Source organism: Phocoena phocoena, chromosome 3 (genome assembly GCF_963924675.1).
Source record: "Phocoena phocoena chromosome 3, mPhoPho1.1, whole genome shotgun sequence".
Lineage (NCBI taxonomy): Eukaryota > Metazoa > Chordata > Mammalia > Artiodactyla > Phocoenidae > Phocoena > Phocoena phocoena.
In genome coordinates this window covers 134,791,720-135,343,236 of record NC_089221.1, presented here as the reverse complement: position 1 = coordinate 135,343,236, position 551,517 = coordinate 134,791,720, and the positions used below count along the sequence as shown (strand labels likewise).

The 551,517-nt window shown below is 41.4% G+C and overlaps 1 protein-coding gene across 13 annotated transcripts; it reads left to right on the top strand.

Annotated features, from left to right (window-relative positions):
* The first annotated feature begins 76,611 nt into the window (after nt 1-76,611).
* On the top strand, nt 76,612-471,688 carry EBF1 (EBF transcription factor 1). Of its 13 annotated transcripts, none has more exons than XM_065874800.1 (16): nt 76,612-76,745; nt 78,907-79,063; nt 79,628-79,691; nt 80,323-80,378; nt 91,363-91,436; nt 100,932-101,000; nt 327,856-327,937; nt 345,649-345,790; nt 373,729-373,859; nt 392,478-392,604; nt 438,204-438,292; nt 454,793-454,858; nt 455,886-456,063; nt 456,736-456,915; nt 460,735-460,929; nt 469,261-471,688. In XM_065874800.1, the coding sequence occupies exons 1-16, from the start codon at nt 76,612-76,614 to the stop codon at nt 469,290-469,292; spliced, it is 1,776 nt and encodes a 591-aa protein (XP_065730872.1). In that variant the 3' UTR covers nt 469,293-471,688. The 13 variants fall into 13 exon arrangements, with proteins under 13 accessions (XP_065730872.1, XP_065730877.1, XP_065730874.1 ...); XM_065874805.1 differs by having other exon boundaries at nt 345,649-345,766; nt 460,837-460,929; nt 469,261-469,292; XM_065874802.1 differs by having other exon boundaries at nt 345,649-345,766; nt 469,261-469,292.
* The last annotated feature ends 79,829 nt before the right edge of the window (nt 471,689-551,517 follow it).

Sequence of the window (551,517 nt, the reverse complement as noted above, 5' to 3'; positions counted from 1 at the left end):
AAGTAATCTGCACTGTTGTACAACCCTGGCCGCCATCGTCCTCCAGAACATTTTCACCTTGCAAAACTGAAACAGTCCCCATTAAATACTCACTCCCCATTCTCCCTCCCGGAGCCCCTGCACCCACCATCCTGCTTTCTGTCTCTATGGTTCTGACTGCTCTAGGGGCCTTGTATGAGTGGATCAAGCACTGTTTGTTTTTTTTTGTGTCTAGCTTACATCACTGAGCATAATGCCCTCAGGGTTCATCCCTGCTGCAGCCTGTGTCAGAATAGGCTGAATAGCATTCCCTTGTATGGATGGACCATGTTTTGCTTCTCCATTAATTTGTTAATGGACACATGTGATATCTACATTCATTTCTCATGTCATATAATATTTGTGGAATAACATGGGAAAGTCCTATGAATCAAAAGTCATTTGCCATTAACTTTTTTCTTAAACTTTTTATTGTGAAAACCAGCAAAGCTAAGATAAAGGGAATAATACATGTCAGCTTCACTTGCGTTCAGGAATTAATGCTTTATGGTATTCACTTTATTCCCTGTGTGTGTGCTATGCATGTGTATGTGCCTGTTTGCATACATGTGCTGTGCACGTGTATGTGCACTTGCACACGTTAGTGTGTGCACGGCATATGCGTGCATGTGTGTTCATATGCTAGTGTGTGAATATATTTGTGCTGTTCACGTGCATGTGTGTGTGCTGTGCCTGCCTGTGCGCACACCTGTGTGTTTGCTGGAACCACTTGCAAGTTGGTTGCAGACTGAATTGTGCCCCACATATGTCCGCACACACCTGCTCAAACAATCCTGCACAGCCAGGTAAAGGTCACAGATCTCAGGGATTTAAATGGATGGAGCAGGATGTCCTGACACAGAGTCTGTCTTCCAGTGACTGTCACTGTCTCAGTAACATGCTTCACACCTTCTTTAAGCCCCATTCAGTGTCCAGCTTAGGCCCCTATTACATTCAGTGACCTGCCCTGGATCCCCTATAAGCTACAATGTCACAGTTGGAGAGTCTGGCCAGGGCTGGGTGTGCCCCTCCTGTTGGCATGGCCTCCAGGCCCTTAACGTGGCTCCTGTGTTCCCATCTCTCAGCCAGGCCCCAACTGGAATGCGGCTGTCACCTCTTTCCTCACAGGGTCCCATCGCCCAGTCAAGGGGGTTCATTCTCCCCAAACACAGCATCAGGAGTGTGGGGGGGTGACAGTCCCCGCTGGGTCTTCTTCATGTGAGACCCTGTGTTTTTGAAAGAGCAGGCACTTTGCACTCAGGGGTGGTGGGGTGGTGGCATGCAGCCCACGATGGGCAGGCGAGTCACCAGGTGGGGATGAGCCACTGTGCAAGGAGTTCCGCGGTGGGTTCTCCTCTCCAACGGCTTCTGTGCCCCAACCTCTCCCCGTGTCTCCCATCGAAGACAGCTCGGTGCCCGTGCTGGGTGTCAGCCCCAGGGCGTGAGGTCATCTGACCGGGAGCCATAGGTGCCATCAGCCACACACCCCCTCCACCCCCCCCACCTCCCAGACACGCTTCAGGGAAGCAGGACCTGAGTGCAGGGCTCTCAGCGGCCCTGAGCGCCCCGCCCGGAATTGGCCAGCGGAATGGACAGATGGGATCTCCCAGCCTGGACCATGCAGGACTGTCCTGCCTGGGCTTCCAGTGCGGCCGCCTCCTTCTGGAAGCCTGGGAGGCTGGAATCAGGCCCCTTCTTGTCTGTCCTGGCAGCAGACGGGGCTGCACTCCAAGAAGTTCGCGGCTCACCCGTGGATCCGGACCATCAGGTGGCCAGAGAAATTGGTAACAATTTTGTTTTGCCTGTTGAAATGTTTAATGACAACGATTTTGTTCAGTTTCCTGATGTGGGTGTCCAAAGATGAGGGACCCATGTGTGTGACCTGTACCTCCTATGAGATCAGCCGTAAGGTAGTTTAAACATGATCAAGTTCTGTCTACACGGTACATTTAGACCTCTGCATGTCCTGTCTACTGATTATGTTTAGAGCTGACCATGTGTTGTCTATAATAAGAAGATTTAGACCTGACTGTGTTCTGTGTACGCTAGGACTATGGGAACCTGGGTAGAGAGACCTGGCCTGGCCTCAGTACTGGGAAGCTCCGTGCCTGCATCTGAAGGTCAGTGCTTAGATGTCTGGGTCTGGAGCTGAGGTGGGCTTGTCTAGGTAACAGCCTCTCTTCTGAGTGTGGTTACCTGGTCCTCCCAAGGGTCAGTGCTATGGTCGGGGCCTCAGTCTTAATCCCTGCAAGGTTCACCTTCCCTGGGACTCGTGGAGAATCCGCAGGGGGGCTACCTGGCAATAATTCCAATTCACCAGCATGTGCGTGGTGTGTAGGGAGGCAGGTTTAGCTGGTGAATTGCTTGCAGTGCACGCAGATTGGGCAAAAGGCTGATGGGAAACAGGTGAGGCTGCTGCTGAGCTCTCCTTCCAGTCTACCGTCCCTACTCAGCAGAGTCCAGAGCTGCCTCTCGTCTTTCAGCCCTGCTGTCCTGTGAGTTTTCTCAACATGTAAGTGAGACGAGAAAGGACTGAGCCTGCCAGAACCAAGGTAGTGTGTTCAACTCTAGCATGAAAGCTTTAAAAACAGTTAAAATCACACAGAACCAAAGTGAGAAGAGGAGGACTTCTCTGGGACAAGTGTGGGGAGAGGAGACCCACCTTACACTTTTTCCCATCCCGGGAGGTCCCAGAGACCCAGCTTGTTTCCACAGTAGGGGAGCCACCAGCAGAGCCATGGTGTCCTGACCAAGGGGACGTGTGACCCCAGGTGCAGTGTCTGGGGAGGTGGGGTCACCTGGTGAGTGTGGACCTGTGACCCCAGGTGTGGGGGTTCTGGGGAGGTGGGGTCACCCTGGAGGCTGTACATGTGTGAACCAAGGTGAAGGGTCTGGGGAGGTGGGGTCACTCTGGAGACTGTGCACTTTTGACCCCAGGTGGGGGTGTCTTGGGAGGTGGGGTCACCCTGGAGACTGTGCACGTGTGACCCCAGTTGAGGGTGTCTGGGGAGGTGGGGTCATGCTGGAGACTGTGCACCTGTGACCCAGGTGGAGGGGTCTGGGTAGGTGGGGTCACCCAGTGAGTGAGAACGTGTGACTTTAGGTGCAGGGTCTGGGGAGGTGGGTCCCCATGGTGAGTGTGGATGTGCGACCCTAGGTATAGGGTGTGGGGACTGTGTGGGTCTCACCACATCTGCATGTGTCGGGATCACATGTACGGGGAGACCCCATATCTGCTCTTTGCCTGAAGAGTTTCTTATCCCCTTTGAGATTTCCAACATCTGAATTAAGAGTGTTGCCCTGATTATCCTGTGGTTCCTTTTCTTCTCTTAATCTTGTCACATTCACATGAGGTCAGGCATGTTTGAGTGGGTTGCTGCTCTGTGTTCTGGTGGGTGACAACACTTGGTGGTATCATATTAATATCATAGCATTTCATATGTCTAATGTATGGGGGTCACCACTGCCTGGGTCCCAATGGACAGAGGTCAGGTGAGCACAGACTAGCCCCCCTTAAGAATGGTCTCCCATGTGCCATGTGAAGATACTCTGATGTCCCCTTAGGTGGGGGACTGTTTGGTCCTCCGACATTTGTGATGAAGGGGAGTCAAAATGGCATCTCAATTAACAAGACATTATTTTATGAATTTATTTTAAGTGAAATAAAACACACATCACATACCCTTTACCATCATCACCATTTTAAGTGCACGTTTCTGAGGCATCAGATATATTCACCTTCTCGTGGAGCCATCACCACCATCCCTAGAACTTTTCATCTTGCAAAACCAAACTTCCACAACCATGAAAGTCTCACTCCCCTTCCCTTCCCACTGCCCCCGGCACCAATGTCCACTTTGGTCCCTGAGTTGTCGACTCCAGGGCACCCACTGGAGTGGAATCCTGCAGTGTTTGCTGACGGTCACTTTGGAAGAGCTGACTTTCAGTCTGAAGCTCTGCCTGTTTGCATCTGAAGAATCTGCATTTAAGGAGAGGGTGTATGAGGAAGGGGGTGTATGAGGGACAAAGGTGTCCGGGGTGCAGATGAGCCAGGACCTGACCAGCTGCCTGTTGGGCCCTCTGGTCCCATCTCTTGGTCTGTGCCTCATCTGTATCATCACTGGCCCCGCTGGCAGCCCTGGGGTGTTGTTGCCTGAGTGAGATTCCCCTGGTGCCCCTGCTCTCCTCCCCTCCTCCTGCTGGTTGGGGAGGGAACTGCTTGCCGTGTGGTCTCTACTCCTGAGGCACAAAGGACCCTGCAGCATGGACCTGCAGAGTGTGGGTGTGGTCCCAAGAGCATGGGACCCACATAGGACACAGCATTGGGGTATGACAAGTGCTAGGGCTGCCTCATCACTGACAGGGAATGTTGCCAAGTTCCTGCTCGGGAGGGCGCGGTGGGTGGCCTGGGACCCTAGAGGCCCCATTCCTATCCTGGAGTTTGGACAGTGCATCCCCATGGGCTCCAGATTCAGCCCATATCTCAGCCATATCCCTCTGTCCTGTCTTTGAACTCAGGAAAACGACCTCTACTGATCATTGTTCACAACATAGGCCTGGTCCTGTCAGTATTAAGATTCTTTAATTTAGCCGTCCTGGGATAGCAGCTCTTTTTAGGCCTAAGAAGGAACAACCCAGGAGTGTACAACAATTTCAGATGAAACAAATATTCAGTGACTATCTCTATACTGCTAGGTTGTTGACTTCTATTAGTCATTATTCTCCTGGTTTTAGCTCTGATGTGGGGATTACAGAGGAGTCAACATTTAAATCTTCATAATCTGTGTATTTGTAGCTTCAGTATCATTACTGACCCATAGTTTTTATGGTTTGAGAAGAGTTATTGATTTCATGTATCATGTAAAGGATTCACAATGATGATAGGGCAATTAAGATTACAATAATGGCTGGTAAATTGTTCAAATTTTCTCTACCTGTTCATCTATTGTACGTATATGAGTTAGTTAAGTTGTCAATATTAGTGAAATAATGTAGAGGACTAGAGAACTTCTTTTAAAATCACTATTAATGTGTGTGATGAAAATGTAAAAGTTCTCCCATAACAGTGATGTTGTATCTTGAGAGCCTAGATGAAATTGATATGCCTTAGAGATATACAGGATTTTAGCCTATGATTTAACTTTGACAAAGCTACATCACTTTTTACTTTTATCTCATTTATTGAGAAAGACATAATTGTTATGGTGTTGGCTTGAAACTGGTTGAAAAGGACTTGAGTCCTTCCTTATTTTACATGTACATAGGTAGGATCTTGAAACATAGGATATGGTGGAGGGCATCTGTGTAACCATTCTAGGTTAGGAGTAGCAGTTTCCACTGCTGAGACTTCTCGTTTGGACACAAAAGCTTTTCACAGCATGAAGGTTATTAGCATTACTGCTGCTACTGAGATGAATGAGCCAAAAGACAAAATATTTCATGTTGTGTGTGCATCAGGGTACTCAGAGTAATGTAGTGACATCCCTGAGAGGCCAAGAAAGTGCTTCAGGAAGTCATATTTACTACTACAAATATACTTGTGAAGTAAATTTTTGCTCATGCTGAGTTAAGTGTATAACCTGAGAATAGTGGGAATCAGTGTAGGAAGCCTCCTATAATAGTGAAGACTGCTCCCATGGACATTACATCATGGAAGTGTGTTACTACATAGTATGTATCCTGGAGGACAATGTCTGGGGATGAGTTGGCTAAGATGATTCCTGTCAAACCACCTATTGTAAAAAGAAAAATCAAGCCTAAAACTCATAATATAGTGAGAGGTCGTATAATATTACCTCCGTGAAGAGTTGCTAATCAGGGACTTCCCTGGTGACGCAGTGGTTAAGAATTCGCCTGCCAATGCAGAGGACATAGGTTCGAGCCCTCGTCTGGGAAGATCCCACATGCCACGGAGCAACAAAGCCCGTGTGACGCAACTACTGAGCCTGCCCTCTAGAGCCTGTGAGCCACAACTACTGAAGCCCACACGCCTAGAGGCCGTGCTCTGCAACAAGAGAAGCCACTGCAATGAAAAGGCCGCACAACCGCAACGAAGAGTAGCCCCCGCTCACCGGAGCAAGAGAAAGCCCGCATGCAGCAACGAAGACCCAATGCAGCCAAAAAAAAAAAGAAAAAGAAATTTAAAAAGAGTTGCTAATCAACTAGAATTTTACTCCTGTAGGGATAGAAGTAATTACAGTAGCTGATGCAAAGTGTGCTCCTGAGTCGACAGCTATCCCTATGGCAAACATATGATGGGCCCATAAGAGAAATCCTAAAAAGCCAGTGGACATGACTCATACTATTCCCAAATAGCTGAAAGGCACTTCTTGTCCTAAATAGTATGTAATGATATGTGAGATTATAACAAACCCTGGTAGGCCATGAATACAGACTTCAGCGTGACCAAAGAATCAAAATAGGTGTTGGTATAGGATTCGGTCTCCTCCTGCAGGGTCAAAGAAGGTAGTGTTGAGATTTCTATCTCTTAACAGTATGGCAATTCTGGCTGCTCGGACTGACACTGGTAATTATAGTAATATGGCTATAGTTGGGAAAGATTAAACAAATACTGGTGTTTGGTATTGGGATGTGACTGCTGGTTTTGTATCAAAGACTATAGTAACAAAAGTAATAGCACCAAGAATTGAAGAGACACCTGTTAAATGTAAGGAGAAAATGCTTAGGTCAACAGAGGCTCCTGTGTGGGCCAGATTGCAGGCTAGAGCTGAATATACGGTTCCACTGGTACCAGAACCAGCTTCTACTATTGGTGATATGAGTAGGAGTAAGAACGATGGGGGAAGTAGTCAAAAGGTTATATGATTTATTGGGGGAAATGCTACCTCAGGTGCCCCAGTTATTAGTGGCCCAAATCAGTTCTCAAAGCCTGCAATCATAATGGGTACAACTATAAAGAAAATTATTACAAGTGCAGGGACTGTTATGACTACCTTACAGATTTGGGCATCTCCAAGTAGCGCTCCAGGTTAGCATAGCTCAGCCTGGATTAATATACTTAAGGTGCTGCCTGCTACTCTAGCTCAAGCACCAAATCGTAAATATAAAATGCTGATATCTTTGTGATTTGTTGAAAATAATCAGCAGTGTATGAACAGAGGTAAAATGGCTGAGTTAACATTCGACAGTAAATCTAAAGACAGAGATTGAGCCCTCTTTCTGGCAACCCCAGTGGTGAATCAACAAATTGAATTGTAACTGAGAGAAGCAGCTTCAATTCTGCTGGTGATTATCCTGGCTTTTTTTTTTTCTTTCTCAAAGGCAGGAGAAGTAGATTGAAGCCAGTTGACTAGAGGATTTACCTGTTAACTAAAATTTCCTGGGGTTAAAACTCATCAATCTCGTAAGGATTTGGCTTAATTACATTGTTTGCTTTGCATTCAACTGATGTAGGATAAAGTCCTGCTGTCCTTATTTTTAGGAATTAAGTAAATTGTACTTGTTTAGGGTTTTGAAAGCTCTTGGTCTGAACTATCCTAAATTCCTAGTCCAGCACCGATAGAATGGGTGTTATGTGTAGTAATCGTGTGGCTATTATGATTGGTAATGATAGGATGGTTATTTGTTTTGTATGTTCAAATTGTTGTATTTTTGTGTTGTTTATAGAAGGGAATATAGTTAGTGATGTAGAGTATGTTAGCTGCAAGTAGAAATATAAGCTGAGTACTGCTATGATGGCTATTAGTGTTGGTAGAATGATGTTGTCATTTTTGTTATCTCTTGGATAATTATTCATTTGGGTCAAAACCCTGAGTGATGGGTGATGTCCTAATGATACTATAATGGTGAGGAAAAGGATTGTGATGGGAGGTGTTTTATCTCATGTGTGTGATAATGATACTCTTGTAGTACATGATCTGGGCATAGATAAGAAGATAGTGTTGTTATGATATAAATTAGTATGTTTAGGATTGTTATGATTGGAATATACATTATAATAGCTGTTATTCATCCTTTATGTGCAACTGATGAGGAGGGTGTAATGTTTTCCAGGTGAGTATGGCTAAGTCTGCCTCAGCCTCCAGCTATGATTTATAATATCACAATGATTAATAGTATGTTTAGGTTGATGGATGGTGACATGTGGTATAAAACTGATTGGGGTGCAATTTTGTCATGTTAATAGCATCAGGCCTGCTGTTCATGGGATGCCTTGAGTTACTTCAGGCACTCAGAAGTGAAATGGGGAAAGTCCTACTTTTGTGACAAGGACGATTGTCATGAGGGTGGATGCTGCTAGATTAAAGATTTTTGTAATTCATTGGGGTTTTTTGGGGGTTTTTTTTGTTGTTTTTTTTTTGCGGTATGCAGGCCTCTCACTGTGTGGTCTCTCCCGTTGGGGAGCACAGGCTCCGGACGTGCAGGCTCAGCGGCCATGGCTCACGGGCCTAACAGCTCCGTGGCATGTGGGGCCTTCCCGGACTGGGGCACGAACCCGTGTCCCCGGCATTGGCAGGCGGACTCTCAACCACTGCGCCACCAGGGAAGCCCTCATTGTGTTCTTTGACCAGAGCATATTAGATTAATGCTAATAGCCATTATAGGTAGTATTGATGTGGTGGATTGTTTTAGAAAATATTTGTTGGATGCTTCTGTAGCTTATGGGTTCATGTTTTTTATTAGAATGGGGATACCATTAACCAGTGTGAGCTTGTTATACAAATATATTTCCTGAGATAATGGTCAGTAGAATGATAGTAAACACAATGAGAGTTTATTAGTACAGGAAGGATATACAACAATATTTTGGGGGTATGGGCCTTGAAGCTTTCTTAGAGAACCTTACTATATAGCATGTGGTGTAATGTGGTAGCATGGAGAATGTAAAATTCTTAGGAATAAGTTCAATTCCAGGAATTATTTACTCTATCAAAGTAACTCTGTCAGACATATTTCTTAAGTTTGTGGTGGGTTGCCTGGTATGATGACAGGTAGTGAAAACTCATATACATAGGGCTAATGTTAGTAGTAAAAAAGTTTTTGTAAGAGTTGTATATGTCATATTAAAATTGTGGGTAGGATGCTCGAATTCATAGAAAGGAGATTGTTAGACGTGTTTTAATGATGACTTGGGCTGTATATAATTCTGGCATGTAGGGATTGTCAAATGCTCCTAAAGATAGAATGTTGTGGAAATGTTTATTACAAGGAAATTGACATGTTCTCTAGGAAGGACAGGGTGAATGGGCCTGCTACATTTTCTACATTGAAGCCAAATACAGGTTTTGATTCAACTTCTGTTAAATCAAGTGGGGCTTCATTGGATTTCTGCTACTGCAGAGACAATCAAATTCTGGGTAGGAGTCAGGAGAAAATTAGTCATAGGTGTTCTTGTGTAATAATTACTGTGGAAAGTGTAAATGATCCATTTATCAGTAGGACTGAGAATAGAATAACTGCCAACATGACTTCATATGAGATTGTCTGTGCTACTGTCCATAGAGCTCCAGTGAGTGAGTATTTTGAATCTGAAGCTCATCCAGATCGGAGGATGGAATAAATGGCTAGGCTTGATATGGCTAATATAAATAATATGCCTACATTTATATTAATTAGTGGATAAGATACGGGAAGAGGAATTCATGTTGTGAGAGCCACGGTTAAGGTTAGCATTAAGGCAATAATATATAAATTGATGATGTTGATGGTCATGGTGGTTCTTTAATAAATAATTTGAATACCTCAGCAATGTGTTGTAATAATCCACAGGGGCTGATGATTTTTGGCCTTTTCTGGATTTGTATATAGCCTAGAATTCTCCATTTAGTTAATATGAGGAATGCTATGGTGAATTAAATTGAGTAATTTGTGAAAGAATGTTGATTATATACATATTCTTAAGAAGAGGACTTGAACCACTGCAGATAAAAGTTTCAGTTTTACATAATTACCGGCCTCTGCCACCATAACAAACCCTGTTCTACACTAGGGTATGTATAAATTAATTGAATGTAGATTATATCATCATTTAGTTTGAAGGCATTTTGTAAAGTAAGCCATATTTCTCTTGTCCTTTCCTACTGGAGGAAATCTATAATAGAGAGAAACCAACCAGGAAGACCCAGTCTGAACTCAGATCACTTGGGACTTTAATCGTTGAACAGACCATTAGTAGCAGTCATACCATTGAAATGTCCTGATCCAGCATGGAGGTCATAAACCATATTGTCGATATGAACTCTAGAATACGATTACACTGTTACCCCTAGTCTAACTTGTTCCATTTATCAGTGTTTTAGAACAACAAGTGATAAAGCATTTTGACTAGCTGGTCTAAATTTTAATCACTCACAGGTGGTTTTATTCTCCAAAAAATAAATGGCGCATGGGCTCAAGGCACACCGGCTTCAGTAGTTGTGGCACATAGGCTCAGTAGTTGCAGCCCACTGGTTTAGTTGCTCCATGGCACGTGGGGTCTTCCCAGACCAGGGATCGAACCCGTGTCCCCTGCATTGGCAGGTGAATTCTTAACTACTGCATCATCTGGGAAGTCCCAGAATCGCAGTCTCCCTTTCAATATACCTTAAACCCAAAGAATCCATGGAAAATTGTTACAGAAAATAAGACAATAAAATATTATAAGGACTATAACAGAAGCATATAGTACACTGTTCCTATAGACACATCCCAAGCAGTTACAAAGTATATTAAAAGGGAGGTTGCAATTTTAAAAGAATAAAATAAAATATACCCACAAACTCCCAATCTTTCCTGAAAAGTTGCAATCTGAAACCCTATTGTAGGAAGCAGAAGGTTCCAGGAGACATTCTACAAATGAAAGACTCTAAACGCTGCGGGTGGATAAGGAATTCTGGAAGGAAGGTATCCTCACCCAAGGACAGCAGGTTCCTATACTTGTCTAACATCACACCCCTGTACAATTCCCACTGATCTTCGTCCAGGCATTCTCACTCCTTTTGAGAGAAATCTATGGGCACATCCTGAAATGTCAGCAGTCCCTGAAATTAAAAGTACACAGGCCATGTGGCCACAGGAAGCGTTCATAATGTGACCCAAGAAGGAAACAGCAAGTTAAGAGAGCTTGTTTTAATTTAGAAGAGTGTCTTGAATTACCCACTAATATATATATATATATATATATATTTATATATATATTTACAAAGTAACATTCTCTACCTTATTTCTAACTACAAGAAAAGAGTATGGCATGTGATCCACAAAACCAGTATAGAGACTATACTTATCTGGAAAAGAAATTACAAAATGATGGTTTCAACACAGGCATATGCATTTTTGAGTGTTTTATTTATGTCAAACTGGAAAAAAAAATGTGTGTATTTCTCAGACAGAAAAGACATGTCGAGGTAGAAATGTACCTTTCAACTATTCATGGGTACACAAGTACACTGGGGAGATTGTAAAAGTGCAGATTCTGATTCAGTAGTTCTGGTGGGCCTGAATTCCATTTTTTTAACAAGCTCACTTTTAACTAGTGATGCCACAGTCTCTGATTCATTAATCACAATTGTTAATAGCAGAGAGATAATAAGGAAAGGTAAAAATTCATATTTAACTTTGAACTTAAAGTGTTTTATGGATTTTACACATTTAATAGAATAGTAAGCACAACAGCAACAATCAGTTTTGAATATTTACCGTAGACTGTGTATCTTTCTAACTTTTTTGTGTAGGATTCCAGGAAAAAGGCCTGGGCTGCGGTCACAGTGGGCGGGGCCCCCAGTCCTGGCCGCCCCTCCAGGACCCCCAACGGGGCCCTGCGCGCTCCTGGCGGCTCCCTCACCCGGGGCCCCCTCCCTCCCGGAAGGCCTCGGGGCAGAGCGGTCCCACCCCGTGCGCCCAGAACAGAGCCCGCGTTTCCGCAGAGCTGGAACTCCTGGCTCAGGGTCTCTTCCCTCTGCCGTCACAGGAGTGCCCCGGCGCCCGAGGGGAGGGCGGCCTCACTGAGGCTGCCGGCTCTGGAAGGGCCCCAGCGGCAGAAGCCGCGACAGTCGTGGGGACGGCGGGCCAGGTAAGTGGGCGCGGACCCTCCGCCTGGTCCGGTGCCCGGGCGGCAGAGCAAAACCACCTTCTGAGGAGCAGGGGTTCGCTGCCACCCGCCGGTAATGTTTAGAAAGAGCGGCCCCCAGCGTCTCGTCCCGGGGAACTTTGGTCCCTCCTCTCGCCCCTGCCCTCGGCCTGGCTCGCTGGGCCTGTTGGAGGTGGGGAGGGGGTCGGCCTGAGCGTCCTGAGGGGAAACGGGGCAAGGACGGCGCAGGGTCCGGCTGCAGCGTCAGCGCTCCTCCTCCTGACTGCAGGGAAAGCGGCTTACAACTCATCCCTAGGCTCGCAGGCCCCTTATTCAGCCGAGTCCCTCTGCGCTCCTTCCTCCCTGAGCTAAAGTACCGAGGGGGGGAGGGGACAGGGGAGGGGACTGGCGCAGGTAATGGGGAACATCAAAAGATGATTGTTAATTAAGGAAAACCAGATATCCCAAGTTAAGGAATTTAGTGCTTTTCTAAGTATGGGAAGATGCAAGAGTCAGGGCTCACTGAAATCATTCGTTTGATGTGCACCTCAGCTCTCTGGGACCAGTATTCTGTATTTGCACGTCCTGAGTTTCCCCAGGGCCCACCGGCTCACATTGGAGGGCTGCAAGTACTGATGACTGTGACGTCCTTTGTTTACTGATATGGCAAGAAATATTCTATTTCTCACAGGCTTGAGGGGCAGACAGTGAAAAAGAGTAGGGAATCTCACTCAGCATGTACTTTGGTTTATATATATATAATATTTATATTTAACTGTGCTAATAGAGGCTCTCAAGTCCAATCAACTTGTACTACTGCCCTCTGTGTATTAATTTCATCAATATCATAAGATAAATGCCTATAGAATTGACTTAATCCATTTAAACAGGATGATTTTTAAGGGAAACATAATAGAAATATAACAACAAAACCCTTACTACTAAAGGCTGGGTCTGGAACATCCTAAATAAATGTTCCATTGTTAAAATATTGAAAGATGTATTCAATAGAAATATCAACAAAAATGAAAAATAATAAGGGCATGGGAATGCTGAAATGTTCTGTCTTTATCATTAAAGTGGCAGAAAATCATTTATTAGTAGGCACTGGGGGCAGAAGATGCCTGATTTTATATCTTTGTCATATTTGCGCAGTTGTTTCAAAAAGTAACTTTAAGAGAAAATGGAAAAATAAGGTTTGTGCCTGAGGTCATGTTGATGTGAAACCAGGGATGGCCACCTTGTGCCAGGTGAGTGAAGTTTACCTGACTAGGTAGACCGCAGAGCTCCTGAGAAGCCAGGGTTGGAATTCTTCTGCTGGGTGCCCCTTAGGTTCTGTGACTTGATTGATTGTGTGTCATGTAGGGGGAAAGACCCGATCACAGGAAAAGGGTGGAAATAGAGTTGATTTGGGGAGCAGCTAACAACATTCATCACAGCTCACGGCCTGAATGAATTTTAAAGAAACAGTAAAACAAATGCTTCTTAAGGAATAAGAGAATGTGAGGGCTAGACAATCCAAGAAAATGAGAAACACCCCATCCCATTTTCCAGATGAGAAAACAGAGGCCCAGCAAGGTGATCCTTCACCCAAGTTGCACCCATTTCTCCTCCCCACTACATGCTCCATGAAAGCAGGACTCTTCCTGTCTCGATCACTGCTGAACCTCAAACAGGGCCAGGCATCTAGCGGCTGCTCCAAAATATTTGGTTGACTATATGAGCAATGCTATTTCTTTCTCTCTCACTCTTATTCAGGATTGTGCCAAGAAATCACCAGGTTGCAATGTTAATTCGATAAATGTAAATATTAATTGAGTTTTGTTGTAATAAGGGCTTAGGCTTTGAAGGTAACAGACTTGGTTCGGATCCTGGTTCTGCCACTCAATAGCTGTTTGGCTTTGGGAAAATTACTAAACCTCTCTGAGCTTATTTCCTCCTTTGTAAAAGTGGGGATAAAACTACCTGAGCCAGCAGAGCACATGCATCAGAGATGTGCACTAAGTATTGGTCTTCCTCACTCTCCCACTCCTTCTCTGTTCTTCCCAGAGAAGATGTACAGAAGGATATATGTGTACAGAAGGACTTTTTAAAAATTATTTATTTATTTATTTATGGCTGCATTGAGTCTTCGTAGCTGCACACGGGCTTCCTCTAGTTGCAGCGAGTGGGGGCTACTCTTTGTTGCGGTGCACGGGCTTCTCGTTGTGGTGGCTTCTCCTGCTGTGCTTGTTGTGGAGGACCGGCTCTAGGAGCGCGGGCTTCAGTAGTTGTGGCCTGCAGCCTCAGTAGTTGTGGTGCACGGGCTTAGCTGTTTCGCGGCATGTGGGATCTTCCCAGACCAGGACTCGAGCCCATGTCCCCTGCATTGGCAGGCAGATTCTTAACCACTGCGCCACCAGGGAAGTCCGATATAGTACTTTCTAAAAAGGGGTTTTAATTTATTTCAGATAATACACATTTTTCTTGTAGAAAAGATTATTCCACTATAGAAGCATAAACACTCAAAACCACTACAAATGCAATATTCTGTGGGTTAGATATTATCACTCACATTTTATAAACAATTGGGCAAATGCCAAAGCACTAGCAACTGGGGAGTAAGAGGACTCAGATCTGGGGTGCCCCCACCCCAATTTCAAGAGCAGGGCGTGTTTTTCAAATCCATATTTCATCTGGTCTTTGTTTCTCATCCATCCTCTGTGTCTGCCTTTCTCAAGAAGGCTCAGATCCTCTGCTTTCACACCCTCCCGGCTGGCTGTGCCCCAGCTCCCGTCCTGGACCCTCTGCATGCATGGGTGTGCCTGCTCTCCCTGTGCATCACCAGCTTTGCCAGGGAGCTGCTGTATCGTGTACTGCTTGCTGTACCCCAGAGTACCTAGACCCTTCTGGTACATGAAGTACACCCTCATCACCATGTGTGCACGCCCATCCCCTTATCGTATATCCTGCCTCGAAGCCAGGCTTGTGGGTAATTACAGTGTGCATTCAGCTATGTTAGGTGCTGGGATCAAAGTGAAATTCCCAACTTTTCAAGTTGCAGGCCTGAGGGGCACACAGTGACTTAAAGTCGGGTCACCTGACTTAAATGGGGGGGGGTGGGCTGACTGATTTAAAGCCAGGGTACCTGACTTAAAGCCTGCGTCCCTCAGCTGCAGGACGAGACCAAACTTGGAGGTGGTATGGGTTCGCTCCAAGCCAGCACTGCTGTTCAGGAAGAGCTTCCAGTAGTGCCTTAGTGCAGGGGGACTTGGTCTGTTGTCTTGCCCCTGCCCTCAGAGCGGGGCCACCTGCTCTTCTTGAGGAGAGTCAGGAAGGGGGAAGTGCAGAGTCCCAGCTGCAGTTGCGGCACCCCTTGTCTGATGGCAGGGAAGCGGGGACGGGGGTTGTGTGGTGTCCTGGGGCTGGACTCACCAGGTTGACTCAGCCTCTCAGCCTCCTAACCTCCCCACACACACCTCACATGAGTTTCCAGTAATATGTAATTGTGCCTTAGGTTCTCTGTCTTCAAGCTCATACCCAGGCTCACAGGTCCCTTGATTCAGCCAATTCCTCTGTGCTCTTTCTGCTATTAGATACAGTCCCAGAGCGAGGGGCTGGGGGATAGGACTGGAGGGACCCTGGCAGCACTGGCCTCAGCTGACCAAAGAGATCCGGGGCCTGCGCTATCACACATGTCTGAGGACCCTTAAGGCGGAATCGAGGGGGCAAGATAGAAGCAGTTCTTTCTGCCTCAAGTGAGAATGGATCACCGTCAGGTGGGGAGCACGCTGACCCCTTATAAGTACTGTTAGGAAGATGTGCTCCTCCCTCGGAGGACATAGGTGGGCTTCAGAGCTCCAGCTCCCCTCCAACCCTCCAGGTCTGAATGCACCCCAGCGGCCTTGAAGACCTGGCTTCCTGTCCCAGAACTTGCCAGGCTCCAGGAAGAACGCAGACTGCAGAGATGGTGCCTGAGCGCTCCAGTTTAAGAAGTGCTGTCCCTGGGGACCCAACAGTGTAGGGAGGAAGGGTGACGGGAGTAGGGGGGTGAGGTAGGGAGGGGCGGCTGCCCTGGGAGACTTTGAGAGAGAAATATACCCCCCACCCCCTGCCCCCTGCAACTGACCCATTGTTGCCACAGGATCTCAGGGCCTTTTAGTCAGAGGTGCCTCTGCTTCTTTACTCCTGTGTTCAAAACTATGCAAAACCAACTCTTCATCCTCTTGCTGCCTTGCCAGGACTTTTAAAGCACTGTTCTTTTGAAACACTCATTCCCTAAACTGCAGTTTGGAGCTGTCCCAGCTATTTAAAAGTGTTCTCCTTAAACAGAGACTAAATCCTACTCTTCTGGAAAAACGACCTTCACTTCAGAGGAGATCGTTTTTTCTGCCCATTCCTTCCTTCTACTGCCCTCTTAAGAACCCCTGTGCTCAAAGAGCTTGGTGATTTATATTTTGCTTGATGTCAAAAAAATCCTTGCCCGTGTACCCCAAAAAGCTTTCCTGGAACATAGGTGTTTCAAAACCATGACAGTGTTTTGCAGTTAGTATACACTGGGTACACTGCCTAGCAATCCCTCCAAGAGCCAGAGGTGAGCGACACATTTACTTATTTGATTGGATGCCCTTCAAGTTTAGGAATGTCCCATTCTTATGACCCAGCAGATAAGACAGAGCCCTGGATGGCTGTGGCTGTGATTAGATAACTTCTGATGATTTTATTGCCCTCACTGAGCTGCTGCTTATAGGTTAAATTCATGTTTTTACCTGCCCATTTTTAAAGAAAGACTGATAAAGTCACTCTAATATGTCAGGGGTCTGTGCTCAGGGTTGGTCAAAGGTACTCACAGGGAGGAAGGTGGATAAAAATAGGTGGGTAAAATAGGAGGGTTGGCAAGTACAGTCAGGACATCCGTGTTCATCATGCATACTAATAAAGGCCAGAATCTCCTCATTTATCTCTGGTTGGAAGTTCTGATGGTTTCACAGGATCAAACTCACATCATATTCAAACTAGGGGATTTCCCTTGAGCAAAAAAGGAAGTATCCATCCCTAGCAGGAGTCGCTGCCGAGGAATAAATACGCAGATGTACAGAATGGACTTGAGGACACAGAGAGGGGGAAGGGTAAGCTGGGATGAAGTGAGAGAGTGGCATGGACATATATACACTACCAATGTAAAATAGGTAGCTACTGGGAAACAGCTGCATAGCACAGGGAGATCAGCTCCATGCTTTGTGACCACCTAGAGGGGTGGGATAAGGAGGGTGGGAGGGAGATGAAAGAGGGAGGGGATACGGGGATATATATATATATATATATATGAATACCTGATTCACTTTGTTATACAGCAGAAGCTAACCCAAGAGGGGAAAGCAGTTATACTCCAATAAAGATGTTAACAACAACAACAAAAACAAAAAAACTAAGTCACTCAAGCCGATGGAGATATTGTATGTGTTTACAGTTTAAGAAATCCACAAGAGAATCCTTTATTCTTTATGCAATGAATGGTCTATTCGAAGAGGAGAAAACGTTCTAAAATGTTTTTCCAGTTATTGTTCAGAACATCATTTTATACCTCTGCATTTCTTACTATTCAAAGCCAAGTCACATGAGTTACAGGGAAGCAGCTGATTGATTTAAATTTGGGTCATGTGATTTAAAAACCAGTGGCAGCTGATTGATTTAAATCCCAGTCATATGACATGAGGAGGGGGTGCTCAAAACTGCTTCTTCATCTCTGGCTCAGAATATCATATTTATAACTTGTTTTTTCTTATGATTTAGAAAACTTGAGCTGTCTCTCCTTGGAAACATCAGGGGAAAAATACAGTATTTCACGTTCATTCTTTTTTTTAAACATCTTTATTGGAGCATAATTGCTTTACAATGGTGTGTTAGTTTCTGCTTTTTAACAAAGTGAATCAGTTATACATATACATATGTCCCCATATTTCTTCCCTCCTGCGTCTCCCTCCCTCCCACCCTCCCTATCCCACCCCTCTAGGTGGTCACAAAGCACCGAGCTGATCTGCCTGTGCAATGCGGCTGCTTCCCACTAGCTATATATTTTACGTTTGGTAGTGTATATATGTCCATGCCACTCTCTCACTTTGTCCTAGCTTACCCTTCCCCCTCCCCATATCCTCAAGTCCATTCTCTAGTAGGTCTGTAGGTCTGTGTCTTTATTCCCATCTTGCCCCTAGGTTCTTCATGACCTTTTTTTTTTAGAGTCCATATATATGTGTTAGCATACAGTATTTGTTTTTCTCTTTCTGACTTACTTCACTCTGTAGGACAGGCTCTAGATCCATCCACCTCACTACAAATAACTCAATTTCATTTCTTTCTATGGCTGAGTAATATTCCATTGTATATATGTGCCACATCTTCTTTATCCATTCATCTGTCGATGGACATTTAGGTTGCTTCCATGTCCTAGCTATTGTAAATGGAGCTGCAATGAACATTGTGGTACATGTATCTCTTTGAATTATGGTTTCCTCAGGGTATATGCCCAGTAGTGGGATTGCTGGGTCATATGATAGTTCTAGTTTTAGTTTTTAAGGAACATCCATACTGTTCTCCATAGTGGTTGTGTCAGTTTACTTTCCCACCAACAGTGCAGGAGGGTTCCCTTTCCTCCACACCCTCTCCAGCATTTATACAATGTTGTGTTAATTAGTGCTGTGCAGCAAGGTGATTCTGTTACACACATATATATATATATATTCTCTTCCATTATGGTTTATCACAGGATACTGAATATAGTTCCCTCTGCTATACAGTAGGTCTTTGTGGTTTATCCATCCTATGTAGAATACTTTGCTTCTGCTATTGCAAAACTCCCAATCTTTCCTTCACCCTCTCCTTGGCAACCACAACTCTGTTTTCTGTTTTCTATATCTGTGTGTTTGTTTCTGTTTCGCTGACATGTTCATTTGTGTCGTATTTTCGATTCCACATATAAGTGATATCATATGATATTTATCTTTACATGTCAATTGCAAACTCCCTAACTATCCCTCTCTCCCACCCTCCTCGCCAGTAACCATGAGTTTGTTCTCTAAGTCTGAGTCTGTTTTTGTTTTGTAAATAAGTTCATTTTTATCATTTTTTTAAGATTCTGCATATAAGTGATATCATACGATGTTTCTCTTTCTCTGTCTGACTTACTTCACTTAGTATCATTATCTCTAGGTCCATCCATGTTGCTGCACATAGCATTATTCCATTCTTTTTTTATGTCCGAGTAATATCTATTGTATACATATACCACACCTTCTTTTTACATTCATTTTTCAATGAACATTTAGGTTGTTTCCATGTCTTGGCTATTATAAATAGTGCTGCTATGAACATAGGGTTGTATGTATTTTTTCGAATTATAGTTTTGTCTGGATGTATGTCCACAAGTGGGATTGCTAGATCATATGGCAACTCTCTTTATAGTTTTTTTGAGGAACATCCATACTGTTTTCCATAGTGGCTGCGCCAACTTTCATGGCCACCAACAGTGTAGAAGGGTTCCCTTTTCTCTATAGCACCTCCAGCATTTGTTAATTGTAGATTTTTAAAATGATGGCCATTCTGATCAGTGTGAAGTGGTACCTCATTGTAATTTGGATTTGCATTTCTCTAATAATTAGTGATGATGAGCATCTTTTCATGTGTCTATTGGCTATCTGTATGTCTTCTTTGGAGAAATGTTTATTTAGGTCTTCTACCCATTTTTCCATTGAGTTATTTGTTATTGAGTTGTATGAGCTGTTTGTATATTTTGGAAATTAAGCCCTTGTCAGTCTCATTATTTGCTAATATTTTCTCGCAGTTCATAGGTTGTATTTTCATTTTGATTATGGTTTCCTTTGCTGTGCAAAAGCTTATGTTTGATTAGTTCCTGTTTCTTTTTTGCTTTTACAGTAAGTTCCCGACATATGAACAAGTTCTGTTCCAAGAGTGCGTTTTTAAGTCCAATTTGTTTGTAAGTCCAACAAAGTTAGCCTAGGTACCCAACTTACACAGTCGGCTATATGGTACTGTACCATAATAGGTTTAGAATACTTTTCACACAAACAATACATAAAAAACAAACACAAAAATAAAGAAAATATTTTTAATCTTACAGTACAATAACTTGAAAAGTACAGTAGTACAGTACAACAGCTGGTATACTCGGGCTGACATTGAGGGAACAGGTGAGGAGAGTTACTGATTGGAGGAGGGAGAGGAGGTGGGAGATGATAGAGGTGAAGGATTATCAGCAATAGGAGACAGAGGGCAAGCTGCAATTTCACTCATGCCTGACGTTGATGGCACAGGTTCTGATTCCTTGCTGGATTTAATTCTATCTACCCTCTTGAAAAAATGATCCATTGGTGTCTGGGTAGTAGCTCTTTTTTTCTCATCATAGATGATAAAGTAGCACTGGATTGCATTCTGAATGGCTGCTGCCACATTTGGGTACCATTCTAGGTATGGGTCCTGTGCCTCAAAAACTAACAGTGCTTCCTCAAATAAAGAAGATTCCCTTGCCGTTTTCTGTGTCGTGAATCTCTTCAGTTCTTCAGTTACTTCTTCCTCCTGTCCCTCTTCATCCTTTCTCTGGGCCTCCAATTCCATTAGTAAGCTCCTCATGTTGCACAGCAAGGAGTTCAATGAAATCATCCTCTTGCAGATCTAGCTCCAGCGTCTCGCTGAGGGTCACTACGTTGCTGAACACCTCTTTGGACTTCTGACCTCCCTTCTCAAATCCACAGAAATAATGAACTGTGGGCAAAGGTTCTTCCATACCCCATTGATGGTGACCGCCATACTCTCACACCAAGCAAAGTCAATGTTTTTTATAGCTTTGTAATTGTTACAGTCCTTCCAAAATTGTCCCAAGGTGGTTCCTGATTTGTCACTTACCTTTACTGCCTGACAAAAAGTGTGACATAAATAATATTTCTTGAAAGTCTCTATAACTCCCTTGTCCATAGGTTGGATAAGCAATGTAGTGTTTGGTGGCAGATGCTCTACTGTGACTTTGGGATGAAAGTCATCCATGAATGGGGGATGGCCCAGAGCATTGTCAAGCAGCAAAAGAATGTTTTGCTGGGACATCCTTCTCCAAGAAATATTTCTCTACCTCTGGGATAAAGTGGTGGAAAAACCAGTCCTGGAAAATGGCCTGTGTAATCCAGGCTTTGGTGGTATGCTTCCACACAACAGGAAGAGAGCCCTTGCCTAAGTTTTTAAGGGTTCTTGGGTTCTCTGAGTGATACGAAGAGAGGCTTCAGCTTCATATCACCAGAACATTGCCACTAAACAACAGTTAGCCTATCCTTTGCTGCTTTATAGCCCAGCATCAATTTTTCCTAGTTACTGATGTTAACTTCAGTCCGGCATCCTCTTCCAGTACTTTATATATATTATCATGTCATCTGCATATAATGACAACTTTAACGCTTCCCTTCCATTTGGTTAGATTTTTTTTCTTTTTCTTGTCTGATTGTTGTGGCTAGAGCTTCCAATACTATATTGAAGAGAAGAGGTGAGAGTGGGCATCCTTGTCTTGTTCCAGATTTTAGTGGGAAGGCTTTCAGCTTATGAACATTGAGTATTATATTGGCTGTGGGTTTGCCATAAATAGCTTTTATTATGTTGAGATATGTTCCCTCTATACCCACTTTGGTAAGCGTTTTTATCATGAATGGATGTTGAAGTTTTTCAAATGCTTTTTTGCCATCTATTGAGATGATCATTTGTTTTTTGTTTTTCCTTTGTTGATGGGGTGTATCACGTTGATTGATTTGCATATGTTGAAACAACTTTGTGACCCTGGGTGAATCAAATTTGGTCATGGTGTATGATCTTGTTAAGTGTTGTCGGATTCAGTTTTCTAACATTCTGTTGAGAATTTTTGCATCTATATTTATCAAAGATATTGGCCTGAAATTTTCTTTTTTGGTAGTGTCTTTATGTTTTTTTTAAGTCTTTATTGAATGTGTTACAATATTGCTTCTGTTTTATGTTTTGGTTTCTGGTTTGTGAGGAATGTGGGATCTTAACTCCCCAACCAAGGATTGAACCCACACCCCCTGCACTGGAAGGAGAAATCTTAACTGCTGGACTGCCAGAAAAGTCCCCATCTGTTTTTGTTTTTTTTTTTTTTTTTTATGCGTTACGCGGGCCTCTCACTGTTGTGGCCTCTCCCGTTGCGGAGGACAGGCTCCGGACGCGCAGGCTCAGCGGCCATGGCTCACGGGCCCAGCCGCTCCGCGGCATGTGGGATCCTCCCAGACTGGGGCACGAACCCGCGTCCCCTGCATCGGCAGGCAGACTCTCAACCACTGCGCCACCAGGGAAGCCCTCTGTTTTTGTTTTTAATAAATTTCTTTATTTATTTACTTTTGGCTGCATTGGGTCTTCATTGCTGTGCGTGGGCTTTCTCTAGTTGCGGCGAGCAGGAACTACTCTTCATTGTGGTGCACAGGCTTCTCATTGCAGTGGCTTCTCTTGTTGTGGAGCATAGGCTCTAGGCACGTGGGCTTCAGTAGTTGTGGCTCGCAGGCTGTAGAGTGCAGGCTCTGTAGTTGTGGCGCACAGGCTTAGTTGCTCCATGGCATGTGGGATCTTCCCAGACCAGGGTTCGAACCCATGTCCCCTGCATTGGCAGACGGATTCTTAACCACTGTGCCACCAGGAAAGTCCCCCACATCTGGTTTTGATATTAGGGTGATGGTGGCTTCATAGAATGTCTTTGAAAGTATTCCTTCCTCTTCAGTCTTTTCGAAGAGTTTGAGAAGAATCAATGTAAGTTCTTCTTTGTGTATTTGGTAGAATTTGCCTGTGAAACCACCTGAACCTGGACTTTTGTTGTAGGGAGTTTTTTAAAATTACAGATTCTATTTTGCTTTTAGTGATTAGTCTGTTCAAGTTATCTGTTTCTTCTTGATTTAGTTTTTGTTGGCTGTAAAAAAACAACATACATTTTTAGATTATGTTAACACCTAAATATTTACCATGTATTACACCACAAAAAAGCAAAGAAAAAAGTATTAAAATATTTTTTCAAATAGAAAAAGTGTTGAAATATTGTTTAAGAAATTGGGATGATAATACTAATTACAATAATGACAAACTATTCTGAACTTAAAAACTACTTTATCTAAGATGCATATTATATGCTAATTGTTTTTAAATACATGGAATGTATTCTCCTTTCTAATTTAATTCTTTTATTTTACCTGTATATATAAATTTAGTTGCACATAATATAAAAAATTACACTTTATTAGGAGATATTAATCCATTTACATTTACTATTTTACTGAAAATACTTAGGTTTAGAGTTACCATGTTATTGTGTGCTCTTTTTTATTTTTTTAAAGATTTAATTTTGGGGTGTTAATTATTTTTTAACATCTTTATTGGAGGATAATTGCTTTACAATGGTGTGTTAGTTTCTGCTTTATAACAAAGTGAATCAGCTATACATATACATACACATATATCCCCATAACTCTTCGCTCTTGCTTCTCCCTCCCACCCTCTGTATACCAACCCTCTAGGTGGTCACAAACCACTGAGCTGATCTCCCTGTGCTATGCAGCTGTTTACTTCTAGCTATCTATTTTACATTTGGTAGTATATATAAATCCATGCCACTCTCTCACTTCGTCCCAGCTTGCCCTTCCCCCTCCCCTTGTCCTCAAGTCCATTCTCTACGTCTGTGTCCTTATTTCTGTCCTGCTCCTAGGTTCTTCACAACCATTTTTTTTCTTTTTCTTTTAGATTCCATATATATGTGTTAGCATACAGTATTTGTTTTTCTCTTTCCGACTTAGTTCACTCTGTATGACAGAATCTAGGTCCATCCACCTCACTACAAATAACTCAATTTCATTTCTTTTTATGGCTAATATTCCATTGTATATTGAAGATGTGCAACATCTTTTTATCCATTCGTCTGTTGATGGACACTTACGTTGCTTCCATTTCCTGGCTATTGCAAATCGAGCTGCAATGAACATTGTGGAACATGACTCTTTTTGAATTATGGTTTTCTCAGGGTATATGCCCAGTAGTGGGATTGCTGGGTCATATGGTAGTTGTATTTTTAGTTTTTTTTTTTTTTTTTTTTTTTTTTTTTTTTTTTGCAGTATGTGGGCCTCTCACTGTTGTGGCCTCTCCCATTGCGGAGCGCAGGCTCAGCGGCCATGGCTCACGGGCCCATCCGCTCCGCGGCACGTGGGATCCTCCCGGACCGGGGCACGAACCCGCGTCCCCTGCATCGGCAGGCGGACTCTCAACAACTGCGCCACCAGGGAAGCCCGTATTTTTAGTTTTTTAAGGAACCTCCATACTGCTCTCCATAGTGACTGTATCAATTTACATTTCCACCAGCACTGCAAGAGGATTCTCTTTTCTCCCCACCTCTGCAGCATTTATTGTTTGAAATTTTTTTGATGATGGCCATTGTTACCTGTGTGAGGTAACACCTCATTTTAGCTTTGATTTGCATTTCATTAATGATTAGTGATGTTTACCATCCTTTCATGTATTTGTTGGAAATCTGCATATCTTCTTTGGAGAAGTGTCTGTTTAGATCTTCTGCCCATTTATGGCTTGGGTTGTTTGTTTTTGATATTGAGCTGCATGAGCTGTTTGTAAAATTTGGAGATTAAGCCTTTGTCAGTTGCTTCATTGGCAAATATTTTCTCCTATTCTGACAGTTGTCTTTTCGTATTGTTTATGTTTTCCTTTGCTGTGCAAAAGCGTTTAGTTTCACTAGGTCCCATTTGTTTATTTTTGGTTTTATTTCCATTTCTCTAGGAGGTTGGTCAAAAAGGATCTTGCTGTGATTGATGTCACAGAGTGTTCTGCCTATGTTTTCCTCTAAGAGGTTGATAGTCTCTGGCCTTACATTGAGGTCTTTAATCCATTTTGAGTTTATTTTTGTGTATGGTGTTAGGGAGTCTTCTAATTTCACTCTTTTACCTGTAGCTGTCCAGTTTTCCAAGCAGCACTTATTGAAGAAGCTGTGATTTCTCCATTGTATATTCTTGTCTCCTTTATCAAAAATAAGTTGACTTTTTGTGCATGGACTTATCTCTGGGCTTTCTCTCTGTTCCAGTGATCTATATTTCTGTTTTGTGCCAGTACCATACTGTCTTGATTACTGTAGCTTAGTAGTATAGTCTGAAGTCAGGGTGCCTGACTCCTCCAGCTCTGTTTTTCTTCTCAATATTGCTTTGGCTCTTCGGGTTCTTTTGTGTTTCCATACAAACTGTGAAATTTTTTGTTCTAGTTCTCTGAAAAATTCCATTGGTAGTTTGATAGGGATTGCATTGAATCTGTAGATTGCTTTGGGTATTATAGTCATTTTCACAACATTGATTCTTCCAATCCAAGAACATGGTATAACTCTCCAACTATTTGTGTCATCTTTGAGTTCTTTTATCAGTGTCTTATAGTTTTCTGAGTACAGGTCTTTTGTCTCTTTAGGTAGGTTTATTCCTAGGTATTTTATTCTTTTTGTTGCAGTGGTAAATGGGAGTGTTTCCTTAATTTCTCTTTCAGATTTTTCATCTTTAGTGTATAGAAATGAAAGAGATAGCTGTGCATTAATTTTGTATCCTGCAACTTTACCAGATTCATTGATTAACTCTTGTAGTTTTCTGGTAGCATCTTTAGGATTCTCTATGTATATTATCATATCATCTGCAAAGAGTGACAGCTTAACTTCTTCTTTTCTGATTTGAATTCCTTTTATTTCTTTTTCTTCTCTGATTGCCATGGCTAAAACTTCCAAAACTATATTGAATAATAGTGGTGAGAGTGGGCAACCTTGTCTTATTCCTGATCTTGGTGGAAATGGTTTCAGTTTTTCACCACTGAAAACAATGTTGGCTGTGGGTTAATCATATATGGCCTTTATTATGTTAAGGAATGTTTCCTCTATGCCTACTTTCTGGAGGCTTTTCTTCATAAATGGGTATTTAATTTTTTCAAAAGCTTTTCCTGCATCTGTTGAGGTGATCATACGGTTTTTATCCTTCAGTTTGTTAATATGGTGTATCACATTGATTTGCGTGTATTGAAGAATCCTTGCATCCCTGGGATAAACCCCACTTGATCATGGTGTATGATCCTTTTAATGTGCTGTTGGATTCTGTCTGCTAGTATTTTGTTGAGGGTTTTTGCATCTATGTTCATCAGTGTATTGGCCTGTAGTTTTCTTTTTTTGTGACGTCTTTGTCTGGTTTTGATATCAGTGAGATGGAGGTCTCATAGAATGAGTTTGGGAGACTTCCTCCCTCTGCTATATTTTGGAAGAGTTTTAGGAGGATAGGTGTTAGCTCTTCTCTAAATGTTTGGTAGAATTCGCCTGTGAAGCCATCTGGTTCTGGGCTTTTGTTTGTTGGAAGATTTGTTTTTCTTTTTTTTGCAGTACACGGGCCTCTCACTGCTGTGGCCTCTCCCATTGCGGAGCACAGGCTCCGGACGCGCGGGCTCAGTGGCAATGGCTAACGGGCCCAGCCACTCCGCGGCATGTGGAATCCTCCCAGACCGGGGCATGAACCTGTGTCCCCTGCATAGGTAGGCAGACTCTCAACCACTGCGCCACCAGGGAAGCACTGTTGGAAGATTTTTAAATCACAGTTTCAATTTCAGTGCTTGTGTTTGTTCTGTTTATATTGTCTATTTCTTCCAGGTTGTCCATCTTATTGGCATATAGTTGCTTGTAGTAATCTTTCATGATCCTATTTTTTTTCTGCAGTGTCAGTTGTTACTTCTCCTTTTTCATTTCTAATTCTATTGATTTGAGTCTTCTCCCTATTTTTCTTGATGAGTCTGGCTGATGGTTTACCAATTTTGTTTATCTTCTCAAACAACCAGCCTTTAGTTTTATTGATCTGTGCTGCTGTTTCCTTCATTTATTTTTCATTTTTTTCTGATCTGATCTTTATGATTTCTTTCTTCTGCTGACTTTCGGGTTTTTTTGTTGTTGTTGTTCTTCTTCTTTCTCTCATTGCTTTAGGTGTAAGGTTAGCTTGTTTATTTCACATGTTTGTTGTTTCTTGAGGTAGGATCGTGTTGCTATAAACTTCCCTCTCAGAACTGTGTTTGTTGCATCCCCTAGGTTTTGGGTCATCATATTTTCCTGTCATTTGTTTCTAGGTATTTTTTTATTTCTTCTTTTATTTCTTCAGTGATCTCTTGGTTATTAAGTACTGTATTGTTTGGTGTCCACAATTTTGTAATTTTTTACAGATTTTTTCCTGTAATTGATATCTAGTCTCATAGCTTCCTGGTTGAAAATGATACTTGATACGATTTCAACTTTCTTAAATTTACCAAGGCTCGATTTGTGACCCAAGATATGATCTATCCTGGAGAATGTTCCACGAGCACTGGAGAAGAAAGTCTATTATGTTGTTTTTGGATGGAATGTCCTATAAATATCAATTAAGTGCATCTTGTTTAATGTATCATTTAAAGCTTGTGTTTCCATATTTATCTTCATTTTGGATGATCTGTCCATTGGTGAAAGTGTGGCGTTAAAGTTCCCTACTATGATTGTGTTACTGTCGATTTCCCCTTTTATGGCTGTTAGTGTTTGACTTATGTATTGAGGTGCTCCTATTATGGGTGCATAAATATTTACAATTGTTATATCTTCTTCTTGGATCGATCCCTTGATCATTATGTACTGTCCTTCTTTGTCTCCTGTAATAGTCTTTATTTTAAAGTCTATTTTGTCTGATATGACATTTGCTACTCGAGCTTTCTTTTGGTTTCCATTTGCAGGAATATCTTTTTCCATCCCCTCACTTTCAGTCTATATGTGTCCCTAGGTCTGAAGTGGGTCTCTTGTAGACAGCATGTATACAGGTCTTGTTTTTGTATCCATTCAGCCAGTCTTATGTCTTTTGGTTGGAGCACTTAATCCATTTATATTTAAGGTAATTATCAATATGTATGTTCCTACTCCCATTTTCTTAATTGTTTTGGATTTGTTATTGTAGGTCTTTTCCTTCCCTTGTGTTTCCTGCCTAGAGAAGATCCTTTAGCATTTTTTGTAAAGCTGGTTTGGTAGTGCTGAATTCTCTTAACTTTTGCTTGTCTGTAAAGATTTTAATTTCTCTATGGAATCTGAAGGAGATCCTTGTTGCATAGAGTAATCTTGGTTGTAGGTTTTCCCCTTTCATCACTTTAAATATGTCCTGCCATCCCTTCTGACTTACAGAGTTTCTGCTGAAAGATCAGCTGTTAACCTTATGGGGATTCCCTTGTATGTTATTTGTTGTTTTTCCCTTGCTGGTTTTAATATTTTTTCTTTGTATTTAATTTTTGATAGTTTGATTAATATGTGTCTTGGCATGTTTTTCCTTGGATTTATCCTGTATGGGACTCTCTGCACTTCCTGGACTTGCTTAACTATTTCCTTTCCCATATTAGGGAAGTTTTCAACTATAATCTCTTCAAATATTTTCTCAATTCCTTTCTTTTTGTCTTCTTCTTGTGAGACCCCTATAATTCGAATGCTGGTGCATTTAATGTTGTCCCACAGCTGTATCAGATTGTCGTCAGTTCTTTTCATTCTTTTTTCTTTATTCTGCTCTGTGATAGTTATTTCCACTATTTTATCTTCCAGGTCATTTATCCATTCTTCTGCCTCAGTTATTCTGCTATTTTTTCTTCTAGAGAATTTTTAATTCCATTTATTGTGTTGTTCATCATTGTTTGTTTACTCTTTAGTTCTTCTAGGTCCTTGTTAAACATTTCTTATATATTCTCCATTCTAGTTCCAAGATTTGGGATCATCTTTACTATCATTACTCTGAATTCTTTTTCAGGTAGACTGCCTATATCCTCTTCATTTGTTTGGTCTGGTGGGTTTTTACCTTGCTCCTTCATCTGCTTTGTTTTTCTCTGTCTTCTCATTTGTCTTTGGGGACTCTGTTTGGGGGTCTCCTTTTTACAGGCTGCAGGTTCGTAGTTCCAGTTGTTTTTGGTGTCTGCCCCTAGTGGCTAAGGTTGGTTCAGTGGGTTGTGTAGGCTTTCTGGTGAAGGTGACTGGTGCCTTTGTTCTGGTGGGTGGGCCTCGATCTTGTCTTTCTGGTGGGCAGGCCTGCGTCCAGTCATGTGTTTTGGGCTGTCTGTGACCTTATTATAATTTTAGGCGGCTTCTCTGCTAATGGGTGGGGCTGTGTTCCTGTCTTGATAGTTGTTTGGCATGCGGTGCCCAGCACTGGAGCCTGCTGGTCTTTGAGTGCAGCTGGGTCTTAGCATTGAGATGGAGATCTCTGGGAGAGCTTTCACCGTTTGATATTACATGGCACCAGAGGTCTCTGGTAGACCAATGTCCTGAACTCGGCTGTCCCACCTCAGAGGCACAGGCTTGACACCCGGCTGGAGCACCAAGACCCTGTCAGCCTCACAACTGGGGATGAGAGCAAGAGGTAGCTTTGGTACATCTCAAATACCACCAATGGGGTTCACTGACCATTTTCTCTCCAGAAGTTAAGAAAACAAATTTCAGTCTTCAGCGAGTCAGCCACTTTGGTAGCCAGCCTCCAAGATGGCCCTAATTATCCCCTAAATATCTCCCAGTCTTCATGCACCTGTGTGGCCCCTCGCACCTGAAAAGGGCTGACTGTTTAACTATTAAGACATTGCATAAATGACGAAGTGGTGCTTCCAAAGGTAGGTCATAAAAGACATTGCAGCTTCTGCTTTGTTTTCTGCTAGATCACTCATCCTGGGGTAAGCCAGCTGCCATGTCATGAGGACACTCAAGAAGCCCTAAGGGGAGATCCATGTGGCAAGCAACTGAGGTCTCCTACCTACAGCCACGTGAGTGAGTCATCTTCGAAGTCAGAAGATTTCATTTTATTTATTTTTGGTTGCGTTGGGTCTTCGTTGCTGCACAGGGTTTCTCTAGTTGTGTCGAGTGGGGGCTACTCATCGTTGTGTTGCATGGGCTTCTCCTTGTAGTGCTTTCTCTTGTTGTGGAGTATGGACTCTAGGTGCATGGGCTTCAGTAGTTGTGTCATGCAAGCTCAATAGTTGTGGCTTGCGGGCTGTAGAGTGCAGGCTCGGTAGTTGTAGCACACGGGCTTAGTTGCTCTGCGGCTTGTGGCATTTTCCCAGACCAGGGATTGAACCCCTGTCCCTTTCATTGGTATGCAAATTCTTATCCACTGTGCCACCAGGGAAGTCCAGTGTGCTCTTTTTTAAATCTAGTCTGTTTTCATTATTTTCTATCTTAACTATTCTGTATTAAATTAAAAAAAATAATACTCTTTTATACCCCTCCTCTTTGAGGATTATATATGAAGAAGTATGTCTTATCTATTAATCTCAAATTTTCAGCTTACTTTTAAGAAATAATCACAGTGTCAAGTATTTAATACCTTTCACTTCCACCTTGAAAAGCATGGATATTAAAATGATAATATAATTACCTTCACTAGTCTATCGTTTTTACTTTTTGTTATGTATAAAAAACAACTAAAAAGATGCACGATTTGTAAGGAAATGACAAATTTCTGAAAATTCAGAATCTGAATACACTCTATACATAGCTTCTAGATAAAGACACAGAAAATTGCCAAATACTCAGAGGCCCCCTGGTCCCATTCTAGTGACTCCCCTTAAGGTTTAATATTGTTCTGGTATCTAAGAAAAAGACTACTTTACCTGTATTTTGTATTTTATATAAATGTTTTGACACAGTATAAACACTTTTGGGCTGGGATTTTTTATTCCTTGCTTGTGAATATACCTATATAGTTGCCTGTTGTCGTGAGCATGCATCGCCACTGTTCCACAGTATTCCATAGTGTAAACATTTAACTATTAATTTATTCCAATGTGTATTAAAATATGAGTGATTTTCAGTTTGTGTCTATTGAGAATAGCACTGGTATATAAATTCTAGAACTTGAGCTTTGGTGGTATGTGTATAAATTATTGTTCAGTGTATATGTAGTAGTAAAATTTTTGAGTCATAGCTTTCATGTGTTTATGTTTTAGATACTTCTAAATATTCTCAAAACATTTGTGTGATTTTTCATCCTCAGCAGCAGTGAATGAGATTCAAGGATTATACACATTCTTGTCAAACTTGATAATACCTGTCATTTTCATTTGAACTTTCTGGTTGGTGAGTGATAATTCCAGGTATCACTTTTGTTGCATTTAATTGACTACTAAGAAGCCAAGCATCTTTTGATATGTTTACTTATCATTCTGTACTGTCTTTTTTGAAATATCTTTTGCTATATTTTCCCCATTTTTGCTATTACATTTCTTACTGAAGACTTTTTTTTCCCAACATCTGAAGACTTCTTATTTTGGAGTTTTTTTATATATGCTTGATATGAGTTCTTCTCTCTGTCTCTCCTTCTCTTTCTTTAGATGAATGTCAGTTTATAATGTTAATAGCATCTAATTTATAATTTTCCTCTTTATTTATTTATTTAGACTTATTTCTATTTATTTAAGTAGTCTTCTTCTCTGTAGCAGAGCACATTATTCTAAACCACAAAGATGTTTTCGTTTCTTCAATAAATCTAATTATTATGCTTTAAGTTAACTTTCTAAATATGTTGTATCATAGTGAAAATTAATTTTTTCTATGACAGCTAAAATGTTACATTTATTCAGAAAAAGTTGTATTCAGCTTTCTTTTCATTTGCTCCTACCTCTCATTGATTCACAGAGGTAAACATCACTTCATCCATGGATCTGACTTTTCTCTGATTTCTCATGGTCATTCTCACTAATTCATCTTGCCTCCTGAAATCTTTAGCAATCCCATTTTTCCACAGATGCAAAAACCTTCCTTGGGCCTTTTTCCTCAGAAGATTGATTATTCCCACATTTTAAATGGGAGATTTCAATAAGTTAGGAGAAAATGCCACAAGGGTCTCTCTTTTTTTTTTTTTCACATCTTGTATCAGCCTCTGCTTGTACTCTGTGTTCAAAGATTTTTGTACAACACATTGATGGAAGATGCCAGTTGTTTCTCTCCTTGGGGCAAAAGACAGATTAATTACCTAACAAATAAAGACAGTGTCTTGCTCTGTTCAAATGTTGGGCAGGATTGCTTGCATCCTAATTTAAAAGTTTCAGGGCTTCCCTGGTGCCGCAGTGGTTGAGAGTCCGCCTGCCGATGCAGGGGATGCGGGTTCGTGCCCTGGTCTGGGAGGATCCCACATGCCGTGGAGCGGCTGGGCCCATGAGCCATGGCCGCTGGGCCTGCACGTCCGGAGCCTGTGCTCCACGGCAGGAGAGGCCACAGCGGTGAGAGGCCTGTGTACCGCAAAAAAAGAAAAAAAAATGTTTCAGGTGACTGAAGCTTAAGATTCCTAAGCTTTAATCCATACTTGCACCATGCACAGCACCCAACAGGACTGCTTTACATAACCCCATGAGACTTTTGTGTGCAAGTGGAAGAGATAAAAACATAAAACTATTGCTGTCTTTTTGTGTCATAAAAATGATTTTTTGTCTCATTTAAAATATTTTTTTCTAAAATCCAAAAACTTGTCAGGCTAAAATATTGGAATTTCAAATATGGTAAAATCTAAGACCCTTCAAATTTCTTTCCAGTTTTGGTGATGATGGGATGCCGTCTCAGAGATATGACTTCATTAAACACAATAGGTAAGATTCCTTCATAGGCCTGATGGGCGAATATGAAAATAATCCCTGGAAAAATTTGGGCATTCTTTAGTTCTCAAGTATTGGGTAAGATGGTATTTAAGGGCCCTTCATTGCCCTATATGTGAATGCAGATCAATTGTGAGAGGTGGGGATAAAGCAAGCAGCTTAAATAGCCTCTATATTTATTTGTTTGTTGTACTACTAGTAGAAAGAGGAAGGGTCAACATGTCACCATCGTTGGTATAGCAAATAAGCTGCTTGAAACTACACAAAAATGTACCTGCTTGTATTTTCTGTGCAGTTACCCTCTCTTTTGTTGTGCCGTGATACCTCCCTCAACTTCTGTACCAACTCCAGCAGCATTAAGCAGAAATCCAAAGAAATGTATTCTTTGGAATTATGAGGAAGGGAAGAACCGAACATTTTATAGCATGCTTTATACAAGTATACATGTCACCATCCTTTTCTATGTGATGCCATGCATGGAGGGTCAGTAGGTTCAGGGGATTCTGGAAGCACCAAGGTCTTTGGGGTTAATCACAGCTGCATTCATGGGCAGTAAAAGAGAAGGGCCTTATCTTGGTCACTTTCTCAATGCTAGTAGCTACAAAAAGAAGAGGACAGCAGACATATTAGGGAGAAGAGCCAACATTAAATGAAATGTCCTAATTACTCTAGGCAACCTCTCATGATAGCCTCCCATAGCTCCTTGAATCCCTACATACTTGCACAAGGGATAGTGTAATATTACTGGAGCATGTGACTCCAGATTAACATTATTGTTGTTGAAAAAAATAAAAACAGGTTCAAGTGATAGGGTTTGAAAAGGGTTCACAGTGGGAGGGAAGCTACTGTAACAATGTAGACAGAACCCTTTGGATGGATTCATCATGTTTTTCTTTTAATTCTTTTTCTGTTTCTGCTTCAGAATCTGTAGTAGAGATTGGTGTGTTCCATGATGCATTCCCGCTTCTTGTAAGTTTTAGATGGAATACCCCATTAGGAAGAAGTGCATGTTAGGATGGTTAGTGAGTCAAACTCCTCTGCCCTCTGTCAGAAGTGGGTGCAAAAGGATTTAGACCAAGTGCTTTCATCATTTGATGTTCAAAGTTTTCACTATACGAATGATGTTTTGTTTGTTTGCAGGTCAGTAGCCTTGGTCTCAATATCCCTGTTTAAAAGTGTTATCATGTTTCTGCCAGAAAGAATTGCTGATGATACTGGAAAAAATTGAGTTATCCTTAACAATTAAGGGTTTTGCAGCAACATGGATGGACCTAGAGATTGTTATACTGAGTGAAGCAAGTCAGACACAGAAAGACAGATATCATATGATGTTGCTTATATGTGGAATCTAATAAAGAATGGTACAAATGAACTTATTTACAAAACAGAAATAGAGTCATGGATATAGAAAACAAATTTATGGTTACCAGGGAATAAGTGGGGGAGGGATAAATTGGGGGATTGGGACTGACATATACACACTACTATATATAAAATAGATAAGTATTGATAAGGACCTGCTGTATAGTGCAGGGAACTGTACTCAGTGCTCTGTACTGGCCTATATGGGAAAAGAATCTTAAAAGAAAAAAACAAGGGGGGCTTCCCTGGTGCCTCAGTGGTTGAGAGTCCGCCTGCCGATGCAGGGGACACGGGTTCGTGCCCTGGTCCGGGAAGATCTCACATGCCGCAGAGCGGCTAGGCCTGTGAGCATGGCCGCTGAGCCTGTGTGTCTGGAGCCTTTGCTCCTCAACGGGAGAGGCCACAACAGTGAGAGGCCCGCATACCGCAAAAAAAAAAAAAAAAAAAAAGACACAAAACAAGGGTTTGGGGATTATATAATAAACATAAATGTGAAAAACCTTTAACACGAAAGGAAAAATCCATTAACTCTGTGGTCCCTGTTAAACATTTTGTCCCTTTAATTTTCAGATTTTGAAATCCAGCTCCCATGTTGATGGTATTAGGAGGTGGGGCTTTTGGGAGGTGATTAGGTCATGAGGCCAGAGACCTCAAACATGGGATTAGTGACCTAATAAATATAGCACACAGAAGATCTTATGCCCATTACATGATTTTATTGCAGAGCCAGAAGACCCACATTATGAACCAGAAATTGGTGCCTTATGAGTCACTAAGTCAGCTGGCAACTTGTTCTTTTTTAAAAAAAATAATTAATTTTTTGGCTGCGTTGGGTCTTTGTTGCAGTGTGTGGGCTTCTCATTGGGTGGCTTCTCTTGTTGCGGAGCACAGGCTGTAGGCATTCGGGTTTCAGTATTTGTGGCACAGGGGCTCAGTATTTGTGGCTTTTGGGCTCTAGAGCACAGGCTCAGTATTTGCGGTGCACGGGCTTTGTTGTTCCATGGCATGTGGGATCTTCCTGGACCAGGTATCGAACCCATGTCCCCTGCATTGGTAGGCAGATTCTTAACCACTGTGCACGAGGGAAGCCCCTGGTAACTTGTTCTTACATTTTTCAGCCTCAGCAATTATGAGAAAAAAAATTCTGTTGTTTATAAATTACCAAGTCTCTCCTATTTTGTTTTAGCAGTCAAAGAGCTGGCTGAGGAGAAATATCTGTGAGCTTGAAGACATATCAAGAGAAACCTTTAAATCTCAAAAGAAAAGAGAAAAAGGGCAGGAAAGAAATCAACAGAACAGAGTAATCAATAGTTTTGGAGCAATGAAAAATGCTATGACCTATACGTAATGGGTATAGCAGGAGGAGAATAAAGATAACAAAGAACAGAAAATATTTTTTAAAAATGATTGAGAATCTCCCCAAATGAATGTCTGACACTAAAACCACAGCACCCAAACTTAGAGGAGAATATGAATAGTAAAGAAAACTGACCAATATCTCTCAGGAACATCAATACAAAAATCCTCAACAAAATATTAACAAATCGAATCCAACAATGTTTTGAGAGAGTTTTATATCGTGAATGAGAGGGAATAATCCCAGGTATGCAAGGCTGGTTCAGCATTCTAAAATCAAATGATTATATCCATCATATCAACACCCTAAAGACAATCATTAGCATATCAATAGATTCAGAAGACCTTTGAAAAAAAACTAACACCCATTCTTCATAAAAACTCTCAGTTAAAGAAATAGACTGGAGCTTTCTCAAGTTGATAACAAAAATCTACAGGAAACTTTTATCTTACAGCATGATTAATGGTAAAAAACATGAAGCTTTTCCACTAAGTTCAGGTAGAAGCAAAGATGTCCCCTTTCGTCACTCCTTTTCCATATTTTACTCCAATTCCTTGCTAATGCAATAAGGCATGAAAATAAATACAGATTGGGTAGAAAAAAATGAAAGCAGCCTAAGTAAAATGTGGACCAATATACTTTATGGACACCTCACCAAAGAAAATAGACACTTTGCACGTAAGCATACAGAAGAGTAATCCAGATTACACGCTGCCGTGAAAAAGCAAATTAAAAATACAATTACATACCACTCTATAACACTTAGAATGGCTAAAATGTGAACAATGACAAGAACAAATTCTGTAGGGGATGTGCAACAATAGGAAATCTCATTTGTTATTGGTGAAAATGAAATATAATACAGCTATTTTGGTAGTCTGATTGACACTTGCTATAATATTGAACATTCCCTTACTGTACAATCCAGCAAGTGTTCTCATGTATATTTACTGAAAGTAGTTTAAAACATACTGTCCAGACAAAAACCTGCATATGGTTATTTATAGCACCTAATTCAATATTGCCAAAATGTGAATGAAACTAAGGTGTCCTCCAATAGGTGAATGAAATGATATAGTATTAATATATTCTGGGAATGGGATAATATTGAGCACTAAAAAAGTAAGCTATCAAGCCATAAAAATATGTGGGAATTTTTTTTCTTTTGAAATTTAGGTGATTTTCTTTATTTTTTAATTTAAATTTTATTGGAGTATAGTTGATTTACAATGTTGTGTTTGTTTCAGATGTACAGCAAGTGATTCAGTTACACATATGCATATATTCATTCTTTTTCAGATTCTTTTCTGATAAAGGTATTCCGAGAATATTGAGTAGAGTTCCCTGTGCTATATAGTAGATCCTTGTTGCTTATCTATGTTATATAGTAGTATTCGTATGTTTACCCTAAGTTCCTGATTTATCCTTACCCCCCACCTTTCCCCTTTGGTAACCGTAAGTTTCTTTTCCAAGTCTGTGAGTCTGCCTGTGTTTTGTAAGTTAGTTCATTTGTACCAATTTTTAGGTTCCACCTAGAAGTGATATCATACAATATTTGTCTTACTCTGAAACCTAGAAGTGATATCATACAATATTTGTCTTACTCTGTCTGACTTCACTTAATACAGTCATCTCTAGATCCATTCATGTTACTGCAATTGGTATTATTTTCCTCTATTTTATGGCTGGGTCATATTCCACTATATATATGTACCACATATTCTTTACCTATTCACATGTTGATGGACATTTTGGTTGCTTCCATGTCTTCGCTATTGTAAATAGTGCTGCAGTGAACATTGGGGAAGATGTGTCTTTTCGATTTATGCTTTCCTCCAGATATGCAGACAGGAGTGAACTTGCTGGATCATCTGGTAGCTCTATTTTATTTTATTTCATTTCAGTTTTTTTGGAGTATAGTTGATTTACGATGTTGTGTTACCTTCTGCTGCACGGCAGAGTGAAGCAGTTGTACATATATCCAATCCCTTTTAGATTCCTTTCCCATACAGGTCATTACAGAGTATTGAGTAGAGTTCCCTGTGCTATACAGTAGGCCCTTATTTGTTATCTCTTTCATATATAGTAGTGGGTATATGTCAATCCCAATTTATCCCACCCGCCTCCCTTTACTGGTAACCTCCGTTCTGTGCTCCATAGTAGCTGTTACCAATTGGCATTGCCACCAATAGTGTAGTATTGGTGGCACAGTGGTTAAGAATCCGCCTGCCAATGCAGAGGACACACATTCGAGACCTGGCCCGGGAACATCCCACATGCCGCAGAGCAACTAAGCCCGTGGGCCGCAACTACTGAGTTTGCGCTCTAGAGCCCATGAGCCACAACTACTGAGCTCATGTGCCACAACTACTGAAGCCTGTGTGCCTAGAGCCTGTGTTCCACAACAAGAGAATCCACCACAATGAGAAGGCCGCGCACCACAGTGATGAGTAGCCCCCACTTGCTGCAACTAGAGAAAAGCCGTGCACAGCAACGAAGACCCAACACAGACAAAAAAAAAAAAAAAAAGTAGTAGGTTTCCCTTATTTCCACACCCTCTGAAGCATTTCTTGTTTGTAGACATTGATGATGGCCATTCTGAATGGTTCCAGGTGATACTTCTTTGTACATCTGATTTGCATTTGTCTAACATAAAGCAATGGTGAGCGTCTTCATATGTGCTTTTTTTTTATAAAGTGTGAGTAAAATTTACCTCTTGAAACAGGGTTATTGAAAGTTTGCCTTGTTTTGAAGTCTATTTCGATTACCTACCCCAAGACATTTTTTGAGGGCTGTTGTCATTTACAGCTCCCCAGGCATTATGAATATGAAGTGCCTATAAGGTCCAGTTTTAGAGTTGTTATGGGAAACAGAAGGTGGCAGGATTTCTGTTGTCCCTCTCTGGTTACTGACACAACCTTAGATGTAGGGAAAGTCCTGTTCCTGGGTTTTAAATTAGAGTGGAATGTGCCTGACCAAACATGTAGGGGCTTCTGTCCCATTCCTTCTTCCCCCATACCCTTCATCCCCCGAACAAGTATAAACCCCTGCAAAATCACCTGTTGAGGGTGCTGTCTTGCAGAGTGGGATGACCCTAACGAAGGAGTTTGGAGGTCAGAACCCAAACACCAGGATGTGTTGAGACCAGGTGATTTTCCAAATGTCATCTAGCCCAGAGAGTCCACCATCCTTTGGGTATCAGAGGGTTGGTTTAGTAGTATGAGGGCACACTTAGATCTGGAGATTGTGATCCCATGCAGAGGGGACCAGGTACTACATGTTCAAGGGGTCGAATTAGCTGGCATATCCTCCCGAGGTCCTCAGGCCCACAACAGTCCAGCCTTGGGACCAAATTGGGTCTGTGTCCAGGGATGTGACACTAGCAAGTTCACCACAAGTAAACAAATTTAGTGATCATTTTTCTTTTCTGTAATTCAATTTTAAATTTATAATGGAGTATAGTTGATTTACCATATTGTGTTCATTTTTGATATACACCAACATGATTCATTTATACATAGATGACTATATATTCTTTTTAGAATTATTTTCCCATTGAGGTTACTACAGTGTGTTGAGAAGAGTTCCAAGTGCTCTACAGCAGGTCCATGTTGATTACAAGTTTTCTGTCTGTAAATAGGTATATGTTAATTCCAGCCTCATGATTTATGCCTCCAAAACACCTTTCCAGTTTGGCAACCATAAGTTTGTGTTCTAAGTCTGGGACTCTCTTTCTGTGTTTTAAGATAGTACCTTTGTATCAATTTTTAGATTCCACTGGTAAGTAATATCATATGATATTTATCATTGTCTGATTTATGACACTTAGTATGAATGTGTCTACGTCCTTCCGAGTGGCTGCAAATGGCCTTATTTCATTCATTTCATGGCTGAGTAATATTCCATTGGGTATATGTACCATAATTTCTTTATCCATTCTTCCTTCCAAGGACTTTTAGGTAGCTTCCAAGTAGAGACTCTTGTAAACAGGGCTGCATAAAGGTTGGAGTGCCTGGGTCCTGTCAATTTATGTTTTTTCCAAGATACAGGCCCAGGAGTGGAAGCATCATATGCTCTGAAGCTCTGTTTTTTAGATTTTTAAGGAATCACCATTCACTTCTCCAGACTGGCTGTTAGCAATTTACATTCCCACCATCAGCTTGTCAGGGTTCCCTTTTCTCCACGCCCTGTCCTGCATTTCAGGTTTTACACTTTGTGAGGTTGGCCATTCTGACTGGTGCGAAGTGATACCTCTTTGTAGTATTGATTTGCATTGCCCGCCTGTTTTGTTGGCCAAAAAGGGAGTAAGGGTTTTTCCTGAATATATTTAGGAATAACGCATACAGCTTTTTGGGCCAACTGCATCATTGGCGATGTTCAGCAGCCTTGCATGTGCTTTAACGGCGAGTGCAAACTACCTATTGAAATCCCTTTCCTGCAATTCTGCCTTGCTTACAAGGCCTTTACGAATACTTGGCTCAAGAAATGACTCCATTAGAGGTGTCAATTACAACCCTGCATGTCTGTGAATTGCAGTGCCCCTGAGCACTAGTTTTCAACTTGTTTAGGGAATCAGCCACAAAGGGGCAGGATTTCTACAGAACCATTCTGGTTATTGGGGCACCTGAAGGATAGGGAAATTCTTCTTCCTGATTAGGAAACTAGAGTGGCATATACCTGTCCAAACATCTAGGGCTTGTGTCTCATTCCATCCCTTCATTCCCCTTCCTCACCCGGAAAATTCCAAGCTGTGCAAAACCAGCTGTTGAGTGTGCTGCCTTCCCAAAGTGGGGAGACTCTAAGGAAAGGAGCTGGACGGGGGAATCTGAATACCAGGAGATGTGGAGATGAGGTGAGTTTTCCAAATTCTTCCCAATCAGACGGTGTACCATCCTCTGGATGTCCCATGCCTGTTTTAGCTGTAGGAAGGGTCCCCTGCACCTGGAGATATGGGACCAATGGAATAGGAACAAGGCAGTATTACTCTAAAAGGGATGTATTTGCTGTCCCATCCTCACCAAGCCTCTCAGACCAACGAGTGTAGAGCCTTAGGTCCCATACAGCTGTGTGTCTTGATGTGGTCAGTCCAGGTTGCATCACAGCCCCTGAAGAAATTTTGTAAGAATTTCTCTCTCTCACTGTCTTTTTTTTTTGTTCTTGTTATTTAATTTTATAATGGGGTATAGCTGATTTTCAATGCTGTGTTTCTTGCTGCTCTACATCTATCCACTTGATTCACTTAAAGAGAGACATCTATAAATTCTTGTTCCGATTCTTACCATTCTTATATATTCTTTTCCGGTGACAACAGTATGCTGAGTCCAGTTCTTTGAGCTATACAGTAGGTCCTCTTGATTACGTATTTTGTCTATGGAACGGTATCTTTGTTAATTTCAACCTCCTGGTTTATGCCTCACCCATCCCACCTTTCCCCTTTAGCAGCCGTAAGTGTGTTTTCTAAATGTGTGACAGTTTCTGTTTCGTAATTTAGTTCATGTGTAGCCATTTTTAGATTCCAGCTATAAGTGATATCTTATATAAGTCTCTTTTTCTGTCTGACTTCTGTCATTTAGAATGATGGTACCTTAGTCCCCCCGAGTTGCTGCAATGGGCCTTATTTCATTGATTTCACGGCTGAGTACTATTCCATTGTACATAAGTACCACATCTTCTTTATCCATTTTTTCCTTCCAAGGACATGTAAATTGTACCTAAGTTGAGGCTCTTGTAAACAGAGCAGCACTAAATGTTGGGTTGGCTGTGTCCTGTCGATTTTTGGTTTTCCCAAGATATATGCCCATGAGTGGAAGTGCTGTAGGCTCTTAACTCTGTTCTTTAGATGTTTTAGGAAACACCATACACTTCTGCAGAGTGGCCGTTGGCAATTTACATTCCCCCCATCAGCATAAGAAGGCTGCCTTTTCTCCACGCTCTGTCTTGCATTTGTGGTTTTTACACATTGTGAGGATGGCCCTTCTGAGGGATGTGAAGTGATACCTCTTCGTAGTGTTGATTTGCATTGCCCGCTTGTTTCGTTGGCCAAAAGGGGCGTATGCGTTTTTTCCTGAATATATTCAGGAAAAATGCGTACACCCTTTTTGGCCAAATTCATCGTTGGCGAAGTTCAGCTGCTTTACATATGCTTTAATGGCGAGTCCCATCTGGCTCTTGAAATCCTTTTCCTGCAATTCTGCCTTGTTTCAAGTCCTTTTCGATGACTTACCTCAAGACATTATTCAACGATAGGTATCTTTTACAACCCTGCAGGTTTTTGAATTACAGTGCCCCTGAGCTCCATTTTTCAACTTGCTTTTTTTGGAAAGTGGCCACAAAACAGCAGGATTGCTTCAAGCCCTATTCTGGTTCCGGGGGCAAGCTGAGCCTTTGGTCAATTTGTCTTCCTGATTGGAAATTAGTGACGTGTGCCTGTCCAAGCACCTAGGGCTTGTCTCTCATTGGATCCGCCCCTTCCCCTTCATCCTCCGGACAAATTCCAAACTGTCGAAACAGGATGTTTAAGGTGCTGATTCCCCAAGTAGGGAGATTGTTAGGAAAGAGGCTGGTGAGGAGAACCCGAGCACCAGGAGATGAGGAGATGAGGTGCCTTTTCCAAACTCTTCCCGATCAGACTGTACCACACTCTGTGTATCCCATGCATGTTTTAGCTGTTGGAAGATTCCCTTGCACCTGGAGATTTGGGACCCATGGAATGGGTACCAGGCAGTATTACTCTAAAGGGGCTGCCTTTGCTGACCTATCCTCACCAATCCTCTCATCCCAGTGAGTGTCCAGCCTTAGGTCCCATCCAGCTGTGGTGCCAGATGTAGTCAATCCCGGTTCCATCACAGCCCCTGAACGAATTTTGTAAGAATTTCTCTCTTGCTCACTGCCTTTGTTTGGTTTTTGTAATTTATAATGGGGTATAGCTGATTTTCAATGCTGTGTTTCTTGCTACTATACATCCAATTGATTCACTTACAGAGAGACATCAATAAATTATTTTTAAGATTCTTACTAGTCAGATATATTCTTTTCTGATGAATAGAGTGTGCTAAGTCCAGTCCTTTGAGCTATAGAGTAGGTCCTGTCTATTACATGTTTGGTCTAGCAAACGATTTCTGTGCTACTTTCAACCTCTTGGTTTATGGCTCACCCCACTCCACCTTTCCCCCTTTGCAGCCATAAGTGTGTTTTCTAAATGTGTGACTCTCTTTCTCTTTTGTAATTTAATTCATGTGTAATCATTTTTAGATTCCACCGGTAAGTGATATCTTATGATAAATCTCTTTTCTGTCTGACTTACGTCACTTAGAATGATGAGACCTAAGTCCCTCCAACTTGCTGCAACTGGCCTTATTACATTGATTTCATAGCTGAGTACTATTCCATTGTACAAAAGTACCACATCTTCTTTATCCCTTTTTTCCTTCCAAGGACATTTGAGTTGTACCCAAGTCGAGGTTCTTGTGAACAGAGCAGTAGTAAATGTTGGGGTGCCTGTGTCCTGTTGATATTTGCTTTTCCCAAGTTATAGTCCCATGAGTGGAAGTGCCGTATGCGATGTAGCTCTGTTCTTTAGATGTTTTAGGAAACAGTACACTTCTCCAGAGTGGCCATTGGAAATTTACATTCCCCCCATTAGCATAATAAGGCTCCCTTTTCTCCACATCCTATCCTGCATTTCTGGTTTTTACATTTTTTGAGGATGGCTCTTCTGAGGCATGTGAAGTGACACCTCTTTGTAGTATTGATTTGCATTGCCCACTTGTTTGGTTGGCCAAAAGGGGCGTAAGCATTTTTCCTGAATATATACAGGAAAAATGTATATGCCCTTTTTGGCCAAATTCATCATTGGCGAAGTTCAGCCGCTTTACATGTACTTTAATGGCGAGTCCCGTCTGGCTCTTGAAAGCCTTTTCCTGCAATTCTGACTTCCTTTCAAGTCCTTTTCGATGACTTACCTCAAGACATTTTTCGATAGTGGGTATCATTTACAACCCTCTAGGTTAGTGAATTGCAGTGCCCCTGAGCTCCATTTTCCAACTTGTGTTTTTGGCAAATGGCCAAAAAAGAGCAGGCTTGCTTCAAGTCCTATTCTGCTTCTGGGGGCAAGCTCAGCATTTGGTCAGTTCCTTTTTCTGATTGGAAATTAGTGTGGCATGTGCCTGTCCAAACACCTAGGGCTTGTCTCTCGTTGGTTCCCCCCCGCCCATTCAGAATTCTCCGGACAAATTCCAAACTATGATAAACAGGATGTTGAAGGTGCTGACTTCCCCAAGTGGGGAGATTGTTAGGAAAGAGGCTGGAGTGGCGAAGCTGACCACCAGGAGATGAGGAGATGAGGTGACTTTTCCAATCTCTTCCTGATCAGACAGTGTACAATCCTCTGGATGTCCCATACATGTTTTAGATGTAGAAAGGGTCTCCTGCATCTGAAGATTTGGGACCCATGGAGTGGGGACCAGGCAGTATTCCTCTACAGGGGCTCCATTTGCTGGGGCATCCTCACCAAGTCTCTCAGGCCCACGAGTGTCCAGCCTTAGGTCCCATCCAGCTGTGGGCCTGGATGTGGTCAATCCGGTTGCATCACAGCCCCTGAACCAATTTTGTAATAATTTCTTTCTCTCTCTCTCACTGTCTTTTTTTTTCTTTTCATAATTTATTTTTGTAATGCGGTTTTGCTGAATTTTATTGCTGCGTTTCCTGCTGCTGTGCAAACACTTGATTCACTTAAAGAGAGACATCAGTAAGTTCTTTTCAGATTCTTAAAAGTCTTATATATTCTTTTCTGGTGACTACAGTGTGCAGAGTGAAGTTATTTGAACTATACAGTTGGTCTTGCTGATTACATATTTGTTCTATGGAACGTTATCTATGCAAATTTCAACCTCCAGGTTTATGCCTCTCCCCACCCCACCTTTCCCCTTTAGCAGCCATAAGTATGTTTTCTAAATGTGTGACAGTTTCTGTTTTGTAATTTAGTTCAAGTGTAGCCATTTTTAGATTCCAGCTATAAGTGATATGTTATGTGTCTTTTTCTGTCTGACTTATGTCACTTAGGACGATCGTATATAAGTCCATCTGATTTGCTGCAAGTGGCCTAATTTCACTGATTTCAAGGCTGAGTAATATGCCATTGTACATAAGTACCACATCTGCTTTATCCATTTTTTCTTTCCAAGGACATTTAGGTTGTATCCAAGTGGAGGCTTTTATAAACAGAGCAGCACTACATGTTGGGTGCCTGTGTCCTGTCGATTTTTGGTTTTCCCAAGATATATGCCCATGAGTGGAAGTGCCGTAGGCTCTGTAGCTCGGTTTTTTAGATTTCTTAGGAAACACAGTACCCTTCTCCACAGTGGCCATTGGCAACTTAAATTCACACCTTCAGCGTAACAGAACTCCCTTTCTCCAAGCCCTGTCCTGCATTTCTGTTTTTTACACTTTGTGAGGATGGCCCTTCTAACTATTGCGAAGTGACACCTCTTGTATTGTTGATTTGCACTGCCTGCCTGTTTTGTTGGGCAAAAAGGGCATATGCATTTTTCCTGAATATATTCAGGAAAAACGCATACGCCCTTCTTGGCCAACTGCATCATTGGCGAAGTTCAGCCGCATTTCATGTGCTTTAATGGCGAGTCCAGTCTACCTCTTGAAATCCCTTTCCTGCAAGTCTGCTTTGCTTCCAAGTCCTTTTCGATGACCTACCTCAAGGCATTTTTCGCCGATATGTATCATGTACAAGTCTGCAGGTCTGTGAATCGCAGTGCCCCTGAGCTCCATTTTTCAACTTGTTTTTGTGGCAACTGGCTACAAAAGTGCAGGATTGCTACAAGTCCTATTCTGGTTCCGGGGGTAAGCTAAGCCTTTGATCACTTCCTCTTCCTGATTGGAAATTAGAGTGGCATGTGGCTGTCCAAGTACCTATGGCTTGCCTCTCATTGGTTCGCCCCCTTCTGCTTCATCCTCTGGACAAATTCCAAATTGTGTGAAACAGGATGTTGAAGGTGCTGACTTCCCCAAGTCGGGAGATGGTTAGCAACGTGTCTGGAGTGGGGAAGCTGACCACCAGGAGATGAGTATATGAGGTGCCTTTTCCAAACTCTTCCTGATCAGATGGTGTACAATTCTCTGCATGTCCCAGGTATGTTTTAGCTTAGGAAGACTCCCCTGCACCAGGAGATTTGGGATGCGTGGAATGGGGACCAGGCAGTATTCCTCTAAAGGGGCTCCATTTGCTGGCCCATCCTTACCAAGGCTCTCAGTGCCACGAGTGTCCAGCGTAGGTCCAATCCAGCTGTGGGGCTGGATGTGGTCAATCCAGGTTGCAGTACAGCCCCTGAACGAATTTTGTAAGAATTTCGCTCTCTGTCCCTGTCTTTTCTTTCTTTTTGGTAATTTATTTTTGTAATGCGGTTTCGTTGATTCGTAATGCTGTGTTTCCTGCTGCTGTACAAGCACTTGATTCACTTAATGAGAAACATCAATAAATTCTTCTGCAGATTCTTAAAAGTCTTCTATATTCTTTTCTGGTGACTACAGTGTGCTGAGTGCAGTTCTTTAAGCTATACAGTAGGTCTTGTCGATTAACAGTTTGGTCTATGGAACGGTATCTATGCTAATTCCAACCTCCCGGTTTATGCCTCTCCCCACCCCACCTTTCCCCTTTAGCAGCCGTAAGTCTGTTTTCTAAATGTGTGACAGTTTTTGTTTTCTAATTTAGTTCATATGTAGCTATTTTTAGATTCCAGCTATAAGTGATATCTTATGATATGTCTCTTTTTCTGTCTGATGTATGTCACTTAGGACGATCGTAGATAAGTCCACCTGAGTTGCTGCAACTGGCCTTATTTCATTGATTGCATGGCTGAGTAATATGCCATTTTACATAATACCACATTCTTTATCCATTTTTTCTTTCCAAGCACATTTAGGTTGTATCCAATTCAAGGCTCTTGTAAATATGGCAGCCCTAAACATTGGGGTGCCTGTATATTGTCGATTTTTGGTGTTCCCAAGATATACGACCATGAGTGGAAATGCTGTATACTCTGTAGCTCTGTTTCTTAGATGTTTTAGGAAACACAATACACTTCTCCAGAGTGGCCGTTGGCAATTTGCATTCCCACCTTCCGCGTAACAGGGCTTCCTTTTCTCCACACCCTCTCATGAATTTCTTGTTTTTACACTTTGTGGAAATAGCCCTTCCCACTGCTGCAAAGTCATACTTTTTAGTAGTGTTGATTTGCATTGCCTGCCTGTTTGATTGGCCAACAATGGTGTATGCGTTTTTCCAGGATATATTGAGGAAAAACGCATATGCCCTTTTTCGCCAACTGCGTCATTGGCGAAGTTCTGCCACTTTTCATGTGCTTTAATGGTGAGTCCAATCTACCTCTTGAAATCCCTTTCCTACAAGTCTGCCTTGCTTACAAGTCCTTTTCGATGACTAACCTCATGACATTTTTCAATGATACGTACCATGTACAAGTCTGCAGGGTTGTGAATTGCAGTGCCCCTGAGCTCCATTTTTCAACTTGTTTTTTTGGCAACTGGACACAAAATAGCAGGATTCCTTCAACTCCTAATCTGGTTCTGGGGGCAATCTGAGCCTTTGGTCAGTTCCTTTTTCTGATTGGAAATTAGAGTGGGATGTGCCTGTCCAAACACCTAGGGCTTGTCTCTCATTGGTTCGCCCCCTTACACTTCATCTTCCGGACAGGTTCCAAATTGTGCGAAACAGGATGTTGAAGGTGCTGACTTCCCCAAGCGGGGAGATTGTTAGGAAAGAGGCTGGAAGGGGGAACCCAACCACGAGGAGATGAGATGCCTTTTCCAAACTCTTCCCGATCAGACAGTGTACAATCGTCTGGGTGTCCCATGCATATTTTAGCTGGAGGAAGGTTCCCCTACACCTGAAGATTTGAGACGCATGGAATAGGGACCAGGTAGTATTACTGTAAAGCAGCTGGGTTTGCTGACCCATTCTCACCAATCCTCTCAGCTCCATGAATGTCCAGTCTTAGGTCCCATCAAGCTGTGTGTCTGGATGTGGTAAATGCAGATTGCATTCCAGCCCCTGAACGAATTTTGGCAAAATTTCTCTCTCTCTCACTGTCCTTTTTTTGTTGTTGTTAATTTATTTTTATAATGCGTTTCCTGCTGCTATACAACCACTTGATTCACTTAATGAGAGACATCGATAAATTATTTTTCAGATTCTTAAAGTCTTGTATATTCTCTTCGGGTGAGTACAGTGTGCTGAGTGCACTTCTCTGAGCTATACAATTAGTCTTTGTCGATTACCTATTTTGTCTATGGAATGGTATCTATGCTAATTTCAACCTCCTGGTTTACGCCTCTCCCCACCCCACCTTTCCCCTTAAGCAGCTATAAATTTGTTTTCTAAATGTGTGACAGTTTTTGTTTTGTAATTTAGTTCATGTGTAACCATTTTTAGATTTCAGCTATAAGTGATATCATAAGTGTCTTTTTCTGTCTGACTTATGTCACTTAGGATGATCGTAGATAAGTCCACCTGAGTTGCTTCAACTGGTCTTATTTCATTGATTTCATGGTGGGTAACATGGCATTGTGCATAAGTACCACATTTTCTTTATCCGTTTTTTCTTTCCATGGAAATTTAGGTTCTATCCAAGTCGAGGCTCTGGTAAACAGAGCAGCACTAAACGTTGGGTGCCTGTGTCCTGTCGATTTTTTGTTTTCCCAAGATATATGCCCTTGAGTGAAAATGCCGTAGGCTCTGTAGCTCGGTTTTATAGATTTCTTAGGAAACACAGTACACTTCTCGAGAGTGGCCGTTGGAAATTTACATTTGCACCATCAGCGTAACAGGGCTTCCATTTCTCCATGCCATGTCCTGCATTTCTCCTTTTGACACTTTGTGAGGATGGCCCTTCAGAAGGCTGCAAAGTGATACCTCTTTGTAGAAATGATTTGCATTGCCTGCCTGTTTGGTTGGCCAAAAAGGGCGAATGCGTTTTTCCTGAATATATCCAGGAAAAACGCATTCGCCCTTTTTGGCCAACTGAATCATTGGCGAAGTTCCGCTGCTTTTCAAGTGCTTTAATGCCGAGTCCAATCTACCTCTTGAAATCCATTTCCTGCAACTCTGTCTTGCTTACAAGTCCTTTTAGAAGACTTACTCAAGACATTTTTCCACGATAGGTATCATTTACAAGTCTGCAGATTTGTGAATTGCAGTGCCCCTAGCTCCATTTTTCAACTTGTTTTATTGGTGACTGGCCACAAAAGAGCAGGTTTGCTTCAAGTCCTATTCTGTTTCCAGGGTCAAGATGAGCCTTTGGTGAATTCCTCTTCCTGATTGGAAATTAGAGTGGCAAGTGCCTGTCCAAACACATAGGGCTTTTTTCTTATTGGTTCACACTCTTCCGCTTCATCCTCCGTACACATTCCAAACTGTGTGTAACAGGATGTTGAAGGTGCTGACATCCCCAAGTTGGGTGATTGTTAGGAAAGCAGCTGGAGGCGGGAAGCTGACCACCAGGAGATGAGAAGATGAGGTGCCTTTTGCATACTTTTCCTGATCAGAAGGTGTACCATCCTCTGGGTGTCCCATGCATGTTTTAGCTGTAGGATGGGTCCCCTGCACCTGGACATTTGGGACGCATGGAATGGGGACCAGGCAGTATTTCTCTAAAGGGGCTCCATTTGCTGGCCCGTCCTCACCAACTCTCTCAGGCCCATGTGTGTCTAGCCTTAGGTCCCATCCAGCTGTGTTTCTCGATGTGGTCAATCCAGGTTTCATCACAGTCCCTGAACCAATTTTGTAAGAATTTCTCTCTCTCTCACTGTCTTTTGTTTTGTTTTGTTTTTGGTAATTTATTTTTCTAATGTGGTTTCGCTGATTTTTAATGCTGTGTTTCCTTCTGCTGTACAACCACTTGATTCATTTAAAGAGAAACATGAATAAATTCTTTTCCAGATTCTAAAAGTATTATATATTCTTTTCCGGTGACTACAGTGTGCTGTGTCCAGTTCTTTGAGGTATACAGTAGGTCTTGTCGATTACCTATTTGGCCTATGGAACGTTACATATACTAATTTCAACCTCCTGGTTTATGCCTCTCTCCACCCAATCTTTCCCCTTTAGCATCCATAATTGTGTTTTGAAAATGTGTGACAGTTTCTCTTTTTTAATTTGTTAATGTGTAGCTATGTTTGGATTCCATCTATAAGTGATATCTTATGTCTCTTTTTCTGTCTGATTCATGTCACTTGGAATGATCGTACCTAAGTCCAGCCGAGTTGCTGCCACTGACCTTATTTCATTGATTTCATGGCTGACTAATATGCCATCATATATAAGTACCACATCTTGTTTATCCATTTTTTCTTTCTAAGGACATTTAGGTTTTATCCAAGTCTAGGCTCTTGTAAACAGAGCAGCACTAAACGTTGGAGTGCCTGTGTTCTGTCGATTTTGGGTGTTCCCAAGGTATACGCCCATGAATGGAAGTGCTGTAGGCTCTGTAGCTCTGTTTTTTAGATCTTTTAGGAAACACAATACACTTCTCCAGAGTGGCTGTTGGCAGTTTACATTCCCACCTTCCGCGTAACAGGCATCCCTTTTCTCCATGCCCTGTCCTGCATTTCTGGTTTGTACACTTTGTGAGGATGGCCTTTCTGACTGCTGAGAAGTGATGCCTCTTTGTAGTGTTGATTTGCATTGCTTGCCTGTTTGGTTGACTTTTCCAAACTCTTCCCAATCAGATGGTGTACCATCCTCTGGGTTTCCCATGCATGTTTTAGCTGTAGGAGGGGTCCCCTGCACCTGGAGATTTGGGATGCATGGAGTGGGGACCAAGCAGTATTCCTCTAAAGGGGCTGTATTTTCTCCCATCCTCAACAAGTCTCTCAGCCCCCGAGTGTCCAGCCTTAGGTCCCATCCAGCTGTCGGTCTGGATGTGGTCAATCCAGTTTGCATCACAGCCGCTGAACGAATTTTGTAAGAATTTCTCTCTGTCTCATTCTCACTCTTTTTTTGTTGTTGTATTTTATTTTTATAATGGGGTATAGCTGATTTTCAATGCTGTGTTTCTTTCTGCTGTACATCCCCTTGATTCACTTAGAGGGAGATATCAATAAATTCTTTTTCAGAGTTTTACCTCTCTTTATATTGTGTAAACACACAGTGGTTACAGTGTGTTCAGTCGAGTGTATGTGCTATACAGTGTGTCCTTATGGATTATGTATTTTGCCTATGGAATGGTATGTATGCTAACTTCAGTGTTCCTGTTCATACCTCCCTAACACCATCTTTCTGGTTTTACAGCCACAATTGTGCTTTCTAAATCTGTGACTCTGTTTCTGTTTTGTAAGTTAGTTCATTTGTATCAAATTTTAGATACAACCTATAAGTGATATCTTATGATAAGTCTCTTCCTCTATCTGAATTATGTTTCTCACTATGATCACATCTAGGTTTATCCAAGTTGCTGCAACTGGCCTTATTTCATTCATTTCATGATTGAGTAATATTCCATTGTACATAAGTACCATATCTTCTTTATCCATTTTTTCCTTCCAAGGACATTTATGTTGCTTCCCAGTCTAGGGTCTTGTAAACAGGGCTGCATATATATTGGGGTGCCTGTGTCCTGTCAATTTATGTTTTTCCCAAGATATATACCCCGGATTGGAAGTGCTGCATGCTCTGTAACTCTGTTTTTTAGATGTTTTGGGATATATCATATACTTCTTCAGAGTGGCTGTTGGCAATTTACATTCCCACCATCATCATAACAGTGTTCCCTTTTCTCCACGCTATTTGCTCTATTTCTGGTTTTACACTTTGTGAGGATCCCATTCGGACTGGTGTCAAGTGATATTTCTTTCTAGTGTTGATTTATATTGTCCATCTGTTTGGTTAGCCAAAATTGGTGTATGTGTTTTTCCTTAATATATTAAGGAAAAGCACATACGCCGTTTGGGCCAACCGCATCATTGGGGATGTTCAGCAGCTTTTCCTGTGCTTTAATGGCGAGTCCAATCTACCTCTTGATATCCCGTTCCTGCAGTTATGCCTTTCTTTCAAGTCCTTTTTGGTAACTTACCCCAAGAAATCTTTCGATGATATGTGTCATTTACAACCCTGCAGGCTTTTGAATTTCAGTGCAGTGTGCCCAGGTTTTCAACTTGTTGTTTTGGGAACCAGCCACAAAGAGGCAGTATTCCTTCAAGCCAATTCTGGTTGCTGGGGCAACCCAAGCATATGGGAAATTCCTCTTCCTGATTGGAAATTAGAGTGGAATGTGCCTGTCCCAAAACCTAGGGCTTGTGTCTCATTCCTTCCCCCCAGCTCCCTTTCATCTCTCAGACTATTGCAAGCCATGCAAAACAGGCTCTTGTGGGTGCTGCCTTCCCCAAGTGGGTACACTAAGGAAAGCGGTTGGAGGGGGGAACCTGAACACCTAAAGATGTGGAGATGAGGTGACTTCTCCAAACCCTTCCCAACAGTAGGATTCACCATCCCCTGAGTGTCCCAGGCATGTTTTAGCTGTAGAATGGGTTCCCTGCACCTCTAGGTTTGGGACCCCTGGAATGGGGACCAGGCAGTATAACTCCAAATGGGCTGCATTTGCTGGCCCATCCTCACCAAGCCGCTCAGCCCCACGAGTGTCCAGCTTTAGGTTCCATCCAGCTGTGGGTCTAGATGGTGTGACTCCAGGTTTTTGTTACCGCCCCTGAATGAATTTTTAAGAATTTCTCTCTCTCACTCTCTTTTTTTTTGTAGTTGATCTTTATTTTTATAATGGGATATAGCTGATTTTCAATGCTATGTTTCTTTCTGCTGAACTTCCACTTGATTTACTTACAGAGAGACATCAATAAATTCTTTTTCAGATTCTTACCTGTCTTATATATTCATTTCCAGTGATTACAGTATGTTGAGTCGAGTGTATGTGCTATACAGTAGGTCCTTGTCGATTACCTATTTTTTCTATTGAACGGTATTTATGTTAATTTCTATGTTCTGGTTTACGCCTCCCCCATATCTCCTTTCCCCTTTAGTAGCCACAAGTATGTTTTCTAAATCTATGATTCTGTTTCTGTTTCGTCAGTTAGTTCATTTGTATACATTTTTATATTCCACCTCTAAGTGAGATCTTATGGTAAGTCTCTTTCTCTGTCTGAAGTATGTCACTCTGTATGATCGTGTCTAGGTCCATCCACGTTGTAGAACTGGCCTTATTTCATTCATTTGTTGGCCGTTGTACATAACACCACATCTTCTTTATCTATTATTTCCTTGCAAGGATATGTAGGTTGCTTCCACATCAAGGCGCTTGTAAACAGGGTTGCACTAAACGTTGGGGTGCCTGTGTCCTGTCGATTTTTGGTTTTCCCAAGATATACGCCCATGAGTGGAAGTGCCGTATGCTCTGTATCTCTGTTTTTAAGATTTTTAAAGAAACACCATGCAGTTCTCCAGAGTGACTTTTGCGATTTACATTCCCACCATCGTAGAAGCAGGGGTCCCTTTTCCCTACCCCTCTTCCTACCTTTCTGGTACAGTTTTTGAGGATGGCTATTCTGACTGGTGCAAAGTGATACCTCTTTGTAGTGTCATTTGCATTTTCTACCTGTTTGGTTAGCCAAAATGGGAGTCCGGTTTTTCCTTAATATGTTAAAGAAAAACACATACGCCCTTTTTGGCCAACCGAATCATTTGTGATGTTGAGTACCTTTTCACGTGCCTTAATGTCGAGTCCAATCCACCTCTTGATATCCGGTTCCTGAAATTCTGCCTTGCTTTCAAATGCTTTTTGATTACTTACCCCAAGACATTTTTTGTTGATAGGTGTCATTTACAACCCTGCAGACTTTGTGAATTGCAGTGCCCTTGAGCACAGGTTTTCAACTTGTTTTGTGACAGGCCACAAATGGGCAGGATTACTTCAAGCCCAGTTGTTGTTCCTGGGGCAAACTGAACCTTAAGGAAATTCCTCTTCCTAAATGGAGATTAGAGTGGCAGCTGCCTGTCCAAACACCTGGGGATTGTGTCTCATTCCTTCCCTCCCTCCCCCTATAACCTCCGAACAAATTCCAAGCTGTGCAAAGCAGCCTCTTCAAGGTGCTGCCTTCCTCAAGTGGGGAGAGTGTAATGAAAGAGACTGGTGGGTGGAACTCCACCACCATGAGATGTGGAGATGAGGTGACTTTTCCAAATTCTTTCCGACCAGATGATCCCCCATCCTCTGAGTGTCCCAGGCATGTGTTTCTGTAGGTTGCCTCCTCTGCACCTGGAGCTTTGGGACTCATGGAATAGGGACCAGGCAATACAACTCCAGTGGGGCTGCATTTGCTGGCACATCCTCAGCCATCCACTCAGCTCAGGAGTATCCAGCCTTAGGACCCTAGCCAGCTGTGGTCTAGATGATGTGCTGTGTTTCTTTCTGCTGTAAATCCACTTGATTCACTTGCAGAGAGACATCTATATAAATTCTTTTTCAGATTCTTACCGGTGTCATATATTCTTTTCCGGTGATTACAGTGTGTTAAGTAGAATTTTTTGTGCTATACAGTATAGCACAACCGCACAGGGGAACCCCGTTCAGGGGTCTTAGTGCCCTATGCTTTGTAACTCTGTTTTTTAGATTTTTTAGGAAAAACCATACACTTCTCCAGGGTGGCTGTTAGCAATTTACATTCCCACCTTCATAGAAGCAGGGTTCCCTTTTCTCCACACCCTCCCCAGCATTTCTTGTTTTTAGACTTTTTGAGGATGGCCATTATGACTGGTGCAAAGTGATACCTATTTGTATTGCTGATTTGTATTTCCCAAATGTTTAGTTGGTCACAAAGGGCATATGGGTTTTTCCTTTAATATGTTAAATGCCCTTTTTGGCAAACCCAATCTTTGGCGATGTTGAGCAGCTTTTCAAATGCTTTAATGGTGAGTCGAATGTAGCTCTTGAAATCCAATTCCAATTCGGAATTCTGCCTTTTTTTTCAAGTCCTTTTCGGTTATTTGCCCCAAGACATTTTTCGGGGGCTGGTGTCCTTTACAGCTCTGCATGCCTTGTGAATTGCTGCCCCTGAGCACTGGTTTTCAAGTTGTTGTTTTGGGAAACGGCCACAAGGTGGCAGGATTTCTTCAAGCCCCACTTGTGTTACTGGGGCAACCTGAGCCTTTGGGAAAGTCTTCTTCCTGGTTGGAAATTAGAGTGGCTTGTGCCTGTTCAAACACCCTAGGGCTTGTGTCTCATTCCTTACCCCCTCTTACCGTTCATCCCCTGGACAATTTACAAGCCCTGCAAAACCAACTCTTGAGGGTGCTGTCTCCCCTAGCTGGTGAGCCTCTAAGGAAAGAGCCTGGATTTGGGAACCCCACCACCAGGAGATGTGGAGATAAGGTGACTTTTCAAATCTCTTCTTCTCCAGGTGGGTTCACCATTCTTTGGGTGTCCCAGGCATGTTTAGCTTAGCTTGGCTCCCCTGTACCAGGAGATATTGGACCCATGTCTTGGGGATTAGGCAGTATAACTCCAGTGGGGCTGCAGTTACTGGCACCTCATCATCAGCTCCCTCAGCCCCATGACAGCCCAGCCTTGGGACCCAAGCCAGTTCTGGCTCCAGATGATGTGACACCATGTATGGTCACCACCCCTCATCGAATTCAGTAAAAATTTCTCTCTCTCTGTCTCTTTTTTCTTTTTTTGTACTTTAACTTTATTTTTATAATGGACTATAGCAGACTTACAATATTGTATTTCTTTCTGTTGTATAGCAATCTGATTCACTTATGCAGAGGTATCTATATATCGTTCTTCAGATTCTTACCAGTCATATTTTTTTCGGCTATTACAGTGTGTTAAGTCAAGTTCTACATGCTATACAGTAGGTCTTGATTGATTACCTATTTTCTCTATGTAAGGGTATGTATACTGATTTAAACCTCCTTTTTTATAGCTCCACCCCCGCTTTTCCCCTTTAGTAGTCAAAAGTTTGTTTTCTAAATCTGTGACTTTGTTTCTGGGTTGGAAGTTCATTTGTATCAATTTTTAGAATCCGCCTATAAGTGATATCGTATAATATTTCTCTTTCCTTGACTTATGTCACTTGGTATGATTGTATCTAGGTCCATTCGAGTTGCTGCAACTGGCCTTATTTCCTTCATTTCATGGCTGAGTAATAATTCCACTGTACATATGTAGCACATCTTTATCCATTCTTCCTTCCAAGGGCATTTAGGTTGCTTCCATGTCTAGGCTCTTGTAAACAGGGCTGCACTAAACTTTGGGGTGCTTCTGTCCTGTGGTTGTTTGGTCTTCCCAAAATATACACCCACCAGTGGAATTGCAGTATCCTCTGTAGCTCCATTTTTTAGATTTTTAAGGAAACTCCATTCTGTTACCCAGAGTGGCTGTTAGCAACTTACATTCCCACCATCAGCGCAGCAGGGTTCTCTTTTCTCCACGCCCTCTCCAGCATTTCTTGTTTGTAGACTTTGTGATGATGGCCATTCTGACTGTTGTGAGCTGATACTTCTTTTTTTAATATATAATTTATTTGTCTATTTTATTTTTCATTGCATTGGGTCTTCATTGCTGCATGCGGTCTTTCTCTAGTTGTGGTGAGCGGGGGCTACTCTTCGTTGGGGTGCACGGGCTTCTCATTGTGGTGGCTTCTCGTTGCAGAGCACAGGGTCTAGGACTGCAGGCTTCAGTAGTTGTGGCACGTGGGCTCAGTAGTTGTGGCTCGCAGACTCTGGAGTGCAGGCTCATTAGTTGTGGCACATGGGCTTAGTTGCTCTGTGGCATGTGGGATCTTCCTGGATCAGGGCAGGAACCTGGGTCCCCTGCTTTGGCAGACGGATTCTTAACCACTGCACCACCAGAGAAGTCCCCCGATACTTCTTTGTAGTGTTGATTTGCATTTCCCGAATATTTGGTTGCCCAAAAAAAAGGGGCTTTCAGTTTTTTCCATAAGTTTTTATGGTCCTTAAGCCAGAAGGGTTCCACCTGCTTGTTTATTAAAGTGAAACACCTGCACTCGGATTTTTAATCTGAGGGGCTATGAGGGATGTAACGCAACTGCTGGTTACTTTGGTAACTGATGAACCAACCTGTCGTCACTTCCCCGTATAAACAGTGGCCTCCTCCTCCTCTGAGTAGCGAAGATGACTCTCATGTCCTACCTGCCATTTGCCATTAAGTGGTGCGCTGTTGCTCCAGCACCTTTTTGCTTTGCAAGGGTAGGATCCTCTATCCAATAAATCATTGACGTCTCTGTTGCTATCTCCGGCTGTTTTCAGTCTCAGAGCTGGACAAGTATAGGCCTTCCAGGCCTGCTGGGTGCAGCCCACCATATAGTGATTCAATATTTTTACAGATTATACTCCATTTAAAGTTATTACAATATAATGGCTATATTCCCCTGTGCTCTAAAATATACCCTTGTTGTATATTTATTTTATATATGGTAGTTTGTCTTAATCCTATACCCATATCTCTCCCCTCCCTACTTCCCTCTTCCCACTGGTAACCACTAGTTTGTTCTCTACATGTGTGATTCTGCTTCTGTTTTGTTATATACATTGATTTGTTTTATTTTTTACATTCCACATGTTGGAGAGGGTGTGGAGCAAAGGGAACCCTAGTGCACTGTTGGTGGGGTTCTAAATTGGTGCAGCCACTATGGAAAACAGTATGGAGGTTCCTCAAAGAACTCAAAATAGAACTACCATGTGACCTAGCAATTCCACTGCTGGGTGTATATCCAAAGCAAACGAAAACACGAATTCGAAAAGATACATGCACCTCAATGTTCATACCAGCATTATTTACAATAGTCAAGATATGGAAGCAACCTAAGTGTCCATCAAGAGATGAATGGATAAAGAAGATGTGGTATGTATATACATCAATACAATGGAATATTACTCAGCCATAAAAACAATGAAATTCTCCCATTTGCAACAAAATGTGGATGGACCTAGGGAGTATTATTCTTAGTGAAGTAAGTCAGGCAGAGAAAAACAGAAAAATGCCTTCCATCATTACTATTGAGAAAATAGTTGACTGTCGTTTAGAGGTCAGTCTAACTGCCATGCCTTTAAAGGTAATTGTCTTTTTTTAATCTCAGGATTTTTCTCTTTACCTTTGATTTTTGCCATTTTACTATCATGCATCTAACTGCAGATTTTTGTTTTATTTATTCCTTCCAGTTTTATTGAGATCTAATTGACATACAGAATAATGACTTGACATTCGTATATGATGCAAAATGCTTACCATAATGTTTAGTCCATCACCTCATACAGTTACAATTTTTATTTCACCTTGTGATAGCTTTCAGGGTCTGCTATCTTAGCAGATTTATTTAAATTTATTTGCATGGGGTTCCTTGGATCTCCTTGATCCATAGATGAATGTGTTTCTTCAGTTCTGGAAAATTCTCAGCCATTTTCTCTTCAAACATTTCTTCTGCCTTATTCTCTCCTTGTTGGACTTGATCAGATGCACGTTAGATCTCTCACTGTACCCTCCTTGTGTCTTACTCTCCTTTAAATTTGTTTCCATGTTTCTTGCTGGAGAGTTTATTCTAATTTATGTTTAACATATATTTATATAATACATATTTAACATATAAAATTAGATAGTTTCATATCTAAAAATATGTCTAATTAATGAGTTCATTAATTCTTCCTGTATTTTATACAATCTGCTGTTTATCTCATTCATTGTATTTAAAAAATTTTATTTAGTTAGTTATAGTTAACTATTTAGGCTGCGTTGGGTCTTTGTTGCTGGGCGCGGGCTTTCTCTAGTTGCGGTGAGCGGTGGCTACTCTTCATTGTGGTGTGTGGGCTTCTCATTGCGATGGCTTCTCTTGTTGCAGAGCATGGGCTCCAGGCACGCGGGCTTCAGTAGTTGTGGCATGCGGGCTCAGTAGTTGTGGCGTGCAGGCTCTAGAGCACAGGCTCAGTAGTTGTGGTGCACAGGTTAAATTGCTCAGCAGCATGTGGGATCTTCCCGGACCAGGGCTCGAACCCATGTCCCCTACATTGGCAGGCAGATTCTTAACCACTGCACCACCAGGGAAGCCCCTCATTCACTGTATTTTTTTTATCTTCTCTGCAACCTGCCACCTCTTTCTGCCCTTAGCTCTAGTAATCTGAGTGCTGGCTCCAGTACAAACTCATGGATTTATAGAGTCTAATTTAGACTCACAATTGGTTAGAAAATAGGACCCGTAAGCCTAGACTCATCTTTTCTGAAGAGAGAAATATATATTGTGTGCTGTAATGTGAGGGAGAGTTGGTGTGGGAGTGGGGAGCTGAGTGGAGGGAGGGAAAGGCAGCACATCAAGTACAGGTGGCATCAATGTCAACGTGAGTGGCTGTTGTGCTGTAGCTGCCACACAACAGCATTTGGCCTAAGGTTACATTAATAAAGATATTGTCTCTAGAATAGGGAGGTGCTCTACACTGATCATTCATTCAACTGATATTTGTTGTGTGTCAGATATATTACACAGTATTTTTGCATCTAGGAAGCCTCAGTGAACTAAAAACAAGCAAACGTTGCTGGCTTCATGGAGCATATGTTCTATTGGTAAGGGGAAGACTGTATACTTTAAGCACAGTAAATGAGAGAAGTGTTTATATTAGAAGTTGGTAAATGCTTTAAAGAAAGTGATTCAGAGTACAAGTGTGTGGGGAGAGGGAAGATATCTGTTGTGGTCAGTGTGGGCCTCATTGAGAAGCTGACCTTTGAGAAAAGATTGAAGGACTTGAATTTTCCAAGAGGATGTCTGGAGGATGTTCTTTCCAGGCAGGGAGGACTTCCAGTGCAAATGCACTAGAGCAGCGATGTGCCTGTGTCCATTCACTGCATTTTTAACATTGGTTATTTTAATATTTGTTTATAACAGCTCTGTTTGTTTCTTTTTCAAGTTTGCTATGACAAATTTGATAGTTTCCTATAATGTAATCTGTTTCCTATGATATACCTATTTTCTGCAGGTATTTTCAAGTTTGTCACTTAATTCTTTAAGCTTGGTAATGAATGTGATGTCTTAGTCTGTTTGATAGTCTCCATGTCTGAGGGGAGTGCAGATGTGTTTCTGCTTTTCTGCTTCCTTTTGGTTCTTCTGGATCTCAGAATGGAGGGGTGCTTCTTTCTGTTCCTGCTAACCTTTGACTGCTGGCCTTCTTTGCCTTTGTAAAGTTACTGGTAGGGTAAGCAAGGCCTGGCACAGGTGTTCCTGCCCCCAAGAAGCTTTGGGTTCGCTCTGTCAGGGACCTGGGTCACTCCCACTTGGGTATCAACTTAAACCATTTTCACAATTTGAGATTCCTGAGTCAACTCAGGTTATGAGTCCCTGGGTGTCAGTTCTTTTGGGGTCCAGTCTGGAGTCAAAATTCCCCCAGTTTTGGGGAAAGAGGGATAGGTTTCCACTAACTTTGCCCTGACGTTGAAAATTCAGCTTTTTGAAACCCCAGCTTAAAGTGAGCAGGTTTCCTAAAAATTTTCACCTTTCATAGGCTTTGTGCTCTGACTTTTGCTGCCCCTCCTACATGCAGTCCCTGAGCAGAAGCCCAAAACAACAATAACTGGAAATGCTTGCAGGCATAAGTGCTTCCTATATTCCACTTTTCTCTCTGGTTATGTGTCTTTCTCCAAAAATTGGCCTGGGAACAACCTACTGCTGTTTGGGGTCCTCAGTCCATTTCAGGAGATGTTGAAAGTATTGAAACCAGTGTGTGCAGGGTGTGTTTGTGTGCAGGGGGGAGTGATCTGAATGATGCTTGTTTTTAGTCTCTCGTATCCTTAAATGTGTTCAAGTTGGCATGGGATTCCCAGAACATAATGGAATTTGGGTGCTTAAATCCTTGTGAAGTGCTATACACATGGCCATGGACCAGCACAAGAGAAAATGCACTTTGTTTAGACTTCTTACCTACCTCCAGCTGTTTAAGAATGTGTTTCACGTCTTTACTAGACAACTGCTTGCATGTCTTAAGGCTATGATTTCCACAAGTCTTAATACAAGAAGCTGAGAAGTCTTTCTAATTGTTAACATATTTACTGGAGAGAAAATAGATTCATCTGTACAAATGATCAGGCTTGAGAAGTGAAGCCTTCAAAGATACACAGTTAAGGAATCGACAGTTGCTCTTATTTATTAGGAATACAGGCTGTATTTTATATTTTAAAAATGTCAGTTTTCTCATTCATGCTCTTATGCAAAGTTAATGAAATAGAATATTTTCATTAAAATATTTTCAAATAGCTATGTTACTGAAATTAGGACTACTGTGAAGACTAAAAAAATTTAACCCAAATTATAAAGCATTTTGTTCTGAAGATATAAGTGTACTCTTAATTGTCCTATGCTTACCATATTGTAAAGTTTAAAATCCTTGTGAAAATTGCAAGTGTCGACTTTCCTACTGATGCGGTACACAGATTTCAAAATCCAGTCTTTATTCTGTTTTATAGTACATGCGTTTTGAAGGGCACAGTCCATCACAGAAGAAAATATTTCTTTTTCTTAGTTATGCAACACATGTGTTCATGCCATTCAGTTTTAAAGTAGAGTGAGTTGATTGTTCTTCATTCTTTAAAAAGTAAAGTGAGATAATAATCGCCTTAAAGTACCTATCATAGAAAAGTTATTTCCTTTCCCTGTGGGTTCCAGCAGCGATGTTGAAGTCAAAGTAGTACCCTGAGTGAAGGTCATGAGGGCCTTTCCAGGGCCCAGGGCAGTGGTGTGGAGGAGCATGGGTTTCTTTCCTTGTGCAAGAAGCCAGGCCAACTCAGCCCTTCCTGACTCCATAGCCTCTAGATGACCCACCTCAAGTTCCAGAGGGCTGAGGTTCTCAATGACCCCTGAGTAGCTGACTCGAGTCATCGTGGGTGATTCCTTCCACATTGGTTTTTGCACATTTACTCAGAAATTGGAATCTCAAAGGGGAAAGCACACCTCTCTCTTTAGAGTCAGCAGGGCAGAGTGGCGGAGGGGGCAGTGTGGTCTGGGTGGGGGACTGGGACTGAATATTGATTCACCACTTATGGCCTTTGGAACTCACACAAACGCTCTTCTTTCTCTGCCTCAGTTTCCTCACTTTTCAGAGAAGAATAAGGACTATTTCCACCTCATGGACTTGCTCTGAAGAAAAAATGAGGTCATAAGTAGAAGGAATTTAGTCACTGGCATATAAAAAGTGCTCAATAAATGTTTGATTTTAATATTCAGACACGAGAAATGTTTTGCACAGATTTGGTTAACTCACCTGGGGAGAGTAATATTCTTGAGAGAGAGTTTTGAATGTAGTTCAGAAATAATTAAATGCCTTCCTTGATTGAAATAGAAAGGCAATTAAGACAATGAAGCATTTTTCTCTGTGTTATCTAGGACATATTTTTCTCATTTTCCTCTTGTAATGGGAAAATTTGAAACTCACACATAGTGGTGACAAATTACTCATCCCGAGGTTAATTGTTCCCCAACAAATACATTACCAGTAGGGAAGGTGGATGATTCCACAGGTTTCAGAATCCAACTGTGGGTAGCATGATGCTTGGGATTCACACAGGCCTGGGTTTCTGGTGTGGCCAGGATAGGATTTTGGAAAAGTTTTTTTAATCTCCTGCAGTCTCAGGCTCCCTCACCATAATTAGGGGTAAAAGTACCAAACTGCGATGGTGGTATCATCAGGTTTGTAGGTGACAGGCTATCACATGCCGAGCCACAACTGAAAGCTGTTCCAGGGGCTTACTTATTGTAAGAGGGAGCAACCTGTTCACATAAAATAAACCAATTAACCAAGCTCTGTTCACTTTACACAAGCAAACTGTCTCCCAAATGTGTGTCTCTGGTTATCTGGGATGGGGCACGAACAACACTAATATGTGCCCAGGAATAGGGTGATGGGATGGAGAGAGGGGACAGAGATGACTTTGAATGTCATAGCTGTCGCATCTATTAATTTCCCCATGCACAGGATTATCTATTTGATGGTGTTTTTTAAATTTCACTAATATGTATTGGGAAGGCTTTGTGACAGATGAATAACCCACAGTCCCTGTCTTCAAAGGAACATAGGGCAGAAGAGGGACTTATGTGGTTGGGTATGATATCTGTTGGTTTAAAAGTTCAGGAGCTTCCTGGGTGAAATCTGGCCTCTGTACACGGAGGGCAAGGAGAGACCGAAGAAAGAGACAGACCACTCCAGATTTGTAGGTGGCAGGTTTGATAAGCAAGAGAACTTACTTACATACAAGGCTTGTCTTGGGTAGCTGCAAGATGAGTAGATCTCTGCACGTGCCCAACCAAATCTTAAAAGTTTAGGTAGATTTGGGATGATGGGATTCAGTCTCGTATCCTGTCCAGGTGGTCTCAACAACACATTGCTCTCTCAAGACTGTGTCCTTGAAAACAGTTCCCACTGTGGGAACAGAGGGCAAATGTACATTTCAAGGACAGGGGAGGGGGCTAGCAGCCTCAGATTGCCCTTACTCAGCTCGAGGGTCAACAGGAGGTCACGTCTCCTCCATGACCTCCTCCAAAAATGTCTGAGTAGGCTAACACTGACAAAACTCTAAAATCTCTTATGAGTTAACATGTTTATTTCTTGCTTGTATTAAAGTGCATTTCCTCATGCAGTTTTAGGGACCCAGATGCCTTTGACCCTGTGATTCTAACATCCCAGAGCCGGAGTCAGCATGGCTCGTGGGTCAAATTTGAATACTTTTTTTGTGAATAAAATTTTATTGGAACACAGCCACATCCATTTGTATGTATTACCTGTGTTTTGTAGCTGCTCTCACACTACGACGGCAGAATGAGTACTTGTGACAGAGGGAGTATATAGCCCATGAACCCTAAAATATTGACTCTTAGCACTTTACAGAAAAAGTTTGTTAAGCCCTGCCTTATAGCATTGGAATCTTCTCTTGGATTATCTGATTCAGCTCACAGAAGGGGGAAGAAGGGTGGAAGATTCTGTGGGAGGTTTTTATAAACTATATTTGGAAATGGCTTCCATCAATTCCACCTACATTTTATTGGCCAGAGCTCCGTTGGAGCCATACCTAGCTGCTAGGGAAGCTGAGAAATGCAGTCTTGGCAATGGCCCAGGAGGAAACACATAGCAGTTCTCCACAGACTGGAACTGTACTAGACTCTTCCATTTACTCTGTCTTCGTTTTTGCTCAAAACAACTGTTTAATGAGTACAGTACTACTTTGCTGATGAGGTACCTGAGGTTCAGAGAGGTTAAGCAACTTGCCTCAAGGTCGCTCAGCATCAAAATAGTGGGAGTGGGGATTTGATAGTCAGGATATCTTGCTCTGAAACTTGCACTATTCTCTCTGAAAAAAACTTTTTAAAATTGTGGTAAAATACACATAAAATGTACCACTTCAGCCATTTTTAAGTGTACATACAGTTCAGTGGCATATACAATATATTTTGGAGAGTGGGGAGTTTCTTAGATTTTGACAGGAATTTAAAAGCACAGGGCTTTCATTTCAATGATACTATTAAAAAGTTAAGCATAGTCAGACTTATCTGGGTAATTTCCATAAAACCGAGTACTGACATAAGATTTTTAATCTCACATTTTAGTTTGTGTTTATTGGTGCCAACAGTGATTCTTTATTGCCATAAGCCGGCAAGAAAGGGACAGAGGTGGATTTGCTACTGAAATAACTCCTTTAAGCTTTATCCTATACCACATGTATTAAGGAATGTTTTATGGTGGTGCAAAAAAAGAGAAAAATGGTAGAAGAATTGAGACATTATGCCAGATATAATTATACAGGCATACCAGCCTCAAAGAACCTACTTTTTTGAACTCAGAACCATCTTGACATTTGAGTGGCAATTTAGTTTCCACAAAACAATGTTTTCCAGTGTTTTATTATTGTTCATTTATGAATCTTTGCTTTTGTTGTGTTTTTCATTATTTTTATAATTTGTTTTCACAGTTGTTTGTGCTATATGCATAAAGAATTTATCCCTAGTTTTATGCTTGTGCGTGTTTAAGTACGATAGTAAAATTGATTTAAATAAAAACATGAGGGATCCAGGAGAATATTTTCTTTTTAAAAGGTATGTGTAGAGTCGTCCTTGGTATCCGAGGGGGATGGGTTCCAGGACTCCACAAATAGAAGAATTCAAGGACCTTCAAGTCCCTTATGTAAAATGGTGTAGTCCAGTCCCAGTCGGCCGTCCGTATCCACAGGGTTCCACATCCAGTGGATTCAAGCAACCTTGGATCCAGAACGCAGGGATACGGAGGGCTGACTGTATATGACTCAAGTTTACAAAAGACCACCCCACAGAGATAGTTTTCTTTTACAAAAGAGTTATATTTGAATTAGGAAACCATACCAGTCAGGGCAGACTAACCTAAGCTGTGATAAGCGAACCCCAAATCCCCGGTGGCTTAAATCACTTGCTTACATTAAATCTATTGGGTAGGGCTTCCCTGGTGGCGCAGTGGTTGAGAGTCCGCCTGCCAATGCTGGGGACGCAGGTTCGTGCCCCAGTCCGGGAAGATCCCACATGCCGCGGAGCGGCTGGGCCCGTGAGCCATGGCTGCTGAGCCTGCGCTTCCGGAGCCTGCGCTTCCGGAGCCTGCGCTCCACAACGGGAGAGGCCACAGCAGTGAGAGGCCCGCGTACCACAAAAAAAAAGAATTAAATCTATTGGGTATTGGCAAAGACCTCTGCTCATTGTGATCATGGGCAGCAGGACCCCAACTGATGGATCTACCCTTGGTAATACCTCTGGTTGAGGGGAGTGACTACTCTGGGTCCTCTCACTTCTAAATAAATGCTCTGGCTCAAGTAGGTCAGATGACCACACCTAACTACAAGCAAAGTACTGTAATTTTGGGGGAGTACCCAGAGGAGAGAGAAACCAGGAATCAGTTCACAGCAATAATGTGTGTAACAGAAAGCATCCTTCATCTTTCTGTCAAGTAGTACCCTGTGTCCTGATTTCAACACTTTCTATTCCCTGGTAGAGTTGCAGACAGCTTTCTTAATTTCATGGGCAGCTGTGGCTCTTGGGTTACAGCCAGACCTGGCTGCTTACTAGCCACGGGACAAGGGCAAATCTCAACCTCAGCTCCTCCCTCGTGAAATGGGGGAGAAATGTCACTTGCATGGTTTGTTCAGAGGAGTCAAGACAATAACTCATGTGAAACCTCCTTCTCAGTTGTAAACTATTATCCAAAGGAAGGTAATAGTATTGTTTTTGGTAGTCAGTCATACCACACTGAGGATAAAGAACAGAGTAATGATTTCACCCTGCAGCACTTGTTACATGATCAATATTTTCTCACAAAAATTTACTGAAAATTCACGAGAAATTTCCTTAGGTGTTCTGCTCTTAAAACCTGAAGAGAACAGCTCTCCAATAAAAAAGCAGAATGTTCCTCTTGGCTAGAAAATGAAAAAGCATTTTACATGGCCCCAAATCTATATGGTCCAATTTTCTAGCAGATTCCTATTTTAAAAAATGTGAGGTTGAAGAAAAGAAGCACTATCTATCTTCTTAAGAAGCAGTAGCTTTAAGTTGGGGATCAGTGTGAAAAAAATTACAGGTGTCCCACAAAATAGTGCTGAGGATAGAAACAAGATTCTTGTACTACTGTAGTGTTGATTCCTAAAATTGAAGTCACCCAAGTATCTTGGAGTTCTAGTTTAGTAGAACTGGATGGTATCCTAAGATGGTCTTACTTCAACACTCTTATTTTCCAGATGAAGAAAGTAAGGTCTGGAAATGTTAATTGATTTGCCCTAGATTATGTTCCTTAAACACAAGTTGATAAGTCAAGTATTTTCCCCCTTTCCCCAACCTGAAATTATAGAGATGAACCCAGTGGAGAAAGAAATGTTTCTCTGTTCCCTCATACAATTGCTAATAAGAATCTTTTCTAATCAGAACCTATAAAATTCCCTACATTGTGTATCTGCAAGTGGACAAAGGGCCCACTGGAAATTCTTATGAAGGTCTAGCGATGATTTTGAGATTCCTTTTCTGCCTATCTAAAATTCAATTGTTTCCCCATTTCAGAATTTTCAAAATGATGTTTTAATCCACAGGAAATGTATGAATTGAGGAAGAAAATAAGATACCAATTTCTCATTGAATAATTTTGTTATCTGATTATTCTATTTAATTAGAAGTGGAAGTGTACTTTTCATCTTAGGAGAATTTTCACATTGTCTGCAAAAAGAAAAAGAAACATAAGCTACCTTCCTAGGCATATGAGACAGGAGAGGCTGGATTATACTGCAGTAAAAAATCTCTGGGACATACAGTAAGAAAAGATTATTTCCCATTCACGTTAAAAGTCCACTGTGGGTTGGAGGGCTCTTCACTTTTTGCAAAGAGTGGCAGGTGGAGCGAAACTCCATCTGGGGATGGCCAGCAGCTGTGACACGGGGAAGGGGATTTGGTGAATTGCACCCTGGCTCTTAAAGCTTCTGCCTATAAATAACGCATACTGCTACTGCTAATTCCTCATTTGTGAAAGCAAATTACAAGGTCACATCTAAATGCAGAAGGATCAGAATACTTTAATCTTACTATGCACCTGGAAGAAGAAAAATCATAATTTTGGTGAGCATCTCTAATGGCTACCATACTAGGAATAAAAAAAAGAAGAAGAAAAATAAAAAAAAAAGAAGAAAATAGAAACAGAACAGGACCCACAGCCCCACAGTACGTGACCCAGCTGTCAAAAAGCCAGCGTCTCACACCATCAGTATGAATCAAATCCCCAATCAGAGGTAATAAAATATCTGTCAGCTATACAACAAAATCTCTTAACACATTAATTTGAGGCAGGTAAGATTTCCTGAGTCCATTTATTCATCTTCATACATTAGTATTGCATAGAATAGGAAGCAGGTACAAATGAACTAAACTAAATGTGGGGCTGGGATGAAGTTTCTAGAAATTCATTTTGGGCCAGCTAAATGGGGAGACACATTTATGCCTTTTGTAGATTTTATTAGACTCATTTCTCTGAGGAGAAATCAGTTCTTTGACATGGTTATACCAATCAATAGAGTCTTTCTAAAATAATTTGACAATAGAAAAGTTAGAGCCCGATCAGATAGAAAAGTTCATATTCACTTAAATTGCTAATAAGAGTAATTGCTTGATGGCTCACTCTACAAAGGCACCCTGAACCTTTAAAACTTAGCCTTTTGGGGAAATGTCTGAAGGTCTGGAATATGTTTAAACAAGCTTCATTTGTTTCTTTTATTTGGGTACAATTATTTGCTTAGATACATATTTTAAAACTTTTAGTGTATTACTAGCAACAAAGTGTTTCAAGTGGGGGGAAAAACTAGCCCAGAACATCCCCAAAATTAAAAAATAGAGTTTTGTACTTTCCAGAATAATAAGCACTTTTATAGTCTTTCTTTAGATCCTTCTTGGTAAAAACCTACAAAGCAAAAGGAAAGGGTGAGAGTCAAAGTCTGCTGATTTACTGTTTAATTATATCTTTCCCTCCCCACCCCTTAAAATCTTATAACAGAGCAGGGTTAACATTAACACCCTAACCACAGTAAACCAAACATATTTTATTAACATATTTTATGTTCAAGATGAAAATGAAGATATAATAGTGAGATAATTTTATACAGAGGTACCATGAATTCTCTGTGAATAGGGGTAAGCCGATTTTGTGTTTTCTGCCTTACTTTCTTAAGCTATCATTACCAATTATATAAATAGCAAACTTTTATTGAATATTGACTACAGTACCAGGGGCTGTACCAAATACTTTATATTTTCCCCTCACTTATTCCTTACAGCAAACCTGCTTTTACAAACAAGGCAATTGAGGATGAAATGACTTGACCAAGGTCACCTATCTAGTTAACAGTGGAATCCTCTTTTGGGATAAATCATTGTGGTAATATTTCAACTAAGGTATCTGATAATTGCAGTGTTTTTCTAATCCAACTGTCCTGGAAAGAATTTAAATTGGCAGTGGTTCCTTTATTCATAAATATATGAATGCCCACTCTGTGCCTGGTCCTGTCGTAAAGCCTGTGGATATAGAGCTGCATAAATTTGCAAGGCACAGAGGTTAAGAAAAGTGGGTTCTGGCATCACACCAACAGACTTGGTTTGGGATCTTCAATGCGACCTTGGACAGGAACTCTAGCTTCACCTGAAAACTGGGAAATTATACTGATGCTTACTTCATGGTTTTCCTGGTAAATTAAATGAGATAATGAAAGTCAAGTGTTTAGAACAGTACATTGCATAAGATGCTCCATGATATGCTCTCAGTAAATACCAGCTTTTATTTTTATTTTTGTCGTTGTCGTTGGTATAAGCAACAACAGATATTGTCGAGGAGCTCCCTGTTTAGGGAGGACGAGGAGACATTTAAAGGATATTTTCCTGTCCGATATATGAACATTAGGCGAATCAGGAAAAGGCGTGAGTGACTACCTATAGAATGGGTTTGGAAAGTTTTCGCGGAAGAGGTGAACTTGAGCCGGTGATTGCAAGGGGAGAGGAGCTTTTCTAGGTGGAGAAGGGTGTAGGCATTCCGCTCCGGTACAAAGGTGCGGCGGCAAAGGTGTGTTTGGAGGAATCTCTAGGTTCTGGCGAAGTGGAACATTCTAGTGAGGGCAAGAGGAATGAAAAGCAAATGGAAAACCAGTAGTGGGAACTTGGGTGGTCTGAACCAGGAAAGGCTCTGCCTTGGCCGGCAGTGACGGGAGGGAGGCCGGGTGATCGCGAGGTGGCGCTGTGGCTCCACGTAAAGGGAAGATTCGGGCACCCGCGGGTCACTGCATGCCCAGGGCAGCCTCGGAGAGGCGGGGCACAGCGGTCTTGGTGGGCTTGGCACCATCTTCATACAGCGACCAAATAATGGCGGTGATAAAGATAATAAATACGCAGATAATCCGAAGCAGTCTCTTTTAGGACACACGGCATCAATAATCAGAAACTGTCCGCGAGGAACAATTAAGAACGCGGAACTGTCCAGCAGGGATCGGTGCGCGCGCATTCCGGGTAATTTGTGGACCCCGGGGGAACCTGCCTTGCCCGCCTGGAGCGGAGCTGGGCGCTAACCTGTAGCCTCTGGGAGGTTCCTGCGCCCTGTGGACGACCTCCTCCTACCTGCATGCCAAAGGAGCTACAGTTTCTACGCCTGCCGTGGGGCGCTCAATCCGCATCCTGCCCGCACCTTTCCTCCGATTGGACCTGAGATCTTTGCATCCTGCCCGCACCTTTCCTCCGATTGGACCTGAGATCTTTGGGGGACTACTTCGCTGGGTTTCACATGCAGATATGGACACACGAATCACATATGAGCTCAGGCTCAGACACGTGTACGATGCTTTTGCACACATTACATGCACACCCACTCACATAAACGAGGACTGTCTACACGTGACACATGCACACACTATACACATGCACTCGTGTACTCACGGTTGTGTGCAAAAATTCTCAAGCACGCGCACACATGCACCCAAGTGCGCGATGTCACTCACTGCCACACACTCGTATTGCACAGACCCACGATATGCAACCACTCTTCGTTTGTACAAATATTTGCACACTCACATCACACACATCCAACAAAGACCTCCAAGCGCGGAGCGGTGCGTAAATATCCAGTGAATTGCACGTTAAAGAAAACACACTCGAGAACTTTTTGTGACTAGGGCATCTCGAGGTTGTCTGCTAAACTCGTCCTCTCTTCTACTTTCCTCTAAGCAAACTGGCCTTCTCCTTACCTTCTGCTCCAAATCCTCGAAGGCCTCAGTTTCCTTCTTTCAGATTTGCACTACTGAAGGAATGCTAATTTCCAAACAGCCCGGCAACCCCTGCTCTCGCAACCTGGAGTCTCCTTCCGTGCGGGGAGCGAGGGCCATTCAGACTCCAGAATCAATCAGCCGGATCAGACTCCAATCCTGCGGTCTGGAGGACTGTGGGGAAGGGTCAGGGGAGGAGTAAGGTCGTGCCCTGGGGCAGCCTTTGACTGGGACCTTTCTGGCAGTGCCCCTAACTGTGTTCTCTCTGCACAGAGTAACTTCAGCTTTTAGCTATGGTCATTCCAAGGCCATACGGCCTTCCTCCATTAAAGCGCATCCGCAGGTGTCCAGATTTCTGTCCTCTGATGGGCGTCCCATGCATCCCCGCAGTCTTTTATTTAGTCTATTTCAATTAGGCAACTTTGCGTGCGCCTGGAGCTCTAAAACTTCGGCTAGGGCTGGGGAGAAGCAGCTGACTGGAGGTCACATAACAAATGTGGCAGAGCCAGGGCTGGAGCTGGCACGACCCTAGCGCGCCCTGCCGCTGGCGGCCCCGAGAGACGCGGGCATTTGTATCTGACCGCTGGAATGCGCATACAGTTCGCGTATTAGGGCTTTTCAGAACCGTTTACCCTCCTCTCTACTGTCTGCTGCCTGCTTTCGGGGGGACAACTTGCACCCACGCTCCTTTCTCATCCAGGATACCTACAGGCTCGAGAGCTAAAGGGGTCTTCGAGCCATGGGGGGCAAGCACCAAGGCGAATGGGGGAGATAAGCGCCGAAGCTGGGTGAGTGGTTTGGATCCAAGGTTCAGAGGAGAGGCTCTGGAGAAATTTGGACTCGGCGAGTTTATTAGCAATGCGGCTGTGGACAAGTTGTTTCATTTTAATCACAGAGCGTCAGTTTTCTCACCTGTAAAATAGGGGTGATCTTACCTGCCTTGTTTGTCTGTTGTGGGAATTCGGTGAGTTTATGCCCATAAAACCTTCAACAAATGGGATCTATTCTTATCTGGGGGCCGCCCCAGAGGAAACCCGAGAGTCTGCAGGCTCGATCCGGGAAAGGTTTGCTCGAAACCCTGGCCTCAAGCCCTCGTCCCATGCAGACTAAGCGCTCCCAAGCCAGAGCCCCAGCGGTGTTATTTGCCTGATTTCGACCTCCTAGCTCTCTGTGGGTGACTTTGTCCCTCTCTAGGCCTCAGTTTCCCTGTCCGTGCTGTGGGAAGAGGCACGCTCCCAGGGTCTGGAAGTATCAGTCAGACTGGGTGAGCAAACCGGGGCTTCTCTGCAGTGCTGGGGGGTCGGAATCAGGGTTCATGGTCCAGGGAAATGCCCCCTTCCCTTTGCCGCTTGCCAGAGAGGACTGAGAGCAAGGAGGGAGGACAGACGGATTTCCGGTGGAACCGTGGCCTCCTGCTCCTACGCATTCCTCGAGGGCAGCGGGTAGACGTATTAGGAGGGCAGGGGCAGGGTTTTGCCGCGGGCGACCGGGATCCGTTGTTTGACCACCCCCGCCGGCGTCTGGGTGCTGCTCAGGGGGCACTGCGGAGTTGCGCCCCGCTCAGATCCTCTCTTTCCCAGGGCCCCGGGCCACCACCCTCCACCCACCTATCCTTCTCCTCTTTGGGGCAGTGCCTTGGCCTCTGTCCAACCCTGCCCGTGACTCCAGGCCGCGGAGGGACGCCTTCGGAGCCGGCCGCGTGCGGCAGGACTTTGCGCCTTTGGCCTTCATCGCCCCATCTTTCCTTTTTCCCTTCTTCCCAGCTTTGAAAGAGGCATCTTTCTTCCGGTTTCACTCTGAGTGGGCTCTGGCTAGCGGCAAAAGGTAGGGGGCACTTCCCAGACAGGCGGCCCTTCTGGGGGCGCGTCTTCATAAGGGGGACCGAAACGAAGGAATTTTCTAAATGACAGGTCCCAAGTCTGGCCTCCTGGGGGCGGACTAGCGGAGAAGATTCCCTCTTTCCCTGGGACGTGCCCCTAGTCTTAGCTGGGCATCTTGTCTGGGCATCTTGTCTCCGCTCTTTTGGGGAACGGGTGTGTTTCTATTTGCTCTCCCCGGAAGTTACCGCGGCGACTGATGCTCTTCAGGAAACGGAATTGATCTCTTTGTGCCTTAAGAGGGTTGGGATATCCAAGAGTGAGAAGGTGTCAAAGGTCGGGGTGGGGAGAAGGGCTTGCTCACAGGGCCTGAGTTACCCCCAACGCGGGGAGACCCCGAGAGCTGGGCAGCCTTGTCTACTGTCTGGAGCAACTGAGAGGAAGTGGGTGGAAGCTAAACCGCGCCCACCGCCAGGCGGAAGAAACTCTGAGAAGCCCTGAGGGAGTCTTCACTCCAGGGGAAATATCAAGTCTTTCCAATTGCTCCTTCCCCATATAAACTCATTCTGCTGTATATTTTCCTCGTGTACATGTTCTTTACCCCTCACTTAATTCCTCCCTAATTCTGCAGGTCTGGACAAGGCCTGGAAATCTGCATTTCTAACAAAATTCCTCCTTCCCCCATTTGATTAAGCTGATAAGCAGGGTTTACCTTATAACTGATTACCCTCATGAGTTACCCTAAAGTCATATCACAGATATGCTACAAAGCCTGGGCAATGCTATACATACAAGTTTGTCTCTCCACAGAGGATGTGACTATAATGTAAAAAAGCATGAAGACAGTCTCAGTACATACTTTACAGTCACCCCTGTACACACAGGTTTTGCTTTTTGGAGGTGGTGCAAACCTACATGAGGGAAGACTGAAAAGCGTTTAAGGGATTTTTCAAAGTTTAAAACTGCCAGTGCTCGTTCATTATTCACCAGAGGAAATCCACAAAAAGGTACCATTCTGCTGGCCTGGGTGTTGTTCCTAGTTTTCTATCACCCTCTTTGTCTCTTTTCCACCTTCTCTTTAGCTTCCTTCCTGCTTAAACATTTATTACTGGCTAAGAAAGCAAGATTGAAAGCACAAGGATACCCAGAAGAAAGACTACGAATACACTCTGCTTGATTAAAAGAAAGTACACTCACCATCCCAGGTGAAGTATCTGCTGCCTCTGCATAGCCAAATGGACTTGGTCATATCAAAAGATACTTGCCCCCTTTTATTTTTCCTCCCATGGCCTGGTGGATGTGGAGGTTGCCTTCCTCTTATTTAGTTCCTGGAGATTACTGGCTCTGGGGCAGGAATTGGGCTGCTGAAGGCTTCTTTCTCTGGGCCAATTTCTCTTTTGGATCACGCAGCTTCAGGCCCCTCCACAAACATATCATTTGCAGAGTGCTTCTAGATTTGCTTGACCCCCCCCCCCCTAGAAATCCATCTGTTGTGTTGCTGTCACTGAACCTGGTCCTCAGAGTGGCTGTGTCTCTCCGTTCTCTGTCACCTTTGGCAGTGATCTGATGCCCCATTGTGCGTTCCCCATCACTGGGGTATGTACCTCACCAGACTCAGCTTGGAGTCCTAGCACTGTTTACTGGAGAGTGAAATGGAGGCTCAGGCAATTAAAGAGATGGAGATCTCAGTCTTATGCCAGTGCTACCTGGGACTCTTTGATAGGAAGGTGGCCTCTGCTTCCTGGTCCCCCTTCTCTGGAAGGATCCCCTCAGAGAAGGCAGGGGATGGTCCAGGAAGGGGAAGGGATTGGCTCTGGGGACCCTTTGGGCCTTGGAGGTTAAACCTGGAGCTTTGGGAAATTTTCAGCAGGCCAAGTTTCAATTGTGCACTTAAATTCTATAGAGATGGAGAATGTCCAGCTTCCCCTTTTCCCTCTTCACAAAACTATAATCCTTCCAGTGTTTCCACCAACATACCCCTTACGAACATCTACTGTGTGCCAGGAACTCTGGTGGGTAGTGTGGGGACCCTGATGGATCAAACAGATCTCTTCGAGAGCTTCTTGGAGGAAATGGCATTAATTATGATATCAGGGAGGAAAAGCTCAGCACATTAAGTGGTCCAAATTAAATGGTATGAGACTGGGCAGGCTTTGTGCACAAGAGATAAAGCAGTGTTGAAGACAGTGGCCGTGTATCCTCAGGCCTGAAACACAGTCTTTCAACTAGTTTATGAATCTGGAAGTGGCTCCCACTTTCCTGCTCTGCCAAGAGCACTAAGTTTAACTTCTGCCTGTCTCCATTCCATTCAACATGAGCATGTGTACTTTTCCATCACTGACCCCATGAGCTCCCTAAATCAAAAGGCCAAGAAGGGCCGGCAGAAAGGGGACCTGGATTTCTGGCAGAGAATTTCCCCGAAGGAGCCCTTAGCAGATTTGGCTGCAGTCAGGGAGTTCCTTTGAGGGCAATGAAACAGAAGTTCACCATGTGCTTATTAGAGGTTACAACCTGCTAAAAAATGATGGGGCACGTTACGCAGAAACATCTAGCTATTTCCTTAGCCAGCCACAAGCTTACATGTTGAAGGGTCTGAGGAAGGAGATCATTTCGTCTTCCCTTCCTTCCTCCCTTCTTCCCTCTCTCCCTCCCTTCATTCCCTCCTTCCCTGATCTCTCTCTTTCTTGACAGGTGGCAGAGGCCGAAGTTGGGGGAAGGTTTGTTCAAGCCCCCCATTTTAACAGAAAGAATGAGGAGGAGAGAAACCCTACACCAGATAACTAATCAGAGACGTTGTTTTTGCTTTGGTAGTTACTCTAACGAAAAAACTATTTGGTGGGGCGGTGATGAGGGGGTGGGGATTTATTCCGAGCAAATTTTAAAACGCAGCCTGGCACAGCTCCAGTGCGAGCATTCGTTAGGTAAACGGTGGTTTACCTATCCCGCGGGATGCTCCAGAGAAGTGAGCATGTGAGGACAGTGCCTAACGCCGGCGGTCTCCAGGCTAGCCGCGGAGCGAGAGGGGTTTCAGTGGCTTGACTAGGGGCAGAGCCCGGTTCCCCCACTCCCTGGGGGTCCACAGCGCCTTGCTTGCCGGAGCCCAGGGTCCACCCCTCCCTCCCAGCGTGGGGGCAGTGCCGTCCGCGAGCTCCCAGCGCCGATCTACACACCCATTTTTCCAACCCACCACCCCCTCCTCAAAGCGAAGAGGTGGGCACCTGGCATGCGCGTCCTGCTTTTTCTGCCCGGGCTCTCCCGTCTCCTCCACTTTTGCCCCCGACGTCCCAGAACAGCGGAGCAGGACACGGCCCTGGCAGGGCGCAGCCTGTGCGCCTTGAGCGCGCTCAGGGCGCGGCGAGGATGCTTAACAGACTGCAATGGCCGGGACGCAGACCCCAGCTCAAATCCCTGAGAAGAATATCCTCCTCCCCTTCCTTCTGTCTCCCTTCTCCTGCCCGGCTCTGCCCAGCTCAGCCCCGCTCCTCTCCAGCTCGGACACGGGTACTAAGCGATCCTTCGCGCGCCACTTTGCGAGGAACTTTGGCCGGCTCCCCTGCGCCACCCGGAGAGGGATGTTAATGAGGGAGCGTGGCCCTGTGCTGAGAGCCAGTAGGCTCCTGCGCCGCGATTGGCTGAGACGAGGCGGAAGGATGACGTTATGCAAATGAAGGGGCGGGTCATTGACGCGCGGGCCCCGCCTCCTCCCTTTGGGGTTAGTGTGCTTGTGTTTAGCTCTGGGGAGAGTCAAACTGGATTCCATAGGGAAAGCCTGCAAATCACTTCTATTTTAGCAAGGAGAAAACAGAATCTCCATTCAGCAGGGTCCACCTCTCTCTCTTTCTCCCTCTCCTCTCCTCTCCTTTCCTCTCTGTCTTTCCCTACCCCCCTCCCCCTTCCCCCCACCCCACTCTCCCTCTCTGGTGTATCTGTCTATGGCAACCAGCGTCCTCCTCATCTATACGCACTGAAAGGAAAGAAACATCTTTGGTTGGGAGAGAAGGAGGAAAAAAAAAGAGAGAGAGAGAGAGAGAGAGGGGAAAAACTTGCCTGGTTGTGGAAAATGACACTTGAAGTAGCAAAGCCGGCAGCGCGAGTTGAGTCTATTGTTTCTTAAATTGCCATCAGGGTTTTTTTTTTTTCTTCCTGCTTCTTCAAGTGAACGGTACCTCTACAAAAGGAAACTCCAGCCCCTCCTGTCCTCCACCGGCCTGTGATCATTACAAAAAAAAAAAAAAAAAAAGAAAAAAAAAAGAAAAAAAAGCACCCAAACCAAAAATTAACCAACCAAACAACCCCCAACAGCCAAGCATACATCTCTATTTTTTTAATTTTGGTCTTTTTGTTGGATTTTCCCTTCCTTTTTTCTCTCCTTTTTTTTTTTTTTCCTTCGGGTTATCGCTCAGTTTTGAGCGAAGGTTTACATTTTTAAAAAATTTGCTTTCCAGCCCGTCTTGATCTTCTAGCGCGAGTTCAACAACTCAAAAAAAAAAAAAAATCTCTGGCTGGCGTTTTTCTTTCCTTTTTTTTTTTTTTTTTTTTTCAAATTTTCAAGGGGGAGGAGATTTTCCACAAGAAAAGGTTGTTTTCATGTTTGGGATTCAGGAAAGCATCCAACGGAGTGGAAGCAGCATGAAGGAAGAGCCGCTGGGCAGCGGCATGAACGCGGTGCGGACGTGGATGCAGGGCGCCGGGGTGCTGGACGCCAACACGGCGGCGCAGAGGTGAGTACCGCTCGGGGACCGCGGCCGGGGAGGCAAGCCGCGAGCAGCAGAGCCGGGAGGTGGTAGCGGAAGCCGCCGCCGCGGGGCCGGGCCGCGCTCTTGCGTCTGCCGCTCGGCTCTGCTCGTCTCCGGGGCTCCGCTCTCCCCGGCCGCTCTGTCTTGGTTGCCTGCGGCCGCAGAGCCAGGAGCTGCCTGCGAGGAGCCCGCGCTTTACCGGCACTTTTCCCTGCCTGGTCTGTGACTGTTTTCATTTTGTTTTAAGCCTGAAGAGGCGTCTCACCAGTATGATGTTGGATATCTGTGTTTTTCTGTGATTGCTGTTTCTTTTCAGGCCGCCTGTCTTTTTTTTCTTTCCTTCCTTTTCCTTTCCTATTTTTTTCTTTCCTTTCTTTTTCTTTCTTTCTTTCTTCTTTCTTTTCTTTGCCTTTTCTTCTCTCTTTCCTTCCTCCTTTTCTCTCCTTCGTTCTTCCTTTCCTTCCTCCTTTTTCTTTCTTTTCTTCCCCCCCTTTAAAAAACTTTCCTTCTCCTTCCTTTCCTCCCTTTCTTCCTCCCTTTTTCTTCCTTACTCCTTTTCCTTCCTTTCTTCCTCCTTTCTTTCCCCCTTTCTTTTCCTTCCCTCTTCCTTCTTTCCTCTTCTTCACTTTCTTCCTCTTTCCTCCCTCTTCTTTCTTCACTCTTTCTTCCCCTTTCCTCTTTTTCCTTCTCTTAACTCCATTTCTCTCCCCTTTTATCTTTCAATTTCCCCCTAGAATCATCTCTTATTTCTCCTCTCTGGTTCTCCCTCCCTCTCCCTTTAGCTTTCAGTTTTTCTTGGTCCACCCGAAGAACAGCAACTCCTAACTTTAATTCTGATGTCCCTTCAAAGTCTTCCCCACCATCTATGACCATGGCCTCTTCTAGCCCCTCTGCCACTCTCAGCTTCTGCATGCTAGGCTGTATGGCCTAGAGGCACTGCTTTTGGAGATTGACCTGGGGGAACTTTCCTGGGCACCCTCAGTACCCATTCTGGGGACTCCTGGTCCCAAGTGAGAAATGGTTCCCCCCCCCCGTTTTTTAGGCCACCAGCTGGGCTTGGGGGAATGGGCGATCTGTGGCTCCATGCTCTCTCCGGCCCAGAGAGGGCGGAAGGGGAAGAATGAAGATGACTAATTACATCATCCTCATCTTCTCCGGGCTGGGGACAAGTGTCCACAACACTGTTCCCATCCCCGATGATAATAAGGATGGGGGTGGTTGGCGGTAAAAGTGAGTTGGGTAACTGGGCTAGAAGCGAAAGTGTGTGTGTGTGTGTGTGTGTGTGTGGCGCGTGCGTGTGTGTGCGCGCGCCCTTGTGTCGGGCAGGTCGGGCTGTCAGTGGCCGCCCTGCGCCCCTGGCGCCCCAGGCTTCAGCCCCCGGGAGGGCGCGCTCAACCGTCAGCCCTTATCCATAGGATTTCTGGAAAGGGTGTGAGGATTTCTGCGGAGCAGCGAAACTTTGTCAGGACAGGTCTTTTAAAAAAAAACACCCAATTCCCTTTCCCACAGCGACCACTCCTGACTGCTCTGAGTTCCACCCGCAGATCCTTTTTCTCCACATGCTTTATTTGTGGGGGTGGGGACAGACAGCTTCCCGAGGCCGGGCACCCGCGGCTGGCCGGGGGCGGGGAGGGGGCGGCACATGAGGTTTCCCGGAGGATGGCTGCTGCAGCGAGGAGCTGAGCATGTTCCCCATCCATTCTCACCTGCCCACGGGAGATTCGAGGGAGTGGCGAGAACCAACTCCCATGCCCACCCTCCCTTTAAGTTGTAAACGACCGGCTTTATTCCACGATCGCGCTTCACCTCATCCACCGCTACTTTTCTTCCTCCCCACGCAGCGCGCGTCTGGTCGGAGTAAACGCGTACAGCGTTTTATCTCTTGCGCAAAACCCAAACAAAACTTTCACACCTCTTCGTCAAGTTCGGGGGGCGCGCAGGTCCTCGGCGGGGAGGACTGGGCAGGCGAGAGCACGCATGTCCCGTCGCCGGGTGGGCCCGGGGCGCCTGAGGGGGCGTGTAGGGAGCCCACAGGGCGTCTTGGGGGGCAGAGAAGGTGTTTGAGAGTTCGCGCGTGTGTAAGAGGTGACAAGGGGTCGCGGTTGTTGTCCCGCTTAGCCGTCTAACTCTGCGTCTTTGGCCGCAGCGGGGTGGGTCTGGCCCGGGCTCACTTTGAGAAGCAGCCACCTTCCAATCTGCGGAAATCCAACTTCTTCCACTTCGTCCTGGCCCTCTACGACAGACAGGGCCAGCCCGTGGAGATCGAGAGGACAGCCTTTGTGGGGTTCGTGGAGAAGGAAAAAGTAAGTTGGGCGCAGCGCCGCTGCCCCTCGCCCCCAGCCGGGGAGAAGGCTCAGGCGCTTCGGGAGGCGAGCTCCTCGCGAGTGCAAAGCATCCATAACACACTCCCGCGCGGGGTCCCCCAAGCCACTTCCCGTTCTGGGCGAACCCGGACTCCTAGTTCCTGAGGTTCTGCTCCAAAAAAGCTCGTGCTGAGTCCCCAGAGATGGAGAGAGGCGAGCCCGGCTTCGCACTCCAGAGTCAAGGGCGCTGGGGATGAGCCCGCCCTCGACCGCGCGACCACGCGTGGCTCCTGCCTCTGCTGGCCCAATCTCGAGCCCCCAGGCCCTAGGAACGGGATCTCCCGTGCGAGCCCCACGGAATTTTTTAGAAACTTAGAGGGAGCAGTAAGGGTCGGGAGGGCGGCAGAGGGATCACAGTTGGCCACAATTTCTGCTGCTCCCGGGCCTGTCCGGCTCCCAGGCCAGGGGTCCCTGCTTGGGGAAAGTTGCCTCGAAGTCTGTCCACTAGCTCACGCCGACCTCTCTCCTGCGTCTCTTGTGTCTTTGCGTCCTGCTGCAACCCAGGAAGCCAACAGCGAAAAGACCAATAACGGGATTCACTACCGGCTCCAGCTCCTCTACAGCAATGGTGAGGCTCCCGTCGGGTCTGCGCCGGCACCCCGGGGCTCCGGGTGAGGGTAGGGGGCGCGGGGAGCTTCAGGTGGACGAGAACCCTGAGCAAAGCTCAGTTATCCGCCATCCTCGGGGTAAAACGGCCTCTCCTAAGTTTCGCCTGAAGAGGTTTCACCTGAGGAGGCCCTGAGTGGCTCGAGGGCGGCGGCATTAGCGGACGCGTACCTGGGTCCAGGTGTGGCGCCTTGGCCCCCGCTGGGCTGCTTTCTTTCTTCTTCCCCTTCCTAAGGCCGGGTTCCTCCGCTTAGCGTAGACTTCATGCCCAAGTCCCTTGAGTTCAGGGGGCTACAGCGGTCAGGGCCTTGGTGGCTCCCGGAGAGCACGCAGAGGCACTCCAGCCGTGGGACTGGAGAGAACCCAGGTGGGGGTCCGCCTTATTCCCAGCTGCTGTGCTTGAGGGTGGGGCTGCCTTCCAAATGCGCTCGGGCTGGGCCAGAGGCCCTTTTCCGGGAACTGGGGAAGGGGGTCCTGGCTGCTTCTCCGGGACAGTCGGAGTTCCATCAGCCTTGGAGCCCCATTCTTTGTTTCCTGCAGATCCTCTCTCACTTAATTCTCCTTCGTTCCCCTATCCCCCGCCCCTCCTCCAGGAATAAGGACGGAGCAGGATTTCTACGTTCGCCTCATTGACTCCATGACAAAACAAGTAAGTTTGTTAAATTCGCGCCGCGGGGGTGACTCTACGGCCGCGAAATTTGGGGGAGTCAAGAAGCTGGCTACTCCTTAGCGGGAGGGCTGGGACTCGAACTCTCAATGCCAGGGCGGACCGCGCTCTCAGCGCAGCCTTCCAAATGCCCCAAAGCACGTTGACTCGCCGCGTGGAGGAGATGGCTCGACGGCTCCTTCTTTATAAGGGAAATTCAGACCTTGTGATTTAAGACTACGCGGGGTGCTGCGTGGGGAGAATATGGGCTGAACTTCCTTTGACCCAGCCGGGGAGCCCCAGGGGGCTCAAAGGTGCCCAGAGACCCTCGTGCAGATCGGGCTGAACTTGTGAAACCCAAACCATCAGGGCCTCCCCCGGGAGGCAGAGGTAGAGGAAGCGGGTGAGGGGCAAAGGCAGCTTCCCCAGAAACGGTGAGATGGTCTGAGAGCGCACTTGACCCACTCTACACATTTTTTAAAAAAGAGATGGTGGTGGTGGTAGTGTTGGAAGACGGAGCGACAATTGTTCGAAGATATTTTGCAAAAATCCTCCTGGCTTTTGCCTCCACGTTTGGCAAGAAGCCAGGCAGCATGAGTGAGCTTGTGGTCTTAAAGGTACATAGACGGCGTTTTCTTTAGCTCCCAACACGCGGGTGCCAAGCAGTATACATTAAGGTTGAGTTATGGTTCAAAAGATACAATTATGAGCCGAGTCAGAAAAGAGGTCTGACGTTTTTACGAGGGGCAGGGACATTTTTTCTTTTTAATTTTAAGAAAAAGTTTAAGAATTAAATATCTGGTTAGGTAGTTGGAGGATTTTGTGACAAAAAAGAAGACAGTTTTATTGGGTGGGAGAAAGAAATCAGAACAAAGAAAAGTTACCCATTGTGTACTGACCACCAGTTTAGTGAGAGGGTTAAAACTGGTTTGCGTGATTGCGATTTTAAAATATTCCCTTTAAAATAAGGGGTTGTAGTTTTCATAGATACTGGCTTGGAAGGTTTCAAATTAGAGAATACATGCATACTTAAAAAATGTTTTTAGATACCCATGACTTAAATATGTTGTACAAAATGCACGTTAATAAGCTGTTGGGAGTTTTAAAATCTGCTTAGCAAGAACCAATTTAATAACAGCTAATTGTAATTTTTACCTTTATTTCATTGTGAACCAAGTAAAAAGCATGAGGGTATGACATGTATTTTTTAAAATGATAAATACATATCTCTTGAAATCTATTTCAAGTTATTAGCCTAGAATATTTGACTTTCTTAAATATCTGTTTTATTTCTTAGTTGATAGTTCAGAGTAAACGCACATTTATGCTTTTACTCTTGGTATTATTATTGTTTTTTATTATTATTACTATACTGGTTTTGATCATTACATAGGATAATTCCCTTTGATTTGGACGCTCTGCATTTTGTTAAATTTTTTTTCCTGCCAAGCAAAAAATGCACAAGCCTTATTTCAGTAACTTTTTAAAAAAATGATATCAAAACAAAAATGTCTTAAGTGGAATTTTGTTGTTAAAAAATTGTCTTTGATACCCTGGGTATCTTTTCCTGCCATTCCCATCAGAGGAAAGAAAAGATGGGAGGGGGAGAGGGAAAGTATGATTTCTAATACATATTCTTTATGTACTTATTAGAGTTTATTTTTTAAAGAATAAAAACTCCCCACAAACCAGTATGTAAGACCTGTCTGCCTGTGAAGCATTGGCCACTTAAATATTAAATTATCGGCAACTCTATGAAGTGAACAGTTGTAAGGAGCACAAAATTAGGACATGTTTGATTTTAGGCCCCTTAAACCAAAAGTGCCACAAGAATTGATCTTCCCATTATGAGATGAACTGACTTTACACACTCTTCTAAGTTGGAAGAATAATCTTGATTTTTATAAAGCAATACATCTAATATCATTTTACTAACAAGGTCATAGAGCTTAAGAAAAACTTTGGCTAGGGCATTCTTTGACTGCTTGGTGTCATAAATTCTATCGGTGGTGGGGGTGGGAGTGGGACCAGAGTAAGATATAGTGTAGTAATAGCAGGTATAAGAGAGTTACTTGCCATACTGTGACATCTCACTGAAAGTTAAAATTATAAATGTAGGCAATTATATATTTTGGTGGGGAGTGACCTGAAAAAAAGGCTTAGTAATTATCTGAATTTAGTCCAAAAATATCAAGAAAAAAGATTTTTCCAGGCATACCTGTTTGCTTTCATAATAGTTGTCTAATGCCTTCTCTGTAGCTTTTACTTTGAAAGGCAATCCCTGCCCGTTATCCGGTTGCTTTTTCCTTGATTATGTGCTGTAAGAGTTTGGGAAGTAGGTTAGCTTCTTGTGTACACAGCTAATACAATAGTCTTCAAAAAGCAGATCAGCGTGAAGAGCATGACTTTCCTTAGCTGTGACATAATTATTACGTTTTAGCTTTGATGAGTAAAACAGTGCATTCTCATCTAGCTTGAAATTATTCTGTGATAATTAAATGCCAAGTCTGATTTTTAAGTTTCTTAAATTTTTTATTTTAGTTAAGTGTGCAGTGACCCCTTCAATCAGAAGTAAGTCCTGATGTAAGGTGACCAATTAAACGCTTACTTCTTTTTCCCCTGTGAAATTATTCCAGGTAGATGGACTCAGGATTTTGATATTTAGAGTGCTGAATGGAATAATTACAGTGATGTGATGAGTTCTAATAACATCATAAGTTTCAGTGGGAGTATCTAAGCAGAGTTCAAGTGTCTTCTCTTAGCTGCTTATTTATCGTAACATTTTTCACATCAGAGATACAGCTTTATGTATGTGATGTCATATCTTTGACTCCGAAGTTGGGGTTAAAACTTGAAGGGAATCTTTGGCAAGCAAAATTCAAAACTAGCTGTGCACTTTATATTTTCATAGAATGTTCATGATCTTGGGTGGAGTTAGCAGCTTTGAGATCAAACAGAAATGTGCTCAATCAACCAAGATGTATTGGTATGACACAGTATTTCACACCTTTTCAAAGTGTCTCATTACATTATTTGGGGTAATGACTCTTAATTTTGGACTCTACCAGGAAAGGGAAAGCTTTATTAGAAATGAATGTGTAAGGATCTGAGCCCTCTTATCCCTATGCTTTTCTTATAAAACACTAAGGATATAATTATATTTAAAATATTTGGCCACCAGCTAGAAAATAAGAAGCTTGCTTTTGGGAAGGGTTTTGCAAAACCAAGTTTAGCTGGACTAAAAATAGGGTGTTTTTTTTTTTTTTTTTGTCATTGCTGTTTTTGGTATTCCATTAGTGAGCATGCAGAAAGGCCTGTAGGATCCAGAAGTTTATGGCTGTTGCATCCAGAAATGGTATCTACTGCAGAAACTCAAATGAACTCAGTGGGAGAGGTCTGAGTTTTAATGTGCCTCAGTGCAGATTTTCCTGTAGTATTTGAGATATAATTACATTCTGTGATTGCTTCAGTGAGTTATCTTTAAATAGTTTTTAAAAAAAAAAAAAACCATTAACTTATCTGCCCTCTTACCAGCTTGCTTTGAAAAAAGGGACATTTTTATAATTCAAAGAAAGAGTACCAAATTCCATAAAGTTATCAAAAACAAAACATTCCCTGCCCCCAAACCAAAGCTCTTTTTTGGAAAGGGAAAAATAATAGTCACATAATCTTTGTGTGTATGGATTTGAAGGTAGGTGATATGGTGAGGGGACCCCTAAAAAGTCCCAGCACTGTGGGAAGTCTAAGGTACAATAATCAGAACTGCTGTCATAGTTCTCTTTCCAGCTAATCTTTATATATTTGTTTTGATATTCCCGGTATTTCAAGTTATTGATGCAAGTGCACTTTTTCCGATTGATTGTTTCATCATATCCTGCCACAGCTACGTAGACTTGATTAACAACCCTTCCTGTTCATGGTTCTTCATTGGTAGATAAACACATTTTCAGTGTATCAATAAGTTCCTAAGGAATTCAACTAGGCCAGCAGAGAGGTTCTTTCATATATTTGGGGAAACAAACAAGCAATGACAGGGCAAGTTTATAGTTAGGAGCCATATTTTAGCAGCTTTCTCTCTTCTTTGGTAACATGTCAAAAATGCAGGTGATTTGAATTTCCTTGCACATAGAGGAATGAAGAAGTTTGGGATTTTTATGCATGATCAGGACCTGTGTTTGGGAAAATGTAAACTCATCACAGTGGAAAATGTGTTGTTTGGAGTCTGGGGGTGAAAACAAAGCTGATGGTTTTGGAGAGATTGCCGGAGCCAGATGGCCTAGTACTTTCCCAGTCTGGCGGTCCAACTGCTCCCTCCTGGATAATATACAGCCATTTGTTCGGGGATATTTACGCTAGAGCTGTTTCCATGTGAATGTTTGAACAGCATTAAAAATGAACGTATTAGTAGTGATACATTTATCGAACTTGTATGACTACACGGATAGTCTGTTCTTGTGTCTTTACTTATATTGCTGAGAGGAATGAAGGAGGGTCTGGATGTTGGTGAATTGTTTATATAGTTGTTGAGCAAGAATGATTTGGTCTTAGTTATTAAAACATGTAAGCATTTGGAAACTAATTGAGGTAATGGTAGCACCTACCTGGAAGCTCAGTTGTGAAAATTAAATGAATTCATACATGGAAAATGCTTAGAACAGTGACTAGCATACATTAAGTGCTTAATAAATTAGCTGCTTTTATTATTTTACTATTATTACCCCATTGAGTTGACAAAGCCAGTTGTATCTACTAATATAGATGTAAATGTAGTTATCGTATGAGTGAAATATCTTTTATTACTGCTAGAAAAAGAAATATTGCATGATATTGTTAGAATGATTCAGTTTTTATCTTGGTGTTTGAATAATATGAGAGATTTTATTTCTTTGAGACGCAAAAGATGCATTCTGAAGCTAACTGCTTTTGGTACACTTTCTCTTTTTATTCAGGGCTGTGATGTAACTGAACAGCATACTGAATATGATATCATTCCTTTGCAACTTTCCTAATTCAGTTCTGCAAACAGGCCTGCTTAGCTGCTGAGGTTAAATTACATCTTTGTAATTTGTTCACCAGTAGCTAAGCTGCTAATTGAAGCAAAATAATTTTTTATTTCACTATTAATTTTGGATTGCTGTTTGACACAATTGTTTATGAAACGTCAATTTTGTAGTGTTTTCTTTGGCACAGCTTAATTTTTAACTAAGGCTCCCTCACCTACTGGAAATTTCTCGAACCGCATTAGCTAACACTTTTTTTTTTTTAATGACAAGAAGTGGAACTTGGTGGTCGAAAGTAATGATTAATATTACAAAATGTTGATAATGTAGGTGTTCATATTTTTTTTATTAGTTTTGATTCTTGATAATTTGCTGCCAAAGTCGTGTTGACAGTCTGTATTTATAGGACACTTTACTTCTGGTTGAAGGAGATACTTTGTACATTCATGAATGTATTCTTTAAGGTGACAAATTAGGTTTAGCCTTTTATTTTGTATTTGGAAAAAAGAGTGATGTATTTTCAAGGTTACTGTTTTGATTTAAATGGAAAATTAGGAGTTTTTGTTAGTTATAGGTAACCTATCTACCTGTCTTCCTTCCTTCCTTCCTTCCTCCCTTCTTCCCTCCCTTTCTTCCTTCCTTCCTTTCTTTCCTTCTTTTTCTTTCTTTCTTTCTTTTTTCTTTCTTTCTTTTTTTTTTCTTTCTTTTTTTCTTTCTTTCTTTCCTTTCATTATCTTTTTCTGTCTTTCTAAATTAATGATGACAAGTCTCCGATTGTTGGTTTGTAAACCAAGAAAGACTCCTAATGAAAACATTTTGTTCCTAAAAACCTTTCACATTTTAATGAACCAAAGTCAAAAGTATTCTCCTTGCTCACTTTATTTTTGCATGGAACACAAAGAGTTAAAATTATTAGAAAAGTAAACAAAGAAAACTGTGCTCAATTCTCTGTATTTCTTTTGGCATCCCATTGAAGTGTGATCCCTGTGTAAGTTCACCATCTATTTTTTGTTTTACTGTGTGGTCTTTATCCATAGTAAGTTTCAATTAACTTTTAAGACCCAGTGATATTTTAGAAAAGTGGAGATGAACCACAATTCACAAGATGCTTTCTAAAACAGTGGCAACAGAGGCAGATTTTTTCTATTGATTGATTTCTTTTCAAAGTTGGTATAGGTTAATGTGTAATTGGGCATTTGAAACTGATGGCATTTCATCCTCTCACAGCAAACCTTCTGGCACTGTTGTGTAAGGATGTGAAAGTTTAACGATTCCTATTTTTTCCTTCATTTTTGTTATTATAAAAAATTATTCTTGAAAAAAACCTCAATCAGAAAGTCAACAGAGTATTAACAATAATTGTGATATTTTCATTATGCTCATTAGAGGAGAACGTTAAGAAAAGGGAGGCTAGTATATCAGAAGAATCAACCTGCTCCAAATATGTCAAATTTTGACAACTTGTTTATCAATTTCACTAGGTTTTTAAAGTTGAGATGAAGTTTGTGCTGTTTATTCTTTTACTTTTTTTCCTGTACAAGCATTCCTGCCACCTTAAGGGATTTATTTGCATTGGCAGGATTAATGTAAACATCGTTTTCTATTTTATTGTATTTTGTTGTTGTTTTTGTTGTTTCTTAGGTTAAAACCTCAACTTGCTTCACCATCAAATCATTTATTTAAATAATGTATTTGATATGCTTTCTCTCCCGCTCCCGCCCATCTCTGTAACAGGCCTCCCATCCTTACTGCTGATGAACACACTGGTTTCTTTAAACCACTGTTGTTTTTGTCACTCTCACAGCAGACTACCTTCCTCCCAGTGAGCAGATGCATGACTTACTATGGAGGATGAAGATAAGCCTTCTTCTTGGTGTTCCATTGTCTAGGTCCTAGACCAGCTGTCTATTAAAATGGTTTCACTTAAAGTAGTCAGTGCTGTTTATATGCTTCTGTGATCTCCCAACTGATCCGGCCTCAATGAGCTTCACTCACACCGCACAGAGGCACATATTTAAATTGGGAAAAGAAGCAGAAACTTCTCCCTAAGCTGGTGTTAGAGAACCCCTTTCCTTTTAGGCTCGAAGTCTGGGTTTGCTGAACTGTGAACCAGTCTTGACGTGTGTACTAAATGTACATGGTAGAGATTTGATATGTGTGAAAGCTGGAGGGAGAACTTGTAGGCATTTTTTAAAAGTCTGTTTTATTGTTGACACTCTACATTGAAGACGTTCATCAAAATAGATTTATCCTGTTTTCCTATGTTGGATCTCATCAGAATGTCGATTTCTTGGACCATACTTTTATATAATAGTGTGGTGTGTGTGTGTGTGGTGCGTGTGGTGTGTGTGTGTGTGTGCGTGTGTGTGCATGTGTGTGTTTTAACAAGCTTTTTCAGTAACAAAAACTGCTTAGGCAAGGTTGGAGGTGGAGCTGCCTTTGACAGAGTTTCACTGTGTAGCTAACGTTATTACACTGAGGTTCTAGATTACTCTATTTCCTGAATTTTAGTTCTACTCCTTAGGAGAGGGAGAAGACTCTGTTTCACTTGTTTTTATTTCAGAAGTCACAGAAGCAGCAAGCACTTCTTTATCTGTGTTTATGTGCTGAAAAGTATTGTTCTGCTGAGGCCCCAAGGAAAGGGACAGAAGAAACTTCATGCTTCCTTCCGTCCCCAGAGTTTAACTATTTCTGAGCAAATCCAGACTCATGCTTTCATTTTTCTATGCTTGATGTAGAGAAGATTCTCCATTTTGACTCTGCTGCCAGAAGCGAAGTGGCAGGTTGACATTTGGTAGAGATGTATTACGGAGGCCATGGGCCTTCAACAAATGATGTCCAGTCACCAAAGACAAAAACATGGGATGCCTGGGAGACCATAGGTCATCTACTGTTTGGGGGGGCGTCAACATATTTTCACTGCAATATATCTTTAATTGAGTATCATCATGGGCCCACTGATTTCAGTGGAACCAGCAGCCTCAGTAAAAAATAATATTGGTATTATCTAGAAAGAGTCAAAATGAGAAGGTCTGATGTAATTGATACTCCTTTCTCCTCCCAAAACCAATTTTTTTTTAAACAGGAAGGAAAACCCCATTAATACCTATGAATTTTATTCACCAAGTTATTTGTATTAGTTTAGCATGACAGAAAACTAAAGTTGAAACAGGTTTTCAGGGATATTAAGAGAACACACAAAACATGTAGTGATAATAGGATTTCTCAGAAATGCATAATAGAATTTTTAGCACCATGTATGAGATCTAATCAGTTATTTATAGTGTCTCTGATTTTTTAAAGCAGTGATTGTAGTAAATAAAGCAGACAGATATAAGTTTTGGTTTTTAAAACATTTTCAATTTACTTAATGCATTTTCTCGAGTAAAGCAACTTCCTGGGTATTTACAAGGTCTTTTAAGATTGCAGGAATGCATCATCAGTGCATGCTAAAACTAATGGGTGAAAATTTAAGTCATAATATGATGTTAACATAATCTAGATGATTTCCCCAGAAGATAGTTATGAATTACTTAAAGTGAAGTAGTAACTTTATAGTACACAAATCTGGCTGTGCTCTCTGATGGGTGGCAGGCACCCCCTTAACCAAATGGTCAGAGTTTACTGGCATTAGTGGAACGAGTTGACAGTGTGATGTGATACAGGGAGAAGAACTCAGCGTCATGGCTGTGGTATTCTGGCCCTGAATTACATAACTTTAGTCTAAGTCTGAGGAAACATTAGACAAACCCAAATTGAGGATGTTCTACAAAATATCTGGCCTATATTCTTCAAAAATGTCAATGTCATGAAATACAAAGACCCAGGAATATTCCTTATTGAAGGAGATATGACAACTGAATGCAGTGATTGGTATTGGTTTTGTTGTTGTTGTTTGCTATAAAGGACATTATTGGGTATTTGGTGAACCTCAGATGTTTAGATTAGATTATTGTATTGTATCAATGTTAATTTTGTGATTCAGATAATTGTGCTATGGTTATGTAAGATAATTCCTTGTTTTAAGGAAATACATACTGAAGTATTTAGGGCATGTCTGCAGTTAACTAATAAATGGTTCAGGAAAAGAAAATAGAGAAAGAAGAAGAATAAAGCAAATTTACTAAAATGTAAACACTTGAGGCATCTGGGAAAGAGTATCTTGGAATTCTTTATATATCCTTACAACTTTTCTGTACATCTAAAATTATGGCAAAATAAAACATTAAAAAATATAGGGTTGGGCTTCCCTGGTGGCGCAGTGGTTGAGAGTCCGCCTGCCGATGCAGGGGACACGGGTTCGTGCCCCGTTCCGGGAAGATCCCACATGCCGCGGAGCGGCTGCGCCCGTGCGCCATGGCCGCTGAGCCTGCGCGTCCGGAGCCTGTGCTCCGCAACGGGAGAGGCCACGGCAGTGAGAGGCCCGCGTAAGGGGAAAAAGAAAAAAAAAAATGTAGGGTTATAACAGGCTAACCATATAAATGCGTTTGATGGGCCAATGGTAGAAAATGTTTTCTCCTTATGCAGGTACTTTTTTTTTTTTTTTTTTTTTTTGCGTACGCGGGCCTCTCACTGCCGTGGCCTCTCCCGTTGCGGAGCACAGGCTCCGGACGCGCAGGCTCAGCGGCCATGGCGCATGGGCGCAGCCGCTCCGCGGCATGTGGGATCTTCCCGGAACGGGGCACGAGCCCGTGTCCCCTGCATCGGCAGGCGGACTCTCAACCACTGCGCCACCAGGGAAGCCCATGCAGGTACTTTTTGTCATTTTTAAATTTGTTGCAATTTTTGTTTTGTAATGGAGTTAGGTAACAAAGTCAGAGCCTGCTTTGAAGGTCTGCACGCATAGTGTCATAAGCTATCCTCCATCATTTACAGTTCTAAAAGTCTCAGGTTCATAAACAAGCACATTCTAGCCAACTATAAGTTAGTTACTGCAGTTTCTGTGTATCATAAAAAAGGATAGTCTCTGGTTAACTTAAGTAGTTCCATCACCAAGAAATTGAGAGTTATCTGAATGTGTGAAAGTAATTTTGTTAACAATTTGAAGCTGTGTTATATTAGTACTATGCAGTGCTACATTGTTAAGTTAGTTAAAATGTATCCCCATGCAGAGCACTGCTCTATCCATAGCTGTGAGCTTTTCTTTGGCCCAGGTGTTAACATGTAGATCTTCCAGTAAGCAGAGGTCTCAAGGAAACTGCCTGGTGACCTTAAGGAAAATGTTTGTACACATATTACTAAAAACAGACAAAAACATCTTGGCTGGTGAGGTGGCTTGGGACTCCAAATTTTGAGAGTCAGATGTAATTCTTCTTAGTTGAGGGAGATAACTGTGGCTTAACTCCTCCTGCCCCAACCCTGCCTGTCCCCCTGCATATGCGGGCGAGTATTACTGTTTGGGTCGTTATACACCCCAGAGAGCACATGTTTTCAACCTGTAGGCAGGAAGGATTTCCCCTGATGGATGAATCATCTCAAGACAGTGAATGGACTCATTAACCATACCCTCACTTGTTTTCTACTACTTACCTCTAGAATATTACATGTTGGAGTTGGAAGTAGTAAAATGAGGCGACAAATATGAATCATTTAAAAATAAAATCCATGTGCTTTTCTATATTTTAAGTCACTAGTATCTCAATCTGCTAAGCCTTCTGGGTTTTTCCTTCCCCATTGATTAGATTTATTTTTATTCTGAATTGAAGAGAGAATTGTGGTTGTCTTGACGACAGAAGCCCATCTCATACAAGGATCCAAAGATGTGCGTTATAATAAGGAGGTTGATGGGACAGAGAGGAACATATCCCCTTCCACTCAATTTGGGTTGATCCTTAACAACTGTCTTAAAACAATCAGCCCAGTGAGGCCTTTGGCTCTGAAAGCTAATTGGCCTTGCGGCAGTGGTGAATGGTCAAGAACTTGACTGTGGTAGTTTGTCCTCTGCTACTTGGTTCCATTCTTAGCTCAAATCGTGCCTTTGTTTACAGGCCATAGTGTATGAAGGCCAAGACAAGAACCCAGAAATGTGCCGAGTCTTGCTCACACACGAAATCATGTGCAGGTAAGAAATACCTTTTTCTTTCCCTTTAATTAGCAAAGAGAAGATGAATTTGTATCTCAAATCTAGGTGAATTCAGGTCTGTTTTTGGGTATATGTTTATCTTCTGTTAGACAATCTAAAAACTGTTAGATGTGAGTATTTGGTAGTTAAGTGTCAGGCATCACAGTGGTTCTCAATTATTTATTAGATTTCATCCTAAAAGACATACGTTCCAATTTGATATTGCATTGTTAATGGGCACAAAGCAGTGCCCTCTCCTTTTTCCTTTCAATTGAGTAAAATACAGTATAACCCTTCTAGTGTTAATATATGTGCTCAGCTGCATTGCTAGTAAAATAAGAGTTCTATTGAGGTCAGCAGAAACCTCTGTTTGGATAAGACTTGAAAGTTATAGTTCCCCTTTTTAATTCTTCCACTTAACAATGTGACCATCCATACAAAGGCATCATTCCTCCCCACACCAACCCAACATCTGATCTCTTAATCTTAGTTACCTTTTATATAACTATGACAATGTAGCTAACATTTCTTAAATGTAGCGAGCTTTTGGAAGGATGGCAAAGATGAGTCACTGAAAGGTATAAACATTCATGTTGTCCACAAATGAGTATCTTTATTTTTGTCTGAAGCTACGTTTGAAACCAGGCAAGCAGACCACATTCACTTCCATGGCCTCAGCCAACCCTCCACATGGGAGAGAGTAAACCAGAGAACAGCCTTGTAACTTGCAGTTTAGGATTCTAATTCTTCGTAAAATAACACTGGCACTTTGCTTCTGATATATTCTGAGTAATTGGATAAAGCATGACAATGACACTCTGCATCAGGGAAGGGCTACTAATTGCTTTGTTAGCCACGCAGCCTCTCCTGGCACAAAGCATGCTTGGCTCCTGACTGTTACTGACCAAACCATTTAGGAGTTTCAGCTGCTGCTTCGGCATGGGTGGGTTTATTTGCTGTCCACAGACTTGCGGGGAAAGCAATCTGAAAACTCTACAGGTGGAAATAAAATAGAAAAGAGATTAATGTGTTTCCTTAGTGAAGTCCCAAGTAGTAACTTCTTCTATATCTGTAATATGTATGTAAAAATTTCTTTTTCTCCCTTTTTAAAAAACATTCTGCTAATATATTATTCTAAAATATACAGGAGGTTCACAAGTTTTCACTTTAGTGATTTGTAAAACTTGTTAATTGTTCCGAAAACAGGTTGCTTCTCTCTAACTTTAAAGCAGCAACAAAATCCAAAAATATGGTCATGGATTTCTTAGAAGATATTATTAGGCAAACTTAGTGTTATACTGTATACAACAGTTGCACAGCTAAAGCTGAGCTGCGCTCTTCAGAATAAAATGAGTAAAATCATGAAACAAATGACCTCCTTCGTATTACTATTTTTCCAGCCATATTTCTATTTCGTCTTCCCACAATTAGCATGTTGTTAGAATGAATTTTCCGTATTCTGTTCCATGTGACTCCAGCAAACAGGAGACAGGAAGATGGATCTCAACCAACAGACCAACTAATATCTATAAATCATAGATTTGCATCTCATATCTGTACTTGTTTGGACTATGCTAGAAATTATTCTTAAAATACTTAAGATATATTATGCCTTTCACACACAAGCCTACACTCTGTTAATGCAATTTATATTTTTCTTGTTCTGGAAATTCATTGGTCCAAAGTACTTTATGATGCTGGTTGATGTGCTTTACTGCTGACGTTCTTTCTATATTTTAGAAACATAAAAATAGCAAAAAATAAAATTCTCAAGCCACTGAAGGCAAATGATGTTTGTACTGCATGGGTAAGAGGGAAGAGCCATATTCAAAATGTCATCCTGCTAATGTTACAGATGATGGTTTTCCTGGCTGCCTATAGATGTGTAAGGGGTACTGTTTGTTTACCAGGCCGCCATGACCCTATTACACAAGCCTGTCATCTATTGTGTGGCTAACAGTCTTTTAAATTGCAAATCTGATGCTCTTTAGGGGGCTTTAGGAAAAAAATTCTCACTTTCCACACCATCCTATTTCTCTTGATTTCTTGCCGGTTGTAAGTGGACGTTGGGATGTGCTGAATTTGCACCAGGGGTGCAAATGCAGGCTCAATTATAAGCATAAAATTAGAGTCTGTTCACCATTAATCAGCCTGGCTAATTGCTATGCACCACCATTAACCATATGGTGTGAAAGACAGCTTGCTCTCCCCAAGATGAAATTTCTTCACTGCAGACATGAAATAGTGAGGGCCCTGGATTTTAAAATAGGTTGTTTTAGATATTTAATTTCTAAACAACTTTCTGCAGTGCTTTCTATCAAGGCTAACGGCACAATAAAACTTTGCATTTATGTCACAAAAGAGGTATATTTATAGTATGTTGGAGCTACGGGTGAAGGAGACACAGAGAATTTAGATCGACAGGAAAGGGCTTGGGATGATTCTGTTTTGTTGTCATCAAAGAAAAAAGAAAAAAAAAATAAACACCAGGGAATTGTGTATTAGGTGGTTACAAATTTTTAAAAATCAGTTTTGTTCTGTTGAGAGGGTAGCCCTATTGCATGAGCTGTCTAAAGGACTTACTGCCATGGGATTGTTATCATTGTCTCTCTTTGAGACAAAACCCCTTTGACTTGATGGCATAAAACTCTTTCCACGGAATTCTGGGAGAGGTTCTGCATTTTTGGTAAACTGGAATTTATTATACCAATCATCATTATTACATTTTGCTAATACTTGGTGATTAAGCTCTTAAAAAGTATGGCCCCATGAAGGATTTTTAGAAGCAGGATTCATTCCACAAAGCATTTGATTATAAATGCATCTCCACATCCTGTGTTTAAAATGTGAATGGAAAATAGGAACTCTACTTGGTAGGTGCGTCCAGTTCCCAGCCCCCCAGGCAGGGCAAAGCAGATTTTCTCCCTTTCCAGTGAACAGGACAATTGCAGGGGATGGGTGCTGTATTTAGGAAGGCATTTTTTCCCCACTGTCAGTGCCTAACATCTTGTGGACCATGAGCTCCCAGGGCTAGCCTGGTCCCTTGATATGGCTTGTTCTTCCTTCCTCTTTGGCTGGTGTATTCTCATTTTTTTCCTTTAGATTCCCACTTACGCATCCTTGGTTGTTGGCCTGAGCGAGGTCCCCTTATTATTCATTCCTGTGATATCCTGCGCTTTTCCTTCATAGCATGCAGCACACTGTAATTGTGTGTCCAAGGCCTGTCTTTCTTTGCTGGACTAAGAGCTCCTTGAAGACAAAGAAGTTACCCAGTTTTCCTCTCTGCTTTAGTTGCCCATGTGTGAAATGGGGAGAAACTATTACTTCTCTCATAGGGGGGTGGTTAAGATTAAATGCTGTAATCCCGATAAATGCTTACCATGGTACCTGCCACATAGTAAGTGCCGAATGTCTATTGTCATTATTAATAGTAGCAGCAGTAGTATTAGTATTGATATTAATAGAAGCAGTGGAAGTAGTGGGAGCAGTAGTAGCAACATCTGCAGTGCCTAGTTAAGTACCTGGCACAGAGTTGCTCAAAGGGAAAGATGGTAAGAGAGTATTGAAAGGAAGGGAAGTGTCTACTAAAATGTTAACATGCTTTGTTCATTCCAGGTGTGCTGTTAAGGATATTTTCATTCATTCTTTTAGCACATACTATGTGCAAAGCACAGTGGAATGAAGAGCCAAAGAGGACTGGCCCCTATAGTAGGAGAGCTGACAGGTTAGCTTGGGAGAATGAGACTCATAAAACAGATAACTAGACAGCAGTGTAGAAAGGGTGGACAGGGATAAGAGGTGAGGCCAAAGACCACAGCTGCTCAGAGAAAGGTGGGTTTTAGCTGCAGGGATTGAGAGGAAGGTGAAACAGGACCCGGATTTTAGAGGGTGCATTAAGGAGCGTTTTGGTCCATTTGTTGGCAGTCCAGGCAGGATTTCTCTGGGGAGAGGTCTACAGATGGTGGGCCTTTGGCCTGGAGCTGGGCAGAGAGTCAGGGCGAAGGATAACCAACTTCTGAGGTCTTTTCTCAAAGGTGCAAAGTAAAGCTATGGGCTTACGTGGGATTGACAAGGATAGGTGAATAGAAAGAGAAGAGGCCATGGATACATCCTTGGGCAACAGTCTCATTTAGTGTGTTCGAGAATTAGGAAAAAGAACCTTGAGCATACAGAGCATAGAAATAAAAGGAGGGTGTTTCAAAGTCTGGGAGCCATCCATGTAATAAGTGTAGGGAGATCCAGATAGACTTGAATACTGAGAAAAGCACCAGAGAGCCGCTGGTGAACTTCAAGAGAGTACAATCAAGTTGGCGCTGAGGCCCAGAAGCCAGCTTTTATGGGGTTCAGGTGGCAAGGAGTGACGGCAACTCTGGCAAGGGGACAGCTGGACAGTGAAGAAACCAACTCAAGAGGAAAGAAGGAGTGTGTCTTTTTTTAAAGAATGGAAAAACTTAAGTTGGTTAACTGAGGGAAAGAATGAGCTTATTACTATTAATCAGACTATTCAGATAACTCATATATCTCATTCTCTAGCCACTTTGGCTAAATGGGTAAGATAATCTTGCTTTTTGTTGTAAGGTTTAGAGATGGAGCTGATGCTTTCCTCCACTTGAGAGAGCCTCTACTTATGGGAAGAAATTCCATGTCCCTAAGATGAGGATCTGCAGGCCTCGTGACCAGGAAACAAGTATATGTTTCTTGCCGTGATTTGTGAAGTCATATGTCAGTGCACTAGAGAGCTGCCACCTGTGTCATGCTGCTAAGGAAGAAACTCACAAGCTTGCTTTTCCCTGGACTAGCTTGTCCGAGGGATGCACAATCTTGCTGGGGAAAGGGCTGCTGTTTTGAGTCCACAGTGTACGTAGGACACGGGGTGCGGGGTCCCCACTCCAGTGATGGGCCACATTGCTCTCCTGCCACTTGGGTTGCAGGTTGCAAAGAGATGTGAAGTAGTGGGAATCCTGCCCTGTGACAAAGCAAATGAGGAAACTCCAAGGCCCCTGACAGATTCCTGCTTTAGGAAGCAAATGCCAGGTCTGTGCCTGGTGCAGTGCCTGACAAACACAGTAGGAGTCTAAAGAACAGCATTTGAAGGGATGAAGATCCATCAGTCCCACAGTAATGAGGACATGACTGGCACTGTGATTTCTTCTGTTAACCTGGTAACTTTTCCCTTGAAGTGCTTTTGCGTCTGTTGTTCCAGGTACTGTATTGTTTCAGGCCGAGACCTCTCCTGCCTTAAACACGAGTGAATCTGTTCTCCCTTCATTCTGTCCTTCTTGCTTAATGCCTGCCTTGTGTATGGTGCTGGTTGGTACCCACCTTTCTCAGTCCTTCTGAGTTCAGTAGAGGGGCATAGGGAGCAGTTCGGCTTGGAGAAGGGAGGAAAGAGAAGACAAGAAGGCAAGAAAGACCATCACAGGGAAGGAAGACAGGTCCTTGCTCTGCTTGGCTCTGGGTTAGAAGTAGGGAGCTTTAGGGGGTTAGATGCCAGCTCAGCCTAAAGGAAGACCTTCCTTCCCCAATTTGCAGTTGAGTTTTAGTCTTTTAATAGGAAAATAATATTGCAATACAAAGCAGAAGACTGCAGGAGTACAGAAATAAAATATATATCCTCTATACTTCCCCACTTATTCCACTCCTTATAGGCTATTTCTTTGAAGTTTCTATTCATTCATTCAAAAAATACTTCCAGAGGGCCTACTGTGTGCCGCACTCTGTTCTAGTTGCTGGGGACTCAGGGATGAACAGAACAGTCTAAGACCCTTGTACTCAAAGACAGACAATAAATAAGAAGACAAATATAAATGACAATGTGATGAGTGCTAGGAAGAAAAGTGAAGCAGGATGAGGGGCTAGAGAGCTCTGGGGGTAGTCAGGGAAGGGCTTCTGCAGGCTGTCACTTTGTGCAGAAATTTGAGTGAAGTGAGGGTGTGAACTGGCTTGTGAGACTATTTGTCTCTTCCCCTCACTCCCTTCCTCTCTCTCAGTCTTTCCTTTTTTTCTCCTAGAAGTAGGACCATACCGTACATACTATTCTGCAGCTTGGCTTTCTCAGGTCATAATATGATGTAGATGGTGTGTACATAATATGATGTAGATGGTGTGTACAAACTTCTTTCCGTGATGGTGTGTACAAACCCACCTTCGTTCTTTTTAATACTGCACACAGTTCCATATTTACATGTATATATGTACACACACATATATGTATATGTGTATATGAATATATTTTAAAAGTAGGCTTACACTGTAGACACTGTTTTGTTGCCACTCCAGACGCAGAGCAGATCCCAAGAATCCCGTTTTGGGTATGATGACTACGTGATGCAGTGACATGACTTGAGAGGCAGGAAAGCAGGAAACCTGTTGGGCTATTTTTCATACTTTGTATAGGGTTTTATAAATGATAAATGACCTCCAGCCCTTTAGTCTGTTTTCCTTCTTCGTTATTCCTATTTTATTCCTATTCTATTAGTCCTATACACTTCTGTTCTTCGCATCTGCTTTTTTCCCTGGGTCCCTTGGGGCACAGCAGAGAGGGGGTGGTTCTCACTTAGGCTGTGCTTCGATTTAGCTGGCTGCACTCCAGGGCATTTTTATCTTAAGGGGTTGAAGACAGTGCTTAAGGCACAGGGCATATCTGAGGCCCAGTGTGGCCCTTGCTTGGGGAGGTGGTCTGGTGTATGGGGTGGGATGGAGGTGAACGTTCCTTTCCTCAGCAGTGTCTGCTCAGAGGGTCAGCTTGGCTTCCTCTATCTGCTACCTTCCTATTTTCTTGGATTGTATTTTCCCCAGTACATTACATTCATTCATGAAGTCGTCCAATCCACCAACCAATATTTGAGCTTCTCTATTCTGTCTCAGGCCTTATGCTACTCATTAGGTAAATAAAATTGACAGTGTGTTCCTTTATGAAGCGTATGAGTTAGTAGGGGAGGGGGTGAGAGGAGACAGTGGCAAAAAAAAATGCAAATATATATGTAAGTATATAATTTGCTTTGTGTTTCATGCCCTGAAAGGAAAAACCAGAGGAACCTATCAAGTGTCAGGGCTAGCTTCTCTGAGGAAGGAAGAAGCCTAGAGACTGAGGCCCAAAGAGGGGGTAGAGGCTGGCTAACCAGGCAGGGCTTGGATGAAGAGCAGTGCAGGCCTGGAGGCCTGACCGGACCTGGGCCTGAGGTCAGACTGAGCGTGGCCCATTAGAGAGATTGAAATTAGCCAGTGAGGCTGCAGCTTGGCAAGTTGGAGGAGAGTGACAGGAGACTGGGAGGTGGTCTGGCCATAGATGTATTCTCAGTGTGGTGGGAAGCCTTTAAAAGGTCTTGGGTGGTGAAGTGACACAGTCCAATTGACATTTTGAAAAGATCACTGTGGCTGTCATGGGGGGGTGAAGAGTAGACACAGAGAGACCAGGTGGGAGGCCACTGCAGGAGTTAAAGCGAGAAAGTGAAAGTGACTCAGATGAGGGTGATGGCAGTGAGGAGGGAGAGAATCACATTGTCTTGAGATGTAGATTCTAGTCTGAAATTATCATCAGGTGGGTTGGAAGAGTCCCTGGAAGGCATTCAGTCCAGGCAGGACAATGGTGAGGGGTTTGACCAATAGGGATTTGCCCAGTCGCTGTTTTGAAAAAGAAAGGAACAAATGGAAAATAGAAAGGAGAAATAGGCCTTCCCATGCATTGCTTTTATCGCTGGGAAAAGACCTGGGCTCTGTCCCTGGGCTGCTTTTGGACATCTGAGCCCTCACACTTAGAGGTGGGTACCACAGTCGCCCCATTTTACACATGAGGAAACTAAGACTCCAGGAGGTGGAATAACTTGCTCCAGCTGCCACAAGCCACTCGGATTCCAGAGTCGGTGTGCTTAACCACTGTGCTCTTCTGGCAAAGCCCTTGAGATGTAGGTGCAGGGGAGTAGAGTTCAGGGAGGATAGAGTTTAGTTTGTAAATTATTATTATTTTTTGTATGCATTTCAAAGACTGTACTCCTCATTCCCTTGTTTCTTCATCTTAGGTATTGGGATCCTTTGCGCTTTCTATCCCCAAAGTACTAGTATAGCAGAACTCAGGCCTGGAGGAAATAGTTTCCTCTGAATCAGAAAAGGAAAGGCTCTTAAGGGAGTGGCATGGTTTTTAGCTGGGGCTTTGACAAAGGAGATACAATTCTTGCTGTTGTTTTCTGAAGATACGAGAAGCAAATCGAATGAGCACCAAATATGGAAGCTGATTCTCTTTTCAGAGATATAGTTACAGCCAGAAGAGAGACTTCCTAACTTTGCTGAAAGACTCCCTGTGCAGGCGTATATTTCTGGGTCCTGAAAATGAAGTTCAGTGTTTGTTTCTCTCTAGCAGCTCTCTAAATTTAGGCTCTATGATTCACTAAGTCGAATGAGTCTGTGTGTATGTTTGTGTGTGTGTGTGCGTGCTTGTGTAAGCAAGAGGGAGAAAAGTGCATATTTTATTTGTGGTGCAAGGCAATGTATAATGCTTGGATAACTCCCTCACCTCCTTGACTGATCAAATACGTGCTTTTATAGTGTGCCCTTGGGTATAGACTGGCCAGTGGACACATTTCTTATTTGCAAACAAGTCTCAGATGGATCGTTTTCCATCGACCATGGGTAGTTTTCAAAAACCCTAATTTTTCACTTTTTAGAAGCATCTCAGGTTAAGAAAAAACTGTCAACTTTAAAGTCACACATGGGGTGGGATTTTGATAGTAGGTGCTTTTCTTGCCCACGTCTGCCTTTTCTCTGACCTAATAAAGAGCGTCCATTGCCAGGCTTCTGCCAGGCTTTGGAGCAACTGTCCTAAATGCTTCCAGGAAACTTGCACAGTGACCAGAGCAGGGCACAAAAGCCAGAGGATGTGTGGATCTCTATTTTCTTTTATCTTGCCTCTTTGTCTCGATTGTTGTGTTGTACTTTTATTCTTACATTCTGAACATGGTTCAAAAGCAAACAGTTACAGTTTTAGGATTTGGGGAAGGTTGTGGTTGAAGGAAACGTCTCCCATAAAAGAGGAAGGAGAAGAAAAAGGAATCCATTTAATACAAAATGACTGGAGGGGGAGAAATCACTCATACCTCATTATTGACGCGTTCCACACAATTAGTGTGATCTTGAGGGAAGAGTGTTTAAGCCACCCACAACCCTGAATATTCTCATTGGGTAGATGTAATAATAATGCATTTCACAGTGAACTCTTCCAATCCTGCGGGCAGTGATGGGAAGACCCCATCTTAGGGCTGTCAGTCCTCGCTCTGTGGGAGTCCCTCTCCCTCCCTCCTTTGTGCAGGGAGAGGTTAAGCCTGGCCATTAACCCATAGGTGACCCAAATAGAACGTTCTGTCTCAGGGATCCGTTGATTGCCAGGTATGGCTTTGTGGTAATTCTAGCATTTGCAACCCAGCAATTTGAACCTTCTGTCTGCCTAAATGATGATTTTACATGGTAATGGTTGTACTAAATCCTCTTGCTTTTGCTCCATAGCCGCTGTTGTGACAAGAAAAGCTGTGGCAACCGAAATGAGACTCCCTCAGATCCAGTGATAATTGACAGGTAGGGACCGCTCTACTTTCTCTCGGTTCTTTTTCCTCATTATAATGAAACACCTGTCTTGCGTGGCTCATGGGTGAGGGTTAGGAAGGCATGTGGCCGAAATTTGCCTGTTGGTCATGACTTCAGCTGCGCCGAGCTATTGCGATTCCTGGGAAAGCCATATGGGATGTTCTTTGGAGGCCTGTTTTCTTGGATTGCTCCAGTTTTGTGTCTGATTCACGCTCCTAAAGGCATATTTTCTTCTTTCTTGCCTTTCTGTGGCTCAATCCTCGCGCTGTGCCAGGAAGCTTCAGAAATAAAATAATAATAGTTTGTGATTTATGAAATGTGGTTGGGTGCTTATAAATATTTAACTTTTATTTGAAAAATGTTTGAATCATTATCACTTTTAGCTACAGTAGTTCTGTTGGACGCAATCCATCTACACTTTAAGGTTTTATTTATGCATAAAAGCAGTTTTAAAGAGATCTGTGAACCAAGATTTTCTACAGTAATTTCCCGTGTTTGATTGTAGCTCACGCTGCCTTGTAGTTGATTAATTTATCCTGCTTGTCTTAATTATTGTGTTTTTAAACAGATCCATATTACTAATCTGACATGACCAAGTAAATCACTGTAGAACAATAAATCTGTTTTAGTTGCTCGGCACAATTTTGAGTCAGTGTGTGCACAGATTATGCAAAGTTGCATTCCAAATATTCGTTTTATATTTTAATTATTGAAATTCATTGTATGGAAACATGTATGATAAACCATTTGTTACATAGCGTTACTCATTGGGAGTTAAATGGCCTGGAAGGTTTATAGATACTGTCAGTTGTCAGCTAGGACAAGAGCTAGCACCCTCCGTTAGCTGGAAGAGTCTTGCAGGTAAGACTGACTGATCCCTCATTGAGGAAATCAACAGCTGAACAAAAGTCCCTTTTGGGGTTTGGTAATAATGATTTTTGACACCTCCCCCCTGCCCCGCCCACCCATCTGTCTTTCCAATTCTTTACTTTTTGGAGGCTTGCTCTGTCATTTTTCAGTTGACTGAAAAAGTGTTTGCTTTACTGTAATTTGTGACAAAACATCGGTTGTTGATTTTGACTTATGTGATTCTTCAGGCTTAAACCCAATTTTGATTGCCAAGTAGCTTTATAAAACTTACATTTCAATCAGATATTTTACCTAAATATCTTTCACTAATACTCACCAAAGACATATATCTTTGCTTGATAAGTGAGGATTAATATCTTTGATTCAAACTTAAAAACATCAACGGTTTAGTGTGTAATGAAGTTGTGTGCTGCCTATAGAATTAGCATAGCATGTTTATCTACAAAAGCAGACATGCCATTATGTAATTTCTTTTTTCTGCAATGGCAGATAAATCTTCAAATGAATAAGATAAAAAATAAATATAACCTTTGTTGTTTGTTTCACTTAAATACCTCTCTTCAAAATGCCATTTTTTATTTTAAGCAGATTTTACTCTTCTGTCAAAAAGAAAGTGTTCTGATCAAAGGACCAGCCCAAATATTCCCCCAAACTTTGAAACTATCAACATTCGGTTCTGCCACACAGTTTCTTTTGGTTCAGATGATAAGAACCTTACTTTGCCACCCGCAATGAAAACACTTTTTTTTTTTTTGCTTTTGAATGGGTTAAGCTTTTAAGTTCTTCGTTTGGTTTTAAGCCGTGACTCTGATATAGAAGGTTGATATGACTGTGGTTTGAATAACATTTGATTTTGACCTGTTTCTGTGGGTTGCGATGGCATAAGAAACTTGACTCAGCAGCGCTGTAATTAGCTCGGCCCGTGTTTTTGAAACAGGATTGTGTTACCTGGATTGCATTAGTGTGGCTTCTATTGTTGCCGCCTTGCATCTGTCCCAGTAGGGTACTTAAAACCTTTTCTTGGCTGGGGTAGTTCAAACAATTTAGGCAAAATAAGTATGCACTTTATACTGTCGGTGGCTTTAGAGATATTACTCATGACATTTATCCTTTTCATTTTTTCTTTTTTGGTTTGACAAAGTAGAAAACGGTGTTAGCCAATCTTGGTCTCTTAAGAGAGGGATACTTGAAAAACGGCTGAAACCCAGGGTATCTGCATGAGTCCCAACATATGTTTATTTGCTGGCTGTTGCCACTGTCTCCCGTGAACCGTCTTTTCAAGCAGTGATGCCAGCTGATATGCACAAACCCATTTAGCTATTTTTATTTGCATCTGAGTTTTCAGAATTTATTTGTCCTTCAGTCTGCCAAAGGTTTTAAAAGCTCCAGTCCTGTCTGTGCTGATATGTGAAACTTCCATTTTTAACAACAAGCGAAGAGAATAACAACAGGAAAAGAACTTACACAGGGAAGGGCAAAATAGAAAAGATTTTTCAATTCCATAAAATTACTGCAAAGGGAAAAAAAAATGATGACAACCGTGTTTGAATTTCATACTTTCCAATTTGATTCTATATTACCGATTGCATAATATCTGTGTTACGTGCTTAGGGTTTGATTTGCTTTCAGATTTATGGATGCGAATCCCTGCATATTTTGTAAAAATAGGTTATGGGGCCTGCATTCAGTAGCAATAGTAACTGTTTTTACAAGATGCATACAATGTGCAATTATAGAGCTGAGGGTACAGGCAATCCTTGTGTGAGGATTTAGCATAGGTTTAACACGCAGTCACCTTTTGGGCACCAATAATTTTTAGTTCCCTTTGCTTGTCCTTCGGGTTTTGGAAGAACAGTGCTATTTTTATCAGTCAAAAGACTTTTAGCAGTGGTTATTCAGGAAAACTATTTATAGGATTGATAGAAGAGGCTTTCTGGTCATACGGCAATGGTACAGGGTAAGCTATTTCTGTGTTAAATTTTGGCTGTATTTTTTGCTGCCGGTGATTTGGGGACATCAGGTCGGCATACTCTATCAAAAAAGTGAAATTAACAAAATCAGCATTTATATACTGTGATTTAGAAAATGTGTTTCTACTTTCTTCTTTTATATTAGCGTGCGACAAAGTAAGAAAAATATGACCCCAACTCTTTTTACGATTGTGACAATTTGTCAAGTCACTTCAAACGAGTTTGGAGGAAAATTTCTGTAAACGTACAAAGTGGGCATCTGGAGTTGACTGCCAGGTTGTATTTCTGCCTAATGCCAAATGGCTTGATTGAGAATTATAAAAATCCTGGCTGTGCCCAATGATCTAGATATCTGGGCTGTGTAGACATGGGAAAAGTCAAATGTGTTATGTTTAATACCTGATGACCAGGAACTAATAACAGCAAATTTCATTATCGTTGAGGTAAAGGGCTATGTGTGGTAATTATTGTTAAAGTAAAAAGCAAAAAATGACTTACAGTTATTGGATTAAGGTGGAGATTGATTTAACATATTCGCGTAGCAACTCATATTTGAATTTAAAAGGTTTGCAATAAAATTCATGTTTAGAAATTGAATAAATTGTAGTTTTATTAAAACATTGGATATCCTTGTGTCCTAACCTTTTTCATAGGCGTTATCTTAGTTCAATAAATAAAACCTCATTAGGCTATTCCCATTTCAACGAGTTTATTAAATTTTGCAGGAGTAATTAGCATAAGCTGGGCTAATTTTTCTGGAAGACTAATGAGGGAGGTTCTTAATTAGGTTTACTTTGTAAGAATCAGAAACGATGATAATGACAAAAGTCACATAGGGTAGTCTGAATTGGGAACCCAGTTTTTCTGAATTCATAAAAAAACTTCCATTTTCTATGTGGAAACTTATTTATAAATGCTTGAACTGAATATATTAAGTGTGCATACTGTTATTCCTTATCTAGTTAGTTAGGATTACTGTGCATTCTAGATTTGCTTCACAAAACTCTTTATTTTCCTTTGAGCAATGACATGGATGAATACAGATGGTCTTAACAAAAACATTTCTTTCTCCGAAGTATGCTATAGGATTCCTTTCACATAGAGCCCTAAAGTTTCCGGCCAGATTTGTGTCACTTACTTCCAGTAGGGCAGGATAGGGGATGGCTCAGTACCTGTTTGTTTGTTTGTTTTTTTCAATTTAAGATCAGTGTGATTGATGAAATAATTGGATCACTAAATAAAGGGAGAAAATAAGAGCCCAATTCTTCATTTCTTTGTGCTGTGGATCATGAGAATTGACAAGTGGACTGTTTCCTTTTAATAGATAGAAATAATAAAGGATGAAATTCCTCCTCAAATTATCTTCTCCTGTCTTGTGTGAATTTAGACATAGTCCTTTCGGGATATAATGTGGCCTGAGTAACTGGAGAGTTTTGGATCCCTCACGGCCAATATTAAAAACATGGATTTTTAAAGCCTGCCAACTAATATCCTTGTAAAGATTTTGGGTTTGCTTAGTGCAGCTTTAACAGATTTGTCTTTCTATAGGAATCTCTGTATCTACATTTGAGATGTAAGCCCTGACATGCAACATTTAAAAAAAATACATGAGTTTTGTAACATGAAGAATTTAGCCTGTTCGGAATTAGCTCTTTAGGCCACACTTACCCAAGGGTCTCCTAAAAAGAAAAAAAGAAGTGTATATTTGTTTTTTTCTAGGATTTTCTAAAGATCTTTCACAACTCGATCACTTTCACCTAGGTGACACTAAATGTGTTTTCTTTACGATTGTTGTCTGAAATAGAATGTTCAGGACTGAAAATATTGGAATGGCCATTTTACCTGTTGAATTACGTCAGGGTTGTTCAGAGAAACAATTTTATTTAAGATCCATTCTTCATCTAAGAGGTTTAAATGCTGTACTAGGACTTTTCAGAAAAGCGCAGTGTTGTCTTATCACCAAGCTAAGTTCTTGATTAAATCGATCCTGTTGTGTTTATGTAACATATATATTCATTTGTATAATAGGAAAACAATAGTAAAACTTTAGAATTAGAATATAATTGAGGTTTTTTTTAAACATTGAGCAGGGTGAGCTATATTCTAATTCCTATATCAAGAATCCTAAAATGGTGAAGGCATCAGGTTCCCTCGACAGTAAATGATTTCCCTGTCCTTTATAATCAAACTTAAATCTCAAAATTCACTAAAAGTTTTTCCTTTATTTTCTGTAAAAAAAGTCCTCAACTAACATGAACATAAACATACTTTTATTAAAGTTGCAGATGAGGCTTTTAGTCAGAGTTTCATGGCTTTATTTCATTGACCTTTCAACTCATTATTTTGGTCTTCATCAGTTTTTAGAAGGACCAACCACTAAACATAATCGCTCTGTAAGGTGCACAGACAGCTATCTGGGGCTCAAGGAACCAGAGGTATCGATGCATTTCTCAGATTTCTGATATGACTTTTATATTGCCTGATTTCCTAACTTTGAATGCTCCATTAAAATAAAAGGAGGAGGAATTCACCCTTTAAAATTGCCGCAGGCAGGATAATTGCTGTCTTCTTGGTTGGTTTGAGAGGTTTGTGTTTTTCCAAAAGTGGAAAGGCAGCACTGACCCTGAGCGTGAATTTATGGTTGTTTATTAATCCTACCGTATTTAAACATTTGTTTCCTCAGTGGGAATTCATATGTGATTATTAGCGATGAGACTTATGTGAGAGACTATCATTCTAAATTTTATCACATATCAGATAATACCGTTCTGAATATGAGATGAGCCTGTATACTTGTGTGCAGTTTGCTACCGTGATAAGACAATAATGAATACAAAAAAAAAAAGAACATAACGAATACAATCAGCTAATAGCAGTCTATATTCCATTTGCTATCAGCTCTTCCCAAATACACAACCAGAATACATTCAAATGGATTGCAAACATGCTGACAATATATCATAATGCAAAATACTTTTACATGGTATAATACTACTGCAGACACCGTATAATGAACAACAGTGGTTTTCCTGTAAAGGAAATAATGGCAGCAACTTCCAAGAAATGTATTTAACGGAGCTTCAGAGAATCAGCAGTGCATATGTCTAACTGGCCTGGGTGTCAGCCCATGGTGTGGGTTTTAAATCCCATGTCATCATAACTTTGCTTTTGTAACAGTTCTGGAAAAATACAGAAAAGCAGTACAAACTCTTCTGTGTGTCATCTAACAACTTTGCACAGTTTGTGATGAGAACATATCATTATATTAAATATGCTTTTACTTTTCTAAAATAAATTGCTTAGAATGGGGGAAAAAGCCCAAATCCCTCCCCAAATGCAAATCTCCATTGATAAATTTTACTTGTTTTTCCTTACTGCAGGCACCTGACCAAACTCTTTAATAAAAATTGACCAGATTTAAAAAACTCTGTTTAGAGGCCCATGCATATAAAGAGATGGCATTTTGGTCTTTTTAATTTGCATCAGGTATTATCTGAAATAGACCATTAATTTTTCCTTCTCTCTCTTCCCACCATCTCATCCCTCCCTTTACAAACCGTGTAATTGTATACCATCCTGGACAATATAAAAGTGACCTGAATACTCCAATTGCAATCAGTGAAATATGGTGAACAGTACAGGTTTGTCTTTGGTTGCTTGCTGCCTTTAAAGGTGTGTGTAGATGGAGATAAATCTCCCTCGCAAACTCTTTCTCCAGTTACAAGCTTTTGTCCAGAGGTAAATGAAGGTTTTAACGTTACAGTACTTATTGTAATAGAATTTTAATTGCCTTAACCCTGCTAATGTGTGAAGCTGAGTGTGTGTGTGTGTGTGTGTGTGTGTGTGTGTGTGTGTGTGTATTTTTCATGAGGAGGGGAATCAAGCCAAAAAAAAACCCTGCATATTTTTCATGGGGGGAGAGGGGGTCACATATGGTAAATGATGCAAACTTAATGAAACTGGTTCTGGGGAAGAGAATGCCATTGGTGTTTCATCCATGTAATGTATATTCCACTTTCAGTGGGAACAGAGTGATCCTCAGTGTGCTTTGGGGATTTTTATTTTTGAAGGTGAAGTGCTTGGTTCCAGGTCCAAACTTGCCTCCAAACCCTACTTGGAAAGATGTAACTAGACAAGCTGGCCAATTATATAGCTTGATCCCACACAATAACCTCTAAAATGGCACTCGGTAACTATACCATCCTGCTAACTGTTTGAGGCACAATAGTTTTGTAATATAATATAAAGTAATAGTGTTAGCCAACACATCTTTAATAAGATATTGTTCGTGCCTTTGCCATATGCTACAGAGCAGCCTCTCACTCGGTGGGCCTTTTGATTCCTCTCAATAAGATTATTTCAAATACTCTAATCCTGAATCATTGACATGAATACAAAAGCCTAGTGACATCTAATAGATGCCTCTTAGCTTTGCTTTTCCTCTTGTTCCTTTCCTTTTTCTTCTCTTTTTACCTGACAAAAAGCTTATAGACACTTGGGCTCTGTCTCTCAGTAGCAGCATGGGGGGGGGGCTCCTCATGAGATATAAAGGAGGAAAAAGGACTGACAGAGGCCTGATAAGCTACAGAGTGAAGGGCCATAGATTAAAAGTAAATGCCAGTAAATCCTACCCTGTACACTTAACTCGTCCTTTTATTGTTTTCTTTAACACTTTCCATGCCAGGAGAGGGAAAAAAGAAAATAATAATCACATTGCACGTGTCCATTTTTAATCTGGACACGGTCACTATACGTATTGTATAGTTTTGGCAAGATTCTCAAATTTTGGTTCATGTCAACGTTATGGTGGTTTAAAAAAATGCCCCTTTAATCAATATCAGGACTCCCTCAAGAACTTTTTTTTTTTGCTCATTTGCTGCTTGATTGACCAAATATTGATACTATCTATGTCTGGTGGGGCAGTAGGTGAGTAGGTCAGAAGAGCCCTTCTGTAGGGTATGAACACTCATGACATGGCATTTCCAGGTTGAAGTAACTTTTTCTTTTCTTTTTATTTCTTTTTATTTTATTCATTTATTTAATTTTTGGCTGCATTGGGCCTTCGCTGCTGCACACGGGTTTTCTCTAATTGCTGAGAGCAGGGGCTACTCTTTGTTGTGGTGTGAGGGCTTCTCATTGCGGTGGCTTCTCTTGTTGCGGAGCACGGACTCCAGGCGTGCAGGCTCAGTAGTTGTGGCTCGCGGGCTGTAGAACGCAGGCTCAGTAGTTGTGGCACACGGGCTTAGTTGCTCCATGGCATGTGGGATCTTCCCGGACCAGGGCTTGACCCTGTGTCCCCTGCATTGGCAGGCGGATGCTTAACCACTGCGCCACAAGGGAAGCCCTTTCTTTTCTTTTTTAATCAATGAATTGGAAATGATCAAAGTGAAAGATCAGGATATCTTGTTCCATGATGGTAGCTGATGCTTTTTTGTGTGACCTTGCTCCCTGCTGTGCCCCAAGCGTTGCCTGCGCTGGACGGTGCCTTCTACACAGGCTGGAGGTGAGACTGAGGCAGCAGAGTGCAGGCAGAAAACTTGGCTAATGGTCAGAGGTTGTTTGCCCTCCACCTTCCTAAAGCAACCATGATTTGACTAAAGCTTTTTCTTTTTTTTTTTTTCTGTCGAAAGGTCAGACTATCATGCTACTTGCAATTTATTTATCATTGTTCAATAGAACAATAACTTCTCCCTATTTTGAATATGCTTTCCATTCATTAGTATTCTGATCTGTTAGTAGTATCTTAAGGCATCATTTCTGATAGTCTTGGATGCACTGTTGGTTGAAGTCCCCTCACAAAAGGAAAAGTTAGTTTGAAGAACCCTGGACCTGTGTCAGGTTTGGTTCCTCTCACATGTACACACACACACACACACACGTTACAAAGACAAAAACAAAGATGAAAAATGAGATGTCTCTTTTTTATTTATTAGGAAGTTCTTTAGAAAAGAAAGTTGGTTAAGAGTTATCTTTGAAGCTATTATAATGTTGAAAACTTGTGTTTCGCTACACGGTCTTTTTTTCTTAAAGCCAGATTCTAATCTCAGGTGTATGGCGTACATCTCAGAATATCTTTCAAAAAATTGAGTACTTCTTTCTGTGGCTATAGGAGTGGGAATGTCCTCTTCTGGCCGTCCGGCATGTTTTCTTGAAGACCAGCATCTGAATCCTGGCCTATGAGCACCTTAAAACAAAAGAAACAAAATGCCTGACCATTGTGAATTTAATAGTAACTTACATCTGAATGGAACTTGCAAAGTTATTGGTGGCCTTTAAGGTGTAGTATTTCAGAGAGTTCTCTTCACACAAATGTTAGGGCACAAATTAACTCCATTTTACACATATATAAACTGAGGCACACAGCTGAAGGAACTTTATTAGTGACAAAGCAAGTGATTAGAATATCGGTGTCCTAGCTCTCAGCCTGATCTTTTTCCTTTTCAGTTGCGCAGCTGAAATAAAATACGGTTTTCAGTATTTCACGTAGCCTCATTTATTTTTCTTGGAATCCACATTTCATCCTTTCCATGAATTAATCTAAACCTTTTTACCTAAACAGTTTTCTAGTATATCTGGCACTTAACTTCTGGGATTAAAAATAATAGTAATAATATAACATAAATTGTTGTACTCATTGCTAGAGCAATATTTGAGTTCTTGTGTCCTCATTTAATTTGATGAGTAAACCATTGTGTGTTTCACTAGGGGAGAAAACAGGCACTAATCCAAAGAGAAAACTGGGAAAAGGCAGAGTATAGTGGAAAAGGCCTAGAATTTGGAGTCCATTGGCAGGAAATCAAATTCCTCCATCATTAATTCCCAGTACCTGAGCCTCATGGGGTTCAATTTTTTTCATCTTTGAAATGGGAAGATCATCTCAATTTTGAAGAATGGTGTGGGTTAAAATACCTAGCACAGAGTTCGGCATATATTAAGTGCTTGAAATCAGGCAGCTCTTGCAATCTGAATATAATATATTCCATGTGGATTGTTATTCTTAATGTGATGATTGCCATGGTACTTTCTAATAAGCAAAATTACCTTACTGAAGTTTATCATGGTGACTCAGTCCTCTTGGTGAGGAGTTACTCATTTTTTTTTCTTTCCACAAATATTAATTTAGCGTCTACTATATGCCATGCACTGTCTTCAGGGTTGGGGATAAAACAGTGAATAAGACACACATGGTTCCTGCCCTCATGGAGCTTTTAGTGCCTCAGAGTTGAAAAAAAGAAAATTGGAATAGTAAGTGTAGAAAAGATATATTGATTTTTTTAAAATAAAATAGGAGAATGTTATTTCAGATAGATAGAGATCATGGTGCAGAGGAAAAATATCCCTGGGTTCAAAGTTGCCTGTTAGCTCTTACTCAGTGGTATTGAACTTGGGCAAACTCCGTGGTTTTATTGCACTCCTCTGAGGCAGTCTACACATTGGTTAAGACCACAGGCTGTGGAGTCAGACTGCCTAGGATCAAATCAGACTGCTCTGCCAGTGATAACTTCGGGCTGCGGTCAGATCACCTCACTTCTTTAAGCACCAGTTTCTTCATCTGTAAGACCAGGATAGGAGTAGTAGTTCCTACTTTATAGGGTTGTGGTGAGGAATAAGTAGATAATGCATGGAGAGCACTTAGCACAATGCCTGGCACATAAATCACATTCAATAGAAGGTGGCTGTTATTTTTTTTAAAAAGGGCTGGAATGAAAAGATCTCTGAGATGCTTTCCAGCTATGAAATTCTGATTTGAGTTCCCTCTGGTATTGCTGAGGCTGATAAACTCTTTAGGAGGTAGACTGTAAACCCCAGCGGGCAGTGGTTTGCGTGTATTGGTTGCTGCTGTATCCCAAGCACTGAGCACATTTGCCTCACTGCTGTGTAGCAGGTGCTTAGAGTATGTTTTTGTGAAATGAAAGAATGGAACTAGAAATGGAGTTGTTGAATCTGGTGGTCTCATCTCTCTGCCTAAAGACAGGCTTGTTATAACTACACAATAAAGTGAAAAGGCACTGCCATTAAAGAATGATGAGAAACAGAAAATGTAAGATAAAATATTAAATTTGTTACATTTAAAAATGTTAATCTTCACACGATTACCATGCAAATCCTCTCATTGCCTGTTTAACTGATCAAGTAAATCACAGAGCAGACAAGTGAAAAACCCTGCTGTTGACATTCGCACAAAGCACATTTTCAAGAATATATTCTGTTAACTAGTATGTCTGTTACACACGATAATGTGAATTTAACACACGCGCGCACACACACACACACACACACACACACACACACAGTATCCTTTGCAAGCAAGCAGATTTCAGAGAGTTTGGGGGGAAAGCTTTATTTATGTATAGCAACTTGGTAATCTCCCATTATTATATCAAATGTGAAATCAGTGTTAGGTAACATATGTTTCAGCAGTGCCTTTGTTTTATATGACGTTAGAAGACTTAAGAGTTCACTGTTTTTTCTTTCAGGCAGGTATAATATTGATGTGCTACTCTGGTGATTGAAGGGTTAATGAATCTCCCCCCTCCTTCCAACGGCCCCTCCCCCTGTCCCCCACCCCAATCCCATCATGTGCCTGGTTGACTCTGAAAGAAGGGGCTTGAGGTTGCCCACAGGGCATCCCTTTTCCCAGCCTTCTCCAAGGCCACCTGGGCAGATGCGAGCTTGCCTCCTGTCCTTAGGACACAAAATCCAATCAGGCGCTGTGTCTGCTGGTCTCCCTGACCTGTGTGCGAGCTGGGAAGAGGGGGAAGAAGCAGAGGCCATTCACTGTTTGATAGGCTGCATCTTTGTGGCTTTGGGGGCTCCTGCGCATTCTTGAGGAAGGAAGTTCTCCCTTATTTTCAAGATAAGGTGTCATTCATGAGAGCAATGTGCTGAACTAATCAGGTTAATTGGGAGGCCCCGGATTGTCCTTATTGAGCCCCTCTCTTCTTCCTGTTAAAGGCAGATAGTGCAGACAGATAGATTACACATATTTTAGTTTTCCCCAAGCCCATGAAATCTGTAGGCGTTCGGGGAACGTAGCTTCAGTCGAGTGTCATTCAGGCTATCAGACTGTCGGAGCATGGGTTCTTATAGAGCAGCACAGTATTAAAACAAAACACAAAAAATAAGCTCTTCAAAGGTCTGATATCTTTTTTGTTTTCTCTTAATGTTGAAATAATGTCAGTGTTTCAGATCAGCCGGAATGACTATTTGTTCTAGAATCCAGATGGATTCCTCGCTGACTATTATATTTAAAATTGAAACTTAAAAAAAAAAAATCTCATCGTGATATGCCATCATTGACAAGGAGTTTCTCCGGCTGTGTTTCGATTCTTCGGTGTCCAAGCCGGACACTGGGGGCTGTGGCCCTGACTAATGGCATCTCAGCCTCCCCTTGGAGCTGCAGCATGGAGAGAAAAGAGAGCTGCTTCCACCGGATTCCGTGAAGGGCGGGGATCCCTCCTCCTCCTTCTCCACTCCAGATGATTTGTCATAGTTTAATTTTAAACACTGTCATTGACTATTCTTTCTTTCAATCCCACCTCTTTCCTCCTTTTTTTTTTTATCTTGGAAGTTCCAGGAATGACTTTAATTATCTCCACAATCAAATTCTCATTGCTGCCTCTGTGAAAGTGTGTAGTCATAGATGGCAGGGATTATTTTCTTTAGCACTTGGGGATAGAGAAACCGGTTGTTTCAAAATGAGAACCAGCTGCTTCCACAGAGCCCTATTTAATGGGGAGCCACTCTGTACACAAACCTTCACTCAGGTCGGTCATTACGCCAAGCCCCAAATCAGCAGTGTTTGGTGTATCACCCTTTATTAAATGTCAACCGAGGAGTGATTTAGCCAATAAGATAATAATAATAATAATTTTTAAAAAAACACACCCCATGTCTTTAATTTGCTTCTGCCGAACGAACACTTGGATTTAGAAGGAGCACATCTCAAACTTCCTCCTATGGTAATTATACTGTATACTAGTTTACCACTTCTCATAGATGCCGTGTGTGTGCGTGTGTGTGTGTGTGTGTGTGTGTGTGTGTGTGTGTGTGTAACTTTAACCCTCTCTAAATCTAGAAAATAAAATTAAGCTCCTCTTTCAACATAATCTTTCATTTGACAAGCACAGTAGATAGATGAAAGGTAGATAGCCAAGTTGTGGGTCCCATTAATAGAACCAATTGGAGGGCAGAGATAACTGCTATTATCAAACATCTTTTATGCCATCCTATAAAATAACGATGAGGGTGATATACCATTATATATTTTGCTGTCTTTCTAACTTGTAGAAATTGGTTTGTTGTCATACCATGTTAATCTCTAGCAGCACCAGATTCGATTTGAAATAAGGAAAGTACTTTCACAGTTAACTGTACAAAATACTTTTGAAGCATACAAAGAAGGGGGAAAAAAGCATAAAAGACACGTAAAACCACAGTAGATATTCACTTATGGGAATGATTTGTTTTTGAACCTGGGTTGCATTTTTATAAGATAACCTAAAATTGGGGCTGCAACATTTATTAAATCAGGGTTTGAATGATTTAAAAAAAAAGAGCAGCTTCATAAAGATTTTTAAAAATCTAGTTTAACCAAATTTTGTCTTACAAAAGTGAGGGATTACTTTGCATTATTAATAAAAATATATGGCTACTTAAAAAAATTATAACATGCTTTTAAAAATTTTTACATTGACATTAACACCATAAAATAATGTGAAAAAAGGACAAAAATTTAGAAATTTATTCTCACAGGGAGTTTGATCTGCAAGCTGAACACTGATATATATGCTTTTACTTGTTTTGTTTTTAGGATTTCCATATTGAAACATAGTTTGTGGAAAATCTTACCTAATGATTTTTTTATTTCTTTGTTTACCAACTACTTTGATTATGTAATATCCCCTTAGTTCAAACTGTAATTCTATTGTATATTTCCTCTATCTGTATTTTTTTTAAAATTCTGTGGGTTTTTTAATATAAAAAACAAATAACTGTTATATTTCCAGTCACTCAAATTTGAACTGAATTTTACTTCCTGTTTCAAAGGTCAGGGCAGGCTGACCTCAACAGCAGTGTGGAGGCTGCTGAATTATTCATATCATTGACTTTGTGTCAGCTTCCACATTTGTGGAGAGGGATGTTTTATTCATTTATCTCATTTAGGGTTCTTCTCTGCACCTGTTTCTACCATTAAGTACCCTGTAATTTGCATTTGATGCTAATTTAGTTTCATATCAGCCTGGTCCCCCCTTGTTAATTTAATTTTCTAAGACCCTTTTCATTACAGTAGAACTGTTTTCCTCTTTAAAGCAAACATCTATACAAGTAATTGTATAAACTGCCTTTTAAATAATATCTTTTAGAAGATTCCATCGTTTAATTCCTTAATTCCTATAATTAGCCATGGTTTGATTAATGTTTCAAAGGGTTAAATTAAAATGCAGAATTACTCAAATGCATGCTTGAATAATTTCTTATATACAGTAGTGTTAGTGTTTCGGTACTCTTCCTGATCATTCTCAGAACAGTACGTCTTAACAGCAGTAATTTTCTTTATTTAGAGTTCTGTTTAGTTTACTAATAGTAGTTTCTTTCAGATCACGGTGTTCTCAACGTTTCTTGTGAGGTGTTAGTTTTTTCTTTCATCAAATTGCTGATAGACAGTGGCTTAAAAATGTTCCTGCAACATTAATAATGACATAACCCAGATAATCAGGGTGGAATTAGCTCTGATTCCTTGACATGTCATGGAAGTCTGGTATACTGAATTTCAGGAAACTGTGTTACATTTCATGTCTGCTTCTCCTTTTCCCAAGTCTTTTTATTTCTGTCTGCTGCTCAGAGTAGATTGCCTGGGAATGTCTCAGTTTCCCAGACATGGTAGTTTTAGCAAGCTTTTGTTTGTATCTACAAGTACCCACTGGGCTTCATTTGCCACCTAGATATTGTAGAAATTAGACGTAAGTTGTTTGAGGGGGGCTGACTGAAATGGCGACTACTGTGGTCAGAGTGGCCATGTTCTTTGAGTGTCCATTGGGGATTTGGAGGTCATATAAGCCAGGTATGCAGCCCCGCCAGTCTGGGAAGAAGAAACTTTACCTCAGTCCTTTCCCTGTAACTGTTTGTAAGATCCTTGACACAAACATGGCAGTATTCCTTATAGGCTCCCTTAGAGGTGGGAATTTAAAACGGGGTATGAACTATGAAATCAAATTCTAAGGTACACGGAAATGGCAGAGAAGGAAAATTTGTGACAGAGGCCGAGTGTTACTAAGAAATTAGCCCAAGCTCTACAGTGGCCCTTCACGAATCCACTGGGTTGGATTAGTTTTATCTCTTGCTGGTATTCTCCGGGGATGCCAAATGGTGTAGATGCTTTGGGTTCCAGGAGGATTTCAGGTCTATTGAAACTGGAGTTTGAAGGTGGTTTCTCTTGTTCTCTCAGTTATAAATGATTCCGGGGACTCCCACAAACAACTTTGTAATTTGTGGAAAAGTGAAAAGAAATCTCGGTTTTCTAGTAGACAGCTTCACCTGTCTGGTTTCAAGAAGGGCCATGGGTAGACTGTTTCCTAAGGGTCCCCTTCAGTTGGGGACATGTCGTGCACCATCACTATGAATTTTTTGCATCCTATGGTGTATTAAGCTTGCTTTGTGTTCTGCTGATGGGCCTAAAATAACATGAGAATTTCCAGCAATGAAATGCAGGATCTTTATTCATTAGCAAACATGTAGTTACTGACTCCCTCCTCCTTCCCCTGCCCCATTTAGATATCCTTTGTAGTTTGGGCAAGTCTGTGAGCTCCACCAGAAATGTCTCCTTGAGGTTTGATTAAACAGCCGGGTTTAAAAACAATAAGGAATATTTGCAGAGCTCTTAAGATGGCAGGCAAGGTTTTCCAACCCAACTCTGGCTGATGCTGGGAATTCTACTGTTAGAGCCTCATCACTGTTAGAGCCTCATCCTTTAGTAAAGAGCTTTTGGTCTTTACTAAGACATATATAACTTTGGGAAGGCTAACACTTTAATTCTATCACTCATTTACCTCTCTGAGGGAATGAAAGAAAAATTTTACATGGGTTTGGCTGTTTTCAGTTTACGTTCCTACTCTTTGGCCTACATCATTTTAGTTCCCATAGCAACCCTGTGAGATAAGCAGGGGGTTTTGTACCCATTTCCTGGAGATGGAGAATGAATAGTTTAGCTTCATCAAGCTAATCAATAAGCTACCCAGGTCTCAAGGGCAGGTCTTCTGAGGAATCCAGGTTGTTGTAGGAAGAGACGAGGTTTCTATCTGAGCTGAATGAACTCTCAGAGATTACAGTCCAGTCCCTTCATTTTACAGATGAGAAAGCTGGGGGCAAGAGAAGCTCAGTAACATTGCCCAGAGATCTAATTAGCCTCAGAGCCAGGACCTTAAGCCAAGTCCCTGGCTCTGATTCCAGTGGCTTTTCTGCTACTACCCTGGGCCATCTGGGTCCTGCTCTGCTCTCCATTTTACCTTGTGGGAGATCAGCCTCAGGGAAGTCTGTAAGTTGTATTTTCTGGATTTGGGTCCAAGGAAACCTGTGAGCTCGGTATCTCCAACAAGGCCCAGTGTGATGCACCACACATACAAGGAGCACGTGTTAAATTGTTTCTAAGAAATTATAACAGTCATGGGGAGGAGGAAGCACAGAATATCCCATCATATTATATTATTTATTTTTTAAAAACTCACATATTTCATTCATTTGCAACTATGCTTGTTCACGCTATGTCATAACACTATGCAAAAATAGCATTTTCTGTTTATATTTCATAAATAGTCATCTTTCAGCAGGAATTTTAGAAAAGTTCTTTCTATTCTAGCTGTCTCATCATGAGCAGTTGTCTCTATTATCTTTGTGTAGAAGGTACTGACATACATAAATATAGAACTTGGCAATTTTCAAAGTAAGTCCTAATTTAAAAATTATCTTATATTTAAACCTAAACAAATTTAATAAACTGTCCTTTCCAGAAATAATAATAAAGGAAATGCATTGTTATAGAATATAATTCGGGAGAAATCATAGTGAAAGGGGAAAAAAAAGGACATTGAACTTCTCCCTGCTCAAAACTCCCTTTGTGTAGAGTGTTGCCTGAGCAGGTTTGTCACACCTTTTGAACTGCCAAGGAGGGGTAGAAGTCTGGGATGTGATGCTGAGAGAGACAAGTAGCCCCTGACATAGTCTGAAGCCGAGCTGCCAGAGAGTAATTCCAAAAGGCAAAGGGGGATTCACCTGGTAAGCTGGGGGTGAGGGGTGGGTAATCAGCAGCTTTTGTACTTCTTCAAGATATGGGGGAAAGGAGGAAGCAAAAAATAGCTCAGCCTCTGAATTCTACGCCTATCTGGCCTGCATAAATGATTGGGCTGATTTGGAAGCATTTTAGTTTTTCTGTCTTGGTTCAGCTCTGTGACTGCATGTAGCCAAGAGCTATGTCTTTCTTTCCTGCATCCACTATCTGGTTATTTAGGGTCCATGCCCTAGTTTAAAAGAGATGAAAAACGATATATCTTCTTTTCTTGTTCCCAAATTATCATAAACAAAAAAGCTGGATTTGCTTGTGCTCCCAAATATTTGGATGTTGGAACCCAGAAATAGTATTCCTGCTAAACCTATTAAAAATTGTTTCACTGTGGAATGTATTCTTGTTTTCATTCACAGAGGTGACGAGGACAAACACCCATTGATTTCATTGACCTCAAATAGGAAAAACGAACCAGCATGTTAATTTATTCACTAAATGTTCATGAAGCATCTACTGTCTGACATAAATTGTAGCCCCTTTCCCTGAGTGGGGACTGCCCTGGAGGTACCATGTGACACTTATGGGGCACTCACTTATTAGAGACATTGCATTCAGTGTAGAATCCCTTTCTCTTTTCCAGATCACCACCAGTTCCATTGAATCATTCATCTTTCCCCTGCCACCACCTGGCCCCCTGCCCCACTCCCAATGTAAGATTTGAAGTAATTCATTATACATCAGATTCAGTGTAGGTTAATGCCCTACTGTGCTAATTTTTGATCTTCAAGATACCCAATTTCAAGAATGTCCTTCTGTTATGAGCCAGCATGCTTTGGTTCTATTATAGGCCTGGTAAGTTAACTCGCTCATGCTGAAGTTGGATTTTTCATTTATGATGAAAATGAGAAGCAACCTGGTATAGAATGCTGAACCAGGACAGAAGAGACCTGGTTTTTAATACTGCCTCTGCTGTTTTTTAGATATGTGAGCCTCAGCAAGTCTCTTAACTTCTCTGGGTTTCAGTTTTCCCATTTATAGAATGAGAGAATCGGACACTTAGGATCTTTAAGATTCCTTCTCTCTCAATGGTGCTAATCCTCTATACTCCTATAACTCTGGTCACTTCTTATATGTAACATTGAACACTAGCCTATTATTAAACTTTTGCTTGGGCATCACTTACTATACTACAAATGGCAACCTCAGAATTAAACAACCAGCAATGTTCTCAACCAACTTTTATTCCTCCTTTATTACCTTGGTCCAGGTATCAGCTAGGTGATAAGAAGGTAAGGCAGTAAGCACAGCCCACATCTATTGCTAAGATTTATATTAAGGCAGGCGGCTTTGTGGTGAGGTCTTTAGATGGTGTACCTTACAAGCCTAATTGAGTTGGTATATTTAAATTTATTGGTAGCGTAACTTGGGCAAGATGGGGAAGGGATCTAGTAAAATGAAAGCTGTGGGCTTGTAAAATGTGAGGCACGTGGACAGACACTTTCATCTACGTGAGATAGTAACCAGCAGAAGCTGCCTATAGGACATCCCAGAGCGGTCTAACCGGATTCTTCTGGTTTAGACTTGGCTCCCAGGTGAAGCCGACTAAACGTTGGTATATGTATGAAGATATATGATGAGTTGCACATAGCACATGCTCATGCAATAATTGTTCATTGTCAGCATATATGTACTTTTGGGGAGGATAATGTCCTTTAAGGCCAAATAACTCTGAGTATCTTTAGAATGAAGCTATGAAATTATATGCTCTGCCAGTATCCTGTGCTTGTATATGAGAATACAGTGGATATCCCTTAAGCTTAAAGAAATCAGAATCGCACAAAATGTCAAAAACAACTTTTTTGGGGTCATTATGTGCAGAGATAAGAGACTGAGAAACAAACTTTGTTCAGGATAGGAACAAGATTCCATATATCTATAGCTATTTTTAAATGTGAAATTCTTGAATCCTTTCGTAGAAACATTGTAATATTTTGACAGAACCTCAAGGAAACAAACTTGTGAGTCCCATGGATAATAACTTCCTGAGAATTCCAGGTACAGAATAGGCCCTCTCAGGCTTTCCTGTTTTTTGTTTGCTTTTCCTTCATTTCTTATTTTATGTCTAATAAACCTTTACTTTAAGCAAGATCAATTGTTAAACCAACTACAGAGCTAAAGTATAGAATATTAATTCTATAGTAATGCCTTATAAAAACCAAAAGAAATAAGACTGACTATTAAAAGAAATCCATATGCCTCTGGAATTTTTATTTAAGTTTATATTAGCAATAATGACCTTGGTTCCAGGGAATTCAGTAACGATTAATGACCAGCAAGGGGTCACTGGCCCCATGGTGCTTTGGGCCAACAATCCCTTCCAGCATGGACAAGAACCGGTCATTTATCCCAAGGAAGTGCCCCGAGGTGAGGTCCTTATCCTTTGCCATCTGATTATAATTTAACCTCAGCTTTCAAAGGGCCCCGAGGAGCAAAGATACAATGGGTCCTTGCTTTCAGATTTTTAAAGAGTTTATTTTTGCCATGCAATTCATAATTGAGTATCATTGAATGGAGTTGTCAAGAAAGGTTGATAATTATGTTCCTTTCTTTCTGGGGTGTGTGTACTCATTTTCTGTGTCCATATCTGCTGGCTTTTAATGGTGTAGAAAGCATCTGTGTATATTCTTATACTCGTGTGTGTGTGAGAGAGAGAGAGACGACGAGAGAGAGGGAGAGAGAAAGAGAGAGCTGTTGAAACACTCAATGAAGTATAAACAGTATAAAATAAAATTTAGGCTACAGGAACCTTCAGTCAAATAAGTTTTATTTGCCGCTTGGCAAGGATGTAGTTCTGTAATATGTAAAATATGAGACTAGAGGCAGAGTAAAGTTAGTCTTTTCCTGGGGTACAGATGACCGGAGGCATGGTGACTGGCATTGGCTTTTACATGTTCTATGTGTTATTGTTGCAATTCCTATAATTACTGTTGATGATGGTGATGATAATAGCTAACCCTTATTAAGCTACATATTTGCTAAGTATTCTCTCACTCAATCCTTACAGTAACTCTATGTTGGGAGTATTTTTATTTCCCCCCATTTTATAGATGAGGAAACTAGGCTTCTGAGAGGTTAAATAACTCGCCCAAGGTCACCATAGCTATTAAGTGGTAGAGCCGGGATGCCAGCCCTGCTGTGTCAGACCCCAAAGATCAGGGTCTTAATCATGACACCATTCTGCCTCTATTTAAAAACTAACATTTCCATTTTCTGAGTGCAGCCTTTAATATATTCATTTAGGCAAATTTCCATCTTTTGCTGGCATAATCACTATTCCTTTTGTTGGTCATTGCTCCCCTGGGCTTCCCTCAAACATGGTCAGAGGTGCCCTGGACTTTTTAAAGATGGAAGAAAGGCCACATGGCCCTGCATAATTTGACCGAGACAGCTGTGCAGTTGGTTGTCTCATTTAAATTACAACCACAGAAAAGATGTGCCAAGCTTCATTGACACAAGGCTAAGGGCAGGAACACAAAACGGTTTCCTGAACCTGCGCTGGGTTACTGCCAAAGGTAAGCAGGCACGCTCAGCAGGGTCTCATGGACCACTGAAGAGGCAGCAAGCTTCACTAAAACAATTATCCCTCCCTGGGCCTTTTCTAAAGGTTTGCAGCTCCAAATTCTCAGGGTAAAGGATCTGCTGGCTCTTAATTCTAGCTTGGAATGGCTGACCCAGGCAGGAACTTGAAGACAATTTGTCTGAGAGTTAGGGAGGAAAACAAAGATATGAGATTTAAAAGGTTGGTGTTGCAAAGTATCGTCCTGACAGGCTGTGGCTCAGATTTAGAGAAACCCCAAACTGATTTGCTGAAGGCTGAATGCAGAACCTTGTAACCACAGACCACGGAGGCATTCATGAGACCTGACAAGCCTACTTTTAATACAGAATCTAGTACAAAGTTTCATGTGTGTATTTTTGGTTTTTTTCTGCATCTTTTGGAGTTGAGTCTGATAGTCCAAATGGTATCTTTCACGTGCAGTATTTCCCTCTTTGCTTTGAGATAGTTTAGGAGCTTTCCAGGGCTGTGAAGCAATAAATCTATATCTACGGGATATATGATTTCTTCTTTTTTCGGTGGAATTTTTACATAGTATATTTTTCCCTGTTAAATATATATATTTATTTATTCATTTATTTATTTATTTGTGCGATACGCAGGCCTCTCACCGCTGTGGCCCCTCCCGCTGCGGAGCACAGGCTCCGGACACGCAGGCCCAGTGGCCATGGCTCACCGGCCCAGCCGCTCCGCGGCATGTGGGATCTTCCCGGACCGGGGCACGAACCCGTGTCCCCTGCATCGGCAGGCGGACTCTCAACCACTGCGCCACCAGGGAAGCCCCACTGTTAAATATTTTTTAACATCAGTTACTTTGTTTTCTTTTTCATCTTTCCAAAACTTCATTCATGGAAGATGCTTCCCAAATCAGATTGGGTTTTATTAAAATGATTATGTCTTTCTGAAACACACATATTAAATCTTCCAGGAAAGTTCATTATAGCGATATAATTTTTTTTCTTTTTGCATGTGAGTGTATTATGGGCCTGAGTGTGTGTGTGCCATGTAGGTTTCTGTACGACAAACATATGTACGTAGTATGGCTTTTCTATTGCAGCTATTGATGACAAAAAACATATTTTGAGACTAGTGAATTTTTAACTAATTATGATAAAAGGGAGGTGGCAGAGATTACCTTTTTTTCCCCTTATAGAGCAAAGAATTACAACAAAGTGAATGAGGACAAACCGCGTGTGTTGCGCTGCTGGGGGCTGGGCACCTCTGCAAATAGGGGATGGGCTCAAGGGAGGCCTGGGGGAGGGAGCGCGCGGAGCCTTTTCCCCCCTACCCGTGCTCTCAGTGGTGGCATTGTGGGGACTCATGAATTACTTCTTACAGTCAGGGCTCCTTGCTATAAATCCAGCCTGGTGCCGAGAGCGCTGTGGGCAGCGGAGCACAGAGCAGAGGCCTCGGTGTTTGTGTTGTTGTTAGCGACACGTAGCGAGTTCCTCCGAAACGGAAAGGCCCCGGCTCCAGTTTGTCGCCAGTGAAAGCCGAAACATGAGTCGCACATGTGCGGCGGGAGCCGCCGGCCGCCGGGCGCGCAGGGGGAGTGCCACCGCCCACCGGGGTATTTGTTGGAGGGAGAAGTGGAGGGAAGGGTGGGAGCAAAGAAAATAGCTCTGGGGGAACCGGGCAAAGGATGCCCTGACCCTTAACTGTTATTTGCCTCACCGTTACTTGTCTGAATACTTGAGAGAATTAAAAAAAAAAAAAAAGAGGTACCCTTTGTGATGTGGCTTTAAATGGCTTTCTTTCTCAGGATATTCCGTGTCTGCCTTGGGGTGGGTTTTTCGTGGGTTCCTTGGTTAGGAGAGGTCTTCTATCCCTTTAAGAGGTAAAAACATGAAAAAATGTAAATGTAGGGACTTTAACACTTCCCCCCTTCCTAACATTCATATAATTGCTGTTAAGCCACATTGAAAACCCTGGGGCCTGGTGTGCACCAGGGTAAAGTTACATTTCACAAGCAGAAAATTGACTCACCACTTAGGAAAATTGGCTACCAATTATGTGTCAAAGACTCTAAAGTCCGACCTGAGGTTTTCTTTTTTGCCAGAGACTGGAATTAAAAAGAGCACAGGCGTCCAGCTTTGTGCCCTCTCCCCGCTCCCTGAGCGACTTCTTTCTTGCAGCTGAGTTTCTGAATTTCCTCTTGAGGCTTCTGGCCAGGGAAGAGGGCTCCTGGCCCACTGAGGGACAGGCTAGCAGGAAGAAGGGAGGCATGAGGAAAGGAGTCCATCAATAGTTAGAAGTTCAATCATGCACAAGGATTAAAAAAATTCTGCTTTATGGCACCTGGGGAGAACACGGCTTTTGCCCAAGCAAAAGGTCTCAGACCCAAGGTCTGAGAGCTGTGACTGAGGCTCCTGGGGCCGAGGGGTGCTGGGGAAAGAGATGCTGGGGAAAGGAGGTGTCCTGGGACATCTGCTGTCTCTGGTGACATGGCACCATGTACAGAGCCCATTCAGGAAGCTCACTGATGCCTCCTGTTGTAAGAGGGGTCACCTGGGCTGGAGGGAGGGATGGATCCTCGGTCCTATGCGGAAGTGAGTCGTGGAAAGTTGGAGAGAGAACAAGAGCAAGAAAGGAAGAGTCAGGGATACAGAGACCACCAATGGAGGGAGAGAGGGAAGGGGGGAGAGAGAGACTGAGAACATGGGAGAGAGAGAGAGAGAGGGAGAGAGAGACTGAGAACATAGGAGAGAGAGAGACTGAGAACATGGGAAAGAGAGAGGATATATGGAGGAGAGAAAGCAGAAGTAGATGGAGACAGGAGGGTGAGCGGGGAGAGAGCCAGTGCTCTGTACATCACCTTTTATCCCCTACCCCTCCTCAGCCACTGTTCTTTGTTTCTCCTCTGTACAACTTGTCACACTCCTTGCCTTCTTTCAAGGTCAGCTTTCTCTTCCTGTTGGAGTGGCTTATCCCAAGTTTTATTTCTAATGCCTTGAAATCAAGTCTTATTTAGTGCTTCATTTTCCGCCTCTAGAGGGAGAGAAAGAGAAAGCGTTAGGACTTGCCAAATTGAGTGAATCTGCTGTGGTGTTGGAGAGAGTTAGTTTTCGAGGACAACTGGGATGCAAATTCATACTGGAGATGATCCCAAGATAAGCACCCCTCCTGACAACAGGATGTGATATGTAATAATTTTAGTGAGAAAAACCATCCTTGTTTTGCCTTCTGGGAAATTTTATGCTAGCTGTTTCTGTTTGATTCTAACTTTGGAAAATTTCCAGACTTCTCAAGGGCCAACCATCTTAAATCCTCAATGATTTAGACAGAAAAGACTGTTTTGTCTAAGGGACAGCAATTCTAAGGCTGAGTCTCACTCAAAATATCTAATTTCAATTTAGTACTGGCTTCTTAGCTGGAACAAAGAGAGAAAGAATTTATACTTTGCAGAATAGTTAGTTCACCTCAAAGTCTTTATTGGGTTAAAAAATATGTGGGTATGTGAATTTTTCTTATGTAGCAGTTCAGAATGCATAAAAGCTTGTTTTTCTAATTAAGACTAAAACATTTTGAGTGTTTTTCTCCCTCTGCCATCTTACATATTTAAGAGAGCTTTTCTAGCTTTAAGAATCTCACAGACTCCCTCAAGTGATGCTTAATTAGAGAAGCCTTCTATCCACTAAGTATTTTCTTAAATGTATAATTGATTGTGCAAGGAAGGAAGAGCTGCAGGAGTGGAAATCATACATCATTTCATTATTAATGGCAATTTCTAAATAAAATGCAGACTTTGTCATGCTAATGGATAGCTGAGTATGTTTCAATCAGAAGCTTTTTTTCTTTCTTTCTTTCTTTACTGTTCTGGGATGATTTGGGGAAGTTTAAGTAGCATTTAATATACTGACAAATATGTTCCAACGCGCTGGGCCAAGGTTGGAAAAAAGAGCCTAATCAAACTGAAAAATGCAAGGGAATGTTGTGACAAAACCAGTAATTTGGGGAAGCCACGTACATTACTTCCTTTCCTTTTTACTATAGTGAAGAAGCTGTATTTTTACCTGGACTTAATTTGCAAGACATGCATTTAGCACTTACCACGTGCTCTTTTCAGTGCAACGTTTCACAGATGTCCTCTTCATAGAACAACAGAACTGGAAGAGTTCCTGAATGGCCCTCGCCCTGTTTTCAGTGTGGAATTCATTAGCCAGAGTGAAAGTTGGACTATCTCATGGACACTGAAATGGCTGCTTTTGATTAGAGGCTATCTTATCAAATAGTTTGAACTTCTCTTGAAAGTAAACCTTCCACAAGGATTTGGTTGCAGGTAGTTTATGTGGGCATGATCCTAGGAAGCAGGATGTGAGGAGAGGGAGAACAGGTAAAGAAGAAAAACTAAGATAATGGTGCATTATCAAAGTCACTGGGTAGGCAATAAGTGTTTGATCCTGTTGGGATCTCCAAAGAGGCAGATTAAATATGCCTCCTAGAATTATGCTTCCGAAAGACAAGAGGCTGGGGCATTTATTTCCTGGCTCCTATCCCCAAGGTTGAGGGTTGTCCCTGGGTGCACTGACAGCTTGACAGTTGTAGGCTGTGCTTGTGTTCAGGCCAGGCGGCTCCCTCAGAGTTCTCATGCCACAGAAGGAAGCCTTCTTGTGATGGCATGAAGTCAGGGTGAGATACTTGGCTGAAATCAGAATGGACCACAAAGATGGGAGGCAGGTATCAGAGACATCTGTTACAGAGGCTGAGTAGGAAAGCCTATGGGGAGGGAAGCTTCTGGTGCCTAATAGTCCATCCTTTGTTCTTTATTGAGTACCTGCAGTGTGCATGGGCATTGTAGGCATTCAGTGATTCTTTGTTGAATCCATCGATGAGCACACAAATTCAATAAATATTCAATAAATGTTTGATGAGTACTTATTGTATGTCTGAAGGCTAGTCTGTCTTCTTCCTCCAAGTGTGTTCATGTTGTCAGACCAGGTGCTGTGATTTTGCTTTGAAAAATATGGTACCAGAATGTGGAAATATGGTTCCTATCTCTTGACAGGTCCAGGAGATAAAAAGGTGAATGAGACACGATTGGAGCTATGTGTCTTCAGCCTGCAATATAGACTGTTCTGGGGTGGGTGACTCTGTTAGGTGTTGAACATTTGCCTCTCACCAAGAAGCAAGGATTAGAAAGCAGGTTTTGATGGGGGATTTGGGGGAAGGAAATACAGATAGGGTTCCATGAGTTGCCTAAAGGTTTTGGGAAGGGGAAACTCCTGGGGGGAGGGAAATAGCATGGCAACTGGTGGGAAAGAAGGTTGGAAAGAAGATCGGGGTTACTGTGTGAAGGCCTGTAAAAGCCATGATAAGAGGTATGGGTTTTCTACTGTAGGGAGCCATTTTTACATAAAGACGGGGAGTGGGGGGACCTAAAATCCATGTCGAAGAACTCAGTGGTCCAGACATGAACTCTCAATTCTGGTTCCCAAACCACGTCATCTTCCTTCTATTATAGACAGATTTCTCTGTCCCTTCAGTTGTCGAAACCTGGGAATTATCCTTGATGCTGCCTTCTCCCTCATTCTGCACGGCCACACTAGGCATCTCTCAACTCTGTCCTCTCTGCATCATCCCCACTCCTACCATCACTCACCTTGACTCCTGCCCTATCTCCATGTTGGTGTCTCTGCGTCCATTTGGCCTCTCTAGAATCCACTCCTTCACACAGGAGCCAGAGTAAGCTTTTCAGAATTGACATCTGTTAGTGCCCTTCCCAAGCTTAGAACCCATCAGTGATTTCTTATTCCTCTTAAGATAAAGACCAAATTCCTTATATGCTGTGCCCGTTGCTTGTGTCAGGGACACTCCCTCCCTTTTTGATAACTTAAGTTCAATTCATCCATTAGGTTCTAGCTGCCTTTCTTTGGATTCTTAGACACTTTTACTGATGTCTCCAGCTGGGTCAGTTCCCAGCATAGCGTGCTGCAAGCTCCATGAGGCCAGAGGCTGTGGCTGTTTTGTTCCTTCCCAGTACAGTGCCTGACACTTGGTAGGTGTCATATTCTACTTCTGTTGTAGAAGCATGTTTGAATTAGCAGTATTCTTGTCATCATGGGCGACTCGGCACAGTTAAATGAATAGCTAAATTCCACAGTACAGCTAATGGGTTCAATACGACGAGATTATTGAGGGTCTCTTTTGTGCGAGATCCTCTTGGTCGTAAGCTAGTGAAACAGAGGCTTTTCCTGCTCTCACATGCCTATACCCTTGAGAGGTGTAGATATATGCAAACAGAGAGTTCACCAAGAAGATGTGTTAGATGGTGTAATAGAGTATTGGGGAGCACGCATATCGGGAACTGATTAATTCTGTATGGGGCGAGGGAAAGCTAGGAAGAAGTGATATTTGAGTTGAACTTGGAGGGATGAGCAGTGCTGTAGAGAGTGGAGTCCAGAGGCAAGGAGACCAAACTAAGAAGTTACTGGGATAGTAAGCCCCAGAGGTGATGAAATCTTGGTGGCAGGAATGGAAGGGAGTGGGCAGTGAACAAAGTGTCAGATTGGCTGTGAGGGGTGAAGGAGAAGAGAACCAAGGTGACCTGCCTGGATCATTTTCTCATCCATCCCTTTTTATGGTGGGAGGTGGGAGAATTGAAATTATCTAAATATGGTTTTTTAATGTCCGTTTTATCTTGACAGGACTTTATGACAACTTTATCTCAAGCTACAGCATTTTCAATAGCAATTGGATTGTAGGATACACAATTTGATTTTGCCAAACAGCTTTGGACTTGCACCCTATTTCATTGTCTCTGAGTTTCATTATTATCATTTTCTGCAACCTAATTCCATTTTTATTTGGATCACTCATTTAAGTACCTTAAAGTTATGCATGCAGTAAATTCACAGGATAACCTATGCAAATAAGAAGCACCTCTCACCCTAGTCCTAAATAAACACTGTGGGTTTGTTAAATAAATTTGGGAGTTTCAGATCATTCCTTTGTGTAATAAAATTGTAGCCTCGCACTTTCAGTTCATCTAGGACTCTTTTTTTTCTTCATTTAAATTCAAGGAGAAAAAAGAATATAAATATTTGCAATTTGAGTCAGAAAGGGAGGGGGGTGTAGAGGAGAGGGATGAAGGGGAGGGAGGGAGGGAATGTATACAGCTTCTTTTTTTGGTTTTGGCACAAAAGAGTAATTCCCATCAACTCAGCTTGGCTAAGAGAAGCCTTTGGATAAGAATTTTTGAGATCTTTGACTCTTTTCCACATAAAAAAATTCTTAAAAATAATAAAAAAGAAGAAATTACAAATGATCTGGTCTTGAAGTCTAAAAGTCTAACCTTTGATGTTGGCTTTTCGGAAGTTAAATAATAAACCACAGGTTTTTTTTTTGTTTCATTCCTTTTTTTTTTTTAAAGAGGGCTACTTTATAAAGCCTATTTTATAATAAAAAGAATGAAAACACAAATAAAAGACAGTCAAATATTTATACAGTTATTCAAAGGATTAAATGTATTTAGTAAGGTCCTAAGGTTATTTAGTATTTTCCCCTTCTTTGGAGTCTTTGTTTTTAGCTCTAGTATATTGAGGATATTTTTTTTTTTCCTGTGGTTTTATTTATAAAAATTAACTAATTCCCTTACAATCCTGGCAGAAGTTACTTTAGAAATTTGCAAATGCAAATGAATGAGAGAAAAAAGAGAAGGTACAGATGAGATAAAGAAATACATATTTTTAAAAATTTATTGAAGTATAGTTGCTTTACAATGTTGTATTTCTGCTATCCAGCAAGGTGATTCAGTTATACATATATATATTCTTTTTCACATTCTTTTCCATTATGATTTATTACAGGATATTGAATATAGTTCCCTGTGCTGTTTATCCATTCTGTGTATAACAGTTTGCATCAGCTAATCCCAAACTCCCAAACCATCCCTCTCCCACTCACCGTCCCCCTTGGCAACCACAAGTCTGTTCTCTATATCTGTTTCATAGATAAGTTCATTTGTGTCATATTTTAGATTCCACATATAAGTGATATCATATGGATATTTGTCTTTCTCTTTCTGACTTCACTTAGTATGGTAATCTCTAGATCCATCCTTATATCTGCAAATGACATTATTTCATTCTTTTTTATGGCTAAGTAGTATTCCATCATATATATGTACCACATCTTCTTTATCCATTCACCTGTCAATGGGTATTTAGGTTGTTTCCATGTCTTGGCTATTGTAAATAGTGCTGCTGTGAGCGTTAGGGTGTGTGTATCTTTCCAAATTATAGTTTTTCTGGATATATACCCCAGAGTGGGATTGCTGGATCATATGGCAGCTCTATTTTTAGTTTTTTGAGGAACCTCCATACTGTTTTCCATAGTGGCTGCACCAATTTATATTCCCACCAGTGGTGTAGGAGGGTTCCCGAGATAAAGAAATATTTGACTAATTACTGTGCTCTTTATATTATACTGCTTAGTTAACACCAAGTGTTATTGAATAAATGACAAAATAAAAAATGAGTAATAAGCTACCTGTCTGACTCGTAGATAAAACATCAGGGACCCATAGTCTGGAATAATATAATTTTGCTTTAAATTTTATATTACATGGATATTCTCTGTGGCAGTGTATACGTTCACATGTATTTTCTCCCACTTAAATTGGGAAAGATCAAAGTTTTTTGTAGCGTTTTAGTTTGTTTCATTACGTCAGAATTTAAATATCCAGACAGCAGTGTCTGGTGGATTAAAACAACAGTAACACCAGCCACAATACCTTGATTCACTTACAACTCTTTGAAAGTCCCAATATAGTAATTTCTTAGCTGTTCAGTAAATTGGAGGTTGGAACCAAATATTCTCCACTAACATCATCATCACTTTCCACTTAGGATGAATTAAATTTCTCTAAAAAAAAACATGAATGGGTAGTCTATATAATTAAACATTCTGGTTAGTAGGTGATGTCTTCATATGGTATATACAGAAGATCTTTTTCAGGTATGATAGCATGGATATAATGAATATAGTTTTATTCAACAATTATGTATTATATAAAGCCCCTGGAAGAATGGTGTAACATGGTTTCTACTCTTAAAGAACTTCTCACCTAGTGTCATTTTTCTGTGATCCAGAGAATACCTTGGTGACTTGCTGTGAATTAGGGTCATAATTATGACCATAATTTATCATTGTACTGTGACTGCACAAGTGCCGGTTAATAGAGGATTCCGAATGACAGAATGCAGGATAAATCACTTCACCTTTTCCTACAGCAGTGTCTTGGTGAGCTGAAGCAGAAGCAGAGAATGGAACTGATATCATTTCCATCCGTGAGCCCTCATGATGTATGAAGTGCCATGAGACATTTATGGTTTTCTTGCTACCATCAAGACCTTTGGCAAAGTTCTAACCTTATTCTGGTCTCTCCTTTCTTTCTTTCTTTCTTTCTCTCTCTTTTTTTTTTTTTTTTTGTTAGCTATTTCCAGCTGTTTATTTTGTTTCGAGATGTTTAAATGAAGGGCATAATTTGAATCTAAATTGTGGTTGTCAGATCTGGCTAGAACAATAAGACAGCGATAGCAATTTGGGTTCTTCTGGCTATGTATTTTGTACTGAATTCCTCAAGGCAAGGGTAAGTTTGAAGCAGTGGTTCATTCGTTCATTCCTTCAGTGAGCATCTACTATGTGCCAAGCAAAGACTATTAGAGACACTGCATAGACTTTACAGTCTAGTGGGAAAGACAGACATTCAAAGAATCACATAAACAAAGGTGAGGTTACAGTTATGTTAGGTGCTATGAAGGCAGGTGCAGGAGGATGATATAAGTGCACACATATGTCAGGGAGGAGGAGATCTGACTTACGGAAGGAGTCCGGGAACATGGCTCCAAGGACGTGATGATCAAATGGAGAGCAAATCTCTATGTCTGCCTTCTCCTTTTAGTCAGAATTCCATGTGGCACAGTAGAAGTAGTATGGATGTTGGGGTCAGATGGACAAAGGTTTCAAACTTGTCTACTAACTAGCCATATGACCTTGGATGAGTAACCTCATCTCTTTGAAACTTAGGCTTTTTAATCTGCAAAACAGGGAAAACAGCATCCATCCTGCTGGTTGTTTGGTATTGTAGAAATATTGTAGCAATAGTACTTTCCTTAAATGCCTGATTCCGTTAGAGAGTAGGTGCTTACTGCTATTATTTCATCTATGACAATATGTGAGTTATATAAATCAGGCCTTTTCCTTTCCAGAGAGATCTTTTTTTTTTTTTTTTTTTTTTTTTTTTTTTTTTTTTCCAGAGAGATCTTTTTAAAGGGGCCTTTCCTGACCACCTAACCTAAAGCAATTTCCTATCATGACATCTTGTTTAACTTTTTTTTTTTGTACTGTTACTATCTGATAAATAAAAAATACTATATGTAACACTTATGCTATGCAGCATAATAATAAATCAAAACCTGAGAACGCTCTACTGAACTTAATAACAGTCTTTTTTTTTTTTTTTTTTTTTTTTTTTATGCGTTACGCGGGCCTCTCACTGCCGTGGCCTCTCCCGTTGCGGAGGACAGGCTCCGGACGCGCAGGCTCAGCGGCCATGGCTCACGGGCCCAGCCGCTCCGCGGCATGTGGGATCCTCCCAGACCGGGGCACGAACCCGTGTCCCCTGCACCGGCAGGCGGACTCTCAACCACTGCGCCACCAGGGAAGCCCATAACAGTCTTTTTGAAATTTAAGATATTAATACATGTGAGATCTATGGTATAATTCTGTGTAGAAGATGAATTTTTTTTTTAAGGAAGGCCAAAAATGTAGTAATTATTTTAAACTTCAATACAGCTTCTGTTACTTGGGGACCAAGAAACAAACACAAAGACATACACACACACACACACAAAGAAAAAAAATTTTTTTTTCCTTTGGGAAAACAGTGATATGCCTAAGCTGGTTTGGAAGAAGTTGATTGTTTCCCAACCAGAATGATATTTGGTATAACAATTTGAATTGATTGATCATGGTTTTAGGTAAATAAACTCTGCAATAGGGTCAGTTTTAGATGTATAGAGGAGGAGGCTCTGGGTTAGGATGCAGGAGGAGCAGTGACTTCTGGTCCTGGCTTTGCCTTTGCCTTTGGCTGGGCACCTGGGACTTGTTTGCTTTGCTTTTCCAGGCTTCAGTTTCCTCACCTCTAAATCCAATGGATAAAGAGTTTAACAGTCCTTCAGTCCATTCCTCTGGGATCTGTGCTTTTTCTCAGATCTTTCTCTGCTTGGTAAGCGGAGGGTACAGACAAGGGCCAGGCCCCAGTGAGTGAGAGAGGCTGCAGGTGTGTGTCCCTTAATGCCAACGTGCTGTCTCTGATGGGTTGGCGCCGACGGCAAGCTTCTTTGCATGGGAAAAAGTTCCCTTCCAATTACACAGCAGTTTTGTGGTGGCTGAGGGCTATAATGGGAATGCTTTGCAGCCAAAGCACTCTCATTCATAAATTCCACTGTGCCACTCTCTAATTTTTTTCTCGTTTGGATAGATCAGTATTTTGTGGTTCTCTCTACCACAGCCATGCAAGCAAATGTGAGTAGTTAAATATTGTCATGGCATTTAAGTCTCTGTAACAGATGGAGTTGACAGGGTCAATCATAGCAATATTCGACGCAGTAAATAAAAGTAGATTGACCCTTCCAATGTCTTTTAGAAAGCTGACTTTATAATGAAGTACAGGAAGAAGCTGAAGATGGGAGCCGGTGTGTTTCTGGTTTATTTCTTTCGAAATAGATATTTTGTCTTGGTAAAAGCCCTCTGTTCACCACACACAGCTAGATACATATGCTGAATGTCAACCCTTTCTGCAGGTGTGAATATCTATTGTAAATCATGGAAATTTAGGCTGCCTATTTTTTTCTTAATATTTGCTACATCTGTTTTTGCAACTCGCATTATTCCTGGGTTCCCTTGGAAGTGACTAAAATGCAGAAAGCAAATAAAAGGAAATATTGTTCAAGAATAGAAATATATAAAATCACCACACAGAATCCATATGCGACATGGACTATTTTAGTATTTATTTATTTTTTAAACACGAGAAGTATATTTCCTCAAAGTCAGCGTATCAGTCCCTTTGGTGGTGATCTAAAAGATTTATGCTTCATGAAAAACCCATTCCTTTGAGAATCTATACCCTGTGTTTTTGTGGGTATGTATATTGCACAGAACATTAAAAAAGTTAACATTTGCTTTCTGCCATGCAGTGTTTGCTGTGTTTTCATGCAATGAGGGTTAAGCTTAAGTGTAATTTCAGAATTACTATTAGCTTATTAAAGCATCGAGGATTGGTCAATCTCAGTTCAGATAACCATGGATGTGTGTGAGGATGGGTACCACACTGTGGTATAGTGAACCTGTAGATCATAACTCTGCCAAGGGTTTGCCTCTGTATTTCCCTTTGAAAAAGATGACTGTTCCTCTGTAGATATGTAGCACAGAATCTGTTTCTAAACAGCTCCAATAAAATCTGTTTATTGGTGTCTCTTGTCTACATACAGACACCTGTCTAAAAGCATAAATTCACATGTATAGAGTGGTCTGGTCTCCCCTGCATAAATATATGTCACCCCCATTGGCATCAATGAAAGCTGTGTGCTTAGCAGCAGGAGAATAGATTCATATGCTGTGAAAAGGTGTGGAATTCTGATTTATGGTCTGTGTTGCTTTTAATGGATATACCTGCAATGGCCACAGAGCTAAAAACTGTAAGGTGTTAAAATAAAACATTTTACAGTGCAATATATTGCCTACTTGTTAGTTAAAAGCACTACCAGGGAGTGCATTTTAGCTAAATTTGGTGGTATTAAAAATACATGCAGAGTATCTTTGCTTTCTCTTCTCCACTCTTTCTCTCTGTATTTCTCTGAGCATGATTTCCCTGTTCAGGGATTCACTGCCTGTGACCTCTGGGGCACCGAGGGTGGACATCCTGTGTAGCTTGAGACAAAACTAAAATGAAAGATTAAAGCAATTCTGAAAGATTTCAAGATAGGCTGCTGCCAAGTGGACTTTATAGTTTTGTTTTTGTTTCTTTTTTTTATGGCTGCGTTGGGTCTTCGTTGCTGTGCGCTGGCTTTCTCTAGTTGTGGCGAGCAGGGGCTACTCTTTGTTGCAGTGTGTGGGCTTCTTGTTGAGATGCTTCTCTTGTTGTGGAGCACGGCTCTAGGCGTGCAGGCTTCAGTAGCTGTGGCACGCAGGCTCGGTAGTTGTGGCGCACGGGCTTAGTTGCTCCGCGACATGTGGGATCTTCCCAGACCAGGGCTCGAACCTGTGTCCCCTGCATTGGCAGGCGGATTCTTAACCACTGCACCACCAGGGAAGCCCCCAACTGGACTTAAAAAGAAGAAAAAGGATAAGAAACTAGTTTCTTGAGTCACCTGTACTCTAGATCATAGATAGCCATTTTGGTGTCATCCTCGATGGATGCAAAGTAGCTAGTGCTTTCAGACTCTTCATGCCAGGGCTCAAAAACCTTTGCAGAATCATGTATTAAAACGGGAAGGGGGAAGGGTAAGCTGGGACAAAGTGAGGGAGTGGCATGGACATATATACACTACCAAACGCAAAATAGAAAGCTAGTGGGAAGCAGCCGCATAGCACAGGGAGATCAACTCAGTGCTGTGTGACCACCTAGAGGGGTGGGATAGGGAGGGTGGGAGGGAGGGAGATGCAAGAGGGAAGAGATATGGCGACATATGTATATGTATAACGGATTCACTTTGTTATAAAGCAGAAACTGACACACCATTGTAAAGCAATTATACTCTAATAAAGATGTTAAAAAAGAAAAAAGAGTTCTCATCACAAGGAAAAAAAAAAATTAAGCATTTCCTTTTTCTGCCTCTTACTCAGCCACTCGGAGAGCCGGAGAGGAGCAGCATTTCCTAAGCCAGTGAGGTGTCAGTGTGGAGCCGTAGTTCCTTCAGTTTATAGTCAAGGGTCAGCTTTGTTTTGGCAGATTATCCTGCAGCCAGTGCCCCTTACCCGTAGCTGAGGGCTTCCGTGGTCAAAGGTACAAATGCCAATGAAAGCACCTGGATCCATGTCCTTCTGTGTAGTTATTAATTGAGGTGGCTTTTTAAAGAAATCCACGGCACTTTAGAGAATGGTTAATATTATGTATGAGCAGAAAACAATTTCAGGCAAAAATTTAGGATTACCTTAAGCAAAGCTTTTTGTTTTGTTTTGTCATCATTTAGAGGTACTCCAGGAAATACTTTAAACTTAACCATGTAGATCAAGAACTGGTGGGCTGGGACTTTCCTAGTGGCTCAGTGGTTAAGAGTCAGCCTGCCAATGCAGGGGACACGGGTTCAAGCCCTGGTCCGGGAAGGGTTCAAGCCCTGCTCCCACATGCCGTGGAGCAACTAAGCCTGTGTGCCACAACTACTGGGCCTGTGCTCTAGAGCCCGCGAGCCACAACTACTGAGCCTGTGTGCCACAACTACTGAAGCCCGTGCACCTAGAGCCCGTGCTCTGCAACAAGAGGAGCCACCGCAATGAGAAGCCCGTGCACAGCAACGAAGAGTAGCCCCTGCTCGCCGCAACTAGAGAAAGCCCGCGCACAGCAACGAAGACCCAATGCAGCCAAAAATAAATAAGTAAAATTTATTAAAAAAAAAGAACCAGTGGGCCTCATTATTAGAAATGCTGGGTTGTATACATTCAATATTTTATGCTTTACATGTTTCACTCCCTGCCCAATTGTTGCTTTTAGGTGAGCGTGAATCAAATCCAAAGGGATATTTTTAGCTATTTCAAGAGCTCTTGCGAAGGAATAATAGTGTGAGTTGGTTTTAAGTTTCATGGTAAAACCACTTTTAATATTTAAATAATTTTTCTTCTGAAGTGGAGCAACTTCAGTAAGAAAGTTTTTTAATAACTAAGCTACTTTAGCAACTGACTTTCTTAAAATCTGGAACAGTGCTAAAATAAAGTATAATATAATATTTAAAATAACTGTACTTCAGACCTGTGAAAATGCTACTTCACAGCATTTGTAGGGAAATGTAATGCATGCAAAAGTATACAGTAGTTTATATAGTAGTTTTATTTTAACTAGTACAATATAAAAACCTGACATGCTGTGAAAAATAAATAACTTTTTGAAAATGCATTTTCCAGGTATGAAAGTAATATTGAAGAACGACTGAGGTAATCACTTTTGTATAGATTCTGAAAGTGGAAGAGAGGGGAAGAATAATTTATGATTTAATGCATAGAGTTGTACAAAGGTGTGAAAGATTTTCTTTTCTGTGGGACCAGGAAGAATGTGCCATGCCATTTTGCCAAAAGAGTCAGGGAACACAGCTGACATGTGAGCAAGTGCTTGTAGGAGTCTGGGCCAACTCATTTATACCCCGGACTCTCTTTGTTTGGGTTTTGGGGTTTGCAGATTGAGTGAATGCATTTCTTTTTATTTCTTCACAGGAAAAAAAAAAAAAAATAAAGACTCTTTCGGCTGTTAAATTAGAATTTTCCAGAGGAAGTAAACATTCCATCTCAGGCTTCTCACACGTTCTGATAAACAAACCACTTTGAATCACATAATGTTTATACAAAAGAAATAGCCTCTCCATTTTATGGATGAGGGACTAGAGAAGAGGAGACTTGCCCAAGGTCATACAGCTAGCCAGCATCTGGCCCAGAATGTTTCTACTCAGTCCCATTCAACCTCCTGGTAAGAGTCGCTGCAGAGTGTCTGAGACTTTTACAGGCAGCTAGGTGCCCAGGCACTAGATTGAGGGGAATATTGACAGTGTTGCTGATAGTATTGCTAATATAATAGGTCAGGCAACTCAAAACAAACCAAATGTCAATGGGTCATTGGCAACCCTAGGAGTGGCTCTGAGGTAGGGTCTTAGTCTGCCTGCCTTAGTCTCTATCAGTTCCTCCCAGACCTCCTCAAATAAACATACACTCTAAGTAAAAAACATTTGCTTGCTGTGGAACTTAGCTTCTAGATGAGTTTTTGAACTCTCCTCACTGCACACTCCCCAACATAATGACTTAAAGCCCTCTTCTGTTGTATTCTAGAGTCACCGCTGCATTAGGTTTTGTTTAAGTTGTTTTGACCCTGAGTCTTGATATCTCTCTTAGATATGATTAGCTAGGTCCATCTTGATTGGAGAATATATACATAAAAAGTTATTTTCGTTGACCCTAAAAGTCTGAAATATCTGGGCTGTTACAAAAGTGCTCAGTAGAGAAGATGGGAGTGGGAGTGAGTGGGTTTCCCTCTGCTGCTTTCTGTGGCTTTTTGACTTTTTGTCATGAGGTTTGTAGGTCAAAGGAAAAGGAAGGTGAGTCTACCTTTTTATCTACCAAGAGGGATGGTGGTGGTGGGCATGGGTCAAGGGAAAATAGACTACTCAGAGAAGAAGAGATCATGAATCCCTTGGCTAGCAAGGAACAAAGAAAGATGAGGACAAAATAAAAATCAAGGTACTCTTCCTTCACAGTTTCCCCAAGAACTGTGATAAGTCCTTCAAAAATAGCCTTGGCAGCCAACATCTCCTGTCACTCTGTCATTGTCCATGAGCCTAGGTGAGGGCATTTGCATAGAAATTGTTCTTGCAAATGAACATGCACCCCAGTCCTATTTTGCTAGAAGGTCTAAGGGCGTCTGGTGTGGCAGGTGGGAAGGTGACAGTGGTTCTTGTTGCTAAGGAAGCTTGGGGAATCCAAGAGGTGAGTTTGTCTTCCTTCCTTTCAGAAGCAAGGTACCCAGCAGTGCTGTCCCGTCCCTGATGAGATGAGGGAGCAGTTGAAGCACAATTCTGGAATCCTTCTCTTCTGATCTTTTATCCGCTTTCTTCAGTCTCTTTTCCTGCAGCATAAACTCCATCCCTCATTCTGCACACATGAGGCCAGTGCTCCCCAGGAGCCAAGTCTCTTCCGACCAGGCTCTGAATAGAGTGAAGTAGTTTCATGTTCTTCACCACTGAGTGGAGGGAGAAGGTGGAGAACTTCCATTTTAGATCTTCGGGGAGATAACCCAACTGAATCTTTAATGGGAAAATTCAAGGTCCTCTAAACCCAAGAGAGAGATTTTAAGGAGTGCGTGGTTATCACAGTACTTTTGTGTATACGTGAAACTGGAAAGATCAATAGCCTGGAAGGTAAATTCTGATCCCTGCCATCCTTCAGTCCCCCCACTCATAAAATGAGACTGAAAAAATACATCTTACGCATATGAAATAGGGGATCTGGTTAAATAATGTAGCCAACATTACTTATTATGTGCAAGACTGTTGTGGTCATCCTTATGGATAGATGAGGAAAACTGAAGCTTAGAGAAGGTAGGTGGCTTGTACAAAGTCCACAACTAGTTAGTAGAAAAATTGTGATTAGAATCCACGTAGTTTAATTTCACCGTCTCTGTTCTAAAGCACTGTTCTATACAGCATCCTGCAAATAGGGTCTAAGATCTTTCCCTCCTGTGATTTAGAGCATCAAATTTCTGCTGATAATTTAACCTTTGGTATTATTGAATACCCAGCACCGCCAACTGGATTTTCTGACTTGGAACTGTCAGCTTCCTCCTGGCATTTATTTTTTGTTTGTTTTGGTGGTTTTTACTGATGCTCCATACAGCAGAAGTAAAGCTGAGAAATTTTTGATGATTTGGGAATTTTCCCTTTTGCATAAGCTTTCAGTTGTTGGTGGTTGATAAGCCTTTGCATTTATTGCCCTCTTGATGAAACAGTGCCCTAAACTCAGCTGGCTTGGCTCCTCTGTCTCTGTCCGTCTCTCTTTGATGACTTCAGTGAGCCAGTAATATAATTAAGTGCCCAAAATAGAGAATACCTAAGGCTTCTGTTTTTGTTTTTTGTTTTCTAATTTTTATTGGAGTATAGTTGCTTTACTCCGGTTTGTTTTTGATTTTCTAGTAGGAAATATCCTCAATCCTTGATGTTCTCTTATATAGGTTTTCCAAAGCTCCATGTTGAGCCAGGTCTTTGTTTATTAGGGAAAAAAATGAGAAAAGGGTACCATCCTGAGTGGATCAGGTAGGTAGGAACCTTAGGGCCGGAGGATTCTGTGCTTTGCTCTTGGCTTTCGTTACCTGGAGCTCCATCATGAGTCTCAGGGTAGACTGAAATCCTACAATGAGGCCAAAAGTGAAAGGAAAACCAGGACAAAGAAATCGGCAGGGCACGGGGCGGGGCTTGCTTAGCAAGGGCGGTGGAAAACAACGACAGTGAAGTACCTTGTAGCTTGCTGCCTAATATGTGTAAAGCGTTGGTACAGGCAAGATGGAGTTAATTCAATAAAATAAATATAAAATACTCTCTCCTCTGTCAGGCCGTGCTGGAGGCGGGTCAGAGGTCACTGAGCCGCTTCACTGGAGCACTAATCGATTTGCTGTCAAGGTGGCCTGCTGGGGTTTCAAGCTGGAGAGGAATTGAGAGGAGCTCTGGCCCAATTTCCATAATTGCTCACTGCCTTTAGTGTACAACCTTTTATGAAACACAAAAAATATATCATGGAATTGTATTGATTACCCATTGGGCTGAATAATTCACTTAGTATTTATTACCTGACCCCAAGAGGTTAAATAAATCCACTATCTAACTTGGGTTTGTGAGAAATATTACTTATTCATTGAAATGTGGGCTGATTATTGCACGATAGGCCCGTATCTTTGTTTCTTGATTTTGCCATCAAGGTTAAGCCTTCTTGCATTCAGGGTGGGGGGCAATAAGTCAGAATGAAAAAAGCATTGTTTGAGTTCTCCCCAAAATAAGCCTAAAATCACTGCTGAATATCATTTTGAAGCAGTTTTTTGATCTCGAATTTGAGTCATTTGAGTCGTTTCAAAATGGCCCCAAACTTGATGCATAATGATTATATATAGACATCAACCTGGTTTTCATTGCGAACACTACATTTTTGTAATAACAGGCTTACTAATGATGATGACATCCAAGCCCATTTTTATTACGTCATTTTTGGAAGATCATCCTGTTATATACTAAATACTCATAAATGAATTGTTCCAGGAAACGAAGGAGTGTTGGGAGTGGGTGGGTAGGAAGACTCTTTCGGTCTTAAAGATGAATCAACCATGGACAGATGAGTGATATTCATTCCAAAAAAGATGATTTCAAGTAACTTGAAAATGTGATGGAATTTAATCTGTTACCTGCCCTGGAGCTCCAGGGCATTTTATGAATTTGTAAACTTTGAGGTCATCATTAATTATTTATAGGCATTTACATATTTCTTTTACTCTGACTAAAGAGTCAATCCATTTTGATGTGCTATATATCCCAGTCACGTCCAAATCTCATTATGTTCTCAGTTGCCACGAGCTCTCACTGTCAAGATTCAACTGTTCCTCGCCGTGCAGCCCTCCCTCCAAAAAACATTTTTAACTTTTGTGTAAAGTCTTTCTTCAGTTTCCTGTCCGCATCCTCCAGCATCTCAAAGCATTGTTTTTGAAGTTTAATGGAATTTGTTTTAGGTCAAGGAAAGGAAGCCACGTGAAGCTTTTTTTTTCTTTTTTCTCTCTCCCTTCAATGAAAGGGAAAGGAAAAAATCATTTGAGTTCAGTGCTAACTTTATGTTTGTTGATCACTTAACATTTCTGTATCCAGGATCTAACCTTCCGATTAATGGTAGGAAAAGCCTGGGTTCTGGTGTTATACTCAGAATCTGCCTTTCCTGTGCTGTGGAGTGGAAGGAAGAGACGGCTGCAAAGCAGGGACAATACGCGCAGAGCTTCCTAAAGCATGTTCAGGTGTGCCCCACTTCGCATCTTCTGTGTGGCTGCCCATGTGAACTTGGGCATTGCATTTAATTTCTGTGTTCCATGTTAAAATCATTTGTTGATTACCACTTTGGGAACTTCACCTTCCAGTTTGGGCATTTGGTCTCTATATTTAGCTTGGGGGTGGGGCGGATGTGGGAGGGTGGAGAAGGTAGGGAAGGGAAAGAGAGAGGGAACCAAATATCGGAATTCTTTTTTAAGTGACATTTTAAGTCTTGCTTTCCTTCCCCTCCCTTCTCTCTGTGTGGGGCTCAGTTAAATGGAGAACATAGTTAACGAAATGACTTGAGAGCTCTTGATAGCCTCTTGAGTTAATTTGGTTGTAAGCACTGAACAAAATGCGTTCTCTGGATATGCTCATTTCAAGTGCTAATCGTGAATGCTAAATTTTTAAGGAAGCCAATGTCATAATACTGTTTATAGCAATTCCAAAATAAATATTAGTGAGACGCTTTAAAAGGACAGGGCGGTGTGAGAGAGAGAAAGAGAGATTGTTCTCTTCATAGAATTCTTCTGTTATTTAACATGGGCTCTGCCACAAGGCTCAGGCATTGCCTATATTCAAGAATAATAATATATAGCTGAGAGATCTATGATCTATGTAAGAGATTAGAAATATCATTCTGTTTTATGCCCGCTTTACATACTAGTCCAAGGAAATTAGTTAAGAGCTGGTGGTATGTTTTGATTTCTAAATATAGCTGTTTTTGGTGGATAAGGAGAATTTATTCCTATGAAATAAATATAATGGGAAGAGACTGGACTTTAGAGTCAGATGGTCTTGGGTTTGAATCCTGACTACCACATGTACCTGGATGAGCTAATTAACTTATTTTGTTTCTTTAATTAGTACAGTGGGAGGAATAATACCTACCCTCACTGGGGTTGTGAATTGAGGACTGAGGATTAGAGGAGATGATTGTGGCACATAATGTATGAACAAGTGGTAGTTGTACTACTACTGTTCTTTAGAAAATTAAGCAGGGATATTTGTTACTGGTCTTGGTGGAGATTCTAAACCTCAAACGATTACATATTCTAGAGCATTCCAGAATGTATTCACTAGGTAACCTAAAAGGAAAACACAGTTTGACATTTGGAAAAAAAAAAAAAATCTTTGTTTAACCATTAAAATTCCTTCAAAGAGGGGAGGAGTATGGCAGATTTTTAACTGCACCCACAAATATGGTGGTTTTGTTTTTTATTTTAACTAAAAGTGGCCAAGATTTCCCAACTGTTCTATTTTTACAAATTTTAAAAGTTTCATCGCTGGGTCAGATTTAGGGCCTGTGTGGGAAACGGCGCTCTCTGCCAGCAGCACTGCAAGATTCCTGCTGTGTTGTGGTTTCCATGTATTTTTACATTCCATGCATTGCTGAACTGTGTATAGAAGGGAGCTCTAAATCACTGGTGCCTTATGCGAGTTTGCAACCTTTTGATTTGAGCTTCAGAGTTAATGCATTATTTTAAAACTGAAGATTGTACACAAAGTGACTGTGCCCCAGATCATGCCTCCTCCCCTTCTCCCAGCTCCACCCTTCACTTCCCCAGTTGAGGTCGAAGGTAAACTTTATATAGCACAGGAAACATTTGGGGCTGCTAATAAACACATGTTACAAACGACGAGGCTTTAATTGTTGGTGCGTGCATGCACACTTGGGCTTTGAAGGAAGCCTGGTTTCGACGGGGAAGGCGAGAAGGGAGTTACTATTTCCCTCTAAGGTACAGACTTCTTAAGGACAGATAAGGTGTCTTAGTGGATTCCAGGCATGTTGTTGGAGAGTTCAGCCCCCATCTCCTGGGCCCTACTCTCTACACACTCCACATGTCCCATCCACCGTGCACTAGCACTACAGCCACTTTAGTCCCCATCGAGTCCAGGTCTGAACATGTCACTTCCGCTCACAGACATTCACTGGAGCCCTCTTCCTCCTAAGTCAAGTCTAAATTATTTGACCTGTGGGCTCAAACCACCTTTCAGCTGTATATTCCTCGACTGTCCTCCAGGCACCTCACGCTTCTGCAACCCAGACTTCATTTTCCCAGACCAGTCAGCTCTTGCCCATCTCCAAGTCCTGACTTTCCTTCTTCCTTCTTCTTCCTGCCTTTCCTACCTGGCCCTTCAGCCCTCCAGAAGGAATCTCTCCTGCCTCTCTTTACTACTTTATTTGGAGTCGGATCAATTTAAAAAATGTATTTATTCAACCAGCATTTGTGGAGTATCTCTTCTCTGCTAGCTCCTTTGCTTTATGCTGGGATGCAGATGATGATGATAATAATAACAATAATTTTAAAAAACCCAGTCCCCGGCCCATCAAGGTTATTTTAAAATATTTTTTCTTTAACAAGTTATAAAAGTAATTTAACTACATTTCAGAAAAATTAGGATAGAAATAAAAAGGATAGATTCCACAATTTTACAATACTCATCATATTGCATTTTTTTCTAACACCTTTATTGGAGTATAATTGCTTTATAATGGTGTGTTAGTTTCTGCTTTATAACGAAGTGAATCAGTTATACATATACATATGTTCCCATATCTCTTCCCTCTTGTGTCTCCCCCCCTCCCACCTTCCCTATCCCACCCCTCTAGGTGGTCACAAACCACCGAGAGCTGATCTCCCTGTGCTATGCGGCTGCTTCCCACTAGCTGTCTGTTTTACGTTTGGTAGTGTATATATGTCCATACCACTCTCTCACTTTGTCACAGCTTATCCTTCCCCCTCCCCATATCCTCAAGTCCATTCTGTAGTAGGTCTGTGTCTTTATTCCCGTCTTACCCCTAGGTTCTTCATGACCTTTTTTTTTTCTTAGATTCCATATATATGTGTTAGCATACGGTATTTGTTTTTCTCTTTCTGACTTCACTCTGTATCATATTGCATTTTTAATTCATGTGTATTTTTAGAAAGTTATGATGGCATAACTACAATTTTGTATTCTTTGTTTTAAATTCCTATATATATATAAATTCCAATTTATATATGTATATAAAATGATTATGATTTATAAAAATATAAAATTGCCCATGTCTCTATATATCCCATATTTAGTGAATAATAACTTGTTTTCCTATTTTTGAAAATTGAGGGTTTTTTCATTTTTTATTAATGTAAATAATACTGATGAACATATTTATATTTATTTTTATTTTTATAACTTGGTGTTTCCTTAAGATAGTAGTTTCTTAAAAAAAATTAAGTATCAGAAACTCCCTTTTTAAGTAAACTCTGCTACATATTCAAGAACCTGAAAATATAAAACAGAACTGTGCTGCTGTCATGGGGTAGGGTATCTAAAACCCTACCCGTTCTTTCCCTTTCAAAATCACCAGAGACCTTGAGGCACCTCTGCCGAAACCTAGGGCTTTGCAGGAAATGCTTTGAAAGGCTTGTGATAAATCTCATAAGAAGAATTACTTCTTCAGACCTTATAAACATTTTCATGGCTCTCAATGCATAATGGCAGATTGTCTCGCAACAACTTGAGTTTCCAATGCTCACCTCTATTGATTATTTGTATCACTTCTCTAGATCTTTGTGAACATTGTACATTATCATTAAATTTACGTTTTTAATAACTTAATAGATGAAAATTGGATTTAATATAGGTATACACTTCTTTCATTACTAGTGTGGTTGGACATTTTTTCCATATGTGCATTTATTATTTTCAAGTTGTTTTTTGTGACTTCTTTATTTCCTCTTCATTGAGGGTTTCTTTATTGGAATCTTAGTATTTTGATTATCAATTGGTTTAAATCTTTATATGGTAAAGATAATAGCTATCTAGAAATAATGTCTTGTACATATTTTAGGGTTATGAAACACATGTGATTGATTCTTCCATTTTGTTTGCAAAATAAATACCTAAGATTTCATTCTTATAAAACTTTGGCTGAGGGGCTTCCCTGGTGGCACAGTGGTTGAGAGTCCGCCTGCCAATGCAGGGGACACGGGTTTGGGCCCCGGTCCGGGAAGATCCCACATGCTGTGGAGCGGCTAGGCCTGTGAGCCATGGCCGCTGAGCCTGCGCGTCCGGAGCCTGTGCTCCGCAACGGGAGAGGCCACAGCAGTGAGAGGCCCAAGTACCACAAAAAAAAAAATAACAATTCTGGCTGAGCCCACTGAGGTAAAGGAGACTTTGTATTTTCCATAGCAACTGGCATTGAGTCTCTTATGTATCAGAGATTCTGAAAGTGCTAGTTGGATGGATAAAGTTACTATCACAGCTGCTTACTATTTTCCATCCTTAATCCTCATTATGATCCTACTCGTGTTCTCATCTCCAACCCTGCCCCTGTCCCCATTGCCCTGAGCCACTTCCACCACACTCTGGCCTCACTGGCCGCCTTCTGAAATGCCAAACCTGTTCAGGCCTGAAGAACTTGCTGTTCTTTCTTTCTGGAACTTTTCCTGCAGAACATTCATAACTGCCTCTTTCTTGCTTTTCAGCTCAAATGTCACCTTCTCAGAGAAGTCTTTCTTGTTCACTTTTTCTCCCACCTTCCCTTCCCTCTTTCCGTTCAACTATCAAACCATCTATCCATCCAACCCTCCATTCATTCTTTAACAAATGTTTATTGCATCCACATTATGGTGCTTGGTACAGGGAATATGGTAAACAAAACAGATGAAGTCCCTGCTCTCATTGGAATATCTTGTTTCCTTGTTAATTATATAATCCCTTCACTTCTTGCTATGGAATCCATGTGAAGAAGTACTTTATTCTTCTTCCTCACTATTACATCCTAGCCCTATATATGCTAAATAAATATCTGCTGAATAAATAAATATTTCAACCCCCTCCCCCCCATGCCCCCAATATGGTACCATTTCAATTGCTTGGAATGTTGATGGCATCTTTTCAGAAGCTTAGACTTTCATAGCCCAGAAGTCCATTTTAATTGGTTTCTCTCTTTCTACCTTGTCACCACATTCCTGGATAGAATGAAATTAAGGGGTGTTCTCCCTTTCCCCCACCCCAAGTCTTCCTGCTCCCATCCCGCCACCCACTGGGTTTGGCCCAGAGGATGTTTTCTTCCTTTAGCGCATGAGCCCAGCTCTCATTAGTGTTAATGAGGGGGATGCTCTCTCATCTAGAGCCTGCTGGGATTTTTTCAAGCACTAGCCACACACTTAAAATAGAGACACTTCAGAAATTAGGAAGCAGTTGCACAGAGCCCCAACTTCAACCTGCTTTTAATAATAGAAACCCTTATTTGCCAAGTCCATGTCAGTTTTTCCCTTGCAACCTTTATTTGGAAAAGGAATGGGCTGAAGTTCATTCGTCCAAAAGAGAGTAAAGGAAAGGTTCCTATGAGCGGGGGAACCCTGGGCATAACAAGCCAGGGTTGAAAGTACTTTGTACAACTCAGGAGCTACAAAGATCTGTGCAAGATTCAGCGCTGGTCCACCCTGCTGAACAACTGCCCTGTGAGGGTGGAAAATTGGGACTAGAAGAGCAGGAACCAGAATCAGAACGTCCTTGTTTTATAACGTTATTTATCTATTTATTTATTTATTTATGGCTGCGTTGGGTCTTTGTTGCCGTGCACGGGCTTCTCATTGCTGTGGCTTCTCTTGTTGCAGAGCACGGGCTCTAGGCACGTGGGCTCAGTAGTTGTGGCACACGAGCTCTGGAGCGCAGGCTCAGTAGTTGTGGCGCACGGGCTTAGTTGCTCCGCCGCACGTGGGATCTTCCCAGACCAGGGCTCGAACCCATGTCCCCTGCATTGGCAGGCAGATTCTTAACCACTGCGCCGCCAGGGAAGCCCCATCCTTGTTTTAAATCAGTGTTTATCGAATGCCAGCTACATGCTGGGCAAGGTGCTGAGTGGTGGGAAAATGACTGTGATTAAGACATGGACTAGAGGCCTCACAGTGTTAACATTTTGGGACAGTGCTATTTGAAGATCACCTGTGTGTGATTCACTTTGGTCAAATGAAGAGTCCCGAGCCTCTGCCAGAATCAGAATTTCTGGGAACAGACAACTGAGAATTTGCATTTTCAACAAGCTCCCCTTAGACTCTTTCACATGCTGAGGCCTGGAAAACAGGTCTGGTAGCGTAGGGGAGAATGACAGTGAATAAATATTAAGTGTTGGGTGTTAAGCCAGAGGAGGGTCTGTCAGGGCAGCCTAACCTGATGTGGGAGTGAGCAGTGGTCTGGGAAGGCTTCCTGAAGAAGTGATATTTCTAGTGGTGACTTGGAGGAATAGGGTTAACTGGGAGGGGTTGGGGGCTAGGACTGGTTTAGGATAGACCATAGCGTAGAGGAGGAATTTAGTACCTCTGAGAAGTATTCAGGTTATCAGAGTGAATGGGCATAATGTCCATGTGTTTACCAAGAATAAGGAATGGGAGTTGTATGCAAGTAGGAATTTCTTACTCATGAAAAAATCTGGCTACATAGACAGTGGCACTGCCCCTCCTGAAAGGCTGGGCATACCCTCTCCTGTTATCTAATGGAGGGACAGATGCATCCGGGATGGTCATGAAAATATGCCCTAATGGTACAGATAGATGCCTGAGGCCAGAAAAGCCAACTGGGTGGAGTTAACAGAAATTAGGCAAGACCCAAACCAAATGCAGTAGACCCTGTTTCTTTTTTCTCTTCACTTTTCATTTTGTTGGATACCTCTCCCCAGCCCCCAGCCTCCACTGCAGTGGGAATTTGTGTGTGCTATAGACAGATACCTATTTTCCTTTTTAGCTTAGAGACACAGGGAAGGTGTGGAAGATGAAGGCAGATAAAGGAAGGCTTGATGGATAGAAAAAGAAGAAAGTGGCACTGACCCCATGCTTGTCTATCATGTCATTTTCTTCCTGGATAGAAGTTCTAAAAGATATTTGCTGCTCTAATGTCATCAATGTCAATATCTAGAGTTGCATTAAGCTTTGGGAAAGAAAAGTTTGAGAATATGGATGGCTCCTAAGGCTTGTCGTTCTGACTTGTACAGTGCATGGAGAACTGTGAGTCGGCTTCCAGGTTTTTTTCTGCGCTGGGAAACAAGGCCTGGAGAATCCGTGGGAAGGCAGGAGCAATGATGGCCAGACTGGGAGTGCACATTGATGGAGCACATGGGCCATGGATTCTGTTGGCTGCTGGCATAGGTTTTGCCATCTTTGCTGGTTGGAAATGTTATTTTTGCCCCCATGGTTGTTAACTCTTATGTTTGCTCGGTTTGTAAGCACTGACTGGCTTCTCTCCATATCCTCTTCTTTCTCCTGTGGTCTCAAATGTTCTTGCACTGATCTGGCCACTTAAAAGTATGAATTTCCTGATTTGGGGTTATTTGTATTCATCCTGGAATTTTTCTTCCTTAAGTCTCAATTCTAAGAAAGCTAGTCTTCATTAACACAAGAGCCTGCTCACCAAAATACTTACTAAATCTGGCTGTAGAATTTGACTTCATGACCTTTTAGGGTGGTGAATGTCAAAGACTGAGCCCAGGGCAGTGTGAAATAATAAACAACTGGGCTGTAAGATCCAGCTTGACGGGCATCATCTGAAATCACCTCCCTGAATTTATTAGCGTTAATCAATCCAGGCTGAAAAACGGAGCTAGGAAATCTCACCCACCATGGTCTATTTCATTCACACTTACATCGGGTAATAGATGTTTCTGAGTTTGTTTCACTGGTGGATTTTCTCGAGGCAATCAAAGGTGTCCCCAGATGGACGTTCCTTGGATGTAACTTGAAAAGTGATAAAATGCCCAAGAAGAAAATCACCACGTTGTTTCACTTGAATTGCTCAAGGCTTTTTTCCAAAGGTAAAACTTATTCCTCTTCTTCCAAGGTGTATGTTGGCAGTGACTAAAGTTAGCAGGAATCACATCTCATTTCAAACATCCAGACAGACCTGTAGAGACACATTAAGGAGACGACCCATTGAAAGAGAACTACCTATAGAAAAATCTTTCAGGGCTCAGGCTAGGGCAGCTGCTCGTGACCTCAAAGATTGGAAATAAAAAGGCCACCGTTAGTTCCACGTCGGTTCTCAGAGTGAATGCTGCAGAGTGATGGAGGGTGTTAAGCTGTCAAATACAAGCAAGGGTTAATAAGGTTAAGGAAGAAATAAAAGCTGGTCAACAATAAAGCAGTACGGATAAATCAGGTCCAATAAATAAAGCATGTCACATCATGTATACACTGTGTGGGAAAAAAAACAAAAATCATAACTCACATACTCGAGCAATAGATGTGGAATTCTTCACTGAGACATCCCAGATTATTTCCTTGGGCATCTGGCATACTCACTTGGAGACCTCAACAGCCCTCTTTCCTCTCTGGAAATCACTTAATCGCTTCCCTTGTGGGAGAATTCTCTAACATCAATCAGAGAGTGTAAATGTAAGAAGAGCAGATTCAGTGTAGCTTAGCACCTGATGTCAAGGAGAGGCCGTTACAAACCACTACACCAAGGAGGTGGTTCACTTTAGTCTCCTTTGACCTCAGCCCTGGAAAGGGAGGTCAGATAGATGCCTTCTAAGTGGGCTGAGTTTGCCCAGCTGACTGGGGAAATACCGTGTGGCTCAAGGATTTTGCCATGTCTTCTGTATGTTTCCTATAAGTAGTGCAAAGTCTTGAGGACTGTGTAGCCGAGTTGCCTTCACACCCATAGACACTTTCCACTGACCACATCAAGGCTTCCAGAACAGAAATTTCAGAAGCAAGATGGCTCATTTTACCTAGGTTGGTAAGTGCCATGTTCTGGCTCGGTTTTAAGTGGTTGATAACTGGGCATTCTAGCTGACCCCTCAGCCTCCATTTTATTACTTCCAGACCCATGGGCTATGGAGAATACTTCTGATTAGCAGTCAGTCTCACTTAGAGATGATTCTATAAACCATAAGTACAAAGAGTCATGTGATGTATTTATTTTTTAAAGAAGCATAACCCCACTTACACATCTAAGTGAATAATTGCCCTTTTGGGAAGCCATGGGCTTATTTCATCTCTTTAAACCTTGTTTGCCCCTCAGCTTGTAGCATTTTACTTTGAATATCCTTGAGAGAGTGATAAATCTTCATTTTGGGCAGCTGTGTTTGGAAAGAGCCAAATGTTAGAAGTCAAACAGGTGGTCAACTTGGATGAGTGTTCTTTGTTGCGTTAGATTATAAAGTATGAGTACTGATTTTTTTGGTCTGGTTTTGTGTGCAGTAGGACTGTGAAGGAATTTCTAAAAGAGAAATGCCAAAAAAGTATCAAAGGCCATAAAACTGGAAAAACTGCCAAGTTACTCCAAGGTTTAAGTTCTGGTAGGCATGTTGGTTAAGCATCAGCCTTATTACCCTTTTACAGCCCCGGGTTATCAACTGCCGGTAAAGTTTGTGAAAGGTGAGGTTTCTGTTCTCACGAAGCATCTTCCAGCAGGCATTTGGAAGTCTATGAAAAGTGACTTTAGTGGCTTCTCTGCTTGGATCTGCTGAGCCTTTGGAACAACAGACATTGGCTGAGGAGTGTGCTGGTTTCTAGGATCTCAGCATCAGGAGTGGCCCAAGTCACAGAGATTTTGTCTGAATATTGTTGGCTTTTCCGTTCTAGGAAATAAAACTTTTATTTTCAGTCACTATTTTCACCAACAATTCATCTTACCTTGCTTGAGTAATCCCAGTAGCAACCTACAGAAAGAATTTTGATTCCCCCCGGAAAACTCATAAAGCTGTGGATTATCAGGAAAACATGCATGTTTTTCATGTGCCCGTCTCTTCTCTCTCCATTTTCCACTCTTTTCCCAACTCCACATTTAACCTTGGAAGGTTTTATTTAGGAAGCAAGACCTGATCATTTCTACATGGATTAATTTCCTATCATCTGTCGTGCCTCATGCTATTTCATGGTAAGCAATACGTTTGTGACTGTTCTTTTAGGATGCTTCTGGCTTTCCCTGTAAATTTGAACAGAGTGCTAGAATTTTGTTTTTGTGAGTACAAGGCAAAGTAATGTAAAAATTAAACAAATATAATCCTTTCCTGTATCACTATCTGCATGTTCCACACCATACACATATGGAACTTTATAAATATAGTATGGTAGAGGAAGGGTTCCCCTGTTCCAAAGACTTAACTCCTTGAGGATATGTTTTCAGGACCCACAACATAGTGAGCTTTATGGATATCACTCTGAGGTAGAGGCACAATGGGAAGACTGATGGAAAAAAGCATAACCTGGGCATCAGACAGACTGGATTTGAATTTCAGCATTTTCCTCACCAGTCAGAAGGCTTCACTTGGTTCAGTCTGAGTTTCATTTCCTTATCTATACAACAGGCATAATTCTTGTTTCCTAGGGTTTTTTGTACTGTATCTATCATGTAAGTATCTTATGATAAAGTGAGCACTCAATGATCTCTTAATTCTCTTTTTTTGCCGAAAGTTATTCGCATAAAATGAATTGCACAAACTTAGTATAATTTTTTTGGGGACTGAGAAAATTCTGGCATTGATGTAGAACATAAATTAATATTTGCTTAAGAGTTCTCTTTTCTACAAGTGAAACATAGCTTTTTATTACTGCAAATAGCCCCAAGCTTTCATAATTCCCAAAGTGAGAAATAAGCCCGGGAACTTTGCTCTATTGAAGGAAGAGATGAGAAGGCAAGGGCCGAATTCCTGGCCACTTGGAAGTACAATGATTTCATTTCACAATTCCTTTTCATATTTTATTTAGTGAATTACAAAATATTTTTTAAAGTCGCATGCTAAAAAAGAGAAACCTTTGAATATAAAAGTTCTTGCATGTTCTCATCTTTTAATCTGTCCCTCTGTTCAGCTGCATCTCATTGAATACCACTGAGGTGAGGAATCACTTTGAGAAAATGATGTTGCATTGACCAAGCAGCCTGTACCTTTATCCCCCATGGCCCGTCTTCAGAAAACAGAAAAGACTCTGCTTTCAGTCCCTTTCCTCCTTCATTATATACAAACTGCAAGGCAGAAAGCCTTTTTGCCTGTCCTCTAATTCCTCAGCCCATCCTTAATTAGCGTTTTTATGGTTAATCCCTACCATATATCTTTAAGAGTTTCACATGAGCCGGCTCCCTACAAGTTTTATTGCATTCAAAATAGAGGCAAGCTGGCAGTGTGTGATGGTGGGAATATATACAGTCACCAAGAGGGGGGTTGGCTGTTACTTGTAATTGATTGCTCACTGAAGCCTGCCCGCGCACTTTACCCCGAGGCCTCACTTTCCTCCATATGCCTAGTGTCAGAACTTGGGAGCCAGCTGGTCAGTCAGCGCACATCCTGTGGGAAGCGGCAGACACAGGCGGCCGGGTAGCCATCAGCCTCCCTGAGCACATTTCCTCTGTGTTTTGATAATAGTTCTGTAAGCTTTAATTATGCTGTGTGACAACACATTCATGAACTATCAAAATAAATCCTTTGAGGAGATGGCTGCTAACAAGTTTTGAAGCAACAGTGCTCATTGCAAAGAAGTAGGGAGCGAGGCAGTCAGATTTTTCAGGATCCCCCCTTGACGTTGAAACCAGATGAAACATTCTCTTGCCTCTTTTATCGGGCTGACAAATGCTCCTTTGAAAGCTGTGCCCTTAAGAAGTTAACTGAAGACACTTATTGCAACACTCGAGTGTATCTGACACAAGGGCTTTACAATTAGCAGCAGTAATGTGAGCATAAAAGCTGTGCCTCAGTATTGGTATATAATCTGAAGAAACACTGCAGGGTCCATTAAGGCCATTTACAGTTGAGACAGAGACTAATGGTATTAAATTATTACAGCTATTGCTAAAGGGGCATTCTAAGCGAATCCCTTCCAGCTGGGTTGGTTGTATATGCTCTTTGTCAACAGCACAGTCCTTTAAGGATATCCTTATTGTTCACGATCATTTAGCCGTGATGCCGTGTGCTTTACTGAAGGTATAAATAACACCCAACAAAAAGACTGGGAATTAGTGTCTGATTAAGCTTGGCTTAGAGTAAAGTGGAGCCGGGTCGTTCTTGGGCAAAGCCCTCTTGTCTTTATACACACATACATGGCCTGTGGGCCCTCACATGGGATTGTCTGTGTTCATGAACTGAGTGTGACAGCATCCTTTTGCCTGGCTGCACGTGCACAGGTAGACCTACCTGTAAGTCAGTTAGAGTTACTTGCATTGTTCTAATGCGATGGTTCTGTTTGGAACTCAGCAGATTTTAGGGAATTTGAGTGTCAGGAAAGAATTCTGTCTGAAACCCAAGTCCTTAAGAAATAATGGCAATTTATAATCTTCAGCACACATTTATATCTTTTTTTCCCCTATGAATGTGATTGCCCTCTATTGGGGTGAGAGAATATATGAATTTCCTTCCTTCAAGATTGTTTCCTTCAACTGTTGAGATATTTTAGCTCCCCCAACACCCAATCAAACAAGGGGAATTATTTTATAGAATAGTTGAGCCCTAGTCTTTGGTTTCAATTTACTAAAAGCAAGGAAGTTGCAAAGAGAAATTTGGAAATAAATTCAAAGTCGCACCTGAGCTTGAGGAATGAACATAGCATGAATTAATAACACCAGAGGCACAAAAGAGAGAAGACTGAAGCACACAGAGTCACCCACCTTCTCAGACAGGAGGCAAAGGTCATTGCAAATAAGATCAAATTGGTTGCCACATTCAGTATATTCATATATATTACAGTTGTCCCTTGGTATCTGTGGGGGATTGGTTCCAGGACCGCCCTCCCAATACCAGAATCTGAGGATACTCAAGTCTCTTCTATATTTGCATATATTCCATGCACATACTCCTAGGAATGGCTAGGTATACTTTAAATCATCTCTAGATTACTTGTAATACCTAGTGTAGTCTAAATTCTACGTAAATAATTGTAAATACAATGTAAATGTTATGAAAATAGTTGCCTGTGTGTGCAGTGAATTCAAGTTTTGTTTTTTGGAATTTTCTGGAAATTTTTTTTTTCCTGAATATTTTCAATCAACAGTTGGTTGAAACTGTGGTTGGGCTCTGAGAACACACATGGATAAGATACCGTCCTACTCTTGGGGAACTTAGAGCCTAGTGCAGTAATTCTCAATCCATGCATCTTTCCACTGAAATAAAAATTTGTTTGCAAGGAATTCAAGGAACTCATGATCTCTTTGAAGCCCATCATTTGATTTCTTGATCTGAGGTTAAGAATTGCTGCCTCATGGGAATTGTGGGCCATAAGTTTGATTTTGGGGGTGCTTGGGACTTAAAATCCTGGCACAGGAGTTTGACTGACGTGTAAGGCAACAAGGAGCCACTAAAGAGACCTCCAGAGAAGGTTAGAAATGGGCCATTGTCCATCCACCTCATTTTCAGGTGGGGAAGCTGAGAACCAGAGGTGGAGGTCGCTGCCCAAGCTCCACCAGCCATTCCTCAGGGCTCTTTGTCATCCTCAGCTGATTGGGTAGTGTCTGCCTGGCTCAGGGGCTTTGGGAACTATCAGGGTGGCAGCAAAGGATGCAAGATGAAAAACTGACCCTAGGTTAACATCTCCTTAGCAGAGATACACTGAGAAACAATCAGAGATGGTAAGAGAAAAGGAGACTTTAGGAGGAAGCTAAGAACAAAGGCTGGAGCCACTGGCATGAAAGAAGCTCAACCAAATACAGTTTTCATGCACATGGCTGTTGACCCCTGAGACACTTCCAGTGAGAAACTTCTTCTTGAACTTTGCAATAAAGTAGAGAATCTTTGCAATCTTTGAAACCTTTCACTTTGGAAATATCCACAAAACAAATGTGAAAAACAACCATTAATGAAGCAGATATAAAACACTTTGGAGAAAAAATAATTTAGCATTTTTATAGTTGCTATAGAAACACCTCAGCCCTCACTCTTGCTAATTAGTTGGATTTACACATTTTATATTTGGAAATGCAAATCAGTTTTCATAAATTATTATTTTTTTTGTTTGTAGTACTGTTACGCAGATACACATAGAAAGTCTAGGATATTATTTAGTTATCTAGTGTGACATATATAGTTACATGAGCCTGATGTTTATATCCACAAGACATTTCTTAGTTTAAATAGTCTCCTGTTAAGTGTTGTGGGAAATTATACAGAGATGTATTATTTTTACAGAAGAAAATGAGAAAATGTGAATGGTGGGGTGTTTGACTAAAGTGTTTTCTCATGGCGTCTTGAGAGAGGGGGGAGTGTCTCTTCCCCAGTGGACTGTAAATAATAAACATTGAAAAACTTTTCTCTAGTCGTGGGAATTATGGTTGGTTTGGGTGTCTTCTGAACTTTTGGTACTAAACACTCGCCATCTGTAAACACTTACTGGACTCTCACTGATTGGAGAAGACATAGAAATGTTTGGAGAAACGGGATTGAAGGACAGGTCCAAGATCTGGAGTGGCTTGTAGTCTTGTGGAGAGGAGGTGAGTGAACACTCAGATTCAGTCTGTGGGGATTATAGCTATATTACTGTGTTTTCAGGCTACAGTCGGAAGACAGGAGGAGTGAAGCTGTAGATTTGGCTTTATTATTGAAAAGGGGGATTCTTGGACAGAGCTGGGTTCAACTCCTAACCCTGCTACTTACTATCTGCAAGATTCGGGGCAGGTTATTTGACCACTCCAAGCCTGTTCCTATAAAGTGAGGAGAAAGAGAATGATTTCTACCTCATAGAGTTTTTGTGAAGATGATAATAGAATATTTATAAAGTGTTTCGTTTGAGCCCAGACCATTACAAGTGCTAAGCCGGTAGTATCTATTAGAAAATTATTATCACAATCGGTTTTCATCATACATGCATGTATCCATTTTGTTCAACTATGTGTGGTTGAACAAAAAATAAAAAAGAATGCTGAAAGGAAAAGAACAGGGTCAATAATATTCCCCTTTCCACTCACAGTGTACCTGCCTCTGATAGAGCTCTAGATGTAAATTTGCTGATAATCAGGCCTTTATATATATGGATATTCATGCATCAATATAAGACTGTAAATGCATGTCTAACACCCTCTATGTGTAATTTGTGACTTTCAAGCCTTATTTTGACTTTATGTAATTGTTATCTTCTACACTGACTTCAGAAGCTAACTCCCCCATCACAGCTGAAGCCGCTGTATTATAATTGTGTTGTTAGTGTTATTATTGGCCTGAGGTGAAGGAATCAGGAGGGTAGCTGATAGGATGACTTGAACCTTCAGTTGAGACCTTGAAATAAATCTAGATGTCCCTGGATGATTTTTGATAAGGAGAGAAAACACGTAGCAGGGAAAAGAGGTAGGAGACTTAAATGTCGATCGAGTGTGAGGGAGAGAGAAAAAAAAGGGGAGAGGCTGAGGTGAGACGTGTAGGGAGGGGGCTGTGGCCTTTTGCCAGGTGGTCTTGACAGGGCTGGTGGAGAGAGGAAATGAGTCTCAGAGAGGAGACCCAATGGGTGATTAGCCACATGTGGGAAATAAGGAACACAGAGAATAATGTTTATCTATGCTAGTATTTTTAGAGAACAGGGTCCTTCTAGTGATGGATTTGAATAACATTAGGTGTTCTAATGCTTCTTAGCCTTTTCAGTCTTATGTCCTCAGTTATTTGAAAAACAGAGTAAACAGGATCACTTCCTTCCCTAGGCTGATTTCCGTCTTCTCCTGAATCAATAAGCAAGGATTTGTTTCTTCTTTGTGTATATGACCCTATTTAAATTCAAGGTTCATGGTAACATAAATGGCAAGTGGGAGGAAAACAAATAAAGTACAAATACATAAATATATTTCTTTTTCAAAATTCGCCACATTAAACAAGCCAGTAGTTTTGATGTTATCTCCATAGGTTGTGGCGGTGCTCTTTAGTATGCCTACTGGGGTATGGCCAGGCAGGAAATGTAAGGAGCTGAAGCAGTAAGGAGTGATCGGGACTCTGGTAACTGGAAAGCCAATGCTCCTGTTAAAGGAAAGTGCTGTAGCTGCTTGTCAGCTCGACCTGCTTGCTGCTGTTGGAGCATCAGAACCCAGGGTTACCAGACAGGACCTTTCAAGAGAAGCCAGGAACTGGTATTTTAATGTGAAATCTGATTTTAAATGATGACAACCAATTAAAAAATTAAATCGCTGTCAAAGCCAAAACAAAATTATTCTGTGGGTGGCCTGTTTGTCACTTTTTTTTTTTTTTTAGAGCTGCACTGTCCAATACGGTAGCCACTAACTAGATAATGGCTATTGAGCTCTTGCAAAATGCTAGTTCCAATTGAGACATGCAGTAAGTATAAAATAAGCACAGGATTTTGAAGATTGTAAAATATATTAGTATTTTTAAAATATTGATTTTGTGTTGAAATGATAACGTTGTGGATATGTTGGATTAAATAAAACATTTATTTATATTAATTTATCTTGCGCTTCCCTGGTGGCGCAGTGGTTGGGAGTCCGCCTGCCGATGCGGGGGACACGGGTTCGTGCCCCCGTCCAGGAGGATCCCACATGCAGCGGAGCGGCTGGGCCCGTGAGTCATGGCCGCTGAGCCTGTGCGTCCGGAGCCTGTGCTCCGCAACGGGAGAGGCCACACAGTGAGAGGCCCGCATACCGCAAAATAAATGAATAAATTAATTAATTAATTAAAAAAAATAAAAATAAATTAATTTATCTTGTCATTTTAACTTTTAAAAATTTAAATGACATATATGGTGTGCGTATGTGGCTTGCATTCCGTTTCTAGTGGACAGGTTGTTATGTCTTAGCTTAGGTGTTGGCTGGCTGGCAGGTGTGCACCCAGCTGTCCCTGCCTGAGCCCCAGAAGTGGTGACGCTGACATCTGGTGTCCCAGTCATGGGCACAGAGCCCTTGGTACCTGTGTTCTTCAGAAGCATTGGTGAACGACTGGGAATCACACTTCTTTTGTTTGCCTTAGCGTTTCTTAAAAGCTTATTTTTATTGAAAAAAGAGCAAACACTTGAAATTTGCCCAAGGTGCCGGTAAGCTGTCAGCATCACCATGGGAGTCACGTGATGCTCACATTTTAACTGATTCAAATGATTCAGTAACTAATCAAGGATGGTGGCTGGTCAGTGGGGCCACAGCTAGAAACGCCAGCTTGGAAAGAGGGAAAGCTGCTGGTCAGTTCTTCTCTTCAGTTTTTCAGAGAACAGTGTGTTTGTGGATCTAATCAAGCAAAAGCACTAGATTCAAATCCAGGAAATATTGATCCACCTGTTAGGTGCTAGGTTCTGTACGGAATGTCTTCACAGACGTTATCTTATTTAATTCTCACCTCACGAAACACATCTAGCAGCCTCTATTGAGCTTTTATGTGCTTGATATCAGAGAGGAAAGTAGGAACATGTCAGAGTCTCCGCCCATCCCCAGACTTATGAGGGCTTTAATAATTTTCTGAAAGGTAGGATAGTTTGAATACCCAGATATGAACATATAGACTTCTTAATCTGGTTCAGTGGTTCTCAAATTTTAGTTGGTTGTAAATACAAATCCATATATATGGTACTTTATGAATGATGAAAGTGATTTTCAAGGGTGATTTTGACTATGTGTGATTTTTGTCTTCCATGCTAACTTTAGGGCTTGACTTCCTGCCTGAGATGTAATTCTTCTAAATGTGTAAGAGTTCTTAGTGTGTGATTCCAGGTGGCTAGACACAGAGATGTGGGGTAAATAGCCTCTGTTTCCAGAGCTTAGAGAATAATGTGTTCTTAATGTGAGGGTTGGTGGGGTGCAGAGAAAACCCACAGAAGCTTAGGCAGTCTCAGTGTTCCTGAGGCTGGGGAGTGGAGGGCTGACCAGTCTAGGGGAGACATTGTTTGGGAGTAGAGAGGGCAGCAGAAGGCAGTCTGGAAGAGGAACCAGCTGGCCCCTACAGCTGCCTAGGTTCAGTGGCCCACAGACATTACAGCTCCCTCCAGGTGCTTTGGCTTCACTTAAGCCAAATTCATGTTATCTCTAGAAGGATGTTCAAGACCAGCTCTAAGATGAGCCCCTGCAGCTTCCTATGGTGTCAGTTAGAGGGCCTACAACTTAAAGAACAGCCACCTGGATGTTGGAGCTTGGGTGATGGTTATGGATACTTCAGTGAAATTCATCAACTGAGAATTTACCATGAGTTGTGTTGTGCAAGGAATTTGGTGGTGGTAAGATAACGTTCTCTGAGGGCTTATCATTTGCCAGAGACTGTGCTAAACGTTGCAGTTACAGCATAGCTCATCTAATTCACACAATCCTCTGAGGTAGGTATTACCCATCCTGTTTTATAGATTGGGAAATTGAGAGAGGTTAACTAATTTGCTCCAAGTATCACACTTTTCTCTACGTGACTACATCAGCCATGGTTAGGTAGAGCTGCAAGTAAGGGAAACTGCCTTGATCCTCTAAAAAACAAAAAGAAGACAGTGACCTAAATAAGGCAGAAGTTTATTACTCTTACACAAATGAAGTCTGGAGGTAAGCAGTCCAAGGCCTCAGGGGAGGCTCTGCTTTATAAGCCCTCAAGCCAGGCTCCTTCTACCATATTCTTCCACCACCTGGAGGGTGGTCTCATCCCTGCTGTCCAAGATGGAGCCATGGCTGTCACAATGGCATTCCTAGTAGCAGAATGGAAGAAGGAAGAGGGCGGGGTTGATAGTACATACAGCATTCTGTTTGCATCTCATTGGCCGGAACTTGGTCACATGGTTGCCTAGCTAAAGGGACGTTGGGAAATACAGTTTTTATTCTGGGCAGTCATGTGCTCAGATAAAAATTGAAGATGTTATTACTTCAGATGAAGAAGAAAACAGATATTTGGTGTCAGCAATAGACTTTGGCCACCACAGTGACCTTGGTCACATCACTAAGACTCCTCTTGATTTATCTGTAAAATGAAAATGCTGATGATAGTAGATTCTAACTCCAGGGATGTTATGTGGAATAAGTGAGGCTATTTGGAAAGCATTTAGTATAGTTTCCCATAGCTGGCATCGTTTGAAACATCATGGCTATTTTTAATTATAAGATGACCGATCTTTCCTTATTTCTGTTAGTTTTGTGTATATGGTAACATAGTTACTAGAGAAAGATGCTTATTTTCTACATTTTTTCCTTCATGTTCTATTATCACTCTTAAACGATACTTTGCATCTTTTGGCTACCCTGTGACCTTAGTTCAATATCTATTTCCTTCTCAGGCTGAGGTGGTAAGAATCACTGATCATGAATTCTAAAAGATTGGGAAAAGAAATCATGAACACAATGTCAAGTTGGTTTTCCTTCTCTTTCTATTGATTCTCTCACAGATGGTTTCTTTTTCTTACAGAACTTAATTTTACGTTGTGTGCTTGGAAAGCTGAGTGTCAATATAACCACAATTTTAAATAATTTTGGAATTTACTCATTAAAGGAAGGGATTAATTGTAGAAACTTTACATCTGGATCTGGATCTATCCTGGTTGTCACTATATTAGATTGGGCTTAAAAGAGAGGCATACCTTTTAAACCAGAGGCTTCTAGTTTTCTTTTTGGAACATGGAAGACTCTCATTAAAATGCAACACCTTTGGGCTTCCCTGGTGGCGCAGTGGTTGAGAGTCCGCCTGCCGATGCAGGGGACACGGGTTCGTGCCCGGGTCTGGGAAGATCCCACATGCCGCGGAGCGGCTGGGCCCGTGAGCCATGGCCGCTGAGCCTGCGCGTCCGGAGCCTGTCCTCCGCAACGGGAGAGGCCACAACAGTGAGAGGCCCGCGTAACGCATAAAAAACAAAACAAACAAAAAAAAAAAAAAAAAATGCAACACCTTTGACTGGGAGGTTTGTGGGCTAGAGAGGTGTGCATGGGACAGAGTGTTATACCTTCAGTTTGGACCAGATCTTGACAAGTTATGCAGGAGATAGGGATGCACTGGGTGCTAAGCTAAACTCCTTCAGTGGTGTCCCTCTGGATGAGTCTATCTGGATTCAGTCCACAGTGGCAGTGGTCTGGCCCCTCTGCCTCACTGGCCCAGCATTCTCAGCCCTCCAACCACACTCAAGCTCCCTGCTGCCTCAAGGCCCTTCTGCAGTTTAATCCCTTCGCCTGGAGGGCCTACCCGCCCTCGGTGCCTACCTACCTGGCCCTCATCCTTCACAGCCCACTTCCAGGAGGCCTCTCTGAGCTCTCGGCTTGGGCAGGCTTCTTGGTATTTACTCATAACACTGGGCTAATTTTTTTTTTTTCAGTGTGCCCATCTTGGGCTGTACAGATATGCTTCTTAGGTGACACTTGATTTGTGTCTGCCTTCCCCGTTAGCCTGTAAGCCCAGTGAAGGCAGGGACAAGGTCTGCTTTGGCTCAGTGCTAGGACCCCTGTGTTTGACCTGGTGCTCAACAAATATTTGCAGAAGGAATGAATTTGGAAATCAGTAAATTATCTGCGGGTCATCCTCTGGTAACTCATAAGACCTCTCTATAATCAACTCTTTTTTTGTAAGCTTGGCAGTTGCTTGGTGAGCATCACGGATTCTAGCTAACACGGAAGTTTAATGTTCTTTGCATCACAAGTTAACATTTTCTAAGCAGAGACTAGAGTCACTTCAGCCCAGCCTGGTCTGGTTAGAGCGAGGCTAAGTCAGGAGGCTTCCGGATGACATAGAAAGAAAGGCAAAGAATTGGATCCCTAAGGTTATGCGGTCCACATTAAAGAGCAAGATTTATTTTCATTGTATTTTTTCTTAACTGAGGGCATCTTATCTAGTTTGACAGGCTTATTTGGGACGAAATTTTGCTCTTTGTGACATTTGGAATTAATATGAGGAAATATTCTTTGTATTGCCTGGTGTTGAAAATGTCAGTAAACAAACTCAGCAGTCAAAGAAGGGGGAGCCTGGTAACAAAAGACATTGTTTCTTGGTGCAGGAGGTAAACAAGAGAGTTTAGAACAAAGGTTTTCTCAAAATAGGCTTTTTAGCAACCTTTGGAGCCAGGCTCTTGAACTCCACCCGACTCTATTCTGCTGAAGCGGGGATGCTGATGATAATACTTGTTATTTTAACCAGCCCCCAAAACTTACCAACACAAACACTGTCTTAATGTCTGGGCTGACAGCAGGGCTGGGAAGGTCCTTATAGGATCACAAAACAACTCGGGCAGTTGAGGGCTTCCGGCAGCCAGCTAACAAAAATATACTCTCAGGATGCAGCTCAGGGAGGCGTGGGACCCGCACAGCAGTGAGCCTGAAAGCCAGCCTTTCCGTTTTTATAGAGCTTCACCCTTCACATCTGGTGGAGCTGTGACAATCAGCGTTAGACCATTTTAGAAATCAGATACCCTGGGTACCAGGAAGTTGATTTGCCTTGCACTTCCTTAAGAAAACACACATTAATATTTAAGCTGGGTTTTCATAAAAGAAGGGTTGTGTGTGAGATGCGAAATAAAGTCAGGGGGCTGGGAAAACGCCCTCAGATACAGTGACCCTGATGCAATTCAAATTGTCCTCCAGATTTGAAAAGGAAAAGGAGAGGGGCTCACCCACCCCCAAGGGCTCATGGCATTTGGTATCTACTATTTTATGGCATGTGTCTATAATTTGGAAAGAACTGGATTTGAAGTTGTAACTTCCTACTCTGTAAACAGAAGTTGGAGATCCATGAAGGTTACCTTCTTAAGTGATCCCAAGAAACAGCGTTTATGATTTCTCCCTCAGTATTGTTTCTTAGCAGCTTTTTTCAATTAGAGGGCCGTGTGGCACACATCTTCCCATTCCTGGGCTCATGGCGGCCATAGCGCTCCTGGTTCAGCCTTATTCATTTTCCTGCCCTCCTTGGGGTCCACTCTCTGTAGAGATGACTCTGAGATTGTATCACATAAATCGGGCATGACAATCCTGCTAGTGCCATCTTGAATATAGAGTGTGATCTTGCTATGTCTCTAAAAGAGTTGTGGAGACAAATACAGTTCTTAAAGGGGAAAGGGGTTTTTCAAAGATCAGTGTAAATGGTTTACTTTAAAAATAAACATTTTAAATCACTTTGATCTTGGCTGTCCAAAAGATGCAAACTAGTCATGCTTCTGGGGAGTATTTTCCGGGGTTTTAAACCTAGCATAGACCATTTCCTCTTTGCTTGCAAGAAGATAAATAATTTTTCGAACAATAGAACACATGAAGAAACCGTTGTGCGAGTAACAGGCAGGTAGGATATTGAAGGTGTTGTAGCAGAAGTTGGTTTTGCATTTGCAAAAGGAGATTTGCTAACTTCTCTACGTAAGGTTATTCACCCAGATTTGAATCCTGCAAACTGCGTTTCCTCTCTCTGTTTCTATCCACCCACCCTCTCATATCCATTTCATCTGCAAGGATATCATGACATTTTTTTGGTCAGATACCTTATTGAAAATTTGCTCTCGCTTTGCCCTGGCATGTCTTCAATCTTTTGTTTCAATAATTAGACTTTACTCTTTTGGACCATATACTTGCCTGCTCATCAGGCATCATCATTTAAATATGATTCCAGCATTAACTGACTATCTGAATGTATGTGTATTTAGTATTTTGGTACAATGATTAATATTTTGAAGATTGCCTGAATTTTAGATTTTGATTAAGTAATACACAATTACAATGGGAGTAAGTTCTAATGTACTTTGAAAACCCAACCACAAGTTATTTGAAGATAAAATGAAATGATTTTGAGGTTTTCCAGATGTTTCTTTTGCGTGGAAAAGCAAGTGTCAGCTGTACTAACATCACATACTATTTAATCCTTAAACTATATTTTTTTGCTAGTTTTATAGGTACTGTATAAAGTGGTTATCTCATGGATAACAGGAAGCCATCCTCAATAGATCAGCCATCTTTTTTGTATTTATACTATGAATTTTGTTACTCTGAAGATTAAGGAGGCAAGTGATCATTTTCAAGGAAGATGCTTTAAGACCAAGATTGACCTTTTCAACTGGCTTCCAATGGCATTTATTAAACAGGGCTTGCTTCTTTTTTTAAGTATAGTCATGAGGTTTGGGGGATGGTGCTGGGTGGTTCTGTGTGGGTCTCTTACCACTATGAAGCAATTAGCTGAAAACATGTGCTCTTTCTTGTACAGACAGAACCACATCACGGACAGAGGATAATCTGTATCAGGATATTTGAGTTCTAATCTGAGATCTTCCCCTAACAAGCTGTGTGATCCTAGGCAAGATGCTTAACTTTTCTGAGTGGTGGTTTCCTCACCTATAAGTTGAAGAGGGTTTGATTTGACAGAAAATTAGAAGCATCTAGAGAATAAATAAAGGCAAAGCTGCTGTACTCAAGGAGACCGAGCCCGGGGTAGGATTCCACTGGCTGGGTCTCCCCTCTCAGCTGCCCAAGGGTCCTGAGACCCCTGGAGCATCCTGGAACCCAGTGTGGAAATCGCTTCTACTGCTAGCATTTTACATTCCTTATGTCTAAAAGAGATCATGTTAGCTAGAGTTTAAACTGATAAAGGCCATTTTGATTTCTTTCAAGCGTCTTTCTGCTGATATTGCATGTTGTAGAAAACTTGGAATATATGGGAAAGTTTGAAAAGGAACCCAAAAGAATTCATTTGTGTCACTACCCACAGATACGCATTTGGAATACATTTCCTTTTCTTTTAAATTTCTTATCTGTCTCTTTCTGTTTCTTAGTTAGAATAAAGTACATATATATTATAAAATATAAGTACATGTATGTTGTAAAATATATATTATAAAATACATATACTTTTGAAAAAGAATTCTAGTGATTATCGTGTGTCATAAACTGACGAGTATGATTAACTGCAAACAAATAAAACCTGACCATCTGTATATGCTGCTTTGAATCATATAACTTCTATTCGTATGATGTCATAAGGATTTTTCTATGTCATCCAGGCATATTTGGAAAATATTTCAGTGGTGATTTACTATCTCATTAACCACCCCCTCGTTATTGGATATTTAGGTTATTTCCAGTTTTTCATGGCCATAAATGTCATCGTGATGAATATCTTTGACTGCCACTCTGATTTCCGTCTTAGGATAGTTTCTCAGACAAAGAATTTCTGGGTCAAAACTTTAACTTCTTATACGTCTAGTGTATATTTATTTTATTTTTCGTTGGCCCTCCTTGTTTTGGTAGAAATAATCCCTTATTCTTATATGCGGAAATCTGATGAATTGTTATGTGAAATAGTATTCTGTAAAGTAGTGAACATGAAGCAGTTTTTACAGATTACAGAATAAAATACATCTCCTGTGTCATTATTAAATTGATAATGGTCCTCATTGAATGTTGTAGCAGAGAGTTGCTTTCCAATTTGGAGAACATGACCTGCAAAATCAATGCCATCACTTGTCATATATCTGGGATCTATCTGATTGCTAAGGATTTTCTTTCCTTAACATCATACGATACTTACCATTGGCTTAAACAAACAGAACTTATGTTGTTTCTAACTCCCTCGTTTCTGAACTTCTATTTTTGAAGAAAAATTTGGAACTGTGCATTTTGTGGGGAGTATAAATGCATATTTAAGGTATGAATGCTTCTTTCAAGAATCAATCTGCATCTTGGCTGGCAAACTTCTCAGGTGCACAAAGGGGCCCTGGCTACTTGGTCATTCATGGAGGAATATATTTTAAAACTACTTTCTTGACCTTCTTCTAACTTGGAGACAAGCACATTCCTCACTTTTTCCCAACCAGAGCGAACAAAATTTTCATGTGCAGAGAGTGTGTTTTCAGTGGATTAAACCCAAAGCTATGTTGTTCTAGAGGTCTTAGGACTGCTTATGTAGTGCACAATAAGCTTTGTAGCACAATTTAAATGTTGATTTTAACATATAAACAGTTATCTAGAAGCATTTCAGAAAAGCTCTTTTTAGGAATTGGCTTAAAAGTATATTGGATAATGATTTTCGAAGCATGTTTATTTTTTTGGTGTCTTTATTTAGGCATATAAAGTTTTTCCTTTTACTTGGACTCCATAAAGAAGTTCTGGGTCTGCCTTCTCTTTCTCTCTATGTGCTCACTCCCTTCCTTTTCCAGCTGTTTCTTTTATTCATCTGAGACCTTAGGCGATGACGTTCTTTATTTTGCCGACAATGACTTATTTATACCTAATTGCTTGGATTCTGGGATTGTTACGAAACTGTATTGACAATGATGATTTTCAGTTGTATCACAATGAGGGCACATGAATTAACACAGATCCCAATCAAAACATGGCAAGCAAGAAACAAAGCCCCCACCAATGGCATGTTTCTCACATTGCCTTTGTTAAGTGTTGCATTAAATAGGAAGGTGACATTCTTTTGAGAAGTAAAGCATATGTAAATAGGACGAGTTTTTAAAAATAGAATTCTGCAAGTCAGACTCATTTTTATGGCTTCATAAGGCAGAGAACAAGTTAAACAGAAACCTTCTGTTTAATAGAGAATAGAAATTGGAGTTGTTTTCCTGCTTCATTTAGGATCCAAACTTTCTTGGGCATAGCTGGGTATGGTTGGGTATAAGTCTGACAAATCGATTCTGTGTTTGAAGTCATCACCATTGAGAACCCAAGATGGGCCTTTTTGGGCATGACTATGATTGTTTGTATGAGCTTGTGAAATTGCAAACCTAACTTCTGGGCAGCATTAAAAGTGGTATTATTTGGAATGGAGTCCCTGGTTGCTTTGTGATTTGATGATTATGGCTCTTGATGTATTTCTCTTTCTAAGAGGGGAATAAAAGTGCTATACCCACTAATGACTGAATTGGTTGGTTCCACTTATAAGCCCCATACAGCCTCTTCGCCATTCAGCCTTTTCCAAGATAATCTATTGTAAAATTAGATTGTAAAAATGGACACAGTTGCCACCACCCTGGGACAATAGTGAAGGGCTCATGATGTCAGCCCCACTAAACTCCCTAGGGGAAATCATTACATAATTCATTTGTGGTGTCACCCAGCTCCCCAAAGAGCTTGGCTTCCTTTTCGGTCTCAGTTATCTCTTGGAAGTGTGACCCTTCCGGTTTGATTGCCCTGAGAATGCAGTGTTTTCTCTTAATGCTGAAGCCCCCTCTCTCAAGGTCTGCTTCTTAAGTGACAGAGATGCAAAAGCAGCTCTCTCGACAGTGTTAATTCAATTCTCTATGCTATCATGCATAAACTGAGTAACGCATCCAGTGGAGAAGACAGGAAGAGAGGGTCCAGGAGGTGTGGGTTCCAGTAAAATTTAAATAGCCACTGCACTCTCAAGGTTAAATGGTGAACGCCATCCATGACTGTTAGTATGCAGGACAAGTCAATTAGATGAACTGATTTTTCACGGTGTTGGGGGTTGTAATTCAGGGATTATTATCCTATAGGCAATTCAAGACTAGATTTTGAGGGGAGGCAGTGAAACTTTTAAAATGGATGGAACATTTTTTTAATTAAGTCATTGATATTTTCCTAGGGCTAGGCTTTTATCAAAATCGCACAAGGATCCACAGGCCAGAAAAGGTTAAGGAACTGGTGCCTTCCATCTTCATAATTTTTTAATGTTTTATTTTAAAAGTTGATGTTCTGTTTCCTTTTATGCAGAAGAGACAAAAGCAGGCACAACTCTGATATGCCTTAATCTTTCATTTCTTCTCTCTTGTGGATGCCCAATAATAAATGTACAGGAAAGAAATATAAAACCCTATCCAAACTCAGCTAATAGCTCTGAGAAATGCACATTGAGAGTGCTTTAAAATCAGGTTACAAATATAATTTTCAATTTGCTGGAGAAAATAGGAAGGAAGAATCCTTTGGAATACAGAATAAATTCATTGTATGTACATTATCGGTGTGGGTTCACTATATTCCTTGTTGGCCTACAGCTCAACACGTCTTTAAGAAGCAAAAAGTGCGCACACCGTCCCTCTTGATGATATTTAGGGGAAGGCACACACGTTGTGAACTACTGTGAGTTGGGTTCTTGAAGTCAAAGAGGCAGTAGATGAAGTTTCATTCAAATTTTAAAGATGAGCAGTGCTATCAGTTAGGGACACTTGGGAGATTTGAGATATTTACTGCTCTTGGGGATTATTTCCTCCCTGGTGGAGTATTCTGAATGAGTGTCAAGGCCTTGCCCTGGTAGATTCCAGAAAATACATCCATCTTAATTTGCTATGAAGCCTGGGAGCCCTTGTATTGCAGTCTCTGGTTCCCTGTGACCTGTAAATCCTGGAGTGTGTAGGAGTGCGCTTTTCCCTTTTTCAAATCCCCCATTTCCCACAACTGACTTTTATTATTTGGTGACATGGTGGAAGTGTTGTGGTGACCATTTAAGAAGTACAGGCAGATGTATTGCTGACTGGTTACTTACTGGAAGAGTTTCACATTATGTTGAGTCTGGCTGTTGATTGTAAGCAGCTTCGCTAGTTTTACCTCAAACTTCTCAGGACTCTTAGCCTTCCCTCCTCCTGAAAAATCCAGGATCAACTGAAGCTGTTGAAATAATACGACAGTGTATCTGGAGAATTCCACAGCACTTGGTAGCTAGTAGGGAAACATTGTATTTATTATATAACACGGTAAGCAGTTGCAAAATGAAATATGGCAGCAACAACTACCTTTCTACCAAGTGACTTTGTCACGCTTCAGTGATTTCTTTTCTTTTTCATTTTGCTACTTTGTAGCAAAATAATGGACAGGAAAGACCCGAATTCCAGTCCCAGCTCTTCCAGTCATGGCTGTTGTACCTTAAGACAGTGCTTTTGCTCCTCTGGACTTTATTTTCCTCATCTGTAAAATGAGCATAATATTATCTGCTGACTTAATGTGGTTAGAGTGAGGAGGAAATGAGAAATCAAATGGCTACCACTTTATAAAGCATTTTAAAGCCAAGTGGAGATTGCTCTTTCCTTGATAGAAACTTTCCCAACATTTCAGAGTTAATCAGTAGACACGTATGTTAGAGGCTCACGGTTCTGGCTCTGGAGTCAGACAGGGCTGGGTGAGCATCCTGGCCATCCCACTTACTCATATGTGACCTTGAAGAAGCTCTTCGCCTAATCCCTGCCCCCGTCTTCCTCATCATGAAAATGGCAGTAATGGTAGTTGAGACCTAACAGAGTTGGAAAGTGGATCGAAGAAGGTAACTGTGCCTAGTCCCGTGCCTGGCAATGTGGTGAGTGCTTAATAACAGTGAGCTCTTGTTAGGGTTTGGGTCCCTTTACCTACATCATTAAGAATGAGAACTTCCTGAAAACAGAGCCCCGCACATGTGATTTCAGAATACATGATACAGAGGCAAGCTGTCATCTTAAGAAGAAAAATCATCCAGGGTCTGCTGGTTAGTCCTCAGTAATCACCTTCTATCGTGATCACAGTGGCTCTCCAAGTGGTGGCAGAGGACCAGCTTTTCTACAGTTCTCAGTTCCCTATGCCTTACAGTGGTAGTCAAAATACTTCATGATTCAACTCAAGAAATTTAGCGCATCTTCAGAATAAATTATTATTGTCATTAGCACATTACCACCGAAGAAAATCTGTACAGGAACAGAATGCCCAGAGTGAAATGCTGCATGTTCATCAGCTTGTGAGCACCACATGTACGAGGATGTTTTTGTTTCGGTTGTCGCTTTTTGTACACCAAAGCTAAAAGCAAGACACACCCGATGGTGTTTGTTGACCTTGTGCCTAACGGAGTTAGCAAAGATCCAGTTAGGACAGTTCAGACAGGCAGAAAGATAAGTATGCCAGTGCCGAGAAGAGTCACAGAGGCAATGCCTCCTGATAACAGGGCAAAGGTGACCAAGAGGGAACCATCTTACCTTTCTTCAGCTTATACATGTAAATGTGTCTGGCAATGAAAGCATTCCTAGCCTGCATTATGAGTACAGAAATTGAAAGGAACATCTATTTTGGTAATTTCCAGGAGACTTCCTTTTGATGCGGATAGACGTTAATCAACTTTCCTATCCAGCTGTAAATGAATCCTCTAACTATCCATCCAGTTCACTGCTCTCTTTCCTGATTCTTGTCACATGTGGTTCAGCACCTGACAGATCACTTTTACTTTACAGCTTTCCCGAGGTGATAATTTCTGGCGTTTTACATGACTATGTGTACTAAAGATGACGTTTTGCTTTAAAGGAAGTACAGTTTTAGGCGCCCAAATTGCTTCATCCTTTTGAATAGCATTCCTTCCTCCTTTTTACATATATATAAATATCAGGTATTTATGTATATATAAATATCAAGTATTTCAACCCTGAAACCAAACTAAAACTTCTTCCATTAAAGGGTATGTTCATTATTTACTTTGAGACAAATGCCCTATGGATCCTTAAACCTAAGCCTGGAAAATAGGAAATAATTCACTCTGGCTTGAAAAGGGTGGGGATTTCTTTGTTTCTTTTTATATTTATTCAGGAAAAGCTGACAATCGTCCCACATTAATGAACTACACCATCAATCACGGTGTGAACAATGAGCGGAAAAGCGAGGTATATGTCAGGCTGACGGCATATTGCCTTTTTCAGCGAGGGCATGGCTGTTTATAGCACTTTCGTTGGCAATTCCTTTTGCACTGGCACAGGAATAGAAAGAAGAATTAGAAAGGCAGCCAGTGGAAAGAGCTTTATGTTTTCAAATTATGGAAAAAAAGTAGTAGGGGAAAATTGAGAAATGATTATTTGTATAGTTTGTGTACCCATCCCACAGAACTTAAAAGATAAATGGAAAATGAGAAAAAAAAGGGGTTTCTTTTATCTTTCATCGCATTCTATAGGGCTAGTTGTCTTTTCCTAAGTCCATGCCAACAGGTTCAGAGATGGTGTATGTCAACTGCATTTGAACCCTGAACCTATCACACAACTGAATTGGTTTACTCCACCCTGAGCATCCGCGTGTGTGTACGAGCTGGTGATTGATAATGAAAATGACTTCGGTGCCCTTAGGAAGTGATAGAGTTTTCTCTTTTGCCTGGCTCCTTCTCTCCTAGCACCAGCTGGTAAGAAGAGAGCTGAGCCCTGGTGGAATCACTCTGTCAGGCAATATTGTGGTAAACTGTGGCTCAGACCTAACAGCCTTGTGGCCACATAATCTATGAGGGGAGGCCAGCCTCATCTCTCTTTGGAGGGGCAATTTCTCCTCTCTTTCAAAATCTGAACGGCTTTTGCCAGTGTCAACTTAATAAGTTGGCCAAAAAAGACAAGATGAAGGTGATACCGGCAGCTCGTAATTATTAAGAATGCATAATGTGTTAGGGACAAATAGCCGTGACTTCATGGAATTCTCATAATAGCCCTGTGAGGGGGAGGAGCACTGTTATTGTTACAGATAGGAAACTGAGGTTCAGAGAGATTAAATGACTTTTGCAAGGGGCCACAGAATCAATGCATGGCTGAACTGTAATGTGTGGGCCTCTCTTAACTACAGATTCCAGTTTCTTCAAAGCTACACCAGTGCTTATCAAACTGTAAGGCCGGGCTTCCCTGGTGCCACAGTGGTTGGGAGTCCGCTTGCCGATACAGGGGACACGGGTTCGTGCCCCGGTCCGGGAGGATCCCACATGCCGCGGAGCGGCTAGGCCCGTGAGCCGTGGCCGCTGAGCCTGCGCGTCCGGAGCCTGTGCTCTGCGACGGGAGAGGCCACAACAGTGAGAGGCCCGCGTACCGCAAAAAAAAAAACAAACAAAAAAAAACTGTAAGGCCTAATGACCTTATACTCTTAAAAATTCTTGGGACTCCAAAGAACTTTTGTTTATGTGGCTTATATGTGTCCATATTGACTGTATTATAAATGAAAATGAGAACTTGAAAAATGTTTATTTATTCCTTTTAAAATGACAGTAGCAAGCTCATGTTTGCTAGTAACGTAAGTTAATACATTTTAACATAAGTTATGTTATCATAAGTAATATATTGTAAAATGGGTAAAACTCTATTTTCTGAAACAAAAATAGTGAGAAAACTGGAATTATTTTACATTTTTACCAATCTTTAAAAAAATTTCTGGCTTAATAAAAGACAGCATTCTCATATTGGCTTCTGCACTAGGTTGCTATATGTTATTTTGGGTAGAGTATATGACGAAAATCCAGCTTTATCAATGCACGTAGTTGGGAAAAAGAGGACTGTTTTAATAGTTTAAAATAATTGTGAATATTCTTCTTTGATATTATACCAAAATTTTGACAAGCGGTAATTTCTTAAAAGTTAGTTGTAGTGTTCAATCTGAAACCAAAACCAATGAACTTTTTTTTTTATACTCTTTATATTAAAGCCCACTTGTATATCTTTCACTTTGAATGGATCTTTTATCCACCATGATTTTGTAACATCATGCATTGGTTATTTGGAAAATATTGGTCCCATGAATTATGTTCACTGAGATGAATGACATTTTATTGTACAGTATTGAAAATTCATATTCATTAATATCCAAGTCAGTCTCAACAGAGAAGTTATTGGGAAGCTTTCAAGCTCATGGTGGGGGATACAAGTTTCCCAAAATTCTAATTTTCACTTGAAAGCTTGAATTTTATCATTGGCAACATATGACTGTCAGTTGTTTTCCATGAAGTGACGGTTCCCCTTTGCTCATTTTTAAGAAGACGTTTGCCAAGTACTCTGTCTGAATAACCATTGTTTATCAGTTGTACTCACAAGTAAAAATGGTGTTCTGCCAAAAAAAAAAAAAAAAAAAGACCTGTCTAGCTCACAATTCAAACAATTGCACAAGTAGTTTACCTGAATATTATACTTTGGCATGCAGCAGAAAGCTCTATTTGTATTTCCCATTTCATCTCACAGAATCTTAGGAAGATGTAAGAATGGTTGAGATTTAATACAATTTAATATTTTAATAAAGTTCAAGAAAATTAATAATTTTTGCTACTTCATCAAGAACATTTTAAGTGAAATGGTTTTTATGTTTTTTGTGTGTGTGCAAGTGTGTGTGTTTACTGGATGGTGAAGGATACAATGACTGTTGAGTACGGTTTGGTGGCGCTGCCTTGATTCTCACTAAAGCATCGTCATTGCTTTATCCATCTTTGCTTTTGCAATTCTGTACAAATGTCAGTACAGTGGTATTATGAGGAAAATAGGTTTGACCTCCTAAAAGAGACTCAGAGACCTTCAGGGTTCCATGGGACCACCTTTGAGCTGCTTTACACAATGCTATCTCTCAAAATGCTGGCGATGTAAGAACAACTTTCTGTAGCGGGAAAAGAAAACAGTAGGACAGCAAAACAGAAACTAGTTGGATATTATTATTCTTATAATAAAATTTTAATGCGTATTTTCATACACATATGTTTCTATAATGGTAAATAAAATGTTGGTAGGTTTTTATTTGTTATTAAATCTTTGTGCTTCATTTCAAATAAGGGAGAAAAAAATATTTACTACGGATCAGCGGAGAGCATACTTTTGAAGCTATCAGCCACTGCTGAACTTAGTTTTCACTTTTACCATGTCAACATTGGAACTTACTGATTCTCTGTTTACAATTCTGAAGACTAGCTATTTGGAATAGATGTAAAATACTTGTGTATAGTTGTAGCATTTTAAGAGGCAAAAAACCACCAACTTCTCACAAATGCTTGGAAAATAGTCTTCTCTGTAACCAAAAACACCTCATCTTAGCCAAGAGAGAGAAAGTCTGAAGACTGATCCTTTGACTAGATGTAAGGAATTTTCTAAAAAACTAAGCTTAGCAACTAATTTTAAAAGACTCTTAAAGAAGAGTCCTGACTTTGTTGAAGTGAAGAAAATTTGGAATTTTTATGGAAACTGATCATAATTACTACTATTTTTAAAAAATTATCCGTCTATTGTTTGGAATGACCACTGGCCATTATTTCCTATTCTGGGGCATTACACAGACTCAGAAATTGTCTGTCTCAGGATGCAACACAGATAACTCTCAGAGTTGAGTCTTTGGGTAAGAGCTGTCAATATGAGTCTTTCATTCTGTTTCTTTTTCTGTGAGAATTTTTTTTCTCTTTCAGAGAGAAAATGAAACAGAAAAACTCTTGTGTGTGCTTGAGGTTCATTCACTGCAATCTGAGAAGCGTGGTATTTGGGCTGAGCCTTTGAAGCTTCCATGACATAGAAATGCTTAGGGTATATGCACTAAATTTTTCAGGTTGTGGATAGTTTTCAGTAGTAGGTGAGAAGCATGCATAATATACTTTGCGATCTGGCACAGTTCGGGAATCGAAGGTCTCTTTGATCAAGTCAACAGCATTTCCCAAAGTGTGGCAAGTTACCAGCCTATGTACCAGTGTTGGCCTGTAAGATAATTTTAGGAGACCCACAGGCATTTTCCATTTAATCATTCTACACCTATTTTTATGATTATCTTCAGTTAGCTGGCTTTCTGTGTATAGTTTCCTTTGAAAATAATTTTACTTAAATGAGAGAGTGAATCATTTTAAAGTAAAATTATTAATTAAATAATAATAACAGTGGTGGGTAGATTGGCAAAAGATATACAAATGATAGAAGTTTGAGGAAGCTGAGATAGTTCAGATGTGTTTAGTGCATTCATTTACTTATCCAACACTATTTATTGAATGCCTGCCTATTCTAGGTACTGTGGACTCACCAGTCATTAAAATAAACAAAGTCCCTGCCCTTGTGGAACTCACATCCTAAATGGGGAAGATAAATACATATCTAATATAATGTCAGGTAGTTAATGTTATAAAGAAAAATAAAGTAGGGCTAGGGGCTAGAGCTTGGTAAGGGGGCTATTTTAGAGAAAGTTGAGGGAAAGCCTTGTCGGGAAGGTTGCATATGACAAGAGACCACCGTGAGTTGAGTTTAATTTCACTTTAGCAAGTATGTATTAGGTGTTTGGCTCTGTAATACAAATATAAATAACACTGGTCAGAAGAAGATCTGAATGGACGGTGCAGAGCTAATAATTTAATAGAGCTAATAGTTTAATAAAATGGAATGCAATATAGGAACATAAGGCAGATAATTTGAGAGCACAGAGGAGGGGAATGGCTGTCTCCAAGCAATGGGAAATGAGGTCCCAGAAGGTATCCTAGAAGAGGTAGTTGCCCTGAATCAAATCTTTCAGAATGAAGATGAGTTAGCAAGGGAAGGAGATGGTGGGAGGGTGGGGCCGTTTACAGCAGAGATAACAGCATATGGAAAGGTGAAAAACATGCCTAGTAGGTGGAATCTGGATTTGGGGGGATTAGAAGTAGATGGAGGGTGCGTAATTCTAGGAATATACATTTGCAAGCTTTTGAAAATTGGAAACTGTAAAATACTTAGTACTAAACTATAGAGAATACCCAGTGTTTCCATTTATTCTGAGTGTGGTTGAATGTCCTGTATCATTCTGAGGCCCAGTTAAGAGAGTCCTCTGCTCTTGGACTCTGCTCTTCAGAGGGCCCCAATTTGGCCCCAAGCCATAACCCTCCTATGGACGAGAGGTCCATGGGGCCATCGGGAACCTGCCCACCCTCTAGATCACGCTCAGAGTTTTTGGCACCCAGGAATTTGAACCCCCAAAGGCCCTGAGCCCAATTCCAAAGGGCCTCCTGGTTCTCTCACCCAGGTCTACCCTCCTAGGGTGTGAGCATCCTAGTCAGAGGGCTGCTTGTAGAAGATGGGGAGGGAGATTGGATGTGAGGGCTGGAGTGCTCATATGGGTGCATGAAGCTCCTTGAGATGTGGATCTGGGCCAGAGGTGGAAGGAGAAGAGAGCTTATGTGATGGGCTGGTCTCTCTGTGTCACCAGGCTCTTGAGTGGAACTTTGAAGAGTTCAAGAATTCTAAAGTCAAACCTGGCCTTCTAGGTCATTATGAAGGAATATTCATCAAGAGAGGAGGTATAACATATTTCACTTAAAGTTTGTTTTATAGCTTTGAAATATTTAGTCATGCGGTATGTGAGTCTCCTTTTATTAGGTATGGGCCTGAGTATCATAATTCTTTACAGTTGTTGCCTTTAAGCTAGAAATACAGTAATAATTGATAGAGATGTCCAGTTCCCCTAAGACTACTTAAGCAGACTTCTACTAAATATGCAGTTTTTTTGAGAAATTATATTAAAGTGTGCCTTACTTTCCATCATTTTTCCATGACTTTGACCTCCTCATTACCTCATAAATTCACATCCAGAGTTGAATTAAATAGTTAAAAATAAGCTCACATTTAAAAATCACTTTTAGAAAGCAGATTTGGAGAAAGTAAGAGAAACAGCACCCCCCCCACACACACACTTTTTTTCGGAATCATCATGTTCCACATCCAATATCTAAACTATAATCTTTGTGATTAACCTATAGAGTGAAAGTTAATTGAAATGTTTCATAAAAATTAGGAAAAATTATGTCAAAACCATCACTAATTTACCAAGAAAGTATATTAAGAAATTATATGCTTACAAGTTTTTAAATAAAATTCTTTCTTGATTTGATTAAAAATACTAAGTACTTCCAGAAAAATTCCTTTCTAGATAAAAAGATCCAAGAAATCAGCATGATCATCAGATTTATCCAATAAAAAAAAGGGCGTAGGAAAGAGTGAATTCCAAATAAGTCCTGTGTAATGCTCCTGAAAGCCATGAGGTCACCAGTAAATTAAAGTTGGATTTGGGGCCCAGAATCTGTTAGAGCCATTTATTTTCTCGAAGGCTGGAGGCCAGACTCCCAGAAGCAGGGCTGAGATCCTCAGGGAGGCTGAATCCTCTTTGTTGCAGAACTTGACCCGTCATTGCACCCCTGGAATCAGTAGGTTTGAGCTAACACATTTTGGGAGTCTCTGTGCATCATGCAATAAAATTGCATTGCGTGTCTCTGACCAGAGATGAGATCATTTTTCTTAGCTCATAGTTTCAGGCCAGGACCACCCTACCCATAGGTGGAGTAGGACAGAATGTCTGTGCGCTGTGATGTGAAGAGGGAGGGGGGACCGCAGATTTTATCTTTCAGCTACCCTGTGCCAGGCAGGGTGCTGGGTTCTTTCTTTAACTGTTCAATTAATCCTCACAACAGCCCTGCAAGAAAGACAGAGGTTGATGAATATATCCTAGCTCACAGAGCTTCACAAATGGCAGATCCTGGAGTCATAGTGCTGTTCATGTGATGCCTGATCTAGGCTCTTGCTTCGGCACCATGCTGAGGGATGTTGAAACTTCCTCTGCCCTGGGATATGGTTCTGCCTCCTAGACTTGCAGGCTCAGAGGGACTTGGAGTTTATACAGTCACAGGATTCTTTTGGTGCTTGCATGCCCACTGCCACAATCCCAGCAGGTCCAAGCCAAACCTATCTAGAGCCCTCCGATCATTGATCCACCACTCTGCCGAGAAATTTCCCCTTCAGTGACTATGCCACGCTGAATCTTAGTCTCTTGTTAAATACAACATGACCCCAGGAAGATGTCATTAATAACTAGGTTAAGATTATTTTACGTCACTTGTATGCAAGTATCCAAAGAAGATAGGATACTGGGGGAGAAGTAGGAGAGGGAAAATCTGGTCGCTGGGGAAGGCCCTGGCATATCCTTACTCTAATTTCATACCACTTTCTGCCATACCCCTACTTCTCTAATCAAGGAAGAGAGGATTTCCAAGACAGAAGCTGACTTTTTTCCAAAGCTTGGCCAGGATAGGAGAGGGGGTGCCTGTCAGACAATGCAGAGGGATAGCCAACTAGAATATCCTCACTTCTCTCAGTCCACGGCTATTCACGCATGAGAGGGCTCCGTCCACTCTTTGCGTGGAGACCGGAGCAGGCCTCTCATGTATATAATTGATGATGTTTTTGAAATGTTGAATCCAGAATGCACTTCCAAAAATCAAAATACGCTGGAAGAACTCGCTTTCTAGTTAAAGATCTTTACATGATGAGGATAAAAAACCAACCGTAAATTTTCTGCATTGTTAGTTTGAATGTTCAAAAGTCAAAATGAACTGGCAAACTTAATCATTTAATCTGGAGTGAAGAATTCTAACCTAATGAAAAAAGTCATTCATGAATTTTCTGCTTTACTAGTTTGAGCAAAATTGTGTGTGTGTGTGTGTGTTTGCCTTATTGAGTCTCTTAATGTAATGGTATATTTGAGATTTTGAGGTAGAAATGAATTTCTGATAAAATAACCATTCAAATGATGAAATGTAAAAATGGTAATGAAAGATCAGTCATTCTCATTACGAGGCATCAAGTTAACGTGATATGTGTTAAAGTTAGACAAAATTTTAGACTTAGAGTTTCCAGGAAATACAGTACTTTACTCCAACGGAATTCAAGTGATGTTTCCAGAGTTGTCACTGGCAGAGTAGACCCTGATGTCAGGGGATGCGCTTCACTCCACAGTTTGTGTTACTCTTTTGCCTGTGGTTATGTTAGCACAGCCCCCTGTAGCCAGGCACATTCACATTTTTTATGGTGGACTTTGTAAGTTGAAAGGTCCTTTGTCTCTAAGGGCAAGAGTTCAAAGAGGCGAACGCTGGCTTACTTGCTGGATTTGGGTGAAGCCTCTCTACAACAGTAACCAAGGCATAGTGGGAATCAGATTGTTCATTATGCCTATGGAAAATTGGGTTGTGCTTTAGTCTGTTCCTATATTTAGAATGTCACCTTTGTCTCTCATTGTTGGGAAAATTAAAGAGGAACTCACAGTCATTTAATTTGGTGGACCCAAGAGATGAGAGATGTCCCTCATGTTGTCCCCCCTCTAAGGGACACCCACCTGCAGGCTGGATAAACCCATCCCACAAAGGGTTTGAGGGGCTTTCCTAATGCCTGTTCTCTGTCCCTTTTTCCTGGGAAGTGGGAGAGCCAACATTAGCGTGAGAGATGAGAACCCAAGTAACTCACCCCACCTTCCCATATTCCTTGACAGCAAACTGGGATCGTTTGTCTCCAATGATGAAAGTGGAGGGAGATGTTCAGAGGCAGGTCTTTCATGTGTCTGCTGGTTGACCTACATCAGCCTTATTTCCTTGATGGACTCTTTTCTCCCCATTGAGCCGGAATTTGAGATTTTCAGTCCGGTTTGTTTTGTCCCTTGCTTCTGACCACAATCTAAGTTTGTTCTTTGGTTTTACTTTTGCTGGTTTGTGATTGTGGTTCTCGACTTAGGCTTGATAGAATCAGAGAGAGGGACAAGGACAGTTACTTTGCACGTTGCAAGGCTTTCTCTCATTTCGTTTTAAATTCAGAGCAATCTTTTGAGGCTCATAGGATAAGTATTATTAGTCCCATTTTACAGATAAGAGAAAAGGCTCAGAATGATTGAAGGCCTCGTCCAAGGCCATTCCGCTAGCTGGTGTCTGCCTCCAAATATTTATTCCACTGTTTTCCTCACTAACCATGGTACTTCCCCTTAACACTTTTACTTCTGTGAGTAGAATTTTTATTCCTACTTTTCAACCAGAAAATACTGAGACTTTAAGAAATCTTTTTTTCCCCTTGATAATCCATCGATTCAATAGCTGAGCCAGATACCAAGCCCAGGCCTTCTTGTAGGCCATGCTCACTCCCTAACAGGTCTGAAGAAAATGCTCTTAATATACCCCTTAGTGGAGATAAATCCTATAAAATTACATTTCAGCAGCAACATAAACAAGCAGAGTAATTTTGGTGTGAAATGTGCAAAGTCTTATTTACAGAACATCTCATGATACTGTTCCCAGATGTCTTTTTAAAGAAATTTTTAGTTACATGCAAAGGAACTGAAAACCAGGAATATAATTGGTAAGAAATGTAAATCTGTCCAAAAAAAACAATTACAACAACTTGATGAGATATATATTTTCTCAGCATCAGCATAAAAGAAGGAACATTCTGATCCAGAAATGGTATGTAAGTAAATAAACTTTAATTGGTTTGACAATGCCCCTTTTCCTGGCAGTGCCAAGAATCCCAGCATTATAATTACACAGTTCTGGGCAGACATGTGGTTTCCATTAAGAAAGACTTGTGATTGACTGAGTTCATGAGGCATGTCAGAAAAAACACATCAATGTCTTTATGAGAAGGGAAGAGAAATGGATCTAAATGTATTTATAACTTCACAAGATACACATTCATAAATTTTTCTAAAAGGGCATACATTTCTTTAATTCTGATGACAAAAAAAATCATTAAGGAAAGCCATTGGGAGCATTTTGGCCTCTGCTTCTATATGAACTCAACAGTTACTTGCATTCAGGCAAAAGGGCCACCTTTTGCCCTTACAAGGATTTATTAAAGGGTTCTGCAAGGAAAATGTTGAGGAAAGTCTTTGTTGAATATGCTTTGGCTTTATGGGTCCTCGCTTTTTTTTTCCCCCCCCCTTTAAATGGCCTTACCATTAACAAAAATATTTTTCAGATCCATTCTCTTAAGGCCCCATGTGGGAAGCTGGGGAAGGGCTTGTATTCTCCCTCAGCTCTACCCCCAACCCAGATTTTTAGAAGAAGAGGAAACTGAGTCTTGGGAAGTTAGTTAAGTTGCTCAAGGTCTCAGAGCTAGTAAATGCCTTTAATTTAAAAAGTGTTGCAAAAACATTGGAGCGGGGGTGGATTGGGTAGGTGGTGAGGGGCATTTTTAGCCCTTGTGTTGTACAAATGCCAAAAACTCCACAGGTAACACAGAGGAAACTTTTGAAACAGTTTAAGTTTTATAGGCAGAAGGATAAAACTAGCTAGGTTGGAGAAGGGTGAATTTCCTGCAAGAATATTTTAAACCAAAACCTAATGACTTGCCTGAATCACCTAAAGTGACTAAAATATTGAATAGTTTATTTTCTGCTTTTGTATAAATACTTCTAAGATGACAAACATTTTTAGGCTTGCCAAATACTGTCATCTTTTGGCAATGTTAATATCTCAGGCTTGATCTATTTTCTTGACAACAGAATAATTGTGTGTGTGCGCGTGTGCACCTTTTCTTGAAAAACATTTTGTCAAGAAGTGGCAAAACATGTGGTAGTGTTTTTAAAAAGACTATTTCTACAAAGGCATCTCTTACATAAAATATGAGATTTTTCAACTTATTTTAAATAAACCAGTGACTTATTCAATGGAATGTCTCAAACTGTTTTCATAAGCGATTCAGATATTTTTAAGCAGCCATCTGGTATGCTAGAGTGGATATGCAAAATGTTGTAGTTTGAAATTAATGAAACAATGCCTGTGATGTAAACAATAAAAAAAATAACAATGAATAACAGCTACTATTTGTAAAGCGCTTACTATGAGCCAGGCACTATGCTTTGTGATACATATTTATTTTATACTTTCATTAGTATTAGGTGATAGAGATTATTAACCCTATTTTACAGATGGAGAAATTAAGGCTCAGTAATAAATTGCTCCAAGTTGCACAGACAGTAAATAGCAGGAGTGAGATTTCCTGGTTCTCTCTCCCGCCCCTGACATTATTTCTCTATTGCTCTTTCTGTAATGACTGGGACACTGAGGCATATAGCATGTCCTGTGGCTGAGGTTCAGTGTTAGGATCCATTAATGGAATTCTCATACATATAATTGGCTCTTGTTATCACCTGGCTCACCAGTGCTCAGGAAAATGGAACGTGATGGGTTTCATTGATATTAGCCTGTGTCGAGAGTTGGATTATCTCTGACATAGAAGCCAGGAAAATACAAAGCCTTGAAGGACCACCTTATAGAAATAGTATAATTCTGTTATTAGCCTGTGTTTTTATAATTGTTCCAAAAAAGTGAAAGAACATTCACATCTGCCCATCCTAGCCCTAATTCCCCTTAGGTGTAACTACAGAGAGTGACAGACAAGGAGACCAAGGCACAGGGAGGTGAAAGTCACACGGCGAGCTTTTGCTTGAGTTGAGGCTAGCAAACTTGAGCCCAGTTCTGGGTGGAATCACATTGCCTCTCAAAGCCAAGCCCGGTGGTTCATTTTCCAGGACTGAACTAGTGACATTTCAGTGAGAGCCCATCTTCATGTGGCTACCCTTTGGTTTCACCACCATAGTTCAGGCCTGTCTCATTACACTTCTAACTCATCTCGCTGCCTAGAAGTTTCCTCTTCTGATCTGTTCCTGCACACTGCAGCCAGGGAAGCCTTCTTTTTTTTGTGTGTGGTACGCGGGCCTCTCACTGCTGTGGCCTCTCCCATTGCGGAGCACAGGCTCCGGACGCGCAGGCTCAGCGGCCATGGCTCACCGGCCCAGCCGCTCCGCGGCATGTGGGATCTTCCCAGACCAGGACACGAACCCGTGTGTCCTGCATCGGCAGGCGGACTCTCAACCACTGCGCCACCAGGGAAGCCCCAGGGAAGCCTTCTTTGTGTGCATTTCTGATTATGCCTCTTTCCAAGGAAGGGACTTCAGCTAGCTTCTCAGAGCTGGGACTGCTGAATGTTGGCTCACGGCCTTCCTGATATGAGCCCAAGGCCTGGTTTACCTGGGGTGTCCCCCCAACATGTTCCACTCCGGGAGAAGAGCACCGTCGTGCCGTCATGGTGGTATTTTTCCGAGTATGTACTTTATACTGTCCAACTTGCCCTTTGACCCTTACCACCTCCCACCCCACCCCACCCCCGACTCCCACTCCTGTGTTTTGAATCCTTCCCATCCTGTGCCAGGAGGTTCATGTTTTGCTTCCTTCTCGAAGCTTCCTCACCTGCTTCTTAATCACCCTCTCCAGCGGCTCCTCGGCCATCTACTGTTTTTTCCTGGGATCTCTCGTGTCACTTTCCACCTTGCATTCTAGTTGTTTTTCTTCATGTTAAATCTTCCTGCTAAGGCCATAAGCTCCTCACGGGCTGTGCCATCTAGAGCTTTGCCCAGAAAGCTCTAGTGCTACCTTATAGCACTCAGCACGGCAACCCGGGTAGTCAACAGGTGTTGTCTTGAATGACGGAAGGAGTGAGTAATAGCATGTCTTGGATGCCATTATAATCAAGTTAGTGTCTGGAAAGAGGGAGCAGATGAATGAATGGCTGTGATGGACACTTGACCTCTCACAGGCCCTACCAGCATCTTGAGTGGAAGTTTTGAAATAGCTCTGCTGTCCTCTGTTCTTGGTGCTCACAGCCACTCTGCTCTCATGGTTATCAGCTGGGTTTGGAGCTGCACACAAAGAGAGGAAGACTTGTGAGCAGGGCTGCACCTGCACTGCACGTCAAGTGTCTGTCTCCATCGCAGGGCTGCCTGCATTTGGTTTTAATTGGCGGTGGATTACAGTGATCGCCGTGACTAAGCACTTTGTCTGAGGGATTCCAAGAGCCTCACGGCCATTTGTATACATCATTTGACATGAAGACATCTGTGTCTGCTCTCCAGTCTGACAAGAAATTGCCCATCGTTTGGCATCAGACCAGTGATCTCCCATCCCAGTAGCCTCCATTCAGGCCCAGTTGAGCGTTTTATTAAAAACCAAGAAGCCCAGATCTCTGACCTGGGGATTAAAGAGGAGACTTTGCAGAAAGCTCTCCTTCCCCAATCTGTCCTTTCCAGTTTCTCGCTGGAGCAGAGGGTGCAAACTACAGCTGTACAGCTACTGTGATATTGGAGGCTCGTGGCTCGCTTAGGTGTTGGGGTGGGTGGGAGGATTTACTGGGTCTCAGAGAGCCGGGAAGTCAGCAGTCTTTTGCTGTGTCTCAGAGGCTGGCGAGCAGTGCTTGCATCACAAGTAGGATATGTCAACAGTGTTTCTCCTGGGCAGAGGAGAGGACTTCAGCCTGTGGTGGGCAGGACCAGTGGCTGCCAGCTGGTTTTCTGTTGGAATTGTGTAGGAGCTGGCTCAACGGGAGATACCAGCTCTGAGTGCGGGGAAAGGAGAAGACCCCCTTGAGGCTTTTCTCCCCTTGTCTCTGTGTCACTCCGCTGGCTCCATTTTGCCTAATTCTGAGCCAGAACGAGAGAAATAGAGCAAAGTATTTAAAGTAGGTTTCTCTCCCCTGCATCAGCTAGGGGCAACCCTAACTGGCTGTGCCCTTCTCTATATTTACATTATTGATATGCCCTGGGAGACAGACTTGGGAAGAACAATGGGACCTATTTAAAGCCTCTTGGAATTGCATCAGCTGGTACAATAGCAACCCTATCCACTCAACTGCTCCCTTCTAAAGCACATGATCTTTTGGTTACAAGCAGTAGAAGGGGACTCTTGACAACTTAAGCAAAGCAATAGGGATTTATTGGAGAAATAACTGGTAAGCTTAAAAGTCAGAAGAGTTGAGTAATTAGGTGTTGGGAAGATGAGTATGTAAGGTAGCCCTGGGGATTTGGGTCATAGGAAGTAATGGTCTCCCAGGATGCCACCAGCCAAAGGCCTGGGCTCCTACCATTTCCTCCCCTGTGTTCTACTCTTCTCAAGATTCAGCATCTCAGGAGAGAGAAGTAGATTGGCCTGACTTGGCTATCAATTTCTCTAAGATAACAAAGAATGCACCACAGGCAGTTCACCAAAGGAAAAGTACAATTACAAAGAGATGATGGAGGGATTGGGCAGGTAAAATAACAAGACATCTGCCAGAATGGGCCAGGGCCACTGCAGATGGGCTCACAGCTTCTTCCATCTTTCTGGACAGAGATATTCATTCATTCATTTATTCAATCAGTCCACCTACTATGAGCACCTACTATGGGGTAGATAATGTGCTCCATGCTGGGAATACCGTATTTAATAATTCAGTTGTCCAACATATACATGGAATCTAAAAAAATTAAAAATGGTTCTGAAAAACCTAGGGGCCGGACAGGAATAAAGATGCGGACATAGAGAATGGACTTGAGGACACAGGGAAGGGGAAGGGGAAGCTGGAACGAAGTGAGAGAGTGGCATGGACATAGATACACTACCAAATGTAAAATAGATAGCTAGTGGGCAGCAGCCGCATAGCACAGGGAGATCAGCATGGGGCTTTGTGACCACCTAGAGGGGTGGGATAGGGAGGGTGGGAGGGAGGTGCAAGAGGGAGGAGATATGGGGACATAAGTATATGTATAGCTGATTCACTTTGTTATACAGCAGAAACTAACACACCATGGTAAAGCAATTATACTCCAATAAAGATGTTAAAAAAAATACTTCAGTTATCCAGAGTGTAAGATGTGCTCTAGAGACAGGAGTTGGGGAGATTGATGTGCCTTCCCTACAGTGCTGCTGCCGTCAGCCCATAGGACACCATTCCTAATTCTAGTAAGTTTGCGACATGCATAGAAGGGGCCCCAGGCCTCTTACTGTCCTCCAGGAACTTCTTCATATGTCCCTATTCCAGCTTCTTCTCATGTTAGTCATTTCTTCTAGTGATTTTTTTTTCTGTAAGTATTTATCCATATGATTTTCAGTATATTAACTCCAGTTCATTTACTTTTCTTCAGAAGTGCTCTTATATTTTTTTCCTGGACAGTTAGTTATATTATCTATATTAGATTAATCTTCCAGGCACCCAAAGACAAATACAACGTTTGTACTTTTAGGGGTCTTCCCTGCCTAGTTCCTTCTTGAATGTCCAGTAATTGAAGAAAGCTCAGGGTTATTATGGAGCCTATGTATAGCTGTGTGACTTTAGAAGTCTAATGAACCTCTCTGTGCCTTCTTAATTCTCTCATCTGCCATATGAGGTAATCCCTGTCTCACCTACCTCATTAGACTCTTGGAAGGATAAAATGAAATAATGGATGTTAAAAGGCTTTAAAAAGTTAGAAGTGTTCTTAAAGCCCAAGGAAATATTAGGATTCTGTAACTTTAGGGTAGAAGGCTGAATATGAGGAGTGATGACTTATAGTAAAGAAAATAAAAATAATGACAATAGGGCTTCCCTGGTGGCACAGTGGTTGAGAGTCCACCTGCCGATGCAGGGGACGCGAGTTCGTGCCGCGGTCCAGGAAGATCCCACATGCCGCGGAGCGGCTGGGCCCATGAGCCATGGCCGCTGAGCTTGCGCGTCCGGAGCCTGTGCTCCGCAATGGGAGAGGCCACAACAGTGAGAGGCCGGCGTACCGCAAAAAAAAAAATAAATAAAATAAATAATAATAATAACAATAGTAGTCCAAATTTGTTCAGTGTTTATTATCCTCCAGGCACTATGCTCTAAGCCTTTACATGGATTATCGCATGTAATGCCCACCCAGCAGCCTATATGGGAAATACTAATGCTATCTCCATTTTACAGAAGAAATGGAGGCTCAGAAAAGTGGAGCAGTTTGCCCAAAGGCACGTAGTTAGTGAACGTGGGAAGCCTGGATTTTACTAAAAATCTATCTGCTTTATTGCCCCAACTAGACCAATGTTTCCCCTGATATTTCTTGAGATCTCTTAGTTCTAAGATGGGACTCTTCATCGTTAACCCAGGGTTAGAAATGTGGGTGCTGGAATCAGACAGCCTCAGCTTTCAATGTGTCTGACACTCGAGATGTGTGTGATCTGAGTTATTTAGTCTCTCTGAGCCTCAGCCTCCTTACTGTGAAATGGTGACGATAACATACCTTATTCATAGGGGTGTTTAGTAGAAGTACACACGAGAAGCTATAAAAATAGTAATAATAATCATTATTAATTGGATGGTGAGTGATTGAATTGCTAAGCTGGGGTCCAGACAAGAGTCTTATAAGTCTGGCAAATCCAGTGAAATGAGAGAGATTAAATTCTTAGGAATTTGCTCTCTCCTTCCCCCAACCTCATGGCTTACAGAAGTCCCCAAATATGTGGCTCCCTGACTGAATTCAGCCCTCAGGTGCTTTTGGTTTGGTGTGTAGAATATTTTAAAATTTTGAATTTAAAACTTTTGAATTTAAAATTCTGAATTAGAAGCTAGTATTATAAAATCAGAAGATTTCACATTCAAATCTGTGTACCTGGCTTTTCTTATAAAATTGGAGAATATGTAACCAGGGGCTCACATGCCTGCCTGGAAACCCACCGACCCTTTGCTGAGTATAGCTCTTCTATTTACATGGGCGTGTACGCCTGTTGTGTGTTCCCATGGGCGCTTGAGGTTGAGCCCCCTGCATGAGAATCATCTTGGGAAAGCTAGGGGACGAGACAGAAGTGACTCTTTTTAATAAAAACGAAAGAAAGAAAGAAACCTAGTCCTGAAATCATACCTGTTCTTAGTTTTTTCATTATTTGTCATCAGCATTCTCTTGCACCTGTCATACCATGAAGTAGAGAGCAGCCAAGGAAGGGGAGACCAAGGAAGGGGAGATGAAAGGGAAAACCAGGGAGAGAGATTTCTTAACTAAGCTGGGGAAGGAGATAGGAGCTGGGAGAGACAGCATGGCTTGTGGCTCAGCATTTATCACGCTGTTGCCCCCTGAAACCGAGGGCTGTGCTGGACGGAAGAGCCAGGCTGCTCGGAATGGCTTTGCTGATATGCCATTCCTGGGGTAAGTAGTTATTGATGAAGGGGCTTAAGTGGCATATGGAGAAGGCCGGCCCTAGAGTCGATGCTCCAGGCTTCTGCAGGATCCACATTTCCCAGGGGATTTGCCCACAGACCTGCCTGCACTTGGATTCAGGAGCTGAACTTCATGGGTTCCTTGGCCTTCCTTCCTCTTACTTTCCTTCTCCCAGGTGCTGGACTGGGAGTTAGAAATCTGGATTGTTGTCCAGAATTCCTGAGTTTAACTCTGACGCCTCTGTTTTAATGGCTTTATTACTGATCTGAGAAACAGGAAAACAGCTCATCAGTAGCTTTTGTGGATAATGGTGGTTTGAGAGGTGTCACATCAGCAAAATTCAGAAAGCGTATTTGTATCTAGAACTTTGAAAGAAAGAGAGGGAAGGTTTGAAAAAAAAGAGAAAGTAAAAGCAGGGAGAAAACAGACTTCTGCATTTCTTATACCCTTTTCAGTGGCTTATTAGGATTCAGAAGATTTTAGAAATCGTTTCTCTCAGTGTTTCTTACCGCTGGCCTAACATTAGAATTTCCTGGGAATCTTTAGAACAAATACTGATGTCTAGTCCCTGTCTCCAGACATTCTGAATTAACTTGTCTAGGGTAGAGCCCAGGAAGCAGCATTTTATAAAAGATCCCCAGGTGATTGTAGCGGACTGTCAGGTTAAAAACACTGATCTAACGCTTTCACTTTATGATCAAGGTAGGTGATGTTCAGTGACTTCCAAATGGTCGCAAAGCTGGTTAGTGGAAAAACTATCATGAAACGCTTAGATTGTCAGTTTCTCAGCTCTGGGTGCTTTCTCTTATGCCAGGGTTTCCTTGCAAACATCATTGTTGTACCTCTTCCATGACTTTTACCATATCCTTGTACCATCTGTACTATTTAAAAAAAAATAAATTTATTTACATCAACTCACTCTTTAAACTTGAATTTATTTGAAAAGGAAACTTTATGCACTGCAGTAAGTGCTAGTTTGGCCTCACCTGCAGTAAATGGAAGGTAACCACAGAATACACGCAAGGGAAAGAAAGCAGCATTGTGATCTTCTAGCTGGACACTGCTGCCTGCCAGTGGCTCTGTTAAACGTGGAGGTTGGCAAGCGTTAGGTGTTCAAGAAATGCTAGCACCCAACGGATACTCTCTCACTGACTTCAGAATAAAGAGAAAACTGAAAAGGGACAGACTTCCTCACTGTGTGATTCGGTGCTATTTAATGCTTATGTTCTTGCAGCACTAAAATCACCCTGAATACATTATTAGTACCTCTTTCTTTGCCTTAAAAAGGTGATATTTAGAAAAATACTCTAAAAAAGGGTCAAGTCCCCAGAAAATAGAAAAATGAAGTTTAAAATGAGGTCATCAGACAAGAGCCTTGAGAAGCCTAGAGAAGAGAAGTTAGAAAGATGGAGTAAATCTTGGACAGTATCATAGAAATCAGTTTTCAAACCAAGTGAGAGTATTAACATTTCTGAGTTTGGCTACTGGGCTATATTATTAACACTTCTGACTTTGGCTACCAGGCTATATTATTATTAGCACTTTTTGTAGGCAGTGGTCTCCACTAAAGTGATAAGCTGAATTCGGAGGAGCTCCAGGCCCTAAAGGGTTCCTTTAGATATTTTACTCCTTCTTTTGTGATTCCAAGTTTGATTTGGACATTTATGAGATTCATGGGAAATCAGCTACTAACGAAAGTGCCCAAATATCTTAACAGTAACCAGCAGTTTAATTCTAGTTTATGTTACTGAATTCCCACTCTGAGAGACAATTCTCTCTATTTTACTTTATTTGGTCACACATACAAAGTTGTAGGATGAGATTCTGCCCAGATAAATTACTAAAATGCTCTCAGGTATTATTAAAATGACCTGTCCTAGGCTTGGAACCTGTTTATTCTAGGTTTTGGTTGAGTATATTACCTCTGGTTTGGTCCTCACCTCCCCCTTCCATGCTCCCCCACCCACCCATGTGGTAGCATTCCCTTTCCAAATTGAAATATTTGCTTCTTATTCTCTTTGATTTCCCAAAGACATTAGAACCGATAGGGAGCCTTAGTCATTCGGTCAATACTCTTTGATACATTTACCTAAGTGGCATGTTCTTCCCTGTGCTGTTGCAGCCACGCAATAATTAAATGTACCTTCAAACAGTATTGAAGGTAGGTAGTCTTTGAGCTTATTGCTTAATTAGTTCAGGTTTGTCCTATCATTTCCCATCACTGTGCAATCAATACTACTCTAGAGAACATCCCACCAACATCGGAAAAAGATGCCTCCTGCGTCCACAAGTGGATGCAGCAGAGTTCAGATCGGGCTGTAAATTACTCGTATTGGAAATATCAAATCAGTCATACTTTCAGAGAGCTTGCTGAGTGAATGTACCTCTTCAAGACAACTTATATACACAAAAAAACCCTACATGCTTCCTTGGGGCCCATTGTTTCTTCTTTCATGTTTTCAGGTTACTAAGAATTTCAACCAAATGAAAGGTACGGTTTTTTGAAGGCTTGCTGCCAAAGGAGAACCCTCGTGCTATTTTACCACCTTCTGGGCCATCACAGTAATTTGATTGAAATGAAAAGCTGGTATTTTCCTGACAAGAGCTCTGTCCCGGGACTCAGGGAGTCCGAGCCTCCATGATGTATATCCAGGGCCTCTTATCAGATGATGTGTGGATGACAGGTCCTGTGAAGGCTCAGCCTCACGAGGTGACAAAACAGTATTTCTGAGCATTTTTTTGTGTTGAATTTCCTTCTGGGATAATTCTGGTTAAATCAAGAGCTTCATACATAGGATGCTGGGTGGAAGTTTGGCCCTATTTAGACCACAATATCTATCTTTCCCCTTGAATACCAACTAGATTGTATGCTCCAAACCAAGGGATCACAGCTATTTCATTAAATTGCTTTTAGCGAGGGAGGAGCTTTCAAAAAAAGCCAGCTAGATTTGTGATAGAAAAATCCAAGTATGGCAAAAGTAATTAGACTGTGAGTGCTTTGTCAACAGGGATTTTTGTTTGGTTATTAATTCATTTGTTCAAGAAATATTTATCGAGTATCTGCAATGTGTCAGGCACTATGCTAGGAACTGGAAACACAGCAGTAAATAAGGCAGACAGAGTTATGGCCCTCAGGTAGCTTAGTCTTGTTAATCTTTGCATCCTCATTGCCTAACACAGTGTCTGACATACAAGGAATAGTCCCTCAATAAATGACGATTAACTTGAGTAGAACGTGTGCCCAAGTGCATCTTCTCCATCTGGGTTTTTAAGCTTTGGTCAATCTGCACCTTTGATTGAGCCTTACTGTGCAAAATAATACTTTTAGTAACAACTGTAGTGGCTAATGGTTATTTAATAAATGTCAAGCGATTTGCATTCATTAGTTCCTTGTCTCAGGGCACTTATCTGTTTGACCTAGGATTTCTAAAGACATTTCTAGGCATGTTCTAAAACCTATCTACCCTTTAGTACAGAGTGTCAATTAGTTTGTGGTTGGCCTAGGCTGCTAGTAGCTTATTTTGAATCCTCTTCCCCAAGCCATACATTACCAATTAAATCCCACATGCGTAGCTTATGTTAGGTGCATAGTAGGCACTCAAAGAGTCTGCTTGAGTGATTCGGATGCAATTTAAAATGATGCAGTTCGGAGCCTTGTTGAGATAAATCTTCAGATCTTTACAATAATGACTTTAAGTTATTATTGAATCCTGTTTGGCTATAAATGTCTGGTGGACCCTTTTTTTTTTTTTTTTTGAAAGTTTCTAGCAGCACCGTTTTGATGAAAAATTTTAAAACAAAACAATAGCATTTTTTCTAAGTCCATCAGTGCAGTTCTGCAAAGTAATCTTAGCTTCTTGCACTGTTTTGCTAGGAGTTTAGGGATTACATCATATGTACAACCACCACATAAAACCTTTAAAAATGCAGAACTCAGAGTACTTGAACGTTTGTAAAGTATTTTTAAATTAATATTTAGTGAGTTTTAATATTGTACTGGATTTTAAGTAAGAAAGTTTTTCTCATATTAGATGGTGGTGTACAGTATTACTTGATGGGATAACATTTAATTAAAATACACTAATTTATGTATTTGTTTATTAGCTTTATCCCTAAAGCAGAGAGAACCCCTGCATGATTTTATGAAAAATGTTAATGAGGGTTTTGGCATCACTAATAAAGTTAAATTAGCATAGGCAAAAATGTATGCTTTCACTTTCATAACTTTATAAATAGATCTTTAAGATGTTGATTTGACATATGATAGAGATCACTTTTCGGTGAAGAGATTATAAACTCCCATGAAAACAACCTTCTATTTTTCTAATTTCCTTTTGGCTTTATTAGGTTTTACCTGATTTGTTCTTGTCTCAAAACACTTTCCCTTTTTTTCTGTAATTTCAGGAGTCATTTTGATGCAAGGATACTGTATTAAGATTTTTTTTTTAACATTTGGAAATAGTTAGCTACCCTCACTCAATATGGTCCACTTTGAGTATTGATGTAGCAAATGAGAAACACCTTACTGAATAGTATATATTCTTTGGTGATTTTGCTTACCCCTAACTTAGATTTTACGCTCCTCAAGATTGGGGCCAGGTTTTTGTGAACTTTTGCTGCGGTTTTGACATCCTTCATGTTTTAGAAATAAGCAATTTTATTATAGCCGTGACTTTATAATTATGGAACTTATTAGCTTATTTTTCCTTTTTTTAGAAAAAATGTTTAAATCTCTTGATATAGACAAGGAGAAAAAAATTAGATGAAATGGCATAGCCCAGTTTTTCTGAGTTTTATCTAAATGTTCTAGATATCAGTACACAAACACCTATTGTTTTTACTGCCCTGGGTGCCATGGATATACCTTCAGTAGTGTCATGTTTCCAGCAGAAAAGAAAACAGATTCGAAATACATTAAAAGGGGACAGCCCTGAGATATTTTCTCTCCGTTCTTCTTTTGTTAGTTATTTATATTCACACTTCTTCACTTCACTACATTCCTTAGTAAACAGCTTGCAGGGGGGTTGACATTTGTTAATGAACTGTCAATAAACACATGTTCTCCCCGACTTCTTAAAAAAGACTGTTTTGGGGGTGAGCATGCGGGTTTCCAATTCCTGTTCACGCCATGGAGACACAGAAGGAATCTTGGCTGAGGACCCGGCCTCAAAGCTGGGCACGGCTTGCTGTCACGTGGTGGGAGTGCAGCCTTTGTGCCGGGAGGAGAGCGGCAGATTTTGATAGAGAGTGTGCTAGCAGTTATAGGAAGAAGTGGGGAAGTGTTTGGAAACAGGGCTGCTAGCATTCCCAACAAAGCTGGAGAAGTCTCTCCAAAGAACAAAAGGCAAACACACACTCAGAGTGAGGACTTGCATCTCTGTTGACATTCGAGTGAGTCAGAGGCTGACCTATGTTTGGAGAGAGAGGACAAATAATAACATCTTTGTCCAGGGAAATGGGTTCCAGTCATTTTCTCTTCTTTCTCCTGTTCTTAAGCTCTCTTTGGCTCCTCTTTGCTCTCAAGAGCTAAAATCTCCACTGAAGTGTCTAATGAAGTCCTTATGACTATAAAATACCAACGGAGAGGAACCTCAGTCGTCTGAAAAAATAACACTTTCTTGTCCGCTGTGGTCCACCCCAGTGACTTGTGGGCAGAAGGTGGGCAAAAGAATGATGCTGCAGCCGGAGGCTGGACTCTGTGGAGAGGGCAGAAGTATGCCCTTTCATTGCTACACTACAAATTAAACGAGAAAGTTAGAACAGCCTTTAAAGAAACCTATTTATAATTCCATTAGTACTATTACTGCCCTCTATTCAATTTGAAATAAATTGTCCCACGAGCAACAATTCTGGAAATCTGTGCTTTGGAAAAAAAAAATGTTGTACTTCCCAGTATCCTTGTCTGGGGGGTGTGTGTGTGTGTGTGTGTGTGTGTGTGTGTGTGTGTGTGTGTGTTGTTTTTTTTTTTCCTTAAAAATTTCATGCATTGTTAGGGAAGAAAAGTGTAGTCTAACTCACAAATGCATCCTTATTCTCATGTATATTTGATACCGGCCCCAGTCTAATCTGATAAAGTGCACTTTGCCTGTGGTGTCTTACAATAAGCTGGCTGCATTAGTGCCGGGAAAAATCAATACCGATTTATAATTTACCATCGAAAAAACCTATCACTTTTTATGACCCTCCATCCTGGCTCATTAATATTACATTAAAACACACACACCCACTGCAACAGGGGGAAATTGTAGCTTGTCAGGTCTACAGCCATAAAGAAACCTTTAATTGGGCTTAGTTTGGGAATTCAGGCACAGATTTTGTTTATTTGTTTTCTTTTTAATATATGATGTTTACCTTGGTGGATTTTAAGATGATGCATAATACACCTATTTTTCTGGAAAGAAAGAAGAAAAGCATGTCACAGAAATTCTGAAATACACTTGCACATAGCTCTCATAACACACATTTTAATGGTACCTAATAGAATCCTTCCCTATAGTCTCCAGACCCTTTTTACTTGCTTTTTTCTTTTTGTGTGAGTGTGGAATTTCTTTCCCCGTGTGGCTGCATTTCACCTGATGGTATTTCTCTTATCTTTTTGGCTTGTCAGAGTTGATATTTATCCCCCACCCCCAGATCACGAAGAAGCTAAATGCCATCTTTTGCATTGTCTGTCTCCCAAAGAAAGGATGCATATTTGGTATTTCTTCCACACTGAATGGAGAATATTACGCTGACCCTGCTCAGAAACTGAGCGATTCTTGCAGTGCTTGCTCTAGTTCCCCAACAGAGAACTATTGTGTGTGTGTGTGTGTTTGTGTGTGTCCTCCATTCTTTCACCTTAAAGAAACCCCCAAAGAAAAATGAAACAATACTCTTCCCTTAACCGAGTCTATTAAGCAGCTTTGCCCTCATGTGTTTTTAGACTTAAAAGTCTTATATCTAAATTCTTTCCAGATAATGTAAAAAAAAAAAAAAAATGATGTCACTGTTTATGTTGGCAGCCACAAGGGGCTCTATTTATTTCATACTATTCAAATAGTTTCCAGGGAATTTTTCCTGTTAATATCATGAAGCACCAACCTTACCACACGACTTGTTCCCTCTCCCTCACTGCCTGAAAGGTTAAGGTCTTTCCAACCCCCCTCCCCAAAAGAGGTAAAATGAAGTGTAAAGCAGAGCCAAATAAATAAATAAATAAGGGGAAGGGGAAATTCAGTGTGTTCTCAAGTGTGCAGTAGATCCACACCATGCAGCAAATACATGTCGTGATTGGGTTTTTAAAAGACGTCCGCCTCGCCCCTGACTGACAGGGCCTATTGATTTTTTAGGTTTCTGCCGTCATCGGTTTCCAGCCTCACAGCGGCCACGTGTCGGGGGTCAGGGCGCACCGGGGCACAGTGAGCCAGCCCTCGCCACTTCCCAAAGTGAAGGGCTGCTGAAAGAAAATCAATCATGTCATAAGTGAGAAGCATCAAAAATTTTCCCCCTGTATGGCCAAGACCCATCAGCCTGTCTCCACTCAGTAGCTAAGGTTAGGCATCTGTCAAGTCAGACTAGGTGAAAAGTATTAGAAATGCCAGTTAACCCATGGGTAGACTGTGTAGGTGTGATGCTGCCTGTTCCCTTTGGCCATCCCTGGATGACAAGTCTGGCGTTCTCACTTAATTCTGGAGGTGGGCACCCATTTTCCATCCCCTTCGCCTCTGTGTCTCTCCTCTCTGCTCCCTCTTCCCCAAGGAGGGATGGCTTGGAGCCTGCTACCCTGTTTACTTAAGAACTGGGGAAGAGTCCTAATAGAGGCTTTCCCTCAGCAACCCATTGGGAGGGCAGCCATGTGGAGTTTTTACCAAGTCACAGACTGTATATCCTTAAGTGAAACAGATTTTCTCCACCCGATTTGTATTTAGCTTTGGAAATGCACATTACACGGATAAGTTTAATTGTAAAATTAATTGTGCACATCACATGGTAGAAATTTTTATTTGACCGCTGTGCTGATGCTTCTGAACTGATAGGACTCTAAAGTTTCCTCCTGTTCAACTGATTGGGAGAAAATACATTTTCACCTCTAAGAGAAATGATCAGGAATATACCGTTCATTTTAAAACACCTTTTTATATTTCTTACATTCCAAATCTACATAATGCGCTTGTACAGTTTGGAGAAAGAAACAGTATTAAGTGTCTAGCTTGGAGAAATCCTTTTATATGTTCCTTCTAATTCTGCGTTTGGTAATCGGCTAGAATGTAATGATAGATACCTTTCAAGATATAAATTATAGGTGATGTATTCTGTGGGAAGAGGCTAGGTTTTGATTCACAGATTTTAGATTGCGTTTATTTTAATCAGTCAAGTTAAAATGAATACTTTTGTTTGCTTGTCTGTTTAGCTGGACAGGAAGTGTGGGTGGGAGAACTGGCTGCTGTTAAGCTGGCCTCACTTCATGCTTTCCATCCACTGAATGTGTCTCTTTTCAGGCTTGTCTCTGTTGGTTGACACTGGTCCACGACAGTCACTGTCAATTTGAGACCAGTTTCAAAGCTCCCGAGAAGAGCTTCTTTTTGGAAAATCTGCAGAAGGAGCTCGTTCAGGTAGAGGGGCAGATTCTAAGATCTCCTCCTCTGCTTGGGATGACCACCCAAGGAGCACTAGAGGATCCTGAAAATGGATTGAATGGAGGGCTGTGTTGTAACTTTCCACCCCTAAATTGACATTCACTGCCTGAACCAAGATATATACACACTAATAAATATTTTAGCTCTCTATGCTTCAGTGATTATGCTGGCCATTCCATACAGATAAAAAGACAAAATGTTTCTTTAATCAGTACTGTGATGTGAGACCGTTAAGGTAATAGTGCTTGAAACTATTAGAATCGGGAAGATATCGACTGGCTTGCTTTTGGCATGGCAATTATAATTACATTTTTAGGTTACATTTTATGGGTTTATACTAGTTATTCTAACATAAAAGAAATTTGCTGTCCAGAATTTTAACAGAGGGGAGAATGGTCTAGCTTGAAATCCTCAGCCATCCAGGCATCAGGGGCTGCTAATATATGATCTAATTGTGATCAATACTTTTCTTTTCTAGTTTCTGTAATGACAAGGCCTTTGCAATAAAAACACTACCATCTTTTTGAAATCTGCAGAATGATAAATGACCCAGGCCAACATGGGGGGGAAAGTGTAGTGTATTTTACATTCCTAGTGATTTATTATGGGTTTGTGAACATAGCTGGTGTGAAATCAAGCTCAGGAAAAAAAAGAGGAAAAGTACCCGACAAAGCAATCCATCCTGTCTGAAATGTTAGGTTTAAGTCCCATTACCACTGATGAGAGCTAAGTACTCTCATCACAGGCTTAGGTGCCCTTGAGTATTTAGATTCCTTTTGTTACATTACAGGAAAGGGAATGAAACCAACACAATGAAGCAGTACTTTGCTGTGTACAAATGGCTAGGTCAGCCTAACTCATGTGTTACATAAAAAGGACCAATTCCATTCTGTCTTGACAATAAATGAAAGCTTGGCTTTGAAGGTACTCTTAGCCGGGGCTATTTGCTTTCAGAGACAGTATATTGGGCAGACTCTGGAGGCAGGTTATTTCAGGTGTAAGAAGGGAAATCTGCTCGTTTCATTAACTATTAGGGACTGAACTTCTTTTGGTGTAAAGCTGAGTCCAATCATCCCTGACCTCGTTTTGCCCGTACAGGGGTGCACTGCTGTCCTAATCAAACCCAGCTGGTCCTTCAGACCCAACAGGTAAGGTTTTTGAGGAAGGCCGGTAGAGATTTGTGAACTCTATAGTGTAAAAAGTGAAAAATGTGTCAACTTGAGCCCCCTGTCAGCCTCCACCCCAGTTGTTTATATCTAGTAGTGTTTCTCATGTGGTTCTGGTTAAGTTTCTCCATCTTTCCATTTTTGACTTCTGTTTATAGGTTACCTGTGATATTTCGCTTCAGGCCAGCACTTAGTATATAATATCACTGATGTCTTTCAGTCTTCCTTCCTTTTCTTTCTTCCTCTTTTTCTCCCCTCTCTTTCGTTCCATCCCCCAACTCTTTTTTTCTTACAAAAACTAAAACTCTTTTGTTAAAAAGAGTTGACAAAAAAATATGAAGGCACTATATAGCATTCACAACTTTGGGGCCGATCCAATGTATTTTCTGCTGCTCACGAGACAGACCCTTGCATCTCTTAAGAAAATTTCCAGTGGAGCATTGAAGTGAATGCTTTTTTTTTTTCTTATTAACCAGAAAGTGTCCTGTTTTCCTGCCTTAGTAAACACAGCACACAGTCAGTACTAAGTACCAGGGCTAAGGGCTCTTAATCAAATGTGTTTTCCTTGCTCAGGACTGTGGACGGAGATACAGAAGGTGTAGGAGACTTGATTTTTACATGTGATTATTAATCATCTCTTTTCTCTTGAATCAGGCTTGAGATGAAAGGGGTAAAGAGTGTTTTCTCCTCAAACACCCAATTCATCCTATCAGATTCCCCACAGTGACTTTCTCCACTAAGGTCTTAATGCACTACTCTTAGAATGTCTCATCAGTGACCAGAGCTGATGGGGTCTTTGAACATTAGACAGTACCCATTAGTCAAGGTCCCTGGGCTAACATCTTCTGGATGGCATTTTCTTCTAAGTGTGCCATTAGTTAGTATAATGGACTGGTGTCTGTCAGCCTTTGGGGCAGCACAGAGGAGCATCGAAGACCCTTTGTCAGCAGCATGGTCTGTATTTTTTCTCTAACCTGGAAACATGTTCCCAGCAACATTTTTAGCCCTTGAGAGACAATAAATGTTAATGGCTTAGTGAAGTCTTTATGATCTCCCAGGTCAGAAATCTTTTTTTTTTCCCCTTAAAATCTCAAATTAGGATTTACAAAATACTCTTCAGAACCATTATAGCCTTTTGGGTAAATAGTTTTCATTTTAAAACATTTTTATAATACACACACTTTAAAAAGTGTTCTAAATATGTATTTTTACAATTGATCATGACAGCTCCTTAAAGAACCATTATTGCCTATTAGGGAGATAATGTGTGTGTGTGTTCAAGAAATTGTCTGCAAAAAAAACCCCATATCAAAGCTGTGTATATTTCCAATGAGAATTTTTTTCTTACCAGTAAACTTGAAAACATTATGTAAAACAATTAAAATTTAGACAGATCATTACAGTGAGACAGTTCAGAATTGAGGATTTTTGAAATGCCTCTCAAATGGCAATTTAGATACTCCAGGCTGTGAAAGATCAGAACTGCTGGCTCCCCTTACTTGAGACAGTGAACATAGGTTACCAAAGATGTGGGTGATTTGCCAGACTTTCTTCCTCAAGCCTGCGTGCTTTTGAAAGTGAAGAGACAAGGGATTGATTTTGTTGGGCTCTCCGAATCGTAGGTTGTCATCTAATCACAGAGGACTTGAAATCATTCAGAAGAGAGTAACTACTTGTTTGTTTCTTCATACTTTTATTGAATATGTCACTGTGCTAGGGATTAGAGACAGAAAGAGAATAAGCTGCATTTATAATCTTGGGGAGCATGTAGACCTGTAGACACATTCAGAATGGTAAATTTGACAATGGAGGCGTGAATGAATGGGAGCACCTGCAAAGTGCATTAGAAATAAGAAGGGGGGTGCAGTTTGTAAGATCTGGGAGTCTGCAGGTTTCTTCAAGGTGCAGGGTGGGGCAGATAATTGAGGGTGCAGATCAGATGGGGTGAGATGGCAAGAATCAAAAGGTGACATTGTATATGATAACAATAACAACGACCACGGTTGCTATTCCTACTACTGTTAAGAGTTACTAGGCTTTCATGGAGCTCTTAGCTAAGAATAGTATATGAATTAATGTTTACTTCAGAGGATAAACTTTTAGTTCATTCAGCCAACAAATAGAATTGCATGTCTTCTGGGTGCTAGTAATTTGAAGCATAATGATAATAGACAGGGTCCTGTTCTCATAAGACTGTGGGGCCTGGGGCTCAGACATTAATTTAAAAAATCACACACGTAAATGAGAAATCTGTAATGGGATAAGTTCATAAAAGAGAGGACACTCGGGAATTTCCTGGTGGCCCAAGTGGTTAGGACTTGGTGCTTTCACTGCCATGACCCGGATTTAAGACCTGGTTGGGGAACTAAGATCCCGCAAGCCATGCGGGACAGTGTGGCTGGAGCAGCACAAGCGAGGGAGAGAGTAGTAGGCGATGCTGCCAGAGGCATAATGGGGCCCTTTTGGTGGCCCTGTGGGCCAGGTGAAGGTCTTGGGCCTTTACTCTGCGTGAGATGGGAAGCCATTGAAGGTGGAGCGCAGATAGACGGGAAGGTTTTCAGACAACAAGGGAGATGTCTGCCCAGTCTTTAATAAGCACGTAAATCCTAAACTTAAGGGAAGCATTTCCAGCAATGGGCATTGAGTATTAGAGGTCTCCTGGTGTTTCCTGAGTGAAACCCTAAATAAAACTACTGCAACTTAAGATTCATTTTTTTTAGAATGGCTTCTGTGTCAGGTCCACTAACAGGGTTTTTAAGCTGACCTTGTTTCATAAAGATGTATTTTGGAACATATACTTCGTCCCCATTAAAGATCTGCTTTGATAACCCCATTGCTAAATTTCTGTCTAAACTTTCTAGTGATGTGACAGTTGTGTACCCAAATATGCAGTGTGTATGATATCTGGGTGAGGTAAATGAAACAAACTCAGCTGAGGCCTAAGTGACAAGGTGTTCGGCTGGGAGGGTGAAAGAGAGGGGAGGGAGAAAGCCCAGCTGGGAATGCAGATTGAGGTGGACAGGCTAGACAGTGGCCTGTCCTGATAAGCACCTTTCCACAAAGGTCATCAGTCAGTCGTGAAGATGTAGCCTGGACACCTTGGCTTTTGTGTAAACTGAAGTTTCATTCTCTAGAGGAACCCGTGCAATCTCTGAAAGGAAGGTTAAAAATGACTGTGTCAATTAGCAAGATGACCAAGAAAAAGAAATACGTAGGTTGCAATCCGTATCCAAATACTTGTTTACCTGTTCTGTTTCCCTTTTTTAGCTATATTCCTTTGATATTCATCTTTGATATTAATCTTGCAACACTAGGAAGGAATTCCAAAGTTACGACTTAAGGTTCTAGGCACTTTTCCAAGGTGGAGGAGAGAGAGCATGTCCAGAGCCTTATCTCTTGATTGCAATACTGAATAGGTGTTGGGTCGCTGGTCTTTAGAGACTACAACAAAAATCTTCTGATGTTTATATCTCCTCAGGCTTTGATACCATTTGTGATGTCTCTGTTCGTGGTCTTTTGGTCGTCTTCTGTGGCGTTTGTTCCAGAAAACAAAAAAGTTCTTATGAGGCTTGCAGCAAACTCTCCTTGATTTCCAATGAATATTCATCAGCACAGTCAGCCAGCTTCTTTATGCCTTGACCTGAGGTGGGGAGTGTGTGGCAGCCCACACAGAAGCCAAGAAGACCCTAAGAAGGGAACCACTGAGAGCCGGGAATCAGCCCACTGAGCCCAGTCGGGTCCTGGGCTTGAGGCTGAAAAGTGATTCCATTGATGTTTGCTTGTTCAAGTCCACAATTGCTTTTCTTACAGGTCCGGCTCCCAAATCTAGTTGACTTTTTACAATTGCTCTTTTGGCCACAGACAACCAGAATTCACAGGCCTCCTGGACAGGCAATTTTCCGGGACCAATGGGAATAAGAACAAATAACACTCACTCAGTGATTTTTTATCATCAAAGTACTTTCTAAATATGAACTAATTCTTGTAAGAATCAGGTTAAGCATTGTTATCCCCACTTTATAGATGGGTGTGCCCAGATTTTATTATTCTGAAGATAGATTTTGAGTCCATGATAAGTGTACTTAGGATTATAGTCAATCGAAGATGAAAAGCCCTATTAGGTCCCAGGATTGCCCCTCCCTCTCCACCTCCACACAACCAGAGCAGGAAGCTCCCTGCAATCTACTTTCTAGTGCTTTGGCCACGCTTGGTTTAAACATCCCAGGGGAACCTCCCTATAAGTCTAACCTTGGAGAAAGAATCTCTTTCTAAAAGCTGCTTTTGTGTTCTCAGTGCTGTGACCACCCCCCTCTGATGAAAGGCTCTTGGAAAGTGAGAGGAATATGGTTGGAAGTCTTTTTTCCTTTTTCTTTTAGGAGAACTACAAATTCCAGGAGTCACATGGGTATCTTTTCCTTTCAGAGTAGATTTTTATATGCCTTTCTAGGTTTGCTAACAGACATAAAGGATTTTGAGTTACGGTTGGGACATGAGCTCATGAAATTAGTATTAACTGCTTTAACCCGTGGGTGCTCGTGTTTATAGAATAAGCAAGTCATAATCGCTGACCACAGCCATTAAAATCTGATGTGAGTCAACTTCGAGTACAAAGCCTTTCTATAAGCCAACCCTCTTGAAGCAGAAATGATCACAATTTAATATAACGAGAATAATTAATAAAGAGTGTGCCAGTGACCTTGAATATTAATATTGTTTCCTTTTTCTGTAAACAAACCAGGCTACTTTATTATTATTTTAGTGTGTAATTTGGCATAAACACTCCTTTTCACATAATTTCCCCAGGTGACTTTTGTCTCCTTGGCAATTTCCGGCTTTAATAAAGAAAACCTAATTAAGAAGGAGCTGTTGATTGGTGGGCTAGTGTAATTAACACAGGTGATGCTAATGAGTTTCTATGAAACTGGTGGCTTATGGGAAAAATAAACAGACTGCCGTTGCATATGGTCCAACTGATATCTGCACTCTGGAAGAAACGATGATTTCCCAGTCTCCTGTGAGGGGTCTGTGGGCATGGAATAGGCAGATAAAATATTTTATAAGATTCATTAGTGGAACTAGACCAAATTAGGAGCAAAAGTCTCCATGTTAGGCAATATTAAAAAATCTGATCTCTGGCTGTACTTGTTAGGGCTGTCGTTCATGTGCCTAAAAGGGGCAGATTCTTTTGTTTGATTTGTGTTTCTGCCTTTTAATGTAGGCATTTGAAGTTGGCAAAGCCCCCAGAAGACTTTCTAGAAACACTTTAATGTTCATTCTCTTCTCCCTGACTTTGCCCATTAACCCTTGAGGATGAGTTGACCAGGAGAGCACATGGAATTCCTGCAAAAATTAAGACTGCTGAGAGCCTCCTTTCCTGGCCTACAACTGCTTCCTGAGGAACTCTTGATATGTATATTTTCAGTGGCATCCATGCTAGCCTGGTCCACCCACAGTTACTTAGAAGAAGGTGATTTTCTCTTTTTTTCCTTTCTTTGTTGGGTTGGGAGGGGAGGTGGGGACTGTGGTTCAGGTTTCATTTAACAACTTTATAAGCTGAACAAGATTCATGGCATCAGTGCAAATTTTCTCATTGTAAATTCTACTCAGCATACCTGGCAGTTATTTTGATAATTTATGAATACCTGGCTCAGTTTCAGAATAGATTTTTGATGTCATTGACATAAAAGACCAGTATATAATAAGACCTTTTATGTTTATATAGTTTTTCTGGACCTCCTCCCTTTTTCATTGGTGTGTCGTCTTCAAACTGGTTTTTGAAACATGTGTTTTCTCTTAATTTTCATCTCATTTTTATCATCAGCTAGATAATTCTTTCTTTTTGTTCTCCTGCCTCCAGAAATGCCTGTTCTACTTTGTCTCTCGTCTATTGCTATGTGACAGAAAAGCCAGAGACATTCTGTGTCTAGCATTGCACCTCCAGGGACATCTTTTGAACTCTCATAATTTGTATTTATTGCCACCCACTTTGTAAGTTCACAGTTTAATTTGCCAGCAGTGGCAGTGTTAGGCCGACACAGTAAAACAAGATAACGTTAAAATGTCAGAATGAGAGGGGGCATGAATGATGCATTACCCCTACTAGGACTTGCACTTGTCATTCCTTTCTACCAAAGTGATGTTAACTACCTTTTGAGAGCTTTATCTGACTGGTATTACTCAGAAATAAGATCATTCGTTCACTGTTCTGATTAGGAAGCAGCTATGCTTGATTAACTCTTCTTAGACTAGGATCTCAGTGGAAGCATTAAATGAATCGTACTGACTTAGACATCTAGAACTAATTTATAATTATTTTTTTGCAGTGATTGGTAGTTGTTGACATGTGTTTTTCCATGATGTGGTACTTAACAGGGACGAGTTAAACCTACCGGAGAACAGACAAGCATGTTTGAGTTGCACTTAAAATCCACGTTTCAGGGAGGGTCTTCTAGATTTTTCAATATTTTCCCTCAAGGACAGATGCTAAGCCATCCTTCTTAAGAGTATCCATGTACAGTTTGTTCACAAAACTTTTTAAATTCCTGAGTTTTGGAAATTGGCCCTTTTGGAGTTTTCTCAGAATCATTGTCCTAGGAAGAAACTGGGTGAATTCATGTTAATTCATGGTGGTGACTTCATGTGCAAGAAGCAGGGTTAATGTGTGTCTTGAGGAAGCTTCCCAAGTGATAAGTCTAAGGTATTGGGACAGGAAACACCTTTTGCCTTTCTCATTCCTCAGAACCACAGCACCTTTCTTTCCCTACCTAAATTATTTTTCCCAGTCCTGCCGCTGTCTGAAATTCTAGCATATTGATTTTTTGAATTCTGACCAAATACGTAGCTCTCTTTCCCCTTCCAAACACACACTTGACACTTGCACTTTAGTGTAAGAATCTTTTCAGAGCAGGTTTTGATAGGGAAAGTACTGAAACGCTAGGAGGTGGATATGGGCATGACACTGAAGAAGAGATTTGTCCTAGAACAAGGATCTTTCTTGATGGTAGCGAGGCCTCAATTTGTGTCTCATAGAAAAGGGCTTCATTTTACAATAAGATATGTATTTATTATGGTCCACAATTCAAGATAGTTGTATTTTAATTCAGACTTTTTGAAATAAGATTGTTTTTCCTTCTTGTATTTCCCAACAGAGTTAGAGCTATATGGACCGGCCTGAGAGGCATCTGCGTATCTCTTGCACCTCTGTGTACACAGTGCCTCGTTCTTCTAGGGGCTCAATGTGCATCTGTTGAATTGAATGGGTGAAGCTATCACTAAAGAGCAGTCTTCCCCAACCCCCCTCAAGTATTGCTCTCTGAATGTCTTATTTCCTGAAAGGGCTTTTTATCTGTGAAGATCCAGAAACTTGGGTTGTTATTGCAGATGCTGCTGATGAACCGGGGGTTACCCTGGGCATTTTAACAGCACCATCCCATTATGTTCCTTTATCATATACTTGACATCTGCCCTAAGTTACTGTCCTTCACTATCTCCTCAAGTCAGCGTATGCTCTCTTTAGAGATTTCTTGCCAGCTAACCCTTGCTGTAGGTACAAATGAATTGGCTTTCGGCTATTTGTATAAAAATGTAACCATGACTTGCTCTAAGGAGATGATTCAGCACTTGTTTTCAAGACCAAGCCAGGTGACTGTCTTTGGAGGAACAAGTTTCACTGGGTATCAGTGTAAAAATTCAAAGGAGGGCTTGGTTTCAGGGTAATGATGATAAAACCCTAAGAAGTACAGAAAAGAGAGTATGTGTTTGGTTTGCATTTCTTGGGTTTATTAATTGCCTCGTAAGAGTATACTTTTCGTCAGGGTGAATCACTTACAGTGAATTCCAGTTTGTTGATATTTTGCTCTGTGAGCCTATTTTTCAGTGGTTTTGCCCTGTATTTCCCAGAGAACTGATGCTCTCTGAGATTTGGCTATCATGCTGCTTTTGTAGAGAGGAAAAATGAAGGCAGAGAAAAATAAGTAGTTTTCTATAAGCTTATGTGAAAAGGTAGTCATCAAGTTGGAAAGACATTTTTTCCCCTCTCATACCTCTCTGGAGGAACCTTTTGATCAATATGGGTCAGGCTTGACTAAAATTAACGTTATTTTAAAACTGCTCTCATTTGGAAGTCCCCTTCCTAGTAGCCTTTCTTAGAAGGGGAAGTTGGGAATACAGTTCTAAAAGAGATGTTTGACCAAGAAAACATGAAAAATTTCCCCCATATCAAAGTTGAACATATGAGCATGTGCTTCAAGGAATCAACAAATATGACTTCCCCTAGAAATAATTGTTGTAACTGAGTAATGATTACTTTCCTAAATCTGCCCCTCTGCATTATTCAAGGTTTCCTGTGTCCTGCATTGTCCCAAATAGAGAACAAAATGAAACTCTCACCAATTTTGTCTACCTTTTTTGCTCTAAGCAAAGGCTTTGCAGCACCATTAAGATGTAGATTATCATATTTAAAACCTGTGATGACACCGCTGTACCCATCTGAATGATTAATCTGCTCATTAAAAGAGTGCCGATGGGCTAGTCTAATTGGAACATGGATCTTCTTAAAGGACGTTGCAGGGTCGGGAATAGGAAATATTACTCATAACATAAAGTAGGGATTAATTATGCTACCAAATGCTACCATGTGAAATTTACATATGGGTCTGGTTAGAGACAAGGATTAGAAAAAGTGTAACATCCCATTTTATAACTTTTATGTCAACTTTAAGACAGGTGGTGTGTTCCTATTTTAATCCCAAATCTTAAATCAACATTTGCAAAAGCTGTTATAAACTCAAATGCCACAGAAGGCTTAGAGGTTGGGATAAACACAGAATTTGCATATGTGAATCACTGATTTAACCGTATGGATTTTTAAAACAATTGCAAAGATCCAAAGCTGCAGAGCAATCTTTACTCTCTCTGTTAAACCCTAACTTCTGGATGTTATTAATCTTCCTAGAGGAGAATGAGAGATGAACTGGGATCTTTAAGAAAATATGCAAATCCATTGAGCACAAGTTTACAAAGATTTTTTAAATAACCTTCCTTTAAACAAATAATATGTATAAAATATGTAAGAGGATTGCTGTAGTTGCAGAGGGGACTGGAGATTCAAAGCTCCACTTCAGAGCTGCTCTCTGTCCTAGGGATCTTGCGGCTGCACAAGTTAAAATACCTTATAAGATGGAGGTGATCCTAGTATCTTTGAGCTGAAAAGAATCTTGAAGGTCTTTTTTCCTAACTTCCTCATTTTAAGGCAAAGAAGCACAAAGCTTACACAGCTAGTGACAAGCGAGAGCTGAAAACCAACATTTCTGACTCTGGTTAGAATGGTCCAGTGCTATTTTTGGTAAACGACATGGCATCTCTAGTTTGGTTACTAAGTATCTTGACACATCAGGTTATTTGTTTGATGCGTCATGTCTTAAGATATCTCTGTTTACTGAAGTCAGTCTGTTTGACAATTGTGAAATACACTCTTACACATCTGGAGGGTTTGTTGCGTCTCCATGACTTGAAAATTCATATTCCCTTTTACCTGTAGGCAGGTGTCACGTCGTATGTATAGTAAAAACGGAAAGTTGCTGCTCCAGTGTAAACACTCTACCATGCTGGCTGGGCTAGCCGAAAAAGAAGTGACAGTCAGGGCACTTGGTTATCAGTTGGTCCCCACCTGTTGGAAGGACTGAAAGGACTGCATATAGTTTTTAGGGTGTTGCCAAGCTTAGAGAACTTCTTTGGGCATCAGTGACCATGTGACATTGATGTTTCTGGGACTGGGGTAACCTTAAGCTGGGAATGCTGAGCTTAAAAAGGTACCCTCACAGGTTATCAGTTCAAGCGCCTTCATGCTTCTGGACCCTCTTCGCCACCTCTCACGTTTGTTCTCCCCTCTCCATCCCATTGCACTTGTCTGATGGAATTGACTTCACCATCATCTCTCACCCAGATCACTATCGGAACTTCCTGGCTACCTCTCAGCCTCCAGTCTTGACTCTTCTCCATCTGTTGTCTACACAGCAGTTAGAAGCATCCTTCTAAAACGCTTCTGAATCACTCTCTTGCTCAAAACTGGCCATCACTTGGACGGTCTGCCTCCTCATTGTCCCAGAGAGAAAAGTCCAAGCTTCTTAGCTCTGAGTACAGCATCCCTCCTGGCCTTATTTCTCGCCACTCTTCTCCTTATGCTGGACCACCTTGTGCTAACACAAACTCGCCATGCACTCTGAGGTGGCTTTTGTCTTGGCACCTGTTTTTTTCTGATAACTGGTATGTCCTTCTTGGCTTTGTCCTTGCCTCAGTTTTCATCTGGCTGTCTTTGACTAACCTCAGGGCTAAATTCAGCATCAGCTGCTCAAAGAGGCCTTCTCAGACCCATTGGTTTAGGACAGTGTGCAACCCATCCTCTCTCCTAGCACTTTCTCACCGTGTGGTGATGCCTTACCATACGGCTCCGCCCACCAGTGGGCCCCCTGAAGGTAGGGAACATGCAGTGTTGTTTATTGTATTCCTATTTCTAAGTACTGTGTCTGGTTCAGAGGAGGAAATCAATAAACGCTGAAGGAAGGAAAGAAAGAAAGAAACTCTGACAAGAGTTTTCAGTCTTGTAAGTTGTGCAGAGGGAAATGTTCTAGTGTTCTTTGGTTCCCTATTCCATTATATACCTTCTTTCGTTAATAGCTGGATCGTGCCTTTTTACATCAAGCTATAATGTCTTGGTTCAATAGCTTTGTTTTTTTTACAAATCAAAGTTACCTGGATACAGTAGAAGTCAGTTGACCACCACCTTTAATAACGCTGTTTCTCTGGGGTTGTCCGTGGTGATTTCACTTCTTTGTAGTATGTTTCGCATGTAGGCAGAAGCCTGTAATCAAAAGAAGTTGGAGAGTTGTTTTCAGTTGGAGAGAAAAGCCTTTGTCATGGGTTTTGGAGTATTCTTTAAGCTTGAGTTGTGGCTTGTCTTGGCGGTCAGTTCTAAAGATATTCTTGCTGTAATCTGATGTAAGAGAAAAAATTTCAAAGAAGCCTGTATTGCCATTCTGTGAAAGTTAACAGTGAAGTATCATTGCAGATCTGTTGGAAAATGTTTGTTTTCTGCGGTCAACCTCTGAACATTTTTAAGACTCAAAAGTGGTGTTCAGAGAACCTTTCTTTACAAATTCAAATCTGGTGGAGTACCATAATTGTCCAGTGGTGGAACAGACGTTTGAGTATAATATTCTTCAGCGAATATCATTCATTCCTGGACCTCCACAGTCTGCAAGTGAAAATACAAACTATAAGCCACCAAGAAGTTAGAGACACATTATTATAGTCAAACCTTGTTGGCCAGAATGCCAGGAAAATGGAGCAGTTTGTGAATTTTCTTCCAACCTTGCTGGTGGAAAAGTAATTCTATGTCTTCCTTAGTAAATAATGGGCTGGCTGTAGAGATGTGATGTAAGAGGCATAGGAAGTTAGGCTGGATGTGAACTAACTCTTGGTATCACTGACTTGTTTTGCTAACTTACAGAATTGTGGGCCTTTTGAGTCAGCAGGGAACTTACCAACAATCTGATAAAACCTCATCCTTAAAGAAGTGGAAACACAGGGCGCAGAGATGAATGAACTGGCCCAAAGTCCCAGAGCTAGGTGATCCCACAGATGGATTCATACCTGGTCCTCAGACTTCTAATTCATTGTTCTTTGCCCTTCAGTGTGAGTACCTTCGTGGTCTTTAAAAAAGGGCTTGCTTTTTTGTTTGTTTTTCCTGATTGTGAACTCATTACAGAAAGCAATGCTAGTTAACTGAGGAGAGTGAATAGGATGTGGTAAGTTATAGTCTGATGAAACAACACTTTACTGTAGTGACACTCCGGTTTATAGCACTGAGGTCTTCGTGATTCTATAAAGTCATAACAAAACATTTTCCCCGGGAGTGTGCAGACTCAGAGTTGCAGATGGGCAGCTGTAATCATATTTGGCTTGGGGAAGCATTTTGTCCGGGAGGTGCAGTGCTATTGCCTTTTAGATGGGGTGTACGGTCTGCAGGTTGCCCCAATCCCCACTGCTCCCAGCAGCTTCTCTCTGTTAGATTACTGGCCTGGTCTCAGAAGCTTGAGTTTAGTGTGATGGTTTGTTTTCTTTGGGGCTTACAGGATGGTAAGCTGGAGATGCCCATTTTATTTTCAAAACATCTGAGAAGGGGGCTCCATGTATGGGATGGGCTGGTTGTTGACGATGTTGGTCACATATTTGGGAGCATACCGCCCCTCAAGCTGCCGGTGGCTTTATCAAATCACTTACACCAAGTCCAGCACTCCCATCAACACTAGTCCAGATCTGTCACAGCTGGCAACCTTCAGCATTTGTCGGCGCATCTGCACAGATGCAAGGCATAAGCAAGTAAGATTGGTGCATTTGTGCCACTAGTCAAGTTTATACAAAAGATTTCCAGGTATTAAGGATTTCCTGTTTTATCTGGAAGAAGACTTTCTAGGGTTTAGGATTTCCATTTTTCTCTCTTCTTGAAAATGTCTTCTCTCTCTTTCTCTCTCTCTCAGAAACATAGACCAAAAAAAAATTTTTTTTTTTAAATAGAGGTGACTTCCACACATGGGAGTTGTACTGGTTGGTGGGTGGTAAGTGTGTCATTTATCTCTCGCTTCTAAAATAATTTTAAATTTAAAAAAATTTAAAAGAAGAACACGTTCTTGTAAAAATTTTGAGAGAATACGGACAAGTAAACGCAAATTATTTTTTATCCAAAGACTTGAAAAAAATCTCTCTTAACAGTTTCTACGGTTTGTTTCGGAAAATTTTCTATGTGTTGATAAAATTGAATTACATATACTGTTTTGTATCTTGCTTTTTTCATTTAATACATTGGGACATTGTGAATATTTTAATGAATCTCATAATTAAAAAAAATAATTGCACAGCATTACCTCCTATAGATATAACTTATTTAACCATCCCCCTTTTGTGGAATATTTAGGCTGTTTTCAGTTTTTTGAGATTGTTAAAATGGGGCAGCCTTGTGTATAAATCTTCAGGTTGTAATCTGTTTCCTTTAGGTTTGATTCCTTGAAGTGTAATCTTTGAATGAAAGGATATGGATATTTTTAAGCCTTCTGGTACGTTACTAAATTCCCCTCAAGAAAGACTATACCTATTTACACTTCCACCATCATTTAAAAAAAAAAAATTATTTATTTATTTTTGGCGGCACTGGGTCTTCGTTGCTGCGTGCGGGCTTTCTCTAGTTGCGGTGAGCAGGGGCTACTCTCTGTTGTGGCGTGCGGGCTTCTCATTGCAGTGGCTTCTCTTGTTGCGGTGCACAGGCTCTAGGCGCATGGGCTTCAGTAGTTGTGGCACACCAGCTCAGTAGTTGTGGCTTGCCGGCTCTAGAGCGCAGGCTCAGTAGTTGTGGCACGCGGGCTTAGTTGCTCCATGGCATGTGGGATCTTCCCGGACCAGGGCTCAAAGTTGTGTCCCCTGCATTGGCAGGCGGATTCTTAACCACTGAGCCACCAGGGAAGCCCTCCCACCATCATTTTAAGAGAGTTCACTTTACTGGCATCCTCAACAGACCTCCCTCACTTAAAAGCCTCTGCCAACTTAGTAAGTTCAAATATGTTATTTACTCTTATTTTAATTGGCATCTTGTACTTATTCCTGAGGTTGAATATTTTTCTTTGTGTTTTTTTCATTTATCTATTTTAATTTTTGTGAATGGACTATTCATTTTGTTTTCCTTCTTTTTTGTCATGGATTTTTAGTTAGGTTTAAAGCAATAAACATTTATTATTCACATGAATTCAAGACTAACTGTAGTCATCTGAAGGCTTGACTGGGGCTGGGGGAACTGCTTCCAAGATGACACACTCACAAGGCTGTTGGCAGGAGGCCTCAGTTTCTTATTACGTGGGCTTCTTAGGGCTGCTTGAATGTCCTCGTGGCATGGCGACTGGCATCCCCAAATTGACTGACCTGAGAAAGAGCAAACAGGAAACTTTAATGCCTTTTATGATCTAGTCTTGGAAGTCACACATTGCACTTCTGCCATATTCTGTTTGTTAGAAACAAATGACTGACTTTAGCCCACATTCAGGGTAGGAGAGCTGAATCCCATCTCTTGAAGCAGCACCTCTTAAAGAATTGGAGGACCACCACAGAGCCTGTCTTTCAAAAATATTTTTGCAATGTTTAAGTATTTTCCCCTGGTTTGTTATTGGTCTTCCTTTTTTTCACATTCAGAGATTTAAAGTTGTAATGAACTTAAGTCTAGTAATCATTTCCTTATCAAAATCTTAAAATTGTTCCATGCTGGTTGGTCAATAGCTGCTGCTCTGAGCCTCCCATCCCTTCCTCACCCCTCAGTTCAGACCCTTCTTTATCAATTAAAAGGGTCTCTTCTGGCACATTGAAGCGGGTGGATGTGATGCCTCCCAGACTGAACCGCTGGTGTCAATGCAGGTATTAGTCCTGCTGTTTTGAATATCAGCCCTCACTAAGGACATGTAGGCACATGGCTTCTTATTCTGTTCCATTGATTGGTCTGTTCAGTCTGATTTCATTACTGTACAATTTTAATTTCTGTAGCTATATAATATTTTTAAATATTATAATTCCTTTCCTTTTTCATAACTATTACTGCTTATTTATTCTTGTATATAAACTATCGAATCATTTTTTAGGTTAAAATAATTCCTTTAAGATATTGAGCAAAATTTCATTGAAATCTGGGGAAGTTGACATCTATACTATATCTGGTCTTCCAACCTTGAATGAATATGTACACTCATTTATTCACGTCTTTAATATCCTTAAGTAGAATTTTTCTGATATTTTTGGTTGGGCTTATTCCTGTTTATTTTGACATTTTTTTCTTGCTTTTGGGAATAACATTTTCTGAAATACAGGCAAAATGGTTTTTATGGTTATTTATTGTTCATATATGCTTATCATTCTGGGGTTCTTGAAGACAGCAATTTTCCAAGTTTCAGAGAATGAAAATTTGCTCAAGTCCTTTAAATACCTCCTTCTCCCCCTCGGATATGATTCACACAAATTCTGGTCGCTGACATTTTATAACCAGCTCAGAATGACTTCAGGACAGCTTGAGTGACATGGGAATCACACAGGCCAGATTAAGGCTGATATCCAATATACCAGCCTTTGAATTTCCTGTTTCTGAATGTTTCTGCTTGAAATTACTCCTGGTTTAAAATGCAAATGGCGCATGGCATTGAACCTGGGGAATGTTGGTAAGTTTTGAACGGTTTGAAAACCGCTTTTCTGGTTTTATGTATAAGATTCTTTCATCTGGATGGGAAGCTTGTTCCAGGGAATACCAGGCCTTTACCCCCCAATATTATAAAAATGATTGGGTGACTGTTAGCAAAGCAGTAATACCAGTGGGATGTGTATATTAACCTGTCTGTGGGGGGAAAATGCTGAGAGCAACAGGCCTATAATTTAGGTAATAGCGTTAGTCTATGAAAAACATGCTGCTTTTGCCTTGATGCTAATCAGGAAACCATCATACAGTCTTCCCTCACTGAGCAAGGGCAGGACTTAAAGGAAGTCAGCTGTCGTCATGTTTTTGAAGAAGAAAAAAATGAGAGGTGAACTGAACTCTGTGATAGGAACCTCACTCTAAAGCTGCTTCCTGAATTTAAAGGTGTGGTAGTCCAATCAGTAGCACAAATTGGAGGCATCTGATTTGCATGGATTAACAGGAGTGGGTCACAACCTTCTGATAGGTCAATGGCACCACTGGGGATTTGAAGAAAACTTTGATTCTTCCCCTTTTCCCCCTCTACCATGAAGCAGTCATGCTGTTCTATTGTAAAAGAGGATCCCTTACTTATAAAGCCAAGCTTGTCATTTAAATTCACCCAAGTTAGGACACCACGGAGCTCTGTCAGATGTCAGTCTCAATACAGCAGGAGAATGTTTTTCAACAGCTTTCTAACCCCTTTGCCAGGGAAACACAGAGGCCTGGATAAAGGGGGAGGGGCAACTGACTGGGGCTTGGAGGGTTTTTACAAAGGCAAGATTGGAATTTTTCATTTAAGGCAGGTTTTCTTTTTCTTTGCTGCTGCTTCTTATTTTTCCCTTTTTTCTTTAGGCCTTGTGTAAAAGATATTTCCACAAAAGGGGAGTGAAAAAAATCAGATTGGTTGTAAAGACTCCTTCATTCCAGGGTCTCCTTGAAGGCATTGAAGCCTGGGAGTGAGGTTGGTACTTTTCTGCATCGGCGGTGCTGGCTGTTTGCCAGTCACTTCCCTTGCAAGATATTGTTTGGCTTGAAGGTAACTATGAAATGTTTGGCAGAGGAGCGGTCCATGGCAGAATATGGACAAAGAGAAATGGAGATTTTTCTGATTAAGCCTTCAAGGCCCTTGGTGCCCAAATCTGATCAAAATAAGAGGCACATGCCATCAAATTGGGGCTTAACCTGCACTGAAACACCTTGGGTCAGGGGGCTTCAAAATGGTAGTTGCAGAATCAGGAGCATTTTTCCTTAACCATATTTAACTAAATTCTCAGGAACTAGATTTCAGGAATTCTAAAATACTTGTTTGACACTTACTATTTTCTATATTTATTAACAGTTTTTTTGCTCAGCATGTCCTATAGGTCAGATACTGTGCCAGGCCATTGGGACCCAACTTGCAACAAGATAGACTTAGCTCTTGCCCTCTTGGGACTTCCTCTTCAGGTCTGCCTCGTCAGTTTGCTTTTCTTACGTGTCTTGGTCTTTGCAGTTTGAATTCCTGGCCCTTGATGAAAAGGATCAGTATTGCATACTTTCTTGCATCCACCACCGTGCTTAGCTTTGCAATACCTTACAGATGGGCTTGGTAAATAGTTCTCCTATTGTTTGATTGGTTATTTGTGTAATGTTTAAACTTTTGAAGCCTCAGTTTTCTCCTCTGTAAAACAGGATAATACTACCTATCCTAGAGGGTGCTTGTGAAGAATAAATGGTATAATGCACGTAAAACACTCAGCAGAGAGCATGGCAGAGGGTGCTCAGGCAGTAATTGGGAGCTACTGGTGTTTTCATTAGTGTAGAAGCAGTGGAGGTATTCGAGGGAATGGTAGTGGTAGTGCATGCTTAACACCTAGAACCTCTGTTCTTGTTAATTTCATTGGAATCTTTCTACAAGAGTTTGCACTTCTTTTAGTAAGCATTGTCAATTTCAAAGAATCATCGATTATTTGGATGCTTGGAAATAACTCGGAAGACACTAAAGTCATGATCTGAAGCAAGTTCTTAATGGTTGTTGTAGACAGAATGACTGGAAGGAATGTGTGTGTGTGTGTATGGATTTTAAGATAAGTCCTGCAGTTAAGCTTCCAGTTAAATTTCCAGTTTTGGATTCCAGTAGCCAAATGCCTCTTGAACTTTCTCATTTCTTCTCTCCTTTTAATGGCACAGTTGTCCCTTCAGAGGTGATATTGTCATTCTCCTCCTGGTGAAAATGTTCAGAGACCATTAGGCTGCATCTCAGTGAAAGGAAACTGCCTCATAGGATTTCACCTGCGAAGGCTTTTGACATGACAGTGACGTGTCCCTGCAAAGTTGCAGTTTTGTTGGAATAATAGTATTGTGGATCGGATTGTGTGTACTAGAGTTCCCCTTGGGTTCAAACCTTGGCTTTGTCATTTATTATCTTTGTGACTTGGGGCATGCTTCTAAATCTTAAAAACACACAAACACAAATCCACATGTATTTATATTTTTATTAACTTAATGCAGTGTCTGGCACATTCAAGCAGGAGCTTGTAAGAAATCGATATTTGTGGCATAAATGAACGAATAACCACTGTGACTGCATTGGCTCTTCCTTTCTAATGTCATTGCCAAGCATGTTTTTGCAGGTCGTCTTCCTCTCAGGTGCTTGTTGAACCTGCAGCACCCTCTTAGGACTGTCCACAGTAGTAGCACTCTTCCACTCTTTGAGGGTTGATTCGAGTTTTGGAAACAGTTTTGGTGCCAAGGCTGGTGTAAAACATTAGCCTGTTACAGACCATTTTGGATCAGAAATGCTGTGCGCCTGTAAGGGAGCTCCAGTGAGGTATATTCAGAGCTCTAAGCTGCAGATGCTCTCCAGCACAGCCTCCTAGAGAAACGGGTTGGGATGGGGTCAAATGCATCTTGTTGTGCAGTTCAAGTTTGTTTAAAAAGCGGTCACACTTAAAGTCTCACTCTGGCCTCTGTGCTTTGAAAAGAGGGGGAATGAGATCTGGCTCTCGGTGAAATGAAAAGCAGAGGGCTGAGATCCCAGGCTGTCAAGTTGGTCCTGGGTTTGAATCCTGCCTCTGTCATGTACTAGCTATAAAACCCAAGCCTTCTTATACTTAAATCATCTACTCTGTAGTTACTTCTTTGTAAATTTTTATCCCTTAGGATTGCGGGAAAAAAATGTGCTTGGCACCTAATACTCCATGTTAAGATTCAGGATAATTGGCCCTTTTGCCTTATTTCAGTTTCCTTTTCACATACATACAAGGCTCTAACATGCGTTGGCTCCTGAAGTCCTAGAAAATAAATTCACGTGAAGCATTACTGCCTTGGTGCCTTATTGTTTTGATCTTAAAAACAGTACTTAAAAGATGCTGTCTAGACGGGAATAAAGACACAGACCTACTAGAGAATGGACTTGAGCATACGGGGAGGGGGAAGGGTGAGCTGGGACAAAGTGAGAGAGTGGCATGGACATATATACACTACCAAAGGTGAAATAGATAGCTAGTGGGAAGCAGCCGCATGGCCCAGGTAGATCAGCTCGGTGCTTTGTGACCACCTAGAGGGGTGGGATAGGGAGGGTGGGAGGGAGGAGATATGGGTGTATATGTATATGTATAGCTGATTCACTTTGTTATAAAGCAGAAGCTAACACACCATTGTAAAGCAATTATACTCCAATAAAGATGTTAAAAAAAAAAAAGGATGGTGTCTAGAAAGGGCAGTGCCTCATCTAGAGGACTGTGTTTCTAATTTTAGCATCTCAGGGATAGTGAGACTGTCATTTGAGGTCAGAGAGGCCACGGGGCCACACCACCTACCACACTGCTACCAGATTCCACTAGGTTGACAGGAAGGTTAAGCTTCCTGGAATCTGTTCTCCACTGCTCAGCCCCTAGTTAGGTTAGTAGCGAGTACCAATGGCACTTCTGTCAGAGGCGTTATTAAGTAGGGGTGCCCCTAAGAACACTTCATTGCAAATGGATGGCACATTTGTTCTCATAACATGACTTTCAAAAGCAAATTAATTATAAACTGGTTGAGGTTAATTCGGTTTGTCTGGATTGTGTGTTTGCAAGGCCTGGGAGTACATTTGGCAAAGCTACTGGCCCATTTGGATTTTAATGTCTTTGACAAGCCACAGCTTCCTTGGCCTGGGTAAATTGCCTACTGCCACACTTTCGTTGTACTAGATTGTGCCAGAGCGATTCTTTAGCTTCCGGGAGGGTCTGCAGCTTGCAGTCCTCACCCCTGCCCCCATTAGCCGCGTATCGATCTGAACGTTTACTGAGAAGCTGGAAACTGCAAGCTGTGCGAGGACACCCTGAGAAAATGATGGTTAATCACCTAGAAAAGTTTAACTATTTTGCATCAGTACAATAATACATAGGCACATAAGACTTTCAGTTCCCCAAACCCAAGAGGTGGTTTAACAATGCTGTGTGAAGTTTAACATCCTGCTATACATATACGTGTAAAAGGCAGGTTGGAAAAAATACGGTAAAATCCCCCCTCTTGTGCAGAACACTGTGCATATTTTTCCCTAATTATGGAAAGTGCCCCTTTTTTTTTTTTTTTTTTTTTTTTTAAGCCCATGCTTTTAACATGCTTATGAAACTCAGCTGTAAAACCAGGGGTTGAAAATCCGGCAAGGCCACGGGCTACACTGTCCTTTGACTTTTGAGCTTCTCGGTACTTCTAAGCCTCTGCCACTGGCTCATCCACTCCCCCACCATCGTGGAACTCCTCACCCCATAAGTCTCAAATTATGGTGGACTCAACTGGCAGAGTGGCAGCAGACTAATTAAGGGAAAAGAAGGAAACCTTTGGGTGGTATCTCATCTTCCCAAACTGTGGTTTAAGACCCCCCCGCCACCCCAAATCTTCCTCTCCCTCTTCTTCTAAAACAATCTGTATAGTTGGCAGTTTTCTGAGCTCGGGAGACAGCCTTCCTGAGATTTGAACTTGTGACTCAAGGCACTGACTTTTGTGCAAGAGGCCCAAGCTCTTCAGACCAGACAGGTTAAATCCCTCTCAGTCTCTGTGTTTCTGCTGCCTCTTCCCGAGCAGGATGGTCTCTGACGTTTATTTATCTATGAGGCTTGCAAAATCATGGTCTGTCATAATGGTAAATAAAATGTGTTGGAGTTAATATGAAGAAGAAAGGAGCAATTACAACTGCTTAAAACAGTCTTAAAATATACTTAAGCAGAGGTTTGCCACGTAAACACACAATTAAGGCAGGAATTTGTGATGGATGCAAGGATGTGACGGTCCTAGACCTACTGTTTACTGGTGTAGTTAACAGATGGATAAGTCAACTGATCCCAGCTGTGCAACTTACAAATATAAACTCATGTCTTACTAGTGATGTATGTCTGCAAGTAGCAACGTATTACTTTCTCTTTTAACTCTTGACTGTTTGCTGGGGGTGACTCTGTAATATCCACTAGCTTAAAAAATAAAACAAAAGGATTTTTAACGGGTTTCCTCTCTCAGAAGTGGTAACCAAATATCTAGAAAAGGGAACTTTTGTGTAGGAGTTCTTCTAAAGGACAAGTTTAAATCGGTTTACTTTTTTCTTTTAGGTTCAGTTATCTAAGCCTTATATCCCAAGCCACAGTCTTCAGATATTTGCAGCTAATTAATTCTTAGGGAATCTAATCTGAATTGAATTAATTTTCCCTTTTAGGGCACATGAAGTAACTTTTAGGTAGGAAAAAAAGGAAAGAACAGCTTTTGTTGAACAAAATTCTTGCAACTAATGCAAAGTAATATTGCCGTTCCTTTCAAATAATGCAATAACAAAACACCAGATGAGAGCATTGCATTGTATTGTTATATTTGCTGTTTAAATAATTTAGCTGCAAAAAATCTGAAGGCTGCTTTAGCTGTAATTAATTATTCATTAATGACATGCTAATTGCACAATACCTTTGAATATTTAACAAAATGCAAAAGCCAGGCTCTGAAGTTATGTTTTTAGTGCAAGGAGGGGAAAAATCCTTTAGTCCATCACTGCATCAGGAGGACAAAAAAAGTCCTTTTTCAGATGTGAGGTAAAGTAGTAGTAGTGGCCTACTTTCCATTCTCCATCTCAGTCCGCCTTTGTGCAGGGGAATATAATGTCCTTATCTAGACTTAACAATTGACAGGGTGGTAAATCCCTTGACTTTTGTCCAAATGATTTCTCTACAAAAATGGGTTAATTATCGCCTTTCCCTAGCTTTTTGACTAACAAAAGGCCCTGGATCTCTTTTTTCCTTTCTTTCCTATTTACTGTAAGGAGCCCTTTGAAATGTGATAGTTTAATCGGCAACACCTTCTACAGGGGGAACACTGAGAAGCCGTCCTGGCTCTTGCCTGGAGCTCAGGTTGCTGTGTGAACATTACCGTGGTTAGGAGATATGACCTTTATTATGCCAAAGCCATCCTGGACTTTCAGGATGAAAAACTCCTGAGTGCTCGGTAGTCGACTTCATTTGTTTCTGCTAATAAAAGCTGGCGGGTTTTTAACAGTGTCTTTTAGTGGGTGGGATGACTAAAGGGCACTGGTGTTGAACTGGCTGAGTTGTGTTTCATTAATTCCCGTGCAAGGCCGGGAGCTTGCATCTTTCTGCGCCCTGTCTCTGTTTCCCGGCTTCAAAGCTCCTCATTGTCTCTGACCTGTAAGTCAAGGATAGTCTTGGTAGTGGATAAGCAGGGAACAGGGACTGGCTTTTTTTCTTTTTATTTGTCATTATCACCATCTTGGTCCCAATCAGAGAATCCCCGGCCCCCAATTCAGTACAAGGCAGTGAGCTGTGTGGCAGCTTGTCCTTGTGGTTGAGCATATATTTCATGCACTAGGGCCTACTTACTCAGTGATATTTTGCATTTGACTCCCATTACTATTAATGGCATTTATGAACGCACATTGGCGGGAAGGAGACCCCATTGAGTCTGTGCATTATCAGAGAAATGGGGAATTAGCATAGTCCCCTGTCTGGTCCTTGATGGATTTTACTCTGCCTTGGAAATACTTAGCAATTAAATGAGAAATCACCATTGCAGACATTCACCTGCTAGGAAGAAAAAAGAATGGAGAAAAGAAGGAGGAGCATTCCCTCAAGTTGATGCCAGGTTCCTTCTTTTGCTTTGCATTCTCTTGTTTCAGAAATGTTACATCTGCTAGAAGCCATTGTTCAACATGGCAGTATATAATAGAGTCACTGTTTAGTAAATGCATGTCATCGTAGACCCACCCAGCCAAAAGTGTGTCAGGGTCCAAAGTGTTTATGGTCTATTTGGGAAGTCACAGCCTGCTAAGTGAAAAGTGAAATAATGCAAAAGGGTGTATGATTCAGCACCACATGAATCAAAGAGTCCAGGGATTGCAAAATGGTAAACTGTGCATTTAGTCCAGCCCACAGTCAGATGTGTTTTATTTGATTTATATCTCTTTTTAAGTTTGAACTAATATTTTTAAATCGAGAGATTTATATAAAAATCCAAATTTCCATCTTCTCTCGAAAAGTCGGAAGGTCTAGCAACACAGGGCTTCCATTCCCACAAGGCAGCAGTTGGCTGGAGCTATGTACCCTGGCCTTGCTCTCCTCAACTGGACACCACCTGTGCCTGGTTTCTACTTTGGGATAGGGGGATTCAAGGTGGGAGTGAGGTTGGGTTATAGTGGTCAGGGATGTCTCACTTTTGGATAAACTCGATCAAATTAACCCTACACACTCTCACAGTATTCAGCCATGATGAGACTTCAGATGGTTCACATCACTCATTTGTAGCCTGTTCCTTTCTCGTATTCAAAGACGTCACACCTGAATGGTATCTGCCAGGTCACTGAGGAAATACCTCTGTTGCTTTCTGCGTGGTCCTCAGATCAATGCCTATTTCACCAACATCTGAATTTCTTAGGATATGTTGTATTTGCTTTTAGATTTCAAAATAACTTTCATTAAGCATCTCCTTTTTGCGAGACACAGGGCTGGGCACTTTTCACGTGAATCAGCTACTTTTTGTTCGCATAAAAACTGGACTACAGCAGATGTTAACAGAAAATATTGGACTGCTGTGGTGGAATATTTGCCTGGACTGCAGTTTTGTTGGGAGATGGCAGTGTGAAGAACAGGTTGCTATTCTTCACTGACTCTGGACCTTTCGTCTGCCCTGAGTACCTTTTCTTGAGTGCATTCACTAAGGATTAATGAGTGAGGTTGTTACATAAAACGTTGCTTTTTCCCGAGTCCTGATGTGAATGACACCCAAGGGAAGTAGGTAGGAGTGCCAGGAGAAGCCAATTGCATGAATGTTAATTAGAGACTTTTGGGCCCGGAAATAGAAAAGCAGCGGTAATCCATTTCTCCTTAGTCTACTGCCTCTGTGAAAGTTAGCCTGAAACCTTTCATTTTACTTAGCAGTATTAGGGAAACATCTGTGACCAGGCACCACCATACACCTCTGGGAATTGCTTAAAAGTGATACAACATTAATCTGTCGAGTGAGAAATACTGCTGTGGGGAGCATGACTTATAAACCATGTGAATACATGAACCCTTTTTCCTCGAGGTTTGGATTGAGCTGGGGAAGGGTGGCTACCAGAGGAGAATTTGTTCTTAGTGTGAATTAGGGGATGAGTATTCAACACGTGACAACTAGAGCACGGGGGTTCTTGGTTAAATACGGGTAGGGTGCGTTTGAGTTTGATCACGTTCATGGTTGGGAGACTCATTCAGTGAACATTTATTGAACACACACGACGGGGAAAGCCTGTATTTGTTGCATACACAGCCATCTGAACCAGAGTCCCACAGTGGCCGGCTGTGTCCAGATTGGGCATGAGTCATGTTTTGTCTTCTGCAGAATTATCTTGTTGAAATGGCCTCTTTCGGGAAAAGCCAGAATATAATTTCTCTCTTGTGATCTATGCTGTTACTGATGAAAATGCTTTAAAAGAGCATGAAGAATGCGAAATGGGCACACCATCATGGTGTAGGAACTATGGTAAAACAAAAATTAAATCTGCTCAAATGCTTCTGTGGATTAATAACAGACAAGTGATTATGGATCAAGATATTAATATTCATCCACAAATTGAGGAAGAGTAGGAAAAGGTATAAGAGAGGAGATGTAACTTACTGTCCTCCTATACACACAGATGAAATCACAAATGTCTAGTATAAAAAAAGGAGGGGCCTTGAAATCCATTGGCATTTCCAGAAAATATTCCATGACCTACTCCTGTTGCAAATGTGCCTTTTACCATCGCAGGGTGATAAAATGCCACGATCCAGCTCCCGAGTACAATTAGGGGCTTGTGTGATACAGCAGGCAGCCGTTCCATACTTGAGAGTTTTCACTGTATAATTAAAATAAACTGAGGGCAGGAGACAAGAAATGAAGTGAGGGAGGAAGGTCCAGCTGAAGCATATTCAGACATGACATTTTCTGATGTCGATAACCATCAAAGCTTGGCTTCTCTGTCCAGGAAGACAAGAATGTCACGTGTCAGTCAAAGGCAGAGCCGCCAAGTGAGCTTGAGACTGAAGGAAGCCACGTAGGGTCCATCTGGCTCTGGCAGAGGTCAGACTGGCCTCCTCTCAGGCTTTAATTGTGCTTTCTTTGTGTCAAGGGTATCCACGTCCAGATTTCTTTTTTTTTTTTTTAAACATCTTTATTGGAGTATAACTGCTTTACAATGGTGTGTTAGTTTCTGCTGTATAACGAAGTGAATCAGCTATACATATACATGTATCCCCATATCCTCTCCCTCTTGCGTCTCCCTCCCACCCTCCCTATCCCACCCCTCTAGGTGCACATCCAGATTTCTGATGAGTACTGATGAATACGGAGAGATAGCATGTAGTGCAAAATTTGCTCTTCCCTTTCAAGCTGGGATTCTAGGCCATGCTTAATCCCAGTGGAATAGATAAAAATAACACACCCGAGAAGCAATCTCAGAAAGACTTATATTTTTAAGAGCCATTTTAAGCAGTTTTGGCCCTTATTCCGTATACCTGTGTAATGCCCCTGCTCCAATTGCATACTTCTCTTTTTTTTAAAGCATTCCAATGTACGTTCCTCCATGGGGGGCTTTGTTGCTCTATTTATATCTTGTAGTAAACCAACATCCTATTCTTTGAGCAGAAGCTGCCCTTGGTCTGCCCTCAGGCCTCTCCTGACATCACAGAGAGAAGCAGACGTGTGAGAAGAACCCAGATCACCCCGAGCAAAGAAGGGAGTGAGTGTCCCACCCTGGAGAATGTTGGGGATGTTTTGATGCCACCCTGCATCCTCCATCCTGCCCCCAGCGCAGGAAAAACTGGAACGTCTGTTCCCCATGGCAGTCTGTCACTTTGGGCTCCTGAATAGCGCTTAGGAAGTACACCTACCCTCTAGGAATGAAGGATTTATTCTTTTATGGATCATTACAAGTTCTTCAACATATGCTAATATTTTTCATGTTTCAGTTTTAGAGAAAAATATGGAGAGGGTTAGTGTTTTACAGGCCAAGGTTGGATTTTAATGGAGTGAGGATGTTTAGCTCTTTAGTGAGGAACTGTTAAGACAAGCTGCTCCACATTGCTGCTGTTCACCCCTCATTTCTACCTATGAGGGAAATGATTCTCATCCCAAGTCTATTTCAGGTATAGCTTTGCTCTGACGTGATTACTCATCCTTACAATTTCTGTTGGCTGCAATCCTTCTGCTTGCCTCCCAAACTCTGGAGTTATTGGTTGCCGTGACATAGATTAGAAAGGACCTTAGTAACTGCTGAATTTAAAATACATTTGTCTCTCCTCCTTACACAATTCCATTGCTTAGTGACTGCCTGGAGTGCTTTTTTGAGGAGTATAGCAAGGAAAGAGTGCTATGATAAAGCAGTGGCGTCTTTCCCTATACAACAATACAGCAGAGTGGAGTGACTGTCAGGTACTTTTTTTAATCATTGATTTTACCTGATCTTCTTATTTTCTATAGATTATGAGAGAGGTGATTCTAAGTGACTTGACGGGCCATGACTTATAGCAGTTGTGCTGTGTAGAATATTCCATTGCTTGCCGCTCCCCGTCCCCCCACCGCCCCATTCCAGGCTGTCTTCTGCCTTCCCTTTCTGCTTTCCGTTTCAGCTGAGATTTCAGGGATGGTTCAGAGTTCTCCCAGGCATACAGGCTGCTGCTTAGGACAGGCATGTGCACGCCCTTAGTAAAATCTACTCAGCTTGCCTCTCCTGATTCTAGAAGCCACATTGATTCTGAAAGTTAGGTAGGAGCTTTTATATTCGGATTCAGTAAAGGACCTGTCCTGTTTAGAAGCCTTTCCATAGGGACAGATCTGATCAGGGTGCCACTTATAACACATAGCACAATTGGAATTAATGACTTATTTCTGAATTTAACTGTTTTATAGCTATCTATACATAGATCATAGGCTCCAACAGAGCAGTTTTGTTGTCTCTCTTCATTTCAGTGTCCTCGGAGCCTAGCACAGTGCCTTGTACATAGTGGGTACCCAATAAATACTTGCTAAATGAATTGAACAAAGGGCCATCAGGAAACATTTGGACTTTGGAGGCCAGCCCTGAAGGATCCCTAAAGACTGTCTAGTTAGGATGATGACTGGCCTGTGTGTCATTCTGGCCACCCTTTGCATTAATGTCATAAGTCAGGAGATGCAGTTTGTTCAGATGACTGCCCTCGATTCATCTCTGACTCATGATTAGTCATTCTAGTCAGTCACCTAGAACAGTGTTTTCTCCTTCCCTCCCTCCCTCCCTCCCTCCCTCCCTCCCTCCCTCTCTCCCTCTCTCCCTCCTTCTCTCCTTCCCTCCCTCCCTCCCTCCCTCCCTCCCTCCCTCCCTCCCTCTTTCCCTCCCTCCCTCCCTCCCTCCCTCTCTCCCTCCCTCCCTCCCTCTCTCCCTCCCTCCCTCCCTCCCTCTCTCCCTCCCTCCCTCCCTCTCTCCCTCTCTCCCTCCCTCCCTCCCTCTCTCTCTCTGTGTCTCCCTCCCCCCCTCTTTTCTCCTCTTCCCTCCCCTCCCTCCCTCTTCCTCCTCTTCCTTCTTTAAAAACATTCTGGCCCTTTCCTTGCCCTTGCCTTTTCTAACATTCTGATCCAGAGATGTATGACGTTAGCTTAGATCATTGCAGAGACTTCCTAGACAGCCACTGCGCTCAGCATTTCTCCCTTATAGTATATTAAACCACATGGGTGTGTGCTTCCTTAAAGACCTCCTTATCATAACACTCCTCCTTCAGAAACCTTCACTGGTTCCCTATTTCCTTGTATGTGAAATTAAAACCCCTGTTTGAAATTCATGATAATTGGTAATCGGTTCCCCTTCACCCAATCCTAGTGTCCACTGAAGCTTAAGAACCACTGTCATTTAATGAGGGCTAACCATGTCTCAGACTCCATGATCAGTGCCTTTCCCCTGTGGGGTTCTAGGTATTGCTGTTATTCCCAATTCATAAATGAAGTTACTGAGGTTTAAAGACTTTGACTATAGGTGATTCTGTTTCATTAGTCGATTGCCCAAGGTACCACGACTAGTCAGTGGTAGAGCCAGGATTTGAATGCAGGTGGTCTAATTCCAGAGCTAGAGCCCCTGACAGCTAGTTCACAATGTTATGCTTTCTGTACCTTGTATATTACCAGATAGGGGTTTCATAAGTACAGTGACATGTGCTAAATCTGGTGATATCTAAAGACACTGCTTCACAATGGTAAGAAAGCATTTTACATAGCACAGTATATTTATTTTTTATTTTACAGAGCAGAGTTTCTCAGTGCAATCCCTTAAATGATTTATGTGTTAATATCTGAATTTTTACCCACTTCTTCCTTTCTTGTTTTCAATATTGGTAGTAAAAACATATTCCATATTTACAAAATGGATCTTTTCTCTAATAGTCACATGCTTTTTGTTACCTCAGAAAGTACTAAAGACAGTATCAGCTGGAAACTATTTTCAAATATACCAAGGTTCCCAGACTCTTAAGGTATCCTTGGATACTTGGGAGGAGAAGCTGAGTTTGAATAATTCAGTGGAAACCCAGGGTGATGTATGTGTGCATGAGTATGTTTCTGTCCACATAGTATGTGTATGCGTGTGCCGGGAACAGGAAGAGGACAGAGAGACAAGATGGATGAGCAGTATTATTAAGGTTTGACTATAGGGGATTGCTTCATTGGTTGCTTTGTCTTGGAATAGCCAAATTCCGCCTCAAGAAGTCATTTTTCTAGAAGAGGTTCACTGCATTTGGACACGTTCCTGATATTACCTATCCAGTCTTGATTGCGTGGATCCAACTGCTCACAAATGTGTGTGTCTGGAATGAGTATCTCCTCCACTCACAGCAAACCTGAGGACTTGGTGCTTGAATGGCTCACAAAGCCCCCATGTACCATATGCTCATCCTTTTCATTTACTGTCCACCCCAGTACAGCTGGTTATAAGCAGCAACAGATGATTGCTTTCACTTTTTTTTTTTTGCTGTACGCAGGCCTCTTACTGTTGTGGCCTCTCCCGTTGCGGAGCACAGGCTCCGGACGCGCAGGCTCAGCGGCCATGGCTCACGGGCCCAGCTGCTCCGTGGCATGTGGGATCTTCCCGGACCGGGGCACGAACCCGTGTCCCCTGCATCGGTAGGCGGACTCTCAACCACTGCGCCACCAGGGAAGCCCCCTGTTTTCACTTTTGTCTTTTCCTGAGGCCAAGAGCTTTACCCTAATGATCTTCAAGGTGGTTGACATTTTCAAATAAATTCTGCTCAGACAGACATAACTTCTCACGAGAAACTGTCAGGAGCTATCTCCTGCCCAAACGTTACACAGATAATGATGATCATAACAATCAGTTTCAACTCATCCACAGGCCATTCTTTCATCTGGAGTGGTTTTAGACCAGGGATAGTCCACAGGGAAGAACCCTCGACTGGGGATTCGCTTCCTATTAAAGCCCATCCCCTATTTGACCAGTGGCGGGCAGAAGACTAGCTGTGTGGGGAGAGCCCATTCTATCTCCTGCCCTTATAAAAGGCTGGAAGGAGGGTGCCTTGTTAATAAACAGCCTGTCTTCTTTGTCTCCACAAGAATATTCCAAGAAATACAACAACCAAATAGCTTAGCAAAATTGTTGAGATCCTGGGCTCTGGAGTTAGACAAACCTAGGTTCATGACTCAGCTCTACCACTTGCCAGCTGTCTGGCCTTGGGGAAGCCATTTTACCTGTCTAAGCTATGGTTTCTTGGTCTCTCCCCTTGGGCTAATAACACTAGTGTGCTTAAATGGTCTAGAATCCTGTAGTTCTGCAAATGGCAGTAGATGCTGTTGTACTTAATACTGCTCTCTAGACTCACCCCCATCTGATGTGGGACCTCTCATTCTCTGGCAAATCCTACCCTTTTGGTTTCAGCAGGTGCATGGGCTGAGTAAACATCCTTCTTGGGCACAGTCTCCAAGTCATTGTCTCCTCTCCCAGGTGAAGCAGGTTGCAGGTGCCATCGTGATACCACTCTTTAGCCAGTTGCTTTGTGGTTCTCTTACCAGCAGAGGCTGAGGCTGACAATTCTGCTAAATAGAAGTGGGGGCAAGGGAAGCCCTCCCATGATGCACCGGGGCAAGCTCAACCATGCAGCTTCCCACCAGCTAAATGAAACAGCAGGGCTGGAGTTGGAAGGGGCCTAACAAAACCCCTGGGCACAGCCCTTAGTGAGGAGAGCCATAAGAGGGCGTGCAAGTGTATTTCCTGCGACTATTTCAGAATTCTGAAGTAGAATATTCGGACTCCATAATCCAGGGCTTTTGTTAGTTTGGTCACTGTATTCCTGTATGGGATCCTGGGGTCCATAGATCTAAGAAGGATGGATTTCCTCAATGGCAGTTGGGTAGACAATTTCTAAGGCAAGGGGCCATTTCATAGCCTCCCAGCTCCCCTGGGGAAAGCAGATGTAGTTGGCCCTCCGAGAATACTGACTGCTCACACTGGTAGGTTGCTTAAAAAATGGCAGACTACAGGTTTCCTTACAAATTATAGCTCAAATGTCCACTTCCTACCAAGTCATACCACAGAGCAGGGTCTGATTGTGTCACTCCCTTGTGTACGTAATAAAGTCTAAACTTGATATTCAAGAGACTTTGTGATCAAGATGGCTTCCTTACAGTTGAATTTCAGTTAAATTCTCTTCTTGAGCCAATGGTGCTAGAGATTTTCAGCTTCTGTGCCTTTGCTTACTCTGGTCTTTCTATCTAGTATTACCCGCCTTCTGGGTCATCTCCGCATCTCATGGTCTACCAGCCTGTTCTAGGAAGTCTTCCCAACTCCATTTCCCCAACCCAGCAGGAAATGTGTGTCCTGCCTCTGAATTTCCACAGTACTAAGTCTGAAAGCCACTTTTACCTTTGTACCTTGGATATAGGTTATTTATATGTGTATCTTCTCTCCCTGCCTAGTCCGTAAGTCCTTGAGGATGAGTTTCTGTTCATCTTTGCATTTTCCAGAAGACCCAGCCCTTGTCCTATGTATGTTAAACACTCAGGTATGCACTGAATCTGTGAGGAGCACAGAGTACCCATGGACCCCTTTTAATGTGATGCTTCTTGATTCATTTACCCTGTGTGCCAGGTCTCAAAGTTACAGCAGAGTATGATATGGCCATAGCTCCTGTCCTCTTGTGGACTGGTGGGCAAGTAGGACAAGTTAACACACATTGTATTAAGTGATTCCACAGAGATAAGTCTGGCACACCTCAGATGCTGATCGGAGGGGCCCTAGCCCACCCTGTGCCAGATCAGGAAAGACTTCCCAAGGCTAATATTTAAGGCTACGTCCTAAAGGAAGAGGATCAGAGCAATGATGTGGATTGAATGGCCCCCTCCCCAGTTTGTATGTTGAAGCCTTAACTCCCAGTATGATGGTATTAGAAAGTGGGACCTTTGGGAGGTGATTGGGTTTAAATGAGGTCATGAGGATAGAGCCCCCATGATGGGATTAGTGCCTTTATAAAAAGGGGACCGAGGACCAGAGTGTGCTCTTCTCCTATGTGAGGATAAACAAGAATGAAGCTAGGTAGTCTGCAAACCAGGAAGGGGGCTCTCGCCAGGACCTGACCATGCCGCACCCTGACCTTGGCCTTTCCAGCCTCCAGAACTGTGAGGAATACATTTCTATTGTTTAAGCCCCCTTAAATTGTGGTATTGTGTTATGGCAGCCTGAGCACATGAATATAGTAATGAAAGTGGGGAGAGCATGAGAGTGTTTGGGAGCAGCAGGGACAAGTCCTAGAGGAGGAGGGGGCACAGGTAGTTTGAGAAACCCTAACAGGGGTACGATGCTGGAGTGGAGGGGCGTGGAAAGTGAGTCTGCAGAGGTTGTCGTGGGCACTACAATCCATGTTAGAAATATTGGACTCTCCTCTGAAAGCGAAAGGGAACCATTTAATCGATTCAGAGAATATATTAAAATATCTCAATTTTATATCGGCCACTCAGGATCCCACAGTAGGGATAAAGAGTGTCTTTTGAGTTGAAAGGATCTCATACAAAATAAAACAAAAATATTACAGTTCCAGGAGCCAAGACTAAGGCACTTGAGCCAGAGAGAAAATTCCTCCTGCAAAGCTACGTTTTGCCTTCAAGTGGGAACACGCCAAGTCCACGGCGAGACATTATCCTCACGGCTCTCGTTGGCAGCAAGGAGCCGTGGAGGGTCTCTTGAAGTGAATGGGAATGTTTCTTGAGTGGCGTATTGAGAAAGCACAATGGCCGGGGATGGGGGGGGGGGTGGGCGGTGGCAGTGCTCTCAGCTTTTGCCGGTGGGTGCCTGATGAAATACATCCTGACGTGTCATTGAAGTGCGGAGCCTGCGGCCCCGTGAGGTCACCTGTCCCACCCCCCGCGTGGGCAGATTGTTCCTCACTGTCTTTCTCTGCTGTTTGTCCAGCGGCTTTAGGCACCTCAAGCGATGGGGCTTCCACCGCCTCCCTTGGGAAGCTGTTCCGCACTCGGATTGAGCCTGCTTGTAAGAAGGTTGCCCTGATCTGCAGCCCAAGTTTTCCTTTCTGTAATTACATCCCATCCCTCTCTGCTCTACCCCTCCGCGTGACCCCGAGCAATTCTTTCTCTTCATCGGTGTGCCTACACCCTTGCTCGGGGAGAGTATTTGATCCTTGGTCCTTTGTGTCCTCCCTGAGCTTTGCTTATTCCTGGCTGGTGTTGCGGGAACCCTTATAAGTAGCTCCCGCTGCAGTTCTCTTTAATCCTTGTGGCTTCCCTTCTTTTATTTCTGTCCAATTTGCCTATTTCTTTCAGGGTACTGAAGAGCCCAGAATGAATCCTAGGCTTCCTAACCGTAGTATTTATTAATCTTTTACATGGCAGACTTTCTCAATGATGCTAAACTGGGCTGGGTGAAATGTAAAAATCATTTAGAAGGACAGAGCTGATGTGAACCCCCTATGATAGGACTCCGGGCACTTCAAAGAAAAATGAATTTGACTCTAGGGACCAACCCCCCACCCAAGCCTCAGTCCTCTGATATTCACGCACCTGTACTTCATTGTACTATTGAGGGCAGAGAGGGTGTGAATTTAAGCCACGGAGGGACGGGAATGACCCTCCCCAACAAGTCTCACTAAATCCAGCCTATTCTCCAAGGCCAAGCTTTCGGGTTCGCTACTCTACCACCCCTTCTTTGATCACACTGACCCCCACTTTGGTACGACCAGATAACAGTAATCAGTCCTTCCTGTGAATTTCTGTGGCACTTTTGTAATGCTTACTTTTGTGGCACTTTCTCTTCTCTGTTTTGTTCATATATCCATTCAGCAAACATTTGTCTAGCACATTCTCTGTTCTTGCTGTTATGGCTCATGCTGGGGGACATGGAAGGCCAACAAGATTAAAACCCGGAGACAGAATTCTTGCCCTCAGGGAGCTTCCCATGCAAAGGAGGAAGCCAGTGCACAGCCACAGACAGATGCTGGATGGAGTTGGGCTGGGAGGACTGTGGAGCGGGAGGGATGCGGAATAGATTTCCCTTCCCGTCGTGGATCGTGAGTTCATGCGTGTGGGAAGGATCACTGTCCGATGCATCTGGGTGCCCTTCACGATGCCCAGCACGTGCCTTCAACGTAGTAGGTGCCTAGGAATACCTGTGTGGAGCATTGAGACATGCCAGGCAGTGTGCTGAGCACTTTTTATGTGTATCTCATGAACTCATAAACAACTTTAGTTACTTTTATGATTTCCATTTACCAAGGAGGAAACCAAGTCTCAAGGATATAAAGCAACTCACCGCAAGTCCCACCGGTGGTGAGTAGTGGAGCTGAGGTTGCATTGAGATGCTTCATCTCCAGTGTTCATTCTCCTGTCTGCTGTGTTGTGTATACTGATCAGCCATTCGTGCCTGGCTGAGATGGGAAACCGAGGCAGGAAAGATGTTCGTGAGGGAGGGAATACAAAACCATTTTCCTTTCATGCCTGATATCATCCCTGTGCTGGTGCTGACAAACAGCAAGAATGGGATCAGCCAGGCATTTTGTACAGTCGGGCACCTTGGGAGCACACACAGATATTTATGTATCATTGGCGGTGTCAGGCAGAGGATGGAAAACCAAGCTTCTCCCTTTTCTTTTTAAAAGAATCCAGTAGTATCATGTACATTGAGCCGGTCCATCTACTAGACCAAGTCCTACTAGGGGGCAGAGGAAAATGGCCATCGAGTGGAAAGATAGCTGAATAAAAATGGAACATGAGTCATCTGCATATTTGGAAAACCTCTGGGTATTTAGCAGTTTTTTGGTATCATGTTGGTATTGTCTTGTGTACTCAGCACATAGTAGGTGTTCATTACACATTTGTTTAAATGAATACACGGCCACCACTTGTTCTGGTATATTTTATACTTTCTGGGGTGAGAGTTATTCTGTTGTTAAGTGTGATCCAACCAAGCAATGGCTAATTATAGTGATGGGATAGCATGGTCATTTTTAATGGAGTTGCTAAGGGGAAGAAAATTACAGTGTTATTTTGCCTTTTTGTATATGCTGCCCCCTTATTCAAAGACTTTTAGGGGGATAGATCTAGTTTTTCTCCTGCTTACTCTTTTTTGTCTCACTGTTTGAGAGTGTGTGTGTGTGTGTGTGTGTGTGTGTGTGTGTGTGTGTCTGGCTGCAGGAAGAACCTGCAGCAGTGAATGTTGGTTGTTCTACTAGCTGGCTGGGTTCACTAATGCTAATCTGGGAGTGGACAGCAGCACCTGTGCCTGTGGTTCTTGGGAGGCTCATTGGGCAAGTGGGGTGGCCATGCTGCAGCAAGCACGTTTGTGTCATGTCTCTGGAATGTTCCTCAGCTCCTTGGTGCCCATGGCCTGTGTTCTCTGAGTTCACCTTAACTGCGCCCTTGGAGCACAGCCTCTGACCAGCTGCTGCCTCCAAGATCCCTCTGGCAAATCCCTCCTTCTCAGCTTCTCTTGGTCAGAGGAGTAGGATTAGGGTCAGGGAGCCAGATGAAGGGCATGTGCCTGCCCATCACCTCCCTAGAGGCCAGGCAAAAACTGGGCCCATCATTTCTCAGGATGAACACAAGTGTCCACTTTCCTTTTTAATAGACTTTCAACCATTATAGATTAAAAATATATAGTGTAGCCATTAGTAGCTCAATCTGGAGCCAGCCTTCCGGGGTTTCACCTTAGTTCTGTCACTTTCTTGATGAGTCTTGGCCAAATTAATCTCTGTGAGGCTGCTTCCTCTTCTGTAAAATGGGGATAATAATAGCATCTACCTTGTAGCCTTGTGAATACAGTCATATACAAAATGCATTTAGCGCAGGACCAGGGTATAAGTGTTACTTCTGCTTCTTTGGCAATGACGCTTAGTGGATACTGTGTGCCAGGCACTGCACTAAACCCTCCATGTGCATTATGTCCTTTGATCTCCATAACGGCCTACTAAGGACACTGGGGCTCTGAGAGATTAAATAACTTGCAGGGGTTCGAATTCAAGTATGATGTCTAAATCTGCATTCTTGACGAGTGTTTGACACTGCCCATCGCAAGGCCTGGGCATTCGAATGGCTTGTTTGAACTGTGGAAGACCTTTGAACTTGAGAGTTGGGGAAAGAGGAAGGGAGAGTCCCAGACTTTTCACCCCAGAAGCTTCTATTTTCCTCCATCTTCCGAATAACCTCCCCTCCTAACTCTACAGAGTAACACGTCATCTAGCTTCCAGGTAACTTTGAGCATCTGATCCAGTCTGGCAATGGGGAGGTTGCTCTTGTGTGTGAGCGTGCATGCGTGTGTGTTTGTGTGTGTGTGTGTGTGTGTGTGTGTGTGTAGTATTGCGCTGCATCGCAGAGGTTGAATGAAGGAAGGAAGGAGCCGGCGTGCCCGTAAATGACACACGGCTCTAAAGTGTGAGTCATCTTCCATGAGCATTCAGGAGGGTCTGTGTCATCGCCACTGCTTGGTAATTATACGGCACATGCACTCATACTCCCAGCTCACATGCATTCTCATTTACTTAGATGTGTGTGGGACGTGGTGAAGATGTCCTGTGACTCCATAGTCTGTTTTCATCTGTAGTTTAGACACTAAACAAGGGCGAGGTTTGTTTTTCTGTGATCCAGTAAAAGAGCAAAACACAAAAAGAGTCGTTAAAATGTTGTGATGTTACTACAGATCACCATTCTGTGTCAGTGTAAAGCAGAGGAGGTGCTTGTTAAAAGGTCTGTTCTTCAAATGTATTCACTCAGGTTCTTTCCTTTCGGGGTATGAGCAGATCCAATTTATTTGTTTTGGTGTATTTAATTCAAAGTGAACCAAAATCACCCAAAAAGATGTCAAGCACCTACTGTTTCTCCAGCTCTATGTTAGGTTTCTTAACTTTTCAACCCCCTTTGAGAAAAGCCATGAACAGTTTAGAATTCATTGGCTCAGAGAGGTTCCGTCACTTTCTGAAAGTAATGGGTAAGCAACAGGATAAAGTTGCAAACCTGGGTCTCTTTATTCTCAGCTTTCTTTCCTCTTCCTCACGGCTCTGAAAAGGTTAAACAACAAACAAACAATCCATGAATCCTTTGATGAAGAATTTAAATTTATTTTATTTACTCTCCAGTTGGGAGAAATCTGTATTATTTTCTGAGCATCTCCCAAACCCACATAAATCCAGTTGGGTTAAGAATGTGATTGGGAAATGTTCGGCAAACAATATATTGATCTCCTCATCTCCAGCTGACAAGGTAGCTTGTTGTGCACTTCTTTCCCTGTCTTCATTTTTGTTGTAATTATGTTATCCTTCAGAAGGATGATGCTTGCCTATTGTGGTAAAATTTCACCTTGTAGCTGGATTCTACCCTCTTTTCTCTAGTGGAAAACATTTTCAAACGTTCCTTTGGGAAACAATCTCAGTAAAAAAATTTAATTGGACATCAAAACATTTTCCCATCTGTGGCTTGAATTTTTATTTTTCAAAATTTAAATAATATACAATGTGTATTGAGATATATATATATATATATATATATAGAGAGAGAGAGAGAGAGAGAGAGAGAGAGAGAGAGACAGTTTCTCACTGATTTAGGTAAAGAACAACAACAGCACAGCCAAAAAATAAGCTTTGGCCACACGTGTCTGTAGCCCTGTGCAAACTTCTTTAACCTAACTGGAGAGTGGCTTCAGAAGTTCCGAGGAATCAGAGACAAGAGTGTCCATCATTGGTAATAACGTATAATGGAAAAGAATCTGAAAAAAATTGTGTGTGTGTGTTTGTGTGTATGTGTATATATACACATATACTTTAAGATATATATATATCTGAATCACTTCGTTGTACACTTGAAACTAACACGACGTTGTAAATCAATTCTACCTCAATTAAAAAGAAAAGGGAAAAAAAAATGTCCATCACTGTAAGAGGAGTAAATGAAACCTTTAAGGAAAATATCCGCTCATGAGGATCCCAGATAGTTCTGTCAAACAATTTAGGACTTCAAATGTTGCAGTCTTCCCTCGTACAAATCTGTAGGACACTTTATACAAATGGATACTCCTACTTTGGTTATAAAATGTGAAGGCATCTTTTAAAGGCCTGTTCTGGGAGTGCTGTACTGAGAGTCTCATAATAGTAGTTCCCAGCATTTCAATATTCTCTGAGCTTCCTGGGGCTGAACAGTTATGCAGTTAATAGAGAAAAAAGTATTTAGACTGATTGTGTCATAAATTATATAAAGCTATAATTTATATAATAAACTATATGAAATTCCTAATACCATGGGTGCATTCTGAAAAAGATTATCGAATTCTACTTTTAATATTTTTAAATGACTAATTTTTTTACAAAGTATACAAATTGCTTTTCATTCTGTTTTCCAGAGTTAACCGTTGTTTGCACTTTGGTATTTATTTTCTACTCGTTTTTTGTGTGTGTGTGTGATATACGGGCCTCTCACCGTTGTGGCCTCTCCCGTTGCGGAGCACAGGCTCCGGACGCGCAGGCTCAGCGGCCATGGCTTACGGGCCCAGCCGCTCCACGGCATGTGGGATCTTCCCGGACTGGGGCACGAACCCGTGTCCCCTGCGTCGGCAGGGCAGACCCTCAACCACTGCGCCACCAGGGAAGCCCTCTACTCGTTTTTATTGCTTATATAAATAAATGTATTGAAATCTGTAAGTATGAGCACATACCATATATATAATGCCTAAAGCTTGTAGCCCTCTTCTTTGTGGTTGTTATATTTATTAAGATGTGTTCCTTGAACATGTTTTTTAATGACTGCATAGTATTACATCATGTGGATATATCATCATTTATTTAACCAATCTGCCAAAGTTAGACATTTAAGATTTTAATTTTTCATTATTATAAATAGTGCTTTGATGAGCATGTCTGATTTCCTTATGATAGATTCCTAGGAGTGCGATTATGGGATCAAGGGATGTGAACGTTTTTAAACTTTAGATGCGATACCAAAGTGCTTTCCAGAGAGGGCTTGCTGGCTGATACTGCCCCCCACCCCGCCTGGAGAAAGTGCTCACCCACCACACCCTCACTGGTGCTGAATACTAACATTCATTTACATCTTTGCTGTTCTTTTGAGGAGCATCTGGGTGATTGCTAAAGTTAAGGTGGAAAAACCACAAAGAGAAACAGAAGTTTAAATTCCAGACAATAAACCCAAGTTGGCAGAGGCATTCTGGTTCTTCTAGAAACATCCTTCCCTTAATTCAAAGATGAGGATCTCCTGCTTCTAAGAAGCTGCCTCAACACTTGCCAGCCTCCTGGAGTATTAGGTGCCCCTCAGCCTCTCGATGTATGTTCTCGTGTTTCATTAATGCACAGTAGATAGGGATTTAGAGCTTTTACCACCTTGTTAATACTTTTGAGCCATTCTAATGTTTTTCCTATGCTCAACCCTCCAATAAAAAGCTGCTGACTTCTTGTACTTTCATGTCATACAGAGCATTTCGAGCTTCCTCTGCAGCTAACTGGTTGAAAAATGGCAAATTAAGTCAAAGTTTGATTTGCTCCACAGTACTGAATATTTAATTTTCCTGAGATGTTTTAGGGAATTAGTGAATAATTTTGGTGGAGACAGTCTTTGAGACATTCCATGAGGTCACCTAATCCAGCCTCCTGCCCCAGAATCAAACCAGCCCAAACCAGGGATACAGTGAGGAAGGAAAAAGCAAATTTAATTTCTCAGTCACAGTAGTTAAGAAGTATCTTGAAAAAGTCCACCAAACTTCTCTTTGTCCTGATCTGTGGCTGGGCAGCCAGTTAAAAAAAAAAAAAGTGCAGAGTCTGTTTAGTTTGCTGTGAATTAGCAGCACTGTTGTGAAAGAATCGTTACTGCTCCAAGTTAGGAAACTTGGTGGGTCAGAATGGGTTTCCTCTGGCATTAAAAAACTCTAAACATGGAAAGCTTTGTGTAGGAGATAATCACTGTAGTCTAAATCCATGTAAGATGTGAAACTTGCTACCTTGATGAAGGGTTTGTCATTAGTGCCAATCTCATTAAAAGAGAAACAGAAACCTTGTAGCACTTTTAAATTTGTGCAAGATATGAAAATGGGCTATTAATTGAGTAACTTAAGAAAATCAAGAGTGAATATTTGGAACTGCAGAGGTGGTATTGCTTGGTGAGAAGAAGAGGAACAGGGATTATGCCTGTCTGCCTGCTCGCTCTTCCGCTGACCTGGGCTGAGTTACTTTGCTAGTGTTCCCTATCTGTAGAATGGAGTCATTTTATTGCTTCCCCCTTTAGACCTCTCAGAAATGTGAAAAATCATTTTCAGTTCTTAGGAAGCATGGAAATTCACAACGTGATAATTAATTTCCCGAAGTGGGTCTTACGACCAAATTGTACTTGGGAGGCTGAAACCACTTTAGAGGAAGAAGTCACCAAAACGTCCTCATTCTTTTTCACATCAAGTGCTGAATGACACAGCGGCACAGCCTCTGCTGTGGGTGGTGGGGCCACTGAGGCAGCCACCCACGAGGCGGGCAGCTCCGTGCTGGCAGAGCAGCAGCATTAGTGACACAGTGGCCAGACTCACAGGAGCATCTTTTCACCCCTCATCACTCCCTTTGATTCCAGCTTTCCTTGATTAGTCATTTGCATGCTCATTTTTGTTCTGTTTCTCCCTGGGCAGGGTCTGTTGATGACTAAAGAGGGGAGACTTAAAAAAAAAGAAAACAAGTCAGAGTGAGTCTTGCTTGCTAAAGTTTTGTTTTAGGTCCAGTAATTTTAATTGGCAGCAAAAGAGAAAAAACATGCAACAGATACACCTAACTTGCATTTCTAACACTCAAAAGTACAGTGCTTATGGTAATGAATTTTATCTATTACGAGGGAAAACAATCACCTTTGATGACATTATAGAGTAAACACATTTAACAGCATGCTGAATTGCTGAAGTATCATTTTCAACGACCTCATTAGTGTCACTTAATTAAAACTTCCTGCTCTTGACTTTGATGCTGGTACAGGCAAAAACAGAGGGAATTGAACAAACAACAACAAAAGAGGGTGGGGGTGCATTTTCTAATGATAAATCGCAGAGGTTGCTAATGAAAGCAAATTATGTACCTTTTTCCTGCAACTCCGATAAAATAATATGAAACACACAGCAACTTTGCATCAAACAAATTAATCAGCTGTCAGCAGATTTGCCTTATAATAATCTCTTGCACTTATTGATCATTTAAAAAAGGGGGGGGGCTTTTTTTTTCTCTGTACACAAGCATTAGGTTGGTGATAATTAAAGCTTCAGCTTCAGAAATGCCATAATAACCGTTAATTAGCAGGATGCTATTTTCAACATAATTTGCTAATTAGGCAGTGAGCTGGTATAGTGTATATACCTAATTATGAAGGGTCTTGTGCTGTAGACACATGTGACTGGAGTGTAAATGACACCATTATAGGGATCCTAGCGATTTTTTTGAAAATATAGTTTGTTCAGAGTGCTTAGTTCTTTGGAGACTTCTTAGTACAGGGAATATTACCCTTGGCTGTTCTGCATGAGATTTAGAAGAAGAAACATTATATAGAAGTATACCATCTCTTTTATCTAGACAGTGGACAGACAGGATTACTAATTTTAAAGGGGCTTTGTTGCCTAGTGCCTAATGCAAGGGCTGATAATTTAGGCACTGAAGTTGTGCTTTCTCTACCAGTAGAGAATTATTCTCTATTTGTCTGCCACACACAATTCATCTGTGCACCAATATGCTGTAAATATTTTAATAATACTATACGCCTACTGTACCTTGATTTTTCTGCCACAGGCTAATAACCTAAAACATGTATTTCTCTGCCTCTTGGTCTCCTCTCCCTCCTGTGTTTCCCTCTGTCATAAAGAAAACCTAGACTTTTCAAAAATGTATGTTTTTTTTTCTACATGGATTTTCTCCAGCCCATTTCCTAACGGTCTTGGATTAAAAAAAATTTTTTTTTAAGAGGAATGATAAAGTATGAAATGTAAGGATGAGCTAGGATGCAAAAGCCTCAAATTATATGCATATTAGTTATATTTATGAGTTTAAATTTGACTTTTCAGCAGAGCATAAGAAGAGTGAGATCATTTGCAGATATATAAACTGACTTCCTGGATCATAATAGCCGATTTCTTTTAAATGTTTTACCTTGTTTCAAATAAAACTATATTTCTTTATTCCCTTTAAACAAAATGAACGCTTAATTCAATAATAAATGAGCTTCAGAGCAGCACAAGAGTCACTTAACTTAAATCTTTTTGTAGAGGTTCCCACTTAAGCAGCTTGAAAGACAGTAAATCATTCTGGAGAACGGACATCCCAATTTCATTGCCGCGCTGTAGAGAGCTGAATTAATGGCCTTTTCTTTAGAATGTATGGATGCGCTTTCCAGCTGCTGAGCTTGACAGTGTTATAGCTCAATTAATGTGATTTTGATGTAATTGCAGATAGGGAACGTCGTGCCAAAAAAATTATCCTTTTTCCTAAGAATTACATTTTATCATCCAGATGTGAAGAGGAGAGCTTTGAGGCTGAATATACGTAACAGGGACTCTATTTTTATTTTTAAATAATAGATCTCTGAAGGATGGAGAGAATAATGTCAACAGAGTTATTTGTTGAGCACTTACTATGTGTCCTGCAGTGTGCTAAAGACTTTACTCCAACATATCATTTAACTTCCTGTGAGGCAGGCCCCATTGTCATCCCCATTTTACAGATGAGAAAAGTGAGTCAAAGAGAGATCAGGCTAATAAGGGGCAGACCTAGGGTTTCAACCCCCGTATGTCAACATCCTGAGATCTTAATTAACCACTATGTGGGTTGCCTCTGTAAACTGTCATCAGAGGCCTCTGGCAGAATGTGGTGGGAATCTATGAATGTTGAAATGCTTAGACTCACTTCCCAGAACATCACAATGTAGTGTGTGAGAAATAGGTTTTAGTCAGGCTGCCTGGGTACGAAGCCAAGGTCTGCAATTTTCTAGTTGTGTTTGACTTTAGGCAAGCTATTCAAATCCTCTGAGCCTGAGTTTCCACAACTGTAAAGAGAGAATAATAATGGAGAGACTCTCATATAATTTGTCAGAAGAATTAAATGAGAGACTGTGTACAAAGTGCTTAGAACTGTGCCTGGAACATAGTAAGTGATCAGTAAGTGATAGCCGTGCTGACTGTTAGCTCAGTGCAAGCCAGCAGGGTCATCTGTCTCATCCATTGCAATTTGCTTTGCCTCATCTTATCTATTGGGTGCAGGCTGCCTCTGGGAACTTGGCTGCTGCGTGTTTTCTGGGAAGAACCCAAAATGGCATTTAGCTTAATATGGACTGTGCCTGTTATTGAGGTAAGAAGCCATTGCTTTCTTGTTTGGAAGCCATTTTAATTCCTGTGTTATTAGAATGGATAGTGATGCTAACTCAGAAAATGATTAGCTGGGTACCAGTTGGTGTATATAGCGTTACTCTTCAGCCCGAGCTCAGCTGACATCCATGAGGAAAGCACTGCTTCAAGGCACCATTTGGGACTCTAGGAGACAGAAAGAAGTACAAAATGATGGATTTGTAAACTAAAACAAATTCAGGAAACCTGTTGAGTTCACTGTAGGAAATCCAGTTAAGAAAATAGCACCGAGAATGACGATGACGATGATGATGTCATTGATGGTAACTGACATGTTATGAGTACTTACTATTTGCCAGACACTGCAAAATTATCCCATTCACTGCTCCCAGTATCTCTACAGATTAGAACTAGCGGATCCCTATTTACAGTGGATGAGGATGAAAGATCAAAGAAGTTAAGTAACTTGCCCAAGGTAATGTAGCTGTAAATCTTTGTCTGCATCCTTTCATCTCAGCCACTGACCTCTACCGCATAGATGGAGAGTAGCCTCCTGAAATCAACCCTGAGGTCTGGGTGGAGGGAGGCATGAAGAGATCTGGATTACTTTTACTTCTCATAGTTTCTTGAATCAACAAAGAAGGCCCGCTTACCCACTAGCGCATCTCTTTGTAAATAATAATGTCCTCTATTTGTGGTTATACTGATTGAGTTGCAATTAATAAATTACTCAAGTCTCTGTGGCCAAATTCGTTAAACAATCTATTATATACAAATAATGTACAATAAATTCTGGGCATTTTCATTGCTATGGGTCAATAATTTAACTATGATTAGCTATTTCTAATAATACACAGGATTGGAGCATTTTCATATAATAATACTAACTTGTATGGTGATGTCATTATTTCTTACTGTTACCTTCAGAATCAACATGTAAAGATTAATATTAAATTTCGACAGCACATAGATACACTTATGTAACAAAAAGCACCATCATTTGCTCATAGGTGGACCTGAATAAAAATGAGTTGAGTCCTTGGTATAATTGTCAAAATACAGACAATATGCATAGGTAGGCTTCATTATTTTTGCTGAAAGATAGTTCTGGAAAGGATTTTTTTTTATTGTTGGAAATTTAACTCATATATCAGAGGCACATTTTAATGGTGGAAGTGTAAATACAATGTATCAAATAAGTACTATTTACTTTCATGATTTCGCTTTCTAGTAAGCCTCCAAGTTGAGTGAAATTCCTGTTGTACCACCTGGATCCGTTTTCTTATTTCTCTATCCCACCAAACTTAGTTCCTGGACAGGTGAGTACTGGGAGCAGCATCTTGGACTGTGCCTGCTCACATGTAGTAACATATTGATTCCCTTCTATGAGCACCATTATCTCCTACTTTGCAAACAGTGGGATAATTAATTAGTAATGAAGTTGCAAGTAATACCCTCTCATCTCCACCCACCACACCCTCATCAAATAACAATAGTTTAAGGTAGAATTTTTTTTTTCCTCCTGTGTAAGAAGTCTGGAGACAGTTTAGGGGTAGGTGGTGCTCCATTGTGTTGGGTCCCTGGCTTCTATTTTGTTGCTCTGCTGTGCATGGCTTCAATTCTCAAGGTCACCTACTGGTCAAAATTAGCTACTGGAGCTCCAGCCTTTGTGTCCACATCATAGCCAGAGGAAGGGGAGAAGAAGGGCAGGACCCTTCCCTTATAGGATACTTGAGGAAGTTATGCTTACCGCTTCTCCACACATCCCACTGGTCAGAATTGGTCATATGGCTACACAGGGGGTCAGGAAAGAAAGGGAAGCTCTGTGATCAACTAAAAATTAGGGGTCCTGTTACTAATAGGCTCTGCCACACAATGTCTTATCTTTCAGGAGTCATAAAGCCTTTGGGAATCTGATGAAAACTGAAACCTCTCACCTGAAAAATATACATAGTGGATTTTACAAATAATTTGAGGGCGTTCAAGGACTTCTTAAAGCCCAGGTGCCCATGAACCCCAGTTAAGAACCCCTTGTTTCAAAACACTTTAAAACTCTTTGATTAATTTATTCAATTATGCATCATTTATTAACAGATATTTGTTGTGTACTCACTATATGTTTGCTTTATTCCTGGCAATAGAGAGTTGAACAAGATCTGCAAATTCCCTGTTCTGATAGCTCTTGCATTCCAGGGGGAGCTAGACATTGAACAAGATAAAAGTGATACATACTTTAAGGAAAACAAAGCATATTGATATAATAGAGAGTTGAGTAATGGCCCAGGGTGGCAGTTACTTTGGATTGATGCAGTCAAAGTTATCTTTTCTGGAAAGGCGACCTTTGAGCTGAATGAAATCTGACTGATGAGACAGAACTGGCCACGTGGTGAGCTAGGGGACGAGAGGAGTTCTCTCATGCAGTGAGAACAGCATGTGTAAAGGCCCAGAGGTGGGAAGTTTAGTATATTTCAGGAACAGAACGAAAGCTAGGCAAGAATGGCATGAGATGGGCTTAGAGAAGTAGGCAGGGGCTAGGAAATGGTGAGGGCTTTGTATTTTATTCTAAGAGCAGTGGAAACCATTTGGAGGGGAGGGGAGGATGGGTGTGTGTGTGATTAGGTTGGTCATATTTTAATGGATCATTGTGGTTGCTACAAGGAGAATGGCAAATGAAACAGACCATAGCACTGGACCATTCTGTTGCAGCGGATGTAAGGAGAGAGGGATTTACCCTCAGCTTCTCTTGTTTGTGTTGAACGAATGGAGGAGATTTTTCTGCCCAGTGGCATCCAGAGATTCATCTTCTGCCAGAGCTTTCTGATGTGGCTTTAGCAGAACCTGAAAGGCTTGCATATTTAGGGACACAGGCAAACCACATTTAAAACCACCTTTGTTCTGCAGCGCCCCTACATGAGGGACGGAGAGAGTTCACAGTGAAAAAGCAAGAAAACTACTGGCAAAATGAAGCTATGGTTCATCAAATAAGCTGTCTTCTCCACCAATTGTTTATTCACCCATCGTGGGGCAGAGCAGATGTTAGCAGGCTACTGGGGACCAGGGTGAACTCAGTAGGAGAATGTTGGAGGATAAAAAGTTAGATAACTAAGAACATATGATTTTATCTTGTAAATCTCACAAGGGACAGTGTTTCTGTGAATGACACATCTGGGCTGTAGGGAAAGTCTCCAGTGTTTAAAACAACAAGCGATTAAACAGCACAAATCTGTGCGAACTTAGTTTCAAGCATGATCATTAAAATGATGCTGAAGCCAAAAGGGCTAAAAGAAAGGGGCGAGGATGATAAGCCATGCCCTGGTTTGGCTTTGTGCTCAGAGGCAGTGGCTTTTGAATCTTCCTTAACTACCCAGAAGCCAAGGCTTGACTGGTTTATCACCAGTTCATGGTTCATGAAGTGTGTTTAAGATTCAGAATCATGGGCATTTGGATCTGAAAGGGACCTGAACTAGTCCAGTCCTTGGTTTTACACATGGGGAAAATCTGAAGCCCAAGAAAGGTGTGACTTGTGTACTGTTTCTTGATTTAATGCTGTTTCCTCTAGAGCTGACTTAAAGGAGCTAGTAGTATATCCCTTTGGTATAATGTGACTATTTTCAAATCCTGCCCCCTTCCCCAAACACTTTTATTTCTTGCCCAGGGTTGCAGAAGCTCAGCAGAGTTACACAGTTTAATCAAAACGAAATTTCCTGTTTTGAAATCAAATTGGCTGAGTGATCTGAGATCCACCCTCCAAAGAAAGGGAAATTTCCTTAAAATATTTTGAAAGCTGCAATATTTTCTCTCAGCAATAACTGAAAGATGGATTCATTTTCAGCTATAAATATGGGCTGAAAATTTAATCTCTAATTTTATGAGAAAAGGAAAGAGGAGGAGGAGATTTTTATAGATAAGGCAAGGTTGGACATTTACTTCATTTAGAATGTGAAGGTTTACAGGTGCCTGTTAAAATCTTTTAAAAAATTTCCCCCTTTGGGAGGGTGATGCAGTGCTTATTACCTGGACCTGGAGAATTTTAGAGCTATAGGAAAAAACTGACAAAAAGAATTCTCTGAATCTGAGCAGCCTGGCTCTGCTTTGATAGAGAGGCTCCTAACCCTCTTCCTGGGGTTCCTCCAGTCTGTTGGAAAGGCCTGGGCTCATGCCTTGGAGAGGCTTTCTGCATTCAAATCGCCCCTCCCCCCAATGGACAACCTAATTGGTTAATTGTAGGCTCAGCCAGTTCACTTGGGCTGCAATTAGCCACTTATTTCTTACTTTGCAAATATAAGTGGGCACTTGAATCCTCAAAAAGTCCACTGTGAATTCAGTTGTGTCCAATTTCACCTGGACAGAGAGTAGTTAGGAAAAAAAGTGAAATAAAATAAAAAATAGTCCTTGAAATAAAATCCCTCTGAAATCTGCCTCAGGCTTTCTCACTCCTGAAGAGACAATACAGAAACAGATAGTTCCCTTTAAAAAAGAAAAATGTATATGAAACATAACACACACAAATATCTCATTAACTGGAGACTTTATTTTTCTCCCAGTGTCCCTAATGTAGAACAGGGTGTACCCACCTGCTGGTTTTCAGCTTCATAACTTTCTATAAGTCTACTTTTCCAATCCCCTTGATCTACTGTGTATAACTTAATTGGCTACTGTACTTTTCTGTGGAAAGTGAATGTGGTAACTTCTAGAGTGATGCGTTAATTCTCTTTGTTATCCTCAAAATGCGGGAGAACTGGAAGATCCATTTTAAATGTCTGCCCCTCACTGACTGTCTTAAAGCAAAGTGGAAGAGCTGTTGTTTTCCTACATCCTTTTGATGTGGTTGGTTATTGTTATGTTGGGTCCAAGAGACCTACCTGGGAGGTGACGGGATGCAGACACTTTGCCCCCAGTTTTCCTTAGAAGTGCGCAATAGCATTGAGAGGATCCTGGGTTGCAAGTTGCATTTGGGGGCAATTCCAGAAAAGAGAAGACTGTGACCTCTGTGACTGCACAGTGTCAAGGACAGATGGGAAGAAGGTATAAATCAATATATGTCAACTGCACAGATGGTATAGCCATACAGTGTCCACATCCTGATTTTCCATCCCCTGAAACTGAAATTAATAATGCCTTCATTACAGGCAGTAGCTGCCAAGCAGTTGAGAGGACCCAGTGCACCTCAGGGCACTGCTCTGAGCAAAGTGTTTGAAACAAGAGTCTCTCTCTCTCTCTGTCTTTCTCTGTCTCTGTCTGTGTGTTTCTCTCTCAAGGTTAGCAATGCTCTGGATCATAAAGGGCAGGAAGAATCATCTTTTGTTGCTGAGTTACAGATTAAACAAACCAAAAGACAGGGAGACTGTGGTTGTATCCTGCTTTCTAATATTTTTATGCCACTGCATCTTTTCCTGGGTCCTGGCAGTGCCGTAGTGAGAGGGTTAATTTTAGTGCGCCAGTTATTGAGCCTGGAGTGTTGAAGATCTCAGACAAGGGTTGGAAGTGGAGTGTAAAAGAAAAATAAGCAACCACAAACCGCCAAAACAAGTATTGGCACACCTCTACAAGCTCCGGCTAGTAATGATGAATTCAGTATTCATCACATGGACTAATTAATGCACGCTAACACATCCCAGTGCAATTTGCAAGTCACAGATTGCATTAGGTGATACAAATGACTCATTTGTGAACCTGAAGGATGACCTTTGGCAGGACTATCTGCTGACCTCAAAAATATTAAAGAAAGGTTATTTCACCTTGCCATTGTCTCCAAATGCCAAAATAGCCCAATTAAAAACCTTGACTTGGAACCATAGGAGCAGATGCAAGTCCTAAAGGGCATTAATTATTTTCAGTGTCAGCTGGTTGTATAACTGAGGCCAAATGAGAGTTTGGAAACCTATTAAGGCACTGTATTACATGCACTGGGTCTCAGATTTGAATTCAGAATAAGGCTCGATTTTGTCTATTTAGGCAAGCTGTATAGAATTTGTGCTGGCTGTCCTGTTAAGAATTAAGGGCTAACGTAGGTGAAATGAATCTCATCACCCTCGTTTGGGGTTCTCCCCTCTGCAATCATCCATTTATTTTCCCAAGTCTGTTTGCAGAAGCATTGTTAGTTACCATATTGTGAGGTCAAAAGCATAAACGTGTTCAGTATTAGTTTGCTTCCAAGTGGACTTTTTTCCCTCTCTACAAGCTTAAACACTACAGTGATTCTGCAGTGTTTTCCCCCCAAATGTGGTGACAGATGAAGATATGTACCCAAGCTAGGTTCCCAAATGGCTAGTTTCTACATTTGTTTTAACAGCACACAGATTTCTAGGCAAATTGAAACACAAGGACCTCAGTATTCATGCCATTCTCTCTAGTTCTGTCATTTCTTTCTCCAGGTAGATGTTAGTGAGTCAGACCAGTGGAATAGCCTGCATTCAGAGGAGAACGGGCAAGTCCATGAGATGGAATTGGCTCACAGGGGTTCCACTGGCTTTGGGAAAGAGTTTGCCAGATGCTCGTGGCTTTCACGTCACCAGTTTTCACAGTGAACATTGTCCAGGCCCACCATGTGTCCAGGTGGCACAAAATGCAAGTGCTTGAAGGAGTAACACATTCCTTTTAGTCTCTTTATAGTTGAAGTTTAGGATTCTGGTTTACCATCATCTACAGTTGAAAGGAATGGAAAAGGAAGATTTCACGCCTAGGAAAAGACAGAATAATGTGGTCGAAAGCCCAGGGGATGGGGGATCAGACAGATCTGGGTTAAGATCCCAGTTTGGTTAGGCGTTGTGTAAACTTGAGCTTGTAATTGAACTCCTCTTGGTTTCAGTGTCCTCACCTGTGACTTAAGAATAATACCTGATGGGATGGTTGAGGAGATCAAATGAAGTCATATATGTATGGCATAAGAGGTGCTAGGGAATTGTAGCTATCTTTATTTTCGTTGTGGGGAATTTAGGAGCATGTTTTCAAAGACACGTTTTTTCCTCTAGATTTTCCTTTCTGCACTTCTGTGGGGCTGTGTGCAATGTACTGATAACACGGCTGAGATATCTTAGTCCGGTTTTCAAATACCTCTGCAGTTGGGAATTTGCTAAATCTTGATACATCTCACACGCCTGTCTATAAACTGAGATAATAATACCTACGGCAGTGTGGTTCTTTGAGGATTAAATTGGATGATGGATGCATGTAGTGCTTACCATTTGGTAGGTATTTGATATATGAATGAAACCCTATTACCCGTGCTTCCGGGACATTCCTGTCCTTTGTCCCCACATATGCTACTGATGAGCCTTTGGTTGAGAGAAGATGTAGTTCTGTTTCAAGTCTTCTTCCCAGGCCAGTTCACTGGTGTTTTATTCTGAAAATGAGCACAGTTGTTGGAATACATCTTCTCTAAGCATTGGAGTAATTTCTCATTCTCAAGGTTGAGGGAAGATCTGCTTCCCCGTTTGGTGTCTGTGTTTCTCCATTGTTTGCCAGCACATTGTTTGGCGATGTCCCCTGTTACAGATCCAAGAAAGGCAGGCACTGAGGTGGTTCTCACTGGCCCCTCAAGTGTGGTTGATCTTATCCATGGGATAAGAACCCTCTCAGGGGTTCCCCCTCAGGCTACTTAGACCACATGTTACCCAAGTAGCATGACTACCATTTTCCCCTACAAGGTTGCTATTATTCTGAAATGCCATTAAAAAAATTCTAATTTTATTATAAGATCCTCATAAATGCCAGCAGTTAATGAAAGCGGGTTTATTTCTTGCTCTATGGGAGGTGACCACCCATGTCAGCCTTGGAGGGTGTCTGCACATCCTTGCAGGCCCAACAAGTGGTAAACAGATGGAGTCTGAATGCAGATTTTTTTTTTTTAACCAAGAAAAAAATTCTTTCTTTCACCAAATAAGATTTTTAACATCCATTTGCAGAGAGCTCTAGGCCATGGTATATTGGGAGTGTTGGCTCCATTGATAATGAATGCATGAGCTGAAAGGCCACACAGACTCTATCAGTAGCTAATTTGTATATACAGGCCCACCCTTAACTTAAGTTTGGAGAAAACATGCATTTTCAAATGCATGTGCTGCCTTTGTACCAGAGTGAAACTTGCTATTGAGAAGCGGCTTATCTTTATTTTGGTATACATGCCTCACCCAGCACACAGGATGCTCCCTTGGATATCTGGTGATTAAGTCATAAATTCATGGTTACACCATTCTCTTCAGAAAGGAACTCAGTTTAAAGGACACTCTAAGTGTCAGGGTGGGGATACATTGGTGAGAGATTGCTTTAGTTACATAAGAACTAAGATAACTTTATCATAAGGTGGCTTAACCATAAAGGCAGTATTCCACTGAAGGATCAGAAAATTATGAAATCTCAGCTTCTCTTTCTCCCTTGGTCACAATCTCTTTTTCTTTCACTAGTGTTTTTTCTTTCAATCTCTCTCTCTTAGCCCTGCTGGTAATCCATCATTCCATCTTACTGGTTCTTAGGTCTTAGCTCAGGGTATGATCACTTAGGAAGCTACTTAAACATGCAAATTATGGGACTTCACTCCCAGAAAGTTTATTTTTATAAACAGACTGGATAGCGTCCAGGAATTTGCCTTTTAACAGAGTACCCCACCCCACCCCAGCATATTCTAGCATAACTTGAACCATATTTTGGGAGCAGCTGGACCATGCTGCTGGAGACCAGTTTGCTTCCCCATGAGCAAGGTTGAATGGTACGGCAAGACTGAATATAGGAGCTTCCAATAGTTCGAAGACTTTTTTATCGTTGCGTCAGTGGAATCCTTTTAAAAATCTTATGTCAGACTTTTTCTTCAAATGAAAACAGACATGGGGCTCCCAAATCAAACCTAACCCAAGTGGAGGTGCTCTGGCTGATGAAGGAGACTGGAGGACACTGCTGCTTGCTCTCTGTCCTCTCATCTTCAAGTGCCCCAGGGCAGCTCTGCAGCCTTCTTGGGGTTCACTTCCCCCTTTCTTCCCAAGAGAACCAAATGAAGGCCTGGCTCCCTGGGTAGAGGAAAGAGCACCTCCCTAGGACATCTGAGTTCCAGCTCCAGCCTTGCCTCTACTTTGCTGCATGGCCTGCACCTCTCTGAGCTCCAGGAAAAAGAGGGGTTTGAGCTAGATCAGTTTTTCTGGAAGTTCTATGGTCCACAGAGTACCCTTGTGACGTTTGCTGTAGATGAGTAGCACCTAGATTATTATTTACTCCATATTTGTGCTTATAATAATAATAATAAAAAAATCTCTTCACCACTTCTTACCTAAATATTCACTTAGGTTTGGAGCTAGGCAGTGCTGTCTGTGAAAGCAAAAGTTTGATGTCTGTTTATGGTTTTTCTTTGCTAATACACTTAAAAATAATGTTATAACCACAAAGAAGTGTAAATGTAAAACCAGTGGTGACATATAAACCTTGAGAAACATTGAGCTGGAAGATCTCTAAATGACCTCCTTGCTCTAGTATTCAGAGGGGTTAGTATCTAGATAGGTCTCTCTTGTTATTATCTTGGGAATTTGCAGATGGGGTAAGTTATAGGGAAAAACAAAGAAATCCTCTGGATACCGGAAGCATTTGAAAGACTAGCAGGGGTGGAGAGGAAAACAAATTGCTTGTACTGCTGGGAAGAATGAGGGCACTTGAGGCTTGGAGTGTATGTACAAAGGATTTAAATGGCTCAAAGAGAGTTTTTAATATTAATTTTGTGGAGACATAGGGCCACCAGCTGCTTAATTTTATTTGGGTCTAATAGGGAGCTTAATAACCGAGAACATCACTGGTTTCGTGTTTGTTTCTTTTATTGAGTGTCAAAGAGCTAACAGCTTTTATTACAGATCTCCCAGGGCCGAAGTTGGCTACTTAGGACAGTGGCAACACAGGCTTCTAGGGCAGAGTCCAAGGAACGAGCCTTACCTGGTGCCTGCCATGCTTTGAAAACTGAGCTCTAAATATATGGATTCCAAGAGACACTTTGTGGGAGGCAGTGGATGCTAAAGGGTTGCTTTCAGCCCACATTGTAGAACGAAAGACAATGTTAATTACCTGCTTGTTCCATGCAAGGGGGGCAGTGAGTCCAAATGTACACTGGCTGAGCTGGCTTGGAAATGGCACAGGCAACTTAGCAGTCATGCCAGAGCAAGGAAATGAAAATGTGATTGGAAAGTGAGGGGAACTATAGCATGATTCAATATGTCCAGCATCCAAGCACACTGTTATGAAATGGAAATCGGCCTAGGAAACATATTAGGTTAACAGCTTAGGCTCCAGAGACAGGCAGACCCAGAGTTCAAATCCTGACTCTGCCAAGTCCTGGTGGTGATTCATTCATTTTGCAAGGCACCTAATCTTTCTGAGCCTTGGTTTATTCACCTGTCAAATGGACGTAATATGTACTGCCAGGGTCACCTTAAGTGTTTAATGACTTAAACAACTTTGCACAATGTCTGGCATTTAGAATATTTTAAAAGTAAATAGTGTTTTTTTAAAAAATCACCATCATCCCTATTATGTGATGGGTTTATTTTATTTATTTTTTATATCAAATCAAATGACTAGTATTATTATGACTAGTCTTATTCTTTGTTTTCTTACATCTTTATTGGAGTATAATTGCTTTGCAAAGGTGTGTTAGTTTCTGCTTTATGACAAAGTGAATCAGCTATACATATATCCCCATATCTCCTCCCTCTTGCGTCTCCCTCCCACCCTCCCTATCCCACCCCTCTAGGTGGTCACAGAGCACCAAGCTGATCTCCCTGTGTTATGTGGCTGCTTCCCACTAGCTATCTATTTTACATTTGGTAGTGTATATATGTCCATACCACTCTCTCACTTTGTCCCAGCTTACCTTTCCCCCTCCTCATGTCCTCAAGTCCATTATCTATGTCTGCATCTTTATTCCTGTCCTGCCCCTAGGTTCGTCAGAACCTTTTTTTTTTTTTTTAAGATTCCATATATATGTGTTAACATACGGTGTTTGTTTTTCTCTTTTTGATTTACTTCACTCTGTATGACAGACTCTAGGTCCATCCACCTCACTACAAATAACTCAGTTTCGTTTCTTTTTATGGCTGGGTAATATTCCATTGTATATATGTGCCACATCTTCTTTATCCATTCATCTGTCGATGGACACTTAGGTTGCTTCCATGTCCTGGCTATTGTAAATAGAGCTGCAATGAATATTGTGATACATGACTCTTTTTGAATTATGGTTTTCTCAGGGTATATGCCCAGTAGTGGGATTGCTGGGTCGTATGGTAGTTCTATTTTTAGTTTTTTAATGAACCTCCATATTGTTCTCCATAGTGGCTGTATCGGTTTACATTCCCACCGACAGTGCAGGAGGGTTCCCTTTTCTCCACACCCTCTCCAGCATTTATTGTTTCTAGATTTTTTGATGATGGCCATTCTGACTGGTGTGAGGTGATACCTCATTGTAGTTTTAATTTGTATTTCTCTAATGATTAGTGATGTTGAGAATCCTTTCATGTGTTTGTTGGAATCTGTATATCTTCTTTGGAGAAATGTCTATTTAGGCCTTCTGCCCATTTTTAGATTGGGATATTGGTTTTTTTGTTACTGAGCTGCATGAGCTGCTTGTAAATTTTGGAGATTAATCCTTTGTCCGTTGCTTCATTTGCAAATATTTTCTCCCGTTCTGAGGGTTGTCTTTTCATCTTGTTTATGGTTTCCTTTGCTGTGCAAAAGCTTTTAAATTTCATTAGGTTCCATTTGTATATTTTCGTTTTTATCTCCATTTCTGTAGGAGGTGGGTCAAAAGGGATCTTGCTGTGATTTATGTCATAGAGTGTTCTGCCTGTGTTTTCCTCTAAGAGTTTGATAGTGTCCGGCCTTACATTTAGATCGTTAATCCATTTTGAGTTTATTTTTGTGTAAGGTGTTAGGGAGTTTTCTACTTTCATTCTTTTACATGTAGCTGTCCAGTTTTCCCAGCACCACTTATTGAAGAGGCTGTCTTTTCTCCATTGCATATTCTTGACTCCTCTATCAAAAATAAAGACCATATGTGCATGAGTTTATCTCTGGGCTTTCTATCCTGTTCCATTTATTTATATTTCTGTTTTTGTGCCAGTACCATACTGTCTTGATTACTGTAGCTTTGTAGTATAGTCTGAAGTCAGGGAACCTGATTCCTCCAGCTCCATTTTTTGTTCTCAAGGTTGCTTTGGCTATTCAGTGTCTTTTGTGTTTCCATGCAAATTGCGAAATTTTTTGTCCTAGTTCTGTGAAAAATGCCATTGGTAGTTTGATAGGGATTGCGTTGAATCTGTAGATTGCTTTGGGTAGTATAGCCATTTTCACAATATTGATTCTTCTAATCTAAGAACATGGGATATCACTCCATCTGTTTGTATCATCTTTAATTTTTTTCATCTGTGTCTTATAGTTTTCTGCATACAGGTCTTTTGTCTCCTTAAGTAGGTTTATTCCTAGGTATTTTATTCCTTTTGTTGCGCTGGTAAATGGGAATGTTTCCTTAATTTCTCTTTCAGATTTTTCGTCATTAGTGTATAGGAATGCAAGAGATTTCTGTGCATTAATTTTGTATCCTGATACTTTATCAAATTCATTGATTAACTCTAGTGTTTTTCTGGTAGCCTCTTTAAGATTCTCTGTGTATAGTATCATGTCATCTGCAAACAGTGACAGCTTTACTTCTTTTCTGATTTGGATTCCATTTATTTTTTTTTCTTCTCTGATTACTGAGGCTAAAACTTCCAAAACTATGTTGAATAATAGTGGTGAGAGTGGACAACATTGTCTTGCTACTGATCTTAGAGGAAATGGTTTCAGTTATTCATCATCATTGAGAACACTGTTGGCTGTGGGTTTGTCATATATGGCCTTTATTATGTTGAGGTAAGTTCCCTCTGTGCCTACATTCTGGAGGGTTTTTATCATTTATGGGTGTTGAGTTTTGTTGAAAGCTTTCTCTGCATCTATTGAGATCATATTGTTTTTCTCCTTCAATTTGTTAGTATGGTTTATCACATTGATTGATTTTCACATATTGAAAAATCCTTGCATTCCTGGGATAAACCCCACTTGATCATGGTGTATGATCCTTTTAATGTGCAGTTGGATTCTCTTTGCTAGTATTTTATTGAGAATTTTTGCATCTATGTTCATCAGTGATATTGGCCTGTAGTTTTCTTTTCTTGTGACATCTTTGTCTGGCTTTGGTATCAGGTGATGGTGGCCTCATAGAATGAGTTGGGGAGTGTTCCTCCCTCTGCTATATTTTGGAAGAGCTTTAGAAGGATAGGTGTTAGCTCTTCTCTAAATGTTTGATAGAATTCACCTGTGAAGCCATCTGGTCCTGGGCTTTTGTTTGTTGGAAGTTTTTTTAATCACAATCTCAATTTCAGTGCCTGTGATTGTTCTACTTATATTTTCTTTTTCTTCCTGGTTCAGTCTTGGAAGGTTGTGCTTTTCTAAGAATTTGTCCATTTCTTCCAGGTTGTCCATTTTATTGGCATATAGTTGCTTGTAGTAATCTCTCATGATCCTTTGTATTTCTGCAATGTCAGTTGTTACTTCTCCTTTTTCATTTCTAATTCTATTGATTTGAGTCTTCTCCCTTTTTTTCTTGATGAATCTGGCTAATGGTTTATCAATTTTGTTTATCTTCTCAAAGAACCAGCTTTTAGTTTTATTGATCTTTGCTATTGTTTCCTGCATTTCTTTTTCATTTATTTCTGATCTGATCTTTATGATTTCTTTCCTTCTGCTAACTTTGGGGGTTTTTTGTTCTTCTTTCTCTAATTGCTTTAGGTGTAAGGTTAGGTTTATTTGAGATGTTTCTTGTTTCTTAAAGTAGTATTGTATTACTGTGAACTTCCCTTTGAACTGCTTTTGCTGAGGCCCATGGTTTTGGGTCATCATATTTTCATTGTCATTTGTTTCTAGGTTTTTTTTTATTTTCTCTTTTATTTCTTCAGTGATCTCTTGGTTATTTAGTAGTACATTGTTTAATCTCCATATATTTGTATTTTTTTTTACAGATTTTTTCCTGTAATTGATATCTAGTCTCATCACATTGTGGTTGGAAAAGACACTTGATATGATTTCAGTTTTCTTAAATTTATCAAGGCTTGATTTGTCACCCAAGATATGATCTGTCCTGGAGAATGTTCCATGAGCACTTGAGAAGGAAGTGTAATTTGTTGTTTTTGGATTGAATGTCCTATAAATATGAGTTAAGTCCATCTTGTTTAATGTATCATTTAAAGCTTGTGCTTCCTTATTTATTTTCATTTTAGATGATTTGTCCATTGGTGAAAGTGGGGTGTTAACGTCCCCTACTATGATTGTGTTATTGTTGAATTCCCCATTTATGGCTCTTAGCATTTGCCTTATGTATTGAGGTGCTACTGTGTTGGGTGCATGAGTATTTACAATTGTTATATCTTCTTCTTGGATTGATCCCTTGATCATTATGTAGTGTCCTTCTTCATCTCCTGTAATAGTCTTTATTTTACAGTCTATTTTATCTGATATGAGAATTGCTACTCGAGCTTTCTTTTGATTTCCACTTGCTGGAATATCTTTTTCCATCCTCTCACTTTCAGTCTGTATGTGTCCCTGGGTCTGAAGTGGGTCTCTTGTAGACAGCATGTATACAGGTCTTGTTTTTGGATCCATTCAGCCAGTCTGTGTCTTTTGGTTGGAGCATTTAATCCATTTACATTTAAGGTAATTATCAATATGTATGTTCCTATTACCATTTTCTTAATTGTTTTGGGTTTGTCATTGTAGGTCGTATCCTTCTCTTGTGTTTCCTGCCTAGAGAAGTTCCTTTTGCATTTGTTGTACAGCTGGTTTGGTGGTGCTGAATTCTCTTAGCTTTTGCTTGTCTGTAAAGGTTTTCATTTCTCCGTTGAATCTGAATGAGATCCTTGCTGGGTAGAGTAATCTTGGATGTAGGTTTTTTCCTTTAATCACTTTAATTATATCCTGCCACTCCCTTCTGGCTTGCAGAGTTTCTGCTGAAAGATCAGCTGTTAAGCTTATGGGGCTTCCCTTGTATGTTATTTGTTGTTTTTCCCGTGGTGCTTTTAATATTTTTTCTTTGTATTTAATTTTTGGTAGTTTGATTAGTATGTGTCTTGGCATGTTTCTCCTTGGGTTTACCCTGTATGGGATTCTCTGTGCTTCCTGGACTTGGTTAACTAGTTCCTTTCCCATATTAGGGAAGTATTCAACTATAATCACTTCAAATATTTTGTCAGTCCCTTTCTTTTTCTCTTCTTCTTCAGGGACCCCTATTATTCAAATGCTGGTGCATTTAATGTTGTCCCAGAGGTCTCTGAGACTGGCCTCCATTCTTTTCATTCTTTTTTCTTTATTCTGCTCTGTGGTAGTTATTTCCACTATTTTATCTTCCAGGTCACTTCTCCATTCTTTTGCCTCAGTTATTCTGCTATTGATTCCTTCTAGAGAATTTTTAATTTCATTTATCATGTTGTTCATCACTGTTTGTTTGCTCTTTAGTTCTTCGAGGTCCTTGTTAAATGTTTCTTGTGTTTTCTCCATTCTATTTCCAAGATTTTAGATCGTCTTTACTATCATTACTCTGAGTTCTTTTTCATGTAGACTGCCTATTTCCTCCTCATTTGTCTGGTTTGGTGGGTTTTTACCTTGCTCCTTCATCTGCTATGTGTTTCTCTGTCTTCTCATTTTGCTTAACTTACTGTGTTTGGGGTCTCCTTTTCGCAGGCTGCAGGTTCATAGTTCCCATTGTTTTTGGTGTCTGCCTCCAGTTGGTAAGATTGGTTCACTGGGTTGTGTAGGCTTCCTGGTGGAGGGGACTGGTGCCTGTGTTCTGGTGGATGAGGCTGGATCTTGTCTTTCTGGTGGGCAGGACCGCATCCGGTGGTGTGTTTTGGGGTGTCTGTGACCTTATTGTGATTTTAGGCAGCCTCTCTGCTAATGGGTGGGGTTGTGTTCCTGTCTTGCTAGTTGTTTGGCATAGGGTGTCCAGCACTGCAGCTTGCTGGTCGTTGAGTGGAGCTGGGTCATAGCGTTGAGATGGAGATCTCTGGGAGAGCTTTTGCCGTTTGATATTACATAGAGCCGGGAGGTCTCTGGTGGACCTGAACTCGGCTCTCCCATCTCAGAGGCCCAGGCCTGGCACCCAGCCAGAGCACCAATACCCTGTCAGCCACACGGTCATATAAATGGACTTAAATTCCTTTGGGAAAACAATGGAGAAATCCATGTTCTATATATTTGCTGTCATACTGTGTAGCCCTCAAGTAGATCCAGCTACTCCTTCAGTCAGTGCTTTGGGTCTGAAGACTGGCTTGAATCTCTTCTTGTGGGCTTAGCCGAGTTTTGTTTGCCTGTAGTGGGCTGTGTGCAGAAGCCTCGCACCTAACATGTGGGATTAGTGTTCCCAGCAAAGAACCACAGAGAATGACATGACAGTTTGGCGCTTAGCCCTGTGGAGAAGTGCTGCCCAGGACACCTCAATTCAAGATGGCGACAGCAGGCTCTGTGCACAGACGCTGCTCCTCACCCCAGTCTGAAGCTCCGGGTGCCAACTAGTCTTATTCTTGAAAAATTATTCCTTGATGGTCTTGAGTTACCGTGATAGGGTTATCCCCACATGAATTCTGATTAATTTTTCAGGGACAAGAAGTCTTTTGGATAGATAACGCCCGTCCTTGGAATTAAGGCACTTCTCAATGGGTGTAGGAGAACTAGATAGAAGTAAAGAACTATGACTTGCCTCTATTCTGCCAACATCAACCAAATTTGGAGCCCCCTTTGTCAGCAAGGAGGTCACCAGTAGTTGTCAGGGGCTATAGGTGTGGAAGGCATGAAAGAGCAAGGTCTGACAGGACCCTTGCTCTCCCGAGACTCCCAGGAGAAGGTTCTTAATACACTTTCTCACCTGCCAGTGAGTGTGAAAGCCCCCAAATGCAGACCCAGTCTTGATACCAGTGGCACTTTTGCTTTGAGTTTTGGAATCAATTTCTGGAAAAGGTAAAGTAAGTTTTTTTTATAGCTCCTTTTCTTGTTTTTACTTATTCTGTCTTCATGTTAATTAACAACAACAATAAAAGAAAGCCAGCATTCTCTTGTAACATTAACCCTCTTCCCTTCTCATTGAGAATGCGATGGGCATCTCTATTTCTTTAGGGTCCCTCTGTGCCCTTATTGTTCGTTTCCTAACTAAGAGTTGTGTTTGCCTCCAAGGAGTCCCCCTCCCCCAGTTGTTTCATATAAATGTCCAGTTAATACTGGTTAAAAAGTTCTTGTTCCTGGTCTATCTGAAGAAAGAAACAATGAAGGGAAATTGAGACGGCCCCACTGCTATGGCTATATCCTTCGCCTGTGATGCATTACCATAAACTTCATTCCACATGTTTTTGGATTGTCTCTTCTTACATTTATCCTCTGAATATTGTTTCCTTTTGTTACAGCAACAGCTGGAAATGGTAAATTTGTGTTTTAAGCCAATGTTTTCTTTTGCCCTGGCATTTCTAAACATTTATTTTCCTATGAGCCAAAAATACCAGCAAAGACGCATTCTGAAAGATCTTCGTCTCACGCTGCCCATCAACCTCCGATGCTGTCCCTTTAAATGAGGCCCCCAGAGTTCACTTTCTGAAGTTCATTAGCTTGTGTTATCAATAATTTAGGATAATACTCCAGAGGAGCCTGAGTGCCTGGCCCGCCCCATTTTCACTGTCAGTTTTCTCATACCCTAGCAGTCCAGTGAACTTGATAAGTGTCCCATCATCCTGTTAATCAAATTACTTATGAACTAAAATTGACAGTTTTCATTAATTATAAAGGATTATTCTAATTGCAATTCAAATTTATTCATTTAGAACAGACGGCATTCAGTAATATTTCAGGAAATTTGCATATTAAATGGAGAGGGTCGTCTATTAAGTATGGTAATGTATGCATATTTCCTTATTTTTAACTTCTAGGCCATATGCACTGCTGCTACTTCAGCAGGTGAAAAAGCAGAACGTGCTTAATTTGTTCAACAAACACAGGGGCCAGAGCACATCATTTGGCACTCGGCTCTGGCCACCTTCTACCTTTACTCCTTCTGCTCTTCCTTTCCCCACCTCCCACATCCCTGCTCACAGCCAAAACCACGGGTGATCTTTCGAAGAAACTTTTTTGATAAACCTGGGCATTCCCCCCCTCCCTTTTCTTTTTCTTAAATGTAGGCACAGCTGGTAAGGGTTGATTGAAATGTTTTGCCATAGAAGCTGTGTTCATTAATTTCTTCAAGATGCTGAAGTAGGCATTAAGGTTGCCGGCTGGAGTCCTTCCCTGTGACATGTGGAACAGCAAGGGGCCTAATAGTCAGCCTTGTAACATCAACTGGTTACCCCCCTCGTGCGGCATGAACCTTTCCCCTCCAGTGAAAAATGAACCTGTCTGAGACAAAAGCACAAACCACGCATGCAATGAGACAGTGCCATTATTCACACCCATATAGGCTGTTTTCAGAGATCATTAAAAATCATATCTCCATGATATTAATAAGCACCTTCCCTGATCCAGGTCTCGGGTAACAGGGAGGTATATTTAGAGCCAGCCCACCACCTACCTAATCTGAGATCGTGAATCTGGGAGGAAAAAAAAAATGCATGTAAGATAAAGGCTAACAAGCTGGTGTGCTAGGAGCCACTTGGCTTTTTAAACAGCTGGTGTGTCCCAGCGTTCCTTGCACCAGTCCTAGTGGGGAAAGAAAGGCTGTGGGGCCCCGGCCACATTAAGTTGTTGCTGGTGAGTGTTGCCTCCATTCCTTAGGAATTACTGATATCTGGTCTTAATGATTTGACTAAAGCATCTGCCAGCTCATTCATCTCCAAAAACTCCCATTGAATAACTGGTTGCTCATTTAGCCTGGTTTTAAGTAGACTTGTTTTTCATTTTCTGCAGTTAAACTAAAAGCTTTGTTGTTTCACATACAGATATTTTATTTGCTGAGCATATTTATTTCAGTCTGTTTGTATAGCACTAGCGCTTTCGTGGCCATATGTTATTGATTGAAAAGCCTCCATGAACTCGAATTCTGAATAGGCGCTGTGTCCTTGGGAGGCGACCAAGAGGCAGACATGGAGGGCCTGCTCACTGCCTTGCCAAACCCATCCTGAGCTCCTTCTCCGCCGCTCTCCCTCCTCCCAGGCAATACATAAACCAGAACTGGTGGAGGGTCTGATTCTCATTCTTCAGATGTTCACACAACCTCTCCCCGCATCTCAGTGGGAGCACACAGAACCATGTTTCCTCTTTTTGGGGTACAGCCACTCCTGCTAGAATTACTAGGAATGACATCAAGAGAACAGACCACCAAAGGCTACTTGAGAAAACACTGATGGAAAATTCTCAGAAATCATTCAAGCCCACTGGTGTGTGTTGAGTCAAGGGAAATTTCCCTCCTGTGTAACATCTTTTCCTCCACTTAGTTCAGCTTTAGAACCATGAAAGCCCTGGTCTTAATCCTTTTTCTGATGAGAGTTAATTTTGAATCAAAGGTTTAAAAAATTTAATTGTCACTGATTACTGACATGCAATAGTAAAATAATATAAAAGAATGCCGCAAATGATTAAAGTAAAACTTAACAACGTATGCATTAAAAAAATCCCATAACTCTACTTTTGTTATGGGAAATATTAAGTTGCATAATGTGACCCAGTGGTATAGGATAATTGCTTAAGAGGCTGTATTATACAGATATTTTGTATATTATATCCTCATGTGCAGTATTTCTGGTGATTAATTCCTCAGCAGAGGGAGGCTCTATTGAACGGATGTTGATTGTACAAGAATGTGGACCAAAAGTGGTGCCAGGAATCGAGAGTGGGCACAGGTATGCCAGGCATCCTCTGGGAATATTGGGAGAGAATTTCTCGGGAATTGCTGTGCAGTCAGTGTCCCTCCTATCTGCAAGAATAACTATTAAGTCACCTACAGAGTGCTACGTATTATTTGATGGAGGCTGATAGAGAGAGGGAAGGGTAGGAATGCAAGTGATGTATAAACATGATATAGAGCTGATGAGGTACATTTAAACACAGTGAGGGAACTAACCTCTCTGAGCTCCATTTTTTTTAAACACTGATGAGGTACATTTAAACACAGTGAGGGAACTAACCTCTCTGAGCTCCATTTTTTTTTTTTTTTTTTGTGGTACGCGGGCTTCTCAACGTTGTGGCCTCTCCCGTTGCGGAGCACAGGCTCCGGACGCGCAGGCTCAGCGCCCATGGCTCACGGGCCCAGCCGCTCCACGACATGTGGGATCTTCCCGGACCGGGGCACGAACCCGCGTCCCCTGCATCGGCAGGCAGACTCTCAACCATTGCGCCACCAGGGAAGCCCAGAGCTCCATTTTTTAATATCTGTAAAATAGAGCTAAAATTTGTTCTGCCTTTTTCATGGGGCTGTTCTGTAAATCCCCTGAGATCCGTCTGTTTCCCAAACTCTCCTGTTCATCAGAATCACCTGAGAGTAGTCAAAAATACACATTTCCAGGCCCTTCTATCAAGAGATTCCAATTCTTTAGGCCTGGGATGCGGCTTGAGAATCTGTATGCTTAGATATTTTCTGGTGATTTTTTTTATGATCCAGCCAATTTGGAAGGTATATACTGTATGTTAAGTGCTCTATAAAATACAGTACTCTGAAGGAGACAAGACTTGCAAAGTAATTAAAAAGTAGTTCAAGACTGTACCTTTACATAGCATGAAACTTTAATGCGAAAAACTCTAGATTATAGGAATTCCAAGCATTACCTACATTCTGGAATTTGAATTCTGGACAGGTAAGTCACTGGAACCTGTTGATAAAAAGAATGGCTGTCTGAAATTTGCAGTGTTTGTGCAGGAATGGGCTCTCTATGTGTCCATCCAGCAGGATCCATGAGGAAGAGCACTTATTCTCCCTGCCTCCCAATACGACACGTACAGCCCAGACCAGTGAGAGGAGCCCTCAGTCAACAGCAGGTGCTTTTGAACCAAATATCTAGGTCATTCTGTGAATGTTCTTTATAGTCAGATAGAATCTGGAGGTGAAACTGTCATTACCCACTAAAGAAATGAACTTGGAGAAATGGAAGAGAGAGCTGTTTCCTCTCTGTGAAAGCATATGGAAATGGTGATAGCGTTCAGGTACGGCTATATTTATTAACCATTATTGACGCAGAACCACTTTGTACCATGTCAGAGTAGAATAAATTGGATAACAATGGGATGACAGCATCATCTAATCTTTTATCAGTGTTGCTTAATGGTTACATTTTAACTGCCACGTTGGGCTCATGGAGTGGGTGCTGAGATTCTTAGCTCCCAGTGGTCCTGGCTAAGGATTAAAGCATGAATAGTAGGTATCCTGTCCTACTTGAGGCACTTGCAGGCCTGGGCAAGGTGGGATGGGCTGAGTGACGTGATTTGCTCATCCACTATGCTATCTTAGCTGGAAATGCCTGTTTTTTTAGGTTGCAGTAGTTACAGATTTTAGATTGGTTTTAGGAGAGATGGAAAAAAAGATGGGTCATCTTTCCCTTTCCACCCCAGGGATTATGGCAGTTTGATAAAACCCCTTTCTTCATCAAGCACTTTTTGTTCATCATCTAGTTGTAACTAGTGGACTGCCATGCTGGTTAGAGAAAGAATTAAATGGTTGTCTGACCTCTGGGAGCTGACAGCTTTAGTTAGTCATACTGAGTTAGGCATGAAACATAGAAAGATAAATGAGCAAGATTGAACACTAAAAGAGTAAATTTAAAAGGTCTAGGCATTTTGTGTAAAATGGATGTTACATTTTAGTATTGAATACTTTAAAGAAAGGGAGGAGATTTGTAGAGGCTCCCTGTTCAGATGGGTGACTCATTGGGGAAGGTTTTCTGGCACTTGCTGTAATTTCAGGATGCACTTTTGGTGACAGAAGATAGAAAGGAGCCTATAATACTTAGGAGAAGGAAATTTTCTCTGCTGAGCTGTAAGCACCTGCTCCAGCTTCCCCAGAAGCAGAAGCTAATTGGAAATAGAATTTTGTAGATTACATAAGGACAGCAGTGCTTCCTTCTGGGGCTACATCTTGGACTTTACAATTTCCTACTGAATCATTGCAGCAAGCTTCAGCAAGCCTTTGTTTGGGGGCATTCCAGTACTTTTCAAGATCCTGCACAAATTGCTGGGGTGTGCATCTAGAAAAGAGGGGCCTCACTGTCTCCAGGCCTTTCCATAAACCGTAAAGGCCATTTGTTTTGAGAAATATTTGAAGATTGGAAAAAAGATTACCAGGTATTTATGAGGTAGTCTTAGGGCATGCATCAATTAATTTTTCATTGAACAAAGGCAATCACATCTAAATAAAATATATGGTTTAAAAATATCATCTTTGCTGCAGAGATTAAACATATTGTTTCTTTAGTACAAGATCTAATGTCACCAAAGTAACCGAAGCTCACAGGTCTCCTTGAAGAACATTTTCCAAGCAAGAGGTGTGTTTAAGATTTAATGGTGCCTCACTTCCCTCCACACATCCCTATGCTCATTTAGTTCCATGAATTTCTAAGTACTATTAATGGAAACGAAATGTGTCTCTTTCTAAGAGAAATATTGACAGAAGATTATGCTTGTGTGAAAGATAGGAGGATAGGTCGACATGTAAAAGGCAATTTTATTAAACTGTTATTATGCTAGATGCCAGAATAGTCCTTTTCATCTTTGCAAGGACCGCTGCTTGGTGGGTGGCCTGTTTCTTCTTGTAATGGTGAATATTTATTTCCATTTTACAGATTAGGACACTGAGACCAAAGGAGGACAGATCGTTTCTGGCTAGTGCTAAGAGTCAGTAATAAAATGTCAGACTTATTCACAGCTCAATCTTTTTTCCAATCTTCAAATACTCCTCAAAACAAATGGCGTTTGTGGTTTATGGAAAGGCCTGGAGACTGTGAGCCCCCTCTTTTCAAGACGCACACCCCAGGCATTAGGATAGTAAGGCCTCTTCATTTCAAACATATGCACTTGGGAAATCAGGAAACATACATCTGAGTATATTAGAAACCCTCAAACTTGCTCTTCTGGTTTGGGCTCTGGTCTTTCCCCTGCTTCTTAGCTGATCTGTAACTGCAAAACCCCTCATAATGACTAGTGCCACTCGTCCTAAAGAACAGGGACCCAGAAGAGGGGCGAATTCTTCCTGACCCTACCAATGATCACAGTGTGCCCGGAAGCATGAGTTTGGATTACTCTTAATTTAGTATGCATAACTTCAAATGGTCCTAACGGTCATAAAATTATCTGGTCCTCTTTAATATGCAACCAGAGTTCTTGGTGCTCTAGTAAGCTGGGGTATTTTTTCACATAAGCCCTTGTTTGGCATTTATTTCTAAAAACACAAGAAAACAAACAAATTTTAAAAATTAAAAAACAACAACAACAACACTACAACCCTAACCTGAGCATATTTTCAGGCTCCATCAGAGAGGAAACTCAAAATATTCGGTGTAGTTTATGACACGTCCATACATTTCCCATCTCACATTTCCGTTGTTCTTTTTTGCTGCTGCCTATGAGTTTCATTTCCCCGTGTGCCATAATATTAATGTTTTTCCCTGCTGGCTTCCCAGTCCGGGGGTCACAGCTCATGTTTCACAGCACGAGACACCCAACCATAAATCTCCCTTAAATAATACAGACGGCAGGAGGGTCACTGTCAGGCGAGCCAGTCAGTCTGAACAAAGTGGCATTGATGCATGGCAAGCGGAACAGCTTGACCACGGCCCCGCCGGACAGGTAGAGTATGGAGCAGCCTTTAGTTAAGGGGAGGGAGGCAAGCACTCTGCACGGTTCCAAAGAGCCAACCAGTTCTGGTTCTCAGTAGGAGTTGGCTGCCAATGATGGAGGCTTCCTGAAAATAATCACACCTCCTCTTGCTGGCTCTGGCCAGACCACCTGATTAGCATAATTTGTGTTTGGAGGTACAAACACATCTCTTTGGGTATAAATCTGCATTTCTTGAGGCCTCTTAGCCATATTTAAATTAAAGCGAAGTTGGGAACTGCCAAGGTGGAAGTAACAATGCACACCTGATTGGAATACATGCTATGCTTGTGAGGAAGCTGTTTCCCTATTGCAGGACTCAGCATGGTTAATTTAAGGGGACCAGAAACGGCTCGGTGAAACTCAAACCTCATAGCTGGGGTTGAGTTAATGGAAGCCTCAACTTTCAGAGCAACTCGATAAGATGGGGAAGGAAAGAGCTGAGGGTTTAGCCAGGGATTTGGTTTGTAGACAAAAGTTATAATGTATGGACACACGGACCAAGGTATCATGTTAGGATAATATATCTGTGACTACGCCTTTTGTGAGCAAAGATAATACACATGCAAATCTGTATAGACCCACATAGAGGGAATGTGGATAATGTGTACGAAGATAATTCCTTTGTGCATAAAGATATATAGTGCATGTATCACACCCCAGTAGTTTGGGAAATAATTGGCAAGCATACAAGGTAATGTGTGTTACAAGTGAAGATGGGGCTAGTGAGAGGAGCCACAAAGTTCCCCCTGACATGACTTTTCAGGATTTATGTGTTGCTCATCAGTTGCCAAACTCCAGCTCAGTAATTTTCATCTGCCAAAACTTCCTGGTGGGCCGTTGGGGGGAAGATTAGCATCTCATATGTTTTTTTAGACTCCTTTTTCTGCAACTATTTAGTCACACTTTTGAAAAAAGTCAGTGTGACTTCGAATTCTTCAATTCCTTAACTCATTGTAGTGGTATGGGTTGAGGTTTCCATAGATGTGATTTCTAGAATCTACCACCTACCTGATAAATGCACTGAGAACAAAAGAGTATGCATCCATTCAGGGGATGATTATGCTGGTTTTGGTTGGTTACATCCCTGAGCATTTGTTATTTTTTATATTGTTGACATTAATTGCTACTGTGATGTCATAATTGCTCAAAAAGTACATTTTGTGTGTTGGTAGTGGCGGTGGAGGAGAACTGATTCTCTTACTCATTTAAAATGACAAATGATATCGATTACACAACAATTCATCTAATGGAACCAGGAGACACATGAAAATGGAAAGGTTTTGGTAACATTAACGTGAACTCTTGCTTATGTTCAGAAAATTTTGCTTTTTCAATTTCCTCAGTTTTACACAGGACATCTCAGAGATGAGTAAATATGTTACAAAATGACTCTAAATGTCAGCTGACCATTTAATAAGTCTAAAATACATAAGCATTTTCTAATATTTGTAAGCAGTGTGCATAATTTCAGCCTCATCTTTTAAAGTTCATTAATAAACGTATATTTGCAATTCTTTGAAGAAGCCACCTTTTTTTCGTTTGTTTCTGATTTTATTTATTTGGAAGACATTTTAGACCTAAGAGAAGTGTACCGATAGCATCCTGTGTGTCTGTGCCGTTGCCGGGCACCATACTCCCCTCCTGGTCTCATTTACCTTACTCTGTAACTGTCTGAATCCCCCTTAGACTAACTGCTGGCTGAACGCAGGGCTGACGACTGTCTAGTTCACTATTGTACCTCTGGTTTCTAGCCACAGTTACCTTTAGGGTGACCTGCCCTGATCGCCTGGGGCTTTCTTGGTTTTCTCACCAAGAGTCCCAACGCCAGGGAGCCCCCTCGTCCCGGGCAATCTTGGCCCTTAGGTGCTCATCAGTATCTGAATAAATGAGGTATCTCTAGGAATAAATCATCCTCCAGAGTTATGTGAGAGAAAAGTACACTCAGCTCCTGTTTAAAATTAGCATGATATATCTATACATCACCTCCCCTGCTGATGGATAGGGATGGGAGGGCAGGGACTGTGTCTCTTCCATTTCTTTGAATTTCCCACGGTGCTCTGGAAACCCTTCAAGTTATAACTCAATCAGGTGCTAAACAAAACGTGATCAAATAGCAAATTGTTCTGTAGTGTCAACTCAGACTCTGTTCCTTCCTGGCTCTAGGAAGTTGGGCAAGCTACTTGCTCTATCATCTTTCTCTATTCTCCTCACTTGTAAAATGGGGATGGATGATAACAGTACTTTCCTCACAGGGCTGGTGCCAGGATTCACTGAGACAAAGGCCAGAGCACAGCGTCTGCTCTAACAGCAGGTCTGTGGTGTGTGCAGACTCTTTCTCCTCCTGCAATACATGACGAATACTGAGTGTATTCAGGTAGGTGACAGAGTCTTTATGGTGGCACGTCTTGTTAGACTGAATTTGGAGTTATTTCTGTGTACAGTGGTTTGCCTGGAAAAAGAATACTTTTCTGTGTGTATGATTGGTTTCTAAAATGCCGCATCTATTTTACCCAGAGTCTGCGTGACTTCTTTCCACACGGCCGGGGTTAGAAAGACAGGCAGCCAGCCAAGCGAGCTGTTACAGGTGGGACAGGATGAACAGGAAACAACACCCAGACTGGCCAAGAGGGAAGCTTTGGGTGGAGCCATATTGATTCTACCTTTACCCCTCTCTCCTCACCGAATCACCCTCCCCATGGTGGCAAAGCTGGGGCCTGGTATGTCGGTGGCAAAGTTTATGTGCAGCTATCCTTAAAGGGACTAAAAGTATACTTGAATGAAATGAAAAAGTAAATCAAGAGTGATTTATAAATAGCTCCTGTTAAGGAAGGTATGTGTTTCGTGGAAATAATCTCATAAAAATGACTGCTTTATTTTTTCTCCCTTCCTCTGTGTACCCATATCCTTCCTGCTACCCAATAAATGGGGAAAGGGCAAAGGTTTCCTTACAGGTTCCTTGTTTTCTTAATTTTTCCGGTGGCACACAGTAGAACAGAGAGGAAGTGTCACTGGAACGCCTTTAGAACTTGAGTCATTAAATCCCCTTTGCCCCAGCCCTGGCGACATGACACATATTTCAATAATGAGCAAGAGAAATTGCTTTATGATAGTTTAATAAAAGCAGAAGACAAATGTTGCCCCAGTGCAAAGGAACTGAATTACACACTTCATGAACCAAATTAGTACGACAACATTTGGCTTTGTTCAAAAGGTGATACGCATTTACGGGCCCATTTTTTCAGCAAGTTAAATATGACACATGCCAAGATTTCCCTGAAGTACATATTGTAAATAATAAAGGCTCTGCCAAGGAAAGCTGAGAAATGACTTCATCCTCACCCAGTTACGCCATGGTGACAAGATGCCACTGTCCGAACTCTCCAACAAACTGCCCGTTTAATTGACTCATCTCACGATTAAGAGAGCGCAAGGCCCTTTAATTTTCCAATAAGAGTCAATATTCCTCAATTCTGGCTTAACTAAAATATTCACATAGGAGCTAGGGCGTTTTATGGCATAAGCAAATTTGATTACCAAGTAACAAAATACATTTTGAGGACAGTTTGGAGTCACACAGCAGAAATGTTCATGTGAAAAGGCGCAAATTGGGAGATTTTTACAGAAAGTAAAAGCTATCACTCTAGGCCTAACTCTTGTGTTCCTCATTTAGTTTCAGCTTTTTCTGGTTTGACTCCAGTTAAAGTTTTCTGCTCACAAAATGGGCTGAATGTATTTCTTCCCTCCGTTCAGATATGCTTGTGGGAAGCTGGGGTGATAAAGAGGATGCATTGAAATGCCGTAGTTAATATGAGAATTCACAGTGCCGGCAAGTGCAAGTCATCCGTCTAGCTCTAGGCCATCTTATCGCAGTTCCTGTAGCAGGGCCCTCTGTTGTCTTAGTGCTGGAGAAGAGACAAATGCAATTGCTGCCTGAGCCAGGCAGTAACGTAAATGACTTGAGTAGTGAGGTTTGAAACATGCATGAGGGAGTGGTGGGGACTGGGGTGAACTGGTGAGCATGTGCACTCTCTAAAGGTGGAGTCCCTGCTGAGTCCCAGCTAATTGTTGCCACGCGGGAATGCGGACCTAGTATTGCCAGAACATCTCATTTTCCAAGAAATTTGAGAAACCTTGATTTTTCTATGAAATCTCCCCATTTTCAAATGCTGGTCAATATAAAAGTGAAAACAGGAAAGTTCTCTGTCCCCAAAAAAATGAAGGTCATGGGGTCAGAGTCTGCGACTTTTGCTTCTTTGCAGTTTAGGACCTGTAGCAGGACAAAACAAACATGCCGTGATGGACAGCGTGATGTGGCAGAGATGAAGAGGGCAGCTTGTGTGGTTGAGGCTGAGCTGTTTGCCAGGCTCTGTCCTCAGCAGTGCACGCTTCACCTCATTGTTTCCTCCTACCCCCTCAAGTAGGTGCTATGAGTAGGTGCTGTTCCGTCTCCTGTCTTACAGATACGGAAACTGGAGCCCCAAGAGACAGAGGTGGGATTTGAACTCAGAGCAGCTCTGTGAGCTTCTGAGCACCACACTGCAGTTCCCCCACATTGATTTGTTGGTGTGACCCAACAGGAAAGAAAATGGGATGGGAGTCAGGCGCTTGGGTTTTGGTGTTGCGGTGGCCCCCTTCCTGTGAGAGTGGGTCCTTTTCTGACATTCATTCTGAGCTTGCACGTCTCACCTTGGCAGGTGGAGGTAATATCACCTGCCCAATTTGCCTCACAGGCTGTGGGGAATGATTATACTAGGAGTAAGTGCAGAAGAGCATGGAAAATTATGAAGTGCTCTGTCAACACGAGCGGGGGGAATAGTGTTCATAATTAATCAGAGGATGCAGAGAGGTGAGATTGTAAAGCCCGCTCATTGTCTTTGGATCAAATACAATTAAAAAACAATCCCTTCTTGACTCTTCAACTCAATGAAGTGTCTATTTGTAGAAGTGGCTTAAAACTGAACTCACTTTGAAAATTAATCAGCCACTGCTAATGGCTAGAAAGTGAGCAGCCTGCATTTATTTTAAGTGGAAAAGAGCAAGAGAGAAAGAGATCCACCAGCTGAACAGTAGTTAACAGCCCAAACCTTGCCCGTTGTCTGCCAGGCTCGTGACAGGGAGGACAGAGGATGAAGGCGCCCCCACTGCCAGCGCGTTCCACATCCCCCAATCAAGGGACTCCCCTTCAGAGAAGTCAGGGAGAGAGACCATTGCTGGCCCAACTTGGAACTGTTAATTGATGCTGGCTGGTAGGGAAAACTCATCATGACCCAGACACAGTGAACATTCAAAGACGAAAACAGAAAAGAGACATACATGCAGGAAAGGTGGAGGGAAAATACCCCAAGGATGATGCAGAAAGATGTTGATGCATGTAGGCAGTGAGTAATCTTCTTATTTATAAATGAATGAGCTGGCCTGGGGAAGGGGGGTTTTGTGGATTATCATCCCAGTCCCATGTGACAGGCTTCCTCACTGACGGGGCTCTCTCCTCACTGACAGCCAAGTCCATGCAGTGTTTTCCTCTTCATCTTGGGGTCTCATCCTAATGGTGGTGCTAATTTGTCCCCTGAACTTTCGTTAACTGAAGATCCCCGCTCTTTGAACTTACGAGATCTACTTTGTTTCAGGAAGATTTCTTCTGTAGATTCTAGGTGTCCATGACTAGGTGTCCATGATTTTCCTCTCCTCTCCTCTTTCCCCTTTTGCTCCAGCCTGGCAGAATCTCCCACTACCCTCCCATAGAACCTCTCCCATCTCTGGGATTTGGGTCAGAATATCGCACCCCCCACCCCCGCATTTGGAACCCTTGCCTGCTCTTCTCCGTGAACAACTGTGTCTTTGGGGACCATGTTGAAATCTGCTCTGCTCCTACGAGAAGCGTTTTTTGGCCTCACCCGACTCTGATCACTCCATTACTCAAGTATACTTAGGATTTGGGCACAGAGTCCCATCAATACCTTTGCTCTGTGATTGATCTGTGCTTCTTTTAGAGGTGGAGTTTTGATTGCATTGTGTGGTTGTCTCTCTAATTTGTGAGAGGCCTTCATGTTAGCTTCCTAAGAATTTTTTCTCCTTTCCTATAGCAAAACAAACAAACAAACAAACAAATAAGCCCACAAAGACAAGCACTCCTTTATTGCCAGTCAGTGGAGGGCTGTATATTGTAGGGGTAAGAGCATGGATTTTAGTATCAGAAAACTTGGTTTTGAGTTACCTCTTTACTACTTAATGTTGGTGTAAACCTGGCAAGTTACTACCCTCTTTAAACCTGCATTTTCATATCTCTGAAAAGGAAGTTAAGAGAATACCTGCGTCATATCCCTATAGCATATATCTTGGTAAAGTACCCAACATGTACCTTGGTGAGCTCTTAATAAGTGTTAGCTATTTTTATTATTATAATAGTAAGTTCTTGTTGACTGACTGGATCTATCACCTAACACTTTTCCTGGCACACAATTGGTGGATATGCTCAGTGCTAGATGTTGAACGAATGAACAGAAGAACAAATGATTGAGTGGATTCATGAGTTTACTTGAGCCAGAAGACACAGATGTAGTCACCCATTTATTGTTGACTACTTATCTAGTGGCAGCTGGGAGTATAGCTGTGACTAAGGCAAACAATATCCCTGCTCTCATGGGCTTAAATCCTAGCAGGGACAGACAGATACTAAGCAAGTTGAATAAATAACCAAGGTAATTTCTCAGACGGTAAATTTTAGTGGTCATAGGTGAATATGAGGAACATTAGCGAGGACTAGTTGACTCTAGCCAACCTAGTGGAGACCAGAGAATGGGTTCAACTGTGGGTCCAGTGAGGTGTGTGAGAGAGAAATTATTCTGTGTTACTGCCAAGAGCAAGAAGCAGATCCAAATGGTGGAGATGAACAAAGAAGTTGATTTTGGCTCTGATTAATTGAGACACTTCTGGTTCAGTAGTCTAGGAGTGGCATGGACTGCCTGGAGGGCAGCGAGAACATCATTGGAAGAGGAGTACAAGCAGAAAATAAGGGACATTCTAGCACTAGCACCATTTGTAGCACTCTTTTGGATAATCTCTAAGGTTCTGTCCAGTGTAAAGATTCTTGGCTTTTCCACTATCCAGTTGACAGATGAGGATGTCTCTTAACTTATTTTGATAAACTCTAAGTGGTATCTGGGGGGAGGTGGTTGTGGTAGAAGGAAAAGAACACAGGCTCTGGAATCAGATAGAGCATGGTTCAAATCCCCTTACTGTGTGTAGGACCTAACTTCTCTCAACTTTACTTTCCTCCTCTGTAGAATGGGTAGATTTATAGGAACGATGTGAGGATTAAATTAACTAAGGTACCTTGCATAGTACCTGATGTCTAACAAATGGCAATTGCTGTTACAACTGATATTTCTGTGGTTATTGTGATTATCACCAAAACTTGGGAGCAGTCACCTTAGTCCTGCCAAGGCAGTGACTGGAGAATAAGTCAAGGGAGTAGCTCGAGGTAGGTGGAGAACAGGTGTTAGCTGTCATGTTGAAAAAAATTAAGGGTCGGATATATGCTACCAGTTCCCAAGCCCAGTGCTCATATTATCATAAAATCAGACCTACCCAGAGAGCTCTCTCTCATCCCAGGTGACAGACAGTTCGTTTCTCAATTTTTCCCCTTCTGAGCTGCCCTTAGTGTTAATTAAAATTTGATTTGAGTAGGAAAGAAAACGTTGGGGTAGAAGGTGATGGAGGAGTAAGGGCACAGTATGATTTGTTTCTGCAGCCACCCACCCCCCGCCCCCCAGCTCAGCACTCAGGCCTCCAGGGAGATGGCTCTGATACTATATTCATATATGCCATTGGATCCAGACGTCTTTGAGCAAAATATAACCCCAGTGGGAAAAACATAAGATCCACTTCTCAGATAAGAACCTGCCAGTTCTTCTGGTCTAAAATGACTTTGTGTAAAAATGCCCTGCAGGGGAGGGAGGACACTCACAAACAGAAGAAGCATGAGACACATCTGGAGGGAACCCAAGCTGGGAACCTGAGGGCCTGACCATCTGCCAGAGGGCCAGATGCTGCTGCTGGAAGCCTCTCGCCTCCCGGCTTGTCATCTGGGTCCGATGATGCCATCCAAAAGGACCACAGAGTGGGAGGGCAATGAGCAATCCATCTTCCCCCACCCACAGTTTTGTATTGTGTGACATGGCCCGGGGGGCATGGGGAAGGGGATTAAAACATTTGCCCACAAAACTGCGCCTTCCTCGTGGAAAAGGCTGTCCTAAAACACGTGGCTCTGACCACCCAGAATGTATTAATTATTCCATTAAATATCCCTTTCTTATTCTTTAGTCTAAATAGAATGGACAGAGAGGTTTAGCTGTGTAGTTGTCAGTGGGAAGTGCCATCTTCTGTCAACTTGGGGGCATATTGAGAGTGTCTAACCGACCGCATTCGTCTTTACATTATAGGATTTCCCGTATTGCAAGCGTTCTTCCTATTAACAGCTTTGGTGTCTGATTTTGGCCAAAGCAGATCATTGGGATTCAGAGGGACATCCTCTTCTTTTTCCATTGCAGAAGCAATCAAGAGTCTGTGCCTACGGCCCTCATAAAAGGAGAGTGATCAAAATCACACACACACACAAAAAGGACTCTTAAACTGCAGATGAGGTTACTGCTTCATGTGATTCCCACCATTCGGGAACGTCTTTCTGCCTCAGAATTGCTCACTGATAGACAGACGACCCCCTCAGACAGTCTATCACTGCTCTGCAAATGTGGGTCCTGCCTCAGGCTTCATTGTCTTAGTGTGTAGCAACTTTTGCTGATTAGAGTTGCTTCTGGAACCGAAAAGCTAGGTTCCTGAGAGAGAAAAAAGAGAATCCACTGCTTAACGTGGGGATTCAGCCTCAACTGAATGCAGTGAGACGAGTGGAAAGTCTGAGGTTTTGAAAATAGCAGAAGTGGGGAAAATGAAAATGTGATGTCAATTTATATTCAACATTGTCTTCTATCCTTTTAAAGCTGACAAATGTCCCAGTTAGAAAAACCTCTGGTATTGGGTTGTGTGAAAAAACGAAAGCTACATTGTGAAAATTAAAAGAAACATCTCACTCTAAGACTGGGCAAATGCCTTAAGGCTCCGGGGTGGGAAGAACTTCTGATTCTGGTTGGTGATTCACCTCATGTGCTTCAAGGCCTCGGGCACATTTGACTACAACGAGTAATTTCTGAGAAAGTATAGTGAGGGGCAGGAACTTTTCTGCCAGTGTCAGAAATTCTTAAGTCTGATGTCAAATGTTTAGTAATGATGTGGAACCGTTGCCAATGCAAATATTGGTAAAAGGAGAGCACCTAGAGATATCAAAAAAGACCAGGGGCCGATCAGACCCAAGATGGACGTCTCTGGTGTTTAGTAGCTGATGACATACTTTCTATAATAATAACACCTATATTAATAGGTGTTATTATATTATTATTAATTATATATTAACATCTATAATAATAACAATAATGTTGTTTTAATGTTTCGAAGACCAAGGGTGAACTTAAAAGTCATGGTCCTTAAATAGCAAGAGGTTAGAGTCTTCTGGGGAACTGGACTCTGGCAAAACATTTCCTTTCACACGGTTTCGGAATTGACAATGACTTTACAATGGCAAATTGTAGTGGGTAGTGTTTGTCAATCGCTCTAGACACCTTGTCTGTCGACTTCTGTATATCGTCTCATTTCCTCCTTCCTGCAGCCCAGTGGAGGTACTATTAATATCCCCAGTTTCCATTGCTGAAGCTCACAGCACTCTTCACTGGTTGAGATTAGACATTTTTCTACTTTCCCAAGCTCATCATCTTGATCTTGTAAGAGGAAGGTGAAAGTGATTTGGCCAAAACAGCCCTGGAGACGGGGACAGAACTTGCGGACGCAAAGCTAAGTCTTGTGGCTCTAGGCCAGTGCCATTTCCACCTTTGCATGATGGCTCTTCTGAAGTTTTGTTGCATGTGATTAGTATTGTCAACTCGAGAAGTTCATTTATTGATTTCATGTGTCTAAGAGCTCTTCTCTTGAACTAGATGAGAATAAGAGCAGTCTTAGTTGTCTTACAGTAGTACCGAGTGGCTAGTAGATCCTTAATAAATACAAACCGACTGCTCAGAATGTCTCTTGAGTTAAATGTGCCTTGGGCTGAAGTCAAGGGACACAAATTCTAGCCTGACCTCCATTATTGTCTGACCGTATGACCTTGGGCGCATCTCTGACCCTCTCATTGAGCCACCTGGTTAGGCTGGGTAGAGGGGAAACATCCAGGTTTCTCCTGATTCCCCAAGGAGAAAGATGAGGTATCAAAAAGCCTTCGGGTTTTTTCTACAAAAGATTTGTAAAGGCTTATTAGAGTTATTTTGGATATAGTTTTGATGGTGTCATGAAAGAAGGTGGCGAGATGATGGAAAACAAAGCAACCATCCATGTGAATGTACCCTATGTGTGTAAATATGTACAACACATATGCACAACATCAGAGAAGCAAGAACTTTGAAATCATACACTTTAAGTCCCAGCTTCTGCCACTTAGCCGTGTGGTCTTGAGCAAATTACTCAAGCTTCTTATGCTTTGATTTCTTCGTCAGGAAACTGTGGAAAATGACACTCCCTTTAAACAAGACTAAATGAGAGAATTAAGGAAAACAGTCAGCACATGGGACATTATGAGTCAACAGAAATGGTAGCTATGACTACTATTATTGAATGAAATATTTATTGGGTATTTAGTCTTTCAGAAATTCGTATAAAGACTAAGGAGATACAATAAAGTATGGGGCAGAGTTGCTGTCCTCTGGGTACTTACTACCTAATCTGTAATAGATAAAGAAAAAAACCAAACCTACTTACTATCAGTGTAGCAAATAGTAATGTACAGTAGATAAACAAATAATATAATCCTACACATAGAATCATACCATAGTCCTCAAAAGCTCTTTATCCTCAAGTGATTAAGGAATATTTTATTTTGATTGCAAGTGATTTGAAACTTGTTGTCTGTGAAGGGTAAACAATTCATATTATTTTCTCCTTTTATTGTCTTCGTGTCTAAAGGATCTTTCCTTGTTCAGCCTACCTTTGCCCTTAAGTTTTCTTTCATTTGTTATCTGTTGTCTAGAATACTTGGAATTTCTCTCTTCTTTCCCATCTTCTTTGAATCTCCTCCTCTTCCTTGAACGTATTTCAGGAGAGGAAATGCTTATATGTGTCCATAGTTCCAAAAGTATAATGTGGCTGATCTCGGGAGTTTTATTTTTAGAACTTGGAAGTTGCATGTCAGCAGCTGGTTGGGGAACTCAAACTTCAGATACGTTTACAACTGGGAGAGGTTTCCACCTCTGTCTCAAGGGATCCAGGTTACAGGTTGGGTAGCTCTGGCTATAATAGACTTCAGAACGTCCCTTGGTTAGGTCCCTCCTTCCCATTCGAATTGCTTACCCTTGTGCTCTCAGAAAGTAACTTATTAATTGGTGGTCCACCACTAGAATGATCACGTTGTCTTCAGTCCCTGACCTGGGCACTTGACTTTAAGCCTCTTCTCTTCTTTAAGCCTCAGTCTCCCCATCTGCAGTTTGGGCATAACACTTGCGATAGTTGTGAGTGTTAAATGAGGTAACGCATGTAAGATGCTTAGGATCCATAGTAAGCACTCAGTAAATGTTCATTGAAGTTATTATATCGTCCTCCAAGTATTATTTTTTCTGCTTTTGTATACTTTCAAAATGCTGCACAGAGGATTTTGCTCCTAGTGAACACTCAGTGAATAATGTTGATGATCAGCATTTCCTACTGACATCTGACTTATTACTGATGTTTAGAGTCCTATAAAAGAAAATGAGCATCCATTTTCTTCAATTGGCAAATGAGGAAATTTGGACAAGATTCTTATAGGCAGAAATAGATTTTGGTACTCATGATTTTATTACATTTAATGTTCATATTCATGCATTTCAGTGATGGAGTGTTACATACTATACAGTATGTATAGTATATGCGCTGTATTACCTTTCTAAAATCTAAAGAATTCTGAATTGTGAAACATGTGGCTCCTTAAAGGTGTTCAGATGGGGGATTGTGGATTTAGAGATGCGGAGGAATTTGTTCTTTATAATGCTTTTGTATACATTAGCCCATCTGATTGTTGCAAAAGTCTACTGAAATCGGTAGGGTAGGCACGAGCTCTGTTCTACATGAGGGAATGAACATTTAGGGAAGTTGTATGACCTGCCCCTCTGACACGGTAAATGGCTGAGTTCCCATGTTCTTTCTACAACATTCTCTGCTCCTCTCTGTGAAGCTGAAAGAACAACTAATCCTGCCACTAAGACCATGGAGGAGGTGATATCGGGTTTGAGCTTTAAAGGATGGATCACTCTCTAGGTCCACAAATAACTAGAAAGGGATGGACTGACGATTCTCGCTTTGGGACCTTCTTCATGTCACAGAGAATAATCTGCCTCTTGACTTAACCCAGGATAGTTTTAAGAGATATGAGCAAAAAAAGGGGAGAAAAAAAATCGGAAAGGGATAAAGTTGTATTTAGGTGTTAGGAGAATTTTACTTTTTTTACTTCTCTGCCCTCTGTCCTATGTTTTCGCATGTTTGTGAATATAGATGACTTAAAAAAAGCAAAGGAAAAGACCCTCAATACCCTTTTCCCTAACTCAAGCTTGGAAAAAGAACAGAAATCAGACTTGGTTTGATTCAACTAATACCTATTCTCCCAGCATTATATTTTTGCATCAGAAAAGTTTAAAGATTGTTTCATTATACAATAAATAGTCTGTGAATCCTATCACTCTTGCCTGGAACTTGGAAGTGGCATTTTAGAAGCATGTTAATTTTTTAGTAGTGACTTTATTCCTTTGGTCATTTGCAGGACTTTTAATATTTTGGCCAGAACTGCATAAAATACATTTTAAATGAAGCTTCTCAATCCTTCCGCCTTTTTTAAATGACATAAGCTTTGATTATTTGAAATGTTTTAACAGAGCTCTTTGAAGAACACCACATCTCTGCCACATTTCTCAGATAATATTGTCCTACACCTGGAACATGAGCCCCATTTTAAAACAGTAATTTGGTCCCTGAAGGGCCCTTCAGGCTCTGTCCTGCTGCCTGCCCTGGCTGCACTGTCTAGGAGTAAAGCCCAAGACAAATAGGGCTGGATTTATGCAGAGTAATTTAAAGCCTTCTGCCTATTCTTGCCTTTCTTTAGAGAATATACTTGGAAATTCGTTTTAAGTCTGAAGCATTCTTTGGACACCTGATTTTGTGATTCTGTTTTCTTCCTTCCTCCTCATAGAACCTTTATTAGAATGCTGACGAACCTTGGCCTCAGCAAAGGATTAAGTGAGCAGATTCTTCGAGCTGTAAATCTAAAGGCATATTAAAAGCAAGGAAAAGGGATTTCCCCAGTGTTTTGGGGGGATTTATAAGTGCCAAAGGCTAAACAACTTACAAGAGAAGTAAGATTGTCCCTTTTTCCAGCCTGGACATGTTCTAATATTGTGACACAGGGTAGAATTAAGCTGGCTTACTAAGTAGAAACATGTAACATAATTGAAAATGCACAATACAGAGAGGAATTCTCAATACAGCGATGTCCTGTTGTAAAGATTACACTGATTTATAAGGAATGCCTTAACTCCTAATCCCAGCCATGCAAGACCACTGAGTCGAGTCTTTTACAACCAGGGAAAGGGGGAAAAAGGCTTAATAATATATATTCGCCAAATTGAATATAAATTTGGAATTGGTGGTTGAGCAGGCCATTCATTTTTTCTAAAACAATGTAGCAATGAAAAACATTTTTTATTATGTTTTGACATGTGGATTTTCAAAGAAGTTCAGGCATTCTGTATTTCAGAAATGATGGGTATAGCCAAATCATGGAAGAGTAATGAAAATGAATGGTGTGTGCGGGAGAAGAATAAATATTGTGGGATATGAACTGTTTAGAAAAGATCAGCAAAGAAGAAAAGTGTCAGGCTGGTGAAATAAAACCTAAGGAATAACCTTATGTATAAGGTAAGGGTGAGAAAAAATTGAGGTAGAAGGGGACCTCGGAATTCATGCTGACGGAACAAAATCATTATAGCTTGAAATCAAGGATAATAAAGAATAGAAATTGAGTGCCCCATTTCTTTTCCTTTTTTCTTTTTCTTTTTGTAAATCATGATATCAGGAAAAGTCATATCATAAGCTCTGATCAATATGGGGAATTTTGAGAGCTGTTTATGAACCAGAGAAACAGATTCCAACCTTGGCCAAGTTCTGAGAGGTCTGTTGATCCTTCCACCGTAACTTTTTTCCTTCTTCCCTGTGAAATGGGAAAATAATATTCATCACTCATGCTGAATTAGATGGTATATAGGTTGAAGAAGGAAATAGTATTGAACAGAATATTAAATGTATCAGACAGAACTGTAAATGTGTGTGTGTGTGTGTGTGTGTGTGTGTGTGTGTGTGTGTGTAGGAAGAAAATGGGGGAGGTTCTTTGGAAGATAACATTCCCTGGTATGTTGCACAATCACAGTAATGGTGAATAAAATCAATAAAGGCCAGGTTGACTGTATATACACAATGAGGGGAGCTTTTGATTGAATAGTCACCAGTTGGCAAAAATAAATAAATGAATAAACAAACAAACAGATATTTCAAAGTAAAGTAAAAATAAAGCCAATATTGCCCCTTGCTTCATTTGTTTTTCAGTGAGGCAAGAAGAATGGAAAATAAAATTCCCCCACATATTCCTAGTCCATAAGAATTGGAAAGCTATAGAGTAAGAGAGAGTTGAATATTCAGGCCATTACCAAGGAGAATTTACTGAGCCAAGAATAGCAAATTACTGTGTAAAAGCAAATGTACGGTGTATACATACATACACATAAACACACACATATAAGTACACATATATACATGTGTATTCATACATGGACACATATATAAGCGCACGTATACACAAACACACACAAATGCACAATTTAGCTGGCCCTAAGAAGAAAAATACCAGTGAAAAGGATTAGCCCAAAGATGAGACTTGGGAAAGTGGTGGCTCTGACAGTGGCAAGGCTTTAGCACTGAGTCCACTTTGATTCCAAAGAAAAAATAACAGGGAGAGCTGCTGGGGAGATTTATTTTTTGTTTGCAGAGAATGAGCATTAGGGGGAAAATACACACGCATGTATCGATAAGAAAGGAAGAGGATTTTGCTACCACAGGAGAAGGTTGAGCTCCTTCCCACAGTTATGGGTATGTAATTCCTATTGAAATCAATTTTCATTGTACTGAGTTTTCTAACTTCAGAAGTTGGTAACACACAGGAATGGGGTCTTAAAAAGCCAAAATAAAGCAGTGGCAACAGGGAGACATGGGGTTTAAAAAATGCCACTCCACTCCCCCCAAATCAGAAACCATCATTGTGTTCAAACAAAGACAAGCACAAACCCAAAAGTGAGTGTGAGCAGTGGGAAATGATGAGCTTTAATGTCCCCTGACTTCAGAGTAGTTTGTGATTCTTTTGCGGAAAAGAGACTACAATGTACTAGTTTGTTTGGGGGATTAGCTTCCTGAATGGACAGAAAGTGTGTCTTGTACTCCAAATTCGAGGTATTTTATTTGTCTTTAACATTTTAACATTGCAGTCAGGGGGAGGAAACGAATAGTGGCCCTTTGAATGCCCGTAATGAGATACACACTAGCCCAGGTTGCAGAGAAACGGCAGTGACGCTAAGTGGCACTAAATCATGTCATGAAGACTTGGCTAAAAGGAGGGCAGAGCTAATGCCATCAAAGCTTATCATGTTTTATTTTAAAATGTTAAACAGAAAACCTACACTTTCAAGAGTGATCCATCCCCAAGTCAAGAGAAAATGGCATAATTTCAGCTGCAGAATATAAAACTCTCATCTGTTTGACACCAGACTCAATAGCAGGTTGGTAGGGGCAGGAGGAGGGACCAAAAACAAAGGCAGCAGACAAAATGAAAAGTATAAATAGAAGTATTGAATATACAGTAACCTGGAGGAAACTACTGTAATGCTGCTTTCAGTACTTGTCTCCATTTGTAACAATGAGAAAGAAATGACTGAGGTATGTAACATAATTCTAGAGGAGTCCCAGGCTTAGACAGGAAAAAGGCCTGTGTCTTTTTTTTTTTTAAATCACTTTTTATTTCATACTGGAGTCCAGTTGATTAACAATGCTGTGTTAGTTTCAGGTGTACAGCAAAATGATTCTTTTTCAAATTCTTTGCCATTTAGGTTGTTACATAATATTGAGCAGCGTTCTCTGTGCTGTACAGTAGGTCCTTGTTGGTTATCCATTTTAAACATAACAGTGTGTACATGTCAATCGCAAACTCCCTAACTATCCCTCTCTCCCACCCTCCCTGCCGGTAACCGTGAGTTTGTTCTCTAAGTCTATGAGTCTGTTTTTGTTTTGTAAATAAGTTCATTTTTATAAATTTTTAAGATTCTGCATATAAGTGATATCATACGATGTTTCTCTTTCTCTGTCTGACTTAGTTCACTCAGTATGACAATCTCTAGGTCCATCCATGTTGCTGCAAATGGCATTATTTCATTCTTTTTATGACTGAGTAATATTCCATTGTATATATGTGCCATATCTTCTTTATCCATTCCAGTGGACATTTAGGTTGCTTTCATGTCTCAGCTATTGTAAACAGTGCTGCAGTGAACATTGGGGTGCATGTATTCTTTCAGACCATATATTCTTTCAGACCATGTTTTTCTCTGGATATATGCCCAGGAGTGGGATATGATATCCCTTTTTCCTGTGTCTTTAGAAGAGAAATAAAACAAAAAAACTAATATAGGCTTGTTGGGAAGTTTGCACAGTTCTGAGAAGCACAAAGAAGTGGCTGGTGGCTATTTGTTTTGGTGTCACATATGGGATAAGGGTTTTTAAATGAATGAGCAAATGGAGATGATCTTTGACTTTCTTTGTAGGAAAAGAGTAATTATTATTACAAAGAGTAAAGGCTTTGTGCCCTGAACAACAGGGATTAAACAATTTTAAAATTATATAAGTACATCATTTAGGGAAAAATCCAATGTTGTTTGACCCCTTATAATATTCCTTGGGTGAAAGTTTTTGCTTTGCAATGTTCTTTTGCATCTAGCATATATATTTTCTTTCTACTCATTCTCACAACAACCTGGGGGATTAGAAGGACGAACATATTGTATCCAATTAACAGAAGAAGAAGAGTAGCAAAAGTGAGTAGAAAAGACCTAGATTTTGCTTTGGCTGTGCCGGTAGCTCACTCTGTGTCTTTTCACGAATTCCCTTTATCCGTCAGCATCTTGGATCTACAAAATGGGAGTGTTTGAGCAAGTAATTGATGAGGCCGTTCAGCTCTAAATTCTAGGAATCACTGGATGCCTACTATCCCTAATGAATTAGGGATAGCAGAGGTTAAATTTCTCTTTTCTTGCTTCAGCATCATAGTTGCCTTAGATGCATTTATTCTCAAGCTTTCTACTCATCTTTGCTAACATTTCTGAGGGTTCGCTCCCCTCTTTGGGTATACAACGCTTGGCAATAGAGCAATTACTGAGACTTGAACAAATTCACTTAAAAAATTTAACCTTAAGAAATCAAAGTAGAAAGACCATGTGAATACCTTCAGCTGTTCCAACTGAAAAGCTAAGCTTAAATATTATCTTTGGCAGAATTTTCCAGCGTCCTTCTTTTCAGCCATGTTCTGCTTGCAAATCCACCCCCCCCCCCACCACCACCACCGCTGCCATCTATTGATTTGGATACTAGTGGTTCATTCAGCAAGTATTTATTGAATGCCTTCCATGGACAGGCAGGCTTATTGTATTAAGCGTTGGAATTAGCATTACAGAGTGCCGGTCACTTTCTAAAAGGTGAGGTTTGAGGTCCTGGGAAATCAGGGTAGTTTTTGGTAGTGATGCGATCAGATCTTGCTCAGTAAGGTACACGCTTGGAGAAAGGCTCTAACACAGTCATTGGGAATTTGATGACTTGAGACATTGGTGAGATGAGGGCAGCAAAGGAAGAGAATTATTCAACGTATTGGTGGGAGAAATAGAAGAAAGAAAATTCTACTTGTGTTGATTAGGAGAAGGACACATCTATTCAGGGTAGGGCAGCAGGAGGAAAATCTGGTGGGAAAGTGGAGAGGAAGAAGGAGGAAGAGAATCTTAGGTTCATAGGTGGAGGTGGTGCTTATTTCTGGGGTGGGTAAGGCCTGAGGAGAGTTGATTGTGGGAGAGGTGAAGGAGGACTAGCAGAAATACACTGAAGCAAATTCATATAGAGACAGAAATCAAACCTTTTTGGTTACTATTTTTTTTCCAATTGCAAACTTTTCTATTCAGAAACGTATCAGTACCAGTTCCATGGTCTTTAATATAATTTGTCAATTTTTATTGGGATCCGGTGGAGGTATAAATTTTAAATTGAGAAGATGTAGTCATAGAAAATGTTTTCTGCCAACTCACTGAACACATTTAGCACGTTGGGTGTGAACACTTTCTGTAGCTATGCAGATTTATTAGCTTCATATCTCTAGACTCAGTGCACGGTCTTGCCCCTTAGGAATGTACAGAACTTTTTATGAGAACAATTAGGCCCACTTACGTTTTATTTGCCATGTTACATGCGAGCCATAGTCAATACTATGATATTTTGATTTTAACTCAGACATCGATTCCACACTCTACATACACAACATGCACACATACACAGAAGAAAAAAAACAGTGAATTTTAAGAGCATCTTTTATTTCTTTAACCAAGAGAGAAAAATGGAAAAAAAATAAAACCCCTCAGAAGTAGGAACTGTTAATATATGTTGTCTTTGTGGCTCTCTTTTGATCAAATAAATAATCTGTAAGGCTCTGAGGGCAAAAGGATGTGACTTCTGCTGAGCCCTCACCTGCCAGCACCCCTCCATGCAGTCTGATTTAGACATATAAGCGGAGAAATCATTCTCCCCTTTCCCCTGGAAACAGAGCACCCAGTAGTAAGGTTAATCATTTGAATTTTGCAGTTCATATTGAGGCAAAACAGAAATAATTCTTCACCTTGGACCTTGGAAATCTGTTGACAAACATTTTAGAGCTCAAGATTAGACTTTTCTTCCCCTTTGAATCATAAATATGAAAAGCTTTAAATATATTATTTCATAACTTGATCTCCCACCAAAGTGAATCCCACTAGATGATATAAAATGGAGTGAAAAATCACTTCTATAGTACCAGGTTAGAGTGAAAATAAACAGAGGAGTGTAAAAGGAGCTTCTGACCACAGAGGAGCTGGATGGGATGATGGTAGAATCTGCCCATGAAGGTGGTTATTCAAAGAGGTAATTTCCCCATAAGCTTTTCTTCAGAGTTGTCTCAAAAAATTTATAAGGATATTGATTTAAGTTACTACATATGAAAATTAGGTTAAAACCATTTCTGATCAACAGGACATTCCAGAGACAAGCCTGAGCATAAAGCTTACTAATTCTGCAACATTACAGGTATACTTTAATAGGTACAATGGCTGGTTCTGAGGGAACTATGTATAAGTTGAAACCTCTTTTATTTTTTTAAATCTAGGGAAATTAAACTATGGTAAATTTTGGTAAATTTCAATGTGTACGTGATTAATAAAGGCTGTATCATTGGCCTGACTGTTACCACTTAGCAGAAATCCATGCACCTGCTAATTTTGTTGATCATAGTGATCACATCAAAATGGGGACGTGTGGTCTTATAAATCCACAAAAAGTTATTAGGAGAACAGAACAGAAGACATTCATTTGCTCAGTCATTGAAAACAAGTGTTTATGAAGTACCAACTTGTTTTTGCCAGCCAGTGTACCAGAAAGAGGCTATTTGAAATTGGGATCTTTGAAAAATCTAGGTTTCTACATTGATGGTGTCTCCTTCTGAAATGCAAAGTCTTCTTTTGTAAAGAGAATATTCCATCCTCTCTGTATTTTGGAATCCAAACAAGTATTCATTTTCCCAATGTGACTATAATTAATCTCCTAGTGGTTAAGCAACACTACCTTATAAAGATGTTGGGTGAGAGTTAAATTTTTTTTTAGTTTGAAAGAAAAACAGAAACATCATTTACTTGAATTTAGTTTCAGATAGACATAGGCTCTGGGATTGGAGTTCCCCACGGCAAACACCCTCCTTTATCCCCAAATCGGAACAGAAATGCTTGAAATTGAGGAATGTGTTTGTGAATCTTTTGGACTTGAAAGCCCCAATGCAAAGCAAATGCCCATCCATCTAACTTGGAATGTTATACTTCAGAAAATAGCATGGAATTTGTCAGTTATTGATGAGTATTGCTGGAAGACACAGAGCGTCTGGCTTTAGACCAGCACTTGATTTGCCAACGCAACACACGTCTGTTGGGTTTCTCAAGTGTATGGTTTTGCTACTGGTCCCTACTGCTTTTCCAGTGCCACACGCTGAGGACAGAAATACCTCAGATTATGACTTTTCTTCTAAGAGGCTGCACAGATAACAGCTATATCCTTGCAGATAATCTGGAAGGCAAGCTTGATGGGTCCCATTTAAGGATCAGGACGGGAGAGCTGGGCACCGGCGGCAGCACACTTTTCCGTTCCCACTGAGCGCTGCGTAAGGCCAGCTTCCTAGGCCTGTTTCCTCTCTTCCTCCTGCCTAAGAACGACCTCCTTCAAACTGTGCGTGGAATGGGGGCTGTGGAGTCCTGCGGATGGCGCAGGGGGAGAAGTACTTCAGTACGTACTTTGCATAGTAGACCCGCTGGATTCAAGCACACATTTGCTGACATTTTGCTATGCTAGGAAGAGAAAAATAAAAAAGATATAGAACATCATGGCAGCAGAGAATAATGATTAAGAACATAGACTTTGGAGCTTGGCACACCTGGGTTCGAGTCCCAGGGCTGCCGCTCAGTAGTGCAGCATGTAAGGGACTTGCCCAGACTTTGTGGGTCTTGTTTCCTTGTCTGTAAAGGAGCAGGTATCTTGCCCACAGAGGAGTTAGGAGGATTTTATGAGCAGATGTGGGCAAAATGCTATAGCTGAGTGTCTGGCCCATAACGCGTGCTCAGTAAACCTCCGATAACGTGGCGGTAGTAATTTCTCTCTGCCAAATTTCTGCTCTGCCAAATCCCCTGAAGCCTGGGTGTTATTAGCTGATTTTCTCCCTATCACAGACCCAAGAGAACCACTATCCACCAGCTTGATCAGCCCCGAATGTGGATGTCACCTCACCGTATTTGCCTAGGTTGACTCCTAATAATTGAAATGGATGAGACTTGATTTAATATCACTGCAGCTATTCTATTCCATGAGCCAAATGCTTCTGAAAATACTAGAGCAGTGACTTAAGCATTCAGGGGAGAAAATGTTAACAAATGACAGTGTTGTACCAGAAACTTTCAGGGGCACAGGGCATTTGTGTACCTGTTGTGGCAGGTTTGTCCTAGAGGAAGGTGGGATGTGTGTACGTACTGGAGCGCACAGTCTCCAGGAAGGCCCCTCTGCTCCCAGTCAGTGCTGAGCTACCCCGTAACTTTTTGCCCTGCTGAAATGAAGCCGGTTGGTTTCCGCCTTGTTAGTTCATGGTGTTTGTGGCTTTTCTGCCAGACTGTGAGCCCCTCCAGGACACGGGCCACGTCTTCTTTATTGTAGTGTCCTCCCTGATTCCTTACACAATGCCACAGGGGTTACCAGGTTTTGGAGGCAGGCAGAACTCAGGTTCTGCAGCTTATCAGCTGTGTGGTTTGGGCAAGCTACGTCACCTACCCAGCCTTAGCCTCCCCATTCGTAAAATGGGGCTAATTACTCTTGTAGGATTGTTATGAGGATTCAGTACAGTAATTTTTTAAGGTACTGAGCACAGTTCCTAGTACTGACTCAAGGCTACCATTGAGGGAGTACATATCACGTGGCCGAACGCAGTACCTTTTCTATAGGAGGGGCTCAGTAGGGCTTGCTGAATGTTTTTTAACTACCCATATAGCTTGAGCATGTTTATTTACACTGATGTGTGTGTGTGTGTGTGTGTGTGTGTGTGTGTGTGTGTATAAATATAAAAGTGAAGGGAGGATATATACATGGATGTACATATATATACACATACATGTATACCTACCATAAATGAGTGTCCCTCTATTTTGAGATGGCCTACCTTCACTTTTTCCAACATCACATTTTCTGAAGAAAAAAAGATTGATAGGATCAGTGTTAGTGGTTGCAGGCATTTTATGAGCTTGTCGATTGTCTTCTCCATAAAGAAGTAATAAAACCAAAAGAACGAAGGAGAAAACAAACAGTAAAGATTGAGGAATGGAAACAGAGTCATTTTTCCCACCTCCTTTTTTTTTTTTCAAGGGCTGTGTCCTTACCCACAGAGAAGTAAATTTCTAATACCATGCAGATTCAAGCATGTACAGCAAGGCTATGTGACATCTTGGGGTGTACGTGTAGTGCTGGGTACTGGACAGTGTGTGACACGATCGTGTGTATTGCTCCATAAATATCCCTGTGTTAGTGAAACCTCCTATTGGAGAAGATACGTCAGAAGACCGCTATCTTTGTAGTCCAAAATCAGTTGCATCTCTATGAATTATTGAGTTGTTTGCCACCACTTTCCTGTCCTTTTTTATTATAAGGGCTCTTTGCTGTGATAAGGTTGGATAAGAATTTTTTTTCATTTAAGAAACTTGGTATATCTTTGTGTATTGTCACAAAATAATTAGGAGTGTCCGCCTTCCTCCACACCTCTCTTTCCAGCTTGAGCATTTAAATGTTCCAATACTTGGATTTAGCCCTTTGCTGGTCGAGCACCAAGCTTCTAGCACATGGCAACCCAGAAGATGTGGCAGGCTCTGGGGACTCCCAACTCATCTTAAGGAGAAGACACTCATTTTTCCTGTGACAATGAGCATGACATTCACATGCTTGCATCCAGTACCATCTTGCAGCTTTTATACCAAACGGAGAGACGTTACTAAATGAACATTTCTTGCTCTTATGTAAATAGATAGATTAATGGCGTTAAGTGAAAGCCAAGGCTGACTGAAATGTTAACTTCCTTATGGGGTTTTGAGTTTCTCTTATTTTTGATAAATGGACCAATCTGGCAATAAAATCCTTGCACATTAGGTTAATAATGTCATAGCTGAACTGTGAAATAGTAATGTGTGTACCATCTCTCGGCAAACAATAATCCTTGAAGCCTGATAAATCTATTTCCAACCCAATTGCTGTTCATTGTTACCCAGGACTCTTTTTTACAAATACAAAGCAGTTTTGTCACATGCACTTTAAAGTAGAGGCAACTGGGAAGGCAAGGGCACATAGGCCTGTGGAGGCAGGGGGGACAGATTCCTTTTCAGCTCTCCTGGGCCTCTGCTGCCCTCAATGTCTAAAGACCCTCCTCAGGATTCCTGCATTGCTGGTACGGGGGCAGTGTATAACCTTCCGATCCTTCCGGCGCCCAAAGCACTGATGTGGTGCTAGAGGCAGAGAAGGATTGGGACCTAGGAAGCAAAAGTCCCCCCTGGCCCTTCAGTGTTCATTGATCACTTAGTAGCAGGCAAGGTTTGGTGCTGTTTACCCCAAATCCCTGATGACAAGAGGGGCGATGGAGACACTTCTCTACACTGACTTCCTGTAGAGCTGGGAATACAGGATCTGGCAAATGTCTGCCGGCTTCAGACAGCCCGCAGCACACACACACTCTGTGCGGAACACTTCATTGCTGCGGATTCTAAACAAAAGACAGCCAAATGCCCTCCTGCTACTAAAACGAGGGAGAATTGCGCCCCCTCCCCCATCTTTAGCCAGTGGCGGTCAACTCCAAGGTAAAATTTATACTGTGCTGGTAAAAAGAGAACTGTATCCAAAATCATGGCCGATTTTGAGGGAATTATTTAAGCGTCAGAATCTAAGTAGCTTGGGGCAGTGCACATAAACTTGACAAACAGGCTACTTTAGTCCTGTCTGACTGTATCAGCATAATAGGGCAATGAAGCTTTTATTCATTCAAAGAAAGGTTGAGTTTGATTGGCAGGGCAGGCTGCCTGCGCGCAAGTGGCTCTTTTCCCCAACACTTCACTGCTATCAATTACCGTTTTGAATACGAAGTGTTTCTAATGTAAAATAATGCCAACCTCTGCCTCTATCCTCAGGCCAGAAAGCTTCTTTGTGTTATTTATTCCTAGTATGTGACTGCTCTGAACCTTCCTCTCTCTGCTGTTTTGTTTTCCCCCTCTTCTTTCCTTTCAGTATCTAAACGATGTAACCTTGCCGGCAGAAGTGAGGTTCATGCAGAAAACATTCCTGTTCTTTATTTTAATCAATAATCTCCTGGGTGAATGACATTTCTACCTTAGTGATTTAAAATCAGTAGACCTGGGGATGTCCGTGCTTGTGAATCACCCCAGGTTCCAGGAACAAAGGAGGCATTTTTTTTTTTGTAATTTCCCCTTCGTACTACAAGCAACGGGGCTCTGAAGTTGATTTCATTTAGCAGTCAACTTCTGTCTAGAAAAATGCGCGCAACTGAACCGAATGCTGTTCTTATTTAAATCGGCAAGTGATTTGCTGTAGCTGCCATCTGTTGGCCAGTTAGCTATTTTAATTTGATGCCGGGGACATTACCTGACTTTGTATATTGCATTTTGATCTGCATCATGTTTGAGAAATGTCTGAAAGTGACTCTAAGGGAGAGGACTTTGAAGGATTCTGTTGAACAAATATGTACATATGTTAATACAGCGCTGGGCATACAAGCGTGGCAATATACAAGTGTGTATATTTACAGACAGTATGTGTTACATCTTACCTAATTGTCTTTATGACCAGATTGATAATAAATGCTTCGAACTTTTCTTTCCTCCACATTTCCAAGTAGCCCTCCTCATTTAAAGATCGTTAACTTTGAGCTTTCACCGTATCCTTACCCATTTTTCCAAAGCTGCAGTTTCTCTTGTTTGAAACCCTGTTGATCAAGGCTTGGATTGAAGGGACAAGTGTGGTGGAGGACCTCTGTACTCGTGAGGTACACCAGACCCTCTCTTCTGTCCTTTCTCAGAGCCCCCAGAGCTTGGGAGTGTTTATCGAGGCAGCAGGGCAGTCTGAAAAATGTACAGGGTAAGGAGTCAACAGGCCCGGATTCTTGTTGGTGGCTGAGCTTCCTGTCACTAGTTAGTTATGTGATTTGGGGACAGTCACTGAACCCATCCGCACCCCCATATCCTCGTGTGTAAAACGAGGTGATTGTACTGTGGAATCTCTAACTGCCTTTCCTGCCCTAATGCTCCAGGGAGCCTCGTTCAGGAGAGAGAAAAGAAGGCGTGTGGCCCAGTCCTTGCCCTCAAGTTTCTCACAATCTTATTGAGACCGTAGGAATTATTCATATTCGCAACTCATTGTAGAACCACGGGCGCTGATCAAGTGCTAGATTGTCCTCCTCTCTGTGTTTTTCTCTCTTCATTAATAAAGTCAAACTTCCTGCAACTTTTGAACGTGATTTTATGTTTCTCAGCCTCGCCTTTCATGTGACGTGCTTTTCTACGTAAGCTTCTTCCTGTTGGGTCTCTGTAATATTTACTCGCTGTCTTTCTTTTCTCCCGTTCATTAACACTCAGGTAGAAGTACACAAGGGCATTTCCACTTGAACTTGCCTCTCGCGACACAGCTTCTTTGCCAAACTCACCTTGATGCATGCAGTTCTCCCTTGGGTGTGTGTACTTACAAGCTCTATGTAAGACTGAATGTTTTTTGACCACATTGAAGACATATGAGGTGCCTCGAGTTTATATGTTCACCATTATGACCATTGATCTCATTTAAGTGCCTGGTTTCATACTGTACAGACCAAGCATCCTAGTCAGATATTTACACACAGAACATTCAGGCAACAGAAGGGACATATCTGATCATAACAAGGCAGAAAGGATGGTAGAAATCCAGAAAGAGTGAATCATGGAATTTAGACTGGACAGAAGAAACTGTGTTTTAGTTTCAGATTTGGAATGACGGGAATCTATGTTTTTCTTCCATTTATTGGATTCTTGGAGTATGGGAAGAAATTTAGGCTGGCTAATAGTTAGAAATGGGTGCTCTTGGGCAAATTATTTAACTTGTCTGAGCTTCAGCTTCCTCACTGAAAAATGAAGGCAATAATAGTATATACCTACATTATAGGGTTGTTGTGGGGATGAAATCACATAATGAGATAAAATGAGATAAAGCGTATGTAGCAGGACACCTGGCCCACAGTATGCATGCAGTAAATATTTTCTCTTGTGGCTGTTGTTATGTGGAAGTCATAATACCAGAAACTAGTGTCTTAATTGGAGATATTCTCATAGAGAATTGGGGCACCAGCTAAGACTTTGGGAGGCTCTGTAGTCAGAAATCACTCCAATCTATCCAGTAAACCTCGCTCTCTCACCTCTCTGTCTCCCCATGTCAGTTTCTCACGCTCATTTACAGTTTTTTTTTTTGCTGATAGATATACATACAAATCTGTCCCCACCCGATAGCAGGTCAATATGCTACTCCTTTTAGTTGGAAAATTGCAGGTGATTTATTACTAGTGAAAATACTTTTGGGATTCCGCACTTGCGTACTCAATTTATTAGTATTTTCTGGGTCATTTTCTGCTTGCACATTTGTTTAAACTTCTTCCAGGAGCAGCAGCGAGCTCCCTCTGGAAGGGAGAGCTGCCTGACAGAGTTGCACTTGGTTTGGGTTCCATACAGCAGCCACGTGGGGTTATGTTCTTTTCCACTGTGACTCAGGGGTTGGCATTTGAGTTCTATTTCTTGTTGGTTTTACGGGCATCTGAAGCTATTATTTCCATAGCAAGATATGACAAACGGAAATGACTTCTTTTCTAATTATTCTAATGAGGCTTCCTGAGCATTACTGGAAAGGGAATCCGTGGAAAGAGTGTATTATCACCAAACTTTGTACTTGCAGCATAGACTTAGGTCTAAAAAGGTCTTCGAAATAAAGTATCAATTAAAAAGGGGGTGTGTGCACATGTGTTTGTAGTGTTTGGTTATCATCATAACTCAGGGTCACCAGAATGTCTCTTTAAAGGGAGAACAGCCTAATCGGAATGAAATTATTTAGTCTCTATTTCTTATGAAGCTACAATAATATTTTTGAACAGTCAGCTGAATGCCTCCTAAGTTGCCTGGGTGACTAAAGGGCTTAAAAAGTTCTTCCACGGAGATAAATAAGCTGTCAATTCATGATGAAGAAAATCAAACTCATGGTGTTGATCTTGGCGGAGGTGGCTGTACAAGTATGAAAGAAATTTTTGCCGAGATGCAGCACAGCCCATGTGTTAGCAGTTAGCACTGCAGTGCCACACTGCGCCTCTGCTAGCCTTTTCGAAAGATAAACACGGTTGTCAAAATAAAGAAAAGAAAAGATTAACCCATTCAGGTGCATGTAAATAATAAATGACAGTCCAGCTGCTGAGAGTCTATAGGAAGAAAAGAGGCAAGGGTCCAGAGAGTGGTTTTTAGTCAGTTACTTGGGTTTCGTTTTCAGAACATCTTCTCAGGCTTGGGCTGGGAAGTGCGGGATGGAAGCTCTGAAGTGAAATCTGGGCGCAGTGGGAAAAGGAGGTGGCACAGGGAGAGGCTTAAAGGAAGTACGTGCCAAAAGCCAATGGTTTACTTTATTCCTTACACTCTTACAACATCACAGTGTATTTCTCTGAACTGTGGTCTAGAGCCAGGCATATTTTGGAGTGAGTACCTAAAAGAAAATAGCAAACAGGATAATTCTGTTTATACCAGATTAGTGCACTAGTGTAAAAAGACGTGCGGGTGTTATCCTCCTGATACTAAAATCCAGAACTGGGCGTGATCAGGGAGAGAGGGAGATTCATACTACTTTTTTTTTTTTTTTTTTTTTTTTTTTTTTTTTGTGGTACACGGGCCTCTCACTGTTGTGGCCTCTCCCGTTGCGGAGCACAGGCTCCGGACACGCAGGCCCAGCGGCCATGGCTCACAGGTCCAGCCGCTCCGCGGCATGTGGGATCTTCCCGGACCGGGGCACGAACCTGCGTCCCCTGCATCGGCAGGCGGACTCTCAACCACTGCGCCACCAGGGAAGCCCCATACTACTTTTATTTCCTTTGTGTTAATAAAACCCAAAGAGGGCTATTAAAACACAATACTAGCCTGCCTGTCGGTTGCTGTGGTAGGTGGTATCTCAATTTATAGCTTTGGGCTTTATAGTTATGCCTCAAATCCAACACGAGGGGCACACCCAGTGGAGCAGTGGCTCAGACCTTTAACACTGAATAATAGGGGAATGCCAAATATTTTATGGAAAGGTATTGTTTCTCTTGACATTCTTGTGGCGCAGGTTATAGCAACTTCCTTTTTGTTTTTTGCCCTTGGAGGTCCTACAAAGCAGCAGGTACAGTAAGATGGAACACGTTGTGTCTCATACTTAGGAAGTCTCTGTTAAAAATCAATGGTTCTATGTGCTAAAGTTTCTCATAGCTGAGGCTTAAGGAGAGAGTTCAGCAGTAGCTTGCTGAAGAGTACGGCTGATGGGAAGGGTCACGGGATTGAGGGTAGAAGATACTCTTAACCTGTTGAAGCCTGTTTCCTCATCTTTAAATGGCGACAGTAATGGTACTTACCCATTGGAGGTATTGAGAGGCTAAAGGAGACAGAACCTGCAAAGCACAGTGCCTGCCTTTTTGCAAGCTTTCTGTAAATACCTGACGTTGTTACTGATTCTTTTTGTTGCTAATATTCTTATATCTTATTATTGGTCCTAGTGTTTCAACTAGTCATGTGATATTGAAGATGCTCTAGAACAGGGGTCCCCAACCCTGGGCCATGGACCAGTACCAGCCTGTTAGGAACAGGGCCTCACAGCAGGAGATGAGCAGCGGGCCAGCAAGCAAAGCTTCATCTGCTGCTCCCCAGTGCTCCCCATTTCCCGCATTACCGCCTGAACCATCGGCCCCCCAACCCCGTCCTTGGAAAAAGTGTCTTCCACGAAACCGGTCCCTGGTGCCAAAAAGGTTGGGGACCACTGCTCTGGAACATTTTTTAGCTGTTAAACTTTTCTCATCTGCAAAGTGAAGGAGTTGGGCCAGATGATCTCTGAAGTTCTTTCCTGTAATAAGGTTCTAGAGTTCTCAAGGTCCATTGTTTTTGTTGTAATCAGGTGAAAAATGCCCACATTCATACCGAAAGTATCAGAAATCTAGAGCTCTTGTATGAAGGAACTGGGAAAAGCCTGAAAAGTTTTAGGTTGTAATTAAGAAAGTGGATTATGCAAAATTGACTCAAGGAAGGCAGTAGTGTTTCTCTAACCACATGGATGTTATCTGGGTATGTGTAAATAAGAGATGCGTGAAAAAGATGAATACTAATCTCTGCAAAATTCAAATGAATATTAACTCTTATTCAGATAGTGCAGGTACATTGCCTAGAGAAATCAGGACAGGACATGAATTCTTATGATTTCATTTTTTTCAGCTGTGCACATCCTTTGGTTACAGAAGCAGCACAGGACTTGTGGTTTTGCTCATTTCCTAGTAAAGTATGACATCTGGGCTTCTTCTTTAAATATAGTACCTTGTTTGCTCAGGCTTATGGCTCAGTAATATTTGTTTTGTTTTATAAATGTAGTGAAAGCAGGGATTACAGGTATTCCTCAAGGAATAATTAGAAATAAAAGCTTATTTATACCAGGGAAGTTTTTGTGTAGGTGTGTTCTTGCTTGAGTCACAAAGAAGTGATACTGGTTTCAGTTTCAATTTTGATGCGTTGGAACGCTATGGTTTTTGTAGAGTCCATTTGGAGAGGTTAAAAAAAAAATCACTCAGAATTCTCTGCACAAGTTCAGGTTAGAAATGGCTTGTTCTTCCTCTACTTCAAGCTCTTCTACCCTATTGGCAAGTCTGCTCCTCCATTCCTGTGTTTGGATTTTAAGAAATAAATTCGAGAAAGGAAAAATATATAACTATGGGCACTGTTTCTGTAAAATAAAGGTGTGCCAGGGATCAAAGAGAAGCCTTGTCTTGGAATACAATTTGGCCACAACTGCCTGGTGTGTGTGTGTATGTGTGTGTGTGTGCATGTGTGTGTGTGTGTGTGTGTGTGTGTGTCTGTGTTCATCTCTCCATGATTCATTCTGAGGGCTGTTTTAGCCTTCATAAAATATTCATGCTAGTTGTGCATGGTTCTATAATTGCCATCTCAGGCCTTGAATTATTTATAGGTTGTACTGTTCACATAGTCTCATTTACTGATAGAGAAGATAACACCATACGAGAGGATCCCAAACACTCTGAGGCCTGTTACTTTGCATTAAGTAGTGGAATTATATTACTGTAGGTGTAAAATGCTGGCCTTTTTTTCCTCCTCTCCCTTTAATATATCATTTTTGTATTTATAATATGCTAATTGTCAGGATGCTGTTAAGCCTCATAATTCCTGCCGAGTTTTGCAGAAATCAAGATGTGGCTGAAATGATTTAGCTCTTGATCCCAGAATGATTGCTCTAAAAAAAACTGTCTTTACACACAGCATAATTTATTGAAATGATGTATGACTCTACATGCATACCTGAGCCCTTTTGTTTTGTACTATTGATCAGTTTGTATGTCTCAGTGTTAACCAACATGTGGTTGGTTTAGGTAGACATTTACAAGGAGGCTTTCAAGCTTGCTGTCCCTAATTAAATACTGATTCTCAATTTGGTTGTGTGACAGTTTCTCTGCACCTATTTATTTTACCTTCCTAATGCTTCTTTCCCTTTTCTGCCAACTTGATCTCTATTCCACATACATCATACTGTTTTGAAATTTATTCTAGGGTGGGAAGATATGGTAGTTGTATCTCTTCTCTCTTTCTGTGTGTAATTTAGTTTCAAAAGTACATGCTAATGTTAATATCAAAAGCCAGATTTACCACAGAATGTACTTTTCTAGTATTTCAGTATCATTTTCCATGTTTAAAGATAAAAGACAGAGAAATTCATGGCAGCTCATAACCTACTGCTGATATATTTTTGTTCTCTCCTCCACCAGGGAAAACTCATGAATTTTCTGCTGGTTTAGGAACTTCCAACTCTTTACAAATCATGTAGCAAACCTTCCTCCATCTCCTCTCCCACAACTGATCAATCTTTTCCCTCCAGCCTTCTTTCCATCACACAGGTTGCCCACCTTTCTGTGTGTGATGTGCATTTCCCACACCTGTATCAGCTAACTCACTATTTCTCAAGTATACCTGCAGGCTGCTGCTGGTACATGGGATGATTTTAAGTTGGCAGTCAGACGATTTTTAAGTGGTACCCAAACTTAGTTTTTAATAACACTAAATCAGCTAAGGAGGAAATAATTCCATGTAAAATTTCTTTTAGTCCTCCTAACTGGGCCAAGGTATCAGTTTGGTGCTAATCTGTCTTTAACACCTCTCTCACACTTGCTTCATCTCCCTATTGAATAAATATGCTTTGGCAGGAAACAGTATCTAGCCAAAGTTTAGCTAATATTTTTGGTTTTGTTTTTATTGACTTTTATTTGTATTACTTCCCTTTATCTAAGGCAAGTGGCATTGGTTCTCATTCATAATGGTAACAGAAAAGTGTCATTTAAAAATAAATTTATTGGGAGTAAAAGTGAGGTGAGTCAATATCCATAAAGTATTAAATAAATACTATTATAGGTAATATGTAAAAGTGGCAAAAAATATGAAAGTGCTTTTATGAATGATTGAAGTTTAGAGGACAGTAGGATCATGCCAAGGCAGTGATGAATCGTTCCAGAGAGCTAGGGATTCACTAGAGCCAAAGAGAAGGATAAGATTGAGTGATGGGCAAAAAGAGAAATTGATATGATGGTGAGATGAAGGCTTTTTTTTGTTTTTTTGTTTTTTTTTTTTTTGCAATTCAGCTATCTTTGTTTTTAGACAGTAAAAAGTTCTACTAACTAAATAAGGTGCTATTCAATTTTTTCTTTGTTACTGAGGATCCACCTTTATGGATAAAAATGTTTTCTAATGGTGCAGGAGTCCCCTTTCCACCATAGTAAGACAGTGCCGGGGTGAAATTGACTGTCATTAATGAATGAAGGCTTTTAGGGCTCAGAGAGGTTGTCGTAAACCACAGTGGATCTTATAGATTAATGTTGATAGGAGTGTAGGAAATCAGTGTAATTTTTTATAGAAGAGCCCTTGGACGAGCTACATTTCTCAATAAAGCCAGAATATTAGCTTGTTTTGTTATCTAAAGAGAATGTGCTCTGGAAGATCTCTGGCCTGTGCCCAGGGACAGCGCCTGGCATGTCTAGTGGCTTAGCACGTCTCCATTGTGCTTGAATTAGTGCTAGATAGCAGGGCTCTGATTAACTAATATTTCCCTAAAATTTACACACAGAAAAGTGAAGTATGATTGAAGATGAAATTAGATTACTATTTCATCTGCTCAGTGTATCCTGTGGAGTAAATGCCTATGTCTGTACACTGAGGGGTGGCTGAGGAATAAATTATATAGTTCTTTAGGAGCTCATGGCAATTGACTTGACAAGACTGAATTGTATGCTAAGCAGGTTTTAAAATTAATTTTTAAAATTCAGATCTGAATGTCTTCTAAATTCTTAGAATCAGAAAAGACCAAAACCTTTCTATTTGGGTAGATAGGGGAGTCTTGTCTAAAGGCAGAAGAGGCTTAAGATTATCTTGAGGCTGAGATGACTGTCCCTTCTGGCTACTGGTTAGTGTTTTGGCAACAGAATTGAGTGGTGAAGCATTTTAAAAATTTTCTCAGCCAAGGTTTTGTGTTTTGGAAGGCCACGGCTGCAATTCCACGAAGCACCTCTGCACCTGCTCTGGTAACTGTCTTTCTTCTTTTAGGATTTTATCCCATTGGTTCTGACTATTCCAAGCTCGGGCCTTCTGATTCCTTGAAGTTCCGTTTTTGTGTTTTCTTTCGATTTTAATTTTTAACATCTTTATTGGAGTATAATTGCTTTACAGTGGTATGTTAGTTTCTGCTTTATAACAAAGTGAATCAGCTATATGTATACATATATCCCCATATCTCCTCCCTCTGGAGTTCAGTTTTAAAAGGATGAATTTGGTGCATTGTTGTAGAAAAATGTCCTGTACCTCAAGGCCAGGTCTGAGGAAGGTCGTGACCCCAACTCTGCTGCCAGTGAACCATGTGTCATTCAGTAAGTCCACCAAGCAATCTGTTCTAATTTTTTATGGTTCCATCATTCACTGTTCACATCTATGGTGATGGAATTCAGATCCTTGGCCCCCTTAGGAAGTCAGAACATCATTTGTCATAACTTAAACAAGACTGCTTGTTGAACACTTTTAATTTCTGCCTCCATATACATGTGAGCACATGTAGGAAGGACTCTCTCGCTACTTCCTCCATCTTCTGATTGTTCTGTATATTCTGTTCTGTTATGTAAATATATCTGTTAGCAACAGTTGTGTTAATGCAGTTGAATGGCATTTTTCCAAGATAGTCAAAGTATATCTAGAACATTATTTAATCAAAAAGGGGAAGAAGGTCGTGAAGAATTGTAGAACTTTGTTCGTTCAGAGTCTCTGATATTTGACTCTGATATCTTAATCTGTTTTCAGCAGCCATCTGCATGTCACAGGTTAAAACTCTCCAAGCTTCTGCTGGTCTTAGACTCATATGACTTGAAGTGAAATGAATGACCAGCTCGATGAGCCCCACACTTCCCTGGTATTTCTGCCAAGTGGCGTCTGGTCTTTTCTTGAACATGTACAGTGATGGGGAACACACCATCTCATAAGGCAGCCCATCTCACCCTTAGAGCATTCTTTCCTTCTGTCGAAGAGAAATCTGCTTGATGAAATGTTCACTCTTTGGTCCTTGTTCTCTCTTATGGACTTTTAAAGAATAGATCTGCTGCTTCGGCCACAGAGCAAATGGTTCACATATTTAGAAACAACTTTCTTGTCTCATCAAGTCTTCTCTCTTTCATTTATTTATTTATTTATTTATTTGCCTTTGGGTGATTTTTATTATTTTTCGAGTATTTTTAAATTTGCATTAACGAGCTTATATTACTTTTATAAAGAAAAATAGACTTTTGAAATTTAATGATAACGCTTCTCTCTTTTTAGACTGTCTGATATCTTTCAGATTTTCTCCCTGTGACATTGAATTGAGTCCTCTGACCTCTTGACCACTCTATGCTAAACATACATGAGTGCAAAGAGCTAGACCATTAGGTCAATCAGATGTCAGTTTAGATTCCGGATGAGCTACTTACGTTGCTGTGGGGTCATGGCTCTGTGGTTAAGCCTCAGATTTCTCATAATTAAAATGGTAATAATATATGAAAATATCTACCATCATCCAGGGTCTATAGTAGGTACTAAATGAAATTTTATTGCTTCTCATTGTTAAACTTTTCTCTTTGTCTATATCTTAAATTATGACATCCAGAAATGATGTGGGACTCCAGGTGTACTGAGCACTTTGGAGAGTCGAGCAGAATCTTCATATCACCTCGGTTCTGAACACCGTATTTCTAGTACTATGGCTAAATGTTACTTCATCTTTATTTTATTTATTTATTTTTAAAATTTATTTATTTTATTTTTAATTTATTTTTGGCTGTGTTGGGTCTTTGTTGCTGTGCGCGGGCTTTCTCTAGTTGCGGCGAGCAGGGACTACTCTTCGTTGTGGTGTGCGGGCTTCGCATTGCGGTGACTTCTCTCGTTGCGGAGCATGGGCTCTAGGCATGCGGGCTTCAGTAGTTATGGCGCACGGGCTCAGTAGTTGTGGCTTGTGCGCTCTAGAGCGCAGGCTGAGTAGTTGTGGTGCATGGGCTTAGATGCTCCGCGGCATGTGGGATCTTCCCGGACCAGGGCTCTAACCCGTGTCCCCTGCATTGGCAGGTGGATTCTCAACCACTGCACCACCAGGGAAGCCCCTACTTCATCTTTAGTTGGAGTGGAGGACATGTGCTTTTCTCTTTCAGGCCCTCTATATCTAGCCCTTGCCAAGGTGCTTTGGCAAAAAAACTTTGACACCGGGTGGACTGCTTGTTGATAAACAGTAGCAGCTTTGGAGCATGAAATCCTGCTCTTTATGAGTATTTGGCATTTTGTGGAATTTGAGTTTTGCATTCTCTGGATTTTCTTGGCTTTCTTCAACAGCCTCCCTACCTGGTTCCCAAAACAAGGCAGCAGGAGTAAATATCACCCTGAAACATGCCTCTTTCAAATTCAAAAGAATGGCAAGCAAACTGGTGTCCCCTAGAGCAGCAGAGAATGGACCCTCCACTCATCTTCATGAAAGAATAAAGATAATCTTCCCAAGTTCACAAGATGGAGAACTGAATTCTTATGCACCAGTCCAAGTCACTGGCCTGGATGAAAAGGCAGGATAGTGAAGCAAAAAGGGAATGGGGAAACTTTGGAGTTAGGTGGGTCCCCAAAGATAAAAACAAAACAAATAACAAAAGTTAGGAGGAGGAGGGAGGATAGGAAGTGCCTATGACGACCTGTACCAAAGCTGGAAAAAGAAAAAGGACACCACCCACCACCAATATAGAAAAACAAATGCTTTGGAGAAGAGGAAACATGAGGGTCTCATTGATTTCCTGTGACAAAGTAATGTTGAAGGGGGGGGGTCCTCCCTCCTCTGCCCCCACAAACTGAACACCAATGTCCGTCTCTACAATGAGCTGGACTCAGAACTGTGGATTTTTCTCTATGAGGAGCCGATCCCTTGGGTGTCCAGATAAGCAACAGCATATTGTTATGCAAATTGTCCCTATTCCCTGCGGGATTTTGCTGCCCCTTGTGAAGACCTCTGCTGGGAAAAGCGCTTTTCAGCTGTCTCCTCCTGGGTTGATATCTTTATAGAGCGGCCAGAGCAGACGGCGTTCTGCATTTCTTTCCACACAGTGCCTAAAATTCTAGTGTCTTCTACTTCTGCCTCATTTTTACACCTACACAAACCCAAACACCCAAGTGCCTTTTCATTCTGACACACCCCAGAAGACACCAGCCCTGGAAGGAGAAATAGTTGAATGCCTCACTCTTTTGGCTTCCCAAGGAAGAGTACACATCATCCTTCTTTTCTTTCCCCAGCTCTCTTTGTCGAGGGAACATAAAACCTCTTTTGGTCACTTTGAGTTGGTTTTATGAAGTTATTTTGAATCTTTTCAAGAGTAGGTTATAAGTGAATGCTTTCAACACCACACATGTTGCAAACGTCTCCAGCTTTGCTTATGCCATCCCCACCCCTTGCCCCCAACAAGGTATTGCCATGGCTCTTGTCTGCTGTGCAGCATTTTTACCATCTTTACTGCCCAAAAGTTGTGCAAGCATCATGAAACTGGGGACACCAAGTCATCACACAACTTTGTGCACCAGTCCTTCCAGTTGGCTGTGTTGTGTGTGACCCCAGACCGTACTTTGAAACCGTTTTCTTGAGCACCAGACGTTGCCCAATTTAAAAATAACAAAAGAGCAATGCCCTTGCATCGCTGTCAGTTTCTCTCCACTCGTTTAGGGTGTGTGAAGGGTGTTAACACTTGAACTAGACAGTCCCAGACCCCAGGGAAACAAATTGACCAATGTGGTCCCCAGCAGACCAAGTGCAGCTCTCTTTTGTAATAAACATGTAATGAGGACATTTTTGCTGTGCTTATCTTAGTTTCCTTTACATTTCTGAGTGATACTTTTAAGAAAAAAAAAAAAGCATCATGTTTAACTCTCTAATGTTTCTTGGATCCAGATGAGAAGGACTAAACTCTCAGCCACACCCAAAATTAAAGTCTTTATAAACTTAGAGCTGATAAAATATGAATCTTTGTCTAGACATTCAAGTTAAAGCTCTTATTTATTACTATTAATTTAATGGTGGAATGGGGGAATATGGCAAAACATTCTTGGAAGCCTTTTTTGTTGTCGTTGTTGTTTGCTTACTTCTTGAACAACTATACTGTAAACGTTGGCCACTGTATTTGAGCTAAATCCTTGGGACAAAAACCACCTAGAGAATTCCCAGATATAAATGTACACATATAACTGTGCCTTCAGGGGGAAATTAAAAAAAAAAAAGTTTTCGGAGGCTTTGTATAGTCAGGTATAATGGTATCTTCTGAATCTTGTAAGCAAGTAGAAAAAAATAAGTGGAAATGGGTTCTGAGAGATAATGGTTTGGAAACATGTCAAAGAGGAGGCATAATGAGGACACTGTAGGATCCATTCCAAACTATGCAAGTACATAATTTTTCCAGTTTTGTTCATTTTAATGTCTATTATGACAATTAGTTTCTGAGGTTTAGTTAGGATGTCATGGAGAAAGAAAAAAATTTAAAAAATCTAACCGTATGCAAGTTGTAGTACTCGTCAAAAAATGGAGAGTTAACGTTTTTCCAAAATCAAGGCAGGTGGAGAGAGATATCGTCTACACGAAGGACTCAGCTCTCAAAGCTGCAGTCTTGAATGTAGACTGACTCCCACGGAAACCCCTGGTCTTCTTTGCCCTGGAGTTTTATCATTGTGTATAGCTCTCAACCCACATGTATGAGGATCCGGCTCTTGCCTCATTGCCAGAGCTGCCTTGGACATGGGCAAAGTAATGAAAAAGGGACACCAGTTAAAGAAACATCGGCTCTCTTCTTGAACCTTGAATTAGATGACAAATATGGAGATCAAGGTACACCCAAATTATATACTAACGATTTTGTGAAATATGAAGTCATGGCTTAGAAGGCGATTATAAATTATTCAGGTCTGTTTAGAAGCAAATAAGTACCTTCCCCCACCCAAACACCAAATGGCCATCAGTTTTGCCATAAAAATGCAGACCCTTCCTCTAACTGTTGGTATTTTTGGCATCACATCGACCCTCCCCTTTTCATCAACACCACTGGGGTTTCATTATTAGTTAGGATGTCAGGTTGTCTTGAAACCTGGCCAGGACTGATAGACCGGAACTTACAACAAATTTGAAGTTGACATTGACCACATTTATGGGACTGTCATGGTTCCCAGTGCTGCATGTTTAATATTTGAAGAAGAAAGAACAGGGGTTATTACTCAGCTCCTCACCACAAATTATGTATCACATTTATTCCACATTTGTGCTCGTGTGTATGTCTGTGTGCCTTGTTAGTTTGTGTGGGTATGTCTGTGTGTGTTTAGATGTATGTAATATGTAGCTATATATATATATATATATATATATATATATATATGTATGTATTACTGGTGTCCCCAGTGTATAGTTTATACTTTGGAAAGAAATCATCTTCCATCATTCGTCACTGCCTAGCTGTTGTAGACTGGCCCAGAACATCATTTGTTAACTGCGACAAAGCCGCACTCATAAACGCCGACATGTTACATTAATTTATAGGCACTGAGTGACTTATTAAAAGTGACGTGTGAAATATAACAGGGCCTGGTATGGATGATTAGGTTTCGGGCTTTGAATTGTTGACAAGGCAGGGGTAATGAATTGCGGGACACCAGCTCCTGCGTTTCCCCCTCATTAGTCAGTATTAGCTGCATTAATAGTAATAATTGGATATATTCATCATTTAAAATGTTTTAATAAATGTTTGGACAGCACCCTATCGGAGCTGTCAAATATTAGGCTGGAAGCGTTGTGACAAGAGAAAACTGATGATGTTCCTTAGGTGAGAGAGATGTGCAGCTTTGGAGGATGCCAGCCTTGAGCTTCTACTCCCTAAGGAACTCTGAGTTCAGATGAGCTAGGGATACACACCATGGAAATGGGGAAACCCAACTCTGTCTGCCTCATAGGACATTTCTGCTGGAAGGCTTTGAAGGAGGACAGAGGACCTGTCCAGGATTCAGGTCTGCGACTGGTTTGCTCAGGATGGTTTTCTGGGAAGAGATTAATTAAGAGTCCCATTGTTGAGCCAAGGTGGCTGTGTGGCTCTAGGCCAGTCCCTTCACCTTTCTGAGCCTCCGTTTCTGTGCTGATGATATGTTTCATTTGGGTTCCTTTGAGAGCTTTGAGAGCAAATGTGATCCTTTGAGTCTACGTAGACCTTTAATTGACTTCCCCCTTCCTTCACACTTAGCAGTATCTATTGAGGACTGATGTGTGGGCTCTGATGAAGGCTGAAAAGATGGATGAGACTTTTCTCTAGTCCCGAGAAGGTGATCCCCAAACACTGTTCAGTATGTGCAGCATGACCTGAGTCATATGGACAGGGTTATATTTCCTACAGTAACTGGGATCTAGAAGCATCCCAGTTTCATGGCTTAGCTCTTTATGGATCTTTCTTTGTTACTGTGATCAGATTAGGGCTATTGTATTATATGCAAAAGACGTAGGGGGAAAAGGTCCAGTCTACATTCACATGGCTCCTAACCCCCAGCCCATTCCCTGGATCCCTAATGCAAACACAACAAAACAAAGCAAAAAAACCACAAATGTATATTTAACTTGCATTTGAACAAATACAGGTTTTAGACCAAGATGGAGAATGACTGAGGTCCCATAATAATAAGTAATAATAGTAAACTTTATTGAACATTTGCTGCATGCCATTTATGGCCCTTTGGACTTTACATATATATATATAAAATCTTATTTAATCCTCACAATAATCCTCCCAGATAGGTGCATTAATTCCCATTTCATGCATGAGAAGACAGGGGCTTAGAGAGGGTAAATGATTTGCTCAAAGTCGCACAGCTGATAAGTGGTAGTAGGCTCTACTAGATTTGCTCAAATGATTTGCTCAGAGTCACACAGCTTTTAAGTGGTAGTGGGCTCAAACTAGATTGGAACCTAGTTTGTCTGACTTCGTATCTTAGCCAACCTGCTCACTGCCCCTAACATTTTGGGGGCCTGCTCAGTTCTGATGGCATAATTCAGGAGGGATGTCGTCTAATGAGAGAGTATTTGGAAAAGGATGAGCAGGATGGTGAAGCATTTGGAGTCTTGTCCTAAGTTGGTAGAAGAATCAGGTTTGTTTATTTGGAAAAGAGGCCTGGGATGATAGAGTGGCCAGGTGAAATTATTTAAGGGTTATCCTGAGGAAGAAAGTTGGGTGTTGTTCTCTGGGTCCAAGCTACAACTGAAATTCCTGAAGGTGAATGACAGGAGAATTCAGTTCTCAGGAAGAGGGGGCCTCCTCACAGAGCTGTCCAGCATGGATGCCAAGGCCAGCCTCCCCCTAATGGGTGCTTTCTGTCACAGCTTGAAAGATCTTGCTCCCTCTGGGACATTTCTTATCACTTTCTTCCTCGCTTACTATTCTTCAGTGGCCTTTGCACTTGCAAGAATGCTCTTCACCTAGAATTTGGCATGGCTTATCCTTATCCTTCAGGTCTCAGCCAAAATATCATTTCTGAAACCTTCCCTGACCACCTTTTTAAAGTTCCCCCTTTCTACCAGCAATCGCTTCTCATCTTGTCTCTTCCAATAGCTCTAATCAGTAACTGACATGATCTTGTTTACTTGTGGGTTTTTTAAATAACTTGCTTTTTGTCTCTCTTCCACACTAGAATGTCAAATCCATGAGGGGAGGGAGCCTTCCCCTCTCTGCAGTCTGTCTCCAGCTCCCAGGACAGCCATAGAACTGCCAGAGCGTCATTTGGCTGGGACATTGGAGAAGGGATTCCTTCTTTGGGCTGGAAGCTGTACTAGATAACGCCTATATTTCTTGCTCATTCTTGCAGCCTGTGAGCATCTCAGTGTTACAGTAGTTCCCCTTGTTTCTTTGCCTTATCAGAAAGACAAGAGAGTGTTTGAGATTTTATAAGACCTCAGTATCAGCTCTTGGTCGGTTTATAACCAGTACTCTCTTCATATCTAAGATAACCCCCAAGTTAATGGGTTTAATTTGCTCCCTCAGTAACTCTGTGGGAATTCTCTACATTTACTGCCAGTGAACTTCAGGTTCACGGGTATCAGCATGACATTTTGGCATCACTTATGTAAAATATGTTTAGAATGCACCAAAGAAAAAGTTTGGATTATACCAACGACACTTTACAGAATTGGTGTTTATTACAGATGACATTCCCCATTTCATGAATATTAAGATTATTGCCACATAGTATGAAACTATGGATGTTTTCCATTAGTACAATTTGATTTTGCAAACATTCCAGCATATGGTTCTTTACAATAAGTCAAGATGCTCTGTACACACAGGTCACAGCTAGAATGTTCTGGTGTCCTCGGCTCATTTACTCTGGTCTTAGTTCTTTCTCAGGGGTAGGTAGCATTTTGTCATGCTACCTCCATTATCTTATCATGCTACCTACATGCTTGTTGTTCTTTCAGAATTAAGCAGCTATTTATAAACTCTATCCCAGGTTCTGAGGATACAGAGGTGAAAAAACATGATTCTTATCTTCCAGGATATTTACTGTGTAGTTTGGGAGGGCAGCAAATAAGTAGAGAGTCACAGAGTCATGTGATAGACATGGTTCTGGAGGAATGTGCCAGGGGAGCCCTGCAGTGGGAGATCGCATATCTGCCTGGAGGAACTTGGGAAGACTTCTCAGACAGAGAGGTAGCGTTTGTGGTATTTCTTGAGCTACAAAGGATTCTTCTGGATCAGGAGTGGGCTGGAAGGGGTGGGAGGTCCATGTCAGGAGGAAGAAAGAGCATTTAAGGAGGCCTGAGAGAGCTCAGAGGGTTTTGTAGCATAGGGAAACATAAGGGACAAGGGATGAGATGGAGCTGACCGCATTGCTGGAGGCCAGGTCATACATTGTAGCTTTTGTTCCACGAGACAGTGAGAAGGCATCATAATATCAGTTATATTTGAGGCTGATGTCTCAGATAAACAAGATAGCTCCAGAAATCAGAGGCAGGGTCTTGGAGAAAGTCGCTTGTTGGAGAACGTTAGTCTAACAAATGACTGCTGTTCCTGATGGGATGGTCTTGTTGAACAGTTTCCAGGTATGATTTTAAGAAAATGATAACCACATTATAGGTCGCTTGCTTTGACTTTTTCCAAAAGCCTTAACTCACAATAGGATACCTACTCTACAAAGGATGCAATTTCTCCCAGGGCGTATGACTCCATTCAGTTTTTACGCAGAGATCTTTTAACATGGTCTTTCTCTCACCCTACTCTTGATATGGTGTCATTGTGGGAGCATGGGCCTGGTGGAAACGCTGACCATGTTCAGTATGTGACTTGCTTTGCTCTAGTTGAATCCTTTTCTCAGTCCTGCAGCAGGCTCAGTGAGACCAGCATGAGCACTGGTGGCAGATAGAGAGCTTCTCTTCTGCCTCCTCCATTTGTGGTTAATTATAACTCCAGATGTTGACTATGTTGTCCTGGGTATCCACACATTCTATGCCTGCGGGTGAAACAGGTTGGACCTGTGGAAATGCAATATATTCACTGTGTTTAGTTAGTTAGTTTGTTATAAACATGGAGGCCTGGAGACTTCTGGGCCACTGGGCACAGCAAGGGCCACTGTTCAGAGTTTCTCCAACCTGGTTTGGCTGAATCTCGATTTACCTTGACTCATGTCAGCGTTGTCAAATGAAACCACTTTATGCTTGCTTTCAAACAATATGCCACTTTGACTTGGCAGTTCTTGTCCTAGGAAACTATAAGCAAATATTCAAATATGTGGGCAAAATTTTACGTACAAGGATGTTTACCAAAGTATATTTATAATAGCAAAAACTTGAGAGTAATCAAATAATAGGAGATTTGTTGAATATCTACTATATATATATGATGAAATATTATAGAGTGAAAAAAATCACATTTTGAAGACTATTTGACACCAGAAAAGGATATAAAATCTCTCTAGCATTGTAAAAGTTGCATATCCATGAAAAGATTGGGAGAAGATGAGATAGAGGTGGTTTTAATTTATTATTTGGAGTGTTTAAACTTCTTTTCTTAGCAATAGCTCGATTTTTATAATCAGGAAAAAGCTAGATACTATTTTAAAATATATTAAACTGGAATTTTTGAGAGGAATCTACCTTTCAGATGCCATAAAACCAAAACAGAAAATAAAAGATAGTGCGATGCGTGATGGCAAGAGAGTGGGAATTTCTAAGGTCAAACTAAAACTGCTTCGGCCCTAGCATCTTGTTAAGCACCAGAGCAGCATTTATTTAAGGCAGCATTTGACTAAGCTAATTCCAGACCTTTCTCCCTGCTTCTGTGCAGTTGGTTTTAAGTTGCAGAGGAGATTTCTGACTCAGGCCAATTGAGGGAGTATACATAAACATGGGGTTTATTTTGTCGGGGACGTTCTTGAGAGACTCAATTTTTTACTGATCTTTTTTGTTCTTTGTGGCCACTTATTTACTTTTGAAAATACCCCCCGCAGATCCTCACTTGAGTGAAAAGGAGATCTGTTCTCACGCCAGGGCTCAGCCACCAATCAACAAGGCTCTAAGAATTGACTCTAAATTCGGTTACTGCTGTTTTTAACATTCCAGCAGGTTGGCTTGCTTTCTGTAAATGAATGATGTTGCTTCACATATTTTCAGAAAAGCCCACCCATGTTTCATATTCTGTGCTTACCGTGTAAAAGAAGGCATTAATAATGTTTCTCTCCACCCTCCAGTTTCTTTTTTTCTTGTTTCTTTTTTGGCTTGCCTTCAGCTGAGGTTCACGATGATGAAAGTTCTTACCTGCTACCTTGAATCCTTCAGGAAACATAAGAGACGAGTGACTAGGAAAGGTCTGCATTGATTCTACTCATCCCTTTAGTGAGTGCATGAGAAGAGAGGAGATTTACAGTTAAGGTCCTAAATCAGAGCTAGCTGTTAAAGTTTTTGTTGAGGATTTAGGGAGGCTAAAGCTAAAACTGAGTGTCATCTTGGAGGTTAATCCACCCGGCTCTGGAATGCGTGTCCCGCTGCCTGTGATACTGACACGGTGGAACAGCTGAGGGTGAGAGGCCCCGAGTTTGCCTGTGTGCGGGGCGTTGGAGGTAGATGTAATGATGGCAGTGCCAGGGTTCTGAGGCCAAGGTGTTTATTCCCTGAGACAGAAGATGCTCCATGGGCTAGGGCTGAAGGGGAGCAGTAACAGGTGAGTCTGAGTGGTCATAAATGTCACACGTCTGTCTTGCGAAGCATTAAGCAATAGCCCTTTTAAAGTTCAGGTTGACCACGTGGACTGAGGAAAGTATGGCAGTGAGGGAGTCAAGAGGCTGAGAGGGCTTTCTTGTCCTTCTAAAAACCTAAAAGCACACAGTCGCACCAAAGAGAACCATGCAAAGATGGCGCCCAAGTCCATTGCCGGTGGATACCACCTTCCACATGATGGCACCTTGTCTCCAGACTCTGAATGGGACCACTTTTATACTCCAAATCTTCATTCCTATACCTGCGAGCCAGGGTGAGTAGGCAGACAGAGTAAAAGTACCCTTCACAAGCATCCTGAGTACCCTCCAAATAGTGATAAGCTGGATACAAATTGTGTAGTAAGCAAGAACATGATTTTTGACCTTAGCCGGACCTGGATTTGAACCCAGGCTCTCTCACTTACTATATTTGTGACCTCAGACAAATGGACTATTAATACCATCTACCTTAATAGTTGCTACCTTAGGGTTGTTGTGGGAATTAAATGAGATAATATAAGTAACGTGCTCAGCAAATTACCTTGCACATAGTAAGCGCTCAAATGATAGTAATTCTAATAAGAACACAGATGATAGTAATCACGGTATTATCATGGTAGTAGCAGAAGTAGAAGTATTATTGCCAGTACTGTAGTAGTTTATTTATCAATACTTGTATTATTTCCATGGAGATCCTGAAGTAAATATTCAATCAATGTCTGTTCGCTCACTGTACAGTGGATGTTTGTGATGCACAAACAAGATTCTACTGAGCACTGTGGAGGATAAGGGATTGTATAAAACATGATCCCTCCACTTAGATGCTTATGATCTAGTTGGGTAGATAAAAAATGTAAATGCAGATAAGCTAAGGGACCAGTGTGGTATAAACAAAGGCTGTGGTAACTTAGTGCTATTTGGGCCGATGTGATTAAGGAGTCTTTGGCAGTGGCCTTGAAGGATGGATTTGATTTCCTTTCAGTAGACAGAATTCCATGCAATGGGAACAGTATGTGCAGAGGCTTGCAGGTGGGAAATAACAACCTTTCTGGGAACGTTGAGACGCTTGACCAAAGGTTAAGTGAAGGGCAGCTTTGGCTGAATTCGTTTCAGCCAGGCATGGCCCCAAACGTGGTCACTGAGGTTAGGCAAGGCAAAGTCTTAACACTCATAACCCTCTTGGATGTTCACAGCCAAGTGAACCAATCAGATTCATGCATAGATAACCTAAATATAAAATGACCTTGGGAAGAGCCCTGAGAAAGACACTTACAGATGTTGGATGCCTTAGGTGTATGGTGAAGTGAGACATTAACTCCAAATTGGGGGAATCGGGGCAGTCTTGTTGGAAGGGGAAGAATCTTAACAAGACCTAAAAGGATGGTGGGACTTGAAGAGGGAGAGAAAGACATTACAGATCAGAGGAACAACGGAGCTAAAGCTTGGAGGTTGGAGAGTACTCTTTTATTTCCCAGCGAACATGGTTGTATCATGTTTGTGGGCTCACAGGGTTATTCTACTTTGGGATAAAGACCACTATAGTTTCCCGCGTGTCATTTGGCTAAAATGGAAGGCAGATGAGGAAGACCTCTCATCTGCTATTTCTTCACATTCCATCCAAGATGGGTGTCTTATAGGGAAAATGAATTGGGGCTGATTCTTCCCTTGATAAACAAACGAGAGGGAAGATGATTGCTGTGGATGTCCCAAGTTACCGATGTGTCCCAGGCAGAAGTCTGTCTGTATTCTGTATGCCTGGAACTCACTGTCCAAGGAACCAGGACAACTGTCCATTTTATCCATTGTCTCCCATCACCCACCCAGCCCCACTCTGACCTCATCAGGAAGGGGTTACCTTCCATTAGAAGTGAACCAACTACCGTAACACCGAAAGATCTGTTCAAAGCAAAGATCCTCTCCTTCGCTCTGAGCCCCCATCTTCCCGACAAGGCTGTAGACCATCTCAGTATGAAATACAGAGGCACAATTTTTTATCTGTGTTTCAGAAAAAAGGGAGCAGGAGTTCAGCCTCTACTAAATGTCATTTAAACCTTGATTTCTCTACTACTTTGCTGCATAGAAGAACAAAATCAGGAGAGAGGAAGAGCAAGCTCGGTGTCTTGCATATTTGTTATTTGATGATGACTTTGTTATCTAATGGTGACTTTCTGTTGATGCTTGTGTGTGTTCTTCCCATCCTCTTCATTCTCTTGAGCCAACAGGTCTTGAAGAAGGCAGCATGTGACAGGCAGGTCTGCTGTTCTCTTTAAAGAATTGTGGTGTCTCAGCTTCTGAATTTCTTAGGCACCTGAACTAATGCTAGTTTACCACTAGAAAGCACTGAGCATAATGCGAGTGTCATATTACAATTAACAGTAACTCTGGCGGCTGTCATCACTTACTCTGAACAGAGGATCTCCACACAAGTATGACACCGTTATGGCTGCTAATTCAAAGGCATCGTGTGAACTATGACAGACCCTGGTGCACTTTTTATGCTTATTCAAATGAATGAAGTCTAGCAGTTTAAATGGAGTAGAGGGGAAGTTTTAACACATTTCTGTAGATAAGACCAGGAAAGGTCAACTTGGGAAAAGAAGTTGTGTTAAGGAAAGTAATTAAACAGAGCCAGAGAGATTGAATATTAGTGTTTTAAAGCGTAAATGAGGATAAATTCTGTGAATTATGTGACTTTTTCCAGTACTAACATGATAATAAAGTACTCTAATTCTGGAGAGGCTTGTCACAATCCCAGCTGAAGCAGTGACCCTTCTACTAGGTGAGACCAAGCAGCGACTTATAAAGCTTTCTAGCAAAAAGCAAGAAATCAGAGTTAAATGGATTTTTTTCTTCACTCTCTGTGTTTAGTATAGAAAACCACTACCCAACACCGACCCGAGACTGTTGGTGAATGGACTGTCTTACTTGAGACACAAAGCACTTGTACTTGCTTTTATGTTTAGCTCCTAAGGGAAGAAATGTGAGCAATTCAGAGTATAAATAGCCCAGTGCAGGATTCTAGTTCAATGATTAACAGCACCAAAAAGATTATACTTAGGATGTTGGTGAAATTTCAGTCTTCAAGACTTGAATCTTATAAAAATTGATGTCATGGTGAATGAGTGGGAACTTGTGTTAGGGCAGCAGAGAAATGAAACTTGATTGTTTGCAACATTATAATTATGGTGGGAGCACAAAGGAGAGAGTTTGGGGATATTGCTTTGGGAGGGTCAGGGCAGTGCCCTAATACATGTAATGTTTGAACTTGATTTTGACTGATGATGACTAGTTGCTCAGGTGAGAAAGGATGGGAGAGGGAAGGAGGAAGTGTGCTAGGAGGAGCCATAGCATGTGCAAAGGTGCAGAGTTAGCAAAGCAGAGAGAGTGATGAATGGAAGGAGAAGTGGTCCACATAAGCTTGAAGGTGCAAAATCGGAGGAAGAAGATTACAGGGGTAAGTTTGGTCCAGATCGCGAAGGAGAGGGGTGCTTCAACAACAGAAGAAAGCTTAAAAATTTTCAAAAACAGATAGGCATTTGCACAGATTTTAGCACATAGTGTCTATGGACAGAGAGAAATACAATAGCTGTCAGTGCGTGTTGACTGCTGTGTCCTCCAGGAGCGCAGAGAAACTATGTGCCCGGAGAGCTCTGTTCCAGCTCTTAGAGCACAGGCTGCCTAGTGAGCCCCTGTGTTCAAATCTTGTCTATACTTGCCAGGAGCTGTCTGTTGGTAGACAAGTTAATCTCTTTGTCATTCAGCTGTTTTCTTCCCTGGAGAGTTGGGGCAAGGATGGAGGGTGAGTGGGTGGATGGAGGAGTGTCAGGTTGCTGTGAGGAGTAAAATAAAGTGTGTACTCCCCTATGTTCGTAGCAGCACTATTCACAATAGCCAAGACATGGAAACAACTTAAATGTCCATCAACAGATGAATGATTAAAGCAGATGGGGTATATATGTACAATGGAATATTACTCAGCCATAAAAAAGAATGAAATAATGCCATTTGCAGCAACATGGATGGACCTAGAGGTTATCATACTAAAGCGAAGTAAGTCAGAAAGAGAAAGACGGATACCATATGATATCACTTACATGTGGAATCTAAAATAGGACACAAATGAACTTATCTGCAAAGTAGAAACAGACTCACAGACATAGCGAACAGACTTGTGATTGCCAAGGGGGAGGGAAGGATTGGGAGTGTGGGATTAGCAAATGCCAACTATTGTATATAGGATGGATAAACAATAAGGCCCTCTTGTATAGCACAGGCAACTATATTCAATATCCTGTGATAAGCCATAATGGAAAAGAGCATGAAAAGAATATATATATGTGTATAACTGAATCACTTTGCTGTACAGCAGAAATTAACACGTTGTAAATTCGACTATACTTCAATCAAATTTAAAAATAAATAAAGTATGTACTAAGCGCAGTATCTGGCACATAGTAAGTACTCAGTAAGTATCAGCTATGCTTTTACTACTATCTTTCTAAAACCCAACATTTGGTAAAATATTCAGTTAGGCTACTTTGGAGCTCTCTTTCCCTTAAAAAAATCAGCCATTATCAGAAGGAAATTGGTATTCTGAGGCATGGTTAAGAATCATCGCAGTAGAGAGTGCATGCACACTTGATCCTGTAATTCAAGGAAGAATACATGAAATCCCATATTTGCCCAGACTGTTCCCTTTGAGAACAACTTATCATCATCACTGTCTTTGTAAGGGAAGAAGCATCTTTTTTTAAAAAAAGAAAACTCAAAACTCTATGGGTTCAGAGAAATGTTCTGGAAGTGGACTGTTTGGTTGGGAGAGAACACATACGGGGTTCAAGCAGACCCACTGCCCTCCACGGCTCCTAGCCTGAGTTGGGGTGGGGGGATTGTCAGGTTTCAGTTAGGGGCCTCTTTGTTACACATGGCAGCCATCTGAGGAGCACCCCAGAAGGAGATGAAAACTCAGGGAGAATTACGGACCTCAACTGTAGCCTTTCGCACCCACCTGCAACTTCTCTGCTTAGCTCTGAGGATGCTGTGCTTTCCATTAGTAAGGAAAACTATTCATTTATCACCATTTTTCTTACCTCCACCATGTTGTGTGGGTCTTCCCACCAGAATTAAGAAGCTAGCCTTGAGTCAACTGGGAAAAACATTTAAGATCAAGTGTGTGCATTTTGGGGGTGGGGGTGGGGGTCACATCATGGTCTCCTTTCAGCAGATGACCCTTAAGTATCTCTGGGGCAGGATTCATTTTCGTCTGTCACCCTCCAAGGGGTTCTAACTGGAAGTGATGGGGAGAAAATCCTTTTGTTTAGTCACTATTAATTTTTTTAATTTTTACTTTGTATTGGAGTATAGTTGATTAACAATGCTGTGTTAGTTTCAGACATACAGCAAAGTGATTCAGTTATACATATACATATATCTATTCTTTTTCAAATTCTTTTTCCATTTAGGTTATTACAGAATATTGACTAGAGTTCCCTGTGCTGTACAGTAGGTCCTTGCTGGTTATCTGCTTTAAATATAGTAGTGTGTACATGTCAGTCCCAAACTCCCAATCTATCCCTATTAAAAATTAGGAGACTCAGAAAATTGGGAATTCCCCCAGGCATTTATTCATTCACTTACTTGTTCATTCATTTCCCAAATATTTTAGTGCCCGATGTCAAGCCCTATCCTAGGCTCTGGGTAAAAAAGACAGTGATGGGGACTGAAGGGAACCACGAGGTAGGATGCAGGAAAGTCATCCCTGGAGAGGCGATGTCTAAGGGAGATCTAAAGGATGAGAGAGAACTGGGCCAGGTCATTCCAGGGCCCAGAGTGAGGAAGAGCTTGGCATGTTTGTGGAAGTAAAAGGAAGACCCCAAGGCTGGAGTCGAAATAAGAGGCTGCCACTAAGCAACTGCGTGACTTTGGCCATACCACTTGACCTCTTTGAGCCTCAATAGACTAATCCATCAAATGGGGGCAACTCTACCCATCCCCTAACACATCTTTCAAGAGTTTATTTTGAAGAGCAATTCAAGAAAAGTTAGAAAAGAGATGATTTTTCAAGTGAAGCATAGTTTAAAAAGTATACCATTATTTTTTATTATTGATTTAGCAAAGATTTATTGCTAGTAGACCTTAGCACAAGTTTGAATACCTGTTTTTCATCTAAGGAGATTTATCCCTGGAAGTAACAGAAGCCCACTCTTATCATATAGTTTCACTTTTAACTTGGTCCAAGGGTAGGCAGTGAGCCCTACACTGTAGTCTTGCTCTCTGTTATGAACTATAACCTGGCCTCAGGTCCTGGTTCTGCTACTTACATCCTGGATGAGATGTTGTGCTCTTTTACCAGCCTCTCTGGCCTCAGTATATTCACCTGTGAAACGGGGCCATTAATAGGACCTAACTGTCTGGCAGTGTCAGGATTCATTGGAATGATCCCTGTAAATGCCCAGTGCCTGGCACCTGCTGAGTGAAATGGGGGATCTAGGTGAAATCATGCGTGATTCCCATGCTAGTGAGGCCTCCCAGACTCATGTGTCCTCCCATTAAATGTAAGAAGGGAGAAAACTTGCTTGTACTGGGTTGGTAATATCTTCTGCCATAGACGTTGTTCCAAACTGCTGACTTTCCAGGCCACAGGCTCTTCAGAAGCCAGGAGGAATGCACCGAGTCAGGTGTTTTGTTTCCTGCATGGTTAATTGGTTGTAAAATGCTAATGAAACTTACTGCTTCTGATTGAATTAAGTGCCCTAGAAAATCCAGCTCTGAACAGGTGGGCGTGGACGGTGTTCCCTGTGTCTGTGTTCATGTCTGTGGGCAGCCTCGTGCTGGTAAATGTGCTTCTGGGTGCAGATGTTTTTCCTAACCTTTCCCATCACCCAACATGTCAGCTGCCAAAAGTCTTGGGGAAGAATCAAGCTTGAGTACATCTGGATTTCAGGTGACAAGGATTCTCAAAAATAACAAAACAAAACATGCCATTACCTCAAACGCAAAAACTACTTTTTTTTTTTTATTATGAGAGGAGTCCCATTTAGTGGAACCACAGGGCTCCTTTTCTTTAAATTACTTTTTTAAATTAAAAAATGGGCCCAAAGAAGCCCTCCCCTAGCCTCACAGACACATGACCTGCTGCTAATTTGGTTATTACACTTTAGAGCAAGTGATGCAAACTGGGACTCCACCCCCAGATCTGTTATATCTGGCCCTTATATTGTCTGGAAGATTGGCAGACTTCACACTTAATATGTATTTCCAGCTTCTCTCGAAATGGGAAGCTCTGGCAACACTGTCCCCAAGTCCCCCCGTGGAGTCCGTTAGCTGGAGAAGAGTGAGGCTGCCCCACGTGGACCAGACATCCTCTCTTCAGTTACTACAGTTCCTGGTACTGTCTGAGGTGTTACATGTAGCCTAGTTCACTCATTGTTGTTACCTGCCTGGAGAGATCTATCTATCTATCTGTCTGTCTATCTGTCTGTCTATCTATCTATCTATCTGGACAGAGAGTTGAGAAGGGGCCATAGCATATTGAGATTGTACAGCCTGAAAGTTACCAGGGCTCAATAGAGTAGAATATTCTCTCTTTCACATACACTTTTTTGGGGGATCCTTCCTTTTGCTACCTTCTCAGCTTCATCATTCTGTCAACATCTCCATCTCCACTTTCCTCCTCCTTTCCTGGAGGGCATCGGATGATGTGAACTCCTCTACATTCTCTCCTCCCCACCTAGCAGAGTCTCCTTGTCCTGTGATCTCTATTAGGTGGGATACTAGTGGATTTTATTCTGTTATGGTTTCATCTCGAAGAATAGAATTTTCCAGGACACACAGACTCACATTTTTCCAGGTTCAACTCTAAGAAGAATGGAGCCCATCTCTGTTTTGAGCTACTCGGGCAAAAGTCCTCCAGCTAGCTTGAACTGGGCCTGATTGGCTTGACTTGGATCACATGCTCATCTCTAAAGCAGTCATACAGTTGGGGGAGTGATGCCATGACTGGTCGGGCCTGGATTACAGGCACTGCTGGGGCCCAGGTGTGGAATGACTTAATACTGATGAAATACAAGGACTCTTGGGTGAGAACAAGGAAGTTTTTCAAAAGCAGCATGGAGAACTGTTATCAAAAATAGGGGAAAATGGATTCTGGGCAATCAACTCACTGATTCCTTCCACAGTCTGGACCCATTCTACAGAAAAAAAGTATGGATAAAACTTTGGATACAACGTTCAGGTATTCAAGAGCCGTATGTAGACCATCCATTGACTCTAGATCAAGAATATCTGGTCTAGATAATTTCTAAGTTCTTGTCCCATTTTACTAAATGATCAACCAATTTTTGTGATAAAAGCTTCTTTGGAGTTTTGTTTCCAGTGTTTCTGGTTTAAACTGAAGCTGTTTAAGAGCGACTTGTTGGGAGGGGACGGCAAGGGAGTGTGACCTATGAGCTGCAAAGCACCCTCAGAAATCTTAATTATGTCATTGTTCATCTACAATATTGCTTTAGTTTCATATTCCATCAGCATCCTTATGATATCATGAGAAATAGTGCTTAATAACATGTCAGACTCTGTTTTGCATTATGATTTTAAGATGATAAATTTTTTCTTATATTTTTATGAACTAGAACACACAGACTTATTGGATCGCCCATAATATAAACTGGAATAATTTGGAGCTCATGAGATTATTGTCAGTGCTCTGTGGGCATGATGCCCCCTGGTCATTTTTATTTGGAGACTGATCCTGAGCTTTAAATCCAAATTAAGGAGTCACTTGTTTTTGTCTGAACTTCACTTGTGTGGCATGTTGGAATGCACTGATTTTTTTCAATGAAAGCCATTGCTCAAATTAAATTCATTATCCCCAATGGTGTGTGAGCCTGGAGGATGGGAGGCAACACAGAATGATGCTGAGATTGGGACGAGGAAGGATGTGTCCAGAAAAGTGAACAGACAAGGGGCGTGAGATTTTTAAAAAAGGGATGATGATGGTTTAAATAGGCTTCGAAATAATTTTCATCCTAGCAAGACTTCTTGCTTCTCTCTTGGGGAACAGCTTCTTCAGCTGATGCGTTTATCTTTTCTTTCCTTTTTGGTAGAAAAATGAGCTTATTTCTTTTCCTTGAAGTAAACATTTGTCAAGTATCAACTTTCCCTGGCAACCAGGAGCTCCTTTCTTTCTCTGTGGCTTATATTGGACAGGAGGTGGGGTGGGCAAATGAATTTAATTTTTCTTTTTACTCAGAGGTGATTGGACATAAGTTTTTACACCTGGTTTCAATGACACATGATTAGATGTCCATCCCTTCTGTGCAGTCCACTATTTCTGGTGTATAACTTTGCATTTGTCACATGGTATTGGCATGACTTTTGACTTTAAAAAATAAATTAGATATCAAGGCCCAACATTCAGTGTACATCCTAATTATCTGAGTATCTTATCCCCTAGCTTACTCCCACCAGGGCAAGTTTCCCAGTTAACTCTGACACAGGTGGCCTGCACTTTGATGAGCTTCTATAAGGGCAGGGGTGAAGTTGTCTTCTGTGCTTGAGCTTGGCACATAGTAGGTGCTTAGTTAATACTTAATGAAAGAGGGACTGAATAATTTAATGGATAACTTAAAGAAATAGGCTGAACCAAGAAATAGCAAATCACCAAGAGCTTTAACCACTGGGCTTCAATGAAGTCGTCAGAAGGGTATGTAGAATTTTGGAGAGAGGTGATCCATTTCATACTATTAGTTACATGACATTTTGTCCCTTTGGGTTATGCTTAAATGCTTTAAGACAAATGGCAAGTTTAACTTAAATATTTTAAACTTTGATGTTGAGGAATTTTAAAGTAAGAAATTGAGGATACCAATGGTGTGGAATCTGCCCAGCTGATACTCTTTTATGAATTATGCATATGAGAAACTAATAAATGACCTACATTTTACAGAGTATGAGATGGACTGCTCTTAGGTGTTCTCATTTGAATTAACTGCCATATCTTAGAGCATAAAGACTTTGGCAAAGACACTCATTCTTTTTAGTTCCTAATTTATCCATTGCAAAATGGGGGCAGCATTCCCTAGGTTCTATTCTGAATGATATTCACTTCAGTTTTTACAAAAATTATGTTGTTTGTCTTTTCTTAAAGTAATGTCTATTCAGAAGAAATTCAGAAAACCGAGATAAAAGTGGAAAAAAGAAAGATGTCATCTTTGTGCTGTAATTCAAAGTTAACTGCCATTAATACTAACGGTCCATCAAGTCGGATATTTACTTACTGTTTTCCAAATACAGCTGTACCTGGTGCTGTGGGGAAGACAGAGGCACTCTAACGGTGTCTGCAGTGCTATGGAGGGGGCAGATGATTACTCAAGTGACTGGAGTACAGAACGTGAAGACCGAGTGTGACCAGAGCTGTAGCAGAGTGGAGGAGGGAATGATTAATTCTAGCTGAAGTTCTTGGGCTCAGTGCATTTAAACTGCACCTGGAAGATAAGTCTTATCTTATCTTATGGGAGGGTGAGATGGTGTGGGGTTGGGGAAGGCATTTCAGACCCAGGAATCCAGCCTTTGGGGAAGGCAGGAAGGAAACTTCATGTTCAGGGCGCAGGGTGTATCTCGACGTGACTGAAGCGAAGAATGCAGGAAGGTAAAGAGCAGGGGACCAATGTGCCTGGAAAGGTAAAATCTTGACATTATTAGGGACTTTGACCAATCCCCTGATCCAGCCATGGCCGGAACACTCACAACAGATTGATACTTTACGAGTAGTCAACCTTTCTTGGTAATTACTCAAAAACCCTATCACCTGCAGAGTCCATTTTTTTCCTCTGGAAATTCTATTTTTAAGTGGTTTCCTTAAAAATAAAAGTTTTTTTTTCCTTTGGAGAAAAACTTGAACCATAGTCAGTGTGATCTTAGTACAGTTGGTATTTATTGATTGATTGAGTAAATGAATGACACTGAACATTTACAGTTCATAAAGTCTTGAAAAACAATAGTGACTTGGGTGTTCAAAAAAACCCTCATGTTTCAGTTACTGTGGATTTGAACTTCTTGATCTTTCTCTGGTGTCGGTCACCTCCGCAGGGGAAATTAATATCGAAACTCTTAGAGTCCTTAGGAGGAAAAGTGAAATTGTAACATCAGATTCTAAATGAGTCTGCTTTAAAATTTTATACACATAGGTATTAAGCAGAGGGGTACTAAAAGCCTTTTATTTTCAACCTGTGGCTTTCTGTCTGCAAGAAAGACATTCAAAGATAGTGACTCGTGGAACTGGTAACCACAGAGAGTATAACTAAATCCTTAAGGTGATGTTCACTGAGTCCTCCCAAGAGACCCAAGTTACACTGATTTTGCTTTGGCCATCATTCTCTGAGCTTGGTTTGACTCTATTACCAGACCCACTGGTCATTAATTGTGGTTAAAATGCATTTGAAGTAGGCGAGGGTGTTCATAAGCAAGATCAAAACACATTGACATTTATAATTGGGAATATTCTAGTGGCAATACCAGAAATTTGTATGGTGACTTCACCTCTAATCTTGAATGAATTTGATGATGCTGATAAGAGAATAGCTAAATATGGTCAATGATCTGTACTCCCATAATATCTATCATACATATAACATACAAAGGAATGTAGTTTCATGGATGTGGGTTTTGGAGCCAAACTGCCTACATTCAAATCCCAGCTCTACCACTTACTTGATAGGAAACCCTGGACAAATCTCATGACCCCTCAGTAGTGTTATCTATAAAATGAGAATTGAGATAGTACTTCATAGGGTTGTTGTGAAGAGTAAATGGATTAATACAAGCAAAGCACTCAGAGCAGTGTCTTGTACAGGGTACACTCATGTGTCTGCTGTAGTACCTGCTAAGTTGAGGTGTTGAGGCTCCTCCTACTTCACCTTTTAGGCCAGGCTTTGTGGGATGGGCCATTGTTATTGAAACAAAGTTGCCACTGCATTTGCATCTTTTCCAGCCTGGGGAAGGATTTGCACCAGTGACCCAGAAATGCTTGTCTCAGATCCTATCCCTGGGTCTGCAGGAACTCTGTGCCATGTGATTCATTGCAGATCATGATCCTTGTAATGGAAACAGTTTAAGACAAATACATTCTCAGTCTATGCCCAGCCCCAAGAAGGACAAATACTTGGGTTTGTTTTTTGTTTTGTTTTGTTTTTAATTAATTTTTATTAGTATAGTTGGTTTACAAAGTTGTGTTAGTTTCTGCTGTACGGCAAAATGAATCAGTTATACATATACATATATCCACTCTTTTTTTGATTCTTTTCCCATACAGGTCATTTACAGAATATTGAGTAGAGTTCCCTGTGCTATGCAGTAGGTCCTTATTAGTTATCTATTTTATATATAGTAGTGTGTATATGTCAATCCCCATCTCCCAATTTATCCCTCCCCACTTCCTCCCTTGGTAACCATAAGTTTGTTTTCTACATCTGTGATTCTATTTCTGTTTTGTAAATAAGTTCATTTGTATCATTGTTTTAGATTCCACATATAAGCGATATTATATGATATTTGTCTTTCTCTGTCTGACTTACTTGACTCAGTATGACAGTCTTTAGGTCCATCCATGTCACTGCAAATGACATTATTTCGTTCTTTTTTATGGCTGAGTAATATTCCATTGTATGTATGTACCATATCTTCTTTATGCATTCCTCCGTCGATGGACAATACTTGGTTTTGTTATTTGCCTCATTCCTGCTGCAAATCAAACTACTAGGGTGACTCAAAATGTCTGCCCAGAGCCAGGGTTTGTACCTTAACACATTTTAAGCAAGAAACACTTGGCATTTGAGTAATCTTCATAAAAGAGTATCCCTGAAGATGAATGCCTGCTCTGCCACACCAAGTTCTACAGTTCTTTGCATGTGTGATGCTTTCTCGTTTAATATCCAGTCTAACCTTGTAGCAGTTGGTGTAAGCTACAGCACCCTTGCTCTGGCTTCCCTTCTCCATGTCATTTCTAAAGAATGGTGATTTATTCTTTCCCCATTGGCCACCGGTTATTCTGTCCTCCCCTCTCACTTTCCTGGTGCTTTTTCCCCACCTTTCAGGTTTGACTTTGAGTGCCAGGAGACCTGTTTGTTGTGGCTCCTTTTACTGAAAACTATTTTTAAATTCTTTATTCTGCTACTATGCTATCCCAAACACCTTTTTCTTTCTTTTTGGTAAATCCTTGCCACTAATTATGTCCTTCCATTACGGCCCAGCTTGAGCTCTGAGGTCACGGATGCTTTTCAGGTTGATCATGTTTGTCCCTTCAGGCTGAGAACACTTTCCAGAAATGTCTAAGATCCGAGGGACCTTGGCCAGGGGAAAAGGTAAACTCCTTGAAGTCAGTGGCCAAGAATAGGGGCAGCACATGCTCTCCCTCTGGGATCCCCAAGATAGAGCCACAGCTTGGTATCATTCCACCTCCCACTGCGGGAAGGGAGGAGAGAATGTGCCTCATCTGCGTAGAAGCCTCTCTGTGATCCTCGTTCTCCCCTTCCTGCCTTCCTCATCTCTCAGACAGAACTGGGGGGGGGGGGGTGGTTTGAGTCAAGGCAGGTCCTCTCTCAGCAGCGTACTTGAATATCAGGAAAGGAGAGGAGGTCAGCCAGGCAGTGAGAAACCTTTGCCCTCACAGAGGTTCAGCCTCCTCAGCCTGCCCTGGTGGCATCCCTAGGATTTTGGCAGACTTAGGGGTATCATATTTTCACATGCATGAACTATACTCTACAACTTTTCCTGTGGACTAGGAACCCAAAAGTGTTGACACTGAAAATAAAGTTTTCTCTTTCTAGCTGTTTTCGTCCCCTGTTTTGAAGGGAGATCTATTTTTCATGGCAGTGGCCATGGACTCGTGTTTACGTCTCCATGGAGGGCTCCCGTGCAGTAGTGATGGCATTTCTGAAACAGTCTCTGGCATCTCGGGCGGTCTGGATAGGGATAGGTGCTTTCTGGTTAAATATTTTTAATTTGAGAGAATCCTTGTACTCCTGGAAAGTCTTCCTTGGTTACATCTGGGCAGTAGATCTGGTCCTGGAGCGGGCAGTTCTGCGCTTCGTCGTCAAGGCAAAGAGGATGGCTCAGTCTATGACAGGGACTCCTCCAAAGAGGCCCTTTGAATCATGAGGCATTTCTCTCTCTACCCTCCAGCGAGTGTGTGTGGGAACAGCTTGAATTTCACACAGAAGGGACCCCACAGTTGTTTCCACACAGCTGTTTCCTTCACTGGGCCAGAGTGAGTCTCCGTGTCTTGAATATCTTTGAGAAGGATCGTCTGCCACATAACCATCTGTGGGCATAAGTCAGAGGAACTTTCAGGGAGGCTTAAGACTGCAAATGGGGCTTTTATGTCTTAGTTTAGGTGTGCCTTGATGCTTTTCCTTTCCAGCCTGGACATTATGAGAGCGGCTGAAAACATCCAGACATGATTTTTCAGAATTTGGGTGGGGGAGGTGAAAACTCAACCTGCTCAGCCCAGATCTATTGCAACACTTTGCATAATCATTAATGACGTATAAGCTGTTGCCTAATGGACGGTTTTACTGTGTATGCCCTTCAGTTGTGACTAGCTGGAGTTCCTCTGTGATTTAAGCTACTACCTCTCTCCTTTGTGTCTTGGCCTTTGGGTAGAGCTGCTGTAGTCATTATTATCTCTCTTTGGTTTCTTTTTTATTTCTTTTTGTAGGTCACTCAATGAAACCTATAGTTATCGTCAGTTACATAGATCTTGGCTTCTTTTCTTAACCTTAGCATTCAAAGAGAGAAGAATACTTTCTGTACCTGAAAAAATCTCAATATCTCTGAGTGTTAGGCAGTGAGCAGTGGCCAGGGACAAATGCTAATGAAAATAATTATCTCTTCTTCTATGCCAGGTACTATTTAAACACTCCACATATATTACTCATTTAATTCTCAGTAACCCTCTGAAGTAGTTTCTTTTATTGTCCCCATTTTACAGATGAGAAAATTGAGGCACAGAGAGGTTAAGTAACTTTTCTAAAGTCACACAATTAAAGAGTAAAGCTAGAATTATGATGAAAGCCACACCATGTCGCTAGGAGGGAGGTACTGTTATTCCCATGTTTTATTGAGGCCACTGAGGGTCAGGGAATTGTAGAAATTTACCCAGGCTTGTCTTATCTTTAACCCAGGCTCCTGTCCAATATACTCTACTGCTGTCTTCATTTTAGAATGTTCCCATTTCTACCCTTAGGAGGTCCTGGATTCTGTTTAGTTGTACAAATATTTACTGAAAACCCATTGGTTCTGAGTCTTGTGCCACGTGCTGGGTATACAGAGATAATTTTTTGTTATTTTACGTCCTCGTATGGATGGGTCATATCCTCTTGGCTAATTTCATCAACTTTCCTTTTGGGGGAGCCTAGTGGTACCTTTGGTATCCAGCACTGTGCTTGTCACATGAAAGCTCCTCCTAATACTGAGTATCTATTGGTTGGTAAAATGTGGTACAAGGAAATCACTGAATAAACAGTTATGTTCTACGAATGTGTGTGGTCGGTTCAGTTAATGTTCAACGATGGGTAATGTCCTACATTAGCCTCATTGGTGAACCTAAACACAGCTTTCAATAGGATGTCACTTTTGGCTTTATGACTGTCACTTTCCTAATTGAGGTAGTAGACTAAGTAGTGCAGTAGCTCCGGTGTTGAGCTTTTATTGGGTTGGCTTTTGAAAAGCTAACGCTGTATTGGAAAAATCGTGCAACTAGAAGTCAGGACATGTGGATTATAGTTTTATCTCTCAGAATGATTATAACTGTGTGAGTATTGTCGTGTCTTCTGATCTCTCAATTTTCCCACATGCACGGCGAGGAAGGTAGACTCAGTGTTGGTTTAGGTCACTTATAAAGTCCTGTAAATCACGGAGAAAATTCATACCATGATGAGTCCTTTGAGCTAATATAGGGTATTAGTTTAGTTTTGACTGTAGATAAATATCTTAATTTTGTTGAGTCTTAGTTTATCTTTACCATTCAAATGGGTTGATCATTCCTGGCCTGCCTAATTTGTAGGACTTTTGTGAGTATTTAGTGAGATTCTGGGTATATAAGTGCTTTGGATAATATAACACTGTATGAACACAAGATATTATTCGTATGGAAAGGTGTCAGGTTTCTCGCCACTCCTCCCCCCTACCAAAAAAAAAAAAAACCCTGGAGTTTGGTCCTGGTTGGGCTGTTTCCTGTAGTTTATGGAACTCTTTGGAACGTTAAAGGGTCAATAGGGGCTTTGTCCTGCCTTAGGTCAGTTTCCCACGGTTGGGGTAAGGCTGCACACTCTTTCCTCCAACAACGTTATCAAACACACCCGACACTCAAAATGTGGTAATTTGTTAGACAAAAGTGAGGGTTTGAGTTACACTAACCTCCGCTTTGTTCAAAGCACCCCCTCGGAATCTGAGATCTTCTCCATAGGCCAGCAGAAGTGCACGTGTCCCCCAGGTTTACAAATGCCTTAAAAACAGCCTGATAAATCATCCCCCAAGTTTGCGTACCATGTCTAACTTCGTGTCTCGGTGGGGATATTTTTAACTCCTGCTTCTAACTCCTCTCAGTTCCTTTAAGGAAGTGTGATCCGAAAGGGTCAGACATTTGGCATCTACTTGGGGGAAAACTTTGAAAGAGTTCCTGATGCTCCCCCTGGGGTAGGGCTGCCTTTCTCCAAAAGAACTGGCCCTTCAGAGTGTCTTTTCCACATAAGGGCTTGTGCGAGGCCCCAGGCCCCAGTTGATGCCGTCTCTTCCCCACGACAGATGGTCAAGCCTTCAATTTCAGCTAGTGATCTGCTGTTGAGAGGGCGGGCAGGAGATTCTGCCAGCGTGCCAAGTGACAGGGCTGCTTAGGGTAATGGGGATCTGGTGTGTGCCCGGCATAGCTTTTGTGCTAACGATGGGCTGGTGACAGGTGCCTTGCCCCGGCTCATCGCTGAGACAGAAGATCCCCTGCTCCCTTGATTCTGTTTCTCTCTGGCAGAGCTAGTGTTCTGTTTGCCGGTCTTTCAAAATCCATTTTGGCACCAGATGGACCCCCTCACGGTGGCTAGCAGTTGTCTGACTTGAAGATGTCAGAGGGTGTGCTGACAGCTCCTTCTAACACAACCTGAATCTGGCTGTCGAGTCTGGGCTCAAATGGCTTAAACACACACAGGCAGCAAATATTATCAACCCTGGGGAACTGGGAATGGGAGCCGGGTGCCCACTGGATGGAGAAAGGCAGCGACGTCTCCCTCCGCAATATTCATGTTGACGGAGTGGAAATAATCGTACTAATAATTAGTCTTATGGTTACACTTATTTGTGCAATTGCCATTATAGTACAGTTGCTGTCAATGGTACAATTAGTATTAATATCAATACTGCACTACTTCTATTATTATTAAAACTACTATAGCGTAATGGTTAAAAGCACAGGCTCTGCAAATTTGAGTTGATTCACATTTGATAACCTTTGGGCAACTTAACTTCTCCGAACCTCAGTTTCCTCATCAATAAAATGGGATTAATACTAGAGTTTATTTAGGAGGCTTGAGTTGGGAAAATGAATTTGAAGTTCTTAGTGTTCTGAGCACAAAGTAAGCACCTAATACATGAAAGACATGATTATTTTTACTGCCACCATCACCATGCTTACTGTGTTCCAGACACTGTGCATCATTGCAGTTAATTTTCACACTTGCCTTATATGGTAGGGACTGGTATTATACCCAATTTATAGATAAGGAAAGTGTGGTGCAGAGAAGTTCAGCTGTTTATCAAAGTCACACAGCAGTACCTGTCAGAGTTTGGATGGGAATCCCATTCTGGGTATTTCCAAGGGCTGTGGCTTTTCTATCATACCAAGCTGACTCTTACTGTCAACTTAGTGATAATCAGCCCTGTCCTGGGGTCTGGGTGGCTTTTAAATATTCCCTTCCAACCAGCTATGTTTGGAAGAAGCAGCCAGTTTTCACATCTCAGGTGTCTTTGGATGTAGGCTTGAACCCCAGCAAGACGGCAGACTCACTGTCCCAACCTCCACCACATTAAACAGAGTCTGACAGCGGTGTGTGATAATTAGGACTACCCAGCATTTGCCTCTGAGAGTTCAGAGGAAAGGGACAGTGCAGAGGCACTTAGGATTGTGACCACTCTCTCAAACTCCTTTCCTTTCCCCCAGACTACGACTGAAGTCAGGAGTCAGCATGGCCAGTTGGGCTAGGGAATGACACTGTTGCTCTTTGAGCTGGATTTCATTTGACACAGTTGGGTTTCAGCGGTGTTCCATGAGTCATTTGTCTTGTTCAAAATGTTGATAAACTTTGGCCTCTGTGAAGAGAACCTGGAAGTAGGGATGAAGGATTGTTCAGAAGCCAGCTTTTACTGATGGGCAGTTGAATGTTGCATGATGTTGAAAGAGCCATTTCAGGAAGATGTTTACATTTTAAAATGTTATTTTTGGGTTAGCAAAGTCATTGTCTCTCTTCAAAGAGTTATTCCCACGCCATACTTCCCTCTCGGCAGATTCTAAGAGACCAGGGAGGAGAGAGATTCTGCTGGGATATCTCTCAGTTTGGTTTTCAGAAATTGGCTGAATTTGGTGCATCTTTGTGCTATGCTGTCATTACAGAGGTGTTATTTGGTCGATAGGCTTTGTACTCAGAGCTAAGTCCGGACTGAGGCATCCTGGGGTGATAGTTCTTCACAAATGATGTGTATTGAAGTAGGGATTTTACTCCAGTGTAGACTGGAAGTGGAGAAAAGATGAAGACAAGAAAATTCCTATGGGAATTGAACTAATCAACATTTTAATGCAGTGTAATATCTTGGGAAAATACTTGGGCCTGAAATTCACAGCACTAAAAGTAAAAAGGAATGAAGAACTTTCGGCAGCTTTTAAAATGCTTCTTTCCCCAAACATAGGCAGGTGGAGAAGTTTAATTGTAGGTGGCCAACAAGAATGCCCTAACTGGACACTTTTGATCCTTGCTGCCTTTCTGTGATGAACTTGGCCTAACAACTGCCAGCTAAGAAATACAGAAATAACTCATCTAATTTATCACCCAGACCAGGACACTTTTGAAAGTTAAAGTGGGTACTGTTCATACTTACGCTAATACAGCTGGTGTAAACTAGAATTATTCCTGGCAAATTGGGACCTTTGGTCACCCTAGCCAGTAAAACCCATGGATCTCACTCTAGAATCAATTCAGAGATCAAGGTGGCAGTGAGGCAGGACGTTCCTTCTTCCATCACAAATAGCTTTTGTCTATAGCATGCATGTAAGGAAAACGTATGGGATATGTTCAAGAAGCCAAAGGGCTTCAGTCAGTATGTGAATCTTACCTCCTTCTCATAAGTACTCCTAATTAGAATATTTTATTTGGAGATGCTAAGATAAAAAGTGTTTACCATCTCCTTACATTCATCTAGCATGTATCTTGCCGGTTCATCATCTGTGAATTTACGGGGCTTAAATTACATGTTGTTGTTGGGGACTCTGAGTAATTCTCAGGCAGTTAGCTCCAGTTGGACCCTGCCTTAAATTATCGGGAAGACTTACCCTCTTTATGAGTGAAAATACTTCCTTGGGGGCTTAATTCTTTTGTGACATCTGTTGGCAGCACGGAGAGCATTCTCTTCATAAAGAAGGTCCAGCTTGGATGCAAAACAAAGGCTAAAGCTTTAAACAAAATACTGGCTCTAACATCATTCTGAATATTTCAGGAAACGTGCAGAGAATAGAATGCATGACCCAGAAGTGACTTACTACTTTTTTCCCTTCTGTGTCAGGACTGAAATGCTAACCGTGATAATTTGTTTCTTCACAGGTTCTTCTTGAAATTTTTCCTCAAGTGTAACCAAAATTGCCTAAAGAATGCGGGAAACCCACGTGACATGCGGAGATTCCAGGTGGGTCTGTCTTGTCTTTCTTATACCTCAATAATGACGTGAGTATTGGGAGAGGGTAAGAAAGTCTTAGGTGGAGAAGAAACAGAGTATCATGGTTTTCCCAGAGGTGAAGAGCAGGTGAGACTTTGGGTACTCTAGAAGTTGTTGTTTATATTAGAGAAGAATTAGGACTGAGCCACCTGCGTTCACTGGTTGAAGCAATGGTACCCTTTGAGCCTAGTCTGGCTTCCCAAATGGACTCATAAGCTTAAACCACTGCAGGTTAAGTGAAGTACATACAAAGTGATGCATCCTTTGCCAAAAGTTCTACAGGTAGAAAACTGGTAAATAGGACCTTTGTGCTGTTTTGGAATGATGTCACCTTCCTCCCTCCTTTCTCTCTGTTTTCCTTTTCCAGTCTTGGAAATTGTTGTCAGTAATTATCTATTAGAAGTGGACCCCTGAAGAAGCAGGGCATATCTAGGGCGGTATGGGTGACACTCAGTCTGTTTCAGAAATGTCCTTGTACAGCAACATGTAAATGTTTTCAAGCATCAGTCATATCTGCCACCATTTAAGGCATGAGTGGTATGTTAACCTCATATAATTATACATTTACTAAAGGAAAAAAGATGTGAAAATACATGTGTTAACTTCCAAGACACAGACATGGTGGTTGGGTTTTAGGAAGGGTTGCTAAGTTCTAGATACATGCTTCTCAAGCCCTAAAGTGCTGAGAATCCGCTGGGGATCTTGTTAAAATGCTAATTGAGGTGTGAGATGTGCCTGAAATTCTACCTTTCTAACAAGCTCCCAAGTGATGGCAAAGCCATGGACCACACTTTGAGTAGCAAGGTTCTAGACCCTTGTGTTGCTCTCCGTCTAATTGTATGACTAACTCATTAGCATGGTCAATGTTAGTTTCTCCGCCAGAGTAATGTTTCATCTTTGGATGCCCATGGGGTCTGTCAGTGAAAAATAGCATGGTGTTTAAGGTATGTTCTTAGGTATAGTTAGTCCGCTTTAAGTGTAGATTGAAATGTATGATCTCTGAGAGGATCTTGACAAATTGTAGCGGCATATTCTCTGATGGGAGAAAGGAAAGGGATGATTCTGGGCACTGATTTTTGGATGTCAAGATCTCTTAGTCTCCAAGGTGATTATTTTTATTTTTATTATTATTATTTTTAACATCTTTATTGGAGTATAATTGCTTTACAATGGTGTGTTAGCTTCTGCTTTATAACAAAGTGAATCAGTTATACATATATGTATATCCCCATATCTCTTCCCTCTTGCATCTCCCTCCCTCCCACAAGATGATTATTTTTAATAGGTGAGACTCAGTAGTCTCATGAAACAACAAATTCAGGAGAAAGAAGACATTCTCTCCTGAGATTTTGAAGCAGTTCTGGAAATCATTTGGCCTTGCCAACTTTTGTCCTGACAGATAAATGGGGAGAATCCCTAGATTCCTAGTGTCCTGGAAAATGTTTCTCCTGGGGAGCTTCTGACCAAAGTGGGTAGACTTGGGTGCTTTCATTCCCACCCAGGACATTTTGTGTTGAGTTGGAGTCAGCTTTGCTGGTTAAACATGTGATGCTGTTAAGTACGTGTTGCTAAGTGTCTTGGAACATGAGGTTGGGTTTCAGTATAAACTGTGTTGTCACTTACCTTGGCCTTGAAATGGGCCATAGATCTCCTTTGACCAAACTTGGATTAAGAACAAGGCATATCCAAGCACGAACCAATTGATGTGTAATAAACGTGTCTAGTAGACATGTGTGATGCCTTATGAATACTGGGATCAAATTTGCTGTGCTTCTCAGGGCGGAAAAGTTAGAGATGGACTTTGGTGACGCCACAAATCTAAAAGAGTGTGTGTGTAAGATTTCTGGGGCCTTGTTTTTCCTCACAGGACCTGCCAGTGAAATGTCTGAAAGCTTCGAATTATAGGAATGTAGCTCTTGGATGAGATGAGAACCAGCTCAGTCTGTTATTTTTGAGAGTATCTAGAAAGCTTTATTTTTACAGACAAAATAGTTATTCTTGTTTAGCGTAAGGGCTATTGAGTCAAGGAGGCGTGAGTTAGATTTCTGCAAAAGCTCAATTTCCTCAACGGTAAAATGGAGTACAAATGATGATTCTGCTGATTTCACAAAAGACAGTATTTTGTAAGCATAACTAATTTGCACATGATCAAATATAAATGTAAGCTTTTGGAGAGAATATTTGCTGTAAACTAAAGCTGGGTCATTAGTTCAGTATCGGGTTTCTCAGCCTGGGCACAAATGACATTTTAGACTGAATAATCCTTTGTTTGGAGGTGGGGGTGGATTCGTCCTGTTTATCATAGGATGTTTAGTAGATGTCACTGGCCTCTACCCACTAGATACCAGTAGAGAGACCATCCCCCCACCACAGTCATGACAGACCACAATGTCTCCAGACATTGACAAATGTCCCCTTGTGGGGGTGGGAGTGCAGAATTGCCCCTACTTGGGAATCATTGGTTTAGTCCTATACCTGATGACCTCTGACTCTCCCTGGAAATATCCAGCAACTTAAACTCAATGAGCCCTAAACTCCATTGTCAGCCTCGTTTTTTGTGTGTGTGAGCCTCCACCCCAAGCTGGCTTCTCTTCCTGTGTTCCCTGCCTGGGTTCATTCCTAACTGCCTTAAGTGCTGGGGAGATGACTGTTTACATTTGTGTCTGCATTCAGGGTGTTCCATAGACATATGTATAACTATATGTGTCCATGTGTGTACCTTGACGTATGACTATGGACATTGTCCGTAATGGTGATGATGAAGCTAACATTTATTGGGTACTCACTAGGTGAGAGGTACTGTGCTAAGTGTTTTACATGAGTTATCATATTTATCTTCGCAATATATGCAAATAGGGTTTAGGAATGTGCAAATAGGGATTATTCCCAGTTTACAGATGAGGAAACTGAAGTCTAGAGAAGTTCAGCAATTTGCCCAAAGTCACCCATCTACTAAGTAGTGAGGCAGTGATTCAACCCAGTCAGTCTGACTCAGATGTTCTCTAGTGTCATGGGACAGTAAATAACTTGTCCAGAGCCTGTAGGCAGATACTTAGTGAGGCAGTAAAGAGGTTTCTCAACATCTGAGAATCCCGGGAAAGCTGAGAAGCATTTTCAGAAGGGGTATTTGCGCTGAATAGAACCTAAGGATACTGTCTGCATGAAGGACACCGGGATGCCAGCAAAGCTCACCAAGCAGTGCGTGGAGTTGTGTGGAAGGGGAAGAACTTGAGCCTGTTTCTGATCAGAGCCACAGTGTTGATCAGTGTTTATTCGTATGAACTTTAGAGAAGGAAGCTGTCGCTCAGAAAACTGCCTGCGCTTCACCTAATCGATGGAGGTTTTAGCCAGTTCTCTAGGGCAAGAAAGACCCCCTCACCAAGTGAAGCCTGAGTCCAGTGGCCCCTGGCAGCTCAGAGAGCTCTGTTCAGAAATCACACTGAAGTTCCCAACTGTTAGGACTAAACCAAGCGCGGGAGGATTATTAGTCTTCCCTGCAGCTTCCCTGGCTGACAGAGGTGTGTCCTAGAAACACTGGTGGAACTTTTCCTATGAATAGGCATTGATTTCCATCATTTTTCTCATAGTACGCTAATTGGGAAGCTGTTTTCAAATATATATATATATATATATATATATATTTTTTTTTTTTTTTTTTTTTTTTTTTTTTCGGGACACGGGCCTCTCACTGTTGTGGCCTCTCCCGTTGCGGAGCACAGGCTCCGGACGCGCAGGCTCAGCGGCCATGGCTCACAGGCCCAGCCACTCCACGGCACGTGGGATCTTCCCGGACCGGGGCACGAACCCGTGTCCCCTGCGTTGGCAGGCGGACTCTCAACCACTGCGCCACCAGGGAAGCCCTGGTTTCAAATATTTTGATGTCACTGTTGCCTCTGGGCAGGGGGTGGGGGGAGTGAGAGAGTGTCATTTGGGCACGAGAAAACTCCCTTCGACTCTTTACATCTCAATGTGACTTTTCCCCATCATACTGAAAACCAGAGGCCTGGAGACATCTGAGTGAGAAGGCACTCTTCTGCCAATTCAGTGGGCTCCCCCACCTGTCGTGGGAGCTGCTTTTTCTCTCACCCCGTTTTGTATGCTTACCAGGCCAGCCTGATCTTCATGCAGCCGTGCCAGAGCGTGTCTCCTCTGAACAGCAATCAGGGGCCTGTGTAGGTGACTGAGGAGGACATAAGAAAGGTTGTTGATCTCTTGACATGTAAAGACATTCTGTCAAGCAAACTCAGACTCACAGCGACTGAGCTTCTGGTGTGTAAACAGAGACTGCTTAATTACACAGGTCATGTCAATTAGTGTGACCTTAGCGTTTTCAAGAAATTAATCACTTTCTGTAGAGCTCGGCTGTGTTCATATTTTAAGGCAGTATGGAATAAACCTTGTAGAGAATCTGGTACAATCTTTTTTTTTTATAATGGATGTTTTCTTTTGAAATCCCCAGGCTGTGGTTAGGGTAACAAACTTGCTTAAATACAACAGTGGATACAGGCTTCATTCAGTTCTGGCGGGTGTGGGGACATGAGGAGGAAGAGAGTAGGAGGGAAAGCTGTGAATGAAGACAGCTCATGACAGGGAGAATTTCACTGTGACTAAATGAGCCCATTTCTTCATCTTGACACTAAAAACACGCTAATGTCAAAGGACTGTGTTAAAGCCATGTCACAGGTCTCGTTTTTAACTGACAGGAGCTAGACAATTCTGGGTTAAGATTTAAATCCTTATCAATAGCTTTCCTTGTTGGGGCTGGCAGAGTCGGGTGTTGAGGGGAGGAACAAGAATTGGGTACAAGCTGTCATCACAGTAGATACCATAATACCTGGAGACTGGGAAGTAAATTTCCAGGTTCATCTTATCTCTTTAACAAAGTTTTCCATAGGATGTAAATCTCTATCTGTGTATAAATGTTAGCTCTGTAACTACATGTGAACATAAATGTAAGATATCTTTGTTCCTGCATGCATGCCTGCACTCAGTAGTATTTATTGACGTGGGAGGTGGTGAGTGTACCGTGATGAACAAAAAAGACTGAGTGTTTGCCCTCATGAAACTTATATTCTAGTCAGGGTCTATTAGTTAGGTTAATACTAGCTGCTGTAAGAAATAGACCAAAGAATATATAATGGCTCGTGTACAAGAGAAGGTTATTTCTTGCTAATGTAATGGTACAAGGCAGGTGTTCCTGGTTGGTGAGCCGATCTTATACATGAAGTAGTTTGAGGACCTGTGTCTCCACCATTCCCTAGAACCTCGTTATCTCCATCCATCCAGTTGAAGGGTAAAGAGTGCATGCAAGGGGCATGTGGACTTCTTAAACCCTGGTCTTCGAAGTGATCCTTGTCAAATCTGCCCACATTCCACTGGCTAGAAGTCTGTCACACAGCCATGTGTAACCACAGAGGGACCTGAGAGTGTCTAGTTGTACCACCCAAGAAGAAGAGAAAATGGATATATAAGGAACGATTACCATCAGCTGCTATGCTGTGTACAAATAATTACACATCATTAAAATTTTTAATTATTGCTATAAAGGAAGTGAAACAGGATATTATGAGAGAGAATACCAATGTGGGATCAGGGATGGGAAGCTACTTTAAAGCAGGTGACCAGGGAAAACTTCTGAGGAGGGAACTTTTAAGCTCCAAGATAAGAGATAAGAATAACTCATCCTAGGGCTTCCCTGGTGGCGCAGTGGTTGAGAGTCCGACTGCCGATGCAGGGGACACGGGTTCGTGCCCCGGTCTGGGAAGATCCCACATGCCGTGGAGCGCCTGGGCCCGTGAGCCATGGCCGCTGAGCCTGCGCGTCCGGAGCCTGTGCTCCGCAACGGGAGAGGCCACAACAGTGAGAGGCCCGCGTACGGCAAAAAAAAAAAAAAAAAAAAAAGAATAACTCATCCTGAGAAGAGCCAAAAGGATTTTTTGAGCAGAGAGAACAGCAAGGCCCCAATTCATGTTTATCTCACATTTATCTGAGGAGATGAACAATCTTCTTTCACTTACTAATCATTTGGAGCGAGAGGGTAGGAAATAGGAGAAACGACCAGGTTATTCTTCCCAAATTCCCACCAAAAATGTCTGGTCTTTCAAAAATGATGACATGGTAAATGACATTAAAAGGCAACTCTCTGCCCCCTGTTTTTGGGTGAATTCTATAAATTTTGGAGAATCCTCGTTACTTATTCAGAAGCCCACAGTGTATGATTAGAGGATTCTTAAAATATATGCCCAACCCCTGCAGTTTCGGTCTGCTTTTAAAGGCGCTTAAATAAAGAAGGAAGTATTCTTATCCCTTTTATTTCTCTCCCACTGTCCCCACCCCCCTGTCTTATATTATTTTGACAAACAGCACATCTTGCAATTAAATTCTTTACCAACAGAACGCTGGGGGCCCGAGCTGCCATCTCTCTCTTCCTACAGAATAATTTCAAGATGCACCATGCTGATTAATTATACTGAAAGCAGCTCTAATGATAGTTTCAGAATATAGGATTAATTCACATAACACGGTAAATACAAATGGTGGATTTTCAACCTGATATATTAAACCATTACGGCTTACTGGGCAAATATGTATTTTGGCATGAGCCTTATGCTGGGCCTTGGCAGAAAATATGTATCACTGAAAAGGAATCCTTATGCATGGGATTTGATGAGTGGTAGCTCTTCACTAGGGGGAAATAAATTCCTACATTAAGTACAGTTGCTATTGAAAAAAATGTAAAATACATTAAACGATAGATGTCAAAGTGTTTGGTTTGATCAGTGTTGCCAATGGATATTGGTTCTGAGGATGCCTGTACTTACTGAGACTTACCAACAGAAGGTATTCTTATATTCTTCCACTTTTTAGGTTGTAACTTATAGAGCTCTTAGTATGTGTGAGACCCTGTACTAAGTGTTTTACATATATAATTTTATTTATTTTTCTACCCTTTTCCCCTTGTTTACTTTCCTCCAAATGGGCACATTGGCTGCCTTTCTCTTCCATCATTTCTCTTCCCCAAATATACTAAACTCATTCCTGTCTCAGGATTTTTGCACTTGCTATTCCATCCCCCTGGAAATTATTCTGCCATATCATTGAGTGGCTGGCTACTTCTTATTACTCAGATTTCAGCTAACATGTCACCTCCTTAGAGAGGCCTTCCTAATCATCCACTCAAAAGTAGCTCCCACCTAGGCGTCACCCCCCTCTCCTCATTTTATCTTCTTCTTGGAACTTGTCACATTCCAAAATTTTCTTTCATTGCCTATTTATTTATTGTCTGAAAACCCTTTTTTATTCCCAATGGGAACTAAGCTCTTGATGGGCGAATACTTTGTCTTGTTCATTGCTGCTTCTCCAGTACATAGAATAATGCCTGGCACTTATTCCTATGATTAAATGACTTATCTAAGGTTACAGACTGGTAAATGATGGAGTCGGGGTTCAAACTCAGCACTGTCTGACCCTGGAAACTGAGCTGATGACTAATATGCTACTTTCTTTCTCCCAGTTTCCATACCTGTGTGCCACGGTCCCATCGGCAGAGAGCACGCATGGCAGTTCTGTTACGTTTGGGCTTACTGCTACTTAAAATGGCCAGTGGGAACACATAAATGGAGAGCACCAGTTAAATGCCAATGACACCATCAAGAGTCATCAAAAGTATCCTGATCCAGAGAGAGAGAAACTAGGTTCAGACCAATGATGAGCTTTTTATGTCTACAGTGTGTCACAGTTCAGGAGACAGAAGCTGAGTCTAGTTTCCAATAGTCCAAATTAGTCTAGGACAAGAATCTGAGGATTTAGAAGTGTCTGTTCTTGTCTTACTGTTAAAAGAAGAGCGATTTTTGCCTTGAGCCTTAAAGGGCGGATTTAATTCAGCTACTCGCTCCCTCACTCCTGCAGTTCCACTCCGTTACATTCTGTAGGTTTATGCGTCCTCCATAATTTTTAATGAGTTATTTGGGCTCTTTCAACCAGATAGAAACTAGCAGTCAGGCTGGTTTCAGAGAATATCTCGTTTCATATCAGTCAAGGATATTTTAAAGGACAGAGTTAATGAAGACCCAACTGCAGCAGACCATTTTTATGTAAATAATACCTGAAGTGTGGTCAGCCAGATAGACACAGCGAAGTGTACTGGAAGAGACCAGAAGCAGGGGAGGGGGGTGCCTAAGCCAGGAGCTTGTCTTGAGAGGCCAGAAGCTGTTGGCGAGAGAAGTGGACCTGGAGTCTGAAGTTTCCCTTCGGGTTTGCCTCTGCTCTTAATTTATCCTATGGCCTTGAGGGTGTTTTTAATCTCTTGGACCTCAGTTTTCCAAGCTGTAAAAGGAGGCATTGGACAAATTTGCAGTATCATAACTACTAAGGACTCCTTTTGTGATTTTCTTCTACAGACGTCTTGTGGTGACATATTTTTCAACGTAATTTCATTTATTGAGTAAGAATCACACTCTATTTTAAAATTAGTCAAAGCGATGTGAAACTGCCAATTTAGAGCTTCTCATGTGCATGAGATAACCGTGTTTCCACATAGAACTGTTATGATCCCATATCGATAAAGGAAGGTAACTGAATATTTTGGTATGCATCCTTACTATGGATGAATTTAGGATGCCCTCTCTGAAATGTTGTCCCCAGTACAACATTTGAAAACTTGTAGTTGGAAGCCACTAGATTGGCTGACCTCTTGGGTCCCTTGTGGCTTGTTGGAGGAGACTATAAAGAGTAGTTCAGTAGACAGGTTGGATGTAGAATGTGGGCTGTGTGAAGTAGAGGGTAGAATTTTGGTCAGTAGACTTTATTTTGTAGAGCAGTTTTAGGTTTACAGAAAAATGAGGGGAAAGTACAGAGAGATCACAAATACTCCCTTAATACCCCCTCCCCAGTTTCCCTTATTATTAACACCTTGCATTAGTGTGATACATGTGTTACAATTGATGTGTCAATATTGATATACAATATTGTTAATTATTAATTAACATCCATAGTTTACACTAGGACTCACTATGATGTACATTCTTTGGGTTTATACAAACTCATGATGTTATGTATCTACCATTACAGCATCATATAGTATGGTTTCATTCCCTACCCACCCCCCAAATCCTCTGTGCTCTACCTATTCATCTCTCCCTCCCTCTTCGCAAACTCCAGGCAACCACTGATCTTTTTACTATCTCCATAGTTTTCCCTTTTCCAAAATGTCATATCGTTGGAATCATACAGTATATAGTCTTTACAGGTTGGCTATTTTCATTTAGCAATTTGCATTTAAGGTTCCTTCATGTCTTTTTGTTCCTTGATAGCTCATTCCTTTTTTTTTAATTTTATTATTTTTTATACATTTTTATTGGAGTATAATTGATTTACAATGTTGTGTTAGTTCCTGCTGTACAACAAAGTGAATCAGCTATATGTATACACATATCCCCATATCCCTTCCCTCTTTTTTTTTTTAAAATTATTTATTATTTATTTATTTATTTATTTATGGCTCTTCGTTTCTGTGCAAGGGCTTTCTCTAGTTGTGGCAAGTGGGGGCCCCTCCTCATCGTGGTGCGCAGGCCTCTCACTATCACAGCCTCTCTTGTTGCGGGGCACAGGCTCCAGATGTGCAGGCTCAGTAATTGTGGCTCACGGGGCTAGTTGCTCCGTGGCATGTGGGATCTTCCCAGACCAGACCAGGGCTCGAACCTGTGTCCCCTGCATTGGCAGGCAGACTCCCAATGACTGTGCCACCAGGGAAGCCCCTCCCTTCCCTCTTGAGCCTCCCTCCCACCCTCCCTATCCCACCCCTCTATGTCTCACAAAATACCAAGCTAATCTCCCTGTGCTGTGTGGCTGCTTCCCACTAGCTATCTATTTTACATATGGTAGTGTGTTTATGTCAGTGCTACACTCTTATTTTGTCCCAGCCTCCCATTCCTGCCCCGTGTCCTCAAGTCCATTCTCTACATCTGCATCTTTATTCCTGCCCTGCCACTGGGTCCATAAGTACCATTTGTCTAGATTCCACATGTATGCATTAATATATGGTATTTATTTTCCTCTTTCTGACCTACTTCACTCTGTATGACAGACTCTAGGTCCATCCACCTCACTACAAATAACTCAGTTTTGTTCCTTTTTACGACTGAGTAATATTCCATTATATATATATGTGCCATATCTTCTTTATCCATTCATCTGTCCAGGGACATTTAGGTTGCTTCCACGTCCTGGCTACTGTAAATAGTGCTGCGATGAACACTGTGGTACATGTATCTTTTTGAGTTATGGTCTATGCCCAGTAGTGGATTTGCTGGGTCATATGGTAGTTCTATTTTCAGTTTTTTAAGGAATCTGAATACTGTTCTCCATAGTGGCTGTATCAATTTACATTCCCACCAACAGTGCAGGAGGGTTCCCTTTTCTCCACACTGTCTCCAGCATTCATTATTTCTAGATTTTTTGATGATGGCCGTTCTGACTGGTGTGAGGTGATGCTTCATTGTAGTTTTGATTTGCATTTCTCTAATGATTAGTAATGTTGAGCATCTTTTCATGTGTTTGTCGGCAATCTGTATGTCTTCTATGGAGAAGTGTCTCTTCAGGTCTTCTGCCCATTTTGGGATTGGGTTGTTTGTTTTTTTGATATTGAGCTGCATGAGCTGCTTGTATATTTTGGAGATTAATCCTTTGTCAGTTGCTTATTTGCAAATATTTTCTCCCATTCCATAAGTTGACTTTTTGTCTTGTTTATGGTTTCCTTGCTGTGCAAAAGCTTTTAAGTTCCATTAGGTCCCATTTGTTTATTTTTGTTTTTATTTCCATTTCTCTAGGAGGTGGGTCAAAAAGGATCTTGCTGTGATTTATGTCATAGAGTGTTCTGCCTATGTTTTCCTCTAAGAGTTTTTTAGTGTTTGGCCTTACATTTAGGTCTTTAATCCATTTTGAGTTTATTTTTGTGTATGGTGTTAGGAAGTGTTCTAATTTCATTCTTTTACATGTAGCTGTCCAGTCTTCCCAGCACCACTTATTGAAGAGGCTGTCTTTTCTCCATTGTATATTCTTGCCTCCTTTGTCAAAGATAAGGTGACCATATGTGTGTGGGTTTATCTCTGAGCTTTCTATTCTGTTGCATTGATCTATATTTCTGTTTATGTGCCAGTACCATACTGTCTTGGCTACTGTAGCTTTGTAGTATAGTCTGAAGTCAGGGAGCCTGATTCCTCCAGATCCATTTTTCTTTCTCAAAGTTGCTTTGGCTATTCGGGGTCTTTTGTGTTTCCATACAAATTGTAGAATTTTTTGCTCTAGTTCTGTGCAAAATGCCATTGGTAATTTGATAGGGATTGCATTGAGTCTGTAGATTGCTTTGGGTAGTATAAGCTCATTTCTTTTTTTTTGCTGCATCATCCTCTATTCTATGGATTACCAGTTTGTTTATCCGTTTACCTATTGAAGGACACTCTGGTTGCTGATGCCTTTTATTTAGTCAAATTTTTTTTATGGATATAATCATAGATTCACATGCAGTTGTTCAAAATTATACAGAGGGATCCTGTGTATCCTTTACTCAGTCTACCCTTATAGTAATATTTTACAAAACTATTGAGCAATATTACATTGTACTGTACAGTATTCATACAGGATATAAACATTGATACAGTCCATCCATGTTATTCATATGTCACTAGTTTTACTTGTACTCATCTGTGTATGTATGCTTTTAGTGCTATAAAATTTTATCATGTGTAGGTCTGTGTATCTATCACCACAGTCAAGATATTGGATATTTCTGTCCGCACAAGGATCCCTCCTGTTGTCCTTCTATAGTAGCCCCATCCACCTTCCCTCTGTCCCTAATCCCTGGCAACCACTACTTTGTTCATTTCTAAACTTTTGCTATTTCAAGAGTAAATAAATAGAATCATGCAGTGTACTAGTTTGCTATGATTGCTGTGACAAAATACCACAGACCAGGTGGCTTAAAAACAGGAATGTATTTTCTCAAAGTTCTAGAGGCTGGAAGTCCCAGCTCAAGGTGTCAGCAGGTTAGGTTTCCTCTGAGGCCTTTCCTTGGCTTGCAGATGGCCACCTTCTCCTCACATGGTCTTTCCTCTTTGCATGAACACCTTGTGTGCCCAAATTTCCTCTTCTTATAAGGACACCAATCAGATTAGATTAAGTCCCACCCGAACAGCCTCATTTTAACTTAATTACCCCTTCAAAGGCCCTATCTCCAAATACAGTCACATTCTGAGGTTCTGGGATTAGGACTTCAACATATGACTTTTGTGGGAGACAAAATTCAGCCCATAATATGCAGTGTGTAGCCTTTTGTTATTGGCTTTTTCACTTGACATAATTCTCAGGAGATTCATCCAGATGTATCAATAGCTTGTTCCTTTTTATTGTCGAGTATTATTCCATGGAATGTTGCTTAATGCCTTTTTATTTCATGTACTTCTGGCCAATGCATTTCATGCCTCATTATTAAGGGCTCTGAATTAATGCAAACAGAGAATAAGCTAAACCCCGAGGTAAGGAAGCCATGTAATAGACCAACTTTAGCACTAATTTCCTTACACTGAATTATCATATATTAGCATTGAAAACCAAGATTTATAATTTTAAAATCATTATTCAAAATTAAGTTGCTAAAGTGGTTATATTTTAGAGAGAGGTACTGCCTACCAAAATATTCTAAATTTAAACAGTGAAAATATTTTTATGATTTAATTTTCCCCCGGCACTGTATTTGTTCTAGAAATATTTAAAGACACAGATTTCAACTCTTTTTGTTGCTTCTGTCCTAACCCCTTCTTCCACATGAGCTGCTACTTTTGTTAATGTGATCTGCCACTCATGACTGAATGTAGCTGCTTGTGTCTTTCTGAAAATCTGCTCATGAGACAGAGATCATGCTTCATGAATCTGAGATAATATAGTTGGGACATACAAAGTCTCCGGCTTGATAGGAAGGGAAGAGGGACAACCTAAGGAATGATAACAAAGAAATAATTACCAATAAGAAAACTCTCAGAGAACCCCTCATTCAAGTGAAGTATTGGGGAAACTAGACTGCATTGATATGATGCAGAAAATTTATGGACTGTTCTCAAAGCTGTAAGGTTTTATTTCATTTCAAGCCTAGAATGTAAAAGGCCAATAGGAAGATGGTTTATAGAGAGCAAAATTACATAAACCATTGAAACTTGCAATTCACAAGAGGTCTAAATTATATAATTATATATCATGAGCACGAAGGTCTTTAAATTTGTAAGATTTCAGTGTTAAACTGATAGAGCAGTGAATGTAGAAGAAATAATTTCTGCAGCCTTGTATTTAAAATAACAGTTTATACGCTCTTGAACTTTTTGACGAGATCACCAACAAAGCAACAACTATGCTACCACTGCTAACATTTGCTCTATAAGAACTGTATACCATGCTAACCACTTTAAATAATATAAGCCTCACAGTAACCTTATGAGTTAGGTACTATTATCATTTCCATTTGAGAGGCAGGGACACTGGGGCTTAGAGAGGTTAAGTTAAGCTGGCCAAAGACAACATCAGCTAGGAAAGATTGAGAGTCAAAAGTCATAAATTTTGTGTTGAATTTTTCTAATTCTAAATAGATGGGGGTAGATAGTAAAAGTAATAACCTTCAGGGAATTTAGATCCAGCATATAACAGAGAAAATTTCTGAACCACTGATATGAGCCAAGAAGTCAGAAACTTCATTGTAAAATCCCCAAAGTCTGTGGGTACCTGTGGACTTCCCTTCGCCCTTTTTATCCCCTCACCTGGAGAGTTGGTTGCAAACAGAAGATACCAGGGAACACACTGGGTATTCATCAGCACATCTCTGGATTGCTATGCTAAAAAGCCATGCCCCTTCCCCAAATAGAAATTTACTTCCAAAAAATACAGGGATAAAAATATATATGTATACGACCCTAAACATGTCCATCTGGCTTAATACTTATTTCAGGAGGAATAAATTGGGCATCCTCATGAATAAGTTGGAACAATTTATTTCAAAACCATTCTGTAGGGCTTCCCTGTGACGCAGTGGTTGAGAGTCCGCCTGCCGATGCAGGGGACACGGGTTTGTGTCCCAGTCCGGGAGGATCCCACATGCCGCGGAGCGGCTGGGCCTGTGAGCCATGGCCGTTGAGCCTGCGCATCCAGAGCCTGTGCTCCGCAACGGGAGAAGCCACAACAGTGAGAGGCCTGCGTACCGCAAAAAAAAAAAAAAACAACAAAAAACCATTCTATAGCAGCACTGTCCAGTAGAATATTCTGCAATGTTCTATAACTGCCCTATTATAGTGGCGTCCAGCCACATGCAGCTACTGACCACTTGAAATGTGGCTGTGGAAACTTGGGAACAATGGAATTTTAAATTTTACTTAATTTAAAATTAAACAGCCACAGGTGTGATTACTGTATTAGTGCAGTTCTAGAGAGTAAAGTTTTAATTATAACAGATATCATAAAATTCTAAATATACCTGTTCCTCATCTTACCCTGGGTCAGGGGAGTGAGGAGGGAGGTTGAAAGGGAAGGGGTGGTTGAGTCCAAGTGTAAAATCATTTTCCATGTTTATCTGTCTCAAATTCAAGCTGGGTTTTGTTGACACAATTTGGGAAGGTGGAAGATTTGGCAGGTCCATCTGTCCCTTTGCCTGCATGAATGTGTCAGCACCTCATTAATCTTGTGTTTAAACTGTACAGGCCCTTTTCCTTCTTACTATAGGCTTATTTTTAAAGGACTTTTCAGTGCTCCCTTTGCATCTCACCATTAGATTTTTTTTTTATTTACAAGTTGCTCTGTGGATTAATTGCAGCATTTATTTTATTTAACTATATCCTGATCATTTCCAAATTGGAATGAGAGAAATTTTTTCAGGGTAGGGAAGTTAAAATGTGTTGTGTTACGAGTTTTTGAGAAACATAATAGGTGTTTATTTTCTAGAAATTAAAGGCATGAGGGTTCTCTGTATCATCTTTCTCCAATTGTAACTGGTCTTTCAATGAAATGATCTTACTGCACATGTGGTCTTGGTGATCCTTCTCTTACCAAGAAAATAAAAACATATAGGGTGTAGTTTTCTTTTTTTTTTCTTAACCGTCTCGATAGTTTTGTTCAATGTAGGAATTAGATGACAGGGTCTTTAAATGATACTGAATATTTTAAGCCTGTAGCACTCAGTCTTACAGGTGCACAGTGGATTGTCATTGCCTTTTTTTTTCTTAAGACAGACATCTAGAATAACCACTTTCTGTATTTCCTGACACTGCGAACAGATACCGTTTGTCATTCCTTTTATAGTTTCTTCAGCTAACGACTCCAGTGACCACTCAATTGTGGTCTTGCAGTAAATCAAAATTTCTCTGAAAGACCCAGCTCTGTTACATAATTGTAAATGCCCCACGAAGTCATCTTCTTAACTAAAAAGAAAAGTGAGTTTCCGTTGCTTTAAATAGTATGGACTCTGCCACCGCTCATAGTACTTTTTGAAAATAAAAGAATAGAGAACTTTCTTCTCCTCTCCCTCCTCCTCCTTTTCTTCCTTCTTCTTTTAAATTAACCTACAATTGATGAGACATACACAGAAACTTCAGGCTGTCACATCTGGTTGATCAATCATGAAGAAAGAGAAAAACCACTTTGCAAACTGCTGCTTCAAACTTACTGCATCCTTCCATGAATGACTTGCTCTGGCTGGAATTTTGGGTTTCACAATGACTAAAGAGAATACCCTGAGTCCCTGAATGGACTCTCTTAATTGTTTACTTTGCATTTTAACAAAATAGAGATAAAAAATAAAATCAGGCGAGGCTCCAAGTCCTGGTTGTGGGGGCGCGGTCAAGGTGAAGACCCTGAGGGAGGGTGGAGGGGGTCCCACAGAAGCCCTCCCCAGCAGTCATCCCTGGGAGACCCCACGGCAGGATGGCCACAGTGTTGCTTCATGGGTCTGAGAAATACTAGAGCCTTGATAAAAGGAGCAGGGCCTTGGGTCCGCAGAGGGGAGGGCCCGAAGGAAAACAACAACAACAAAAAATTTGGTTGCCATCTTGAAGGCAAGGGGGAAGGAAATCCGCCATATTTTGCCAGGATGCCTTTAGGTCAAAGAGGGGACAGTGGAACTTTTAAGTATGGCAACCATTGGTGGATTGGGGGCAGGGTGCTTTGCCAGGCAGGGCTTACGGTTCCCAGGCCTAGCATTTTCCCCTCTGCCCAACTCAGGTGATGAAATCGTAGCATTGCACAAGGCTCTAGAAGTCAGGGTCCCCTTTCCCCAACTTGGAGAAAAGTCTTCCTCAGAAACTGGGGCCTCAGTATGTGCCAATCCTCGTAAAACGTTTCACCTCTTCGGGGGCTTAGGCGTCTCAAAACCAAGAGCAATTAAAGCACGAGTCTTTCCAAGCAACCGGGGAATTGAGCAAAAATAAATCAGAAAACCTCAGCCTTGGCTCTGGAGGTTCGCCTCATTATGAGAGCAGATCTATTAGCCCTCTTGCCATTGTCTTTCATTTCTCAAGTGAGGTGATTCTAATTAAATTAATCTGCATGTCAATCTATCGGTGATCAATCAAAGAGCCTGAGGTCCCCCCTGTGCTGCAGGGTGCTTGCGGCTGACAGGGGCTGATAATGGAGGAAGAAATAAACTGTGGAGCAAAGTTAATTAGTCAACATAATAGGTGGATTTAACGGGAGCCGGCTGATTGCTGTTTCCCATGTCAGAGCATGAGGTGGGTGCTGAAGCTGCAATTACAGACAATTATTATATTTGGTTGTAAGAGGTCGCATGAATAAACATATCTCTGTGGGGTTGGGTTTTAATCCTCTTACCCATTTAATATAAGGAGAACTGTAGGTCATTTTGTCTCAGTGTTTTAGTCAAAGTTCTCTGAGAAAACACCTTTGCCTCTGTCCTTTCCGGCAAACTCCGTTCAGTCTGTTTATGAGACCGCCACAGTAGCTGAATGTACCTTGGGCCAGGGCTATCTTTTTTTCTTTTTTTCTTTTTTTTTGGCTTTGAAACACAGCTCTAAGTCCCTTGATTAGTGTGGATTTTGGGGTGGTGGTGGTGGTGGTGATGGTGGTGAGGGGGGCTTTGGTCTGATGTCTGATTAACTAAACTAATGTAGTAAGAAAAAAAGTACAAGAAACCCCAAAAAGACACCCAGGAGAGAAAGCTTCATCCCAGCTCTCACTGAAACCTCTCTTTTTCATTTCTCTATCCCCTTAACCCTGACGCAGTGCTGGGGGGAAGAAATATTTTAAAGATTCAAAAGATTTTTATTTGCATGATCAACTGTGATATCTGCTTCAGTGTCTAAACTGTAGGGCAATTTAGGTGAAACACAACCACCCTTGTGTAAAAAAAAATATGCTAATAAAGATCTTCCTGTTAAAATTATGGTTAACAGTGTACCTTCTGCTGTATAACTATAAACTGTGCAATTTTACTTAAAACTGCATCAAAAGCGTTCCATGCCAAAGACCCACTCATCAATAGCTCCTCTTGTTAGACTTGTACAGCATAAGCACCAGTTATTATGTGAAATAGCTATGCAATTTTCTTCAGCTCCCAGCTGTTATTTATTTAACTTGAGTTTATTACCCTCCATGCTTTTATATTAAAATGTTCCTTCGTTTCTCTCTTCTGTCTCCAGGTCGTGGTGTCTACGACAGTCAATGTGGATGGCCATGTCCTGGCAGTCTCTGATAATATGTTTGTCCATAATAACTCCAAGCATGGGCGGAGGGCTCGGAGGCTTGACCCCTCGGAAGGTACGCCCTCTTATCTGGAACATGGTAGGCGAATCATTTTCATTGGTTGGCATTGCTACTTTAACTGTGCATTTATTTGGTTTCTTTCTTACAACTCCACCACATGTTCTGCCCCTTTTCAAATTTCAAATGTCCTGTTGAACAATATTGATGCTGAGTATTTAAAGACAGGAGGATGTCTTTGAGGGCCAGCCTTTCTTGTTGCATAGCTCCCTACCCTGGAAATGGCTGACACATCCTTCCTTCAGGTTGAAAGACAGAGGGAGACTGGACCCCTGCTTTATTTTAAGCTCCCACTTGATTAAAAAATAATGAAAGGCCAAAACAGGGTAACAAAAACCATGATATATTTTAAGTTTATGGTTGACCTGGTTGTATAATGAACTTCACTGTCTTTACAGTCCTGCTGGTGTAAGCTCTGTGACTACATACTTAACTTCATTTGGAGATAAGGTCCGAAGTCTAGGTTGGAGGTGTTTTCTGAATATAAAGTCCAAACTAAATGTCCCTCCCATGCCCTGTGCACACCCCTACCCTCATTACCACATGATACAGTCTGCTTTATGTAGGTAGAATTTGGTGGGGAGAAATCACATTTGTCTTGATTTTATGGCTAATGAGCTGAACCCTTGAGTGGACTGGAGGAAATCAGGCAAAAATTTGAACCAAGGAAAGTAAATGCCACTCAAAGGAACTATAGGCTGGATTTAGCATATGTCCAAATGTTTCTGTGCTGCATGTATATATAATGTATCCCTCTGTTCATCCATCCATCCATCTACCCACCCAGGACAGTGACTGAGACTCTACTGGATATCAATCAACATGGTAGATTTTCTCCAGTCTCCTCAAATTAAACTCTTAACTCATTTCCCCACTTCACTTTCCAGTTTGCTAGGTCATCCAGATTCTTTTAAAAACACTATCACACAAACTACCACCCGATTGTCTGATTTTTTGATGGGCCATGAGCTGTCTGTGATATAGTTCATAAGGTAGAAAACTCCTCTCCCTGTCAGCGTCCCAATTTAATAAACACACCAGTGTCATCATTTTGCCTGATTTTCCCCCCTGCAATTAAGGAATACACAAAACTGTACTTTTTTATTAATTAGCCAGGTGTAACACTCTTAGAAGGGATTCTTTACCAATCCAGTGTTACAGTCTTCTTAAAATAAACCATCGTATTCCAAAAGCTACTTCTTTATGGTTTCATTAGTGCTGAGATGTATGGATATTACTTTTTGCAGGAGGCCATTTGGAACACCTGCTCGTGATTACATTCCTAGTTCCCTTTCTGTACTTAAAATTATTCTAATCCTCACTTTACAGTAATGTTGCCTTTTAATACCCTTGGAGTCACTTCAGGCATTGTATGATTAGAGGTATTTAGGTGAAAGGAAGAAGGAAAAAATAGGTAAATACTCAGTCGGTACAATTTGGACAGCACTAGCTTAAAAGCTAAAGTCTTGTTTTCGACTATGACTGGTTAGTTACTGTCGTGTCTGGGAACAGACTTGACTGTCATTTTGGTATCTAACAGTCATGGATTCACAGTTTCAAAATGTGCTCCAAGTGCAGACCACATCCAGCTCCCATGCCTGCCCTTGGGAAGGTCGTTGGAGAGCACACGATGCCTTGTAAATCATCCCTCCACCAAAAAAAAAAAAAAATCCCAACACAAACCAGTAAAAAACAACCAGCTAGCCAGGACGCCTCTAGGGCTTGGCGGTCAGGAACATTATTTGACATTATTTGACATTATTTGACATTTGATGTGGAGGAAAAAGAGCCTTGAAATAGGAGCCGGGAAACCAAATTCAGGTCTGAGCTTCATTTCTGGCCTTTGTGTGACCTTGGACAAGTCGACTTACCTTTTGGGGTCCTTAGTTTCCTTCTTGGCAAAATGAAAGGGATGATCTGTAGGGGGTAAAAAAAAAAAAAAAAGAAATGTGTGCCTTGGGTGGGGGCAGGTCACGTGCACGGGGGAAGTGGGCTGGGTGGAGACTGCGGAAGAAGGACAAGTTCATGCTCTGCCGACCCCAGCCCCAGGCAGTTGTCACCCAGGGCAGGGAGAGCCGGGTGGGGTCAGATGCTCCAGTTTGACCAGAAGTAAAACTCTCCTATTTTTTAATTGCTGGTAACTAATTACAAATGTTTTAGCCCCTGAAGGGAGGAACAGGGGGGAAAGTCACTTAGGTAGAAGACAGCCACAGGCTCACATTTGGAGATCTCTGCATCAGAACGTCGCTAAGCTGCCTCCCAGCTCAAATATTCTCCCTTCTAGGTGAACATATTAATATTTCAGCTGGGCTAGCATTTCATTCTAAGTTGTTTTTTTTGTTGTTGTTGTTTTAATTGGGGTAATGATTAGAATACAGTTTGTCCTAGGTGTACACAGTCTGGTTCATTCGTACATCATATATATCTATTCACGTACAGATCCTTTTCCCGTGTAAAAGATTACAGAGTGTTCCGTAGACCTCCCTTGCTATGTTCTCGGGCTTTTTGATATATGAACTTAATCTGTATTTGTATAGGTATGGTAAACCTAATCTTAATTTATCCATTGCCACCACCTTTCCTTTTAGATTCGCATAATTTGTAAAAAAAAAAAAAAAAACCCAAAAAACAAAAAACAACAACAAACTATTCTAAGTTTTAAAGACAACATTTTATTCCTCTGCTGCAGGTGACCAGTCCACAAATGGCCATGTTCTCCTTAGTGTGTCACTCAAGAAAATGATGACATTTCACTGTTTATTTACGGTTAACCATCACTGGGGACTTGGGTGTGTCCTGTCTCTTTCAGCTAGGGGGCCTCCCTCTCACCAAAACCTGACTTCACTTCTATCCAGAAGAATAAAAAGGCAGACACTTTGAGGTTCTCAGTAATGACAATAATTGGAAATCTGCTTCTCTGCAGAATGAATCAACCAACCACACATAACCACCCACTCACTTAGACGCTTCATGCTGATACATAAATATCTACTCAGCAGAGAGTGACTGTGGGCTCTTCATTGCTGATGTGTGGGAGTGGACTTAGATGCTAGTTTGCATCAATTTGGGGGCATGGTAATGCTTCATCTTGCCATTGAAGAATGCCCTGTTTAAGACTCACAGAGCCATGGCCCTCCTTGGCCGCTCCCGCCTCCACCCCACCTCACACAGCTGCCCCACAGCGAGACTGTGCGCAGTATTTTCGCCTCCTAGGTGACCTGTAGGAGTCTTGTTTTCCCTCCTTCTGGGCTCCGTACCATCTCATTTACAGGTAGCCTGAATTATTTTGAGCCGTTCTGCACATCTTTGTTTGTCTTGCACTTGTCAGAAGGTTGGAGGAAAGTTCTCTTCCATGGCTCATCTTTCTGCATATAAGAGAAATAGTGACCACGCGTTACATTCACGCCTTCTTCCCTGTGTGACCCATGGACTCACAGACCTCTGTGCTCGAATAACTGTCCCTGTATTTCAAGTAGGAGAGTTGACAAAGGTGGATTTATTTCATAGACTCTGGTGTGGTCCAGAGAGGGTGAATCCTGGCACGCTGGATCTCGTGGTGACTGTCCTCCCTCCTATTTTTTTCTTCATTCATAAATACTGAGATTTCCTTTGGCTAGATATTTATGAGCAAGTGTAGGCCAGTGAGGTTTTTCTGTATAAGCAACAGCTTTGTAGAAGATGTACAGTTGTGGGGAGAAGCAGCCTCAGAAGCTAACTGCTCTCAGGATTGTGATTTTTGGAAAAGCATAGGCTTGGGATCAGAGCAGCTGAGCTGACCCCATGGGCGGTAAATGCACAGCTCTGGCCTGTGTGCCCCTCCCACGCCTTCCGCATCACTTGGGCAGACTCCAGGGCCTGTGTGCTGGGGATCTTCAGAGGGCCTGCGGAGTGTACTATCGTTGCTCTTCTGAGTTTCAGGTTGTGTTGACCTGAATGTAAGGCCTACTGTGGCGTCAGTTTCTCTCTTTTTTTTCCCCCCTGTGGCAAGAAGCGGTGCCCTCAAAAGCTGTAGTGCAGGGACCCTGTCAGCTTGCATGCGCTAACACTTTATTATCCAATGATCTAATATGCAACAAGGCAAAGTGCTGCTGCTCATCATTCTGACATAGAATGCTGGGAGAAGTGACTAAATTACTTTCTGGACCATTAGCGCTAGCAGCTATGGTGAACTCACCAGCAGCATTTATGCAAATGCCTGTGAATACACTACTGGCTTTGTTAGGGAGCCGGCTGACAAGCAGTTTAAATGCTCATTTTATTTTAGGGGACATCTTTTTTTTTTTTGGCGTGCATGTGTTTTTCTGCCTCCCTCCCTCCGCTCTCTTCCCTTTCTGCACTGTTGGGGGACTTGCCTGCTCCGGGATCATTGGGCAGATCTGAGCGGGTCGGGCGCCTGGCCAGCACCCTTTCTGGGAGTGGGGTTAAGGCCCTGATCTGATGTTCTTCAGATCAAGGTGTTTTCTTTTAATTGTTACGAATTTGTACAAACCTTGATATTTATTTGAAAAATTAGTAGGACTGTATTAATCAAGAGTTTTTATTTGATTTTTTGAGAAACAGTTTGAACTTTTTCTTTTGAATTGGGGTAAAATTTCTTTACAATGTTGTGTTAGTTTCTGCTGTACAGTGAAGTGAATCAGCTACGTGTATACCTATATCCCCTCCCTCTTGGACCTCCCTCCTCCCCTTTCCCCCTCCATCTAGGTCATCACAGAGTTTTGAGAAGATGAACATTTTACTGTCGATGAGTTCTGACCTGAGGACCTAGTTTCCTGGCTCAAGCATAGATGTTTTAAAACACCTCGCTTTTTAAAATGGAAAGCGATTGAAATTTAGCTTTGTGAGCTTCAGATACGAATGAATTAAATCTCCCCTCACAGTAATTACAGAGATTGACATGTGAAGTATAATGGTGCCAGGATCCCAAAATAAAGCAGAAGTGGAGTTTGGTCAAACTGAAAATCCTTTGTAGAATAAAGAGTGGTGTTAGACTTGCTGGGCCTATCTCCTTGCTGTAAGTACAGCAGTAGAGAAAGAATCAGATTTTCCCCACCACCAGTCAGTTCTGACCTTTCCATTGTAGTGGCCCCTTCCAGCTGCCCCTGACAATATGGTGTTATTCTTGCTCTTTAGCATTTGACCTTCTTGAATCCTTTTGCTCCAGACAGAAGCAGTTTTTGCTGCTGTTGGTTGCCCCTGGGTATCCGGCCCCATTGACTCCCAGCTGCGCTTAAATTTGTTGTTTTCTGGACATGTGGAGAAAGACAGTTCAGGCTTGGGGAGATTACTCCAAATTGAGAGACAGCATGGAGCTTCCAAAGAAACAAGAGACTCCCTCTCCTCCCTTCTTTGTAATCAGGCCCTAAGAAGTGGCTAGTAAGTGTCCATTGGATCTAATAGGACGAGGATCGGCTGTCTGACTGGAGAGCTGGGTCCGGTCCTGACTCTGCCGTTAACTAGCTGTGTGACTCCGGGAAGGTCCCTTTGCTTCTCTGGCCTCAATTTTTGTATGTTTTCTCAGAGCTGGGTGGGGCCGTCTCTAGACCTTTTAGCATGCACTATTTTTTGGTGCTCTGGACTGAAGCCATTGACGCGTGCCTTTGCTCATCTGATACCTCCTGAGGTGCCTTTGGAGAAACAGGTCTTCAGGAGAACAGAGAAATCCACTGGCTGTTTCTGGTGTAGCCCTTTCTTAGGGTGTCAGTAAGAGATCATTCTTATGTCATGTCGGTAATGGATCATTCCTTCCTCCATTCCTTCATACTAAGCATCTATTACATGCCAGATGGGGAGCTAGGTGCAGGAGCCCAGGCAGATACAGTCCCTGTCTTCACAAAATTATGATGTAAATAGAGAAGAAAGACACTAAACACAACTTACCACTAACTCATCAGACTTGTGTTTAAAAGGGGGACCGTAGGGCTTCCCTGGTGGCACAGTGGTTGAGAATCTGCCTGCCAATGCAGGGGACACAGGTTCGAGCCCTGGTCTGGGAAGATCCCACGTGCCGTGGAGCAACTAGGCCCGTGAGCCACAACTACTGAGCCTGCGTGTCTGGAGCCTGTGCTCCGCAACAAGAGAGGCCGCGATAGTGAGAGGCCCGCGCACCGCGATGAAGAGTGGCCCCCACTTGCCACAACTGGAGAAAGCCCTCACACAGAAATGAAGACCCAACACGGCCATAAATAAATAATTTTTAAAAATTAAAAAAAAAAAATAAAAGGGGGACCGTAAAAGGAGTGAGGAGAAGTGAGGTGTCAGGAAAGACTTCTTTGAGGAAATCTCATTTATGCCCAAACCTAAGAGATGAGTAAGTTTTCCCCTGACAAGGGGACAGAAACAAATTTCCAGGCAGATGAATAGCATGTGCAAAGACTGTTTTGCTTAGGTGAGTTCAAGGAACCAGAAGCAGCCTGTGATGGTTCCTGTTGCTCTGGCCACTGAGAGTGACAGGAGACAAGGCTGGGGAAGCTGCTGAGGGTCAGATCACGCAGGCCTGTGTGGATGCTCAGGCCGTGGTCAGAGACAGTTGTGAAATGTCACTTCTGGGGGCCACGCAAGCCTTTTAAGAGCTCAGTGTCAAGTACATGGACTCCTAGTGTGTCGTAAAAGCCCAGGGCAAGATTGCTCTGAGTGGCTTATAACCTTGCCCTTCCCTGCCAGCCTTTGGAAGCTCATGACGGAGATGGCTGTGCCTTGGGGCTGTCCCCCTGATCACTTCTCATTCTATTACTAGTGCATGTGTTCAAAATAAGAAGAAAGTCCAACATTTGAAGAGTTCTTTTTCCAGATGGTTTTGGCTTATTAATTTTCTTTTTCCATAAGTAGCCAAGAAATTTACTTTCTGAACTTGTAGAGACTTACCTGGACAAGTGAAAATAAACTAAACAACAAAGAGAAACATGCCGTCCCAAGTCTCTCGCTCCCCTCCCACTGTGGTCAGTGACTGAACACACAGCTCACTCTGAGTGAAGAGCCACTGAAGTACAGACCATCATCTAACACACCCTTCATATTCCAGAGAAGGAAGCAGACCTGGAGAGAGCATGTCACTGCTTACGCTCACATTGCTAGTTTCCATCCAAATCCGTTTAGAGCTCTTTGCTCTTGCCCATGGTATGCTGGCCGGCAAGTACAGATTTTAGGAGTTGCACAGATGTCGGAGGGCATGGGGTCCATCCCTGATGGCTTTCCAATTCCGGTTGGCCTAGGCTTGCAGGGGTCTCTCTGCGATTCTGGGGATCATGAGAAGAATGTCTGTAAAATCTCACCAACTTCCTGACAGAAATGCAATGCACCTTCAAAACACAAGGGCAGAGGATGAATGCTCAGAGCTTTGCATTTGGACAATGGCCCTTTATAGGACTGGTGTTGGTGCAGAACTCCAGCCAGCCCCACTTAGGTAAGAGCATTTTGGCGAAGGGTCTCGTTTAGCAGAAAGATACGGATGTCATCTTTTGTTACTGAGGGTGGCGTGTTACATCTTATCAATTGATTTTCCTACTTGAAAAAGCAAGACAGACGCGAGAACAGAACATTAGGGTTAAGAATATCCAGATGTGTCATAAAATAGAGGAAGGAGGCCCCAGATTTTCAAGCATCAAATCAGGCCTTTTTCTTTGAGCAGCGGGGAAGGTGTCTTTTGTCTTCCCTTGCAATAGAAAGGACCCGGCAAGAAGTCAAGATAATGAACAAGGATGTAAGTGAAGACTGATTTTCAAAGTATCCCTTGAGTAATCCATAAAGCAGGTAACACCAGAAATCCTAACACTGGGGATTTGGTAGCCAGCAAGCTCTCGGCATCAGGCAGATTAAAGAGTTCATGAGCCACAGGTCACTGCTAAGCAGGTGATCTACTTTATCTTTATTTGAATATGACACCACCAACAGCATTGCCGACAAAGGAGAAACAGTGCTCAGACTTTGCTGCCCTGCTTAATAGTGACCATGCCAGGTAGTAATATGTATTCTTTTTCTTCTTCTTATTGCTGTTGTTGATATTTGGGGACTATTGTCAGCTAACATTTTTGGAGCATTTACTATGTGCCAGCACTGTGGTAATCATTTTATTTATATCATGTCATCAAATCCTCCAACAAGTCTTATAAGCTATAACAGTTATTATCCTCATTTGACAGGTGGGAAAACTGGGATTTAGAGGGATTAATAACTTACGCAAAGGCACAATTAGAGTTGAAACTGGGAGTCAACCCCAGGTCTGCCTAACCACAGAGCTCTGTGGAATAGTGGCACTAACTATAATGACACAAACACTCATTGAGTCCTGACTGTATTGTGCGCATGGTGCTGTGGGCACCCTGCTGTAAAGATGAGGAAAATGAGACTAAAGAGATGTTAAGTAACTTGCCCAGAGTTGCACAGCAAATAAGTAGTAGATCTAGGATTCAAACCCAGAGAGCCCGACTTCAGAGTCTGTACTTTATAGACTACTTGCTCTATACATTATGCTGGTGTTCTTTGCATCTCTTATCCTACTGTTCTTATTTTTCCTCGATACAAGTGAGGCAGTTTTGCTGGTATCTTAAACAGACCTTTCAAAAGTTAGCCCAGATATATCTTTTTTTGTTTCTCATGGGCATATTGTATAAGTTTACCTTAGAGTTCATTTCCCTTCAACAGCCCTACTTTTCTCATGGCTGTAGTCAAATAAAGAAAATGCTGGTTTCATTTGCTGACTGGTATGTTTTCCGTGGGGCTGGCAAGATAAGAGGGAGACTTGTAATATTTTATTTATTTACAAGGATGTTCTAATTCATCTAGAAGTGGTTTGCTGACCATATGGACTCCCTGGCGTGCATACAAGGTAGAGGAAAAGGAGACCAGGAGAAAGTGTGAGATTTTGAGTTAGATGACAGTTAGGGTACTAACAGTCTCCTTGTTAGGGCACTGAAGGGTTACTAAACCTCATGCCACAGGGACCATGGGAAACGGAGATGGATTCGGGGAGGCAGTTTTCTTCTATGAATTTCTTGAGAAACCTGTGAATTGTGGGAAACTTCCAGTATTTGGTATTTTGTGTGACCTAATAGATGACTGAACCACACCTAACTTATTTTAATAAGCACACAGTGTCAGGGGAGGGGGTGGGGTGACAGAATGGTGCTTTCTGCCTATGTTTTGGACCGAAATGACAGAACTTTTTTTTAAGCCTAATTTTTTGTTTTTTATTTGGTTACAAAAGCATCATAATTCCAATCGTGTTTATCTGCATAATTGATTGTTTCAAGCCAAGGGCCTCTTCCTAATTACTTTCTACGTACTTGAGAATATCAAAGGATTCAAGTGATGTGAATATGCAGATGAGAGCTTCTGTGTACTGATCATAAATCTTACTAAGATGAGATATTTAGGGGCACTGACCAGGAGTGGGTTTGAAACATTTCTTTGTTTGAACATTTTCATTCACGCATGCAGAAATATATGAAAACAGAGCACTGTCCCTACTTTGCCACGTGACCTCCGCTATGTACTTTTATTTCTTTGGGCCTCAGTTTCCTCATCTATTAAGTGGGGCTGGGGACAGGGAGCTTGATGAGCCCTTTAAGCCCTGATGATTTGTTGTTTGAGCCCAGCTGATCTCCTGAGCTGCTATACACACAGTGCTTTGGTGAGTGACCACCAACATACCAAGGTGATGTTCACTCCACAGGACAGGTCTGAGGCCGACTTCCTTTTGCCTTGGGCATTTCTGCAGGAGACTGACAGTGAGTTCCAGGAGGCCTGGAAAAACCCATACACAGCCACTTGTGCCTTAGGTAGCTCTCACCCGGCGTTCTTCTCTCTGAATTCCTTCAGCTGGTATGGTGTAGTGTTGAATTCGCTTGGTTCACTGGTTAGCAGTGAGCTTTTTTACTAGGTTTCCCATGCAGTTAGGTGATAGAAAAAAATCATTCAAAAAAGTTTTTAAAATTAGTTATGTCTATCTTAATGCATAAGCGAAAATCAAAAAAACAAAGCAGTCCCAAGTTGTGGTCTCACAGCTATTCTTTTTTTTTTTTAACGTCTTTATTGGACTGTAATTGCTTTACAATGGTGTGTTAGTTTCTGCTGTACAACAAAGTGAATCAGCTATACATATACATATATCCCCATATCCCTCCCTCTTGAGTCTCCCTCCCACACTCCCTATCCCACCCCTCTAGGTGGTCACAAAGCATGGAGCTGATCTCCCTCACAGCTATTCTTGCTGAGGGCAAGATTGAACTTAAAGAAAAAGTAAGTCAATGTAAACAAAAATAGCAAGTATAATGTTAATTAAGTCATAGAGTAAGTGGTAGAGGATGGAGCAAAATCAGGACTGAAGCTTGGGAAACACTGTTTTGGAGGGCTTAGGGGTTGGGAGAAGTAATACTTTTTTCATGTCACCAGGAAACAGTATAGGACCCTGGGAAACACTTTTTTTTTTATGAGTCAAATGTTGTTTTTTAATAGAAAACCTTTTTAGCTCAGTTTTACCATGAGAATAGACTTAATGTCCTCACAGGATTTTGAAAATCAAAATGTCTCCCAAGCTGTTACCTCTGTTTTTATTTTTAAACAAGTAGTGTCTGCATGTCAGAAAGCAGAAATTAGTGTGGAAGGGAGGATTTGAGTCAAGGGAGAGCATCAGCCAGGGTCCACGCAGGCAGCGCATTATGATAATATATACGGAACCAGCTGGACGCTGAGCAAAGCTGACATTGTGTTGTCAGGGGCAGAATCGCCCATCAATTTCCAAGATAGGATTTGAGTTCAAATGACAGAAAGAGCAGCAACTGTGTTGAAACCAATGCATGGGGGAGGGGCGGGGCAGGCAGGAACCAGCCAAGCCTAAAGACAGGAAGTGCTGGTACCTCCGGAAGTGGGGTGGCTCTGTTTTCTCATCTGGCTGCTACCCTTCCTTCTAACCTTAACATCTGTCAGCGAGATCCACCTGGGCCCTTGCATGATTAGAGCCCAGTGCAGGGGGAGCTTACTGGTGCTAATTTTAACCCCATGAGAATGGAGTGCCTGCTGCTAGAAGGGGGACCAGAGCAGCTTAGGAAACCCGATTCCACAGAGCCACTGCCTTATCCAGTGAGGAAGCCCAGTGTGGGTGTAGTGGCAGTTAATAACCACTGGAAGATGTCTCAACTTTTTTTAAGCTAGTCTGTTTAATGCCTTAATACGTTAACAACTCTGATGATTCTTCCCTAGTTCGCTGGCCTATTCGTTCAGCATTCAGTCACTCAGCTACTTACATTTATTTACTGACTGCCTACTCTATTAGACCATAGAGATGCAGAGGCGAACAAGGCAGCCACAATTGTTGACATTATGAAGTATACAGTCACGTGTGTGTGCATATTTATGTCGATATAAAGCAAATGATTGCACGTAGAATTACTTAACTTGAAATAATGGTAAACACTCTACAGGAGAAATACAGACTGCTAAGGGAGCTTTAAACAAGGGAACTCAGCCAAGTCTGAAGAATCAAGGACACTTAAAATTTAAAATAAGAAGGAAGGAGTAGCATTTCGTCAAGCAAGGAGGAAAGAGCAATTTAGGCAGAGGGGAAAGCATATCCAAAATTCCACATGGGAACAAAATATTAGAAGCTTAGGGGAAGAGTAAGCTGGGACAAAGTGAGAGAGTGGCATGGACATATATACACTACCAAAGGTAAAATAGCTAGCGGGAAGCAGCCGCATAGCACAGGGAGATCAGCTTGGTGCTTTGTGACCACCTAGAGGGGTGGGATTGGGAGGGAGGGAGATGCAAGAGGGAAGAGATATGGGGACATATGTATATGTATAACTGATTCACTTTGTTATAAAGCAGAAACTGACACACCATTGTAAAGCAATTATACTCTAATAAAGATGTTAAAAAAAAAGAAGCAGCAGCAGCTTAGGGGAGACCCAAATGGGAAAGTGGCTTAGGTCTTAGATCCATTTTTGAGAAAATAAATTTGGAAATTTCCCATAGGTTGCTTTCTCTTTGACCTGGAGAAGTGGATCCAATGTATTTTTACAATCACAGGCTAACAGACCTCTTTGCCCAGTAAAATGCTAACTTTTAGACCAGTGTTTCGAGTGATGGTGAATTTGCTGTTATGATAGCAGCCTTTGAGCGTTTACTAACATCAGGTTTAATGCTGAGCACTTTATATCATCTCTTTTAATGCTCTTAACCACCATAGGAGGGCACTACTATTACTCTCTCCATTTAGCAAATGAGGGACACTGAAGCCGTCTTTCAAAAATTTGGTTGTGGCCAAAAAGAAAAAAAAGAGTCAGATTTTTGTATCTGCAGCATTTGGACATCCAAGTAGCGGACGCAGTCGGCCATCACCACCGTTCTTTCCCACTCTTTAGTCATTGCTGATTCCCTCACGTTGGACTTCAGAGGTGGAGAGAAATTCTCCTGCCATTTGATCATGTAATATAATTCCTGCTTCAATTGAAGCAAATTGACGACGTTACTCAAAGGCAAATTGAAAAGCCAGATCTGTGCTAAATCCCCAGGGTACGTTAGTTGGCATGTGCAGTGATATATGGGAAGGTGCTTTTCTGGGTTAAGATAAAAAAATCCTGGTATCACGTCACGCTATCAGGCACCCCATCTCAACCACTCTGTGCCAGCCCTGCAACTTGAAATACTCAGTGGACAGAAATGAAACTTTATAGAAATTAGGTGATCATCATCTTTATCAGATGAATATGATGCCATCAGCATGATTCTAGCGTCCTCAGAAAAAAAAGAGATTTACCTGGAGAGGAGCAAGGGAAAGTCTAAGGCATGGATTGTAGGGCTTTTCTGCCAGCCTGCCTTGGGCAAGTTGGCTAGGAGATGACCTAGTAATTAAAATCCTGCTTAAACGTATGCTGCTGGTCAGTCATAATGAAGGCACCAACATGGGAAACCAGACGGTAACCAGAGAAGGAGAAGAAAAGTGAAACACAAAAGTAACACTGTCGAGACTGTGGGGCGCAGAAATAGAACTGAATTGGCCGAATACTTATCTGACCACTAAGCATGAAAGTGGAACCCACGTATTAATATATTTTTACCCCAATCTGTGCAATTAATATTTTATGTGTGAACATACGCTCCTGTGTTACTGGCTTATTTAACTGACAGTTGCAATCAGCAGGACGCCAGTTGTTCAAACCCACATTCTTCCCCCCTAGTTCGGGAGCGCTGTACAGCAGGAGAACATGGGGAATAGAGGCAGAGACAGCGCCAGGTTTGGGGCTTCTTCTCAACACATCAGTTTCTTTCATCCACCTTGGGGCACAGCAATAAAAATGTCAGAAGACGTACAAATAGCAGTAGACTCTGGCTGTTATTTAGAAGAATGATTAAAATTAATGTGGTTGGTACAAATCGAGAACTCTCTTTTATTCTTTGGCTACTTCTCTTTTGAGCGCAGTTGGGAAGGCAGCAGGCTGAGGAGGTCCTACGCGCTGGTTTGGAGGCAGATGCTTTTAGGTGTGTTATGTGTGGGGCTGTGGGGGAGGGAAATGAGTGCCAGAGAGGTTCCAGAGTGGTTTGTCATTTCCTAGTAGAGCAGGAAAACAGAGTTTGGGTCGTTCATTTTTTAAAAATTTATTTAGTTTTGGCTGCGTTGGGTGTTCGTTGCTGTGCGTGGGCTTTCTCTAGTTGCGGTGAACGGGGGCTACTCTTCGCTGCGGTGCGCGGGCCCCTCACTGCGGTGGCCTCTCTCATTGCGGGGCACGGGCTCTAGGCGCGCGGGCCCAGCAGCTGTGGCTCGTGGGCCCCAGAGTGCAGGCTCTGTAGTTGTGGCACACGGGCTCGGTTGCTCCACGGCATGTGGGATCTTCCTGGACCAGGGCTCGAACCCATGTCCCCTGCTTTGGGAGGTGGATTCCCAACCACTGCGCCACCAGGGAAGTCCATGGGTCATTCTTTGCTAAAATATTCTGGCTGAATCACCATGCCAGCTGTGCTCTTCCAGTAACTATTATGTGCAACAAATCTTTAAAGTCAGACCTCAGATTCCTCTACCTTTCAACTTTGGTAGAAACCTAGAAACTCTTCTTGGTTTGGTTAGCTAAAGCCTGTGGAATCCAATCCTTGTTGCTCAAAAAAAAAAAAAAAAAGACAAGTTGGGGAAAATGTTATTAAGTTACTGTTTTAGGATAACCTATTTAATCAGTAAACTTTTATTATTTTCTTTATATGTGCAAAATTCTGTAATGAACACCACTGAGATGGATAATGTCCAAGTTGAAAATGAAAGTTAAGGGGAACTGTCCTACAGTTTAAAGATGTAAGTTCTCACAGTGCTGCTATCACTTATATTTGATGTTCGGATTCTTGACCATGGGTTTAGCAGCCCAACTTAACAGCAGTAGGAAAGCTTCTAAGCCTCAAAGTCTGGCAGTATTTTCAGTGTTCCTGTGTTTAAATTGGCACTTGTGGTATTATATTAGGATGCCATTTTTTTGAACTTGGAAACAGAAGAAGGTAAAGAGAGATTTTACTATAATTCATATGTGGGGCTGAGTCTTAGGGGGAAAATAACTTTACTTGGAAATCGAGTAGTAATATTCTGTAAAGTTAATAAATATCCACCCTCTATCTTGGGAATAAGGAATTTCACAACTAAGATTTTATGGGACTTTGGCTGTGTTTACATGGTCGAAGTTTAGCGAAACTGAGCAGAAATTTCAGATAAATACCAAAATTGAAGGGTAGTTTGGGTATTTTAAAGATCTGACTTTATCAACCAATATGGATTCTCAAAGTTTCAGGTTCAAGTGAGTCTCCAAGATTCAGTTACCTCATTTGTAAAGTGGAATTTAAAATAACATCTCCTTGCCCACCACTTGCGGTTGATATTAATTGTGATAATTATGGGCAACCACTTTGAAAACGCAACAATGCTAGTTAATTGTCAGGTATTGGTTAAGTGCGGAGCACTGACTATCCAGTTTGTGAATGAATGAGGTCCCTGCCTTCAAGGGATGTGTTGATAGTTGGGTTGTTTTGCATATATGTGTATATATACACATGCCCAGCTGTATACACACACACACACACACACACACACACACACACACACATCTGTTTGTATACAAGGATAAAAGTTCAAGAAAAAGTGAAGTAAGTGACAAATGAAGGAGTTCACTGAAGTTTCAGTGTTTTGTAGACTGGGATAGAAACAGCTTCCCACAAAAGACCAGCCTTTCAGCAAAGTACTATTTGGATGGAAGTGAGTGGTATAACCTCCTTGAAAAGAAATGGTGGAAACGTGCAAAGCGTGTTTGGAGACAGGGTATTTGGAGAGTCCGCCGTCATCATCTTTATTTTCTTCTTCCCGCCCTTCCTCCTCCTCCTCTGGCAACTCCTCCCCACCTTCCTTCTGTCTCACATTTATTCATTTCTTCCTCTGTGCTGAGCTCTGTAAATTTAGGTGAACTCATTTAAACCTCACAATAACCTCATGAGGTGGGTTCTCTTTAAGTATTATCCCCAATTAGAGTGGTAGAAACTGAGACATAAGAAAAGTAAAGTAGGGGCTTCCCTGGTGGCGCAGTGGTTAAGAATCTGCCTGCCAATGCAGGGGACACGGGTTCAAGCCCAGGTCCGGGAAGATCCCACATGCTGTGGAGCGACTAAGCCCGTGCGCCACAACTACTGAGCCTGCGCTCCAGAGCCCGCGAGCCACAACTACTGAAGCCCGCGTGCCTAGAGCCCGTGCTCTGCGACAAGCGAAGCCACCGCAATGAGAAGCCCGCGCACTGCAACGAAGAGTAGCCCCCACTTGCCACAACTAGAGAAAGCCTGCCCACAGCAACAAAGACCCAACACAGCCAAAAATAAATAAATTAATTAAAAAAAAAAAAAAAAAGGAAAAGAAAAGTGAAGTAAGTTGCCCAGGCTGTTAAGTGGAGAAGCTGGAATGTGAGCTGAGACCTCCTGAATCCAGAACCAGTGGTCCCAAGTGCTGCTGAGCCCTTCTTCCAGTTGGGGATAGGTGGAGGGTGAGGTTGGAAGGGGCGAATCAGCCAGACTTGTAAGGGTGGACTTGATCCTGTAGGCTAAGGGGAAACGACAGAAAGCTTCTGAGCATGGCAGTATTGTTTTGAAAGTGGGCATCAGAGGCAGGTTAATCTGGGTTTTGTACGTACGTGGGACTTAGCACCTAATTAATAATCTGATAGTAGAAATGAATCATAAACAGGCAAGTGTGAGTACTTGCCCTTTGCAGTCCAGATAGAACAGCCCAGACTCCAAAGAGTAATTTTTGAGGCGGCCAAGTCAGTCCAACATGGAGTTCAAATGGAAGTGGAGCTCTCACTCTTTTTTGCTCCTCTGTCTGGATAAGTTTGATGATACACATCCTGGTGCTTGTGACGTCACTGATCATCACCACGGAAACATCTGTGCTATGACAAACACTGGAGTGCAGCATCACCGAATGTGTCAGCGAAGAGAGGAAACTGGCTCAAAACGATAAGGTTCTCAATAATAAAAGTTCACTCAAATACATTAGCAGCAGCAGCCTAGGTTGTGGAGAGAAATGTAAGCAGTGCTATTCTGAAAAGCACAAAGCAAGAGTTGTGCATTACTAAAGGTTGGACAAGGTTGATTTTGAGATGCTGCTCACATTCAAAGCGTAGTTTCCTTAAAAAGTCACTATCTATGCTGTCTTGCATAATGACAGTAGAAATCCTTCAGGAGCACGGAGCTCGTCTCCCAGACTGCTTATAGAAAATCTGCACAGCGGAGGAGGGCTAGCTGGGGACTTCTGTGTTGTTCTGGGAGAGGGATTGAACAATCAGAGACAGAATTGACAGTGGTGTGGTTTGTGTCTGTTGTTTGATGAGTCGGTGGTAGTATTAGTCATGCAGTTTCAGAAATTAATAACTAAAAGATGATTGGCCCTCCAAGGATTTATAGAAGTTGCACACTGATGGATCAGATCATGGACTGAATCCAGCTCTAAGTCATATTTAGGTTTGGTTTGCATGTTGCTTTAAGAAACTATGTATTTGTTGCTTTACAATTAAAAATGAAGGCGTTTTATATGAAAATCTGGATGTGCACATTCTCTTAATATCCAGAAGAGCTGGTAGGGCTGGTAGTGCCACATTCTCAAATGGAAACAATTAGGTTAAACTGAGAAGTTGTGTCCCTCTTGGGTAGGGGATACGCTCTACAGTTGGCCACACTCCCCACCTCTCCCATCGTGTTGCCCCTAGCCCATTTTATTTATTTACCTTCCTGCCTGGCCGTGTGAGCACTTGATTTTGTGATCACTGTTGGAGGGATTAAAGATTAATTGTTCCTAGCACAGTTTCTGGCGTGTGGAGGGCGCCCCGTAAACGGTAGCTCTGTTTATTCTCTGTCAGTGACAGGCTCAGTTATTTACACTTGAACCATAGATCAGCACTGTTCCATGGAACTTCCTGTGATGATGGAAATGTTCCATAACTGTACTGTCCTCTGTGATAGTCACTAGTCACATGTAGCTCTTGACCAATGTGGCTAGTGTGACCCAGAGAATAATTTCTATTTTTATTGAATTTTTGTTAATTAAAAATTAAATTTCAATAGCCACATATGGCCAGTAACTACCATATTGGGCAAAGCAGATTTAAGTAATGGGATTGAACATCCGATGCAGTGTCCTTGTTTAGGATAAAATGTGGAGCATAGGTGCTAGGACTGTGTTTGGTCAGCATGTTTATTTTACAAGAGATTACTTATAGCGGGCTTCATCAGTTAGGATCACCTATTTGGTACCACCCCGTATCACCTGACTTCTAGAATTCTTGTCCATTTAAGGAGCCAGATACATATGTTCTACGAGAGTTATACCAATAAACCTAAGTCATCCTAAGCTTGAATGGGAAGTTTCACTGCTCTCTGCCCCCTGACCTTTCATCAGTTAAGGGTATTGTGTATTTATAATAACTAGACCTATGTGTATAAAAGCCTAAATTTTTGATTAGCTGCTTGCTGCTGCCATTCGTGGTGGCATAGGGCCAGGAATTAGGGTTACCAAGGGGGCTATGGAAAGCCGATGGAGCCCTGCTAGACTGCTAGGGGGATCCTCTCTTCTTAGGGCTGGGGCTGCACAGGCTGCTGGCTCTTGCGTTTCCATCACAAGCATAAATCCAACACACCTAATGACCACGTTGCCCTAAACCAGCCACAATGTAGGATTCTGAATGATCCCTCTTTCATGCAGCTTCTTTATTCCTTTGCACCTTGGTTTGCTTCACTGAGCCCAGCAGTCAGAACCCTCCCCTTTCCTTTGTCACAGGGTTGGAAACCCCAGAACCATCTACCAGGCTCTGGCCCGTTGACAACTTGCCCCAAGCCAGCTTTTCCAACTGAGAAATGAGTAACTTCACTGCTTCCAGGGATAGATGCACAGGAGGGCAAAACAAACATCAGCCTGTTTCGTTGAAGATGGAGCTCTGAATTACAAACCCCCTCCCCTGAGAAAGCCTCCTTAAAAACATAGAAAACCTAATGAACATGAGAGAAACAGCTGTTGTAGCTAATTTTATCAAACGGTGACTAATACTAATCCTCTTGAAATGGAGAAAAAGAACAAAGCATACATGAATATATTCTGCTTGGATCATTCATCCAGTCGGAATTATATGTCATCTCTTCTTAAAGTCGTATCTGCAGAGAGGATACAGGTCTTGCTTTTCTATCTTTATGTGCAAACATCAATGTAAACCCCTATTAGGACAGTGAATGGAATGAGTCCTAGAATTCAGTAGGAGGAGGAAGACAAAGCCCTCTAACAAAAAAAGTAGATTCTCCGTACGTTTAAATTCCTTCTTAGGAAAATTCTTTGCAAAAATATTTACTAGAAAAAGACCAAGTTGATGTCAACTGAGACTAAGTAGCGAAATGTTAAACTATCTGCACACATCTCTGTTTTGAATGCTGAATTTAGTCTGACTCCCAGACACAAGGAGGCTAAAAATTCATTTTCAGATAAGGAAAGGCAAACCTTGGAGAACAGATGGAGCAGAGTTCAGCATAAAGGTTTAATCCTATCAGGCCGATTCCTGTATGACCATCTGGATAATCCGGCACACACATTCAAGGCCTGTTAAAAATACGGCTCCAGCCAAGATTAGCGTCACAGATTTTCCACTAGACTTGCTCATATTTGACTTTATGATTTTCCAGGCCCAGGAAGATTGCTTGCAAATAAACACTTGAGGATTCCATGAAGAAGCAGTGACATGTTTGTTTTTTTTTTAACCTGAAAATTGTTTCCTTTCTTCACAATATTGGGTGTCCTTTTTTGGAAAGTGACTTTCATTTCCATTTCCTCCCTGACTTTCATATCTAGAACTTTTCTTATAACAGGATAATCAGGAGAATTGGGCTAAAAATAATTTTGTGCATGAAAGTTCTCATCAGGAAGAAAAGAGTTATTTACCTACTGTATAATCAGAGGCAAGTGAATTTACTATTGTTGCAACAAATATCACAATTGGACCCATGAATAATTCATTTTGAGGATTCTTCCACCCTCCATGATAATTTTTCTCTGTTGCTTTGCAAAGGGGTGGCTGACAGTCATAGGACAAGAAAAAAGAAAAACTGATGGCATTATTTGCTGTGAGCTGCTCTAGGATTAATATTTTGTACATTTTAATTTTGGATTTGACAGATCAAACTTGAGGTGGAAAGCAGTACATTCTCACCTCTTTGAGTTATAAAATTCTGAGCTCCCAAAATGTTTTTGTTTATTTATTTATTTGTTTATTTATTTATTTTTGGCTGCATTGGGTGTTCGTTGCTGTGCGCAGGCTTTCTCTAGTTGCGGCGAGCAGGGGCTACTCTTCGTTGCGGTGCGCGGGCTTCTCATTGCAGTGGCTTCTCTTTGTTGCGGAGCATGGACCCTAGGCGTGCAGCCTTCAGTAGTTGTGGCACGCGGGCTCAGTAGTTGTGGCTCGCGCGCTCTAGAGCGCAGGCTCAGTAGTTGTGGCACACGGGCTTAGTTGCTCCGCGGCATGTGGGATCTTCCCGGACCAGGGCTCGAACTGTGTCCCCTGCATAGGCAGGTAGATTCTTAACCACTGCGCCAACAGGGAAGCCCTCCTGAAGTGTTTTTAACAAACAATTTTTGCATATTATGAAACAATGCTGTGTTGCGTGTCATTAAATCAAAAAGCCTTAAACAAGTCTTTCAAGTGCAATTTAGAAGTTACAGGTACGTCAAAATGTCAAGATTTTTCGCTGTTAAATTTTAAAATCACCCTGTGTAGTGAACCTGCACAAAGTTCTGGATCACAAATAGACAAACTCAGAAATCCCAAAGTGCTTGTCCTGGAATGTTCGGATTACGATTGTTGCCCCAGGATTTCTGTACCAGGATTTCTGTCCTTCTCTTGTTCAGATCTATGTCCACTCATTGTTGAGGAATTTTGCTAATTCAGAACAGAATAAGAAATCTGAAAAATAAATGGCAAGTAGATATGACTTGGACTTGCTCTGTATTTAGCAAATGGCATAGTTTGGAACGTAGGTATTCTGCTAAGTTCAGATACACCTAGACAGCCCCACTGGGTTAACTCTGCCTTGATGTAGATGGATATTAGATCCATGTTTCCATCTAGCAACTATGAATTTTTCCTTCACTTGTTTTCTGAGAGAGCCACTAATGTCAAAGCAAAGGGCTTTCTTGCCAAATGAAGTCACTTTGGAATAAAGGATGAAAAACACTTGAAATTCTTGAACTCCTCATTTAATATTTAATAGATTTAATTGCATCTGGTGTTGAGAAATATCTATATCATGGGTTACGGTTCTCTTCAGAGTGACAAACACACCATCACACACAAACTCCCACATACACACAGGGGGTTGGGGGAGAGAAGGAGGGAGGCTCTTTTGCATATATAATATATGATTCTTTGCCAAGTAATATCTAGATATGCTAGTGGATGGGGCAATAAATGCAAGCCAATAACAAAACCAACCCAAATAAAAACCCTGATAAACAATAAAATGCTTAACTGCATAAAGCAATTACTAAAGAAAATAAAGGAAGGCAGAACTAAATCTGGTTAGTAAAGTTAAAGTAAGAGCATAAGTGTTACAAAGACTGCTCCATCTTGAGTGAGGAAACTGTCAAATTTGTTTATCTGTTTATTAGTTGGCTAGCAGTCTGTGGTGGAGTTAGCATTCTGAAAGTGAAGTTTGCACCCTCTGGTGCTAGGGTTCAGGTCAGGCATTATAACTGCTACTGGTTTCTAAGGCTTCCAGTTGGAGGGTGGGTGAACCCAGAATAGATTCACTTCCTGTACATGGTGAAAATACACAGAGCCAGGTTTCCCAGGAGAGTCAAACCCTCTGTTTGCCCTCTTCCCTGGCCAGCAGCTACTGGATGTCAGGATCAAAGAATGCAGGTGTTGCTCCTGATGAGCTGTGAGCAGTCAGGAAAATCATCATTTCACTTTAGAAAAGACCAGCAAAAATAATAGTTCCAATTAAACAGGAAGGGCAGATAACTGTGCACTGAGTCCAAGTGCAGGTACTTTGTGTCCCCATCCATCTCTGAAACAGGCTTGCTCCCAAGCACAACCTTACCAAAATCGAGTAGATACAAGGGAGAAAGGCCTGAGAGTTGATGAGGTCACAGGTGTCCCATAGAAATGAGCTGAGCTCATGGGTTTCACAACCTTTTCTGCCAAGTCTCAAGAATTTGGGGCAATAAGATTAAAGCTAATTCCTCATTTCTGAAAAGATTGCCATTAATATTCATTCCAGGCTAATGAGAGCCTTAAAAAAAAATTCTACTTTGTAATTACTGATGCCAAATCCACCTCCTCAGTAAGCTTAGCTATGTTAGCAAGTCACTGGGTTGGAAATTTCCTAGGGAAGTTTTACAATCCGCCTCATAATCTGCGATGGTGAGATTATGGTGTATTCTAGTAAATAAACTCTGGTTAGTGGGGAACTGATGATGACAGTAATTGTTATTATAGCAACTAGCGTCCTATGTGCGTGGAACATAGTAAAACAGCAATACCCAAGCAGATACTTTCTGCATTTTGCCAGGAGTCTGTGAGGTGGGTACCACCACTGCTTAGAGCGGGTGACTCAGAGAGAGGGTAAGTGACTGCTTCAAGGTCGCACTGGGTGGTAGATGTGGAACTTGAAAAGCTGGAGCTCTGGCCCATTTTCAGATGCTATAATACCCTGAATGTTAAAATCAACTTAACATAATCGCATCTTTCTGTCTTTACTCAGAAGCCATTAAGGGCTGGTGTTGGCATCTTCACCTCCATTGTAAGCATCAGTGTCTGCTCTGTAGAAATGTTCATCAGGAGTAGAGAGTTCTGGTTAACAGAATGCTGGAAAAAGAGGGTTTCCATTTTTTTTCCCATATACCATACACAAAGAAAATGGAAAATAACATTACCTCCACTTCAATGGAACTTTATTTTGAGATTTGGAGTGGGATTAAAGCATTTCTAAATTTGTACCTTTTACCAACTGATTGAGCGTTGTTTCCCCATGGTATTTAAATACAGGGATGGAGAAAAGAGCCAAACACCACATCTCTAGTGAGGCTTCTGTAGTGGGACGTCGACTGTCACAAAAGCCTCATTTTGGGGATAAGAGATGGTAAATGCTGCACCCGGGTCATCTATACAGCTACCCCAAACAAGTGAGGTATTGATCACAGTACAAAGAGATTTCAGAGGCAAAAGTAAGAGCAGCCCCAGGACCCTGTTGATAGCTGCGCACACCACTAATTCACCTCAATGGGCAGGCACCTCTGAGCTCAATTAACCCTTATTCCCAAGGCCCCCCATAAACCCCGAGGTAAACATGGTTCTCCCGGCCCTGGCTTTCTATCAGTGAAATAGATCATTGCTATTGGAGGCTGAGGGGCGATTCCAGTTTATAAATTCACCTCGCTAATAAAAAGCCTGATACTTCCAGTGTGGGTGAGCAGGCATTCGAATCTTGTAATACTGATTCTATAAATCAGTAAATTTCAAACTGCTGAGGCCATCCATGATTTCTTCTGCCTTCTGTGGCTATTGGAAGGAAATATAAACCCTCTGGAAGTAGAGCAGGTGATAGCAAATGGCCCCTGGTGCAACTGTCTGCACACAGAACATTAGTTGTTAAATATGTACTGGAGCCTGAACGATTTCTTTCTTTCGTTTTTTTTTTTTTTTTTTTTTCCCCCCTCGTTCTACCCTCTCTTTTCCTTCTCACCGCAACCATTGTTCAGAAGCAAATTGGAAATCTGGTAATTAGGCCCTGACTCACGGTGTAGTATTAGAGTTCCGAGCCAAAGTTCAACACCCTGAAATGAAATTTAAACCAATTAATCTGTTAGATTTTTATCGCTTGTCCGTGTTTTCTCAGCAATTCCCCCAGCACGTGGCCTTTGATCAACTCTCATACAAACGCTAAAATGTGTGCCTGCTGCTAGCAAGATGGGAATGACATTAACATGGTACTCATAAAACAATCAGAGCAGAGAAGCCCTCAAACAGGCAGGGCATAGTAATATTTAATAAAAGCGCACACATAATCTTCAGAATTAGCATTTTGTGCCTTGCAGTACCTTTGGGAGAAGAGCTTTTATTTGTGGAGTGATCATTATTATAACAAAGAAGAGCTACCTAATAATTTCCACTTTAACTCTGCAATGTGCCACGAGCATTTCAGAGCCATTATGCTAAACTGTGGTGGTATAATCATGTTATTGTCATAGTTTGAAGGAAGGAAAAATCTCCTTTACTTGGGTGGCTGTTGTGAGTGGGAGGAGAGGTTTAAAAAAAAACAAAAGAGAAAAAAACACCCAAACTTTTATTTTTAATGAGATTTAGAACCAGGAATTGGCTTACTGTCCTTGTGGAGACCCAGAGTGTGAAAATTCATTGGCGAGGAAGAAAGACTCTTTCATTAATTAAATCAAGATTTGGCCGGTAAAAGTGGTTTTGTATTCAAATCCACTCCTCTCCCCCATTCCATAATATTTCCTTGGAGATGGAATTGTATTGATTATTACACTCCTGGGCTGGATTGAACTCTTTCATGAGTCTTTTCACCTTCAGATTTCACCAAACCCATCCACTGTGACTATTATAAACTATCTTCCCTCTGCATCTCTCTGGATATCCTGAGTCAAAGAAAAACAAGTCGTTGCAGACGTTCTCCGAGCTTTCTCAGAGAAAACATACCCCAAGAGAAGACGGAAGGGGAGGCTCAGGGTCTGTTACTTAGCACATCTGAGCTTAAAAAAAAAAAAAAGTAGTATCAATTTGCTCTAAAACGTATAACCTTTATGTTGCACAGAATTAAACGCTCTGCTGTTATTTTTTAAATTAAAACGTATTACCTTAGTATGTGCTCACTGGAAAAATTCAAACCATACAGCTATCTGTAGAGTAGAATTTAATAATCTCCTTTCTCTAGTCACCTTCCTTTTTCATATGGACCCACTGGGGACAGTTCGTGTACATCCTTCCAGACTTTTGTCTGTCATACCTGTTCACACATACCTACACACGCTCATGCATATAGGCTGATAGATATCAGTTTTTAAGTTAACAGAATCACGCTGTTCATCAGGCTACAAATTGATTTTTGTTTTACTTACTGACATATTTTGACATCTTTCCATGTCAGTTTATAGAAAATTTTTTTCGTCCATTCTAATGACACTCCACGTATCCTACGGTATGGATGTACTATAATTTATTTAATCACTCCCTTATTGGGGGCACCTAGACTTTTATACTGTTTACTGTCAATACTACAGTGAACATCTGGGTACTTGTTATTTTAGGCACGTTCGCAAGTACTTCCTGGGCTGCTTTTAGTCTCGCAAGTTTGTTTGTGACTAGGGTCAAAATGTAAGATGGCAGCCGATGAGTTAAATTTAAGTCCATAAACATTTTGTTTAGCCTACACATTAAAAAATATATATATTGAATTAGTTGCCAGCATTTAAAGATTGGGAAATTTCACATAAAAATCTGGGCTCCTGGCTTCTTTAGAAAGATCAGAAGACCAGGTCACACTGGGACTGCATCTGTGTGGGGATGCCAATGGCTGGAGCTTCCCCAATTCGGTATCAGCAGCCATCCATCTCATGCTTATTCTGAGACCCTGAGCTGCTGTATTCATTTGTGTTTCTTGCCTTGGCCTGTATGGATTTGTGAGTTCTTAACAACTGCTCTTGAGCCTGGTTCATTTAGCTAGTCACAGTGTTTTCTACCCTGCATTATTGACATTATAGCGTTCTTCATTTGCAGGACTGTCTCATGCATGAAAACTTAGCATCTTTGACTTCCAGGTACTAAATGCCAGGAACATCCCTTCCTCACCCCTCTCTCTCAGTGGGTCAGTCCATGATTCCTTTACATATTTTCCAATCTTCCCAATGGGGGAGTGCCACAGAGCTTCCTCTCAAGACTGCCATGACACAGATGTATAGGAGCACCTCTGGAACCCTTTGAGGTCTCAACTTAGAAAGGGCTGCCCGACTGACTTGTTCTGAGAATGGCACTTAGTTCCCTAAGGAGGGATAGTGGATTGTGTTGAGCATTGAGGTAGGATGGATCCAGGGGTGCCACTCTTTTCCTTTAGTACTTCCCCCGGCGCTTTTTGTTCCTCCCCCAAAGAAGATGGTATTGTATATTGTTTCCTCACCAGTTTTTCTCTTGAAACTTGATGCTCATTTACCTCTGACTAGTTGACGTGTACCTTTTCTTCTTGATGGTTGAAAACATTATCACTTTCCTTAGGAAATGTCTGAACACATACACACACATCTATACATACATGTACTTACATGCCTTCTATATCCTACAAATAACAAATGGAAAAAAGAGAGCTGGGGTCAAGTATAAAATTGGCAGTTCTTGACCATGTTATTATAACTTCTTTACAATAGGAGAGTCTGTCAAAGATAAACCAACATGCCCTTGTGTCTGCTTTTGTGCAATGATGAGAAAGCCTGGAGGAGTCCATACTTAACTAAAGGAACATGCTTGTGTGATTAAAAAATAAAATTTAAAAAATTAAAAGAAATCCCAAAGCTAATACAGATAATAAACACCAAGATTATTTTGTGGTTTATGAGGGCAATCACAGGGTCAGCGTTTAATGATACCATTGGATTCCACACTTTGCCATCAGGCAGGAATCTTTCAAGACCAGTTCAGTTAAACCAATATTCTAGTCTTCTCAGAAGTATCCGGGCATATAGTAATACCTTTTCTATTCCACTCTAGCAACTAAGTACTTATACTGAGTTAGAAATTAAGAATTAAGATTTTGAGACATTAACTAGAATGTTTCCAAACTGCTTATATTTTAAGAATTTTATATAGCTGTTGAATATAGTTTATTTCTCTTATAAATTGCTTGGAATCATGCATCATATTCTATTATTAGTTTAGGAGTACTCAATTATGCATTTAAACGTGGTTACTTTTAAAGGAAGATTTTACGAAAAAGTCCTATGCCTGTGGAACATTGATCACCACCTTTATATGTGTCAAAAATTGAACAAGAATTTTCAAGCCATGAATCATTTACATTTCCTTGATTAATTATTTTGTTTTTAGGAGAAAGTGGGGGAGAGAAAAGGCATCTGAACTGCCCAGTTTTAGTTGTAAATGCATTGCTGTTAGTTCAGCCAACATGAAATGTTTAGTTTGGATATTTCCAAATTTCTCTGTGCAATTTTATAAGATAAATTTGACTCAAAATCAAACCCATTCTGCTTGTTTGTGTGGTGGCACATGAGCAATGGTTCCAGCGGGCTGGGCTTCATATTTTCTTTTCTTCTTGCAAAAGTTAAAGCATGACATTTTGCCAAATTTGACAAAGTCCAATAATTTTTTTGCCAGTTTCTTCCTGTTAAAATTAACTGGTGCTCTCATTGGCTTCAATACTTGGAAAGTCAGTCTAGGGTACTTAATAAACATTTTATTAAAGAGGAGGGTCTCACTTTCTCTCCTTAGACAATATCTCCTTTGCTTTAGAATTTTGCTTTGTTCCTTTTCATAAAAGTGATCATGAAAACAGCAGCATGGCATTGTGGAGTTAAAAATCCTCAGTGGTACGAAAGTACTCTCTGAGAGATTTCATTTTTGCCTAGTAATTCTGTTGAAAGCACGCCATGCTCATCAGGCAAACCACCTCTAGTGTGTTTGGAATCACAGTATTTGCAAATTATTTCCCATCTCCAAGGGCCATTTATAATGGAAAGAAAGGAGATAGGAAGTTTTGAAAAAGCCAGTTCTTGGGTTTTATGCCTGGGAATGACAACAAAGCAAAGGTCATGGGACTTTCTGTGGTTCAGCCCTGACTCAGCTATTTGGTTACATAATTCACCCTGAGTGACCTGCATACTTTGCATCCATAAAATGGGATCCATGACATTTATTGAAAAAAACGTCGTGACTTTTATTCAGGAATATTGCTCTGTTAGTGGTACAGACAGAAGGCACGGAACAAGAATGATGTTCTGCTCCAGCCTCCTTTCTTTCTTCCCTTCCCATCAAACAGCAATGTTTATCTAAAAAAATCTATGAGCTTTCTTTTCAGGAGATGTATTTAATTATGAAGCAATTCTGTGAGGTTTCCAGTGTATTTTAAAACATCACCCATTAAAAAAAAATCCTTAGCATTTCATAAATTAAATTTTGCTTCTACATTTTATTTCATAAGATTTCAGGTTTGAAAAAGATTTGGGTAACCTATATGTATCTTAATAGAAACAATGAAAAGCATGCTTTTAAAAACTGAAATTGCACCCTGAGGTTTCAGGTCCTAATGTGACTAGGAAATGCTGAGATCTTGAGGGACTTTCTGTTCGTGAAAAGATAAAAGATTTTTTTTTTTTCTTTTCCTCAAGTCTCCCATCATTAAAGTTTGGTTCTAACAGCCGACTCCTTCTCTTTTTCATGTGTGTTGAAAAGCAGCTACTCCCTGTATCAAAGCCATCAGCCCGAGTGAAGGATGGACGACGGGAGGTGCGACTGTGATCATCATAGGGGACAATTTCTTTGATGGGTTACAGGTCATATTCGGTACCATGCTGGTCTGGAGTGAGGTAGGTGTTGTCTGAACATTAATATCTAATAGCTTGGTCTAGTTGAGGAGACTGTCTACACTTGCATTTCTAAGAGAGTGTGTAGAATTTAGAGATGGCAGTCTGGGTGGGCCAGCTCCAGTCTACAGAACTCTGGAAACTAGGAAAGATGGGTTGGGTTTACCAGGAGGCATCACTTTCTACTGGAATGACTTCCATCCACTGGCCCATCAGCACCAGGAGACCTTCTGTTTTGTCATTTGTCCTCATGGGCTAGCCACAGTGTGGAGGTCCTATTATGTATTGGGAATTGGAAAGGAGATGCAAAGTCACAAAATATATAGGCAAAGCCCTGTTCAAACTGTAACAGGGTAGTAATCTGTGAACATTTGTAGATGGAGTCTATTGTAGGACCATCTTCAAGGATCACCATTCATGTGACAGTAATAATCCAGGTGTAGGTGGTTCTTGACTTATTCAGTGACTCTTCATCAGAGAGTGAGCAGTTCGCCAGGGGAACCTAGAAGAACCCAGAGCCCTAGGAGTTTATACCTCTCAGGCATCTCAGTGTGGGACTTCAACCATATGAAAATGACTATGCTCTGTTTTTGCAGTACTTTCCAAGCACTGTGATCATTATTTTAACCTGCAAGTTGACTTGTCTGGCAATAATCAACATTAGCTCAAATTACAAAACATAAGTATCACCATTCCTTAGAAGCCATGGCAAACTTGCCTTTGCTTTCTAAATTCTGAGCCTCGATTTCTTAGCCAGCATGCCCAGAGCCCCTTTTCTTTCATCTCCCCGAAGTTTAGAGTAAAAACAAGGTTAGAACTGCAAGAGACCATTGAGCTCACTTATCTCACACACTTTACAAGTGCTCATAGAATGGCGAAACTTTATTGAGACTTACTGGATTCTGGGCGCTGTGCTGAGTTCTTGACATAGATCATCTTAATCTTCCCTCTACACCACAAGGTAAATACTCTTAACGTGTATCTTTTCTTGATAAGGATACTGAGACTTAGACATATGTAATTACATCACCCCAGAGCAGCCACCCAGAGCCCATGGAGTGTGAGTGACACAAAGGAGTGGCCACACAAAGGAGTCAGTAGCAGAACTGGAGCTAGAACTCAGAGTTTCTATTTCCATTTCTGGTTGTCCTCCCATGACACCACTGTTTAGCCCATCCAGATGTTTTGATTGTGTTTTCTCTTTGGAGGGGCCACAGAGATAAGCAGAAAGTTAAGACTGTGACAGTTGAGTACATTTATCTTTCCAAAGCAGAGGCTGCCCTTCCTTTTAAGCCTTCTATGTGCACACCTCACTGCCAGTAAGCCGCTCCAGCAAGCTCCTTGCCAGCCCGTTCTGCCGCTGCCTTTGTCTTTCCCATGCATCCAACAAGCGGCGTGCTCTTGGCCAGAGAATCCAAGCTCCCTTAAAGCTGAATCAGAGATGGACTTCTCAGTCCACCAAACTCATTGCTGTCCACGTTAGAACAGCCCAGGTCTGGAGGTGGACTGAACTCCCCTGGCTGACTGCACCCCATTCTTTGTTGGAAACATTGGGTTGTAACATTAGAAGCATCATGTACATGGCAGATGTTTCTTCCTCGCTGCTGGAGACAACAGTGCTCACAAGGATAGCCATTCCCAGGTCCCCTGGGCTGTGTCTTCATCTCTTCCTACCCCTCATTCTTTTGCTTGTCCTGGACCTTGAGAAGAGGGGAAGAATAAATAGAATATGAACTTTTTATCCAGGTCGTAGCAGTCACAGTGAGGCCTGAGAAGTGGGGCTCAGAATCAGCCATAGTCTTGACCCCTGAGAATAAGTGGGGTTAGTGTGATGCTCCCTTTACAACCTCATGCCCGTCTTAGGCCAGGTGCACCACGTTGGATGTGGAATAAAGGACTTCAGCATATCAGGAAATTGTTAATTTTTCCCTGCACCTTGTCAAGGTCCCCCAGTTTCCTCTCAGTTCCCTCACTTTCTTGCCCTTTTTGGGGAACACGTAAGGGAGGTTAAATTCTACCTCAGATTTATCTAAGTTGCTTTAAAGGATGTTTCCATATAAAAATCAACGCAAGTCATGAAAAGGAAAGTCCACTGAGGTGATACCTTTGTCCTCCTCCCTCATGTGTCCCTCCACTACCCCTGCCTTGAGTGTACCAGAAGCCCCTCGTGATGGATCTGGGGGGTCCAGCTGGGAGGTGAGGGTTGGAGGGCGCCTGCTCCTTCTTTGCCCGCCTCCTCCTCACAAACTGCTCTCCTTCGTGGATATATCATAAATCAGCTAGGACTCTTGCCTGGTGAAAGCCCACTATGTAGTTTCCCAAAATATTTTAGCTAATATTCTTTTAAAATAAATAAATCCCCTGCAGCATTAGCAGTTGGGCGTCTGGATGGAGGACTTTAATTTGGCCTGTTATCATCATGATGGCCCTGACATTTGGAAAAATGAGTCTTGCAGAGGTGAACTTTTTGTAAATATTCTAAACTATTTATAAATTTAGATTTTCATCCAGGCTGTTTGACGGATATGATGTTCTCTCTCTTTTAGTGCAGGGAGAGAATCTGGTACTGCTCCAAATCCCCAAATCCACTGTATACTGACGAGAAATTGAGAAGTAGCTCACATTTACTAAGGGTTTTCATGCGTAGGCACTTTATGGGTATTATTTTTTTTGATTCTCGTTATAGCCCCATGTTACATACATATATAATAACTAAACCAAATGTCAGAGAGGGTCAGAGATCCACCATCACACTGACAGATAGGGCTAGAGATGGGATTGAACCACAATGTATGTTTTTACAAAGGAAATACAAGCCCACGTTAATGAGAGAGCAAATAGGTAGAATCTTGAGAGTAAGGAAGGACAGGAAGAAGAGAGGAAAAAAAGACATGCACAGTAATCCAGGTGGTACAGTAGTAGGGGTAGTAATAGCAACAGCAGTAGTAACTATGACTGTTGTTTTTAGTCAAAATTAAATTGTGTCTTTTATTTTGGTAGGGCCCAAAGAAATTGGGGGCCATTTCTCCAGGCTTCCACTGGATAGAATCAGAACTTGGTAACTGTGACTATTAAGAGAAGGTATCTATGAAAGTAGAGTATGACTAATATTAGCTAACATTCATTGAGCACTTAGTTCCTGCCAGGTACCATGCTGAGTGTCTGCCGTGGCTCTCACGTGAACCTGGTGACAGCTCGCATGTGCAGCATGTATAACATGCTGTTCTCATTTTACTAACCGGGAAACTGAGCTTGCGGAAGTTAAATAAGCTGTTCAGTTATCAACTGGTGGAGATGCGATGTGAACCCAGACAGTCCAAATCCAGGGCTCACCTTTTTAACCGTCCATGATTTAGCCTATGCCGAAATTTTTACCCTAGGGTTTTACCATATCAGACCAGGGTGGAATTGCCATTGATGCCTTATACTTGATGGTATCTTAACAGTTACTATCACCTCCCAAAGTAAGCTAGACTTGTCATGTAGAGAATCAGAAGAGCGGTCCCTTCATTTTCTAGTTGTGTAAGTTTGTGGGTGGAGCCGTTGGCTTACAGGAAGAATTTACCCTTATGAAGGGTATATGCTTTGTGTTAGAGGCAGAAGACAACCTCTTCTTTTTCTATATGAATGACTAAGTTACTTGTATATTTAAGACAGTTAACCTGTCTGGGCCTCTTCTCTAGAGTAGGACCCCAGTCTATTCAAATTCTTTGTCCCTGGCCACATTTTCTCTTGAGGTTATGCCACCTCTGAGATCTAGTACTTTTCATTTTAAGTAGACTTTTATCTCTTCTCCATTTCTTCACTCTGTCGCTCAAAGCACGCAGGAAGCGGGCTGGTGGGCCAGGACAAGGAGATAACACTTTAGATTAGCAGCTGATGCTATTATTTCGAGTCTCTTTTTAGCTAAAGAAGTCTAAAAAAGAGCCAGAGAAAATAGGGCTGGCTTCATTTACCCTCATCTGTGCCCTTCCTCTACCAACCCAATCTTTTGCAATGAGTAGTTCATTTTAGCTCACTGATGGCCCCCAGTTGGGAAGAAGACAGGTGGCACTGTCCCGTTCCTAACTCAGGGCTGCCTTCTGTGAGCTCCCAAGTTTGGGGTGAACCACAGGGCTTTCCTGTGAATTTGGTTTGCTATCTTTGTTACTCTTCCTTATTGCTTCTCGCCCTTTCTCTTCTCTTTTTACAAAGCAAATTATTTTCCTGATACTCTCGTACTTCTTGTCATGTCTTACACCAGAAGACTTAAAAAAAAAAAATCTTTGTAGTGTTTTATATATAAACCCAGAGAAACCAACAGGGTTGATGTGTGCTAATGTTTAATGTGGGTTGAGTTTTTTTCTTGAATACACATGTACTTCATTGCTTTTGCTTTTGCTTTTCTACCAACCTGTGATTTGGAGGGGCAAGGGGCTCCTGCTACTGGTTTGTCGAGCCAATTGTTATTTTAATATCTCCTTCTGAATTCCTCTAATTTCTAAACAATGAGTACTGGTTGGCTTACCAGCTGGTGTGGAACGCTGGGGTAGGTACTATCCGTGATTAAAGTGAGGCTTTGTGGGATCTGGTATATTATTTAGAAAGACAGCTTGCTCTCATGTAGCAAATTAGAGAGTTACATAATATATTTATGCAATCTAGAGTTAAATTTGTGGTTTAAAATTCCAGCTAAGGTTCTAGAAGGCAGAGAGAGTAGTGTAGTCAGAGGTAGACTGTTCCAGTAACCAATCAGGTTTCTATTATGTCCAGGTGGATCTCTGTGCTGGACATTTTAGGCTCTCACAATCCTTTTAATTAGTCACTGAAATAGCTGAGAGAATTTATACAGCTTATGGTGTTTAAGCTGCCTGTAGAAAATGTCCAGTGGTCGGATTGGCAGGGAGCAGAAGGTGGCGGGCATGGAAGACAACCATCCAAGACAGGATTTAGATTTCACGGGGTAGCAGTGGGCTAGGAGCCAGATAGTAATTATAATCCTTCCATTGTCCAGTCAGAGCACCTATATTTTAGTCATTGTTGGTCACTGGACCTCCATCTCAACATCTGAAAGTGAGGGTCTTAGACCAAATCCTCTTGGAAACCAGCTACAATTCTAGTCATTCCTTTTATCTAGAATTCATTCCCTTGAAACCCCCCCAGCAGTAAGAAGGGTGGGAGTGAGGATGGGTGGGAAGTAACTTCTTCCACTATTGTTTTGTTCTTCACTTTTAGAACACACTTGCAGTATACAATATCATGTTTATTTTGAACTTCATCAAAATGATTTAATTAGCCCCCAAACTGGATCTCCCTATTGATATCTCTTCAGTCCATATTTTCACTCTCTACACTTCACATTCTGGTATCTGATCTACACCTGAGACTTATACCACAATGTTGCTCTGATTCGTCTTCCAGATAGTTCTATGGAATATACCAGTTCTTTCGGATTTTAATAGGCACCCCATGGCAGATGGGGGTGGGAGGTTTTTCCCAGTAAATTTGGGAAACGTTGAGTCAAACAGATTCCACTGGTCCTGTCCTAGAGTTTCCGAGGTACTTATATGCCCTTTGACTATCTAAGACATAGTATGCAGCATGTTCCAAACTTTGTGACCACAGAACCTGTTTTTTCGGGGATCACTTTACAGGAAGATATACTGATAATGGCTGAAGTATATTTAGATTTCATGTTAATGAAGTGAAGTCATGAAACCCAATTATGAAGTGATTGGGCTGGTGTAGATGTAGGAAAATCTGCAATATTTGCAGAGTATTATTCAGATTAGACCAGCAACGTTTGGAGCCATTATTGTTTAATCCTGCAAGGCTCTGAACAGAATTTCTCTCATATTTTACATCTGGTTTTAGTCCGCGCACACTTGACGTTAGATGCCATGTGATTTTGTAGGACAGCTATATTTAAAGATGGCCAGGACCGCTTAGCTCAGATGGGAGAAGCCAGCGTTACATTACTGTATGAACCAGTTAGCCTCATCCAGGGGCCATACACTGTCTTTTTCATCCAGATGAATGTTTTCTTCAACGGCATTCCCAGAGACAGGCAGAAGGCAAAAGAAGCCACTCTTTGGGAAACCTGTGGGTGACCATGGTCAGGTAAATAGCAGTTTGTGGGGCTGAGAAGCAATTTTGCTGCTTGAATCCGGAAGTCAGAAAATAAGGTTTTAAATGCAGTTATTGATTTCTTCCCTTCTTCCTTTCCATATCTACTTTCTATTCTCATGTGTGCACATAGCTCAGAGGAAGGACTGTAAATTTAAAAAAAAGAAAAATAGTATTTGCTCCTCTGTGACATCAAAAAATGAATGACTACAACTCATACATGCTCCCACTGTGAGTTTCCCAGGCCTTATATCCGGCCTTGATTTTCACTGAACCACATGTAGAGTCACAAAATTTTGAGGGCTTTGAGGAGCGTTTCCAGTCATCAACTGCAGCTGTTTTATTTTGAAAGTGAGGAAAAAGAGGTTCCAGCGCCCGCCGGTGCAGTGACTTGTCCTGAGAATGCCTTAGCTAGTTAGTGCTGGGATTTTAGCCCAGTTCTCCAGACACCAACCTCACTCCCCATTCAGCTTTCTCTCGTACCAGGATTTCTCGTGACATTTCCCTAGTTTTTTAACACACTTCCTTATATTTACCAAACCCTCCCAAGTTTTATACATAATAGCATCACAACTCTAACGACTATTATGTGTAACACATTTATATGAGATACAATTCCACTAAAATAAAAAAAATTAAGGTGGAGAAAGACATTGTGTCAAATATCTTCTCTTTCAAAAACTTTTAATATAAATAGGGTACAATGTAAATAGCTGTGTCATCTACTTTACATATATTGAAGCTTACAGGTATAAGTTTAATTCAAAGTTTATTAAATGTACAGGTTTTAAATAATTCCTAATTGCCTACTTTTTCCTAAATACATAAGTTGCCAAGTCTTTATTCAACCTGTACTTATTGATCATCTATTAAGAGGAAGATGCTTAATGCAAAATTTTAAACTTCATTTGTAAAGAATTAAAGGAGTAGTCTGAATCACTTGCATCAAACTTTGAATATGACTTTGAAGAATACCTTTCAAGTCCAAGTTATTTCACAGGGAATGATTTCTAAGTGAGCCAGCGTATTTAAAAAACAGATTAAAAATAGTCTAATGGCCTTTTAAATATAGTTACATAGTTACAACCATGCTCACCTTATGCTTTAAAAATCCTCTAGTCTATATTGTTACTTTTGACTAAGGCACTTTAAGTCTATCCTCTATGTTGATAATTACGGGTTAGTTAAAAGCACCTTTAGGTAGACATTTTCAGCTATTTATTTACGGTGCATTCGGGAGGTACACATATGTGCCTATAACTTGAAAACGGATAAACCACAGAAGTGTGATGTGTTTCTAATTTTAACGTGAATCAAAGACAGAATTCGCAGCTGGCTGCAGTCATGTGACTTTAATGAAGAAAGTCAATATTTATATAGTGTTGTGCTCATTTCATCCATGTGCTCAATGCTGATTGCTGGAATGGCTCCCTGATGATCTGACCTAAAGCTTTTCTCCTTATGCAACCTTACTGGCTTCCTCTTTCCTAAAGCCGTAACTCCGTAGTTGGGATTCAAGCACAGCCCCGTAAGCCTCTGACCTTTCTTTTCAACATCCATACCCACCATTCATCTTAACTTCTGCTCCAGTCACAATGAGTGATTGGATAAAGATGTGGCTCTTTATGCCTGCAGTGATTTTTTCACCTCTGCACTCTTGTCTTGTTTATGCCATTCCTCCTTCCACAATGCTTTTCCCTCCTTTCTGTGCCCAAATCCTTCCACCCTTTCCGATCCAGAAAAAAATCATTTTTGTCTGTGAAATCTTCCCTCACAGCTCTAGATATTGAATATTTTCTCTTTCTCAATTCCTAATGGCCTTATCTGTACCATCTTATGTTCTTATCACTTTCTATCTTTGATTATTGTGACATAAGGGGCTGCCCTCTCCCTTGAAGGCAGGATCCATGCAAAATTCAGCTTAGTCTACAGAGTCTAGCACAGAGCCTTACACTTCAGAGGCATTAATTTATACAAAATAATGTTGAAGGACACTGCTTCTCCTTTCATTCATTCATTCAATCAAACAAATGCGACTTTTTAGCAACTGTTATATTCAGTGCTGCTTCATAGTGCCAGTACCAGATAGACTGCCGTTTAGTTTTTGTTAATGCATGTATAATTAGGTAGTTTATATTTAGATATATTTATTGTGCAGTAAGGATGCACATAAATACCTTAGTGTAAATCTGTTGGTTATGGTGAGGATTAAGTAGTAATAAAACTAACACTTTTTAAGTGATTGATACCAGTGAGGCCTTCTCCTAAACTCATTATAGGCGTTAAGTCAATAAGTCCTTTAATAACACTAGTTAGATAACTAGCCCTTCCCCCTTCCCAGACAATGAAATTGAAGGCCAGAGAGGTTGAGTGACTTTCCAAAGGTCCCACAGCTGGTAATTTGCAAAACTTGGGCTTGAACCAAAATTCTTCTGACTCCAGAGCCATCTTTTTTGTTAACCATCTAAAAAGAAGGTAGTGAAAGCTCATCTATCCAGAGAAGAGTGTTCTAGTCACCGCAGCTCTCCAAAATTCAGCGTGAAACCAGAAGCGAGCCAAAAAAAAAAAAAGAGTAAATATATAAAATAACAGACTTTGAGGTAACCAGAAGAGTAATTTTCAACCAACTATGTTATCTGTTTTGCCAGGTCATAGCAAATTAAAAGGAGCAAACTAGAGGCGGGTTGTTAGAAGCAGGCTCAGTGACAGCAGAAGTGACAGCTTAATGTCAAGGGAAGGAAAGGAAAACCTAAAAAGCAGACGAAGAACTCTATTACCGCGCAGCATGTTAATGGCTGTTCATAATGACAGTGGCCCTGAGTAGTCAAGAAAGAGATGGCAATTATATTCAATATCTTCTGTCTGAAACAGCGTGATGTGTGTAATGCATCCTCGAAAGACTTCAGTGAAAGCAGTTGTGGTGGCACGGTATTTAAAGGGGGTTGGCTTCAGTTTTCCACAGAACTCACTTCCTGGAGGCATGTGTTAAATCAGGAATTACTGAGTATATGTGCAAGGATCACTGTAGATAGGATGCAAATGGGAACTATATCACTAAAGAATGTGAGAATGAGTCACTGTTTAGCATCTTACAGCTTTGATATCCTTTTCTTAGAGCTCTGAAAGAACCTAAAAGACTTTCTGGTGAGACGTGAATTAATTCCCTGCTAGTCCACCTTTTGGTTCTTACGTTTTTGTTCCTAATTCCTAATCTTTGCAGGCAAAGATTCTGCCCTGCAAACCACCAGCTTTGATGACATGCAGCCCCTTCCAAAAATGTATCTGGCCTTCCTTTTTCTTTTATATTTTAATTTTCAAACAAACAAAGCAGCAACCCAGGACCCTAAGCCAGGCCCAACTAGGGAATGATATTCCTTCTTGACTGAATGTAGGAAAGCAAGCCTTGAGAAGGAGCCCATTGTGCAGTTTCAAACCACAGGGGCTGGCGTTACTGGTGTCCAGTCCTCCCCGTCTGGAATACTGTGGACCTCAGGATCTCACCAGTGCTTTTCCAGCTCCCACATGGTCAGGATGGGATCCAGTCTTTAATGGTGCCCAGTTGGCATAAGATTTACATCCTGGGAAGAGAGCTGGAGAAAGTTTATTTAAAAAATAAATTACCGAAAAATAAATAAATCAATCAACCCACAAAACCAAAGGTAGTTGAAGCATAATATATTTATTTTAGCCTTTTTCTCCCCAATCTGTTATTTTGAAAGATGATCTTATTGCTGTTTTGTTTTGTACAATTAACTGCATTGATTTAGGGACCTGGCTAGTTTCTCGGTCAGAAGAATTGGATAGTATATTTTTGTGAATGTTTAATGAGGCTACCAGGAAGTCTGTGGGGGCAAAGTTAAAATAATTCTTTTTCTTTAGTAAAAAGATTTTTTGAATGGGGTGATATTGATGATATCTTTTTGGTAGATTCATAAGGGATGTTATTGAAACTTTATCCTAATTATTAGTGGTGGTTAATGATGTCACGGTATTTACTCATTCAATGTTCAATAAGTATTTATTGAATGTCTGCTAGGTCCAAGGCACTCTTAAAACTGGAAACAGAGTAGTGAAAACAAGAAAGACCAAGTTCGCATCCTCATGGGGCTTATATTCTAGTTGGGGGATGCGGGCAATCAATAGGAAAATAGATCTATATCTCTCTTCTATGTATCTGTGTCTGTGTCAATACCTATGTGAGAGACATTTCAGACAGTGTTAGGAGATACGACTGACGGTTAAAACGTAGATTTTAAATCCCCTTTTAACTCAATTCCTGAGACTTTAGTCTCAAAAGTCTCCTCTGACATTCATACGTAAAGTTTATCTTTGGGAATTCATGGGACCCAACATATTTTGCTAAACATTGGTTTTGTTATTTTCTTGAAAGGACAAAAGGAAACCAGAATGTTTGTGAAACAGTAAATGCTTCCACGCGCTTTCTCTCACGTTCCCTGAGAAATCATATACTGCCTTTGAGACAGGCAATTCTTGGGAATGAAAAAACTCTGGGTTACGAAACCCAGAGAACCCTGATTAGGGAACAAACCAGAATACACTGAGAGAAAAGAGCTAGCATCCCCTGATTTATGTTGTATCCACTTCAGGGGAATAGAGATAAAATATGTAGGTACAGCCAGCACAGTGCCCAAGAATAGACACTGATCATATTTCAACTTTCTTTAAGAACTCCAGAAAATAATATTTTGTAAACACCATGTTTAACTACAGAAAGATGAATGCCCCAGAGTGGAAGGAAAATAAGTTTTCTTGTGTGGTCACCATCACTGTGGTGTCTCTTTAAAGCTCCTTGGTCGATTTGGTTTTGAAGCTTTAATTATGCTTTTATGTTATAGTTTCCTTATTTAAGTGTCTGTTTTATGTCCATCACTCAGCACCCCCTGCCTATCTCAAAAGAGATGGATATTATTATCCTAATTGAGGAGGAGGGAGAATGCTGTGAGAATTATTAATGCATAAATTAAAAAATTAATCTGGAAAGTGCATTAGGGTCCCTAGAGAAGCTTTACCCAAACACAAAGCATATTTAACATTATTGTCTGTACTCCCACAGAGCAGGAGCTGGTGCAGGATAAGATGGTAAAGTGAGGCACAGAGGGTGACACTGGCTGAATGGGCCAGTGTACCTTAGAACCCAGACTCCTGGAGGGGTGATACCTAAAAACCACTGTACCAGTGCCCACTTTAGCCTTTTTCTAGTCATAACTGTTAATTATTTTTCCAGAGAAGAAACTTTAACTTTTCCTTCCTTTTACCCCTTCTCTTTAAGTCTTTGCTTGTTTTCGAGTTTTTTGGTTTTATTTTTACTTTTAGTGTTGAAAGTGATTAAGGCTAAAATATTAAGTCCTAAGGGTGGTAATGAAAAATCACTGGTGCGCTTTCTAGTAATCCCAGTTATCTTTTTGGCTTTGTAGCATGGAACTTCAAATTGCATTTATTTCATATAGTTCCATCGGTTGGAAAACGTGCATAAAGGCTTATCTTAGAATTGCTCTTTTGTTTTGCTGGGACATAATTCTCAGCCAACCTCTCACCAGTGAGAAAGGTTATTTTGAGAACCTGCTGTGTTCCCAGAACATTTTTGAATGCAGGAGAGGCTGAGGACCCATTCTACCCTGTTAACAGTGGAGGTAGGATGAAAAGTACAAGTGCCAGGAATTATGGAAAAACAATAAACAGTAGTAGGAAGGGACAGCTGTGGTTGTATAAAGGTGGTCATCAGTCAGGCAGACTTGCTTCTTATCGGTTCCCTGGTCATTTTTCTTAACTTTCCTGAAATTCATTTTTCACATCTGTGAACCAGCTACTACCCGTGCCTGTCCCTAATACTATAGGACAGAAATCACTGAAGGAGTTTCTCACAGTATGTGGCACAGAGTAAGAAGACAATGAAAAGTCTCTGCTGCCGGAGTCACCATCAAGGTCATCACCACCATCCATTTAGTGTGAGCTACAGGGATACAGATAGTAAGAGCTACTGGCTCTCAGAGAAGAAGGTGATTCCCAAGACTTGTCCTTTTCCCCTAGAATTCTCCAACATGTCTCCATCAATATTTTAAAATACTAGGTACTCTCATTCACCCACCACGTGGGTCACACTTTTGATCCTGCTAGAGACTTTTATAAAAACCATTTGGAGAATTACCGTCTCCCATGCCCCTCTTCTGGACTTCCAGGCTGCAGACTGCCTCTTTGGGGTTTTGTTTCCAACCCTATGCATCTTTCATGATTCTCTGTGCACCCATAGAGGGAGTCGTTCCTCTTTCCTGTTTCCCACTTCTGTCAAGGACAGGCTTCACCCACCGCTCCCCATGTCTGCATCCTGTCTCTCACGGTCACAGCAGCTTCACTTCGTACCCAGAGGCCACAGCAAGTGTGCCTCGCCTGGCCGACCACTCGGGACTCTTCTGCTCTTGTGCTCTGAGTCTGGAGAAGAGAAAATGCTCACACAGGCAGCTCGGAGGGAGCAAAATTGCTGTCACCGGCAGGTCCTTGGTGTGCTGGCAGCCTCTTCTGGGGCCTTGCAGAGACCATGTGTGTTTCTTTCATTGCGATACCACACTTAAAAATGATTGCTTCTGATTATAATATTAACGCATTCTGATTGCTGAGAAGCCTGAAAATTCAGGGAGGTAAGCAGAGGAAAATATAATTACCCGTAACTTTACCATCTAGTGGTAACTCCTCTTAACACTTCGATGATTTTCCTTTTGGTCTTTCTTCCATGCAAATATATATCTAATTCTTATATAATCACATACAATACATATTGCGCAAAACTGATAGTATTCTACTTTTGATTTTAGTAATATTTTTCTCATGATAAAAGTAATACCTGTAAATGTATGAATTTATTTATTCCAGAATTATCTATATGATTATTATTTCCTGTGCAAGCACATGCACACTCTCTCACACACACAAATAAACACAGAAGTACACACACACACGCACACGAGGAGGAATCAGGAGAGACAGAAGATGTATCACATCTAATGTCATCAGTCTAGAAATAAACACTGCTGTTGGAGCATTGATCTTTTGTGGCCCACTTTTTAGTATTGCTTAACCATTTTGTTCTTTGTTTCGCCTTATCCCTTCTCGCTGGAATGAGTCCCAGACCTTTAGACATCTTCTTTTTTTTACCACTTAGATGATATCTGAGCAGTAGTCTCCTGCAGGGACCTGAGTGCTGGGCCAGTTGGGTAATTAATTTTAAGAGCAACTTAGGGAATGAGGGTTAAATATTGTCAGGTTAAGAACGGTGAGTTCTTATGGATAGGGATTGCTTGCTTAATGCAATCAAACATCTAGTAGAATTCTGGTCCAATTTACACAAGTATTTATTTCAGAAATATTTGGGAAATATCCTGTATGTAAGGCATTCAGTTTAATACTTTAGAGGCTACAGATATGAATTAGACCCCGTAGCTGATCTTAGGGACCGTCTAATGGGAGAAAGATGTGTAAGAAAATCTTTATGGCACAAAGTAAGATAGGATGCCTTCCATAGTATACATTCTGTAATTATATAAATTCTTACAAAGGTGCAGGTAACTGTGGATCAGGTAAAACTTACTGGAAGAGAGAGCATCTGGTGAGGGTCTTAAAGAACAAGAGGAATATCATAGGGGAAAATTTAGGCAAGAAATGGCATGAACAGAGCAAAGATGTTAGGCAAGGCCGTGGTGTTTTCATGTATCCGCATGGCCTTCAGAGTGTGGAAGGGCAGAGTGGGGAGGGTGACTAGCAAGGGTGATCAGCTGTCAGGCCTTAGAGCACCTGACTACCATGCCAAGGAGTCTGGACTATACACCAGACACAAAGGGGGCAGGTGAGGTTTTGAGTCAGGGCATGCTGTGGTGAGATTGAGTTGAAGAAGATAGTTCTGGCGGTGAAGGTAGAAGTAGAGAGAGACCATTTAGAAGGCAGTTATAATATTGCAGTCATCTGAGTAAGAAATGGTGACAACCTGAACAGGATAAAGAAGCCAGGCAAGGGGCCAGTGGAATTCAGTGGAGGGTAAAATCAACATGACTAAAAGAAAAGTTGAAGGGAGAAAAAACATAAGATGATCCTAAGTTTTCTATTTTGGGTGATTCAAAGGAGAGTGTTCCCTTAGCTGAGAGAGGGAACACAGGAGCAAGAAATTCACTTATAGGTAGGAAGATGATAAATGTATCTTGGGCCCTGTTGAGATTGAGGTGGCAATAAGACAAGTTCAGGGAGATTCTGTTACTCTGTTTTTCATAAAAATGTGGTGCTTGGCCAAAGAGATCAAAGCTACAGGTGTGGATTTGGAAGTCAGTTTAGGCGAGGTGATTGAGCCAATGAGTGAATTCAAGAAATGTCAGGCAAGTGAAAAAGAAAGAGATCTAGAACAAGACTTGTGAAATTTCTACAGTTAACAAGTTGGCAGAAAGAAATAGTTGGCACATGAAGAGAACAGGAACCAATGAATATGAGAGGAGCCCTGGAAAACACTTAACAGGCGTAAGAGATGGGTTTTCTTCTACTGTTTCAAATAATGTTAGTTAACTTGCTTGACCCTCAACTTTTCTCATCTGGAATACATATCCCATAAGGATGGGTTTTAAAAGAGTGAATGTGAAAGTGCTTTGATAAACCATCAGATGCTCTGCAAGTCTTAGGTCTCATAATTAGTGTCACAGAAGTGAAGAAAGTGTAGACTTCCAAAAAGGAAGAAAGTAGTGTCAGATGCTACAGGGTTTCAGAAGAATATTTATTTTTAGCTCGTTTGGTTTGTGATTTAAGGAAGTTAAGTCAAAAGAGTGAATCTGTTCTCTAATCACTTAGAATAGAATTTCCCAAAGTGTGGGGTACGTGCCCCGTGGTTGTACAAGAGACCATTTTGGATTCGACACAGACATTAAGTAGAACTGAATCACATCATGAGAAAGTGATTTTCCTTTTATTTCTCTTTTAATCCTTCTGATTTATGTTAAGGGACAAAGTCTCATTTGGGGCAAAGAAGTCTGTAACGTCCAGCACTAGCTACACTCCCTTTTCAATAAACCCACGCAGGTTGTCAACATTATCTAGCTAGGATTTAACATCATATTAACCTTAAGATTACCACCCACAGTTCCTTCTTATTTTTGGCAGGGGATACCAGTTGCGATAATAATATAGCTTCCTTTTAAAATAAGTTATTTTAAACAAAAAGTTAACCAATTAAAAAATTTTAAGTACATAATTGTATAGGTGGTTTATAGATGCGGCAAAACTAAGAAAGTGGTATTCCAGTGATGGAAGTTCGGAAAACTTAGACTTACTAGAGCCCTTCCTCCTTCGGTAACTTAGAGGGGCTGCCTTAGTTCAGCCAGGTTGGAACAATGTGGGAAATTTATCCTGAGATGGGGGGAGGGGTTTGGAGGTGGGTCTTGAGTTCTAGACTTCCAAATCTAGACCCTGTCTTTTCCCTAACATGTTGAGTCAATTTTTGAAGCCAATAGACTTTTCTGGACTTTTGTGCCCTGCTAATGAAGTGAGAGTGTTAGTTTTAAATGATTACTAGCATTCCTTCCTGTAATAAATACTGTAATTCTTTGAGTGATTAGTAATTAAGCCTCTGCTTTCAACTGACGGAAGTTAGATACAAGTTTTTCCTTCTGTAAGCCATCAGTATCATGTGTCAGTGCTAGAGCCTGTTCCCAGACTAACATCCACAGCAAGGAAAACATCAACAAATTCACTCTCTAATGGTGATTCATATTCTGCCTCATTTGCGAAGGATAGTTATTTCAAGAATGAATCTCTGCTTTAGTTAGAGTGATTGATTAAAACTGAAAATAAAATTGTAAATGAAAATTTGTTTCAATTTCCTGAGCCTAGTACTTTATGCCAACACCCCACTCTCTTAGTAGTTTCTTTGCAGTCATATCTAATCAATCTGTAAGGCCCATTTTGTTTCTTAGTGTATCAACTCATAGGTAATAAGTACTTATGCTTAAAAACATGTCTCAATTGTCTGCTGATATCTTTCCATCTTTTAAGATGTATTTCCCCTGAGAAAAGGGAGGGCAGGTGAAGTATTTTGTAACTGGCTAAAAGTTCTCCTAAATATTCTCGTGAATTAATGTTACTCTACAGTCCAAGTAACTCTTAAGATAGAAGCGTACCACTTATTTGGAATATAACTATATTCCAAATATATAACCTTCCACCATCAGAAACATAGCCAAGGACCAGGCAGTAAGTGAAAAATGGATATAGCATGTAGATTAACACACACACACAGTCTTTGGATCTGAAAATTTTGAGTTTGATAGTACCTTTAAAAAGTTTAAAGGTATGAATATAAACAATTTCTTTTTTATGATTAGATAGGAAGAATTTGTTCCTGTCATTTTTTGAACTGCATTGGGGTCACTTTTTTGCTCTTATTTGCTCTAATGAGCGTGATTTGTGCAAGCAGTTTAACAATTTATGATTCTGTTTTCACATCTGAAAAAGCGATAAAAATACTTACGATCGTTCTGACCAAATTAGTGTTTGCAAGTAAAATCCTCGGCAATGTAGTAGATAACCTACGTACTCAACAAGTGTTAATCCCAACATTGCACAAACACTGTCCGATCAGTTGAGATTAAACACGCACTTGATTTTGGAAGGTCATCTTTTACTGCTCTTCAGAGCCTCTTTTCTTCTCCTATTCTCTATATAATAGTAAACTTGATTTCCTGATTTCGATGCTTAAAGATTAGAAGAGCAGTATAGAAGGTGCAAAGGACACCAGGAGGTAAAAAGACAAAAAAAAAAAAAAAGAATAAAATAGAAATAATTTAAAACTCATAGGTATCCAGGGCCATTTAGTGCAGGGGAAAATAGCCCCTCATACCTCAGTGGTCACTTAGGGCTTTTCTGTATTACAGAAGATATATAGATCTAAGATAAATAGAGCTTTGATACAAGATATAAGAAGGGGTGTTCCAAACGAAAATCTTGATTTATCAAGGCTAAATTAAATGATGTATACTTTGCTTACTTTAGAAAACATACAGTGCATTTTGGAAGAATTTCAGTATGAAAAGGTCAAAATCTTAAATATTTTTTGTGCTTTTATGGATAAACCCTTAGCCGTCTGAAAAACTTAGCCATGGAGAGCTCAGTCTCCAGGGGTTCCACATAAGCACGGTATTAGTGAAGTATCTTCTGTGTGTTTCCAGCAAATAAACTAAGGGTCCACACATTCTATGGAAGAGGATAGGCATTTCTAATTACTAAGTTAAAATGATTTTTATGCAGATGACCTTTATGTTTCAAGAAAGAGCATTTGAAAGAAATTACTGGCGGATTTTAGCAGTAGCAACTTTCTTACATTCTTTCTGCCAGGACTTTGTGCTAGGACAGTTTACCCAGGCAGGACGCAGGGGCTGGCATTTGTGGGTGTCACCTGGATTCTCATGGTGTCACCTGTGATTCTCTGGGCAAAACATTTGAATTTGCACGTTGAAACAAAAGCCCTTTCTAAGTTATAAGAACAGCACAAACATGAGTTAGTATAAACTCAAGTGATCACCCGTTGCATACTGACTCAGTACCGCAGCACTGATCTAAGTGCGTCTGAAAGGAGTAACGGATGGGCTGTTGCACACACCACAGAGAGAGCACGCAGAGTCCAGCACCATCAGAGAGGTCAGCCAGTCAAATACCAGGGCTGGGGTTTTCAAAGAACCAGATAATGCCAGTTTTATGGCCGTTAATAACATTTTAGTTATATAAACAAAGATACGAGTACTAAAAAATAAATTCTGCTTTGCAGTGTACTCTGGCTGCCAACAGGGTTCAGAAATGACCTTTCTCATTGTGCACGTGGCATTGCATAATGGACCACTGATCATCCTTCAGCCCCCTCCCCAACTTTCCATTTCCCTTTTATGGACAGTCCTTAGTTCTGCTAGATCCCTCAGCTATTTCAGGGAGGCACATTCTTGGGTTTCCCCTTTAAAGCTCTTTGATTGTGCCTCTGGTAGTTAATGCACCAAATGGTCTTCAGGGGCATTTCCTACATGTGCTCTGCAGCTAATCAGAGCACCTTGGCCCACTGATTTCCTACCTCTGTGTTTTGCACATGTTTAAGGGCTCACTTCAAACACCAGGCCCACCAGCTTCTGGAGAGGAGGGGCAGAGCTCAGCTCTGATTTGGGTGTCTGCTTCAAACAGCGATTTTCCAAAGGATATCCTGTAGTAGATAAATCATTTCATTAGGCCAGGTTCACTTTTCAAACCAGGAAGCAGAGTGCCTGCCGTGTAGGAAAACTCAGATAAAGTTGTTATGGCTATGCTCAGAGCACTTGTAAATATTGTCGTCAGTGTCTTTTATACAGGTTCCATCACGATTGTATTTAAACACTGACAGGTTAATTATGTGTTTGAAGGCTATGTTTATTGAGAGCTGATAAGAAACATATGAAATGAGTCCTTTACGTAATGCAGTGACAATGTTTTTTTTCCCAAATGTCTCCCCCCTAGCTGATTACTCCTCATGCCATCCGGGTGCAAACTCCTCCTCGGCACATCCCTGGTGTTGTAGAGGTCACATTGTCCTACAAATCCAAACAGTTCTGCAAAGGGACACCGGGAAGATTCATTTACACAGGTAAGAACTACTGCAGATGGTGGACAGAGCTGCCTTGGCCTTGTGGGTCTTTGATGCTATCTTGTATATATGTGTGTGCGTTATTCTAAAATCTGTTTTCTCTTAAGACCCACTTTCCTTCTCCATTTCACCCTATGTTTGACCAAATGAGGTGCTGCTACTACTACTACTACTATAATTATTTAAGAATTCATCTGGGTGTCCGTGTTGAATGACAGGGTCTGTTGAAATCATGGGTTGGATACCTAAAGCAGCAGCATGAGAAATAAGGGAAGAGGAAAGGAGCGCTCGACAATCCTGTCTCTCTGGATGTTAAACCATCTGTGTGGCAGTTCGTTTGCTTTATGGAGTAGGGGTGTGCTTTCATGCCCAGTACGGCGTTCTTCTAGCTTGGTCGTGGCACTTGTATTAACGACAATTGGTGATTTTCGTATTTCATTCTGAATTGGTGCTTTCTTTCCCTGTAAGCTGCATTTTTCAACCCCCCCCCACCACCCCCGCAACCGACTGCCCCCTGCCACCCCAAAGAGCCTTGGCACATGGACCTGCCTTGCAGTAAGAAGCTAGGGTTATAGGGTGAATGTGAATTTCCTCCCGTCACGTGGAGAGAACCAGACATGTTCTCTATGGAAATACATCAAGTGCATAGTCTGAGTGCCCAGTGTGTACTTGAAGAGATCCTCAGATTGTTGTGTGCAAACCAGACAGTCTTTAGGGAACCAAACAGATCCCTAACCGAGGGATCTTTTTTGCAATCCAGATTCTGATTCAGTAGCTCTGGGTGGGACCTGAGACTCTGCATTTCTAACAAGCTCCGAAGGTGAGGTGGATGATCCTGGTCCGAGGACCACCCTGGGAGTGGTAACATTCTAGGTCCTCTGTTGAGTAGCAGTCATCGCTGGGTAGCTGTCTCCAGAAACTGGCCCCATGTTTCCTTCTTCATTCAATAAAGGACCAGAAGGCCAGCTTAAGTACAGAGTGTAAGTTGCTTTCACACAAGGAGACTCCAGAGCATGAAGGGATAACTGTGCTAACACATCCTGATTATAACCATACAATTAAATGGACAAATTTTATTTTGCTGTGACATTTTACCTCGAAGCATCTTTCCTTTTGTATTTTAACACTAGGAACAAAACCGACCGTGCTTATTAGTGACTCTCCACCCCCCCCCCCCAAAATTATAAAAACAATTAATGCATCCTGACCCTTGGAAAGGCCTCCCAGCCCTTTAAACAAAATGTAGGTTTGGTGCCTGCCTGACTATTAGTTTTAGTTAATTGAAAATTATAGGATTGACCCAAGAGGAAAATTTTGTTTGCACTCCAATCACTTTTACAAATTAAGGAAAATTACCACAATTTTGTTTAGCTAAGGTTTCACACTGAGTTCAAGAAATTAGCTCAGCCGTCCCAACAAAGTCAGCACTTTGTTAGTGAGCACTTGAAAAAACAATAGTCTATCTGGAGTTTTGTGGTGTATACAAACGAAGCATGGAGAAAGCGATGATGCTTTATAGAAGTAGGCCAAGTGTTTTTAATTAGGCTCATTGGTTCAGCGTAAGTTTTGAAGAACAATCAAACTAGCAGATTAGCTGTTTCTTTTAAAGCTAGGATTTCTTGCCATTCATTTTTCCCATGAGAACTTCCACATAGCGCTATTTTTTTTTTTTTTTTTTTTACAAGCCTCATTATGGGCCTGCAGGAAAAGGACCAAATGAAACTTCTGATACTGTAACATTCCCCACCATCATTCCGATGGATGGGAGTTTTTCACAATGTTCTTCACTGAACTCAGTGTTCTGGAACATATTACAAAACCACAGAGGCCAAATGTTTTCTCTGAGGAGTTTGGACTCTGTTTTTGGCCGAAAACATTTAGGCCTCGCTGGCTGCTTATTTACTCTGCCATTAAGGACAAGAAAAGGAGAAGAAAAAGAAGAAGAAGAAAATGCTCGTGTGATGGGAGGAACGAGAGGCGATCAGGCATGATTCCGCTTTGGTGACAACGTCCCTGCCCATTAATGGTTCCATTTTGTGGTCAAGACTCCTTTAGAAGAAATTATTTTTAATCGGTGTTCAACGAAATATCCCCTTGAGCCACCTGGCCATAAAAGTTAAAAAAAAAAAAATCATCCCCATTAAATTACTTAAGTTCTCAAAAGAAAATAGCTAGGGGACCCATCGTTATTGGGAGTTTTTTTAACCATTAAAAAAATTGCCATCAATTTAAGAAATCACATCTTGGAAAACTCGTATGAGATGGGAATCAAGATCAAAGGTAAAAGCGGCAGATTTGCAAGTCTAGCAAGGTAGTTAAGGATAAGAGAGAGAAATCCTGGGTGTGCACTCCAGGATTTCCTGCACGTGTGTAAGTGTGTGGGAAATTTAAAGTATGAAAAAATGCTTCTGCTGATCTTGCCTCAAACTGTGGGCAAGAGACAAGAAGACTTAGTTTTTTAAGTATTCTAAGAGAGACTCTCACCTCTCCCTGCATTGGAAAAATAAAATTTTCAAAGAAACTGGTACAAAAACTTCCCTGTTGATGTAGCTGGCTGTTCACAGTCACTGTGACATTACACCATTTCGAGCAAAAGGGAGTCTCTGTTAATTTCTGAACTACACCTGGAACTCTTGATCATTATCATGAAGTGTTTATGGCTGCTGCTGCCAAGCCTCTGTGATTTGCTCAGTTTACCTCTCTGCTTGTCACCACTTTCTAGCGGAGGCACAGGGATGGGTTGTAAATCCTCTCTGTTCTTCATATCCGAACAACCGCTCAGCTCATTGGAAACCTGCAGCCCTCCCCTTCCGTCCACCCACAGAAGCTCACATTTCATTTTCTTTAACATCCACGGCATTTCAAGATGTGAGGCATGGTTTTCTGGGTGGGGTGAGCTAACAGTTGTTTCTTAGTAGAATAGCACTTGGAATTTTTCCCTTTAAAAAGAAAAAAAGAAATGTCCTAGGACTGAAAAACAACAGCCCAAACTAAGGCACTGTTGTTTTCTGAGTGTGTGTGACAGGGTTTGGGTGTGTGTATGTGCAAGTCTCTAAAAATCTATAATAGATGAAAAAAAAAAAAACCCCACACAACTGGGACAGGAACAGCCTGGCCTAATCTATGCAAATAAAGGCAGACTATTGGGGGTGGGGGGAAAGAATCTGACTAAACACAGATTGCCTGCAAGCTGGCTCCACTGGTAGGGACAGGAGGGCAGCTCTCCATCTTTGGTGCTTCAGACCAGGGACACGTGAGGTGTTCTCAGCTGCCAGCTGTGCGGTTCTCTGGTGTTTGCCCAATCAGAGTGAGGGAGGAAAGTGAAGCCCAACTGGATCAGAATAAAAAAGCTCGGTAGCGGTAGCATAGCGCATCCCTGATCTGAGTTACTGTGGCCAGTTATTCTTATGTAAATGTAGAGCAAGGCTGACTTTACATTTTAAATCATGTTTTCTAATAGGAGGAAACAAAAACCCTTTCTAAGGACAGGACTGTTTTCAAAGCCCTCGCTAATCGTGTGTCTGGTCCGTCAGTCCAATGGGAAGTCAATCCTCATAAACCTCCACTGCCCTGGAAGGGGTCTCGCCAATATCTTTGTTCTTCTCCTAGCTTGCTTTCCTGCAGTTGTTATGTCTTTGAAGCGACCTGGATCTTTTAGAATTGTAATCTCTCCCACTAAACTTTAAGTAACCTTGGGAGCTGATAAGAGACTCCCAGGTGCCTTTAGCTGCTTCTTCAAAGTTCTTAGAATTGGTTTTTCCTCATAAGAGGTGGCCAAATCCAAATGTACTTTTTAACTTCAGTCCAGTTATTCCTCCACTGGAGGGGCTGCTGACTTTGGGAAAAATATGACTGGAGAAATGGGCCACCAGGATGTTGGACCAGCTTAGGTGTGCACCAAGAGCTATATACTGCCTACTGCCCAAAAGGTGGTGAAAAAGCCCCCAATGGATGATCATCTAACAGCTCAGATGTTTGTGTAGGTCACATCTCAAATCCTTTATACCACTGGGTTCTCCTATTCTTAACGTTTTCCACCAAGCTTCCTGCCCCTGTGAAACATACATAATCCTTGTATGTTAGTCTCAGAATCCACTTTGACATAAATATTCTTCCTGGAAATGCTTCTTGTTTGAACATAATGCCCCAAGTTACTTTGCATGTAGAAGGGGCCATGTTGGCTGAATATGTTCCATGAAACTTGATGACGTGTACCATGTCTTTCAAATTTTCCTTTTTTCTTCCCATTCCTCTTATGTTCTCCCTCTGCCCCCACTCTCTTCTTCTTTCTTCCCTTCTCCCTCTTTTCGTTCCTTCTCCTTAGTTTTTCCGCCCTCACTTCCAAGGAGATGATGTAGCATAGTGACTGAGTCCTTGGGTTTAAGAGATGATGGGTGTAGCTTGAACTCTCAGCTCTACCACTTACCAGACAGGTTAGTTTTGGGACATTGTACGATGGCTCTGAACCACAGTCGCCTCATCTTTACATTATCACAGGGAATAATAACTTACTGGGGTTGTTCTTAGTATTAGGGAAATGTGTATAAAGCACCTAGGGTGAGCTAGCATGAGCACTTAGCCAGATGTTAGTAGTTTCCGTGAATAACTGATGACCATTATAATTATTCATTCGTTCATTTGTTGCTGAGTCCCTACCATGGTGTAATATTTTATATGTGTTGTTTATCTTCTCCACCATGTTCCTAGAGGTCTAAGAAATGTCCTTTAGGAATTTTAGTAACAAAACTGTAGTCATCGGTAAATTAAAGAGGCAACATCAATCAACCACAAATACAAAGAGCACAGTGTAAGGCAGCCAGAAAAAGATTTATAAATGTGACGATAACAATTTTGATATAACAAATATTTTCTTAGAAACCACCTCAAACAATAAGTATTTAAAAAAGGCAGCCCAGATTTATAAAGTTCTCAGGTGTTGAATTTTCAGTAACAACGCACACCTGTTCTCTTATTTCCATCCCAAATTTCAACCCCTGATCTGGAGGCCATAGTAACATGGGTACCGTCTATCACCAGCCCCCTTCAAAGGTGTTTAGGTTATAATCGGCTTCAGTCCCCGTTCAAGAGGTTTCAGGGAGAAAGCTCTCTTTTTAGTTCTTGGAAACCTCCTGCATAAATGAAGGCTGCCATCCTGGGGATAAACAAAGTCTTCAGTTTTAGGGAAAAAGTTTGCACCTAATGAATCTCTTGTTCTTTAGCCCCTTCTTAAACTAGTTCATTGCCAGATTAAGCTTCTGAAAAGCCACTTTTATAACATGTCCCTGCAGAGAAACCTTCCCTATCTACTCCCTGGATGTAAGATGTAGCCCAAACCCCTGGGCTTGGCATTCACAGCTCGCTATGCTCTGGGCCCGGTGCTTCCTTGTCTCCACTCAAACCAGTCTCCTCGCTATGCCTCACGCTCACTTCATGTTTAGCTACCTTGGACATGGTGATTCCTCAGTAAGTTCCAGTTCAAACTCTTATTTCCCCTCGGAGGTGTTCTCTGACCACAGTAGCAAGTGGCCAGGGCACTGGGCTGAGATCAGGGAGGTCTGAGTTCTAGTCCCAGCCCTGCTGCTAACTGGCTATGAGACATAGGACAAGTTGCTGACATGCTCCAGACTACAGTTTCTTCATAGTAAAATGAGCCAGTTGGACTAGGTGACGTTGATGTTCCCTATGGCTCATCTTGATTGATTGGAAGAGTCTCTGTCCTTGGATCTCTTTTGTCACATGTGCTTAGATGGCTCATTCATCATTCACTTCCTTCTACTGTTGGCTCTCTTCTTTTGATCTTAGGTAGACACATCTCAAGAAGTCCACAAGCTGCTTGAGGGAAGAGCAAACCTTCCCTAATCTTGCACTGTTTTGCCCACTGTGTTGAAGCACCTTGACTTACATCTTACTTGCAATAGGTGTTCTCTAATAATTGACTAACATATTGCCCAGAAGCAATGGGTCCTCATTGATTTTTGTGCTCTGGATGACAGGGAATGTAAATAAGAGCTGTTAATTAAGAATCTGTCCCTTTTAACTTGAACTTACATGTAGAGAACACAGTCACTGGGGTTTTTGTTAAAGAAAAAAAATGGGGTTCGATCTATATTATATATACGCTTCATTTTTTTGTCTGTAAAATGAGGATATTTTAACAGTACCTGCATCTAAGGAGTCAATAAGTAAATGTGTGTAACACACTCCTGGCAGTGCCTGGTACGGTATGAATGCTCCCTAAAAGTAAATGCAAAAAGAGAGAAGCAAACAATAGGAATGTTTCTCTTCAAAATGCAAAGAATTGGTTGTTAGGGCACATTTTGTTTGGTATTATATGTGTGCCAGCTTTCATCTGATTAAGGAAATTGTTTCTTTCTAGGCGTTCGAGCCAGAATCAAAAGATCTCGGTTCTAATTCTGATTTTATGACCTTCTTTTGTTAGTTCATTCACTCATCTCACAAATATTTGTGGATTGCCTGTTCTATTCTAGGCAGTGTTCTAAAACCATGTTGAGCAAAACCACACACAGTCCCTTTTTTCAGGGATCTTGTAGTCTAAGAGGGAACGTGGATATTCATAAGTTTACGATTTCAAACCTGCTAAGTGCCCAGAAAAACAGGAACAGAGGTTCAGACAAGAATAAAACAAAGGACTGCCAGTCGGTCAGTTGGAGGTGTTTTCTCTCAGATAAAGATGCATGAGCTGAGGTTTGAAGGATGATTAAGAGTTAACCTGGCAATTGATGAAGGATAGGGGTCAGGTGGGGTTGGGGAAAGAAAACGAGTGCTCCAGCCGAGAGAGGCATGTAAGAAGGCTCTGAATGGGAGGAAACGTGGCATCTTGGAAGGCTGTAAAAATTCCAGTGAAGCTGAAAAATCAGGAGAGAGGAAGAGAATGGTGTGAGAGAGGAAAAGAATGGTGAGAGAGAAGATTGGGCAGAGACAAGCCTTTGAAGCCTTGTAGCCAGCGGGAGGAGTCTAGTTGTCATCTCAAGAGCAATCCTTAAGTGGTCAGGTGGACATAACCAGACTTTCATTTTGGGAAAATAAAAACAAAAACAAAAAACTCTGGCTGACTGGAGCACAGGAAGCCAGAATGGATGTTGGAAGACCTGTTAGGATGCCATTGCAGTATTCCAGGAAAGAGATTTGATGACTTGACTTTGGGTGGTAATGGGTAGAGATGGAATATAGTGAGAGGATTCAAGGGGGTATTTAAGAGGGAAAGTGGACAGGACCTGGAGATGTGTTGGACGTGGGGGTGAGGGGATGGAGGGCTCAGGCCCAGATTTTTGACTTCCTCCCACTTAATAGACGGTGGGGTCCTTCTTTCTCTGGGCATCCGAAGGGTCTTGTGAGTATCAGTGAAAGAATGGGCATGAAAATGTTTTGTAAAGGGTAGTATTCTACACATATGTTAATTGTTATAAAGACAGGCCTAAGCAAACTCAGGAAGAATTGAGGAAAGGAAGTCAAGAAAGCGTTTTCTTTTATATCAGATTGTTTTCACTTAGGATTCAGCTGAAGGAGGGCTGTGTAATGAACACTTGACTAGCAGTTTTGCCTTAGCAGTGTCCTAATTGGAAAAGACCCAAGAAGAAGGAAAAATTAACAGGCTGCTCCTGTCCACATGTCTCAAATATTACTCCAAATGAGCCATTTACACACAAAGAAAAGAATTCAAGGCAGAGGGAATGTTTATTCTTTTTGCTTTCGTGATCCAAAGGCTAAGTCCCAAGCTTCTTCTCCGCTGCCAAAGGGAATTTTTTCACAAAATATGATTGCTCCTGATCTGATGTACATTGATGTGATTGGTGATCCTGAACCCACTGGCGTTTGTAAACTTAAACACTGTTGGTGCCATAGTGGGGACAACAGCAACAAGAATCACTAAAAGTAACCCATTGTACTTCTGTGACGTCTATAAAATGAAAGCTGTTTCTGCAAAGAATAGAGCTGGTCTGAAGGGAGCATATTATTTTGCATATTTTATGTACATACTTTCCAAGAAATACGACCTTTATTTCCTTTTTGGAGTGGAGTGTAATCAGGACTTGAGTAGCTAGTGTAACAGGATCATTAAAAGGGATATTTTCACTGACATTAGAGGTCTAAATGGCCACTAGGCCTTATATACAACCTTGGCTTTTTCCTGTCTACCCAGAGTTAATAAGTGATAAGGCCAGGAGAGAGATAAATCACAGAAATCCCTGTCCAAAGAAAACATATTGACTACAGCCAAGCAAATAACAGACCATAACCAACAGTCCCATTCATCATTCATGTAATAGGGATATAAAGTGTTTCCTACCAATGAAACCGTATAGAAGGAAAAGGCAGATAAGCTTCCCCAATCTAAGGCATGTGATTTGGTTATTAAGGGACATGAACTACTTGTCACATGGCTTTAATCTTTAAGATGTGTTGCCATTTCTAAACTATAAATTTCTAGTCAGGGATTAGAAAGCTATTAACAATAAAGGTAGGAACTGAGTTTTATATGCACTCTTGCCAAGGTAATGCAATACTATAAAGTCTTGAACCTCTAATCTATTTAGTATAATATAACATGATTTGGTTTTCAGAGCCAATAAACTATTTGGAGATTTTCAAGGCTGTTGTTTTTGTTTTTTACCCAGCATCATGATAAATTAACCCTTCAGTTTTTAAACTATGTACCTTGAAATGGAGGACAGTGAGTGGGAGGGAGATGCAAATAAATTTTTCTTTTTCTCCTTTCCTAAGATATATTCCAAATGTTGGATGGAGGATTATTTTCTATTTGTCCACAGTTACAGTGGTACGGATACTCGTCTTTCTGTTCATTGTTAACTAAGTGGTGTGGTGCCCACTAGAGCATTAAAACTTGTTTTTCTTTCTTTATTGCAAAGTTGCCCACACTGATTTCAGATAATTTAGGAAGCACCAACAGAAAATAATTAAAATAGTATTAAAATTGCCCACATTTCTGCCAGTTCTTTAAATATAAACAGTACATGTTAGCTATTCATATTATTTTTAATGGCATATGTCTTGTCTTTTTCCTATGCAGATTATCTGCGTCATTACCGAAATAGGGTGATACCTTACATAATATTAATTTTTTCTCTCACTTAACTATCATAAACATCAGGGCATTATGAATTTAAAACAATTTTTAGTCTCTCATAATCATTTCACACTTCAGTAGAATCTCATCGTGAGATATAGCTGCATCTTCTCGTTAAAGCGTAGATACGTTGAATCTGGGTTCTCATCTCTCTTTGTTCCTGAGAAACATATAGCACAGGGTCATTAGTCCCATACCCTCATTCTTGGCATCGCTGTTGGTTGGGATTCATCAGTCACCCCAGCTGACTGCATGGAAGTAGCTCCGAAGGCCTCCTGTCTCAGATGGCCTGAGTCTCAGAGGTTCGGACCAACCCCCTGACACACAACTGTTTGTTCTACTTGAACCACTTCTGGGGGTCAATGAATTCTGTAAATTTTCCCCCACTGTGTGAGGCACTACTGTACTTTCCATAAGTAAAAATGAGAACTCATCTAAAACACTTATGTCTGAAACTTAAGTCCAAAATTATGACAATAGGTGGGGCGATGCAGGCCCCTCCCAAACCACCTTCCCCAGGATAGCAGCATTTCTCACTAGAGTTTTGAACTCCTTTCCTCTCTCTACCCTGTGGGCTTCCAACAGCCTTTCTTGACTTCTATACTGTTTTTTCCCCACTCTATCTTCTTTCTCCATCTTCTTCCTGTCTGTATTACTAGAATGTAAGGTATGTTTTTCCCCCTGAGAACCTGTGTAAGGCTGACTCTGTTATTGGCCCATTTTAAAGATAAAAACACTTAGAAAGGTGAAGTGCCTTCCCCAAGGTTCTGTAGTTAATAAATGGAGGAGCCAGAATTTGGACCCTGGTGGAAGGATACCATAGCCTGCACAGTTGTGACCCCCTGGGGTATTGCTTTCACTTATTCAGTTTTGGAATTATGTGATCCCCTAAATTAGATCATTAGTGATGGGAGAGTGTGGGTGCTTCTAGGACAGGTGAGGTCTGACAGGACCTGGAGCCTTACATATTTTAAACGAATCGTATCGTTATGAACATCATGCATATTCATATAGAATAAAAAGTTGAAAAAACATGAGAAACATGAAGAGATCCATTATCCCATCCCTCTGTTAATATTTTTTAGTCTTTCTTCTAATATTTTTCTCATAAACTCTTATGTATTTTTATGAGTGAATCACAGTATATGTATATAATTTTGTATCCTACTTTGTAATTTGAATTGTAAAGTAAACGTTCCTCTATTAGTTTAACTTCCTCCTAAATGCATTTTAGTGGGTATGTAATAGTCCGTTTTGTGGCCACATCATAATTTATCTAATTGTTCTCCTATCATTGGATAACCACATCTTTTCTTTCACAGAACTTTCAACATCGTATGTGCCAGAATAGAGCGTATATAACACCCTGATATAAGGTGTTCCCTCATTTTCCTAACAAAAGGTTTTCTGTTTTAGGACCATGTTAGCCGTATGCATATTTATAGATACCAGTGAATTATCAGTTGTCTATTTATAGTATTTCACATGTTAATTTAGTTAAGTGTACCTATTGAAAATCACATACATAATTTACAACATTTACAAATATAACTTTTTCCACCTTTAGGGTTTACACTTCTGTTCAGACTCATTACAGCCATCTTTAACATTAGTGCTTTTCTTTTTACTATCAAAGTCAGAGCCATTTTTAGTCCCATCATATTCTCTTCTGTGTTCGTTGTTTGAGATCTTGTTTTTGAATCTGTACATGATGCTTTCACTGAAAATTTTATCAAAGCCATAACTAACCATTTGCTATATTTTAATCTCCAAACATAACCACTTCAGCAATGTTCTTAAAGCTGATCTTTGAAAATCTCGTTTTGACAAACATTTGTAATGGTGGGAGATCCAGGAAAAATTCTACATTTATGTACGTTTTCTAATCGTCCTTGTTGTTTTTACTCTCTTCTTCAGGTGACCCCTTAAGTATCACCATGGATTATAGTTGGTTCATGCCCCAAACAGTACCTAGTTTAAAAATAACATAATTGGGAAAGCACTTTGTCTTAAGAGAGACTTTAAAATTATTCAAATATATAACAAGGGGACTTTTTTTAAGAAGGGTATTCTTTCCATATATGTCAGCACATTGAGCCATCTTTCCTATTGGGGGGTCCTATGGCATATGCGATCCTTGGTGTGAACTGAATACTGTACCACATAGTATTCTTGATTTGAATAAAGTGGATCTTAAGTGGATCTTCTATTAGTCAGGGCACTGAAAGTGCAGGTGGGAACCATCCCATTAATGTCAGACTGGAGAATTTCTGCCAAACCTCTCAATGGTGAGGGAGTAGACAGAAGCTGGGACTCCCTAAATTGTGTGCAGAAACAACAACAGAAGAGCAGACTTCCCCTCATACCCACTGCTCTTTGACCTCCAGATGTAACTCCTGTTACATCAACTGTGGCTTGCTTCTTTATATCACGCGTGGAAGGCCTGACCTGCTGGGGAAGAGCCCCCTGGGATCAGCCTCGGTGGTTAGTGTCAGGAAGCCTCAACTCCCAGTTAATATGGAGTTAATTTAGGCCTTTGTTTAGCGCCAAAAATATACTTACATTAAATATCTGCACAGAGTAAGGCCTTCCCAGTCATTCTACACATGCGCATGGTTTCCTTTTAGTGTTAGCTGATTTTAAAAGTGCTCACTGAGGCCAGGCCGACTATTTGAGATTATTGCGAGGTTTGAGTGGAGGAAAGCGTCCCTGGAGAATCTGTTCTGAGCAGGCTTGTATGTCTCATTCTTCTCCAGTTTGTTTAAGACTAGAAGAATGAAACGTGCACTGACTCAGGGGAAGACTTGGAAATTTTGCTTCATAAAATTATTGGCATCAAAGCTAACAAATTATTATGACTTGTCAGAAAGTTATAAGTCAGGGACCAAAGTACAGGCTTGGCTATTGAGCCTCTTTGTCTCATCTTTGTCTTATGTCTGTGTAATTAAATAAATTTACCTCAATGTAGTCTGTACAGTTGACCAAGACTTTCCCATTCAATTCTCTTTGGCAAGGTAGGTAGGACAAGTATTTTTAGCCCCATTTTCGGGTATGAAAAGTGAGGTTTAGAGAGAGGTAGAGAACAAATGTATGGATACCAAGGTGGGGGGAAGGGCTTGGGATGAACTGGGAGATTGGGATTGACATATATACGCTACTAGGTATAAAACAGATAACTAATGAGAACTTACTGTATAGCACAGGGAACTCTACTCACTGCTCTGCGGTGACCTAAATGGGAAGGAAATCCAAGAGGGGATATATGTATACGTATAGCTGATTCACTTTGCCATGCAGCAGAAACCAACACAACGTCGTAAAGCAACTATACTCCAATAAAAATGAATTAAAGAAAGAGTCATTTAGGTCACCTAGTGTTGGTCTGATATCAGATCTATATCACTCCAAGTAACGGATTAGACTCTTTGGTATTTCATATTTTTACATCTACAAATGAACTTAAAATACTTTTACTTCACTTTTTAAGTTTTCTACGGTTATGATTCACTAATTAGATTGGAGGCTTCTAGAGTCTTAGGCTGCCTCTCCAGCATTGCACTTTTATTATACATAGCAGTTTTATTTTATTCATAGCACTTACCACCAGTTGATACAATCTGGATTATTTCTTTGTTTACTTGTGCACAGTCTGTGTCTCTCACTAGAATATAAGCTCCATGAAGGCAGGGTCTTTGTCCGTCTTGTTCACCTCTGTGTTCTCAGTGTCTAGTACAGTGCCTAGCACACAGTGGGAACACTCAATAAATATTAGTCAAATTAATGAATGGAAAAATGTATGAAAAAATGACTGAAAAATCTAGCCATAAATTTATGAAATGTGAGCCCTAAAGATAACCTAATTACCCAAGTTGTTGATTTCTTTATAGAAGATGAAAACTAGGCTTACGGAATTTAAAAGACTTGGCTAAAGTTACTCAGCTGGTGGTAAATCTTTATACCAGAGCCCTTTTCTTTGGCTTGTCTCCACATTGTGTGTATCCCCTTAGGCTCATTTGGTTATAAAGGAGCTGTATGACTGTAGATCTCTGGAGTTAAGACAGACCCCACTTTGAATCTAGCTATCTTCTTAACCAGTCTGAGACTCTGTTTCCTCATCTTTAAAATGGGGATGCTAATATCTCATATGATTGCTGTGAGGATTCGATTAGATAATGCATGTGAAAAGCTTAGCACAGTGCATGGCATGTAGTAAGCGCTCACTTAGTGGCAGATCTTATCAAAACAGGGTTTGAGAAAAACAGAATCTTATAAATCTGAATTTTAGAGCTGGAAAGGCCCTCAGAGATGTCCTGAACCAATCTGCCCATTTTGTAGAGGAGGCTACTGAGGCTCCTGTAGGAAGAGCCTTTCCCAGACCGACATATAATTGATTTGCATACAGAACCGGAACAAATCATACATAAATGGAGTTAACTAATTATTTTGTGAATGGACTCCCATATTTATGAATATGTAAAGACATCACATTTTTGCATGGATAATAAAATCATTCAGCCAACATCACCATAGTATTTAGCAGGCTCGTTTCGAATTAAGGTCGTCAATCTTTGACCTTTCAAAGAAAGGGTGAGATAGTATAGCATGTTTGATTCCTTGGGCCTCCAATATGTGATCTGTTTTTTAAAAAAGTGTCATGGGCACCATTGTTCTGATTTGTTTACATTCTTGACTTTTTGTTGACAAGAGAAGAAGGAGCTTTTCTTCGCCTCTGAGTAAATCAAATTCCGAGAGGAAAGTCAAGTGCCATTTTACCATTGATGAAGTGGAGCCTTGCAGTCTAAGGGCGTTTTCTTCACCCTATATTTTTGTGAAAGCCCAGCTTAAGAGCAGGACATCTGTTGGTCACCAGAAAGTATTGGGAAACCTCATCGGACTAGACGGTCATTTTCCCAAGGTCCAGATCAGGGAGGGACTTGGCGGGGTCTGCCTGAATATACTGTCCCCTCCACATTCTCACGTCTAGTGCCTGTAGTAACTTAACGAGGACATCTGTGGACCCTCCACTCTGCCTTTAAATCTCAGTTCTCTGGAAGTCCTTGAGGAGATAAGATGTGTCAGGCTTTGCTGCATTTAGTGATCTTACGCTTACTAAGTGGGCTTGGAGGCAAAATCACCATCATTAGGGGCAATGAGAGGGAAATACTTGCAAGATGATGGTATCCAGGGACAAGATTAAAATCTGCCTGGGAAGAGATCTCTGCTATGTGCCTGGCACAGTGAGGTATTTCAATTACTGTTTGCTGCCTGACTGGTGACAGTGAATGAACATGTGAATTGTTATAGGCCTGTCCTGCAGCGATCTGGGAAGGATATCACTGTATCAGTGGCATATCCCAGTTCATAAAAAAATCCAGATTGTATACGGGGATTCTGCTCTAAATCTTGCTTGGGGCTTAGGTTCGAATTCAAATAAACGAGTTTTTTTTTTTTTTTTTTCCAGACCTTCCCAAAAAGGCACTCAATTGTTGGTGAAAAGCAAAAATGGGCTAAGCTGTCCATTGATGCTAAATGTAATGAGTAGAGTAAAAAGTAAAATATATTAATTCCACTTTCCTAACTGCAGCTAATTAAGGGAGGCTCATTTAAAACAGACCTAATTTAATCTACTAATAGAAGTATTCGATTACAGCTGTTCCCACTGCTTTCCGCTCAGACTACTTTTTTGTATACTTATATATGATGCATTCATGGTGTGAATCCTTCTAAGGGTCCAGGTTGTAATGGAAAAGTGGTTTCAGGACTTGATAATTGCCCAAATTAAATAATATATATGTAAATGGAGATCTGAGTGTAAATTGTGCACGGCAATGCTATAAGGAATCGAGTCCCTTTGTCCTGATACCTTTCAGCCAGTCAGAATAAAGTGCTTCCCCTTTTATCCTATACCACTTAGGACAGTTTACTGCATTATTAAGTACATATTACAAGAAGCACATTGTTGTTTAGGACTCATTGATTTAAGCAGAACTATTCTTACAAAGTTTCGTAGCCTTTTGCATAAAAAGAGAAGAGGCCGTATACAATTCTAAACTCTTAATGTAATATAACAGCCTATAATATAATATCCTCCCATTTTCTAAAGAAGCCACCAAAGATTTTAATGAGCTTATTAGAAGTACTGTTTGTGAGTTCTGGGATGTCATCTCTAATTAGACTTCATGGATTTAAGTATTTCTTTAATGAAATCTGTAGCTTAACTCACCACGGTTATATTCCTTGTCCTCCCGCCCTTAAAATGATTTTACTTTATTGTTATTTTGGGTGGCATTAAAAAGAAGTGAAAGACTATGATTCTGCCTCATCCCCAGACGGATATAGTGAAAAATACAGTGCTTATTATGAAGTTCGTGTGAATTACCATGTAATTACCACTGGCTGCACTCTAATGATTATTTAGTTACCACTGACTGAGCATCTCTGCCAAATAACACACATGACTTCATAGGAAGCATAGAATTAAGTCATCCCGGAGCTCAAGGAGGGAGTATATACCCGCTCTCTTTCCTTAAGTGTGGGTGCTGCTCACGTTAACAGCTAAATAATCAAGCTTGGAGCAAAGTGACAGCAGAACAGGGTATGAGTTTACATGATTTGATTTGCTGATGTTTTAAACACTTAGCAGGGGACAGCTATAGAAGCCAATTAAATCTCTCCAAGGTGCATAGAGTTATCTCCTTTGTGAGAAACAATTTGAGGGAATTGCATTGGCCCTTAAACTGGAGGGGAGACGAAGCATTAGGAATGAAATTTCAGATGCAAAGTGCTTATCAATCGTGCCTCCTTCTGTTGTTTTTAGCTTTGCGTTGTTTGGGCTGCTGCTGTTTTAAAGGATTTGCACTTTTATTTTGCAAGCACAGGGTTATGTTAAACTTTTCCCCGTAAAAACGTTCCTTTGGCTATTGATTAGGATGTGCCTTTTAACAAGGCATTGTATCTAAAAGAGTAAAACAAAAACAAAAACAAAAACATGTCAGTACATCCCATCCCTTTCAAATACTGCATCTTATTTAGTGTACCGGAATTCCCAGTTTAAAGTAATCACAAAATTTATGGAGAAACGGATAAAAAAGGTTGTAAAATATTGATTTGGGGAAAATAATAACACAACTCATCTATAATAAGAAGAAAAATGAAGCAATAATTCAGGGGGTATCGAGCGGTTTGCTGCTGGGTGTATTGATCCAGTCCTTACAGTATAAGATCGCACCTGAGATTGCTCTGAAAGAAAGAACAGCATTCCTCAGCTCATTATTTCTCAGATACTATCACCGTGTTACACGGGCCTTGCAGAGCTGGGATTGTTGCAGCTGGGACAGTGGGACCCGCAATAATAATAATAAATAAATAAATAGCTCAGAAATCTATATTGCCTTAAATCCACTGTGCCTGGTCTTAATAACATATTGGCTCTGATTTTATAAATTCTTCATTGCCTTATAGTAACTAATGACAATTCCGACGCCGTTTGGTTCATTTAGGGACCAAAGAGATCTTCATCTTCTGTAATGGGCTCTCATATTTGGAAAGAATTCTTGTCTTGTCTGAAGACGTTTGCATCTGTTGTATTTCTTTAAGTCACTAAGTTGAAAGCAACACATTTATGCCACTTTGCTTTGACATGGCATCATTTTATATTTTAAGACAATTTTTGGACTAGGCCATAGTATTATTGTTTCTGAGTGAAATCTTTTTTTTTTTTTTTTTTTTTTTTTGCGGTACACGGGCCTCTCACTGTTGTGGCCTCTCCCGTCGCGGAGCACAGGCTCCGGACGCGCAGGCTCAGCGGCCGTGGCTCATGGGCCTAGCCGCTCCGTGGCACGTGGGATCTTCCCGGACCGGGGCACGGACCCGTGTCCCCTGCATCGGCAGGCGGACTCTCAACCACTGCGCCACCAGGGAAGCCCCGAAATCTTTAATATGGCGTGAAACTTTGACATTCATATTCACCAATTATGAATTTATAAATTTATCTCTAATGTTTAAGATGTTGACACATTAACTCGACAATATGCAGTCATCACTGTAACTCCTTAAGATGGTAGAATGTATTTCATTGCTGAAGAAGTCTAGGTTCTTTCTAGACTTTGATTATCCTATTAGTAGTGAATATTTTGCTCTCATTTTCTTTTCTTTTCTTTTCTTTTGGAGGAGAGAGCGGAATAACATTCCAATTCCAATTTAATAACAAAGTTTTGATACCAATTACCTTCCAGGCATCTTTTAGTCTCTGTGACCCAGAAAAGTGAGGTTCTTCCCTTCAAGACACTTACATTCTAGTAAGAGAAGGAAGGCAACATGGAATTTAAGAAGTAAATAACATAATTGTCAGACCGGTAAAAGCGTTATGAAAGAAATAAGAAGTGTGATCTGGTAGAGCATAATGGGGCAGGAGGGCTTCTTTAAATAGCAATTAGTACAGTAGAGTTAGAACAGTATATAAATGGATATCGCTTCTAGCCTGCGCAGCATCACTCAGACACGCTTTTGTTTCTAAGCATCTGTGGATTTTCCCCAGTGCTAAAGCCATGCTATCATTTGCCCAGAAGCTTCACTTTCCCTACCCCATCCCCCAGCCACTCTGTGATCATCATCTAGAAATATGAGCCATGCCAGCTGACTGTGTTCTCAGCAGATCAAGCTTCCTGAAATTTCAATAAGCATTGATCCATGTCATTGCACCAGATCCTTGAAATTGTTGTTTCTATAATATTTGTCTCTCCATTTCTGGCTCTAAAAGAAAAAAAAAATTCCGTGGAACAAGAGGCCAATGCCTCGTGTCAATAAAGGTGGATGGAGAGGGAAGGATGGAGAAGCAGAAAGAATAAAACGTTTAACCATCAAGACTTACTCACAAAATAGCTTTCAGTAAACTGCAAAGCATACCCCTCCTTCTTTATCCACAAAGTAAGATTGAAAGTCATCACTGAGCCTTAAACTGTGAATATTGAAATTGCAAGATGTGTGGTACATTTAGTGGAGCCACTGGTGAAATGCAGAAGTCATTTAAACTTTGTCTTTTAATTTTAAAGATCTATTGGCTGCAAGGAAAGAGAATATTTATAAACATTCTTAGGTATTCACAAAACACGTAGTTGCCAAACAGTACAAAGAATGGAAAGAAATAATCATTACGAAGCTGGATGATTCAGGAAGTGTGGTGATAAATATGGGAGGGACAACATATTATCTCAGCCCCTTCCAACTCCACATTTTTGAGTCATGATTATCAAGTGTGTCACTACAGGGAGTATGCTAAGTCATTTGCAGCTAAAGGAATGTTAGTTTTAAAAGAATAATCAGGCAATGTTTGGGAAATACAAATACAATAAATGATGTCAAATCATCTTAGCTTGAATAAGTATATACTGTATAATTGCTTCTACCCTCTAATTTCTTGTAATGAAAGTGGCAAGCAACAAGAAGGCGATTAATTGCAACAACGATTCCTTAGCTTCTGCAGTGCCCGAATTAAAAAGAACACCAAGATTACTTTTTCTAATTGATCATATTTTTAAAAAAGCATTGATGCTTTTAAATGGCAGCTGTGTTTGAATCGTTTTAAAGCACTATTTATTTGCTTGTTGGCAAACAGATTGTCAAAATGAACTGTTGGTTGTTTAGTATGGTCCCAAATAAATAGAGATAAGTGTCATATCATAGCTCATCTATTATAATCCTTTTCTGCTGTGTGCTTCTTTTGAGACAGGCTGATTTTGAAAAACAAACTTGTGGCTGTCACTGTGATCTTACTTGTGTGTACTAGTTCTCTCTTGTCAACACAGAGTCTTGAATACAGCGGTACCCAGTGGTTGTTGAAGGAATGAGTGGACAAGAGCCCTGCTCTTTGGCTTTTGACAGGTTACTTCACTACTTAAAATTCTATTTTTTTATCTTGAATAATGGGGGAAATAAACATATCTTCTTCACTAGTTTGTTGTAATGATTAAAATAGATAATATGAGTAAGACACTTAGCAGATTATAAATGGTGCACATTAAGGACTCAAGAAATGGGAGTTCTTATAACTGATGACTTTAAGTAGTTCTCAATCTGTGAATTGATTATCTGACAGTCTATTTCTATTGGGTTTACCAGAGTATTTGCAGTGCCTAGTACTATTTCTGGCCCAGAGTAGATGCTCAAAAAACGTTTGTTGACTGAATGAATCCCCCGATTCTCATTAACAAATAACAACAGCTATTGCTGCTAACAGTTGAAAGGTACTTACTATGCGCCACTCACTGTTTTGAGCATATGACATATTTTTAGACATCTGTTCTTAAAAAAAACCTAACGCTGTGAGACAAGTACTATTATTATCCCCACATTCCACGTGAAGAACCTGAGTCAAAGAGGAGTTAAGAATTTGCTCAAGGTCACGCAACTAGAAGGTGGCAGAACCAGGATTTGCCTACTGGCAGACTGGCCTCAGAGTCCTGAGCATATAGCATTATCATCAGTATTTAGCCCAAAGGTAACGTGAAGTGGGGCACTGGGTGCTGATCATTCATTCCTTCATTCGTTCAGCAGACATTTTTTAATCATCATCCATATGTTACTTACTGGAGATACCATGTATCAGATGGGCACAGGCCCTGCCCTCACGGAGATTATAGTTGAAAGGGTCTGATTTTCTCAAATGTCAATTCATCCCATACTTTCCTCAGTGACTACTAGAATGAGAGATACTGAGAGGTCTTACTTGATGCAATAGAAGGAAGGCTGTACATGTGCAGAAATGAGAGTGCAAGGGTAAGCCTAAAAGGGTGGCGCTGTGATGATTCTTGTGGGGTACACAGCACACATCCCTCCTTCTCTTTAGAGAATATAGGATGCATGCCTTCTGAAGCCCTAGATCCTACTGAGGCTTTCCAGTTCTGTGAGCAGATGTGTGGCCTTGTCATCTGCATCACGCCAACCTCCGGGTCAGAGCTGAGCCAAGCATTGCTCCAGGCTAACCATGAGAAGACAGGCCTCTGGCTCAGCCCCTGGAGGAGGGTGATGGGGTATCTGGGAAGAGCCCACTTTATTTTCTTTTCTGGGCATCTGGGTCAGAAGTCATCATTTTTACAGAAAAGTCCCATCAACTGTTTTTTTGGGTTTTTGGGTTTTTTAAAAAAATGGCCAGCACCTCAACCTCAAGGCCACGGGAATTAGTAGCCAATAAATGCCCACATTTTAAATCTGTGGCAGAATTCCCTAAGAATTTGTATGACTGTTCAGACAATGTCACATGCGTACATTTTACTCTTCTCTGCTTGTTTCTCCTATTTGGACTTGCCCTCTTCATGGCTTAGTTCACTCGGTCCTCATTTTCTTTATTTGCCAAATATTTATTCAGGAACGAAAAATACACAGCTGGAAGGATAGAGTTTGCATTTTGATCACCTCAAGCACAATGCCTGGCGGAGAGTAAAAAGTTCAGTAATAGTTGTTGAATGGACAGGTTGATGGATGGGTGAATAAAAAGAAAATTAGAAAACTATTATGTTTAGACTTAAAGAGATTATTTTTAATTAGGAATGGGTTCAAGCAAAATATTCAAAGTAACTCTTGAAGAAGGAATAAGTTATTCAATTAAAAAAAGAGCAAAAAAAAAATTAAAACCAAATCAAATTTGTCCCAGTAGAGTTGAGTGATTTTTACAAAACAAAATCCATTGATTTAGATCTCCCAGTTTTGTCTGCCTCTGGCTAGGGTCACCAGTCAAGATGACGGATTATCCTGGGAAAGGTTCTGTAGCCTATCTCATAAACAGAAAAGAACTATCTCACACTTGGTCAGAAGGCAGCCCAAACACTTCGCCTCCAGAGGCTGGGAAAATTTAGCTGTGGTTGAGATTTGGCCAAAGAGAAAGCGCCTGGATCTGAGGGGCTCAACCATGACCGGATGGTGTGAACCCACCTCCAGGGCACAGCACACTCAGTAAGTTAGGACTCTGGGCCAACTCCAAAATTCCCTAAGCTTTGCTCCTCAGTTTTCTAAGCTGTTAAAGTACCACGGACATTTTGTCCAGGTTAGAAATTTCAGCAAAAGAACCTTAAAAAAAAGAAAAACAATCTGATTTCACACTTGTTTTTTTCAACAGAAAAGCCACCAGCAGTCTTGATCTACACCCTTTCATTTAGAGTCTTAGGTGATTGTCAGGTGATCTTTCACCAAACTATGGTTTGAATATATGGGTATAGTGTTCACGTCTACTGTTAGACCCTGTCCTAGATTCCCTCATCAGTCTTCACAGCGTCTCCTGACATCCCTCCATGGCAGCCATCTTTCAGGAAGTCCCTTCCCCTCCTCCTCGTTTCCCTTAGCGATGTGCTGTGCATGTACCAGCTCTTAAGCGTACACTTGCTTTGTGCTAGGCATTGTACTGGGTCCCTTCTAAGTCTCAGGCTTTTAATTCTGTGAGAATTCCAGGTCCATCAAATACCTCAAAATGCCCTCTCAATTCCTGTCCTTTCTCTTGCCTTTAGGCCTTCAGCTAACTAATCCCAAGAAAAGTTTAGGAATTGGAAAATAAAATTAGCCTCCTAAAGCAGAGACAAGTCTGCTGTTCCCTTGAGTTTCATTCTCTGCCTTTTATTGAATGCCAACTATGTGCAAAGTATGGTGCAAAGGCTGAGGGATCCAAATATGACTCCAATGCACAGCAAAAGTAAATAGAGGGCAGGCTGTGCTGGCACACGATGCCAACCGAACTGATAAAATGCTCTGGTAGAAATCTGGGTAAATGGCCAGGGGGTGGGGGTGGGGTGGGAGGGCAGCCAGCCTGGGAGTCCAGGGGACGGGGGACTGGGAGAAGGTTTTGCCTAGGGGACTGACGGTGTCGGACTCCTTTCAATTCTAGTCTCCTGCCTTCTCCCCTTGTTATTGAGCTCCAGCATCTCAAAAATGGGCAGTCTTTATATGTGAAAATTACATATTTTAAGAAATTCTGCCCCACCCATCTCCCTCTCTTTATTTTTACCTCTTAGAATATGTTCTACACTATTCCAGAATTTATGTAAAAACGATTTCCTAAGCTCCTCATTCGCATTGCTCCTCCCTGCCGTTATTCCATGCTGCTCCCCCGCTCCCGCCGAGAGATTTGAGGGCATTTAGCGTATTTTTCTTTTGTTCATCCTGTTAAGGAAAATCCTGAACATTCACTTGCATTCAGTTTTGAGTAAGAACAATTACCTGCACTGAAGTGAGTAGAGCTTCCTACCTTCATCCAGTGTCACCCAGACACTTTTTCTTAGAAAGAAATAAGAGTCAAATATCTGGGGATCCTTGTCAGGTAAACAGGACGGTGTTTTTTTTGTTTTTGTGTTTTTTGTGGTATGCGGGCCTCTCACTGCTGTGGCCTCTCCCATCGCGGAGCACAGGCTCCGGACGCGCAGGCTCAGCGGCCATGGCTCACGGGCCCAGCCGCCCCGTGGCATGTGGGATCTTCCCGGACCGGGGCACGAACCCGTGTCCCCTGCATCGGCAGGCGGACTCTCAACCACTGCGCCACCAGGGAAGCCCAGGATGGTGTTTTTGATCTGATGTCGTAGATGTGGAAACAAGGCTGAAGTGGGAGGCACAGGTGAGGGAGTTCTTACGGATGAATGTTTGGAAGAATAAATGAGTGAATGAAGAATGCCTCGGCCTTGGTTTGTGAGTAAGCCTTCTCGTTTGCTTCCCTCTCAAGATGCCCTTCTGTGGATACTCCTCTAGCTAGCTTTTTGCATTTTGTGAGCATTTCGCTGTGAAATCCTCCCATTTTACTGCATCATCATTTCGATCAGACTATATCATCAGTCAAACACTGGGGACTGAGATACACGTGAGGTCTGTGCACAGTGAAGAGTCATTGCCTGAGGGTTACGTAACTTGATTGCTACAGGTAGGGAATAGCCTCTTTACCAACACATAGATTTATTGACTTCTGGATGGGAAAAATTCAGCTTTTATATTTCAAGAGAGTAAATCATCTCTTGTTAATCGTGATGCCTTCAAAGGACATTTTGGATGGTGAACTTCTGCTAGAGCTTTGTGCAGTAATATGTAAAATATGCAGTTGACCAGAAGTTTGCAGTTTTGACTAATAGGATTATTAGTCAATGAGTAATACTCCCAAGTTTGCCAAGTCCCAGTTTATAGCTGGACCTTCATAAGTCAGAACTTGGTGTTCTAACAATCAGAGGCACTCTATACTTGGAACTTTAGCCCCAGATAGAAAAATTTTAGCAAATACTACATTTTGGCCCAAAAAGAATACCTAGGGGTACAACATTACACCGAGTACTTGTGTTAAGGTTTGATCTGCTTTGTTTATGGGGTACAAATAAAGCAAAGGTGATCTTTGGTCATCACAGTATGAGAGTAAACGTTTTTGGAAGTAGAAGTTGGAGGAAGCCACGGTGGTGCTATTACATAGCATGAGCCCTGGAGCAATTTGATCAAAGGAGATTGAGAATTGTGATGAAGCAGTTTGTCATCTGAATAATATATTTTGCCTTATACTTAGAGATAGTCTACATTGTGGATTAGATGAAAGCAGTGGTCAGTTGAAGGAATCAAAGAATATATTCAGCCCAAAGTTTGGCACAAAGGAGAATAAAACAGCTGGTTGATTGATTTCACTGTTTGCCTTCCAGCTGGTAGTTTTGGTGTGGCAGACACACATCATGGGCTTCCTGTCTCTAACATGCTAGTTCTGGTCCTCTCCTTTGAATACAGAAAGCATGTTGGTCTAACTCGAAGATTCTAGCCAGAACCCAGCAGATGGCTGTAATTTCTTTCCACTAAAGATCTCTTTCCTGTCTTTTGTTCTGTCTCTAGGTGTGCATTCCAATGATTTCGATATTAATTGTTTTCAATATCAGTGGTTCTGTAGTCAGTGGCACTTTTGGAGAGAATAAGATGGGGATGTACACAGCCTTTTCTTATTAAGAGATTTCCTGTTATACAATGCTTTAAGGTTGTCGGCTTCTACCCTGTTTCCTTTCATTCTTTCCTTCTTTCCTTTTTAACTTTAGCTTGTTTCACCAGAGGGAGAAAGACTAGCTCAATTGTATTATCCTGTTAGATTGCATAAACCATGTTTAGATAAAAAAATTACTCTACGCTTTTCTTACTACAGTTCATGATTTCCATTTTGTAAGGCATCTTTTCTAAATTTTGTGCTTTATTATTCTTGCGGTGTTGAGCAAGCGAAAACAAACTCTAGTTCATAATTCACTTTAAAGAACATACCCTTTCTTTCTATTTTCTTGTTAAAACCAAATTGTGTGCAATTTGTAGAAAATTGGAACCACATTTTTCACTTAACTTTCCAAAATTAAAATTTATGGGGAAAAAGAAGCAATAAAACAGTTACAATCTGGTCATCTATAATTATCTGTGTGGTTTGAGCAGTTCCACATTTGAAAAAAGTGACACTGAGAACTTATCAAGATTTGACAACCATGGGACCTTTCACTTCTCTTTTGCTGCTTTGGAGCCAAGACCTCCACAAAATGCTAAAAGTTATACTATGAATTTAGAAATTAGACGCATGAAGAGTAACTTTGAAATCCATACAAAACAATAGACATCTAAAAATAGTTGTTTTCCTCTCTCAGTAATGAAATTTATTACAGTAAAATTGACCATTCTATACCGTTATTTCGAGTGTTGTCTCTGATTTCAGTTGCTTTGACATTCTCTTGTCATGCACTACCTGGTAGGAAAAAAACCACAGGGCCAGTGAGACATGCTATTTCTATTTATTGGTGCTGCCATGGCTGTCTTGGTACCTCCACTTCCCTTGCTCCTTCTGTCCTTATGGATGCCCCAGGCAAAGGATCCCGGAAGGCATTTGAGTGCTGAGCTACAACATTTTTCTCAGAATAAATAGTTTTTTTCATTGCCCCGCTCTTTTGATAATGCCATCTCATTGTCTCCGTATCATAACAGTAGAAATAGGTTTTAGATCCTAAGAAATTTAACACTTGATTCAACTCTAGTTCTTAATATTTCCCTTCGTGGAAATATGTCCAGATTTGGACAACTTGATGCAGCCAGGGTGAAGTACTTCATTCACTGGCTTTTTCACTCAGTACACATTTATTTTACACCTATTTAGTTCTGAGTCTTATGTTAGAGTCTAAGTATAGAGTAGCAAAGGAAGCTTTACAAACAATACTGGCACATAGTAAGTATCCCATTGAACCTTAGTATCATCACCAACATTCCTAGAAATGGATGATGGACAGATCTTTGGCAAGTATGGAAAAACCATGTAAAACTACTACAGTCCTGAGTACTGACCTTAATTCAACAGAACGTTACACTCCTGCCCCAGATGAGCTTATCAGAACACTCACAAAAACTCAAATGTTTTACATGTGTTTTGTCCATTTCTTCCTTTGCAATTGTATTCTGATTAATACAAGTCAAAATTTTATTTTACTTATTTAACAAATAATTTAAGTATTTACACCATGTCATACTGTTCTAAGCGTTTTAAAGATATTAATGCATTTAACCTCCTAACATCTCTATGAGGTAGAGAGGTCCTGATTTGACATATAAAGCACTGAGACATGGAGCGATTAAGTCATTTTGCAGAGTTACTCAACTGGTAAGTGGAGGAGCTGTAGTCAGACCCAGGCGGTCTGGCTCCAGAATTCACCCCCTTAACTGCTCCACTGTGCTGTCTTTCAGAAGGACTTCAGTGTCTATATAACCATATTCCTTCTTTAAAAATGTGATGATCCCTGAGTGTTTGATACTTACACAAGTCTGGTAGGACTCTGTAGAAAACTCACCCATAAATGGGTAGATTTTCAAACAGGAGCCAGAACAGTTACCCCTGGCATGTGAGGGCTCCCAGAGAACCTTGAACCGGGAGTAAACAAAACATGGGTCAAACCTACCATCCAATGCCGGTTGTCCACCTGTCCATCTTTCTATTATTTGTTTAGTAATTACATTATATATTTATGTAATTATAGTGATTATAGTATATATTATATAGAAATAATATAAGCTAATTACAGAAAATTTAGGGACTAACGTTGGATAGGATAAGAGAAATGAACATTGTCCAATACCCATCACCCAGAGATAACCACTGCTAACATTTTCATATATTTATGTCATATTTTTCTATGTGTAACAAATAATATATAAACATTTTTTTCATATTTGTGGTTATACTGTGTATGTGTATACACACACAGTTTTATATCCTGTTTCTTTCACATAGCCTACTAAGCATTTTCCCACGCATTACAACTTCTTCATAAACATAGTGTTAAAAGGCTGCATAATCTCCCACAGTGTGGGTTTACTAAATTTATTTATCCATTCCTCTGTTGCTAGATATTTAAGTTGTTTTATGCATACTTTAAAAATGATACACTCCTTGTTCTCTTTTCTATCTTTGATGCTTTAAAAACCATTGTCATTTCTGGCAATTAAGTTTTCTAATCCCTTTTAAATATTTAAAAACATTGTTTAAGTGGTTCCTTTCTGTAGAAGGTAGAGTTTAAAAAATATTTGAAATGATTTTGTTTTTATCATTTTAGCATTTGTACTCTACGATAATGCTATAAAATATAGAATAGTGGAAATAAGATATGTCTAAGTGTACAGATGAATTTGTGATTAGCCTAGGAAACTATCTAACCATAAAGTGAGCATATTATAAGTTCTTGTATATATTAATACAATCAGCCATAATTTTTAATGTTTAAGTGTTTAATCTGTCAGTGTCCTTTCTCCTTTTTATCACCCAGCTGCAAACTGGATTCATTTGGGATAATTACCTGTGGTACTAAATGTATATTATCTGCTCAGTTAAGAAAGAGATTGGAGGGAATTCAGAAATCAATAGTAATAAAGTAAACAGAGAGAATGGAATCTATTTCCTCTCTTAGAATTTATTTGGATCCACTCTACTAAAGACAGGGACCCTGTCTAATGGACTTTGGAGAGAGGACTACAAATAAGACCCCCTGGGGCCAACAATCCTTTAAGAATTGATCTGATATTTCAGTAAATATCCTACAGTTTGAATATTAAAATGTAGGTCTTTAATGACCCCAAGAAAGCTTTGACTTCTGTTGTTTACAGAATTTATGTTAGTTTCTCTTTCAATGTTTATATATCTCCAACTGGGTGTGCCTCTGGTATGCCCACCCTCCCTCTGGCCTTCATAAAACTATTTTTGACAGAGGATTGATGTTGGATTCACTGTGTTATGCTAACCACAATCGTATTGTCCAAAGGGAAATAAAATCCAGTGCCCGATATTGCTGACTACAAAATAAGCTCTCTATAAAGTTTCAGTGTTGGTGTCATCATGAGGAAAGATAAGTTAATACTCAGATTGGGACAAGTCAGTGGCACGTCGCCTTCAGCACAAACGTGGGAGAGTTAGTTTACCTTGCCCAGACCTCTAAATATTCTGGCAGGCAAATGAAACTCAGAGAATTGGCATGCCCAGCCTTCCTTGTTCACATTCTAAATCCCAATGCCAAGAAAATATTCCTGCCACGTAAAGGAACCTCGTAACTGCTGTTAATTCAGTGTGTGTTTATCTCCCTCATGTAATACTGTTATTTTGTTTCCTCTAGATCCTAAACTGTCTGGGAGCTTATGGGGTTATGTCACAACTAATGGCATTACTAGCAGATGAACTAGAACCCTACTTTCGCATCATTTCCTACCAAATGTAGATTTCATTGTAGGGTGGTTGGTCTGGGATTCAAATGACCTGATTTGGTACCTTCAGTACCAAAGTCCAAGGTCAAGGCTGTGGCAAGTCAGGAGTCTCCCTTCTGTGCCCACGGAATTACAGTCATAGTTGATTTTAGAATCGTGGCCAAGGGGAACATGGTCAGATTCTGAGTTTATTTCAAAAGCAAAATCAGGCTTTCTAAAAGATGGCATTGCCTATTTTGGGAAATGGGTCTTCCTAGTGGTTTCTGACAATTTCATGACATTTAAAAAAAGTGTTGATAGAGCCCAAATAGTTCCCCATGCAGTAAGAAATATGCTTATATCTCGTACCAAGTCTAATTATAAATATCTTCATCATCAGAGACATAATCTCACACCCTTCTGACTTCAAGAGGCTACACGCTCGGTAAGAGATCCAGCTGGCATAATTCTCCCTCAAGAAACCAGCTGCCCCCGGCACAGAAGGGCAGTTAATCCAGGGTCTCTTTCACGGGTACCTGCTGTGCTACAGGGAGCAACCTAATGAGAGTCTTTTGGGGACACACCTTAAGACCGTGCTTAGATCTTCCTGCCCTGGAGAGAGAAAGAAAAGTGGAACTTTGAAACAGATCAGATATTTCTGGAGAGAAATGTGCAAACAGTTTTTCTTTCCCCCTTCCTTTTACCATTAATACCATCTTTTTACATCCACAAGACCACTTGCAAACCTCGTCTTCCCTCGTAGGCACATTTGAAGCCTGCTTAACTGACATTCCAAGAATGGCAGGATGGCATTATTTGTGATTCCCTTGGAGCTGACACGGAACAGCGCTGGAAGGATGTCAATTTTGCAAGGGCAGCATTATCCACTGTTCCCCCTGCTCAGCCCCAGAATGCTCGTTTGCTGGTGAAGACGAGCGCCTTGATGCTCTCCCTTCTCTCTGCTGTCCCCTCCCCATTCCTGCTGAATCTCACATTCCTGGCAGCACAGCCCGGAGAGTGCCAGCCTCTCGACAAGCCAGAAAGAAGAGATGACGCTCTATGAAAATGGGGCATTAATGGTTTGTGAATTCGAAGATAGTTAACTGCTGTGTGGATTCAATTAAGATGAGTTTTTCAGTGAAAAGACAACCCAGGAGGAGAGGCTTCCTTCTCCTTTCTGGGTATGAGCAGTTAATGCAGAAAGTATATCAGAATTCTACCTGTGTTAGCCAGAGCTGCCTCAAGATTCCATACAATTTTCAAGTTCCTTGATTAAGGAAAACTTGCCAGGTGAGGTTAAACAAGGTGGAAGGTAGTAATGGAGAAACGTGTGTCATTTCTCATCTCTTTTATGGGTGACATCACCACCATACACCTCACAGAAAGTGGTTTTGGGCTTAGGTGTGATCCATTTTGGAAAGTTTCCCTTTTTAAACTCACATCTTCCTGGAGTCAGGAAGTCTTTATGTAGCCTATGTGGGTATACATATATACTTTCAAGTCAAAACCAGATAGTTTTGCTTGAGACATCTTTTATTGTTTGTTTTCTTCCATGGTGCCTTAAAGGCAAGATAACATCATCCCTTCCAATGTATTAGCTAAATGCTTCCACAGGGGCGGTCCACTGTAAAGGGTGAATAACTGGGTGGGCACTGGAGACTGCCTAAGTTTGGATCCCAGTTCCGCTCTTACTGCTGTAAAGTTTGGGCAGGATCCATCACATCTCTGTCATTCTCAGGGTCTTCCTTTATCTGTAAAAATGGTGATGGTAACAGAACAGACCTCATAAGGATGGCTAAGAATTAATGATATTTAACATAGTACTGAGCACAGCTTCTGGTACATTCTAACTATGCATCATTTCCTATGGGCTACAATTATTATCGCGTTTCCATTTCAAGAATTTAGGTCAAGTCACATTAGAGCACATTGTTTTTAATTCCAGGGGCCTTTGCAAAACAGACTTTAAGAAAGATTGGCAATGGTTGAAAAAAAGATGTGGACACTTTGTAGACATGCTCCATGATACTTTCAAGATCCTGGGAGGCTTCGTTGGTCTTCCTTGCAGTTAGTATTCATTTTATAAAATGGCAGGGCCATTTGGCTTTGAAATGGTCAGTAGTTAAAGGAGGTGGATCTGTTAATGAGGATGTTGTCTAAAGGGCAGGTTTGATGTCTTTTTTCATAGATATAACCCAGTCACGCTTCTTTTCATTGCCTACCCACCCCTCGCCATCTCCGTTTTCTCATCTGTTAAAGCAGGAATACCTACCTTTGGGGCCGTTGAAGAAAAAAAATAAGTTAAATTTAAAATGCCTCGTACTACTTCTCAGTAAATGATCCTTTTTATTTTAAATCAAGCTTATATGGAGGACTGATGTGGGACCTGGTGTGAATTAGGTTCCAACATTTGAGTTTTTACTTTCTGATTCAACTGTTAACCAGCAGTTTGATCTTTCATTGATCAGTTAGGGTCTCCAAGCTTGGTTGTGTTTGCTGTAAAAGGAAGGATCTTTGCAGCAATAAAGTTCTGAAGTTGATTGAATGGATGTGCTTTTGCCCCTCTACCTGACTGCATCAAGATCAAGTTGTTAATTCCAGACTTAGAAAGGAGACTTAGAAGAATGTATTCTTCCCTAAAAGCTGTTTCGGTAGCTTTCGAAAAATGCAATCCAGTATGTTTGATTTTGTTCTTAAAGGGCCACAGTACCTATTGTCCCAATATAATCGTAAAAATTTTCCATCTGGGAATAGGTCAGCAGTTTATCAAGCCTAGTCTCTGCCCCTGCAGCTATGCCCCAGCCCTCTGAAAAACCCAGCAACAATATCTGACACCGTGGCCTCAGGAAAAGTAAATTCCACACATGGTGTTAAATATGTATTTTCATTTCCTCTAAATTCACCAGCCTCCAATGGGACAGGCAGATTGCAGAGAGAGAATATGGAAGGGAGGTCAGTTCTTTTCCCTTGTTCTCATTTATTATTCATTTTAAGCCACCCCATCGCACCCATCAATCTAGACAGAATTGGAAGATTCGGTTTGGAGAATTTCAGTGTCTATTTCCAGTTTGAAGGAAGAGGAGGGTCCAGGCCAGTCAGAACAAGAACAGCGTCTTCTTGAGACACAAGGTGGCATTTCTGAAGGCTGACAAGGCTGGTGTGACTGCCGGGAGCCTGTGTCCACTTGGAAAAACAGTGTTGTTAGAAGTGGTTTGTGTGGCCTCCGGGCCTCCATTTGGAGATGCCTCCAAACTCATGATGATTTAGTCTCTAAACTTAAATCTTTCATCCTCTCCCCCCATAGATAGCCAAGTTGCCCTGCAAAAAGCTCATACCCGTTTCTAACCATCAGCGTACAACAGTACTCGCATTTCCGTGCACATTGCTGTCATTGAGAAGTTAACCTATAGAAGTCACTTGCGTTAGTAAAACTTAGCCTGCTGTTGCTTTACCAGCGGGCTCATGCTGTCTTCAGCATCCTGTCAGAATGTCTGTTCAAAATGCACAAACCGTAGGAGAACCATTTGCAACTCTTAGAGTGCCTAAACAAAGATATTAACTAAATATTTTCCCAAGAGCTGGAAATAATCAAAGGCAGCAAGTGAAAACAATCATGATATCTTTACACATGGACTGTGCCATGCCATCCTTAAAAGTTCTTGTCATAACTGTGGCTAAGGCTCTCCCCCACCCCCTACACCCACCCGCCCACGGTTATTTCATGTGGATCGAGGAAGCCTCTCAAGCATTTGGGATGAGATGTGAAAGATCACAGCCTGCAAGCAGAGGCTGGTTTGTTTCCTCTGCGCATCGGTGGGTTACCAGTGTTTGCTCGTACAGCACAGCCAGAATTTCCTTCCCCTCTCGGACAGTGTGGTCCATGTTCCAATTAGACCCCCTTACTTTCTTCTTCTTCTACATTTGGAGAACAAATTGTGCCAGCATGGTGATTACTCTCCCATGAAGTTTCTAAATCCCTTTTCTTGAGGGCCTGAATTCAAATGGGAACCTGAAAGCCCTGAGGTCAGTAATTTAGTGACTGGTCCATTCTCTTTAGCTCTTGAGAATTGCCGTGGCATTCCTGGGGTACATTCATTAAAGTGCTTTTAAACAGAGACTTGGTAAAGATATGCAACATAAGTATTCTCCTGTGTACCTGGCTTAGGTGGGTAGCTTCAAGCTTCTTGCTCGCTGGAGGTCAGAACCGGTGTCAAATTTACAGCAAACCCACTTATGCTGCTTGCTGCTCCCTTTGGTTTTTATCGTCACAGTAGGTTTAACCTGACCAAGAAGTAATTACACCATTATTTTTTATGTGGTGCTTTATCACTTGCTTTTCAAAATTGGATTCCAGCATCTCGTGAGCTAATAGCAACAAACGTCTGATTGTAACATTCACTGCATCAGGAGATGTGGGGTTATTGCAGAAGTGACCACATACCCATTGCCCACACAATAACTGTTACTCCAAAACAAGCGGATTGCTTAACTAAACAACTATTGATTGTAAGTCACCAGGGACAACTGTTAAGACCACCGACATCCAAAGGAGAAGATTAAATTCTGGTTACATAAACAAATGTATTTTGTAAGTATTTTGTGGCCAGGAGACCCAGTCCTCCTGGCTCACAAGTCCAGACCTAGAGTGGGTTAGAAGCAGTAGCGCCTCACTGGGGTGCTGTGAGAGATCAGCTGTGTTCCATCCACTTCTTAAAAGACAGGCTTCAAGATTGGGAGCAGAAAAACTCGACAGCCACGGAAAATCCCATCATCCTCCCCGCTCCTACTGTACTAACAGAAACTGGCCGAAGCTAGCGGTGAACTTCGCATCATCGTTTTTGTCTCAGGGCACCTGGAGTTCTACACTTTCCTTTAGGACTGAAGTGACTCCAATCAGGGCTGAGTGTCCTCTCATCTCTCCTACACCTCTTGTGATTAGCTAAGCTTCAGTTGGGCAAACAGGTTTGCCATCATCCCTTACTTACTTGATGTGTTCAGATCTTTGTATTTGGGGGTTATTGAGTGAGACCAAAGGAAACCAGAGCCTCTGGGTTAGAGCATTCACGAGTCTTCATTTTGGAGTGGTCTCCTCTGACAGCTTCTCCCCAGACCTCTCCTGGTTGATTACCCAGCTACACTAGCTAGTGTGGACAATTTTAAGGTCCTCATTTGACTTCAGTGACATTATTCTCTCCTGACATTCTTTCCACTTTTTTGACCTGCCTTTGTTCTTTTTGTCTCTGAGTCTTTCTCAAATTATTCCTTAACTGTTGGTGCTCCCCATAGTGCTGTCTGTCCTTGGTTCTCCTCTCACATCGATGTTTTTCAGCTATTACCCGTATCTCAGTGTTACCCATAAAATTAACTCCATCCTTGATCTTCTTCCTGAATATCAGTCCTTTATTTCCAACTGTCTACTAAACATTTTCACATGGATATCCTATTGGTATCTAAAATTCCGCATGTCTGAAGGAGAACTCACGATTTTTCCTCCCATATATAGTTTTCTTCTTCCATTCTTTATCCTGATAAATGTCTACTCTGTTCATCTAGTCAGGTAAATTAGAAATATCAGAGTCATCTTCCACTCTCTTCTAATCCCTCACATCTACCATGTTACTAAATTCATGTAATTTCTGTTCTAAAAATATCTCTGAAATCTACCTTTTCTCCATGACCACCTCATTATTAGTTGGTCTTTCATTTTCCATTTGGATTATTGTGATAGTTCTGACTTTAAAATTCATCTTTTACTGGACTCCTGTGGTTATGTCTTCGAAATATAGATCTACTTGTATCTCTCCTATGATATGGAACACCTTTAATAGCCCCTTGTTACCTACCAGGTAAATTTCTTAGCAAGGCACTCAAGGCCAATACTATTACTCACAGTTACTCTTCAACACCCTACTCCCAATATATAAGCTATGCTCTTTCCAAACTGGAATATCTAATCTTATCTGAACACATCATGTCCTTTTATATCTCTGTGCCTTTGCTCTTGCTGTTTCTTTTGCCTCGGATTCTTTTCCCATCCTTTTCAGGAGAAAAATCCTACTTATCCTTATACATCCAGCTCAGATATGACCTCTTTGGTATATGTTTCCTTGGCTCCAGTACAGATAATTATTTTTCCTTCTTCTGTGCAATGTACTATTACTACATTAGTAATGCTACAGTTTTGTATCTTTTTGAGTGGCTGATTATAGGCCTGTCTTCCCTGGATTATAAACTCCTCAAGGTCCAGTGATTAGGACCCCCTGCTTCCTCTGCAGGGGGCACGGGTTTGATCCCTGGTCAGAGAACTAAGATCCCAAAAGCCACTGCATGGCCAAAAATAAAGAGATAAATAAATAAACTCCCAAGGGCACATCACAGTGCGTAGGAGAGTTTTCAAATGGAACCATCTCCAGCTGGAGAAGCATAGGGAAGGACCTGTGTTGTACTTCTCTTTTTTTTTTTTCATTTCCTTTAGCACTTGGCCTCGTATATAGCAAGCGTCCAATCTTATTGAATTAATTAAGCAATGTAAAACATCTCAAGTCTGGGGAAAAAAAATCCCAGTTTAATTAGGTGTCTCCCACCTGTATTTTGTTCCCATTTTGTCACAAAATTTATATTGTTTTAAAACCGTTATGTCCTATTCCAGACAGAGCTCTGTTTCAGAGTAACATTCGAGAATCAGAGGTGGTGGAATTCTTTGAATTGTAATTTCCAGTTAGTGTGAGTAAGGGGAAGAAAGGCTGAACCCCAAGGACAAGTGAAGCATGCCCGACGTTCTCCTATAATACGGCATCCTCACATTGTATTTATCACATTGTTGTAGCATTCTGTTTCTGTCTTTCTGCCCCTCTAGACTCTGGAGTTTCTTGACAGTGGGGAATGTGTAAATATGTCTAATTAATCCTGTATTCCCCACACCTCCCCCGTTTCTAGCACATGTCAGGTATTCTGTTATTAGTAATTACAACTGCCTATTGAGGATTTATTGTGTGCAAAGCATCATACAAAGAGTATCACATCACAGCTTCACGTTACATATTAGGAGACTTAAAGAATGTGACTTTTCCAAAAGGCACATAGCTGGTCAGTGACATAGCCTGGATGATAATCTAGCTCTGTCTTACCCCAAAAGGGTTGGAACCGAGGCAAGAAGTGGACTGTTAGAGAAATGAGGGCATGTCAGATGAGGGCTGGAGTAGGACATAAGTTGGGACAAAGAAAAGAATTAGAATAGACTGCGCATAGAGGGGTATACTGGGAGCAAGAAAAGCATTAGAAGAGTACTGCAGGTCCAAATTGTTAGAGACCTATCCTGGCGGCCTCTTGGCTATCCTAACTAGGCTTTTCTAGCAAAGAGGTTAAGAGCAGGGCTTGGGAGGCAGACTGCCTGGGCTCAAATCTCTAGCCTTTCACTCATTATCTCTGTGGCTCGAGGCAAGATGTTTAACTCTTTCCGGCTTCAGTTTCCTTCTCTGTATAACAGGCATAACAATAATACTTCCCTTTGGGGTTTCGGTAAAGATCAGATAGGTTAGTCCATGTAAAGCGCTTGGCACATACTAAGTCTTCAGGACGTGTTAGCTGATGCTCTTATTACATTAATAATACAAGAAAAGACACAATGAATGAATGCAATGGATTCTCATAGCCTCTTCGCATTTAGTCGATTCTCCGCTTCTGAGTAGATCCATGTTTCCTAAACTTACGCACCAAGGTGTCCCTTCAAACATACAGGGGTGATGTGGGGTATTTTAAATCTGAGGGGAAACAAGTGATACTTTAAGTCTGTCAGGTACCAGGCAAACTGCTAGTTTGAGGGAGCTCATAGCTCAACATCAGATTGCACTGCGCTCCTTTTGATGGTGTCATAGCTTTGCCAGGCTCAGTTTTTAGCAGTTGCTGTGATTCAGGGAAGCGTCCTGTGAAAATCAAGGTGGAATAGAAAAAAGGGCGTCGATGTCCAGTCTCACTCCAGGCTTTGAGAAGTTGTCCTGTGCTCAGCAGGAGCTCACATCCCATGAGTAAGTCCCTGGGATTATTTTAGGATGAATTGAAAGTATTATTGTATTATTTTTTTCTTTCCATTTCTTTGCAATTTTTTCAAATGGCTGCTAAGTTGTTAGGATATAAATATTAAGGATATAAATATTAAGATGTTAGGACATAAACAATATTAAGCTGTTTGGACCTAAGTAGTTAATTAAACAGAATTGTTGGGCATTTCTTTTGGCTTGAGGGCTCTGTGAAAAGATTACTGAGGCACCCAAGGTACTGTGAACAGAGAAAGTTCAAGAAGCTCTGGAGCAGACAATGAATAGAGATATATTCAGAATGTGTGTCAAGGCTATAAAGGGAAGGGTTCCAGTGTCAAACATTCAGGCAGAGGAGACTTTCTGGCTGAGTCGAAGGCTAATGACATGCAGTAAAAATAATCACTTAGGTTGGGTCAATACTGCAGAAGGCTGGCTTCATTTACTTTATATCAAATGCTATTTAGGTTGGAGTTCAGGTCGGCCAAAACTTCTAGGCTCATCTGCAAGACCACTGTTAACGCTCCACATAGCAGGCTTGTTATACGTTCTCTCTGAGTCCATTAAAATATAACCAAATAAGCACTTAATCCTCTAATATCTGCCAGTTACAAGTACTTTCCTGTCTTGTTAGGAGAATTAATGGATTATTTGGAATCACTTTCATGTCACTTTTCTTCGGATTTTTTTCTCTCCTCCCAGTCTATCTGCAGAACTCTGCTGTAACTTCATCATCCAGCTCTTCTGAAGCCTGCCCACTGGTTTAGAGGAGACAGCTCTGTGACAGTGGCAGTAGTTTTTTGAGTTGTCACATAAGACCGTGATATTAACAATAATAAGTGGGACCTCGGCCCAGAACTCTGCTCGGTTAGCAAAAGGCGCAGAGAAGGGTTTCCGAGCTTTGGAGCCTGACTCGGTGCTCTTCCCTGCTGAGAGCCATAAGACGCTGGTAGCTTGTTCTAGGAGAGTAATAAGTATTGTTGTTTAACAGTTGTGTTGTTGAAATTCAGCTCCACTATGTCTGACAGTATTTATCTAAAATACTTTCCCTGGTGCGTGTTCAAGTTCCAGTAAACCGTGTCTTATTGTGCGACCTTTTCATTTTCCAGTGAAAAGGGATCAGCTCGTCAGATAAAAGCTACAAGTCAAAGTACAGGAAAAATGCGTGCTCAGAAAATCCAAGCATGATTGAAAACAAGATGTGTTAAATCAATGCAGTTTATCGCCTGCCTATTCCCGGCAATTGCTGTTCTAGGCTCATTCTGAACACACGCTGGATGATAAAAGTACAGTGTCAAGCACTCGCTGGGGTGGGGACACAAGAAAACATGTTTATCAGACAGGCTGGGTGATTTTACCCCCTTGATAACAGTTATTGTCAAAACTCTTCGGGAAGAAATCTAAAGAACAATTATAGAAGGAATATTACTCTTGTTATATCAGAAGATATGCCAGTAGGGAAGAAAATGATGGATTTATCTTTGAACGTTAAAGAAGAAAGAGTGTGTTGGCCTCCAATACTTAAAACACCGTCATCCATTACACAGCGACAACCATCCTCTTCTCGTTCAATTGAGCCAATCTGGCTTTGAAACCTAATCATAAGTGATGAATTAAAAAACAAACAAACAAAAAACCTCCAAAATGAAAAAGATTGAAAGGCAAAAAAAAAAAAAAAAAAAATTCCTGGAGATATTCAAGCTTTTGTTTGCTTGAGGGATTTAATTTTAGTTTTATACTTGCATCAGATTTGGAAATCTAAATTAAGGATCCTGGAAGGCCAAGCTGTACAGAGCACATCATATGCAGTAACAGGGGCAACTTTTCTCATCAACTTTATCACAATTAGAGAGCAATACAGTTTTCCCTAATTATTGTACATTCACCTACTTCCCATTTTAGATAGAGTATAACCCTCCAGGGCAAAAAGTGGGTCTGTTTAAGAAATGCTCCACTTCTGCCAGTGAGTTCTCACCAAGGATCTTCTAGAAAATACCAACTGGTTGTGGTATGAAATAAGTTGGTTTAATGTATCTCAACAGCATTATGTGTCTCTGTTTCTCAAAAGACAAATCAACTTTTGAGAGCCCAGCTCAGACCTGTAAGGAGAAGTTGATGAAACAGAAAGCATGGTTTCTTGATTATTTGTGGGGCAAGTTTAAAATGCCGGGGTGGCCTCTCCCACAGGTTTGTGCCTGTTGACATGGTAAGCTTTAAGAAATCAGGCCAAGTGATTGTTTACCCGTGTGAAGTCAGGAGTCTGGCACCAGGATTCCTCATAGTGCTGGATTTCTGTTTCATAGATATTTAGTAAAAAAAAAAAAAAAAAAAAAAAAAGGTGCCGTTTAATTGATTTGGTAGCTGGACTTGTCAATATGCTGCAAATTGAGATTTATCAATATGAAAATAAAATAGTCATCTTGGCATAGTAAGTGAAGCACTGAGGTTTTTGTTCTGATTCATGCAGCCAGCTCTTTCTGTGCCTCAGTTTCTCACCTTCAAATAGGGAGTAATAAATTTTGACATTTATGTCAAGGGCATATTGAAAGACTCAGTGGGATAATGTCTATAAAGCACTTTGATATTACTGGGAGAAGTGTCTTATATGACCTCGGGGTATGTTTGAAACGACACTTCTCCAAGTAAAATCATTGTGATCGTTAACATCTATTACAAACGTTCACAGGTCCTTATAACCTAGAGAATAATTGAGTTCAGGATGCACAGTCTTAAAAATTTGTTTTCTTTTGCAGATGCCTTTAAAAGTAACCTGTCAACATGTAAATTGGTATAAATTTTAGGAAGGATAGTTAGAAAATATATGTATCAAAAGTCTTGAAATGTATATATTCTTTTATCTAAGAATTTCTCCTGAAAATTTTGAGGAAAAAATACATCCCCATTAACAGGGGATTTGTTGCATAAGTTATGGCCATCCATATAATTACAATATGCTGCAACCATTAAAAAGAATGAGGGGGATATAAATATGTATATAATCTATATTTATATAAAACAGTATTGTAAGAATGCCCGAAAGCCTACATATTAATAGAAATAGTGATTATATATGAGTATATGTATTATGAGGCTTTTTTCCTTCTTTGTGCTTCTTTTGTATTTTTTATACAATAAGAGTATATTCCTTTTAGACTTCGAAAAACAGTAAAGCTACTTCCATTTTGAAAAACAAAAGCGAGTCACTCAATTCTTGCTTCCTGCTCTTGATTGCTTTTGCTTCTGGAAGAGTTATTCATTTCCTAACATACGCAAGTCCTTTGCGTTCCAAGTGACAGTCCTCAGGGTCTTCCATCTCTTTCTCCCAGAGCCCCTGTATTTTTTCATCCTGGGCTCTGATCCACTTTGCAGATCTCTTTCTCTCTTCAGTCTTTACCTTGCAGGCTCTGGCTCCAGTCTCTGTAAAGAGAACATAGCCGCACAAGCCAACAATACCTCTGATGGTACCTTCGGTAGAGAGAAGTATTACTTCCTGTGCTTGATTTTTGAATCTTAGTGTTGTTGCTCCACATCAAGAGGTTTGAAAACTACAAATAAGAGATCAGAGCATGTTGAAAGCCAGTTTGGAAATTTTCCTTTGGCTCCTACATTGGTAAATTCTGCCCATGTTGGCTTCATCCTGACACCCTTCTGGTTCAGTTATAGCTTTCTGCAGTTCAGTGAGCCTCTTCCCGAAGCTGTCCTGAACCTCCTTCCTGAGGCAGGGTGCCAGGCTGTGAAAGCATTTCACACCGAAAGTAGGGGCTCTGCTTGCAAGGGACTTGGTGTTAGGTTTCTTAGGGAATGTATCCCTTCCAGGAAGAGATGACCCGGAATACCATGTGTGCACTAAACATCTAGGCGAGGAATGAAACATCCAAACGGCTGGAAAAGCAACACATTTCTTCCTTGACCGTATTTCTGGCTCTTGTTTAGGTTTCTGGTTGATTTTGCGGTTTATATCTTTTAAAGTCAGTCTTAAAGATAGGTTCGTGAAGATAACTTGCTGTTTTATTGTTTACCTCTGGTTGTTAATTTAGTGACTGAGGGAAAAATAGGGCCATTATGGAACAAAAAGACCGCCTAACACATATATAATAACTCTTATGCCCAGAATGGATCTGCCTCGAAGGGAAATGCTCTGCTGTATTCCTTTAGTTCAAATATAGTCACCAGGGAAGCTTGGAGACCCAGGTGCTGGTTTTATCATTGCCTTTGCTATGAGGCTTTATTTATTACTTGGCATAGAGTCTAGATATTTGTTTGGACATTAAATGGCAATAGAATATAAATATTACCTTTCTAATATCTGCATTTCTTTTTATTTCCAGTCAAAATGACATCATGTCACATAACCATTGAAAAAAGGAAATTAAAACCCCAGAAATATGTTAAAGCGCTACAGTGAGTCACTGAGCTATAAAAGCAGTGGAACTCTGCGCGCTCACGTTGGAATGGCACCCAAACCACTTTTCCCCTGATGTTTGGGAACACAACTGTCCTGCCTTTCATTTCCATTGTTTCCAGGGATAAGTATTCCAGAAGTTAAGGAGGACTGAGGAGTGTTTTCTCTAAAAGGCAACTCTGAAAAGAGAAAAATCAGTTCTAATAACTGAGAATGCATTTGTCTTGACTACATGGTTTTAATTTGCAAATAAATCCCCTTAAAGAGAATTTTCTTTCTTTGATGTGTTTGTGGATAAAAAAAAAAAAAAAAAAAGAAGACAACTAAAGGCATGAAAAGGCCACAATTCACATATACATTTGGTAAGGATTTACCCATTACCAGATGTTTTGAATGAATTTTATAATCTTGTCATTATTAGTAGGACATAAAATCTAGTTGTATTATTCTAAATTTTCTTTGCATATAGCATTTCATGCTGCATGAACATTTGGACACTGTAAATAGCTTTGTATAACCAGAGTTCTTCTGTCTTGACCAGAACCTTGGTTGAAGCCCAAAGGGGAAGGGCTCTGCATAGACTGGTTCTGTATGGAAAGTTACTGGTTTCCTTTAGGGGAGTCTGAGATTGTGAGACTGGGTAGGTACCCAAAGCCATTTATAAGCTGACCCCACACAAGGCCACATGAAGTGGTTTGATGTTTTTTAAAAATATTTAACTGACTTTTCCCTTTTGAAAAGTAATGACTTTGATACAGCTGAGCCTGCCCCATGCATGGGTCCCCTACTTCCTCCCTATACCCATTCCCCAGTATCCTGTCATAGCTGTGAGAGGACCCTTCTGAAATCTCAGCTGATACATCTGCCCTACAAGCTTGCTCCTGTGTAGAAGCATTTAATCTTGCCTTTTGTGCATTTATAGGAAAGTTTCAGACTTCCTGTAGGGTATGTACACAGCTCCATGAGGTCCTACTGAGCTTACTCAGCTAATCTGTATCTACCTGTAAGTTTGAAAAGGACAGTGGAAGACATCTTGAATGCAAATCTCTGTGGCTTCGCAGTAGCCTGATCACTCTATAAATCCACGTGGTCCTGTGAAGGGTAGTGTGAGCCTAGTGTCAGAAAAGAGGAGCAGGGCTTCCCTGGTGGCGCAGTGGTGGAGAATCTGCCTGCCAATGCAGGGGACACGGGTTCGAGCCCTGGTGTGGGAAGACCCCACAGGCCGTGGAGCAACTGGGCCCATGAGCCACAGTTACTGAGCCTGCGCGTCTGGAGCCTGTGCTCCGCAACAAGAGAGGCCGCGATAGAGAGAGGCCCGCGCACCGCGATGAAGAGTGGCCCCCGCTTGCCACAACTAGAGAAAGCCCTCGTACGGAAACGAGGACCCAACACAGCCATAAAGTAATTAATTTAAAAAAAAAAAAAGAAAAGAGGAGCAACGGTGGTGACCCACCATCTGACCATCAGGGAGGCAAGAGAACGGATTGCTGAGCAGGAGGGAGGCCTGGCCATGGGAGCTGGAACATGGCTCCCATTTTATTGTGCTGATTTAAAAATTGAGGCTTTTCTTCTTTGGGATTATGGATTTTGCTAAACCTCTGAGCCTCCCTTATTCCGTTACCACCCCTAACTGGTTGAGGAGAACACCCTCTCGAGCCCTGTTGAAAGTGTGGGTTAGGTGCTTGGAAGTGGGGTGAGACGAGAAGCTCTCATCATTGCATTCCTTTTGCAGTTAACAGTTTCATCTGTTTTTTTTTTTTTTTACAACCTTAGATAGTCGTGCTTTATTTGTGGTTAATTATGCACAGTTAAATTTTTTTCTTTCTCTCCTGGATTCTTGGAATTCTCTCAAGTTTTAGGGGGAAAAACTTGACTAGTCCCACTTCTTCTTCTGGTGCCCCCTGAGCCCTGTGCTTGAATACAATGAGGTCACTTTGTTGAAGGATTAACTTTATATTACATTCTTGCAGAGTAGATGTATGTCCCTAAGGTACGACTACCCCCACTGATGAAAATAAATATGCCATTCTTTATGATTCCTCCCCGTTACTCTCTCTGTTGATTTTCAGAGAGTTTATGAATAGTCACATATTTATACAACTGGCCAAAAGTATACTACTTATTTTTCTTATGGTCTGTAATAACCTAGGCAATGTTATTAAAGGGTATACAGACCCTTTTTCAGGCAAAGTTTCTTATGTCATTACTTTATACAAGCAGGTCAGATTCCATCCTGGGAACACTCTCTTGCTCTTAACCTTTTTCTCTGATTATAAAAGTAATATATGTTCATTGTGGAAAATGTAGACAATGCACAGCCTAAAGAGAAGGAAGAAAAGCACTTCAAGACTCACTTCTTAGAAATAGCTACTGTTAGGCAATTTATACACAGAAACCTTTTCTTTATTCTCTGTATAAGTTCATGTTTTTAAAAAGTAACCATATTGCACATATGCTCTTGTAATCTGCTTCTTGACATAGCAATATATTTTATGCCAGTAAATTTATTTTTCCAAAAGCATTGCTTTTGAGGACTGCATCATATTCCTATGGGTGTGCCGTAATTTAACCATCCCCCTCCCCTAGACAGTTAATCTGTTTTCAGGGTTTTTTTTAAAGTAACAATCTCTATCAGATGGCCCCTCTCACTCAGTAATTGGTTTAGTTTTTTTCTTTAGTCACTGCAGTCAGAGAAATCATCAGGCACCTTTGAATTTAAGACAAGGAACTTTGCTTGCATATCTTTAGCGTTACCTTTGTTTACAGCACTCGACAATGCCATTGTAATACTCAATATGTAGATTGAGGGCAGGTTAATATATTAAAAAATACGAGTGTAGAGCAAATCATAAAGGCATGGGAAATAAATTAAAAGCCTTTGTCCCTCTACTGAAATATTTCCTCTCACAGAGCATACTTCCATAGACTAGATGCTTATTTTTCTTTGAATAATGAGTTTAATATATCTAATTCAATTACTCTTTCTGGCAGCAGAATGACTTCTCCTCAGCTCTTTAGCTATTAGTTCCATATGATATTTGAATCAGTTCTTTTAATTGTGGATACTGAATGTCAGTCATTCTGTTGTGAGTTGTTCCTATGGTCAGAGAAACATATCCCCCCCCCCCCCCCCCCCCCCCCCGCCATACATCAGTCATTCAATTAACAACCATGGGTTTCTTGACACAGTAGGAATTAATTCATTATGCAAACAACTCAAGGGGTGGGTCAACAAGTCAAGTTTTATTGGTGGCTTACACTGAAAAATAAAACCAAGAATTAGAATTTTCAGGATGCTGAATCATATCTTCAAGAGTTAAAATGATACATTTAATTGCCTAAAGCTCTTTTTATGGTTAAACATCTTTGTTGTCAATTAGCATTATGGGTGGGAGATAGATGTGATATACAGCTTAACCTGGGTGCTCATTCCTGTCATTCTCGGGCATTTCTTTATTAAATACTGGGATTTTATGAGTCACAGCTTCCCTGTGTAAAGAATTGTATGGCTTTTTCTCTACAAGTCTAATTTGAAAAAAAATTTTTTCTCAAGGGTTTAGAAAGTAATTCATGAAATGGGAGGAACCATAAATATTGTGCCTTAACTCATGGACCACTATAGAGAGATTTGGTACGCCTGGGTGTAATTTTAGTTGATTTCCACAAGAGGCAGGTTGAAAGTTTACCGTTTGGAAGGGGGCGGGGAGAAGCGGGGGGGGGGGGCGGTGGGGGGGTGGGGGGGGAAATGGCTAAACCTCATATTTGCAAAAATGATTACATTGTCTTAAATGGCTACTCTATAAACAGCTTCAACAAGCATTGCATTTGGGAAAAAAGATCTTCTTAAAAAAAGTTACCTGAAGTTCACTCCAACTTAAAATATACAAGTGAGGAAGAAGTACTTACTCTGATTTATATGTCTTTTGGAGGTGTAATTATTGGCTTTTTACTCACCTATGTAAAACAATGTACTTTTGCAAATGGATTTCTGGCCACTTTATGCAGCCTTTTTTTTTTTTTCCTCTTTTTTTTTTTTACATAAAAAGTAAGCACTGTCAAGGAATTTTAAGGTTTATTTCCTCTTCAGAAATGATTGATAGACTTTTAGATTTACAAGTTGACAAGTTAAAGGGTTCTCTTGGTATAATTATGTACTAAATTCACAGTCTTTCAATTTAAATGTCCTTTTAAAACCACAAGATTATCATACCTGTATTTTGAAAAGTGGGCCAGTCAGTTTGGGTTGGTATACAAATTGCTTCCATTAGCCTTGGGACCTATTTGAATACAGTTTTTTAAAGTTAGTAGTAGTATGGATCTTACTTTTAAAATTTAGGTTAATGGAAATGCATTTTAAGTAAAGCATGTGGCAACTTGTTTTCTAAATGTATAGCTAAATGTCAGAACTACAAAGACTGTCTTTTTATTCAGTATGGGAGAAAATATGTAGTTGAGTACTTTGGTTACATGAAAAAAGAAAAGAAGAAAAAAACCCACTCATTACTGAGAGGAGATGGGGGATGTAGGTGGAGGATGGAGCCGCCATCTTTTCCTGGTCAGGCGAGGAAAGCTGGAGATACTTCATGTCCTGGGGAGGAATTTCAAAAGTGATACACCAGACTCCACTTTGTATCGAGTTGAATTTAAGGATGCTTTGAAGAAGGTGTAGTCAATATGGGTACAAGAAGGCCCACTGTCTCCAAATACTATTACAGGTTTGCTCTTCTTCTAGTCTTTTAAAAAAATTCTTCTTGGAGAGCCAGCTGCTCTGAGCTAGTGCTCCGTAGAGGTTAGCCTTTTTCTGAAATAATATTGATATTGGTGAATCAGTCTTTCATCTTAGATATGAGGGTGTCGTATCAAGGGCACTTTCAATACCTGTCTCTTTTCGGACTCTTCCAAGGGTAGAAGAGGCTTTCTGGCCCGAGGAGATCTGGTCTCCTCTGCCCCACCACACTTAATTGCTCCCGATGGCATTGCGATACTGTATCAGCTGAGGTCCACTTGATATTCCGTAGCTAAGCAAGTACTTTTAATTCTGCTCTTTATACCTGTAGATACCCTCCAGTGTTGTAACTCAAGCTTCTGACTAAAGGGAATCCTAAAACCTCACACCAAGTTCCATTTTACCTTCCATTTTCAACACTGTAAGGAATATAGAATTTGGCCAGAAGAGCAGAGTTTAGGACCTGCGACTCATGTTCTTTTGAGTGAGTCAGTCCCCACCAAAAGGGATCATTCGTCCAATCACTTTATGATCTAATTCAAAAGTATCAATGAAACTTTCGATTTCCCAGTTATTTCTGCACCATAAGTATTGCAAATCATGTGCTGTTTTATTTCCCGAAATTGTTCTAATTGTACGACTTCTTCATTGCAGCACTCAATGAACCCACCATCGATTATGGTTTCCAGAGGTTACAGAAGGTTATTCCCCGGCACCCTGGCGACCCTGAGCGCTTGCCAAAGGTAGGATACCTCCTCTTTGGGTTAGGGTCTCTGGAAACACGGGCTCAGGTGATTGGCAGAAAACTTTGCCGTTGATAAAAGTTAGTTCATAGATAAGCAACTCAATATTTTTGTGCTTTGTGTGTTTAGTATTATAAGGGAAGCAATAATCAAAGTAGCAAGCACTTACGTGCCAGGTAATGTTTTACTTATATCATGTCATTTCTTCCTCGAAAAAACCCTCTGAGGTTGGTGCAATTACCACCTCTATTTTAGAGAAGAAAATCACCAAACAAAGAGAGGTTAAATCATTTGCCCAAGGTCACACAGCATGTAAATTGCTAAATGGAGATTCAAACCTCTAAAGCCTGGCTCCTAAGTCCAGGTTATTAATCATTATATCGTATCAGTTCTCAAGAGGAAAAAGAACATTGCTTTTCTACCCCCATGAGGATCTTTACTTATTTCTGGTGAGGGGAGAACAGCTAGAGCTCAAAGGAAAGCATATTGGCACACCTTGCACCGGGGCTACTAAGACATGAGTCTGTTCCCTCCAGAGGCATCCCACCTAAGACACAAGTGGGAGAAATTAGACACAAATTCAAGGTAGAGCAATATATGTCATACAGCAATGGTATTAATTGCCAATGCAGAAAAAAAGGAAATGCACATTTATTGGTTTCTATTCTGTACCTGTTGTCAATGTTGGGGATATTCCCATCTCTGTACCCAAGGAACTCGGACGCCCTGTGGGAGAGAAAGCCAAATACAACGCCATACAAAACAGAAAACAATAGGTACATTTAACAAAAGTGCAACCAGAGTTCTGGGAGGACTCAGAGAAGAGAACAGTTAAATGCTATAGAAGTTCAACGAACGGAATTGGTCGAGCTACCATTCACTGTTTACTGACAGCAAAATGAAATTTCATTTACTACACAAGTAAAAATTAGTATAAATTAAATGAGTAGAGGAAAGGTCCTCTCCATGCCACAGCAAGTCTAGAGATATGTCATGTCCAGGTCTGTTTCTGCTCGTAATACACTTAGAAAAATGAAGTTGGCATCCTTCCTAGCTCAGCGAACCTCTTTGGGCGATCATTTCATCATCACATCTTACCTGTGGGCCCTGCTGCACTGAAGCGGCAGGACCACTGTCAGAACAGGCCTGTCCAGGAGAAAGCTGTCCCTCCCCGCCGAAACTGATGCACAGATGTGAGGGGCTGGGGGGCGGTTATGGGGCACTGCCTGCCCAGAGAGAGGAAGAACAGTGACAAGCAAATTCTGCCCTCTCCTAGACCCCAGGGGAAGACACACAGAGCCTTCAGTCTCAACCCTGAGTTCCCATAACAGCCTCACTCCCACTGAGTGCTGTTCACCTTAAAAAACATCTTGAGAGCATTTCACCTGAGGAAGAAATCATATGATGTGTCGGTCTGTACATATCCTTGTCTTTGAAAGGGGCCTCCATCTTACACCTCCTTCCCTTTCACCCTGACTTATTCTTGGTGAGCAATTACAGAATCTAACAGTAATAGTGAACGACCCTCTGCTTCCACAGATGGGTGTGCCATGAAGAGAATCACTTTTAGGTTCCTGTCTGGCAAGAACCCAACTCCCATTGCATTTTCTATGGGAAAATAATCGGTAATTTTATAGCACGAAGATGTAAATAATGTGTGTCCACCCAATGGTGGGAAGAAGCCATGAGGGCATTGCCGGATTCTTCCCATTGTTTCCATTTGGGGACCATTTTCACTTTCATTTGGCATTTGATGTCCCTAGAGTCTGCTGAAGGGACTGGAGAGCTCTGTGGTCTGGGTCAAAATTCTCTCTCCCCGCCCCCCAAATTCTTAACCTCTCTGTGCCTCAGTTTCCTTCTCTGTCAAATGGAGATGGTAATACTTCCTACTTTTTTGGGTTGCTTTAATCACTTATTTAGCAGTCCGCAAAAGGTAGCTATAATTATTTGCCAGTTGAGTGAGAGTGGGACCCTGGCTTCTGAGAGCTCTCCTACCCAATCTCTGCAGAGCAGGAAGTCCTAATTCAGGTCAGCAGTGGAGTGTGTGGTTTATCTTCTGTGTCTCGGTTTCTTCATCTATAAAATGGGGGTGAAATAATCGTGCCAACTTCACTGGGATCACATAGGACAAAAAGAAGTAATCCTGTGGGAGCCTCAGCATAGCTTCTGGCCCACAGTTGCCACTCTATAAATATTGATTGAAAAACAGGAGACAGATATGGTTTAATGGCTGAGGTCTACAGCAACCAAGCAATACTTTTCTTATTCATAAAGAATGGAGAGAAACGGGAATATATGGTTGAGTTTTGTGTATTTACTTTTCATAACATTTTCACGGCTGCACATCACGTTCAGAAATGTTGAACAAATAGCACAGGCACGTGTCACTTTGTCCCCGGTGGCCTGATGGTGAAATTCCCAGCCCCGTTTTCCTGGGTTTGGGAAGAGTAATCAAGGACACAATGGGTTTGTGTGTTAAGGAAACACTCCACAGTGTGCATGCAGCCACTGGACCGTGTGAGGACTTTGGCCAGAGCCCACCCCAGGAAGCTCTCTGTGTGACTCAAATCAGAGTGGTGTCCTCTTGGCTCCGAATGTGAAGGTGGAGTGAGAGTTCAAGAGCAAGGTCAGGAAGTGGCGGATGGAGCCAGCACGAGGTATTCCTGTGGACCTGGGAGATTTATAGTCCCGCTGTCCATTGTTAGGGGGATGAAAACGGGCTCCGCCTTTCTTAGAATCATGGTCAGTGTTTGTAAAACAGGAGTGTTTCAGTGAGCCACGGACCACACACCTTAAAAAACAAACTCCACTTTATTAAACCCATGTGTTTGCAAATAGACAAAGCTAGATTCATACAACCACCCACATATTCTGTCAAATGAAACTGCTCCAAAGACCAAGCAGACAGCTTTCCATAATAATATGCCTTTGTATACTGGCTTGTGCTTTTTCAAAGAACTTGTACATGCGTTGTTTTATTGGAGCCCCTCTTGTGAGAGAAGTCGGGAAAGCAGACATCATTCCTATTTACCAAACGAGAAAACAGGAGCAAGCCGAATCCTTCTCTGTAAATTATTTTGTCCCTGAAAGCCACCATCAGTGATAGTTGCTGTACACACAAATTTAAAATACTATAATTATGCCAACCCCAGATGTGCTTTGGTTTCCTTTTTCACGTGCACGTGGAGAAGGGCAGGCGAAGGTTTTTCAACTGCAGCATTCCATTCTGTGTCACACAGACGTGCCTTCCTCTCTGGATCCTGGCAGGAGGGAGAGGAACATGTGACCAACTTTGGGGCAAAGGTTGACTTTTCTTATAATGTAGAGGTGCGGAGGATGGGGACTGTGGTCAGTCAGAAACGCTGAGATGCTGAAACGCACGAGGCCATCCAGAAACACTGAACAAGGAGCTGTCTCTGTTCTGAAGGCCAGAGATGTCTCTGTCCCCTTTCGATTTGTAGTTGTCTTCCCGAGTGGTCAGTGAGCATTAGCACAAAGGCACCGAGCTTGGCTGGCATTCCGTGTGTTTGCAGTGAATCCCAGGGAACAGGTAACCTTTGCGTCATGCCCTCGATGTGCCTGGCACGGCTTTATCAAGGTTTTTGAAGGGTATTGAGGCCAAGAGAGTGGGCTCTCAGGTTGGATGGACGTGGATTTTGAAAACCACTTGCACTGCCCCGCGCACGGGACTCACCCTTCTCAGCCCCCGTTTTCTCCTTTGTAAAGCAGCTGTCCCGCAGCATGGCTATTGGGCGTTAATGAGATAATGTACGCAACGAGGACTCTCTGGCATATAGTGAGACTTCAGTAAATGGGGGCTACTATTCCCTGCAAGATGGGTACTCCCCATTTCACAGGGTCAGAGTTCCCAGAGGGCTGGTGGCATGCTACCACTCACAGCAAGCATATGGGAAAACTGAGATTAGCACCTGGGGCCTCTGGCCTCACTGCATCAAGTTCCCATTTCCCTCCCAGGTCTGGAAACCCAAATACTTCTGCCTTGAGGTGACTGGCTTCTCTCTCCTGTCTCTCGCCTATCCTCAGCCCCTTCCTACTCAAATACGCACCAGCTTCTCTCATTCCCCACCCAGAGGGGTTTGCGTGGGGACCTCCACAGGGCAAACGTGTTTTTTCTTCCAGAGCCAGTCCCTCTTTTAGAGAAAATGAAGCAGTTTGAGAAGAGTAACAAAGGCGGCATTTGTGTGTTTTGCTTTATGGAGCTGAAAATATCTGGTAAATTGATCCAGTGGGAGTAATAAATACACATTACTTTATCTTGTTCTTCATGTCCTATATCCCTGAGCCTTGATAGAGCAACACCACTTAATAGACTTAAAAAAGAGTAATTACACTCATTGGTTGTGTGATTTTTCAGCCCTCGCAGCCCTGCCTGACCTTCTAATTTAGCTCACCGCGTCTAACTAATGCATTTATATTCATCTTTTATGAAGCATGTATAGTACAGAATTGACTTTAGAGCCTTTTTCAAGCCGTCCTCCCCGGTTTTCAATCTGGTGAGCAGTAAGGAGAACGGGAACCCTCCATCTCCCTCCATCCGCACCTATAGAAAACCCATACACATGGCTCACAGCATTTTCTTTATCCTTTATGAAACATAATAAAAAGTAGTTATTACATTTTTACTTTAAAGCTTTTATATATTCTAGCATTATTTACAGCTAAACATGCAGGCAAAAGATGCGAGTGTTTTTAAAATGATTACTGTTAATGTTTCTGCTTGTCAGAAGTACTTAAATTTTCCTGCACTTTGTCTAAAAACTTAGTACTGTTGCCTTTTAAGAACAACACATTTAAAGGATCTTGCAAGTCAGATTTGCAAACACTGCTGACAGTTTGTGATGAATGATATTGCAAAATTTGCAAGATGTTTGTCATTTCGCACAGCTGACATATTAAGGAACAGATTAAGAAACGCGAAACCACTATGGAAAACAACCATCCCAAACAAACCTCAACCAAACCTTGAACCCAGAGAGCACACGCACCAGAATCTCTCACCCGGGTTTTCTCTCCCAACTTCCCACTCAGCCAGTGGAACCCAATTGTTCTCAGTGCATTTTCTCCCACCATATGGCCTCCTCATTACCATACACTAAGAGTCCATATGGGAAACTTGTGAAATGAACTGTATTCATTTTAACTGCCAGATGAGCAGCCTTTTGCTTTGCAAGCTTAGCTCAAGTCATCTGCTGTCTTCGTGTTGTTATGGCAACACGGTACCCATAAAAAATTCTAATCTACTGTAAGTGATCACAGTATTTTAAGTGCTTGCCTATAACTGCCCTCAAAGGGGAGGAAGGAGAGGAGGGGGTTATCTTTGCCCAAGGAGCAAAGGGCTGTTCTTCACTCCAGCAGGTGTCAGTAAAGAAGCTTGGTGACGTGGAGAGTGAGGTGCTAGGGGGTCCGTGTAGCAGGTGTAGTAGATGTGATGGTAAGGGAGGTGGATTGCAGAGGGATGGATGGTAGTGAGGATGGACTGTAGACCCTTTGGGTGGGCTGAGAAAAAACACTGACTGTCGGACACCATAGTTCTCCCAGCAGACACATGACTCTGCTGGTGGGGTGCACCCCACCATGAGTAAAACTCAAGGTTCTGAACAGCAGCACAGGCAGCAGTGCCTCGTGGTAACTTCTCCTGCACTGGCATGCAAAAAAAAAAAAAAAAAAAAAAAAACCCTAGCCTCCTCTTCCTGTACATGGGAATTAGTCATTTCTAACTCTTAATGCTAATTAAGAGTACCTTAAAGTAATGGAAGTAGGCAGCAACATCCTTAAATATAAATCATTTTCACCTCCGCAGGCCACATGATATGTTTCATCTCTGTCGCTCTATCTGTATTGAAAGTGAATGTTTATAGTCTCAGTTCATCAGTTCACATTAGCCTCATGCTGAATATTTAAACACAGAACAATTTGAACACACCACGAAGGAAGGCAGTGACTGCACTTGCATTTGGAACAGCAAGGGCTCATCTAATAATAATTTAGTAAATCAGCCATTTAGTGGCTCGGTTGTGCACTGCATTGTGCCAAATATTATTCAGTTCCACTGTACACTTGCAGAATTGAAATTCAGCCTCTAGTCACAGGCACTGTTTTTGCTCAATGGAGAGACGAGACCCAAAATCACCCTCCCTAAAGAGCGGTCGTGTTAGTGATTTATCATAAATACAGAGCTGGGGCAAAATAAAACTGGAGTCGGCTGTATACCACGTATTCTAATTATGCTTTTATTGTTTTAGTCTTTATGCAAAGACTATCCGTAATTCAAAACCTGCAGTTGCATCAGTGAAAATACACATAAGAAATTTTTGCATAACCACATTGCCTGTTAGTAGAAAAGGGGATGACTAAGGGTTTCAGAAAAGGATAAAGAAAAACCGTACATCTTTATCTTCCACACTGTGACACTGGACGTGCTCTCTCGTCTTACTCATTTATTTATTTTTTTTAATTTGAAGAAAATCTATTAACATTTTATCTGGGAACCAAAATGACTCAAACAAAAAAATATAGCAACAAAAGCAAATCATGCAGTATATTCAGCTCTTAGGAAAAGAATGCTTGAGTTTGATTCCAAAAACCATTTTGTCTCTGCATTTTCTTGTCAAAAAACACACACTATGGAATGCAGTTCTTTTTCCCCCTCTCTCCTCCGTATCTGCCAGAAAACTCACGGGCAAATTCCACTTCCCCATTTTGATGATATGCTCAGTTTAGGGGCTTGGTAGCCCCTCCTACTTATGCTTCTTTCATCAGGGGAGTTTAGCCTAGTTCCGTGCACCCTTGAAATTGTAGATAGAACTGTGTGCGTGTGTGTGTGAGGAGTATATGCACACATGCACATATTTTTCTGGGGAGTGAGACTACGGCTTCATTAAAAAGGCCATGACCCCCACAAAAGTTTTAATTCTCACTTTTTTTAGATTATTTATTTTATCTTTAACTGACTGACCCTGCAGTAAGTTACTTTGTCGTTGTTGAATCATGCCCGATTTAGAGATGAGAAAACTGAGGCTCAGAAAGGACCACTCACACAGCTGTCAGGGGAGGCTTTCTACCTCACCAGACATCCTCACCATTAGGCTGTTCAGAATCTTTCCCGGTGTTTTGCAGATAGGATTGCACCTCAAGGAGCACTCAAAGCATTGACTCTAAGAATGCATATAATCTGCCCAAGTTTTCTGGAAAACAAGTGAGGGTTATCAATATTATTGCTGCCTGTTGCTCAGTAAGCACTCACTGTATGTCTGCTGAGCCAGATGCTGGTCTGAACCGTACTTTACAGTTGAGGAAACGGAGGCATGCATTTACAATGCTAAAAAAATGGCAGAGCAAGGATTTGAGCCAACTCCATTGGACTCCGGAGCCAGTATCTCTAAGCACTGCTTCCTAGAATTAAGAAAAGGGAATTTTAAGAAAAAAGGCAATTTTGTAAACCAATTTTTAAAAATCCCTCAAGTTTGGCCGGTGGCGGGGGGGCGGGGGGGGGGGGAAGGGGAAGGTGCTAGCATAGACTGAGGGTAGCTCACAGATGGCTTAGCCAGAGGAAAGTGGCAGTAGGAGTTAAAAACACACACATACAAACCTGGGAGATAATTCTCTTTCTCTTTAGCCCCAGAGTCATCGCTGTAGGGACTTTGTAATAACAGTTACTCCAATAGCTGAATTCCGGAACCTCCTTCAAGTTCTTTTAGCACTGAGCTCTTGACAAGGGGGGGACTAAGTTTAACCTTTGTATCACACCCCGTGTACAGGGGCTTTGAATATAATTACTCATTAGTTCAAGAAGAAGTCACAGGAGGAAACGGGGGCTCATTTCTCCTCCTAACCACCCAGCATCCTCCTCTTCAAGACCGAAGCCCTTAGAAACAGAGACACTAGGAGGCCTCTGGCCGTGCTTACTATTTTCAGCCTTGAGTAACACTTCAATTAACCACTGGAGTAATAAGAAGTGAGCCCCAGCAGTCTTGAGACAGTGGATTTTAATTGCAGTTATAGTCAGGACCATCAGTAAAGCCTTGGGAATCATCGTTTACAGATACCGTTCTTCTGGAGGTACACATCATAACTGATGATGTTCAACAATTTAAGAAACCAAAAGCAACTCTATTTTTGCCTTCCTTAGATATCGTTAAAGTCCAGTATAGTTCCAGCCTGCACATAGCACTTACTCAAGTTTAACTACATGTACTTGTCCAAAAATATAAATATACACATACATTTGTACACACACACACCAAACACATACACAGACATACAGGGACATACATACGACAATGAGTCTCTTTGTTCACTCAGTGGTCCTTTTACTTTCAAACTAGATATTTATTGTCGTTTGCCCTAGGGAAAGGGAAGCCACAGCCAAAAGACAAAGAGAAACACAAGTGGTTAATTTCTGGCTTTTGTGTTTCTAAGAGCCCAGGCCTTGGCAACTTAAAAGCGTTTCAAGGGTAATTTTGACTCTAGGCAGTTTTTGTTTCATGTGCTGACTTTACAACCTAGCCCTGAAAAAGCCACCTCTGTCCACAGCCTTCTCTTTAAGCAGAGACTTTCATCCTGATCAGAAAGTCGATTTCCAAGGCCACTCAGCAGGATCTAACCCAGAGCGTTGGTCTTAAACCAGTACAATGAATTGGAATAAGAAGAGCCAGCCAGAGGTTACCAAGTTCAGCTCTGTACCTCCAAGCAGGTCATACTCACAAGGGTGCAGACACCATTTTTCACTGTATTTGTGCCGGGAAGCACCCCAGGCTCCCATTCACCAATTACCATGACACCATTTAGAAGAGAATGCCAGGAGACCAAAAAGAGGGGGAAAGCCATTGTCATCACTCTTCACAGGAATACCTGGCTTCACAATTTATACTTAACTGCTGACACTTGAAAAGTCAAACATTTTGGTGAAATGAATCAAGTGTAGTGTTTCTTTTATGAGATCCCCTTGCAGGAAAGGGAGGTTTCGCACCTCGTGGAGACCAAGCTTGGTTATCCATCATAGTAAAGTCAGCTGTCCTAGCCAGCTTCTCAGAGGTCACGCGATCGAATCAGCAGCTCTTACAACTATATTATTGCTTACGGAACAGTAATTGAGGCACCAGATCAAAATTACCTGGTCTAATAGGCAGTGAACAATTTTCAGTCAATAAAATTATAAGCCAAATCATTCATTTCATAACACTCTGGCTAATTTATTTGTTGACCTTTTAATATCCATAGCTCTTCAGTGGTATTAACTGCAACTCAGACAAAATCTCTTGTTCATTTCACTTTCATTGATTTTTTTTTTTTCTTTTTCCCATTGAGGCAATAACAGCTGCCTGAAAACAGCCTTTTCCTTTCCACTGTAAAAGTCAGTCATGTAAGTTAGCATGTCTTACGTTGATGTAGCTGCGTTAGCGTACAACCTACCTTAATTTCATGGGATTCAGAAGTCTTCCACGTTTGTAACAAAGGCAAAGCTTTTGGGCGCGTCTCCAGCCACGCGGCACGATGATACATAATCATATGTTTGAGAAGTAAGAGGGGTGTCATCTAATCTGAACACAAAATCAACTTTAAAATTAGAGGAGGTTCAGAAGCCCCCCCTTCAAGCCCCTGCATTTTCTTTAGACTAGAACACTTTCGATGCCTCTCGTGTGAATAGCAGTAGACCCTTTTAAAATATCTGATTCCTTTGTTTTGAATATTTCTGCAGATTTTGATTATGGTTTGAATTTTATTTTTCTTTAAAGACTGTGGGCAATGAGTGTGCACTAGAATGTTCGTTCAGTAAGCTTCAGCTGAAGCTTCTTCTATAATAAAATGCTATGGAGTCTTCAGAATGCAGGGCTGTAAAATATAATTGTTACACATTTGGCATTTTATGCCTCCCTAGAACTAACCACTTGCTACCTACACCTCATCTATGCTCCTCCTTTCCATTTCAATTTACTCTAAAGTGGTCCTTAGCCATAATGAGAATGCCCCTTTCAGCGGAAACATGTTTAATTATATCCATGCTAGATGAGAGTGACTCCTCTCGGTCATAGGGCTTCTGAGTAAAGCGTGTTTAAAGTGTGACAATAAAGGTTTCTAATGACCTGCGGTAAGCTCTATTTCGAGAAGTTCATATTACCAGAAGAAATGAAAAATTTAAGGAATGTCTCAGAGGATCGGAAGCTAAACAGTGCTCAAGTATTATTTTGGTTTGTTTTACTCCTTCCCTCACTGCCCTCATTCTATGATTTTTTAGGATGCAAAGTCTACCACTGTGGAATTTTCCATTTGGCTGAATAAACACAAAGGAAGTTGGGACATAAAACTACCCTCCACAGAAATGCCTCTCAGTCAACTAGTATTTATTGCATTGTACATCCAGCTCTACAGGAAATGGGCTGCCAGAAACTTCCAATCACTTTTTCAGCTTTTAGACTTTCCAATCAGTAGTTTCAGAAGCAAGTGGGGAAAGAGCTAGAATAGAAGTTAAAGGCTAGTAAGCTGAATATACTGTTTAAAATTTGGACCCAATAGTAAACTCCAACGTGAGGAGGTGAACGGATTCAGTGCTGATTTCAGTGCCGATAGGTGCTTATGGACTTTAAACCAGGAGTGATTTTGCCGGTCCTCTTCATTTTGTTTTGCTGATATTTGAACCCACTGTATCTTGAATCCCCTGATAGGGCAAAGTAGAGTGGTGATACATGGGCGACAGGGCAATGTGCAGTGACAGGAAAGTATTGTACTTCTTTCTCGGGAATCACCCAGGTCAACTTGACTTTGATAATTGACGTTTACGTTTAGCTTCTGTTTTCTTCTTCGTCCCTCAAAACATTATTTTCTAACTGAGGGAGCATAAAGCCAAGCACAGGTTGTCTTCCCAAATTACAGAAGCATCCCTGGGCTTGAATTTTATGAGGGAGTTCCCAGAGTCTCAAAATCTGATCCTGAGATTTGAAATTAATGTTGTGTTGGTAAACGGGTACCCATCTGGCTTTATGAGTTGGTCTACATGTGCTCTGAATGAGAGTTCAGGCCATCTCCCCCGCTCATCTGGGTTTGAATGACTCAAAACATGGAACTGGGTTTATAAACGGGCTCAGTATTGGATGGTTAGACAGCCTTCCCATTCTCTCTGGAAGGCTAGGTGGGCCCAGTGAATATGAAATTATTAGCAACACATTTGAGATCAGATGCTGCAGAGAAGATTCACATGGAAGGTGATTACTCCTCAGAGGGTTTATTGTCATGAAATGGAAGGAAAGGTGAATTAGCCATGTCTGCATATCAGACATGATATGCCTGGTCCCTAAGAGTGTGCAAATACCTAAGTATTTCTAAGAGCCTAGGAGTATAGTTAATAAAAGGCTGATGTACATCAAGACAAACCTCATGTTGTTAGCAGCCTATAACTTGAGATAATGTCTGTACCCGACATGATTCATTATGTTAATCACAAAATTAAAATGTAAGTACAAGCCAGCAGGAGTGAAGGAGCAAATTCACATTAAAAAAAAAAAGTGGTATTAAAACACCCCCCAGTGATCAAGACTTGACCTTTGGGAATTTATATATTGGATTTAAAGGTCTAGAGCCAAATGGAGCACCAAATTTAAGTCTTCTGCTTTTATAAACTATGCCAAATACATGACTCGGTCATTTCCTCATGTAAATTAAGCACGCGCTTTTAAAAATCAGTGATGATCTTAAATGAGCTCTTCAACAAGAATTTCTCAGGGGCTGTGGTTTGCTGAACATAGTGCTAGGGGCTTAGAGAAGGAGATTAAGACCTCAAAGAGCCTGTAGTCTGGTTGTGGAGATTGGAGACTCACACATTTAAGACCAGAGCAAAATGACCCCACAGTGTCCACTTCTGTGCAGTGCTGGGCGGTGCAGTCAGCACTATTTTTCAGAGGAATGAGAGAGGTTAGGAGCTGGGGTCTCAGTGAAGGTGGAATTAGTTCTGATAGGATAGTGTAATTATGAAGAGCTCAGGCTCTGACGTCTAACGGGCCTGAGATTGAATCCCTACTCAGCCATTCATTAGTTGTGTGACGTCAGGGCAAGTTGGCGGACCTCTCTGAGTCTCAGTTTCCTCGTCTGCCAAACGGCGATACGGAGCCTCACCACGAAGACTGAATGAGTTCATGTTTCCCTTTCCATAAACAACGGTTATGTTTTCCACTACTCTACCACCACCACCAGCACCACCTTCATCATCAGGCCCCTAGAGGATGGGAAGATACTGTAAATGGGCACAGACTGAAGCCAGCTTCCCAAATAAAGGCAAAATGAGTAAAGGTATGGAGATAGGAAGGAGCCCAACATGTTACTTCCAGGCTGGAGAGGACTAACTAGCCCAGAATAGAGGGCAGTTCTTCAGATGTTTAGGGAGAGGAGATTGGATAAAGAGGATAGGACCAGATGGTGGCGGAAGTCTTTTGCAATTCCCACAGAACGCCGTACCTTAATTCTGGGAAGACAGGGTGCCTTGAAAGGTGCTGGAGAGTAATATCGGTGTGTGACTGCTGGGACAAGAGAAAGTTCACAAATTATTTGCTAACTGATTGGGTTGCAACATATGAAGTAAAGCCAAATCTTCTCTCTGCATTTGTAGCCCATTCAGCACTTTCATTATAAAGGTTCCAAAACATAGTAAAACTTGTACCAATTATACTTGAACTGTTTCTCGAACCCCAGTCATCCTTGAATCTTCCTAGTGTTTCTACTAACTCTAAGCAGATTTAGTATGGTTCATCCATTTTTTTTTTCCTCTCCAGATCTCCATTCACATAATCATCAATCGATGGTCATAGGAAGGCAGGTAAAGACAGGTTTTAATTGAGAAAGGAAATAGGTCAGCAAAGAGTTGTTGCAGTTTTTAAGGAGTACACATTTTCTCTTTCTTTAAGAGAGAAGAAATCCAAAGCCATGAAAAGAAAAATAGTCTGACTCAGAATGTAGGTTGGAGAACAAGCAGTAGCTCTATAAGGAGACTCTGAGGCTTTTCACTATTTAGGGTACTGGTATTTGTCTTCTTAATTCCCCAATGGGATATGTATTTTTTTTTAATCCAAGGATAGGATTAATTATCTTGGAAGAGTCTAATCTCTACCCTCATGTTTTAAACCGCAAGCAGCGAGACGTTTTAAACATTATGAAAAGAAGAGAAAATCTCTCCTGACAAATAAATGCTTTGAAAAATTAGATATTAGTACTTGTCAAGTGCTCTCTCTTTTCAGAAATATTAAAATTGCATATTAGAATGGAAGGATCCTTACACGATGCTCCCTCCTAATGTCACAAAAAATAAGACTTTAGGAACAATTTCAGAGACAAAAGATTATATGAAACATCCAGCTTGTCCCCTTATGGGAAATTTCTCTCTTTAACATCCCAGGCTCAATCATTTCCTAATGTGAAATTACAGATTTTTCAAATTACCATATAAAACTGCAAAAAAATTACACTTGTGACCACCGAAGAGATAGCATATACTATCAGTTTGATTTTAAGAGGCATACATCTTTTATACTACCTGTCATTTTTATAATGCCTTTTACAAATTTAATCAATACATTTTAACATTCTATATACTTTAAGTGCAATATACAATAAATATTCAAGTTTCATCTTAAACATGCTTTAGCCTTTAAATTGTTAAAACTGCAGTGCCCTTTCAATCTACTTACATAATGTCATAAAATATACATTTCAAGGTAAATGAAGTCAGCTACTTCAATTTAGTCCCTCAAACTGGTAGTAAATGAGAGGTTAACACTATGGTGCCAAAACCATTATTGAGTAAATTTAGCACCTTGGACAGCTCTGTAAAATCTTTATTGCTTTCCTGACCTGCTCGTCATGTTCTGTCTGTGTGTTCAGTGGCTCTCAGCTCTGATTGAAAGGCAATATATTAGATCCCCAACACAAACACGCTTGGGGGCTAGTTCACTGGGAGCATAATGACATGGAGGTGAGAGCAATTTTCTGGTCACCAAAATCCAAGCACCTTGCAGGTCCGCTGCACTAACTCACAGAGGACCCAGAAATTTCCTTTCTCCTTCCCATTTGCAGAAATAACTAATGGAAGCTGAATCACATTGGCAAAGCTGAGCCAAAAGTGGACCCTCCCTTAAACCCCGTAGTTGATACCACGATGAAGGACATTTTAAAATAGGCGAGATATCATTTAAGGGAGTCACTTCCAGGACACAACATCAGATTCACGCACTGTCCTCAAGACTGCTGGTCTGAAGCAATGCTGGCTGCTGACCCACCTACGGTGGCAACGTGCCTAGTAAAAGCATGTCCCGGCTCTTTGTATTGAAGGAGGCGGCAACTCTAGGAAGTGAGATTCACAAGCTTTATTTTCAGAGGATTGAATGGTGATGAGAGCTCTGGGTATTGAATAAGGAGAAAAAGGAACAAGTAGATTATGTTATTGAAAAATGTTATCACCAAAAATGTATCAGTTTAAAATATACAGCCTACACTGATAGTTGGAATTTTTCAGGCACAAAAACTTCAAAGATCTTGGAGTTTATTGTGGAGTTTACCTTCCCTCATCCCTGGTTCTGTGAAATTAATTAAAAGAAGAAACACTGCTCTAAATCCTCAGTGATACTGTTCCTGTTCCAAGACTGAAGTTTGCAAATGCAGTTTCTGACTGCACCTTATCTTGCTTTTGACAGAGACTTGTATTTTTTTTTTCCCTGAAATGAAAAGAAAAATACCTTCTCTGCCAAGCCCAAACACTGGCATAAATATTTATTTGAAGAAATAAATGAATATAGACCCAGAGAAGTCAAATTTTGGTAAATAAACTAACCTGATCCTGTTTTGTTTTCATCTTTCCTAAGAGCCAGATAAAGCCGTGAGGTTTCAGTGGAGGCAGCACAAGCTGATTGGATCTGGGGATAGGGTTTACTGTGCCCATACCATAGTAAATTATTAACTGCTGTTGTCAGACAGCACTGCAAACAAACAGTGGTAGATTATCTTGTAGCTTGCGTTAAAAAAAAATAAAGAAATTATTTCAGATGTATTGATTCAAACCCCATTGATTATATAATGTTTTTCACTCCTTATACGAAAAATAACAGAACTGTTTTATAAATGGCGTCCAGCAGCTTAAGGCAAGCATAAATGTTTATTGAGAACTGAAAACCCCTCTATCTCATTTTTGAATTTAGGACATTATATATGTCACAAGTAGTTACTGCAGTATGACAACTATTTTATCTTATAGAGAATTTAAAATCGAAAAATGCTAATATGTATCTAAAAGCGTGTCATTTCAAGAGTTGTTCAAGAATTTCTGAAGAGGCTATGGTGACAGCAAAATGAATGCAATTATATCCCTATTTTCTGATCAGCGTCTGCAGTATGTGAAAATTGAACAGCACTGCTTCTCCATGCAGAAATCTATTGTGTAAAATGTTTAAAGTTAAACTTCTTTTTGAAACTTTACCCACAGCAAAAATAGTATAAACATATCTTCTTGCAAATCACTTCTGATAACCACACCACGCCTTCATGTTTGCTCCTCTGATAAACCTCCATTTTATTTGTATCTAGCTTAACTTTCCTTTTCACATTCCAGGATAAATGAATCTGCAGAAAATTAGGGCTGAATGAAGAGGGAACGATTTCTTGTGGTTAGAATGAAAAAGAATTACCACCACACACATTTTTGTAGAGTACCCTATATTATTAGAAACAAGCATGCTAGCTAAATATGGAAGCCCACCTAAATGAAAAGGAGACATTTTTTCTTCACCTGGAGTGAGCAGTGGAGCATGTATCTAGAAGGAGAATGAATGAGCAAATGGGGAAAATGACAAACAATACTGAAATAGCAAAGAATTGCTAGACGAGAAACAGACTCTGCCGGTCATGAAAATTGGTGCAGAGGGAGCTTCCAGGGGCAGGGAGAATTCTTTTGTGAGAACCTCTGACAAAACAGTGCATTGCCCCAGTAGATGGGTTTACTACATCGCCCCCTTATATCATGACTCTGCCGTGCAAGGGAGATAAACAAAAGAAGTTTAATGCTACATGCTTCTAGTTGCTGAAGATTGATTGGACATCTCTTGAAAATGACCTGTCTGATAAGGTCATGGTTCCTGGAATAAGCAGTTAAGTGCAAAATAAACACATCTTAGGGATTCATAACATGCACCAACTGACATCCATCACAGTAATCTAGTAAATGACCTCGCAATTGTATTCAGCAATAAACATATGAGTGCTTTATCGTGCTTATGGCACACTATTGAGTGATGTATTTTATCTTGCAGTACCAATGATGCTCACCTTTTGACTTGATTAAGTGTGTACGTGAATAGGGATACATTGGTGATTTAATGCCATTCGGGGGTTCTTTTAAAGCAGTGCGTTGGCAAAGGATGGCCAGAGGAAAGTGGTACGTGATGATGTGAAAAGATAATGACATCCTGCCTTCACTCAGAGGATTGTATCTGTTTTTCTCCCTGACAGGAAGTGATACTCAAAAGGGCTGCAGATCTGGTGGAAGCGCTGTATGGGATGCCACACAACAACCAGGTGAGCACAGTGGGTCTCGAACCTTCCACATTCAACCGAAGTGCCTGGAGTCCTTATTAGAATGAAAGAGTATGAAAAATACAAAAGCTCTTGCATGAGTTCAGTGTATAAGTCATTCGGACCTAACGGGTTGCAAGGCCATTCAAGTCTTCTCTGTCTCTTCTTTTGTAAATCTTTTAACGCCTTTTCTAAGGAATAATTTTTTCTTACGAGAAAAGGTACTTTATTTAAAAGGACTCTTCTGTGGGAATGTAGTTCATCACTGAAGAAGAGAGTCACCGGTGCTTGGTTTTATTCCTCTCAGGTTTTCAAGAAAGTTTAGGAGGAAAAGGGGGATTTAATTTCTTCTCCTAAAAAGTATAATGAGGCCTGAATATTGTCTGCTTCTATTTCGTAGAGCAGCTCCATGTATCTGACTCAACTTGCTCAGGAAACTGAGTCTGAGAAATCCTCCTTCCTTGCTTGTGTCATTTGAATCAGTGTCCAAGGGACACAGTCCCATTAATACTCAGGGACACAGGTCATCATGTAAACTTGCCCTTAACTTCATCTGGGGAGATGAGTTGCAGGGTGTGTGTGTGTGTGTGTGTGTGTGAGTGAGATGAGTTGCAGGGTGTGTGTGTGTGTGTGTGTGTGTGAGAGAGAGAGAGACCCCAGAGTTCTCTGTGTTACCTGTGGGGAAGGAAAGCCCCAGGTTGCTGTCCTGTACTGCGAGGTAGTATAGAGGGGACTGGCTGAGTTAATGGGCTTTCAGAGTCCGACGAACAGGGTTATGCAGCCCAGCTCTCTCCTTAAATAGGTAAGTGTCCTGAAGTGAGGTCTTGGCCTCTCTGAGCCTCAGTTGCCCCATCCGTGGTATGGGCGTGACGATGATGAGACGGAACACACAGGTCGGTTGAGAGGGCTGCAGAAGGTAGTGCTGTTAACCACGGAAAGCCCTAAGCACGGCCTGTAGTCAACACTTGGAACGTGGTACTGCTGGGAATCTGACTGGGCAGCTAAGGGGTATGTTCCTGTTACTTTTCAGGAGATTATTCTGAAGAGAGCAGCTGACATCGCAGAGGCCCTGTACAGTGTCCCCCGCAACCACAGCCAGCTCCCGGCCCTCACTAACACCTCGGTCCACGCGGGAATGATGGGCGTGAATTCCTTCAGTGGACAACTGGCTGTGAATGTCTCCGAGGCGTCGCAGGCTACCAATCAGGGTCAGGAGCCCCACTCTTCCCCTCCCCGTTTCCCTGCCCCTTCCCAACCTCAAGCTACCCCACCCCCATTTATTTGGCACAAAACAGTGTTTATTTTTAAAAAGTCTTTTTTTCTTTTTTTCCCCCAAAAGGGGAGATTCCTAGTCTGTGTGTATCAGATATTACTGTAGAATTTTGGTTCTAGCCATCATGTCTGGTAATTTGGTGGAGGGGTAGAAAGAATGCATGCATTTAGTTACCTCACCATTTGACTTTTCACTGTAAACCATGAATGACAGATCACAAGGAGGGGTGGAACTAAAGTTCTGGAGGGGCCAAAAAGCACATCATCCTTGCCCAGGGAGTAGGAACCGGTTACCTCCAGGTTATTGTGTCTCTTAGATTAGGATTTATTTCTGTTCCCAAATGATAAGTGATTGATAGGTCCTGCACTGCCACTTCTCACAGGCCCACTAAGTATCTATGATCTCCTGAGAAATGTGTCTTTTGCTCGCTTCCCATTTTAATCACGGAGCTAGCACCACCAATCCAGCCATGAATCACCTGGCCCCTTCCCTTCAGGATGCAGCGGTGGGGCAAGAAACAGAGACCTTCCTTTCCCCAAGCTTCTCAGACCCGCCACCCATCCGCCACCCACCCAACCTCATCCTTGGTTTTGCCCCCGCCCCTCAGGTTTCACCCGCAACTCAAGCAGCGTATCACCACATGGGTACGTGCCGAGCACCACCCCTCAGCAGACCAACTATAACTCGGTCACCACGAGCATGAATGGATACGGCACTGCCGCCATGTCCAATTTGGGCGGCTCCCCGACCTTCCTCAATGGCTCAGCTGCCAACTCGCCCTATGCCAGTAAGTAGAGATGTGTGTCCTGTGTTTCTGCACATTTTTGCTCTAAGAACTGGGCGTCGTGCTGTGTGGCCCACTGTGCAGGTCTCCCCAGTCCCCAGTCTGAGGGCCCCTGCCCCGCCAGGTGCAGGCCCAGGTGATGGGACCAAAGCCAGCACGGTCCCCGGCAGGAATCTCTGCCCTCCTTGCTCACCGTCCTCCCCATCTCCCTCACAGAACTCGGCTGCAACCAAAACAGCAGCGTGATGTCATTGCAGGAACCCAAGCTTCCAGTCAGATGGAGTTGGGTTTGACTCTTTCTTCTACCAGTTGCTGACTGGTGGCTGCGGGCAGGTTCCTCTCCCCTCTAAACCTCAGTTTTCTTTATCTATCTGTAAAATGGGGAAGGAACCAGTACCCGCTCCCAGACAGTTACTGTGAGACTTGGATAAAATAATGCACGTAATGAGCTCGTCCTGAGGCCTGGCCCATAGGAGATGCATTCAACAAATCTAGGTACTAATCATAATGACAGAATGATAATATTAAGTGGTGCTGGTAGTATAGCATACTAACAAACAACTATCCAAACTTAAAATCTCTTTTTTTAGTGCTTGGAAAGTTTTTCCCCTTTGTGTTTGATATGTACAAAGAAAAAAACGAAAACTGAACAAATCAAAAAACACACTTTATTTTTTTCCAAAAATTTGGCATGATGAAAAGAAATCACACACACACACACACAAGAAATTGTTCTCTGGTGTCTCGTCCCTGTCTTAAAGAAGCTTAGCTTAAAGGCTTTTTTTTGTGCAACGTTTAGATTGCATCTAAAGAACCTCAGGGAACTGGCATCTTTACATATAAAATGTCATAGGCTGTGTTTGCGCAATCTCTTTGTCGCCCTTTGAGGATCTTTACATAGAAAACCAAGTTCATCTTGGACAATGTGGGTGGCTCTTCTGGTGTATAAAATATGTAAACTCTTAGAATTTTGTGGGATGATAGCCGCTGTGTTGTTTGTTTGTTAAATGAAAGAATGGTCATGTTTTTAAAATGAGAGTCTCAGCTAAAAATACGGAAAAGGATGCTTTCTCTGATGATAGTGGAAATGTGGAGTGTGCTAGGCTGTTGAAAAAGGAAAGATCATTCTTGGCCTTTGTGAGAAGTTATTTCTGAAAGTAATACTTAGGGCCATTTACCTTCTTGGTGAATCTGTAGGCTCAGTGTGTCCTGTGTTTCTGCACATTTTTGCTAAATCTCTGTATTTCTTTATTTCTACTTGATCTGCTCGGAATCAGCAGCTTGTTGAACATTTAAAATTCCCCCTAATAATCTGCATCTATTACGTCTGTCTGCTTGATCATCAGTGTTTGGGGTCAGTTTCACATTAGATTTTGATTCGTCAAAAAATTGTTTCTCACAGATCTATCAATCATTTCAGTGTTCTCCCTTCTACTCAATCAGAAAATGTTTCAATCATGACCTGAAAATTAAAAGGTGGCGTTCTTAATTAAATCCATAACCTAATTGCTACGTGGTAGCAATTCAGTTGAGGGGCTTGGATTGCTCTGTCTTCCCAAGCCCTTGCAGACACCCAGCGACTTGAGCCTGAGATTACATCCGTCAGACTACGAAACTTCGAACATTTAATTTCCATTAATTGATTTCCTCAGTGCTCACAAATATAGTATTAAATTCTCAAATAGGCTCTCAGATGGGACAGTTTTATCTGCATAAATGCAAATAAAACAATAAACACAAAGCCCAGCTGATTTGAATTTTTGTCTCCATAATATTTAATTATTCATAAACCACTCATGTTGAAAAATTCCAAACAGAATAAAAAATAAAATAAGACATTCCACTGGTGAACACACTTTCTGGTATAGTGGCTGATATCTAATAATGTTATAACAAATGGAACTGCTTGACTATATTTCACCCCTTCCTCTGTTAACGCCCCCTCCCCAAACTCCCCACCTCTAAATACACATAATGATCGCATTTGCCAAGGAGATTAATTGCCTTCCTCAGTGAACCAGCAGGATTTCAAGTCTACGAATATTTAAAAATCAAACCTCCAGTGCAGGAGTTTTGCAATTTAAATGGGTGTTATTATTGAGCGTATTTTCACATTCACAAATCCTCAGAGATGTATAAAAATGCTGGTCTCATTAAAAGAAAATGTCCAGTTTAGAAAATGTTTGTGAAAACTCTGATGATGGCGGCTCTGTGTTCTGCCCCGTAGAGCATCCAGTGCGTCTGGATTGTGTAGTGCTGAGGGCTGGTTACAAGGGGTCATTTCCCCTACCCCCCACCACCCCGATTTGATAACCACTTCCCTACCTTTCCAAAGCCAGCAGGCCGAGGCGGAGGCCACCTAACTGGCAATTTGGATGCTGGTGTGCTCATGGGAAGGGGCCTGTCCGATGGCAATCTGTTTGCTTAGCAGGGTAGCCCAGTAGAAAGAGCACTGCATTTGGGTTTGCTTCCTGGCCTCACCTTCCAGCTACTGGCCCTGGGGCAAGTCACTGGACTATTTTCTGAGTCTCAGCTCGCTGGGTTTGCTCAGGTGTCAAAAGGATGTAATAGGTCCCAATTTAAGCTGGCTTGGCCAATGCCATGGATGAAAAAGATGTGAAGATTCTTGCAGGTGATAAAGCAATATATAAGGTTTATGACATAATGTGAAAAATAATACAGTGAAGGAGGAGGTGCCTAGAATTTGAACGAAGTGCCTGAAAATCATCAGACAGGATTCATACTTTTTCCCAGGAGACGGAGGAAATGGAAGGTGAGTGTGTGATGGCACCAGTCCTGAGTGTAGAGGGCTTTCGTGTGCTCAAAATCTGTCTCCTAAAGTGACCTGAGATTATTAGCAACTATCAAAAGATAGTTGGCAAAAGAAAGGCCAGGCACAAGAAAGGCCAGGCAGAGAGGACTGTGGTTGGTGGAGAACGTGCACCGCCCAAACTCTTTCGTATCCCCAAGCAGCTAGGTTTTCTCTCTCTCTGAACTGCCAAAGGTCTCCTCCTATCATTGCTAATTCACGTCCCCACCACTCCCAGACTGTGAGTATTTACATAAGGCTCCGATCCTGCTGCTTATTGGTTCACACTCATCTCTGTACAGCTCCGCGGGGCATAGAGAGAATTTGAAACTTTGACTTGTAGTCCTGCGTTAGTCACACGTGTTGCACGTGGCAGACTGTTTACCCGCCTGGGTTCCGACCTACCTCTGTCTGTCTTGTGGAGCAGGAAGATACAGTCATATCCTTCAGGAAGCTGTAGCTCCATGGGGAGACAGGCGACACACACACACACCACCATCTGCCAGTGCCTTAAGCTGGAATCCTGGTGTTGCCTTCAACTCACTCTTCTTCCTCACACCTCTCCTTCCACTGGTGACCACACTCTCTCAGGTTGGCTTCCTCCTGTCTCTTGTATCCCCAGACCCTTTGCTAGAACCTTAGTTTAGGCCCTACCTGCAGTGCTTCCCCTGACACCTCCTCCACGAAGCCTTCTTTGGTCTCCCTTCCCTGACTCCCCAGAGTTGGCCATACTCACCTTTGAGGCTATCATGTGGTACTCGACCCCTTATAAGAGCGCTCTTGTTTCCTGGCTTGGGGTGCTCTAGCACGCTGCCTGGTACATAGTCGGCCTACAACAAAAGGAAACACATGCCGAGTACCAAATGATGAGAGCAGACAAGACCCTCAGAGTTCAGGGAAGGCTCCTGCTAGAAGGGCGGCCTGAGAAGGATGGGTGTCAGGGTCGGAGCTGAGCCGCCTTGTGTCAGGACACCAGGAGAGGCACTGATTTCTCTTTTCCCATTGCCCCTTAGTCGTGCCATCCAGCCCCACCATGGCCTCCTCCACAAGCCTCCCCTCCAACTGCAGCAGCTCCTCCGGCATCTTCTCCTTCTCACCAGCCAACATGGTCTCAGCCGTGAAACAGAAGAGTGCTTTTGCGCCTGTGGTCAGACCCCAGACCTCCCCACCTCCCACCTGCACCAGCACCAACGGGAACAGCCTGCAAGGTAAGCCCCAGGCCCCACCCGGGCCAACCAGACGCCCTGACTCACCTTCCCAGGGCCTGAAGCAGATGCGCCACTGCTGCGAGGGGATCGGCCTTGGGCCTGCCTGCTTCTGTCCACCCTCATCTATTCTGGTCCTTTGTGTTCGCCCTCGTAGGCCCTGGTCCCTGACGCGCCCCCCCATTCCCGCCCCCCGTCCCCGGCATCCCTCCTCTGCTGGAGTTGCCTGAGCAGTTCTCTTTCCAACTCCAGCAATTCTGCTCAGGCCTGGGGTTTGCTTGAGAATACTGTTTCCACTTACTAATGCCATCGTTTCTCTTTCCTCTCTCATTCCCTGTGGTCGCCATAATCAGATCAGTCTTTTGTGGACTCTAGCAAGTTCTCCACTGCAGGGTCTCTCCCGGGACTGGCCTTCTCCTGAAGTAGGTTCCCTTCCTGTTGCCTGTGTCAGCATGCACATTTGGTGGGGCTGATAATGGGGAGGGGGTGAGTTGGCCAAGCCAGAGCCCTGAGGTTACAGCATCTTAGACCAAGGACCCAAGACTTACTACTGGGAACCAGAAACCCCGAAGTGCTACTAGAGGACTCTGGTTCATATCAAAACTGTTCGATTTCCTCCCCCTCGTGGAATATGGAAAATAACAGAGTAACCAAATTTGAGGTGACCTTTCTATTCACTGAGAAGAAACCCAACCTTTTAAAATGGGTCCCACCATTTCTTACACTTTTCTTACTGGCACTGAGTTGTGGTGTTGACCTGCATGACCTCCCTCCTTCCGCACAGTGGGATCGTGTGATCAGCACTCAGAGCCCCTACCTTAGAGACGAGAAAGCGAAAGGTTAGCGAGGTTATGGAATGGCTTGACTTCCGACAGGGGTGGGTGGCAGAGGCTGGCTTCAAACTCAGGCTCAAGAGTTCACCTCCTCCCTCCAGCTTCCAAGCACTTTACTGCTCAGAGGGGGTAAACGAGACGTATCCAGGATTCGTAAGGCAGCTGGCAGGGAAGTAAGATCAATAACATCATCAGTGCCATTCCTTGAGCACTGACCAGTGCTAAGCACTGAGCCTGCTTTATCCTATTTAATCCTCACAACTTCCTGATGAAACATGAGGACGATTATGATCTCCACTGTACAGAGGATAAAACTGAGGCATAAGGAGAGAAAACATCTGCCCATAGGCATAGCCAGAAACAGTGGGGATGAATAGAAACCCTCAGGGTCTACGCCCTAACCCTTAGCCTACCCAGTGCCCCACGGAGCCTTCCTTCGCAGCCGGCTTGCCCATCTTCACTGGTGGAGGTGAGTCATGGAGGTCGAGAGGGGTCAGGGGGGCAGCCCTGTTTCTTACATCTCTATCTATTTATACTTCTATACACGTACTCTGTACAGGACACTTTACACTGATGTAAACTTACATCCATTCTCTTGAAGACCCTATGAGGTTGGTACTACTCCCATTATATAGATGAGGAAGTCAAGGGCCCGTTTGCTCAAGGTCACATATCTAGTAATGGTGGAGGCCAAACTGAACCCCATCTGTGTGACTCCTGAGCCTGAGCTCCTGCTTCCTTTTCTGACTCCATAAGGGCTCAGCAAGGCACTCCTCAGAGACCTGCTGGCCAGTCTGCCCGGCACAGCCAAGGTCAGTGCCCCTGCCCCCTCCCTGAAATATATACATACACTGGCAAAGCTATCTTCTTAGAGGGAAAAGGGAGATAATCGGACTGTGGAACGACATTTCAGGCAATATTCCTTGTGATAGGAAATGCCCACCCCACAAAGGGGAGACACCCATTCCCGCAAGTCTCTCTTTCCGCTGAAAATAATGCTTTGGCACGCACAGTACACCTCCAGCTGGCAAACTGAGGATATAATGCTTAAGCGAACGTAACTTATAATGGGTTTAAGTAAGGATAAAACCCATGGAAAGCAGAAATCTACCATTCTTGAACTGCCAATCACAATGCTTGTTAAACACAGACTTGACGTCAGGAAGAAGGTATAACGGGGTTTGTAATCCGCCGTGGAGGGCTGGCGCTTGAGAAGAAAAGGCCCACGGCTCTTGCAGGGTCACAGCTGTATCACTGGCCACCGGTGACTGAAGTGGGCAGCCGTTCTGTGAGGCCGAGTGTCTTTTCATGCCATGTGGGCCAAGGAGGGAGCAGGAAGGGACTGAAAGTAGGGACTCAGCTTGAGTTTTAGAACCTCCTGGATCTAGGGAACTTCTGGTGGTGTGTGTGTGTATGCTTAAGTAATGATGAAATGGCATCAAGACAGGGACACATAGAAAGTTTGTGCATTTGTCACCCCCAGGGCATTTCTAACCCATGTCTGGGTTAGATTCCGAAAGTACAGAGACTGCTCCCCGCTTCTGATCAGCAGTTGAGTCTCCATCACGTTTCTAATGCACAGCTCACAGCTGGGAGGGTTTAGGGTGTGACTCAGGGACATGCTTTGTGCTGCATTTGCTATTGTGGATGACACTGCCCTTTCCTTCTAGTTGAGCATGTGTCCTGGAGATGCTTTCTGGTGGTTTTTGGTTTTCCAATACTGTCATGTATCAAACGTCCCTAGTTTGGGGGAGGTGGCAGCAGAGGAGGAATGAGTTGAGAAATTAAAGTCACGTTCACTGATACCACCTTGGAAGCTGTCCTCCCTCCTGCCCACTCCACTCTTCACCATCCACTCGCCAGGCAGGGCCCACACACCTGGGATCACACGTCTGTCCTCTGCGCGCTGTCCCTGCGGACATGGGTGTGATGCATCACTGTTTTCAGGGAGCTCTTGCCTTGGAGTCTCCCCTGAGAAAAGTGACATTCTGACTGGAGGCTGCTAGACCCATAACTAAAGAATTACTTCATCTTCAGCTGTCTAAATTCCACTTCTATTTAAGAAAAAAAAAAGAAAGAAAGAAAAGAAAAGAAAGGACACAGGTGGGTTATAGAATCGAGGGTGAGAATCTCTGAAGTGTTGCAGCCCTCCTCCTTTGCATTGTTACAGTGACACCTGCTTCATTTGGACCCACCTCGTTCAGAATCGTGATCATTAAGACAGGGCAGGTGACGAAGGAAGAGTTGGTTAAGCAAACTGACCACATAAACAAGATTAGAGGTGACACATTTAGGTTGTTTTAAGTGTTTTAAAGGTCTTTTCACCTCCAGCTACCACTCTTAATTGTCCATCGTTCTTTTTTTTTTTTTTTTAAGCCAACTCCTTAGAGGCCCTTTTCGCTACCAGCCCTTTCTCAGCCTCCTCTGGTGACAGCACTCACGTTTATTCCCCAACAGATACGCACTGTGGTCTCACATGATGGTGATGACAATGGTCACAGCCACTGACGTGGGAGGGAGGGCTTCTTCCCAGCCTGGCTTTTTCACTGTCTCATGTGTTCCTCCCAACCAGTCTTAGATATAGGCTGTCTACTGTCCCCACTGTACAGATGCAGAAACTGAGACAAAGCCAAGCTGGCTCATCCAGAGTTACGCAGCTAGCACATAGCGGGAGCTTGGGGTTAAATCCCAGGCCGACCGACTACTGTATCAGGCCCTGTGCTAAATGAAATGGTCATAGTCAAGCCACTGGGCTAGGACCATGTGGACCAGAAAATGCTGACCTTAAAAGCTTTTCCTGTGTTAGGGGAAACATGACACCAGGGGAAAGAAAGCAGATCTGTCTGGGAGAGGCTGGATGCCCAGCTGTGGAAGTTCAGAGGAGGGAAAGATTAGGGAGAGTTCAGAGCAGCCTAGTAGAGAAGGGTGCCTTTGAACTGGACCTTGGGTGAAGGTCAAGTAGGATTTGGGTCCAGGGAGATGGGGGAGGAGCATTTCAGGCAGAAGGATCAAGGACAACCTGAGCCAGAGTCATGTGTTGGGGGCTGTGCACCCTTCTGCAGCACAGGCACCAAGGAGCAGGGAGAAGCTTGAACAGGAAGTCCTTACCTGGGAGTCAGAAGTTCCATTCTTTACTGATACTTTAAAATTCACAGTTTCTACTTGTGATTCCAACTGGTTTTCTCTCCCAGGTAGCTAATACCTTTGACGATTTACGATTCGTCTGAGAAATTTTTTAGGACAAAGCAACTCTATCTCAGTACTTCTGGGGTCCCATAGATGTTCTGTTAAAAAAAAAAAGAAAAAGAAAATGTTATGGTCCAACAAACCTAGAAGTTGGTGTTTACTGCATCACTGTCTTGGAGTCACGATGCACGTATGTTTAACTAAAGGCTCTGAGACACCCCGCGGTTCGCGGTTAAAGAAAAAGAGAGTCTCCCATTCTGTTCTCTGCACTTCTTTGCCCACAGAACACTTTTCCGAATGTTAACACCAGTGAACATCCCATGAAACACTTGGGAAATTCAGACATATTTTGAATTTAAAGATAAAAACACAGAGAAATCTCCTTCCGTTCTTACGTAGATAATGTCACTGATCAATCCTGATCTTAGAGTCCCCAAGTGTGTCTGTTTTCAGAGCCCAGAGACCTGAGTCACTTCGTACGCTCAGCTGTTGTCCTGGAGACATCCTTTCCCTTCTCCTAAAGATGTGCCCCTACAGCATGGATTCTCTGCAATTTCAGGCCTCAAAGGACTTCACTAATCAAGAGACAGGCAGCCCCAAGAATGCTGTCACCATGCCCTTGGACCTGTCCCCAGTGTGGGGAGTTGAAACCCCAACCATGTCCCAGACAGTCTCCGCAGCGAAGAATTAAAAACAAAAAGGCCAGAGTGATTTTACAACAATTGTCCGCACCCTGTGCTTTCTCTCCCCACCTCCCTGAAGCGCAGGCTGGCCGGCCTCACCCAGCTATCTGCAGCCTGGTAGCGAATCTCCTGGAATTGTCTTTCGCTCCACGCACATGTTCGGTTTGTGCAAGCTCTCCCCCCCCCGTTCTGTTCCTGATTAGCTCCTCATTCTTTCTTACACATATGGTGGTTCAAGGAAGACCACATTCCACCCTCTCGCTCCAAACTCTCCCAGCTCGGCAAAACTTTCCGTTTTGTCTTTGTTCTTATCACACTGAAAAATGCACTGCCTCTCAAGCCAGTAGTTTTCTGCGCTCTGGTCAGGGCACGTGCTCACCCAGCAGCCAGGGGAATGGCAGAGCCTCCTCCGACTCGTGATGTCTTTGGCACATGTTACTGAGACTGTCGTGTCCTCATGGAAATCTTCACGGGCCCTACTGGGCCAAGTGCGTGTGCCAGTGGCATTTCTGGAACATTCTAAGCCTGAAACACCCATCCCTCTCACCCATGTAAGTAATCTTGGGGATGACAGCACGGATACAAGAAAAACAGCTTCTAACATTCCGGGAGCTTCCCTGTAGTCGTGCAATGAGGTTTCTTTATTAAACGGCCGCTTTAGAGGTGCCTAGATTCAGAGGCCACAAAGGGAGCTCCTTTCCCAAAATTTACTCATCAGTGAGGGTTCTGCGTCTGGAGTTTAGGAAGTGACGGATGAGATTTAGGGAGCTGTAACCCCCTGATATTATGTGCAAAACTCTGGGTGTAAGTACCTCTGGGGCTTCTTATGGAGAGAGGTTCCCTGGCTTTTGTTAGACCCCCAGAGGAATCTGAAGGCCAACGAAGCAAAGGTAGGAAACTGCGGGCAGACCACAGCCAGCCCTAGATAACCCCCAGATATGTACGTTTGTTCACTTGGTTTTAATTTTAACTTTTTGCTAACACATAGAGACGGGGCTATTTTATCTTTTAAAAAATCCACCTGCCCACCTTCTCGAGAAGTAATTGGAAAGCTGGGTGGCTGTGAGCAGGCATTCCCGCACGGCAGCACCGGGGCAGCATTTAGAGTGCCACCCACCCTACAGACCTCAGTCCGCACGGAGGGGACCTTGCTCACTCATGATCCCAGCCTGGGCTCTCAAGGTGCTGGAGGTTTTGACTCCTGTGTTCCAGACTAAGAAGCAGTCATCTGTGGACTCGCAGCACATCACTTAGCTTTGCTTTATAGCTTTTAATGTGGCCCTAACAGAAGTTTAATCTAATTGATCTAACATACTATTCAGGTAGCAGAACACTGAGTAGCTCTTTTTTTTAAAAAATTCTGGTCATCTAGAATTAAAAAAAAAAAAAAAAATCCTGATGTTTTTAGGGCCCAGCTGATACATTCTGGCTGGGTCCACTGACGGAAATAGCAGGAAGTTGGTCAGTTTTCTACTTTGCTTTGTATCATATTGACGCTGCCTGATGTATGCTGCAGGAGACTGCCCTTTAATGCCAGGCACACACAGCAGATTTTGGCGGAAGGCATAAGGACACACGCTTATTTTGCCAGAGGGTTAGAACTCCCACGGAAAGCCCTGCCTTTAGTAAAGGTGCCTGGACGCACCTCCAGCCTGGAGGAAAAGATCCTTAGGGAGGCAGGACCACGCTGAGCTGTCACACTGCAAAGACCCTCTTGCTCCCGCTACCTCCCCCTTGCTTTTGGAGCTACAGCATCTTGAATTCTCAAGGCTTGGATTGAAATACCCAGCTCCCCATTTCAGTCAAATCCAGGGCTCACTTGAATCTTAAGGGGACTGCATCTCCAGTGGATCCCAAACCTTTGGGGGTTTAAGTTGGTCTGCATTTGGCAAGTGACACTTCCTGTTTCTAAGAAAAATGGCTTATGATGGCTTACAAAAAAGACTCCAGGAGCTTTTGGACTGCGAAACGGCTCTTGCAAAACAACATGTGGATGATTTACGTGTAAATGAATCAGAAACATGTGGATTAAATTTCCTTGTGAATACAGATGGGTTTAAAAATTAACGGAAAAAGTGTTTGGCAAAATAGTTTTTTTAAAAAATGGAATTGAAAATGCCAGGGCTGGGGTAGGGGAAGCAGAGGAACGTGGGGCGCACAGGGCTCACAGCCTCACCTGGCCTTCCGACGTCTACTGCAGGATTTGTGGTAGTTGGGGCTCGCTTACAGACAAAGGCACATTCTCGCAGACATGAGAGTTGGGAAATTTACAGGGTCACTTCCTAGATGCAGTCACCACTGACAAGCACATTCATTTAAATTTAGAATTGCCAACAAAAAGAAAGCAATGACTTCCTCTCTGCCTGACAGGATGTTAAGCCGTCACTGGGAGCCAAAGATGGCTGCCTCTTGCTTCTAACGTAAGCATCGCTCTCATCTCCACATACTTCAAAGTTGCCATCCGGAACTCTGCACTCATCCCTTTATTCCTCATACCCATCCTGTGAAGTGTTCCATATCGGATGGTACCTAGTTCATACGAGGAAACACAAGCCCGGAGAAATTAAGCAGTTCGCACCGGTCACACAGCTAATTTAGCGGCAGAAGTTAAAAATAACAGCAGCCCACCTCTATTAACTAGGAGCTGATCCGGGCTAAGCACTTCGCACTGGTTGTTTCATTTAAATCTCCAACAACCCTAACAATATCACGGCCCTTGCAAATACTGATACGCTGCATTTCTAGCTGAGGAGGCAGAGAGGTGCAAGGAGACAAGCAACTAGCTCGTCGGGGGCGGGGGGGGGGGGGACATACCCAGCAGGCAGAAAAGCCAGGGGTGGAACGCTGTCAGATTCCATGCTTTTCTAAATACAGCTGTGTGTGGGTTCCTAACACGGCTTTGCAAGAGTTTTGATTATCCCATACAGCCTTCCCTTTGCCTAGGATCTCTCTTTAGCTTCCCTAGGCTACAGTTTTCTAGGGACACGGTCAGACCATTCCAGAAACCCTGAGTGAAGCAGTGGCATAGAAGACATTCTGCGTCCGCATCCTCCAGTGAACAACGCTTTCTGGAGCCAGTATCCACTTCTCCCAGGCCTGAGGACCTAAATGGAGTCACTCAGATCACTCTCTCTGAGGCTCTGAGCCTCCGTCCTCATGCTCACACAGAGCGCAGGCAGAGCCACGGGTTGTGGTAGAAACTACTGGCTGTTACAATGGACCAGTTTTTTATTGTATATTTTGGAAGCGAAGGGGAGGGGAAAAAAAAGAGTGACAAACTGAAAATTCTCACTATTTTGCAAGCGTTGGGCTGCAACTTTCCCAGCAGTATGCAAACTATGTGACTTTCCAGTTATGTTTTAAAATTGAAATCAGATTTGGAGGGATGCTTAGGATCTTCTTTTCTGTTAAAGACACATACACATGCTGACATACTATCATTCTTAATAAAGTACATGTATATTTTATAATAAAAGCTCCTTCCAGGGAAGATGAGAAAGCACATGTGTGGCTAATATTCAACCAACATAGTGGTGTGTGGGTGTTTTTTTCCATCTTTTTTTTTTTTTTTCCCCTCTTTCAGTGAGAAGTTTGGATGCAAAACCATTTACTCTTGTCTTCTCTTTTCACAGCAATATCTGGCATGATTGTTCCTCCCATGTGAAAGAATTGCCTTGAAGAATTTTATTAATGAAGAGGTTGGATTCTGCTACAGAAAGTAATCTGATACAAGTCCCAGAGTGGAACTTTTAACTCAGGCCTTTTTAAGAGGAATCACAATAACTGCAGATTTTTAAACAAACAATATCACCGACCTTGCAAATACTGAAATTGGAAGGGATCTGCTAATGCAGGGTGTTGGTTACAGTTGTACCTCCCAAGTCCTTGGGGGGATATATTTATTCTGTGTTGATAGAAGCAAATCCTCTTTTTCTTTCTCTCTCTCTCTCTTTTTTTTTTTAAAGCTTAACTCGGCAATCATTTGTCTTTTATAAACCATAAAGCTGTATACAAGGGACACTATAAATAAGACTCCATGTTTTAATTTATGATGTTTTTAAAGCTGTGTAAAAGAAGAATGAAATGGTGATATTTACAAAAAAGTTTAAAAAGAAAAAAAGAAAAAAAAAAAAAGCTTGTATGGGACAGAATAGGAATGCCAGTTAGATTTTTTTAGAAAACTAAGGGTCGGCTTTTGCGCCTTAAAGCATATCAAGTGGTAGTTACTCGGACAGTGCATTTCCAATATCTAACTTAACATGCCACCCCTTAGCAGTGCAAGCTTATTTCTCTCTTTTGTATTGTTGTCTTAAGTAACTGTGTAAATAAATGCAGCCTGGAAAGTTAAAAAGTGATGTAAGTGATCACATTTTCCCCTTCTACTCAAAAATCCAGTGCCTCTAGACAGATCTTAAAACTGCATATTTAAACCTGACAGCACTCTCTCTCTTTTGCTTATGTCAACTTCTTCGGAAGCCGATGGCCTCTCGAGAGCTTGGTGGCACACGTGCTGTGTGAGAATCTCCTTTGAGACTTCATGGAACAGGGTCAGGCACAGAATTCCACATTATGCCCTCCAGTTATCAAACCAAAATCCCACTTACACTCCGCCATTTACATGGTTAAAGTTTACTCATCCTAGATGCTGACTTCATACCAGTCCTTCAAAAGCTGACAAAAGCAACATGGCAGGTATTTCAGATTTCCCATCCGAGGTAGCGCCTCTATCAGTCGACCCTTACCATTTGTAACATAGTAGATTGAAACGACAGGTTAAGTGCTTTGGAATTAAGAATAAAAGGAAACTGGGAGAAAGGAGAAGAAGGTTGAGATCTCCAAAACATGGTTTTCTGTTCGATGGGAATTTTTGCTCTCATTATCTGGGAAGTGTTCTTAAAAATAGGAATTAATAGCAAAGATGCAGCAAAGCTCTGAGGATGCATTTGCCTGATATTTTTTTCTTTGCTGTTGTGTTTTGTATGTAGTTATAAATACTGTAGATTTTTTGTGATTTTTTGCCAAAGTTGTTGTTCTATTTATACATTTTAATGTCTTAAGACAGTTTTTCAATATCACAAAAAAAGATTTTACTGCATATTTTGCAAAGAAAAAAAAAGCTCACTACCTTTAGCTTGCACATACTTGCAAAGTTAATTAAAAGGCTTTTTGTTTTAAAGGGGATTTTGTAAGATATCCGTATAAATAATGTATTTATCTTTGGAATTTGTACATTGCTTTCCCCCTCCTCCTTTACCTCCGACTCCCAGTTTATTTTATTGTGTATGTTTGCTATGTGAAAAGTGCGTATTTGTTTGGCCACCTATAGTTATATTAGCTATTTCAATGTGATTTTTAAACATTTCATTTATAGTTATTTTTAGTATTGTTTTAAACCATGCTTCATTTTTTTAATTTTCACCCAAAAGCCATTGTCTATTTTTGTATTATTTGTAAGTTAAGAAGTTTTTTCCAATATATGGCAAAAAATAGTAGCATATTATTCTTGTAGCATTTAGTTCTGTAGATTAAAAAAAAATGTATCCTTTGCTTTGGAAGCTTACAGAAAAAAACCCTAATGCTGTTTTACTCTATTAATATGCATGGAACCTCTCCCTTTGGAGTGACGCATTTTGTGCATTAAATTCCGGGGAGAAACTTCATAGAAATCAATGAACATACTTTCTTTCCTAAGTCTGCTTGTATATTTCCTCTGTCTTTCACATAAATATAAACCAGCAGATTGGATGCCTTAACAATGCAAATCATATTCATTTCACTTGTACATTGTAACTGTGCACCAGAACTGTCAGTCATCACTAACATTCTAAGAAAAAAGAAAAAGAAAAAAAAGAAAAAAAAAAAACAAAGAAATCGAAAAGCACAAAAGAACTGTTTTGTTACCTTAAGACAATGTAACTTTTTCTAGTAGAGCAAGAAATTTACAACAATGCTGCAACTGTGCATGCCCCCATATGGATTTTGCAATGGTTTTCACTAGACTGTCAGAGTGCGATTTTTATGGGTTGGGGAGGGTGGGGGAGGGGTGTTGCGGGAGGGAAGGGAGGGGAGCAAAGCTGATTTTTCTTGGTGAGAAATAATAATAATGATTAATAATAATAATAAAACTGGAAAATGTAAGCAAAGTGGACGCATTGCTTCTCGGTACTCAGAAAGGTTGTCTGAATTCGTGTGCTAAGCGCTGGCCTGAAGATGTGTACAATTTAAAGCCATATTTTGTCCGGTGAGCCCCTTAACTGTTTGTGAAGGACCCGGGTCAGCCTGTGAGGTGTCGGGCTCAGACCTTGACAACAAACGCCACCCACTGTCAGCCATGTGTAGTGGTTAGAACTTTTCTCGAAAGTCCAAAGAACCTTTAAAATGTGTATAATTTGTGTTTTGTTGCCTCTATTGATATTGATTAGATGAAAAGACGTTCTGGCCCTCTGACCCTCTCTCTTCTACACAGAACTTTTTACAAGTAAAAGATGTTACCCTAAATACAGAATATGGCTTTAAGAAGAAAATGAAATAGCGAATTCAATTAAGACTTCAGTTGGGGGCGGGGGGTGGGGTGGGGTGGGGGTGGGGGTGGAATACAGCTTCTGGATGACTGGATTGCAGAACATGCCCTGGCCTCACATTGTACTAGGATGCAGCTTAATGAAGTCATCTCTAAATCTAACCTTTCACCTTCTTATCAAACTTTTGGAATAGACACACACTGTACAGTTCAATTGTTAGAGAACCTAACTACTGTAGAGATTGTTATAATTTTTTTTTTTTGCAAACATTCAAGCTGTAAAAACTTTTCAACTTTCACAATATTTAATTAAAGTTACTTCCTGTCTGTGATGGCAGCTCCTAGTTGTGTATTCATTTCTCTATTTCAGATGAGTCCGAGTCCAACATAATGTAAAAGGTCTGTGTTTGCAATTACTCAGGACAGTGTTGACACCCAGAGAAAAGCAGCAAGAATAGTCTGGGGACCCCCACTTTCCCTCTTTGTCAATCCTTGAGGATTTGCTAATCTGGGATGCAAATTGAACACACACAGCGTACTGCTGCCCTCTGCTGGCAGCAGCTGGACGCGCAGTGCCCATACTGGCCCAAGGAGAGGCCAAGAGCCCCAAGGATTACACTAGGCAAGCAATGAGATCCCCCGGAAGTGACTGAATTATGAATCCAGGATCCGGCCACTCTGGAAAGCCATCCTCCGTGCTGCAAGTCTGAACCAAGCTCTTCACATACAGCTGCTAATTAATCCCAGCGAGACTTCTGGTCAATTAATTATGTGCCCTGGCTCATTGATGAGGAGGCATGTGTGAACACAGAAACTTCTATGATCTATAGTTTTAAATTCCATGTGGATAAGACACTTTTCCTGTTGGATAAAACCAAATTTATCTGGTGTCGGGCTTCCCGGGTGGGGTGTCGGGCTTCCCTGGTGGCGCAGTGGTTGAGAGTCCGCCTGCCGATGCAGGGGACGTGGGTTTGTGCCCCGGTCCGGGAGGATCCCACATGCCGCGGAGCGGTTGGGCCCGTGAGCCATGGCCGCTGAGCCTGCGCGTCCGGAGCCTGTGCTCCGCAACGGGAGAGGCCACAGCAGTAAGAGGCTCACGTACCGCAAAAAAAAAAAAAAAAAATTTTATCTGGAGTCAAACATTCTACAAACACCCAATAGGTCCCTGCTCCTGTAAAACGATTTCACTTTAAGTTCCATCATCATCATAAGGCTTTCCAATTGCACATTCAATGCTTTCCCTACTTCTGCAATTACTGGACAGAATAAGGTTAATGATGCTTGTAAAATGCCTTGAAAACTCAGCAAATAGGCCATGGGCCAACAGAAACTTGATGACCAGAGCTAATAGGTCGTCCTACAACCACCATCACGATCATTTGTTAAGTGTGCATTGCTGATACACTTTTGCTCTGGATAGAGCCCAATCTGAGGTAATGAAAGACAGTAATGAATAAGTTAATAAGTAGAGAAGCTACTATCTTCTTCTTTAAAAGAAATCTATGTTGATTAGTTTGGTCATACAATATACATTTTTGGAATTCTGTATCAGGTGCAGGTCTCCATATTAGATGCAGAAGATCAAAAAAAAGAATGAACAAGAGGCCCCTGCCCTCAGGACACTCATAATCTCAGACAAGAGAAATCTATACTCAAAGCAGTTTAGAATGTTTAGGGAAGACAGTCATGTCATAATGCTCCACAGAATAAAACAGACATCCACACGTCTACATACTGGTTTCTACTTTCCTTAAGGCCTATTTCCTGGAAGCATCCATTCATTCATGTAGACCTTGAGGGTTTATTGTACATCTGGCACCAGGTGAGGCCTGGTGGATTCTATAACGAGCACTGCAACACCGATACTCCCCTCACGGATCTTACAGTTGAGCGAGGCAAGGAGACATTAAGCCACTGTACAAGTCTAAACTAACAAACCGATAATGGCAATGAAGAAGAAGTCTAGAATGTTCTGAAAGTATATGACAGTGGGATCTGATTTAACCTGTAGGGTTGGGGAAGGTTTCCAGAGATAGTGACACCTAAGATGATATGTGAAGGATGAGGTAAGCAGGTGGGGTGGGCACCTTAAGCAGAAGGAATGAGGGCAGATGTAAGGAGCTGGGCTCTGGGCGTGGATATGGCCCATTCAGGAACAGGAAGACTGTGTCTGTAGAGTGTGCAAATGTGCAGGGTGGCACCGTGGAGCTTGGGAAGTTCAATTCAGAACACATACTGAGGACCTACCATGTGCTTGGCACTGCGCTAGATGCTAGGATTCACTAGACAAACCAGTCATAGGTCCAGCCTGTAGGGCCTCAAGCATAGCTCATAAACTCAATGCCCCGTATTTGTCCACAGGGACCATGCTGGTAAACCATGAAGTGGATGAGCTGGGCTAAGAACAGACAAGGAACACCTCGCTTGCTCCAGGCACTTGTTCCCACATGGGAATGTGGCCCCAGTGACGCCCATCTTTCATTTTTCAAGAATGCCAGATATATTATTGAATTTTTTTTTTTTTTGCTGTGAAATTCTCATTTTTTAAATGTTGTCATCTAATCCAAAAATGGTGCTTTCAAAACACTGCATTGGGCAAAAAAAGAAAGTCCACAAGCCTCTAAGAATGTCAGTTTGGGACTTCTGGCCAAAAGACAAGTTACTAACAGAGATGTTTACCCAGCTTGACTTGAGGGTCCTACTGCTAAGTCCTAGAACTAGGTCAAGGAAGGCTGTAAAGAAGGGCCTGCCTGAGGGGTGCAAACAGACGCTCTCCAGGCAGGTAAGGGAAAGCAGGGCATAGAAGGCCATGCTCAATGCCTCTGGAGCTGGCTGTAGGAGAAAATCAACATTAAATTAATCAAAAGGAATAGTAATCTGGGGAAATGGAATATATAATTGTGAAAAAACTCTATATCCTACAGTAGCCATGTCAATGTTAAATATACAGATCACTTTTTTGAAAAATCTCCTTTTGCCTTGCCAAAACGCCCTCGTCAAAAAGTTCCTTTTTAAATAGACGTCCAGAGAAGTAAACTCTTTCTGGCACACCATGCTCATGGCCATGCCCGTCCTAGCAGGCTCCAAATCACTCACGTTCTCAAGAACGTTGCTCCTGAATTACCATCCTCTCCCTCCAACATCTCCATGTCTTCTTCCTCAATATTGCTATCTAATCAGTCCACACATATTATCTCATCTTAGAGAAAAAGAAAAAACTCTTTGACCTCACTTTGCTCTCAGTCTGCCCATCATCCTTCTGCTCCGTTTTATAGCAAGTCCTCTCTAAAGAGGTGTCTGTGTCTTTCTCTTCTTCTTCATCTCTATTCTCTTATTATCCATATTACAATAGACGTTTGCTGCAATGATGAGTAGTGGGGAGTCTTAAACACTGTAAACAAGGGATCAAACACATATTTTACAAGTATCCTTGTAGCTACCTAGAGAATGAACTGGAGAGAGGCAGAGGGGAAAGAGAAAAATTAGGAGGCCGTTACCATGGGCAAGGCAAAAATGCATAGCTTGGACCAGAAGAATGGAAAGAAGGAGAGGAGATAGGATTAGACACGTTTAGTATTGTGATTATAGTCAACAATACTGTATTGTATACTTCAAAGTTGCTAAGAGACTAGGTCTTAAATGTGGTCACCACAAAATGAAATAATTATGTGATGAGATGGAGGTGTTAGCTAGTGCTATGGTGGCAATCATATGGCAATTAACGTGGTGTATACCTTAAACTTATGCCATGGTAAACGTCAAGTGCATCCCAATAAAAAAATATTCAGTGGATAGAACCACTAGGATTTGGTGACCGATGCAATGTGGGGATTGAGGGAGAGGAAAAAGTCAAGATAAAACTCAGTTTTCTGACTGAGGCAACCGCTATTAAAGAAATGGTCGATTTCTCTATTTGGGCTGTTTCCCTGCTATTGAGCTACGGAGCGTGATGGTGAAATCCCTTCCTACTGTTCCCTTTGCTTTCCTTCCCTCTTCCAAGTATGATCCTCTTCTCCAGAGGCTTCTATATTTACATTAGGAATGAAATTCAGTTTCCGGAACTGGAAATATTTTGCTACTTTTTTTTTTTTTAACTCAAGCATCAAGCAGTTTTCTCTCTTCTCTCTGGAGAGTTATGCTACAGTGGGACTGATTTTTATCTACTTGGCATACTTTTTTCCCACTGATTGTAGAATTTCCACATTCTATATTAAGAAGGAACGTTCTGAGCCCTGGAATGAACCACAGGCCTGAGAGTTGACCTTCTGCAGGAAATATCTTGCACAGGGAATTATGCTATAAGGAGAATCCAGTACTCCACAGAAGAGTCAACAAAAAGGAGGGAGTCCCACGAAGTTGATTCATTCAATAACATAGATCTGGGTGGGATTCTGCCAGGAAAGTCACGGCCATAAAATGAGGGAGAGCAAGGAGAAATGAATTAGAACCAATAGCCATGCCTTCTCTCACACATTTGCCTATTCAATATATTCTTACCACGGACCTTCTCTGTGTCAAGCACTGTGCTAAGGGCTGGGGTTTGACTGTATGTTAAATAGACCCATTTCCTTCCCCCATTACTACCTAAGGAGGATTCTTTGATATGAATCGAAGAATCACAGGAACATCATTTCATACTGTGATAAATGCTGCTGTAACCCTAATATATCTGAGCAAGCATATGGCTCTATCTCTGCACACATTCAAGCCTACTTCAACACCCACCTTTAATTAAAAAGAAATGGATTCCTTGTTCAAATCCCTTAAAGGCCAGTAAAAAGAACCTAAATGTAAAGTCCACAGCAATACCTACTAAAATTCTCTTTCTTCTACTATCCTTTTCCCTACTCCTCACCTTACTCAGACGCTATTGTTCTCAATCCATCTGACAAAAGCCTATTCTGAGTTTGCATGCTTTTTCTTTTTACCTCCTCACTTTCCCCATGTCTCTCAATGCATTATTTTCTTTCTCTCATTGCATTAAGTCTTTCTTCCAGCAAGAAAATCTTTCTCCTTTAGCAGAGCTGGGGAAAGGGGAGATATTGGACTGGCCAAGCATGATTTCCTTTGGCAAGCTGGGAGAGGGGAAAGTCCGTAAACACTTCCTTGTTAATAACGTTTGACGTGTTGTACTTTCGGGGGCAAGGATAGGGAGCCATGAGCACATAGAGCGAGAGTCACGGATGTGCTCCTGTTTGAGCGAAGACCTGAAGGAGCAGAAGTCAGCAGGGCCAAGCTGGGGGTGGCGCAGACAGCATTCCAAACAGAAGCAGGCCACCCGGAGGGCAGGGCTGGTGCCATTCGAGCCTTTCCTACAGAATGCTGCCCCTTCTCAGTTCATCTCCCTCCTCTGTCGTGTCCTTTTCTTCTGCCTTCCAACACGGTCTCCTTCCTCTCTGTCTATGCAACAGTCCTGATCAGCGTTCGGTTCACTGGTAGCTCTTCAAGCAGAGCCATTACCTTACTGATTCCGGTACACCTCTGGGGAGACCCTCTCCTCTTTACCTTTACTCCTGCCTGCCCCATGGATTTATTGCATGGGATTCTAGGGATGTGGTGAAATTTTCTTTAATCCTTTAAAAGCAGCTGAAACCAGATGAAAGGTTAGGGGTCCCCAATATTGCTCTTTATAATTCAAAGGTAAACATCCCTACCCTACACTTCATGCCCTAGAAACCACCACAGCCCAAAGTGCTCAACTGGAAAGGCCAACCCTGAGTTCCCAGTTCTTCCCATAAGCACCGTATACTGTGGCACAAGCTCATGTCCAGGAAGATCAAGGAGGTGGTATGAATGGCACCTGGCATTCCCTTGCTGGGGGCCTATTTTTACATGAGGTGATATTCTATTAACTTTATGGAATATGTTTATTAAATTCCCATAATGGTCATGAAACAGGGCTGTAACTGTCCTCAACTAAAACTGAATTACTCACCAACTTTGTATGAGGACGGAGGGTCCCTGCTGGACCTTGAAGGCCATTTATTTAAGACATATGGGCACAACAGTTACTCTATCTATGGAATGAATTAACCCAATGATCAGTAGATATTGAAAATGACTTCAGAAAAAGAAGTCACTCAAATTTTCTAATCCTCAGCTTCTCATCTGTAAAAAAGAACTGATAATAAGAGTACTTACCTTAAAAGGTATCTAAGAAGATAATGTTAAGTAAGCCACATAATGAGTTATCATTCAGTGCCTGGAACATATTAGCCAGTCTGTCAATGTTAGACATTGTGATTCCATTGTGTGTGTGTGTGTGTGTGTGTGTGTGTGTGTGTGTGTGTATGGAGGGACAGATAGATAGATAGATAGATCATAATATGTTTAACTGACTTCAAACTGATAGACATTAAGTTGTTTGCTATTTCTTGATATTATATGCAACACTATGATGGAGATGCTTGATTTAAACAAAGTTCTTGCAAGTCCTTCCTACTGCTTAAAAGCTAACAGTATAGTATCCCTGGCATCCAAAGCGCCACCTCAAGAAAGGATTCCTCCTTTAACAAGAAAAAAACTATCCCAACAGATCCCAAATCAAACCAGAAGATGATTTGTGGACAAGAAAAACAAAGATCCCCCAAATCATTATACTTTGGTACCACAGTAGGTACCAGTGAGCTCCAGACAGGAAAGAAGAAGAAACATTCTGAATACTGTCACGTGTCAAAGGAAGGGGACTCCGGGCAATAAATTTGCAGGGCAAGGACGTAGCACTGATGCTGAGGATGAGACAAGACAAAGGTTGAGATGGGTAACTCGGGGACACAAAGAAGAGAGTAAAGAAATATTTCTTATATGTTGGCATCCGTAAGTCATTTCATGACGTGTGAATCTGCTAAGCCCTTTCATAGTTCAAAAAAGATAAGTGAAACAGGCTTAGGTGAAATTAGATGAAATTTAGACATGATTGACACAGTTACGGGATGGACTATTAGAAGCCTATCTGCCTCAGAACAAGAAATCTCTTGAAATCACTTATTCCTTCTTTGCTCTCTCACTCTAATATGTAAGGGCCTAGTATGTCCAGTCATTATGCTAGGAAATGAGTGTAAGAGCAGTTGGACGTGGGCAATAATTCAGCACACAAAAAAGGAAATTAATAAGCAAACGTATAATTACATGTTGAGAAGAGCCCTGTGAGGGAAACTGGCCTGGATGCTGTCTGCTTGCTCATCTTACTGATGCTGGGCCTGGACATGTGACTTGCTGAGGTCCATGGAACATGAGCTGACATGATACAGGCAGAGGCCATAGATGTGACTGTGAATTCTGACTAGGTTCTTACACTCCAGAGATCTGCTAGGAGGAGAGCTTCCTCCAGAAAGCTGTTGAAATGTCAACCTGGATCCTGAAGTGTCTACACATAGAACAGACCAGAGACCACTGACATCTCAGAGCTGAGCTTCACCGACCCTCAGCCTGAAGCAGAGTCACCCAGCCATGCTGACAATATCAGCTGTTCCTTGGATCTACTGCCCTGCAAATCTGCAAGGGTGAAACTTAAAACGTGCTGTGGTTGTAAACCCTTGAGCTTTGTAGTGATTTGTCATGTGACATTATTGTGGCAATAGCTGATTGACACTGTAATAGCAGCCTACAAGTGGGTGCACTTATAAGAAAACACTGAAAAAAAAATAGCTTAAAACTCAGTGGTGGGTGGTGAGGAACCAATGGGAGGTTGGGAGAATCACGACCTGTGTTATACAACCGAGGAAACATTTAGTAAGAATTTAGTAAAACATGTAGTAAAGGGAGTACCCGAGGTAATCTAGACAGGAGACCGGGAGTGGAGTAAGGAGATTTGGAAACGAAATATTAAAAGCCTGAGCTGGCTGTAGGTAGCCACATTTGATAAGGTGCTACATGAAAGAGATGAGCTCAGAAAAAAACGGTCCGGTTTACAAACACAATTAAGAAAGAATACAGAGAACTCAGAAAACTGGGCACCTGCTGTGTTGGAAAACGATACTGTTTTTCATCTCTAGACTCTTCATCCAGTAAAATATCCTCTAAGTAAAATACAGCCTAAAGGGAAAGACCGAAACAGGGACATAGCCATTAAGATACAGCTCAGGAACATAGTCTAAACCAAGAATGTGGCCACCATAGTCTTTGTTAAGACCTCTGAAAAGATTAAGCAGTTTCCTTCAGCTGGATGAAGAGCCTCCCAGAAAGATCACACAGAAGCCTGAGATGCCCAAATTAAGAAGCACAATTACCTCTAAAAAGAAAGGCATTTTTGACAAGAATTATGAGTATGGCTTCAGTGAACAGAATTCAGTGGAATTCAATACATAAACAGTCCACTCAGTTTTTGAGACAGTTGTATTGGCAGTTATGTAGCCATGCTGGATTAGAAGAGATTGTGGCCATTAGAGATGTAAAAAGACATCTGAGTCACTCACATTTCTAACAGGCGGGAAGCAGGCTGAGAAAGTTTCTCAGTTACTGAGAAGGAAAAACCCTTTCCTTGCCCTTTCAGAAATGACTGCAGAATAAATGAAAGAGTCTCCCGAAGGCAGAGCCAACAGTTGTGGAAAAAATAGTTGTCTAAGAATCTACTTCAAGGAGGCAGAATGTGGGTGGAGTATAGTACCCCAACTCATTGATGTTGGGTTAGCCATATGACTTGCTTGGACCAGTGGAATGTCAATGGATATGATGTAAATGGAAGCCATGGGGCATGCTCAGATGGCTCTGGTCCGGTAGCATTATTGTGGCAACAGCTGACACAGCAATTCCTGCTCTTGCATGGAATTTGGACCATATGAACCTAAATGACCCTGAACACCCAATTAAAGCAGGTGCTTTTAGTCATCCTCTCTGACATCACCACTTATTATTTTCTTCATAGCCTCTTTCTATTTCTGGAATTATCTCATTTACATATTTGTCTATTTGTAAATATTTTTATTTACTGCCTCATAGTCAAGTGCCTAGAACTATTCCTGACACATAGTAGTGATAAACAGATGCCCTTTGATTTAAAGTTCCTTTCTCTCTCAAAGAGTCTGTAATTCTCACAAGCTTAGACTGCACTGGGGATATTATGAAGACATTGTTTTTTGCCTTCAATAACGCTTCAAAATACTGGTATCATTAGTTTAAAGGGTATCTTTGATCAGAGATAGTTATAACTCATTGGGAATACCCATATCGTATGGACTCTGATTTAGTGATTTCTGGACGAAAGCAGGAAGTAGAGTCATTTCCAAGTAATGATTCAGGAGAACAAGTAATCTGGGAGACAGTCTTCTAGACTGACTTGTGATGAGCAGAAGACCACGGTGTTAATTCCAGTATATCCATCTTAAATTGCTGATAACGCTGTCTATATAGGGCAAAGTGATAATTACTGGAGATAATGATGGAAACTGATGAAGTCAAAACTAGGCACCACAAAATAAACCTTAACTGTAAGGAATAAAACCCAAGAAACGTCAAGCTCTCTTTCTCAATAGCTATCAGTGTACCTCTGCGTTTTTGGTCCATGGAGATCTCTCAAGGTTGAATTGGTTTCTTTATTCAACTGGCAGTATGCTAGGTGCTGGGAGAACCATGGCGAGCTAAGTCAGAAATGGTCTTTGCTTCAGGAAGCTTTCCATTCAGTAAGAGAGGCAGACCTTAGTAAGATATATATGTGACTAAATGCAGTACGTTAAACCCTTCTAGGGGCCACGTAGGAGGACAGGAAACCAAGAGATCATCTAAAGACCGACTTTCTTTGAACCATCAAGGAAAGCTTCCTCGGAAAAAATGTTGTTCAAGCTGAGATCTGAAGGATGAATAAGGCAAGAAAGAACGTTACAGGAAGAATGGATGTCATGTGCAAAGGACCGGAGAGAAATCGCTGTGGCTGGAGCAAGGGAAAGACAGGTGAAAGATGAAGTTGTACAGACGGCAAGACCCAGATCACAAAGAGCCACGTGGTAAGGAGTCTGGTTTTTGTCTAAAGGGTTGTTAAAAAAAAAAAAAAGCCATTGAAAGGTTGACTGAGGAATTTATCAACCAGCTTCCAAGACACTTAGGTAGACACTGCAGACAAATATTGGGGGGCACCTGGAAGACAGTTCTCAAATACTGATGACTCTCCTCCACTAGTGAGCACCTCTGAGCTAGAACCAAGGAAGAGTCCTGTTTGCCGCATCTTGCCCAGGATGCTCTGTGTCAACTCGTAATGGTTGGTTCACCTTTACCTTTCCATGGAGCCCATTATGTTTTAAACAATACCCATCAGATCTTGTAAGGCTTGATATTTATTTTATTTCAACTATCACTCTTTTTTGTCAAGTCTAGTCTCAGGCACAGCAGGTGAACCTTAATGGCTTAAGGAATAAATAGAAAGCTGATGGGCTCACACCCATTAACTAATGGATTACTAAGCAAAAGGGACTACGTTCCACCCCAGCACACTTAGCCCAGGGTTGCTAGGAATTTTAAAGACTCCAAGCTAATGCTTTGCTTCACGGGCCCAGGGGAAAGGAGCTCAAACTCAAGTATAGTTCCTTTGATAGACAGGTGAATGAACGTGGCTATCATTATGTAATCACACAACTTAGAAGTTATTTATTATCGACTGCACAACACATTCTAGAAACATACTGGAGACACTTGGCCTGCCAGCTTGGTACGTATGTTGGCTCTAACCTGGCAGACAGAAGGATCCTGATGGGAGAATCACTTAGCTCTCTTGCTTGTACTCACTCCATTGGTGTCCCAATATTTCATGGGAAAATACGTAAGGAAAAGCAGGCTATTTTAAATACATTTCTTTGAAGTAAAGGTGCCTGACATTCTGTTACCTGGAATGCTCCACACCTCTGTAAATTAGCCACCTTGCATGTTGTGTCCAGACCTTCTTTCCACAGTCTTTAATCAACTGTTTCAGATATATGTGTCTCATTAGCGTCCGAGCAATGCAATCACTTTTTAAAATCCCAAATCTCATGATTTTATTGTGCTATTAAGAGCTTGATTTGTGGGCAGTGGGAAGAGCAAAAGAACTCATGCCATTGATCACGTTTTGCAGAAGGTGTCCAGCAGAATGAAGAAACCAGCAAGTGAAGCCCCAGAAACACACGCAGGGTGTGTTTCTCACATATCAGCCCAAGCAAAGACTATCGCCCATATAACCACCTTTGAACACCTTTATTTGGTGGATTAGGGGGTGGGAGGGAAGGGATTGAAAATTAATTGCCTTCAAAGGAGGTTCTGGACATGTTAAACCCAAAAATGGGGTGTCAGAAAAAGGGACCAGAAAAACACAGTAAGAGGACCGCTATTTGCTACTAGTCTCACACTCAGAAAAATCAGTTGCTAATGATCAACCTCGATCTTTGCGCTGATCCAAGGCCAAAGAATCATAGACCTTTATAAGCTGAAGGGATAGCCTTAGAGATTATTTTTCTAATGCCCTTACAAGTTGAAGAGGCTCAGGAAGGGGCAGACTAAAGTCACATATCAAGGGCAGAGCTGGCCCCAGACCCCCTCATCTCTACGCTAGTACGAGAGTTGACGTTCTCACTCCCTTTTTGTGCTCCCCTAGTTTCTGGGGCAGTGAGAACAAAGATTTCTCACAGGAATTTTTTTTTTTTTTTTTGCCATGCCACATGGCATGTGGAACTTCCCCAACCAGGGATGGAACCTGTGCACCCCGCATTAGAAGCGTGGCGTCTTAACCACTGGACCACCAGGGAAGTCCTGTCACAGGAATTTTTAAAGCTGAAGAGTTGAATCTAAAGAGTCCTTCTCATTGAGAGGTTTTCACAAAATAATATCCACGAAATATTAAAATATGTCAATTTTAGAAAGCCCATGTAATTCCTAATTTTTGAAGTCAGTTTAATGATGTACCCAATAATATACGGACAGAATTCCCTGGAGGGATCAGAACAGTTAATTAGCAAACAGGCAGATCTAGGCTCCTCCTTCCCAGAACTGGGTCCAGCTATGTGAGAAGCTGTCCTGGTAGAGTCTGGACACTGGGGAATGCTTGCGGCTATTTCAAGGCAAGAGAGGGTGGCCCTTCCTGACTGCCTCTCGGCATCTCTTCTTATTCTGCTTGCCATTTGCAGCAAGTGTGGTCTGCTTAAATCCCAAATCAGACCATGTAATTTTCCATCTTAAAACCTTTCAATAGCTTCCCATCACACTTAGAAGGAAACGCCTGCCTCTTTTGGCCACTGAGCATTATAGGATAGGAGCCCTGTTTATCTCTCCAAACATATCTCGTACAGGTCTCCCCTTGGCTCATCAGGCTCTAGAGATATGCCATGCTCTTTCCGACTATACGACCTTTGACCTTGTTCTTTCCTCTGTCTGGATTTTTTTTTTTCCTTTTTCTTTGTATATCTGCTATCTTCTTATCCTTAAGGTCTTGGCTCACATGTCACTTTCTCAAATGGACTATCCCTGAATCTCCCAAATCTCAACTCTTTTCCAGTCCAGATGGCTCCTACCTCAAGCCCTATGTTTCCGTCTTCCAGTACTTAGCCCGAGCTCCGATTATTTTATTTGTCTGTTTGCTTGTCTCTCCCATTAGAATGTCGGTACCACAAGGACAGAAGCCATGTCTGTCATGCTCACTATTGCATCCTCAGTGTGTATTACAGTGCCTGGTGCAATACAGGTGTCAGGAAGTATTTTAGGCAGTGTAGAAAAGAACCTACCCTGGGAATAGAAAAGGACAGAGGTTATGACTACTATTTTTCCATAGAGAACTGAGGCCCAGCACTTGCCTAAGTGGATCAAGAATTAAAACTTAATTTCCCAGGATTTACTGGTACTGTACGATAATTGGTAGGGGTTTCCCCAAGGCTGCACCTCTAAGCAAAGATGCTAGAAAGGGCTCCTGTGGAGTTCATGAAGCAACATAGTGCCCTCCAAAGCTTTTGAGAGACTTTCTGAGGCTCTGTCTGTCCTTTGCCTCCTCCTTCTTCTTTTTATTTTAAATAGCTCTAGATCTAAGGAGAATTTCTTTCTGAGTTGGCCTCTATTCATTTCAGAGAGAGAAATTTAATTCCGTAACCTATCTTCTATGCCTCTCCCTAACCAACTTTTTTTTTTTTTTTTTTTTTTTTTTTTTTGCTACGCGGGCCTCTCACTGTTGTGGCCTCTCCCGTTGCGGAGCACAGGCTCCGGACGCGAAGGCTCAGCGGCCATGGCTCACGGGCCCAGCCGCTCCGCGTCATGTGGGATCTTCCCGGACCGGGGCACGAACCCGCGTCCCCTGCATCAGCAGGTGGACTCTCAACCACTGCGCCACCAGGGAAGCCCCCCTAACCAACTTCTTTTAACCTCTCTAGTCCACAGACTGACAACATAAAAATAAGGTCAAGATGAGGAAGAAGTTTGCATTTCCCTTATATCATTCATGACATTTTTATATGCCTCTCCCTTCTAATAATGTAGACTATATAATGTGTTTCCCTTTTTACTTTGCCTTCTAGGGAGCTCAGGAGAAAATTTAAACTTCAACCACAAAATGTTACAAACAGCATCCCCTATTCAATGTAATACATTCTTATCATTCCCAATTTTAAACGGATGGGATATAAATTAAAGAAAAATTAACTTAGAAAATTGATCTACTGTTCTTCCTCTCAATCAGTCTGTTCATCCAGTGAGGTGACCAGAAGAATTTCTCTCTCTGCCACCCTTTAATTTTGGCTATAAATTACCACCTTCATTCCATTTCACAAGAGCTCATTCTGAGCTCTTACGCTACAGATCTGCTCTCATAAGAAGAAGAGATCTCATAAGAAGAAGAAGATCTCATAAGATCTGCTCTCATAAGAAGTAATCTGTTCCAGTGGCAATGTGTAGAAATAGAAGATGAATAATAAATATTTACTACGTGCTAGGTGTTGTGCACATCTCAGTTCATCTACATCGCCTAATAACACTCATGTAATTCACCCAAGGACCTGGAAGCTTAGAGAAGTTCTTTAAGTTGCGTAAGGCCACTGAGCTGTTAGGTGAGTGCAGTACTGGGTCTGATTCCAAAGCTCACGACAGTGCTAACTCAAAGACTATAACCTGCCACGTAAATGATCTGAAAGACTGTTAAAAGGAACTACTTAGGGCTTCCCTGGTGGCGCAGTGGTTGAGAGCCCGCCTGCCGATGCAGGGGACACGGGTTCGTGCCCCGGTCCGGGAAGAGCCCACATGCCGCAGAGCGGCTGGGCCCGTGAGCCATGGCCGCTGAGCCTGCGCGTCCAGAGCCTGTGCTCCGCAACGGGAAAGGCCACAGCAGTGAGAGGTCCACGTACCGCAAAAAAAAAAAAAAAAAAAAAAAAAGGAACTACTTAGTAAGATGATCCTGGTCACCAGCATTAACTACGTACACTATTGTCATTGGCTCTTGGTATGATAGAAAAGTTATTTAAACGGTCTCTAAACAAAGGATGGGTGAATTAAGCTGATTAATTAGCTGCAACGAATATTAAAAAAGGGGGGATAGCTGGTTTACAGTGGCTGCACATTTTTCTTTTCTTCCAGATTTCCCTTCTCCATATCATTCCCACACAACAGTCCAAGTCGCAGGTTCTTAAAATGACGGGTGACAGGATTCACAGCAAAGAAAAAAGAAGTTTCTTTCAGGCTTTTGTGTTTCAAAAGCCCTTACAAAGAGGGTTCTAGGCATTCACGAAATGTCTGGGAAAGCCAGCATGAGTCGAGCAAGGAGGCTTCAGAAGAACTGGGCTTCGCCTGAAGACCAGAAAGTTCCTCTGGACTTGAGGAAAGGGAGAGGTGGAGGGGATGTGTCGAGGCAGAAATGTGAGGGTTCCCAGAGAAGGGCTCTGTTCTCTGCTTCCTCAGAGTGCCCCAAGACCCCTGGAGAGAGAGTGGGCAGTGGGGCATGAGGCAGACGGTCTACACAGCCTGGTGGGGATTTCCATGCTTCAGTGAGAAACCTGGTCACCCAACAGCACTCCTGTCCTCAAGAGTAGATGAGTGACTTGCCAGGGCTGTGGGATGAGGCTGAAAAAAACAAGGGATGCCTCAGCAGTGACCAGCCGGGGTTACAAGTGAGGACCACACAGGCCACAGCAGCTCAGAAAAGATGCTGCTGAACTGAGCTCCCTAAGTTCTGGGAACCGTGCTGATCATCTAGACCTAAAACTCACCCCTGGGGAAGAGGGACTAAGGAAAGCCCAACTTGACAGAGATTAGGTTTCTGCCTCATCAGTAGAATCGTCTGCGAAACCAAAACTTAGTTTAGAAAAAGGAAGAGTTCTGTTTCTTGTACATCGGAGGGTATGGACGCCAAGCTGCATCAGCTACGCCCATTTCCACAGGGCCTCTGATCACGTACGGCATCGGAGACTCAGCATCTCAACACGGACCCTGAGCTACAGTATCCACTGGGTAAGGAAGGAAGAACCTAGCACCCTCCCACGTTCTCAGAGTTTGCAAGGGGAACAGTCTTCATATCAATATACACAAGACACTCCAGACTGCAGACATCAGAGCTTGCTAGCCCACGTGATCAGCCTGCAGCCCCGACAGCACGGGTGCTCGATCAGACATGTGTGGGTACATGGCTGCCACTTCCATCAGCAGAGCCTCTCCATCCGATTTAAACTGAGTTTCAAGTTGATTTTGGAGAAAATGTATACAGTTTACAGGTTTAAAGCCTTTGCTTCATCCCTGAGGACAAGCAGGCGAGGGGAAGGGAGTGAGGAACTGCTAACATTATTGAGAGAAGAGAAAAGCAAGGCATCCCCAGGAGACAGGGAGGAATGAGACCAGAGATGCAAAGAGGGGAGATGACGACTGTCAGATGAGTTTCATCACTCGACTTTGCCTCTACCTGTTCCCAGCTTCTCGGAAAAATTGTCCTTTGGGGCCCAAACTTTCCGTTTAGCCCAAAGATGAGTCTCAGCCCAAAGATGAAGATGAGTCTCAGCCCAAAGATGAGTGAGTAGAAAGTTTGAGAAAATTCTTTCAGGCATCTTGGAGTTATGCATGCAGGGAATGAAATGACATTGTTTCCGCTTTCAAAATAAATAGAAGAGTTTTTGGTCACGGAGAGCTCAGGAATGAGAAGTGAGAAATGGCTGAACCTTCAGACTCCAGGAATCCCACAGCTCTTGTAAGCAAACAAATCTCAGAGACTTGGGAGAAAATAATCTGAATAAAGAAGATGCAGGAGTTTGAGGGGGGCAGGGAGGTAAAGAAGATTCTGTTAGCAAAGTGAAACTTTTTTAGTTTAGATTCCATAATTACTGGGGGGGAGTGGAAACCACAGGCCAGTTCTTATACTCTTTTTCTTATACTCTTCTGTTCAATCGCCAAAGAGAACAAAATTCCCCTTGGTAGGCCTCCAGTTCTTTATAATTTTCCAGATGAACTGTATGGTTCCAAAAGGACAAAGCTCTGTGCTTTTCCTTCTGGCGTCCTTCCTTTGCAAATAAATGGCTATTTTAAACACAACAGCTTTAAACACAAACAACTAATAAATACCTCTAAATCTGGAAAAATAGCAATTGCAAGAAAGATGCACAAAATGGGTTGTGTATACTGTGCAGGGGCTGAGAAATTAGTGCGAGGCACCTCTTCCGCTGGTATTTCTTAATCAGTAAGTGCCTCATGGGCCCAAGGTGGCAACATTTGGTGCAGGTTATATAGCTACGATGATGTCTCTTTGGGTCTCAATATTCCTTACTGATTTAGCAAATACGTAGTCTGGAAAATGGGCTACCTAATACCTATTTCCCACTCCGTGCCCACATGGCACCATCACTAACTTTAAAACATGCCTCACCTCTTTCATGCCGCTCTGCAGACAGAGCTATAAAATGGCAGAGGCAGGCACACGTGCATGCACGAGACATGTGCTTTAAACATCTCAATCTATTACCTGTCTGGGTCTGGCAGGCAGCAAGCATCTTGACTGCTCTGCGGAAGCACATCCCTCCTGCCCTCCCACCCTTTGATATGCAACGAGCTGAGGCCAAATAAGCCACTCTATAATTTCAATTGTAGGCATCTTTGGAGATGAATGCTTTGGTAGAGAGGTGCCGGGGTCCCCATTTGGACTCCATAACGAAGCCCTCAAAGCTGAGAGATTTTGCAGAATTTAATGGGCTTTGGGGGGCCAATTTTACAGGCTGATTTCCAGGAGCACAAATATTCAAATTTCTTAGCCCCTATTTGAAGGCACATCTGAAGGTGCACCCTACAACCTGTGTGTAGCAGGCTCTTTTGAATCTTGTCCTTGAAACAAAAAAAAGGGAAAAAAGAAAGAAAGAATGCGGGGCCCCCTGGGACTTTGCCAGCAGAGACTCTGGGTAAGTGCAGAGTGACTGCAAAGCCCTGCCAGGAGGCCTTGGGGCTGGAGGGAGGAAGTGGATGAGAGAGACCGGAGATGAGAAGGCCCTTCAGCAGCCATCGGGGAGGCGGTGGCGGGCGGGGGTTGGGGGGAGTGGGGAGAAAGGGAGACATGCACTAAAAACAACAGAAACACAGGTGGAAATGGCCTTGTGGGAAATCAGCCTGTCAACAAACAAAGCTGGAGGCTAGAAACCGCTGCCTCACCAGCCCAGCTCCTGGGCAAGGAGATTGTTCTGTAAATAAATTAGCTGTGGCTTTGACTGCTTGGAAATTAATACTGACACCATGAAAGCTGCAAATGACTCCCTTTTATCAGGAGCAGAAGCGCTAAACTTTGCAAAGGGATCTTTTTGCCATTCCGCCTTTTATTTTGCTTTGTTTTCTCGGGGAAAGTAAATTAGATCCACTTACATCAGCAGCTCAGGTTAAAGAAAGGGGAAGAAGAAAGAGAGAGAGAGAAAAAATAGTTTCATTTCATGTACCAGTGGTTTAGAACTTCATTTAGAGCTAATCACACCTCCATCTTCCTCTGAGCCATTTCTGACAGCAACACAGCCTATGGGAGACGCAGGCGCCCTGAGCTTTGCTGGAAATGCACCAAAGGGCTAGGCAGAGGGTCCTGAGGTTTCTGTCAATGGTCAGGGAAGTTCAGTCTCTGGAAAGAGAAATTAACTTGTGGCCAAGTAAGCCAGGAACTAATTGTTACGACCTGCCCGGTGTGGGCTTTTCCAGAGCATCTCAGGCGTGTCCTTCAGCTCTGGTTCTTCCTCCAGAAAGATGGCTGAACTTCCCCCATCAGAAGATAGGAGAGGAAAAGCCCCAAGTTTACTCAGTGGAATAACTGCCCTTATGAATGTGATGCAAATGGGCAAAGCAAAGGCCCTGAAATTGTAATCACGTTTATGCTCTGACTAGAAATTACAATTTTTCTTTCTTTCTTCCCCATTTCTACCCTACTACCCACACTCTCCCTGCCCCCAACAAAACAGACTAGAGAATCAGACACTTTTAGGAAAATTAGCACATTACAAATTCTATCATTCAATATCCTATTAGTTAAACCTCTCCCTTAACAATTTCCATACTTTTATGGTTAACTCAAAATTGATGCAAGTAAAAAGGATTTTGAAGTCTCATAAATTCTAAAAGTATGCTCTGGGCTACCAAGGGTACAATTATTTGATCTAATTTTCCAGGAAATTACACGTTGTTTCTTTATGTCCTGGAAAAACGATAATCCAAACGTAATGGTTATGATGACTAGAGTACAGCCAGAATTCTAGATTAGCGAGCGTTACTCCACCGCCACCAGATCAGAGGCTTCACTGCACATTAATTCTTTAGCTGGTATAGAGACAAGATTACTAGGACTCTTGCTGCTACTTTGTTACAGGTACAAACTCCTAAGTAGACAAGAAGCAAGAGTCAAAAGAAAACTCAGCCCTTGGACATCCAGCAAATAAAAAGTATTTTAAAGGATACGTTGGGGATCACCCTCAAAGCATCACTAGAAGTTGGCTGGTTGAAGTGAAATAAAGAAGCTCTGACTAGCTGTAGAGGCCCCTCAAACTCTGAGAACTGAGAAGCACCTGGCAACAACTGGTACTGGAAGTGACACAAGGAAAGCAGAGGAAAGAAAGCGGACCTGTGTCGCCGATGTTGGGTACATTAGTGATGAGCCACAGTGGCGACAAAGGGACCCGTGCTGCAGCAACAGAGATGGCACAGCCCGTCCTGCTGTCTCCCTCACCCCTACACTGCAGAACAGAGCTCTTACCAGGAAGGGCCTCATTTTCATATGAGGGCACTAGGATGTGTGTGAATTGGCATCGAGGGGCCACTGGGAAGCTCTCTGGACAGTTGCTTCATGGGAGATAGACCAATTTGCCAAATGAGCAATTCTGAATAACCAATTTGTCAAATTGTAAAGTTTACAGAATTCATGCTGCGTGAACCAATATCTAAAGGCTTTGAGGATTTTTTTTTTTAATTTTTCAAAGTTAGAGTTTCAGCAATTAGTAAAGTTGTCAAAGACTGGTGAAAATCAACATGCATGTAAAGGCACCATTTGGGAAAAAAATCAAGCCCACCAAAAAAAAAAAAAAAAAAATAGATGCAAATTAGCATAGAACTGCATTTAAAAGGCATAGAGGGCTTCCCTGGTGGCGCAGTGGTTGAGAGTCCACCTGCCGATGCAGGGCACACGGGTTCGTGCCCCGGTCCGGGAAGATCCCATATGCCGCGGAGCGGCTGGGCCCATGAGCCATGGCCGCTGAGCCTGCACGTCCGGAGCCTGTGCTCCGCAGCGGGAGAGGCCACAACAGTGAGAGGCGCGCATACCACAAAAAAAGAAAATAAATAAAATAAAAGGCATAGATATCCTTTGTGTCTGAATGGTTGAGACTTTCGAAATTTGAACCACACAAAATACACATGTATTCAAGCTAGTTTAACAAATCATTGAACTAAAAGATGATGGAGACTCAGCAGACTGGACCCAAATAAAGCGTTAGAAGCGAATCTCATTCTTTTATATAAATCTGGACTCACACCATGCACAGTGCCCCTAATTTAAAATAGAAAAGAAGTTTTCATTCTGAAGATTCAGAGGTGCCAAAGAACAACATAGGCTATACTGGACTTGGACTGGTTTCTGCCAAATGCCTGCGGCAAAAGGGTCCAGCTGGTCTTTTAGACCTGGTTTAAGGCATTTGTCTGAGAGTATTTGGTGACTTGATAACTTGTCAGATTGGTCATCTGGTGAATCTGCATTTGGAAAATAGACCTAGAGTCTGCCCACTGGTCCTCAAATGCACAGTGGACTGTGTTGAAGGTAGCTAGCTGGCATAGGGTGGGGGTGATAAGCGATAGCTCATTTAACGGTGTACAAACAGCAAGATGCTTTTGCGTTTTAGCAGTCACTCTCACTACGAGGTTTCACGGCTAAGCAAAGAACAGAAGAATTCCAAAGTTGTACTAAATTTAAAAGAAGAAAAAATGTGCACGGGGATACAAGTTGTAACCATGAAAATAGTAACGAGTAGGATAATACATAATACTTGTTCATCTATCATATAATACAGCAATTTAGGCCCAGATGATTATACACAATGCTTGATCTTCCAAGCTTTTTTGGGAACAACACAAAAACTAAGAAATATTCTTTATCTGTGCATAAAGGCAACGGGCTGCTTTCTATTTTCTTCACGCTCTTTGACAAACCTGGAGAGTCTAGACTCCTATCCCCTGGAAATATGTCCAAGATTCTGACCACTCAACAAGCAAAGGCTGCCAACTGCCCATAGAGTACCTTGGTGCAAATTAGAGAATGACACCTCTTCCTTCAAGATACCTTATTTCCATGGGTCAGAAAATGACTGTAATGCGCTAATTTTGCTCCAAGTGGATACTTTACTGTCATCTGAAGAAACATTGTCATAATAGTTTTACCAATCTTAGTGATGTCGACTATGTAAATTATGTTCCCTTAGATAAGACATCGTGTGCCATCTGCACAACTATACTTGGGGGCAGTGGACCTGGGGGCAAAATATTGGTAGGAAGATGAGATACAGACCTTGGGATATTAGCTGTAATGGAGGGGAAGACCATAGATAAGTGGTCTGAGGTCAAAGGATGGGCACCAGCTTAAGAGGACAGGGGTTACCTGTAACACTACAAGTGCTTTCCCAATGACCACTGCTAGCCTAAGATAGAGTTCAGACCTACCTCATTTCCTTTCAGTCCTCTCCGGGAATACTGTTGTTCTGATTTCCTAATTCTACTAATATTTCAGAGTCTATTTTGACTTCCATTTTTCATCAATGAAGCCTGATACTTCTACCCCAAAATGATCTTCTTCCCTTCTAAGTTATTCACAATATCTATCATGCATAAGATATGTATTGGCATCATTACAGTAGATGGCTGGCATTCACATAGTAAACATTCTTGTTCAACCATTTGCTAACTTTCCAAAACGTCCAATTCAGAATTACTGGTCATTTGGCCGAGGCAGAGATTTTAAACTTCCATTCCTCCCATGTGGGAGCCCCTCTAATCAGCATTTGCTCAGTAATGTTCTTACCCCACGCATCTTATAAAAAAATTTTATATATTGGGGGATTCACATACGTCTCTGGACTTACCCTGTTTGAACGTTAAGCGTCTATTCTATATTCAGTCTGCTCGTTAACAACATATCATTTTATATTGTTACAGCATTCATTTGTGTGAGTCTTACCTTCCCCTTGAGGGCAGGAATTATGTTACATATATTTTCTTTTTTCCAATACTTAATTCAGGGCATATAAGAAATTATTCGCCATAAGCACTTACTAAGGTTAAGAATTCACTCTATGACAACATTCTAAGCACCCCTCACCACAACGTGAGTGCTACTGCCAAAATATCTGTGGCAGATCTCACAATTGATTTTGTCCCTTCCGTTGGCTGTGACTCACAGGTGAGACAAAGAGGAACTGAATTTCTTCAGAATGCTTCCGTACATTAATTTAGATCAAATTGTATAGATAGCGAGGTTTAAAGGTTCCATAAATTCTTACCCACCAGACTACGCCCTCACCTTTTCATATTTTTAGATGAAGTTCAGGGGAATTTAGTGGAATCTAAACAGAGGTAAGTTCCTGGTGAGCAGTTATGAGGCTATGAATCAGGGGACTCAATTTTTGCTCCACTGATATCCTCCATGAAGCATTCTGGGGAATCTCGAAGGGTCAAATCATAGCCCTTCCAGAAGGAAGAGAGGTCAGAATGTAAGGATGAAATCAAGGGAATGATAACACTGGCTATACAGCTCCAAAAAGCACCTCCCAAGTTTTATTTCATGGGTTATTAGTCTCACTCAGGAGATGGTCAGACCTGCTTCACTTTCCCATAAATGCAAGAAGCACACAGAGTAACCTGTTTGGAGAGTAAAAATGTATTACTGATAATGACATAATAAAGGCTTCATTTGGTCTCATCTGGGCTCTTTCAAATATATTTGCACAAGGAATCCCAACCCCTTTTTGGAAACACTCATTAGCATCTTCCAGAACTCAACTCGTGCTCCATGGACTGTGCACCGGGGAACAAAGCTTTGGAAAAGGGAAACAAGACGGCCAAAGACAGCTGGCGAAGACCTTAATGTATGTAATTATTAATGATGATAATTTAATGTGCTAAACAATATATACCTGGATACAATGTTTATATATCGTTGGCTGAGAAGAATTTGCAATATATAGGATATAACCTGCAAATAAATAATAAGGCAGCTTGAAGATAAAAATAGCTTAAGCCTAATGTACAACAACTAAACTTCCTTACACTTGAAGTGATAGGAAGCAAATATCTTCATTAAAAACACACCAGTGATACATTCAGTAAAACACACAGCTGGTCCACTGCTTGCCTCTTCTGTAACATAACCAGGATTCCCCAAATGATCCCCATTACTGATCAAGAGCCCACCCATAAAATCAGGCAAATTACTTGGAAAGACAAACATTCTAAGGATTTGCCTCAAACCTCAACCTCAGGTGTATAATGTGTATATATATATATATATACACAATGTAATTTGTGTTATGAGAAGGTGGATGTTTAATAGATGGGAGAATTAACAAGAGATCTGCAGACAAAGTATGACTAGAGTGATAGAAAAGTCCGAAGCACAAGGTCAATGCCTGCTTTAGAGTTCTTGAATAATTGTATTGACAGAGCAACTTCCAAACAACATCAGAACAAGAGATAACATTTCTAGGGCAACTTCCTTCTACACTGGAAAGTCTTTAATGTGATATACTTAAAAATCCATATATTCCAGAATCTGGGACAGATTCACCTCTTCTCCAAGAGAGGAAAAAGGAAAACCTTTGACTGTGAAAGACAAGGAGTTAGGTGAGTCTAGAGACAAAACAAACAGATTAAATCTATTCCACTGAAACAGAGACACATAATTTCTCTCCAGAGAATACCAAAGACTGACAAAATAAACAAAGAAATAACATGTTTCTTAACTTGTGAAATGTGACAGTCAATGGCACATGGCAAAACGAAATGCAAGGAAACAATGTTATAAGTTTTCCAATGTTTGTAGCTAAGGAGGATGTGGAAGGCATGTCTCTCCTCTTTGAAAGTAAGTGCTAAAAAGAAGTCTCTTTCAAAAGTCCCTTTGTAAGAGAGCTCTTCTTATTTTTACCATGGGCAGTACTTTGCAGTTTGGGGACAGGAAAGCAAAAATGCCCGAGTCAACTATTCAGAATTGTCTAGGGTACCTGCTTTGTCTGCAAACATCTTCCTCCCGATAACAAAACTGTCAACAGAACCAATATCACTTTCACTCTTAGGCCACGTCATGGGCACATGACACAGATGTGACCACTAGGTACACCCCTTTCTTTTCTAGCCATAGTGACTGATTCAGGGATGTGCATAGGACCTCTGGTGGGCCAATGAGAGTCATACCCGGCGCATTTGACAGAGCTAGTGGGAGAGAGGCGCTCTTGTTTCCTGGGGAGATTGCTAACCTAGGAGGCTAAAACCCCAGAGCAGCTGATACCACCTTTGCTACTATTCGGTGAGGTCGTACCTGAAAGAAAAGCCAAGGGTGAAGAGAACAGGGCTAAAGCCTATAAAGAGATAGATTCTTGGTATTATGTGAATGCATTGGTCTGACCAGGATGAACTTTTCACCTACATACATTAATAAACCACCTTTTATGCTTATCTAGTTTGAAGTTTTCTTTTTTCTTTTGTTTTCTTTCTTTTCTCTTTCCTTCCCTCCCCTCCTCCTCCTTCTTTTCCCTTACCAACCTAACAGTAAAGAACCTGGACCTAGACCAGAGGTTACGTGGCTCGATTTGAACAAAGAGCTGGTGACTACGATTCATGAGCAACAAATAAGAAAGCTATGCATAGAATAATCACAGTCACTTTTAGGGCTGTGCTCAAACAAACATACTCCTAAGTCTGATGAATAACTGATGGTCAACAAATTCATTATGCTGTGTGGTAATTAGTTACGGATTCTAAGTAGTTTGTATACTTTGTTCTAAGTACTTCATATACATTATGAAGAACCTGGCATATGGCTGACATTCCACTTATGAAGGAAATAAACAGGACTTCCTGTATTTGTTTTGGCATGTTCAAATTTATCTATAATCAGATCCTAGGAATGTTGCTAATAGTTAATTATTTCTCAAGCAGGAGGACAGAGATAGGTTGAAACATAGTTTGATGTATATATTAGAAAACAAAGAGTTAATACCCTAAACAGATAAAGACAAAAGGGACTAAGGAGTCAGTAACCAACCTGCAATGCTGATAAGCAAAATTTTGTTTCAAGGATGTTAAATAAAATATTAAATCTTCAGAGAGAACTACTTCTTTGACTTTTAGGGTTTGTTAAGATTTTTAAATTTCTCTTCCTCAGTCCTTGAATAAAAAGCAAATACCTTCTACAATATGCCAGCTCTAGAAAGGATTATTCAGTAAATGAAGAGAAATGGTTATTTACTGGAAAACAAGAAGTCATATTCTTATCTTACTCCACATACCATACTCTATAACCTATAGTCAGATGAAATGTGAAAAACAAAACAATAATTAAGATGATTAAATAAATAATTTATAGGAAACTCATGACAGACTTGCCTTGTACCCCCAAAATGGTATAAAGAAACCAACAAGCAAGCAACAAACTGGGAAATAATGTTTGAAATACAGAGTGGACAAAGGGTTGATATTCTAAACATGTATAAACTACGTAATATGCAATTCACAAAAGAAATATAAATGGCTGATGCACATATGCAAACAATGTTCACTTCTTGCAGGAATAAAAATTACAAAAACAATAAATCAAAATATAATTTCTTTGGCCCAGTAAAATGGAAAATATGAAAAAGAATCATAATCCTCAATCTTGGCAAAGGAGTGGCTCCTTCCATAAAATTTGATTGGAGTATAGTTTCGGTATTTTTTGGAGGATGATTTTAAAACGTGTACTAAAGGCTTTTTAAAAAGTTCAAAATTGCATTCCTCTTCACCAGCAATTCTACTCTTATGTTAAAAAAAGAAATGAGTACGATGACTCATCGATGATATATTTTAACAATTCATATGAAAGGTCAAGTCTACAAACAACCATCATGCCCAACAATAGGGGACTGGTTTAGTAAGACTGGATATGTTCCAGCAATAATATTACATATTGACATTGGAAGATGGTTGTAGCATAGTATTAAGAAAAAAATCAGATTATAAAGTAGGGAATACAGTACAATTCAATTTTTGTAGGAAAAAGAATACATGTACTCCAGTATGCATAAACATGGAACGGAAAAGCGTAATCTAAACTACTAATCATAGTCATTTGGGGTTAATGGGTTAGTGGGACCATGGATATTCATTCCTTGCCTTTTTCTTTGTATTGAGAGATCTTTGAATGGAGTATATATGTATAACGTACATACAGAAAGGTACACACATCATATGTATAGCTTGATGCATTTTTCAGGAAGTACACAAACGTATACAAGTCAAGAAATAGGATATTTTGGTACCTCCAGAATTCCTCCTTTTCCTTTTTCTAGTCACTGATAATTCTCCCAATTGTATTATTATGACTTCTAGAAGCATAGAATGGTTTTGCTTGTTTTGCATTTTATGTAAATGACATCATACAGTATAAAGTCTTTTGTATCTAGCTTCTCTCATGCAACATCACGTTTATAAGATACATCCAATTTATTGTATTTAGCTCGAGTTTGCTCACTCTTATTGTTGTAGAATATTCCATCGTATGCACATACTACAATTGACTTATGCAGTCTACTTTTGATGGGGATTTCTATAGTTCTCATTTGGGGGTTACTATAAACGGAGCTGCTATGAATATTCGAGAACATGTCTTTGTGTGAATATACATACACCCATTTGTTTAATACATACTTAGGAACGGAACTGCTGTGTCATAAACATGGTACAATCAGCTTTAATAGATACCTCTGAATAGTTTTATAAAGTGATTGTACCAATTTACTGTTCCACCATCAGTATTTGAGAGCTAGACCCTAGCTTTTGTTCACTCTGTTATCCAACTCTTCAGGCAGTTGCGATGTTAATCAATTGACTCTATTTCTTTTATACAAATGTTCCCTGGGAAAAGGTTTTTTACATGGCAAGCACCGAGTCAGGTTAAAAAAAGACAGCCTCCCAAGTGAGGTCTTCAGGGAAACACCATATAGAACAAAGAATGGGAATGAGGTTTGAAGGAGCTCCAACACCATATTTCCTCCTTGTTTCTACCTGGCTGATGGTTTTCACCACTCTAATGGGCTGCGGGTTTTCAAGGTGGGTGGGAGTGATATGGAAATAGGGCAACCTAAAATGTCAAAAAGCCTCTGTCCTTACTGAGATGCAATTACAATTCTTTAATAAATGCTCCTTGGATTGCTGTAAGCCTTTGATTAATTTCCAAGTTCTAAAAAATTGATTCTGACAATCTTTGCCCATTTTCTCATTGCTTTTGTGGAGGAGATAATTTTTGGAAGCCTAAGGCTTATTTATTACGCCATTGTTGCTGATATCAACTCAATATGCCTTTTGAGAATTTAATCCTCCCCCCAATCCTATGAGACAGATATAATTGTCGGACCATTTTACAGGTTATGAAACTAAGACTGAAGGAGATTAGGTAATACCCTCAGGGGCACAATTAGTAAGTGTCATTGGGGCTCAAACTCTGGTTTATTGAACTTCCCTGCTTGAATCTTAGCACCACATTTACTACAGAAAATTGAAAGGGGGAGGCAAACAAATGCCTCCAGTTTTGGCCCTCTTCCTTTCGGACCCATTTCAGGAAGTGCAGTGGTGTTTGGAGAGTCCCTGGCATTATTTTCCTTAGCCTAGGAATCCAAAGATTCTGCATACAGAAATAACATGCTCTGAGGTCCTGGAAAATTGGTGTTATATAAGAGGCAGTACCCTAGAAAATAATATCTTACAGCACTCTCAGAAAAATGCCAAACAGGCCTAAACTATCATGTCCTTCCTGGGGGAGCTTCCTTCATGAGCAGGAAGGACCCCTTGCCGTGTGGGCTGGGTTCCACGAGTCAAGCTTTTTAGCTTACATGGCTGTCAAATCAGAGTTTGTCCTCTCTCAACTCCACGATTAAATGGAAACAAGAGCCGGGACTACACCAACTTGAGGAATAATGTTCTTCTCTGCATGTTTAACCTTCAGAAGGATTGTTTTGTTACTTCTGTCACCAGAGTCTATGGAAACAGGGAGCTCCATTTTTCAAGTAAGGGATGGAAACAGGACTCACAAGCGGTCCCAGATTCACTCATATGAAAACAATAACACATTCTGTGACTTGGAGGTCTGGAGGTTTATGTTGGCATCAACTGGAATGCTAATGTGTAAAGAATCTGGTCTCTCCTCTCAAACACTAACAAACACCAGTCATTTCCTACTGATTGGTTTCAACCTAAAAAGCATTTTGTTCAGCCCAAAAGAATAGTTCATTTTAGAGTATTTAGATTATGCTGATTACTCACTTATGAGCCATAAGTTGGTCAATGAAGAACAGATTGCTTCGACTTTGTATCCCCCACCCACTCACCACCATCCCTACCACCACCCAGAATTAATACTCATAAACAGAACAAGTTATCACAGGAAAAGGATCTACAGCTTTCTTAAATGCTTCATGAACTTTGGCATCTCAGGGACCGCTTTGAGCATATGATAGAAGCTGTGGGCACCTGCACCTGTGAAATGGCCCTACTTACAGAATAGCACATTCATCTCAGGGCTCACAGGCTCTCCAAAAGCTCATTCATCAGTGAGAAGTCGAGTTCTATGGTGGACCTTCGTCTAGGGCCACTAATGCCTTGGTCACACAGGTTTCAGAGTGCATATCATAGAACAACTCTGGACTCTTCATAGGCCAAATTCTGCTTTGACTTCAGAATCTGGCATTTACCGATGAATGTGGACAATCATTTCTGGAAGACTGCTATCAATTGTGTGAGCAGATTCTGACAGAGAGTATAAAGTGTCATGGGATAAACTGTGGCCCCAGCAGTGTCATGGAATGGCGCTGATTGCTTAGATATGTGTGTGATTGGTATGTACCAAGGAGGTTTTTTACAATAGATAGCTCTTCATTTCCTATTAGCATGTATGGGATATATCAGTGCAGGTATTAAGAAATAGGAAAACAGGGCTTCCCTGGCGGCGCAGTGGTTGAGAGTCTGCCTGCCAACGCAGGGGACACGGGTTCGTGCCCCGGTCCGGGAGGATCCCACATGCCGCGGAGCGGCTGGGCCCGTGAGCCATGGCCGCTGAGCCTGCGCGTCCGGAGCCTGTGCTCCGCAACGGGAGAGGCCACAACAGTGAGAGGCCCGTGTACCGAGAAAAAAAAAAAAAAAAAGAAATAGGAAAACAGAAAATAAGCAACTTTGAGGTCATTTTAAATATGAGTAAGTAAAATTATAACTAGGCGACTATTTTAGTTTTCACTGTTCTGCACCGCTGAGTATGGAAGTATGATTACTTACAAGCAAAAGTACCTTCTTTGCATTGAACTAACTTCAGTTCAGTAGGTACTGGTGAGTAGCAGGGAAAGGGCAGGCCATGTGATGGGCTCAAGATGGATGAGTTTCTTGAGGAGCTTGCAGTCTCATGGGGAGCACAAACTGATAGTTTCCTACACATACCAGGGTTGGTCTAGGTAATATTGGCACCCAAGAGGGCTCTGGCAGCACAAAGTGTGGTCCATCTGGGCAGAGAGAAGGTGACTTGAAAAAACAGACTCTTGAATGAAGAACAGAGGGCAAGGCATTCCAAGGGAAGAGGACAAGGTTCTAAAAGGCACGAAGCAGCTGGTGCACGGGGGTCACAGTAGGTTGTGCTGTTTGACTTGAGTGTGATGTGTACCTGGGGACATGGGAAGAACGGAAATGAAGAGGTAGGCATGATGGCTGGTCTTGTTTACCCTTATAGGAATAAGCCTTTGTCCAAGAAGGCCCAGAAAGTTGTGCGAACAGGGTAGTGATGTGGTCAGTCCATGTTTTAGATGGTAGAGTCTGGCTGTAATAGGGAGGATAGATTTAGGGCAGAGAGAGAAGACCAGGAGGGAGACGGTTGTACCTGTCAGGGTGAGACGTGGTGAAGGCCTGCCCTAGGGAAACGGTGTTCAAGGCAGAGAGAAGGGACCAGCTCAAGGAAAACTTCAGAGAAAGAATTGCTAGCCATTGGTGATTGATCAGATGTCGGCATGAGGAAGATGGTGCAGAAGGATGGACAGTGCAGTACCATGGGAGGCTATATGGGACAAGGAACACCTGGTGAAGGAAAAGAAGCCTTAGAGTTTTGAGGTGCAGATGGAGACACCTTGACAGTATCTGAGAGTGAAGTTTAAGGATGGTGGTTAAAACCATGGGGGTAAGAGATCACACAGTGGAAATCAGTAGAAAATTAGAGTCCTTGACCTTTTGGAGTCATAAACTCCCAGAAGGATAGGAAGGCCACAAAAGTGCCCCTGAGTACACAGACACACATGACTTTACTATCGCTTCAGGGGGTCACAGAGTTCCAGCTCAAATCTATGAAGTGTGAGAGGAGCATCGTAGGCTGGGAGGTGAGGAGTGTTGGCGTCAAGTGTCTGGCTCATGGGTCAAGCAAGCCTCACCTCCTCCTGACGGCCCTGCCAAGGACACCTGAGCTTGGAATGGGGGAAAAGAAGCGGGGAAGGCTTAGTGATGGCTGGTGCTCCCTCGGTTTGAGGGCCGACGGCGGCTCTGGAGAGCCGAGAATTGCTGAACTGAAAAACTGCCTCTCCTTTCCTCGAATTTTTCTGCCTCCGTCCTCAGACCTCTGCCTCTCTCACCTTAGCACTCACAGATGCACGACGACAAACTCATCCTCCAAACACGTACGTGTGTGGCGGCAGAGCGGGTCAAAAGGTGTCTGAGTTCTTGCCCAACATACGATCGTACAGAATAATTTTTCCAAGGAATTTTTATACTCAGTATTTCTACTACTTCTATTACATGCCCAGAAATTTTCCGTCTTGCAATTTATGGGAGGATCTCAGCCAGGGAAGAGGTAATGGATATGCCTAAGATCACAAAATAATTCAAGGAGGGAGATCGAGTCACTGACAGGCCCATTTTCTAGCTATAAGACCGTTAATTCAATCTAAAGATCCACGGAAACATGTCAAAAGAGAACTAAAAGTGAAGTATAATATTCTTATCCTTATTAAAATTTTCTTTAAGTAACAAACAACCACGACATTAGTATAACGACCTGTCACTTTCAGACGAAAAAGAAAAAGAAAGATCCAGAAATCAATGTTTCTATGAGTTTACTGTTAACCAAGTTTGTTTTATTTATTTTGTTATTTTTATTGGTTTCTCTATGTTTTGCTTTAAGAGGGCACAGGTGTTTGAAATGTATATTAATGTGCCTAAAAAAATCCATAGTGTTAAGGGAGAGGCTGAATTTATTGAACATCTACCATACACCAAGGATAGCCCTATACATATGTGCTTTATTTTAACACTCGCAGCAACGTTAAATGTCGTTATCCACATTTTATAAATGATAACAGATAAGATCAGTGAGTTTAGATCTCACCCATGGTCACATGGCTTACATATGTCACAAGGAGAACCTATATCTGTCCAGTTTCAAAACAAATATTTTCCCCACCGCACCATGCTGTCTGCTTTGCACATGACAAAAAGCTCAGGAAGCTCAGTGTTGACCATCACCAAGTGAGGGTAAATGCTGGCACCATGCAAGTCCCCTTGCATGTCACAGAAGATGAATGCTGCCCTGTCCCTCTACTACAGGCATACTTCTCTTTTCCTTTCTCTCCTTATACCTCTGCTCCCTTGCTCCATATTGTTTAATCTTCTCTCCATTTTGCTTCTTGAATTTTCTAAAAGAACTAAGAGCTAAAGACTCAATCCTTCACAGACTCAGTCATATTCGTTCTTTCGATCCCACTCTCTGTAACCTCCATTGAGGGAATTGAGTGTAGTAGTTCAGGGTAAGAGTCCTGGAAACAGATTTCTCTGGTTGAAATGCCATCTCTGACACCGACTAGCTCTGCGACCCCACACCAAGCCTGTAACCTCTGCTTGCTTTGTCTCTCTCTCTCTCTCTCTCTCTCTCTGTCTCTCTCCACCACATGAGGACACAGCGGGAAGGTAATCATCTTGGAAGAAAGGAAGAGAGTCCTCACCAGAACCCAACCATGTTGACCTACTTATCTCAGACTTCCAGCCTCCAGATCTGTGGGAAAATAAATGTATGGGCTTTTCTTTTCATGGCATCCTGAGATAAGAAACACAATTTGGGGACTGCCGTTTTAGACTGGATAGTCTGAGAGGGTCTCTTTGAAAAGCTGACATTTGAGGTAGGACCTGACTGCTGATAAAAAGGCAGTCAGGTGAAGACCTGGGGTAAAGGACTAAATCTGTGAGTAAGAGGGGTGTGTGAGGAAGACCGGGCCTTTGTATAATTATGGCAGAGACAAAATTGGACATCAGTTTGCCTCTCCTCCTTTCCCCTTCCGCAGAGTCTACGAGTAACGCCTCATGCTCAGGAACTCAGTGCCCTTAACTGGTACCTTCAGTCCCTATGGAACCGTCCATGGTCCTACCCTTCTCAGAAAGACTTCTGGGCTTGTTATTTTCCTGATTTTCTTTCTTCATCAAAATTTGCCTTTTCTGTGTCCCATTTCCTCAGTCACACATATGTGCTAACATGAGTAAGTGGCATAAATTACTCTTCCAGAAGCCATCTGCATTTCACAGGGACCTACTAAAGGCAACGTGATTATAGACAAACGGCAGAGATGAGGAGACGCAGGCATCATGGGGGCCTGTGAGGGTGTATTTTAGAGCAGACGGATCTTACGGTACCTACACTAGCCAGCATAGCGAGTTCCATATTCCCTTCCAGGGCTGGCATCACCCATGTGCAGAAATTACTGACTGCCTAGAATATACTCCAAATTGACACTTAAGAAAGAATAAAGACTTCTATTTCAATTCCAAACACAACTGAAAATGGAGCTAGGTTGCGATTTAGGGCAAATATTGACAATATCTCCAATAGATTGTATCCCAGGACATTTATATAAGCTCTAGATTGAATAACTCCTTGTGAAAGGATTTTAGATGAGTATCTGAGTTTTAAATGTTGAACCACAAAGGAGCTGCTGAAACCTCCTTAAGAAGGTAAAATCTAGTTCCCAAATCGCAAGAAATTTGGCCAAGGAAGATATTAAACAGAGCGGTGTCACTAGTCAGAGCTGATGAAATGCAAGTACGGAGATGGCACCTATCAAAAGGGAAATTAGAATAAATGAATATTAAAATATTTAAATCTATAATAATGTGTTCAAAACACAGTTCTGAAGAACATTATCGTTGGAAGTGAGAAACCAGTGCTAAGTCACTTACGATCTTTTCTAAGCAACCTTCTCCCCCTCTCTCAATGCATTAGGATAATATGAGTTTCAAGTAGAATGGTGCAATTTTAACTGTAGTGCACACAAAGGGCTGGTTCTCGCTCTGACAAGGGTTAGCCAAATCCCTCTCGGCAGACCTTTAGCATGCCACAACGCTGGACAAACAAGAAGGAATGAGGCATTTAGAGATTAAAAATATGTAGTCAGGACAGCCAGTAGATTATATTTATCTAGAGAGAGGAGGAGAATGCTTCTAAGTTCTCTAGTTTAGTGGCTACCCTTTTAAGAGTTAAAAAAAAAAAAAGAATGAAAACACAGAGACTTTGCCATTCTTGAAATGCCCTAGGCACCACAATACCTTATAGAGTACAATGTCATAAGACACAGCACCAATCTAGATCTCTGATTTTTACTGTTAATCATCTGAAGGATAGACTTCTAATACAAGCACACACACACACACACACACACACACACACACACACGCTTCTTTAAGGTTCTAAAGGTCAAGTTAATTTCTGCCAAATAGCATAGAGCAAATACATCTTTTTAATGCTCCATGACCACTATCCAGTTTTCCTGGCTAGAAAAATGGAAAGGGTAGGAGCTACTTTGAAGGTTTCTGTGAGGATTAAATAAGGTAGTGACTGTGAAACACTTAACACAGCGCCTGTTACACAGTAAGGACTTAGAAGTCAGCTGTCATTATTACTATTATAATTACCATAAGCCACGTGGTAAATAAAACGACTCATGTATGAGTGAGAATTGAGGATCCCAAAGTTCTTCCACATACATTTTTACATGTGAACCTCAAAACCATCTGGTGAGACAGGCAGATAAGAACCCTCATTCTTGCAGATGAGTAAGTTAAGACTTAGGAGAATAAGCTACTTGCTCACGATCCCATAACTGGAATACAACCTAGATCTCCTATGCCCAAATGACCCACAAAGCCTCCCCTTGTTTTTCTTAACTCTTAATACCCTGGACTTGCATCTATCCATTCACTCATTCAACAAATATTTATCAAGAGGCCACTTTGTATGAGGTATTGTTTCCGATGCAGAGGCCACAGGAGGGAACAAGACAGACAAGGTGCTCCTGGTCATGAACTTAGCTTCCCATGTTTGGGGCTTATGGAGTGGAGACAGAGAATAATGAACAAATGTAATAAGTAAGCTACCTAGTGTTATAGGCTAAATTGTGTTTCCCTCTCTGCCCCAATTTTATATATTAAAGCCTTAACCCCCAGTATATTCTGAGAAAAGTGAGTGGTTTTGGAGATAAGCCTTTAAAGAGGTGATTAAGTTAAAATGGGGCTGCTGGGATGGGCCTTCAACCAGTCTGTTTGGTATCCTTATAAGAAGAGGAAATTTGGACACAAGGAGAGACACCAGGGGTGTGAATACAGAGAAAGGACCATGCGAGGACACAGCCAAAAGGTGGCCATCTGCAAGCCAAGGAGAGAGGTCTCAAGAGAAACCAAGCCTGCTGACACCTGACCTTGAACTTCTAGCCTTCAGAACTGTGAGAAAATAAATTTCTGTTGTTTTAAGTCACCGTGTCTGTGCTATTTTGTTATGGCTTCCCTAGCAAACTAATACATCTAATAAGAGAAGTTGATAAGTACTCCAGAAAAAAAGTAAATGAAGAGAATGCTAAAGGTGATAAGGAGCTTTGGAAGAGCAGATTGCAGTATTTAAAAGGGCCTTCGATTGGGAAGAGAAGACGTGAGCAAAGGCTTGACGAAAGTAAGGGCATTAGCTACAGAGATATTTGGAAGAAGGGTTTTCCAGGTAGAGGGGACAATTGGTACAAAGGCCCTAGGGTGGAAGTGTTCCAGGTACACTGAGGAACAATTGTTGAGAAAGGTGTGGCTAGAGAAAAATGAGCAGAGGTAGTAATAGGTGAGGCCAGAGAAGCAGGGGAGGGACAGGTCAGGCAAGACCTTGTAAGCCATTGGAAGAACTCTGATTTCTGATCTGCATGAAATGGAGTTGCTAGGTTCTGCATGGAGTGACACTGCCGCATACATTTTAAAAGAATCAGTCTGGCTTCTGTGTTAAGAATAGACTTAGGCTATACTCAACATTCTGTGGTGACCTATAAGGGAAAGACTCTGAAAAAGAATATACATGTATAGCCGAATCATTGTGCTGTACACCTAAAACTAACACATTATAAATCAACCATACTTCAAAAAAAAAAAAATAAAACTGCTAAACAATTTTAAAAAAGAACAGATTTAGGCTATTGCAGTACTTTACCATCAAGAGATGATGGTAGGTTCAAACTAGGGTAGGCATGGAAGTGGTAGTAAATGGTCAGGTTCTGAATCTATTGTGAAGGTGAAGCCAACAGGATTTCCTGAGACACTGGACATGAGATACGAGAGAAAGTGGAGAGTCAAGGATGACCCCAAGTTTTTTGGCCTGAGCAAATGAAAGGACATCTATATCCCTTCTGAGATGGGGAAGGCTGCAAGGAGAAGTGATCGGAAGAGGAAGAAAAGTCATTTAATTTTTGAGGCATTGAGTTTGACATATCAGACATCCAAATGGAGACATTAAATTAGCAGTCTAAATTGGAGTTTGAAGTTTGGAATAGAGAACTGTGCTAAGGATAGAAGAGCATGAGTGTAGTAGAGACAAATCAAAAACCAAGACTGAGACCCAGGGAACCCTAGAAGGAGGAAATCAGGTAGAAGAGGAAGAATCAGCAAAGAAGACTAGAAGAAGCAACAGTGTCTTGTGTTGCCCTAGAAACCAAGTGGAGAGAATGTTTTTGGGAGGAAAGTTTGCTCAGCTGTGTCAAATGCTGCCATCAAGACAACTAAGATGAGTTCTATGAAGTGACCTTTGGATTTAGCCTGGAAGTCACTGGTGACCTGAAGAAAGAAATGTCTGTGCAGTGTGAGCTTGGTTGGAGTGGATTTATGAAGATGAGAGAGGAAGTGGAGACAGTGAACATGAGTAACTTCTTCCAGCAGCTTTGCTGCAAAGGGGAGCAACAAAATGAGGCAGTATGGGTGGAGGAAAGTGGGAGTCAAAAGGAGATTTGACATTTTCCTGAAGGATTTTTCTTTTAAGAGAAAAATAGGAGAAATACAGAATGTTTGTATTCCTATTAGAATGATCCAGTCGAGCGGGAAAAGTTGATGAAAAGGACAAAGAGGAGAGACTAGCTGGGGTGATACCCTTGAGGAGGTCAGCAGGATGGCGTGTAGTACATCGAACTGGCTTTCACTAGAAAGGTGCGTAGTTAGTGTTCCTGCATAGCTGAGTGTATGTGCAGATGGGGCTTCCTGATGGCTTCTGTTTTTCTCAGCAAAGAATAAAGAACAGTCATTGGTGGAGAGTGAGGTTGGGCAAGAGATGCTGACGATTTGAGGTTAGAGAAGATGTGACAGAATGACATATCTGTTTGCATAACAAAGTACCACAAACTGGGTGACTTAAACAACTGTATTTTATTGTCTCACAGTTCTGGAGGCTAGAAGTCCAAGATCAAGGTGTCAGCAGGTTTGTTGCTTTCTAAGGGCCCCGAGGGAGACTCTGTTTTACACTTCTCCCCTCGTTAGTTTCTGCCAATCTCTGGTGTTCCTTGGCTTGTAGAAGTATCACCCTGATCTCTAAACTTCATCTTCACCCTCCCTGTGTATGTGTCTGTGTCCAAATTTTCTTCTTTTTACAAGGATATCTGTCACGTTGGATTAGGGCACACCCTCATGACCTCATCTCAGCTTACTAATGACATCTGCAATAGTATTCCCAGATAAAGTCACATTCTTAGCTACTGGGGATCAGAACTTCCACATATGACTTGGGGTGCGGGGATGACACTATTCAATCCCACTGGAAGCAGGATAGGTTGGAAGTATACTGTGCTTACCTGGCAGCAGAAGGAACCACACAACATTTGTGATCGTAACTCCAAAGTGAGTCCATTCAGCTTGGGGAGACCATTTTCCCCACCCACATTCAGCAGCACGAGTGCAAGTACAGAGTAGAAAGACAATGAGGTTGAACCAAGCCTGTGCTTTTACCTGATAAGTTCAGCAAGGAATTCAAGGATGTATGCCAGTCGGTGACTCTTATGATTCACTATGCAGCTTAAGCTGGGGCAGGAGGGAAGAGAGAACTTGAAGGTGGTAAGGGACTGAGAAAAAGTGTTAGGATCAATGGATCAGGGTTCTTGGTGGGGTGGAAAGATGAAGTTGGGGCACCTGAAGAAGGTAGCTGGAAAGTCACAAAGTAGTAAGAAGAGAGTAAAGCATGTGAAATTAAAATACGATGGTGTTTGGTTACTGTTACTTACAATGTCTCAGGTATGACAAGGGAGTGGTTGAGGCTGGGGAATGGAAAGGATTGTTGGAGGAGTAGAGGCCATAGTATTGAGAATCCAGTATCTTGGAAGCTTCATCTATGTGTATGTTGAAATTATAAAGTTCCCATTCATTCATTCATTTCTTCATTCAAATATTTATGTGCTGGCCAGGGAAAATGGAGTTCTACTGAGAGCAAGGCTCATGAAACTCAACAAGAGAGCCTGTCTAGCCCAGCTCTCCCTGCCTGAGCTTAGAAGATGGTCTTAAGATTAGCCTATATTGCATCATTACGGGAGCAGAAAAAGAAAAGAAAAAAAACTGGTTGAAGTTAACTTTGAAATTCCTTTGATGCTCAAATAACAATTAACCCCAGAGGAAAGTAAAAATCTCATGCTCTAAACATCCTTCACTGCTTGCTTTAAAAATTATTATTATTATTTGGTCTCCTCAGTAAGCTCACATTCATTGTGTTGATGTGTGTTTCCTGGGGATTCTACACACTCCAAAATCTGACGAGTAAGCAAAAATAGTGCTTCTGCTTAAACACTTCACAGTCTATAGCCACATTTACATAACATTAAATAAGTCAACAAAGGCATCATTAGCTCCCATTAAAATATGAGCAAAGAAATTTAAATGAACAAGACAGGCTAATTGGTGAGTAATGTTGTGTATCAAAAATTATGACTGTAAGATACCCCAGTTAATGAGAAGCCCTACAATCATGTTTACTACATATTTAAAACTTAAATGAAGGCAAATAAAAGTTAACAGAAAAGATTTTTCCCCTTCATGGATGCTATTGTGTCTATTTTCAAAGTTAAAAGTAATAAGGATTATTTTAGCCATCCACCTCGACAAAAGATCTCCTTATAATTGACGTGATTTTTACCTTTTTTTGTTCTACTTGGGTCATCAACAAGGAAGCCATAGCCCGGATAAAGGGCAAAGGCAGAACTCTTGAATTACATAGGCTGATCTGGTCTGATCTCAGGCCTTGGTTGTTAGAGGAACTCGCCCCCTTTCCTTTCTCTGTGGGGGGTCTGGGCCCAATCCTAGGCCAAGTATGCCCTGCAAATCAGCCTCAGGAGGAAAGCAGTGTGGTCACGACTGCAGGCCAGAGGGACGGTTGCTCTTAACGTTGTCACCTAGAAGGATCACCTGGGGTGAAACTAAAAAATGCTGATGCTTGGGCTCCACTCCAGACCAACTGAGTCAGAATGTTGGGAAGGGGGGCCCAGGCATCTGTTTTTTAGAAAAGCTTCCCCACTGATTCTGAAGACCAGCCAAGGTTGGACACCACTGTCCTAGTCCTCTCATTACTCATATAACAGCTCCCATTTACTGAGTGACCTGTATATACAAGGCTCTCTAACAGGAACTTGAGCAGGTTATATTTTCTTTATTTTCCTTTCCTCAATAATTTATTATGACAATTTTCATACAGCAAAGTTGAAATAATTTTACAGTGAACACCTATGTAAAGATCACCTAGATTATACCATTAATGTTTTACTATTTGGGGTTTTTGTCATATATCTGTCCCTCTAACTATTCGTCAATTCATCTATTTTTAAAAAAATATTTCAAAGTAAATTACAGACATCTGTACAACTTCCCTTAAATACTTCAGATGCATACCATTAACTAAAGTATGATATTTATTTACTTTTTCTTTTAATGTAAGCTTTCCAGAAAATAAAATGCTCAAATCTTAAGTGAATATTCACTGACTTTGGACAGAGGCATCTATCTCTGTAACTCAAACTGCTGTCAAGATATGGAATATTAGGCAGGTTATGTTATACTTGATTTGATGTAATTTAAGCCTTTGCTATTTAAAGAGACTACACAGAAAGGGCAGTACTTTATCCCAAAAAAGGACCACCTAATGGAGGAATTTCAGACACTGAGGCTTTAAGTAGAAAACTACTCGGGAAGGGAGGAAACAAATGGAATATCTGCCTGGCATCCTTCAAGTGATTCAGACAGGGATATGTCAAACCCGGATCACACTGTGTGACGTAGGCGCCTTGTGGATGGCATGTCCGACATGGAAGCCATCTTGCAACACGGAATCCCATGGACTGTGTGTATGTGTGTGTGTGTGTGTGTGTGTGTCTGTGTTTGTGCGCGCCCGCGTGCACGTGTGCGCGTGTAATGAGAGAAGACGTGTTTTGGTTTTCTTTTGCGGTACACGGGCGTCTCACTGCTGGGGCCTCTCCCGTTGCGGAGCACAGGCTCCGGACGCGCAGGCTCAGCGGCCATGTCTCACAGGCCTAGCTGCTCCACGGCATGTGGGATCTTCCCGGACCGGGGCGCGAACCCGTGTCCCCTGCGTCGGCAGGCGGACTCCCAACCACTGCGCCACCAGGGAAGCCCAGAAGATGTGTTTGTGACACTTTATTTAGCTCAAGACACTAATATTTCTTTGAAAGTAGATGGCTTTCTTTATATACGTCTCCTCCTGACTGGCACAGTCTGTAATAATAGATAAGACAGCTGGCCCTTCCAAAAGACCTGAGAGAACCCACATCACAGGCTGCATCAACTGCCCTACCCCCTCACTCTAAATCCAGAGCTGCCCAGGTCCTCAGAGCCTCCACACTTGATATTGTCTGTGGAGAGAGGTTTCCAGAAAGCAGAATATTACGGGAATCAAGGCCTTTAAATGCTAATGGCACAAGGAAATGCTCTTGCCTCTAAACTCTGAAAATCAGAGTTGATTTGGAAAACCATAAAGAGTTTTCAACAACGCATCCAACTTTTAGTAAAAAGACACATCTTGTATGACTGTGCCGGGGTTCTCCACTCCTTCCCTTCCGTTTGCAAAGCTGTGCTCCTGGGCACAGGGGAGCCTACACGTGGGTACTCTCAAACAATGACTTTTCATTTTGTGGCCTCTGAGTTACAAATCCGCTGCCTAGAAATTTGAATCTGACCTTTCTCCTATGCTGGAATGGTCTTCACCCTAAGTCTAACCCATCTCTCTTCCTTCCTTTAAATTTCTTCAGAAATCCCAAATCCCTCTAAAGACTTAGTTCATCCATTGGGTCACTCAACGATATTGAATAATAGTGACTAACAACTTACTCTTTGCTACACACTGGGCCAGGTGCTGGGAATGCAGTAGTGAAGAGAGCGATTGTTGTCTTTGTTCTTATGAAGTTTTGTCTCATGAGGAAAGAGGATAGTCAGGTAACCAATTACTTTCTTGCAACTGATAATGTTTTGAATATATAACAGAAGGGCCTGACCTAGTCTGTGAGGTCTGGTGGGGTTGAGGGAAAGGAATTCCTGAGGAAGTGCTGCTCAGATAAGACCTCAAGAATGAACTGAACATAACGGGGTGAAGAGCAGAAGTGAGAGCATTTACAGCAGAGGCCACAGACATGCAAAGGTGCTGAGGCAGCAAAGAACAAACCAGTTGCCCTGAACTGAAAACAAGGAGGTAGGTCATTGTGGCTGGAGTAGCGTGAGCCACAGAGACAGAAGATGAAAGGTAGGAAGGCTGGTGGTCTTAATAAGGAGCATGTGTTTTATTCTAATTACGGTGGGAAGATGTTCTTGTAAGAATACAAGTGAAGATACAGTGAAGATATTCTTATAAGCAAGTGGGTGATATAATCAGATATGCATTTAAAAAAAAAATTTACTCTGGCTGTGTGTGGAGGTCAGACTGGAGAGAACTAATGCTGATATTCAGATTGACTATCTTGGAGATGCAGTTATCCATTGATGCAGATGATGACCTGGGCTGGGGTGGGGGCCTTGAGTGTCTGAGGTTAATAACAGCTCATCTGCCCCTGCACAGAGTTCTTGTTTACCATGTCCACTTGAAAGTGTGAATTCCAGTCCACGGACTCCCAAGGCAGACACAGGCCTTACCAGTAAATAAATACAAATTGGCATGCCTGGGAATTGTATATGGCTTGAAAGACCAAGAGAAAAGATTCTTTTACATAAGCCAGCTGCACAATGGAATAATACACAGACCTCTGTGAATTATTTCATGGTTTATTAAACAAAATTCTGTTTGCCATTGGCAAGTCAGGAAAATAAATGTCCATGTTTGTTTTCACTTTCTGTCTCTTTGGTGTTTTCAGAGACTTATAGCCCAAATCTTAGGGCTGTCCTTGGAGACCCAGGAAGCAGACCTGGACCCCCAGTTTTGAATGTCCCGGTGAAATCAGTCACAGATCGTCATTAACCCCAGTGAGAACAAAGAGGAATTCTCCATGTTGTTCTGTCATCAGAGCGGGCACAAGGACTGCCTGCCAGGGCCGGCAGGTACTAACCTCTTATTGTGCATTCAGCTCCAGACCCCTCGGACCATCTGCTCTTCCCAACCAAGAGAATGCTGTGAAGGATCCGTGGGCAGAAGAGCTTTGCCTTTTCTGAGAAGTGATACTCTACCAGTATTTACCTATCATCTCATTCAAGACGTGTGTATGTGTGCTGGGGAGTGGGGGGGATTTAGTTGGCTTAATCCTATTTAGGTGCCTGGTTTCTAAAGAGGACAAAAAACCTGAGTGTGCACCAGAATTACTTGGATTTGTCAAAACACAGAGCGTTTGTCTCCACGCCCAGAGTTTTTGAGTCAGGTCTGGGGTGGAGTCTGAGAATCTGCATTTCTAACCAGTTTCTGGATGATGCCGAAGCTGCTAGGCTGGGGACCATACTTTGAGAACCACTGGTCTATGTGACATAGCCCCACAGATCAGCTATATTCAGTGAACACATCAGCTAACAAATGCCTCCTGTGCCTGGCCCTGTTCCTCCTCCAGGTGTTTGAACATCCAGTTTCTTTGGCTTGGAAATTTTCTGGAGCTTTCCTTGCCTCCAAGGCTGAGTTCATCTGGGCTCCTGGGACCTTCACCTGTGCTTTCTCCACCATGAGTTTATCTATCACTTTGCCCTCCCTTGGTGGCAGGGTCATTCTCATTCTTCTGTATGCAGCCCTTGGCACATAGTAAAGGTTAATGTAAGCAAAATCATCAACTTTTGGTAAATGAATGAATGAGTGGTTCAGGATGGATCTTTGACCCAAGACATCTTGGCAGCATCTAGAATATTTACCTGGAACTGAATCATATTTCTATTGACTTCATCATTTAATACCATATTTAGGGCCTCTAATATGTGCTCTGTTTTATACTAGGTAAGGCATTATCTCTGTGGGCAAGGATTTTAAAATCCAATTATAGCAAAGAAAACAGTCAAATATAAAATTATAATAGGAGGATAACCTTTACTGTTGATTGACAATATCTAAAGTCACTAAGCACTTTAGGCATCCGGAAGAAAAGGTCATTTTTGCTGTGCAAGTATTAGGTAAGTCTTTGATCTGAAACGTTTATGAAATCAGTGGACTCATTCATTTATTCATTTACCTTATTCATTTCCCAAAATTCTGATTAAAGGACTGCAATGTGTTAGGCCAGGCCCAGGAGAATCTCAGCATTGTGAGAAGAATTAGGATTAATTTAGTGTAAGCCATTTCCAGATACTAGAATTCCCCTCAAAGCTTACCTATACCGGATGGCTGTTCAACAACTACTTGAATACTTTTAGCAACAGAAGACTCACTACCTCATGTGGCAGCCAATCCTTGAATTACTGCTGCTGACTGTTAACCTTTCTTATATTAGGATGAAATCTCTCTCCCTGAAGTTTCTACTACTGGCCCTATTTTGACCTCCTGGAGTAGCAGAGGATGTTTTATTTCTCTTCTCCTGACGACACACTAGATAATGGAAACGGATTTGGCACAGTGGGGCCCAACACGGACACAGGAGCTAGATGGCCCAGCTTTGAATTTCAGTTCCCAAATTTACTAGTTGTGTGACTTCGGACAAGTTCTTAACCTCCCTGAGACCTAGTTTCCTTATCTGTAAAAAATGGTGATAATGCTTCAAATGTTTCATTTTTGTTTTGAAGGTTAAAAAATTTACTGCCTGCAATGAATTTAAAACAGGGTCTGGCATATAATTAATGATCAATAATGTTAACTGTTACTGTTACTCTTATTCTTTGTAAAGAGGTCTCTTGTCTCTCACTTTTAGACTAAGTATCCTTTTATCAGACTACCATGATATGGCTGCTCTCATCCCCTTGGTCTTTTCCAGAACCCAATGTGTTAGACCCAGTGTGTTAGATCCCTCTTATCATGGTGACCAGAGCAAAGCCCAATACTAGCGGTTGTCTGAACAACACAGGACAGACAAGGACTATCCTCCCTTCTTAATTCAGCTTTGTAATAGGAGGGGTTTTAACAATAACAAAACATACATTAAGTGCCTATTATACGTAGATATTTTGCTAGACTCTTTAAATGCATCATTTCTCATTCTTCTAACAGCTGAGAGGTTGGACAGGGACATATCAGTAAGGGACAGGGGAACCAGGATCCAAACAGGTCCCAGGGCTTCAGAAGGGGCTCTCTTGCCACCTCCATGCTGCCTCACTGTATACAGTGAATTCCAAGAAATGACAGGACCCCTGACTTGGGCAGTCAGGTCAAAGTTGTAAAATGAGTTGCAAGCCCTGCAGCACCGGCTGGGGACAGTGTTCAGATTACAGCTTTATTTATTCATTCCTGCAATAGCTCAACTCTCTCTGACTTGCTCCCCGAGCCTCTTGAGTCAGGCAAAGAAAACACTCTTGGGCAGAAGAGAATAAAACCCTGAAGCCACTCAGAGGACCAAGCCTGCTGCATTTCAAATACCAGTAAGATGGGAAAGTTAACATCAAAAGAATGCAGCACGTTGGGCATTACCTTCTCATGTCATCCAGGCATTCCTGGCTCCACATCACAATGGTTCTTACTATTAGTGAATACCTTGTAATAATAAGTGTACCCCCTCATCAGCACTGTCATTAGCAGGGACTGTTCAGTGGATTAAAAGCAGCACAGCTGAAAAATCCACAAACAATAAATGCTGGAGAGGGTGTGGAGAGAAGGGAACCCTCCTACACTGTTGGTGGGAATGTAAACTGGTGCAGCCACGATGGAGAACAGCACGGGGGTTCCTTAAGAAACGAAAAATAGAACTTCCATATGATCCTGCAACCCCAGTCCTGGGCACGTGTCTGGAGAAAAACATGATCCAAAAGGATACGTGCACTCCAATGTTCACTGCAGTGATAGCCAAGACATACAAGCAAGCTAAATGTCCATCAATAGAGGAATGGATAAAGAAGATGTGGTACGTATATACAATGCAATATTACTTGGCCATTAAAAGGACTGAAGTAATGCCATTTTCAGCAACATGGATGGACCTAGAGATTGTCATACTGAGTGAAGTAAGTCAGACAGAGAAAGAGAAACATTGTATGATATTGCTTATATATGGAATCTAAAAAATAAAGAAATGACATAAATGAACTTGTTTATAAAACAGAAACAGAGTCACAGGCTTAGAGAACGAACTTATGGTTACCAGGGGGGAGGGTGTGGGGGAAGGTTATTTAGGAGTGTGGGATTGACATGCACACACTGCTATATTAAAAATGGATAATCAACAAGGACCCACTGTACAGCACAGGAAACTCTACTCAATATTATGTAATAACCTAAATGGGAAAAGAATTTGAAAAAGAATAGATACATGTATATGTGCAACTGAATCGCTTTGCTGTTCACTTTAAACTAACACAACATTGTTAATCAAACTGTGCTCCGACACAAAATTAAAAGTTAAAAAAAAGCAGCACAGTTGACATTCACCGAGCACTCACTCCTCTGCGCAAGGCTCTCTGCTAAGCGCTGAAGGTCGTTCTCTGACTCTGACTACTTGTGCTAATGCGCTGAGTGAGCCACTACGCTGTCTCTCCTTCTCAGATAAGGAAGCTGAGATTCAGGCTGGTTAGGGTTAAATTCCAGGCTGCCTGACCTCCTTTGCAGCCACAATTCCATCTTGGAGCTGTTTCTACATGGTTCCCATCTTTCTCTGACTAGATATCCAGGAGTCACGCCCCCTCCAAACACCCATACCACTGCCCCCACCGGGATGAAGCAAGGGCCAGATGGAAGCCAGGGGGCTCTGGCAGGGCCCTGAAGGCTGTGGGCCTTCCCGTGGGGCAGGACACAATCACCATCCCTTAGCCACACACGAGCCTCACAGACAGTTCTTAAGGAAGGACGTGGCTCCCCCGAATAGAAGGATGCCAAATATTAGTAAACACAACTCCTTAGTATATACTTTACAAAGCATTGCCGTGGATATTAAATTATTAAATGCCCACAATGTGAGCAGGGTATAGTTATCATCACTGTTTTATAAGTGGATCTGAGGATGTGAGAACAGGTTCTCAGCCAGAATGAGGCAGGGGCAGGACCTGAGCTTTGGAATCCCTATGTATTTTTATTTTCCTTTGGTGTCTTACATTTTTAGCTTTTAATTTTAAATGGAAATATATGTATAATACACTTGAACATGCTAGGGTAAAAGGGAGACTATAAATAAGCAAAGAGGAAAAAAAAGTAAAACTACCCCAATCTCCAGTTTTAAGACAATCTCTGTTAACATTTTGGTCTACTACCTTCCAAACATATATTTTTTTCAAAATACATATATTTTGCATTTTTTTTTAAAGAAAGAGATATCATACACATTAGATCATGGCCCATTTTTATTTCCCCCATGATATACTATGTATGTGTTTGCATGTTAGTATTTAGGAGGCTGTGTATATAACCATGATTCATGGCCCATTCTATCCCACTCTTCAGTCTCCTAAAGTTAAACAAGCAGCCCCTATTCTTCCAACCCGTGCTCCACGTCCAAGGCCATTCAGGGAGTGATGGACCAAAGAAAACACAACAAAATAGAAAGCAAAATTTCCCTTCCTAACAGTTTTAGCAGGAACCTTAAATCTCTGTCCTGCCCCTGCCCTAAATCCCACTCCAACATAAGCCAGCCTAGAGTGTAGGGGAGCTCCAAGCTGGAATGCACCATGAATTCAGAGAAGCATCTTAAACTCCATCCAAGCGCGGAAATCACAAAGGGATTCCTATTGCCTTCTTTGGGACAGGTTTTTGTGTTTGGTAAGAGAAAGAAAGGCTTCATGTTACCGTATTCTGACCACTCCGATAAGGGTGAGGTCTGCAATCTTAGCTAATGCCCCTAAACCTTTGTAGTGGGCAAGGAGAGAATCCCACCTGCTGACTCGGACTCTCCCCAGAAGAGAAAATGCACCCAGCCATTGATGGAAGACCTTTCCCAAGCTCTCCCCTTACCAGGCATTGTCCCAGTTATAACTAGATAACTCTCTCTGTGTGTACATCCAGGCCGCGCTTGCTGCCCCAGGATAACGTTTGTCATTAGAATACAAACTACCTACTTTGGAGGTTTGTCACTCTCTGCCAGATCAGATGAAGTTTTCTCTTTAAAGAAGAAAAAAAAAAAGAAAGAAAGAAAATAAGAAACAGGAAAAAAAGAGGCTGGAGAGAAGAGATCAATTTGGTTAAATATGTATGGGGAATGTTTTAAACGAATTTGCTATACTCGCTTAGTGCTGTATTGAGGCTTCCATTTTTAGGTGTCGTATTCATTAATCCCCCATTCTTCTTTGCATGTGTGAGAGAGAATTTCTAAGTGAAGTACACTTCCATGCTCTGAATCCATGCCAACAATCAAAGGTATCCAGCGGGACTGCTGAATGCAAGAGAAGGGCTGGTGGAATCTTAATAGCTCTGGGAACTCACTCACTCCTTCCTCTCCTTGGAGCCCTATTAATAGTACAGTTGGTAACATCAAATGATTTTGACTCCCTTTTTCCACAACTGCTATTTTGGCTCCTTTGCCATCTTCAAACTATATTTCCCGTGGTAATTATTACATTTCCTTTATTTCCAGTGTCAGCTGATTTTTCAAAGGAAAAAAAAAATCACACCATACAGCTAAAGGAGCCAAAACAGAACAATTTGTTACATTAAGCAAATATTTATTTGCACAATTGTGACTCCCATTTCTGTATTAGCACAGCAGCAAAACCAATAGTCTTCAATTCAGAAGGACATAGTATGCAAGACCTTAAGTCTTACTGGAGAACAGCCAGTGGGGTAAATAGCAATTATCATGCCCTCCAAGGCCAATGTCCTCTTGCCAGTTAGAAATTCTCCCTACCATACCACCTGCTGCCCCTTACCTTATTCCTTCAGGGAAAACGTTTGACATGTTTTATAGATTAAATTCTATCCTGATGTTACTTTTCAGATGAAAATTTGGTATAAGGTTAAAAACAAACTGGAAACCAGAATGTGAGATCTTTGTGTTTTTCTGGAAAACGGTCTCCAAAAATAGCCTCAATTTATCCTAAGAGAGATCAACTATCTCTCCTAATAATTCCTGAAATAAAGCAGGTAAATCCAAAGAATTCTGTTCATTTGTTATGTTATTGCCTGAGCCTTGCTACCACACAGATTTGTGCAGGAGGTGGGTCTGTTCTAGGTCTCTTGAAATGGGAGTTGACAATAAGACAGTCTCAAAGCATGAAGTCTAAAGGTATGTATATTAATTTATATGAAGTTGAATAACCTTTGTAGTTAAAATGTATAAAACATCGATTATATGTTGACTCAATGTGCTGCCCCAGATAATACAATAAGGGGTGATTTTGTTTTTAGACAGAAAAGAATTTTCAAGATCATTTCATGTTAGCGAGCACATGAAAAACCATACTACTTAAACTGAGAACCAGTCTTTTCTCAACTGGAGAATCTATAGCTTTCTGACCTAGGCTCTTGGTCATTTAGGGGAAAGTATCTAATATCAGAGGTGACCCTGAGATTGGGCCTTTCAAGATTCAAGCACACAACTATGTAATTTGAAGAGCTTAGTTGTTTACAACAGGAGCTGTGCAGTCACATATGGGGAAATACCAACCCTGGCACTTAGAGCTGTGTGACTCTGGCCATGTAACCTGACCTCTGGGAGCATCATTTTCCTCACTTGCAAAAGGAGATCAGGAAATGCCCATCATCTGGGGTTGCTGTGACTTTTAAAGAGATAAGATATATGTGAAGTGCTTCGCAAGGTTCGCAGCACATGTGTCAACCAAGAGTCTTCACTGTTAATGTGCGCTAAAGTTGTTAAGAGAAACAAACAAACAAACGAAAACTAAAAAACCCTTACTTCTCAGCTCAGTATTTGGGAAAGCCACATGATAAATGAGAAATCCAGGCGCCTGGTGGGAGAAGGGAGGTGCTAGGTAAGGTGTGGGAGGGGTTAGTGATGCAGAAATCCATTTTAATCGCAATTTGAAACTAGAATCTTGACCTTCCAAAGCGGCAGCATGATCTTTTGTCATCAGAGCCTCCATTAGTCAGAAGTGGGGACTTGAAAGTAAGGTAGTTTCTTTCAAATTATTCACTAGCATACCACAGGGATCTTTTTCTCCTCCTCTAGAATCTTCTGCTAAGGTTACGGAGTTTATGGTTCCCAGAATGCACACGTACAGTATCTATTTCATTTAATTTGCTATTAACACTTACAGTTTCACTTACTTCAACACAGCTGGATAAAAAGAATTGAAATCAACCGTCTAATGGTAGAATTGGAATGTAGCTATTAGCAGTTTCAACTGCCAACCCACCGTACTCTCACCTTACTTGTGTCATGGCACAAATTCCACTCAATACACAATTATTACACACAGATTTCTGCCAAGCACAGCCACTATGCTTTCCCCAGCAAACCCATGTCTTACACCAACTCTGTTGCACCCCAGTGTCACCCAAGGGTGTAAGAGACTTTTGTAAAAATGAACCAAGTAAACAATTTTTAAAAAATCCCCACCACTGTATATAAAAATTTAAATCTGCACAAGAAGGACCTGTATGAGTTCTAGTTACAGAAAGTCACCTAGGGAACTAGCTTAAACAAAGGAGAGTGACCTATTTCTGGGTCTTAGATGGACTAGAAATGGAAAACCATCCATTTTCGAGCCATCTATGCTTACCATGTTTCTCTTTCTGGGAACACGTCATCTTATATCCTTTTCTCTGCAGCTGATCAAACTTCCCACTTCTCTGGGCAGATTGGCTTTCTCTGCTAATCCTCTAGCTTGCAGTGGGCTGAAAAAGCCTCCCCTCTTCCCTTTCCCATCTGAATGTGACCTTTCAATTTAGGAACCTGCCATTGTCTGATCTCAGGCACTGGGTCTCTTAGTTCAGATCTTCAAAAGAAAGACAGAATCGGATTAGTCATCACCTAATCCATGGACCAGATCCCCTGGGCCATGAGTCTACCCCTGATCTAACCAGCTGTAATAGGGGAGAGGTAACATGGTACAAGCCTGCTGCCCTAGACCCAGCACTCACAAACATGTCATAATGAAGTCACTGAATCAAATTTCTCACTTCCTCTCTCAACAGAAAGAGTACCCGCTGGTAGTGGGAACTCACGATGTGACTCTTCAAACTACTTTCAAAATTAAAACCCAAATAACCTGATCCTTCTTCAGAAGGCTTGTGTTTCAAATGCACTTAAAATTCTCCCATTTCTCCCCATTCTGATTCTTTCTAAACTAAACTCCTTTAAATGGGTATCTTCTACTGGTTCCTTTAGGCTGTTCACTTGTGTCAGAGGACACAGCGTAACGATGTCAGTAGTCATGTGGAAAAAAATATTTTCTTCCACATGACTGGAAATTCTCATTTGAATCTAGTTTTATTTTGTACAATGAAAATTGTGGACAAGCTAATGAACATACAGTTAAATCACTTATGCTGAATGAAAACTGCCAACACACACAATATCCCATTGTTTCGCATTAATTCTGAAAATTGTTCCAGAAATCATATTTTCAGGACCCTCCCTCTGCGACGGGGCCAAAACCCTCTCGTTCATCTTTCAATATATAGCTAACTGCAGAGGGCTATATCAAGCTCATTGTTTATTCGGACGAAGCCTTTCACTTCCATAACTCTCCTTCCCTGTGCAGGAGGGAAAAACTGGGGGTGGGGGTGGGATAGGGTGGGACACAAGGCTCATTTTGAAATGTATGAGAGTTGGATACTCCCAAAATTCCAGCAAGATTACACACAAAAAAAACTCTCATCTGGTAAATATTACATTCTGTTTTTGTCTTTGCTTTAGTTTTTACACAACTTGACAGTTTGTGGTATTGTGCCACATTTCAGAGCTAAGGTTTACAAATATCTGGCTCATGGGCAACATTCCATTCCCTACGGCCCCCAGTGTCTCCAGGATAAAGTGTTTGCAAAATACCAACCGAGGTGGAAAACAAGAGTTTTCCTAGAGAACAATGAGGGTAAGCAAGGCATTCTGCTTCACAAGATTCCTCTGAAGGAGGGCCTTTGGGCCTTTGGAAAAGTTAACCCACTTGCTGCCACCAAGATGAACTTCAGAGACTTGGGAATTCTTGGACCCCTCTGCTGAGTGGCCAGTTAAGTGGATCCCTTTAAGTCCCTAGAGATGTAAAAACTTACATAATAAGGTATCATAACAATGAAGTAATACAAACTCTTCTGTCATTTTAATGGAGTCTTTTAAATCCTCCTTCACCCTGGATTCTGTCCGTCTAGGAATTAGAAAATATTTTCCTTTTCTGGTAGATTTCATGGAAGAAGAGGTAAAAAGATCATATATCAATATATTAGTTAAAGCACATGGAATAATGCCTAGTACTTTGTAAGAGCTAGTTGAGTTTTTTCTTTCAATAATGCCATCATTTCTATGTTGAACGTCAATGTATACAGAGGAAAATTATTCTTAAATGGTCAGATTTTTGATGTTTAATTATAATAGATGATATGCCATATCTGTCTCTTTTTGTTATCCTTTCTTCTCTTCTTGTTTAAATGTTGCAAAAAGATATTGGTATATTGTCCAAAGCAAGAAATTCTAGTGTTACTGTAACTCTTTTTTAATGAAAATGTCAAAACTGAAGACTGTTGTTTGGAATGCTTCCTAATAACTCTAGTTCCTAAGAAACAAACACCAAGTATTCTATATCATAGGAGATATCCCAAAAGGACTGTGATCTTTCCCTGAGGGGATTACCTCATTAAGTCTCCAGAACTTGTGGCATTATTAACCTGCATGGGGGGAGGTCCATAGATTCTCAGGAGGGTCCATTTAGTCCCTGCAACTGTGTACAAACTCGTGTATTCATGGGCTTGCATTTTCCTAGGAAGAGGGCCAATAGCTTGCATCAGATCAGATCATAATATATAAAAAGTTCATAACTAGTTATAACAGGAAAGTGAAGATAGCCAGAGTGAGGAAGAGCTCTATGCAGAATTATGAAGGAAGCAAAGTCTCTTTCCTCTAAGCATACCCTTTCCTCATCCCCACACTGGCCTGTATCCTTCCTCAGACACCAAGCACCCAAATGCAATCTTTCCTGACTTCCCTATGAAAACTTAATCTTGATTCCTAATTCTCTCTGAAAAATGTACATAACAGCAAATGTTTATAAAAGGTTTCTTTTTGGAGACTGAAGTCTTCATCTAATGGGAAAAAATAGGGAACGAGACTCTCAGACTCCATCAGCTGGTGAGTGCTCTGGGCTTATGTCATTTCTGTTTACAACCATGCTGTCCAAGAGTCACTAGAGAGATGTGAAAATCATCTTCCTCAAGGCAAATGTGAGACATGATTCCACTGGGATCCTAGAGCCTTCAGTTAAGTCATCCACAAATAGCCCTTGAGCATCAGCTCTGTGTAACACAGTACTGGTGGCCATGGGGGAAGAAGAAGGCAGCTCTAGTCAGCAAGAATCTAGCACCCATGATGGAACAACACGAGTCGGTATCTCCACACAATGGGAAAGGAATACACGGTTATTCTGCACTTATTGGTGCCAAGCACGGTGACAGACTGATGGGATAGAGCCTGGGCTTTGTATCAGACAGAACAGGGGTCAAATTCTCACTGTACCACTCGATGAAAGGAGAGCCTTGGTCATGTTGCATAACAGACCAAAGCCTTAGAGTCCTCATTTATGAAAGGGACATGATTGTAGTACTTTTCTCTTAGGATCATGATCAGGATTACACAGGAAGATATGCACATCAAGGGCATGGTATGGTCTCTGGTACATGGTAGGAACTGAATAAATTTTAGTTATAGCTGATTCTCTCACTGAAACTTCCCAACATTAGATGACAGGTAGAAGCCTTCCTATTTTGCAGAGGGAGAGACTGATGTTAAGAAAGGAAAAAACATGACTGAAGCCACATGGCCTTTAAGTGGCAGAGTTGACCTCTTTTTACTGTACGAGAAATTTCTCCAATATAGTATGCATATCACTGATCATTTAATGGGACGCTAATGTGAATGGTAAATGGGAAAATAGTTATGCATTTATACTAATGCATACAGAAAAATATAGCTACTACTGATCTCATGTCTCATATGTTTAGGATGAAACTAAGTATAAAAAATTAAGTTGATTTAAAATCACTAATAATACAGATGAGACGGTGAAATGGCTAAAATTATGAATGTGATTTACAGAAGCAGAGGAAGAGAGAACTATCTTCTCATTAACGTACAACAGGAAAAAGATCAAGAAAAGGGTACAAGGTTGAGATTCAGACATACGGGCCGGAATATATATTTTTAAAATTCATCCTAGAATTTCAATATAACTTGCCAACACATCCTCACTACAGCTGTTAGAGATCTGATTATGGCATTTGCCTGTGACTCAAGCAGTTAGTTCCTTCCAGAGAATATTGGTACTCCACATCACCCAACTAATAACCCAGTGAGGAGACCACTGTTAATGATTCTCATGACAAGAACCTTATGAAAAGGAGGCTGGGCCTTGGAGGGCCTGTGCGAGACACAAGGTAGAGACCCTATGGAAATAAAAGTGCACCCGATTTTAATCCCAATGTTCCCTTTAGCAAATCCATCAAACCCCCATAAAGTAGCACCTGGTACCCATTTCAATGCTATGAAATATTATTGGTGGATGATGAGGTTTCCAACCTGTTTTACCATTGCTTTCTTATAAAATATCTTTCTCCTCCTTCTTCCGGTATTTTGTCACGCAGCATTAAGCTTTGGTGCTGGAGAAACAGAAAAGTAGGACAGTTGTTGATTTCCCCTCTCCTACTTGTCTTGCTCTCTCACTTTCCACAAAGGGAGCTATTTTTACTTTCAAGAGAGGAATGAGGGGGAAAGTCCTTATAGAGAAGCCCAGTTAAGCCCATGAAGATTGGGAAAACAATGCCATAAACATGGAGGTCTCATGTAGTAAGAGGAGACTGTATTTGATGACCAGATGGTAGAAGGTTCAAGTCTTACCTATATGTCCAAGCTGAGTCACCCTGAACAAGTCATTTAAGTTTTCTAAGCTTAAATTTCTTCATTAAAAAATAAAAAGATACCATTAAATACCCCAATGTTGCCATGACGGTTAAATAAACACCAGGTAAGCAAAGAACCTAGCATGCAGTGCTCAACAAGATTTAGGCTGTTTATCCTTTCTCCCTCTTGTCATGCCAGTGTCCTGTACCATAAGAGTTGTTATCCTGTCTCCATTTCTTGGTGGTAAATGGAGATGTTCTAATCTAATTCCAAATGTTTTCTTCCTGCATCAGGCACTCTGGCTAAAGACCCATTTTCCAAACCTCTGTCTCTGAAAATTTCCTATCTAAAAACTGTCAACACAGGCCTGTGAAATGTTAGCCAAAATCTGCTTTCATGCAAGAGCAAAGTCTTGCCATATCCAGGGAGATGAGCTTTTCCACTGGAGGTGCCAAAGGGCTGTGTACCTCCCAAAAAGCTCATCCATTCTTAAAAAAGTCATTTAACACACTTCCTTGGAGCACTTTTATTTTCATTGCATGACAAGAGAATGTATAATTACTTTCAACATTCTTTTCCTTCTCTTCCCCGAACATGTATACATATTTTTTTTTTTGACTTCTCAGCACCACCAGAAGAGTCCATGCATTTGAACAAGAAATTTCTGAACATTTGAATATCAATTGGTGGCCTGTCCCTCCCATTAGGAGACCTGGTAATATTTAGATTCTAGTAGAGGGTTTACAAAAGTAAACTACTCCATCACCTTGGGCAAAGGCAGAGCTGGTATTCCAAGGGTAGAAGATACCAGGCAACATGAGAAGGATCTAGTCTATATTTATCACCTTCTCTACCTACACCATTGTAATCCAAGCTACCTTGGTCTTTTGCCTTGATCATTAAAATGGTCACTTAAGCAGTCTCGTCGTATCTATTTTCGGGCACCTCTCTAATCCATTTTCTAAGGTGTAGCCGGAATACTAGTTTCAAACACAAATGAAACACCAGGTCCCCACCTGTTTAAAATCCTTCAGTGAATTTCTATTCCCAAATGGATAAAGACTAAAATCTTTAACATGGCTTTAAAAACCTTTTATAGCTCTTCTGTTTCACTCTTTCCTGGCCTACCACTCAGTCTCCACTTGTGCAACCTCGGTACGTGCTTACAGATTACATAGAATACAAACCTAATGCTTGTAGACTATGTAAAGCACAAATTTACTGCTTGTAGATTAGGTAGAAGATAGACCTAATACTCAAGTTAGGGACAGATTCCTTTGTGATTATGCCCTCACATTCCTTTCCAATAAATGCTTATCGTAATTACTGTATACAATCATTAGCATCATTATTTTATTAATTTCTCTTATTGGACTCTAAGCAAGAACATTAACAAATCTGTTCGTCATTGTAAGTCCAAGAGCCTTGTTCAGGGTCAGAGACATAATAGTAATACTAACGAACAACAGCCATCATTACCCAGTTCTAAGCACTTTACGTGTTAAGTCTTAATTTTCACAACAACTCACGAAGAAGGTATTATTATCCTCCTTTGACTAATGGAGAAACTGTGGTACAGAGAGGTTAAATAAGCTGCCCGAAGTTCCACAGCTAATAAGTGGGACATTCTGGGTCTTGAACCCATGTAATTTGGTTTCAGAACCCATGCTCTTAACCATTACACAATCGCCTTCTAAAGTAGTAGGTGGGGCTCAAGTCATAGTAACTACTCAATAAATATTTGTGAATTCAGTAATGAATAATGAATGGATTATTGCTTAAATGACCCACTGGGAAGCCCAAGGCCCTGGAGTCTGTTGAAGATTGGAGAGAAAGTCATCAAAATGGCATAAGATCAGCATCATCTGGCAAACCGATGCAGTAGCGAATACCAAAGAAGCAGCCCTCATGAGCTGTGCTCATTATACTGGAAGCTGCTATGTCTTTCTTGCTGTTTGGAAATGCTGGCAGGCAACATCTCTGCTCCTGACTAAGCAAGACCAAGTTTAAATATAGATGAGGGCTCTAAAAATGCTGCTGTTGAGGCTGTAACAGGTGACGGTATACATTTTTTTTTTTGTAGGTAAGCACATTACAAAGCCTTTGAAAGTTGAGCCTGAACAACGACTACCCTTGAATGTTTATCCCCAAGAGTTTTTAATGAGATGCTGGGGACCACTGTCATTTACTGAAGGATTCGTCTATTTGCTACGAATGTCAAGAGACTGAGAACTTGTCTATTTACCGTGAATGTCAAGAGACTGACATTCATAAAGATGAACAAATACCTTCTACCTCCAGAGGCTGTGCCTTTGAGGAGGTCATCTGGGGCTGATGGCAAGTGAACAGCATAGAAGAAATTCTAGGGGGATTCTTTTGTCATCAAAGAACAAGGAAAATGGCAAAATAAGGATTCTGCTGACCTCTTTAAAGGATTTAACATTTGGAGAGTTACTTTCTCAACACTTGGTCAACAATATGGACAGGGGACATTTACACAGACCAGAGCAGAGCATGGGTCGGAAGGAGTGATAAACAAGGTGGAGAAGATGGGGCCCTGTCCCTGGAGAGCTGATACTTTAGTTAGGAAGGTCAAACACTCAAGTAATGTCTCAGCAATATTTCCAAAACAACTAACACACCAGGGCAAGTGAAGTGTGCAAACTGAGTGGGGCAATGCAAAAAGGACAGTGGGCAAATCACTGTGTGTGCTATGTTAGAGATGAGATAGAAACACAAATATGATTTTTCTATTCCTTAAGTAGCTTAAAAATGCAATGTGGAAATAGACACATAAACCCAGATGTGATAAGTGCTGAAACAGAGGTACCCAGAATTTCAGAAGTCCAGAGGATAGGGACTAACTTGGAGTGAGATGGGTCAGAGAAGCCTTCCCAGAGCTGAACCTTAGAGCATAAGGAAGGCATCATCCGTGCTGGTGGGAGGAGATGTAAGGTGAAGAAGATGTATTTCACATGACACAGAAAACCAGTGGTAATGCTAGGATTTGAACCCAGGTCTATCTAGTTCCAAATCCCCTATACTTGCTACTACACTAAGCAGTCTTCAAAGTCATTAAATATCTACTTAGTATTTGCTATGTGCAGATACTATGCCATAAGGTTTGTTCCTACTCCTTAAATGTACTAACCTTGACCCTTAATTATGTAAGAGCTTAAATGATTGAGCCAATATGATAACTTCAAGTGCTTCTGTTTGTTGCTAAAGCCTAAAATCTGGCATAAAGTAAGCACTGAATAAATATTTGAAGAGTATACTGAATGGACAAATAAATGAGTGTATACGTCCATGCATAGGTGATAAGAATGTAGAGACAGACTGATGGATGAAGGACATGGAAGAGTCAGTCTGGAATAGAGTTTTGAGGGAAAGGAGGGCCAGGAAAGGGCAAAGAGAAATCAAAAAGAGCGAATTACAAGGGCGAGGAGGAAACACTGACTAGCTTAGGCACAGTACTCTCGTTGTTTCAGTCAAATGACAGCCATAATATCAGTGTCACTGCCAGGCCCAATGAGGTTTACTAAACATCTACCATGTGCCAGATTTCATCTTACGCCTTTTTGTACATGTGGCTAATCCTTACTACAGACCTACAAGTCAGGTGGTATGATTTCTATTGCATAGTTGATGATATAGCTTAAGAAATATTTGTAAGCTGGCATAGCAAAAATAGGAGACAGAATTAAAATTCAGGTCCCTTGACCTAAAGAACACGTGTTTTTAATTTTTCAATATTCTCCCTTCCAAGGAGCTACTAACTGTAAGTATCAGCCACATGCTGTACATTCAACCCCTGACTAAGTTTACAATATAAGTATGGCCATAGGCCTAGAAACTACCTACTTTTCCATACATTCCAATCTAGATATGACACAGACATTCATCTGTCCATTTGTCTGGGAATTCAATGTATTGGCCCTTGATTGTATCATTTCAAGTAGCAAAAATTCTATCCTTCACTCACTCCTAATTATTTACTGACCACCTCTTGTATGCCAGGTAGTATTCTAGGCGCTAGAGTTACTAGTTAGGCCAAGAATGTGCCTTCAGGAATCTTATATACTAGAGGAAGATGTCCAGAGAAACAAACAAGTAACATAAATAAGAATTTCCAATTATGCTAAGCCTATGAAGAGAATAAGAGCAAGTCCCGGGAGAGCTCGTGACTGTGGTGAGGGAAAGGCTACTGAAGACCATCTCCCCTGAGCAGTGGCCTGAGTGATGAGATGAGACAGGGGTGAGCATATCTGGGGGAACCATGTTTTTGAGAAGAGAGTAAGTACAAGGGCCCTGAGATGGGAATAAGCACCATGAGTTTAATAAACAGAATGATCCCAGTGTGACTTGATCCTAGAATGAGGGTGAGAAGAGTAGGAGGAGGAGGTGAGAGCTGTAGGCAGGTAGTCAGGGGACACACCAAATAGGACCTTGTAGATGATGGTAAAAAGTCAATTTTGGTTGAAATAAGAGTCCATTAGAGAGTTGTATAACTGCAGGAAACAGTCTCCTAACCTCTTGATAGAATATAGATTTTAAAGGACAAGGTAGAAGCAGGGAGACCAGTGAAGGGCTGCTGCTCTGTTCAGGTACAAGGTCATGGTGGCACTAAAATGGCAGAAGTAGGGATGGTGAGAAGTGATAAAAATCTGGAATATATTTTAGAGGTAGAGTTGATGGGACTTGCTGATGGAGTTACTGTGGCATCAAAAAAAAAAAAAAAAAAAAAAGAGAGAGAGACAGAGGATTCTGGTATAACGCCTAGGTTTTTGACCCAAACAACTGCATGAATTAAGTGCCATTTCCTGAGATGGAAGGGATATAGGAAAGGCATAAGTTAGGTTTGGAGGGAAATGAAGATCTGTTTAATTCATGCTATGTATGAGGTGATGTGTATTAGATACGTAAGTAGAGACGTCACATAAGCAGTTGGACTCAAGAATGTGGGGCGCCAAGGGGAAGTCAGGGTGGAGATAATAATGGAGACATCATCACAATACTGAGATTTAAAGCCCTGGGTCCAGGAAAGAGCCCCAATGTCAATATAGAGGAGAGGAAGTCTGAAGAGCGAACCTTGGGATGCACCGTCATGCGGAGGCTGACTGAGAAGGAAGCACTAGCAGAGGTAAAAGGAAGACGAGTGGAGTGTGGGGTCACGTGAGCCTGGGGAAGAAAGTGTTTCAAGAAGAAAGCAACAGTTAATTGGTAGGAAATATAACTGAGATGCCAAACAAAATGAGCAAAGAGAATCTGCCATCATAACATAGCACCAAGGTAACTGTAGGTTTGTAGACTGCACCTTGCACAAGGACTGTGGCTGTGGGGGTGAGATCCAGCCCCTGCATCCGTGCACCAACACCCGGTGGCTCCTTCCCACTTCAGGCACTTCATACCTGCTGTTTTCTCTACCTGGAACACTCTCCCAACACTTTCCTCTTCCTTGCAGCCCTTTACTCTAAAACTAATGAATTTCTTCTCATTCCTTTAAGCCTCAGCTTAAACAGCTTTGCTTCTTCCTGGAAGCCTTTCCTGACTGCCCAAACTTCTGTACATACTTCTCATTAATAACAGCAGAAATGGAACTAAATCATTTACTAGATAATTAATCTTTCCTGACTTGTCTTCCCTGCTACTGTGTAAGTTCTGGGTAGGTAGGACCGTGTCTGGATTGTTTATCTCATGATCTCCAGGGCCCAGCATAGTGCCTGACACACAAAAGACTCAATATCTCTTCATTGAATGAAGGAAGGAAGGAAGGAAGGAGTGCATGAATGAATTATGAGGCCTACTGAAGTCATCCTTGCTCCCTTCAAAACTGGATGGCTGGACCTAGAATCCTGCCTCCGATGCTCCTCAGCATCGGTTAAAATGATGTGGATATCGGCAACTTCTGACTCACAGTCCTGACCCTCCATCTCCCTCACCTCCATCTTTGCCTCCAGCCCCCAGGTCCGTCACCTCTCTGGTAAGGCAATGGTTCTAAGATTGCAGTACTTGGGACTCTTTCTACTCCTATGTCTTTATCATCTGTGACAGTGTTAAGACCCATCACTTGTATTTTCATGTTGCCTGGCAACACTGCCATGTCCACAATGGGAACATACTGATCATTCAGAATAAATTATGATTCCCATTAAAAGCTTGTGAAATCCAAGGGGAGAAAAGTGGCAATTGGTCTCATGAGGCAGTGGATCTCAGCCTTTTTTTCTCGTACTATACCCATGATGTTCTTATCGCTCATCACATTTTCCCGAGGGCTAGCCATATTTTGACCCTCAAAAACCTCTCCACCCCACAAAATAAATGAGTGTGAGGAAGTAGAAGCATTTAAATAGACACAATTCTACAGCTGGATCAGTAAAAGTCATAAATACAGTAGGTTGAGGGTTAGTGAAATTCTTGGCATAAACTAGAAGCAATTCCACACTTTTCTTTCCTATTCAAGAAAATATAGTTTTGTACATGAAGGACAGTGATAGAGTTATCATTACAGCTTTGAACTGGCTGTAATCAGCATAAGAATGTCTATAATAAACATGAAAAGTCTTGGCTTTTATCATGATATAGACAAATAAGTCTTTTTTTCTCAATATGAAGATTCCTATTTTGATAAATACCTTATTATATATTTCATGAATTTTAATTTTTAATGATACCAAAAGCTACAGTGGTAAGTACTGCTGAGAATGAATCATGTAGCTCTGCTTTAATATTCAAATAAATGAAAACAATGGCTCCTGTGATGGTGAATTTTATGTATCAATTCGACTAGGTCATGGGGTACCTAGACATATGGTCCAACAGTATTCTGAGTGTGTCTGTGAGGGTTTGGCTTTGGAAGAAATTAAAATTTGAATCCACAGACAAAACAGATTGGCCCCTCTAATGTGGATAGGCTTCATCCAACCAATTGAATACCTGAATAGAACAAAAAGGTTGAGTAAGAGGGACATTATTCTGCCTGTTTGAGCTGGTCACTGGTTTTCTCTTGCACTTGGACTGGAACTTACACCAATCGGCTCTCCTGGTTCTCAGGCCTTTGGACCCAGAATGGAACTATACTATTGGTTTTCCTGGGTCTCTGGCTTGCCAATTGCAGATCTTGGGACTTCTCAGCCTCCATATTTGCATGAGCCAATTCCTTATAATAAGTTTTTATTAATAACTATATATCCTATTGTTTTATTAATAAAAATTAATAAATATCCTATTGGCTCCATTTGTCTGAATAATCCTAATCAACTTCTTATACCCTTGAGTTACACCACAGTAATTCCAAGCATTTTCAATAAAATTTAGCCTGGTGGGTTTTGTATGATGATACTGGTTTAGTGGCTAAAGAAAATCAAAAGTTGGTGATTTGTGTAACACACGTGGAAAGCCAAGAGCAGCTCTTCCTTTCATGTTTTAAACAGTGGTTTTCAACGTGTGGTCCCGATTAGCAGCAATACACCTACTTGAAACATATTAGAAACACTATTTATTAGGACCCATGCCAGATACTGAATCAGAAACTCTGGGGTGGGAACCAGCAACTTGGGTTTTAACAAGGCCTTCAGGTGATTTTGATATGTTCTACAATTTGAGGACCACTAATCTAGAATCTCAACCTAACTGTTCATTAAGGAGAGAAGTAGTAGATTTTTAATTATGGGGCCAAGTAAAAAAAAAAAAAAAAAACCTCCCAAAAACCAGGATTTGTAATCCTCAATTCACCAAGACACTGAAGAAAAGGTAGCCATCATTGTAAAAACAGTGGCCAAAAATCAACTGGTGTGAGAGGGCAGACAGCAGAAGCAAGAGGAACTACAATCCTGCAGCCCGTGGAACAAAAACCACATTCACAGAAAGATAGACAAAATGAAAAGGCAGAGGACTATGCACCAGATGAAAGAACAAGATAAAACCTCAGAACAAGATAAAACTAAATGAAGTGGAGATAGGTAACCGTCCAGAAAAAGAATTATGATAGTGAAGATGATGATCCAGGACCTCGGAAAAAGAATGGAGGCAAAGATCGAGGAGATGCAAGAAATGTTTAACACACACCTAGAAGAATTAAACCAAGAAATGTTTAACAAAGACCTAGAAGAATTAAAGAACAAACACCTAGAAGGATAAAGAAAAACAAACATAGATGAACAATACAATAACTGAAATGAAAAATATACTAGAAGGAATCAATAGCAGAATAACTGAGGCAGAAGAACAGATTAGTGACCTGGAAGACAGAATGGTGGAATTCACTGCCATGGAACAGAATAAAGAAAAAAGAATGAAAAGAAATGAAGACAGCCTAAGAGACCTCTGGGACAACATTAAATTCACCAACATTCGCATTATAGGGGTACCAGAAGGAGAACATAGAGAGAGAGGACCCAAAAAAATATTTGAAGAGATTATAGTCGAAATCTTCCCTAACATGGGAAAGGAAATAGCGACCCAAGTCCAGGAAGTGCAGAGAGTCCCAAGGCAGGATAAACCCAAGGAGAAACACACCGAGACACAGTCACCAAACTGACAAAAATTAAAGACAAAGAAAAATTATTAAAAGCAACAAGGGAAAAACGACAATTAACATACAAGGGAACTCCCATAAGGTTAAGAGCTGACTTCTCAGCAGACACTCTACAAGCCAGAAGGGAGTGGCACGATATATTTAAAGTGATGAAGGGAAGAATGTACAACCAAGATTACTCTACCCGGCAAGGATCTGATTCAGATTCGACAGAGAAATCAGAAGCTTTGCAAACTAGCAAAAGCTAAGAGACTGCAGCACCACCAAACCACCTTTACAACAAATGCTAAAGGAACTTCTCTAAGTGGGAAACACAAGAGAAGAAAAGAACCTACAAAAACAAACCCCAAAAAATTAAGAAAATGGTAACAGGAACATATATATTGATAATCACCTTAAATGTGAAAGGATTAAATGCCCCAACCAAAAGACACAAACCAGCTGAATGGATACAAAAACAAGACCCATATATATGCTGTCTACAAGAGACACACTTCACACCTAGAGACACATACAGACTGAAAGTGAGGAGATGGAAAAAGATATTCCATGCAAATGGAAATCAAAAGAAAGCTGGAGTAGCAATACTCATATCAGACAAAATAGACTTTAAAATAAAGAATGTTACAAGAGACAAGGAAGGACCCTACATAATGATCAAGAGATCAATCCAAGAAGAAGATATAACAATTATAAATATATATGCACCCAACATAGGAGCACCACAATACATCAAGGCAACTGCTAACAGCTATAAAAGAGGAAATCGACAGTAATACAATAACATTGGGGGACTTTAACACCTCACTTACACCAATGGACAGATCATCCAGACAGAAAATTAATAAGGAAACATAAGCTTTAAATGACACAATAGACCAGATAGATTTAATTGATATTTACAGGACATTCCATCCAAAAACAGCAGATTACACTTCTCAAGTGCACACAGAACATTCTCAAGGATAGATCACATCTTGGGTCACAAATCAAGCCTCAGTAAATTTAAGAATATTGAAATCATATCAAGCATCTTTTCTGACTACAATGCTACGAGATTAGAAAACAGTTACAGGGAAAAAAATGTAAAAAACACAAACACGTGGAGGCTAAACAATAGGTTACTAAATAACCAAGAGATCACTGAAGAAATCAAAGAGGAAATCAAAAAATACCTAGAGGCAAATCACAACGAAAACACGATGATCCAAAACCTATGGGATGCAGCAAAAGCAGTTCTAAGAGGGAGGTTTATAGTAATGCAATCCTACCTCAAGAAACAAGAAAAATCTCAAATAAACAATCTAACCTTACACCTAAAGGAACTAGAGAAAGAAGAACAAACAAAACCCAAAGTTAGGGGAAGGAAAGAAATCATAAAGATCAGAGCAGAGATAAATGAAACAGAAACAAAGAAAACAATAGCAAAGATCAATAAATATAAAATCTGGTTCTTTGAGAAGATAAACAAAATTGATAAACCCTTAGCCAGATTCATCAAGGAAAAGAGGGAGAGGACTCAAATCAATAAAATTAGAAATGAAAAAGAAGTTACATCAGAGACCACAGAAATACAAAGCATCCTAAGAGACTACTACAAGCAACTCTATGCCAATAAAATGGACAACCTGGAAGAAATGGACAAATTCTTAGAAAGGTATAACCTTCCAAAACTGAATCAGGAAGAAATAGAAAATATGAACAGACCAATCACAAGTAATGAAATTGAAACTGTGATTAAAAGTCTTCCAACAAACAAAAGTCCAGGACCAGAGGGCTTCACAGGTGAATTCTATCAAACATTTCGAGAAGAGCTAACACCCATCCTTCTCAAACTTCTCCAAAAAATTGCAGAGGAAGGAACACTCCCAAACTCATTCTTCGAGGCCACCATCACCCTGATACCAAAACCAGACAAAGGTACTACAAAAAAAGAAAACTACAAACCAATATCACTGAGGAATATAGATGCAAAAACCCTCAAGAAAATACTAGCACGCAGAATCCAACAACACATTAAAAGGATCATGCACCATGATCAAGTGGGGTTTATCCCAGGGTTGCAAGGATTCTTCAATACACGCAAGTCAATCAATGTGATACACCATGTTAACAAACTGAAGAATAAAAACCACATGATCATCTCAATAGATGCAGAAAAAGCTTTTGACAAAATTCAGTACCTATTTATGATAAAAACTCTCCAGAAAGTGGGCATAGAGGGAACCTACCTCAACATAATAAAGGCCATATATGATAAACCCACAGCAAACATCATTCTCAATTGTGAAAAACTGAAAGCAATTCCTCTAAGATCAGTAACAAGACAAGGATGTCCACTCTCCCCACTGTAATTCAACATAGTTTTGGAAGTCCTAGTCATGACAGAGAAGAAAAAGAAATAAAAGGAATAGAAATTGGAAAAGAAGAAGTAAAACTGTCACTGTTTGCAGATGACATGATACTATACATAGAGAATCCTAAATGCCACCAGAAAACTACTAGAGCTAATCAATGAATTTGGTAAAGTTGCAGGATACAAAATTAATGCACAGAAATCTCTTACACTCCTATACACGAACAATGAAAGATCAGAAAGAGAAATTAAGGAAACAATCCCATTCACCACTGCAACAAAAAGAATAAAATACCTACCTAAAGAGATAAAAGACGTGTACTGAGATAACTATAAGACACTAATGAAAGAAATCAAAGATGACACAAACAGATGGAGAGATATACCATGTTTTTGTATTGGAAGAATCAATATTGTGAAAATCACTATACTATTCAAAGCAATCTACAGATTCAGTGCAATCCCTATCAAATTACCAATGGCATTTTTTATAGAACTAGAACAAAAAAATCTTAAAATCTGTATGGAGACACAAAAGACCCTGAATAGCCAAAGTCATCTTGAGGGAAAGAAATGGAGCTGGAAGAATCAGACTCCCTGACTTTAGACTATACTACAAAGCTACAGTAATCAAGACAATATGGTACTGGCACAAGAACAGAAATATAGATCAATGGATCAATATAGAAAGCCCAGAGATAAACCCATGCACCTATGGTCAACTAATCTATGACAAAGGAGGCAAGGATATACAATGGAGAAAAGACAGCCTCTTCAATAAATGGTGCTGGGAAAACTGGACAGCTACATGTAAAAGAATGAAATTAGAACACTCCCTAACAGCATACACAAAAATAAACTTAAAATGGATTAAAGGCCTAAATGTGAGACTAGACACTATAAAATTCTTAGAGGAAAACATAGGAAGAACACTCTTTGACATAAATCACAGCAAGATCTTTTTTGACCCACCTCCTAGAGTAACGGAAATAAAAACAAAAATAAACAAATGGGACCTAATGAAAATTAAAAGCTTTTGCACAGCAATGGAAACTATAAGCAAGACAAAAAGACAACCCTCAGAATGGGCAAAAATATTTACAAACGAAGAAACCAACAAAGGATTAATCTCCAACATATATAAACCGCTCATGTAACTCAATATTAAAGAAACGAACAACCCAATCCAAAAATGGGCAGAAGACCTAAACAGACATTTTTCCAAAAAAGACATACAGATGGCCAAGAGGCACATGAAAAGCTGCTTGATATCACTAATTATTAGAGAAATGCAAATCAAAACTACAATGAGGTATCACCTCACACCAGTCAGAATGGGCATCATCAGAAAATCTACAAACAACAGATGCTGGAGAGGGTGTGGAGAAAAAGGAATCCTCTTGCACTGTTGGTGGGAATGTAAATTGATACAGCCAGTATGGAGAACAGTGTGGAGGCTCCTTAAAAAACTAAAAATAGAATTACCCTATGACCCAGCAATTCCACTACTGGGCATATGCCCAGAGAAAACCATAATTCAAAAAGACACATGCACCCCAATGTTCATTGCAGCTCTATTTACAATAGCCAGGTCATGGAGGCAACCTAAATGCCCATCGACAGATGAATGGATAAAGAATATACAACGGAATATTACTCAACCAGAAAAAGGAACGAAACTGGGTCATTTGTAGAGACATGCATGGACCTAAGGACTGTCATACAGAGTGAAGTAAGTCAGAAAGAGAAAAACAAATATCATAGAGTAATGCGTGTATATGATATCTAGAAAAATGGTACAGATTAACCTGTTTGCAAGGCAGAAACAGAGACAAAGATATAGAGAACAAATGTATGGACAACAAGGGGGGAAAGCGGGGTTGGGGGGGATGAATTGGGAGATTGGGATTAACATATATACACTAATATGTATAAAATAGATAACTAATAAAATCCTGTTGTATAAAAAAAATAAAATTCAAAAAATAAAAAATAAAAGAAAAAAACCAAAAAAAAAAAAAGAATTAAGTGGTGGCAGCAAGGTTAAGCAGATTGCAAGACTTTCCTTCTAAAGCCAAGGATACATTTTCTCCAAATAAGACTGAAGCAAATTAAAAGTCAAACTACAAAATATGAAATATAATAAAGGAAAATTGGCTTCTACACAAAGTGTAACTAAATCTATTCAAAACATAGTTTTGAAAATTGGCAGCTGGCACTGAATTCATCAGAAGATGTCTGCCGTAAGATTCCCACCAATGTCCCAGTTCAAAATTATATATAATATACTCATATATAAACTTGTTACTGAGAAGCGTGAGAACATCAAGTAAAACATAGTTTTTGAATCCTCATCCAAGAAGACCAGGCAACTCAGAAGAGCTGAGATGGTTCCCAGCAAGATTAGGATTTATGGAGAAATCCCTTCATCTTAACCCCCACTCCATCCCACCCCAAATGGCAGCACAGGCTGAAGACAGATCCCTGAACCAAGCTATTGGAGCATTCAGAAGATGCTCCCAGGATGCCTGACACCTGGTCCTAGAGACCATGAAGTGAAATGGAAGAAATCAGGCCAATATTTTCAAAACCTCCCAAGGGCAAATTACCTGAATTCACTGGGACACTAAGGCAGCAAGTAACAAGAACTAATTCCTGGCCAGTTTAAGGCAAGAAAAAAAAAGAGAATCTGCTATGAGATAAAAAGGTGTCTCATAGAAATCAAGGGCAGGAATTACTTGGATCTCAGGATATAGAACTAGGAAGTTGAAAGGAACTCTCTCCATCTCTCCCTTTCTCTCAGCTTTGTCTCTGTTTTGTTCTTCACTATCTCTGCATCTTAGGTACATGTGGCTGAATTTGGCTACCTCCAATTTGAGTCTACATGTTGACTTCTAGCCACACAGACAAGCTGACTCTATCTTCTCTTGGCCCTAGTTATACATTTCCAAGAAAGAGAACCACATGACCCTGCTTGCATCATGGCCAGCTTTGGCCCAATTTGCCAGTGAGGGTATAGTTGTTCATTACAGAAATGGCTGCTGGGGTCCTTCCCGGAGGAAGGAAAGGAATAGGCAGTTTCCAGAATAACATGGGAGTAGATGGCTCTGTGGTTAGAAAGATACCTCAAGATGACTACTGCCCTACCAGAGAAGTATATCACCCAAGACAAACCAATTAGCTCCATCTGAAAACTTCTCAGGTGGTTAATGGAGCTAATCTGGAAAGGCTGCATGGAGGAGGTGTTTGTAGCATCTCTTATAGCACTAATTTTCAATATAATGGTATATTGGGATGAACAGAGAAGCAAATAAGTGGTCACTCACCAAAGTTTGCAAGTTTTGACTTACCTTAATTACCAAACTATTATCATCATGCCCAATCCATATGGTGAAATTTTATAGAAAATCTTTGCTATAAGTATCATAATGCAACTCAAGAAACAATACACCATTGTCTTCATTTATCTGAGTATTAAAGCCAGAACTACAAAACTCATTCCTGACAGTACTTTTTACTACGGTATTTGACATCCTTAAAAATATAACAAGATTGCTGTTGAAATAGAGTTTTGCTTACTTAGGAAAAAAAAAAGATTTTTTCCCTGTCATGATAAATCCAAGATTTTTGATAGGTTGGTGAGATTCAATGTAAATGAAATTGAGAGCCACTAATGTGTACTACATGGGATGGATAACTAAGATTTGCCTGGATTTTCCCACTATTATCAGGAAGAGGGAAAATCATGAATGTACTTTTCTTGAAGCAAAAAGTATTTATATAAATTTTAAGATTCTTCCATATCTCATCAAGTAATGAGTCATGTCTACTATCTGCTGTTGAAAGAAAGTGTTTTAAGGTACGTATATAGAATTCACTGTCCTTTAAAATCTCACAAGAATCTTCTGGATAAATAAGTCCCTTCATAATATATTTTCTTAATCATGTACATGACCCGAGTAATTCTGGATTTTTCTCTCTTGTGACTCTTTTCACTTTTTTGTTCTATGATTTGTGAATATGTCTATATAAAAGGGATTTAAATTGCTTCACTGTATAGCATAACCAATCACTCCCGCAAACTATCTTATAAAATAGTACCCTGAGCTAAGATTAGGAACTAATCTTTCCTTTCAAGGTTCAGAATTCAAAGAAAGAAATAATTTGGCCTGTAGACACATAGAGGTAAGTCCACCCCCAACATAGTCCCCTTTGACTCTAAAATAGACCCTGTGGTTTCTGAATACAAATCAAGCTTATAAAAATAAAATAATCTGAGTTAGATGGCAAATTAAACCATTCTAAGTCAATAGCATCTTAGTCCCAATTACTTTGTTAGATTTTAATGGAGCCCAAACCAGAGCTTTAAGGGAATGTGATGCAGATCTGGTAAGTTAGAATTTGGAGACTTCATAAGACTTGAAAAGAACATAGAGAACTGAGACACTTGTCTACTCAACTATTTTATAAAACCCCAGGGCTCATTCTACCGTGTATTTGCTCATCAAACAAATTTAGTCAACAAATACGAACTGAGCATATACTACCGATGTAACGCTATTCCAGGCAGTGGAACAAGAAAAGCAAACTCTGCTTGGTGGCTGAGAGTAACATACATTTCCTAACTTAAAATCAAGAGTAACCCCAACTGGGTTAAACTGTCCCTTGGTCCAGGGAAGTTTATGTCATAAACCAAAACAAAGGCACCCCTTTAGAAGAACCTCATTACTATCAAAGATTCTTTGAATTTATAGGCGCTTATCAATGAAGTGTTTAACACTTAGGTGCTGTTTTATTTTGAATCATGGACTCGATGTGATGGCTTTTCTGGAGGAACCTTGGATCCCAGCTGTTAGGATCAAATCCATAGAGATAAGAAGAGTGAACTTCCCTCTTCCTCTCTCTCTTCCTGATTGAAGGACTTTATATGAACTTGGTATGGGTGGGGAGGTGGAATCATGGGGGCTCAGAAAACTCAGCAACAGTCTCTACTGCTTTTCCTCTTTGTTGGTCCAAAACTGCGACTTGGATTACCATGGTTTGGGAATTGAAATTCTGACATGAACAATTAAATTCTGTATTTATGTTCCTAGCAATTTCATCTTGTCACTTGTGGTTTTCTTCAAATTACAAAACAATTAAATGAAGAATTTGGCAAAGAAATTGAACCAGATGCAAGTTTCTTGTCCTCACTCCTCCCCCCATTCCCTTTTAATGGCAGGAAAAGGAATGTAATTTTAAGTCTCCCCAGCTCTTCAGCTGTGGAACAGCTGAACAGGCATCTTGAAGGAGAAAGTGTCTCTTTCACTAAAGAGTGTGATGTAGTGTTTTATCTGCAATGTTGAAGAGAAAAGCCCTTGAAGTACAGAACTCCCTAAGAGAAATAAAACACACACATACTCCGACCTCAGCATTTATTATCCTGACATTGCAATTTAGTAAACAAAAGACACAAAAAGTGTCATTCCAGTCTACGTTTTGGTAAACTATATATATGAGGGGTTCCTTAAAAACGTAATAAAGTTGAAAGCTTATTCTTAAATATAAATTAAGATCTAACATCTAAACTTGTCTAGTATACATCAAATGATACTGTCATATCCGTCTAGAGGAATACGCAGAATTTTAATTCTTTTCTCCAGGTGGACGGTGCATAAAAGCAAATGCATTTCATATACCTCTCACATTCTGTATATCCATTTCATCAGAGAGGTAGAGAACTTATTTTTGATAGATATAGATTTCCCACCTGCATAAAATCTTTGCACCTTTTAAAGATCCTTCCGTTTGTAGCACTAGCAAGGAATCTCATAGATAGGCCCAGGATGCTCTTACAGATACTTGGAGGATGAACTCCAAGCCATCTGAGAGCAGAGCATCTCCAGTCAGGTAATGGAGTGCAGACAATTTGGAAGACAGTATATATCAACAAACCCAGAAAGTTTGGCTGTACACTTCTCAAAGTTAAACCCAAAGTATCATGTTACATTTTATTCTGAAAGAGGCAACAGAGCCTCTGCATAATGATTTCCTATGCTGAATCAGAGAAAGTACTTTCCCATTTTTCCTGACCCATAACTTTCTATCAGGCAAAAAGGCTATTAGGTGGAGGAAATGCTATTTGCTTGAGTGGTTCCATTTTTTGTCTCCATCACCTTCCCCCACCCCCAAACATACACACTGACTGAAAACAAAGAAAGGTAACCTTTTTGAGTTTTGCTTCGCCTTCTAAGGAACAAGGCAAGGTAGGGAAAGTAGTCTTTTGAATTAGACAAAAGTGGATTCTAGTAACACTGGCTGTGAAACTTACTAGCCATGGGATCTAGGACAGGTAATTTTCTCTGTTGTATGATCAGAGTGATTATGAGATATTTTCTCGGTTCTAAATGGTTTTCTCATCTTAAAAAAATAGAGAAATACCATCACTTACAGCATGAAGTTACTGTGAGGTAATGTACGGAAAATCCTAATGAAGCAATTCTCAGCAGAAGGCAAGCATTGCCTGAATGCTATCTATCATCACTGATATCAGAATTCAAGCTCAGCTGAAGTCCCACTGCCTCTGATGACTTCTTAGTATTTGCTCCCTCTTCGTGCTCACAAGATTTAATGTCAGTACTTATGCCTGGCATTGATTTATTCCCTGGAATTTGAATTACTTTTTTAAATATTTATATTTTGTCTAACTTTCCTAAATTGAATGACTCTCTTTTTTTTTTTTTTTTTTTTGCGTTACGTGGGGCTCTCACTGTTGTGGCCTCCCCCATTGCGGAGCACAGGCTCCGGACGCGCAGGCTCAGTGGCCATGGCTCACGGGCCTAGCTGCTCCGCGGCATGTGGGATCTTCCCGGACCGGGGCACGAACCCGTGTCCCCTGCATCGGCAGGCAGACTCTCAACCACTGTGCCACCAGGGAAGCCCCAATGACTCTTATTTTCAAAAAACATAATTTTTCTGTACTACAAAAACAGCACATGTTCCAGATGACAAATTTAGCAAATTGATATAAGAAATGTAAATAAAAATCATCATTGTCTCATGCCTAGATGATAACATTTTGGTGCATATCCTTCCAGGTTTTTGTGGGGTTTTTTTTGTTTTTTTGCTATGGGTACATATCTGGCTATCATAGTATAAAATATGTTTTCTTCACCTATTTTCTCCCAAAAAATATAGAGAATATTTTAGATGTTCTGTATAAGAGAACACTTAATATAAAAATATATTAAATATTCTTATGAAACATTGATTCTAATGACTGCTACTATATGGCTGTATGGATCTAAGGTAATTGAATCAAACAATCCCCTATTGTTGGATATTTAGGCTATTTCCAAATTGTTGCTTTAATAAACCAAAACTTTTTAATGCAAGATTTTTAAGAGGAGGATATATCTTTTTTCGATTTGAATGCCCTATCTGTCTAGCGTACAGCCATGGATCAACACAGTAAACATCTGTGGATCAGGTGTGTTTGGGATTCAGAAGTATGGATGAGAGTGAACCTCAGAGACTGGGTTGTACCAGAGGCTCAGTGTGGAGAGAAGACATGGCAGCCCCATCCCTATCTATCCTAGAGAGCCACATATTTGTTTTAAAGACCACCACATCTCGGCATTTCTCTTTCTACCTGCCTCTTCCCGGTGGATCTTCCTGAAGCCTTCCTCGTCTCAGTAAACTTCCAAAATACACGACTATCTTACCTTGGTAGTCAAGCTTTGGCTGTGTGTTCATCTTTTTATTGAAGTAAAACATACATAGGAAAAACGCACATGTAAGTGCAGTTCAATGAATTTTCATAAACCGAACACACCCATGAAACCAGCACTCAGATCAAGAAACAGAGCATTTCCAGAACCCTACAGCACGCCCACTTATGCTCCCTTCTAACCGCTGTCCTAACTTCTAACACCATAGCCTAGTTTGCATGATTTTGTACTTCCTATAAGTGGAATCATACAATTCATACTCTATTTTGCCTGGCCTCTTTTCTCAATATTGCACTTACGAGATTCACCCAGGCTGTTGTGTGTTGTTCATAATTATGGTCAGTAGACTGTTCCATGTGTGACTTGAAAGTGGTTTTTCAACTTTCATCTCTTTCAGCAGTAGAAACTTTCTTTGACACAAAACCTCATGTGGGATTCCATCATACAAAACACCAAATAGGAGAGAAACTGTGCTGGTAGGAGCAGAGGTGGAAGGCCTGGGTCACCATCTATTACTTCCCTTTGACCCACTCTCTACTGTCTCCAATACACACTCAGCGCTATGATTGTGACTGATTTTTATTTCTGCTCTATAATTTTCTCTATTTCCCAAAGAAAGTTTTATATGCATACATATGTATGTGTGTGCGTGTGTACATCTTTGTCACCTTTATCCCATGAATATACCGTCCATTTAAATGCTACGCTGTACAAGTCTCTCAAAATGATATATTTCTCACTTCAGCCAGCGGAGCCATGACAGTTATGACAAAACCACATCCAGGTCTGGGATTGGGAAAAGTCTAGAGTGAAATGTTTACAGAGAAGAGAAATCAGTTAAGATATCAATGTGGTGGTTCTGAGTATCTATGGGCCAACATAAGATGCCTCCTTAAAAAGGGGGAAAAAATGGTATCCAAACACAACCATGGTTCACATAACCGTTTAACCAGCTGTCTGCCTTTATTGGAGTCATAGAAACAGATCTGTCCTGTAGAAGGAGAGCTCTTTCACTGGGACGTGAGGAAAACAACTAAAGTGCAGTGACTGTCATCCCTTATAACCAAGTCAGCAATTGCAATGCTCAAACTGGATGTGTTTTTCTTGGCATGGCCAAGCTAAACTTTTGTCATTCACTAAGCAGACATCCACCAAATTAGAAACACTGGGACAGGCAATTTCTCTGATGTTTTGGTTTTAACAGTACTGATCTGTAATTATTTCTCCAAACAAAAAGAAAGTGTTTGACAGAGACATTTAAAGACCTAAAACAACTTTCTTATAGGAAACACATGCTTCTTCTCCAAATTAACACACACCATTATGCTAATAGGAGGACACTCAGCAAGTATAATTTGCTAGGGATTTGTTGCGGTGAGGGGGAGCGCTGAGGGGGTGATGAGAAGGTAAGAGACAACTGACTTTTGTTAGGTGTCCTGAACAGATGCCAAAAGAGTGAAGTCCAACAAATGTGTCCTTAAAATGACCCTATTATACACACTGGGCAAGTATCTTTGTTTTTCATGGGATTGTACAAAGTTGAGCTTCAGAAAACACATGGAGAATGAATTTCTGGTTTGTGTTAGTGCCTTCTCACCTAGTCCCTATATTGGATTATATGGCTCTTTAGGCTTGAAGACAAATAGGTTTGTACACAGGTAATGGGGGGGGGGGCTCTTTGTAACTTCTGTGGTACAGCCTGATGTGAGAACATAAACTCAGCCCTTTCTCAGAAAGCACTTCATCTTTGTTCTCATTTTCCCTCCATCTTCAAAACCGACCACAATCTCAGTGATAATCAGAAAGGAGGGACACATCAACGCACTTAGTATATACTTGGAGATACTTGAATTTGGAGATGAGGCATTTATAAAGCACAGTAATAGTCAGGAGGAAACTTGTACAATGAAGTACTTTTGGTGATTAGCAGCACCAAGCTTGATAAAAAACAATGAATTCTAGGATGTTTCAGTAAACTTCTATATTACTATGCACTTAAGGGGTGGTTTCATTTGTGTGATGGTGAGTAGCCAGGGATGCAAAGAGAAAAGTGCAGGGAGGCAAGTTTTTGTGAAAGTCACGCTTTCTTGATTTATTTTTTTAATAAAAATTAAGAAGAATACTGCCAATTTTTTTTCCCATTTATCATTAACTCATACATTCCCTATCATCGTCTTTATTCTTAGGAATCGCCTCCATATCTTATTAGACTCTATCCAAGCTCCTTTCACTTCAGGGCCGGTCATGGCAAAAATCCCCAAGATCATCAGGGACCCAGAAATTTCTTTGGTTTGTTTGCTTTCGTTTGTTTGTTTTCAAGGTGTGCTTTCCTTTGTTTTTGTTTGCTAAAAAGAACATTCCCTGCCCAGTCCATCCCCCCAATAGCTTTCAGTTTGTTTACAAAATATGTTCAGGTTCCATTTCTATTAGTAACATATCCATATTACTCATACTTGCACTTAGCACATTCCAGCCCCACATCAAAATGTAAATGGTACCAGGAAGGGACACCACTTTAACCTCTTATCAATTATCACTGCTTCAGTATGAATCGGGCTATCTGCCTATTTCTAGAAAAATCAATCACTCCCTCCTCAGAGAGCTGCCATATAGCCCAGTTTTCCAAGTACTTTCCAATTTCATGTAATTGCTCCTTTCAAAAGGATGACTCATTAAACTTTTACCTACTTATTTGTATACACTCATAATATTTTACATAAATTGAAATGTCAACCAAAAAAAAAAAATCTTGTGTCAAAGCATGCGTCGTGCATTTTCATTCTGAAAGTACGGTGTAGGCCTGGGGAGTTTGCATGTCACCAGCTTCAGCAGTCACTGGGATGTGTCACAGTGGTTTGCATACATGGCCCAACTTCCTCCCCAGACGATGTCTCCTCAAAGACGAAGTCCATTGCTGGTGCTCAATAAATGTTTCCCCATGATTAGTGGAGAACAGGATTCTAAGTGGGCCATGAAATTTGGATTTAAGAAATAAATGAACCCAACAACATGCGCACTGGTCTGGGAAAACGTGATCTGACATAGAGAATTACTGGAGGAAAAGTGGTCCGAAACAACAAATGACAGCACGAGACTTTTAAAGCAGAGGTTCTCAATCATCTCAGGGATGATTCTGCTCCCCACAGAATATCTGGCAATGCCTGGAGACATTTTATGGTTGTCACAACTGAGGGGATGCTAGTGGCATCTAGTGGGTAGAGTCCACGAAGGCAGCAAAACATCCTACAATGCACAGAACAACCCCCATAGGTCACAATTACCTGACCCCAAATGTCAGTAGTACGGAGGTTGAGAGAACCTTCTCCAGGGCATTAAGTCAGTGGATTTGGGTAGGAGAAGTGCAGGTGGCGTGGGGCTGAAGCCAAAACAATAATAAAATAACATGCATAAATTATCTCCTTTAATACTGGCAACAATTCCTTGAGGTAGAAATTACCATTATCATACTTTATGGATGAAGAAACTGAAGTACAGGAACTTACTCAAGGTCATACAAGTAGTACATAGTACAATTGGCATCTGAAGCCAGGGTCTCTTAATCTCTTAACCACTCCCACAAACTTTGCCTCTACTGGGATAATTTATTAGATTCTCATTTCCAATTAATAAAATTAAAGATAGCATGCAAAATGTAACAGCATGTTAAAACGCGGTAAGAGTAAAACAACTAAAAAAGCATCGTGTTAAGATGCAGTAAGAGTAAAACAAATAAAAAAGCATCATGGCAAGAAAAGGAAGAACTATAAAATGCAAGAAGTGAAAAACACACATTGGTACCCATTGACTAAAGCTGGCCTTCAAAGTCGGCTTTGAATTTCCAAGTGGACAAAGCAAAAAGGGAACTGCAATCAGTTACATAATGCACATTGTTCATAAGATAAAAAGCCCACCCACCTTACAAAACTAAACAGACTCTTACCAGAGGATCCAGCAATTGAACTCCTTGGTATTTACCCCCAAAAGTTGAACACTTATATCCACACAAACTCCTGCACACAGATATTTATAGCAGATTTATCCGTAATTGCCAAAACTTAGAAGTAACCAAGATGTCCTCCAGTAGATGAATGGATAAATAAACTGCGATAAATTCAGCACTAAAAAACAATGTATTATCAAGACATGAAAAGACCTGGAGGAAATTTAAATGCATATTACTAAGTGAAATGAGCCAACCTGAAGAGCCTACATACCGTATGATTCCAACTATATGACATTCTGAAACAAACAAAACTACAGAGACAGTGAAAAGTTCAGTGGTTCTCAGGGGCTGCGGTGGGGTGGGAAGAGGGATGAATAGGCAGAGCAAAAAGTTTTAGCGCCACGAGACTACTCTGTATGATACCATAAGGGTGGGTATATGTCATTATATACTTTTTCTAAACCCAAAGAACGTACACCACCAAAAGTGAACGCCAGTGTAAACCACGGACTCTGGATGATAACGACGTGTCAGTGTAGGATCATCGGTTGTAACAAATGTACCCCTCAGGCAGGGCTGTCGACAGTGGGGAAAGCAATGCATGCCCCGGGGGCAGGAACTATATGGGAACTCTCTACACCTTTCTCTCAATTTTGCTGTGACCCTAAAACTTCCTTAAAAAGCAAGTTTATTTAAAAATAAAAACAAACAAACAAATAAAACCTGCCAAAAAACCCAAAACAAAATCCTACTAGTAACTCAGTAGGAATCAAAGTTTGCCAGCTCAGAGCACTGAGAAACCTTTCTCAGAGTCTTCCTAAGTAGGCTATTACTTGTACCTTCAAGAATATCTGGATAATAAATAAAATAGTGAGTTTTGTTTGGCCATTTTTCTCAGCATCCCTCAGAATCCAAAACAATTTGTTCAAAGTGGCAGATTATACATGGATCAAAAGGGTCCAAAGGTGCAAACCTTTCATGGTCTGACTGAGATTAGGTACCCAGACCAGAAGGATGGGTGAGCTACAACACCATGCATCAGTCCTTTTGGGATCCTCACTTTACCTTTTGAGAACTCGGTTTCCACATATGTAAAATGGGAATGTTAATAGTGTATACCTCGTTAGGCAATGTGGTTTATCATTTTTTAATCCATTCAGCAAATACTAATTGGATGCTTACTTAATGTGTGCCACTGTCCGGGGCCTGCACCTGGGTTACAGAGATGAACAGGACAGTTATCATCCCTGCTGTCACAGAGTTACAGCTTAACAGTAGAGAAAGAGATTCACCGACACATACAACATAAAATCATACATCCAACAAACGTTTACTGAGCATCTAGAATGGGTTATGCGCTGCATTGTAATGGATATATCTATTTCGTTGTTGCTTTAAAAGTGATCACTGTAAACAGTTCTGTCTTTTTGGATTCTTGCACTGAGTGGGGGCTGAGTGAAATGGCTAAGTGACTAACTGAAGCAGATCTGAATGAGGAGAACTGGTAGGGCTGCTCCTATTCTTGTAAAGGTCTCGCACCTTTACTTGAGGGGGCAACATCCATACTGAAGTCTAAGTGAGCGAGGTTGTCCTGAAGGTGTGCGGTGCCCAACCTGCACTACTGACTGGACTCTCTGGCACTTGAGCCCAACTATCCACCCATCTAACTCTAGGCTACAAAAATCATTCAGTTTGGTCCCAAGAAAACCAACAGCAAGCTTCTTCAATATAGGATCAGATAAACATGCACTGTACAAAATCACGGTATTCCTTTGAATGTGCAGTGTTGAATCTATCAGTTCCACGAATCCAATCTGCTCAGTCAGTATTACTAATATCCTCCGATGTTCAGCTCTGGCAGAAGGTACTTCTTTCCTCCCTGAACACTGGGACATAAAAGAGATTCATTTCCCTTCTGAAAGGAAGATCTACCAAGAGAAAAGGGAAAGAGAATGTGTTTTGTCACCTCTGGGCTAAAACCATTGTATTTCTCTAAAAGCAGTCATCTTTAGACATTACAATGGCACGTGCAAGGCACCGCATAGCCTCTGTTTCAGTTGGTGTGCTTTGTCAGTTCCACCCCAGTCTGGATTCATTCTTCTCCAGAAATCTCACCAATCTCAAAAATTGAGTTTGATTTTTCCTATGAAATGACGTTTGGCTGCACAAACGTGCTCAAGTGTATTGAAGGCACAGTCAAGAACACCAGCCTCTCAGTGATACAAACCCAGCCCGGATGAGAAACATCAGAAGCCTTCAAATTCCCTACGCTTCCCCCTCAACCCCCGAAGAGTTCAAAAGGTCTAATTCTTTCCCACTTAGCTCTTGCCCATTCCCAGATCTGAGCTGGGAAAGGAGAATGCAAGAGTTTATTTTAAATTATAGTTGGCTTTAAAACTTCACTGTTTTCAATTCTGAGAATGAACAAAAGAGAACTGTAGTTATCTGAAAAGACAGAGAAAAAGCTGTGCTCTCTAAATCATGCTATAATCTGCAACTGTTCTGTTATTACTAACTCTACCTAGTGTACTGTTAGACAAGATATATTATCTGGAAAGCTTACTTGACCCAGAGGGAATTGCTGTTCCAAAACAGCAAATATTGATGTGCATTTAATTGATGTTCAAATGAAGTTCAGCCTCTCAGAGATAAGATGTTTAAAGATACAAAACTAACCTGTTAAGGGGAGATACAGTTGATAATATGCTAAAAGATTGACTAATTTTATTGATAACACGTACTTGCAGAACGAAAGATAAAGCTAGAGCTTGCTTTTTGACCAAAAGCTAATAAATAAAAAGATGTTTCTAATTTTTATAGTAAGCTTAAACTTCAGAGATTTTATATTTGCCACCCAGCAAACAAGTTCTCTCAACACTTTCAAGAAGCAAAATTTCTGATCAAGGGAGGCAAGCCTTTGATAAAAAACCCTTAAAAATGGAAAGGCCAATAATTACACAATTAATTACATTGATTATTCTTTTTGTGCCAGGATGAACAAATGCTAGTTGTAACATTAATTATGACAATGATATGACAGTTACTACTTAAGCTATGAGATTATCTACACAATGTTTTGTGTTTTTCTTTAAAGAGGCATAAAATGAGTATGACAAGGAGCTATTAATTACTATGCACTTAATCAAGAAAAGATTCATGGAGAAGAAAAGTAGGCTTTTAGGTTGTGTCCATTCATATCTACCTACTTTAAAAACTAATATGAAAGGAATTAAACTTAGTATTTTGTTTTAGTTCCATAGTCAGTTGTCCTATCACACCATGTAATGGGCATTAAGAGCCTTCTCCTGAGCAGTACCTTCCAGAACAAGACCAGCAAAGAATGGGGCCTTT

Coding starts and splice junctions, on each gene's coding strand:
- EBF1 (XM_065874795.1), top strand. CDS start 76,612: ATGTTTGGGATTCAGGAAAGCATCCAACGGAGTGGAAGCAGCATGAAG. Junction 80,379..91,362: donor TTGACTCCATGACAAAACAA/GTAAGTTTGTTA, acceptor CTTTGTTTACAG/GCCATAGTGTATGAAGGCCA. Junction 460,930..461,279: donor CAACGGGAACAGCCTGCAAG/GTAAGCCCCAGG, acceptor CGCCATAATCAG/ATCAGTCTTTTGTGGACTCT.